Here is a 514,636-nt window from a genome sequence, read left to right as displayed (position 1 = left end):
AGAAAAATGTAAGAAGGACAATAATCTGCCTAAAGGAAAAAATAAAATCTTAGCTTTGTCACTGTGTGCGCAGCTTGTTTAGAAGCATGACATCTTCTCCATCATAAACATTTCTTCACAGTGCTGTTTCTTCTCATCAGCTTAGGAACAATCAGCTCTGTGCTACACCCTTACCTTCAGTAATATCTTGGAGCAATGCATGCCATGTGATCTGTTTACAAGTGCGTTTCTGTTTCCTGCCAGTCCCTGCAAAGAAGGATGAGTTAGACCCTCACCCCTCGGTTTCCCTTCCCTCTACAACCAGACAAGCCCGGAATTCCACATCAGGAAACAACCATACTTACAGGTCATCTCCATGCGTGGTATTCTGCAATCGCCTAACCACAGGGTAAGAAAGATGTGCGTGACAGAGGCAGGGTCTCTACAGGTAGGAAAAAGCTTTGATGAATGCTGAACATGAAATCAGCCAAGCACCTGATTTTTGCCTATCGCTAAGAAACAGCACACTGACTAATACAGTAGCTGTGTCATGTCATATCCAGGCCCAAAACTCAGTTTTGCAAGAAGAAACCCCAAAACACCAGTACAACTCGCAGCAATAACAGCGTGGCACATTTCATACTGATTTTTTTTTCATACAGTTTCTAGGCAATGCTGCCCAAAACTATGCCTGGGCTGATTGGTATGAGTCAAAACTGTGCCAGAAAATGTGCTAGCAATTAAACAGTCTGGATGATCGGGTACCAATGCTCAAACCCACACGCTGGGCCTGAACGGTTTACTGGTATGGACATTGCCAGCTTCTCCACTCCTCTGGAGTAGAGGATCCTTTAGCCGTTTTCTCTACCATGATCTCCCACTGAGCTTAGGGCCTACTTGGCCATGTACCCAACATACCAACCCCTGGAATATGACTAAATGTACGGCACTTACAGAAGCCTCAGCCAGTTGCTGTCTCCTTCCCACGCCACCAGAGTCATCAGTGGAAATGCTGACAGTGTGAAGAAAAGGTGGCCTTCCTGCTCTCCGTGCCAGCATCACAGCAATCTGCAGCATCCAGGAGGAGTCCTGGCAGGAATCCTTGTGCTGGGCCTGCAGCACTGGGGAGGGACAGGAAGCATTAGCGAGAACTGGGAGAGGCACGGGGCCAGCGTACCACAACATCCCTTGCAGACTTTTCCATTGTGTTCAAGTCAGTACATTAAAAAACAAAATAAGTGTCTTGGGACCTACTTGCATGTCCTGCAGGCTTCACATGGCAGAAACCCCATCATGGAGAATGTCTACAACTGCAGTCAAAGGTATGCCTGAAGCCGTGCAGACAGACACAAAGTAGGTTTACCCTGTCTGCTTATCACCAGTAATAGCTCAGCTGCAGCAGTGGGGGCCCAAGGGCAGATGCACAAAACGCCTTGGAAAGTAGAGTAATACTCATGTCACATACTTGAGCTGTGCCCTGCCAGGGCTACCCTGCTTCCAGTATTTAGCTAGCAAACTTACAGCTGTTACAGGGTTGCACGTACAAATTGGAGGCAAATATTTGACTGCCAACTAAAAGTTTCCTGAAAAAGTCAGACATTTAATAAGGAACATGTAATATGGAACACTTCTGAGCAGGTGTAAGTTTCTTGCCCTTTCAGAACATCTTTTGTGGTGCTGCAGTTTGAGGATTAGTCCCATGCACTAGAAGGTGATAATGCAGCAAGGTTTCCACTCAATGTATCAAAAGAGAAATGGTGAGTTAAGCTGACCAAAAGCTTCAGCATCATTTAGCAGAGCTCTCTCTCTCACCTGCTCCCATGAACAACTCTAAAAATGTCTTGGCCTACAATATTTGCCTTCTTAATTTTGAAATTTCAGCATTGAAGACCAAGAATGATGAGCTTAAGTGTAACTCAATCAGTCTCTGTCTGGGGGGTAAGAATCACTTCTAGTGAGGTGATTCTGATTCAGGAAGAAGCTGGCAAAAAAAGTCAAAGACACTAAATACAGCAGATTTCAGTGGCTAAAGGCATGCACTGCCGTTTCTACAACACTTGCCCTAAGCTATCTTTTCATAACAACTGAATTCCAAACTGCAGAAAAACATTGAAATATCTTAGAAGCCCAAAGTCTCATTTTCAAAATTGTCATCAGAATTTTGTCTGTGTCTAGGCAAATGGAATCCCCAATTCCTTCATCACTTTTGAAAGGGGAATTGATATACTGGATATGCAGTATTTGCTAACTGGGAAGCCAATCTATTGCTGAAATCAATTTTATTAACTCCCAACCAATGCCCAGTCACTCTTCCACGAACTGCCAGAAACGTTCACATCAGAACAAGGGAAGTATGAAACTGCAGTTTGGAAAATTCTGGCATAAAAGGAAAATGTATTCTCATCTATTTATAAACGAAGTCTGAAGCTAGCTTCAGTGATCATCCTATAAATAGTTACTTGCATGAAATCCAAAGTAGTGAATCTGGTAATTCACCTAAAGAAGTGAAACTGATAACTCATACATTCTTGCTCCTTATTCCAGAGCAGCATTTTTCATCAAAACATTGCTTCCACCCTATTACGGTGGTATTTTAAAAATCTTTTTGAAACTTACTCCTATACACTTGAATTCAAGGTCCAAACACTTTTTTTTTTTTCACATGAGAAAAAAAATATCTAAAGTTCTATTTAGACCTTTGTAGAAGGGATACGAAGCTAAGTCTTCCTCCTCTATGGCTGTACCTGACAAAATTTACTTAACCATTTTCACCATTTCCTTGAACAGTCACTGCTACAGGAGTATGTGTAGCAAACTGCCACAAACCCTACCAGCAGTTTGAGGGAAGACTTCCAACTCATTAACGCACTAGCTAAGGTAAGAAGTCTTAAAATCTGCTAATGTTCTGATATCAATAGTTCATCCATGCCCCCAGGACCCACGCCATTTGTTAGAAACTCCATCACAAAGTAGAACTAGTGTATGACTGAGTGGGATGTTGACTTGCAGAATTAAACTTCAATTGCAGGCTCTTTTTCTTTGGCTCTTACTCTTTCTTTGGCTCTTACTCCCAATTCTTATCTTCTTTATAGATAGCCAGAGGTCACAATGCTTTATTCCTGTCTTTCAAGGTGTATGATACTATCAAAACTGCCAAAGTCTAAGACAATTTAGAAGGCTATTGTTTAATATATTCATCCTCTAGAAACAAAAACAAAAACCAGAAGAAAAAAAAAAAAGAAAACAAAACAAAACTTACTCAGTAGGTGACGCTTCTTGCATACTTCCCCTCCAGGAACTCTGTCTCTTGGAAGATGGCTTTATTTCCAGTTAACTGAGTATTCACCTTATCTTCCAAGGTTATGTGTTGTTTTTTGTTTGTTTTCCAGGCTATTGTTAGAAGCTGTTGATATTAGTGAGAAAATGTTAATAAGATTGGATCAACTGCATGTCAAAAGTTATGCACCACTTTTTGTCCCTCTGAGCAGTAGCTCTACAAGCACACTCTCAGCACACCTGTTCTTACTCATCTGGAAAACACCTTGTTGTTCTCTAGTCCTGGATAAGAATCAGTGCCAAACCCACACGGACTCCTTTAGAGAAAAACTGAGGTTTGGATTTGATGAAAAAATCCAAAGGTCTCCTGATTTTGCAGGCAATCCAGTTTCTTATAAAAGGCTTTTAATCTTGTACAGAAAACAAAATGTCTATTAGGAAAATTTGAAAAGTGGGACAGGTGATGGGAGGAAGACACCCTACACATCCAAGACTGGCTATAATGTTTTTGCCAACCCCTGAGCATTTTTAAAGCTTTTTGTGTTACCAATAGAAGATGTCAGCTTGAAAACAGGTGACAGCACAATGTTTTTCTCCGTACACAGATGAACTTTTTTAAGCAGCTGACAGACCAGAATTTGATTTTATCTGCTTTCACACTCAAGATATCACAAAGCACTTTACAAATCAATGCATTGCAGTGGTTCGATTATCTCTAGCAAATGGAAGCCTAGAATAGAAAAATGGCATTTATATATGACAAGAGTCTGATGCCAGAATTTCAAGATTAAATATACAGGGTGATAAAGCTTAGTGATTGCAGTTTACCCCAAAATACCTGAAACTCACTGGAAAACTTATGTAGTTATTCAAAATGCATATTGCTACGACAAGGGCCTGAATTCACAATCCTTGGATCTATCTCAGGAGATTTTAAGCATGCAAGAATGGTTAGATCCAGCGGCTAGGTATGATGTTGAACAAAACCCAAAGCTGTGGGTCTTATAACACATGCTTTGGTGGTGCAAGGAACTGTAACTTATGCAATTCAAACAAAAAGAATCTCTAAAAAATATAACAAGCCAGATAGTCTTTTGAAAAATGTGCATACCCATATAGTGTACGGCCTTCTTAGCAGAGTCCCATAACAAGGTTGAGTAACTACCCAGCCTTGCTCCTAGCACAGAGACTGTTGGCAACCATTTTAAACTCAGTCCCACTGGGGGATAAGAGGCAGCTCCACTGCTTTAGTGATGTAACTCAGATCAGAATCTGACCAAACATTTTCAGAGAAAATAAATGGGGGGATACCACATTATATTATGGTTCTTCCTCAACCTTATAAACATTGCTGAACACTACAGAAACAAACAGTAGCTATGTTTAAACTGGAGGAAGTTGTAGCTTGTCAGGATACAATTGTATAAATAATTTAAAAATTCAGCCGGTACATACAGCATGTCTTCTCACAAAGGAAAATAACAGAATGGAAAATTCTTTGTTCCCACCGTGTGCAAAAAGTCAGTCTAGTGTCTGTGACACACAGGCCCGACCTAATGACTGTTGACATTTTCTTCCTAGAGGTTTGGATCAGGCCCATGGTGAAAACAGAGAAAGTGATCTATAGCTTTCCAATTAAGATGGAAGAATTCAGTGTGCACTTTTCACTTGGAATATAAATCTCTATACACAGCAGTTACATTTTTATAACATACAAAATGAAAGAAAAAATAAAGGTTAAATGTAATGACAAAGGAAAACAACATAAAAACACAGTCATTTTGTGTAGTCTTCAGTTATTTTGTCTTTTGTTTTAAAATGAGAGATTCACAGGGACCTAAAGAAAAATAAAATAAAATAAAATAAAATAAAATAAAATAAAATAAAATAAAATAAAATAAAATAAAATAAAATAAAATAAAATAAAATAAAATAAAATAAAACAAAACAAAACAAAACAAAACAAAACAATACCGGTGGCACTAGTGGTAACTTTACACACACTTGAATATTCTACTTCTGCTAAAGTAGAAACCTTGGATTTTTTTTTTACTCTCATGAATACAGTGGAAGTCAACAATAAAAATAAGCATCAAAGAACTCTTTTTGTACCTGTGTTTTGTTTCTAAAGACCTTACACTAAAAATCACAGCTGGTCTAAGCAACTAACAGGTCTTGTGAAGGGCAATAGATTTCACAGCTTTTCACCCTTCAGATTCTAATCTAGCAAAGTCAGGAGAGGGGTATTGCCTCTAGCCTGCACTTTTTATGGCCACAGACCACTTCCCACCAGCCATATGCTCGTAATACACTACAATCACTGACAGTAACTAATACACATGTAAGTGGTCCCAGCAGGGAGACCAGGGAATGAACAAGCTGCTTGTTCCAGCAGCAATACCCTGAGAGCCAGACTAAGGCATATTAATAAAAGCAGGCAGGAAAATAAAAAGTGAAAAAAATATTTGGGTACTCCCTGATGCCTCACAGGCCAGACAGGCCCTGCTAGTTAAGCTCTGTTATCATGGCCCTTTGGCTAATGAAACAATCTGACCCACAACACTACATGTTTGTCCTGTAGGACCAGAATATGTTTTCAGGGAAGCTAAAACAGAATTTCTTGTACCTCATATAATGGTGGTCATTAGTCCTTTAAGATGCATTTCTTCCTCAACATCTGGAGGAAAAATTAAAGAAAAGAGAGAGAGAGATTCTCATGCTCTAATTATAGTTTCAGCTGCGATTTTGCCATGAGACATAAACCAGCGATGATGCTGTGGTTTGCTGCTGCCTCCCCGGCTCTCCTGTTGCCTCACAAGGGGACATAATCTTCATAAGGTTTGTTTCCTAGGTGGTCTACACCCTTCCAGGGCAAAACAAGGCTACTATAGGAAGCACTTTGGGGTAAGCGGTTCCCTCCCAGGCCCCACTTTGCCTTGTTTCTTCTCTACCTTGCACTAGAGTGGCCTCCAAAATCTATATTTCTTTTCTGATATGCTCCATGCAGTCCAGAAATAGAATGCAAATGACTAAATTCTTGCTGTAATCTGGCCCTCAGCTCTCAGAAAAAAAATCAATCTTATAATAAAGGGGACAGCTTAAGATGACATAATACAGATTCACTGTTTAATGACCAGGGACTCTCTTTTGCCATCTTCTATAGCTTGCGGTTCTCACCTCTGCTAGGCCAAGCAGTCAAGAGGGTCTGACAATACTGGTAGTGATGGCAATAATTAATTTATTCCTCATTTAGCACTCACAACTAGCCTGCTCTGTTCATCCTTGGAGTTCTGCTTTCAGTTCATCTGATTTTTTGTTTGTTTGTTTGTTTTGTTGTTGTTTGCTTGTTTGTTTTACATGCTTTAGTGCTCCTACAGTAGCTCATACTTGTTGACTTATAACCCTGAACTGCTTAACACAGGAAAGCAGGCTGGATGGTTCCCTACTTGGAACAGTTGTTCCCTAAAAGCCTAAGATGAGAACAAGTTCCAGATTCAGAAACATTCTTAAAAGGATGAGAAATATTTCTAAATATTCTTGGTCCAGATAAGTCCCTATGGGTAAATCATCTGTGTGTATCCATGCATAGAAGTTGGACAGCTGAAGAAGTGCAGGGCATGACGGATATAACTGGGATGAACAAGGCAAAGTATCGCTGCACTCTGCAGAGCATTCCCACATCACAGCGAGTGCCCAGGGACAGCTGCTCAGACAGCAACATGCACAGTGCTGCAGCTGTGCAAGGGAAGGGTCATTTCATCAGCCAACAGCAAGGGCTGGAGGCTCACAAAGCTGCAGACCCTATGGTTGCGCCACAGTTCACCATAAAGCACTGGTGCCCCTTCCAGCAGAATCAGTGCTGCACATATTGCAAGGTCTTTGGCAGAACATTTCAACATGTTTTCAGAGACTGACTTAAAAAATGGCTGTCTCCTTCTGTGCTGGCTGAGGAGAAAGCCACGTACAACAACAACATGCTGAGGGCATTACATATTGCCTAGAACAGGGCAAACACCTAGGACCATGTTACTTCAGGACGTTGAATTTTCATCCTTAAAATGCCATCACTTGATTGCAATGGCCACAAAGAGTAGACACATCACAGCAGCATCACTAAAACTTGCAAGTTTGCCACCAACTCAGGCCTGCTAATGGATTTGAGCTGCAATTACACTCGCAATTAATTCCACTTTTAAATTACATATCCCATCTTTTTTAAGGGTCTCTAACAACAACCCCTCCCTGGCCACATAAATCATTACATTTTCTGTACACAGGCAATGACTCATGCTCTCAGTGAATGCCTCTCAATGGAAGCTTTAAACTGGCTTTAGAAGTTTGTACTACAATGCTGATTTTGACAAAAAGTTTGGATCACTTCCATAGCATAGCTGAAAAAAGAGAATCTCTTTCTTTGTCAGTATGTCTCTGTTCCTCCCCTAGCACATAACCACAGTGACAAAAAGATTTAATGTATGTACGTGCATCCCACCTGAAAGATCATTTTGCCTCTGGTCTCTGTGCCCTTGAATTTGTTTGGCACAAACTGCTCCTTTTTATTTCACTTATTTATTTATTTATTTATTTATTTATTTATTTATTTATTATTTACTGATTAGTCTGGGGGCAGAGGTAGATGCCTAAACTTTTCATGTTCCACGAAGCAGCACACTGTAAAGTGTGGAATTACACTCTGTTTTTTATTCAGAAGGCTTTTCTATGAATAACATTCATGATTTTTTTTTATCCTTGATAAATCTAACCAATTCACTGCTAACATAAAGGTCACTGAAATCAATAGATATGTGTTGATCTATTCCATCACTGTTTTCCTTATAACTTCAGGTAGAAATACTAAAAGATTTAATTTTATAGATTTAGAAATCTTCATAACTGATTTTGACGTTACGAAAAGGGAAGAATCTGGGTCAACTACCTCATCTATTCTCCTTTGTTCTGCAGGAGAAAAGGATGACGTTACTTCTGCCGTTACTCTGCTTCTGTAATGCTCTATCTGCTTTTGAGGGCTAATATTAAGGGAAAAAAAGAAAGAGAAAAAAAAAGTTGAATATAGGGAAAGAATCAGAAAGAAATATAAAATAAATTTAGATCTAAAAACATGACATTTATTAAACCAAGCTATTTAATCTAATTCATCAAGCAGAGGTCAAGAAATAACCTAGTCAGTGTTGTATGTACTGAATGAAGGGTACACTCAGATTTTAATTAATCAGGCAAGTAGGAGATCCATCAGCTGATGCTGATAGCAGATAAATTTGCTACAAAGAAGGTGCACATTTTCCACCCATGTGAGCGATCATCAGAAACAGTCTGGGACGTCCTGAGATGTCATGAGCTCTCCAGCATGTATTGGAATACAATGCAATTCTGAAAGTGATCCTCTGGCTTCAGCAGCAACTTCTGGCTAGATGAAGAAATTATTGACCTTTGATGACCTATGCAATGGAAACCATACCAGATAATCATGGTGGTTCCTTCTAGCCTTAAAGAAAACAAAATTTGCATAAACTTCGTTCACTTTCAACACCTGCAATCCCCAAATTCACCTATTGATTAGATTACTGCAAATAAAGCCTTGCTTTCACCTCTGAGTAGAACAGCTGAATTATTTCATTTAGTCTTCCTAAATTCTTTGCAAAAACCTTGGTGAACCTAAGGAGAAGAACGGATGAAAGGATCAAAAGATTTATTAGAGGCAAGAGTGCAAATGTTCAAACCCACCTCACCTTTCCCTGACCTCCTATTTTTAGGAAACTGCTAAGAGCATAATTATCACTAAAAATCTTTCATTTTAGTCAAATTTGTTGACTTTGGCCAGCAGCTTCAAAAGATACCAGAGAAGAGGAGGACACAGACATACAATTCCACATGAAACCAGGCTAAAAATCATTGTAAATGGTCCAGGTTTATTGTTGCTCTAATTCCCTCTGCTTCAGTGGAGTTGAACTAACAACCGAGGTATGGAAGGGAGTTTTGGAAGTTTTCTGTTACTCCATACACCCCTGGATAACTCTCCAGCTCCTTCAAAGTGCTGTGAAAAGGCCTCCTCACATCCCTTAGTCTAAAGTCTGTAACGTCATAGCCTGCCTCTTTATTTTAATTCACAGCTGAAAGTTTTTGATAAGAAAAAACAGGAAACAATCTTACAAATAAACAAAGACATGTTCAGGGTGGATCCACATCCACCTAGCAATGGAGACATGGAGACTTTCCATTATGGAATGTGCTTAGTAATAACCCATATCTGCTTTTCACAGTTAAGGCATATTCATGCAGTATATTTTTAAACACCAAAACTCTGCAGTCTCCAATCAAATCTCTTCTGCAGTTCAGAAAAGCTGGTGGCAAGAATGATGATGTCAGTTTCCATTCCCCACCTGTTGTTTGGGAATACCTTACTTTCTATTAACCAAAATAAAATAAAGGTATGACAAATACACATTAGTTGTGCACATAATGACAATGGATAAGGCCACTGTATTTAAGATCCTCTGTGGCCTACCACAAACATCCTTCTTTAAGGTATTCACATTTAAAAGAATAAGGCTGTGTTTGCTACTTACCATCAGACCTCAGATTTAGTTAAAAGTTTTAGTTTTAAAAATTAAAAGAGAATTTGAGAAAGCTCAACTCCTTCCTTCCTCTCTGTAGCACCTTGATTTAGCTGGCAGGACTGCAAAGAACGGGGGCAATATGCTTTAAAAAGTAGGCAGGTAGCAATTCCTTGAAAATTTACATTTCTAATAAGTATTCCGTGCCATAACCAGCCCACTGCAGGCCAGGTTCCCACTGGCCCCACGAAAGATTCCCAGTACAGACAAATTGCTGGGGGGGTGTTGAGCTGCTCCCCACATAGTAACCCCTAGCACAGCTGGGAGCCTGTGGAGTCAGAGCAAGCAGTTTGAAGCCCAGCAGCTCCCACATCCCTAAAAATGCATGGCAGAGCCCACTTCTATGTTCAGTAATGCTAACCAGCCCCAGACAGGAGCAAGAGTCCATCCCTGGGGAGCAGGTACAGATTTGCCAGAGCAGAAGACTCAAAAAGTATTTAGAAGCTTATTAGAACAGCAGACTGTAACAGCCCCTCTCCTAACAAACTGATCTAGGGGTTGAGGTAACCCATCACCACCTGAGCAGACAGTTTCACCACTCTTGCGATCCACACAGCAAAACCATGAAGATATGCCAGCTCTGGGGAGGACTCCTCACTGCAATGACAGGGGTTTGCAAAGGCTCTGAAAGCTAGCACTGCCCCAAATAAGATGTTTTCAGAAATAACAGCATTTCTGCAAAGGACTCGTCTCGTGCCATCCCCAGACTCTAGATACAGCATCTGCAGCTGTGCCTGCACGCCTCTCCCCAGGCAGCCTGCTCCCCAGACGGGCCACCAGGTATCTCCGCATGCCCAACAGGAACTAAGCCCTTTTTTGCAAGGCCTCACTGTGACGCATACCAAGAAAAGACCATTTCTTGTACAGTACTATAATTCAATTTTTCAGTTGTCTCATTTTAAAGACTTTTAACATTACACTTACGAGTAAGAGCTGAGGGATTAGGGGAGAAGTTACATTAATTAAAAAGACAGCGAGCAGCGGCAGTGCTCTTCTGGTGAGGACACCGATCCAGGTGGAGGCTGCTGCGCACACAGGGAGCTCCTGCCAGTAGATTGCAAGCATTGAATCACACAGCCATCTTCCCCTGACACAGCTGATAGAGTTGCTCTGTGGCTAGTGCTTATATTTTTAGCAGGAATTATAAGGTATTTGACAGTCTTTCTGAAGACCCAGCTACTGGCACCAAGTGACTGCATAAGAACAGTTCTGTTTACAGGTCATGATGTTCTGCCCACCAAAGAAGAAATACACTTTTTTTCTTTTCTTTTTTAGCTGTAGAAAAATGTTTGAGAATGCATCTGAGACATCTGAAAGCTCAAAATCTAAAAGACAAACACTGAAAGTTCAACCCTTTGTCTTTTATCTTCAATCTCTTGATATTCAAGTCTACCTCCTTTCCTGGAGGATCCAGCTCAGGGGATTTGGAAGTTCACGGTTAGCAACAGTGGCAGGAAAATGAGTGGGTGGTCCAAGTGAAGAGGAGGACATCCACCTCCAATAAAGCTCTCTTTTCTGCTTCCTTACACAAATCAATGGGACTTCAAGGAGTCCAGGGAGAAATACAATAGTCTAAGCTGCAAAATGCCTGCTGTGATTTGGCTAATTAGGCCTTTGGGAATGAGCTCTTCAAACAGACATCCAAACCAGAATCCGCCACAGATGAAACTCCTGTCAGGAGAGTGGACATGGAAATCCAATTAGCTATTTACTTCACAGATGAACTTGAAGCACAGTAATGTGTAAGGGTGGAGAAGCCTGCAAAGCCAATCCTTGGGCTGCATCTGCACAGTGCATAAGCAGAGAACTTTGGTTCCTGGTTCTGTACTTAGGGTTTTCCATAAGGCACCAATTTCATTTTAAAATATGACTTTTAAATAGCTAGTACATTTTGTGCAAAACTGGTTAACTCTACGCCCTCAAAATATCATGCACTTCCCAGCATATAAATCCCAGACCTTGACATCTGAAGAATGCTTGGCAGATCCAACAAGAAACACAGCCAAGCTAGATGTCAAAGGTATTTGTTAGGTTTCCAGTCAGCCAAGAATATTAACACCTTGCCCATACTTAAAATGAATGAGATTTTTGTGGTGCTGGAAAAAGTGCATGAAGAAATGATTAAAACAGTTTTTACGCATTCTGCAAAATGTTTGCGTGCTTAGTTGGCTCTGAATCCCAGCATCATGGAGAGAACCCTCCAAAAGCTGCAATTCAGAGTGCTGGCTGGATTTGGTAACCTCATTCAGTTTCTTATGGCAGAATCTTTTTCATGTGTGCACATAGATGGAATTATCTGCAATCCAGATGGAAAGGGGAAGAAATTCTCTCAGGTAACAGCCTGCCATTTCTCATCTGCTTTTCACTGTGTATCTCTTTGGAAAACTGCCATTAACAAAAAAACAAGAGTGAGAGTCTGACTTGCCAGTGCCTTGAACTCAGAGAAAAACAGAAGTGGAAGGGATCCCAGAGGAGTGCTTAGCCCACCTCCCAGCCATTGTGCAGCACCCAGACCTGTTTGAGATCTTTATTTTGACAGGCCTTCAGTCACAGCCTCCACAATGTTCCCTTCCTTCACTATGCACCTCAACTATTTTAGAAGTTTGCCCTAAAATCCAGCCCAAATGGTGGCATGTCCTAAAACAGGATGGTGGGATTTTCATACTGCATTGACATCCCTCAGGTTTTTATTGGAGCGACTTTATTAGAGGCAAGGGAGCAGTTCTGTACCTGCTGAGGATCTCTCTGATACCCAATAACATCAGTGGGCAAGCAGGTCTACGAAGAACAACCACCCAGCATACGGAGCAATCAGGAAAGCTTTTCATAGAAGTTCAGTAGAAAACACACGCTAGATTTTGCAGAACAATGTTCCTGATTACTGTAGGCGCAGCAAGGGAGCAGCATTCGTTGGCTGCAGAGGCTGGGAGGAGCAGAGCCCTCCATGCCAGAAGCCAGCAGAGGCCACAGGACCTGGCCCCAGCCCACTGGCCTGCTTCCCACTTGTCAGGGCCTACAGGTCTCCACCCTACATGTCTCCACCCCAGATGCAGCCAGGGCTGTGGTCTTCTCTGCTCTCTCCAAAAAACCAGCAGGCTCTGTTTTTTGTGCTGAAACCCCAAACAAGACTGCGGTCTGGAAAGCATGCCCCCTCTCCCATCGGGACTCCTCGGGCAGAGGCAGGCAGGGAGCTGCTCTGCAGGAACCAGCTCACCTGTGCGCAGCCCCAGGGCTGGAACTGGGCCAACTGGCTGACACCTTGCTTAGGTTTGTCTTCCTTGCAGATTTAGAGGTTCCACAGGGATGAGAGTTCTTCAGTCATTTGTTAGATACCCTGTTACTTTAATTGTAGTAATTAACTGCCCTCCTTGTTAAATCCAAAAGAAACCCTCTAACAAACAAAAAATACCAAACCACTGCCACTCTTAAATTTCATTTATCAGCATGCTATCCACCTCCTTTTAATTCAGTCTTGTTTGCATTAGCCACTATTACACAATATTTTTCCTTAGGCCCCAGCCTTCCTTCTGTTTCCAGGAAAAGAGGCCCCCAAAAGCAACCAGCAGACACTGTTTTCTCCTCATTTTTCCACATGCTGCTCGGTGCCTTCCCTTCTGTTCTTAACACTGACTCCTTCACCTGTTCTACCCCTAAAAGTTCTGTCTCCTTCCTCCTCTGTCAGAGTCAGACTGCCTTGGCTTCCTAGCTGCCTTGCCTGGCTACTCGGTGCCCTCCAGGAACAGCAGATAGCTGACAGCAGCCTGTAGGGCAGCAGCCAGTTACAAAACGCCCACGTGGCCTCAGTGTGGCTCCCAAGATCACCTCTGGCCCAGCTCATTCCTCGCTCAGTGCTCAGGCAGTCTCGTGGCTTCACTCAACAAGTTCTGCAAGGCCTGTTCTGTCACGCTGTCCAGACCTTGACATGTACAGAGGACAACAGGCATCCAGGTACCTCCCCAGCATCAGTCATCAATGGCAGCTGTGAGAACTCACAGGTACTACCCGTGGTGGTGTCCCAGACAAAGTTTTCAGTACAGTGACTGCAGTGGAGGAAGAATGCCATGCAGCAGCTGGCTGCTTTGTGGGGAAGGCATTTTAATGGCTTTTAGATGTTCCTCATCTTTGGTTCCAGGTTTTACCCTTCCCAGAAAACCAGTGCTGGTCCTAAATCTCAGCTCTGCACCTACAGTGCCACATCTTAAGTTCCTTAGTTCCTTCTCTAATTAGCTCCCCTACTCTTCTCATTTCTATTTCCCACCTCAGATGAGGTTGCTTTCTCTTTCTACTTCCTGCAGCCTGCGTAGGAGCCAGAGAATTGTAAGAGGACAGGAAAACAATGTTTTCCTGCATCCTTAACTCACAGCTTTTGCCTGTCACTAGGCAGAGGAATGGCCATGGTCTGCTCGTAGGGGGGCCTGTGTCTGAACACACTCAGTGCAGACTGACTCTTCCCCGGGTTTGGCTGACCAACTCTAACAAGTTCCTCCTCAGTAAGTGGCATTACAGATTTTTTGAGGTTCTGTGATGACTAAACTTGGGCTATTTTCATGGAAGTGACAAAGCATATGTAGTAACAGCCTTCCTAAACAGCACATCAATAGAGTTTAACTAATCTATATAAAAAAAAAAAAAATCATATATGATGGGATACACTTGTAAGAAACAGCTGAAGTGCTTTATCTGAAAGTTAAAAAAAAAAAAAAAAAAAAAAAAACATGTTTAACTTGAGACCGACACTTGGGGCAAAATACTTCAGGTACAAAGAGTTCAAATTTGACATTTACAAGTTACTGAAATGGGGGAATTGGAAGCATCGGGCAACATATCTGTGTTACTTATAGCCCAGCTGAACTTGCTATAATGTATTTCTGCATGAACTGAAACTCTGGGGAGATATCAACGTCTTAAGACAGCCTCAGTGTGCCTTTCCCTTTTTTCTTTTTTTTTTTTTTTTTTTTTAGTTACAAAACAAAAACCTGCTCCCACCCGTCTGATCTCTGCTCTTCTGCAGCAATTCTCACTCAGCAATCCCCTCAAAAAAATTACAGGCAATTAATTCCACCAGATGCTCTCCTCCCTTGCAGCTCTGTTCAGGAAATGTTCAGCCATGTCAAGTTCTTTTGGGTACTTTTCCACGGCACAGAGCCAGGCCCCGTGGCTCTCGCATCAAACTGCTCTTTTGCCCACCTCCTAGAAAGGGCTCTGCTTAACCAAAACCAAATGTCCCACCTTTCCTCTTCTAAAAAGAACCAGGGTAAATTGATTGCTAAGCCTGTAAGTCTGTCACTGGCATTTCCTAGGACAAGAATAGTTATTTATCTTCTCCTGAGATACGCAGCTCAGCTGTGCAAACAATGAACACTCCTGACCAAGCTAATGAACCTGCAATTAATACCCAGGAATTGTCTAATGGAGAAGACTGAGTTATTCTTACAGTCATAAGAGAAAGAAATGCATGTAAATGATATTTAACCCAGGAGCTAAGGGAAAAGCCATGTTTCTTAGAATTTGCCATTCTGTGAAGCAGCAAAGCTAGTGGAAAAATGGACTGGCAATTTAAAGCACGGACAGGTCTTTTGTTCATAACTTGAAGGTGGAACAACACATGGGCTCAAGCAATGTGAATATCCTCTGGATCTGGATCTATCTGCAACTCTCATAGCCCCACATGGAGTTGCTCTGGAATGCAAAGCTCTGCCCAAGACCCCATCACCTCCACTTAGGTTTAGGCAGAGTAAATCACATGGTCACAGTCAGCAAGCACTGAGGAAATGGTTTACAGACCTCCACACCCTATCCTCTCCATCCCTTTCCTAACTGCTTGGAGCCTCACAAATCCCTCTCAGTCCCTCCAAAGTAATTGCAGTAAGATGTAATGTCATCACACAGAAGTACTGCATTTGCATGCTATGCTTCTGCAGAGCTTCTGCACCGACTTCCAGAGTAGCACAGCAGAGCGCAGATGCTTGCAGGCTCTGCAGCATTTTTCAGTGATGAAGTGAGCCCTTACTCATCACGATTAGTAATACAGGTCCATGGACTTCGAAGGTTATGGATGGCAGTATGAATATATAGCTCCTTTGAGACCAGTCAAAGACTAGACTGATCTTGAAAATTAAGTATCAGTAAGCCCTGATAAACAACTCATCATCTCAATTTCACAAAGTTTTACAAATCTTAACATTCCCACCCCTTGCATGGGAATCTCTGCTCATTAGTAAAAAGGACTGATATCTGGCACAAACCTGTAACTTAAGCACTCAGACTGCTCGTACTATGGTCAAGACAGGTCCCTTTAGTGCAGCACCAGGAGCTTTATCAGAGACCACTGCACACACACATTTATTATGCTCACTTTAAAAAGAGAAGGGTTTGAGTGTACGTGGAGGCTAGAGAAAACAGCAAAGCAGCGCAGCTGTCAGTGCTTAGCATCTCTGAACCTTTACAGCTCTAGAGATGAGGTTTTCCAGGGTCCCATGTAATTCAAAGCGCTGCGATTTTTAATTGGCACAGAAAGAATTTAGCACACAGGCATATGCCTTCAGATCTCTCACTTTGCTTCTAGGGCCCAGATATCATCAGCACTGCTGTGAAAGAGCTGTGAAGTGGAAGAGGAATGGGGACATCAAAATGTAAATGAGTATACAATCATCTCACTTGGCTCCAGGATCCATTACTTACCCCCACTGACTTTTGAACTAGCAGAGGGCTTGACAAAGCTGAGCATAAGCACTCAATTATTATGGACATGTATTTACTCTGCAGATGTATCTGGATGGTCTTGCAACTCCTGTTGTAGGAAGGATATGGGGAAAATTTACAAAAACAAAGTAAAGTATGTGTTCTTCCTCTAAACTCTTGATCACCTTGACACTCAAGAATGGTGCCTTACAGATGCTGAAGTGCCTTGAACTCAGCTGGCATTGTGGGAAATCTTGAGAATTGGAACAAGAGTCTTCTTGCAATGAGAAATACACCTTGGGCAAGTAGAGATGCTCTCAGCTGTGCCCTGGAAAATAATTCATGCTAAACTGGACCAACCTCTGCACAAGTCTGAACAGTTTCAACTGCCACTTAAGTCCATGTGAGTCACTCCCACTTATTTCAGGTTTGAGTTTGTTTAGTGTCTTTGCTGTAACACTCACAGGAATATGCTGTAATTTTCTGCACGTTTTACTCTATTTGCTTTGATTAGTTTCAACATCGCTGAAAGTTTCTGATTCGTTGCTGCCTGCAGCCCCCTACATAGCCACAATGTTCACCTCTCTGTCCTTGCTCCCTGCTGCATTTTACTCTGGGGATGAGACACGTGAAGACATGAGGACACAGTCTCAAGCACTTTGTGGTCTTCCTGTCTAAGCTAAGATGGTGACATGTGTCTTGTGGACACAAACTCACCCCAGCCCAGCATCATCTAATGGTAACAGAAAGACTTTCAGTGACTTCAGCAGTCATTTTCTTTAAGCTGTAAGAAAGCTGCCACCCCATTTCACTGATATAAGACTAATCACAGAGTTTTTACTCATTGCTGACTTCAAAACAGAAACGCACTCTGATCAATGGTTCATCTTCAGCCATATTCGTCTTTGCTTTGATTAGTAAGGCTTCACATCATTCTAACCGATGTGAAGCCACTCAAGATCCATTCCATGTGGACTTTTCTTTTAATTTACCCAGGTCCCTTTTGATCTTGTAAATCTCAGTATTTAATTACATGTGTTCAATGAGCTTCGTATCATATCTCCTGCTGCAGTTTGCTCAGGTCTTTCTTTTCTTTTTGGTCTAAGGAAGAAGAGTGCAATTCATAGAAGCACAGCTCTTTAATTTTAGTATGTTACTAGTGCTACAGTAAGCTCACCTTCAATACTTCTCATCTTTGATGCATGAATAAACAGCTGGCAGAGGAAGGAGGACATTACAAAAGGATGCTTCTAGATGAATATACTCACCAGACATAAAGGGTCCTAGTGATTAGCTGGTGCAAAAATACCTTGGTGGTATTGCTCTGTCATTTGCCTTCAACATAAATGTAGTACTTTACACTTCTACTTGACTTGAAAAAAGTTAGAAACAAACAAATAAAACAGACAGAATTATGAGAAACAAAGAAAAGTCTACACTACACCCCAAACTGTACAGAAAATGGAAGAAGAACTGAGGAACTGTCGTGCTGTAGTGAGCCAAACAGGCAAAGCCTGGAAAAATTCCTCTTACTGCCTTTCTGTCTCATTGGCTTCTAGTTGTCTGGCTCGATGGAGAGTTGGATCTCTTATATTTGTACCCCATCATGTTTTGGAATGCGCTGACAATAGTGTTGATCATGGTAGACTAAAACTGTTATGCAGGCAGGTGAGGACTCATATCTTTAGGATCTGTTAAAACTGAAACACTCCTTGGGACTCCTAGGGCCAGCTTTATCTAAACTTTGTATCACCAGAACATTAAGATCAGCTAACTTGAGATTTTGACCAAATAGATCAGATTTTGTGCTGGAGATGCACCTTTCAATACAGCAACTGTAGAGCTGAATTTACCTTTGTGTAGGATCTTTAGATCCCAAATTCTCAGGAGGTAGCGTCCAGCATTGAGCTGAGCTACAAGGAGATATCTAGACACTAGATCCAGTGTCAATGCAACAGAATGGCTCTGCAGCTGGACCTGAGTACCTTGCTCCTTGGCTTATTTACTTAGCTAGTCCCACTTTCAGATTATTTATTTTAATTTCAGCCTGCAGGGAGCTGAGCCCCACTGGAACAGACATTACGTATGCAGCAGCTCATACTTGACAGTATCTATCAGCTGGGATTCAGGAACCAAGAGGACTACCTTTACCTGCGCCTGGGTCACTGAACCACCACCGAGTAACTGACTTCTTGTTTCATCCTAGCTCGCAGCAGTGAGTAACAAGTCTCCTAATGCACAAAACTAAAATCTATATCTAAAATTAAGCTTCTACATTAGCTAAGCACGCTATAGCTCATTAAAAATGGATAATAATTTCAAGCTCTGACACATAAGTAGGGAAATATATTGCTCAATATGCACAAAGTACTGAAATAAAATATCCATTATCTGCATGCCCCTGTTTCAGCAGAGTACTGTGGAATGCGGTGGTGATGAAAACAGCAAGATTTCACTGGCCTGCCACGGGCTGTCCCTTCTGTTGAGTTATGCTTAAAAAGCTATTAGGAAGGTGAAGGAAGTGAGGTCAGAAAAGTGGCTGACCATCCTGTGGCATACAGAGTCTCACACCACAGGAACAGGGCTTTGTACAATGGAACAATCTAACTTTGAATGTTTCTCCTTTGAAGGTTATACCAAACAGGAGTGGGAACACTGGAAAGCAGCCAACTTCAGAGTTCCCACAGCAAGCATGCAGCAGTCATAAGTACGAAAGAGACTTTTACCATGCACTCCCTGGAATAATGAATTTACCACCTTGGTCCTCCGCTGGCAGTAAGCGGTACTGTAAGGCCACCATAGAGCCCTATGCCACAATCCTAAAGGCAGAGGACTTCTCAGACCAAGAATTCTCCCTGTACTATTTAAAAAGCCAGCTTCACTGATGAGGCTGCACTATCAAATCTGGCCCTTACAAGTTTCTTTTTAGATGAAGGAAGTGGGTTGCTGTTCCCTCTCTGAATGTATTGTCTCACAGAGGGAAAATGATGTGTTGTTGTGCTGGCACATGCTTCTAGTATGGATCTTTGCTATAGGCTAAGTGTATAAGGAAAAACATTTCAGCAAACTCTATCCCCAATCTGTATGAAGGTTTGTAATGGTAATAAAACAAGGCACAGATGAAGTGAATTGGAAGTCAGAGTGACAGAGGCTGCAAAAACAATGCTCATTTATCTGCTGTGGACCCACATGTTTTTAGATTAGACAGGCTGCTTATAAATGTGTTTCTTAGCATCTGTGCACAGTACATGAAGTGGCATTATTGAAGGAAAAACAACAACAACAAAAAAGATTCCTTATGTCCTATAATAGCATTAAACTGTTTTTCAAGCTCAATTAGCTGACTCACTATTTTAACTTGTTACCAAGAAAGCATCAAAGTGATTCATGGGATACATGGCAAATACTTATTCTGCTCAAAGGACAAATTCTGCAGCTTGTAAAGGTGCAAGCACACGTACACGAGGTGTGTGTGTAACAAGCAAAACTGGTTTCTCCAAAAGATTTTTGGTCTGTACCAAAGACTTTGTCACAGAAAAGACATGATTTACCACATACAGTTCCAACTGCAATCCTGCAGCCTGAATTTCCTCTTCATAGCACCTTGCTAGGCAGTAGGTCTGTGTGAACAATCATAGGAATCATTATTAGAGCTCTGTGTACACACCAATCCTCTGTGTACACACCCAACTGTCTTTTCTCACTGAATTCCTCACAGAATCTCCAGAGCTGTAATTGCTGTACTCCAGCCTCATCCACGTCACACTTGGTGCCATACACTCATTGACCAATTAGTGCCATAAGCAACTGTAACCTAGGAGATTGGGAGGCAGGGTTTTAGATGAGTGTTAGAATATTCAGAGACATTTCCTGAGATTTAGATTTTAGCTCTATTTAACATTTTACCATACCAGCAGATTTGCAGTATAGCTAATCAAAGCTGGCACAGTCAATCTCGTAATATGGCCACCATTACATAGTACCTTGGGACCTGAAATTCATGGTAAGCTTTCAAGATTTCTGCAAAGTAGGAAAGCATCATCCTTATTGAGAAAGTGCTGATGCTCACAAAAACTAATGGGCTCACAGTCACTATGTGGCTGGAGGAGCTCAGAGCTACGAATCACACCCAGATTTTCTGATTCCTAGATGAATGCTTAAATCCAGATGCCCATCACCCTGTTCTAGCAAATTCCTTCTGTTATTTCTGTTAGGGAGAACCAAAGCTTCTAAAACCATTTGCTTTCAGTGTTTTAAGAAATCACTGGTCACAGTGATACTGTCAGGGTATCTTGCTTTTGTGATGTTAGTAAGATTAATGTATATCATGTAACAACATGGTGTATTGACACTTCAGTGACAGGAACAGCTATTGCTAGATGAAAATGTGTTATAGCTCTGTAAAGCATCCCAAATATAAAAAACACATTATGAAGTGATTCAACATTCATTATTTAAACAAAATTCTTTTTCTTCAGTTTTGTATGGCTGCAACTATTCTGGTGCTTAGGCTGAAAAATAAACAAGTCTACAAGTACATAATAAAAACAGTCTGGAAGTGTTTTTGTTTGTTTTTTTGTTTGTTTTTTATTGAAAGCTTGCAGCCCCCTGCTACATTACCGTAAGCCACCCTTGCCAGCACACACTGTACCAACATGCAGCTATGTCAGAGGAAAGGGGCCTTCATTTTTGTTGATTTGATTTCTTCCCATGTGGTAGAACTCATGTCAGTAATGCAAGAAACCCAGACAATGAGCAAATGAATGTAATTTAGCTGTGTGATAAGACCTGAACACAATGCAAAACAACATCAGGTAAAGCCACTCCACTAACAGCAATTGTGTTACATCAGCCAAAAGGTTAGACTGGGCTAAGCCATGCCTCTCAAGCCAAATATCTTCAGTTTAAGCCAGCATTCATTGTTTATCATGGAGAGCAGATTTGATTCTGAGAGACATTTTCTGGATGTTTGTGTGCAGTATGAGCACTTGGCAGAGGGAGGAACTCCGTGTAGTTACTGCAGATTCAGAAGTGAAAAGAAGGTAATGAGACTTTTCTTACCCACGTAGCTATTCAGATACTCAGCAGTGAGAAGCATGCTGCTTGCCCACATTCTACCTTGCTGTTTACTAATGTTTTAATGAGTGAGAAAACATCTATTTTCTCTGTATTATCATCTGCCAAACAGCACAGAGCAACAGACACCAGTACTCCCTTATAAGAAAGATGGTGCACACACTACCTTCAGAGACATTCCTCTGTCCAGAGCTGTTTACAGACAGTCTAGTCAACGGATGAAGTACCAGTAAAAGATTAAAGGGAACATGAGTGAGGAGATCAGTGCCAAACCTGTGTGCAATACTCACCTTACCTAAGCTCCAGGCAGCTTGTTAACTGCTTCTTGGCTTCTGTAAGCTGCACGTTCTTCTGTCATTAACAATTTAACAAATGCAGATGAGTATTATTTAATAATCACATGGCTCTCACAACTCCCCTCCAGTACTGACAAACAGCTTTCCCAGTGAAGGATGTCATTCTTACAAGACAAGTGGAGAAGGATTGGAGGCAGAGGGATGGCACAGCTGCATTGATCTGTTCCCAGAAGGGATTCTAGCGAGCCCACAGAACTCCTGTACATCGTACTGTAAAGTTTAAATAAAATCTTGGTCAGGACACTGACCAGGTCACCAGCACTCAACTGGATGATCTCCTAGGATAAACATTACACATTTTGACCCTAGTAGGTTCATTAGCCATTACATTTGGTGTTTACTCACTCCTGTCAGGCATTCCCCACTTTCACCCATGGTTAGAACCACAGTGTTTCAGATACTCTGTGGTTGCACAAACCACTTCCCCTCCCATGTGCAGTGACAGCAATTGCATTCATAGAAGAGTTCTAGTAGGAACTTCCATGGGTCACAGCTTAATCCCCAATGATTTGTGCCAAAGAAATGCAATGGCAGGGCTGTGTCCTTTTTCAAAGATCGCAGTTTTGTCCTGCTCCCATTACTTACTACAAATGAGAGATGTGTATTAAACTGAGGCTCCATTCCTTTTGTTAGGCTGGAACCACTGACTTTGCAATTTCATTAACTTGCAACTAGATGAAAGCCACAGTCCTCAGAGACAATTCGAACATAAAGTGCCACTACAGGGCCTGATACAACTCCGATTAAGGCCTATGGCAGCATTTCCACTGACTTCAACCTCAGCCTGTAACTAAAGATTGGCTGGAAAATACTTGACAGTACAAGTGATTTCAATTCTAAACTGCACTGCTCCTACCAGTAGCTGCTGCTTTATTAGACATGCTGACCACCCACTGCCACAATGCACACAGATAATGCCACATGTCACAGAAACGTGAGGTTATTACTGCTTAAGGTTATGGATTTCACCTGTTTTGGCACTCATATTACAGAAAGAGAATGGATGAACTAGCCAATGGACTGGAAGCAGCCGCATCCTTGTGAAGCACCTGTCAGCAGAGCGCAACACAAAATTTCTTGGGCTGACTCGTGACAGATCAGTCTATTGCAATTATAACTGTTAATTGTAGGAGGTTTCAGAAGTTCACTAGCCCGACCACATCGGTGCAATGTTACAAGTTCTGTTAAGTCAGTGCTGTAGAAACAATAATATGGCTAATCATTCACTGTTCTCTTTCCGTGGTGCAAATGCATAAAGCTTGAGTAATGCCACCTTCAACTTAGGGAGTTTCCTGCACAACCATGGAGTCATCTCCCATTCTTCTTTTCAAGAACTTCCAGCTTAAGAGACCTCTGCTCATCCAGATACCGGGAGAGACTGGCAACTCATGTCACAAAGGTGCACACATCTACCTACATACCTACCTGCTACCCACCACACTGAACCATTTCTCTAGAGATAGAAAAAAAATCATCTCCTCCAAAGACCCTTTTACATTTAAACATTTAAAAGTACTGTGGAGAAAAACACTGACACCTCATTGACAAGAGCATCTCATTGCCTGGGAAGGAAGCTGTGTGACTGATCAAACGAGAGCTAGGAACGGCAGGAAGCCTCAGTTATCAGCTTTGCCACTTTGTGCTGGACTGTACCAATTGTAGGCTGAGCTCACTACAAGATTATGCAGCTTTCCATCACCTAAACCAGGAGAGAGGTGGGTAGCCTATATTAGTGCGAGAACACTTCTAAGTGGGATTGCAAAGGCTGCTAATGCATCCCTAGCAGCGCAGAATTCTCTTAGGGCCTGAAAGGTAAGACAGTATAATACACATTTTGTACAGTTACTCTGCTGATGAGACCCAAGACACCATCACCAGAGAAGACAGCACAGCCTGTCTAGTTCCTGAAAGTCAGGCAATGCAGATTGCAGCCGGCCCAGCTGGATTGTATGCTCCTCTCCACACTGAATTTCACTTCAGAGGATGTTCAGGGAGAAAGGCAGTAGAAGCAGTAAATGCAGTTACCAATTCTCCTTAAACTTTTTATTATTTTTTTTTAACATTGTCCCACACCCATGCCTGATTTAGGTAGCTACACTTCCCCAGGCCTAGGTAGCCACACATTCAGACACAAAAGTGACATTAAAGACCTGGCAACAAAAGAGTGCAGCAGAGTTAAAGGGGAATGCCAGGCCAACACTAGCTCACTTCTTCCCTCATTTTGTCTCATGGAAGATGCATAAGACAAGCCCAGGCTCCACTCAGACCCCAGGGAGAAGAGCAGTGTGGACACTGTCCAGCCCCTCCCATGAATTAATTCTCTCATGCCATGGTAGAAGCCTTTTTTGGTGCGGGGAGATAATCTGCACCTCCTCACGGTGACAGCATGGTTGATTGTAGGTTGGGCTGCTGACCTGTGAAAATATTAACTGCTTTTATCCTCTCACTGTTGCCTAGAAGGATTCTTTAGCTCTCAGATCAATGAACCAGACACACTGGGCAGCATAGCTTCTAAAGGAATTTCTCATGACTGAGCTCCTAAGAGCACAACCAAATGTCAGAAAAAGTCAGTAAACACTTCGAAGATTCAAGTGCACGTCCTAGATAACAACACCCAGAACTTCTGTTTTTAGTATCCGCTCTAAAACTGCCAGCACATTTTAAAGATTTTTTTTATTATTAATCTCTGTCTCACAAGACCTGAATTAAAAAAAAAAAAAAAAAAAAAAAAAAAAAAAAAGACATAGAAATCAAGATCTATCCTTTCTACGTTTTGTTTATTTCCTAGTAACAGCCCACACTCATGCCTACATCTGAGAGGAAAGGCTTAGGATTATTCTGCTCCAGTTCTCTTACAAAATTACTCCCTTGCAGGTTCCTTCTGGACCTGCTGGCAGGGAACCCAAGAAGATTGCTTCCAAGGCTGGAGGAACACAACAGCTTACTGGTGATGCACAAGGAGCAAGTAACTGTTTATGGCCAACTTCTGTGTAGCCTTCTATCAAACCTAGCACAGCGAACAGCTCAGAGCAGTAATCAAGGCACAATCAAGGAACCAGTATGGTTACAAAAATCCACCAGAGAAGCTCAGAATAAATGAAGTGCCTACAAAAAGTAGGTCTGATAAGGAGAATTCATCAAAAAGATGAAAGCGCAGGTACACCAGCATAGTATAGGGCTGTGTATTTATAGTCTGATTACTGGGGATGAATTAAACTATGTAACGTGCACTTTTAGGAAGTATGAATCAGAGCCTGAAAACATTTACTCATGCAAGCTGTGAGTAGCAATGTTACTCATGAGTAAAAACCAGTTACACTAGGAAGGATTTAGGCAATCTGGCCATTTCTGTTAGAATACGGACAGCCCTAACTGTTGACCATTTTAAAATTATATTCATCATTACAAAAGAAACCTAACTCTAAGCTTGTCCATGGCACCTGCTGATTCTATCTCATTTTCAAATTTAAGATCACAGGGTCCTTCAGACTCTTTTGATGACACAGGTTAATTGTCCAACTTTTTTTTTTTTTTTTTTTTTTTTTTTTTTTTTTTTTGAGCAACATTGACCTTGCTTTTACTTTAATGAGAGACATTATTATACAGCCTCAGTACACCTTGCCCAATGGTTTTCCTGGGGAAATACATTTTCTAATTTTATTGTCATGAACATGCCCCCTTATCTCGTAATATACATTTCTTCGCTATTTAGTAATACCTGTACACCTACACCTGTATTTCCACTATTTGGAGAATACAGAATTAATTTAGTCAAAAAGGTGAGATGGCATTGACAGAACCTCTAGGAAGCTCCACATAAGAGAGAAATGTATCAATACAGTTTTATTTTGGAAAACACAGTTGACATTGTGCAGCACTACTATTAAGTAGTGCATGATCAAGGTTCATGTGTTTCTGAAGCAATAAAGTTGTTTAGTGAAGATGCTCTGGGCATTGTTGAGGCTGAAAAGTTTTTATTTAGATGCAATGGCAAAATTCTATCATGCTAGCTTGTTCTTCCATTGATTTTAATTTTGGCATTTTGATCTTTTAAGACATATTGTCTTAAAAGGACATTTGTCTTTTGTAAAATTTAACAGTAAATTAACATGTTTTTAGGATTTGTGTGCATCTTATATAAATACACAGTTAAATACAATGCTGGGCTTCTGCTACTTCATGGGAAAAACTCCATCCAGGGAAACTATGCAAAATGGCTAGGGATGTAGAGCTGTTCTCCCCTTCCCTACCTGATCAACTGTTTAACTATGTGCCTGAAACAACCTAACTGTGTTCTTTGTCTGCAGGAAGAATGGAACTTCTTACAGATTCTCCTAGGTATACTGACACATTAATATCCTACTATGCTGACCTCTGAGGTCTGGCACTGTAAGTTTATTTAAAATATATGAGATGTCCCAAAAGGCTGTAATTCATTTCAGGATTGGTTCCTCATGCCTAGTATTTGTGTTGGTGTTGTACAGAGTGTTTTAGTTCAGTGTTTTAGTTCAGAGTGTTTTACCCTCTCTCTTACCACCACCTCTCCCCACCACAGTCTATCAAGTTATTTTAAAACTTACAGTTCATAAGAAATGAAAAGCTTTAACAAGCAGGATCAGGAAACCCCCCTCTACACAGTAATAGATACAGAGCTGATCCTTTTGGCAAGATCTGTACCTTCAAATGTCAATTTGTTATTAATATGGCCATGATGGTGGACACTGAAGAGATGCAGCTCGTAAACAAGTGCAGTTTTCATTGATACCAATGGAAGCTGAGTTTGTACAACTGACGGCTAAGTTAGAGAAGTTTTGTACATTTTTATGTTTACCAATGAAAAATTATCGCAGCATGTTGTATAGGTTTGTTTTAGTTTTGGCTACAACACAGGGGATCTGAAGTACTAAGCAAACATTATCTTCACCAACATTTTCAAGGATTATTCTTCCATTTTCCTATTAGTCTTTAAGAGGAAAACCTCTAAAAGATGCAAGGATAGTAGGCTTATATACAGTTAGCACAATGATGTCTGTCTTAACGTAGAAAGTTGATAGTTGATTTTTCATTCCTCTCTCTGCACGAAAGTGCATACATGAACTCCAGCTTGTAAGAGGAGCCAGTCTGAGCAGTGCAGGTAGTAACTTACTCTTGCTTGTTTTATGAAAGGCTGCAAGTAAAATTTTTGAGTTACAATTCTGAGTCTCCCTGACAAAAGCATGCAGGGAAAAATCTGTTGGGAATAAGTGGAGCAAAAAATAGTGAAGAAATATTCTTAATAAAACTTGTCTTTCGGTCCCTTGAACAGTTGTTTTCTTCTAGGGTGGAGGAAGAACCTATAGTAAACTAGCCGTTTTCTCATTTGATGTGCTCTAACATGAAAAAATGTATTATTTAAAAGACTAATCTTACACAAAATCTTCCCCCTCCAAAGGGCTTGCTCCAATGCTTTCTCTTCATTAGCTACAGAGAGCAGTGGCATATTATTTTTGCATTCCTGTGGACAGCAGCAAATTGTCCCTTTTGGCTGTCATTGTTTCCTATAGAAACAACAATGGGTTCCATTTATCACAAGCTGACACGACATGGCATGTGAAATGACATTCCATGCTGCAGCATCCAAAGAGGTAGTGTACTCCAAAATCATACATGTAAAACACCTAGGAACAAGCCAAAAAATAAAAGGAAAAGTATAACTGGTTTGAAAAATGAAGTGTCTCTTCATGAACCACAGTGACTTCTACTTTTAACCAGCAGCTCTGAAAGCGTTAACTAACCTAAAATTCATCTTGTCAAATGTTTAGCAGGAATCAAGATGCTGATGCTCCAAAGAAGAAGCAAAATTCCATGACTCAAAAAGAAAGTTTTGATGAACATGAAGTTTTCTAGAAACATCAAAGCATGGTGCAGCTGTTAGTATGTCAAAGAAGTATTGTGCTCCCTCCAGCAGTTCAGTGGTGTCAGCTTGTGTTTGGTGTTATTGATATTAGAATAAGCAAATGCGCTGGCCTGCACAGTGACTCCGGGCTCTTCTTGTTTCAGTTGCTGATGGTGGTATCAGCATCTGCATGTTTTTATCTACAGGAGGTAACTCATTGATTGAAGGGCATTTCACTGTAGGATATAAAGGGCTCCTCCCCAGCAGGAAAGACATCCATTTCAGTTGTCTGAGAAATGCATGAACTTTTGTGTCCTCTCACAGGAATTCTGGGGTATGCCTTGGCTATTTCTCTGACGTCTGGTTTTGATAAGTGATTTTCAGAGCCTAGTGTCTCCTAGGAATTCTGCAGGAAGAGACTGGGTGAGGTCATTCGGCTTTTCACTGAGTTTCCTTTCTCTGTTTTTGGCCGTTCTACTGAACATGACCCTTCAGCACTCAGGAATATTTCTGTTCCCTTAGGAACTATCGACCACTTGCTGGTTTTATCTCTGTACACACAAAAGCTCCATGTCGCTGGAAAGGGAAACAAGGTTGACATTAACCAGGGGAACATAAGCAGCTCGTAGATGCAGCTGTGAGCTGAGTTCATTTATTAGCTCAAGTGCTGGCAAAGCTTACGCTTGTTTCTCGGCATCTCTATTGGCCATTGGACTAGGTCCGAATAGCTGAAGGCAATGGAATAATAGCTGGTTTGTCAGCCCATTTTATTCATGAAATGGGGCACGGCAGGAATACTTGGAAAGAAGCAACAAGTAAAAGAAAATGCATCTTATTTTCTCTGGTTCAACCACTCTGCTTCAGAGCGTGTGTGACTTGCATACAGCTCTTCTGTACGAGTCTATTCATATCAGATTTCATTTCTTGCTACATGGGTTGCTATGGATACAATTCTGAACTGCTGCTTTTGTAGGCCAGGAGATTTATGACTGCATCCCAAATGATTCTGCTCATCAGAGACACATGAGATTTTTTTTTTTTTTTTTTTTCCGAATGAACAGAAGTGAAAACAAACAGAGCCTGCAATTCTCAAAATATTTTTGACAACTGAATTCTGTATTTTGTATCTTCCTGAAGACCACCCGACTCTATGGATTAGTCCCCTATTTATAGTGAGTTGTTGGTAAGAAATGCATAACCATACATACAAACTCCCAAGGCCTGGCAAAAGTTAAAGGTCTGTATCAAAACAGACCCTTGCATATTAGCCCTTGTTCTCTTCTTTCTCATTCCAGCTTTTCTGCATGCAAGGACAGTCAGGTTCAATGAAGTCTGAGCATAAACACAGTCTTTGGAAATCCAAATCGTGTGATTTATCATTAGGTTATTGTTTATCAAAACTACAGGAAGCCTGGGTGCTACAATATACACGAGCACAAAATGGAGCACGTACAAGTACTACAAAAGAGCATGCCATTAATATTAACTGCTAGCAAATGTAAAGCATCTGACAACAGATCTCAGTATTAAACTGACAGTCGGAAGTTCTGGGATAAATGTACTCCTCCACCTTCCTGGATGCTATTAATCATACAGGATGCACATTGTCTTACTTTTCCTCAGATGGGTTCATTAGCAGATTCCCTGGCATCATACTGATGGCTAAAGGAGGTCTGTTGCTGTAACATCTCTGCAGGACTGTTGGGTGCTATAGGAGTTGCAAGTGGAACTGAACATTTAATATTGTTAGGGAATGCCTGTACTACATGCTGCAATGTAGCCCACAAAACACACTATGTGCTGCACCAAAGATAAGTGACAGCTGCTTTTCTTGAAGTGCTGAAGCACCTTGACAGACAAGTGAAACCCTAAGGGTTACCAAAAGGGGAAGCAGCCCCAGTGAGCTGCATTCTCAGCTGGGCTTGCACATGCCATGGCAACTCCAGGTTTTGCTGAGCAGCAGCACTGCTGAAGTGGCTCCAGAGCAGTGGTTTTGCTGGGGTGAGGATGAAGGCCAGATGTGTCAGCGAGACCACTTCTGAAATGCAGGGCAGAAAAGGACTGTCGGATCATTTGGCAGGTGCATGCATATCTCTAACGGTCGTACTCTTTTTCCCCATTGACCTTTTACCTCTTCATGTTACCTGCCCCCTCTGCAGGACAGTTTTGAAACTGCACCATCAATGATTCATACCAGTTACCACTATACCTTTATGAGCAATTCAGGCAGTTTCGGGCAATTCTTCATCCAGAAACAAAACAGTATCACCTTCTAAATAAACATGAATAATTTTCGTTGTTAACATTCAATGAAACACAGACTCACCCATAACACTGACCCAGAACACATCCAGGTATGAGAGAATGAAGAAAACAAACGTCATACACAATTTAAATAACTCTTACTAAATTGTCTAAAATGACCAGAAATTTTGAATTTTCAGCTTAGGACATGGCATAAGGCCAGATCCACTGGGACACAAGTGCACAAAGCTTTCTGAAAAGTAGGGCTGCTTAAAGTGTTTCAAGTGGGTCAGGCTGTCTTGCTAGTCGCTATTGAAATGTAGGCCACTGCACTTCCATTTGCACAGCGGCAGCAGGGCTAAGCTGTCAGAGTCACTGGTACACACAACTCTCAAATAAGCCCTGAATGCTGGAGCACCACTGGAATAGAGTAAGTTTACAGTTGACACCCCTATAATACAACAGGCAGCATATGAAGAGATGCTATTCTGCTGTTGGACCAGGATCTGTACCTGCCAAAAGGTCCCCTTCTTGACAGAAAACATGTATGACAGTTCATAAATACATTGGGGTATCTATTATTAACTAAGAAAAAAAAAATAAAAAGACAGAAACCATAAAATAAACTTAATTGGCCTACAGCAAACTCTCTCCTGCTACAGCTAGACTGCTTCTAGTAATTGAAACAGCTAATTTAAGGGCATTTATTTTGGTAACATGCACCATCATACAGAAATAGTGGTCGATGGGCCTCATATAGCAGCAAAGGCCAGATCAGGTATTTAAGTCTGATAACTTAAAATCCTTTGTTACAGTAATAGTAGAGGAAATAAGATATGCCACTGAGGAGACAAGGAAACAGAGGTCAACAGTGTGAGTTCCTCAAGGTCAGCATAACTGGCAGCCTGCACTTAAGCACTGGATGCCAGGCATAGCAGGCTGCGAGGGGGCGAGTACACAGACCAGTGCGTGAAATCTGTCTCCCAGTCCTTTTTCAAACTGGCTGTCCCTGTGAGGCTGTAATCAATGTGGTGCAGCTTGCTACATCAGCATACAGCTAGTATCAAGAATACACTGCTTTAAGATAGTTATTATGCTGAAGTGGAAATTACCAGCAGTTTTGGGTCATCCATGCTCTGCTGTGCAAGTCTGGAGAAACCCTGGGCAATTACATATAAAAGCTTACATCTTTGTTTCACTAGCTAGAGAGGAGGAATAGTAATACAGCTTGGAGGTGGAAAACTAAGTTCTGAAGTTCCTACAGTGTGTGCTGGTCAGCATGCACACCAATTGGTAGCTTTTTAAAGAATACCTGGAGTTAGCTCCACCTTCCTGTGCAGGAATGGTACACATTGAGAATGAACTCTCCTTTACATGCATCTAGAAGGAAGCATTTATTTTAATAGAACTATAAAATGCCTATTGAATTCCTGATAGTAGTGTTTAATAACTGAATCTAAAAACACCACTGAGAAAGATTTTATAAGTCTGAAAAATCAAATCAGATGGAAATTCTAGTTGCCAGTTTTCATATTAGAAAACAGGGGTAAGCAGCTTCATATCAATCATGGTAGTCACTTTGAGTACAATACTGCTATCAATTCCACAAACTGTACATTTGCTGCACAGAGATACCATTTTTTAGAGACAAGGTAGAATGTGAATTGCTAAAAAAAGCATGTGAATAATGTCATAGTTTACATTTTAAGTGTGGATATGGTTCACAGAAAAGGAGTGAGGACTTTTTCCTCAGTATTGAACACCTGCGTGGAAGATCAAAACTATTTGCTAAATAAATTAGTTAAAATGATAAGTTTTGTAAGCTACTGAATACATTAGCTATCCCAATACAATTCATTACATTAGTTTTGCAAATCAATCTTCTATAAAAAGATAATAGTTCCTATTTACCAGTAGAATTTAGGCATCAGAATTCTACTCAGAATATGTAAGTATTCCAATAGAAAGCCCTACTATAAGGCTTTCAAATAAAAATAAATATGATAATAATATAAATAAGAATAATAATCCAACAAATAACAAAAAAAAAATGTGCTGAAAAGTGTGAAACCTGTTCTGAATACCTGTGCTCAAAAACTTGACTGAAAAGAGGAAAAACAAATTGGTCTTTCCGCTTTCTTTTCACAACAGTGCAAGTCACCCGAGGAAGAAACAGGTATCCTTGTCTTTCTGCATCCTGTTATTTCATTCCGCATGTACACGAGCCTTGAATGAGGAGAAAAGCACTGATTTGAATGATTCTGTCTGCTATCTATTACAGTTCAAAGGGTTTTTGGTGGTGGTGTTTTTTGTTTGTTTGTTTGTTGTTTTGTTTTATTGTGTGGTGTTTGTTTTTTTCATAATTAAAAGCTCAACGGTTGTTCATAATTTATAGAGTGAAAGACTGTTTGGTTGGTTGTTTTTTAAGAACTTCATACTGACATCATTCAAAAGGCCTGACCTGGCTATGACACAAAAATCCGTTCCCCTCCCAAAACCTGCCTGTGCTTTTTTCAAATGGGGTCACACACCACCTATGAAGCATTCCCTGCACATTTTGTACTGCTGGTGTGGACGCTTCAGGAAGGGAGCACTGATCTTTGCTTCACTGGCTGGATCATAATCAGGCAGCTTTGCTCCAGTGAAGATGGTTAAGAAAGCTGTAGGCTGCTGGGGTGCTTGCGGAATACTTTAAACTGGTGGCTTCTTTGTATGTTAAAAACATCCTGTCCAGGAGTTTTTAGCTTACCATCTCCCCAGGGTACACACCTGTGCTTGCTGCAGCAGGAGTCAGCATGGCCTTAGCATGGGGGAATCTCATCTCTACAGTTTTAAATTGGTATTAATGCATTTGTGGAGCAATATGCAACTAGTTTGACACTTCACACACACAAAAAATGGATTTGGTAGATGTAGGGCATCTCTAAAAACCTGTTCAAAGAAACTGCATTCCAGCTGAGCAACTTAACAAAACAAGATGTCAGAGAAAGAAACAAATTAATTCTAGAATATAAATTACTGACAGAGAGTCTGCTGTCAACTAGCTGTTAAAATAGATATTACGAATTGGGTTTAAAAAAAAAAAAAAAAAAAAAAGAGTGAATTCTTTTAAGTCTCATCAGGCAATAGCCCACAGTTAGCACACAAAACAGCATCAGCTATTTTTTTATTGGATTCCTTTTGGGGGAGGGAAGTTGAGCAGAAAGGAATTTTTATGCATATAGACACACACAAAAGGACTATTTTTTCATCTATGTAAAGTCAAAACATACTGGAACCATAAATTACATCCTGGGTAAGTGCGCAGTGTTTATATCCTTTTAAGGAATACGGCCAGTTAGCACCCTACTTCCAAGGTATAATCTTCCATCACTGTTAGATGCTGCTGCCTGATCGCAGCCAGACAACTGGCTCGACACCAAGATCACAAACGTGCCAACATATGGAAACAATCGCTTTCCTTTTGATTGGAAATGACATAGTCTGGGTGTGTGCACAACAACCCCATCAATCAGCCACAATGCTTCATTATTTGGATTTAAATTTATTAATGAAGAGAAGATCTCTAGAGCCCTGTGTAAAGGGTAGGAAAGATATTTACATACCCCACCCAACAAAAGAACCTCTGCACAGTGACAGCTTGTTTTACCCACTCTGCACCCTGGCTAATCTAGGTTCCTTCTCTGCACAAACCTGTTTCATGCATCATTGATGTTGCTCAGCTTAATGCAAGAGCAGCTGGATCTCAAAACTACTTGCACATTACGGCTGTGCCAGCTGCTAATCACCCCTGGGACTCCAGAAAATCTCCACACATTGGCAGTCTCAGCAAGAAAAGCAAGGGGAAAGGTTTAATTGTGAATTTTTGACCACGGACGTAAGGCCTGTCTATCTCAATGAAGTTGCGATGGCTGAAGGCCTGCATCACGAGTTAAAATCAAGAGGATTTTTATTGATCCCATGTGGCTGATCAGGAGCTTGAGAGATCAGGAAGGTAGATTCCTGTGGGGAATGCAAGACAAGTTTGGATCAAACTGTTTGCTGGGCTCATGCAGCAAAGAACAGTGAAGGGGAACAAAGGCCATTAACTTCCTAAAGAACTGCAAGTCCAAGTAAAAAGACAGGAGAGGCCTCTTTTGAACATGGTAAATACACTCATGTTTGTGATATACTAATGTATTTTGGAGTTACTTTGCAACAGAGGCCTTATGCATCCCAGGATCGGGCCCACAAAGTGAAAATGAACGTGTAGCTGTGTGGAGGTAAAGGGGCATTTTTCCGTCACTTTCAATAAAGACTGGTTCACGTGCATGTTGGAAGCCTGCTAGTGATAGGACTACTGTTAGCATTGATAACTTCAATTATACCCTGGGTTCTGCTATGGGTAATAGCAAGAGACAGGCTTTCACATGGAGGACAAGTAAGCAGAAGCACATTCCAGCTGTAATGGATAGCAGACAGAACTCATCAAGGGGACTTTGGGGTAAGGGGAAAACTATTACTATGATTAAGATTTTATATGGGAGAAATAGATTCAATTCCCACCTCTGTATGGACTTACTGCACAACTAAACAAGTCTCTCACAGACGAATTTTCAAATGTATCTAGGCACTCTAAGATGCAGACAAGCACCATGTCTGATTTACAAATGCATCTATGCAGGCTAGATGTTTATCAGCACCTGTTTGTGTCCTTTGAGTCCCCGATCTTCAAGAAGATTACAGATGTCATCTATTCAGATCACAGCCAAATTCTACCTCCAGCACTCGCCCAATATTTCCATGTAAGTGAAAGAGGAGTGAGCTCATATCTAAGGATGGGACTTAGCCCCAAGTAAAATAGGAAAAAGGATTTGCTGCATGACAAAAATAGGCTGAGTGCCTTGTCACATCTGACAAACGCCTCAGATGGCATAGCACGGATTTGTGGTGGTGCTATTAAAATAGATTATATTTCCACTGAATTAACTGATTTCTTGTCAAATGGTAGGTTGGTAGCCCCTTTCCCACTGGCAGTGAAAATTCGTCTCAACATCAGTGGCTATAAGGGAACTAACCCTCACACTGATTTGAGAACTCATTCTTAATGCTTCCCCTCACTGCTAGAGCTCTTCCAGGCTGGGCTCTGCAGGCCATAATGCTCTTCAGCCACACTAACAAGAGCTCCTCAACTGAAAGGAGAAATAAAATTGTACTCATTTAGAGCACAGGTTGCCAGATCAGGCTTTCCCCCCTCAAACCCCCCCTCCTTAAAGCAGGGTATGATGATCAGCCTGGTTTTCAAAGTTTTCAATCACTGAAAATTAAATGAGGTCAGACCTTCATCTAATATACATTTACAAAGTCAGTGGCACCTGCTGCAGACAAGATCTAGGTAGTAGCTCTGATTCACTGCTGCTGCCTGCTAACTAGTAGTTAATTTGAGGTTGCTTTTTAGTCTTCCTGCATTTATCTTTCATAAACAGAAAGGCTGTATTACCAAATAACACTTGAGGAACTGTTTTATTTGTGAATACAAACTGTTGTGAGTCACACAAAATCCACCAGAGAGCTGATGAGAAACCAGGCTGCTTTTCAAATAACAAAAGCGGACTGCCAGATGAAAAGAGAATGACCTTTAACTCATTTTGGTTTGAAAAACCAGAAGTGGGTGATTATGATTTCCAGCAGATACTACTTCAGTGCAGGGGAAATATTTGTTGATCTGACTCTAGCTGACCAACAGGCAGTTGTTGGGTGTGTACCACACAAAGAATACTTTCATTTTTTGGCATGGCATAACATTGCTGAAATGCCAAAGACCGTGGCTAATTAAGTAAAGTGATGGAACAGAATGACTTGATGATAAGATTTAATTGGTATGAATATTCTCACAGACTGGTTATTGTATCTGTCTGGGAGGACCAGACATTCAGCTGCTTTAAGCATTGCTCAACTGCAGCTGAGGGGGCAAAGGGCACAAGGGTGCCCTTTACTTGTCCTCAGTCCCGGGTCTCCTCCACAGTCGTGTCTCTGGGTACAACTTAGAGAAGATTGTACCACTCCTCTGCAGCCCCCATCTGCTGGCAGAGTAGCTGAAAATCATCAGGATCTGCCAGAAACCTTTGCCCCTGCCATGCTGACGGGGGGAAATGAAGTTACATAGGAGCCACTACAGCAAGTCTGCACTGCCCAGAGCCCATGCCATGAAGAGCAAGGCTGCTCAAGCTGCCTCACACCAATAGATGGAGCATGGACCAGGATCCAGCCATGAAGTGTGTAGTTGCTTTATTTCAGTTGCTGATCTTTTTCTCATAATAAAACTGAGTATCTTCTTTTTCCTAATGGAAATCTGTCCTTCTGTGGAACCTTTCCACAAGACTCCCAGTGGGGCTCCAGCACTACCACTTCAGTACAGTCTGCAGTCTTCAGACATAAAAGCAAAGTCTATTTAAGGGCTCCCATAAGGCTAAAACCACTGATCGAAGCCACGGAACAATGGGCAGGGTCATATTAGGACCAATGACCTGGTATTGCCAAGGGGAAGGGCTTGCAATTCAGAGCATTCTCCTTCCTTGGACATGGGTGGATGATCACAGCGTTCGGTGACAGGCTATTTCCATCTGCCTTGACACGTGGCCAACATCGGACAGACAAGAGCGCCAAGATCCCTCCTAGAAGAGCCTGAAAGACTTCTACCACAAGGGCACACATTACCTGTGATCAGCACACATTGAGGTCACCAAGTAGCACAACATGATGCTTGGCAGAGTGTCACAGGCTTCAGGATGCTTCAGGTAAAGGCAGACATAACCGACATAACCATGGCACTTAAGTCATTCTATTTTCACCTCTCACCTCCAGAATACCTCTATCTTATGCTACAGAAAGAATCAGCCTGAAAGTAGCTCTTTCGTTCTTCTCACTGTCATGGTGGCTTTTTATGTCCCACCACACAAACTTAGCAACACATAGGACATCTTACAACATTTTTTCTTATATAACATTTGACTATGGATTTGACGTGAAGTGGCCTACACAAAAAACTTGCAGCAATTAGGTTATAACAACAGCCACTTGATACTGTGCTGTATTAAAAGACATCTTCATATGATTTAAGCATTGTTTCTAGTTTTTTTCTTCACTCCTATACACTAAGACTTGGACAGAACTCCCATGAAGAATTGAGTACTGATTTGCTGAAAGATCACTGCCTGTGATATGACATCCTGTGTTCTCCCCAGCTAGCACAGAAGCCAGCAACTGCCATTCTCATTTTATGCACACCTTGGAAGAAAGAAAACCTGCAGTTGGCTAGTTCTTGCTGTAATGGAAAAAAAAATAATCTTCAAGTGCCATTCTTTTCTTTGCTGCCAGAGACATTGGAGCCCCAAAATCTGCTTACTTCTGGCTTTGTTGTCTCTTGCAGAATGAATCTACTTCACCAATTACTGAGGAGAAAGAGCCCTGAGCAAGCAGTGCATCCTCCATAATGCAGACAGAGTAGACAAGAAATTATCCCTCTGCTACGGGCGATATCCCCTTCTATCTTATTCTCCTAATTATTATAATTATCAAGTTTGTGTGTGCTTTTTTTTTTTTTTTCTTAAGATTTTTAGCACTGTATAATCACTGCCCTACTCTCTTAATTTCTCAGATTACTCTGCCAACTCAGGAGCCCCTCTCTCTGGGCTCGAAATATCTAAGCTTCCCAATAGCCCACAGAAGCCGACCATCTCAGAGCATCACAGTAGTATTGTTCTCAATTCAAGTGTATCAGGCTCTGCTACTTGAGAAAACACACTGGGTTATTAAACAACATAACCTGTTGTGTTTCAAAGTGTTTTCTGGTATCAAAACAGAAATTCATGTGACAGGTTTTTTTAGTTCAAGACAACGAAGTTCAGCCATAAGACATTGGTCTTCAAGTGCTTGCCACAGCACTCTTGTGGAACACCATTTAGTGACAGTAGTCTCGTTTGATCCTAGCATGTTCAATGAGGGTGTTGGCTCATCAGCCACTTACCTCCTCAGAATAAATATGCATGGAGTCAAGAAACACAGAATTGCGGCTGCTCTTCAGCAAATTCTTCTTACAAATGGAAGTGATGGAAATCGCAGTAGCAGCAGCTTGAGTTGACATGCTGCTAACACTGTGCTATCACACAGGTACAGGGAAATGTTTACCATTTCAGCTCTCCTGGCCAGATGTGTTCTTGGATGCTTCTTTCCTCCTCACGTAAGACTGATTCTAGGGAGGACAGATTCACAAATGCCCTCCCTGCAGAGAATAAAACCCCTATAATTATGCTGACAAAACACCAGGAAGAGAGCGAGCTTTTCTGAGCAGTTCTTAAAAAATTGGTCTAGACCCGCTTTCATTAATTCGCTTCAGGGATGGCTGGGAAAAAGGACAAGAGAATTTATTCTGCTTGCCTTGAGCCCTAGTCAGACAGCTCTGCACTAGCACTGCATTTGTCTTGGGCTGCAAAAAATGCAGTGCAGCACCTACAAGCAAACACCTGGGTAGCAGGACATTCAGTTGGCTAAAAGGGGATGCTGCCAGCAGCTGTCCTCTGACACCAAAACTCAGGAGAATTCAGTAAAGCTCTCTCAAAAACAGGGTGGTTTTTAGAATCTTACAGCTACCTGATGTGTGTTTTTAAAAATAGAAGTATTTCCTCGTGTAATAACTACAAGATTTGTGTTTTATATACCAGAGGAAGCATTGTTTATAACAGAATTATTTAATAGCTAAACTCTGCTAGCAGAGGCATTCAGTTTTTATAGCTATTTTCTCAGGAGGGCAGATAGTCAGCAGGAAACACCTCTGGTGATATTGGGGGATAATTCTTAACACACTGTTAAAAGGAGACAAAAATCCTATCTCCAGTCAGGTGCTCCCCATAAATAGTAATTTGAAAAAAAATAGCACTTATAAATCTGTTTATCAGATAGCAACAATTGGATGGTGTACAAAGTGCAATCCAGTCAGATAACGTTATCTAATACTGGTTAAAACTTTGTGAGGGTTCTCACCTCTTCCATGTGAAGACCGTTGCTGACTTCTGAACTTAGCTGGCAGGACTAACTCACAGACTGGTTTCTGAAGATCAGCTTTTTGGGTGCTCTGTCCTTTGGCGGAGTATAATAATACACATGGGACTCCTCAGCTGGCTACCAATAATGCTTTAAAATCAGAAGAAAGACAAAATTCCACATACACAGCTAAACACCAAGCTGTTACTATAAGCGCATTTCTACAGAGTCTCCTCAGAATGTCAGTTCTCCTGCCACTACTGCTAAGCCCATTCCAATACCTAATACTAGCTTTCTAAGCAAATAAATTCTGTGGTTACATGAGGTCCCAAACTCACTTCCTCTTCTTCCCTCCTGCATTGCATTGTTATCTCTTCACGTATTCCACACAAGTGAGGCACAGATCTTCCTGGGGTTCTACATATATGCAAATAACAATTGTGTGATCTGTTTTAAACTGCTTTTCTATATCCATTTTGCAGCCATGACACTGAAGAACTATACAGTTACCTAGACTAATTTTTATAGAGTAGCAAAAATCGCAGTAATTTCTTTTGGGGCAGAGAGGAAAAGAATGCAACATGCCACAGCAAAAGCTCATACTCAGACCTACAAGTGATGTCCTTTTTTCAGAGAAGCTAGGCACACCTAAATTAACTCAAAGTGACAATCCTTCAGCTAAACCAATCCAGAAATATGACTAATAGAGAGACTGGTATTATTTTTGTATATTGCAAAGTTCCAAAATATTTTTTCATATTGTGTATCCAGAAAAGAGGACCTAAAAAGAATGTTCATTATAAAATGGTGGTTTTCACTCAGACATTCCTATTGCATTTAATCAAAACCCTTTATAGTTAAGTTCCAAGCAAGAAAGGTAATAGTTGAGCTAAATCGAGATCTGTAAATACAAAGCAGACGGGTTTCAAATAGGAGTGGCATACTGAAACTAGCTAGCTAGAAATCAGTAACTGATTCTCTTGCTCTGTCTGCTAACATTTGCTCATTGTAGTCTCATGCACTGAGGATCAGAACTTAGCTGTCCACCTGTTCATCTTAAGCATCTGAATTGCTTACCCTTTCCTCAGAACCCGGTTGATCTAAATGCTGTGTTCTTATATACTTAATGATGCTGTGAGCATCATCTTCCACTGTTAAGATTCTGACAGGACTACAGTATTGGCGACATCAGTTGGGGAACAAGAATTTGCCGTGTAAAACTTAATTTATTTATTAGATAGATGGAAAAATGATTCCTGAACAGAAAGACAGAACTCAGTACTGCTGAAAACACATTTTAAAGGCATAAGGGTATTTTTCTCATAAATAAAATCTACCTGGACACCCATTTAAGAACTAGTTTTCTTCTTATGTTTTATAACTAAAACATAGAACAAAATAAAGTTCAAGCAACTTTGATCTAAAATAAGTCAAGAGTAATTGAACCCGCCCTGGCAGGCTTTACTAATACTTTGTCTAACATACCTCTTCATGACCGGCCACTAACCGTAGGACAACAAGTAAATCAAAGAGCACAGATATCATGGTATCTAGAGTCAGCAGATTGACTTGTGCAGATCACTAAAATGTACTGCTCAGTTGCTCTACAGCTGGTCTCATTCAGATGTTTAACTTTTTTTTTTTTTTTTTTTTTTTTTTTTTTTTTAATATGGTTATCTTATGTCATATACGTATTTACGGAAAGAGGAAACACAAATTGTCCATATGTATTTTGTCTCAGTGTCTTTTGTTTTTCTAGAGTGTATTTGCTCATTCGGCAACCTTATGCTGAAACGAACAAACACTGCATACTGTGGTTTGAGATTATTGCAGCACTTATGAACAGGAGCAATGTTTATTTGGGAGAGACACAAAGCCCCTGTTGATAATTCTTGTGCATAACTCTGTCATGTCAATATCAAATGTTCTGCAAGTATTTGGGCCAAAAGACAAAAGCAGACAAGGCAGAAATTTTTATACCAGTACATGTACTCTACTCATTGATAATAGTTAAATGCATTTACACCAAGCAAAAGAAAAAATACGTTGGTTAACAAGTCAGTAGGCTATATACAGTATTATCCACTACTCTGAATCCAGAAAAAGGTTTTGGTGCAGTTATTCTGGTACAATCTGGGTTTAAGTCTGAGTAAATGCCAAAGAGTAGATTCTGATCTCAGCCACGCTACTTTTGCTCCACTTGTCCTGAGTCACCAAGGTCAGTTGAAAGTTGTAGTGAAAGGGACAATATTTTGGTTCTTTTAAATTAAGAATATGACTCATATACTCTACTATTTGATCCTGAAGGTACAAAGTTATCCAAATTCGTGGGCCAGATTGCCTATTTTAAATAGTTTAAAAACAGTGTTTAGTGTTTTATTCCTGATTTAGTTCAGGGTTTTTTTGGGAGGGGTTGTTGCTGTTGTTGTTTTGTTATTTGGCCATTTTGCCAGCTTTCTCTCAAGTAACAGTGACTTGTTAACAGCTAATTTCAAAGGTTTCAAAGATTCTTATCAGCTACTTTGGACACTGATTAGTAGGCGTCTCCAGTGGCTAATCAAGTACTGGTTTTCTGGTTCTGCCTGCCAGAGGTTTCTTTCAACTTATCTTATTAATCTTTCCAAGCATCCCTCCATAGCCTCTCTGTAACTCATCCCAAACTTTCTCTTCTTAGTTTCCTATTCCTTTTCCTTTATACTATCCCTTCAATGCCATGTTTAATCATATTATTTACACACCAATAATATGCAATTACCATCATCTTTTCCATCCTTTTTTCCTGTAATCTATCATTTTGATCCTATCCTCATCTCCTTTTCAATAGAAACCAATTAGCAGCAATTAAAATTAGTTACAAAAGAAAATAGTTCCCCATTACGAAATACTCATCCAGCTAGTTCAGTCATTTCAAGGAAATAGTAAATTGTACTTTTATGACAGTAATAAACAATAAACAGAACTGATACTGGAACATACCGTTCATATTATTAAAACAATGTTCTCCCTAAAGACCAAGGGGTTTTTTTTGTTTGTTTGTTTGTTTTGTTTTGTTTTCTGATAAGTAAAACTTATCAATAATAACATTTTTAGTTTTATTTATATATTGGTATGGTACCTACGAATACTCAATCAGTTGCTTTTAAATCAATGTTGATTTGTGCAACCATGTTTTTCTTGTATGGAAAACCAGACATACTAACAAAATTGCAAATTAGTCTATTTTTAGGAAGTCCAGGTCAACTGTTATTCTGCTTTCCATTTGTTTAGTCGTAAATGAAGTAATAATGAAGTCTTGTCACTGGGTGAAACTACGTCATTAAATGAGAAACTTCTGAGAACATCAAACAGTGACTGGCATTTTTTCCAGGTGCAGACTACAAGAAAGTTCCATTTTTCACTGGAATTCAGATATTTTCATATGAGGAATTCTGTGTTTCCATTTGAAGCATAAACACTCATTTTCCTTGTGCATGTTCTGTCACTGCTTATTGTAAGTGCTCAGCATTCATCAATGATTTCTACATCATCCAGGTTTCCCAAGCTGCTAAACCTTGCGTACTCCTGCTTCTATACATCTGACAGGTATCTAACTTAATAAACACACATGTTCACAAACTTTTTCTTGGACTTATTCTTCTCTTTGCTTTTTTATTTTTTTTACTGCTTAATTCTAGATTGGAAGAGGCAAAGCAGGAAGTTTAGAACAGTATTACATTAATTATTATTGCATAACAACCTGCATGCACTAAAGGCATTACCTGTACTACCTTTACAGAGAAGGAAAAGGAGCTAGAAGGACTGACATTTTCTTGAATTTACAGCCCTTCACTCATTGTTCTGCCTTTCCTCCCCATCCCAATGTGCACAGCAGTCCCTACAGAAGACTGTGGTAAGAGAAACACTAGCATAACTGTGGCCACACATGTTCAGAGATTACTGAATAGAAGTTCTTCCCTGCTTGCAGTTACTAGATGTGTGATTGAGCCCTGAGGTCCAGCTCTCAGGCTAGATAATTTGGTCCTACTTTCTAGACTCCTTTCTGCTCCAGCCTACATCACTGGGATTGCAGTGATGTCTTCCATGAAGGCAGAAATAATGAAGTGGAAAAAGCCTGGCCAATAATCTTCTCCTTAACCTTCCAGCAGATGTTTTTGCTTTATGACACAATACTCATCTCACTGCCTGTCTGCTACAGAGAAGCTTACTATGAAACAACCATGTTCTACAGTTGTATACAAACAGAACAGAATGCAAAAGGGATGTTTGCCTTTATGCCAACTTTGAGCCCTCAGACTCAGTGAAAATAAATCATATTCTCCCTCCACATGTTCCTCCCTTGGCCCTGTAGCAGAAAGATCTATTATAGCAAGAACAGCTACAGAAGATATGCTGCTCATCTGGGGCCACTACTTGCCAGAACTGGGGATTTAACGTGCCCAACTTCCCATTACAAAGCTAAGTCCTCTCTCAGAATACCAGTATTAGAGGTGGCAGAGATGAGACCTCAGGGAGACAACGGAAGGTGATTCTGCAAATCCATACTGACCTGAAGTTGATGAAATTCCTCAACATAAGACCCTGAATATTTTCAACTACACTTAGTATAGTACAGTAATAAAACATGGAAAAGGAGGGATTCCTATACTTTCCCAGCAAAGATTTTCCTACCCAAATGTAGTTCATCGGTTAGAAGTAATTAGTTTTGCTAACATTTCAATTTCTGCCAGAAGAGCTGAGACCTGTGACACTTGGAAAAACACATAAAAGGTCTTATGAAAGCCTAATTTGGGGAAGCAATGAAGGAGCAAAGAGCTTAGATTTTAATCCTGTAATAAGGGACTTGATAGTGAAAAAGAAATTCCTTTAGAAGGCTTTCCCAGGAAGTACCTCGCTTTACAAGATCCACTTATATAATGTCCCCATCTTTCAGATTTTTGAAAGCTCTTTGAGAGCGTTTATTCAGTGTGTGAGCAGCCAAATAAACAAAAAGAAAAAAGGTACAAAAGAGCTGGTTTGATGGAGAAAGTCCCTTTGAGAAAGGTATCCATAGGAAAAAAAAAAAAAAAAAATCCCAGTTACAGGCCCCAAAACGATGCTTTTGAGTTTGGACCTCAGAATCTAGCTGAATTATAAGGTTTCTGGAAAAAAAATATTTTCTCTTCTGCTTCTATTTCTCTTTCTGCTCTTTTTTTTTTGCATTTTTGTTTTTGTTTACAAACTGCCTAATATAATAGATCCCAGACCTCTGCCTACAACCTAAAAATTCTTCCAAAGTTCACCCAAGAAAAGCTATTGTGAGATACTTTCCCATATCCTGCTACTTGTCCAAGATAGTCACAATTTCTCAGAGACCTGTCATAACACTCACAGCTCAAGTCAAGCAAGCAGGTGAAGTCAGGATATAACTCCGGCCCAGCATGCTGTACCAGACTGACAGCCCACCTCAACTTCCAGAAGCACTACGATCTCAATAGCTTGGATAATTTTCCCTGTTTCTCATGAAGACTAAATAATCTGTCAAGTGAAACATCGCCTTCTAGAACTGCTTTGTGCATGCACACTGGCACCATGAGCCCTGAAAACTCAAGCCCAATCCCATACATCCTTACATATCTTTTGTCCCAAACTCCTGACTCTGCCAGCCCTCAGCTACGACCTGAATCGCTCTCTGCATTGCCAGTCACCCCCGCTGAAAAAAGGGACCTCTCCGGTAACAATGAGGAACCCTGACCTGGGAAACTTTGAGACTACAGCAGCCACCACCCTGTACTGGCATCACTCTGCTTTGGTGTGGCCATGAAGCTAGTGGATGGGGAGTCCCATCAGACCACTTTGGTCCTGGGGGCTCAAAGCTAGGCGCTTGCAGAGCAGTAGCACGCCTTGCCGAGCATGCACATCTCCAGGGTCTGGCACATGGTGCCTGGGGAGATCCAGAGAGTGGAAGGAGATGGGGATGAACACTGAAGACAGCGAGTGCTGCGCCTGTGCCTGCCCAGCCTGGCAGTCAGCACAGTTGCTAGGAGACCCCGGCAGGGAAGCAGCAGACAAATGGGGCCGAGCCCCAGGGAGCAGCCGAGCGTGGCGGCGCCTGCACTGCTGCTGCCGGCCGGCTCCAGCCCGGGCCGCGCCCCGGGGGCTGCCCCGCTCCGCTCCGCTCCGCTCCGCTCCTGTCCCTCGGAGATGCACGCAGCTGCTTCACGGCCCCATTCCTTACCCCAGCCTGAAACACACAAGCAATTAGTTCAGAACTGCAATCAGCTCGATACTGAGCATTAAGCAAAGGCTTTCCATTTGGCTGTGAGGAAATGTTTGCTGAATGGGGACTGTGGAGAGTGAAGGCACATATATTGATTGAGATAAATGGCCCTGATGGATTAGGTTTCTCCCCCTTTGGCAATTAGGGATGGACTCCAGGATAATATTCATTTCTTCATCTTGCACGTGCTGCAGTGCTTGACCTGACCATTTCCTGCTCCTCATGCTGCTCAGCTACACCACTGCTTTGTAAGGAAACCAGGGATGTTACCTTCCTGCACTCTGCTCAGTGTCCGCACCACCCAGTTGCTTCAACATTCCTCAGGTGTTAGATGGGCCTTCAGAGCCTGGCAAAAACATCCTCTACAGACCAGTTCTAATTCCAGTTTATCTCAAGATCAGAGTACAAAAAACTACGTTCAAACTATTTCAGCTCCAAGCAGAAATTAATTAAAAAGAAATGATGTCCAATTGCATCCAGTGCAATGTTTCTATAGCTGATCCCAACTTCCAGTTCCTTACTGGACACTTCACTGTGTCACAAAACACGATCCCCTTAGTTTTACCTGCCTCCCCTAGAATCCACTCCTCTTGTGACTGGACAAGTGCATCAGTACTTCCTTCTCAACCCTCCCTTAATCCTGAGAAATAACAGGAGGTGTGAAATAGGAGGGTCTGGATTTATTTTTAATTGTCAACTGAAGAAAACTGCCCTTGTCACTGGAGTCACTTACTTGACCATTGGCAAATTTCAGTTCTGATGAAAGGGTTGTTCCCCCCTTGCAGAATCAGGTGTATTATTTATGTAAATTTAAGTGCAAGCACTGCAGAAATCAACACTGCGTAGGAATGCATGGAGAAAACTGTGTACTCTATGCCAGGAGTTAAAAATAAAATAATTTTCCAAGCTTAGTGTCTCATGAAGGGATTTAGTCATTCTGGTTTCCTGAAGAAAAGACTGAATGATAATGAGGTGGGACACTGGGCTTCCACTTTGTTGGTAAGCCAGCCGCCCCTCAGAAAGGACTGTAGTATATGCTCAAAGACACATTTAGCAGGGGCTTCAGAGAAGGAACTAGAGGTGCTTAGGGAGGGATAACTGTGTTTCAGGACCCTAATGACACCTTAATGTTCACCTTAAAGCAAGACAAAGAAGAAATTAGATTGGTTCATGTAACTTTATTGTCTTGGATTAAACTAACTTGACTCTGACCTTAAACTGATTGGTCAACTCATAGATTGAATTTCCCTAACCCTGTGCATCCATGACTTTTTCTTTTGTTTAAGTTTTCTTCATAATGAAAGAGAAGAGCAATTTCTGTAGATGAAATCCCACTAAATGGCTATAGAAAAAGTCATAAGCTTTACAGAAAAGCATTCAGATAGACAGAAACTAGTTTTAATTAACAAGTGACAGCTTCACTACTTCCACCTGCCTCTCATTTATAGCAAAACAAAATACGTTTGAGTCACCCTTGCAGAATAGACCAGTCCAGAGCTACTTGTTTTCACAGCTACAGTTGAGACCATGGTGATGCCTGCCAGCATTTTCCTTATTAACTTATTATTCAAAACATTTGTGACCTGGTCATTACAATTTGGCCCTATTTTGTGTTCTCCAAAGCCTCCACCTGCAAAGAACACAGCATGCACCATACTCTGAATGAAGAGAATCAGATATGCTGACTCAAAGCTCTTCTGCCCTTACTTTACAAATTATGTGAAAACAGCCTATATGAAATACACCTGCGCAGGGAAAAATTTTGAAGTCAGAGCGTATTTGTGAGCTCAGCCCTAGCTCTGCCTCTGGCTTGTATTTTTCAGCTTGTGTGTTTATTAGGCTAGACAGGCACTTTCTCTTTTCTGCATGCCTAGCTAATCCAAACCCCAGTGGTGTTATGCTGTCAGCAAGTATCACCCCCAAATATCCAATGGAGTGTGGCTGTTGAGGCAGGACTTTTGATACAGGCTAACTACAGCACAAGCAGGAGCCTAAGCTATTAGTGATCACTATCAGCTAAAATGGAATAGCTTGAGGACAAGGAGATTGAAAAAATATATTGCTGTTCCTGGATTAGCATTGCACATGGAGCCGTCTAAGTGGTGAAAGTCTGAAATGAAATGGAGAACCAAATCCCAAAGGGAAATAGGACAGCTACAAAACCTTCTGGGAGTTAGCAGACTATAAACCTCTAGCTGACCTCAGATTCAATGGAACTAAAAAAAACACACTGTTGAGAACTGAATGCCTTGGAATTAGCCATTAGGATGTGAGAACTCTAATCTAAAGCAACAAAGGACTGCAAAACTGGGAGCAGCTCACTGTAGAATATATGCAATCCTTATACGGTATACTGAAGTTACTTCAGGTATTAGGAAAAGTAGTAATAGAGTCTGATATTCACAGATCTCTCTAATCTCCTATATCAGTGTTATCAGTGTGATTTGGAAGAATTTTTTTTTTTTTATTCTACTACACAGATCCACCCATAATACATTAGACATTCCTATTGTTTCTCTCATTACATCTTTAACTGTGCATCTGTCCCTTTGTAGTGGCCTACTAGTGTGCACCAACATGACCTGGTAGTCATTTATGTATGTTAGACTCGTACATCTCTAGGCTGGGGCTCTTCTGCAGTATTTCAACCCAGCTACGCCTTGTGGAGAGGAGCTGCACCATGCCAGACAAACCCACAGTGTGGAGTAATGTTTTGGTGGACCTTGCTACAAAACACAGTACAAAACACAGGCAGGCACACGTATACTTTCTTTATGGTGAGGCTCTCTGTAGATGGAAGCTAGATCTACACAACAGAATAGGAATGGCTTGCTAAGGTTTTAAGGGTTTTATAAGGACAAAAGAACAGGGAATCAGAAGGGACAAGTCTCTACCCAGGAGGCAAGACTGTAGGCTTAGAAGAAATACTTTGAGGAAACACAGTAACCATTCATGCCTTATAATGCATGAATTACAGTTCCGTTACCAGAGCCAAGAGGTAAGGCAGAGAAAAAGGAGTACTGGCTCTTGACTTTCCTTTAAGCGGGATGAAAATCAGAGGGAATTGGGCCTGAGGGTACTCCATGACATATCAACAAACACTTCGCTGGGTCACAGCAGTAAGATGGGTAAAGGACCAAGCCAAGACCAGCTGCAATGTTTCATTGGAATAAGTGACTCTAACGGACATAGATCAAAAAAGAACTGAAAATAAAAATAAAAATAAAACACAACAAAAACTACTTCTGTATCCAGCTTTGGCACTGAATTAAACAGCCTTAAACAATGATGTAGTAAAGCAAGTAAGAGAATCAGTCTCCCATATATTGTACAGTTATAATGAATAAAGTATACTTGGTGTACAGAACATCCAGAAAATATATCAAGGATGACCTACAGCAGGAATAGATCCACTGAAATAAATGTCAATAAAGTTGTAATGTACTGTTGAGCCATGGTTCCACAGCATACTTCAAAGGACTCCTGGAGCTGTTTAAGATGTGTTTAAAATGTTCCAATTTTTTAAGTTGCTCTACTTGAAATTGCAGGTTGTCTTAGTATCATATGTCCAAATATATAGATCTTGGATGAAGGAAAATGGTAACTAAGGAACAGAAATTTCAACTCCATCCTGGACTAAGAATACACATTCTAACAGATGGATCACAGCTCACATGTTCAAAACATGAAAAAAAGATAGAAAAATAATTTAGTGGAGGGAAGCATGAAGCAAAAAACTTGGTAGGATTTCTCTCACTGAGACCGGCATTGTCTGTAACACCACTGGGATGATATACGGAAACAAACGAATAATCCATGCCCACCGAGGAGTAAGTATTACATGTACTAAAGAAGAAAAGATGCACTGATGCTAGGGGTGGTAGCATCAGTAAAGAAGTTTCAAAGATCTCCTTGCCTATTTTTCTAGTAGATAGCAGGGAGGAATTAACTTTTTCAATAACATCAGTTTAGCAGTTGTTTCAGGTTACCAAAAATAGATAATAGATTTCAGGTTTTTTCCTTTTACTACAGGTCTTTGATCTGTGGTTCTTGTTACTGCCTGAATTAAAGCTTTTTTTTTTTTTTTTTTTTTTTTTTTTTTTTTTTAATTCTGAGGATATTTCCCCTAACTTCTCATCAGAAGCAGATTTATTTTGATGCTAAATAATGTACAGCTGACATCTTGCTGTTTTGTTATTTCAGTGTATTTCAGGGACATTTCAGGTTAAGTCTGCCTCCTTTCCCAAAGTTAACGCCTCCCATGCCACTGTAGCAACGGAGAAACCAATTCATTTTTTCTTCCTCCACTTTGTAGTGACTGCAGCAAAAGACAGTATGTTATTGCTAAGGTTCTTTAAATGCTGCAGTTTGGTAGCATTTTTATAGCAGTGTGGCCTCAGTTCTCCAATTTCCTTTTCACCATTTTCACCCCAAACATTATCTTCCAGGCTTGCTACAAAGCAAAATAATGTATTAAGCATATCAAGTCATGTTCATTATCACATCTATGTCATATCCTCTACAGCTTTTAGTGGCTATCTTCCAACATACAGTTTTTAAACAATGCAAGTCAGTCATGGTTATGGCTTTTAGAAAAAAGCGAAAAGGAAAATTCATTGCTTTTCCATGTGATTCCATTCCCTATGCACATGTGAATGCTTGATAAATACTATCTAAAACATATTCTTTTTTTTTTTTTTTTTTAAAGCCAGGGAACAAAGAGCACTACTTGGACATAAGCAGATGCTGGTCAGCATTGTTGCCAGATAGGAAGCTCATTTACTACTGCATTTTATGCCTTCCCATTCTTGCCAAGATGGTGAAGAGGATGGTACATGTGTGACTCAGAGGGAGCAGGTTGAGGCAGACAAGAGAGGAAGTACGTCTACAAACAGAAGCTGAAATTTTGCACCACTGAGATTAAAAGGGTTCAACAGGTGTGTGACAGCAGAATTATTCTTGCTCTCTAACTTAATGCTTTTTCTGAGGATGCAATACTAATGCAATTAACTAGCCCGTGCATCAGACAATGAAATTGATACCACTGAGCACTGGGAACTAACTGCCTGCAATGTTAAAGCAGTTGCTGCCACCCACCCCACATATGTATATAAAACACTCTACTTACTTCAGCATAAGATAATGAAAGAAGCAAAATGAGCACTGTAGGCCTTACTCATTACGATCTGCCCTTTTTGTCTGGCTGGAAACCCACAAGCATTTCTCATAAGCAGATCCGCCTTCTCATTATTTCCAAGACAATAAAGTTCATTCAGAATGTGTTTTAAAGCATCTTGACTAAGCTAAAAAAATCAGAAGTTGAGGATGACTTTCCTACCTTTTCCATCCAGTTAAGACTGATTTTCCCCCAAATCAGACAGAAGTTCCACTGAAGAACACAGCTCGGCAGTGCAACATTTTCTCTCCAAGAATAACTAATACACTATCATTTCTACATATGATTGTATGCAGAGCTGTTATGTTCTCCTCACAAGACCCCAGGTGAGTGTTAACACCATAAATGTGAACTACTGCTTATTCCCCAGATGTTCCAAAAGACACCTCAGTAGAAGCTAGAAGCGAACTTATGCATCCCATGGCTATTTAAATAAAGATGACACAGCGCCAACATGTCTTACACAGCGACTATTCCTATATGCATTAACTATAGATACATAGTGCATACTGTGCTCTATTCCTAACCCGTACCGTGGTTCTGAGTGAGCTTCAGAATTCAGAAGTCTGAAAGTGGTAGAAGTGTAAAGATCTCTTTTGCAGCTGAAATGACTAAGACAAAATCTTTCAACCTTTCTGTGCCTTAGTTTCCACATGTATCTGGCAAATCGTTGCTTTGGTAATCAGTTCCATTGCTGCCGGTTGAAAGGCACTAAGTACTCTTACTCATCTGACTGTTCCAGGCAGAAAGGAAGGGCATTTGGAAGGGCATTTACCACAGAAAGAAAGCATTGTGTGTTCATCTGGATCCAGCAAACCAAAGTCTGTTGAAGAGCTAAGAATCTAGAGGAATCAAAATCTCATTTTTGGTTTAAGAAACATTAACTTCAGACCAGATTAAATGTCATATTACTGAAAGTAGAAAATGAGTCCACCACTAGTGGTGAATTTCACAGTTCTTCTGAACACTTTAAATAGTACACTGTAAGGATTCAGTAGTCTTAATAGACTTTGCTTCAGCCAAAATTGTTGTTACAAATGTATCATATCTAGGAAATTAGAGAAAGCATAACCTCAAACCCTGTCATAACCCTGTCGAAGATGGGATCTTCGATTCCGGCAACTTTGAACAGTTCCTAAAGGAGAAGGTTAAGGTCAATGGAAAAACAGGAAACTTGGGGAACACCGTTCACATTGAGCGTCTGAAGAACAAGATCACGGTGACATCTGAGAAGCAGTTTTCTAAAAGGTACCTGAAATACCTCACAAAGAAGTACCTCAAGAAGAACAATCTTCGTGACTGGCTTTGCGTGGTTGCATCTGACAAGGAGACATACGAGCTACGCTACTTCCAAATCAGTCAAGATGAAGAAGGATCAGAATCCGAGGAATGATGAAGCATACCTTTATACTTACTACAGTGTACAAAAAAAATAGAACATCTATTTATGAGAACACTTAACTTATTGGTGAATAAAGAATTTGTACTCTGTTGGACAGAGACAATATAATTAAATAAAAAAAAAAATAATAAAAAAAAAAGATCTTTCTTTTTTTTCATATCCTGGAAGCACAACACAGCCCTGAGAAAGCAGTCTAGGAGGTTTCTGGAGAGCGTGGAAGATAGCTTCCTGACGCAGCTGGTTAGTGAACCTACCAGGGGAGGTGCCCCGCTGGACCTTCTCTTCACAAACAGAGAAGGACTGGTGGAGGACGTGATCGTCGGGAGCTGTCTCGGGCAGAGTGACCACGCAATGGTGGAGTTCACTATTCTTGGCGAGGCCAGGAAGGGGACCAGTAAAACCGCTGTATTGGACTTTCGGAGGGCTGACTTTGAGCTGCTCAGAACACTAGTTGGTGGAGTCCCTTGGGAGGCGGTTCTGAAGGGCAGAGGGGTCCAGGAAGGCTGGGCGCTCTTCAAGAGGGAAGTCTTAATGGCGCAGGAACGGTCTGTCCCCACGTGCCCAAAGACGAGCTGGCGGGGAAGAAGACCGGCCTGGCTCAACAGAGAATTGTGGCTTGATCTTAGGAGGAAAAAGAGGGTTTATAAGCTTTGGAAAAGTGGGCAGGCCACTAAGGAGGACTTTAAAGAAGTAGCGAGGCTGTGCAGGGACAAAATTAGGAAGGCCAAAGCTTATCTGGAGCTCAATCTGGCTACTGCCGTTAAAGATAACAAAAAACGTTTCTATAAATACATCAACACAAAAAGGAGGACTAAGGAGAATCTCCATCCTTTACTGGATGCGGGGGGAAACTTAGTTACAAGAGATGAGGAAAAGGCGGAGGTGCTCAATGCCTTCTTTGCCTCAGTCTTTAGCGGCAATACCGGATGTTCTCTGGATACCCAGTACCCTGAGCTGGTGGAAGGGGATGGGGAGCAGGATGTGGCCCTCATTATCCATGAAGAACTGGTTGGTGACCTGCTACGGCACTTAGATGTGCACAAGTCGATGGGGCCGGATGGGATCCACCCAAGGGTACTGAGGGAACTGGCAGAGGAGCTGGCCAAGCCACTGTCCATCATTTATCAGCAGTCCTGGCTATCGGGGGAGGTCCCAATCGACTGGCGGCTAGCAAACGTGACGCCCATCTACAAGAAGGGCCGGAGGGCAGACCCGGGAAACTACAGGCCTGTCAGTTTGACCTCAGTGCCAGGAAAGCTCATGGAGCAGATCCTCCTGAGAGTCATCATGCAGCACTTGCAGGGGAAGCAGGCGATCAGGCCCAGTCAGCATGGCTTTATGAAAGGCAGGTCATGCCTGACGAACCTGATCTCCTTCTATGACAGAGTGACGCGCTGGGTGGATGAGGGAAAGGCTGTGGATGTTGTCTACCTTGACTTCAGCAAGGCTTTTGACACCGTCTCCCACAGCATTCTCCTCAAGAAACTGGCTGCTCTTGGCTTGGACTGGCGCACGCTTCGTTGGGTTAGAAACTGGCTGGATAGCCGGGCCCAAAGAGTCGTGGTGAATGGAGCCAAGTCCAGTTGCAGGCCAGTCACTAGTGGCGTTCCCCAGGGCTCGGTGCTGGGGCCGGTCCTCTTTAATATCTTCATCGATGATCTGGACGAGGGCATCGAGTGCACCCTCAGTAAGTTCGCAGATGACACCAAGTTAGGTGCGTGTGTCGATCTGCTTGAGGGTAGGAAAGCTCTGCAGGAGGATCTGGACAGGCTGCACCGATGGGCTGAGGCCAACTGCATGAAGTTCAACAAGGCCAAGTGCCGGGTCCTGCACCTGGGGCGCAATAACCCCAAGCAGAGCTACAGGCTGGGAGAGGAGTGGTTGGAGAGCTGCCAGGCAGAGAAGGACCTGGGAGTGATGGTGGATAGTCGGCTGAATATGAGCCAGCAGTGTGCTCAGGTGGCCAAGAAGGCCAACGGCATCCTGGCTTGTATCAGGAACAGTGTGACCAGCAGGGCTAGGGAGGTGATCGTCCCCCTGTACTCAGCTCTGGTGAGGCCGCACCTCGAGTACTGTGTTCAGTTTTGGGCCCCTCGCTACAAGAAGGACATGGAGGTGCTTGAGCGGGTGCAGAGAAGGGCGACGAAGCTGGTGAGGGGCCTGGAGAACAAGTCCTATGAGGAGCGGCTGAGGGAGCTGGGCTTGTTCTGGAGAAGAGGAGGCTCAGGGGTGACCTTATCGCTCTTTATAGGTACCTCAAGGGAGGCTGTAGCGAGGTGGGGGTTGGCCTGTTCTCCCACGTGCCTCGTGACAGGACTAGGGGGAATGGGCTTAAGTTGAGCCAGGGGAGTTTTAGGTTAGATGTTAGGAAGAACTTCTTCACTGAAAGGGTTGTGAGGCACTGGAACAGGCTGCCCAGGGAAGTGGTGGAGTCACCATCCCTGGAGGTCTTTAAAAGACGTTTAGATGTAGAGCTTAGGGAAATGGTTTAGTGGGGACTGTTAGCGTTAGGTCAGAGGTTGGACTCGATGACCTTGAGGTCTCTTCCAACCTAGAAAATTCTGTGATTCTGTGATTCAATCATTCTGTGCCTACAATTTAGTTTAAAGTGATAGAAACAGTGTCTTCCTTCTCACAGGCACATTACTGACTGCTAGATTATACTGTCTGCACAATGAATTTAACTAATCAGCATTACAGTATTCAGGCTATGGCTTAACTGTGATAAACAGTCCCCAAATCCTTTTCAGTTTGGTGTATCACTCATTCTTTGCAGTACACATTACTATTTAGTCATCATTTTGTTTCTGAAGTGTGTTTTCAAAGTGTCAGCAAACTTAGATAACTGAACAAGTTTTTTTCTGAGTTATATAGTAGGTCATTAATTGGTTTTAACTTGATCTGCAAATATTTTGTCTGCCTATTTCCTGACTGCAGACATGGACATCTCTGGCACGAGATACTCCTATTATAGCCCCTCCCTTATCTAGAGATGTGCATTGCAGTCCATACAGATTTTCCTACCTGGTACTAAGATTTCTCCCACCAACTGAACTAAGCTGCAGTACACAAGTTGTACAGTTCAGCAGTATGTGCCATACAAAGTTTGAGGCTTGTTGTGTCTAAGCCAGAGAAAAATAATCACCAATTGTGCAAGAGTTACATTAAGTCTTAAATGTCTCCATCTGTGATCTGTCCAGACCACAAAGATGCTGTCATCAAACAGGTGAGATGCCATTTTGACCTCTCCTCTAAACATCTCCTGAATGCCTTCCCAAACTCAACAACTCCTCCAAGATAGAACCCCTTCTGCTAAGACCCTCTTTCCCAGCCAGGCCTTTTCTAAACAGAAAAGAATAAACACGCTCACCCAGAACTCACTTCCAGTGACACCACTGCCTGCAGCTTCAAATATCCTCAGGTATATTTCTGCATGTTGAGCTATTTCAAAGGTCTAGTTCCAGCACCCTTCATGTCTTATTTACCATCCCTAGGTCTCTCTCAGCTAAATTGTATTGCTTTTTTATTCTTATTAATGCTTCTCCAGATTGTACATGTCCGCTTATCTCTGCTGCCACTCTTTAGGGAAAAACTTTGTAAACAGAAATTAGTAATTGCTTGTTTAGTTGGGATAGGACAGTATCTGAGAAGTTTTCAAATGGTCAACTTCATGCAAGAAAGTTCAGGCTTTAAAATGTTTCTGAAGCCAAAGTGATAGTTCTTGAAACAGGAAAAAGAGCCTGCACTGAGAAAGCAACTTAGTGTATCTTATCTACCACTTCTCAAGCTGCCCCATTAACAATGCATTTCCTTGCTTGGATAGCGCTCCTCCAGTCGCATGACCAATTACCGCTCCCACTGAAGTCCATGGCAGCATTCCAACGGAACATAAGCTAGTGCCCCGAGGACAGAATTTGTGTCTCTCCATTGTTTATTTTGTTATCTCCCTGCCAAATACAAGTGAATGCCAGGTTACCTTTCAGCTAATAAAGAAACCCTAGGGATTCCAGGCATGCCTCTAATTCAGCTTGGTTTTAGTGTACTATGCATATCAGATCTGGAAAACAATCGGTCTTAAGAAGACTGGAAGAACACAGTTGTTTTTTTTCCTCAAATATCAGCTAACCCATGGACACCACTGCACGGTTGCAACACACAGAACTTACTTCTTTAAGCTAATTAGATGCATGTGGATCAAAAACACGTCTTCCAGCCTTTAAAACTGCCAAACAAATTTGTCATTCCCTATCTACTTGTGCACATCAGTTTCTGCTGTGAGCCACATCTTCAAGAAGCCTGGTATTGACCTATTATCCGCGTTTAGGAACAACTCTTCTTTTATCAAATGCAGGAGAAGGCGTTACGTGACTTTCCTACTTGTAAAGCTGAGGAATCGTGGATTTTAGTTAAAGCCTAGAAACTATTTGCTGTGCACAGCCACAAAGGGACCCGTGGTGCCTTTTCAAACAGTAGACCTAACACCATCCAAGCTTCTCATACTCTTCCATTAACACTGTCTGGAGTATAATTCTTAGTGCTGTTACCTTCCGATATAAAGGAGATTACATTTCACAACTGATTTATGAACTGATTCATCAAACATTATATTTTATACTTGTATCTATATATATTATAGTAACATTACCTAATTGTGGAAGCTACTATGCTACTATACAATTTGTTAAACCACCCCTGAATTTTGACTAGAAAAAACTCTTAATCCATTTACTAAAAGTGAGCTTGCTCCTCCTTTGATCTTCTGTTTCAGTATTTCTTACTGAGTTACATTAACATTAATATTGAATGAACTGGGACAAGCACAGTTATTTCAAGTCACTGTGGTGTTTTTTGGTTTTGATGCAGAAATAACTTGACTTTAGTTCTAGTACTTATACACTGAGGAGCCTTGAAGAGTGAACAACGCTACAGAAATTCTAATTTACAGAACTGCCACTGTAAAGACAGACTAAAAAAACAGTGCACACCATTTCTCCCCCACATCCTCCCCCCATTACCTTTCATTATACAGTGTTTCCTTCAAATTAGAGTACTTTTCAGTGGGTAGTAGTAGGTAGCTATGCATTAATCAGTAAACTCTCCTGACTAATCCTGTTCATTCTGTCTGTCTAGTTAGAGGATTCCAGCAGCAAACATGCATGCCGTTTTCTAAGAATAAAGAAAGCCAAGAAAGGCAACCCCAGAGACCATCACGAAAATTAAAAGTGACAGATTGGTGTCACATAGGAGAAAGTATGGTAGTAAATGCCACCATGCTTTTCTCTGTATTAAGATTGAAGAATGAGTAGTTATAGTGGAATATCCATATTCTACATTAAATCACTGTAAGGGTTGAGGGTAAATAGTATGACACAAGATAGTATCATTTCTGACGTGACAGAATTCTCATTTCCGGTTCACCGCATAGTGAAGATTTAAATATTTATTCTTTAATCCAATATAAACATTACCTTCATATTGTAAGCACAACACACTTGTACAAGGACAGCAACAAACATGACTGTTTAGTACTTTCACTACCTCTCCTGAGATAACATACCATTTCTTTCCTACATCAAGCTCTTTTTACACCTCAAACATACATTTAGGAGTGAAGCTCCTATTTTAGTTAACATTGCCAGTCCTACAGTTTAATGACACAAGCTTTCTTAAATTATGGAAGAATAGAATCTGGCCGAAGTTTTCTTTCAAGAAATTAAACATTGTTCAGAACTCACAAATAGCCTGAAAATAGTGGGAACAGACTTTCAGAAGACTCGGTCCTTTTAAGACAGAAGAATGAAGACCTATTAAATGCCAACTAACTTAACTTTTACCTAATTGTCAAATGTGCATGGAATCTCTTAATTATGTGGACAACAACAACAAACGGTTGCTCATTATTCAGAAGCTTCAGACATTATTTCAATAATAACTAATGCAAGGTGAACTGGTACATACCTTTGTTCTCTAATTTACTTTAGGAACAATTTCCCATCAGTGCTTGCAGGTATTGGATAGAACTGACTTCCATGGTAAACTGGCAGTTTTAAACTCCCCAAAGTTCAGCTTCCAACTGTCATGAAGAGTGAAGTTTTCAACACATGCAATTCTCAGGAACACTACACACCACCAACTTCTCTGCTCCTGCTAAGGATGAAGTTCTATTCAGACATAGGGGAGGAGGTTCAAAGAATACTTTAAAGAACTCTGCCCCTAACAGACCTATAGTTGCTTATATAACCCATAGGGCCATTACATCCAAGCACTTCATAAATTCTCTAAATTATGTACAGAAGATCATCTCTCCTGCCTCTGAACCATACTTAGAAGTACTAATTACTTAGAAGTATTAATTACTGCAAAATCATGCATGTGCACATATACCCACTACAGTCTTTGTAATCCAGAATCTGTTTGTACTCTAAAATACCCACTCCATGAGATTTAGGACAACACAGGAACATACCATGTAAACAAAAGAGCAAATTCAAAGACCTGATGCATAACTTACATTCAGAAACTAATGTGAAATTTGTTCAGTTCTAACCAGGCTTTAAGAAAACTATTTCCACGTACAGCAAAAATGGACCTGGACTATATATCGCTTGTTCTTTCTGTGTTGTATTGAAATAAATAATTCTAAATAAAAAATAAAGAATATCTACAGTTATACCTGACTGATATTAGTATGAAGTAGAAAAAGGAAGAAGGTGTCAACTTAGTTTTCATGTCTAGTTAGCTAACTGTTCTTCCCTTTCTGTCTTACCGTTGGAATTCATTGGCTCCTCAAAATCACTGGTGTTTTCATTACATTTAGATATACTGCTCTGACGTTCTGCGTATGTTTTGTTTCCACAAGCTGGATATTTTGGACTCACGATACTTTAACAGAATCTGAGGATTAAACAAATAAGATTACCGCATGCACCTATACATACAATACACGACATTTCATTAGGTGCAGTAACACAGCAACATGTGACTTACAGCATGCAAAAATGCTTCCCAGCAACCAAATCCTACAAATGGTCAAACACTACCTAAACATGAAGGTGCTCAGACTTGGAATTCCTCAGACAAGCTGCTTTTCCAACTTCACAGCCTCTAAATTCACCAGCACATATGCCAGCCTTGCTATCCTCCCCAGTAAACCAAGAGACCTAAGTTACCACTAAGCGTTGCTGTGCCACAGGTTCACTGTCAAGCCTTCCTGACCTGCTCACACTGCAGGACTGCATCCTGCCTCAATCTGAAAGACCTTTCAGATGGAGAACAGAAGTTACTTTGAACAGCCTTCAAATATCTATCTTGGAAAAATTCATCCAAGATGTAAAAAACAGACTGGTGTCTGTTCTTTTATAACAGCTTTTTCAGGATATCAACAATGACACACTCAGTCCTGTACACTACTTCTTTTCAATGTGTTTGACAACACCGTCTTATGTGAACCACTTAGAAGCTTCAGTCTATTATTTCTTGCAGTCAGTACAAGCCTCCATTTTGTGTGCAACATATTTTCACAGAAGTACATGATTTGCTTGTTGCCAATGACCACCTGGACAGACGTCCTACATGGTTGTGTTTACCCACAAGTAAGGCAGGTGCCACTTTGTGCAAATGGAACATTTCCCTCGTTGTTGAGTTAAACAAGTTAGTTCAAGCTGACTACGTGCCTAGACAAATACAGGATCCTAACTGTACTGCAGGGGTTTGCATGAATAAAACATAGTTATCTGTCATCAGTTAGGAACAGAGATGATGCCTTCAAGCTTGATTTCAATGCAACAACAAACAACTAAAATCTTAGGTAAAGGACTTTCTTTGAAGCCATGCATCAGGATGCCAGTGGCATTCCAATTCAAGTATTAGCCCCCACCTTGGTAACAGGCTAAGCCCCAAGTTCACATGGACATGCTCTAGCCCTATATAATGTGTTGCTACTCATCACCATTTTGGTCCTTTGCCTTCAGCTAGAAGGAGGAGGTGTATGGGTGCGTGCATTTTAATTTTAAATAACAGCAAAAATGCTCAAAGCTAAACTCACTAAGACATTGGCATGTATTTTTTGCCTGTTGTGATATTACTAAACAAGAGAAAAATGGATGTTGAAAACAGCAGTCTTGCCAACTCACAGAGGAAGGTTACAGATGTATTCCAGAATCAACCATCTTTTCATCTGATAGACTCAAATCCAGCATGTAAGCAGAGGCTTAGTGTTACTACACACAAAACCTGTTGTGCCACTAAGACTCAACAGAAGATCTAGCCTCCAGCATACAGGCCACAGATCATAGAAATCATAAAATATCCCAAGTTGGAAGGAACCCATAAGGATCATTGAGTCCAACTCCCGGCACCACACAGGTCTACCCAAACTTTTAGACCATGTGACCAAGTGCACAGTCCAAACGCTTCTTAAACTCTGACAGGCTTGGTGCAGTGACTAATTCCCTGGGGAGCCTGTTCCAGTGTGCGACCACCCTCTTCGTGAAGAACCTCTTCCTGATGTCTAGCTTAAACCTCCCCTGCCACAGCTCGACATCATTCCCTCGGGTCCTATCGCTGGTGACTAAGGAGAATAGGTCAGCACCTGCCCCTCTCCTCTCTCTCGTGAGGAAGCTGTAGACCACGATGAAGTCTCCCCTCAGCCTCCTCTTTTCCAGGCTGAAAGGCCACGTGACCTCAGGCGCTCCTCATACATTTTCCCCTCTAGTCCCTTCACCACCTTCTTGGCCCTCCTCTGGGCACTCTCCAACAGTTTTACATCCTTTCTGTACTGTGGTGCCCAGAACTGCAGAGATCACAGAAATTGTATTTACTTAAATACTGTAATATTAGTAGTAACTTCTGACTTCCTTTGGTTGAAAAAGGCACTCAAAGTCTTCAGTAAAGTGCTTGTTATCATTTTAAATATTGTTTTTGTTTTTCCATGTGAAACATATACATACATTTTTCACCATTTAACTTTCTGAAGGTTTATAACCAGCAGACTGTATTCCCCCAAAAGTTAGCCTTTTTTTTTAATGGCTGGATACCCATTCCTAAGCCTCGTGTTTCTAGTGGAGTCAGGGTGCAGTTACTGAGCCATTGTTATCACACAGCTCTACCCATGCGAAAACATCAGAATAACAATTCCATCTTTGTCTCTTCTTCCTGTCTATCTAGCGTCCTATTTATTTTCCGCCTTCCTCTGTCATTGTTTCTCACAACATGACCAAAACAATTTGGCTGGAAAAGCCTTTGGGGGTGTATTTTATGCCAGGTAGCTTCAAGGAAAATGTGAACTGTGTTTGACAGGATACAGTTCTCAGAGAGGATGCAACCTCTACTGAGCTACTACTACACTTGAACTTTGCCATTTACCATTTGAGTGGAACAAGGGTTATTCACAATGAATTTAACAAAAGATGCTTCTGTATAATTACAGAAGTCAAATGCAGTATGAACTAGAACAATTTACAAGTAACTTCTGCAAATTCTAGAAAGGAGTCTTTACTGCTTTATACACAAAGGACCAGTGAAAATAAAACTAGTAGTCATTAGAAATATACTTTCTAATGCACATTTTGCTCTGCACATATACAAGGGTACAATACTTACGTTACAAAATGTCGTCATTTTTTCTGAATTAAAAAATAAAAATTGCATGTTTGAGGATGTTGTCTAAACTGACACTATCCATCCTTCGAAGAGGTGCAGAACAGCCAGCAGAAATCTAGTTTTAGGTGCCCTTTGCAAGGGTACTTTCGAGGACAGAGCCACAGAGAAGAGCAGGGGGCTGGGCCCCTGCTCAGCTACCACCAAAGGCCAGGTAAGCAGTGAGTGAGCTTCGGGTCCATATACTTCTCACAGGGACTTACAGCTTGAGCCGCCATCACTGCACATTCGCACCTGGTGCCAGATCACACAGGAGCCTGCTTGGGTATACTGAAGATGTTATTGAAGTCCTCCTACATGGACTAATCCTGACACAGAAGTACTTTCAAATTGAAGGTGTAAGTCAGTTCCAGCCCTAACAGACTCCTTGATAACTGTGGAAAAAAAAAATACTAAAACCCCAATATTGCAGAGACTTATCCAGTATTTATTGCAAGCACATGATTCAATTTTCTCAAGACCATTTATGTACTTGGTATGACTTCTGGGGGTGTACTCTGTTGTACCCAATTCAACTCACTGGATGAGCAAATACTCATCCAGTAAGGACAGTAACTGAAATCCTCAGTTAATTTCGATAAAATCATACAGCAAAAAGAATGGAATATCCTTTTTCATCAGTAGAGATTTAGGCTTTAGGCAGACAAGGAAAAGAGGTTGAGAGGCAATGCGTTTCATCATCCTGTTCCAAAAAGTACCTGCATCACCTTAGAGTATGTTAAAACCACAGGCAGTTAATTTTTGTTTGAAGCAATGCACATTTATTTTAAATTATCACAAGTAATATTCTAATACCTCTGTATTATAGATCATACCTCTCTAAGAGTTCCAGTTCTGAATTATTAATTTCTGGAGAGGTTATGAACTGTAGAACATAGTGATTATTTATTTATCCTTTACAGTGTAAAGATTAGGTTTCATATGGTTGTAATAACAAGTATCACTGTACAGAAATAATCAATGATACTTTTAGCGACTTATATAGATTTCAAGATGCAATAAATTAGATATTGACACTTTAGATATCAAGCATTGACAATCATGTTGTGAAATACCTAATACAGCAACTAAGAATTCTTACTTTGTGTGAACAGCAATCATCTATTTCAAGTACAGAAAGCATCCAAGTGTTTGTGACCTTTTATGGACGCACAGAAACTATCATGCAGCAGAAACACCAGTTTTGTGCTTAGTGATGTTTTCTTCTATTAGTATCTAGTGCTAAATCCTGAGAAGTCAAGCTTGGAAATCTCCTTTTCGTTAGAAAAATTTGTTCTGTCTATACGAGAACTTGGGCTTCCAACTTTAGTCAGCCAGGATTTCCTGCAAGAAAAATAAGAGAGGGTTAGCATGCAAACAACTGTACATGTAGTGTTTATTCTCCTATCATGCTTCCCCTTTTAAGAGCCATAAGTACAGTCTTTTAATAAGAAAACTATGCCAAATGTTTAGTTACCTTGTTTCCCCTCCCAGACTCCTTTAATTTAAGTTAATTTTGCATTTAAGTGTCAACATTTCAAAACATATTATAGAACAGCAAGTAAGTCTGTTGTAGCCTTTTTCTGTCTGGTAAATTTTTTATGTAATGACCCCTTTTAAGCCCAAATTAATAGCTTTAAAATGGGTGTATCAGCTTTGCAGATTGAATATTATACTTGTAGCAAGGACCTCAAAGCCGTCAATAATTTTAAAAGTACCAAGAAAAAAAACTCAAGCAGCCAGTTTACCCTGTTCTGACAAAAACAAGAAACAAGTTGAAATAAAAATGACACTATCAAACCCAGTAAAAGGATAAAGCAAACAAACCAAAATTACAGAACAAAAAGCAGTATTAAATTATGAGATATCAAAGAAATAAGAAACATGGGGAGGAAAAAAAAAAAAACACACCTGTACAAAATTCAGTGAGTTTTACATGCATTTGCATTATGATCCAATCAAATTCATTTGGCTCTTGCTTTTTTCTTCCACAGCACACTAAAAAACTGTATTGAACATAAATTCCAGGGAGGTAACAGTCCAGAAGCTGACAGTATGATGGCTGCTCCTAACTACATACCAGCCATCTTCCTGTGCTGCAGCAATTTGAACTTTGGCACATTAGTAATAAGCCACTGGTGATAAAAGGAGGTGCACTAACACTTGATTTGCAGACATCTGCTTCTTTACAGGCTTCTTTATCAAAACGCACTTTAAGGATTTTTTGTGGTATTGAAAACTAAAAAGAAAGAATACTCTAGCCTATAACACTTCAGTGTATTTCCACACAATACTTTTTATAACTTCAGTGATACATAAATTGTAGGCATGTAACTGCAATTAAAATATTACTATTCATTTAAATTCTCATTTGAAGAGCATTGAAGTTGTTTTAAAGTTAATTCATCCCTTGCAAAATCACACAGAAGATTATAAAATGCAGCCATCTTGCACCTAAGCGTCTTTATTAGAACTGTGCACTCAAGCTGCTTAAGACAATAAATAAAAATAGGGAGATCAAAACGTACCTTGTTCAAGACCCTGTATTTGACAAGATTTTTTTTTGTTGCATTATCAAAAATTGTATAAAAGACATGAGATATCTTAGATGACTACAAGAAACAAGTGGTTTATTATTCTTAGAACTAGCACGGATGGCACCAAGCCTATACTGAGCATCTACACAACTAATCTCATTCTTTAAACTCTCTGCACAGGTTCTTGATTATGAAGAAATACACACTCTTAACACTTAATGCAGGTATTTGTTAGCCTTCATATACCTTGAAACATAACCCTAGCAGTAAGCATGAAGGATTACAGCCTTGCAGAGACAAAAAGCTCTTTTAAGCCTACTTCCCATTAGACCACTAAAAAGGAGGCTCTATATGTAAAGACTCCCTGGAAGACACAACCCACAGATTGACTTCTCACATTCAAAATCAACCTCCTGTGACAACCTTTAATTTAGTCTATAAATTATGCCAGCAGTTCAAATTAAGAAACATTTGTCAGATGTTTATGCATCTTCGCACCTTGCATTCTTTGCTTCATGTTGTGAACATCCCCTCTTGTGTATTTGAGACAAAATTTTGCAGTAAGGAGTGTAGCATGGGAACAGACATACATGAGTGAACCAGAATAGCACTTGGTGCTTGAGTCCTAGGGTGACCAGGTATCTCAACAGAAGGAAAAAAGCCTAGTAACTGACCCAAAATTCCCTCATGAGAAATTGGAAAGGGGCCCTGTTCAGCATAAGTATATAATATAGGTGGATGGCCTAAAATCAGAAAGAAAAACATCTGAAATGCTAAATCACCTGAAGCAAAAATCTGAGTACACCATTTTTAGAAGGCTAATGAAACATCCACAGGAAAACACAACCCCCACGGCCACCCCTCTTCTCATTTTAAGGTGAGCTTGTCCTGGACAAAAATCAGAAACATCTTCCTTGCCAGCCTTCACAGCTGTACTTAAGGTCAACTGAGTCCTTGGCTGCTCCCAATTCTTAAATTCCACTGCATGTACAAAGTAACACTACAAACTCCATGCAGGGCAAGCTTTATTGTCAGCTCCACAGTCTCACATGGAGAAGACTAAAGTGAGAACAGTAAGAGTCCAGATAAAACAATTCACCTCCACTAAAACCTAATATGACACATTTATGTAACTTTAGTTCATGCGGGAAGTAGGGAAGAAAGTCAGAGCTGTTCCCTACCTCAGATTTGCATGGCTGTAGGGGCTCAGTTCTTCATCCATCTTTCCTCATATTTGCACAAGACAGACCATACACTTAACACTAGAAAGCACTTTTTTGTACCAGCTGACAAAGCAAGAAATCTGTATCTGCTACAATTAGTATACAGTTACTGTAGATCATTCCTCATTTATCTACAAATGAGAAAATATTATCTCCAGCATCTCTAAAGATATCTTTGGAACCATTTTAAATGCCATTGGTATCAGTAGGCCCAAATAAACAGCACGTTCTGCGCCCCCTACTACTTCTCTCAGCCTTAGCTCTCTCACACGCCATGAACTTCAGGCCACCCAGCACGTACCGCACATTACCCAGTTTGTGGCATTTGGAGCTGCACCTCACCGCGTACAGCAGCCACCGACCTGATCGTGGCTGCACGATGCTCCTCGGGAGCGGGTAGGACAACTCATCCCCCCCATTTGGGGCAGGCCAACTCAAATGGGGACACCCCTTTATATATATATATATATACGTATATAAATAAATAAATAATATGAAGTTTGGCAGGAGCCGAGCCCACAGCTCACCCTTCAATGGCTATTTTAACGGGCACATTTCTGCAGTAGCTGCCTGAGGCGGGACGAGAAACCACCCGCATACCGCCCGCCCTGCCAAGCCTTCTCCTCACGGTGCCTCGAGAGCGCCCAGCACTGCTTGGCTTGCTCAGACGCATGCCGCCACCGGGAGCCCACCCAGCTCCCTTCCGGAAGGTTCTGCGCCCAGCTCTGCCCATCCCATGGTGGGCTGAGGGCTGTGCGGGCCCTCAGCCCACCAGAAGCATGTCAGAACCGTGCTGTTCTGTGCTCAAGCCGGCCCTGCCGAGGGACTCCGGCTTGTTGCCGAGGCAACCAGGAATGTTCCTTCAATGCATGGCTGGAAGACAGCACCCCAAGGGCCGTTTCTGCCATGGTGCCCGGCCATGCACGCCTGTGAAAGCACACACACACCTTTCACCCGGCCCCGGGCACAGCGTGGGGCTACTGGGGCCTGCTCAAGCATGCTCCATCCATCAGGTGTCCCCTCGCCCAGGGCACTGCTCCCACAGGTATTTCTCTGGAAGTATCATTTAAGGAGCTTTGCCTACGTCATACAAGGTCATGGTAGCACAGACATGAAAAACACCACACTTTGAGTACTGCAGCCAGCAGACTGACTTGGATTTCCCGAAGACTTTTTAAGAGAACAGAATCTATACTATAAAACCAAACATTTTCTGAAATAGTTTTGTTTGCACTATGCTCTAAGCAAAATCTTTCCTGCTTTGGTACAGAAAAATGGAAGTCATGCAGTAGGTGCAGGCGTGGGAAGTGGCAGAGCACACAGCTCATCACTCCCTACGAGATGGGATGCAGCACAAGAAAGAAGCCTTGCCATCCTTTGCTGGTGTACAGCGGGGAAGTAAAAAAGAAAATCTGCAATAATGAAAGTGATGAATTATCAGCTGTTTCTTATGAACCCTTACACTTGAGTTCTGACCCAAGAGGAAATGGTTTAAGGGTTTGGCTGCGTCGCTTTTTAAGGATATGTGGTTTTTACCACGTGGCTTCTGGTTCAGGTCCATGTCTGATCATTTAGGGAATAACAGCTGCTCACCACTCACAGAAGAATGACAGCATTATATAAATGCCTAGTCTCCACACCTGAAAAGGCCACCACACTTTGTACTAATGACACTCCTGTGGGCCAGCTCTGAGGCTAAGGCACATATAAGGCGAGAAACTTTTGCCAAAACACATTTTGGGGATGATTTGTTTCAACAGCATGGTTTTAATCTGCTTCAAAGAACCATGACTTCTCCAGAGCTAACATTACAGCATCTTTCATAAGTACCGTGTCATTTACAAGGAAAGAATCTATCAAGTGTTGGGGAAGTTGTGGGCATACCAAACAAGCACATAAATGAACAAGACATTTTTCCTTTGCTAGATACTGTATCAAATCATCAATACACATAGGATGCTTCTACGGTGACTTATTTAGAATAAACTAGTTGGACTTTCTACATATAACTGAGACTACAGCATTTTACAGCCTACAATGCTAGAAACAGACCTGAAAAGTGATCTACAGCATCAACATTGGTGAGCCAGGCACAGCTTAGGAATATATTTGTTTCTCTTTGTCTTAACCCCAGCGTTACTTACAGTAGAACAAGCGAAATGTGTGCTGTATTTAGAGGGGGAGAGAATAAAGGCACTGGTGTGTTTACAATTTATTTCCCTTTGTTTGGGATAAAGTATTTGAGAGAATGTTGCTTTCTGAAGACTGTATTTACATCTGTGACAGTGTATAGACTAGGATTGCAAATATTTATGAAATATCTCCAAAATGTTGTTGTATTCTGAAACAGTACTGTCACGGTTTCCTAAATCCTTATATTTAAGTGTCTGCAGAACAGAAATATGCAATTTTTTCATTGCTGTCTGGCTTTCCACCATCTAGAAAGAACTTTAGGCTTGGAAACCATGGCTTTCTCTGCAGTCTTAAGGACTAGGAAGATTGTACTTAAAGCCTTTTTGTTTTATACACCTTAAATTCACATAAAGCTGAAGCTTCTTGCAGCCTTTATAGTAGAGGCATATTACAGCTCATAAGTTACTGCAGAGCCATTCCACTACCCCTCCACCTCTGTTCATGTTGCATGGCCCTAACAGTAAGAGAGGAATGTGGAAACAATTTATAAAGTTAAGTGTTCATGTGAAAGAATGTAACAGGAAGGTAACAAAAACCTTAGTAACAAGTGTTTGAAAACACTGCTGTCCGATGTTATTTGAATTGTATGGCCTAAGAAAAAAAAAACACCACATTTAGCATTAAGTTTAGCAAAAGCAGGTAAGGTAGAGAAAATAGAGAAAACATTCTGAAGCCAGGGAATGTGCAAAGGGTCCCCAGAAAAATCCAGGGAAGACTTGCAAACATTTTGGTGCAGGATAAAGTCAAGAGGATTCAATCAAAACTTAGTCAAATTTCTCCTACCAATCTTCTTCCTCTGCTCCTTGTATTTATTTTATTTTTTCTTAATTCTTGAATGTAGGCTCTAGCTTGGGGTAAAACCTGAAGCTGCCTGACCTGAAATGTGGCTGCTTGTGGAGCTGTACTAAAGGGGGCCTCTGCTGCCATGGAAACTGCTGCACTCCCCTCAGGGAAATAGCAGCAAGAGATTTTTAAACTCTTGTGCTTATTGCTTGACAAAACACCAGAAATACTGCGGGCAGGATCAAAGGTGTGCACGTAGCTGCACATTCACACCTTTTGCATACCCATATCTGCAAGAAGGGGGAATTAGCAGAGGCAGAACAAGACAGAGTGCAAGGGAGAGAAATTTTAACACTTGTACTAGGATAACCCCACCACAGTCCACCAACGAATCAAAACCAAGAGACAGGTTACTTCAGTGCATTAAAGGAAGCAAGGAAAAACACCAGCAGTCTAAGGATACAGGCCAACAAGTGCGTGGGCCAGAAATCAAGCAACCTGCTCAGGCGTAGGTGTGGTGCCCCAGAATAGAACTGAGCCTGTAGGCATGGGGAAGACTGCGCTGCTTCTGCCTGCTTGCTAGCTGCTCCATAAATCACAACAGCCAGTTCTTAAAATATCCAGTGGGTCAAGTCCACAGCTGTTTTAGAAAGGGGAGAAAAAAATATTTAATCAAAACTAGGGTCTGAATTTGTATAATTTGTATTTATAAGCACAGCTGACAAATGAAGGTTATTAATTTGTTTGTATTTCTTCCTTTTCTGACAAACCCTGCTGTACTCAAGGCTAGCATTTCTCTAGAGAGTACATTGTACAAGTTTCTTCAGGATACTACTTGAAAATAATATCAACAGCAAGGACAAATTAGCAGAAACTGAGAGACCAAAGGTACAAATTAGGTGTGACAATGTTGAGTAAGTTTCAAATACATATATTTTGGTGTCTCATTTCTATTCATTAAACTGAGAAAAGTAGCTTGAATGTTGATGTTAGTTGCAAACTGTATGTGTTATCAGGGAAGATTTTCTTTTTATGTAAAAGATCACTACTAGCTTGCACTAGCACAGAATTCAACCTTTTGTATTTCAAATTTGAGATTTGAAGATCTTGAACATATTTTCCACGCTAAATGAATCTGAAATTTACTTTGTTATTCATATCTGATCTACATTAAATGTCTACATCTTAAAGAGGCGAATGATCCCCCAAATAAATGAAACCAAATCTGAAGATTTTCTGATGTGCTACACAAGAGATCTGATGTGGATTTTCTTATTAATTATTTTGGTAAACTTGACGTATAATTTAGTTATTTACAGGCATGCAATCATATGTGCATTTTCATAAAAATTATCAGAATATCTCTTCATTCAAATGAAGTTGACAAATCACATTTGGCTTCTCAAAAAAAGATATGCAGTATCACAGACATTTGTTCCAATGAAGAAGAGTAAAGAAATGAAAAATAAAACCAAGTTAGCCATTTCAGTAACTCAAAATAGGTTTTATGTCATGCTGATCTATAGAAAGCACAGGACAAAAGAGAACATCCTGTTAAACTCATGTCTTATATTCCCAAAGCAATAAACGTACCAGAGAGCTCTATGAAGCAGAAAGGTCTATTATTTTTCCTTGTAATATGTCTGCATCCTGCAGGGTAAAGGTTTGGCTCACAACACAAACCGAGTACAATTTCAGCTAACACCACTCTACCACATAGAACGCAATCAAAAATGATTTCTGATACCCCATATATTACATGAAAGACCACAAGAAGTTTAACTGAGGAACCTTGGCTGTTAGCATACCAATTCAGGCTTCTTAAGAAAACCTACTTCTCTGACACTTGACAACCGGTTAGTATCCATCATCCACATAAGCTGTATTTAAAGCCAATAGCTGTGTTATAGTTGAGCAAGAAATAAAAATATCATTGCCTCTGATCATCAATTTTTTAACTTAAAAAATTGATTAGATGCTAACCTTAGGCATTTCAAAGCAACCCTGTTAGCAGACCATAATTACACATCACACTGGACAAATCAGCAGTATCACTTAAAAATCCATTTCGTTATCCAGCCTGGTAAAAAGAAGAGAGCCCTTAGAGTAAAGACCTCAGTTAGACATACAGTCTGAGTTCAGATCAAACCCACATGCACCCACAGTCCAGAAAAGCATTCAAATGCGGCTGCAAATTGTGCAGATGACAAATGCAGTCCTAAATTCCAAAGACTACACTTTTCTGCTGTTTTGTAATGGGGTTCAGCAAGGGAGGAAGACATACAAACCGTGAAGATTAACTCCCACATTACCATGCTTACTGATCTGAGAGCTGCAGAGAAGATACAATTCACACAGAAAATATGATTAAGTTATTATGCAAGAACTAAAAATAATGCCAGACCAAAAGACAGTGATTTCCTTCAAGCATGACTGGGATTCAGGCTGTTTTCCTCAAAAGTCAAGATAGATAGCTACAAAAAGATACTCAGAAGATGCAAACTGTCCAACTGCTTTAACTGGAATTATTTTAACTATTTAAAAAATGGAGATCTTAAAATGAAAGTATCACCATTTTTAAAGCTTCGCATTATAGAGCGCAAAGCAAGTCCATGTCAGAATATCTAACACTTCCAGTGTTGCAGTTACTGCAACACATTTCCCCTTCCCAAGATACCACTGTTTGAATGCTTCAGGAGATAAAGGGTCAGCTCACTTCAGAACATGCACGAGTGACTGTTTCTATCAAAGTACCTTATATAAGCATCCACACATGTGAGCACAGATTAGGCAGTGGGATATCCAGCTGTTCCTCATGCTGAAGTGCATGTACAATTGCTTTCAGATGCACAAAACATTTGCCTGCCCATTTTTTATTATTTTTTTTTTTTAGCAGTGAAAACAAAACCCATCCCACACATTAAAAAAAATCTCAGCCAAACCAATTTTAAGCTGAAATATTTACTTTGGCTATTTTGGCATCTCAGATACATTTTATTACTATTAGCTCAACTGATGAATGTATGCTGGGACTTACAAACTACATTTATTTTAAAGACAACAGCAACATATATCTTAACTCCCATGTAAGTGGATGCCCGTTGGCAGAAAGTATGTAACAACTCAGAATTTTATTTTCCATTTTTCTATAGCTTAGTGTTTTGAAACATTCTTAACAAATATTCAGCTAGCTCAGCTCCTCCCCGCCCCACCTTTACTAAATTAGGTTGCGTAGTGTAGTTTAAGTTGCACACTTTCAAGGAAATAGTTACATCCATCTTTCAACCCACAACCTCAAAAAGCTTTAAAAGCAACTGTGATATAAAATAGCAGGTATTTTAGCATATGAGGTAAACCAACAGAAATTTACTATAATAATCAATACTCCATTTGAGAGCACAGCTGTTCAAAAAAGCACCAAGTGGACCATGGTAGCCAACAAACTGCTTCAATTTTACGTGTGGAAGTTTAAGCTTGGGCTTTGCCAGGACTTAATTGCAAAAAAAAAATTACAGCATCCTGAATTATCAACACAGCTAAAATAAGGAGGATGTAAGAGATTAACATAAGGATACATTATAAGTATTGCATTCTTTATTCCACAAGAGCTATTTGTTGTTTCCAGCACACCAGAACCTGTTCTTGAGGTGAACCCAGCACAGTATGTTTACAAAGAATGTAGTTTTACAAAGGATGTAGTGGTTGTGTAGCGGTGTACAAGGTAGGTGTATAAATAATATCCCCTGTAATTAATAATTAAAATCACCTTTTCAATTGATTAGTTACCATAAATTAAAATTTCTCCATGTGTTATTTGTTGTTTCTGTAAAAAAAAAAAAAAATAAAGACTATTCATGTGAGATGCAGCAGTGCTGCAGTCTGCAGTCATGCCTATGGCTAAGTCCATTCCTTCAATCTATAAACTGTCGTTATGAATATATTCAGTGTGAATAAACACATTTAATATCAAAGCTCCAACCTATTAAAAAAAGCTATCAAAGCATGAACATGTTTTGGTTCAATGTTTTTGTTTCAAAAAATAAAGCAAATTTTTTAATATTTATTCAATTACAATCTAATTCACATTCTTTGTGATTCAATGTTTCATGTGCTGTAGTACTTATTTTTTTTTATTAAATAAATCTGCTTCTTGGACTATTTGCTTTAAAAAAAAAAAAAAAAACTGTTTTATTTGCAAAAGAGATAAAATCAAGTAGGAGATTTTTTTACTTTTTATTTTCCCAGAAATAAAACCTTAAAAGATAAAGCCAGACGTGAAATCCTGACCTATCACCCTCTCAGCCACCACTTAGAAAACCAAAACAGCAGATTTAGTAAGTGTTCATCATAGAGGTAATAGGCTTGGTCTTTCTCCCTGAGCTTCTAAGCTTCCATTTGTTTTGGACATCTTCCTGCTGTCTCATTAAGATCTGCCCTTTAGAAGTACTTTTTTTTTTTTTTTTTTTTTTTTTTTTAGGTACTTAAGAAAAAGAAAAGAAAAAAAGAATCAGATTTCAAGAACTATAAGAAAAGCAAAATTCTACTCAATGCAACAGTGACACTTCCAGTGAAGGCAGTGAAATAAGCTTGATCTGTTTTCACAAAACTTAAAGATCTATGACTACATAAAAATAACATCTAATTAAAAAAAAAAAAAAATCATTTTTGGAAGTTGATAGGCCCATACTATTTTTGAAGTACTCCTTATAAGTAGGTATTGTTAACTACTAACAAGCATTTTGTCTTGTGCCATCAAGTCTCAATTTCATCCATTAGGCTTCACATGTTGTAGGGTGATGAAAGGTGCATCAGGAGGCAATCTGAAAAAAAGGTGTTTTGGAATAACATGCCCAGAAAACACTAAGACAGTTCAGTAAGTGGTAAGAGTTAAATAAAAATCAGCTCATATTTTATTAAGTATGTAATTAAGCATACTCCATTGAACAAAAATCTTTGATAGCTCAGGCAATGCCACTATTGCTGTGTCGCAAAAGAGGAGTATAACAGCAGGGTAAGAGTAACAACAATTTCTTAACACACACATTTTGATAATTGTTAAGTACCTGGTAAGAACAGAATTACTGGCAAAGTACAGATATGTTCCAAAACTCAAATCTTTCTATTTTTTCATCTTTCCCTTAAGCTTCAGGCGCTGTCAAGAAGTATTAAACATCTCATTTGTTTTCTGTAATCTATGCCATTTCTTTCCGTTCCCCCATTTTGATTTTATTCTGCCTGACCACTGAAACAGGCTGATCTGTTTCCTATCACTTTCATACTGTAGACTGCTACAGGGACTACTTAGGACTTGTATCCTGATTTAAGAATTACAAAATGCTTGAAAACCCCAGAGATTTCATTAAGAGCCAACTTTTATTGAAATTTATGTACAAATTTAATTAATATTATGCTTGACTTAACCTATGTTTCAGAACCAATTGCCACTGGTTCATTAATGCAAGAAAGGGTGAGTACTGAAAGTTGATGGGCTAGTCATGACTCATCATTTTGAAACAAGTTTTCTCCATTCCAAAGCTTGAAGCAATCTACGGGGCCTTCCAACAGCATTAATGAAGTGAGATCATTCGTTGGTGTACTCACTGATGCCCAGCTGCATTATGTATTTCCTGACTTAGAGAATTTTCTGTGATGGTCACAGTATGATGGCGATTGCCTTTGTGCAAGTTTTAACCCTTTCCTTATTACCTATGTAATTCCTGACTTGCAACTGTGTTAACATGCATATTAGGATGGGATTCAGGACTGAAGTCTGGAGTTACTAGTTCCTTAAAGGGAAAAAAAAAATCAATTATTTTAACTAACTTTTAAATAACTAATTTTAAGGAACACATTTCAAAATAACTTAGAGTTACTTGGTGCTTCCAGTGACAAAGATTTCCACAGGCAGATAGCTCAAGTATAGGCATTCAAGACTGGCATGTTTCCTAGAACAAGACCTCTCATGATACTTACGTGCTTTTTATTAAAAAATTGCTCATAACAATCCGTTTGGACATTTATAAGTACACAGAGAATAAAATACATTCCTTCCTTTTTTTTGCAACACCAAGACCTTGGAAGCAAAATAACCAAACAATTTAGGAGCAAGCATCATGAAAACTTACAAACACTTGCAGTGTTTGATTCTGGAGGAGCTGTTCTAAAATAATAATTTCAGAAAATTAGTGTCAGAACAAGTCAGGTCACCATGCATTTTTACAAAAACAAGAGTATGCTCCAGCTTCCTCATTTTCCAGAGGAAACAGTCCAAACAGTTCATATAAGTTGCATAAGTAAGATATTCAAATTACAACAGCTGCAACAAAATTTGGGATATAATACACATCAAATGAAAAGGGTGGCTGGACCACAGACATGGCTACAGATAAAGCCACTAAAATCCTCCAGGAATTGGAGTGCCCGTTGTGATACGAGCAGCCTGATTTATTTTTAAGAAAACTTATGATTACATGACAGAATTCATCATGGTGAGTAAAAGACCAGGAAGGAGCTGAGTGCACATCACTTCTGCAAGTCACTTTCCAGGGTCTCAAACTGAGCACTAGTACACAAAACAGACATCGCTATGAAAAGCCTGGTCTTGACCAAGACCATGGGGGAAATCTTGGGCAGAAGTCGAGAAAGCCACTTTCAAGGCAGTGTTTAACCACCTTAGTTGGTCACCTTGCTTTGCTTCCCATCTTATTCACTGGTAAGATTGGTGAAAACAGAAGGCATAAACAGAAAATACAAGTCCTTTAACCATACAAAGCCCACATTTTCTGCATAAAATGTAGTTTGTGGTAACTCAGACCTGGCTAATCAGTCATACAAACAGTGAATTACAGTGGAAGAAGCAAGTCTTAGACAAAGAATTCAACTTCACAGCTTCTTCCTGACCCTCAAAGTTGCAGACCCGCCACCAATACATGTAATTTACGAATATGTCCATCTCTAGAAGTCCTTTGCATCTAGCATAGACAGCATACTTCTGTCTTCTTGCTTGCCCCCGCTTTTGGGAGCAGCGCTGCTTTCAGTGAGGGCAGTCTACCCTGACGGAGCACCCTCCATAGGAGAGAAGCCCAGTTGTGTGAAATTCCCATCCAGCGGAAATCAGTGGAAGGCTTTCCAATGACAGAATCAGAATTTCATCCTTTATAGTCCCAACAAGCAGACATTCACCATTTTTGTACAATGTATCGCAGAAATACAGGCAGTCCAAAATAACAGCTATATTTCTGACATCATACCAAATCATTTTCCTGGTTAAGTTATAAGCTTAGTATTATATGCAAATTTTCATTAGAAAGCATATATTCAAAGATGTCTGAAGTAACACCTGCTAGTACTGTATACCACATTGCACAAAACCCTCACTACAGGTGATGTAAAAAGATAAGAGCTAGATCCTCACTGTGAGACTTCTGGATACATGAATAGATATTCTCAAATGCATGTCGATTTCCAGCTCAGAAGACTAGCGTTCCTAGAGGATCAGGGTCAGACAAAACATACTTCAAACTCTTGAATACCAATGCTATCTCAACCACCAGCTCACACTTCCTCTTGGGTACACACACCAAACCACATGTTAAATTATGCAGCAACACCAAACAAATCCAGGAGACTGGAAATCCTGGTACTTGGAAGTAAACAGATGTACAAGTCCAGTCACCAAGGACTTCTGCTAGCAGCTCATTAGACAGTAAATACTTGTAACACTGATTCTGATTCTAGGAATTGAACATATGACACGCCTTAAGCAATCCCATACACAGTTATGGACTCAGTTTTCATTGCAATGCATGGAATTTAGCCACAGAACTTTCATTAAAATTAAAGGAAAACATATGCCTAGGTCTTCCGCACTTCTACAAACTTCTCAGTGTGTATACACCACCAGGAACAACAAAACCACTGTGTTAGTTAAAAGCTCCCACATTGAACTTGGCTAGACTGCTCTTTTGTTACATGACAAATATGTCATCTCAAGTCTAAGAGCTACAAGAATTATTACCAACAAGGTGCCTGCAAGCAAAGACTACTTCCACCCTGCTATTAGAGAGCAACTTTGTCTCTCATAATACAAAAGCAAGATTACTATTTAATTAAAACAGTACATCCGTTTTGGCTTTCAGCTTGATACAGGATGTTAGTCTCGCCTACATATTTTTTGGTTTACTTATAAACAACGGAAAGCAAGAGTTTAGAATGCAAGAATTGACAGATCCTTTACTACTACACAATATGAATCATTCTGTTTTTCCACTCTCCTTTAATGATAGGAGAAACAACACTTCATTCTTTTATGTGATTTTGCTTATTCGTCTATATATTGATGCAATAAACACAGAAGTGCTGCTATGCTTTCTTAATTTTTCCCCAAAACTAGATAAATACCCAGCACTGCAGCTTTAAAATAAACATATCCACCTCAGTTTTTGTTTTAATTGTTGGACACTTATTCCTGACTTCACTTTCCAATACTGGAAGACAAAGATGCCAAATCCACAAATAGAAAATGGTCCATTTCTTATTTCAACTGCTAACACTGCTTCATTTACAAAGTAAGTTAGTGATCAGTTCAGTGGAGGCCTGTAAAAGTTGACCGGACACTTAAAGAGTTTTCTTTTCAGGATCACTTAAATTTTTAACCTAAGAGTCCAATCCTTCACAAGTGTACCCCAAAGATGGTAAGCACATCTCAGTATAGTTGTTTCAAAGATTAAGCACATTATGTTATGAAAACCAGATTTAGTATCTTAAGCAAAAATCCAATGTGAACTTCAAGAGGCAACACCCTTTTACCCAGATAATAAGCAATGTGATCACAGCTAAGATTCAAAAGGGTTTGATTTAATTAGAGTATTTAACATCTGCTTTGCTTTCTTCTTCCAGCAACAGTAAAATGATAAAGACAAAACTAAACACTGCCCAACTAAGCAAATTATAATTGACAGTTGAGAAACCCTCAGACTCCTCTCCAGGAGTTGAAAGCTAGATTAGATTGCTGTACCTACCAGTCCTTCACTGTCTGGGCACAGAGAAAGATCCAAATTGCTCGAGTTGATACTCTCCAAAACCAACAGCACTGATATATCTGAAAGGTTAGACGACATCCAAGAACTGAATAAAGGAATGAGGTTTCCTACCTTTCACAAAATGCAGAACAACATTGATTTTATCTGAAAAATGTACGTTTTTCCCAGATACACAATTGAAACACCACTGGTATGACCTGCAAATACCAACAAGTAAACAGACAAAACCCTGCAGCAACAGAGCACTTGGTGGAAGATCATGGAGTTTCTTTCTTTTCTTTTGGTATACATTCAGAACCTTTACTTCAGGGATTAAGAAAAGTTACAGTGGGGAAAAATGCAACATGGAGAGCTCCTCGCCTCGCTGGGGTATGCAGGCCCCAAACCCGACCTCTTGTATCGCCTGGAGCACGGGGAAGAGCCGTGGGTCTGCACGCCGCAGGGCTCAGAGACGTGGGACGGACCCAACAGACCCTCCCTGGGTGAGAGCCACAGCCCAGCCCTCGGTGCCGTGCATTGGGCCCCTCCTCCTGCCCAGCTGCGGGCAGCATGACCCCGTGCTCCCTCTTGTCCCCTGTCCTGCTCCTTCCCCTGCTCGCTGCCTGCACCCAGAGCATCCCCCAAGACGCTCCATGAGGGGCACAGCTCAGCCCAGGGGGAATCTCCCCCAGCTGGTGCCTGCGTGCGGGGCGATGGCTGCCCCGTGGAGTGCCCTCATGGTACATCTCCTGTACACAGCAACTTTAGGGGCTAAAGTTGCGCCAGGGGAGTTTTAGGTTGGATCTTAGGAAGAACTTCTTTACCGAAAGGGTTGTTAGACATTGGAATGGGCTGCCCAGGGAAGTGGTGGAGTCACCATCCCTGGAAGTCTTCAAAAGACGTTTAGATGTAGAGCTTAGGGATATGGTTTAGCGGAGGACTGTTAGTGTTAGGTCAGAGGTTGGACTCGATGATCTTGAGGTCTCTTCCAACCTAGAAATTCTGTGATTCTGTGAACTCTAAAGTGAACAGATTACCAGAACAGAAAACTACGTGTAAACAGTTGAGACGTTGATCCCTATGTATAGTTTTAATACAGTTAGGTTTACTACAAGCACACAGGACTGACACGGTCACATGGCTATAGCTTTAACATTTAAATAAACCAGCAACACAATTATGATAAACCTGGCTGGACACCTTATCCATGAAGTTGTTTTAAGCAGAGTTGAATGTGGCAAAGATAGAACACTAATCATGTGGCTATATATGCAAAATTAAAGACAGAAGAACATTAAAATTAAAGACAGCAGCACTCTGCAGCACATCAGCATTCACAACCTCTGGTTGTGACAGTTGTACTTAAAATGGCTTCAATCTATATGAAGAATGGCACAGAGGTCTACAGAGAATAAGGAAGCCACCTTAAACCTCTTGATGAGGTTACCTTGTTGCTGGGTAGTTTGCAGATGCAAGAAAAAAAAGATGCACAGTAAAACCTCACATCTGGGTAAAGCCTGAAAAAGAACATCTCCAGTGTGTGATGGATGATCAAGTGACAGGTGTAGATGAACAAGCCATCACTTGGAGATACCCACACACATAAATTGGAGCTCATGCGTCTGGGTTCCTAGGGTGAGTATGATAGGGCATTAGCTTCAACCCTACCTACAGTTTCCTTATGGGAAATGGGCACAACCTGCCATGTTTGTAAACCTATAGGCAAAGGCAGAACAGATTAACATGAGAAGTGAAAGAAACAAAGAAGTACATAGACAGCATGCTCTTCAACCTAGGGATTCTTCTGCAAAACTGATAAAGAACACCTAAATCTCTGTTCAATGTCAGTAGCTAACCTTCAAAATGCTTTCTTTATTGATATGCTTGTAAAATCAGTTCTGTTTAAGAAAGTTCCAAGTCCCAAACAATTACTGATTATTTACTGTTCTTTAGGGCAGGGGATACATTCACTAAGGAATGCAAAACACTTCCCTTATGGCAAAATTCTTTCAGATAATAATGAAACTGTTGCATGAGAGATGCTGGCTACAGGAAGCAACTCATTCCAGCTGTTAAAAGGAATTTTTAAGAAATATTTTTCATTAATTTCTTGATCTATATTGGCCACTTATTGGATAAATATTTGTTAAAATAGCATATGTTCAATAGTTTTGCTTGTTTTAAGATACCAGTGTTCAGGGAATAGCCCCAGGTGACCTTCCATAGGTTAGAAAGCACAGCAATGGTTGGCACCACAGTTTTTAACATGGTTTCACACTGGTGAACTACAAAGTAATAGTAATTGCCCTGTTCAGTTCATTCTTCAGGAACAGCAACTCATTCACTCTGTAAAGTTGACTCCTCAATTGATATAAAGCTCTTCAGAACAAAACCCTAAATTAAGCCTAACTATGAAGACCATGTCCTATCATACACTGTCCAGGAACCTCTAGTCACAGAAATAAGCTATAAACAAACCACCAGAAGATCTCCAAGCCAAGCCATTTCCACTTTTAAAAGTTTACAGGTATTGAGCTTCTGCGATGAATTAGGCACCAAAACCCAGTAATAACTTAAAACTGAAATCCTAAAATGTTTCTTCTTTAAGAAAATACTTCGGCACAATCATTCTATCACTGAGAGTTTCAGAAGTAAAAGAAAATACCAGGTATTGCTAGAAAGAGCTTTTTTTAAGCTTAGAATTGCCACAATCAAGTTCTCACTTCTCTTCCCAGCTAGCCTGCACTCGCATCTGGTTTCACTTACATCCCTGTAAGGTTGGTTCAGGGCCCCTGCAATGCCACATGATTGGCACCTCAGGAGTATTTCAAGCATTCAGCCTTGTAATTCGAAGTTGTAAAGCAGTCAAGAAGGCATCAGCTGGACAGCATCACTGGTCCCTGAAGTCTTCCCACCAAGACACTACATAAAGATATTCAAGGATACATGCGGCCAGACGTATATATAATGTTACATAAATGCCTCCATCTTCCCCACAGAATCACAGAATTTCTAGGTTGGAAGAGACCTCAAGATCATCGAGTCCAACCTCTGACCTAACACTAACCAGTCCCCCACTAAACCATATCCTCTCTGGGCAGCCCGTGCACAGCACCAAAACGTTTCCTGATGTTCAGAGGAAACCCCCCTGGGTTTCGCTTTGTGCCTGCTACCTCTTGCCATCTTCTTGCCATCCTCTAAAGAGGATGTAACAGTCTGCAATGAATCAAGCAGATGGAAGATAATTTATGGGTTTTGTTCTTGAGTCCCACTCGAGTGTGCAGCACAGGACAGCCACTGGCAAAATCTTTGGTTCACGTAAGAGAAAGAAAGATGCAAGTCTACAGCTCTGGCTGAGACATCCTCAGCACTGTCAGGCACTTGCGGACACAGGGTTGGGCACTGGACATCTTTCATACCCAAAGTGTGAAGTATCACCTCCAGACAGCAAACATTTTTCTGCTGCAATTGAGCCTTCAAGCCCACAAATCTCAGCAGCAAGTACCACACAGATCTTTAAAATGTGGCAGTGGGTAGGCAGTACCTGCAGGCTTTGATGCTCTTTTAAACTTTGCTCAGCTGCTGATCTTCAAACCGATCTTACAGCTGCTGAATTTCCCTCCCCAGAATAACAAGTGGCTGTTGTTTGTTGTTATACTTTTATTTTACTTTATTTTACTTTATTTTATTTAAGCACTTCTTCTGCTCAGTGGGCACTGGTCCTGGTGATGCCATGGCCATGTCACAGGGGACAGAATGTTGGCGGTGGCCATGTCACAGGGGGAGCCCGTGATGCGGCCAGCCCTGGTGGCTATAAAAGGGCCGCAGCAAGCCAGTCCAGCCAGTCTGGCAGAGGAGCAGCCGGATGAGTGTGGGCTGAGGAGGGAGAGGAGAGGCCCTCCATGGCAATGAAGGGCAGCCGCTCCCCTCCAGCTGTTTTTTTTTTTTTAATTATTATTACAGATAGAATCCTGGAAAACGACAGAGCAAGACCATGGCTACGGCCTTCTTCCAGCACTCCGCTGGAGACAGGTCAACATTCTACAGGAGAGATCCCTGGACTCCATGGCCACATGATAAGGAAGGTCAACACTCAGTCCCTTCCCATATTGTGCCGCTGGCACCAGTCCCACTGATGTCATGGCCACATCACAGTGGGGCTGGTGACATGGTGGGCCCAGGAGACACCTGGTATTACACATGGGCGGTTCTCTGGTTGCCTGTACTTGCTTCTCTGCTAGCCTCAGCGCTGGACACAGACACGAGCCCATGACACGTCAACATTCTACAGGAGAGATCCTTGGACTCCATGGCCACTTGCTAAGGAAGGTCAACACCCAGTCCCTTCCCACATTGTGCTGCTGGCACCAACCCCACTGATGTCACGGCCACATCACAGTGGGCCCAGGAGATGCCTGGTATTACACATGGGCAGTTCTCTTGTTGCCTGTACTTGCTTCTCTGCTAGCCTCAGCGCTGGACATGGACACAAGCCCATGACACGTCAACATTCTACAGGAGAGATCCCTGGACTCCATGGCCACACGATAAGGAAGGTCAACACCCAGTCCCTTCCCATATTGTGCCGCTGGCACCAGCCCCACTGATGTCACAGCCACATCACAGTGGGGCTGCTGACAGGGTAGGCCCAGGAGGGGGGTAGCACAACACACAGAGGTTCGCTTGTTAGTGCTTTTGCTTCTCTGCTAGCCTCAGCGCTGGACATGGACACAAGCCCATGATACCACACTCCTGGCTGCCTCTCCTTGACGCACCACTGGAGACACATCAACATCCTGTGGGACAGTCCTACAGAGGAGCAGATGGTGCCATCAGCTGCAGACGAGAATTCTGCAACACCCCACACTTGCTATATGAACATGTCTATGTGTAACCTCTTCTTAATAAAAGAACTTTTCTTAATAAAATGTAATTTTGAGAACCACTATAAATTGTGATGAAGTATCTTTTAGCTGTTTCCTGCTGATTTCCTGTATGCTGTTCTCCCACATAGACCAATGGAAACTTAATAATACCCATTGTTAGCCATGAGGCCATATTTACACTTCAATCCCTTGTATGCATAAAATATTAAATAATATTATATAATTATAATATTATGCTCCTACACATGTCTAGAATTAATTTATTTGGGAAGAACTCAAAAAGCTAAAATATTCTATCTTGAAAATAAAATTAAACTGGAAAGCTAACCACAAAACGTATTGTTATCCCTTCACACTTTCACAGAATCACAGAAATTCTAGATTGGAAGAGACCTCAAGATCATCGAGTCCAACCTCTCACCTAACGCTAACAGTCCCCACTAAACCATATCCCTAACCTCTACATCTAAACGTCTTTTAAAGACCTTCAGGGATGGTGACTCCACCACTTCCTTGGGCAGCCCGTTCCAATGCCTCACAACCCTCTCAGTAAAGAAATTCTTCCTAACATCCAACCTAAACCTCCCCTGGCACAACTTTAGCCCATTCCCCCTCGTCCTGTCACCAGGCACGTGGGAGAACAGACCAACCCCCACCTCGCTACAGCCTCCTTTAAGGTACCTGTAGAGAGCAATAAGGTCACCCCTGAGCCTCCTTTTCTCCAGGATGAACAAGCCCAGCTCCCTCAGCTGCTCCTTGTAGGACTTGTTCTCCAGACCCCCCACCAGCTTTGTCGCCCTTCTCTGGACTCTCTCGAGCACCTCGATGTCCTTCTTGTAGCGAGGGGCCCAAAACTGAACACAGTACTCGAGGTGCGGCCTCACCAGAGCCAAGTACAGGGGGACAATTGCTTCCCTAGCCCTGCTGGCCACACTGCTTCTTATGCAAGCCAGGATGCCGTTGGCCTTCTTGGCCACCTGAGCACACTGCTGGCTCATATTCAGCCGACTATTCACCATCACTCCCAGGTCCTTCTCTGCCAGGCAGCTCTCCAACCACTCCTCTCCCAGCCTGTAGCTCTGCTTGGGGTTGTTGTGCCCCAGGTGCAGGACCCGGCACTTGGCCTCGTTGAACTTCATACAGTTGGCCTCAGCCCATCGGTCCAGCCTGTCCAGATCCTCCTGCAGAGCCCTCCTACCCTCGAGCAGATCGACACACGCACCTAACTTGGTGTCATCTGCAAACTTACTGAGGGTGCACTCGATCCCCTCATCCAGATCATCGATGAAGATATTGAAGAGGACCGGCCCCAGTACTGAGCCCTGGGGGATGCCACTAGTGACTGGCCTCCAGCTGGATTTGACTGCATTCACCACAACTCTTTGGGCCCGGCTATCCAGCCAGTTTCTAACCCAACAAAGCCTACGCCAGTCCAAGCCAAGAGCAGCCAGTTTCTTGAGGAGAATGCTGTGGGAAACGGTGTCAAAAGCCTTGCTGAAGTCAAGGTAGACCACATCCACAGCCTTTCCCTCATCCACCAAGTGCGTCACTTTGGCATAGAAGGAGATCAGGTTCGTCAAGCAGGACCTGCCTTTCATAAACCCATGCTGACTGGGCCTGATCTTCCCATGCACTCTGTTCCACTCATGTCATACCTTGAAGTTTGTTCTTTGCAATATGGATCTAGTTTGGCTTTCTAGTTAATAATGTACCTAGAGCAATTCTGATAGCTCTTCAGTATAATGCACGATAATGAAAGCAGCTGCTGCCACTCAACTGAAACTGCATTCTGCTTTGAACTTGATATTTATTGCATCTTTTCATTCACAGAGTGTATCCGCCTTAACCTTGCAGCACCTCCACTGCGAGCAAAAGCAATTTTCTGACCTTGTTTAAAAAAAAAAAAAAAAAAGCATTAATTAATGAGCTAGAGTTAATTTCTTTAAGAATTTCAGGTCCATGTCACTCCTCATCTGCAATTAATTTCACGAAATAGAAATTGAAGTCCCTGCATACTTAGAATTCTTAAATAATTTGTGAACAGGCTACCTGAAGCTATGTTACAGATTGCTATTAAGGTTTATTACATGAACACACAGTGTCCTGTCTTTTGGCAGCAGGCGGTATCTTGCCCTTCACACACTTTTCCAGTGCTGCCTCTCAAGAGATACTGCCACAAATGGAGGACTGGAAGCCTCTGTGCCAGCACATGGGCAGGCAGAAGAGCCAGGCAGCACCTTCACTACCCATGGAGAGGCTGACACCCAGGCTGACAAGGCAGGATCTCTTGGGTTCAAGACTGACCAGCGAGTCAATGCAGCAGCCGAAGGATGCTGTCACAATCTCAGCCATTAGAAGCAGTTTCCATGCCCAACCCCCTTTTATTTTCTCCAGACAATTCCATGAATGAAAAACAGTGTGAGACTGGACAGGTCTGTCAAAGCTCCATTGGGAGTTTGGATTATGCATTGCTTCATTTCCAAGAATACCCTGGTTCTACTTTGAGCATCAGGGCATGAAATGCTCTGCCTTGGTGATTTTGCCAAGGAGCAAAGAAGTGGAAACAGGAGAAAGCCCCACATGTATTACTCCCCCTGCTTACTCAGGCAGCAGTGATCACCCAGACACAATTCACTACCATGACAAAAGAACCACAAAGCCAGGTACAGCTACACATTTTGGTTGCTCACACCAGAGGCGATATAAGGTAAATGAAAAACCAATTTAATTGGACATGATACTCATTTTATGTTTTTACTGTCACATTGACTATATTCTATCACTTCTTTCAACCGATGTCTAAACAATATACCAGATCTCTAAATCATTTGGAACAGCAGTCAGCTTTGATACTTCAGAGCTTGCATTTTTTTTTTTTTTTAATGAAAACAGAAAAACCTTAAAAAGTTAGTTAAAGCAGGGTACTGATAATTATTAAAAAATATAAAGTCATAGGGCAGTTTATTCTGCCCGAATCTTTGAGGAATTCAGCAACTGATGCAATTGCCCAAGATGCAATTAGAAAGCATATTAAACATTGAAGTATGTGCAAGTGAGCCTTCATTCAGATACGTGGACATACTAACTGTGACCCAAACAGGCAGGGACATGTAGAAAACAATATATCATTTCCTTGAGAAGAATTTTACCTATAGCTGCATACCACTACTAATATGCCCGAATCAGAATGAAACTCCTGCAGGATACTAAGGACAGAATTACTGCTGTTTGAATGTTTCAGTCTGACAGAATTACAGTGTAACAGCAGACATTTTCATGGCGGAAACAATTTGTTTGAATATCTCCAGGTAGATTGAAGTTCATCTGACAGCCACTGATTAAAACATGTTTAAAACACTGCCCGAGTAGAAAATTTTTCAAACACTAGGGTCTAAGGTGGGACATGCTGCAACTGGGAAAGGCAGCTCAGGTACAGGGCCACAGTACAGAGCGCTTCAGCAATGCCAGGCAGGGCTCCAGCCCACAGGACAGGCCTCCCTGCCCATGGAAAACCTCCACAGATACTCAGAGAGATAAATCCAGTTTTGGCAGCTAGCCAGGATCAAAATGGCAGAGATGACAAAGGACATTAGCAAGTTTTATAACAAATCACATTTATCTCTGTCCAAAAGTTCTGCAAGCTGTTAGACCACTTCGCTATTTTAGTACCATCTAAAAACGTACTTTCTTAAATGAAAAAAAGCAGAGGTCTGACACAAAACTGTAGATGCAGCACAATGAAAGATGTTAACACAATGAGGAAGTTAAACTTACAGCCGCTGTTGCTTGCTCTGTGCCTAAAAACCTCAGTATAACTCCCTGGGTTCTGCCAATAGCATTCACAGCAGTAATTAGCTCCATTTATTTCTAAACCGTTACTCAGAGTAAGATACTATACTTAAGAGAGAAACCTCTGCCTCCTGCTGTTTGTTTTTTTTTGTTTGTTTGTTTGTTTTTTTTGCTCCTGTCTGTGCTGCTGCCAGTCTAAAAGGTTCTCCACTTCTCTTACTGTCTCTGCAACACTGAAATGTGAAACACTTTCATAAATGGCGCTTAAGCATTAAAACCAATACTAACTAAAAACACTGTGCTTACATTGACATTACTAGGAGCAAAGACCAGCTACAACAGGTTCTCAGAATACATCGGTTTGTGCCGAGGCCCAGTACTGAGGACCTAATTTCCACACAGTACTATATTTTTCACACAGCTCTTTTCACCACAGCATCTCAAAATTAGAACACAAGACAGAGGAGATGGTAGAAGCATGGTATCAGAAATATTAAAGCTGACTTCAAGTGTTTGTTCCTCAGAATGCTCCTACCTCTACAAAAATAGCACTTCATCACTTAAAAATTTCAGGATTCCTTAGGATGCAGGCATCTCAGTCAGCCACAGACACTTCCAAAACATTCATCCTTAAATAAGCACAGATGTGGGCTAAGACCTGTGTCTCCTGGCTTGTCAACAAATGTTAAATGGACTTTCAATGCCTCCTGTCATGTCTGCTAATTTAAGGCTAAACTCAGGTTGTTTTGTTCTGCAGGCACACAACAGAAAAGAAGCACTGAAACAAGTTTTGCTCCATTTTTATGTATTATACATTTTACTTTATAGGATACTATATATATGTTTAGAATTGATGTTTTCAGACTTTAAAGGTTTCATACTCAAGATTCCCTCTCATGCTCACTGTTATGACGACAATGTTCCTAGTAAGTTAAATTTGGCTCCTGTTGTATCCCTAAACACACTGCCTGCTACAGGAATAGAACAAACAGAACAGAGGTGGGGTGACATGAGCACACAGCTATGATTCCCTCTAGCTTAGCATTCATATTTTTGTAGCTTCTGTTTATAGAGAACTCAGAAATTCTTTCTGTAAACAGAAGCCGTACCCAACCAACAAAATAATAACCAACAGACAAATGTTCAACCATTTTATTAAACTCAGTACCTACAAATACCAAGAAGCAGCAATCAGTAAGAAATATTAATGTTTAAGTTTATTTTCATTAGAAATTAGAAAAGTAGATTACCACCTAGATCTTTCCAACTTCTACTTTTAGGTTTTTGTCATTCCTTTAACTCAAGCTGTCAATGAGCTTCATGGAAATCAAACATTCTCCATGCAATCCCCAAACTGCCATGTCTTGTTTTACAGAAATTGTCTTCAGTATTGGCTACTACAAGAAATCCAACATTTAAATTCCTCTTTTCTCATGATATGAATTCTCTGCAAAGTAGGTGGAAGACAGGATTCTGCTTGTCCAGTTGGTGAAAGAAATATCTAGAAGGCAAAATACATTGCAACCTCTACGTATGCAAGTAGATTGACATCTAGTGTTAAAACACTGAACTACAAAGCCTATACCACATCCAAAAAGGGTGAATTTCAAGAAACGAAAAAAATTTTTAAACCACAGGAGAATCAAATCCTCCGAACACAAACATGCTAATCCCCACACTCCCCAATAGCTTTGCAGCTGAAGATACTGTGGCCAAGCCAATTGCCATTTAAGCCTCCCGTGATAAACTGACATGCATGAGTTCAACTATGGAAACACTCATTTTGTGGCTGAGGAGCTATAAATGACCTTTGCAGTTCAGTAAACCTAGTCAGAGGATCTCCAGGTTACTACATGTCTGTAATGATGGCTGAAGAATTTGTCCATGTACACATACATACCCTGTAGTTCACAAAATTCATGATTATTCCTAGAAAGCTACGCAGTACTTCAACTTCTAACCATTTTCTTTCATATCAAACCTGAATCTAGCAGTTTCATTTCCCCAAATATGCTAATACATATGAACTCTGCATTTATTGCACTACCTTTAAATAACACATATCAAAAAAAAAAGATTAACAATTCTGTCACATCTACCAAGTTACAATGGGAACATCTCAGGCTGTGTCCAGTTGAATCCCTTCATTGACATGAAAAAGTTTTTTCCATCGTTTTAATTGCATCAAGAACTCTAACAAAGCTTTAGTAATAGCTCAAGTTCAGTAGCAAATAAATAACCTTTTAAAATTGATACTAGCATAGGAGAACACAATTCTAGATCCCTGAGATTTCTATACCCTCCAGTTAAATTAACTTATTAGTTCCTGCACATGAAATTCACCATGAGAGTTTGTTACAGTAATGCACACCAGCATATCTCAAAAAAAAAAAAAGTATTTACACACTTTCCCCAGTATTACTCTATTTAAAATAACAGATATCTTTATCTGATTTTTAATATCTAGTATTGACCATAGCCATCTTATTGTACAAAAAATAGCATGGACATTTAAAGAATCTATATTCTACTTTGATACATCAGTGCTTCTGCCTAGCAGTCCTTAAGGCTTAAGAGCGACACAGGCTAATACCTGTCCATGAACAGGTCAGCTGTCAGAGGCTATTACTTCCACAATTTATTACATCCAGAATGTCCAAAGAGCACTGTATTCTGTATAAAGCCCATTTCCTCTTTTTTTTTTTTCAGTACTAATGACTGAGGAAGTATAGCTTGTAAACAAGAAAAGAAATGGTATTTTAGCAGCAAACTTTAAAAACTAATGTGATACTCAGGAAAGAAACAAAGATAGGAAGACAGAGGAGAGGAACACGGGCTAGCTGGTCAGACAGAAGGTTCGTTAGCCTGTGATAAACCGAAGTACAGAGGCAGAAGGCTTCATAATTTGTTGGTGTTTATGACTGAGAGACCCCAAATACCTTCATTTCTGCAGTGCAGGCCAAAGACCAATGAGTAGTGGTGTAAGTTGTCTCTAGATCACTGTTCTTTAGCACAATGCATATAGCCATGACTTCTACAAGTCTTTGTAGAATAAATTAATACAAGACTTTTACAGCTGTTCTGCTAAAGATTGAAGGCTAATAGCAACATCATTACCTAGAATCCAACTTAATTAAGTAGACAAATATGCTTTTGTTCCTACAACATAATCTCAAAAAATGTTAGTCACCTTTTTATTCTTTCCAGTCATGTCTCAGTTCATTGTAATTCCAAAATTTCTGCAAATGCTAAATGCATTTTCCTGACACTTTGGTTAGTTCAGGTCTACCTGCACACTATTCTTGTCCGCAGCAATTTTGTAAGATAACTAAAAAAACACCATCTTAAAAAGTTGACAAGTATACTCACACTACAACTCCCAACGTACTTTGTTTTTTTGTATTTGGTTACTATACCAACATTAGGATCTCTTTTCTGGCCCCCCCACCAAAGTTTCCTTAAGTGTATTCATTTGCTACTCATAGGTGTGGATATCAGATGCTCTCCACAGATAGTATTAGCCTATTGCTAGTATTGACATGATGCCCTTGTCTGTGCAGCCACCCTTTTGTATCAGCATTTGAAACTGCTCTTGACACGTACTTTGTCAAAATCAGTTTATGAGCCTCCTACTGAAGTATGGAATTGCACAGCAGCAGCTGGAGTTGTTTGAGGTGTCATCTGCATGTATGTTCTCACTCCAGGTATTCTTAGAGAATGCTCACAGCTTGTCCACCCCCATTCTTATGCTCTGTACAAGTATATTAGATGGATCACAACCGTTGCTATCTCATTTCCTCCTCAGTCACAGCATTCTGGATTCATAAAGCCTTTAAAAAAGTGTAGAGGGATAGGGGCAGATGCATGGAAATTACACCTAGGGACAATGCAACCTAAAGAAAGATACTGGTAAGTCATTGCTTTATATATTTGAGTGACTGTCCACATTCAATTCCATTCGAGTCCTTCAATACAGTGTTTTATTATGCTGCATTCATCACCTAACATTATCACCAAACTAATACCTAGGAACAGTAATAGTAATACATGGAACATAAAAGCACCTAAAGTGAAAGTTCTCCCCCATTTGATTCAATATTTCCAACTATTACTTCAATTTTTAATTCATATTAATCCAAAAGCACTGGTTATCACATTGTGCTCTGATAACCTGTTATACTAAGTGATATTTAATTACCACAATTCATTGTTTCAAAAGTAAATCTGACTTCCTAGTTTGACATTGATTCTGAATGCTAATCGTTAAAAAACAAACAAAAAAAAAAAAAACACTAATTCTAATACTGTGGATATCACCAGAAATCAATGCTCCATTTTACTCAGGAAAAGTTAAGGCTCTAGGGAAGCTTGTACGAGTCAGAAGTGAGTGCTAAGTTAAAGATTAGGCTCTGCAAACTGTACATGTATTTGGAGAAATGAAACTGAGTGACTCACAGTGCCATTTTTGCAAGGATACAACAGAAAAGAGTCTACACACTGAAATAAAACTTTCCTGACAGTAACTATACTGTACACATCAAGTCAACTGGAAAACAGTTTCTTGGCACTGAGTATATCCTACGGATTTCTGAAGAGAAAGCTAAAAAGAATTTGCTCGACACTGAAGACCTTGCCAATCTCAAACATATCCAGGTTTGCTTCCCAAACAAATGATTTTCAGTAACTGTACAAGCAAGCAGACCCTAAGGGAAAAATCCATAATTTGACAGTTTTTCCTTTGTACTAGCAACCCAACGATATGAAACTAACTGGAAAAACACCTGATAGAAATCCGTTACTGTACCCAACAGGAACTACTCAGGAAACACATTAAAAGAATGGTTTTTTGGAACAAAAAAGTTGCTTGTAGCATCTGTCAGGTCTAGGAAGCAAGTTTCTGCAGATTTACTTGATTCCATTCACCAAAACTTACATGTTAGACATGCACTCTGTCATTCATAATGTTATTTTTAACATTTATTCCTAGCAAAACCAGTTTCTCTCCTCTTCACTCTAATTCTGATTCTCCAATTCCTTCCCTGGCATCCCTATTCTATATGCATCTATTTGCATCTATTGTTTCACTAGACACAGGCAGTTTAAAGATCAGTTTCAACATGACAAGTCAAGAGATTTTGTATTTGTAAGCATCTACAGGCAGATAGACACCACAAAAAAAAACACAAATAGCATGCTTCCATATATCCCACAATACAAGAACTCCAGCATTCAAAGAAAGACTGCAGGAGGTAAATAAAGGAATAGTAGAAAGCAATACTGAATGGAAGAAAAAAAGTAAACAGAGCCCCAGGCGACATGAAATCCTCACTCTGCAGAGAGTCTCTGGCCATGAAGCAGTTGATACACCCTCTGCATGTTACGGGTTCACGAACCGCATTCACCATACTACGTTTTCACTTTGCTGTGAGGCCAAGAAATTCAGGGGGCCCACGCTAGGTTCAGGTATAGCTCGGGCTCAACATACTCCAGAAAACCAATTCAGAATTCAATTAATCCAGCTATTATGAACATGGATTCAGGATCTGCTTTTCCTCATTTGTCATTAGGATTGCTATAATCAGACCCAGTGTAATAAGACAAACATATCTTGGCATTACTTGCACAGCTAGATATCAAGTGTTTGGAGCAACAAAATGTGCAGTGAACCTACAGCACAGAACAAGAAACAGCTGGAAACTATTCCTAACGCTCTTACTGTCCTCTTTTCACTAAACATTATTGCTAATCCCACACATTCAGGTTGATTAATCAAGTGCCAGAAAAATCAGATGACCAGGAAAAATCATATGAGATCTTTCAAATAAAATTCAGTCTTTGATTGCCTTTGGGTTTTGGCATCATCTTAACAGAGCTTATTTTTCTATGACATGCAAGGCTGGGAACCTTTTATTTATTTTTATAAACAGAAGTTCAATTCCTACATAAGTCTGTACCAAGGACTGAGGCTTTAAGAAAAGAGGTGAAGTACTGTCACAAAAACCTTAGTTGGCAATACAGTCAAGCAAGACACGATCACTGGGTCATTACTGAATTAAGCAGTCAGTGTGCCTGAAGACAAGCTTCACAGAACAGCCTGTTGATCTCCATAAAGTTAGTTACTTTATTCACCAAATTCAAACCTAAAACATATCAAAGTTTATTTGCTTGAGGAATGGCCCTCTTTATATAGAGCTTAAGTTACAGCTGTTATCCTCAAAGTTCTACTTCTTTTTTCTTTAAGAAAGGTGAAAAAAGAAACTTTCCATCAAGATCATGCTTTGAAAAAACCCTCAATTTATGAGGGTGGCCTCTCCTTTATTTGTAAATATCTTTGGATTGCTTATATTTCATGGGGAAGAGTTTCTGTCCTCCAGTCAGTTTGTACCACTACAGCAGTACAAGCAGCCAAAACTTTTAGATAGCCACAAGAGAAATCGTGTTTTCTGCCAAGCTGTAGTGGGGCCAGAGCAACTGGGAAGGCAAAAGTGTTCAAGGATTTCCATGTCTGCTGGTATAAAGACAGCTCCTCTCCTGCTGTGAAGTGACAGAATCAAGGACAACATCATTTAGTGCTTGGTTCTCCTGCCTTACTCTTTCTTTGACCTGGCTATAGAACCAGAACTAACAACTTCTTTTGTGGCAGCGTTTATCAGAGTACTTCATCTGTTAAGAATTAAGCAGAATTTTCTTAAATACTACCTATTAAAACATAAATGCTTGTGTTAAACAAGGTAACAGATTTACGTTACACAGTTAAGGACAACCGTTTTTTTCTTTAATTATGTAGGAACTTGTTTTTAAAGGTGCAGTTTGCTGTAGAGACTGAGATGACTGCATGAAGAGAACATGTTATGCTTGCCTACTAAACAAAGCATGCTGGGGGGAAGCATGCACAGCTCTTCCACTTCAGACTCCTGTATTTAGTTATGGCCTTGAGGTTAGTTCCAGAAGCCACTGCAGGTTACCCTGCTGAGCTGCTTTAAGAGCAAGGAAGCTGTTTGAGAGAAGTGGGTTACCAATCGACGTGTTCTAAACAAGCCACCAACAGGAGCTCAAAAAGGACTGTGCGTCCCACCCTCGGGCAAGCCTGTGTCACCCCTTTCATGTTCATTTCACTGCTGCCAGCTTTCACTTGTGGATTTGCCTAATCTTGGGACCAGCTGAACATGACAATTCTGGATTATATTTTAGGAGGTGTCGATCAGAGAACTTATTTCTACCTACTGACAGCTGTTAAAAATTTACACTCGCTACATATCAGATATACTTTGACAACAATGCATTATTCAAAGTACTATAAATTCCCTGTCCTTTCCCACTTTGTCCTTTGAGGTTTTTCTCTAAGGTCAGCAGCAAGCAACCCCCTACTAGGGAAACCACTGCTGTAAACAAACACTTGGCTACCCTGGGACAGACTCACATCGCCCAGGGGCACTAGATTTTTATTGCCTTCAGTACTGCGCAATTTCTCTCCCGTTTCTTCCAAAAGAATACTGGGTTTGACAACACATCACCTGGTAAAACTGAGGGAAAAAAATGCTGTTTTTGTCAAGTGCCCTGTATCTCAACAGCACATGCCAAACCTTTGAACAGATGATGAACAGAGCAAGGCAAGCATGTTTCCCATAACAACTGTCATGCTTCAGTCAGGGAAGTATGCACAGACAGGCCCTTGCACCAACAGTCCTGCTAGAGACACCTGAGCTCCATGCTCATACAGAAGCTATCCATTTCAAGATTAATGCCATAGCTTTTGATAGCAACGTTAGTTGGTAAAACATTTGAAGCATTAAATAAGTTCTGTTTCCAAAGCACACAGCAACAGACCTTTTATGCCTTTCTGCAGGGAGTCACGTTCCCAGTGACACAATCCCTTCGGGAGTAGACAAGTTTCCATGCAGGACTCCAGCTAAAGCCATCAACTTCATTTTCTCCATTGGGAGGGCCCAGAAGAGCAGAGCCTGTAGCACACAGCCTTTAGCCTTAGGGGCACTGTTGCCAGGAGAAAGGCGCCAGACAGGTCCCTGGCAGGTGGGATCCCTGCCCAGGCCACAGCAGCCCCTGCAGTGCCAGCATTCCCTCCGTACCCACCCCACATGGTGGCACAACATCGCAGAGCAAGCACTGGCACCTCTCCCACCAACGGGCTGCTTCGTGCCCAGCTCCCATGTGTTCCATGCTTCGCAATTCCCCCTCATCTCCAGCAGGCACACCTTCCATGATTGACAAGTAGAAAGCTTAGAGAGAGTTTAAGTCTTTTGATTGCTCCCAACATAAAATAAAATATCCAGTATTTCTCATGACACATGGGGCTCAATATTTAGGTTGTCAGCCCCCTACATATTTCTGGTTGGGAATAACAGGAAAGACTCCTTTAATAATAACTTAGAAATAATAACCCAGGCACTAACTTAAATGGATTTTTGTTAGCCTAGATTCAGTGAATAACAGTGAGTAAACCCAGGCAAAGGAACAGCTTTAAGATGAAAAACTTTTTTTTTTTTCCAAAGAAAAGAGTACAGGTCCAGTTTTTTCTTTGCTTTTAAATATTTATCCCTGGATCTTGAAAGTCCCAAGAAATCTGTTGTATGTGCTTAAACAGCCTAGCAGAGAAATCCTGCCTGCTGGTTTGGTCCTACACCAAAACCCTTTAGAAGGATAATGAAGACAGCATCACATTTCATAAGAGATTTCCCAAACGCCTGCTGAGCTGACCTTGTTTACAAGTGCTCACTGAAACAATTAATTGCTTATATTGCTTGTACATTCCACTCCCCACTGCCGGGGCTGAGTTTCCTGCCTATACTGTCCATATGGACACTAGCCAAAAAGAAAATTTTTGTAATTATCCAATTAATTATTATCAATACTAGCACTTAACAAGAAAAATTGACAGCTGGTATACATAACCACTTCATTTCTATCATGCAAAAACTACAAAGGTATTGGTTTTCTCATTAATAGCAATGAAATAGGTTGAATGGTTTTGTTTTAAGCTACAGAGGACAAGAAAGACAAGAAGAATAGAGTGGTGAAATCCTGGACCAGGAATTGGGAAACAACTTGGATGGTTTGCAAGATGCTTCCTGTGACACTGTGCCAGTCAGTTCCTCTCCATGCTATGGTGTTCTATTTTTACATTAATACTCACACTCCCTGGCTTTATTGCTTAATTTTACTGTCTACTCCTAGGCAGTGGGAATCTCTTACCTGTTAATGAGGCAGAATGGGGCCCTGACTAACTACAGCCTATCGGGTTTTTCACATTGTACCATTTAACGTCAGTGGGATTTTGAGGGCACAGCAGTCATTTTCCAATGTATCATGGGAACCCTGTCTGCCTCAACTTTCATGAAGCTGATCACAGTCTATCTATGCGTTTTGGTTGGTTGGTTGGTGGTGGTGTTTGTGCTTGTTGTTTTTGTTTAATTTTTTTTAAGCTTAAGTAGACATCAAGCGATGTTTGGGACAAGCAACAAGGATCAACTTTTTATCTCCAAAGCTGAGTAATACAGCTCAAGCAGTTTCCCAGCCAAACAAAGTGTAGCACGGGCAACAGCCAGTTGCAAAAGCACAAATACAAATTTGTGTACACAATTCCTAGAGTATAGGTGTGATCTAACGGAAGACATGCAACTAATCTAAGAGTGAACATGTTCATCTTCAAAATGATTTTTTGAGCAAAAAAACCTTAATTTTTCTCTCAAACAGGAGCTAGCAGGATTTGCTTTCCAAATAAATTTACATTAGAATGTGCTGCCAGGTCATCTGTGAGGCTGCTGGGGAGCCTGAGCTTTCAAAGTTTGGTCCCAGGACAGCAGCAGTGCACAGGCTTGCTAAACACCAGTGCTTCCAACATTCCTGGGTCCACAAAGCCTCCACAGAGCTCACTCAGGACCAGAGTCCTTTCAGTACCTTGAGGAAAACACAAGTTTCCAGGCTCCAGCTCCACAGTCTGCAAAAGCAGAACAGGTCAGGGAGATGTCAGACTAGCAGACAGAAGCCATCTCGTTATCTTAAAGCCCTGTAACCATATAAGTTTGTCTACATGGTCTGAAGTTGGAGTATATACTTGTACTGTCCATAGTAGTTTCTAGTAGCGGCCTTAACATCAAATTTAAAAGAATTGCACACTGCATATGACAAGCAAAACCAGAGGCTTAGGATCAGCATTTGTACAGCATAATAGGATTTCACAGGAGTCCCTACACAGCAGACCAAACCTGCTGCAAAAATATCATTATTGAAATCTCATTAAATGATTGCTGGGAGAGTTGAGAGCTGAAATAGATTGTTTTTGGTGCCCTAGATGGCTTCTTTTCTAGTCACTATAGCTAAAATGCTATAGACTGAAAACAGAGAAGGAGAACTTTTTGTCCAGGACCCTCTCCCATCAGAATGGTCATAGCTTGCAAACATGGAACATCAGCTGCTTGTTTTAAAGCCTGCTTTTCTTTCATAAAGTTCTGAATATTTGCCAGACTTTTTTTCCAGACTGATTTTCTTTGTTCCTTTAGCAAAAAGGAAACAAGCAGGAAGAGCCCACAGCATCACAACATAGGAGTGCAAGTCTGAACATCCACGGAAAGAGCTTACGATGCAGGAACAGAATACTCATTATATATTATTCATTATAGATTAAAACAACTGTTTCACCCCAGCCACAAAAAAAAAAAAAAAAAACCAAAAAAAAAAACAATACCGTCTTTGAAAAGAAAGCTTCTAATCCAGTAACAGAGTGAATATAATAAGTTAACTCAAGAGCAGAAGGATGAAAGGATGTCAGATAAAGTCAAAGGGCAAAAAGACAAAGATGCCCTGTGATGTTTAGCTGCAGGTATCATTGGCTACTTCTTGGTTCATGCTAATATCAATTAGTACCTACCTAGAGAAAACTTCAGAAATCAGATAAAGCCAGATCCAGTAATATATACTATGATTTACATCATTTTTGGCATGGCTTCCTGCACAACATCGAAAGAGTCAGAACCATCCTACACAACCTTTGTGCCAATCTGTTGAGATGCAATAGCCTTAAGCAACACAGCAGTTTCAAAAACTTTAAAGTGACCCAATCTATTTTGAAAGAAACCAAAAGCACTTCAGAATTTTGAGACTAAATAAAATATACTTCTATCAAAAAAAAAGCAAAATGAAAGTTGCCATTCTGAGGTGCTTTAAGAACCAGAGATCTTGTCAACTGTTATTCCTTTTATAACTTGTTTAAAAGGTCACATGAAGACTGTGGCCAAGATAAATTAAATCATTAGAGTTCATGCACATCTGCATGTGCCTGTACATTTATGCACATCAGTTCAGCCTCAGTGTCCGAGTCTCTTCTATAGGAAAGCAGAACAAGTTCCTCATTTTTCTTCCTATTATGCCCGTGTTTCTCCGTAGGCAACATGAGCAAGCTCTGCCATGTGCTAAAATGACTAGAAGCTACAGGGTACCATTAGTACAGCAGCAGACTCAAGCTAGAAAACCCCTCTGAAACACGCAGTGCAGCAGCTTCAGCTCCATGCTGTGTCAACTGTCCCACAGCTTTCAGCTGTTTGAAAAGGAGCAGAGGAAGACCCTGTTAGAATGTTGCATCACTCAAGCACTAAACTTATACTTAAAAAACAAAACCAGGTATCTTTATCAAATACATCACCGATAATAATTATTTTCAAAGAAACCTATAATTTTCAAGTACTTTTTTTTTTTTTTTTTATAATTACCAAACTGTTGCCAGAAGTCTATTTTTAACTGTGTGCACAAAGTTATTCCCCTTAATAAACTGGAGTAAAAAAAAAAAAAAAAACACTCTTCACAAATATTAGTTTAAACTGAACCTTTTACTCATTAGTATTTCTATAAACATTGCATTGGAGCAACAAAGACATCTGGAACAATCTTTCCTTGGCATAAAAAGCCAGATTAAGGGCCTTGAACTATTCTCCATCCTCCTGTAAAAGGGGATGTAGACTACAAGAGAATATCTCCACTCTGAAGATCAGTGTTACACATGGTTCCAATGATTTCCACTATGCAGAATACATGTATGCATAAAGCCCTCAAATGCACTAAAAAGCTTCCAGCAGCAACAGCACAACTAACTGGCAGTTGTTTTGAGAAGTCTCCTAGAAAGCTCAGCCAATCCTGCCTACAGGATTACTCTAAAATAGTTATTGAGATTTAGTTAGGATTAAAGTCAAAATAAGTCTATTTTCAGGCATATCAAAGGCATGTTGTTTCTCATTAAGTAAGAAAATACCTACATTTATTATTCAGATAATTCCATTTGCCTATGGTTGTACAACGATCCAATACAACCTTGCAATTCACCTAAGCAACAGATTTAAGTTTCAGCTATCACTGACAGTCACCACCTAACGAAAGGAAGTCTGGAAAATTGTAACAAAAAAACTGACGTACTAATACTGCAACAGTTTACAGGGCATAGCACTGGAGTTGGTCTGCTGCCCTGCCGGCAGGGACCACCGCCTGCGTAGGGGGCAGCGGGGAGCGAGTCCACACGAGACCCCGCCAGCAGGGGGGCGGAACTCGCCTGGAAAAAAAAAGCAACCTGCGTGGGAAAAAAAAAAAAAAAAAAAAAAAAAAAAAAAAAAAACCTCGCCTTGAAGAAGAGATGGATTCTAGCATTAGAGTCCATTTCAACTGAAATTAGAAGGGTTTCAACCGAAGCACATAGCTGGCAGCATCTACAGAACACGAACAGCGACACCTAGAGCTGAAAAACCAAGGGAAATTAAGTTTTACATGTAGGAAGTTCAAGACCAAATACTTCCTAGTAGTCACCAATCTTTGACAACATGAAGAAGTCCTCTTTAAAAACAAATTGAAAACATCTAAAAATCAAAAACCTATTCCTACCTGAGACTTCCTGAATTACCACCAAATTCACCGTGTGAAACGCTAGCCTCAGGGAATTTCAAGTGAATATAACCACTTCTCAGCACCATCACCACTTCAATCCAAAATATATCAGTCAGCCTTCCTCCATTAATTCAGAAAAAAAAAAAAAAAAAAAGAAAAAAAGAAAAAAAAAAGCTGACATTCAACCTTAAGTGGACAATCCACTAAGGAATGAAGCCCATTGCCCATATAACACTCCATGCCCCAACCCTTCAGTTTTATCTACCTTTCGCCACTTTCGCAGAAGTCAGAATGCCCCTGCTAAGCTGTTACATGTTCCAGAGCAAGCCCCAATTTGCATGGCACATTTACAAGTATTTCCACCACATTTTTTGTCTGCTAGGAACCAATTACTTCCATCTTTTAGGACAAAACCCAGGCTTCAGCACACTGCAGCACACTGCCTGAGAAATTGTATCAGTCTGAGGTGCCGAGGTCAGTCCTCTTCCCTGCAGGGTGGGAAGGGATTGAGCCCTCAGCACGCCACCCGTTTTAACACTCTTCCACATGCAGAAGGAACACCAACATGACCACGCACATGCAGCAGCACGGCCTCTGGCTGCCTTCCCATGCCTAATTCCCCAGCTCCACTGCTGTGAAGTTGTATTGGGCTATACAGATCCACAAAAATAAGGTGAAGAGGATTTCTTTCTTCTGTTTAATAAAAAAAAAACTTTTGGAAACATGGCCCAACTGACATATTTCTCTTCATCTGGTAAGAACCTTTCCTACTTAACCAGAGGACAAGACAGGAACTTGACTGCAAGGCAAATGTTTAAATGCAGAGCTTTCAGTAGGTTTTTGCGCAGAGAAACAACATAGTGTTACTGCTTCTGGGAGATCCTTGCCTTCCTTGTGCTCTATGTAAGCCTTTTACTTTAACACATTAGCTTAAAATTAATGTAATCTATAAAACCACCTGTGCAACTTCTTCCAGTGAACAGATTTTATAGAAAATTGCACACATTTTTACCAAGAAAGTTGACCACATATAAAGCAGTGTCAAAATAGCAAAGTTGAACTTGGAATACTCAGCACAAGGTTCCCAGTATCCACAAGTGTCATGCGCTCCCCATCAGTTACCTAGCCAACTGATTTTCAAAACACATTCCTGACACACCCTCACTTCACTAGAGAGCTCAAAATACAGAAAGAGTCATACCTCCACACAGTCGTACCTCCAACTTACCTGCTTTAGATCTTTTTCCTTCTCAACTCTATACTAGTTCTAATCACTTGATTATCTATTGCATGTACTAAGAGAAATCAGAGCCTTTCCAAGTGTCCGCTCATACACAGTTCCTCCCTTTACATGTGGAAGTCCAGCAATTTATCACTAAAAATATGTTCATTACATTTTATCTTCCATGAATCCAAGCCCACACAGGTAACAACTGAAATTAACTGGTGTCTCCCAAGCATTTTACTCTAGGAAATTCAGTAGTCCATATCTCAATGTGTAACTTAATTGTACTTCAATTTCAATTCAGCATTGCAACATTTATTCCCATGTCACAGGTATCTTCCTCATTTCCATCTTAAAATGAAGAAACAACAATTCAAAACAACTTTTTATTTGCTCTGGATATCACAAACAACGTCAAAAGCTTCAACATCACTACCAATTTACTGTCACAATCCATCTTGCTGACCCTACTTTTAATTGTTTAACAAGAAAGTGGAAACTTTCCTCTCCCTTTGTAATAGCTCTTTTGCCACCTCTTCCTTGAGAACAAGCCTAGTCTCATCAGTCTAATTTTGCAGCTCTGCTACAAGATATCATATTACAGATACCAATTTCCTGGTGTAGTGGTAAGTAAGGTTTCCTTTAGTGCTATTGACACAAATACCAGTAAGGGGAAAACAAGGGAAGAACATGGCATGCTGCAGCAATCCTAGTTTAACACAAATGAACACATATGGGGGGGTTAAGCTGTGCTCTCACTTAAAGCTGCTCAGAGTAAATCAACTGACTTGAGAAATTTTTAAAGAAAACAATACTCCAACACACGTCCATCTTCAGTGTTTGCTACAGATTGCACTGAGATACTAAATTTACAAATATGGAGATATTAAATACTATATATGAAGTTAATGGTAGTATTCCAGAGAATAAGCATTGACTTCAGAAACAACTGCTGCTTCTCTGGCTTTAAGTGTTTTGCAGCCCAAGATAACCAATCTGATGTTAAGCTCAAAACCAAAGAAAATGACTACAAATACTTCCGTCACATGCAATGTTTCTTTACAAGAAGGTCTAACACTTTTCCCTGCAAAAAAGTCAACTTCATTTTATTTGAGTTTTGAAACAATTCCTGTACTACAAAATATGCACTAATAATTGGCCATCCATAATGAAGCTTGCAAAGGAAGGCTTTACCATCCCTCATCCCTTTTTCAGTACAACAAATCACTGAGATTTTAAAAAACTCCAATCTCCCTACACACACTTGCAAAAACGAGATATTTGGATTGGTCTTTGTTTTTACAGGCAGTACTTCTCCAAAGTAACAGCTTAAAGCTCTTGGAAATTAATGAATAAAGAAAACCATATACATTTTGTAATTTTAATAAATTACAAAATTTATTTCTAGGTAATACAGATTGTAAGCCCTTGCTACAATGGGTATTTACGTATTGTTTTTAAAATTGGGAAAAAAAATCAAAACTGTTTTCTTAAACTGATTTAAGTAAAAGCTAAGTAAACATTTCAAGACATTCTGCAGTGTTTCTTTGCAGAGATGATTCAAAGTTAAATAGCAGATCTGTGCTCATATAGGAATAAAGGCTTTTTCTTGGTTTTAAAAGTATTTTGGAGATAATACACATATGCGCTGTGTGACATTAGAAATTAAAACTGACTGAAGCCTCACACTATTTTTAAACTGGAAGACTTACAGCTTAAAGGATGCGTCTCCTCAATTTCACAAAGAAAAACCCGCAAATAAAACCGAAGTTATTGAAAGCACTGAAGTTATCGATATAAGAACCTACCTGTCATTTGGGATTTCAGATGCTTCTGCAAGTGACAGTGATAAGACTAAGAGAAACAAAGATACTTACATTGCATTTACTTTATCTTCTGGGCCTTGAACTTGGCCTGTTACTGTTCCTTGACTGGTATTTTTAACCCAGCCAACAACTCCTAGCTTCCTAGCTTCCTCTTCTGTGTACTGATTTGAAAAATAAAGAGACAATAATCAGTGCCAGCACATACACTACATGCATACCATGTAAACCATGTTAAACCCCACTTCCATTTTCATAGCCTTAAGACTGAGACTTAAGAGAAACAAGAATCCATAGATTATGCTCACACTCAGACATTAAAACATTCCTGTCAGCTCTACAGCTGCAGCAGAAGCAACCAGCTTTTGAACAAGAATTAGATTTTACATATACATAAATACATGAGTTAATTCCCATGTCGGTTTACATTAAGACTTTTCTTCAAAAAAAAAAAAAAAAAAAAAAGAACACAAAACACCACAAACTATATATATGATGGCTTCTTACCCTGCTCATAATAAAGCCATTCTGCTGCTTGCTGTATCAGTTGAATATGCACAGAAATCTTCCAATACTGTGAGTTTTTTCATTCAGAGATCAGCCAAAAACTTGCTCTCCTTGTTTAAGGAATTTTTAAACACTTTTAATCAAAGAACTCTACTGATCCATCACTACCACCTTTTACTTAGTTTCCTCTAGCTCCTGTCACTGCTCATTTGCCTCTTCAACAGTTGGTGTCTTAGCTCTTTAAGCTTGTTGAATGCACAAACAGAAGTGTTTTTCCTCATGTTTCATTCTAAAACCTTTCCACCTGACTTTTACCCCTTAAATACTAAGGATCTTGTGCTGCATTACTAGCAAAGCAAATTATAGCAGCAAATGTACGGAACTTCCAAGTCCTGTTTTCTGAATCTTCTTATTTTTTATGTACACACAAAATGTATCTGCATAGTTTTCATTTGTGCCTGAACCCTGACATGGCATGGAACAAAGTATTTTACAGGAAACCACTGAAGTTTTATTCTCTGCAGGGAATAACAATAGCTAATACTAATATTAAACAGCTAATATTTTCATTCACCTCAAATTTATTGAGATTAAAAGGTGCTTCCTCCATTTTCCTTCACGTATGTTCAGTGATGAGATGTAGCCCATGTTCTCTTTAGACATTCGTTTTAAATGCCAACAGCCAAACTTCAGCTCAATAATAATTACACTTCAAAAGAGAAAACAGATCTGGGGGTAATCTAGGCAATGAAAAGGTGTTGCTACCTATGATGAGTACTTTTCAAGTTGATTATGAGCACTTTTTCCCCTAAGAAGTTACCCAAAAGCATCAGAATGCAGCCTATCAATATGATCTGCAAACGCACATTTTCCACTTGATAAAGAAACATTAAAGACATACTATACTGTAAACCTCCATCCTTCTCTATTTTGAGCTATTTCACACCACATAAATTATGCATAAAAACTTTTAGGTCTTAAACACAGCTCACTAGGTTCACACAACACTTTTGAAACATGTTTCTTGATTTCTGTCAAGCAGAAGAATTACCTGCTACAAATTCAGAGCTGGTGGAGAACTCTGGTGGGGTCACAAGCCCCAGCAACTGTATCGCAGGAAACACAAGCTTCCTTAAGCACTGGCACTGTAATTGCCAGTAGGAACGTAAACTGGAATGCATTGGCTTCAGAAGCTAACATCCAGAATTTACCTCTCTAAACACGAGTATGTTCTAATGCTCACCTTTGTATCACAATCCAAATACAATCTTTATAAATCATACTAACATAAACACATTAATAAGCTTTTAAAAATATTTTACTATAAGAGATGAACAAAAAATTTTTCCTCTTAAATCTGCTTGCAATACTTAACAGCCTAACCTAGAACTCCATCCGTCGGTTGATTATGTTTATAGTCTGCAAAGCTGCTGCTGCTGTATTTTTAGCCCTGGAAATACTATACTTTGAAGTAGGCTTTGAAGGAGAACTGGTAAATCAGATGTTGCCTTACCATCCTGAAACAAACACCTAAAGAAAGAAAAAGAGTAAGGTCAAAAAAGAGTAAGGTTATCTCATAAAAGACTATTAAAAAAAAAAAATCACTTCACAAATTTATTGTAAACTGTATACATGTCATCTGTGGTCTATCCGCAAGGAAACCGCAGAGCTTTGTGGCACTGTCACTCCGGGCCAACTGCACAAGACGGCCGGGAGATGACCTCGACCAAGCGGTTATTTCCGCTAAAGCGGCGAGGGGAACTCCGCAATTAAGACGGGAATAGCCTTTGACCCTTTAATATTCACTTCAGTTTCTATGCCAACCCAAGGGGGTTGGCATATGTGTTTGACAGCAGAGCAGAGCCCTCGCCCCCGCCCACTAGCAGCCGCCTCCCCTCAGGGCGCCGCTGTCCCCCCACGCGCCGCCATCGCCTCAGTCACGCCCGGCCCCGCGCATGCGCACAGCGCCGCCGACCCGCGCCCCTCACCTTGCACCCGCCCGAACACTTCGTAATCCACCGATTTGAGCGCGCCCGACGCCTTCCCCAGGGTAGACATGGCGGCCGCCGAGCTCTGCGGGCCGCCCGGACGGCAGCGCGCGAGGCTCAAGCTGCCCCGGAAAGCGCCCGCCCCGCGCCGGGCGGGAGGGAGCCGCGGGCGCCTGAGGGGGGGGCGCGGCCCCGTCACCGCCGGGGGTCACCGCGACTCCCAGCCCATAAAACATGACAAGCTTTTCCTTCCCAATTTTACCCCGTGTGGGGCAAACGCCAGGGCCAGGGGGAGGCTGGACTCCAGCTGGGGCACCAGGGCTTGGAGATGGAAAATTTACCTCAGGTAAGATGTTCAAACCTACCTCAGGTAAGGTATTCAAACCTACACAATGATATATGTTAGTGCTCACATTTTCCTTTACAAACCTTTCCAAAACATTTTTAATGTAGGTGTAACATGCAAAGATATAAACCAGGAACTGATCTTTTAAGTAGGTATAGTCTCCAACCAGACGCCATGGATTTTTCTGGCATGTCACATGGTTTTGTACTCTGTGTTTGCTTTTTCTTAAAAGAAAAAGTCTCTTCAGGCTAAATATTGCATTAGAAACAACATTTAATTATCCTTGGTTAGAAGATAAACTCAGTCTAGAATCTTTAGTCATCTGCTGCCATCTATCAACACTAAAGAGCAAGACAGGTCCAAAATAAAATATTAGCCTATTTACAATATAAAACATTGCAACTTAGGCCTTTAAGCTATAGCTTATGCAGGTACTGATTACTGGAATCTGCAGAGAGCAAACTGTAATGGCAACTTTGGTTTTTAATCAAGGGAATGACTCTTACCTTTCAAGTAAGTTTTCTTGATAAGAGTCAGGTAAGTTTCCTCTCACCAGTGCTGGCTCATCCTCAGTACAGAAATCCATCCCTGTCATAGTCCTTGAGAACTTCTGGCTCAGAGATATATCTGCTGCCCTCTAATTTTCTTTGCCAGTTGATTTTTTCATCAGTATAAGCCAGTTTAGTATTTTTCTGATTTGCCATAAGAATATCTTGCCATTCTTTCACTAAATGGTACCAACCCTCTCATTGTTTCATAACAGAAAAACTGAAAAACTCCAAAGATAGCATGAAACCCTTTACGTTTTTACAGTCCAAAAAGTCAATATCAGTAATCAAACAGTATTCAAATACACTAATTAGTAAGAGAGCTTTAGCATACACTATCTTAAAGTATAGACAGTCTGTATGAAGTCAATGAAGTTTTGTATTTTCGCCATCCCTCTGCCAGCTGTAGTGATGTTGGCTTAAGAATCAGCTGAGTGCACTTCCTACAGCTACTAGCAAGAAATGCTAAATATCTACATACGTTATAGCACAAGATACATTCCTTAGTTACACCACAGAGAAATGCAAATGATTATGAACTTCTTCCAATGAACAAGCTTTTGTACTGCTAGGATGATCAGAAAATACAGTGTCATAACATCTGTAGATCACTCCAGCAACGAAATAGACTCTTCTAAACTTCTGCCAGCTTATCTATTACCATGTGTTGTGTTTGGCTTGCTACTCAGTAAATAAAGGTGACCTTTTTATTACTAAAACAAAGCTGCAACAATCACAATTAATACATGAAAGAGAAATTCAAGGCAGCAGTGAATTCCATGGATGACCATTATGCTGCCAATTTACCCAGGCCTTTTGTTTGCTCACAGCAGCTGCTATTATACAGTTTGTCTTTTATTTCTCCATACTAATTTCACAGTAAGCTTTCTTTTCTGATCATTACACATTCTTGCTAATTTAAATTCACATCAGCCAGCTTTTATCTCTTTCAGAAGACATTGTTTTATATTCATCGGTCTTTTTGCTTCACATACATAGATTGAATTTCACTTGCAGCATAGTGTTCTCTAGGAACAATTATTCATGGACCTTAGGCTTGTATAGAGAGGATTTATTGTGAAAGCCACCTAGGAAGTTGCTTTACTTGGCAGAAGTTTTGCATTAGGTAAGATGCTGTTGTAGAGAAGACTAATTTTGTCATTCAGTCACATACGTACCTGTACTCTGAACAAGAATTTTGAAGAACACCTCTAAATACTAGCTCTAAACACAGTATAGATCTCCCACTATCCTGTTTTTGGCCATAGCATACAGGAAAGAATGAGGAATTGTTCCAGAAAGTACTGGAAGGGTACAACAAAGAGCCATAAAGCTAGAACTACAGACTCACATGCCCATGAAGTAGGAAGGGTTCAGCCCTGAGCTTAAATAGGGCTTCAGGGCCAAGGGGCAGAAGGGATATCGTTGGCTCAGATGAACCTGGTCAGGACAATCAGAGCTATGGGCCCTCTGGGTCCTGATACTGAGCACTGTCAATTGCAGTGCTTATAATAAAATGATCTTTTACTTTAATAAGTTTCACTTTAGTTGATAAAGGTATTTTGGAAGTTGTGACTTCGTTATTTATGCTTATACTGCGTAGAAAAACATTAAAAACTTATTTTTCTTTAAGTACCCATTTCTTCTGCTTTCTGTCTGTGTGGCTGGCACTTCATTCCACCGTATACATTCAATGTTTTCCACTCCCAAAATTACTGTCTTCCATGTTTATGCATATGTTCTATCAGGTACATGACCTCCAATGTTGCTGTCTTAATTTATTCCTTAACCTCTAGCTATGCTCCTGTTTTTTCACCATTTCTTTATTTATTATGGTTCCTTCTCAGACCTGTCAATACATGACTAAATTTCTGCTCTCAGCCTTCCCAGAACATCTTCACAATCTACAATTAACATTCCTGACTTCAGCGTTCTCCCCTCCCTCTACCGTCAACTTATTAGCTGCTGAGGTATTTATCTATTGGTTTGTTTCTTTCTTTCTTTTTTAGCATTTATGCTACCCTTTTTCATCAGTTTAGATAAACCTAAGGTCCAAACCTGACTCACTTACAAATGATCCCCAGCAAATTCTGATGAGTGGTTTCCCAAAGGATAGCAAAGGCTCTGTATAAAAGAAGCTGCTGCGTCTATTCCCTCTTGTGGCTTAGAGAGTAGTAAGTACTCAGAGAAAAAGAGTATAAACCATGTAAGTTCAATTATTTATCTTTTATAATTTTTGCTTGTTCTCTATTAAGCATAGTATATACAGCTCATATTTTAAAACACTGTCCTTTGTATTTATTTTTTCAAATAAAGGCTAAATTTTTCTTTTCAATCGTTTTCTTTTTTTTTTTTTTCAGTTATTCTTTATCATGTCATCTCCAAAACTATATTCACTCTTACAACCTATTTTAAAATAAACTTTAAATTTATTAAAATTGCAGTTTAATTTAAAATAAAACTAATAGGACTTCTGACTTTGCAGACTCTGCTTCAAGTTGTACAAAACTCTTTGGAGTCTTTATTTAATGTTTCAGATGGATGTATTGAAGTCTCCCAAGGTGTAATGTAGGACACTTAAGAAGTAAGTGATATTCTTAATTCTACTTTCCTTTTTCTGTGGATCACTGACTATCAGCTGTCGTCCTTAGGGGAAAAGATAGTCTCTTAAACACTAGGATTAGATTTCAAAGCCTGAAGGACAAGATAAGCCTGTAGGAGTTCTTTAGGAGTTTTTGTCTGTACTGTGTAGGATGTATAAATAACACTATGCTGGGCTACTAAAGAAAAACTTTTAAAAGTATATAGCTCAAGACAGGGAAGTGTTCCTAGCTCATAAAGGTTTTGATAATACCATTACTACTAGTTTCTAGTCAGCTTTTTTACAGGAAACTAAAAATGAAGTATAATGCATGCAAAAATATGAAGTGGCTTAGGCTTTAGGCTTCTGTACCTGTGTTGTTGTCATCTTTAACAATGCAGTTCCTAGCATAGTAGCACTTTCACTGAGAAGAAAAACTACACTTGTGCAAGGCTTAAGCTCTCAGCATGAGCTGATGACGTTTCCTAAAGTATTTCTGCATTCAAATAAATACTCCCAACTATAATTTTTTCTGTATGCTGTCTTCCTTTAGCCATGGAGAGTGGAAAAGTAGGAAAAGCATAGAAGAAGGACATCTGTCAAGAGAAAGCATCCAGATGGGAAATTAACATGCCTAAAGAACAAAAGAGTGCTAGGCAAAAATGTATCGCACTCTTTTTGAAATAAAACCATATAATAGAAAACGGCTTACCAAAAGCAAACAAAAAGCTACCTTGTGCTTTTAAATGGTAAAACTCAAAATTTGGATGTACAAATCTTAGAAAATTTTTGAGACTGACTGCAGAATACCCCTAGCACAGTTAGGTGCCCTGGTTACTGCACTTGTCTCCTGATCCATTAGAAATGTGAAGACCCAAAGCAGCAATCAGATCTGGGTGGGGGGACCCCACAACTGTGCAGAGGCCCCCTTAGGCGAGTAGAGTACTGTACAGAGGAAGGGTCATGTCTGCACAGATCAAGTTACAGGACTGCAGCCAAACTTTGTCCTAAATTTGGGACCCAATGGAACATAAATTTGTCCCCCTTGTGCTCTAAAATCATGGACTACTTACATAACCTACAGGACGATAGATACAGAACCGTGCATTCATTATTTTAGTGTGGCTAGACTACTTAGGGCAATCTTTTTGTTACTGTGCTTGTTCCAAATAGTTGCTGTGAGATCCTATGTATAGTGCAGTGTTACACAACAAGTTGTATGGAAGGCTTTTTGCTTTGTTAGTTGCCTTTTATTCACTACATCCTACTACTAGTAGCCTTTTATTCACTACATCCTGATTCCGTCTAGGGCATGAAGACTTATCAGCAGTTTTCTTTTAAACTTTTTTTTTTAAGTTATAGCAACAGTTCCCAAAGTAATTGTTCATGATTCCACTCACAGCTTGTTCACTCGTTGACATCGTATATACATGTAAATATTTAATTAAACTAAATTTCTGTTTAGTTTTCAATATTTTTTCATTGTTGTGTCACCATGTCTTTGAAAAAATACTTTGAAAAGTATTTTTGCTGCTATAGGAAATGAAAGAATCCTCAGGTAAGTCAGTTCAAGTTAATAGTAATAAAAATCCTGATCTGAAAAGCTAGTAGGGAACTTAAATGCTCAGTAGAAACAAATGCTTAGTATGAGGATATTAGCTGTCAAGACTTCTTAAATCCCGAGGTGTTAGTAAATAAAACATGAGAACATAAACTGGTATTTCCTGTAACAAAAAATCTTTCTGACAGGTGTGACTGAAGTTGTACTATTGAACTCTAAAGCATAAAAATCGGAGTGATATTTGGGGTTAGGTCTGTTAGTCTTTTGCTGCAGTAATAGATCAAAGAAGACTCAACTTGGTGGTCAAGACTAAACACAAACTCACCTACTGTAATGCCTACAAGCATTTAAATTCTTTGGGTATAATTTCAGAAGGTAATTATAACTTGAATTTAGAAGCAGTGTATGAACCAAGGAGTAATGTACCTATAATATTTTAATTTTGTGAATCAAAGACTTAAGAGCATTATGCAAATTAGGTTAGATCGTAAACTAACAAACATACAAAAGCAACATTCTGGAAAATTTTATTCTGTGTGCAAACAAAATGTTAATATATAACAACTTGCAAAGCCCCTCTTTCAGTATTGTCTTTGGGACCTCTGTTCTACCTGGATTAGTACTTAACTTAAAATGTCATGCTTCCTGAGGCTTTACTGAACATCACTGGGATTGAAAAAGGAAGTTGGAAGGGACAGGGACTAGTAGTAGTGGTGAGCCCAGGCTGTCCTCTTATATTTGGAAGAGTCACATTAGGAGTCTTAGTCTCATGGTTTGATAGCAGAGCAGAAGGAGGTCTGTCTGACATTTGATTAATGAAATACCCATACACAGGAAGCACATTAAAATTTAAAGAAAACTGACTGAGATGCTGCCAGTGGTTATATTTTCTCTTCTTATGCAACACAGTGAGGAGGAAGAGATGTGGTCATTTAAAGCTGTTCTTTATTCCTGTTGAACAAAATGAAGTTTAAACATCACCCTTCCCACAGTCATTAGAACAATGATGTCAGATTTTTGTGGAGGATTTAGGGCTCTATAAAAGAACTAAGAAAGCACGAAAAAGTGTGGGTTGTTAAAGAAACGGTGTGTAATGGAGGTGGGTTGACAGCTATTACATTTTGCAGTACTGTGAAACTATTTGATTCATTCTCATTAACTGCATTAGCCCACTATTTGTTCTCAAAAGCAACAAAGAGAAGGCTTAATTAGTATTTCAGAATCTTGAAAAGTATTGGTGCAGCCAGTGTCATCAGATATTTCAGTCAAGTCTTGCTGGATTGATTATAACTTGGATGTGGGGAATTGTGTTATTTCAGAATCTGTGTGCCAGTTCCAATCATGTGAGGGGACTATGTTTTGAAGACATGAACTTGTAACAGATTTGGTGAAAATCAGCATCTGCTTGAAGGAAAATGCTTCTGAAAGGTGGGCTGAAGCTCTACAAACACATCTCATAGTATAGATGGTGCAGGTGGGACCTGGGGTTTGCCAAAAGTAACAAAACAGGAACCCTAAATTGGGTTCTTTTGAACTCTTTTCTCTGAGTTAACCAGTTTTTATGCATAGCTAGAAAGGTCACTGTTGTGGGGCCCAGTTTTCCATTGATTCTCATACTGCCCTGATGGTGTCTTCCCCATCCAATCTAGTAGACATATTTGTAGTTTTGATAAAATGGGAGGAATTATCATGATTTTTGTAGCAAGAATTAATGCTTGAATCCTTTTGAGAAGTCAGTGGTTATGTGGAAAAGGATGGATCAGGTTGATACAGTGTTGCTAGATTTTCAAGAAGCTTCTGACAAAATTCTCTGGTTAATTACGGTTTTATAAAGTTAAAGTATTTTGGTGGACTAATAACTGAAGGAGCAGTCACAAGAGGAAGGAATAAGTGGAAAACATTCACCATAGAGAAACTGTTACTGAAAAAGCTACCAAGGAAATTCAGCAAGGATTTGTTCTGGGTTTTGTTCAGTGTATTCTTAAATAATCTGGGGGGGGGGGGGGGGAGGGAAATAGTGACTGGATAGCTGGCTAATGGTATTAGATTACTTTGGGTAGCAAATGTGCGGCTGCAAAGAATTAGAGAAGTATCTTGTTATGTTAAATGAGTGGGCATTAAGAAGTCAGATTAAATTGTGTTATTAAACAAAGTATTGTGCAGAGTGGAAGTACATGAAACAATGCAAATAGTGGTGGCTTCTGGAGTTACTGCAAGCAGTTCCATGAGCAGATCAGTGTAATGCTCAGGGGCTGGCAAGAAAACCTGTTATGGGAAGAACATTAAAAAAAAAAAAAAAGTGTTAACAGAGCATAACAAAAAAGAGCCGTATGCTGCTGTGCAAACCATGGCTGTACCAAATATCCTGTTCCAGCCATTCCTCACGTCAAAGAAACAACAGGAAAGGCAACAGACAAAATCAGTTAGGATGATCTGAAGCCTGGAATGGCATCATATGAAGAGGGACTAAAACTAGTATTCTCCTGGGTCATCTTGAGACAGAAGAGCATTTGCCTGTCCAGCAGGGGATGTCACGCAGGTCTGTATAATCATAAATGGTGAATTGGTGTCATTTCTCATCTGTGAGAACTCATGGGCATTAGAAAACTACTGGGTGACAAGTTTATGCCAAATGAAAGGAATCCATACAGTTCATATATTGGAAACTGTGTCTGCAGAGCATTGTGATGCCAAAGCATAATGAGCCTTAAAAAGCAGATGAATAACGGGATGAAAAACCTATTTAGTGCTATGAAACACAATGACACAGCCTGTGACTCAGGATGTCTGTCTTCTGCAAGCTGAAGAAAATGGGGAACATACAGAGGGGAAGTAAAATTGTATGCATGCCCAGTTCTTAGTCTTTAGTCTTTAGTCTCGTCACAGGAAGCTGTTCTTGCAGATTGCTGCAGCAATGACTGACTGAGGTCAGTCTTAAAGACACTAAGAGCTTTCCTGGAAGAAGAGTTGTTTGTGTGGGCTGGAGAGAGAAAATGGCAGGGAGCCTGGGAATCCAGTGAAAAAAAGAAGAGGTAAGCATGTAAGGTTAAAAAAAATCAACATGACATTAAGGAGCTAGAAGGAGGTAATGCACAAAGCAACCCCAAGAGTGACACCTGGAGAGCTGGGGATGCTGCCCTGTGGTTTGTGCAGCACCATGATAGCATTAGAAACTCAGGGATGAGTTTTCAGCTGGCATAGCGTTTCTTGTAGGCTACAGCTCAAGGGCTGCAGCTGATGTGGTGCAGAGGTGTTATGGTGGGCTCCTAAAGCACAAGCTGTTGTCAGTTCTGAAAGTGATCATGACTTAGTAAGAACTCTGGCACCCCTGACGCCATCCCAAATTCCCTTTCCTTCCAGCTTCCCATTTCAAAATGCCTGCTTTTCAGAGTTGTTCACTTGCTGGCGACAAGCAGTGACTCTGAGCCAATTTTTCCTAATTTTGGAGCCTGTCAGGCCTCCTGCTGGTACTGTGCCAGCTGCTGATGACCAGTCCCTTCCTCCGTGCAAAGAGGTCTGGAATCTCTAAGGCATTTTTCCAATCATGTCTCATCAGACCTTTGGGTCAGCAGATTCATTCATGGCATGGTTATAGGATTTTAGCATGCATTTGGCAAAGCCAAGAAAGCATGAATCAGATTCTGCATTCATCTGCTGCAGTGTTAAAAGGAAAACACATGGGTGTTGCAGATAGTGTTATCAGTATATGTCTGAGGAAATAACAGTTAACGCCTACTGCATTGTCCTGCCGAGCTCTCTTTTGAGATTACAAGGTATCTTTGCTCTTTTTGTTCAAGACAGATTCTCATCTTTCTCACTTCTGGTTTTTAAGCCTTCTTAGTTCTTTCACCCAGTTCTTGGTACTTTGCCCAGCAGAAGGACAGCTTCTGGTTTTATGCTAAATATGGCTCAGTTTTCTACCAGGCTTAGCCTTTAAGTTACAACACAGAAATGTGGCAAAAGCAACTTTTCTTTCTCCCTGGAGCTTCTCTGAGTTTACAGTCCTATTGTGTTTCTTAATTAGAACATTCCTTCTATCCTAAATATCCTTTCTTGACAGTTAAATTCCAAGGTTGTTATGAAGTGTTAACTCATACGTTGTTTCAGCTTGATTTCTTTTCAGTGGGACACCTGACACAATAACCCCCCCCCCCGCAATTTAGTTTTGTGAATCCCAGCTGTAGTCAGGGTGACCTGAGCTGCTGTAGTCCCACCCCTGACACAATTAGACTTATCCCCATGTTACCAGGATATAAGCATAAACAACTTGCCAGGTTAGGCCAAGTGAATGCTAGACAGCTCTCGCTTGTTTCACGTGATCCCCTCTACAGTTTGGTAATCTGCTGGATGTCTCCAGAATACCATGTGAAAGAAGCTGCTGCTTTAGAAGTGTGCCAAAGTCTACCATGCAGATTCAGTGCATAAAAACTATGCAGCCAGAAGCAAACTATAAATAGATCTTTAGAAGGAGAGAAAGCATTGGTTGCCTAAGGGAATATTTAAGAAAGCTTGCCTCTCTCCCAGAATTCATAAATATTTAAGTAATTCTGGTCCACACTTCAAAACAGTGAACAAGCAATACAGTGAAAGAGTTAAACCTGATCGTGTGAGCTACAGTCATGAGAAACAACAATTGTTTTTCCTCAGTGCTGCTTGAAAGAAGGCGTAAAATCTGAACAAAGATTTTTGGCTGTTATTTGATTCTCCCTGGGTTGGGAAAATAGACTTCTTTTTTTTTTTTTTTTAATAGTCACTGGCAAATTTCTTCCTTTAACCAGAACAACATCCAAGATCTCATGTTTTTTGCTAATGCTAAAATTCAAAAGGGGAGAGACTGTAGATATCTTAGGATGAAAAGTACCAGTTCACAGATTTGATCCCTCAGAGATATCCAAAGTGGCTTTGAAAGCTTTTCTAACAACATTAGTTTTCTAATGTTAAGAAGCACACTGTCATATGTGATAGCCCTGCTGAAGTCAATGGGGCTGTTCCTAAAGTAGGATACTATCCAGCAAGTTAAAATTTCACAATTTGTTCACATTTTGAACAATAAGTCCTTCCCAGAAAGGTTCTATCTAGTTACCATTTTGGTAACCTAAGAACTGGAGGGAGACTGGAAGGAGAGAAGTGAATGGACAAACCAAAGAATTGGGAACTGTGGGTGAAGGTGAAACAGATGCCTTCACCACTGAAAAAATACCATCAGGGTTAGTCAAATGCTTGGGGCAAGGTCTGCTGCAATTCTGTTTGAAACTGCAAGTATGTAATGAGCAGTGTCTATGCAAGAGATTGCAGGCTGCTGAGGGAGTGTTTCCTTGATTTCCTAGAATGGCAGAATACATAGAACACACCTTTGCAAACTGGCTGTCATCATATATTCTTCAGCAACTGATTTCTGTTTGGCAGGATGTTGGGACAGAAAAATCCACATCTCAGTGTCTCGAGGGGAAAAAAAAAGTAATGCTTCTTTCCCCAAAGTTGCCTACATTTATTTCATATCAGAGGAATTATTATTCATTTCAAATAGCAATGAGTAATTTGGGAAGATATCAGCAGTAAGCTCCTTATAATGAGGTTCAAGTCTATTATTTTTCTTCCCTGCAGCCACAGCAGTTTCCAGGGATATCTTCAGGAGCTTCAAATATGTAGAGGGAATAGACTGTCAAAACCAAATTCTTACGTGAGGATTTGAGACAATTTTGCTTTCCAAATCTTAGGCAATAAGACACCTAAAGAGAACAGGAGGTGGAAAAACAATTCTGCTATAAATTAATTTATTTTACCAGAGAGAATTTTGATCCTGTCTTTGCGCAGACAGGGACTGTACTCCTTGGAAGAACAGTAACCCACTAACTTCAGCTATGAAAGAGAGGAAGCAATAACAATAACAATAACAATTAACAATATCTTGTGAATTGATATTGTCGAGGATTCATTTACTGCCCTAACTCATAACAGAACCACCAAGAATGGAAAGTGAATGGATGGCCACGTTGCCTGTATCCTATCAGCCCTGTTTATGTAGTAAAGCTTTACAAGTTATACAGGTGCCCATATTTTAACGCTACAATCCCTTTGCAAGTGCCTTTTATTTCTGTTCAAACCCTTTCCCAAACAATGTAGGATGACCTGAGAAAAGTTCCATGTGTGCATCTAAACAGGCCTTATGGAAACAGAACTGTATCAGCATACAGCCTGTGTGCTTTAGATCATACCGAACATGCCTCCCATCCAACCTAAAACACATAATGGAGCATTCAGACAGCCTTATTTTAGGGACCTAAAATTAGTTGCTCAGAGTCATACTTCAGAAGAACCTATTTTTGTCCCGTACTATACAGGAAGCTTAAGTTCCTTGGCACTTCATTCAGATGCTGTCATTGCTCCTGCTCCCATCCTCCAAATAGGTAAACTTTTTTAGAGCATTTATGCAATAGGTGTATTTCTAGTTTGTAGTCTTTAGGCTCATCAAAACGTTTCTTATATTTAGGCAGAGCAGTGTTTCTCTTTTTTTTTTTAAATAAGGCAAAAGAGGTAACATATGTCTGCAGATGAGATTTTTCTAGCTACAAACAAGCATGGATGTGTTGTTTTTAAAATCTGTTCCCCTGTTTGTTTGATTAAAACTAGTGATTTTAATTGCATTCACACTCTTCAGAAGATTGTTCAGAATGACTAATCCTACTGCCATCTTGCTCATTGTTCCTCAAGAAAGTAATAACATCAGTTGAGTTCCTAGGGGCAGGAGGAGAGACAAGCAGCTGTAATTACTGCTCTTCGCTGTTTATACAGACAAGGAACTGCTACTACCCAAAAATCATTAGAGCAACTCTGTTTCCCAGGGGCAGGGGAGTAAACGCTTTCGCAGCAGGCTCTAATTACAGCCTTTTCTCATGTCCTTGTCTTGAAGGGATGGAGTAGCTCCTTGCAATGAAAATGGCCTTGTTAGTCTAAAGTTAGTAATTACAGATGCTTCTTCTGGGAGAGAGTGTGTTGTTGCCATCTTGTCTGAAAGTGGGTGAGCGGGACAGCAGCAGTTTCCTGACTGCCTTTGGTGTCTGTTGGCATCTGCTTTGGGTGACCGACCAATTTAGAAACACAGGGATGAGAAAGCCTAAGGATCCTCATTGCTGACAACATCAAAAGCAAGCTATTCCACTTTTTTTTTTTTTTTTTTTTTAGTGGTATTATGAAGGTCCTGTTGGACTTGGTTTTCTTCTCAAAATTCTAAAGTATATAAAAGTCTGCAACACAAAAAAAAGTCAGCTTTTAACTTAGGTATGTTTAAGTACAGATGGGTCACTAAGAAAAACATACATGTAGGAAAAGTAGTTGCTTGAGATGTGAGATGGTAGAAACCACCGTTAAGGTTGAGAGACAAGGTTCCTAAATACTGATGATAGCACTTGTGTTATTTGACCTAAAGTAGCAAGTTGGCCAGCAAAGGAACGTATGATCAATGCGCAAATTGACTTAAGACACTGTTAACAGTCAAAATTTCTCATGAATGGGAAAATTGTCTTTTTTTTTTTTTTTTTTTTTTTCTCAACTACAACACTTGGATTCATCAATTCTCAGGATTTAATGCCAAAAAACAACAGGTGGCAACCATATTTAAGTTGCTCTCAATTTGCATTCCTCCTACTTAATAAGAGAGGAAAAAGCTGTTGATGCAAGTTGCACAGACTGGTTCCATGTTATGAAAGCCAGTCCTTCATCATATGACTTGGGGACCAAATGTGCTTTTACACACTGCTGCAGCCAAAACATATTGCAAACTTGAAGAACAAATGTATTTTTAACTTACTTGGCAAAATGCATATTTTTCCTTTCAAATTGCAGAATGCCAGTGTACCAGGGGAAAAGGATTAGTTTTTTAATAATTAGCAAATGCAATTAGTAAATGAATCAACACACAGAAGATACCTTGAAAACGCAAGGACTGTAAGTATGCTTACTCTTATAATTGCAGATAGACTCAATCTCCTTTTTTCTCATTTCAGATTCTGAAAATGGGAATAATTTCTGAGAATAAGGGGGTCAGTTAAGTTGGTAGGATGACCGAGGTGCTGGTAGCATACTTTGCACATTTTTGCCTGAAACGTAAGTGTTTCATTCTGGTGGAAAGCAATTGTGTGTCTGAGGTACAGCAGTCACACGCCCTTGAGGTGATTTGCAGGTTCAGTTAAATAGGCTCCATGAGGCTGGGGTTGCTTATCCATGTTGCAAAATACTTAAAAGTGTTTGAAAAATCAAGCTTCAGTTTTAACTTGAGTGAGAAAGGGCAGAAACTGCAGTAGTGTTTTGTGTGTGTGTGATAATGAAGCTATGAAGCAAGAATATGAAGAGTGCAGCTTTGAAGTTCCTTATGTATCTGCCAACTTCAATTTCAGAAAATTGGACTATAATTTTGATTCTTTTTCTCCAAGTCCAAACAAACCCTGCATGCTTCAAATTTAATAAACACTTTCCCACACTGGCAACTGCTTTTTGAACAAACCACTATTGCAATCGAGTAGAAAAGAAGAATTGCTTATAAATGATAGAAAAGAAGTTATTTTATTTTTTTTTTCAGCTTCAGAGCACATCTAGAGTATATAAAAATATTCTTACTTATCCTTAAATATGCATAAGTTTATTACAGCTTCTGGGCCAGTAACCCTATTTATCATTGTCAGATTATGTGATAAAATTATTCATTTCATAGTGTTCAGCAACACCTTTTGTTTATTCCTGTTTTCACCAGCAGAATAGTAAACAAGATGTACTGCACACAGAAATTTGATCGTAATCGTTCTATTTTTAACTCAGGCCAGAAAGGAGAGAAATTCTCACACAAATTATTTTGCGTAGGGTAGATAGGATGCCTCTGTGAAAGAGCAATAATCTCCAAAACACACATATACGAACTGTAGCTGCAACTGTTCTGTAATAATGTAAGCACTGATATACATAATCTACAAGAATATGTGATAGAAAATGTTGTAGGAGTGGAAGCTCACTGTCAAAGTACTGAGCACAACACAAAATCGTCCTCCTTCCTCTATTAAAATTGTAGTTCTAGGAAAGCAGGAAAAGGTAGAATTAATTTTGTTTCTTCAAAACCTGCCTGAAAAAGCTTGACCCTTTGTAGTACTTCAGTCAAGGGAAATAAGCCGAGTATTTTATCTTTCTTTCATCCTAGGACCCAGAACAATTATTTTCACTGAAGCCTTGAGAAAGTTATGTGATGCATTTAAGAAGTGATCATAGACTTTCACTTTCCCAAGATGTTACAGTGAAAATATTAGGTGGGAGATCTACAAAGTAGCACAGAGCTTCCTTTTGGTGCCTGGGAAAACCTTGTCTGTGTAAGGCTGCTTTTGTAATACTTTGCTCATGAAGAAAGTTACAGTGCAGATTATTTTGTGATGGCTGTAAATTGAGGTAGTGTCACTCTGCTCAAACAGGTGCATCAGAATTATTTCCTGTTGCACTGGATTGCAAACAGAAGTAGTGTCTGCTACAAAGGCACATAACAAAATGGTGTGAAGGTACCAGGTGCCATGAGAATGTCTGAGTGCCACAGCCTTTGTCATACATCAGTCTTCTATTACATTCCTCCTCTTTGTAATGTGTTCCATCGTTTAATCATTTTTTTCTATCAAATTTTAAGCAGGGCTAATTTGAGCATAAAGATGAGAAAACAGGATTTGCCCTTGTCTGTAGCCCTAACTCGAATACGTTTGCAGCTGTTCAACGGTCACGATGTGATTCTTGAGGGGAAATTCAATTAGCAATTATATTTAGGCGACAGCTGGAGATAACAGCTATCAGCGCTACTTGTTATCACGTATCCATCGCAGGCTTCATCCTACGCCCCTGGAGGCCAGCAGCAGGCCCGGGCAGCGCGGAGCTGTGCTTTAGCAGCATTTTTATTTGGAATAAGCCCCTTAAGCCGCTTTGCAGCCACCCCCGTGACTAATTACCCCGGCAGCCCTCCGGGAAACGGGCCGCCGGCCGGTTCTCTTCCCCCGGCAGCAGTTGGGGGAACGTTGCGTTCGTCGGTTCGGGCCGCGGCCGGTTTGAGGTTTAATAAACTTTATTTAACCGCAGAGGCACGAAAGAAGCGAGGCGGGAGCAGCGCTGGGCACCGCTCTGTGCAAATGGCGGCGGGGCGCGGCGCGGGGCCGCCTCCCCTCAGGCGCGGCCGGGCCGGGAGCCGCCTCCCTCAGCCGCCGCCTTCCGCCGCCGCGCCGGAAGGTTGCGGGGCGGAGCAGGGCCAGCAGCCGCCCGCTCGGGGCCGTTCCCGGTGCGCCGTGCCCGGGGTGGGGGTGCCGGTGCCGTCCCCGCGCGGCGCCGCCGCCGCCTCAGCGCCGGGGCAGCGGCCGCGGCCATGGCGCCGCCTCAGCCTCAGAAGGAGATCGTCTACAACAAGCTGCTGCCCTACGGCGAGCGCCTGGAGGCCGAGGCCGGCCGCTTCCTGGCGCAGATCAAAGGCAACCTGGCGCGGGCCGTGCAGCTGCAGGAGCTGTGGCCCGGGGGCCTCTTCTGGACCAGGAAGCTCTCGACGTGAGTGCCCCCGGCCGCCGCGGGACGGGCTCCGGGGGAGGGAACCGGGGGAGCCGAGCCCCCGGGGGTCTCCCCGGGCTCTGCCGGGGCTGTGGAGGGCCGGGGCCCGCCCCTGTCCCGCGCAGCCCGCCACGAGCTCGGCGGAGGAAACCGGGGCAAAGGTGGTTTCGTTTTCTACAGCTCGCCTGGCTCCGGGAGCCTCGGCGATTTCGTGAATCGGGAGGGTTTTCTCTGTCGATATTTCTAAGCTATTTCTTTCCGAACGCCTGCTTGGCCACCTGTTTGACCTCTTGCCTTTTTAGGCAAGTTGTGCAAGATGTTATCTGCGCGCAGCTCCTGCTGTAGGAACGCGAAGTCTTTCTCAAGACGGGCTGTTTGTTGGTTCAGTGCTGGCAGGATTACATTGTGCCTTAATGCTCTGTAAGCAGCGCCGAGCCGCAAGAAAAGCCCCCGTCTCGCCTCTGCCGGGGCGGCGGGCACTGCGCGGCCCCACCGAGTGCCTGTGAAGTGTTTTTAACACAACTCCAAACCGCTTGGCTCCATGCACCGTCACTGAGCGGAGCCCGGGTTTCTCCTAGTGAATTTTACGAAGCATACTTCTGCTATTTTCATTGTCACTATTTTTGATGCTCTGGCATTGAAAACGGCATCAGATGACAATGAGTCCTGTAACTTCAGTCAGCTAACCATGTTTCCGTACGTTGTTTTTGCTGTGATGGTATTTTCTCTGTGCTAGAAACGATGAACTACGTGCTTTTTGTAGAATTCAGAGATCCTCACTTAGATTTTTCCTTTATATATATATATAAATAAACAAATATATATAAAAACAACTAATTTAAAAATTGATACATACTGGGCAGTCAAATCTGTTTGGTTCATCTGTATCGAAATGTAAGTCTTTGTATTTGCCAAGAGGCATTCTTAGATAGAATTACTTTGATGGTTGCAAAATGACTCACGTGTTTTCATTATGTGACAGTTTGAACCCGCCTGGAACTAGGTCAGTGCTGTTTTTTTGAACTTCCCCCCTCAGCCATCTGGGAGCTTACACTGGTTTCAGTGATACCTGTTGCCTTTAGACTTGTGGAACTTCAGATACTAATCAAGCTGAGATAAAGTGTACTAGTTCTTATGAAGAGAAAGATCTACATTAGATAGGTAGGCTAAATGTAGCGCACAATCCCACACACTTTCAAAGGATCTACGTTAGAATTACCCTGGTAGTCATTCTGTAAATTGTAATTGCTGTTACCAGTTTAGGCTTTAGGGCAGTGAATTTAGCCTGTTGAGAACTGCTGCTGTGCTACTTTATGAATCACAGAAAGGTCAGGAGGCTCTAGTTTGTGGTTTTCCACCTACTCTTTGAAGTTCTAATTTGTGTGTTTTGCAACTTGTCCGATGCCTTTCAGTCCTAAGATTTCTTTGTGGCATATTATATGCAGTAAGACTTGGAATATGTTTGGAAGCAGGCAGGGAAGGAAATAGGGGCATCAGTTTAAAAATAAGCTGGTAAATTTAACGTGAGAGTTGTTTTGCTCTTCAGCTGAACTTGACAACTTCTGTGGGATTGAATACTTTTATTAAAGTTCAGGCCTAAATGAAACACTTCCAAAGTATATAGAATTCTGATTTCATACCTAAGTCAAATTACAAGATAATGAGAAAAAAAAATCTAATCTTTGTTGTCTGTTAGTAGAAGGTAGTTCATCTCAGTGTCAGCTTAGTACCTTTTCCCTGCTGAGCAGCTCCAATAAATTTTACAGTTGTTTGATGGAGAAATGTAAAGGATCCTCATCATGGTGAGATCTCTGCTTAGCCTTGTTGCAAATATCTGAATCATAAAAGGCAGAATTTTCACAGTATTCTGTGGATTAAATTGTAATTCAGAATCATGTCCAATGTATCTTTAAACTAACATTTTTTATCTGTTCATGAAATAATACAAATGTTTTTAGATGTGTAAATGCATGATTAAGTAGGAAAAAAAAAAAAAAAACACGTGTAGTTGTACCTTCCCAGGTACCCTACAACTTTATACAACTATGGATGATTCATTGTAGATTATGAATAACAAAAGTAGAACTCAAATATTTTTTTTAATTTACAAGTTTGAGTATCGGTTTCAATTTTGTGATGACGGATGAACCTGAGATCTCTTGTTTCTTATAATCTCAACAAGTGAGCATGACTTGCCCATAGTTACCTTAAAAGCATCTGTTTCAGCTATCTGATGTCATGGTCTGAGTAGGAGGGGAAAAAAGGGGCAAAAATGGAGTTTATCAGGTGAAATGTCTGTAATCTAATTTGCATGATTTGCTGTTTATGTGTAATTTTCCATAATGTAAACAGATCCTTTTGTTGGAATGCGTCTACAGAGTGTGGTGAGAACTTTCTTGTGAGGACAGGAATAGAGCAGTTACTTAACTAACTTGTGACTTAGTGGGACTTCTTATGCAAGTCAAACTGTACCTCAAAGACTGGCATTCAAACCTAATCATTACTGTGAGACTCCTCAAACTTTGGCTAGTAAAATCTGTATCTTACAAAACACTAATCCTGTTGTGAAAGCAGAAGACTGAATGTCAGTTGTTGTATAACTTGCTACAATGTCCCAAAAAAAAAAAAAAGGGCAGGTTGCATCAAAATAATTTGCTTAAATGGACTTGCATCAGACTTCTACCTCTTAGGTCAAAAAGAGGTTGCTGTTTCAATTTTTTCACTTTTTTACGTTTTACTGAAAAATGTTGTGCATAGTTTTTGTTTTGTTTTGTTTTTTGTTTTTAATGCATAGCCTGTAATTGAGCATATCAGTATAATATGAACGTCTAACAGTTACAGTGCAGGTGGTTGACTGCAGCCTGGAAAACACATGAGTGTCATTCTGTACTTTTTACTTCAGTAGGTAAGGGTAGAATTTTTGGAGTTGAAGGACACCACTTCTGTTCCTGATGATGTTACTTTGTGTGCTTGCCAGGTAAAGGTTTATTACAAAATTACACTTAAGTGTAAGGTAAGAAAAAATGGAGCTCAACCGTTCTGAATTATGGGAAAGCCTGTCAATCAGACTTTGATGAAATATTTTAATCACTTTTGCAATATAAATCTTTTTTTTTTTCTTCTATCTATTCCCCTCCCATCTTTATCAGAAAAATGTAAGCCTTCTTTTGGATACATAATATTTATGTACATGTACGATGTAAACATGTATGTGATCTAAGTGGTTTTGGTGAGCATGATTCATTGTTCTCAATACGATTTGTCAAAACAGCTTTAGGCCAATTGTAATCCTCTCCTGTGCATGAGAAATTGAAAGTAGATAGCTAGGAATTTAGGAGAGTGCTCTATGCAGCTTCATATGTGAAGGCAATTTTTAACTGTAGCAGAGCAGCCAACTTCTAGGGTAATTTAGGCTATCTGCTTGGTACAACAGTACACTTCCTAAAAATAGGTCTATTGTAATTGTGGAGTGAGAGATTGGGTACCTAATACTTTTAAAGGAGGGAATTGGGTTTGGGTTCTAATTTTATCTTGTGTACAGAGACCCTGCACTCTGTGCAGAAAGGATGGAGCTGCAAATAGAATTTTCACTTTCTAATCCTCTTTTATTTGCTCATAGCTGATCTTCAAATGTGAACCCAGTGACCACCACAATGTGGCGTAATTTATTTATCATTTTTTAGTTGGCTGATAGAGGTTGAGAGACGGTTTCCTTAAAGAAGGAATCAAAAGGGCAATGGAATTAAGATTTCAAGTAACATCTCAATGTAGTATTGCCTGCCTTCTTACAGGAAGTTTTTGATTTGCAATAATTTAGTTCTAGAATTAAATTATTTTTTTTTCCATTAACTAACCCAATACTTTTTTTTCCTCAAGAGGAGGCACCATTTATATGGTGAACAAGCATATATGTGATTAGCCCCTAGCTGTCCTGCAGGATTCATGAGGAACTGGATGTATTCTTGCCTTTAGTAGTGGGAATATCCTCTCCTGAGGATACTTCTGTTACATTTTGTTAATTTAATCTTGAGGAAAATGTGAGTAGTCCCTTTCTAGAATTAAACATTTTCCGACTGTCATCTTAATCCTACTGTGCAGCAAGACAATAATTGATGTTTTTAAAATCTGCTTTTTCATGTACATAAAGAAGCTGCATTTACGGGAGCAGTTTGGCATCCAGCTCCATTTCCCAGGCATCTTTGTATTCAGTACATTACTTTGTATTGTACTCTTTCCTCTGTTTCTTAATTAAACAGCATTTAGTACAGTAGAATTGGTGTTAGAAATGTCAAGAATGGTAACCATGCAAACGTTTCCTTTTTTGTTACATTCAGCAATGCTGACAGAGTCCCTGGATCTCTTGCAGAGCGTTTCTTTGTAGTTATAACTTACTTTTTCAGGTTTCTGCAGTTCTGTTTTGTTTTCTTTAATAATACATGAAGAAGTTAAATCACTGTAACTTGTTACTCTGTACCTAACCTTATGAGAGCAGAGATGTACGTGTTAAGTGTATATGACTGAACAATAACAAAATGGAAATTGCAAAAGGTTAAAGTTGATTTTGGAAATGAGCTGTTAGCGTTCCTGTTTAGCTGCTGTGTTCTTTCCCAGATGTGTAGTGTCATGAAAATTGTCTTTACCTTGTGTAAGTAAGCAGTTTGATCACTGCATCCAATGCTATCTTCCCCTTTTAATAAACAGGAAGGGAAAGCTAAGAGGAAAAAAATCAGTTGCACCTGTTGTTTTCTGAGGACTCTTTCTGCCTTGTCTGTTTTATACATGTGGAAAGTGTAGCTGTTTGGCTGTTTGCGGTTGTTCTGTAGGTGGGTGGTGTTTCTGGCTGATCCACATACCTCATGTGGTAGAGGAGTGGGTTAGTTTATATTTCATTCGTTTCCTTCTGGGTGTGAAAGGAGTAAAACACATTGAAATGAACATTAGTGACAATACTGCTCAGTAAATGGGAAATCCCCTGCTGAAATCAATGGGAAAAAGAAAAAGGAAGTGACAAGAAGTGCTGTAGAAGCTCTTTTTTCTTCTCCGAAGACGAGTGATTATTGGTTTCCCCAAGCCCCGCAGCTGTCCCACTGTGTATTCAAAGGAAGCTGGAGGAGGGAGATTGGAAAATGTTAGAAGGAAAAAGCAAGGCAGCTTACCAAAAGGAGTCAGTTTCCTGGAATAGATAAAGTTACTAGCTGTGGGTGATCCTGGCAGATGAGTGTTGTTTTGTTTTGTTTTGTTTTTTAATTGAGAAATGGGGAAGTGGTGGAGTAGAAAAACATAGTCAAGCTGTTGTCCCTATCCTGTGTGCTCTTGTGGCACTGTTTGCCTCATGTGTTTTAGTGAGGGACCTGAACTTTATTTCGGTGTGGTCAGTTCTCCCACTGGAAGGGCTGTGAGGAGTAAAAGCTTACAGAGAAGCACGAAGCATTTGAAAGCAAAACAGATAATAACTAACTGAACTTCTCAGCATTGCAGGAATCAATTTCAGAAAACAAATTCAGCAATTGAGACAGTGAGCTTTGGTTTTGTTGTTAGCTCAGTAGCTGCTTATATTTGCCCCTCTAAGAATTACCTAGGCTGTGTTCCATCCAGGTGGGTTTTGTTCAGAGATCACGGGGCCCACCACGTGAAAAGATGCAGGCATTCTGCAATGTTTGCTGTCCCGCATACCAAATAAGTAGTGTGAGATCTGGCATTCTTCACATTACTAGGACAAGCCTCCATGCTCCACTGGTGTATATTTAACAACAAATCAACCCAAGCTCTACTGAATCTTTTAAACAAAAACAATCAGCAGGCGTCTACAGAAATTGTTTTATAAAGGGTCTTATCTCATATGCTTTGTCTAACAGCTCCTTGGAGGGCAATGTATTAGTAGTGTTTCTTATGACTCTATGGGTAGTTAGAGCAGTAATACAAAGGAGAAGTGTGCTTTTCAGGTGAGTAATAAGTTGTAGTGGCATGACGTGTAAAATGCTGCACTAGAACCTTATATAACTTCTGTTGGAGGAGGTTATTTTTAAAAAGTTAAATGCATGCCTTTTTTCAATCTATGCTTGAAAACAGCAAGCATCTCTTCCAAACTTAGCCCTAGCGGAACCATACCTTTTAAAAATAGTAAATAAATGGACAGCAGTGAAGCTCACCACCAGCAAAGGTCAACTTAACTTGAAACTGTTTTTTTAAATTAGCTTCTACATTGTGTCCTGTTTCCTTCTTAAAGTGCCCCACCTGAAAAGGATAGAGTACAATAAAGCTGCTTGTGTGACAGTGTCACACAAAAAAAAAAGACGAAATAAGTACATGGGGATGTAGAGAGTCTAAATTCAGTAGTTAGTACATTTTGAGCTGAGGTGAAAGAATATAGTCATTGTTTTTGTGGTACCTGGTGTGAACATCATGTTATGCTGTTTGTGGAATCTTGGAAGACAGCAAGCTGTCCTTGTTTTTGTTTTAGTTTTTTTCCTGGTTATTTATTATAAGTAAAGTTTCCTTTACCTCATTGGTTTAAAAACAGATTATGTGTTTGTTACATAACTGCTTTTTAGCATAATTCCTTTTTTTTTTTTTTTTTTTTTTTTAATAACTTCTTAGGGTTCTTAAATTGTTTTTAGGCTCACAAAAGAAACTTCGGTTAGATTCCAATTTCCTCTTAGGAGAAGCTTCACAGAAATTATGATTTCAGAGGACCCTATAGTGATTAGGAATGCTACCTGCCAGTATTTACTAATTCTTTAAGGTTTGTACTTTATAGGTACAATAAATATCTGTCTTCCTGGCTAGCAAAAAGAAGGACTAAATTTAGTGTTAGGATTGCCCCTGGTTATAAAACGTTTTTTCTTGAAAGATTTATTCTGAGCACTGGGGGGGGGGGGGGAAACAACAAAACAGAACCACCACCACCAACAAAAACAACACCTGTATATATAAAAGACTAGTCAAACTATGCCAGAGATAAAATGTGGACATTATGTTAGGTAGTACTTTATTGGATCATTCTTCATTTTTTTCCCCAGTAGTTGGTTTCAGGTATCAAAATATTCCCTTGTTAGATACCTTTTCAAATCTTTCAAACAAGAACTTGAACTTAAATTAGGTTTTCCCTTGTTTCATTAAACAGCAAGCTAGACAGGATCTGGCTCAGGTCTTAGCTAAAAGGAACATGCTCAAAAATATTGCTGACTCATCTTGTGTTTTGCTTGCAGATACATCCGGTTATATGGGAGAAAATTCAGCAAAGAAGATCACGTGCTTTTTATCAAACTGCTGTATGAGTTGGTAACAATTCCAAAACTGGAAATCAGCATGATGCAAGGATTTGCACGCCTGTTAATAAACCTGTTAAAGTAAGTACAGGTTTCTGATGACTACTGAAATTTTCTTCTCTAAGTAGTTGATCACTTCACTTTCCGCATGTTGTTACATACTTCAGTGCAATAGTATGTTCTGTTACAGGTTACTTCACTTAATCTACCCTGCACAGGTGATCTTGATTAGAAAGAGTTTGAAAGGGGAAAGGTGTCTACATAATGCAAAGCTTTACGTGTGGTTTTGACAGTGAAAGAATGTCAGCTTTTCAATATTAGGAAAAGGAAGTACCCCAGAGAGCTAAGAGTTAAGGCTGAATCCCAAGCAGGGAGGAGGTGAAGACTGTCTCACAACTTGATATGCTTATTTCACTTAGTCAGACTTCCGTTGAAGATGTTGACAGCTTGAGGTCATTCAGAAATTCTGTAAGTGGTTGCCTTGTAAATTCCCTGACCTTCCTGCAGTTTATGCCAAATGCTGAAGAAGAGCATGATTCAAAGCAGTATTCCTGATCTGGGGTATTTTGGTGTGCAGTAGGTCAGCGTAGATGTTTAATCCTAAAGTGCTCCTTGCTTTCTTATATTATAGGAAAAAAGAACTACTTTCCAGGGATGATTTAGAGTTACCATGGAGACCACTTCATGAAATGTTGGAAAGGATATTATACTCCAAAACAGAACATCTTGGATTAAATTGGTTTCCCAAGTAAGTTTGCATTTTAAAACCTAAGTACTTGTTATGCTTGAAAGTACAGTTACAAAGGCACTGTTAATGTCTGTCATTAGGTATACCGTAAATATTTTTGTTTATATTTCATGAAATTGATTTCAGTAAGTGCATGTGAGGCTACGATAATTGATGGCAGGATGTACATGATGTTTGTTACACTGTTCCTTTCTGAACATAATCAAGTTCACTTCTAAGTACACTGAAACAGGGTCTCCATCAACTTGTTTTCTGTCTGTGACTGTTCAGGTATTATCCCTGACTCCTTTTACTGAATAGAGGATCCCATTGCTGAAATGTGACACAAATAGAAAATATCTGTAGCTTTGTAACTTGTCACCCAGCACTTGTCTCATGGCTACATAGCCGGAAAAATAATTTTGCTAATTGTACTCTTTTGCAAAGTTGCACTATTTTGATAATTGTAGATGCTACTTTTAAGTGAGAATTCAAAAGAGCAGAGCCTTTTTCATGTGTATGCCAGCACAAGTGTCTGTGGGGGTGTTGGCTTGTCACTTTTCATTTACTGTGTGAGAAAATTGTGTAGTGGGGAGGGAGGTTAAGCTGGGACGAAACTATCGGTTGTGACGGTCTGTCTAGCTTCTAGCTTTTATTAACAGCATTACATATCAGACACTCCATCTAAAAATGCAGTGCGATTTGTTCTCATACGGTGCTTTTTGTTTTGGTGTTTTTTTCAAGTCAATTTTGAGGGGTATCTTTTTGGTGGATGTTGAGATATTTTTAAAAGCTGGGTTAATTTGATATATAGCTGATAATTTAACTACTCTTTTAATTTTTTTTTACATTCAGTTCATATCGACCAGGCTTGTCTTCACCTAAAACATTTGTGCTTAATGTATTACATAGGTGGTAAGAATGACTTTTTTTGTTCAGCTCTGGCCGATGTGTAATCTTCTGCATGTTCTGTTAGATTGTAACACCTGTCACACAGGCATAATTTTCTGTGTAAATAATTGTATTGGAAAACCGATGTTAACATTCCACCACTGTTTATGAGAATGTCGCACTGTATGTAAGCCTTTCTAATTGGGGAACAAGAGAGCGTGTGTGAAGTGGCTGATAAAGTGGCTATTCGCTAACTAATTTAACCAGCATATGTATTTTGAGGGTCAAAGGAAAGGCAGATTTTATAGTTGAATAATTAGTGTCTGAATACAGACAAAATCAGTATTTGTGTAGGAGTGCATGTCACTGTGTAAGTTTACCTTACTATTAAAAACAATGAAATCATGGAAAGTGCTTTAGCAATGAGGTAATAGGGCCTGGAAAATGACTCGGGGACAACCTTGTAGTTGTCAAGTGTGAAACCAAGCTTCTGTGTTGGCAGAGTCCATTGTGACAGTGGAAAACCATATCAGAGGGTTTCGTGAATATACAAGTTCAGAAATAGTTTAAAAGTGATATAAGTGGAAGTAGTCAACAGAGAGAAACTTTAGGATTGCAGTGGTTTTGTTTGGGGTATATTTTGCTTGTTTGTTGTTTTTTTTTTTTTTTTTAAATCTTTTGTTGTACTAGTCAAATACTGTTTTTTTTGACTCAGCATAATTAGAAATCCACTGGAATAATACCACTTGTGAAACTATAGCTGGATCTCTTCTCATTGTCTTAATTATAACTCTAATAATGGAATGTCTGCTGTAGGGTTAGAACATCACTTCAGGCCTGAATCCTTCCTGAAAATTTGAAAATGATGCTTTTGCTGCTTTTTGATAATATAAGAGTCAACAGTGTAGGTTTGTATTTTATTGCTTTAACTGAAGCATGTTTCTCTTTGAAAGTGCAGAAAAAATAGATTTACAAATTAATATGGTGATGTCCTTCCTAAATGAGGAAAACAGTTGTGTGGTGCCAAAATGATGAGTAGTGTTAGGGTTATGGTGGTGTTGGCTGTTTTTGATGTATCCCTTTGATGAGGTGTAATAACGTGATAATCCTTCACATAACAAAGAGAAACTAAAGGCAAAGAAAACTGAAAGGGAGGAGGAGTTTTCCTTTATCATTAAATAAACTGCTTCAGTAATTAATAGGCTAATATAATAGTATACCTACCAGCATAAGTTACTTCGTTATATTTGGTTTAGAAAGGTTTTAATGCCTTTTCCAAATGGTCAGGGTTAAATAGTTGAGCAGGAACAGGAGGACAAACTGTAGTGGGCTGTGGATCCAATCCAAGGTGCTTTATGTATGGAACTGTTTGCTGTTGGGCTCTCTTAACCCTTGGCTAAGTTCAGTGGTACAGCTGTGTGCAGAAATTTGCTAGTGTGATAAATGCAGATATTTTTGAACAATTCTGCAATAATGGGTATGCAGAAAGTCTAACCAGAAGGGGAACAGAAGCCACTTAACCACTGCTACAAGGCTTGAGAGAGTTGGTTCAAAGTGATAATGAAAACAGCAACCAGCGGTGTCTTGTCCTTCACAGCTATGTTGTCTTGTCCTTTTCTAACTAGTTGTCGTCAAAGTGGGGTCTTACAAGGTATCTTCTGTAGTTGGCCTGTGGTTTAACTGCATCTTGGATGGAAGCTTCTTCACATATGAAATTGTTTGCTGTTTGGTTTTTGTTTTTTTATAGCTTCCATTCTAAATTTGTGATCAGGAGGGGAAAGCCCTTCCAGTCTTCCTCTTTTGCTCTCTTTCACTCACAGATGCTAAGATTGGATTTCGAACTTGTGTCCTTGAAAGGCTTGTTGCTCTCCAGCCATTAGTATTTGTATCTTAAAATTCTGTCCTTCAGATTCTCTGCAGCAATAGTCTGCTTCAGTACAACGTGATAGTATGGGAATATTTGTTTTGTCACAGAAACAATTTTCATGTTGACCTTTAGTGCTCTTCAGGAATGTTGCTGGTTCGTGCTTTATCTACTCTTGGAACCTGTTTCCTAACTCTTTCAAGAATGTATTCTCTTTAACCCAGAATCTTTATGACCTTCTTCTGGAGTTTATCTTATTTTTGTTTAATGAATGGTTGGTCATTCATCTTTGCATCTTGGAAGCAGTCAGTAAGCTCAGTTGTCATTCTAGCAGAGATAAGATTTACTTTGTCACTGGTGGATAAAACGTCCAGAATTTTGCAACTTCTAGAGTGCTGCTTCAACTGAAGTAGTGTTATGAGGGCTGGGTGGGCTTTTGCTGGCTTGCAGTGGATGTTGAGGTGTTGGAGGGATTCTTTGCACACAGACACCCACCCATCCCCAACTGCTCTAGAAATGGTGGTTTATTTTATATTTCACCTCACTTGTTTGGGATCAGTTTCATTTGTGTAGGACTAGAGAGAGTGTGTGCATGCTCTGTATTTGTGTGTCTTGAAATTACTGATCTGAACTGATCTTGGGTGAGAGTCTAAAGATGATAAATTTGAATCATCTTTATTCTGATCAGAATAGCATTTCTGTAGCTTAGTTTGTGATGGTGACCTAAAGAATGCATTTTTTTATACTAAGAGCACATAAAATAAATTGTGTAAGAAATTCTTTTGCTAGAAATTGTGTTCAGGGAATGATCTTTGGTGAAAGCAGAATTTAGTCTTGAGCCCGTCTTGTAGTAAACAGTAGACTTTACAAACCTAAAAATTGGCAGCCTTTACGGTTCCATTGATTTCTTCCTTCTGCCTTCCTTATTCTTTGCGATTATTCTGAATTCTTTGGGTTTTTTTCAAATGGTTTGACGACATCCTGTGGCAATTCATGTTAAAATGATTTCTCAAATTAAGTGACTCTAATTCTATAATAAGCTTTATTGCTATGAGTGAAATGCTTAAAATGAGCTGTTAAGTGCGAGGGGAATGTAATGAAATAACTACTGATTTGCAGATACTTCTTTCTTAGAACCTCTGAACAAAAACAACAAAAAAACAAATTGAAAAGGTCAGATACGGTGTTTAGAATCTAAAAATAATTTTCTGAATTCTATTGCTTTTATCCTATAAATATTTAAGATATAATATTTATTTAAGAAGATAACTTGCTTTGCTGGTTTTTCATAGATAAAATGCAGGATATTGCTTCTAAGAAATATTTTTTTACTCTTTAGTTAAAATGCAGTGAATATTAGAGTGGTATATGAAAAGTAGAACCAGGAGTATAGGAGAGCAGTTCCACTCTGTCTAATTAGGTCTGCCTCGGAGGTGATAGCTACTGCATGTTCACTGAAGACATCTAATTGCATCAACATTATCTTAAACTCTTAAGAAAAATCAACAAATGGTTCTTTTATTTTATGCTGTCCTAGGAATTTGGTAATGTAGTATCCTTAATATCTCCTTTCTTGTTTCAGTTCTGTAGAAAGTGTTCTAAAAACGCTTGTGAAGAGCTGCAGACCGTGAGTAACTGTTGTTTTTTTTAAGCCAGTATCTTTAATATTACTTTTAGAGAGGAAAGAAAAGTGTTTTAAAAAGCAAACAAGTGTGGAACACTATTAGCCATTCTTTACCTGCTGTTCTTGCTGCAGGTTGAAGATGTCTGGGGCGGAGAGTAGAGGCTTTTCTGTTTTACTGAGGTTGAGGCTGATCAATGCATCAGGTTCATAGGTTGCTTAAAGTAGAAAACGGTGATGGGCATATTCAGTGTTGTAATGTGTAAGTGCCTTAGAATAATGTTTTTTTGTTAATAGCCTTGGTTGAAAACCCATTAACAGTAGCTAATTAAGCTAGGATATCACTTGATAAGGCCACCATTGCTTTTCATCTTTTGTACTGTAATATGTGCAGAGAATGTGTGCGCCTGAACCAGTTCAATTCAGTTTGTTGGCAGTTTAAGATACTGCAGAGCTGTAGAGAAGAAATTTTAAATCTTTCATTGTGTCATCCTTGATCTGAAATTGTATTTTGTGAAGTTTAAGTGGGGTTGAGGAGTACCTACCTATTGTCCCTGGGTACCTGGGTTTAGAGTAAAAGTAAGATTTGTGACAAATGGCTAGATAGGTATAAATGTTTAAAAAAACAAATAAATAAAAATTCACACGTGCCCACTCCAACTTCAAAGCTAAGTCTGTATGTTCAATGGTTGCCTTGCATTCAGATATTTTCCAGAAGATGCCACTGCAGAGATGCTGGATGAATGGCGGCCTTTAATGTGCCCGTTTGATGTTACCATGCAAAAGGCTATTACCTACTTTGAACTCTTTCTACCTACTACCCTTCCTCCTGAACTTCACCATAAAGGTTTCAGGTAAGTGTAACTGAATGTCTCTTGGTGTAACGTTTTGCTATAAAAAGCAGTGTTCATCTCTTACAGGATAACATTCAAGTCAGGTAAATCAGATCATGTGGTGTTTCCTTTAAGTGTATGTATCTTGCATTCATGTTGTAATTGAATTTGGTATTTGAAAACAACAGAAATGGAAATAACCACGTGCATCAGAACAGCTATTCATTTTCAAACGTACAGGTTCTGTAAATTTTGGATCAGTATTCTTGTATCTTGTAAATCAGTATTAAAAATTTCAGGTTTTAGCTTTTGTGGTGGAGCAGTGCTTATTTAGAATGCTTTCAGAATTGTTCTCCATGTTAGAGATCAAAATTACTGGGATCTTCTCAGTTCTTCCTGTTTCTATTTGAGCATAAAATTAGTGATGACACAAATGTCTGCAGCCTGGTCACCAGTAAAATGAATAGTGGCTTTTAGCAGCATTTTTGGAAGGAGTTCAAGACAAATTCTGTCAGCATTCTCCTCCTCTAAAAGTAACCTGGGGACACCCAGTGCCTGTTTCCTGAAAACTTGAAAGGAGGAGGTAAATATAGTTTAGGAACATTAATGTAAGCAAAGAAAGGGTGTGGAAGATTTTGTATCCTTTGCTTCAGCTGCATTAAGAATAGAAACTAATGAAAGTTGTAACCATCAGGCAATAGAGACAGATTTTAGATTTTAAACAAGAAGGAAATGAAGTGTGATTTGTTTTCATCCAGTTTACCTGTGCTGGGATGGCACTATATATTGACATGGTCAGGCTGAAGTATAGATAAGGAAATGCCTGGTGAGATTGTTGTGTGGAAGGGGGGAATTAAAAAAGAATAAGAGGAGGAGACCTAAAAGAATGGGAGGATGCTATGGGAGATGAAGAGATACAAGCATGTCTGATTGCTGTTTGTGTTGAATGACTTGGGGGGCACGTGAGTTCCTGAGACCACCCGACAAAGTGAGTGAAATGTCCAGTGGAGGAGTTGCTTTCACAACATTGAAATTATTTTGATTGTTCTCTTGCAGGCTTTGGTTTGATGAATTTATAGGCCTTTGGGTGTCAGTTCAAAATCTTCCCCAGTGGGAAGGGGTAAGTATTTATTATTTATCCTTGATAGAAGGGATACATTTAAAAATTCCTACAGTGTGCTATCAAGTCAAACGTTGATAGTGTGGATTTTTTTCTTTGTGCTTTAACTACTACAACAAGGCTGAGTTGGTAATTTCATGATTGTTGGCAAGAAGTTATTGAATGAATAAATGAGATGACAATTGTGCTTGGTGAGCTTAGTTTAATGGCCTTCTCAGGCAGCTTTACTTTGTCTTGGGAATGCTGGCATTTTCGACTGCCTGTTAATGCTTACGATGATGCACAGTGCTATTGTGATTCCTGTAATATACAGTTCTGTAAAATAGCATCTTAAAACTTAGTACATCCTTTGCTACCCCTAATTTTTAATTAGATCTTTCTTTCAACGATAGCTCATGTGTACAGTCACTCTGTGGCTGTTTCCTCTGTTACGATGGGATGCTCTGTTTGCTTTTTCCAGCATCTTTGGACAGTACACTTGTATTACTTTCCTTAGTTTAAGTAGGCATATACATAAGACATTTATTCACAGCTTTTATTCGCAGCTCTGCCTTGAATTTGTGTTGAAGTCTTTTGGTCACCAGGTGGTGTTGAGCTTCCTTGCTTGTTCTTGTCTCTGTTACCCACAGTTTTCTATAGCTTCACTGGAGGTAGCATTCCATTTCTGTGCTACGCTGGTGATTGAATCCTTTCATATTAACCACACACTGCTTGTATGGCAAAGATTCGCTCAAAACAGGTGCCTGACTACTGATTCAGGTCTTACGCTCATGGTGAGGGCGCAAAAATGCTCTTTTAAAAAAAGGAAAAAGACAAATAGGCTTCATATTCAGGCTGACAGACTCTAAAATTGGTATAATTGCCATACCAATATGAAGTGTTTTTAAAGAGTCTGTTTTAATCTTCAGTTATCAAACTTCGAAGAAATCTCTCACAGGTTAGTTTCTTCCTCAGCTTTGCTGCAGGGGACTGCAGTGAGTTGTCATCTTTATTTTAGATCCAATAAAGAACCTCTACTCCCCTTGGCCAAAACTACTGTTGGGCTGTATCTGTCTGGCTTACTGTGTGCATCTCATGACCATATAAAAACTTTGGAAATGAGAGAAAATCTCGTTGAGATGACACAACCAGCAGCTTAGGTGCTGTTGGTGTCAGCTAACCTGTGCCTTGACTTTCCTGCAGTGAAACTTGGCAAATTACCAGCTTTTTTTTTTTTTTTTTTTTCCATGCTCGGTGTGAACATAAGCTCATTGACCATCTGTCTCTTTTGACTAATCTCTGCCTGCATACTCCAGGAGGACTTGTGTGTGTTTGGAGAAAACTGATTTCCAAAATAGCATTGAATGTGGCCTTTGTAGCCCATTCTGTTTCTGGCAATTTTTGTGTGAAAAGGCTGGTGCAGAAGTCTACCTAGCTGGAGTTGTGTTTCATCATAGATGGAGAAAGGCAGTCTTTGTTGAAACAACTGGCAATTTTCCAGATTTGGACAAGGATGATTGCCAAAGTTTTACTTTTATTTTATGCTGTCTGTATACACTTTCGTGTCTTCCTGATAGCTATCCAAAAAAAGTACAATTCTGTCTACTCTTTCTGACAGTAAGATGACAGCCTGTACTTTTAGTAGTGTCATTTAGCTTGTTTCTGCCAACTGGTCTTCTTAGAACCATCAACACTCTTCTCATAAGTAAGCAGTTGTCTGTGATATTCTTCCCCTCTTCCACTGACTTCTGACAGTTTGCTCAGAAGGCACAAAATTTTATTTTTTCCCCAGAGCTGTTACTTCGTTTCCTTTCCTGTCTTGTCCACCTTTTCAGGGCAAGCTTGCTCATTTCATCAGGCTTGGATGTAGATAATTAGACATGTGTTCTGACTGTGCAATCCACTTTAAGCCTCTGCCTGCTGCAAGCTTTTTCTCAGCTTGCTTTGGCAGGAGTTGGATTTGCTGTTTAAAGGGAAGCTACAGAATCAGTTGCCTTTGTACACGGGAAGGGTATTTTTCAGTGGGTATTTCCTTGTGTCAAACAAAAAGGTAGATTATTTTTAAAAATGTAACATTTAGGAAAGGTACATCTCAGTTACCTCTTTTTTCCCTGCTTTGTAAGGGCTTAAAAAATGAGTTGGACTCCTGAAAGTAGGAATTGCCTGCAAATACATTATGAAACGTGGTTTTAGTGACTCCTGATAGACTGAAATCTCCCTTTACAAATGTTGTACTGCCATGGGTTGCTTTTATCTTGTGTCTGTAAGGCAAGTTGAAGGGATTTGTGCATCTTTTATAGTAATATATTCTAATGAATGTTTCCTTCTTTTACCTGTGGTTTCAGCATCTAGTAAATCTTTTTGCTCGCTTGGCCACTGACAACATAGGGTACATTGACTGGGATCCATATGTACCAAAGGTAATGTTTTTAATTTTATTAAATTATTTTGTTTACTTTGAGATAAGTCTTACTATGCAAAGGATAATACATATTCTCTGGATGGGTCTTGTACTGCAGCTTTTCCAATGAGGTATGTTCATCTTAAGACCTAATGTGAACTTCAAGAATTTCAACTGTCCTTTTGTAACAGAAAGTATTGGAAGTTGATACTGTTAGTGCTTCACTTAAAACCAGACTGAAGAAACAAAGTACCTTACTATACAAGTTCTCTCTGAATGTATAATTAATACCATGATTTTGTGGAAATAAGCCTTAAGGATATTCTTTTGATAAATGCTACGTATATAACCTTTGAATCTTTCAGCTTATGGATTTTTAAAGATGTTCGTAGCAGTTGTATTGTGAGGGGTATGGAAAACACAAAATGAAAAAAGATGCTTTCTTTATTTTGTCTAACATGTAAGGGAGAAATGGATGGAAAACAGATTTTCTTCAACCTTTTCTTTTGTCCTGCATGTGCCTTTTCTTCAGCAATGTGAGAGGGAGAGAGTATGAATTGTTTGAAATTGTTTCAGGCTGTGAATGTATAATTTTAGTTCTCTAATGCTACGAATTTGAATATTAGACTTTGAGTTTTTCTAAAGTCAAAGAATTAAAATATGTCTTTCTGTAAAAATGTCCTGTCCTAGTCTCAGTCCTGAGAGTTGAAATTGTCTGCTCCTAATATGTGTAGTTCTCTGCCCAGAAAATATTTGTTCTAAGCAGGTAAATAGGACCAAGTTCTGCAGGAGCAATTTGCTATAGGAACATTCTAAGCTGTTACTATTTTATGGTGGGTTTATAGTAAGCAATTTTAAAAATTCTTATTTACAGATTTTTACCAGAATTTTGAGGAGTTTAAATCTTCCAGTGGGAAGTAATCAAGTTGTTGTTCCAAGATTCCTAACAAATGCTTATGATGTAGGACACGCAGTAATGTGGATCACAGCCATGATGGTTAGTAACTTTTTTCGTAAAGTATAACAAAAACTATTAATGCAAACCTCTGAGCAAGTATGCATGTAAAACGGATGTGTGTTATGTTTAGTTCACTGCAGAAGTGTGTTTTTAGGCTACCTTTTGCCCAAGGTTTGTTTTAGAACTTATTTCACTGTTGGTTTTGGAATGAGGAGGAAAGGTTTATCTCACAGCTGCTGTCTGTGCCATTTTGGAAATGAAGAGTCAGCTACAAATATCACTGCAGACTCACACCGTTAAGACCCACCTACCAACTGAATCACCCCTTTTTAGAGTGAACCTCATCAGATTGGATGGATCTTGCTTACCTAGTGCTGAGTTGGGGGTGGGTGTTGCACACGTGATTTTGATGCTTTGAAATATGGTTGTGGTGAGTGAGTAGTCACTTGTGCCTTGTACTACTGTGTGTTATATTTTCATTTCATCTTGGTCTGTGTAATAAAGTCATGTGTTTTATTTTGCACAGGGTGGACCAAGTAAATTAGTGCAGAAGCATTTGTCCGGATTGTTCAATAGCATTGCTTCTTTTTACCATCCTTCAAATAATGGGCGCTGGCTGGTGAGTTTTTTGCATGTCAAGACAGTAACTTTGCCTTTAACGTCAGCAAAATTGTCAAATGAGATGTGTTGATAGAGGCATTATGTGCTCTAATAGCCAGTTTGTATGTTGGTTGCATAGTATTTTGAGGCTTTAATGTTCAAGTTGTCGTCATACTGTGATGCAGTTTACTTCTATTCTGATATCAGGACCACAGCTAATGGGAATATCTTCAACTCATCTAAACTCTAAGTGCAGTTTAGAAATGCAAAACTAGACATCTAATTCACATATCACTAAGAAAAGTGAATATAATACAGCATCAGTCTTACTTGCGTAATGTAGGTAGAACTGAATACCCTTTCATATTCTTGATCTGTGATTTCCAAGCTACTAAAATCTGGTTTTGATTAACCAAAACCAAAAGGATTTTTATTGCATATCTAGTCTGATGAAGCCTGCCTTTTGCTGGTGTAGTCTTCTGCTAGAGAATGTAAGAATATTCGTGTGATAGCTGGTAGAAAATATAGATTTAAATGACTGGACTTGTCTAAGCAATGTCAAAGGAGCTGTCTGGTTCTAGAGTAGGATATTTGCTTACATCTGAATGAGCAGAGAATGCTCTCAGATGCCTTAATTACTGGTAAATAATCGTGATTCTTGACTGTGTACTTTAAACATGTTTCTCATAACTTTTTTTAATGCGAGGCATAGTGTTCACAGCATAATTTTTAACATTTTGTGAACTGAAGTTTAATGACTTTATGAACCTTGTATTTTAGAGTTCTTGTGAGTTTTCATGTATTGTAGCTGGGTAGCTTCAAAATACCAATTTGTTATTAATTGTGTGTTGAACAGTTAGCAGCTTGGGTTCTGCTACTGCCAAATAACTGAATAACATTTCTCGTATATTCAACAGAACAAACTGATGAAACTACTTCAAAGGTTACCCAGTGGTGTTGTCAGAAGGCTGCACCGTGAGCGCTACAAGAAAACAACCTGGTTAACTCCTGTGCCTGATAGTCATAAACTTACTGATCAGGATGTTACAGACTTTGTAGAATGCATTATTCAACCTGTTCTTCTAGCTATGTTTAGTAAAACTGGAAGTCTGGAGGCTGCTCAAGCTCTGCAGAACCTTGCACTGATGCGTCCTGAGTTAGTAATTCCACCTGTACTTGAGAAGTAAGTTCCCCGCTCCCTTCCTAACAACAAATACTCAAAGTACTCAGATGACAAGCAATTTTCTTGCTGCAAATGAATACTTGCAGCGAGGGGAATTGCTAAAGTAAGACTAATATGTAATACTGGGCAATCACCTGAGGGAGTGTGGGAGGACTATGTTTTCTGGTTTTGTTTGTTTATTTTTAAAACACCTGGCTAATCGTATAGTTCTGGGAGCTGTCAATAACTTGTGCAATATAGGGTAGACCTCAGGTTGTTTGCATTTTGGTTATCGTTTTGTCATTTTGATAAGGGATGGATTGGTTTAAAAAGCAACTTTGTACTGTTTATTCATGAGCCACGTTGTGCCTTCTCATCTGCTTTCTGTTTGGGCCAAATACAAATGGTGGTATTGCATGTCTGTGTAGTGAGTGTGCTCTGTACTTCTGTTCTGTGTCAGAGTACGCATATTACAGATTGTTTAAAATTAATGTTGTTGCTTTTGACTTCATAAGCAAATCGCTGCAGTATGTGTCCATATAAAATACTTGGTTTATACTATTGCTAATGCCTTGGTGCCTGAAATTCCAAAAAACTAATTCCTTCCTGCCCCCAGTGCTTTCCCTCAGTGCTGCCCCCAGACAGCTTTCTTCCTAGTCCCTGTCCATGTTCCCCTTCCAGAGCAGTCCTTTACAACTTGTGTTTGTAAAACCAGTGGATAAATTAATTTGTCTTGAGAAAAGCCCTTCCTGGGTTCCATACCTTACTGACTCAGCTGTTTATAGAATCTTGATAAATCTGCTCTTGCATGAAAATATTCAAGCATAACATTTCTGACAAGGACAGCAGCAGACGTCAGTATTAGGTATGACTACTGTGTCTGTTTTGAGAGCAGACTGAACTTCTGCTCAGTAGATAAAGCTATCACTGGTATGTTTGCCTTGGCTACAATTCAAAAATCATTTTGTTGAGGAGATGTCAGTCCTTTGTGCTTGGATGTAGGGCAGGGGTAGCACTGACTCTTGTTTGAACCCTAGGAACTCTAGGAAATGTTACACAGTTTTCAGAAAAGTACGTAGTATAAAAAACAGGTTTAGAAATGCCAGTAACTTAAGAGGTTTTAAAATTAAAAAATGGCCTTTGTAACATAAAGCAATGTATCTCTCCACTGTTCAAAGGCAGTTGAGACAAGTTTTCATACTTGTCACAAGAACTTTACACTTGTATATACATAGCTTGCATCAGTTCATGCAGGTGCTGCTAATAATGTAATGATAAAAGTTCTATAGTAAGAAATGCCCTTTTGTTGCTAATCCACCATAAGTTCGTCCATAAAAGCTGAAACAAGAAGCAAGTCACAGCTTTGAATCTAAAAGTCCATGGAGTTACTCATTTCCATGCCACAACTGCTAACAAATTACTTGATCCTGAATTTGTGGAAGCAGCACTTTCTAATAAAGCAATGTTAAGTTCATTGGAGAAAAGATTGCCAAAAACAGTTCTGAACCATTGATAAGCCTTTTTTTTCCTTGCAGAAATTTTGTACCCTTACTGTAGAAAATAATATATTCACTTTTCTTTGAAAGCTTCATAAACAGTGTTGGTCCTAATATGATTGTTCTTGAACCTTGTAGAACGTATCCTGCACTTGAAACATTGACAGAACCTCATCAGCTCACTGCTACTTTAAGCTGTGTAATTGGAGTAGCTCGTAGTCTTGTATCTGGGGGGAAGTGGTTTCCTGAAGGGCCAACACACATGCTACCTCTGCTGATGAGAGCGTTGCCTGGGGTGGATCCAAATGACTTCAGCAAATGCATGGTGAGTGTACAGATCTTACCTCCTCTTAGAATATAGTTAGCTAATTGGTTTGCTCTGAAGGCTCTCAAGAAAGCAAGTAAAACCTCATGTTGTTTTTTTTTGTTTGTTTGTTTGTTTTTTTAATTAATTAGGTATTCTAAAACCTGTAGCAAATATTCCTTGCCTCTAAAAAGAAATAGAATTACTTGTTATTTATTGGTAGGTTTTTGCTAAATTAGGTCCCAGAAACCCACACCTTCAGGAATGAATTTTCATTGAGTGTTCAAGCAATTTAAACATAAGTCTTTTTTAACTTCAAAATTCAGCACAAAATAAGTGTTGCTTTGCACTTATTTTTATTACAGAAAATAGTTTTTTGTATAGCTCCAACTTCATCCAGCTTTTTATCTGAAATCAGAAATAATTATTGAAGTTTTGGGGCGGATTTTTTTAATGATTTGCTTTAGCTGCCGTATTTTAATTGGGAAAGTTTTTTAACGTGTAGAATGCAGTAGCATTTATTAAAGAGCTGTTTGCAACTCTCAACAGATCACATTCCAGTTTATTGCAACATTTTCTACTTTGGTGCCTTTAGTAGATTGTTCATCTGTGTTGCAAGAAAGGGATGATCTCACAGAGGTAAGAGCACTGCGTAGTTATAAAACAAAACCATAACCTACAGATTTCATCTTATTTTCTAGCAATGTAATTTTTATCTTCAGAACTGTGATGTGTTTGCTACAATCTTTTTGCATGTATTGCAGTTTTGTTTAACGTACCTTCACAAAAATACTAAAGTGTATGGATAACGTTTGCTTCTGGTCAGTGACATAAAGCTGACATCGGCATATGAGTTGGGACACATTCTTAGCACTGCTTGTTAGTGACAGATTGTTGTAGAGATGTGTTAAATTCAAACAGTTTAATATTTTTATGTCAAAACTCAGCTGTGGAAGGCTATGTGCAGTATAAAATGACTCAGAGCTCACCCTGTTTTGAGAAGGACGTTGGACAGGATGGTCTCCAGAAGTCACTTGCCAACTAAATTTTTCTGAGACTAATAGAATAGCATCTTTGTTAATGTTATGTTTTTGAGAATTCTTATCACTATAAAACTTCCTCCATTAAGTGAGGGAGGGAAGACAGGTGACTACAGAATTGTTATAAGATGTACATCATTTCCAATTCAAAACTAGTCCAACTTAGGGTAGGTTAAAAGGTAACTAATTGGTTGTCTAGGAGACTGGGAGGAATTTGTTGTTGAAAATACAAGTGTAAAAAATAATGGGATGTCCCTTCTGTTTGTATTTGTTTTTCAGAAAGCTAGCACACTCTTGAACTTCTAAGGGCTGTTTTCCTAGTTTGGGAAACAATTTCAAAATACCTGCACCTCTTTAAAATGTTCCTGCAGTCATGCTTCTCTTTTCCGAGTATGATGTTGTTGCTCTCCCTTCAGATGCTTCTTAATCTTTTCTGATTAAGAAATAACAACATCATTAGACAAGTGTTTTTCTGCTTTTGATCTAGCAGTTCAAACGCAGATGGTGAAACTATATCTGGCACGCTATAAATGGGGCAGCACCAGTGCTCCATGGTAGTTGGAACTGCCATGCAGAATATCTTGTCCACTGCTAGGAGATGCTTGTAGTTCACAGAACAGCTAATAGGTGCCTATTTTGATTTTTCACAAACCTACTGGAATTAAGTTGATTTTCTTGACTTGGGGCTGCAGCACTTACACTAGCAGAAGAGTTTGTATGATGAATGAGTAATGTAAATATGTTAGCAGAGCCAAGTCTGCCACCACAGCTGGCACACTGGCATCCTGCTGGAGAGGAAGATCAGTAGTAAGGCTAAAGGTTGTATCTATGGAGACAGACCCTGGTTTCAGCCTGAGAGGTTATTTGGCTAAAGATCAAGGCCAGGAAGTTTGATAGCACAGTGTAAAGAAAACACAGTAATTGTTTCATGTGACGTACTTGAGACTATGCAAATTCTGTTTGGTGGGAAATGTAGTGTGGTCTATATCAACTAAAATTTGTAAGTGTTCTTGAAGTAATTAGTATAGGAAATACACTTGATATTATGTGTCTCTAAGAAGAGCTAACCTTCTGTGCTTCTTTTGCATTGGAAAATTGTAGGTAGAAAGAGAATTGTGCTCTGCAACTGCTGAATTTGAGGATTTTGTACTACAGTTTATGGATAGGTAAGTAAGCTAAGGAAAGGTGAAAGCTTGGCATGAAAACTTTAATACAACTTCCTAGTTCTAATTGCTAAAATTGTACTTCATGTATTTTTGTAGATGTTTTGGACTTATAGAGAGCAGCACGCTAGAACAAACCAGAGAGGAGACTGAAACTGAGAAGATGACTCATCTAGAGAGTTTAGTTGAATTAGGTCTTTCTTCTACTTTCAGTACAATCCTTACTCAGTGTTCAAAAGATATATTTAAGGTATGTAAAACATGGGGCTTTTCATCCAACTTTAAGGCTTAAGTTTGTTGTGAATTGCTGGTACGTTCTGGTTCTTCCTTCCTGCATTGTCCTGTTGTGAACTTCCATGCTTTAGCAAGGAAGGAGCTGGGAGGAATGTTTAGGGCTTCATGTAAATTTATGGTTTCATATGCATTAATGCAGAGCTCTGAAGTACTTGATGGAGATGAATCCATGTTTTTACATGGATGGATACATTCCTTGTAGGTTGGGTTAACACTATTCCATTTAGATCTATACTACATTTAGTATGTATTTGGATATGTTGCTTTGTACATTTTGACATTTGCATTGGACACTTGAGTACAATTTTGGTTGTAATCTTCTCATTAACACGTTGTAAGTTAATTTTTTGTTGTCATTAAAGACTTGTGTTTTTTTCCCGATTGCCTGTAACTATTATAATAATGAACAAACTTCACCGTGTATAATTCAACTTGCCTTGCAAGATGGTAATGAGCCTCCTTAAAATATGCTGACTACTTAAATAGCTAATTCCCTATTTATTTGTTAACTAAGGAATGTTTTGGCTTTACTTTGCTTTCACATGTGAAATAGTAAAGTTTTCCTTTAATCAGTTTGTGACTTGTTCAGGGAAAACTGTTTTTCTCTGTAGTTTCTCAGAAGCGTTCCCAAGCTTTTATCAGTCAATGCAATGTATCTGACCTTTTTTCCCCAAAGTGAACATTTTAGAAGTAGTTTGCCTCTCCAGCTGAAGGCTGGATGTCCCGCTATATTATCTGTTAAAGCACTCTGTGTGTGCACTTCTAAACTTATGGAGGGCCTGGGGGAAAGAATATAAGCATTCTCCTTTTTTTTTATTCTCCATCTTTTTTATTCATTTTAGGTTGCCTTGGAGAAGGTTTTCAACTTCGCCATTTCAAATATATTTGAGACAAGAGTTGCTGGTCGTATGGTTGCTGATATGTGTCGAGCTGCAGTAAAAGTGAGAGAATGCTCCATTTTCACTTGATTTTTAATTTAAAAAACAAAACAAATGAGACAAATCAAAGCCAAAAAGCTCATGCCTCTACTCAAATAAAATCTTTGTCTTAGAAATACAGGTGGTTCCTAATACCATAAAAATGGGTAGTTGCATATAGGAAATGTTTCAAGAGGTTAATTGACAAAGTAGTTTTCTTAATTTCATTTATGTTAAATTTAATATTGAAGATGATTTATTAGAAGATTTTTTTTTCAGTTTGTACCCTGAATTTCATTCTTGCATCTTTTTTTTTAAACTGGTTGTTTATGATGCTGTTTCCAGTGTCGCCCTGAGGAATCCTTGAAGCTGTTTGTACCGCACTGCTGCAGTGTCATAACTCACCTTACAGTCAGTAAGTTTATAAGATTTTTCATATTTGCTTTGTTTTGACTTAGCTTTCATTAAGCATGGAAGTAATACTGAAATTTTCCATGTTTCCTGATAAATTCATCTTATTAAGATGAATTTATGAATAATATTAATAGGAGATTATTTCTGTTCATTATTTCTTAGGAAAAATTATAAATGCAACAACTATTTATGTGTAATTTCAAGGCAGAAATTTTTCAAGCTACGAGAACACGGTTCTTTAAAAAAAAAAAAAAATGTGCCAGTTCCGAGTGTTTCCAGACATTCCTGAATTACTCAAAGTATTCATGTTTTTAGTTTAACTATAATAAATTTCACTTGGTTGCGGGTGAAATGAGTTGGAATTTTGTAATAGAAGGGTTGGAGTAAACTTCTTGGATGCAAGTATCTGGTTTATAATGTAGTTTGTTTGGAAAACTTCACTGCACTATAGTTACAGCAATGTTTATCGCTTGTTCCTCTAGATGATGATGTATTACGTGATGAAGAATTAGATAAGGAGCTACTTTGGAATCTTCAGCTTTTGTCAGAGGTATTGCAAAGAATATTCTCCTCATACATGTATGTCATTAAATCTTATTTAGTGATCCTGAAAGAAGAAATTAATAAATTCTAATTGTTGTTAAACTATCTGTTAATTGTTAAAATTTGAACAATTGTTAAACTAATTGTTGCATGAATTATGTTGCATAACTTTTTTTCTTCTCTAACTTTAAATGGGACATAAGTGGATGTTGCTTCAAGAACATAAACATATGGTCTGTATGTGGAATAAAATTAAAGCATTTATTGCAATGAGTTGTTGAGGTGGAGAGAACGAAGAGGGATCAATACCGGGAAAATATCTTCTGGTAAAGATAACCTTTTTGAAATGTATCTCACTGTGTGCAAGTAACGCTAGAAAATCTTGAATGAGATCAAGAGGGGAAGTATATCAGTTCCTATGTGTTACGCTATTCAATAGTGGTAGAAGTGGTAGTTCATGTGTAAACTCTGATATGAATTTGGTGTGATTTACAGAATGAAAGCTGGTACAGGATCACTTGCACAGTATAATCCTCTCTTTAGTCCTCTAGAATAAAATCCATTCTGTTTACCTTAAATGTTTATGTTTCCTATTAGATCACTCGAGTGGATGGAAAGAAGTTGCTACCATACAGGGAGCAGCTTGGGAAGATTCTGCAGCGAACCCTACATTTAACCTGTAAGCAGGGTTACATTCTGTCTTGTAACCTACTGCATCATCTTCTTCGTTCTGCTACACTTATCTACCCCACAGAGTACTGCAGTGTGCCAGGTGGCTTTGACAAGCCTCTTTCTGAATACTTTCCTATCAAGGCAAGGATTTTCATTTACTTAGGATTAGAGGATTTGACTTTCTTTTTAAAAAACAATCATACACAATATTACTTGTTTTCATTCTGAGATTTCTGAACATAGGTAGCAGCAACGGAAAGTGTAATTGAAAGATGCTTTAAGCTTTTAAATGTATAGCAAATATCCATTTACTTAATTATATTGATAGCAAAAAATGAATACTGACTGTTTTGAGTAGTTACGTAGCATGATGTGTTAGTTTAATGGTGTGCGTTTTACAATGACTGCATGGTTATGATAAGGTAATACAAAGCAAGAGTGTCTGTTCATATTTCATAATTTGTAATATATGATGCATTAGGTTGAGACCCTAGTCAATGAAGTGCAGTGGTGTAAACTGTTAAGTTTAAGTGAACAGCAGAATTCTCCTGTTTATCTCCAAACATAAGTATCCAATCACAGGAATCATTATTGCACTGGGACAAACTTAATCTTTCATCTGCTTCTGTGGATGAGAGCTTTAGCCTTTCCTTAGTTCTTTTTGTATAAATGTGATCATCAGATATAACAAGTAATGCTGGGTACATGCAAAAGTGAGTACATCTTTGCAAAATAGTTGCAAAAAAGGAGATAACGGTACTTTCCAGGAATTTACAAGAATTTTTCTGGATTTATATCCAGCCAAAGGAATAACAAAGTTGTGTTTCAGTTAGACCAGTACAGTCCTTTGCCTTTTAGTCCTTTCAGGTATGTGTTATGTTCCAGGTATATGCAGACAATGTACTAGATTTGGAAGTTCTATTCAGTTTTATTGTTTTGTTTTTTTCTCCAGAATTGTCCTGATAACTGCTTTACAGCAGTAGCTAGTTCTTGTTTTTCATTAATAGTAAACACTTAAAATAAAATAAAAAATTTAAAAAATGCTTTAAAATTTGGTTAATAGGAAATGTCTTTATTTAATATAGGACTGGGGTAAACCAGGTGACCTGTGGAATTTGGAGATCCAGTGGCATGTACCTTCAGATGAGGAAATAAACTTTGCTTTTTATTTGCTGGATACTTTTCTACAGCCTGAGCTCACCAGACTAGAACACTATGCAACTGGAAAACTAGAAATGTCCAGGTTAGTGATAATATGTCAAATGGAGAAGGTGCATTTATCCACTCATGTCTATTTCGCCTAGTTATTGCCAGTTGTGGTGGTGGTACAAAGGTTAAGGAGCATAACAGCATAATGTTACACTGTCTTCTGGGACTATTTCAAGTATCTTTCCAAGATTTTTATTTTTCAAAGAGCATTTAGGTTGGAACTGCATTTCATAAAATGGATACTGGATTATTTTGAACAGAAATACTCTTAGAACAGGAATACTCCTATAAAAAATTCTGAGGATACTTTATGTTGGTATAAAAACTCTTCTGTTCAGGAAGTTCTTTTAATGCATACCACAGGTTTAATTTTAGTTTGTTTATTTTTAATTTTAAAATTAAACTGTTTAAATTGAACTTTAATTTAAATCTTTAATTTTAGTCAGCAAGAAAAGAATCTTCCTCTAGACTCTGTCTTTGGTACAACCAAACTACTTGCTTCCCTACTACAAGTTAAAGGATTTGCAGGGACAATGTGTCCCTGCAAAAAAGTGGTAGTGTACTAATCGAGGAGGTAACACAGAGTCAGTGGCATGAACAAAGGGGAAAGGAGGCAAGAATACCTTTAACCAATCTTGTTAAACTTCATTAACATGAAACCATGGCTTCATAGGACAATTTTGTAAGCACAAGATAATCATTAGTGTAGTATGTGCTGAAGCTTTTACAATTATCAATTAGTTAAAGCCGGTTACAAGCAGTAAATATCAAGATTTTTTTTCTTGTTTCAAGGGTAAGAGTTTAATAGTATACATCATTGGATGTTTGATACGACATCCTATGTCGTGCTGTGAAGTGCTGCCCTGCATGAAGCAGGTTGTATCGAACTAGTAAATATTTTTGTCCTACCAAGGCCTCACACTGCTTTATATCTGAAAAAGGCAATGCTCGATAAATTAATGTCACCAAACTGCAATCACAATATGTGCTTCAACTAAAAGAAAGGCTCTGTTTCCTATTCAGGTCTTTAGTTTATTTGTGTGTTTTTCTTTTGCTTTCTTCCTTTTCTCTGTGACACCTTGTATATAAAACCGTTAATTTGTAGTATTTGGGGTAAAGCTGACTGTTTTGGAATTGGTGTATCTGTTTATGCTGAAGTTTCCTTTACTGTTGCAGAATTTAAGATCTCCAAAACAAGATTTTTAGAAAACAAAGTTGAGTGTTAGAGCTCAGTGATCAAATTAGATCGCAAAAAAGCACAGTTTGCTTTCTGTAGTTCACCCTCTTGTGTTTGATACAGCTAAAGAAAAAATCAGCTTTTATATATATATTTTTTTTTAAAAATATGGTTTATCATTTGTATATTTTCAAGCATTTAAGGTAACAGTTGAAGTAATCATGTTTTCTTCTTTGTTTAAGAGATGATGTGCAACAGTGTCTTGCCATAGTGCATAACTGCTTGATTGGTTCTGGGAATGTTCTGCCTCCTCTAAAAGGAGAAAGGGTAGCTCATCTGTAAGTAAAATTAATTTATATATCACAAATATCTTTATCTATTAAATTACTTAATACCTTTTCTTTCTCCTCTGTTTTCTATTGCTATTATCACCCAACAGTTTCCTGTAACTTTTTTTTAAGGAATAACTTCCTTTACTAGTATAAAGATGCAGAAATTTGAAGTGTGGCTTACAGAAACTGGAGTACTTAAAACGTGAAATAAGTTTTAGGGTTTTTTTGTGCAAAAGTTTTAAAGTATGTGACAGCATTGTGTTGCTGATACTATTTTACATGAAGTAAATGGAAGTTAGGGATTTGCTTGTGGGTTTCTCTCCTTCAAAGGAAGCCGTCAAATTGTAATATGCTGTCATCTTAATCATGTTTTTATCACCCTGAACAAATACATAAACATTCTGAACTAAACTTCTTTCCAGCTGTGTTCTTAGTTTATAACAGGAAGTAAATCCTGTTTGAATGTTCATACCATGTGAATAGTGTCAGAAAAGAACTTGGCTACTGGTGCTAGTATACAGTAGAGCTCTAGCAAAAATGCTCAGGTGAATTTGCATTTTGGAAGTAACAAGAACTTTCTGTTGCATCACAGTAGTTTGGCTTTAAAACAGTCTTATTTAATAGATTGCTGCTTAAGTGTTAACTTGTTTGAGAAAGCGTAATGAAATATTGTTAGAGGCAACTGCGAGTTTAAGTATTTCTGTATCTATTTCTATGTATCATCATTTGAAATACAGAGGGTTTGGCTTGTGTTAAAGTCTATATTTGGTGACTGGTAATTTGTTTCTGATTGTATTTCTCTCCCCCACCACCACGTTCTGGATACTAGAAGTACCAAGGAGCATTGATTCAGTCTCAAATGCATTAGTTCAGGTGCTGTGAGCTCTTTGTGCAGGGTGAGAGATATCTTCTGTGTGTACTTTTAGAGTGTTGGTTAAGCTGGAGAGCTTAACCATTACCACTGGCTACCACTAAGAATTGTAGGCAAGTCATCTTTTGAAGAGGCAATGTGGGGCGTTCAGACTGATTTAGGAATAGCATCTAGAATAAGGACTCGAACACCTTTCAGTAGGTGTTGACTGTTCCTGTACCAGCAGTATGTGGCTGGTCAATATTGGGGAAAATGTGGGACTGGTGTTAGCATCGCTTCTTGATTCAGTCTGAATCATGCCTTAACCTTAGACTGTCTCTGGTTTTGTTTTTGATGTGGACTGCTTAGGATCATCTCTTGTATTTTGGGGCAGGGTCTGTAAATGCTTAACGTACAGGTTAGAACATTAACTTATAATCAACTTCTGAATGATTTCAATGCTTAGGGAAGATCTGTTTCATGCAGTTAGTTATCTGTTTTGCCTTATTAAATATATGCAATCTATGTGAGAGCATGCTAAAATCAATTTGTGACGAAAGAAATCAAAATCCTACTTTTCCTGCATGATCTGCATTATAACACGTAATAGTTCATTCTAGTAAATGTCCATAGAGCTTCGGAATCCACCATTATTTGTTCTTTGGACAGACTTTCTGCTTCTGCCCACTCTGGGTAGGTCTTGCATCCAAACTTCTTATGTTTATGTCAAAGCTTTTTAAAACTGTAATTAATTTATCTTCTCAGTCACTTTATACAGGACACTGGAATTAGCCAACTCAAATCAAATGAGTTTTGTTTAATAAGCTTCAGCTTATTTGTATAATTCGAATTATCACAAATGGAACATACTTCTTTTAAAGGAGGAAATCTGGGGTAAGAAAAGTGGACTTGTGCACAATTGATTATGTTCTTACGAAAAAGCAATATTAAACAGATTCCTGTGAATGCTGTTTTCTATCCCATATGTCTGTATGATAATATCCAATTTGAACGTAGGAGGTGTCTTTTGCTGAATGTGTTGCTGGAATAGAAAAGGTTTGATTTTAATTGCAATTGTATTGTGAGTTCCTGGGATGTTTTTTGGTTAAGATAGCAGTTGTTTATAATGGAAACTGGCTTGGGAATGCAGTGGAAATGCACATAAAGCAGAGATCTGAAACTGAAGGGCATTTATTGATAGGGACTACGCCAGTTACCCAGAGTGCTTGCTTTGCGAGCTCTGCGGGCACAGTTACCGCTTATCACCAGTGGTGCTGATACTCGCTGTCATGTGGCAGTATAAGAATATTTTGAATGCAGGTATTGGTAAATGGTTTCATGTGTTGAATTAGATGATCTTTAAAGTCCTTTCCAACCCAGGCCATATGCACTATATATTTTTTAAGTAATTCATGTTTGAAACAATCTAGTGTGGGAGATGTCGTGTGAGAATACCTCTGTGCCTCTGAACTCCAGTGACCTGTAGCTGATGACATGAGATGCAATGCAGCATTGTTGTTTGTGCTGACTTTAAGGTAGAGCTGAACAGGTGTAACTGGTAGATTTTCATCCATCTTGATATCTGATGATTAGGATTCCTGAAAATTATTGCCAGGTAAAACAGATGATGTATATCCATTCCTTCTAACCCTCCAGCTGACTTACTGAAGGAAGAAAAGTCATATTGATGGGAGGGTTTGAACCCCAGCAGAAGAAATACAGGGATGGAGTGCACATTTTGACTCTCTGTGTAGCAGGATGATGAACTAGATGGGATGGTTCAGTTAGTATCTCTCTGCAGGCTGTTCCAACTACTAAAATGCTTTTTCCCTTGAATATATTTTCTGTTTTCACGTTTGACAAGTAACTGATGCCAAAGTACCTGAGAACCTGTTTTGGGGTGTCTGTCCTCAGCCTTGGGTAGGGGACAGCAGAGGATGACAGTGGCAGGAATAAGGGAGAAAGGGGCTGCTCCTGCCCCACAGGCTGCAGCAGCAGTGATGTCTTATGGGACCTAGTTATCAGCTCATCCTTTTGTGGCTAGGCTTGGTTCTCCTCCCTGCTTTTCCTGATTAGGTGTGCATTCTGCTTCCTTAGCAAATACAAAGATTTTATTTTAATAGTTTTTTTCCTAAGGTACACTGATACCTTTGCCTTTTGTAAGCAGGTATGTTTTGTCAAAATGTGTCTGGCTGCTATATTTCAGTTCTCTCAGTCTTGTGTTGCTGATGTTTGTAAGCAGCATCATGAATTTTAACTGATGTAATTAGATCATTATTATGATTGTCAGTTAAATGAGTGACTGGTATGAAGCAAGATGACTTCACTGGTTGAGGAATTATTTTTTTAGCTTAACTAATACAGAAATCTGATGATGAAAATTATATATTGTCCTGTGTCACAGCTGTTACAAGCTAGCTAAATGCTTGCTTCATTACTGCACTTCATTATTGCTTGTTGTAATTAACTTGTGTCGTTGCATAAAATTCTCATACTTTAGATGTGAGGTTTTTTTCCATTGTTTCAGTGGTGTGGCATTTTGTTTGCTTGATGGATGACTTTTAACTCACAGTATTACATAAATGTGGTAGTCCCTGAGGGGGCTGAGAATAGAAGCTTGATGTTTTGTGGAAGTTTTGGTGGAAGGATTGAATCCAGCTTCAAGTCCTTCTGCTTAAGAAAAAGCAAATTGCAGCTATGAATACACAAAACTGCTTTCCACTAACATTATAAGTATTTGCTACTGGTGATTTTTAGCTGCTTAATTCTTTTGAGGTTGCTTCTAGAACAAGAAATTGTTGCAAATATAAGGCCTCTCTAGTAATACGTGGACAGAATTCTGTTCTCCTGCAGCTGTACTGTTAAAATATGATTCTTTTTGTTTGGTTGTAGATGATGTACCACAACTCATCAACGTTCATTTATGAAAATGTCTGTTACACTGTCCACTTCTAGAAACTTTTCATCTTGAAAAGTTTTCTATGGAAAGTCATTTGTTCTATTTCTCTAGAGTTTTTCAGGTTCTGTGTTCCCTAATGTCAAACAGCTGAGAATATCCAATAATTTAATGGATAATCCAAAGATGTTAACGTTCTTTAATATTTCTCCTCGTCAAGAAGAGCCTTTGTTTCATATCTCAGCGGTTTGTGTGTGTTTGTTGAAAATAGATTTGTTTCTTGAATGGTTAACATACAGAGCTTTTTGTTTGTTTTTTCTTCACATGAAAAAGCTTTGTTTCCTTCATTTACATTGTTCAATAAAATGCTGGTTAGAGTAAAGATTGAAAAACTTCTGTGTATCTACAAGTGTATACATTGGCTTGAGTCTTCTGGAATCTCCTGTTGGTCTAGCTTAATGTTTTCACGCCGATTCATTAGTTTTTCTTCTTTTTAATCTTTCAGTGACTGTTAGTCTCTGAACTGAAAAATACTGTTGTGTTTTTTTAACTGAAAGCACATTATTAGAATGACCAACACTTGATTTGGATACAGTCTGTGTACCCAAAAGTACTCAGCATGTGTACATACAGTCAGTATACATATGACCACAGCTGCTGTGAAGTGCTTAAAGAGTGACAGCAAAGTTTACTGAACCTGATCATAAATGGCTTAGATTTCACAATGCTCCAGCTTTTTCTGAGACCAAGTATTTCCTGTGTGTAGCTTGTGTGTAGTTTTCTCCCATTTTGCCCAAGTTTGGGAGTAGAGTTCCTGTGTTTTTTACATAAATTACCTAAATCGTTTACATCCTTCTGAAAATCCCATTGTAGTTTAATTTAATCACAGAATTACACACACAGAATTTCCTAGGTTGGAAGAGACCTCAAGGTCATCGAGTCCAACCTCCAACCTAACGCTAACAGCCCTCCACTAAACCATATCCCTAAGCTCTACAATACCTCAAACAATACCTCGCACTATTTTAAATGCGTTACTGTGAATACCACTGTTTTAAGTGTTACTTTGAGCATTTTGTAAGTGAGCAGGTATTCAGGAAGATTATAGGTAACTTAGTAGAAAACAAATTTGTGCACAATCCCTGCACAAGTACATAACCCAAACTTGTTAGGACTGGAAAGGGCAGTTAATATTCATTAGGAAATGGAACTGTAATGACTGTCTCTTAGTGCTGACTTCTTATCTCTTAGCCTGTAGGGATCAAGAAACATACCTCCCTTTAAACGTTATCTGTTTTGGAGGATGAATGAAGTCCCTTCAGAAGTTCTGCATATAAGAGATTAATAGAAAACAAAGTCATGAATCTGTAAAGTGTGTGTATATGATTTATTCCATGTAATTCTGCAAGGAAGAAAGGAGATAAGGGAGGATGCAAGGAGCAATCCTTTAGGGATAGCATGAGCGTTGTTTGGGGCTGAACAAGGCGATCAGAGCTGTGGTGAATTAGCCTGTCACAGTTAGAGAAAAAAGATTACTCATTTCTTTTCCATGCCTGCAGAAACACAGTGTGGTGGTTGCCCTGCTGCATGGGGTGTGGGGGTACATGTAAAACTTCTGTGTGCTATCTGCCCTTTTCCGTAAGGGACTGCTGTAACTGTAAATCATGGCCATGGCCTTTTGTTGGAATGACTCTAATTGTGTGTAAGCAGAGATTTTTCAAATGCAAAGAACAGAGCTTTCTGAGGTTGGGAGATCTTTCACTGATGTTCAGCTGAGGTCCCATTCATTTCTCTTGCTTGCAGCCTGACTATTACAGAAGTAATCTTTAGCAGCTGGGGTAGGGAAGCAAAAACAGAGTCACTCAAAGGACTTCCAGATTTTCCCCGCCTCTTACATACAGCTTGGTTAGGTAGGATGCTGTATTGCTCTTTTCTTGCTGAAGATGTGGGTAGGAGCTTGTTAAATGTCCTTTCACTGAAGGTGTTCAGGTCAAGGATAAGACCGCTTCTTTTAAATGTGTGAGGATGTGACATCGTATGCTGAGGGGCAGGGCTAGCTAACCTCTCTTGGCATCTCCAGGAAACTTCCCAGCTCTGCTGGGGGAGCTGCACACAGAAAAGGGGACAGTTACTCCTCCACGGTGAGTAACCCTGTTTTCTCCTTGTTCACCTTCCCGCTGTTGTCTTATAGTCTCTGATGTCAAAATAGGTTGATGCAGCTCTTGATCTAATCTTGAACGTGGTGCTGTTTTTTTGGCTTTGGGGTTTTCCTTTCTATTAAAAACTTTGCTCTGCAATTGGTTCAGCAGAGCAATGCTAAAAGTTTTGTTTGTTTCTGAAAAGCTGTATCTTATTACTGAAGTCCTACTTATGTAATGAGGAATATGCCCACAAACACTTGAATAAAGTACTCTGTAAAATGTCTGGGAGTTGAAAAAACATGGGGCAGAAATTTTCTCAAATTAAGATGTTTCTGGCTTTGCACTGTGGTGAATAAGGGAATGAATTCTTTGGAGTTCTGTTTAATTGGAATTTCTTTTCTAGCAATAATTATTGATACTCTGCTCCTAAGTTTTCTTGGCAATTTGTGTTGGATTCTGTTGCTGCAGAACAAAGCACAGTATGATTTGTACCTTGCATGAAGTATTGAAAATCTCTCTGTCAGTATTGACTACAGTTACGAAAAACATCTGAGGTTGTTTCCTTTTGTATGTCCTAAGCTGTTTTTCTCTGGCTCAGTGGCTGACACTTAAAATGCAGAGTACTGGTAGCATGGATCTTAGTTGTGGGCCAGCCAGAGAGCTTTGCTGCATCTTGAACACAGTATTTTCATCCTGTTAGCAGCCCTGCTGAAATACGTGGTTCTGCCTGGGGAGCGATGTCATGGTGAGTGTAAGGACAGCCCCAGGCTAGCTGGTGGTTACAGGAGGCTGTGTTGGCATGTTCTTGGTCTGTTCAGGAACCTGAAGGGTAGAGAGATCTTGGAGTGTTGTTCTTCCTTTGTTTTAATATTAGAGATTTGGTTCAGAACTTGGCTAGCTGGCAAAGAACACCTGAGTGCGTTTTGCTGGGAATGGGAAGGAACCACCACAATTTGTAATCTCTATTGCCCACCTGAGGGAAAACTGGTCAATTACACTTGAATTTTCCGTGCTGCCTAATGGATAGGAAAGCCGCGCATGAACTTAATTTGTGCATTCGTACGAGGAAAAACTGTTTAAGGGTAAAAATACATTTAAGTGCTTAGAGAAAAATGCTGCTATGAGCTCCTTTACCAATCAACATATCCAGCATACTATATAAAAATAATTGTTTAATGTTTAACTTCCTGGCATTGTTGAATTTATCTGTTGTATTTCTTTTTTTAAAGCAGTAGTATTTGGGGTGGGAAGGTTCTCTCCCTCCCCACGTTAATTTCAGAATTCTCTCTTTTCTGTATCTTTCCTAACTTGAAAGATCTGGTCTCGGAAATTCCTAACAAATATTTTTCTAAGTCAATCATGTAGATGATTCTAAAAAAGCAAGTTTGTGAGACCACAAAAGCTTTATAAATATTTATTTGGGGACAAAATGCTGGTTTCATGTTGGACATTTTGCAAATTCTGAACAGTTAAAAATGGTAACTTCACCTCTTTATGCCCAAATCGATTAAGAAAAAGACATTTCATTTGACTTTTGCTGTTGATGTGACTGTTATGAGGTCTGAGAAGTCAGTTTGTTTAACTAATTTTTGGTTGCAAGACATTTAGATTTGCATCCCTTCATATAATCAGCATGGTAATTGTAGCAATTGTGCTTTAATGTGTTGATTTTTACAGAAGAAACGATTTTTTTTTTTTTTTGAGTTCTGACAGAAGTTTGCAGTTGCCTGAAGTCTGAGAGCTTATTTTAGTGTCTGGTAGGGTGTGCTCAGATGTAGAATCAGTTGTTTTTTCATGTGTTACTTAGCACCTGTAATAGGAGTAGAACATTACTTCAAATAGCTTTCTGTTTGCTCTGTTGATGCAATTTTATATGGAAATTTACTTTTCTACAGATTTCTTGCCGATAGTATTTGTTTATTACAACGGTACAGTATTTCTTGTTCCTGACTTTCTTTCCAAAGCACACTGGAATATTTTTTCATTGAGAGTTTGAATTTGCCTACAGTAATATTTTTGGGTGGAGAGAAGGCACTTCAAAAAAATAAATAAATAAATAAATGGAGGATATGTCTTTTAAATTCATTAGTATATGATGTCTGAATCTATATTTTATGAATGATTATCTATAAAGCTAATTGAAAAGACCTCAAAATTGATTTAACTTTTTTAAACTAATAAGTTTGACCTAAATCCTGGAAAAAAACACATCACTTTATTTCGGAATCGTTATTAATAACGAACTTCATATAACAGTAAGTATCAGTCCTGTAGATAATGGGCACTTCAAAAAAAAAAAAAAAAAAAAAAAAAAAAAACTTTATAAAGAATGAACCAAAGTCAGAAAAGCTTCAATTTAACTTGTCAGGGAAGGATTCTGTTTCAACCATTTACCCTTCAGCCACCAAATTCATCTGTCTTTCCTTGCCAGAGACAGCTAGCAGCCATGCTTGTTTTGATGAGTGTGTTCATAGGCTTGGCAGTGAGGAAAAATCTGTGGCTATTTAACAAAACTGGTGAAATTTTGTTAAATCAAGGGTTCTGGGTTCTAGGTATCCTTATGGTGTGTACTTGTCTCTGACAAGTTTTGACATGTAAGTAGGGTTGGTCGATAAATGTTAGAGAACTGAAGTGCACTGTTAAGAAACCCAAACCTCTTTAGCGCTACCAGCATGAATTATTAAATTAAATTCTTAAAACGAATTAAACACCAGTAAAGTTCACATAGTCGGTGATTTTTTCCTACTGTGTAGTGATGCCTGGTATGTTTTCATGCAGGGTACCAAGTCTGGTGTCTTTGGAAGAGACAAAGCTGTACACTGGTGTTGAATACGGTAAGTAGAACCAAATTTTGTTCAGAGAGGTTGTAAGAGTTGTTTTGCTTCTTTATTTTGCAACACAGACAACAGTGAAAACTGTATGTTCTTACTGAGAGCGTAATTTTGATTATTCTCTTTACCCTAAAGGTTTTTTTTGGGCCAACACAGAAATTTTTGTGCATATGTCATTTTCATCTTCAGCTATGGTAAAGATACAGATATGAAACAGAAATACTACAAAATTGGAGTTTTCTTGGGTTGTTCACAAAAGGAAAGTTCCTATTAAGATAGTAGTAGTTGGCATAGAAGAAAGCATCACATAGTCTTCAAACATACTGGAAGGGCAGAAGTGGAAACAGTACTTGAAGACCAAAGGGTCAGTCACCTCATCTGGCCCATGTACAACACTTAATAGGCATGTTTTAATGACAGAGGATTAGTGAAGTCTAATTCCTGAGAGTCCTAAAAATGCAAAGTTTTGGAGATAAAGTTGTTTATGTTTTGAAGTCTGTCCTCAGGCTTTATTGTGCATATTCTTCACCAACTTCCAAGTGAAAAAGGGAAGCTTAAAAAAAGAACTGAGGCACAAAGTAACTGCTTGTCAGGTGATTGAATGTTTTTAGGTGCTTTTACGCTTTTAAAATCAGATCAGTTGATTTGCAATCAGGGAGTTTGCAGCCATATAACATGTAACAGAATGTGCTTTAATTGAGTGATCCTTTATAGCAATTTGACACTATTTAAAACTTCCTGATGAATTTGCTTGTATCATTTAGCCTGGGTTTTATTTTTGTATTTTTTTTTTAATGTTGAGAATGTCTGTTCCTCCATTCATTGGAAGGGAATAAATCCCCATTCTTTTACTGGCGGAATCACTTGAAATGTAAAATCTATATTCTGTTGGCTTTCTCTTTTACCCTACTTAGTGTTCACTCAGAAATTTTCATATGGTTAATACTCTGCCATATTCTGTGTTTAAAAATTAAACCAACTATCAAGGCAGAGAAAGAAGGTGTTATAGTCTGCACCACAGCTTCTGAATAGTCTGCTCGGGGTTTCTACTGGTTTATTTATTTTTATATTGCTTTTTTCTTTTCTAATAAAGAATATGTTTAACTTTGTACAGATTTATCGAGAGAGAATTATCGAGAAACAATTGCAAGGGTTACAAGGAAATTGCTGCGTAAGTATAACCATTCCTTCTTTATGTACAAAGCGCTGTACGTTTGTCTTTTAAGTATAACTGTAGAGATGAGAAACTTGTTCGATTTACTTTGCCTTTAATTCTTAAATTTAAGCTTATTTTAAAATTTCTCTAAAGTGGTACGTTAACTGTTGGACTTGGTGATCTTAGAGATCTTTTCCAACCTAAATGAATCTATAATTCTATGAAAACTGTTTATTTTTAAGACTAGTTTCCAATCTGATGATACATAATTTTTCTTCCCATTGCAGGCTATATACTTGATAATTCAGAAGATGATACCAAGTCTTTATTTCTAATAATAAAGGTATGTTTATAATTAGTAGTACTTAACATATGACATAGCTTGTTTTTCAAGATAATTCTATGTCATCTTTTTATTTCCACAGATTATAAGCGATGTTTTACAGTTCCAAGGATCTCACAAGCATGAGTTTGATTCACGATGGAAAAGCTTTAATTTAGTGAAAAAATCAATGGAGAACAGGGTCAGTAATTTTTATTTGTAAAGAAATGTGTGCGTGGGGGGGAAATAGTTCCTAATGCTCATGAAGACTTTTTTCTTATTTTCTTTACAGTACTAATTGGTTTTCATGATTCTGTCATCTAATTTCTTGATAAGAATATTTTTTTCCTGTGCTTCTGTACCTTTATTTGGAAACCTTATACTTAGCAGTTTTAAATTGTAGTAACCCCCCCCAGTTAGCATCCTTGAACCAAAATCTGAAACTCTTGGCATGGCAATCTTTTCTGATTCTTGTTTACTCGGTCATTTTTGTGACCAGAGCTTTCTTTTGCTTACGAAGGGAACTTATTTCCATAGTAATAGGCAAATTAAAATAAGTGAAGAAAAAAAACTATACCTGGGGAAAAAAATAACCAAGTGTTTGTGCAAATTTCTACATCAAATTTGCCTGGTTCTAGAAGAGAGTACCTGGGCAGAATGCAGTCAGTACAGATTGCTGATACGGATATTGAAATCTAAACCCAGTTATGTATTTGCTTACAGCTTCAAGGAAAGAAGCAGCATATCAGAGCTTTGCTGATAGACAGAGTTATGTTGCAGCATGAGGTAATACTTTCACTTAAGTCTTCACCAACTGCTTCACTAGAAAAGCTTGTTATATTGACATTTAATAAAAAATGCAGTAATTCTGCACTAGTGTTTCTTCTACATTTTTAAAGTGCAAAAATAAAATCTGTCCTTTATTTGTGTTTTTAATGCAATTTAGTTGAGAACGCTAACAATGGAAGGCTGTGAATATAAAACCTCTCACCAGGAGATGATCAGAGATCTGTTGTGTTTGTCCACAAGTTCATATGGTCAGGTAAGGAACAACCCCTTTTTAAACTGAAATATTTGGTGCTGGGATTTTTTTTTTTTTTTTAAGTGTTTCAAGTTCCATTTTCAGGACCTTTATTTTTCAGTTTATTTCCATGGCAACATGAAACATGAAAATAATTATTTCATTTCCATTAGTTACCAGTTTGGACATACCTTTTACTTCAAATATAGCCCCTTTGTCAAATAAATAACTTAAATGTGTGGGCTGACTGCCAGTTGAGGCTACTTTTTTTTTTTTTTTGACTTTATTTCCAGATTTCTAAAACAGTAATTCAACATACAATTACAGTTAAAAATATATCAGGTTGAGGTTTTTAGGTGTGATATTCTCAATATGATTAATACATCTGTATGGGATGCTAAATCTATTTTTAAGAATTAGGCTGCCACCATATCTACTTCCTAAAAATACACAAAACAAGTGTGCCTGGTGGTTACACTGTGAACTCTTAGCCCTATGGGAATGCCATGGTTATATAAATTCAATTCAATCCACAGTGTTTAAAGGCTCTTTAGAGTTCTGTCAACTGCATATGTTACGCTGTTTGTTGTTTGCTTTTAAAACGATCTTAAAAGTGCAGTGACAGGTTTTGGCAATACAAAGAACTTTCTTTAACCTTGTGGCTATTCTCAAATAAATGTTAAAGTATGTTTTTATAAGCAGAGGTTATTGAGCGTGAGGGGAAGCACATTATTTAAAACCTTCTACAAATAATGTGTTTCTACACACATTAATTGCATAAACTCTGTGCATAAGTTAAGCAACACCATTGTTACCCATTTCTTTTGTAGTGTATATATTTTTGGTTCAGAATACTTCCTAGTAATGTCTGTCTTCCCACAGGTCAGAAGTAAAGCTCAGCAAGCATTCTTCACAGCTCTGGGAACATATAATTTCTGTTGCAGGGATATCATTCCCTTGGTTTTGGAGTTCTTGCGTCCAGACCGGCAAGATGTCACTCAACAGCAATTTAAAGTATTGTCAGATTAACTTTGGTTCATGTCTTTGAAAGTGTATTTACAGAAGAATTTTTAATGATCGAAGCATGGTTTGCTTGTTTATCAGCATGACTCTTAAATTTTCATGGCATATAGTTTATGCACGACTAATATGAGGAATATTTTAGATGAAATGAGTTGTCAAAAGAAGCTTTGTGTTTATGTATGCTCCTCATTTCATTGACTGTTCAGGTATTACTAAAGTGTATGTTAACACCTCTTTTTCGTGGAAGTTGAGAAGCTATAGTCCAAAGCAGTAAGACTCATTAAGGAGTTCAATCAGCTGTAAGAGTATAAACTGGTAACTTGAACTGGACATAATGCTGATGACCTAAAAATGTTTTAGTAAAATCAGATGGGTTTTATTGTTAAGCAGTAGGTAATTATTGATGCTGTCAGGCCTGGAAATGATGCTGATCAATCAGAAGGCAATCTAAACATCCAAGTGTTCCCTTCATGGCCAAGAAAGCATCATGTTCCCTTCCTTGTCCTCCCTGTCACATTCAGGAGTTGATCATATCATGTCTGGTAGTTAACCGCGTCTTGTTCTATGGCATAACTTCAGGTCTGGTCCTGGTCATCAGCCTCACAATTTACCTGCAGCCCTGAAATTTTTGATACAACCAAATGTAGGTTTGGTTTTGGAACATAAGTTCACAGCAAAAACAGGTGTGATACTTAATCATTGAGTAGTTCATTCTATAATGTAATTCAAAAGTCAGTCATCCATTTTGTGGATAAATTAATTGGCAGGATTTATAATTTTATTAAAACAGTTCTTTAGCATAAAAAGAATTGTACGAAAAATCTTCAAAACTCTTTGGCAATGAGGCTACATAGCTGCATTCGGTATATTGTAATTATTTGGGAACTCTGAAGATGAATCTCTTCTGTGTGGGTGCATGCTTATGTATATATCATAAGAACAGTGCATGTTACTCTTCTTCAAAATTACATTTTTCATTTTGTAGGGTGCCTTATACTGTCTTCTTGGAAATCACAGTGGAGTATGTTTGGCAAATCTTCATGATTGGGACTGCATTGCACAGACATGGCCAGCGATTGTTTCTTCTGGGCTCAGCCAAGCTATGTCCCTGGAAAAACCATCCATAGTTCGACTCTTTGATGACCTAGCAGAAAAAATCCATAGGCAGTATGAAACAATTGGATTGGATTTTGCGGTAAGCGTCAGATGGCTTAAAGTTAACGTCTGGGTTCTGGGTGCATCTGACTGCATCAGTGTTTGAGACTCATTTATGTTGTTTGAGTTAGGGTTTCAATGCTGATCCCATTCTGATTTCTGTTACAGAAGAATGCAGGCCTGTGCTTTCAAGACTGAAATAATAATAGCTTCCTGTAATATTACTAGAATTTGTAATTTTCTGTTTATCTTCCTTGTGGAAAGGAACTTGTCTTCCAGTGTTAATTAGCATGCTTCTTGCTAATCAGATGTGAAGGTGTGTGTTGGTAGAGCCATGTGGTCAAATTAACATTATCAGTATTTGCAGCTGTTGTCCCACAGTACTCTGCACAACTGTCTCATGCCTAATCACAGAACTGAAGAGGTTGGAAGGGACCTCAAAAGATCATCGGGTCCAACCCCCCTGCCAAAGCAGGTTCCTTAGAGCAGGCTGCCCAGGTAGGTGTCCAGACGGGCCTTGAATATCTCCAGAGAAGGAGACTCCACATCCTCCCTGGGCAGCCTGTTCCAGTGCTCTGTCACCCACACTGTGAATACCAATTTATTCAGTGTGATAAATGTTATGGTACTTATTTTTAAGAATGAGTGCCAATTAATAAACATCTTTAGAAAAAAAAATCATAAAAATTCTTTAATTAAATATTATAGTTTGTCTTTTGTTTTAAAATAAAATAAAACAAATAGTTTAGAGAAACAATTCTGATGTGTGAATGTAGAAACAGTCTTCCCTACTCCAAGGACTTGCATGTGTGGACAGGAAATTATGCACTCTTCAAATGATTCAGAACCCTGCTTATTTCAAAGCAGAAGCAAACAAACATACATAAAAATTTCTAAGTTGCTGCTCACTCCAATCTCTGCATTTTTTTTTTTATCAATAGGTTCCAGAGAAATGCATTGAGATAGCTGTTATGCTGCAAAGATCAGAACATCCAAGTTCAAATTTCACAGCCCTTTGCTCAGAGGAAATTCAGTTAGGAATTCAGCGACAGAAAGAAAAGAATGCTGAGGCTCTGCGGTAAGTTAAACCTCCCTTAGCACCAGTTTCCACTGCCTCAAATGCTTACTGCGCATTAAATGTAATAATCCAAAATTGCTAAACTAAATTTTAAACTAGACAAACTGTCAATGTCCAAGAATTGTTGTGGTGCGTTTTCTCTCCTGACTTGTCAGCCACTTTCCTCTACACCCATATTTCCTTCCTTCTCTTCCTTCCCTGTCCTACCAGTTGGTGCTGTTTGCTGCATTGCATTCAGCCACCTTTTGCTGAGGAGCTTTTATTCTACTTCTATGTGGTTCTTTCAGCAGCATCTAGTTGATGATTTGTTTTTGTTTTTTTTTTTAAATACCCAGAAACTATGAAAATTTGGTCAACATGCTGTTGGACTGTATGGAACAAAGAAATCTGTAAGTCTCCCAGTGCATGAAGCACTTGTTTTTTAATGGGGGGGGGGGGGGGAGGGTTGGAGGTGGTTACATGAATAAATACCAATTGCATCAAAAAGTGCAGGTTGCATGGCCAGAATTGAATAATATTTTCTCACCCTGATGGTAGTTTGTACAAAAGCAATTTGTCGGTAGGAATCTTGTGTAAGGTGCATTGTGGCAAGCTTGGAAAGCTTTTGTGAAAGTACCTGCAAGCATTGGATTGCTGGAGATCCTTGTGCATTTGCATATGCATAATACTGACATCAAATAGCTTTCAATTCACAGTATATTTGTTTACAAAAAATAAAAAGAATATCATTATAAGTTAATAATTACATAAATGGTGTTGGTTTGATCTTGGCATTTCAACTGGATGTAAGTTTGATTCCATTTGTGCGTTCACAGCATTTTGGAGGCTTCCTAAAATGCCAGTTATGCTCCTTGACTATAGTGATGTCAGAACATTGCTTATGTCAGTCTGAGTATATATTTACATAATTGTAACCTGTATAATCACGTCTGTGCATGTAAAACTCTATCGTCTGGTTTGTTTTTTAGTCCCTGGAAGTTCGAGCACATAAGTATTGGTTTTCTGTCTCTGCTCCTGAGGGATGATAGGATACTGCCTGTCCGTGCCATAAGATTTTTTGTGCAGTGTCTCAACCACGATGCAATTGTAGTTCGTAAGGTAAAAACAATATAACTACATCTTTTTGTCTTTCAGCTTAATGGGTTTTGGATAGATGTTTGTCACTCAGCTGTGATAAAGTACAAAAATTGGGGTGTACATTCCTCCCCGCCTCCCAGCCGTGTGTGTATAATAGTTCCTAATCTAAGAATGTGACAGTTTTGGGAGTGCTGTAACCATGATAAACAATGTAAAGTCTGTAAACTGTGAAAGCGTGAAACATTTCCTTCTTATTTACTTTAGGATGTTTTCTGCAGGTATGTACATGTATTTTTCTATCTGCAGCTTATTACTTGAAGGGAGTCCAGCTGTGTTTATACCTTTCTTTCTGCTTGTCTCCTCAGTGAGGCTTGAAAGTAACGGCCACATCATTTTTCTCCAGAATATAAGGGGGGAGATTTATTTTTGTGGTATACAAAGGTCATGCTTAACTCATGTCCTGTATTCCCTGGTGATAATTACTGCTTTATGGGAAGTATCAGCCGCTGGGATGGTGAAGCTTGATGTAACCTCTAGTGGCTTTTTAGGGCACTGAGTATCTGGCTTAAAATGTGTCTTACGATGAGATGATGTAAAGGTATGGAATGGGTACATTAATGCCTGGTTCTTTATTTAGGTTGCCATCTCAGCTGTGGCTGGCATTCTTAAGCAGCTTAAGAGGACACACAAAAAAGTGCCCATATGCCCCTATGAAATAAGTAAGTTTTATTCAAAATAAGAAATGCTTTACTCACTTTTTTATTGTTAAAAAAAAAAAAAAAACAAAACATATTTTTTCTGGTGAAATTAAACATAGAATCACGAACTTTTCATTTCTCTCTGGTTGTTAATGTCTTAACTAAACAAAATAGGTAATATTAATTTTTTAGTTTTTTTAAACAGATTTATACATAGAATTATATATTAAGCTATTATTTTTGGTGAGATAAAACTTCAGAGGTATGGTTATAGTCATCCTCCTTTCAGAAAGCCTTGTAATTTGTGTGAATAACTTGTATGCCTTTTTATTCTTTTTCTATCATTTCTATTATTTCATTTCTATTATTTCTATTTATTCATAATTTCTATGGCACCTTTACATAAATTAATAAAGCCATCTTCGATTTCTATCAGTGTTACTTTTAATCTCACAGAGCAAATATCTGTACATGTTTGATGGAGGAAAAAGCTTTGAGCAGTGACATAAAAGCTCTTAGAATCTTAAAACAGAAGTAAGTTGCAGCATCTGCTGGAACTGTCAAGGAATGAGTTTGATGAAATAGTAATTCCTCTTTAACCAGGTGGAAACCCTAAGCCTTCTGGTATTCAGGCTGGTGACAGGCTGGATAACCAGTGGCTGCACTATGACAGTCGGAGCTTACCAAAGACTAAGGAAGCCTGGGAGTCATGTTGTTTTGTGGAGAAGACACACTGGGGTTATTATACCTGGCCTCAGTGAGTACATTAAATGTACATTAAAATAGAATTGTAAAAGCAAGGGGAAAAAAATGAGATGTAATGTGTGTTTTGTTTATTTTTTTTGACTGGGGAAAATTTTTTTTGTTCTTCTTGCTTGCTTTGCCACCTTTTGATTTTTTTTTTTTTTAAGTGTCTACTTGTTTCTCTTTAGGTTTTGCAGATACTTTAGGCACTTATGCATATTAACCTTATTCCATTAAAACTATATGCTGATTTTAATTGAAGCATGTGTGTTTGCAAATCGTGCGATCACAAAATACGCGTGGTAGTCTTATTACTAATAATTCTGGATTGCTTGCTGTAGCAGTACTTTTATAATGGTAGGCTTGATTTTGTTGTAGCTGATAAATCCTGTTTAATATAGAGAACAAAAAAATGTTTCATTCTACTTTTCTTTTGAAACATTTTAACTTTATCTTTTTTTTTTCTTTACATTTAGAACTATGACAATTTATGCTCCAGTTGAGCAGCAACCAAAGCTTGGGAGAAAAAGAGATGAGCTAACAGAGGTATGGGTTTTAGTGAGTTTCATTTGTGTATTGCTTTAATACTTCTTTGTTTTTTAATGATGCCCACAGGTTAGGGTACGAAGATCAAGTTCCCTACTCTATCTTAATTTAAGTATCATCTGTAATTTAGAGAATGCATACATAAAATGTGTGGAAATACTTTTTCTGCTTGGTTGCAGAGATGGAGATTGAACTCAACTACTGTGTTATCTTGTTTTTAACAAACCATAAGTGATAATTCTGAAGCCTAGATCCCTCAAAGAGTCTTTAAACAGTGTTTTTCTTCTTAATTTTCATACTTACTGTGTTAGCATACAAGAAGAAATGATTATTTTTATAAATGTCAGTGATCATGGAATAATTTTTAACGATAGCTTTTTTGTTCATTTTCAAATCTTTACCAGAGTTTGTAACAAAGGTAATTAAGGACAGTGGGAGTTATTATTTTGTAGGGTTTTTTCCTAGTGAAAGGAAGGATGATATGTAGTCATTAAAGGGAATAAAAATCAAGTGGCATGTACAGTGTTACTTAATATCCCCTCTGAAATGAGGGTTAAAAATGGATGACTCTGGGATGATTTTTGCCAGCAGTAAAATGAATCGTGGGAATTGAAAAGATTGGGATATTACTGTGGCAATCAAGCACTGCAAAGTTAATCCTTTTTTTTTTCTTTTCTTTTACAGGCAGAACAAATTATATATGATCATTTTTCTGATCCCAAGTTTGTTGAGCAGTTAATAAAATTTCTGTCTTTAGAAGATAGGAAAGGAAAAGACAAATTTAATCCTCGCAGATTTTGCCTTTTCAAGGTAAGTGGAGTTCAATAACTAAATTGCTTCCTTCTTGTAGATAATTATCTGCGTGTGGAAAAGCCGCAATTCTGGGCTTGTCTCTCACTGTTGAGAAATAGTGATTTAAATGTATGCTGCTATGATTAATCCCATTAATCGTTTCTTCTGATTAACTACTTATGGAAATGTACTTAAAATAATGTAGAAGTCTGTAGGTGCTTGTATGTAATTCTATTAGGAAAGCAATGTAATTTCACTTTCTATCTATTGAAATCTAAAGTCCTTCACAATCATACATTCTTCCAAAGATGACAGTTTAGACTGATAATTACTGAAGACCCTTTCACATCTTGTTTTACAGGGCCTTTTCAGAAACTTTGATGATGCCTTCTTGCCAGTTCTCCAGCCCCATTTGGAACGCCTTGTGTCAGACTCCCATGAAAGCACCCAGAGATGTGTTGCTGAAATTATAGCTGGCTTAATAAGAGGCTCTAAACACTGGACATTTGAGAAGGTGCTGAAGTAGTGTCTTTGAGTAGTTCTGAAAGTTAAGGAATAAGTTGTAATTATTAAACATGTTAAACCTATGAAGTTGAGGGCTTCTGATGTCTTACCAAAGTCCAAGAATGGACTGGAAGACATTGCAATACTTAATGCTTCATTGCCAGTGTTTGAGTGAAATTCATAGCTTGCTGTGGTGTCTGTACACTGCTAGGTGATAGTAAAATGCTACAGGATATAATAAAGAGTTTGCTATTGGGTAAGTAGCAAAGCTGACGTGGATTGGCATAAGTCTGCTTACATTCACCTCAGACCATTACATCTTTATTTAGCCCAGACCTAGCTGTCTAAATTACTTTAAAATGCATCTTTGTAGTGAAAAGTAATTCTAGGAGAACTGGATTTTTAATAAGAAAAAAAAAAAAAAGTCCTTTGGATGTGCAAGACTGTTCTCCTACCAAAAGCGAAGTGTGTACAGTCTCTGATGTGTTTGTATTAAATTATCGGGGTTAAATTGCATATGGAGTCCACAGTATTTCAAAACACCTTGCAAACAGAATTGAAATGATTCCTGAAGTCTTAACTCTTATATTGGTTCCTTTTTATAAACATTATAGAATAGCTGCTTCTAGAAATGGTATTCTTTCCATGTTTTGAGAAGATAGAAGGAATTGGGTTCACACAGGTTAGGCAGCCATTTTGTTCTTAAATAGACAAATCTTTTGCCTTTTTGCTGAGCAGGTGGAAAAACTTTGGAAGCTTCTCTGTCCATTACTTCGAACAGCTTTATCCAACATTACAGTGGAAACATACAATGATTGGGGCACATGCATAGCAACCTCCTGTGTAAGTAGTACATTTTTAGTCTTGTAAAGATATATCCAGGTGATATAGCTTTGTATACAGGTAATGTGTAAATAAGAGCTTTAGAAGTGTTTGAATATATTTTATCAGCTAAAGCTGAGAGCTGTAAGTACAATATATAAAAGTACCACTCATCTAAAATCTTACAGCTTTTGAGGAAACTTTGCTTTCTTCTGCCCTTTGCAGACAGTTAAATGTAACATTTCAGAAAGGAAATAAAGCCTTAATTTTCTTTCTAAGTATTTTAGAGGAGCTGTATAAGGATAATGCTGTTAAAGTGTGTGCTTACTGTGTGTTTATCACTGATCATTTTTTTCAAATTACATTTTCTTTCTTGAAAGGTTATGCCGTGAAAAATTAGTCTCTAGTTATCTTCTGATGTAAACTAAAATGTCTACACACTGGTGGTCTGGGATTTGTGGGGTCTGGGAAGGAGGGTAAATGATAGGCCACAAATATCTTGTATCAGTAATTCTTTGAAGTCACTCAGCAAAATTTTGCATAACTTGTCAGCCAGAACCCTGACAAATAATTAGCAAAATTCCCGTATCAAACATGAATGATTATTCAAATACGTCAAAAAAAATAAGCTAAATTGTTTTCTGTTCCAAATTGCTATTTACCAACGAGTTTAAAACATGTTTTCGTTTGTAGTTTCATTGTACTTTCTGCATACTGAGCTTCACTGTGAAAAAATTTTGCACTTTCTTGGTAGAGTAAGCACAAAATATGCCAAGAAAATCTGTCAAAACTTTGCTTGTTTATACATTATACAAATCCCTGGTTTGCTTTATATCTCTGAAACCTGTTTGTTTTTTAGGAGAGCAGAGATCCTAGGAAACTGCACTGGTTATTTGAATTGCTGTTGGAATCTCCATTGAGTGGTGAAGGAGGATCATTTGTAGATGCATGGTAAAATTTTAACTCTTCTGTTGTGGCTGAATAAAGGAAATAAGAGCATGGATAAAATATATTGAGACTATATTGTGCCAGATGGTTTGTAGAGGCAGGCAGCAAAAACACTCCTTTTCTGTTAGTTAGGTTTGCCTATCCAATGGCAGTTTCTCTATTATTTTTTTTGTGCCCTTAAATCTAGTTAAGAGAATGCCAAAGGTTTGGAACTGGCATAGCAGCAGTACTGTTCTTTAATTCTGCAGTGTTTACTGGTCTTTGCATGAAGCTCATTCAAAGATGCTTTTATACGTTGACGCATTCAACATTTAAAACAAGGCTGGGGCAGGGGGACAACTAGAGAAGAGAGGAACAACTTGGTATGATTACAGATGTATTGTTCCTATTTCTAGCCGGCTTTATGTACTGCAAGGTGGCCTTGCACAGCAAGAATGGAGAGTACCAGAGCTGTTGCACAGACTGCTGAAGTACTTGGAACCAAAACTCACACAGGTTTACAAAAATGTCCGAGAGAGAATAGGAAGGTCAGTGTTCTCTTCTGTAGTTCTTGCTTGAATTGTTTCTTCTGTTCATAGTATTTGGGTAACTGAGTAACTTAATAGCTACACTGAAGCGGTGACTTATCTCTGTGTGTGAATTCTGCTATATAAAAATTACCTAAGTTACTGTTAACAGACTTGTTTCAGAAACTTCAGATGGCTTCTCCATTTTTTTACTTCATGTATATGGTTTGTTATTTTTATGTATGAGATCTCTAAAGCTTTTAGAAACAAATTTACTTTGCTCAGGGCCTAATTAATTAGCTAACTAATTAATTAGCCATAACTATACAGGGAATTCTTTAAAGAGCATTTTAGTGACTTAAGAGCTAGTTGCACATCTGTTTGGGGGAGGGAGAGTTGTGGTTCAGTGACTAGCCCTGCTTGACTCACATATCTACAAAGAGAGTATTTGGAATATATGCTTTTTTTTACGTAACTTTGAGCGAAGATGAGAGGAATTTGATTTTTGATATTTAGTACTTGCAAGAGTAGCAAATGGATTTCTCTGAACCAGTCGTGCTAAGCGTATGTTGCTTCTTTGCTTTATTTTAGTGTGTTGACCTACATATTCATGATAGATGTTTCCTTGCCAAATACTGCTGCAACTAAGTCTCCTCGTGTCCATGAATTTACCACCCGAATACTTGAAAATCTTAAACCCCTCATGGAAGCAGATGAAGAAATTCAAAATCATGTTATGGAAGAGAATGGAGTTGGAGAACAGGATGAGAGAACTCAGGGCATTAAACTCTTGAAAACGAGTGAGTTACCCCCATTTATAAACCTTATTAAGTATGATTAAGGACTGCAAATAATATAGCTTCAATACAGAATTTCACTTCAGAGATCTGTGCTGTAACAAGGAGATACCTGTTTCAGGGTTGAGGTTTATAACGTCAACTTTAGAAGGTCCAACGTAACTGCTAGTGTGGGTCCACTAATGTAGCCACTCCTAGGGTACTCTAGCAATGAATTGGATGTATAATTTGTTGGGGGATTATTATTTTTTTACCTTCTTATTCAGTGATCAGCTCTCTTTTTTAAAACAGTTCTGAAATGGTTGATGGCAAGTGCAGGACGGTCCTTCTCTACAGCAGTCACGGAGCAACTCCAGCTTTTACCCTTGTTTTTCAAGGTATCCACTTTAATTGCTGATATATTAGTCATGTTTGAAAACATGATGTTACATATGAAGTTACTGTTTTTCTTTTTTACAAAGTGCCTTATATCAGCAATGGAAAACATGCATATTGATGAGGCCCCAACTATTTTTTATGCTAATGTACACTTACAGTTCGTAATTTAACCTGCTATATGGTTTCCTGAAAATGAGTTGTAGATTAATGATCCTATATGTTTGTAGTTTGGGTGGGAGATGTAGATGGGTGGGAGAATGGAACATGTTGAATTAATGAATTAATGTTTTTGTTCTAATACTACTTTGTGTTTTTTTTTTACTTTTTCTTTTTTTTCTATATATTTCTTCTTTTGCTCCATAATTGAGCAATTCTTTCTAGATGGTGACACCTCTAATCCTTTGTATTCTTTCATGAAGTTGGGTCATTGAGTGCTGTATATCAGAAATAATGCATATTTGCATGCTCCAAAGCATGTCCTTGCTTCGTATAAACGTCAGTCAATAATCCAACAATAAACTGAAGTTTACTTTCACAAAAAGGAACTTGAAATACTAATAAAGGTTTCAATTTTGGACCTACATCTAAAATACTAAATGAATTGGATATCACACCTGAAGAATTGCTCTGGGGAACAAAATGCTTAATGGCACCCATTTAATCCTGAAGAGCTTCATGCTAGCCAGACAGTTTGCATAATACATGGTGCAGTACAGTTTATCTGATAGAGTTAAGCATTTCTCTTTCTGAAGCAAACAGGGATCTCAATTCTGTTCACTTATTTTCAAGAGGTTACTGCTGAGAATATTTTAATGTTATATTGATTCATTTTTTTCCTAGATAACTTAGGAAAATTTCCTGTCATTGTCCTTCCAAGCAACTAAACTTTTTCTAGGATTTGGTTGTTAGCAATGCTTTATTACTGACATTAGCTTTTTCTTTTTTTCTTCCACCTCTTTGATCTTGTTCTACAGATTGCACCAGTAGAAAATGACAATAGCTATGATGAACTCAAAAGAGATGCAAAGATGTGTTTATCATTAATGTCTCAGGGTTTGCTGTATCCTCAGCAAGTGCCTTTGGTACTTCAGGTGCTAAAACAAGTAAGTCTGGTCAAAACAGCTCAAAGCTTCAGGCTTTCAGATGCATTGTGCAGTAGCTTTGTTTTGTTTGTTTGATCTAACCATTATTATTTTAAATGAATGATTAAATGAAAAATGTATGCTTTGGAAATTAAGAGTGTATGAAACAAAAAATATCTGAAAGAGGAAGGTTATCTTAATTGCAACTCTTCCCAAAGCTTTTTTTAAAAATATTATTAGCTTTACATCTCCTCCTTGGTCGTCTACACATTCTTGTTTCTTTTAATATTTATTATTTTTTACTTGTAGACGGCAAGAAGCAATTCTTGGCATGCTAGGTATACCATATTAACCTACCTCCAGACCATGGTGTTCTACAATCTCTTTATCTTTCTCAACAACGAAGAAGCAGTCAATGACATTAGATGGCTGGTTATAAAACTCCTGGAAGATGAACAGCTTGAAGTAAGTCATAGCTCTTACAAATACAGGTAATGTCTTTCACAAATACAAATTCTGTACAAATACACAGAAGCGAAGGCTTGTAATAAGTTATATGAGTAAGTATGTTTGATCATGTTCAAGCTCAGTGAAGAATCTTCAGTGTTAATCTACATTCTGCTCCATTTCCCCTGCACCATTTTCAATGCTTTTTTTTTTTTTTTTTTTTTTTGGTATGGTATTTATTTATTGGTGGTGTGGTTATTTGTATTTGCACTGTTAGCAAATATCAGTGAAATCCTTCTTTGGGATGTTTCCGTCCTTTTTTCTTTCTAGAAGAAAGTGGAAACTGGAGTCTGATACACCTCTGCCAAAATAAAAATCCTACTTTAGTTCTTCCTGAAGCTACATTTAAAGCAGCAGTTCTACCTGAGATGTGAAGCTTACTTTTGTCAACAGGAAATTGAAAATAATTTGAATATATGAATTAAAACTTATGGCTGAAAAGGCTTGTCATTACAATCTTTATAAGTACAAGTAAATACTTAGAGAACAGCACTTAGACTGCTTACCCAACCATACCAATATTAGTCTAACCTCTCATGATTCATGTCACTATTTGCTTTAGTGATCTGGAAAGCAAAAGCTGGCAATCCTAGCTAAGTTGTTGCCCGTACCGGTCAGAACACTTACCTTATGATCTTATATAATCTAGAAAAATATGTTTTACTCACTTTAATATACTCTATCTAGTTATTTTTAATGTAGAAAAGTATTCCTCTGTACTGCAGAGATGCAAATCAAAAACTTACCTATGCTCATAACCACTTAGGGTCCTGATGTTACCATGGAAGCTTTTACATTTCTCTAAAAAAAAAAAAATAAAAAAATAAAAATAAAAAAAAAAACTTGACAGTTCTTGAAAATAATAGGCAATGTGCAGAGTATTATTATTTATTTCTTTTTATATGCTGGATTTTTAAGATGAGTATCGTTTCAGTAGGACTCCCTGCTTTAAGTAGTGTTTGGTATCTTTACCCTGTGGAACTGAGATTTTTGCTCTTGGTTTTCAAGACTTTTTTTTGCTTATTTTGATAAAAGGTGCTTGACCTAATCATCCTGCCCACCTTGTTTTGTTTTAATATACAGTTTACACTTCTAATATTGCTAGTATTTTTTCATTTGTCTTTTCCTTGTTGCTGTTTTGTAAAATGATTGCAAAGACTTCTGCAAATGACAATCTCAGATGGCTATGCAGAATGTGAAATAGCAGTATGACAGCAATGCATAGTGACCATGGGTGATAGGACAGTCTGGCTTCTATCACGTACAAATTCCATGCATCCGGCTTTAAGCATATGTGCCTAGGATTAAAGGGTGCTGTACTTAAATGGAATTATAGGAAATTCTTCTTCGGAAGGTCAGTGGACTTGGACTGCTATGGCTGTGGGCACTAATGTGACCCTGCTGCTCATAAAGGGAAAGAGAACGCAATCCAGAAAATTCTCTCTGTGTACAGCAGTATAACCACTGCTGAATGTAGTGTCTAATTTTCATGCAGTTAAGGTAGATGGAGAGAGCAGCAGGAATGATTTGCAGTTGGGGAAGCATGTTTTGCAGTAAATTGTTCCGTGTACTCAGAAGTAGAGAAGTGAAAGTGACCGTGTTCAACTTCAGGTTATGTTTCAAGTGATAACCAAGTTAATCTGAAAGCATATATTTATATATATATATATATTTTTTTTTTTACAAATTTATCAGCCAGAATTTGATTTATAAAAATATGAAACCATATGAAACACCTACCCAGATAGCTTCCTAGATCAATGTAGTATATACATAGTACCTAGGTGTCTTGAAGAATTTTCCATATTACACTACAATATCACAGTACTTGGAGTATTTTCTTTGTTGTGTAAATTGTTCCTTGCAAGTACTACACGAGTTTTGCTTGTGCTGTTGAATGGTGTTTGCCTTGTTACTTTTTGTTTTGATAGTTTTGATGGTTTTGTAGACCTTGGTCATTCAGTTCTGAATAGCACCTACTAAGAAAAAAAAACATGCTTGGATGCTTGGTTGGAAGTGTGTTCGTCTGCAGCTCCTTCATAGGTTTTTGCATTCTATAAATCATCATGTGAGTATGATGATCTGTAAATTATTTAGTGTCAGATGTGGTGATTGATTAGCTTCTTAATGTGATTTTAAAGGCTTTTGCTTCTAAGTACTCCTTGCAGCAAAGCATTCCTTTTATTTAGATTATTAATTTATAAATGAAAACAGTTCTAATACAGCAAATAATGATGTAAACAAGTACAGTTCACTGGGGAGCTTGCTCACTTTACAGCCAAGCTTCTTCGTATTCTGCATTTTGCAGTAGCACATCATGTTTCATTTAATAGCTTGGCTCTTCAGAGACTCACAAATTGCTGATAAGCAATACTGGCACATTTTCTCTTCATACTTCTTTATGCTATTAACAAAGCAGATCACGTTTGAATAATATGTTGTAGAAATTTAAGTGGAATGAAGCGAAGTCTCGAGAGCTTATTGTTAACTTACTATGTTTAATTATTGTAGCACTAGCGGCTAAACTCACTGCTTTGTGAAGGTCCAGAACATTATGTTCAAGGATGTAATTTATTATAATCTGCTACATTGGATTCAGAGTGTTGGTGGGTGTTTTGTACTCCACATAGACAAATGTTCTGTTTACAGTTGGTGGTAACAGTATGTACTTACCAATAAATCTGTCAATTGCTGTCAGTGTTCCAACAAGTTGATTTGGATTTCAAGTTAGTAAATTTCCTTGTCAGTCTGCAATTTATTTTAAGTTGGAAGAGAGTTTCTAAGGAAGTCCAATCTGAATATGGTCTTACACTTCTATAACTATACTCTGTGGAGATTTTGAATAGATGAGGTGAATCAGTAAGACTGATGGGGTTATACTTGCTAGCAAGTAATTGGATTTGAGTTGTCTGTACTTGTAATCCACTAGCAATGCATTGTAGCTATTTTATAAGGAAGGGGAAAGCAAATCTGTGTTTTGAATGAATTAGCAATTAGATTAAAATTGAGTTTAGTATTGTTTGTTTGGGTTTCCACGTTAAAAAGGAATATTTTTCCAATGTGTGATTCCATTTTTATTCCAGTAGTTTAAAAACCAAAAATTCACACACAAAAAACTCAGGTCAACCAAGTAAAGAATGCTGGAACGTTAAGGAACTGAATTGTTGACTATGAAGCACTGAAGATAATTGTAATTTATTAACCTCATGTTACTTCTCAAAAAAACCTCTTGTGTTACAGGTAAAACAGAATCAGTTTGCATGACATTTTGTGAACATAGGCTTTGCTTTTGTCAATTCTAATGTCTTCACATATACATAGGCCATGGGAGGGAAGTATGCTTTTGAATAAAGTACACTTTTTTTTTCTTCTTGAAAAAGAGCTAACATTAACACATAGACTTAAAAATTTTGTAAAGCAGATTGAGGATTTGGGATGGGTGTCTTGTTTTACAGGTATTTTCAAACTATTTAAAGTTAATCTAGTCTATGATAGGTATTTCTTGACAATTGAGCTAAGTTACTGCATTTGCTTAAGTAGTACGTCACTTTCTAACAAATTATGTAAAGATAGTTCTGTATTGCAGTAGAACACTTTTTTTTTTATTATTTATTTTGTTATGAGCCAAAAGGTAAACTAGTAGTTTATGATCTGAGAGAACAGGATAATGTTTTTAAAATGTTTCTTGGTCAGAGTTTGGTAACTTGGCCAAAACGGATGTGCCCAAAAATATAACTTGTTTCTTGCTGTTCATGTTTGCTTAGTAACTGTGGTATGTGCTATCTCTGGTTGTAGGTGAGAGAAATGGCTGCTACCACTCTAAGTGGTCTTCTACAGTGCAACTTCCTCACTATGGATGGTCCCATGCAGACCCACTTTGAACAGCTATGCAAGATGAGGTTGCCAAAAAAACGAAAACGAGACCTGGGTTCAGCTGTGGATACAATTCCTTCTGGTGGTAAGAAGATTGTTTCAGACTAAAACCATATATTTTGAGAGCAGTTTTGGAAGACATAAGAATTTTTTGCTATTCTTAAATGATTATTCTGCAAGCACTCCAGATAGAATTGGGTTTATCCTGTGATTAAGCAATATTTAAAAATAAACACAAACCCAGAGAAACACAAGGCTGGTTGCCCATGCAAATTTTTCTCCTTTCTAAGCATTCGTAACCTGTAATGGGTAACCACATGTCCTTATGTACCTTATTCTCTATTTCTGTGAATACAGTGCAGTCCTAATCTTTTTGAAGTGCTTTGAGAGTTTGCTTTACAGCATAAATAATGAATAAGAATACACTACTACAAAAAAAAAAAAAAAACAACGATGTATTCTTAGGTTAAATTAATTCACTACTTCTCCCAGAATTAAAACTTAAGAGATTTTTTGATTTCCTCTGTACATACTTGACATAGTTAAGATGATGGGGGATATTTCCTCAGTAAATATAATTTCTTAGCCACCACAACATGTTTTCACTGCTCACCTATCTCACCTTCTGTTTGTTAGCAGTGTGTTTTTAACAAAACAAAACTTAGTTAACCTTTGTTAGGGACCTGGCTTCCTGACCAGATATCTAGTGTGTCTGGGTCATGTTCCTTTGACCCAGAAAGACTGAGTTTCCATGTCATCAAGTAGCTTGATATTTGAGAGAACATTCTTAACTTGGGAACAGCGGAGATACAGCTCATGAGTGATTTACTGTCTAGCTACTTAAGTTCATTTATCAAAGAAGCTCTCTTGAAATGTTTATAAAATATATAGAAGTTGCGGATGATTTTTTTTACACATTCTTCCACTAAAAATTAAAGATGTGAGAAAGCAGAAGCACGGTGGAGATCCACAGACTTCTGTGAATTGTACTATACAGTCTGTAAAACCATCTGGTTTCCTGCAGAGATTTTTGTACTGTTCCAGGGTTGTTGTTGCTTTAAAAGAAAAACAACAACAACAACAACAACAACAAAAACACTAAGTTTGACTGTCTCATGAAGTGATGGCTTAGATAAAAGAGTTGCACCTTATTAAATGTAATATTCTGTAATTGTAGACTTGGTTAAACGCCATGCCGGTGTGCTAGGACTTAGTGCATGTATTTTGTCAAGTCCGTATGATGTACCCACCTGGATGCCACAGCTCTTAATGGATCTCAGTGCCCATCTTAACGATCCTCAACCTATTGAGGTAAAAACACTTCATTTTTCTCTTTAGTATACCATGTCTAAAATATGCTTATTCATCTGCTTTCCTATATATATATATACATTTAAAAATACCATTAAGAAACTTACTTTCTGCTGCTTTTTATTAAGCATATAGTTTAATTCACAGACAGACTTTCAAGTATTTCAGTGGGTTTCCTGTTCTTGCTTTCACACTTAAAGCATAAAAAGCTGCAAGAGCTATATCTACAGTGAGGAAATAGTTTTGATTGTCTTTTTTTTTATCTTAAAATTGTTACTTTCATATATACCTACAAAGATAGAATTGGGGGGAGGGGGGTGACGAGAAAATATCAAACTGAACAACAGCAACAAAACACTAAAATCTTTAAAACAAAGTTTCATAAGCAATTCTAGAAATGAGTTTTTAGTGAAGCGGTTACTTTAACTATATTTTTGCTTTGTGTGTTTTGTTTTCTTGACCTTTTCTGTGTTAAACATGAATTTACTTGCTGAAGGATTCCTTAGATTTAACAAACTTTGCTATGGTGTGTTTTCCTGAATCAAGAAACTGGACTGAGTGGACTTAATTATTTTAGTAACAGAAGATTGTTTTTCTCTCATTTGATTTTCCTGCATGCCTTCTGTGTTAGATTCATCCACTGTTTCTCGTGTTTTGAGACCTGAACCATTCCTTTGAAAAACTTGAGGAAAAGGGGAAAACAATTACACATATACTTTATAAGAAGCTATTATTTTTTTCAGATTTGAAATTGTTGGTCAAATAATTCATTTTGTAGGAATGTTGGAATTGTGATGCTAGTCAAAAAGACTATAACCAGAACTGAAAAAATTAAAATACGAAATTCTTCAGAGCCAGTCTAGCTTCTGTAGCTGTTTGAACAATTCTCTCAGTATCATTTTTATGTTTAACATTTGTTTTGCCATGGAGCTTAAATCTACAATAGATACAGATCAATACTGATTGTCTCCTGTGCAGATGACTGTGAAAAAAACACTGTCAAATTTCCGGAGGACCCATCATGACAACTGGCAGGAGCATAAACAGCAGTTCACAGATGACCAGCTACTAGTGCTTACTGACCTCTTGGTTTCACCATGCTATTATGCATAGATAGGTAAGATTTTTTTTTTTTTTTTGACATAAATTAACAGAAGCAGCAGTCTTACGAAATCTACTCTAGCTCTCCAACCTAACATAGCATAGAAAGGAATCTTTCAACCACAGGGAGAATATGTCACCAAATAACAGTTCCTTGTGTCTCCATTGTTCTGTTCGGGATCAGATTTATTTTGGGGTAATTATTGTTGCCCATATTTTTTCATGTGTCCCTATATTACATGAGAATTTTGATAGGATACTCTTCTTGAATACGGGCGATCCTTCTCACCATTTTGTGCCAGTTGGATGCCTTTCAAATGTCTGTCAGTTTCACTAGAGGCCAAGTGCCTAATGCTTTGTACTTGTGATGTCTCTGAGGACTTTAGCCTGCTACCTGGTACAGTATATCTTCTGGGTGTTACGATGGGAAATAACCATGGACAAACTGTTCCCTCTTCTGCAGTATGGCTTTCCTAATAGGTCTCTTCACAGACATGTCCAGAAAGAGCAAATCCAATCCCAGAGTTTCTCTTAAGCTGCAAGATTCTGATGTCTTCTGTGATGTTTTGTGATGGTATTTGAAGATAAATTTTAATTTATTTTCATTTTGTTCTGTAGTAATAGCATGAAGCAGTAATTGTGTTCTGATTTTTTTATTTCAGGCTTCTCCTGGAAAAATGAGGATGTGGGAGCCTTTCTGAAAAATAAAGGAAACTCAAAGAAATTTATCATGTAGAAAACTTTGTCTGGGAAATCCTGATGCCTAATCAAAACCACTTTTAAATGCATACATAAAGGCCTGGTTCTATTCAAAAAGAATTTCACCTCCCTGGGGAGCAGCTGTGGGAGTCCCATAGTCTCCCTGTAACTGCGTTCACAGAGCCTGATCATGAGTTTATTGAAAGACCCTTTTCATTGGCCCGCATTACACATCAGTCTTGTTTCTGCTTTATTGCACACAGTGACTTACACTGCACATTTCTTACTCTCTTTTTCTGACCCTTCTTCCCAGCTGTTTCTGACATCCAAGCTATGCAGAAGCAGAGAGTGCTGCAAATCAGAATATACTCAGTGAAGATCTCCGATTCTGTTGATGCATCTTGTTATCTAGTCAACGTAAAAGACCAGGAACTTAATCTTTCTCAGAGTTTATTTTTCACTACTTGGATTTCAGTGCCCGTCAAATGAAGGGCTCTATATCATTCAGTCCACCTCAGGGCAGGATTGCCTTTTTGTATCTTGTTGAAATGTAAATAGCTGACTTTGTGCAGTATAGATGATGGCAGGACAAAATGTGGGGAGTGAAAGCTCGTACTGCATGGTGAGGTCTTCACTGATAGCTCGACCACGTGGAATAAAAATCTATGATTATCTGAATATTTTTAAGAGTGAAGGACTATGGGTATTTCTAATTAGAGCCCACAGGTAAGAAATTGTGGACTATGAAGTGAAGGTTGAATTTGCAGAATGAAATGTATGTGTAGTGTGAAAAGGCACTGAATGGCTGACTGTTTTTAACTGTGTGTGCTCATAAAGATTGTCACTATTTGAGCAAGCATACCTTGCTCAAAAATTGTGGAAGCTCTGTATTTTATTTTTTTTGCCTGCAGCTTTATTCAGAGACTGGTATCTATTGGCTATTTAACAACATGTTTAATATGTGTTACATAGTTGTAAAAGACTGTATAAATTGTAGAGGCATTGCATTGACAAAACATTGTACAGTTTGCAACCTTTTACATAATACCATTGTGAGATTAATTTGTAAAGATTCATACTTAGGTGTTAATACAGTAGTAGTTCTGGCTTTTGTATCAAATCAAATGCCATTATTAGTTTTTTAAATTATTTTCTTTAACAGTATCTCTTCATGTCTAAAAGGCAGAGGTTTTGATTTGGTTTTCTTGTATCTCATTTATTACTATGTCTCATTCAGATTTTAACGAATATTTGTGGCCATCTCTAAATGCTGGCATGACATATTCTGATGTGATAAATTCATAGAACGTGAGGTACATGGAAATAATGCGTAAGCTGGCGTGTTTCAATTTTCATGCAGACCTGCAGGAGCACTAATACATTTCGAGCAATCTACCTGCTGAGTGTGTGACTCATTCCAAACTTCAAAGCACAGCAGTGTTCCTGGTGCAGTATTTAATGAGTGTCAGCACACAGATGTAACCACTGTATAGCGTAGTGCCAAAATTATTATTTCAATTGTGTATGTAGTTTAAGACCCAATAAATGGATTGTTTGTAACATCTGCTTTTTTTTTTTTTTTTGCATTTCTGAAGTGGAAGTTTCTTATTTTGAGACTGAACTTAAGGTTGTTTACTGTGCTTTTTAGCTTTTTGTGTGAGGTGTGTGTTTATCATGGAACTTGGCACTGAGTTAAGGCAGCATTAAAGATAATTAAAGATGTAGCTCTAATGAGTGGGACACTAGCTTTTATATTTTTACATGAAAATATCTTGCACCTGGTGAGACTTGCAATAAAATTTTTGAGAAGTATGCTTAAAATTGGAAAAAATGTTATGCTTAAAAAGTTAGTTTGAAGTGGAAGATTGTTTTGCTTAAATAAAAATATTAGAAAGTATTTGCTGGAAGTTATGATCTTCAAAGTACCTGTTGGCTGGTTAACTGCTATCACAGCAGACGTTATCTGTGTTGTCTTGCCTTCACCAGGAACAGCTAATAATAGGATCCAGCTCTGCTGCTTTTTGCCATAGCTGGGATTTTCTCTTCTTGTGTGTCTGTAGTCAGTGTAGCTGGAATTAGTTGTGATGGTGAGGATCCATCCCTGAGCAGGGAACCATTCTGTAGTCAGAGCTATGGTTGCAAATAAGTAGGTGGTATTATTTCACAGTAACTGTTTATAAATTGGTAATAAATTACTGATGGGATCTTGTCCGAACAGATCCCCCAGAAAATAGAGTGCCTGTTCAAAGTACAGTTCTGTAGGGTAAAATGTGATAGTATGAGAAAACTTGAACTGACGCTTTGTGGGCAAAAGATTAAATTAAAGCCTTTGTTCTGAGGATGTAGGAATAACTTTGAGTTATTCATCACATATTGTAACTTCTCTGCTGCAAGCAATCTGTGCACACAATCAGTTCTGGGCTTACCATCACTTTGCTCAATCACATGATGAAAGAGGAGAGTGGAGTAGAACATTATTCAGGACTTCATCTTGCTTCCCATTACTCACTTTCCATTATAAATCACTGTTCTCAAAGGCAACCTTATGACCTTTCCTTACGAAACAAGATTGTTCACAAAGCTTGCTTAGTCTTTTTTTTTTTTTTTTTTTGTATTGTTAGATTGAGTGGTTGTTGAGCACTTAATGACTGGTTCTGATGAACTGTTAAGCAACATTCAGTCCCCAGTCTCTATTCTGGCATGGACATTTCTAGGACTTTTCTCCTAAGATGGACTGTCCTCTGATGCTTTCCTCTGTCTGCTCGCAGCTCTCAAAGTAGGGAAGAAATAGCTTGTCCTTGCCTGAAGCCTTAGAGATTAAAATGCAATGACTCAGTTTGCAGAGGGAGACATTTCAAGAGTGAGAAGATAGATTTATTCCCCTTGAACAGTAATGGAGGTGAAAAAAGATGTTGGAGACTGTCTGGTATGTCCTTGATAGCCTTAGTTGACCGTATGTCAGTCTGCAAAAGCAACCTCAGTGACCATCCTGCTCAAAGCAGCAAAGATTGAATGGTGATGCTGTCGTAAGGCGGAATTCATTTCTTGGGGTTGCTTGGGTTTTGGGTCTGTGGTGGTGTGTTTGTTGTTTTGGTTTTTTTTTGCTTGAGTTACAGTGACTTAGCTGCCTTGCTAAATTATTAAGAATGGAGCGATCATCTATATTTACATAATCAAGTGGGTATATCTGCATTTGAAAACCTGCTGAAATCACGGCAAAGGCATAATGCTTTTGATAAGACTTGAACTGGTTTTGGGTGGCACCACAGACTCAGCATTGGTGGGTTGTGTGACTAACAAGTTAAGCTAACGTGTGTGGATTTTAAGAAAATCAAAGAGGAAAAGGGATGAACATCCATGTATCTGATATGGAACATTATGACTCATGTTCTTTTCATGTCCATGTTTATGCCCTCTCATCTTTTTTACTTCTTAAACCAGCCTAGTACTGGGAGTTCTGTCCTTGGTACACATGTATGATATCTCTCCTATCGATTTCTCAGTTAGGCGTCCCCAGCATCCCATATTCACCACTCAGTCTCACGCTTTCTTCCATAGCTTCAGAATTCCTGGAATCGTGCAGCAGAGACTTGGCTTTCCTTTTCTACTGTGCTGTAGAAGACACAATAATCTGGTAAGGTGAAGGGGGAAGAAGGGGAAGTATTGATCCATAGAATGTTTTGTTAACCAATGTCCTTGCAGGATTTTAACTTTAGCCCTGCTGTAAATTATCAACAAATTTGTTTTACATTCTCACTGGCGTGCAGTAGTGGGAATGCAGCATTTATGGATTCCCCATCACAAAATACTTGCTGTACAGTCACATTGCTATACAGGTTTGGGGTGGGGGACATGTTTTTCCAGTGAGGGGGGGGATAAGTTAACCTAAACTAAACCTGACTTTGAGGTTCTCTGCAGGCTAGAGGTAACCATGCACTGGAGAAGAGGTTTCACAGTCTTTAATCTAGCAAGGTGCTTTTGAGGCACTAGGGCAGAGGTCATTTCGGTCTACTGCAAGGAACTGGCAGTTCTACTACAGAAGAAAACTCAAAACTGTGCGGGAGATGCAGAATATTGCCAAGATGTTTAAGGCAATGCACACAAATTATGGGCAAATCACACCTGGTTTGCTCTGAGGGTTTTTTCTTCTCTCTTGGTCAACAAATGCCTCCCAAAGCTATTAAAAGATATTTAGAACTCCATGAGCTGAGAATAAAAAAATGGTTACTGTTCTCTCCCTGGGAAGGACAGTAACTCTCAGTTAAAGCATTCTTGAATCAGGGGTTCTCCCAGCACAGACAACAGCTCGGACAGTTGCCTACAAAAGTTGCTAGCAAAATTATCAGTGATTTCTGATGGATTAGAGCACAGCGATTAGAGGAATTCTTTGTATCCTAAAGGGGCAGACTGTTCAAAGGGTGAAAGAGAGCCTTGTATTTTTCTGATTCTAGGTTGGATGTCGTCTTCAGCCTTTGCTTGTGGAAGTTAGGCCTGCTTTTCCTGCTTGGGCTCTTAGCACCATCACTGCAGATATTCTCTATAAATTAGCGGGGCAGACTTTGCTGCTAGAGAGGGAGGAGGGCACCTACTGTCCTTGGGGAATAGTGAGAGGTGTGCTGGGAAGTAGGAGGAGCAGTCATTTTTGATTGGTATGCATCTTAAAAAAAAAAAAAAAAAAAAAAAAAATTGAAAAGGCAGTAAACTCAATAAATTTGTTCTGATAATAAGTCTAGTGAGATTAGCAATAAATTTAGGGAGTAGCCTCAATGAGTTCATGCAGAAAGGTTTCTATCAAGAGAAAAAAAGCCTTAACTGTCTTTTACTTCTATTCTTTTGGGTTAATTCACCCTTCTGTTATTCCAGCATCTTTCCCCTAGAGCTGTTTTGTTAAAATGCTGAGGCACTGATCCACTTGCATTGGGGTGGGAGGCAGGCAGGCTTCCACAATTAAAATAACTCCAATTTCTTGTGGTAAATATATACAAGATTTGACACTTTAAAAAAAAAATGTCTTGGGAACACAATTTAGCCTCGTGCTGAGAACTCTGACAAATATTTGATGCCTCATAGTTCTAGAGAGCTGTTTTTTTTTTTTTTTCCAAATTGGTTTAAGGAAGGCCTTGAGAGTGCTGTAAAGTAGGAGTTAATATCCTACTACCTTGTGTGAGGTGCTGCAAAAGCTGTTGCTCCTGTGATTGCCTTGCAAAACCTACACTCATTTTTCCCCTGCTCTTTTCCCCTGCTCCAAACTTTGGCAGTTCTCTTAAAAGAAGGGGCTGAGCAACAGAGACCGCGCAGTGTCTCACGTTCCCATGGAGATGTGCTGCCTCAGTTCGTCTCACTCCCCAACTACAGGACCTGTGTTCTAATCACTTCCCTTCTGCTCACTGCCTCCCGTAGTCTTCATGGGCGCTCAGCTGAGCGCATGCTGCTATCTGCAGCATTTCTGAATGCACATCACTGAAGTTCCATCCAGGCTCATGCTTTTCTACTGAAATGTTGGAGGCTTGCAGGCTATAGTAACTCCTAACACCTATTCCTTCATTTCAAACTACAGTTCATAACTATAGAGGTATAAAATACCTAATAAAACAAAAACCCTTGCTTTTCATGTGCCTAAGTCCTGTGTTAATGAGATAAGTGACAAGCTAAACTAGTTACTATTAGAAAATGGCAGACATCTGGCATTTTGCACATAGCTAGTTCTAAATACCTTTTTTGTAAGGTCCAAGTCTTACACTTCTGAAAAGTGGATTTAGAACTCAGGCTCTCATAGAGTGGTTTCAAAAGCACACACGAGATCAGTCTCTTGCTAACTCCTTTAAAATGCATGGCCTCACAAAAAAAAAAAAAGTCCCATTAGGCATATGCAGTCTTCTTTCCATGTGTGCTTCTACCTGCTAAACTGAAGGAAATCGGGAAGTCTAACTGTGGTCACCCAAGTTGGAGCATTTGGTCAAATAATGTAGTATTTGGAATTACATTAGACTTTTCCATCTTTTTAAAGGACTCACGTTTTGCAAGAAGTTGTGTTATTACTTTTTTTTTTGGTAAGTGACAACACAGAAGTAGTCAAGTCTAATGTAGACTCAGGCATTAGGCATAATGTGAAACTAAGGTCAGAGTTCGTAGTGTCTTGCTTACAATTAAGGATTCGGGTATTTGTGCTCGCATTAGTTTCACTTACAATCATCTCTGTTTCCTCAGCATTAATCACTTTGAAGTAATGGACTCTTGCATTACACTGCTATTTTGTCAGTCTCATTTAATCATACAGTTAAGCATGATCTGATGTTTATAAATAAGAAAACTCAGGGAGATCCCAGCTCATCATTGAAAAAAATCATACTCAGAAGGGCCAGGATTCACCCACAGAATTCAAATTAGCCATGACTGGAGAATAAAAATACAAGCAAGAGCTAAAATAAAAGTGATAGGCAAGCTGAGAGGCTTGAAGCCCTAGGAAAACATGGATGTGATGTTCTGGGTTTTGTCCATCTTCATTGCAACTAATTTAAGAACAAAACCAATGTGAAATGGCCCAGACCAATGTGCCCAGGTTCCAGCCTGCTCTCATGGCTGCTAGCTTTTCCCAGTAGCAGACCACATACCAAGGCTGGACTGATTGCCAGCTGGAGGTTGTGCTTAGCATGCAAGGCTTGTCGGCCTGGCTGCTCTTGTGAGTCATAGGTTTACTGAAGGAAATTGCTCTTAGTTTTAGAAAGAAATGTGTTGAAAAATAAACTACCAAGTAGCACTGACAAGCCGTCAGATGGCAACCTAATGATCTTGTCACTGCCTTGATGCTTCTGCAAAGCACCGGTGTCCTTCTGCAGGATTGCTGAGGGTAGGGGAAGGTTATTAAGATGATATCCAGATTGATATATATGAGTCTATGTGGGAATGTACGCTATAAGACAAGTGCCCATGCAGAAGTCAGAAGTACTGCATCTGCTGTATTTTCATAGCACTTTTGTGCCTTTACCTGGCTGGACTTTCACTGAGAACACAGTAGAGGTGACTGACATTGATGTCCCTGTCTTCTGCCTACCAGGGCCCTTTGCTGGCTTGCAGAACGCGTGCTGAGCCTTTCCTGATCTCCTAGCCCATGTAAGTGATTCTCTAAATGATCCACTTAGTGTTGAGACATCCAGTACACCATTGCTTCACAAATACAGCACTCCCATTTAAAGTATTTAATATTTATACTGTATTTATTCTTTATCCCTTTACTGCTACTGTTGTTTTTTTTTTCTTTTTAAATCTTATTTGCTGCGGGAAGATGGATGTTTCCTTACTCTAGCTTCTGAGCCATCAGGGAAGGGTATTCACACAGGAACGTAGCGCAGAAGCGCAGGCAAGAGAAGATGCAGCGTGCAAACCTGCCTTAACTTTTTATGATGAACAGTTTGGGGTTTGGGGCAGGTGTGTTGGTGGTGTTAAGTCAACAGGGAAGAACCCTGAAGCCTTGAGTGGCCAGCTGTTGACTCAGTGTCCTGTTAAGGGTAGGGCTGGGCCATGACTTGTCCTAAAACCTCCTAAACCCTCCAGGTGCATTCTCTGTGCTGGCTTCGCGGCTTTGCAGTGCCTGTCCCTGTGCAGGATGGTGCTCCCGCCGCAGGACAGGACGGACAGGGACCATTTGACATGCAGGATGGAATAGATCAAAACCGAAGTCCAAGGGCAGCCGCGTTTGGGGCAGCTGCTGCTCAGCATCACCCCTGGCCCCTTTCCCCCGGGGCTCTCCCCGCACGCAGGGCGCTGCCAGGCCCCGCTCTCTCCCCGTGCCTCAGCGGCTGCCGCCTCCTTTTGCTCTCCTCCTCCCTCTGGCCCGGGGTCTCACCCCCCGCTCCCTCAGCCCTTCCCCGGGGCCGCGGCGCTGCCGTGGGGCCGGGCGCGGGTGCGAGCTCCGCGGCCTCGCCTCAGCCGCCGGCGCCGCGCCGGGGGGAGCGGGGCGGGGGCCAGGAGGCGCCGCCGGGGCCCCGGCGCCGAGCGGGGAAGGGGCCGGGCCGGGCCGAGGCGGCGGGCGCCATGGCGGGGCGGGCGGCGCCTGGCCGCGGGCAGCCCTGAGGGAGCGGCGGCGGCGGTGGCGGGCGGCCCCCGCCATGGGCCCGCCTCGGCCGCGGTGAGGCGGCGATGAACGCGTCGGGGCGGCTGCCGGCGGGGGGCGAGGAGGAGCCCCCCGGCACCGCGCTGCTGCCGCTGGGCGGGAACGGCAGCGCCGCCGGGGGGCTGCGGGAGGGCACCCACACGGCCACCCTGGCGGCCTGCGCCTCGCTGCTGGCGCTTGTCTTCTGCCTGGGCTCCTACGGCAACCTCATCGTCTTCTTGTCCTTCTTCGACCCGGCCCTCAGGAAATTCAGGACCAACTTCGACTTCATGATCCTCAACCTCTCCTTCTGCGACCTCTTCATCTGCGGGGTGGCCGCCCCCATGTTTGCCTTTGTCCTCTTCTTCGACTCGGCGCGAGGCGCCCCGGGCACCTTCTGCTTCGCCTTCCACCTCACCAGCTCCGGCTTCATCATCATGTCGCTCAAGACGGTGGCGGTCATTGCCTTGCACCGGCTGCGCATGGTCCTGGGGAAGCAGCCACACCGCGCCGCCTCCTTCCCCTGCACCCTGCTCCTCACCCTGCTCCTCTGGGCCACCAGCTTCACCCTGGCCACCCTGGCCACCTTGAAAACCCGCGGCTCCCGCCTCTGCCTGCCCATGTCCAGCTTCGCCAGCGGGGAGGGGAAGATTATCCTCTACCTCTACGTCACTGACTTCATCTGCTGCGTGGCCGTGGTGTCCATCTCCTACGTCATGATCGCCCAGGCCCTGCGGAGGAACGCCCAGGTGAGGAAGTGCCCGCCCGTGGTGGCCATGGACACCTCCAGACCCCAGCCCTTCGTGGGGCCCCGTGCCGCCAGGGCTGAGGAAGGCATGCAGAGCGCCTTGCCTGCCTTGTACAGGAACCAGAGCTCCAGCAAGCCACAACACATCCAGGCACACGGCTACGCCAAGCACCTCAGCCTGCCGCCAGCCCCTGCCACCAGCCGACTCCAGCTTGTGTCAGCAGTCAACCTGTCCGCAGCCAAAGACTCTAGGGCAGTGGTGACGTGCATTGTCATTGTGCTTTCTGTCTTGGTGTGCTGCCTGCCCCTGGGCATCTCTTTGATGCAGGACATGCTGTCCAGCAGCGGGAGCTTTGTGCTCTACCAGTTTGAGCTGTGTGGATTTACCCTAATTTTTTTCAAATCTGGATTAAATCCTTTTATATATTCCCGCAACAGCGCTGGACTTCGGAGACGAGTCCTCTGGTGCCTGCAGTACCTAGCCCTTGTCTTTTTCTGCTGCAAGCAGAAGACAAGGCTTCAAGCCATGGGCAAAGGCAGCCTGGAAGTCAATAGGAATAAGTCATCCCACCATGAGACCAATTCAGCGTACATGTTGTCTCCAAAACCCCAGAAAAAGCTTGTGGATCAAGCCTGTGGTCCCAGTCATTCCAAGGAAAGCGTGCTGAGTCCCAAGGCATCTTTTGGGCATCAGCACTATGCACAGAGCAGCTCAACCCCCATGAACACCCGAATCGAGCCCTATTACAGTATCTATAACAGCAGCCCTTCCCAGGAAGTGAGCACCCCAAATAGCTTACAGCCAGTGAACTCAACTTTTGGATTTACCAAATCCTATGTTGCCATGCATTATCACACCACCAATGATTTGGTGCGAGAGTATGACAGTGCTTCTACCAAGCAGATACCGGTACCCTCGGTGTAACCTTGAGAAAGCAGTTCTGGTTCTGATCTAGCTGGTTTAGTGGGTCCCCATTTTTGCTTTTGTTAATGATTATTGTAAACACAGTGATACTGCTGCCAATTAAAAAAAAAAAAAAGGCAACAACAACACTAGTGTTAATATCTAGCTATTTGCATTTCAAGTGAATGCTAGGGTATTACTTCTGTGTTATTTTCTTGAATTTCTGTGGCAAGTCAGAGGGGGCAGTATTTTAGACTTGTATTTGGAATCATTACACCAGAATGTTTTTGTTACAAAATTTTACCACTGGACCCGTTAAAAAGATGTTAGTGCTATAACTACGTGATTTGCTACGTTATGAGGTAAAATATCTCAGAGTACAGTCTGAGGCTGTGGCAGAAGTATTATCTGTTAAATTGCATACTTGCCATATTTTCAAACAGGAAGAACTGGAAGGATGCTTGGTATTTTAATACTTAGGTTTAAACTTGCATTTGCAGAAGGTTGGAAGAATTGGTGGTATTTAGCTGTAGCAAGTGTCAGTAATAACAAAATTTCCATGAATTTCAGGTGAAGTTTAGGATTTCAGCCTTTCAGCCTTTCAGCTTTCCAAAGCAGGACGAGGCATTTTACAAACAGCAGTATCCTGCCACTGGGGAGGGAATTTTGAGAAGTGTCATGGTACCATAATGAACCTCTGAAGTGTGTGTGTATATATATGTTGATTTCTGCTGTACATTTATTTTAAGGATTGGTGCCATTATATATCCCAAAATAATATATTTGGATAAGTATTTTTCACTTTCTAGAAATAACCGTCCGATACCGATTACATGTTTTATTGAGGATAAATACAAGCATTGCAATATTATAATACTGACAGCTATTAATAATGCACTTACCTTTGGAGTATTCTAATTCATAAACTTACACGAAGAGTAGTGTTGCTGGTTGTGTTTTCGTTTGACTACTTAAAAGCAGGAAATGGAGAGATGCAGCTGTAATACTCATGACAGGTAAAACTGACAACTGTTAATAACTGTTAATTAAATGTTAATAACATTTGTTGAAACATTATGACTGAGTAACAAGACGACTACAAGTTTTTGAGATTTTCTTGGGAAGTCTACCATCAGTTTGATTTAAAGACTAATAATGTGTCTACTCATACTCTTTATCTAGTGGTTGACACAGTGAGCAAATAACAGAAGTTAAATATTTTTTCTAAATTCAACCACTTGTGTTTTGTAATGTGTTGTGGAAATTCCATATGAAACAGAATAATCTGGAGGCATTTAAATTCTTGACAATTACTGCTTGAAGTGGCCAGATCTTTTCAAAGCAAGCAATCACCCTTCAGCTTCTATTGACTTCAGCAAAGCCTTAGTATCTCCAGAATAATTGTGCCACAGACTTTTGGTGCCTCGTGATAGGAAAATGCCACATCTTTAACAAAGTGATAGTGATGGAAAGATGACTTGTTACTTTAGAAACATTTGCATCATTGCCGTGTGTAAGTTGTTGGTTTAGGCTATTTGTTGACTAAACAATTTTCAAGATTTTCCTGGAAGGCTATTACATTATGAACACTGTTCTTTAACACTCTGAATTTTAATTAATTTTGAATAATTCAAGACAGCTTTATTGCAATAAAATGTTCTGAACAACTTTCTAATACAAATGTAAAATTGGAATTATTTCAATAAGTCTTTTTCTTTCTGCCCAGATATTTTTCTCTATAAACTAATAACATGGTTCTTACTGAAGCAATTACAAAAGATAACTAAAAGATCTGTCGTGTTTTGTTTTGTTTTCCTTTTTGTCTTTGCATTTGTCTTCAGTACAGAACGTCCTAATCTGGGGGAAAAAATATGTGGGATCTGTTTCCTTAACAGAAATTATAATTTCAGATTGGAAAGAGTACAGGGAAGGGCCCCAGAAGCGGTTGCGAGGTGGGGTCCTGTATGTACCTTGTGGGAGTTAAAGATGTGTGTTAGGACTGGTTTTGACATATTAAGCAGGTTTTGAGTTTGCAGCATGTGTGCCCAATTCCATACCATTCATTTGTTTTAGATCACATGAACTTCATCACATGATAGAAAGTTAAATCCTCCTTACCTTATTCACAAAATTAATTTGTGTGAGTACTCATATGGGAATGAAGGGAAGAAGGTGCACCTTGAGGACAGAAGGAGGTTTTACTGCTTTTATGTGATGTGTAATTAAGACAAATGAAGTGAAGCTCCTCAAAAACACTTTGCAATATTGTTCTTCTGTTTAGCCCCTGGTGCCCGTTGTGCCCTTTAAACAACCAACATGTTAATAAGTTTATAGTGTTAGATAGGAAAGTGTAACAACTTCAATCTGTGGTAGGAACAATATCCGATTAATTTTTCAATTCTCTTTAGTAACTTCTGGGGGAGTAAAAAGGAGTGATTTGATTTTGAAAATAGGTAGCCATGACTTTTTAGAAGTATAATCTAAACCCAAGCAATCATTTATATGATAAAAATTACTTGCTTTAGACTCTTCTGTGGTGTATCTTTTCTTTTTTTTTTTCCCTTTATTCCCTTTGTGGTATTAATACCAGCTTCTGCTGAGCACAGAACCAGTATAGCATGACTGAGAAGTGTGAAGTTAAAATATACAAAGGCAATTAATTGGAAGCAACATAGTGCTGGAAAAAGATGGAAAGTGTATGGGAAGACAGACTGAGAAGAGAGGAAATGTGTAAGAGAGTAAGTAATGTAAGTATCTGAATACTGAACAGTTTAGAAAAAGTAGGTCTTAGTTATGGCGGTCCATGTATGAGCAAGAAAGTATCTTGGGAATATGAAAGTAGAAAATTCTAAGACTGGTAATGCACTGCACTTTTCTTGCTGCCCGTATGTATGCTATGAACCTGCTTGCTGCAGAACTATTAAGAAAAAAGTAGGAAGATTTAACAGGAACTTCATGTGGGTAGTATGACTATCCAAGAACCTGATAGTTAATGCCAACACAGTTTAGAGTGGATATGAAATGTTTACTCCACGAATTAAAGCATTTTTGATTTGTGGGGTTAAGGTGAAGCCATTGTGGTGGAATAGGTTTTCCAATATACATTTTCAGTGTATTTTTCAGCATCTTCTGAAGTCACTGGTGTTGGCCACTGTCACACAGGTGGTACTAGACCAGGTAAAGATAAGTTATTTGGATTTGCTCATCTTATGAATGAATCCAGGTTGTGGTATACTAAATGATTTGTTCTCATCTGATACTTATTTACTGTCATGGTTTGTTGATTTCACCTCAATGTAGGAGTAAGATCAGCTGATTTATTTTTTTCCCCAAATAAAAATTAAGTAGCAGTCAGTGATGATAGCGACTATGCAGAGACGGCGCTGATTCCATTTGAAATGGATTAGGCTGGTTGTGTCAAGTGAAACTTTCTTAAATCTAAATATTATACAGACTTTTTTTGCTTATTGTTCAGAGGTTTGCGATAACACTTTAAATAAAGCACACACCAGTTATTTAACAGTAGAGACTGACACACTCGGCTAGCTCTTTCTTGACCATCTGGTTGTATGTGTTCATCTGCAATTATAAAGGATTTATGTCTGTCGTCTTCTGCCATGTAACCAAATGATACAGCACTGTGGATTTGCATCTCTTGGATGGCTACATTAAGTAAGTCTTTAATCTTTTCTTGCTAAACCACAGAAGGAAAGTTTTACCTGTCTACTACTGTAGTTTGTGTCTTTCTTGTACATAGACTTAGTGTGCTCTATATCTGAAGCTGTACTAGAACAGCGTCTGAACTACGTCCTTGTCTTTGAATGTCACCACTTTTTATTATTTCTGCAATAATCTCCAAAAGATATTTAGGATATGTGCTGTGACTCAAGCTGTTCTTCCTTTCAGGTGACATCCACAACATTTTAAGAAATGCTAGAAATAGCTGAATAAAATCAAACAAGCAGAAATGAAAGGCTCTTCATCAGTGCTGGGATCTCAGCCCTTTGGATAATGGATTATTTTTTTCAGGCTGATTAATGTGCACCCTACAAAACTGTTAGTAACCTCCCATGGGATTGATCTGAGACATACCCCAGTTGCAACACAGCAGGCTTTGCAGAAGGTAATCACAGAAACACTTTTATTTGACTGCAGGCTTTCCAGGCACAATCTTTACAAGTTCTTTTATCTCATTCCATCTCATACATATCTTGAGTGGGTCCATTTTCTGCTCTCACAATAAATGGTTCATTTGTTGTTTTTAGGACAGCTGCTAGCTGATGCCAGAATATTTTCTGTTTGTGTTCTTCAGGGCTCCATTTTAAGTAGGTTTTTCTTTTCAATAGTTTTCTGAGTTTGCTGAACTTCTGTGGAATACTGTTGGGTGGGAGGTCTTCCAGCACAATCATAATGAGGGAATCGTGATTTTCATTCAGGACCTGGTGTTCAGCAAAATACAGTTCATACTGACACCAGCAGCTGTTTACAAAACCGGGAGAGAGAACAAAAAGGACTTTATGGCTGTTCTCTATGCAGTTAAAAATGTTGCCAAGGACAGGATGTCCTGGTTTGAAATCTCTCTCGTGATAACATATTTTGAATCCGTCAGTTTCCAGTCTTTCCAGGAGATTCTCTTTCGTCCAATTTGCATCATGTTCACTGTATGAAATGAAGGCGTCAAAGGGCTTGTTTTCTGGCCTCTTCTTGTACTGCTTCCTCTTTGCCATACACCAGTACCAACCCATTTTCACGTACCACAGCCCATCAAAACGCCAACATAAGCCTGTCAACACCAAAACAACCAGAACGGCAACACAAGCTGTGATGGCCATCTGAATGCCCAAGGAGCAGTGCAGAAGTGTGAGATTACTGTCCTCCACCAGCGAGCCCCGTCTGTCTGGTGGAAAGCTGCACCTGAGATTTTCTTTGCCGTTTATCTGCAAGTGTGGGGTATGGACGTAGACGTTTACAAACCAGTACAAGTCACAGTTACAAAAAAAATGTTTGCCTTGAACAGTCAAAATGCTCAAACTTGTTAACTGTCCAAAAGTGTCCTCCAATATGGTTGTGATGGTGTTGTCGCTAATGTCCAACTCCATCAGAGAAACTGGGAGAGAGCCACGCTGTAGGAAAGAGATCTTATTCCCCGATAAATTAAAATATTTCAGCATTGGAAGAGATTTCCCAAAGTGATCAGGGAGTTCTGAAATTAGATTGTGACTACCATCCAGATTAGTGAGCAAACGAAGTTGGCCAGTGGGTTCCAGTCTGGTTATTAGGTTTCTAGAGACATTAAGGAATTCAAGTTTCCCTATGGTTTTGGTTAATGACAATACATTCAACTTATTTTTACTAATATCACATTTTGTTAAAGTCAACGGGAAGTATTCGGGATGCATATCTGTAACCTTATTATTTTGAATATTAAATACTGTTAAGTTGAAGAGAGATTTAAAACTAGGGGGTATTATTTTAATATCACTGTTACTTATGTCAAGGTGCTGCAGGGAGATAGGTAAGTCAGGAAGCATGGAAATATGATTGCTGCTGAGATCCAAAAAGAGTAATTCTTGCATTCTGTTGGCAAACCATTCTGGAAGTTCTACAATGGAGCAGTTGGAGATTTTCAGGTGTTTTACTTTTTCTGGAAGGCTTTCGATGGGTGTACCTGCCTGGTTTCTGACTAATGAAATTGCACTAATATGTACACTACCAGGGGCAAACTTTGGAGCTGTATTGTTGGGTTTTGGCTGTACAGTGTATATGAAGTGATTTCCTTGAGCATACATATTTTCTAAGTTAAATAGCTTTTTAGCAAAATTTTGAGGTATCACACTTATATTTGTGAAGGACAAATCGATTACTGTGATGGCTGGAGGGAGGCATATCGCTTCCAGGTTGTTTAGGGGATTGTTGCTAATATTTACAAAAGAAAGGTTGCTGAAGGGGAAGTGACAGATTGCTTCCACATCTATATTGTCAATTGTTATGTTGTTGTAACTGACATCAATAGACTGTACATTTTTCATCGGCAAAAACAGGATGAATAGTGATAGAAGATCCATTTCCAGGTCATTGTGACTAATGTCAAGCTCCAAAACACCATCCAGCTGAGCTTGGCAGAGGTCTGGATCTAGTTTTTCCGTCAGCTCTTCCTCAGACAGTTTGCTCTTTGACAGATCAAGAGTCCCGTTTATTGGTAGTCCACAGCGGTTAGGCCTCAGTGTGGCTGTTGGAGAGACCATTGTATTTTCCTCTGCTCTTCGAAGATGCCTTGTACTTCGTCTGAGCCTCAGATTAACCTTTTGCAGGTCAGGTGGACTTCCTGAACGTGGCAGCTCTACAGCTGATGCAGAAGGCTCCATAGCAGCCTCTGTTGATTTTTCAGAGGCTCTGCTAGTTGCTAAGAGTTTCTGGTGAGGTGCAAGACCAGATACAAGAAATTTCTTATCATTAAAAGATAAATTCACAGAAACAAGGCTGAGCAGAGTCTCAATTGCGCCAGGTTCAATGTCCTTAATCTGATTGTAGGAAAGGTCTAAAACTTCCAGTGCATCAAAGCCTTCAAAGTCTCTCTTGGTTATTTTTTCAATTATGTTGTGTGAGAAGTTGAGAGCTCTCGCCATTTTGGGAGCTTGTGCTTCTGATACAGAAGAGAGGTTTAAGTACGAGTAGTTATAAAATGGGAAGGCAGACTCAGTAGGAGTTCTCCAAGTTAGGAAGCCATATGCTCTGCTGAATAAGAAGGAAGTGAAGTAGAAATGAAGAGTTCTGATAAGGATCCCCATCCTAGAGAAAAGAAATTTTAAATCCATCATTTTAGTATGTTCTACCTTGCATAACTGAGTATGCTTTAAATAAGTAATAAATAAATAACTTATTAAAAAGTACAGAAATTGTTTCATTAGTTGTATCTATGAATGCCTTGTTATCTACACATACACACAAAAAAGAAAGTATCTTGCTTCGTTGTTACTTTCAAGAGGCAATACTAAAGGACAGTGTCAGAGAACAATTTGAAGGAGCATACTATTCATTTCAGTTCACTGTAATGACTGAGCATTTTCTATTTTTTTAATCCCTTCCCCCTTCCCTAGGTAGGTAGTAATCAGCCTTTATAAAACATCTTCCCATTGCATTCTCTGAACTGCACTTTCATAAATGCTGCTTGAGGGTTTTATGCTCCTCGTCATGGCACACAACGACTGAGCGAGGCTGAAACCCGTTCAGTCACTGAAGTTGCGTGTTCAAGAGCAAGTGACAGGGAGCTCTGTGTAGCTGTGTGATCGCCTGTCTTGTGATCACATCCCCTGTGGTACTTGGTGCCTTGCTCTCCGCCAGGAATTGACCACTGAACCTCTATTTAGCCTTACCTGTCGGAGTAAGGAAAAGAGTAAATTTGCTCTGAAGATGAATTCCGGAGATGTGTATGTGGTGCCCTACACCAGGAGAGGTCACTGCCTACGTACCCGCTCATCCCTGAAGACTTCCCCTTGTGTGGCAGTATCACCCCTCACCTCCTCTCCTGCCCCGTCTCTCCCGGTGGCTTCCTGACACTGCTTCATGCACTTCCACATCTTGCATTTGTTGCATGAAAATGCAGATGCGTTTAGCTTTATCCTAATCCCTGTTGCTGTCCACCAGACTCAGATTCCCATGACTAACTGAGAAGAAGGAAGGAGAGGGAAGCCGCAGACCTTCCAGCCTGTCCTCAGCCCTCAGCCAGCAACAGCCTGCCCAGAGCACCCTGCAGCCCTACCTTGTGCCTCTGCCGCCGTGCTGGTAAGCAGTCCTGGGGCGTTCAATGCCTTCCAGCTTCTAAGGATGAAAGACAGTTGATGGCTACCTCATGCCTCCAGTGCCTTTCCCTGCCACCAGCCTCTGGAGCTATGCTTTTGTAGTGCCGGCAGCAGGGCGGGTCAGGCTGTGGGGAAGGCTGTCTTCTTCGTGTGCCCAGACTGTGGTGTTTTCCCCTCTCACGGTGAGAAATCTTCCTGTTGGGGAGAGCCCGTTGCTGAGGGGAAAACAAGGTGTAGAAATAGCTTGTTTTAAGGCTTAGAGTCTGCTGTGAGCAGTGCTATCTCAAGGTAACCACTGGGCTTTTGGCTGCTTGCTGCAAAGTTACAGAAAAGATAGGGATGAGAACCATCACTGACTGTGAGGATGTTCTGCAACAGATGTCCTACTGCATTTTTTCAGCTTTCATGTGTGTGGGGGAGAAAAAGTGTCATTAGACTTAGAATTGAAAATACAAGAGTTGGTCCCACTGCTGATGGGCAACTGGAAGCTTCACTCCTGCTTGAGCAGCACAGGAAGGGGCTGAAAGCACCTGAGCACAGTGACAAAACTGATCTGTTCCTCTAACATGACTTGTTTCCTGGCTGGTGAGATCTTCTGGGCTCTTTTAAGTGCAGGACCACTTTCAGCATGTGAGACCTTATGTTCACAAACAGAGCAATTGTACGTCTTGTGCACTTTAGCTAGGGAAAAACAGTAGGAGATTTTCTTAGTATTTGTAGTGCTACCCAGAAAGGTGTGCACTTCGCTTCAGTTCAGGATGTCAGCAGATGGGAAGTCAACAGAGATTGCACAAGATGTTGAGCACTGTCATCTGCTCTGCTTTTTCTGCTATTTATTTATTTTTTTATTTGTTGTTCCACTGTTTTGTAACTGCCAGTGACTGGAAATTCTTACGGTAGCCCGGGGGCTCTCATGTCCAGTCCCAAGGGGCTGGAAAGCCCCATGGTTGTTTGTCTTCCCTTTCTAGTCAGACTTGGCACTTTCCTGCCCCATCAGGTTCTGGAAGTGCCCTGAAGTCATGCCTTCTTCAGACAGATCCTAGCTTGTTTTAGCAGAAAAGACAGGAAATTAAAAGCATTTCGGACATGTCAGGATACATTCTTGAGGTGACTCCCTGTAGCTATTTCTCCCCAACAAGTCTTTCTTCTTTTATCTAAATACAGCCATGCTCTTTTTGAAACTCAATCCATAGTTCCATCTCCGAGAAAGCAGACGAGCTATATTTCTAGCACAGGGCTGTCCAAACTGCTTCAGCTGGTCAAGAAAGTAAATCACAATTGGAAATAATGAACTTTTAAAAATTATTTTAATATTTTTTGGTGCAAGGATAATTATTATACCAACATGTCATGTTGGCATTATTCTAACATTTGTTTCACCCGGCATTCTTTTTTTTTTTTCTTTTAAATCTTTAAGACAGTCTTATTCTAAGGATTGTGGAGGAACAGCAGCACACAAGAAAGCCTTCTGCGAGTGAGTAGGAAAAATACAAACAACATGGTTGAGAGCAGAACCAAGACAGATTTAAAGAATCCAGTTGTTGATGTTAATGTCATAAGGTTAACATTAAAGTATTTGTGAGCATAGGCACATGGATGGCAGATTAGATGAGACTGTACAGGACCTGCTCAAATCCAGAAAGAATGAGCATCAGCCTTCAGGAGCCCAGCCCTCAAAGGAGCTTCTTTTATTAAGGTGGGCTTAGAATTGGATGCTGGATAAAAACTGGTAAGTCGTATCTGTATAGCTGTACAAATAGGATATTTATCACCTGGAAATGTACTTCTCTGCCTCTCTGCAGGAATAATACCATTCATTTCTTTACCATTTGAGAAAATTGTTTCCAAGCCTGATTGGGTTATTTTGTCCCTTCAGCTAGACAAAACTTTTCAGGGACTGTCTTGCCTTGCACACTGTGCCACTGACTCCTTTGAGCTAAATCTACCAGCTGTGCAGATGTCTTACATAAGTATTCCCTGCTTCTTCATTTAGTCCTGCAGGTAGTTAATAATTTTTGAGTTTAAATGACAATTAAAAATTAGCTTTAAAATGAATCCCTATTCTCTTAAGTCTAATGGCCGCTATATTTAATCAGTATCTTTGAGTGGAGATGTAATTAAAGACATAGCAATAATCATATGACTCTTTTTTTTTTTTTTTTTTTTTTTTCCTACAGAAAATTCTAAGTTCATTTCCTAATTGTCAATTATCAGGCCTTAGCAAGAAGTGAGCAGTGCTATTCTACACTGGTTTGGGTTGTGTATGAGGAATCCACCAGTTACTGAGTGACAAGTGAGTTTTAAGAATTTCTGTACTGATAAGGTGGGACAGGGGATGTTGGTAGGTGCTTGTTGCTGATGCTCATTCTTTCTGTGTGGATGAATCCTGTATTCTGGGGCTTAAAATAGTTCATTCTTTGAACTGTTCTCATTGAAATAAATATCTTAGATAAGTGGCGTGTTTCACTTTCACAAATCTACTTTCCGTTCATGTAATTTCCTTTGACTAATTGCAGATTATATTGGTACCATTACTGCAAATTTACTGTCTGCCTTTCACATTATTTTCTACATTGCTGTTTCTTGAATGAGCATGGAAACAAATGCCTCTCAGGCTGAGATGCAAATCTGCATCATACCTTGGGTATAAATCTAAGCAGATTGGCACAGAAACCTGCAGAGCTCCAATTCTGCTTTGTACTTTCTGCACACCCAAGCGAGCTTATTTTTCCCCATGTTTGGTACGGAGAGGTTCCCACGTTCCAGGGCCTGCCTGGGAGAGGGTCATAGAAGGAAGTTACATGTATTCTCAGTTGCACGTTTCTTCCAGGTTCAAATGTATTAAAACACAAACTAATGCTGGAATAAATTATTTCTAGCAGTATCAAGTCATGGTCTCTTCTGCCTTTTGTGTTTTTGTGCACATCTTTCCTCCTCCCCTTCCCATCTTGGTTCTTCTTGCCTGTATCAGCTGTTGGTAGGGGAGATATGGGAGAGGGTCAAAAAGAAAAGTGTGTTCTTTATATTTGTGGATTTAAGTCCCCCCGTTCTCCCTGAAAAAGTCTTATGCTGTCTGCTGGACTGTCCATAACTTGTGTCATGTATTGCACCATGTAGTAGTTCCTTTCAGTAAAAAAGGGGGAAAAAAGTTCTCATGACTTGGAAAGTTTTCATGGCTCATGATCTCTTTCTTTGGTTTCTGTGAGCACAGAGGAAGTGAGGAGTGGAGCAGTGCTACAGCTGGGCCTGGAGCAGACTGGCGAGACCCTCTGCTGACCTTTCTTGGCAAGGGTAAGTGACTGACTGACAGTCCAGAACAAAAACAGTTAAACTTAGTAACGAGCATAACATATGCCATCCAGTTCTTCTTCATGGCACAGGATTGCACTGTTCCATTGAAATTGGGTGCCTCGAACTGAAACACATGTTCTGAAAGGCACCATGTCTGGTTCTCAGAGCCAAAACTAATCAGGGGTCAAAGTTCAACAGTGACCAAAAAGTCTCCCAGCCTCAATGCACAATAAATACATGGCTGGAGAGCCCGTCAGTGGTAGTCCTGTGGTGCCTGGACCTGATGGGCTGCCTGGCAAAGGAGATGTCTTGACAGAAGAACGGGAGGCTGGGGCGTGGTGTGGATTTGGCTGTTAGTTCTTTTGGGGGGTAAAATACCTAACCAACCTGAGCTTTTACAATTGCTTAATGCTTTACTTTTCATCTTTGTTATCCAATCATGTACTTTGCTGACAAAGCTAGTCTTTTATTTCTACAATAAATCATCGTAAATTTGGTATTGCCTCATGTACCATTTCGTTGTTCGGTATCCAAAGAAGTCTTTGTCATGTAGCATAGACCACTAAGGACAGAGACAGAGGCTTGGATTTCATCACTTTTGTGCCTGTGGGTATGTTGGACACAGGGTAGGTACACTGTTGAGCGCATTGGTTCCTGTGCATGGGGAAGCAGAGGCTGAGGAATATGGAGAACTGGGTGCGTGCTTTAGGTGATGGTGTGATTTGCTCCTAGAGCAGCAGAATTCTTATTGGCTTTAGTGCCACGCTGAGGTGCTACAGCTACTTCATCAAAGAGGTTGCACTTCCCCGTTGTGCTGGGGACTTCTTTGCCATGTGGGGAATCAGAATTCTTTAAATTCTGCAGAGTACCTATCCTTACCTTTTCTTCTAGTTTATCCCAGAACAAATGGATGTGCTGGAAGGTTTAGTATCTTGTGGTTTCTCTTCCCGTAATGTGACCTAGCCCAATACATGCTGATAAAGTTTGACACCATCCCCACAAATGCTGCCTGTATGTATTCTGCAATGAGACACAGCTACCACATACAGCCTGGGGCTTGAGCACTCAGAGCTTAAGAGCATGGCACCGCGTTAAGATGTGTCTGTACTAGCTTTCCTAAGACAAGCTAAGTAGATATGGGGCAATTTCAACCTCAAAACAGACTTGTGCAAGCCATTATTACAAACACTTCTGCCTACTGTTGCAGCCTTATTAAGATTCAACCAGCCCCTTGTAAAGACAGATTAGGGAATTTAGGGCTAAATGTTTTTATTTGTTTGTTTGCTTTTTGACTCTGTGTTGACTTGGGGATGCATCTTTGCTGCTGCATACCTGAGGTAGTGTTACCCATGGCAGTCCAGAAATGGAGCTAAGGCTGCTAAGGGGTAACACCTGCAGAAGGAAGAGCTACTAATCTGAAGATGGATAGGTGGGGAGCCTTTCCTAAAGTCGCTGTTTCTGTAGCTGCACCTACTATCCCAGCAGTTTAAAGATAGTTTGGTTGTAGCTACTCAAGCTGCAGTTACACCCCCAGCATCCATGCAGATAGAGTGAGGGAAGGTGCTGCAGGAGCCTGCAGATCTTTCCTAGCTGTGCTTTCTGAGGAACCATGTTCTTGACCAAGGCTTACTGCTCACTGGCAGATACAAGCAACTTGTTGCACAGTGTGGTGAAAGCTTTTGGTGCAGCTTTGTAACGTCCATTGCTACCTGCTTAATGAGATGGGCCCAGATGACTTATTAAGGCAAGTAAAATACTTAAAGGAAACTAAGTTAAATATCTAAAGTTAGAACACTTCCTTATGGCTTCTCTTTTCTAAAAGCTAATAGCTTGGATCAAGATTGAAATTTAAGGAAGCTTTTCCTCACTTATTTAATGGTTTCCAAGATTAGGGAAAAATAATGATAAAAAAATATCTGGGTGGAAGAATCTCTTCCATCACAGTGACAAGCCATGAGAAATAAGAATATGATCAGGAAGAAAGACTTTGAATTTAAATGCCATATCATCCTGTTGATGCTTTGTTCTGTTCTACTACGTAAGAGAGATTAAAATTAGTTTTTACATTGCAACAGTCTAGCAGCTTTATTTGATATTCTGGGTAGTTCTGAACTAGTCATATGCCAAATGGTTGGTGGATTTCCGTTTGACATTGGTCATAAAACTCCTGCACCTTGCACAACAACTCTAGAAAAGAGGAAACCCATAGCTGGCTTACAAGTAATACTGATCAAAACACTGAAAATGCACAATTGCAATTTCAGTGTTTTGAATACACTGAAATATTGCCCAGCTTTTGCCCATTCCAGCACATGCATCATCACAGACCTTGCAAAATGCTCCCGAGCTCATTATGGTGGAACTTAACTCAAGAGAAAGTTTTTGAAAGCATTGAGTTAGATCTTGCCCATTTGCAAACTGATCTTCCTCGTCAGCACAGCACCTACACTGGCAGTTTTAATGCAGGACAGTGATCACAGACCAACCCTCTTCATACTAAACATGCAAGATGACTTGTATGTATGTATCTTTAGTATGAAGAGGGTTGGTCTGTGATCACACAAAACAAATGACTGAAGTACCACCTAGAAAAAGCACTAAAGGAACTTTCTGCCAGCCCTACAGTGTTCTCCCTAGGAAGGAACTCCTTGAAAGCATGTTGGCTCCAAACGTGTGATTCTCATTTTTTTCTTACCTATTTAAAAACAACTGTTTTAGAAGTATAATGGAAATCTTCAGATACTGCTGAGTAATATTTCAATTATCTGGTCCTCCCACTTTGAGGAGTATGTATTGCCTGCAGACTAAAACTTCATGCAACTGTATCAAAAATCTTACTTGCAAGGTAGACATGTTACCAGGAAATGGCCCTCCATGCCACTGTTTGCCATTATGAGGGCAAGTGGATGTACTGAGTTGTCACCAAAAAAAAACATAACTCAGACCCGCATGAAACACAGCTGAATACAGGTAAGTGGGAGGCAGGGTTCCTAGCTAATATTGACAACTCTGCCCCACAAGAAAGATGTTGATTTTTTATCACTGGTATTAAACTTTAGCTTCCTCAAGCAAAACAGCAATTCTGACTCACGTCAGGAGGAATGTTCAGCAAAATAAATATATTGCAATGAACGTTAGGGAGTTAGTACCTATTTAAAAACAAAACAAAAAACAAAAGACAGGTCTTGGAGAGCAGCCCAGGCTGAGAGAAGAAGTAACAGCTGAATGGGTACAAGATAAGTTAAGAAAAGACTGTGATATTAATACAGTTCCAAGCAGTCAAACTGAGGCAATTTGTGTTTGGACAAATTAAGTAATTGCATTAGAACAATTACTTTTGTTCTAGTGGCTGCTGAAGGCTCCTGAGCAAGAAGTATTGCTTTCCCTTTTCCCTTCTGTTGGCAGTTGAGTTTCGCACATGAAGCTGGACCTTGTCTGTTTTGCCTTTTTTAAGTCGATAATTTTTACCTCGATGATCGTTGCAGAATACCTCATACACAAGTCATACAGGAAGTGCAAGACAAAATTTTAATCATTAAAAGTTTATCGATAACCTCTTATATACACATAGTTATACACAAAGTGGTTCATGAGTCCCTCATCTTAGAGAATTCTGCTGGTGAGGTTGGTTGGCTGAAAACTTCTCTCTGTCTTGGTCATCTCACGGATATGATGTTAATGTGGAAAAAGCCAGTTGGGTTGTTGATGGGTATGGCTTCCTTCATGGACTTATATTGTTCTTTAGCTGGGCACTGAAAGGAGCCCGTGTTCATCAGCTGTATCCAAAATTTTACAGATGACTGGAGACTCCACCTTGAACATAGAGACCAAAATATTAACAACTACAAAATCATTAATAAACTCTTACAGTAAACTGCAACGGAGATCACAAGATTATTTACAATAGCATGCAAGAGGCTTGAGCATCACTTTGTAAAACTTGGTATATGCTTTTTACTTTTGTGTATGATATCTATGGTATATTAACAATGTAATTATTAATAATAAATCCTTATTTCCCTAGGCAAATGCAATTGAACAGAAAGCAATACTTGTTCAGCAGTTGTGTGTTTGGGCTAAGGTACGTTACAAGAATCTTTCTTTTGTGAAGAGTCAGTGGAAGGAAGGGACTATTTTAAACTTGAGGAAATGGATGGGAGATGTCATAGATGTAAGGTGCACAGAGGTGACTAGACAGAGCAGCAGCTCACTAAGGTTAGTAAGAACACTTAAAAGATGTTAGTATTCTTCAGTGCATTTTAAAAATCCTGCTGTAGCTTTCTCTATGGTCTCCTGTCTGTGTTCCCCTGTCTGGGGTAGACTTGCATTGCTAGCCCTGCCTGAGATGGTAAGTGTAAAACCTTTCACTTCAGTAGCAAAATCTCTTTATCAAATTAAAAAAAATAATACTTGTACTCTATGACTAATGCAAGCAACCACACTACACACACTTTCCATAAAGTGGAACGTGGACTTTGAGACATCCTCCACGAAGTGACACCTGATCTTATGAAATTCAAGTATGTGTTTACATACCCCAAGGATGTATTGGCAAGAATGAGGCTCTAACATATATATGGTTACAGCATGAGGTGAATCAGACTCTTTACATCTGAAAGAGAAATTTTGCAATGTTTAGCATGTAGTAAGCACAAAAATGAAATACATATTTCCTTACTATCTATATAATTTTTACTAAGTCCAGCTAATGGACATAGCTTTCTGAGCTTCATGAAAGACAAAGAGAGGCTTTCCCCTCTGGCATAGGAAGCAGAAACACAATACATCAGTTTACTAAAAAAAAGTTAACTTACTTCAATTTCACAGTCACCTGCCTTGGCTTCTCGGTTAAGTCGCAAACATCTCCATTTCCATAGAAATGAGACACCATCCTGCCCAGAAGTTTGGAATGAAGAAGTTTGGAAATAGTGAACAGAATTCTTAAGCACAGAGCTAACTTATGTAATAGCATATCTTGTCATTCCTCAAATATTTAACTCCAATATACAAAACAAACAAGGAAAATGCTGTAAATCAGTTATTACAGAAACAAATAATTGTTTAGTAAAGTCTTTTCCTCTGCATCATACCCAAAATCTTGCATGTTGCCTAGGGGAAAAATCCATACAACCTCCTCAAAACAGTTTATTATGTAACTGAATATTCATACATAGCAGAACTGGGCCCTGGCACTTGTCTTTCTCTATCACAAGTATGAGACTAACTCAGGAACTCATAAGCAGAGATAACCATACCTAACCGTCTGTGTGCCATCTTCTTTAAGATAGTAGGTTCTGGCAGCATTCTTTTTGGACCATTCAATGTGTTCCTCCTTGTTCCAGGTACCCACAACCACAGAAGTCTTGCCACTTTCCTTGTCCTAAAAGGAAGAAAGGCTGAGCTGATAATTGTGTTTTAATGACAGAATAACATTTCCTCAAAAACCCACATAAGTTCAGCTTTGATTATTCTTGTGCTCTATCTGACATGGTACCTACATTCCCCTGTGTAAACTCTTGAGCAGCACACTGAGGATTTATTTTCTGAAATGCATCTTCTTAAGCCCAAGATGTAGATTAGCCAAGAAAATGCTGCTTTTCAAGCCAAACACAGATTCTTTAACCTCCCCACTGCCAGCCACAGCCAGCGTTTGGCAGAACATAAAACTACTTAAACGTACCTCATGATACTGATGAACATATTTGCCATAGCAGAATTCATACTTCCACCAACCAACGCCCTAGGGACAGGTAGAATCTTAGCATTAAAATGAAACAAAATCCCCAAAACAACCACTCCCATTTCCCTCCTGACCCTAAATAACTGATTATTTTAGCTGTAAAACTCCAACTTTTATTCAGATATGCTGATTTGTGATTTGCTTTGAGAGGGAATCTCTCATTAGACTAATTGGCATAGGCAAGGGATGGAATAGATGACTTTAAGCAAAGAGGACCTTGTTGTTATGTCAACTCGTAGAAGAGCCATATAAGGACTAAGTTCTTTAAACTACTTGTATCTCCTCTATTCATCTTTTTAAGAAATATTTTACTCTTTTAAAGACAGTGAAAAGTGAAAACTTCAGATGCCTCTTCGCTGCTGGCTCATCTTTCAGTAAGCTGTATCTTTTTTTTTTTTCCTTTCTCACTACCAAGACTAACACTGAACAATTCTCATGATCTACTTTCATTTTTCACTGTCCAACTAAGTTTATTTTCAACAGAAAAAATAAAGATACCTTTCTAGCATAGACCTAGGTATATAAGCCCTCCCTCTATTAACAAAAGCCAATTATTATGCGCATAAGAATGCTGTTAAAACATTAATATGACATGGCTCGTGTAATAAATGTACCAGTGTTTTATTCATATAATAGAAGCGTACTATTGCTTCAACTTTGCATTTTACCCAGCACAGACAAGGAAAAGTCATTTAATGAGGACCTATTTAAATATTTGAAAGTCAGGGGAAATATCATTCAGGAACATTAAGCTCCAACTCCCTACCCTCCAGACCTGAGTTAAGATTATAGATTTACGCCCAAACTAATATGCCTATGGAAGCATATAAAGAGTATCCAAGGCAAAGACTGGACAAAAGTAGGTCTTGAATACAGATCAAAAGAATATTTTCAGTTAAGGTTGAGCTAGTTACTAGTAATTCCTCTTTTTTTTTTTTTTTTTTTTTTAAACCAGAAAGTACCTCTTTTGTTATGAGGAAACAAAGTAGTCCCGCTTTTGGCTGAAATACTAACTTCAACTGTCAGCATTCATGGAAAAAATGAAAAACCCACCACCATATTGTACATGCAATTAAGGAGCTGCTATTTGATTGTATGCAGTCTTAATTTCTTACCCCATGGAAACAGTAAGAACCACTAAGAAACTCCTTTATAAGTTGGTCATCAGTCAATTTGGAGATGTGGGTTGTTCCCACAGTTAATAGTTGATGGCTGCCGACAGCAACAGGCTTATGAATGGAAGAAAATTTCTCTTCTTTTGTTGAATGCATTTCTTCCTGAAATTAAAGTATACAAAAATATATTAATTATATTTCATATGCCCCTTTCAAAATCTTATAAACTATAGGAAGTTACTTAATACTAAATGAGGCAGGCTGTGCAAAGAAGTATGAAAGCATGCAGTCACCACTTTCACTGTGCCTTAGACACAGCTAAACAAAAGACTGAGTCAGAAACTTAGCAACTTTCCAAACTGTAGGCTAAGAAGGCTACAGAAGTTTTCTACTGGTAGCCCAAATGTAATTGATATGTTTTCTTTCCAAACAAAGTAAGTTACATGCAATTTCAACAAACTTAAAGACCATCTGAAAGACTGACGTGGTCTTACAAAGTTGGGTAAACGCACGTATTCCACTGAACTGCAAGTTATATGTACTGTAACACGGAAAACAAGTACTTTTCTATTTCAAATTAAAGAAATTCTACCTCCTTAACCCTTCTGAAAGGCATCTTCATCATTTCTTGCTGTTTTTCCAGCTGTTCCAGATTATGAGGTTTAAGTGGGGATCCTGGCAGGGACTGGCAAAAAATGTCATTCACAGGGGAAGCCCTGAACCTGTGCAAACAAGTTATGGATATATCACTTATCATGCTTTAAAGACAAGACATACTTTTTGATTACTAAAAATTTTTTGACTGAGTTTAGCTTGAGCTATCTTACTTGCAAGAGCACCATCTCATTCAAAGCTACAATGTCCCTGCAGCTGATGTAAATAAGCATAGCCCAGTGCAGACTCACTACCACCACTGCCAGACAGCTGGCAGCACAATCTAATCACTCTTCTTCAAAAGGAAAACAAAACAAAACAAAAACAGTTATTAAAAAGGAAACTGCATTGTACATGTACCGTGAATGTAATGTCAAGACTCCAAAAAGGCCTCTCAGAAGTTAGAAAACCTCAATGATTAAAATTGATAGATGCAGTTCCTGTATACTTAAAATAACACATTCCTGTACTGTGATGTGTTTGGCTTTTCCCACTGCACATATATCATTATTCCTCTATCACTCTCTTCATTAGTTATGTCTGCAAAAAGCAAATGAAGGCCTCATTAAAACACCAAATAAACTTTAACAGATTATTAAGGCAAATATCAAACTGAAAATCGTACTGACAAATGATGTATTTGTACAGTTTTTGTTTCTCATCTCATTGAAAAGGTGCTCTTTAGAGAAAGCTTGTTTACAAAACAAACATGCAGGCACTGCTTCAGAAGCAAGGTGGCATTCTGTCATGTCCTCCTTTGAAAAGTCTGTAAGACACAGCAGTAGCTCTATGACAATTGTCCCTGTAGTTGAAAGAATCTAAACACATTTCCTAAATAGTCACTACACTCCAGATTAAATAAGTTCCGTACCAAAGAAGCCTGTTTTCATCTGAATTTTATTTAAAAAGCATAACGCTGACAGTTACAGTAATCTTACTACTCAATCTTCCTTCCTGACCCCCATTTCAACCAATTTAAAAGAAAAAAAAGTCAAACTGTAACCAAATAAGAATGCCAACTAGAACTAATGGATGTGCTTTTGCTAAGTTAATGCAACTGCATTTTTGGGTAAGCTACTAAAGGGACGGTGTGTGAAGTACTGCTAAGTGCTGTTTCAGGGAACACAACAGGAAAAGTGCACTTAAAATGATGTTGGTTTGTCTGTTCTTACCTCTGCTGACGCTGAGCAGCATTTCGAGCTGACCATCTCTACCCATCTTTATTTACTAAGATGTAAGCGTGAGAATAAAAATCTTGTATGTTTATTTTTTAAGTATTTATTGCCAGTGGCCAGAAAGTCTTCCATGCTTTCAGTTTGGGAGGGAATAGTGGCTCAAAGTTTCATTCTTATCACGTGAAAAAAACAATTTGCCTTGCACTTTCTATTCTTCTGCTGATACAGAGGTTTATAAGACACATAACACATAGCATACAAACAACAGATAAGCACAACAGATAATACTGTGTTATCTGTTGCACTTAACAGATCCAACCACCTGATAAAATTGCTAATTGGGACTAAATATATAATACTTCATATATATAACACATCACTTATTTACCCTAAATGGGAAGCATGTATAAAATGCACAGTCAAGGATTTTATCCTTTAGACTTTGTTGCCTATTTCAGAACAGCAATTAAATACTTGCTTGTTCTGATGTCCGTGTGTATGGGAAATAGAACTCCTGTCAATTATTTTCCCCTTTCATTTTTACGTCATGTACATAGCAATTCTACTTACAACCTTTGAAAGGTCAAAGCTATTAAAACTACAGATATCCTCTAGATGCATGTTACAATTCAGAGAGGGGAGAAAAAAAGAATCCTAAACTTGATTTTTGGACAAATAAACCTGCAACTGTGAACTCTTCAGATGAAAATGACATACAGCTAGTGGTAAGGCAGTAAACCAAGGCAAGGACAAATAAAAGCTTCCTAAGTTTTGAGTACTGCTAAGATAAATGTTAGTAAGGTTATGGCTGAAGACCATACTTTTGTTTTTTGAAATTAAATAGAGTAGTTGAAGTCTATACAAACATGAATGGTGCATGCCATTTGCAGTATCTAAATGTCTCTCTTCTAAGAGAAGAGACTGAGTGTTTTTAGTCTGCCCACAGCCTTCAGGGCCTGGTTTGCATTCCTCTGGAATGACAGAGCCAGAAGCTTACCAGTTGGAAATAAAATACTTCCCATCTGCTTCTCATACAGGATCAACCAGCAGAGACTTACAAAATGCAAATACTGTGCAACTTAAGATGAAAACTCTTTAAGACTATGCAAAACTGCATTTGCCAAAATAAGTACATGAGTATCACAGTTCTGTACCAGAAACCACAGCTGAATATAAGACTTATATAAGCACATGCACAGAAGCTAATGAAAATTTGGAGCGATAATGTTAGCCAAAATTTGGGTACCATACCTATATTTAGGATGGTTGCATAACAGAGGTGTCAATATAACCACTTCATATTCACAAGTCGTAACTTCTGCTACTGAAAGAATCTCATGCTTAGCTTCTGGATGACAGATGTACATCACTGTACTTGATCTGGGTAGGTTTTGTCTCAAGCTACAAGGTGTGCCGTTTCCCATTTCTACAGGATAGTACGGGGTCATCTGCCCTTCTATATTTTTTGTAGGTATCTAGGTGAAAGAAAGTAAAAGTTAAGGATCACAGTAAAACTCCTTTGACTCTTATGAAACAGAAAACACTATAGCATTGTGCAGAGCCAGCACTACTGGATTGAAACCAGCCCCTGTGTACTGACTCGGTGTTGCTGCAACATCCAAACACATTCTGGTTTATTATCTCCAGCTCAGCACTGCACAGATGCACCAAGCCACGTGAGGTCTGACTAGAAACACAACTGCAAAAGCAGCTGGTTTCTCTGCACAGGTTGCTTGATGGTGCAGTTCTAAGAAAGCCCGCCAGCTGGGTGCAATGTTTTGAAAGAGCACCAAGCCAGCTGTGTTCATCCTGTAATCTAGGAGCCAAGGAGCTGTGAGTAGCTCTGCCAGGCTCAGTTCAGGTCTGGCCAGGCATGTTACCTTCAGTTCAGTGTCAGACCATGAATAATCCCCAATGGCCCCTTGCAAAGTCATCCAGGCATCTGCCCTTATCATACCCAGCCCGGGTGTCTCCTTGTACAGAGTATCTCACACCATCTGGTATCGCAGCTAACAGAAAGTTAACAATATATACTAAGTAAATCATGCTTCATAAAATTTGAAATGGTGGTGTAAAATACATTACTTCAAAATGCATTTTGAAGTAAAGGTACTTTACAAAGCCCAAATAAAAACTTTAAACCTACTTTCCTTCATTTTCTACACCCTAGGTAAATTCTCTTCAGACTTGTTCCTTCATGTTTTGTCCAACTTTCCTTTCAGGAAACTAATTCCCCAAACTGCTACAAGTCCCTCTTCTGGCTCCTATCTTCAAAGCAGCTAACGTTCCTGGGTACCAAAAGGTCTGTTTGTGCAAAAGCCATGTTGGAACGCACAAACAAGACCACTTTCGATCTGTTGTTGCTTGAGCTAGTAAATTTTTTCAGTCAGGCTTGGGGTTAAAAGGTGGTGGTGCCTTCTGTGCTCAAGCCAAAACCCAGGGGAGCTGGGACCCTCGTACCTCTCACCTACTGCAGAGTTCTCAAACCAAGCTACCCTGTCACACAGGCCATGGACTCTTTTTTTTTTTTTCCTGACAACTGTTCCATCATGAATGAAGTGATGAGACATTTGTGAGTTACAAGAATGAATGTGGCAGTAGCGTAATTGCTTGGGTACTCCTTAGCTTCCAGTCACATATCTACTCTATATCCAAATATTCAGTGGTCAAAGGTGGCAAGCAAAGATATATTCCATTGGCTCACAAAAGGGGTACCAATATCTTTCCTTCCTATTTTCCTGAAGGAAAGAACTTACTCTTCCTTAAATATTGAAAAATTACACCTAGGCATTTCATTACTTACTCAAGAAACCTAACTGGAGAGAGCTGCTGTTTGTATGCAAATCCTATTGAGCGGTCTGTCAGTTAAAATAAATCTCTAGCCTCAGCAGGTTTTTGGTTACTTTAAGCAGCACCCACCCAGCTGTGTTATGTATCCTTTCCCTTTCCTGACTACAGATTCCAATCAAGTTGCAAACCTAAATTATTTGTCAACTGAAATCAAGTCAGCGTACATATATCATAAATATTAGTTAAAAAAAAAAAAAAAAAAAAAAAGTCTGCAGAAATATTTAGCAACTTCTGAAGTAATAAATAAAAATTATTCAATTTCCAAGAGCCACAGCCATCAGAACAGGCACATTCTGACTTGAGTCTGCTTCCCTAACTACCTGCAAAATGCTGATCAGGCATGTCTATCTTCTGAGATCCACTGCATGAGAGATATCACTCTGCTATTTAGATCAGTATTACAAAGAACATGCAGATGAAAGTTTGACTTCAGAATTAAAATAATGGTAACTGGAAATAAGATAGGTGCATGTTTATCTGCAGGCCAAATTTGCTATTGCTAATCCCAAACACTAGCGTGCTTCAGGTATTTACACTGTTTTGCTACCAAGTCAGTAACTCAGAATTGCGCTTTGGGACCTTAATAATAGAAAAGTTCTCTAATGGAAAACAGAAGCACAGAGTTTTACAGTATGGGTCATCAAGTCAGGTGAGAAATCTTTGGATTTGGTGCTGTACAGTTCTGTTAAGCATTTCTAACCCAAAGTTTATGAAACAGAATAGGGATTTCTGATGCAGCTAGAAAAATAACTGTTGCTAGAACTTAATGCGACTTTGTGGATATCTGTATTGTTTTCATAGAGAAAGAATACATAGTTTATATCTCATATAAGTTTAAGATTGGCATAACTTTAAATAAACAGGAGGGTAAGAAATCTACTAACTAGACTAAGTAAGCTTTTAGCGGTGTATCTAATAATCTAAAGTGAAAAGAGTGCTGCTTGGGAACAGTTTAATTTTTTGATATTCATTTTGTTAGGGAACTTATAATCTCATCATATAGAAATTGCCTCCACTGTTGACAGCAAAAGTTAAAATAGATGTTTTTCACTTGCCTCTTTTGCACTTTCTTTTGGATTTTCCTTCTCTTCTTGATCTAGGGAATAATTAAGAATGAGGTAAGCATAAAGTCTGTGAACTCGAAATAAAGTGAAATTATACACAGAGAAGTTTGTTTTGTGTATTTGCTTGTACTTTGTGTATAAGCTGTCAAGAGTCAATTTTAACAACTTGCAGGTGCAAAAGAGGAAAGAAAGGAAATAAACGGTGATCTGGGGTCCAGAGCAAACAGAACAAAATATGAGTAAGCATCATCTTAATACAATTTTGAGTTTATGTGACAGGTCAAATCCAGCTCTAGCACCACAGGAATACCATGGAGGCCAGAATAACAAGCCACTGTTGCTGTTCTTCTAGGGATAGCTGACTATTCTCTTCAAAGTGAGTGAATTACAGACTGAGACAGTACACAGCAAGGACTTCAGCCCACCCATCAGCCGGCTTCAGAGGGTGCACTAGGCGTAAGATGAAGCTAGGCCAGACTGCACACTATGCTCATGATCATGAGAGCAAGCATCATAACAGAGTAGGGGTTACAAGTCGTCACAGGTTAAAGCTGTCTTTAGCGTTCTGAATTGTTTCAGGAGACGGTCTGGACTCCATTCAGAATTAGATGAGCAAAAGGCAACTCTACTTTGCTGTCACCCATTCAGCTATTCCAAGTTTACTGTATCACACTTGTGGATTTAGCTCACAATGGTTTGAAACACCATCTATTTCCATCTATTTCTTTTTTTTTAATTTTTTTTTTTAAGAGAAGTAGTGTGAATTGCTGTAGAGGAAACATAGAATAAAATCTGCCATTGAAGCAGAGAGCACAGAGAGTGAACATACTAAAAGACTGATAACTTGACAAAGTTATCATCACATGCAACTTCTCAGAATAATAGCCCACAACAATTCATATACATCACGTACAGCAGCTTTTAGGGAGAAATAGGCATCTCTGCACAGGATTAATGACAACACAAGCAAACACCCTAACTTACTAATAAGAGGAGCCAAACAATGCAGTTTCTGAGTCAAGTTTCTTTTTAGGACTAAGATATCTAACTGAAGGTTGTGAACAGGAATTCAGAGAAATAAGGTTAATAGCTCTAAATCCTCTTCAAGATCAAGGCACTCAAGTGAATCACATTTAGGAGGAAAAATGGTGGTGCCTTTTATGTACTAGCCTAGAATTAAAAAAAAAAAACAGGTAAATTACTGTTTTCTACTGTTTCCATCAATTCTGATGAATGAACACAGTCTGTGGATTTTGAGAGTTCTCTGAACCAATATACTGCCTACATAAGGGAAGCAGGTAACAGCAGGTGTGAACACAAAACTTCCAGTATCTACAAAAATTTATGTGGAAAAATGCAAGTATTCAGAAAATTATTCAGTTTGAATCTGGGGCTCAGCTACCTAATTTCCACTGAAGTCACACTTTTTGCACTTCAGTATTTCTGAAGGTCTGTGCCAGAAACCCTAAAAAACATTCTGCAACAATTCCAAGGATCAAATCTACCTGCAAAGACTATAGATGTGTGGGTTTGCATACCACATTCTACTACAAAATAGCAGAGCCCAAGATGTGCTACACACTTTGGCTGCTGTTTCCATCTTGAAACACACTCCTCCCCACCCAAAAAAAAAAAAAAAAAAGAGTGGCAGTAGATTACATTATCGAACAGACTCATCTGGCATATATTGCTTCAATATTGCTACTATGCTTTTTTTTTCCCTGATCCTAATTAATCATTGTAAATTAATCTAATTAACTAAACATCACAGTGAAACTGACAGGATGAATAAATGTAAAGTGCTGAAAGAAATTACTTTAAAACTACATTTTGTAAAACATTAACGAACAGAGTTGTACTCTTCTATTGGGAACTGGTTTTCTACAGCATATTTCTTCAAAGAGTAATGGTTAAAACCAAAAGAACGCATTAGCAAAATAATGTAAGACAAACCTGGTTCTGATAATGGGTTCTTCATCATCATATTCCCAAGATAGTATTCTTGGATGTTTATTTTCTACAATCAAAAGAGGTTAAAAAAAAATCTGTTACTATTTTCCCATACTTTTTCAAGCACGCAGGTTTTCAACTCTTCTAGAGGAGTTATGCACACACATGCCACTGAAAATGCGGCTGAGACTTTCAAATTGCAAGAAACCTACCTGTCCTGTCTCCTTCTCCTCATGGTATTGACGGATGTGTTTTCCGTGGCAGACCTCGTAAGTCCAATAAGACTCAATCTTAAAAATAATAACAATTTTCTGTTTAGATAAATTACCCCCGAAAACATCTCCCCCCTGATTTTTGGCTTTTACAGCAAATGCAGCCAAAGCAAGTGGATAAAAGCACCTTCAAAAACAATAGCACAGTGAATGGTCTCAGTGTTCCCTCAGTGTTTTGATGAGATTCCAAATAAACACAACAGGCAAGCTTTCTTAACTTTTACACAGATAAATAATAATAATAATAAAAAATAATAATAATAATAGATATGCAGACTGAATTTAGTCTAAAACCACTGGGACTAAGCTGAAGTGACTGAGCACTGACTGTTTTTGGCAACTGCTGTAGATACAGGCTGTTTACTAATGGGGCTTGACCCACTCTCTCTTCCTCAAGAACTTGCATAAGACCTTGAGTAGGTATAACATTTGTGTAGGTATTATTATAACATTGTGTAGGTATAACGTTTGGTCATTTTTGCTCTCTCGGTTTCTCAGTACCAGCTTGTTTGCTATTTGGTTTGTTTTTGTAAGGCACGAGCCTTGGAATTGTGATGACAGCTGATGAAAAATGGAAAAACTTCCAGGGTATCTAGAAGTATGTTTGTTCTCGTGTTCTAACAATTTCTGAGAAATGCTGCTCATTAGACTGCCACATATTACAGCTTGACTCCTGGAAGTAAGCATTTAAAATCCACATTTTTAAATTGGTATCATAACAACCCAGTTTATTTGCATACTGAGATCTTCTACTGTATGGAATTTTATCAGTAATATAGATTAAATCAAAGTTACAGAAAACTTATTTTGGTCTGAATTAGTACATAAAGTTTGAGATATATTTATCCAGGTTATTACGCTAAGTCTTAAAATGGACTGAATGAAAATCTTTTGATTAGCATGCAAATTACCAACGCAGAAGTGACATACTCTATAAGAACAGCTACTTTGCTTAAAAAGAGGTTCCAACAATTCTCCTGGAGTAGGACCTTTGTAGTCCTTTTCTTCTTCCTACAAAGGAAGGATATTTCATTACATTAAAATTGGAAGAAGTTTGGTTAGTTAATATTCATCTATTAGTTTTTCAAAAGAAGTCTTACTGCAGAATTAAAAGATACAAGAGCTCATTAACTCTGGCCCTGAAGGAGCTGTGTTGTGATCAGAGAAGGTAATTTAGTTAGACAATAAGGGACAAGTAGAAGTCACGAAACAGTCAAAGCAGAAGAGTTCTGTGGCTTTAAAAAACACACACGTTGCACAAGAGTAGCAGCTCCCAGCTTACTCTGTCACCAATGGCAGCTTGGGTTACGAATAGGAAAACAGCATCAACAATCCTTTTGTGGAAGTCTACTTCTTCATATTTTTTACTCTATAAACGTGCATGCTATTGAAGAGGTAAAGTTCTTCACCCGGAAAGGTTTGTCACCTGAGGTGAAGTCCTTGTTACTTTCCATCACATAAGGATGGGGGCTTTATCAAGACAGATGCTGCCAAGACTTGCCTACAGTTTATGATCACAAACAAGACACGGCTGAACTTACCTCATTGCCGCTGGCTATCAGTGGAAGGATGCATTTGTATTTCTCTTTATCCACGGTGGTCATGATGATGTAGTTATCCTCTTTGTACAGGACACCAGTTGTAGGCTTAAAACAAACAAACACACACACAAATAACCCGTGAACCAGTCAGGCTTTTAAAGCGCTCCCAGTCGGTGAGCAGCACGGCTGACCGGGGAGGGGACCCGGGACACCCCGGGAGGCAGAGGAGGGGCTGGGGGCTCCCAGGGGGGCTCTGCTCGCCCCTCGCCCCCCCCGCAGCCCGTCCCGCCCCCTCAGCGCACCCACCAGGCTGAACTCGGTGCCGGGCCAGTTCACCCTGAAGGGCACGTCGTCGCTCAGGTGCGGGAGGGCGCGGCCGCCCCCCGCCGCCACCGCCACCGCTGCCGCCAGGAGGCCGCAGAGCAGCGCCCGGGGCCGGCAGCCCCTCATGGCCGCCCGGCGGCTCGAGGGGACCGCGGGCAGCCACAGGGCCCCGCCGCCACGTCTGCTTCCGCCGGCTGCGGGGCGGGGCGGCCCCGCACCAACATCCGGGGCGGGCGGCGGTAAGTGCCGAGGCTGGGCCCGGGGCTGGGGCTGGGGGGCTCCTTCTCCTGCTGTTACCTGACGGGGAGGTGCCAGGAGCTGTGGCTGGCTCGCTCTCACCCCGCTGTGCCGTGGGGCTGTGGCGAAGCCCTGGCTTCTGCCACTCCGCGCTGCTGTGCGCTGGTGCGCAGCCAGCTGCAAAAAGCTGAGGTTTCAGGGGGTGCCGCGGTTAATCCGGGTGTCTCGTACTGCGGGCTGCTGGCAAAGCCTGCCTCCTTGTAGCCGTCCTGCCCGAGCAGCGGGCGCCTTGCTGGGATGAGCTGCTGCCTGCAGCGAGGCCTAACAAGGGCCCTGTCCTGGCTGTCGGGACAGCAAACCCAGCACCGCTGTGTGAGCGTGCTGCCACGGGCAGAGTGAGCCCAGAAGTTTAATATATAATCGTTTTTTTGTAAGGGGTTATAATTGGGTCAGGAATGGCTACAAGTTACTTTTCATTTAAGATTTCCATCTCCATTGCAGGGACGTGGACCAGATACACTTTATTTTCCACCTCAAGTACCTGATAGTTTCACCCACATACCCAATTTTACTATAGTAGGAATTTACTCAAGCGTTGATTCATATCCCAGAAGGTGTAAAAGCCTTCAGCATGCTCAACAAGACCCTCCTGGGCATCCAGCACAGCTTGGCGAAGCTTTTACATGGAGCAATGCGTGTGCCTTGCCAGAGCGGCATCACTGATGTTCACCCTGCCTTAACAAAGTGCACAGCGGGCTCAACTCTGTTAGGTTTTCCTGTTTGTTTGTTTGTTTGTTTTCCCAGATTTTTAGAGTAATACCAGCACAACTTCTATGGTGTAGAGTAGACCTGGAAGGCACAAAGAAATAAGGAACACAAATTTGTGTTCAAGTAAATATAAGGGGGGGGTGAGAGAGCGGTTGTGGTGGAGCTCGGCTGCCCACCCGAGTAAAACCACCACACCTTTTATCTTCAATTAAGAACAAACTGTAAGTTGAGAAATGGCTGGACTGAAATGGAGACTTGAGGAGGAGAAATGTGGGGCAATTTCCTGTCTGCTTTGCGATCGGGATGTAGTATGAGGGTAATGGGAATGTTTTGGCAGTGTATAGCGATTCTTAATAAACTCAAACTAGCAGGATGGGGGCTGAAATCTTTAATGAGAGAAGTAAACTAGTATGTGGCTGGTGCTAGGAGTGTGAAGGCAAAGGAAGGAAATGATGCCAGCAAAAATCTCAGTGGCAGTGGAGAAAGCTAACTGGATGGTGTGTGGTCAGTTCAGGTGGATTGGTTTCAGATGGTTTGTTCCAGGAATTTCTTCATGTTTGCCAGCAGCTTGATGTATGTATGTACATCCGTGTTTACACAGCAAAACAAGCTGAGTTTGTTTACACAGCTTAAATAAATGGTTTGTATGCCCTTGGTTGATTTTTGTCCTGATTAGAAGAACAATTTCCAGATGGAAATAATATAGGTAAAGTAGCTCAAATCTTTACTGAACAGCTGTCACAGGCCTAGTCAATACTTCTGAGCTTTGCTAACGTATTTTTGTTTGATTGATTAAGGCTGTATTTTTTTTTTTTTTTCCTGTTAAACATGTGCCAGAGCTGTGCTGGGAAAAGAACTCTTCTTCCAGTTTAAGTATATGTACAACAAGAGCACAATGCCAGGAGGGAAGACCTAAGCTGCAAAAGACTAGACAGATGCAGGCAAGGCTCTGAGATAAGAGAGGGCAACAACTGAATGGAAGTTCCTTGAACAAAGCCGTGGAGGAGCAAGGAAATGACCTTAGTATAAGAATCCTGAGGGAATGCGAAGTTAGAATAATTGGAGCTGTACTGTGGTTGGTAGTTAAAATGAGGGTCAAGCCATTTGCAGAAGCCTTCTAGAGAAGCCTAATTACTTGAAAATCAGTTTCTAATCTTACAAAAAACATATTCATGGATAGTGGGAAGTCAAGATACAGGGCTCTGTTGGTGATTTGCTGTCCCAGTGTCTGCCAGTGTAGACAGCCAACATCCCCTCTTCCTGTCAGCAGCTTGGCTGAACACTGGAAAATCACCTATTTATTTATTTATTTTTTAATCTTTGTTAAGCAGAACAGACATGGAGAAATAGGTCTGGTCTGATGGGGGAGCTGTAGTATTTTTTTTTCAACATTCTCAGCTCTGTAGTTTGAACAGAATCTGTATCCAGATACATACTAGAAGTAAAAGATGGGAAGGGATGCAAATCTGAGTTAATCTAGTAACCTGGTGAACTTCAGGAAACAATGATATAAAATAAAATAGTAATATAATACTGAAGGAAGATGTTGCAACCAGTTTTGTAAACGTCTTGCTTCAGCTTTAGGGGTAAGTGGTGTTCAAAAGGTGGGGTATTTTGCCTGTAAGGGATCAGTTATGCAAGGTATTTTGAACAAAAAAAAGTATGCTTTTTCCTGTGCTTTCAGCAGAATTGCCTGAAATGTTCAGACTTGTGGAAACAAGTTTAGAGGTCACTTACTGTGTGTTTGTATTACTAAGCCCTATCTAAAATCTCTATCATTTTGTCACAAATTCAGATTTAGTTTTAACAAGTAGAGGGAAAAAAGGCATGTGGTGTACAATAAGTGTGTGTTTTTTTTTTTTTTTTGTGAGTAACATCTGAAAGTATACTGGGCTTTTGTGGGTGACTGAAGCTGTGTGAAGGGTCATGGCTTAGATCCCGTAGAGGAAGATAAAGTGTGTATTTCTGGTGCTTTAATTAATTGCTTGCGTTGGGACAGTTTAAGACTTCATAATGGTAGCTAGTTCATGTATATCATTTCTCATCATTAGATCTAATATCATTTTGTAACAAGATAGAATTAAGATACACAGGGATGTCCATCCTATTATTGGATACTCTTTAAATTGAGAAAAAATGGAAATTTCTTTCTCCAACACAGTTAATAAATGTGATGCATTTTTATTGTATTGAAGTTGTATGTACAAACTGGAATGTATCATTACAGATATTATTGCAAGTTTTATGAATCTGGAAAGCAAATGAACCAACAGTGTCCTGAATATAAGTAAAGATACAAACTGTAGAGCCATACATAATCACAGTGCCCCAACACAGTGCTTAAATTTAGTTTTAAAGAGAGAATCATCGCTGATGTGTTTGGATCATTATTGAGTGTATGCAACCCCTGCCCTGTTTTAAGGAACACAGATAAGCCTTTGGGGAAATAATTAAAAAATGTGTAGAGTCAACATGCCATCTCATGTGTTTGAACTTCACTAAAGCTTGCTCCTATCTGAGGCAAGCACAAGAAAAGTGCCGTTTGGTTCTTCTTTTTGTCTGGCTTTGTTGCTGGAGGAACACTTAAATATTCTTGAAATAACTCATACATAACATTTTCAGTAATAGTCCAGTATCCCACAACACTGGAGAGTTATTCTACGTCAGGGGGAATAATGCTTGCATAATGGTGCATGCTGATCAGTGCTGATGTGGCTATCGCTGGTAGTCTGGTGTGTGAAGTCACTCGCTCAAATGTTTAATTCCATCTTCAGGCATCTGAATGGTTGTTGTGATGGACAGACACCTGGACATCCCCATCAGGCTTCTGTCCCGCTGTACAGCTGAATTAGCTGAGGTTGCTTTTCCACTCAGTTATATTGATCTTAAACCAGTACAGTGCAGTGGAGAATCAAGACCTCTGAAGGATATTTATTCCATCAGTTTGCAAGTAACTCGTGTACTAATGGAACAATGGGGCCTCAGTACATGGGATTGTTTTGCTAATATAATTAGAGGATTTGTTTCTGCAAGTTACAGTAGTCCATCAAGTGAGACCCTATTACATGTTTTTTTTTTAAGAGTGGTATTCAACCACTAAACAGTAGCTTCTAAAAAACAGTAAACTGTTTTTTTCTTTCCTCAATAAATGTATGCCTGAGTGATGCCAGAAGCATGCTAAAGTTGTAAACTGGTATTTAAAAAAACAAAACAAAACAAAAAACAACAACAGCTTTCTTGGCTAAATATTTGAAGTAATCTTATTATCTGGAATTTAATTTTGGATTTAATATCCTACAATCTACTCATCTGGGTGCCTTTTTCAAATGTTTCCCACTAACATTTATTAATGTTCTTTTTTGCTTTTGTAGGTGGCCAAGAAAAGTAACAGCAGCTTGTTATGCTGATAACCCTAGTATTTTCCAGGAATTACAAATATAAAACAGGAAAATGCAAAGAAGGAAAATGGACAACCTGTATAGTAGAAACATACTGGTTTTGCAAGTACTGATGAAAAATATAGGCTTCCAAATGCCTACTGAACGTATATACATTCCCTGCATGAGAAAATAAGATGCTACATGGTATTTGAAACAGGACCTTTCCTATATTAACATTAAAAAAGTACACTTTGAAAGTTAACAAAAATAACTTAAAATTCTGAGAAGCAAGACAAGTCCTTGTTCGGACGGAAACTCCATTTGCCTATTTTGCATAAAGTAAGGCTATTAGCCTAAACTGGTGGCTTTCCAACTTTTTTTGGCTAGAAGTCCATAAAACACGTCAGCTGGCTGAAAAGAGGGTTCCTTTCTTAATGACCTTTTGTCTGTGAATCCCTGAAACACTGCTTGAACATCACTGGCTTAGAATCTATCATCACAGACTGGTAAGTTTCTACAAAATTGGGTTACAACAGCATCTAAAGGCAAATAACAAAGCTGAGAGTTTCTGAACGTTCTTGCTGCATCGTGGCTTCAAGTCATACTTTTAGTTAATTTTAACACTTTATTTTTATTTTTTAATCTTGAAAAATAAAATGAGGCACTAATATGGTACGGCTTGTTTGTGTCGGAGTACCCCAGCACTTTGTTTTTCAGGGGCTTGACACAATGAGCCAAAGGAAAGGACTATTTTTGTGACACTGACAGTTTATCCTCTATGTCTTAAGGACAAACATGCAGGGTAAGATCACTAATGCAATGGAACAACTTAATTTCGATGAACTTGAATGCTGATAGAAGTTTCCTACTATGCATTTACTATGCAGTTTACAATACCTACTTAACATTCATCTGTTTAGCTGCACTGAGCTCCATGCCGGTCTTGAATCTGAAAAAAACATCACTTGAATCAATGGGAGTTGTATCTGAATGCAGATTTTCACCTAAAAATACTTAAAAGATTTTTTTTTTAACCTGAAATAATAGAGAGGCGTAAGTGGTTCTCTTGAGATTTCTGTAAAGAAAGATGTAATCCTTGGATAAAAAGAAAACAATATACCAAATTCAAACCTAAAGCACTTCCCCTGCTCCCCTTTCTACAGACTCCCAAAAGAATGATTTTTAAAACCGTATGTTTTAATGACTAACTACTCTTTTGAACGCAATATTAAAATAAATAAGATAGCATAGTACAGAGAAACATGCCTCCAAGTCATATAGCCATTGTGCAATGAAACCATTCCTCTGAAGATGAAGCAAGATCATTAAAAGAAAGAAGTTATTCTATAGGCAATTTACGCTTTGATGCTTTTCCAATAGTTCCTTTACTAGTTTCTCCAAGGAGAAGAGGTGTTCATCCACGTCTTCTGGTACGAGGTTTCTCATAGAGTCAGCGAGTTCAAACAGGTATTCTGTGTTTCTTCCACTGGGACCAACCGCATTAATGATCTGTTCGGCGATTTCTTCTAGAGGTGCGGGACCAAGGTAGTTAGGGTTATCGCGAGTTCCGATGTACAGTAATACATCAAATGGTTTTATTGACGAGTCTTTTGGGTAGAAAACGACAGTTGTAGTCCTGTAGCCTCCTTTCTCTCTGAAGTCTAGGTATGCCTTGACTTCACATTCTTGTCCAGCTGGCAATCTGTAAGCAACACCCCATACACACCCCTGTTGAAGGACATAAGAAAAGAAAAACCCAAGTGGAGTTTAAAAGCATGCTCAGAAATTAATGTATTTCTGTTTTATTTTGGTAAGACTTTCTTCACACTTTATCTTCCATTTTCAGTCTTATAACTATTTCTAAACTGTTCTTCTAAGCAGTCCCATATTAAAAGGGCTGTTTTATTTAGGAAATCTAAGATCAAAATAGCAATTATGCAGATTGGTCCTCTTCCTGATGCCAAGGCCGTTCTTATGAAACAATTTCTTGTTGCAGTTAAATTTGAAATAGTGAATAGCCTTCGTGGGCTTCTGAAGACTGAAAGAGCTGGTAGGAAGGACACAAAGTGTCTTCCTGACCTCACAAAGATCGCAGAGTGGAAATGAAAATTGTAAAGAGTACCAAATTCGAAGTAATTTTGACCAAGTCTTGTCTCTGTTTAGTTACGTTTTCACTTTTAAGGATGTGGGTGTCACTTCTGTCACACACATTTGGCAGGAGGAGGGTGGTGATGCTACTGTGCTAATACTGAACCTGAGAAGAAAATGCTGGAATAAACCTTCAGTTTGCGCAACTGGGGCATACCAGCTCCTCAGCAAACACTGCTGGATTAATTTCATCGCTGTCTTAGTAAATCTGATTATTTCTTCATCATCCTCATGGATAAAATCTCTGAGAAAGCATTTAACTGTGCTGTGAGTTAGTTATACTCCCTTACAGAGTTTTGTATGGGCAGATGAGTGAGATCTGAGTAGGGACAGATTAACAGGATGTTGTTGGCTTTTGTTTGATTTGCTTTGTTTAAATAGCATAGGCAAATGGTTACGGTCTGTTATCCTTTACAGGCTACATATTGTTTTTTATGAATGCTGCTTTAAACTATGTGATAATCTGTTTTGTCTACTGCCAACATCAAATGTGGGCTCTTCCTGCAGTGAAGCGGGTACACAAAACAGTGCTACAGTAACGATGACAAAACAATTATTATTTTTTTTTCCTTAAAATAAGACCTTGGTATTTAGTCATAATAATGGTGGGATGGTGATGTTTGTTAATGAGAGCTGAATTTGGCAGTTTGACTTTAACAAGCAGGTCAAAGGCATTTCATTAAGAAAAGATGCAGAGGAGGCATTTCCTATGGCACCCTCCGTGGATGGCCACACCATTACATGTGCTGCGGCCAGGAGTAGCCCTGGGGAGTACAAAAAGTGGTCCTTGCTTCCCCTCGGCTGCTTGTGGTGTGGGTTTGCTCCAGCTGTCTGCAGGGGTCCCTTCTGCACGTGCTATGTGCTGGACTTACGTCTGCCACGTAGATGGACCTTGTGGGTAGGAAAATCTCTGCAGGTGTGGTGGGGACAGGGGCTGCGGAACATTCGGTTGAAGCAGGCAAATGCTGCTCGTTCATTCATTTTGGTTTCAGTGTAGGGGATCCCTATTTCAGATGAAAAATTAAAACCCGGAAATCTGACAAGCGTACAGTTGTTCCTTCTCGTGTGGTTTCCTCTTTAATTGGTGCAGAAATGCAGACGGAGCAAATTAAACTAACTCTCCAAGCTAGACGCTTCCAAACCGTGCTGTGCCTATTGCCAGTGAAAAAGGATGCACGGCTGGCACTGAGCTGGGGGCTGGCAGTGCCAATGACAGAAAGCGCTGCTTCTGCTGGCACCGCAGTGCTCAGGGCAGGGGACACAACGGCTGCAGGCTGCTGAGGTGCGGTCAGCATAAGGATACCTTCCGAAGCTGCAGAATGGGTTACTGGAATTAAAGGACATTACTTGTCACTCGATGTTTATGGGTGAGGTGTGATTATCTGGCTGTACCAGATTCTGGAGAAAAGGGAAAAAAAAAAAAACACCAAACAAACAAAACTGGTTTGCTAAGGGGAAAAAAGTTTCTATGGCAACAAGTAAGTTTGCTTAACAATAGAAACTGAGTGACAACAAACATAACCATTCTTTGTTTATATAGGAGTCTGTGTAACATAATGGTACCCAGCAGTACAGCAACGTGAAAAAACCTCTTACTAGAAAGGTACAGAAAATCACAATGAGAGACAGTGCATTGCATTCTGCTGGTTTTGCTAACTGCACAAACAGATGAACTTTACGATTACAGTTAAACTTACCTCTATCTGTGGCTGCTATTTCGGGGCATAGGTTGATAAGACAACATTATCAGAACCGTACAGATAAGCTACTGTAAATAAAAACGAACCACTGCCAAAATACCCATCTCCCTGTCTTCCAGCCTTGCGTTGTGTGGCCTTGCTCCAGCCCTGCTCCCCACCTGCTCTGGAGGCAGCAGTACCTGCAGGGACGCACTCCCTTCAAGTGTCAAGCAGCTGGACGGACACGACCATCACAGCAAGGCGCCGAACACAGCGGCTCTGCTGCACTGAGGGTCTGCAGAGACTGGGGGAGCACCTGCACCCGAGATCTACCACCAAATCATCTCCCATGGCTTCCCAGCCTCATGAGTCCTGTCCTGGCTGGTGAGCCGTCCAACCAAGAGCTCTCTGGTGGGTAAGAGCCCTAAATTAATGTAGTAGCTGTAGTAGCATGTAGTTGTAAAGATAGGTTCATTATTATCAAACAGAATTAGGACTGGGTAAAGGCAGAAAAATCTTAGTTTTCCTACAACTTCAAGGACTGAAAGTGTAGGCCTGATTTCACCTCTCCTCCCTCTCACAACCCAGACATTTCCCTTGTGCTTTTCTAAGTGAGACCTAAGTAACAAGTTGAAAGATGAGCAAGAACAGTAGACCCAGGCCAAAGGTCTTTTTGTCCTATGCAGGAGCTAATTTCACGTTACGTAGAAACTAAATGCAGGGTTGTGGCATTTAATTCCTTAAGCATTTTATCCGTGTAGCAAAAAATAAGGCAAAGACATCTCCTTTTTAACATTAGTATTATCTTGGTGTGTTTCAGTTTTTATTTTGGGAGGCTAAGATTGTGGTTCTAACGCAACACCTGATGTCTAATATCAGTGTGTCTTCAGCGCTGTAAACACGCCAAAAGTAAAACTCTGTGTTTTGTAGCTGGATAGCTGAAGTGACTCGTCATGACAATACTTGAAAATTTACCTTTCATAATAATAGACCAAAACTACTTCCAGTTGCTTAGTTTAGACTGATGGATTTATTTGAAATAATGAATAGTCATTGGTGTAGCTCCAAGGAATTTTGAGAGAACGTTTCATTGCAGTAAAGATAACTCAATTATTGGGTTGTAGAGAAACAAAATTAATAGAGACTTACTACACAGGCTGGGAACACAATAGGACAGTCTGTACACTACAGAGACAGGAGTACTGTACCTCAGGGTCTTCAACCAGAGTCACAACTCTTCCAGGCTAAAATTAAAAGAAAATCATTGTTAGTTCAGTAAGAAGCTTTCATTGTAAATCACTGATGACAACAATTAATTAAAGCAAAACTATGTTGAATGCACCTTCCTCAGTCATGTTGCTTCTTCTCAGTACTGTGCTGTATTTTTTTCTCTATAATGACAACAAGGTAAACCTTCTCACTTGTACACAAAAAGTCTATACACAGGCATGGAAAAGAATGTAACATCGAAATCCAGCTTGCATACCCTAAGCAAGGTATTACCATTTCTGGTTTGGCTTGCACTAACTGGATTTTAGAAAATGTTAATTATACACCGTGACACATGGCAACTCCTAGGTTTAAAAGCACCCTGCAAATTAGATGTTTTTGAAAACATACAGCAAAGAAATCTGCTAGGGGTTTTTAGTAAGATAAAACTCTTTACATTAGTACTGGGTAACTCAAAGTTGAAAAAAAAAAAAAAAAGGTTTTTGTACAGAAGACTGTTTTTTTCCTCTTTTCCCCCTCCCAGCTCCTTCTGTCTTACTGGACAGAGGGAGGATACCTTTAGAACGGCTTCTTTTTCCTATGAGCTACCTCTTGCAGGAAGAGTAGGAAGTCAGTTTGTAAATACAGAAAAGATAATTAATGATTTTTTTTGTATGACCTGGAGAATCATAGAATATCCTGCATTGGGAGGGACCCAGAAGGATCACTGATACCAACTACTACATAACAGCATTTTAAAATATAAACATAGAACACTGTGAGGAAACTACTACATCTGTAGTGTAAAATTGCTGATTTTGGCATCAGATTAGTGTACAAGTGTCTTTGATTCCTTGTAAGGGAAAGCAGAGACATTGCCATTCATTCAATTGTAGTCTAGGACAGAAATTAATTTTCTTAGGAGCTACAAAGATAACCTGAACTCAGTGTACGTGGATGCATGCCTTTCACTTAGTTTTAGCTAGCTTTCACTCTTCTACTACTACATCATTTCAGTCTTTTTCTGACTCATCTGTAGTAGATTCATCGACATATCAGTGCTTTTCTGTTTGCTTAGTCTATACCTGTATTTGTCTCTCTCACACAGTAATAACATGGGTCTTCGCCTACATTAAGCCTTTGGAAAGCCATACTTTCTTTTCATAACAAACAAATATGAAATTTAGTTTTTACAGAACACTTAACTGATACTATCAACTATAGATACTATTTATTCAATGTTGGATCTTTTATAATCTTAAAGGCTGTTTATTTATAAGCTCTGAGGTGCTGCATTTTTTCATTCTCATGCCACTCTTCACCCAGCTTCAGCCATTTGTTTCTGATCTGATTGATAAAATAAGGCAACAAAACTAAGAAAGTACTAAAATGATTTCTATTTGAGAACATTGAGGAATCAGTTCTATACCACAGCTCTATACAATTAAGCAAGATAACTGAGGTGTTTCTTCATAAAAAGCATGACATAGGAAATGCACCTGTTCATCTTAGTCTGTTTGAAAACAGTCTCAATCAATAAATTACCTGGAGCTGTTTTGCTGTCATTCAGTTTTTAATCTCAAAGGAAGCTGGTTAACACACTGCACTAATAATAGTACTGAAGGGTTCACCTTGAGTTAGGCTAAATATGTCACAGACTGTTTATTTAGAGAGTGCGTCTTAAGGAGTCTCGTTCAGACAAGAACGCTGAACTCGGTCTAGGTGTTCTCTCTTTTAATAGACGGGAAATTCTGATGATCAAATGTTTTTCTAAATGTTTTAGGTTTAACAAAGTGAGAACAAACGCTACCAAAACTGCCATACTGAGATAAAGACCTATGGTCTGTCACACTCTCTGTTTTAGGCTCTTCTCCTAAGCACCTGATGCTGTTAAAGAAACACATGCACACAATCATTTATGTAAGAAGCTGCTGGTGGGTATAAATGCATGCATGGGTATTAGCACAAACAGAAGCAGTTCATCCACCATACTTTCTCCTGTCAGTCACAGCATTAAAATCTATACCTGTCTTACTGTCGTAGCTACCACAATATCACTTTTCCACTCATTTGCCCAGTTTATTTTAACACCTTTTATATAGTCTCTGCCAAATCTCATGGCAGTGAGTTCAGCGATTTAAATACGTATTTTATTAGTTTTGTTTGCTCTCTTTTCCTTGAGCCTTCTTTCCTGATAATTTTAAGTATTTCTCATTCTGATGCTAGGAAAAATAGCTGATTCTTGCTGTCCATTCACTTTCTCTATACATTCACTCTTTTACAATGCAACTCTCACTACTGCTTTTTTTTATTTGCCAAACTGAAGGGTTTATTTCTCTTCATACAGAAGTAACTTTTCTCTGGCTGGGACGACTGACCCTCTCTGCACACTCACACATATTTCTGTCATCCAGCTGTGCCATAATCATTCCAAGACAGAGTATCTGGTACTCCACAAAACTGTCAAGGTACAGGTGTGCTTATTGGCTCACGTGCTAATCACCCTCCCCCCAGTTATTCATTTTCTAATGAAGCAACATATGAGAAAAACTGTCTTTACAAGAATAAAAATAATAAAACCATCCATAATGACACTGAGTTAGCTTCTGAGCTCTGACAGATAATACAGAATACGGCTTAGTTTTCTATACGGCCATCAGCTTCTTCCATAGTTGTTAACACTTCTCTAACTTGTCTTTTCCATAGTGGTCACTAAGAATTTGTAAATGGTAGATTAAAGAGACGTTTTGTGGTGTGAAACCGCTTTCTCTGTATTAACAGCAATGCCTGTATCTGAAGCCTAACTAATAAATGTAAAATACTGAAACAGTAAAGTTAAAAGTTCTGAAAGCAGTGAAGTACTGAGTAGGTCATCTTCAAATCAGCTGTGTGATGAAAGAACAATCTGTTTGTCTACATAAGGCCAGGATATTTGTTTTATTGGATTGTAGAGTCTGTCTTGCACGGAGCTGCCTAAACCAAACACTATTACGGAACCACAGGTATTATCCATGCCAGCTAAGTAAAGAAAGTCATGTATCTGTAAATGACTGGCTATATAATATAAACCAAAATGATTTCTATTGTGTCCAAGGAGTACTGCCAAGGGCAAACCTGAATGACCTCCTAAATCAGGTGTCTTTGAGGAATTCCTTTCAGTTCTGTGCAGCCTGCAGTTCCTTAGATCTAGCTGATGTGTCCTATGAAACTGAAGTAAGATCTTCCATGGCTATGCTAGATTGTTTTCAGTGATACCATAAAGTGTTCAGGTATTAAAACTACTGAACATTTACTGATTGAAAAAATTTGAACATTTACTGAATCAATTAGTTTTGGCATCTGGGTGTGAAAATAAGGTGGAATAAGAGGGAACATTACGTTAGAAATTATTTTAGTTTGATTACCTCTTAAAAAATTTTCAGAAAGGGGAATAAAAGTTTGCTAGTAAGTAGGAATATAATAATTTTAAATGGTTTCCTTAAAGAACAAGATTATTTAAACAAAGAGGAGCTTTTTGTGCTTCATTTTCCTGCGCCTAGTGATAGCATAACAGGAGCTGTCTGTCTGTCCTCCCCTAGGCCCCTTGCTGGGGACATCCAGTGGAGCTGGGGTTGATTTTCAAAGGCTGGCAATCCTGGATTTTCACTGCCCCAGAACAGACAGTAGAGAAATGCAGAGGCTAGCAGGATCCTGTAACACCTTCACAGCAAATCTTATTTGGACAGTTTCCTGATGGGACTTCTTTTCTCCATTTCACATTTAACAAACTAAAAGCCCTTCATCATCTTGATGTAACTGTAAGCTGAATTATTCTGTATAAACTTGGTAACCCCATGTCAGAGTGCACATGTGGGAGTCCCATAGGGGTTAAAAGCAGACAGCAGGAGTGAAATTAATCATGTCATCAAGTTTCCTTAGTGTTTTTTGTTGTTGTTGTTGTTTTTCCCAAAGCACATCCAAAGTTTAGCTACAGAGTCTCTAGCAGATCCAGATATACACCGACAGGCCACATGGCAGAGCTGCCACTGCACTGGGCAGCAAAGCTGGGGAGCAGCTACAGCAAATGGGAAGGGGATTACAAGGAGAACCCAGCAAACTCTGCTGTTTGGCTGCAGAAAGCTCTCAGTGTGGTTGGAACCATATTGTGCTAACAGTGGTTTCACACTTCAGCCCTTACATGTATTTGCACTTCAGTGCTGTTCCTATGGTTTACAGCAGACGGATGCAGAATTTGACTCACACGAGGAAAAGGGCAGAACTGAAGCATGCAGTCCCACCTCAGCACTGCACATGGCTCTTGTTGCCTTGCACAGAACAGCTTTGAAAAAAAAACAGGGTCTATGGGCACACACATCTCCAGGCTCTTCAGACAGCTGCTGAACGTTATAATAGTTCAGATTAATGCATCTGGGTGAGATTATGCCCCCACATTTTATATTAGTTGAGGAGGTCTGAATAATTTTAGCAAATCTTGAAACCTGGGAATGTTTTAGGGAACTGGAGCATAACAAGAATTCAGTATTTTTAAAGTATAAAATCAGTAGCCTAGGGAACTGTAGATTATTCTGATACTGCTGGAAGAAAAACAGAACTGTTATGTTGAGAATCTCAGACAATGAACACTAAAAATACAGTTTGTGAATATGAAAAGCTGGTTATTTCAGAAAAGGAGCTGGGATTATCATCATAGTATGAGCGCTCTGCTTTGTTATTGGAAAAAGAGAAAAGTAATGTTGGTGATGTTTTTAACACCACTCTCTTCTCTCCCTCCCCCCCCAAAAAAAAAGAAAAAAAAAAAAGAAAAAAGTTGAATATAGAAAGTGATTATGCAGGAATCACACTTTAGGAGATTTGGAAACACTGAAAAGTCCAACAGGTGACCAAAACCAGCAATGCACAGGTAAGAAAGCTGGCCTTACTAGATGAGGTTTTGGAAGCTTTGAACCTTATTTTTTTGGAGTGAAAATACTAAGTTATGCTTTGGTTATGTTGTATTTAAAAATCCACAATTTCCCCCTCATTCTAGTCTGAGAGGTTTTACGTGAATCAGGCAGGACTGTATTTCTGTTGCCATTTTTTCTAAAGCTTGGAGTAAGAAATTTGAATTTGCCATTTATGCAAACAACCTTTCTTTCTTATTCAGGTCCTTCTAAGCCAATGGCTCTTTTTTTTCAGGGAACACTGTTATTGCCTGATAAGATTCAAGCAGCTTTAAAGTAATGCTTGGAGTAATCCAACAAAAATCTTCATTTTAAGTAGAGCTAATGCATAAATTCAGGAATATTTTGAAAAACAAAATCCTTTTTTTTTTCTGCACTCTGATCTTAAAAACTTTTTTCCAATTTATCATCCTGTAAACTACAAAATATGGCACCACGATGAAACATCACTTTATAACTAGTTAACCTTCTTACTACAATATAAGTTGAGCAGTTCAAAGTACGAGTACAGGGTCAACTGAGTTTTGCACTAAAAGCTTGCAGCCATTGTATGTAAAAGTGCTCTGTATGTTTTTGTTGCGCTGACCGTGGAATGTTGTAGCAACTCGTGTTTTCAGGAGGGCCTTTTTTAACTTGCTGGCTAGAATTTCAGTGCTGTTCTTTAAAACGCATTAGTACTGAAGGACCAATTTCACTTGTAGTTCACCCACAAGAGACGTCATCTCCGATGTCACAGAGGTTTTAATGGTTTTATAGCGGCGATTATTTGGCCTGGTTAAATGGGAAGTCTCCACAGTGTGCTTCTCAGCATTCACTGAGGCAGCTTCTTTGCCTTGGAAGTAACAGCAACAATTCATGGACTGCAGCAATGCAAGAAGGCATTAACTTGTTGATTCTGAGAAAAAAAGTGTATTTGTTAATGCTAAGTGTTTCTGTAAACAAAAATAAAATGTATTAACCAGTTTGCATAAATAATAATGCACTGTTTCTAAACAGAAATAGACCAGTGCATGGGCACTGTTGCTTTTTGTTTGTTTGTTTTAAGGCTCTGTATGCCTGCAGATGATGGTTCTGGGCATGACCTGGACTGGGGCAGAAATTCAAAGAATTAAGCTTCCTGGAACAAAGGTTGTGCTAGTTGATAGTAACCTGGCATGGCCATTTTGCAAGACTTTCCAAATTTGCACAAACACACTCTGGGTATCCCCTGAATTTCAGCTAGCCCAAAAGAAGGTAATACAGTGGGGTCTCCAACGATATCTGCAGAAAGGAAGAACTGGCCTGTGAGGGTTTCGTTCCTTTCTGAAGCGCAAAGAGAGGACTTTCTCTACGGATGTAAAAATATTGCTTTAAAGCCTGGCTTCCCAAGTTCAGGAGGCTTATGGATCAGCCACTCTTACGCCCCACCTGAACAATATTTTGCATGTTTTTTTCAGGACTTCCGAATTCAGTAAAGGAATAGAAATGTCACAGTGCTCACAAAAACACAGTTTGAAGAGGGATGACTGGTGAGTGAGGAATCAGGGTTCCTACTGAGAAAGCACTGGGCTGTCCTGCCAGCATCCCCTCTTATCCAGCCACGTGCAGCTGGAGGAACGCTTACTCAGAGTGACTTTGTGCTGGTAAGTACTGTGCAAGCTACTCTGTGGTCTCTGATGCAGTTATTAGTGCTAGTTGAGACTAAATGAAAACTCTTCCCATGCTACACGTAGCATGCTGGTTTATTTATAAAAAGAATCCTTATGCCCTTGCTGGGGGTGCTCTTCCGAAATTACATTCCAGCTTTAGAGTGGAGTCACCGGGTCTGACAGCTGCTTTAGCAAGCATCAGGAAAACAAGTTTACACTATACAAAACCAACATTCAAAGTAGGTAAATTGTTGGAGAGCTGAACCCAAGTATCAGTTTCTGTACATATATGATCAGTTTGCATTTCTGATGACTCAGCCGTGAGCAGCATCTGCAGCTGTAAATAACACAGTCCTGCCACATCAAAGGCATTCATCTAACCCGCTGGGTGGTTCTGTAACCTATTGTTTCTTTAGCATTTGTCGAGCCATTTAGAATTATATGAGGGCGATAGCCCCTGTATGGGGAGGGTGATACAGGCTCCCACAGCAGAGAAAAACTATTATTCTCGTGCCAGTGGCTAAAAAATACCTATGTTCCAATGAAATTGGAAGTGTCTGCTGCTGGATTTTTAGGTTTTTCATAGTTTTTCTGACCAGTAAATAAGCTTCTTTCAGTAAAAAAGAAAGAAAGCTGAAAAACAACCGCAAGGTGCATGCATACTCAGGTGCATGGGTCTGGCCCTCACTTACCAAGCAGCCTTTCTGCCCAAAGCCAGGCACCCACAGCGTGCAGTATTTTAAATATTTAGAATATTTTGATCCACGTCTGTATAAATGAGTGAGCAGCACAGTTATTTTTCCCCTATTAAAAAGGAAAGATGGTTATTTTTGTTATCATTTCCCTGTCAGAAGTTCATTAGAAGTTTTCATTGACAGCAGAGAATCCAGGAGGAAATGAACCCTCGGACTTTCAAAGTAGAAAACAAAACAAACAAAAAAAAAGGTCGAAGTGGGGTTATTGAGCCCGGGTGGCTGACAGGGGATGACCGGAGTGTCTGCCCCCGGCAGGCAGCAGGTGCTGCCCAGGTGAGGAGAAGGCTCCCTGCCCCGGGGAGCCGTGCCGAGCCCGGTGTGGCCGCTGCCCGGCCCGGCCCGCCGCCGCCTCACCTTGCCCGGCACGCCGCGGTGGTCGGTGCTGCCCTGCCAGAAGCGGCGGCTGTAGCCCAGGATGCGCCCCACCATCTTCTCCTCGAAGGGGAAGTCCACCTTCCAGATGAGGGAGCCGTAGCCGAACACCCACATGGCCGCCGCCCGCCGCGCTGCCCCGACTGCGGGCGGGGCCGGGCCGGGCCGGCCGCGGGGCCTGCGCGCTGCGAGCGGGGCGGGCACGGAGGGGACGGCACCGGGGGGAGCCCGGCCCCCACAGCACCGCCTCCGCGGGGACGGGGGCGAACGGGGACCCCTCCCTGTGCCCTCACCCCCTCCCTGACCCGCGGGGCGCTCGGCTCGCAAACGCGCCTCAGGCAGCGGCCCCGCTGGGAGGAAGCGGGGCGGCCTCAGGTGCTCCGGGCTGGGGGCTGGAGGCCGGCACCAGGCGCTTGGGAAGCGGCTGAGAAGGCAGCAGGCAGCCGAGGGTAACGCGGGGGGGGTCCCTCGTGGGTCCCTCGTGGGTCCTAGGGGTTCCTAGCGCCACCTCTTCCTAGGGGGTGCGTGCTTCTGTCAGATCTCAGGCTGACTGACGCGTGGGGAAAAGTTGTGGTGTATTGCAGAGTTTGTTCTCGACCATGTTTTGTGGCCTAAGTGCTATGCTTTGTGCTCGGAGGTGGAGTAGGTCTAGAAATTACTTTTTATTTTAAGTTAATTTGGCTTCATAGCGTGTCTTAAAATTGTAAAATCATGTAGTCTTTTTGAGTTGTTTTTCGTTTCTTTTTAGGACAGGAAGGAGGTAGAGGAGTAGATCTGCATGAAGGTGTTTCAAGTCTTTTTTTTGTTGTGGGTTGGCATGGTTCCTATGATGGTTCCCATCTGTATCTGGGTTCCTAACCCGAGCGGCTTGAAATGACAAGATTTCTTCCTCAAGGGTTGCTGCACTAAGGCTCTGCTTTCTCGTTCATTCAGGGTGCTTCTGGCCCTGTGTTGAAAGCTACCTCTGCTGCAATCTGTGTACGTCTTGTACTAACAACCACTTTTTTTTTTTTTTTTTCTCCTTGTCGTCTTCCCCTTCCTACTGCAGACCTCATCTAACAAAGGATGGATTTCACAGAGGCGTATTCTGATCGGTGTTCCACTGTGGGACTCGCAGCAAGAGAAGGAAATGTTAAAATGCTGAGGAAACTGATTAAACAGGGGTACAGTCTTGATGTCCCAGATAACAGGGGGTGGATGCCAATCCATGAAGCAGCAGCTCACAATTCCAGTGAATGTCTGAGGCTGCTAATTGATGCAGGTAAGGAAAAAAAATACATGGAATAGCTCAAATTTGTAAATTTGTTTCGTAGACATTGACTATAGTAAAGTGGCCATGTTGTAGCCTGTGAATGACAACTGGTTTTACTTTACCTTTTCAGTCCAAGGTAGGTATATTATTATCATATATTGCTTTGGGCAGCAATAACTGATGATGCTGTTTGAAGGAGTCCATCAGCACATTCATGGACATGCTGCAGGCCTCCCATCTCCAATAACTCAGTTATTTTAAGTTATTTTAAATTATTTTAAGAACTGTGTTTTGCAATTTATTGCAATTTATTGTTACAATCTGTAGCTCCATCTGACAACTACATAAATTCAAAGACGTTTGAAGGCATGGGTGCACTGCACCTTTCTGCACGCTGTGGCTCTTTGGAAAATGTCGGTGTTCTTCTAGAAGCTGGAGTTGATGCTGATGAAGTTACCACTGAGGCAACCACCGCGCTCTTCTTAGGTGATGCATGCTTCTGTGAAATCTTAGACTGACTGATATGTGGGGAGAAGTTGTGGTATATTCCAGAGTTTATTCTCTATCATGTTTCATATTTTTGTAGCCTAAATGCTATGCTTTGTGCTCGGAGGTGGAGTAGGTCTAGCTATTACTTTCAGCTTCAAAGCTGAATGCGCTGCCCCTTCTTTCCCTCCTTCACTCTCCATTAATTTCACTTATCTGATCTGAGGAGATAATGTTAATGATGAAGATCTTACTGTTCAGAAAGAGGCAGTAGTTCTTCAGATCTTCCTGAAGGCTGATGCATTTGATCTCTAATTCATGGATGCTTCATGTGTATTACTGCTAAGATACTACTTAGACAAATAAGTTATTTTTCTTATGTCTGTCTTTCTAATGTACATAAACCAAAACTGGAAGGGATATTTACACCTTTTGTATTGATTGGCAAGTTATTTTTCTACTGAGCAAAGGAAAATAGTAAGTTCTACACCATGTTTAACTAAATATAAATTCAATTCCATGTTCATACACCTCAAACAGTATGTGAATGATGTTAAAATACAATAGGGTTTGCTGTGGTGGCTGTGGGGTGTTATGGTGGTAAACAAGGTTTATGCAGAATGAGAGTATTTTTTTCTAAGCACATCACTTGTCTAATAAATAAAGTTCCAGGCATATTAACTTCTTGTAATAGGACATGTAAAATTGCTAAAACAATTTCTCTGATTTTCATTTGGTAGTTTAACAACTAAGGTTCCTTAGTTTAATATCTTCTATAGTTTTGTTTACATCTTTAAATGCTTAAGACTTCTATAGTGAATCCTCAGAATACTAATTATTGAATTAAATATGCTTGTTGTTTTACAAACACTGTGATTGCCACGTTAACTTTTACCTACAAGTCTGTTGACACTTAATTTTTAAACAACTAAATAGGTTATTTATTTAAAAGAATCTGTAGCAGACAGCACTTGTGGGGAAATCTTCATTAAAGGCACACTGGATAGAGGTACAGTATGCCTAAGTGCTTACATAGATGAGACTGGACCAAGGAACGGTCCTGGGGTTGTGTAGCCAAGGGATTTTCAAAACAGAAAAAGTTCATGGCCAGGTATCCAGAGTGCAGAATAGGGCTACGGCACAGCTCAGTGTTGGACACTGAGTACTGCAAGCCAGAGGCACCCATTTTGCAAGCATGTGCATGAATATTTGAAAAATAGTGATGATTCACAGGTGATTTATCACCGTATCAAGCACTCCCTGATACATGAGAAGTGTGTCTTGGCAGAATTGGTGGTGGCAGAAATACAAGGATGAGTCAAGATACTGAAGGAGGCTTTGTCTACGAATATACTTGTATAAACTAAATGTACAATTTATAAATGAAGTTTATATAGATGTTAAATCACAGTTTTAAACTTTTTTTTCTGTAACAAGTTTGAGTTTGGAGGAAGTTGCTGGGACATAGCAGTGGGCTTCCTAAGTTCAGGAGGCCACAGCAACTGTCGCACAGTTAGCAGCCAGCTGCGGAATTGTCTCAGATTCACAGGAGAGAAACTTGCTTTTGTTGTGCGTATTAGTGCAATGGGGGTGGGATTTTAACACATCTAACTAGACCTTTTGTGACTGAATTTCCATTCTCTGTATCTGTGTTTTTGCAGTTTAAATGTAAAAGGCAAGTAAGCAAATACACTTATAAAAGAATTAGGATTATTGTGTCAGGAATTTAGTGTTGAGAGCATCTGAGATTTTCAATGAGTTCTTTAACTTAATAAGGAGATTTTTTTTTTGGTTGTTTTACTCTTTTGTTTGAAGCTGTTGAAAACGGACATGTAGAGGTTGTAAAGCTTCTGCTCCAACATGGAGCAAATGTTGAAGGACCTCATTCCTGGTCTGGGTGGAATTCTTTGCACCAAGCTGCTTTTCAGGTAACCTGTAAGTGTATCATACCATTTCCGTGTAACTGGTGTATTCTGAGTGGTAGTTTGTATATTTTTTGCCTTTTTATCAGATGATTTTCTTTCCTAACCTACCCTAACAGTCATGTACATGCAATGTACAGAAGACTGTGTCTGATATGATATGATGAAACTACATGATGTTGGGAAGCAGTAATTATTTAACTATTACAAATATTTCAAGCACTTACAAGCTCACTGACTGTATCTGTTACAAGATTTTTTCTGAGAAAGAATTCCATTTAGTATTTCCTGATCCCTGAGATATAAGACGTGTTTCTAGCATGGAAATATATTAGCTCAGTGGCTCTATAAACTAATTTAATTTCCATTTGTATTAGGTAAATGAACAAAAGTGAAAAAATAAATAATTTATTTTTTTCCAACATTAATTTTGCAGTATACCTCTAGAATATATTGCATTTTTTCTGATTTCTGTTTAGAAGGGGGGGGGGGGGAGCAGATTATGTAAATTCCAGATCTTTTCTTCTTGTTAAGAATAAAAATATTTATTTCAGGGATACACTGAAATAATTAAAATACTCCTGGAGAAAGGGGCAAGCATTGAGTGTAAGGACGACTTTGGAATTACGCCTTTGTTTGTTGCTGCTCAGTATGGAAAGCTGGAGAGCTTAAGAGTGCTTGTATCCCATGGTAATTGCAGTCTTTTGTTTGTCTTTATTGTTTTTAAGCTTGCATCAGCCTGTCATCAGATACAATTTTAGTTCCACTTTTACAATTCATAACTTCACATTTAAATAATGTAATCTAGATGTAGTTAGTTAGGTATGCAAAACTACCTTAATTACTAAAAAGCTGATTTAGGAATTTGATGTTGTTTTCATGAAATGATAGTAGGAAATAATAAAACTATGAAAAAAGTAAGGATCATCAGGGTTTCAGAACACCTTCAATAGCACTACATTAGCACTGTTTTGATGACATCCTCTCTCTGGTCACAAAGCATCAGCAGTAGTTTCATCCAGATAGTGAACAAGTTTCATGTGTCTAAGTGCATGTATAGCCAAAATTAAGTGAGTAACTTGTTTGTTTTGTGTTGAGTAATCTCAAGTGTTGGATTTGTCAGGCGCAGACATCAACTGTCAGGCCAAAGACAGAGCCACTCCACTACTGATCGCTGCGCAGGAGGGCCATGCAAAGTGTGTGGAGCTGTTACTGTCAAAAGGGGCAGATCCAAACCTCTACTGCAACGAGGACAACTGGCAGTTACCTATTCACGCAGCAGCTGAAATGGGCCATAAAAAGTAGGTGGTCAAAAATACATTCAAAACTTTGGGTGTCAAATCGATGCCTCTTCTCAAATTGATGAGGAGGGCAGACTGTGCTTAGATACTGAGCTGCTTTTTCTTCATTTTAGTAGAAACAGAAGATGGGTTGGCAAAAATGTCAACGTTAGGAATGTCTTCAAATCAAATGCTGCATTCATAGCTGTTGCAGCACTACGTAACTGGCAGTCTGAGCAGCATCAATAAATTCTCGTAGCAAAGGAACTGGTGTTTACCCTGGAATTCTCATTAGCTGGGAAGGATGTGGAGGGTAAAATAGACTGATTCGTCTGCTTCAGTGTCTCAGTGAGTGTTGTCGAACAGAAGGAAATACTCGTTTTATTTGCAACTTGCATATTGAGTTCACTTCCAGGCTTCATAGGAGTCTAGTTTTAAATGTGCACCAGAGGTACCCTATTGCTGTAAAAAGGATCCTTGGAAAATAGGAAATATGTCTCTCATTTGAATTAAAACATACGTATTGCTAGCCTCCTTCGAATAACGGAATACAAGATTTTAGAGGCACCTAAGTCTGTACATGGCAGTGCAGTTTTTTCTGCCTATCATCAGTGCAAATCCAAGCAGAAGCACGCTGTGGGTGTGGGTATGAAATGACAATGGTTCTTTAAAGCAAACTAAGCAGTGAAAAAACAGGTAGGGTTTTTTTCTTGAGTTGTAATGACCATATGAAAAATAACCATACGTTTGAAATGTAATCATTGCATAAGGTCATGCAATTAAATAGTGTTTTTTAAATATTTGCAGTATACTAGAGATGCTAATACCAATTACTGACCGGATTTGCGACAAAGAAAAAGGCAAAGTGAGCCCTGTGTATTCAGCAGTATATGGAGGTAATAAAGAATGTTTAGAAATGTTACTTAAAGAAGGCTACAGTCCAGATGCTCAGGAGTGCCTTAGCTTCGACTGCAGATCACCCATGTGTATGGTTTTCCAAAAAAAGTAAGTATAACTATTCTATTCCGAAATTATTCATAACTCTGCTGGTCTTCTATTTAACTTTTTTTTTTTTTTTTTTTTTTTTAATATGTGGGGTTTCCCTGCCCTTTTTCTTCCAGCTCGTGAGCTGGCAGAATTAAACCGTAAGTACAAAGATGGTGTGTGGAGCTGTTGTTGAAGGCTTCCTAGGGGAAGCTTGGTCTTTGAAGGGGATTCCTGTAGAACATAACTGCAGGTTTTGTGCTTTGAAGAGGCCTTATCAACACACCTCTGTCTTCTGGGAACATGCCTTGATGCTCTAATTCAGTACAGAGGACTCTTAATTAACTAAATTCCTTTTGGTAAGGATGAATTACTGGAAAGTAGTGTTGTACTTTTCTGTATGCCGGTCTTCTGCATAAGACTAGCAGAATTAACCAGGTCAACATTATAGCTGTAAGGAGGACTTGAAAATGGAATAAATTTGATGTAATGACTAATTTCTTTCTGTATCTGGTAGATAGTGCACACCCCTGGTATTCAACAGGAAATAAAATAATGCTTACTTCATAATACAAAGGCTGTCAAAGTAGAGGAAAAATAGTAAGGTATAAGAGCCTTACTGTTCTTTATGCGTATGGTATGTCTGTGAGCTGTTCTTAGTGAACTTTTTGTTGATTTTTTCCTTTAATAATGAATCTGTTTCTTCATTTTTCTGTGGGAAATTAATTTGTGGAAGAGTGGGCTATTTTTATTTTATTGTTCTAAGAGATCCAGATGTTGCTGTCCCTAGGTTCGCCTTGTCCTTCTCCCAGAGTAATTCAGTTTATAAAATATACGAGGGACTGAATGCTGACACAGCTCAAAGCAAGATTGAGAATCAAATCTGGGTCGCTTCTTGGCAGCACTGGGTTTTGCACAGAGCTAATTTTTAGATTCTAATTTAGATTCTAATTGAGAACAACTGCCTAATACTGCTTTATGGCTTAGGGCAATGGAGAAATTTTAATGTGGTAGAGAATCCATCTGAAAACAACTTTTTAAAAATTCAGTTGATTGCTGTCTACTGTCTAATATTTTGCCAGAATTCAAGTTAGTTGACCCTTTGTAGACAGTCTTCCTTGGGAACATCAACCCGGAGTAATGTTACGTGCCCAGTGTGCTTCATTAGAGAAAATACCTTCATAGAGACTTTTAAATTTTCTTAAAACTCAGATTCTAACAGAGTGTTTGACATTCATGGATCAAAATTTGTTTCTTGTGCTGTTGTTCAAATCCGTGAACTTTTGGTAGTTTTGAATTTTGTTCACACACCCCTTCCCCCCCCCCTGCCCCGCATTAAAATGCACATTATACAGTAGATCCAAAAGTATAGGGAGATTCTGTGGCTACCTTACATTTGTGACTCATGATTTCAGTTTCTTATTTTTGAATCTTGTTTTCCACATATGACCTGTTCTGATTTCCTTTATTTAAGGAAGAAAAATCAAAGCATGCAATACTTCAGCAGTTTCAAAACCTCATCACCTGCAAACCTTCTTAGCTAAAATACAAAGGTGAGAGGAGATGTATCTCGGTGCCCCAACTGCTATAACTACCTGAGGCTTGAACACAGGCCTACAGCCTATCTGAGAAGTTGTTTTTTGTGAGAAAGCCTGCCCTCATTTTTCTTTCTCATTTGTGAGAAAGCCTGCCCAAGTTGGAAGCTGAAAGGAACCGCGGGTTTCTCAGGACAGAACCAACAATTGTGTTAAATATAAGGACCGGGGTCTCCTAAACCAATTTAGGTTTAAACTGATGCTTTCTAGAAACAATTGGAGTCAGGCTGGTGTGGTTTTCTTTGGGTTTGTGGGGATTTCTCATAGAGGAAGTATGCTTGCTCAGTGGCAACAACTTAAAGATGCTTTTCTGTGGAAAAACTAATGGGATGTCCTGTTCCATGTGTGCTGCTCGTAGGTTTTTTAATTTAATTGGTATTTTTCTGAAATACGGGATCACGCTGCTTGGGATCAATTTGGGATATTGCCTGTGCCATGAAAAGTTTACGTTGTTTCGACGCTTCTTGAAGTTGGGCTGTTCACTGCCTTCTGGCGATCAGTTATCAGAGTTCATAAGTTACGCAGTTAAAGCACACGAGGAGTACAAGCAATGGCTGCCCCACCTGCTCTTGGCTGGTTTTAATCCAGTGAATTTGCTGTTCAGGTTCTGGTAAGCAGACGTTACCTTGTTTTCTTAAATGTTGTATGCTAATCTGTAAAGCTGTTGCAAATGAGAGTTTTTAGCTGAGAATTAGTGATTATCAGTTGTCATGATCAGGAATGGGAAGGTCTGAAATAAGGTTCATGGATAATGGCTGGATTGAGTAAAACAAATGACCGTGAGGAAGATGGCAGAATGAAGACTGTTCTATTCCTACCCTGGAGAAAGGCATCTTTTCTTGCTTTTTAAACTCAGCATTTCTTAAAAGCACCCATGTTTTGTTGCAAGTTGAGTTTCTATGTATAATACAGGAATTGTAGGAAGAATTTCAAATACCAAGAAAGGTTAAGAGAGATAGGAAACAAATGGAAGATGAAGGTGGTCTGAGGTTAGGAGCAAAGGAAAGAGAGCTAGAGCTAGAGCTTGTGTTAAACAAAATACTGTGGCAAAAGTATTCTTCTGTGTATAAGTTACTGCTTGGTGCTGGTTTATATTTAATTAGGCACTGCAGAGTTAAACATGTACATAAAATTATGAAGTATTTGTATTTCCTTCTGTTTTTTTTTTCCTGTCCATGGAAAAGATGCTTAGATTTGATCAACTTCATACTTCTAAGTGGTTAACAAGATAATTTATGCTCTGTAACGTTATTGCATATATCACTTAAATGTATGAAAGGAGTACGATTTTAAGATCTACTTAGTTTTTAAATACCAATTTATATTTCAGCTAATGTTAGGTCGTTATGCTCTTGGTATTTTAAAAAACATTCATTTATGACTTAGTGAGATTCTCCTGTTCATTAGCATCCATGATGTGCTGAGCAGTAGAGGAGCATACGAAGAGCTGGGCACCTCTGTGCTTTTGTATATCATATTTATAAACAGGAGACTAAGTGATTGCACAAGTAGACACACTTCAAGATGACAATTCAGGGGGGAAACAGGTGTCCCTGTGTATGTATATGATAGGAGATGCTTTTTTGTATTTTGTTATCTGCAACTGCTTTTATAGAGTTTACTTTTTTGTTTAAATACCCACTTTTTAAAAATAGTGCATTTTACATCATAATCCACAGAACTGATGTTTCTATGAGTTTAACTGCAGTATTGACTATTCTGTCTTGGAAAGTAACAAGAGGATAATAGAGCAATGATAGGTATATGGTTGATTAACTGCCCCTGGCTCATTGTGCAAAACAACTATATAATCATAAACACGTCAGTCTAGAGCATTGGCACTTTTAATTACCAGCAGGAAAGTGAAGTCACCCTTCTCTTTAAGACGGCCAAGCAGTCAGACCTCGCTCCTGGGTGCTTTTCAATAAGTGTATAAAAGTAAATCTCAGTGTTGGAAACTGAAATAATAAAAACTAGAAAGGACATAAAATATTTTTGACACGACTCTCTTAAAAAAGGAAGTGTATGAAAAATGTTTAGTATTTTGTGTGTTTACAGCATTTTATATTTCCATTTAGATGAAAATTCAGGATTGTATATATATAGATAAGAAGGTGTTCTATGAAATTGTGTGACTGTTCATCATGTGTAGTACTAAAAAAGCTGTTTTACCTGCTGTTACTTTAAGCCTCTTTATAAGTTCCATCCAGTTAAACTATTGCTAGAAGTTCTTTCTACATTCTAAAGAAATGAAATGTAGGAGAGTTTGAAACACTTGCAAATTTTGTTGTTTTGTTTGATTGTTTTAAATAAGTAGCTAAATATTTGCTATGTGTTTTTTTTTTTTCCTCAAACATGATGGTAATGCTTGTAACACCCTGTTGTCTCACCACTTTAACTAGAATTTAGGTGTAAATTGAATAAGAAGTAAGTGCAGAGAAGAGTGCTCTCTTTTACCAAGGCATTTGTATTTCAGAACAGGTATTTTTCTCTTGCAGTCTAGCTTACTTCTGAAAAAAAAAAGTAATGGAGGAAGATAAAATCCTTAGTAAGGAGGCATGCTGTCAGAATTACTTTGAATTTCTATTTAATGGTTTTCTGTGCTTGGAATATATATTGTTATGGATTTGTTAAAAACAAGAAAACTTTCTGGGTGTTACTTCTATTACTATATTTATGCTATTGTGTAAAGTGATATCTTACGGGAGTTGTGTTGTGCAGGATTTACTCTGTGAGTGAGGATGTCCTTAATTTCATTCTGGAGTTCACAAACTGGAAGAGACTTCCCCCAGCTGTCGAACGAGACCTTTCAGACTACAAAGAGAAATTCAGCTGGACTCCCAAGAGCCATTTTGGTAAGCAAAACAATTGGAAAAATAAGTCTCTGTGTATACTGATCTCCAGGATATAAGTGGGAAACAGCTCTTTGTCCTAACACATAAATGCAAAGAAGGTCAAATAGTCAGTAGATACTGCTTGTCCAGAAACTGGGCAGCAGAAACAATAGTTACCGAAAACAAGCAAACAAAACATATCTGAATGAATTTTACTGATTTCATTGTTCGATTCATAGTTCATGTGTTTCAATTCGGGTTATCTTTTCCTCTTCAAATTAACAAGCATGCTGTAAAATATGGGCAGCGACTATAAGTTAGTACTGCATCTTCCTAAAGATCCTCTTCTGGGAAGATTTAAGTTGCATTTTCTAGACAATATCCCGCTGCCTTTGTTTTTAAATTTGATTTGTATTTCTAACAAAGTGTTTATCTTGTTCTGGAAGCATTGACAGTAATTAAAATAAAAGCCATCTATATCATCATACTAAATACCTACAAATCTAGAAATTCATTATCACTCCTGTAATTGAAACAAAGTCAGCCAAAACGATTCAATTATAGATTGTCCAGGAACACCAGTGCTTGACGTTTTCACCTTCCAGAAAAGCAGCTTTAACATAGAGCTTGCACTATGACCTATGCATTATGTTACTGAAAAACTGCTCAAATATGTTAGTGACTCAGTTTAAAGCATATTCTTTTTTAAATTGGCTACAATAATTTTGAAAACGTCTAAATCATATTATTGTTATTAAATAAGACTTTATTTTGAATATTTAACGCTAATGAGGATATATTTTTGGAGTGTAAAAAAAAAAAAGGCTTTATTTGGGGAAATTTATTTGAAGTTCTTTCGGTTCCTTTGTTGTTAATAAATGTATGTGTGTTGTAATAGTATTTAATACCCTGTAACCAAATAGCAATACTTGTAATTTAAGTATTATATGTATTATGTTTAATGATATAATAATATATTAAATATATTATTGTTACTATTATTATTATCTATTACAAATAGCAATACTGACCAAACCTGCAGAGAGGAAGAAGGTGGGAAGACAGTTTTTCACTTTTTCATTCTTTCAGCCAAGAGCAGTCAGGGCAAGCAGGCCAGCTGCTATGCTGAGCAGTATTTTCCCCTTGAGGAGTATTAAGTACTCTGAGATAACTGAGATAAGCTGGTCATGTGAGTGAGCACAAGAAATTAAAAATGAAGAGTTTGTGACGAAAAATTCAAGAACTGACATTCATACCTCCAGCTGAAGGCTTACAAAATGTATAGTCCCGTAAAGTTTTGTATTTCAATAGAGAAGGATGAGTATGGCAACTGCATAAATGATTGCAGTTGATATTATAGCAAAAAAGCTGATGTGGCAGAGCAGTGTCCTTCACAGTCAATAATTCTGCCTCGTTACCTGGCTGAGAATGGGGGGTTTCAGAGGGATCTATGTAAACTAAGCAGACAGGCAGTGTAGTCCCATGGTTCCGTTCACCACTTGATCTGTTTTGTATTCCTCAGCCTTCATTCCTTCCCTGTCTCACCTGTGTCGTCTTGAGATCCGGTCCATTTTAACGAGTGAACGCCTGCGATCGGACCGCTTCATCCGGGACTTGCCGCTGCCGGCCTGTCTGCAGGACTACCTCCTGTACCTGGATGTACTTCGTGCCAGCGCTGTCCCAGAGCAGGAGGATTGCCTGGGGCAGCGAGAGGAGGCAGTTCACTCTGCCACCACCTCCAGCTCTGAAGATGCAGAGAGGAGGGACAGTCCGTAATGCCAGCACTAGCTGATGGCACTGCCAGCGACTCAACGCTGTGGCCGCAAGTTTTGTAAAGGCAGTTAGCAGGCACCAGGGAAACACTGCTGTAAGTAAGGTTGCAGAAATGAATCTTTTCATGCTGCAGTTTTATACCAAATTGGGACGTTTGTTACAAGCTCTATGATGTGCTCATTTAAAAAGTCTTCTTGTAGCTTTCTAGGTCTGTGAATATTTTCTGATTTTGAAAGGAAGTGTTTAACTCTTGCAGAGTAAAATTAGCTTGTTCAATGAACAGAGCTTATATAGTAGCTGAAGTCTATTTGGTCAGACACTGTGAATAGATACCACATTCTAAGTACAGCATATACAGTACAAGGAAAACAATGGTGTATTATTGTTGTGAAGTTGTATGTTGGGGAGTAATCTAGCTGAACCAGAGGTAGAAAATTAATGAGAAAGGGAAGGATTTCCTCAATAAACTGCCCCCCCCCTTCTTTCCTTGTTCATCTGTATTCAGCATGTGGAGAGCTGTTGTTCTTTTATCATCATTTTCAGTCATCTTTGAGCAGCTCTTCCTAGTCACTTCCCTTGGAACTGTTTGTGCTTGTCTCCCCACGTGGTTGCTTTTAGTCAATATTTTTATAGTTAAGAGCAAATCATTGCATATGAACATTAAGTTAACGTGATCCAAAGTCAAGGGATTTGTTTGTATCTCTTACTCAGTAACAAATACACCACTTTCTTCTTTCTTTAGAACTGTTTACAACCTTGATTTAACGTCATAATTTCTTAAGAATATTCCTTATACCTCAAATATGTTTACAGCTAGCACTGGAGCCTATAAGAGCTGCAACTATGATTTGGAGCAATAGTTGCAGTTTTCTGCTCAAATTTATTGCAGGATGTAACTTTAACATTTGTGTTCTTTAGTGACAAACTGAATTATGAAATAAATGAGATCCTTTCCTCTAAATAGAATTTCTTGCATAAAATCTGATTAACTTGTAGTGTTGTGGGTTTTTTTACAAAGCTGTATCAGACTGCACACTTTCATTATTAGAGTACAACACATTTTGCAGCCCTTATAAACTAGTTTTCTATGTGTTAACAACCACTTCTCTTAACAAAGGATATAGGAGAAAATTAAAAAATGCATTGAAGAGTTCTTACCCTTCTTGTGTTGTTCTCAGCTTATGCACCATCCATTCCTGACTGGGAAAGGCGCAGCTGTGTCTCATCTCCAGCCTTCCAGTTTGGTGAAAATGTCCACGGGAAAGGCCAAGACAGCCTCTCCCTACTCTTTGAAGGAACTTTCCACTTAAAATGCCAGGAAATTCCCACTTGGAATGTGGGGAAAAGGCCCCCTCCCTTTGGAGGAAATTCCACCCTTTTGAGAAAACTCCTATTTGGATTGCTGGGAATTTCTTCTCTTTGGAGGGAATTCTCATTAGGAAATGCCAGGAAATTCCTTTGTCATGGCCGAGGAAACTTCCCCTGAACACCAGGAAAATCCACCTCCTTTTGAAGGAAATTTCCCTAGGAATTATTAGCGATTTCTCCCTTGCTGTGGAGCCAATTCCCCCTTGGGACACCAGGGAAGTACCACCCCCCTCCTTTGGCAGACATTCCCATGTGGAAGGCCCCGATATCCCCACACACACAGTGGATGAAGATCCCACTCCAGGTAACAGCTGTTTCCCCCAGACTTGGAGGACATTTCCCCTGCAGAACACTAGGAAACACCTTTGGTTTTGGAAGAAATTGCCATCACGAATGTGAAAAAAATTCCTACACACATTGGGGGAGAACTTCCCCTTGTAATGCCAGGAAGTCTCTCCACCTGCCATGCCCACAGTGTCCAGTGCTCGCCTGCCCCTCCCAGCCCAGCTCTGTGGTGTGATGTCTGTGCAAGGGCCACTGGAGCACGCCCAGGGCAGCGTGGGGAGCAGCTCCCCGGCTACGCACTGCGCTCCCAGCTTGTGTCAAGGTACACCAGCAATTACCTTCACCTGGTGCACCGGGTGCCCTCTACACTCAGGAGCTGGTAAAGAACGCTCATTTCCCACATATTGTGGCACCCTGCCTGTGACCTTTGAGCCTGCAGGAAGACAGATTTTCTTTGTTTCCAAAGGCTGACTAGGTGCCTAGAGCTGCATCTGCTCCCGCCCTGCTCCGCTGGAAGCGGCGCGGCTGGGTGACAGCTGCCAGTGGGGCAGTGGCGCAGGGTGAACAGGAGCAGTTTTATCGCAAGGGCAGTGCCACTGGTCCAGCATCTCAGGAGAGCAGGACAAAAGTGGCCGAAAATGAAGAGACTTCCCAAGCCTTTTGCTTTCCTTTTACTTGATTTCGTAGCCTGGAAAGCTGGCTCTGGGCACTCTGGGTGGCTGTTGCAGAGGGTGCCACAAGAAGGAAGGGGCTGACCAGCTGGGGCAGGAGCCCAGGGCTGGGGCAAGGGGAGGCCCCAGAGGGCAGCACGAGGCAATGGCAGGGGCTGTTCACCCTGGGCACTGCCTGGCTTCTTCCCTGGGCTCAGCAGGGTCAGTGCCTGGGGGGCTGGCTTAGAGCCCACGTGTGGTCTCCCCTCGTGTAACCCACAGACCCTGATATGAAATGCCCCCCACAACCACAACGACACAACACCAGTGTACAAAAATCCTGCCTTCAATAAGTGGAAAAGCACCCGCATCTCGCTGAGGTTGGTGGAGGTGCTGGCACGCCTACGCGGAAGCCAGCTGCTGCACACTCGCTCTGGGAAAGCCTGATTCTGCAACAGGGAAGCTGACGCTGCCTCTGCCGTGCTCACTGGTAGTAGATGCTGAAAGCGTGGAGGATGTACAGGAAGGTCGTGATGAAGGCAAAGAACTGCAGAAGAGAAAGGGCAAAAGCTGGGGTCAGCAGGGCTCCCCGCAGGGTGTAACTCCATCATCTCACAGTGCTCTCGACCTTAGGAAATCTCCAAGCCTACAGCTCTTATCAAACTTTTCCAAAAAAAAGTTTCCAACTCTTTTCCAAAAAAGGGGGGCAAAGCCCCCAAATTTCCCAGAGGAGGCAGCTGTGCAAAGCTGTCCTGAGCTGCTGAACCCCCAAGAAGCCTGTGCCAGCACATGATGGAGAAAAGCAGCTGAAGCTCTAACCACCATCTGACACTGCTGGGCTGGATGGGCGTGGGTTGGAGCGCCTCTGCCACAGCCGCAGTGTTTGCTCCTGCTTCTCCCGGGGGAGCTGCAGGTGCTTAGGCCCGCCCGGGTTCTTCGAGACTGACTCACCGATGCTGCACAGTTGAGCTGGTAGTAGTAGAGCGGGAACCCGTTTTCAAACTCAGACGCGATTGTTGCGTTGGCTTGCAAGACAGCAGCACTCATGTACAGAATGGCTGTGGCTCCGTGGTACAAACTATCCTGCAAAACAAGGGAGTGCTGCGGATCAAAAACTGCTCGGCCTTGTTTGTCTCTCTCCTGCCCCGAGGCCAGGAGATGCCACCGTCCATCCTCTGTGCACAGGAGAGCACAAAGGGGACAGGCACACCTGGGCACTCTGCAGCACACCGAACCTCCTGGTGGCACCTGAGGGACACCATTTCCCAGGGGGAAGCACAGGGCCCAGCCCCAGGCCCGTGTTCACGGGGATGAAGGTGGGAACAGCTTCTATCACATCCTGATCTCTTCCCTTTCACCCTGCCATTGAAAAGGGGCCACGAGCCATACATAGCAATGGCACAGCAAAACCTCCTCCAGGCGTTTCCAGTAAAGGCCTGGCCGTGTCCCCAGGGAGGAAAGGAGGAAAAGGACATTCGCTTGCAATGGGCTGGCCAACCCCTCGCCAGCTGCTGGTACCAGCTGCTGCTGCCCACACCACCTGCCCCTTTCTGAGCCCATCCTTACCAGCACTTTCCAGTTGTTGCTGTTTCTGTGAAAGCCGAAGATGTAACTGAGGAGGAGCAGCAGGGAGATGAGGCAGGATGTGATAGACACGTACATCACCCATCCCTGCTGCAGTGGGAGAGAGACCGAGGTAGCAGCAACAAGGATCCAGACCCAGGTCCCGCAGAGCTGCCAGGGACAAGCAAAGGCACCTTCCGTGAGCATGCGATGGGAAAAGTCCCTTCTCCTCCCTGCATCCCGCCTCGCCTCCCTCCTTCCCTCCCAGGCTGGCCCCAGGAAGCCCTTCATCTGTGGGCAGTGCGGCTGCTATGCAGGGCATCCGTGGGCTGGCAGCAGCACCGCCAGCTGGCACAAGTTTTTCCTGAATACTCTTGGGAAATGCCTCAAAACTTTTATTGCAAAACGGAAAGAACTGCTGCTGCGTTCAACACAAGGAAAAACCGCACCCTGAGGGCTTTGGCAAAGACGCCAGAAAGCGTGCGTTTATCTCGGAAATGTGAACCACCAATGTCAGCCCAGCCCTGCCCGCACATTAATAACCTGCCTGAAATCACAGCACGAGGAAGTCATCTCCCAGCTTCACATACCAGCCCAGAGTGAGTCGCTTGCTCTGGATCCACCTCAAGTATTTACTATGCAGAAACAGCTCACAGGGCTATCTGCCTCTACTCCCTCTGCCCTATGCCACACCAGCTCTGGTGGATAAAACTCCTGCTTTGAACTGACTGTGCCCACGAGGTGTGGGTGGTGTGTGCTGCCCGCACCGGGGCCGTGGCTACCAGCTACTGCGCCGTATGTCAAAGTACAGGAGCAGCTATTGCAACCACTCGCACCGCCTGCCCTCTGGACTTAGACGCAGTGCAAAAATGTATGGAATTTTACAGTTTCCGGGCAGGTTGGCTTCTTGTAAAATCTAAATACAATAAGCAAAACTCCCTTCATTTTAAGCAATTTCCATTTTCTCTTTGCTAAGTAGAGCTGCTTCCGTTCCCAGGGCAGGCTCTTCAGCCCTGCCTAGCCCTATGGCAGCTGGCAGCCCCCTGCACGAGCTCCATGTGCTGCAGCTTATCTGGTCCTCAAGCTGTCCCGAGAACAATTTAACCACAAAGACCAGCTCTGCGTGGCCAGTATAAGCTACTAGAAATTAAGTTATTTCTCATTAAGGCTCTTTTCAGGATCCTCCTGAGGGCTCCCCCCAGATTTCTAAGCCCAGGACTCCCCAGAGCTGGGTGTGACAGCACAGCAAGGCTCGGCGTACTCACTATCTCCGGTAGGATGAAGGCATAGGGAACGGTTTTGAAGATGGCTGGTCCGGAGGGCACGGTGGGCTGCGTGGTGGCCGTGGGGGGACACGCTGATGCCATCGCTCCTCAGCTGAGGCCACTCCGCTCAGCTCGCATGTGTCTGTGCCGCGCCGCTCCCCGGCGGGGTTTTAACCGGCACACCCGCAGGGACGTAATCGCAGAGACCAGCCCAGGCTGGCACCACACTGCTTCCTCCAGCTGAAGGAGTCCTCAGCAACTCCCCGCTTCTCTTGTAACACACCCTGCTGCCAACACAGCCACAGGATGGGCTCACAGCCTGGCCAGCACCACCACCGGCAGTAGCACACTGTTAGTTCATCGTCTTTAATGGGAGAAGAAAAAAATCCCACACCACACCAGTGCAGAAGTTTCCTGCAATCCAATTTTGTCCTTGGCACTTGTTCAAGTGTGAAATATTTTTGTTTCCGCTCTTGTCTCCTCCCCTTTTTGCTCAGGTTTCTGCTACTTGTTCACGTAAGAATCCCCCACACCCATGGGATACATCTAGCCCTCGAACACTTACAGCCCGCCACAGCCTTGGCAAACATTTCTTACAGACAACTCAATGCACCAGCAAAAGACGGAACAGTTTGTCCATCTGCTCTTAAGTGTCCAGAAAGGTCAGAAGGACAGCAACCAGGCCAGCTTTAATTTCCACCTCCTGGCAGATGTGCTTTGGATTCAATGAACACACTATTCTTTCTGCCTCACCCACTCAAGAAGTCTAGGAAATAACTGGAGGAATAAAAAGCTGAAAGTGGTCTCTCTGCCTCCTGTGCTAGAGTGGACAGAAAGACCCCGCTAACTCAGGCAACTCTGCAGCAAGAGGAGGGAGATCCCAGTAAGATAGCACACGTCTGTTAGAACAGCCAAGTTATGCCCTAGGAATTTGGCCTCTCTGCCAGGCTCCTGAACAAGACAGAAGAAAAACAAACCCATGATGTTTCTCATGGGCTCACATCGTAGGCCAGGGGGTTGCTCTTCGCAGGATTTCTGAAGGCTCCAGTTTACAAAAGCTGCCAGTGAGGGCTGGCCTTGGGCTCCACACAGCATGCTGCAATCTTTGAAGGGCCTTGTTTTAAAGCACTTCACACCACACAAAACTAGTGACTGCTTTGGATTTAAACTCACTTTGACTTGGTGCTGCCCACCTCACATCAGGCACCGTGGCAACGCACCCATCACCACAGACAAAGCAGCCAGACATCCAGGCTCTCCAGCACAAAGAGAAATCAGATTAAGGACTCTGTGCCAGGAGTGAGCAGCACTCAGTAAGGACCCTGGTTACAAACTGCTCAGGAAAAAGAAACCTTGAACATCCTGATGAGACATACCCTGCAGTTCACCAGCCTGCACACAGTGAGCTAACCTATGCTATAGTCATGCATATAGGAAACGCAGCATTCCCTGAATTCTCACCACCTTTTATTTGTACTAGGTGGGGTCAAGCACATTCCTGTGAATAACCCAACCTTTTCCTGAGTGAGAACGGAAAACAGTAAAACGTGCTAAATAAAGAGCAACCCCGCAGCCCGCTGATTGGACAAGAGGTGACTTTTTTCCTGACCTTGTTCAGCAGCATTCTTAAGGATCGTTGCTGTTTCCCTTGCCTGTACCAGTCCACTTGGGCGCTCTAACAGGGTCTTTTGTTCATCGTGATCAAAACAACACTGGAAATTATTGGCAGCTACAGGAGAGGAGTAACGTGCTGCCTCAGCATTTGCTAGGCGTCAGCACAAAGCAACCGTGGCTACCACAGGTACACGTACCGACAGACAACTATAGCCTCATCTGAGATGGCAAAGGGGAAAATATAAAATACAATTTTCATCAGTTGAAACAACAAAATAATACTAGACAGTCTCAAAATGTTACTGTTAAATGCGCTAAAATATCTCTTAAAACCCAGATAGTACACAATTTTCCTTTGGTATGAATTCATCTATATTGTTACCCCCATAATCCATTCATGCTACAGGATTGTTTTTCCTCGTTTCTCCTAAGAAATCATAGGCCAGCTCTGAGATATCAAAGGCTTTGTGGGTATTTTCGGATGACAGCAGGGACTGGAGTGCACCATCGTTCTCTCGGCTCTTTCTCAAGAAGTCAGCGATCACCCTCCAGCGAGAGGCTTCAGATTCCTCCTCGGCCCACTTGTAGCTGGGGAGGAAAGTGGACTGGAGGAGAGGGAAGACAGAGTCGTGGTACACCAGGACAAACAGAGACTTCAGAAATTCTCGATCTCTCTGTGAAAAAGAAAATATTTGAAAGCATTTCCATGAAAATGTGCAGCAGTGTCAAGCACTTCTGAAGGAGTATTCTACAAAGGAAGAACAAACCCAAACCACTCAGTTCGCGGGTTAACAGCAGGAGGAGATCTGACCTTAAACATGGACCTCAAACTCAGCACCAGAACTACACTGCATAAACCACAAATCAGCAGATCTGCTCTCCTACCCACCTACTCTTCCCAGCAACAAAAAGCAGTGATATGCAGCCAAACCTGGAGATGCTGCCACATCTGCAGCAGAGGACACTTGTGATGCTTATCCTGCCAGTCACAACAGCTTTCACACCCACCCCCGAGGTTTCTCTGCTTTTCTGCAGAGAAAGTCTGAATGAGCCACCCAAACGCATCATGAGCTTCACAGGGCACAAGATTCCCCCCACCATCCTCCTGCCTGATTTTCAGATAAAATCTCTCACTGCAATCTGCTTGCAGCAGCATTACTCTCTAGTCTGATGCATTAAAAAATATATCTTGAAGATAAATTTCTTCTCAATTTACTAAAACCCTCCTCCCCCTCCGCCCTGGTGACCTATGCTGAAGCAGCCTGAACGATCAAATTTGCTCTTGGCCCTACCTGTGCCCTTGTAAAAGACGGTTAATTTAGGTTGGGTGAATAGAGGAAACAGCACACCAGAAAATCTAAATAAAGAGAGTTAACACCACTCTTTTATTAATATCTAAGCATTTAATATTTTAATATTAATTCAATTGGTCCTATGCTCTCCTATCTATGCTTCTCACAGCACGCAGGAGGCACAGCCATTCTGCAGGTGCTGTTATTTCACATTTTGAGAGAACATTCTATGTGTGGAGAGAATTATACTTTGACATGTAAAGGCCTGTTTGCAAAACCTAGGGTCTAAGAGTCAGCCTGGTCAATTAGCAAGTACTGAAAGATCCTGCCCACTTCAAACAGGCAAGATTTGTATGCCCCCTTTTCCAAACACACCAGAAGACACCCTTCTGTGCAAGAAAGACAAACACAGCACAGCCTCCTGGAAAACTCACTGACCACTGAAGCTCTGCCAGGAATGCCAGCAATATGACTAGCATCGGCACCTCTTTGCTACCCCTGGGAAGATGAACAATTCACATCTCAGCAAAGGATTTAGCAGCTGAGTGTCATAAAAGCATGCAAGAAGGAGCAAGAATTAGTTGTCGTGTCAGGCAGCAATCCTGCCATGGGAGTGGCACATGACAAATCAGGTAAAACTGGATGGTTCTGGGATACTGAGGAGTTATTAATTCTCTGAGCAGATCAGCTTACATTTTGGATGAATGGTCTTGAAAAAGCTGCTCTGATTCAATGGCGGTTTGTTTTGTTTGCATGAATGGAGAGATCTCTTTGCATATCTATCTGTTCAGTAGCACACGCGACGAATGAAATAACCTTATGTTGCTCCCAAGAAGCAAAGTGCCTGGGATTGACACCTTGCTTGTTCAGTTATCTATAGCTTCTCTCTGTAGGGAGGACAAGAGATGGCACAAGACACAGCTAAGCCTGGTAACATGGCCTGTTGAGTTCGTCTGCAGCTGTCTACATGCCAAAATGGGAGACTACTGACATCAGGAGACTGCGGAATTTGGAAAAGGACTGGATGCAGATCAGAGTTGGAGGAGGAAAGACTGTTTTGCAGACAAACACAGCCCCTTTTGTACCAGTGGCAAGTTTTCACCAGCCCAGTGTTGCAAGCACATTGTGAGAGAGAGCCACATTGGGATGTGAACCTACCACAACGTCCCCATTAACAACCGTATAGAGACACTGAGAATAAAAGTTGCAAGTTAATTTCATAGTCCTCCTAGTTTGCTGTTGTAAATATAGTAAGAATTGTTTATTTAGCGTATCTACATTTTCTAAATCTATGGTGAGAGGAAAAGTTAACTAGCAGTAATGCTGAAATAAAACTTCTAGCTTGAGTTAGATCCAAGAAAGAGCACTAATTTGTTACCTTTTCTGATCTCTTCAGATTTCTTTCTCTATCTGCCCAAGCGCTCTGAAACAAAATAAAAAATATATAATATATAAAATCTGACTGAGGTTGCAGAGATCTAGAGAGGTTCCACTGTTACCTGCAGAAATCTCTTACTGCATCTCCAGAGGAGTTTAAGCCCCTCTGGCAGTCCTGCTTTCCTTATATTCCCCATTCTTCCCTGGTGCTAGTTTAGTTAATTTAAGCAAACAGCCATTCCACTAAATTTTACAAATACAAGGACTTAATGATTTTCAATTAGAGCCATTTAAACAAAACCAAGGGATCTACTTTGCAGAAAAATCAATCACAGCCAAAGTTGATTCCTTCCACTCTACAAGCATGGGAAAATACAGCACAACCCCAAAGGCTGAGAAGTTTCAACAGCAGTATCCTTTGGGCAGAAATAAATCAGATGCTGTTGTCTGCCTGACAGGGATTGCCAGGTACATAAGTGAGCACAGTTCTGCAGCTGCTGGTCGGACCCAAGTCAGCTTCTACCTGTCCGGAAAGCAGCACTGCCCTAGGAGCAGACAAACATTCAGGCACCTAGTCCATGGGCTCCCTTTTGAATGTGCTCAAGCAGTCTCTTGCAATTTGGAGGGGCTAAGGCACAAGAGATCTTTGTGTACTTGAAATTAGTATAGCTTTTCTGCTGCTTGGCTTTTCCATTTATCTTTTCACGGGGTAAATAAAAAAGCTCAAATTTTGCAAACCACCTGGAAATGCAGATACGTGGGCTGTAATTGTAGGTAACATACCCGCAGTGCGTCCATCAGGTCTGGCTGATCCATGAGCTGAGGGAATGTTGCTAAAATAGGATTACAGATTAAATCTGGAACAGAGAACAAACACATTTAAGGCTAAGGAAGAAACAGGATGGTTCCAAGGCAGAAGACCATCTCTGCCTAGAAACAATCCCCTCCCTGAATATTTCAAAGGGAAAATTTGCTGTCAGTGCCCCAGCGCAGCAGAGGAGGTAGATGAGCTCTCTAGCAACCTCATTCTCTGACAAGAGCTTTCTACAGCAAACTCTGAACAGCTGAGACACAGTTAACCAGAGAGAGAAGAGATGCACCAAAAAAACAAGTGCTGGTTTATTAGGAGAAGCCAGCAAGGAAGAACCCTTACTGATTTAACCCAAGGAGAGATTAAGGTTTCCTTGTTGCTGCACCTGTCTTTTTTATAAACATTTGAAATTGCGGTGCCTGGTTTGGATGTTATGAATAAACACATGTTCATTCTACCTTAATCTGGCTTGTGTTGTGTGTGATCCTGAGATAAGTGGATAACAATCACTTTTTCAGAACAGGGCAGGCATTTTAAGTTGCCTATTTTTAAAGCGTTTTAAAAGTTTTTAAATAGGAGCAGCAATTTTCATTTGTTACATCACAGAAAATTGCTACCATAACAATCTTTGAAATGTAAAGCCTTTAGAACATTTCATACCAAGACAACCCAAACGGAAGCAATTTATTTCCAAGGGAGGTCACCAGCCTGATTTAGTGTCCTATGTTATAAAGACCAAATAACTATAGAGGATCTCAACTGACCTTGAAACACCATCATTTTCTGTTTCTCTGTGATGAGTTTAATAAATATGGCATAAATTCATTAAAGGGTCTGACTAAGATATTGAATATTCAGGGTGTATATTAAAGTTCAGGTAAAACAGGAAGAGAGTTAAGTTCTGAGCATCTTTGAAAGATGAACCTTTACTTCACAGAATCACAGAATCACAGAATTGTCTAGGCTGGAAGAGACCTCAAGATCATCGAGTCCAACCTCTGACCTAACACTAACCAGTCCTCCACTAAACCATATCCCTAAGCTCTACATCTAAACGTCTTTTAAAGACCTCCAGGGATGGTGACTCAACCACTTCCCTGGGCAGCCCGTTCCAATGCCTAACAACCCTTTTGGTAAAGAAGTTCCTCCTAACATCCAACCTAAAACTTCGGTTGCCTAAGTATAGTATTGTACTGATTGTAGGTTAAAAAGCTTAGCAAGCACACATGCATAATTCAGTCTGGAGAAGAGACAGAGAAAGCACAAAAAAAAATATTTTGCAGTATAAATATAAATTCATCTGTAGTACAGCTAAGAAATGTAATATCCCTGTATTTCAAGTGTGATTTTAAAATAAAGACTATAAACTATTACAATACTGCTGAAGGAAAAATATGAAAGGAATGACAGACTTCCAAAATAAGAGCAAGATAAAGTTCTAAAAGCAGAGCTTTTACACTTCTCTCTTCCTACTGCATCAGCCAACAAGTAAATTAATAAATAAAAAGAATAAAAGAGGATGACTTCACCTCAGTGACAGAAACATCTGCCTAATCCTTCCTATAACACACAAGAGCAAACATTCACTAGAAACGAGTGAGTAAACCTGCGAGCATGTCTAATCTCTCATTGCATAGGTGATGAGAAGGAAACATTTCTCTTCTAAACAATCCCTTTACCTTTTCTTTATTTATTAAGACAAAAATAAACTGTCTTTGCCTGTCCACTTGGGCTTTTTGTGGGGAACGCGCATTTCACTGAAGACACTTCATTTATACTTGACAGAAAATAAAACTATTCTTGTGGTTTCTGCAGCCTGCTGTGTGAACTGATGCCAAGTAAGGCAGCGCATGAGGTGTGAGTTGAAATATTACTAGTTTGAAAGGCAAACACACCAAGTGGGGTATTTACAGCAAGAAACTGTTTTCTTTTACTAACAGGGACAACAGCTTTCAATTTGCTCCCACAGCACCTGCAGACTGAGAGCTTAAAACGCTGAAATCCTCTACAGAGGGAGTGTGACTTCCCAACCGTGCAGGACAGGGTGGTCAACCCCAGCACTAGCAGGTAACAACACCTGAAGAGTACCCCATATCAGCGAGAGTTGCTCCTGCAGACCCCTGCTTAATCCTACAAAAGGAAGATTCTGGAAAGAGCAATTCTCTTTGAGAGACCGATCTTACTACTGAGCTCATCCCTACAACACCAGCAATTCTTACCTGCACTCTGCATGTTTATTCTGTCTTTCAGGAGTGCATCACCAAGTATTTGTCGATAAAATATCAAGAGATGGATGTAGCACATACTGCCAATTAATGTTTCTGGTAGCAAACTATTGGGAAAAATAAAAACAATGCAGCTGAGATTTTTATTCAAAACTGCTCCAGTAAAGCACTGTTCTCCAAAACTTGAGAATGATGACAGGTTTGTGGGGACACCTGTATTAGCTCATACTGGTGTCTCCATGAATCTATTAACTTTTGAGGGCACGCATTGATGCAGCCAGACTCCTGCTGTTGCAATTTTTAATTTTATCTAGTTTAAAGCTTTTTGCTTGTTTTCAACAGAATAGTTCTAAGCCTCAAACAGAGATCAAATGTAATATGCAGCTGACACAACCCTCACATTTTCTATAGCTGGTATTCCAGGGAAGGGGAACATTTCAGATCTCTGGGATCATTCTAGGCTGAATTGTGTTTTGATTTTACAGCAGCACATAAATATACTTACTTCAGGATGTCTTTTGACTGCGTGCTTAATGACCTCAGTTTTACTAGAAGCACAGGCTGCTTCTTGAGTGTTATAAGCTGTTGAAGAACACCACTGCCTGCTTAAGAAATAAACACCCAGGATGAAATTAGTCATTTTGAAAGAACGTTAATAATTGTATTACAAGAACGAACATTTAAATACGGTAAAATATGTGGTTTTTTTTTTCTGAAACTGTAATGGTTTAAGGATTGTCTAAAAACTCAGGAGGAATTGAATGCCTGATTTTTTTTCTTTATTTTCCACCTATATCAACATTTGATCTAACTGAAGCTACCTGGGACTAAGGAGTCCCACTTGCTCTCCACTTCCTTGCTCAAACTCCTCTCTATAACTGTCACCTCTTCAGGCAAGCTGGTTCTGTTTTTGGTGAGCTCTTTCCATCTGGCTCAATTCCCTGCTGTATTTCAGAGCATCACCTGTAATCCCTGCCCCCTGCCATGCCAGGTGCTGTGGGACAGGGACAAAACCACCTTGCCCTTGCTACGGAACTCTAGACCAATATTACTGCTGAATCTTGTAGCATCACTCCACAGACCAGAAGTGTTCAGTGCAATTAAAGAAACACCTGAATACATTTATCAGAAATAATCCTCAACTTGCAAACACCGTAAATTACAGAAACATTAGCACCAAGAGACAGTTCTAAATCCAAGCAGCCCTAACAATCAACTCTCTCTCATGCAAATCAAGAGCACCAAACAACACCAGGCTGTGCTGACTGCATGCTAATAAGAGCCCTGTCTGAGCTCTGCATTTTGTGAATTAGGTGTCACACGCATCATTTTATTTATGAAACGTTTAGGAAAAAACAAACCTCTTCTTGATATTGAAGGGTCTACCTCTACGCCTCTCTCATAGGGAGTACCACCATTTAATGGCAGCTCATACATCCTGTGAGGAAAGAGCAGCATGGTTAGAATAAAACAACACAAGGATACATTATAACAACACGACTGCTCTCTGAGAAAGTGAGAAACCTGCTATCTCAAATAAAAACATGACACAGTGCTTGAGGCTTTGGCTAGTATTTTATGTGAAATGACTATATGTAAATACTAAGTAGCCAAACCTCTAATGATAAATTGGAAGCTTGTATTATGTTGGGGAAACTGGACAATTATTTGAAAAGAAATTAGCAACGATTCCTTTCCACGTGATTCCAACATTTTTCTTGTATGAAATTTAGCAGCTGCTTCACTGAACTGTTTTTGAGGAATCATGGCTAAAGTACCATTAATATTTTCAATGCTGAAGAATAATGTAAGCCCAGTTCTGTCAAAAGGAAGTCACTGTTGAAGTAAGCATGCAGTTTCACTCTCTAGAGTAGAATTAAAAATGATGTTATCACCTTTAATTTTTTTAAACATTTTTATTTCATATAATACAGGTGTTTTCATACAAAAGGGGAGCTATTTAGACTTTTCTATAGTTTTTAGAGTCCACTGAAGAATATTTTTAAACACAGGCTAACTTGCAACATTTCAAACCCAAATGTTGAGTCCAGGGAGCACATTTTAGAATACAGAGTGTGTAGAGAGCACACATTGGGTGTGGAAGTGGGATCAACATTCGCACTGGAAGACCCAGTACAACCTGCATATTAGACTGAATCACACCTGTCCATATCAATACATGCCCATACTAAACACAAACTTTACTCATAGCTTAAAATGTATCTATATACATACATAAATACTGTGTGTGTGTGGGGAACAAACACATAATAAACTTACTTGGAAGGAACAGGCATTCCATCAGAAGTAAAAAGCTTCTGAAACGCCCAGCCACAGCTTAGCTCTCCTCGTTCACCTGTTGACTAGAAAATAAAAAGAGGAAGGTAAACCTGAGCAGCTAAACCACAATGAGTAACTGATCACAAATACTTAGAACAATCCCATAAAAATGATAAAAGCCCCAAATTCATGGTAAGCAAACACTGACTATACCACATTTAAGATAAACATACGTATATCAAACATTAGAAAGCTTTATTCCCAGGCACTGGGAAATGGAGCTGACCCTGTGTGCCAACCCATCCATTTCCAGATATGTCCCAGGTCTGCTGCATGATCCCAAGGATACCACTGCATCTTCCAGGATCTCAGCTTGAACAAAGTGAGGGCAGAAACAGTTACTTTCTTTTTAAGTGATCTGATGGATGAAGCAGGAATAAAACCCAAACCCATAAACCATAAACCCATAAATAACAGGTAGGAACTTGCACATACTCCAGCCTTCATGCAGCCTTAATCTCTAAACAGAAGCTGACAACCTGACGTCCTGACTACTCGAATTAGCATGTGGAGGGCCATTACATCTGATTAGGTCTCTGTGAAGCGTCAGTCACCAGCACGTAGTTCATTGCCAGGACTTGCACAGTCCAGTTCCCTACAGATTCAAACTCTACTTATCCCCTTTTGCAACAATTCTGCATTCCTACTATGCTATCAGCATGTCTTCTTCCCCTCCACATTGCCACAGGGAGGCTTCTGCCCCAGGTTCCTACAGTTATTAATGAAAGAGAAAATACAGCAAGACCCTTCGGTAAGTTCTCTAACTTTTCAGAATTCTGTTTTTCAGAATTTTCCCAAGTTCTTCCCACCATTTAATACCCTGTTTGCTAACAAATGTCATTACCCCATTTTCCATCTTTCCCTTGATTTACTTGACTGCCAAACCTTATCTGAGCAAGATGGTGACAGTAATGAAAAAAGCATCAAGACTTCAATCAATCCTACAGGCAAAGCAGCTAAGGTCTTTCAGAACAAGAGTTCTTCCAAAAAGCCACTGTTTCCTCCAAATACTAGTGTTTCTTGTCTCTCTTTTTATTAACATAGTTCTTACAGGGAAAAGTGTTTACCATCTATTGTATCACCAACAATTGTACTTTAAGAAGCATATCCTGGTTGGATAGAAGGATGTATCTCTATCAACAGTGTGCAAGATATTTAAACAGTTAACTTTTTAATTTCCAAACTACATAGCACGGTAGTGTGAAATGAATCACAGCAGATAGAGAAAAAACAAACAAAACCTAAGTGTGAACAGAGAATTGGGATCTTCTAATCACATTACATGAAATCTTCAGCAGACTAGCAGAAATTATTTCAGTGTAGGAAAAGCTACATTTCTATGCACCAGTCAGGAAGTCTTTTGTTCATTAAATATTGACTGGAACTAAAAGTTGCCCAAACCAACATCTCTCTCTTCACTCCCAGATGCCAAAATGAAGACAATCATGGAATAAGCTTAAAAAAAAAAAAAAAAAAAAAAAACCTGCTAAATTTCCACTTGGATCTCAAAATTCACAGCTGAGATACTGCAGCTTACAACTGAACACTGGACAGCTGATTCACTTTAGAAATGTGCTGGAAATGATTTATTCTGTAACTGTATACACTTACATTGCGAATATAAGTGATGCCAAGTTCAAATAAGAAACCAATGTCTGAAGATGGAGAATTAGACCTGACAAAACAGTCACCATCCAGCAAGCTGGGTAAAATGCCTGTTACCTAATACAGAGGGGGGAAAAAAACAATGAATGTACATAATAAAACAAAAACCCTCTGATTTCTAAATGCAATTGAACACATTTAGATAAGAACTCGGACATGATCCCACTACACGAGAGAAAATGAGAAGTAGAGAACCAGTTCCATTTGAAACCATTGTTCTGTTTATTCTTTGTCTTGTCACAAACCACACCTATGTTACCAAGGTACATTTTCTGTAATGACAAGATATTAGAGAACTTTAGAAGTCAAAAGCAATTAATTCTCTGTGAGAACACAGCAACAACTTGGGTAAAACATGATAACAGTAGTGCTGTGAACAATGGTTCTGCACAATACCTGAAACATGGGACAAGGCATGTGCTCTTTTTTATTTTCTGCCTGTTTATTTTTTTTGCAACACATATTGTTTCAACAAGAATATCAGAAGTAACAGATGGTTAAATAAGAAGCTGTAAATAGACACCATAAATAGTTAGTGGCTATATTACTTCCGGAGTGAGATACTTACCCTTGGAGAAAAGGTCCACATTTGGGGATTTTTAGGTTGCCATGTGGCTCTCACTGTATGAATGTTACTCAGTACCTAAAACATGACAGTGGGGAAAAATGCTGACAAGTTTTAGTGCATATCTACACAGCTTTAAGAAACTGTAGTATTATCTAAGATTAATCCAACAGTCCACATACAGCACAGATAAAAGCACACTTACTTTTCAAATTTATCAGACAGTTTCAGTTTAAAAGAGTACAGCAGAAGGTGGAATCAGCAGCAGCACTTTCCAACCATTCCTGCTTCCTATGTACCAGTATCAGTCCCTTTGCCTCCAAGAGCATTCGGCAGAAGGAAAACTACCAGACAGTCAGCATTAGATTATTTACAAAAAATTGCTCTACACTCACAGAAAGGCATAGAGGAACAATGGCAAGTGGGGAAATCCACGTGTGACCCTGACCCAGCTACTCCCAGGGCCATCACAGAGTAGAAGTGAGCCCAGACAAGGCTCACCTCCACAAACACGAAGGGCAAAGAGACACAATGGCAGGTGGGGGAACCGAAATGGAGCCCCAGACAGCCCTGGGAGGGGCTGGGGCGGGGAGCTGGGTGTGATGCTCCTGAAGATGAGTCACCAGGAGCGGTGCTGGATTGCCTGACAGACCAAGAAGGGTTGCTGCTTATGGCTGAGACTGCAGCACACAGGCAAGAACGTTTGGGGACTGCACATGACTTAATAGGGGATGCTCATGGGAGGAACCAAAGGCAGAAAGAGGGAGGGATCAGGGTGGTTTGTGGAGCACGAAGGGTGGGAAAATAGAGGGATAAGGGGATAAAAGGGTGTGTTTGTGAGCTGGCTGCTATGCATGTCTGGCCATGCCCTGCACTTGATCAGTGCAGTTTGTCCTGTCTTCTCATCAAACTCCGTTTCTAACTCTTTTCTGCATGAACGGGCTTTCTATTCTGCATGCATGTGTATGAAGGTCTAAGTGCCAGCAAACAGAGGCAGGCCATGTGCTGCAGAGAGCTTATGTCTGTGGTGACTGCTGCTGGTGACGGGGAGAGTATGTACTTCAGTGTGCGACTGTACAGATCAAGCCAGACTAACTGGCAAGTCAGTTAAGCGTCTTGGTATGTCTCCGAAACAACTGGAGGAGTTGGCTGCTGGCGGGACCAGAGCATCATGTACACCTTATTGAGACCTTTTTTGGTCATCAAACAGCTACTCACCCGATTGCCATCAAACAGACAGAGTCGGACATGTCTACTGAGAACCTGTATGCTGCCTGCTGGGAGAGGAATCATTTTGCAGCTACATAAAGTCACAATCAGGGATACTCGAGTTGGTCTAGGCTGGATCTGAAACACAGAAAACAGATGAAGGATTAAATCTAGAGGTTCCTCCTGCTTGTGGTTATCATTTTTTGTTTATTTACTGAGAAGACTGTAGTGCTTGCTGGACTGGATTCTTTGACCCACAAAGCTCATGCAGTATTAGCAGCAGCGGGAACATTCCTTCATAAACCTTTACACCTCTCCTAAGGAGAGTGCTACAAATAATTCAGTGACAGGTGAAATGTCCTATCAGAAAGGAATGCTGTCATGGAGTTCTTCCCCAGGTATTTCAAGTCTTGGTGGCAATCACATTTTTGAGCTGCTTTTCCAACAGTAATTTATAAATAGGTGTTCTAAAAATTGTGTAAATCAAGACATACTCATTAAACAAAATGAAAGAAGAAAAATGAAACTGGAGGTTTCACTGTGACTAGTAGAAGTTCATGGTTTAAGAATTCAGACTACTTCCTCACGCAGATTTGTTTTATCCCAAACAAGGAAGGAACAACAAGCTTAAGATGAAACATGACTCAAGAAATACCCAACATAGCACCTTGTATTGATGGTTTTTTTTTTTTTTGGTTGGTTGGTTGGTTTTTGCTTTTTTTTTTTTTTTTGCTTATCAGAGAGCAGGTTGTAGTAACATCTAACTTCCTAAGGAGTCTAGATAGACATTGAAGAAATCTATCATCTATTTCACAGCAGTATTTACCCACCAATATGAAACATTTTTTAAAGGTTGCCAGTGATTCACATCTACAGATGCTGTCATTTCTCTTGAACCAAAAGCTTCATAGCTTTCTCCCTAGTAATACTTACAGTATTTTTTTCAGAGTCCCACACCAAGTCTTTGAAAGCCAGTTGGGATGGAGTAAGTTCAGGCTGTAAGAAGTAACTTGCTCTAAATTGATTACCTACAATACATTAAATTTAAAAACAAAGAAAAATCTTAAAAGTTTTTTTTTTTTTTTTTAGATCTTTATTGCCACAAAATGAAAGATACACAAAATTCTAAGGTTCATTTGAATATTTGACTGGTCCTAACAAAACTCTGGAGGAATCTACTACAAGTACCCTCTAAAATGGGCAAAACTATTTGAAAAAGTGTTCTGTAGTATTTCAGCACTGCAATTTAATTAACAAAAAGAGCTACTGACTGGAGACAGTTTGAAATTAAAAGATGAAGAAAACATGAGATGTGTAGTATCATTGGAATTCTCTTCACAGAATATCTCTGAGAAAAAGGGAGGAAGTCTGTAAAAGAAAAAATCTGTATCTGTCACTGGGAATAGTCTTCCAAACAGGAAAAACGTTGAGATCATCAGGAAATTTGTCATTGCCTTCATGGGACCATGATTTCACTCAGATAAATTAAAACTTATTTGATGAAGGAAAAAGAAAAGAAAAACAACAACAAACTTTTTCTACATTATCTGACTGGTCAAATATATACTCTGTACAGATTATGTATACCTTGTACCAATTATCATAAAGCAATACTGATTTTAGTCCAACAGGCTAGTTACTGGAATAAGAAACTCTCCAAGGACACTTGCAAATTCTGCCCTGCAATCGCTATGAGAAAACCTTACCTTCTTCTAAGAGCTGGAAAAGTGTGGAGAGACGGAAACCTGCAGGAACTGCTCCCATAGTTGCCAATACCTCTACTGTATCATTCTGTTAATAAACAAAATTGGATATTAACGTTCCTACTATTTAACAGCTAATTCATTCCTAATTTACAGCTCTCACACAAACAATATCAGGACCCAAGGCATCCATCACCTCTTCTAATCTGAAGTTAGCTTGGCACGACACCAGGAATTACTTCAACTTTGTTTTGCGTATGACCCCAGACAGATCACTTTTGTTTAATCCCCCCTTCCATTTCAGCACAGCAGCAGAGTAGCCAGTTAACAAAGAAAATCACACCCTTGAAAAAGAAATGTAGCACAACTACAGCAAAACAACAAAAGCCACCTCAGCTGCATCTTCATTCAGACACACAGACTGGGCTGCAGCCTATTTCTAAAGCAGTAGGGAACCTTACCATTTTTTGCTACCAAAAACAAACTAGAGATCTTAATCAAAAACATTGGTCTGTACTATGATACATTTTGCTTAGTAAAAGACAAATCTTGTCTACAAATTAATTAACGTTATGGTAGATTAAATTGCTATCTAAGAGATACACCTACCTCTGTGATAGCTTTTCTCACAGCACTCCAGTGAGAATCTGTTCTGGAAGAAAAATAATGTTCTTCTTTTATAATATTCTTGTGTGGACAAAAGTTTAAATATTGAATAGAGATTTGCCTTCAAATACCAGTAGCTTAATCAGTACATCTGAGATAATAATAACAATAGGCTTCCAGCTACTAGTGTGTCTCATAAGCTGAAATATGACTCAATACATGACCTAGTCATATTTTGATTTTGAGGAAAATAAATAAATACATAGATACATAAACAATCCCAAAGCAAAAGTCAAAAACAAACCTACTAAAGTAAAAGTGTGATGAAAAATTAAAATTTGTAGAATCTACAGAAAAAATAAATAAATCAAGTGGTTGCTGCACTGAAAAGAAAGAAGCAGTTACAAAGAACCAAATACATCTGTCAGGTGTGTTTTCTGCAGGAGATGTATTGACATATCTAAGGAAGAGCAGGATGAACAATTTTACACTTACTTGCTTTTGCATATTCCACTTACCTTTTTTTAATTTCAGTTCCATCTGCTGTTTCATCCACCACTTCTATGTGTTCATCACTTTCATCTTGGCTTTCTCCATCTTCATTATGGACCTATAATTCAGATTCAGAAAGGGCAAGGGCTCATTTTCTTCACAGTTCTGTTCTTAAAAATGTTTTCTCCAACTACAGCACGTGTACATAGTTTAGAAGAGAAGATTTTCTGTCTGTCATGACCTATCACTCCAGAGTATTGTAACTGCACATCACTGCTCTCAGTTCTACTGCCACAGCAGGAGATTGGAGCATACCTACAGGAGAACACTAAGCAAGAGAATGCTTCTGCAAAGCAGATTCTTTAGAAAGAGAAACACATTGGCATTGTGAAGTAAAAAGTTCTCTACCCAACATACTCTCTGATCTGAAAAGCCCTGTTCCACAGTGACAAGCTCAGACCAACAGGACTCAATCGAGCCAAACTATGTACCCACATTTAAAGGTTAATTAATTAATGTCAAATTATAAAATACTCCAACTGGCATTTCATATGAATCGTGAAAAGCATGCATGGCTCTGTAGCAGCTTGGAACCTTCAGAGCTGACAGTTAGCAGCAAAAGTCTATAACTTCCATACTCAGGAAACCTCTCTGCAAAAATCACTTCTGTCACATCTCCATATGGCATCAAAACACTGCTTGTGATAGCTACACATGCATACAAACATGGCGTTATTTGCAAACTACTGGCTAAAAGCTGCTGTGTGTGCCCATCTAAGCGTTATGGTAAGTTTCATGCAGCGATATTATCATTAACATACATACAATAACAGAGGTGAGACCCGAATGGAAGAAGTTTGCAGCACACTAACCGCAAGATAGGTTTTAGGCACAAGGCCTCTCTCGCCTTTTGAGTTTTCAGCTAGCCACCAGCCATCCGCCTTCTTATCATGTATAACCAGGACTTCACCTTTCTTTGCCATGAGGAGAGATGGAGACAAAAGACAACCAAATATTTCAAAATGACGCCAGGAGCAATTTGAATAACAATTCCAATTTTCCCTGTAATACAGGTCACAGAGACCACAGCTACAGACTCTGCTGCTACAGAAGAGGACAAGAGGACGCTGGACTCCAGTACGCCAAATGTACACTAGGAAAAGCCATTTTCCCCATAATCCTGCTAAGAACTGACTGAATCCCAGAAGCGTAATATTTAATTATTGTTATTGCTTAATACAGAATGATCTGCAGTAGCAACATGGCAATAAACTTTTGCAGAGACATATTTACCTTAAACGTGAGATCACCCTCTTGCTGTGCATTAAAGTTTCCAACTGCAATACATTCTTTAACACTGGGATCATCCAACAATTTATCCTCATCATCTGTTTCTTCACTGTCTTCTTCCTCACTACTTTCTGCATCGTCATCATCACTCTCATCCTCTTCTTTGTCTTCGTCTACTGTTTGAGGATCTTTTTGATATCCGTCCTTCCTACCCAAAATACATCAAACTTTTTTTTGTTTTCTTTTCATTTTACCAGACCTTCTTGATATTGCTGTAGAAACCTTGCAATGTAGGCTTCTCTGCAAGGATGTTACCCAGATACAGAATCTTCATTCCTGTGTTTTGCTTTCTGGCCTTATCTGAAAAAGCTCTCAGTGGTATTTCATCCCCACGCATACAGACCACAGCACACCCTCTCCTCTCAACAGCTACATTATCATTAACCAGCACCCTCAGAAAATTCCAGCGACTCCCTTTTTTCAGGAAAAAAAGCCCCAGAAGAGCTGACCCTTCAGAAGCTGTTTTTTCTGTTGTTATTGTTGTTTTGTTTTTTAAACTAAATGTTAAGGTAATAGAAGGGATAAGGCTACAATTTTTCAGGGTCCTTTCCAGCCCCACATGTACAATTCCATTAAAGTGCAGATTGTATTTGTCCATTTGGGCTACTTACACTGTGTCGTTTGTAGCTGCGTTATCCTGATCCAAGACATGACCAAGTTTCCACAGCTGTTGAGACAGCTTTAGCAGTAGCTTTTCCTCTTCTTCTTTCCTCTGAGTATAATTCCCCACTGGCGCAGGCTCATCAGCCTGAGAAAGAATACAACAAATGGCTCAAGTGATGAAAGGTCAAGTTCTCCTACGAAGATTTTCCAGACATGTATTGTAAGTCTTCAACTTCCAGGGGTGCTGTCACTCCCTGTTTACCGACATCTTTCTTGCCTTTGATGAGATGCAATTTCATGTTAAGTTTAAAATCTATATTCTCCACTCCCAACATAACTCATTGCTTTGAGAAACGTTTTAGAATATAGTGGGTTGATAAAGATTTTAATGTACATAGTAAAGCAGTGAAAATACGTTTTTAAATAATATAAATGGATCTCACAGATCCTGATTAGAGGTTACGCAGTGCAAGGCACTGCTTTTGTCCTGAGGCATCTAAAGCTGAAAGAGGTTTGTGTTCTCTAAACATTTACTGCAATGCACTTTGGAGAAAATCATTAACAAACTTCTCTCTATACCTACTTTTTTCAAATTATGAAGAGCATCCGTATTTTCATCGACCAATTTTTGCAGCTGCATGCATCTGCGTTGAAAGCAAGACAGACAGATGGCGTTTTCTTAAAACTCTGGTAGACAGGACACCTAACTCATGCTAAATCACCAAAACTTGTAAATTTAGATACCCACACCTTCCCACTGCTGTATGCACACACAGCTTTACAAATATTAATACAAGCCCAAATGGCACTTCATAAGCCAAGAATTTAGTGATTCCTTAGAGGAAGTGTTTTAACAAATGTCAAAAGGAAGAAGCATCAGTAAAAGATCTGGAACAGAGGGACAAAACAAGATCATCACCTGGCTCTGGCAAGTTCTTGATGACAATCAAACGCTCACACAAGAATTCCAGAAAAGCTAAGGGATGAGACAGCTTAACTGCTTATTACCTGTGATGTGCAAGCTCCCACTTAAACTACCTCGACCTCTGAAGACTGGAAAGCATCCTGGGGGGCAGCTGAGTGAAAAGGGGCAGAAATCTGTACAATCACGAGAAAAACGAAAAGGCACGGAGGAAGCCAGCTGCTCCTTCTGATGCAAAGGTGAGGGGGAAAGGAGAGCGGCTTTGCTCTGGGCAACCAGGAGAGGGCTCTTTCCATAACGCAGTTAAGCTACGCAACTGCTTGCCACTGAGCACTGCTCAAAAACGTTACTTCACAAAAGTATGAGGCAAATCCATAGGAAAAATAAATAAATAATCAACATATACTAAGCACAGCCACGACGGCTGAGTGCAGGGGCACGGCCGAGGCCACCCCTGAGGTGCCCGCGTTGAACCCCGCAGGCGGCGCGGCCTCACCTCTGCCTCAGGGCCTGCCGCTGCCCGCCGCTCGCCGCCGCGCTCTCGGCCCGCAGCGCCTCCACCTGCAACACACGAGAGGCGCCGTGAGGGGGGGCCCCGGTCCCGTTCCCGGTCCCATTGCCGTTCCCGTTACCTGGTCCCGCAGGTGCCGGCTCCGCCGCTGCACCCGCTGCAGAGGGCTCCGCGCCCGCCGCCCCGCCATGGTTGCTAGGCAACGGGCGCCGGCAAGATGGCGGCACTTCCGGCAGCGCGGCACGCCGGGAGTTGTAGGCGCGGGGCTGGAGCCTCCCTGGGCCTCTCACGGCTCCGCCTGGCGGGGTCTCAGAGCCCGCCCGGCTCCGGGCCCGGCCGTGGCAGGGGCAGCTCCCGCCGGGCCGCCCCCAGCCCCCAGCCCCCAGCCCCCCGCCCCGTCCAGCCTGGCCTCGGGCGCTGCCAGCGATGGGGCAGCCGCAGCTCCCGCGGGCAGCCTGCGCCGGGCAGCGCCGCCCTGCGCCGAGGATTTTGTCCCCCTTGGCCGGGCTGCGCCTCCCTGCGCCTCCCTCCTTCCCTCACGGCCGCTCCCCGTTGTCAGAGCCCTCCTCCACCCCCAGAGCCCCCCCCAGGCCCTGCAGCCCGTGCCTGCCCCAGGCGGCGCCCCCACACAGCGAGCCCCGGCGCACGGCAGCGCCAGGCGCAGTAAGGGACCAGCACACCACGGTTATGTTCTCAGCGCTTTATCAGCAGCCCTCGGGCAGGGCAGGGCTTGGGCATCGCGGAGCAGGACAAGCGCCGAGACGCGGCGCTGCCACCGCCCCTGGCGGAGCCCCGCTCGGTGTCACCCCCCGGCCCGTCCGTCGCAGCCAAAGTCCTTCCCGGCCGCCGCTGCCGGCGCCCCGCGGCGCTCCCCGTCTCCGCCAGCTCCGGCGCGACCTCCGCGAGTCCCCCGCGTCCTTTCCTTGCGCCGTGGCCCGAGGCAGCGCCGCGATCGCGCCGGGCTCGGCCCCCGGCTCAGGCCGCCTCCAGCTGCTCCCGGGCGGCGTCGAGGCGGCGCTGGAGGCGCTGCTGGCGCCAGCGGAGGAAGCGGCGCCGTGCCCGGCCCGCCTGCCAGCCCACCAGCACGCCCGCCGCGAAGGCGGCCAGCAGCGCCCAGCGCACGGCCCGCGGCCGCAGCGCCTCCAGACCCATGGGTGCTGAGGGGACCGGGAGAGGCTGGGGGCGGCCCCGGCTCCTCCTCCTCCTCCTCCTCCCGCTTCCGCTGGCGGGGCGGCGCCGTTAAAAGCGGCGGGGCCGTCAGGGGTCAGCAGCGCCCTCGCCATGGCTGGGGCTGCCTCAGAGGTAGCGGCTGGGGGCTCTGGGGGCTCTCCCCGCGGGTCCCTTTCGGCCTGCAGCACCCACCGACCTGTGCTTTTCCCCCTCCCACAGGAGCTCCTGCTGGCGGCGGCGTTTGTGTCCGATGCGCAGTACAACAGGAATATTCCCTTCAAGACCTCCCCGCAGGCGGTCAGGTAAGGGCAGCCCGAGCTGGGGGGGTCTGAGGGGTGGCGTTTGGGCTGCCCCACAGCCCAAAAGGGCACCGAGAGGTGAGGCTGGGGGGGTACTACGAGCTGGACTCAGGCTGAGGTGTGTGTGTTAAATGCTGCTCAGTGCGTCTTATCCTAAGGATGAGGCGGAAAACAAAATCTTTCTTCTGCTTGAGTTAAAGCAAAGCACTCTACAAAAGCGCTGCAGCTTCAGTCTTCAGAGATAACGAGAATAGGGGGTCCAGCCCTCATTTACACGTGGGGGATGCCACGGGGTGGCTGTGCTGGGTGCAGGTGGTGGGGTTGTGGTAGCAGGGTGAGCTGGGTGGGAGAAGAGCCCTGTGCCAAGTGGCTCGGCAATGTGCAACACCAACCTGCGGCGTGCCTGTGGTGGCTCTGCTTGGTTGTTTCTCAGCAAGGGCAGTGGCTGCTTGGGGCAGAAGTAATTAAAAGCTTGTTAATTTGCAATTAGGTGAATAAAGCTCTCCAAGTCAAGACTATTTTGCCTGCAGCAGTGGATCTCTTCTCTTTGAGCTGCTGGTTCAACTTCATTCAGAGGTGACTTTTCCTTCAGGCTTGCACTACAGTAGGCAAATCTTGTGTGTAAAACTAAGGGAAGGCTGCTAGTACGGAAGGAAAAAGTGCTACAACAGACTGCCCACAAAGCTAAGCGTGAGCATTAATGACTCCTGTAGTCCTCCCCACAAAACCTGTCCTCTTTGCTTTGTTCTCCTCTCTTAGTTAATGAAACTTCTGGAGTTCTTGTGCTGTCCAAGTATGTTGATTGTTTTACAAGGTGATGTTTTGATGTTATCTTTAAAGGTGTTGTGTTATCCATATCATCACTTGCCCTGTAGCTTTTATCTGAGGTGATTACTAGGCAGATGAGATGATTATCTGGCAATGTTGGCAGCATTTACAGTAACAGAGAAACTGTACGCTCTCTCTGTAGATCTGCTCTGCATCTACTTGAAGGAGCCACTATTGCATAGTGTTGTGCGGAGCCTCCTGTGGGAAACTTAGAGCTGGATGTGTTCATGGTGAATGCTAGCATTCACCAGAGGCTTTACTGTGGAAGGGGACAATAATCTTGACTTATGCATTTAAAAAAAAAAACAAAAAACAAACACAAAAACAGGAGACTTACTCTGTCAAAAACTTCTAAACAATTCCCTGTTCCACCCATGCTACTGCTACCCTTCTTCATGACTGTTTGGGAAATTTCTGCTGCTCTTCCAAGATACATTTGCTAAGCCCCTGGGTAAGTGCACTGGAGCTTTTACTTATGGTGCCACTGCCTTTTTTTCTACAGGCTTTATTATCTCTATAACCACTGGATTATGCGAACAGTCACCTATTTCTTCATCTTTCTCAACCTGTCCCTTGCAGTGTTTGAAGAACCTGCTGTGTATCCTCTCCCTTTCCTGGTGAGTTTCCAGACAGTGTAGAAGCAGTATTGCAGATACTGTTGTGTTGCTTGGCAGAGCAAGCAAGGGTTTCTTGCTTGAAACAAGTTGTCAACGGGTCAGGAGTTGATGGGTGCTCATCATTCTGTTAATACTATTGATGAGCTGGATTGGGGACGCAAAAAAAGCCTAGAAACTAGACAGCGACTGTGGCAGTCAGCATAGACATTGGCAATTGCTGGTGTGACCGCAGGCAAAGTCATGTTGCTTTTCTGCCTAGAAAAGAGTAGTACCAGCCTTCTAAGTGACCCAGATGGAGTTCTTGCATCTTGCAGCAGAAGTAGAGTGCTGCAAGGGGAAAAAAAGGCATTCCTAAGAGCAGCCTTGATTTGTTCCGCATTGGTATTTGTGGCTGTGATCCTTGTATTCTAACCCAATATACATGTAAATCCACTGACTTTAACTTGCATGTAGCAGGAAACCTTACAAAAAGGAGAAGCCTAAAACTACTGTTTAGTGTTGCATATGTGAGCCTGTAAAACAGCCAGCAGCAAAACCCACTGAAAAACCTCTTGTAATGACTGCTTTTTTTTTTTACTTTGCCTAAGCATCCTTATCTGTGTGAAGAGGGCTAGCGCTGCTCTTGGTTGTCCTGACCTGGGTCTCCTCTCCCTCTGCAGGCCACTTCTTTGGTTGAGGTGTTGTGCCTTCTGGTGTTCTTTGGCCGACTGACACACTTTGCAAAAATCACCCCTCGTAATGTATTTTGGAAGGATACCAAGAATATCTGCATCATGGTTGCAATCCTGGTAAGTTAGGGAGCCATGAGGGTTGGGTGATGTAGAGGTTTTTGTTTTTTTTCTTCCTTCTGTTGCTTTCTTGGTCTGATGCATCAAGGCTTTACAAGAGCCATGGCCAAATCAACTAGCAGCTCAGCCTGTTCCCACAAACCTGTTGTATGCATGTATCCTGTACTAACCTAGCTAACCCAATTGTCTTTCATCTAGATGCACTTCCAGTATTGTTTCTGTGAATTTTCCTCTTTCTTCTGCAGTTATCTCTGACTGACTTGGCCATATATGGGGCCCTCAGGATATACAACATAAAGAGCATTCGATGGTCAAGAATTGCAAGGCCCATTTTCCTGATCAACTTTGCAGAGAGTCGCCAGGTAAGGAGTGGGTCTGGTGGTAAGAACTCCTACTCTTAGGCAGCCTGCTGCTTTCTGAGATCCAGGGGATTTAGTAGAATATTCTGGGGGTAGAGGTGGCAGAATTTAGACTCTGAGTGAGTTCCTCTCGAAGGTGGCCTGGAGCAAAAATGTGAGATGGAAAAAAGAGTCTGTTCACAGTGATGCAGCTTGAGTGTAGTGCAAAGTACCACAAGGCTTCCCGTATCTGTGGACTGGGTCACTTGTACTGAGAGCTCTGGACAGACTTGAGGCTGAAACTAGAGCTTCTTGCCATATGTGGTGATGTCATGATTTAGGGAAAATTATACTTAATAAAGAGCAATGCTGCACTGAGAAGGAATAAGTTTTCTTTTAAGATCAGTACACAGGCTAGGATTCCTCCAGCCTGTATGAAGGAAAAATCTCTGCTTGCAAGGAGGTAGATGCTGTTCTCTGGAGGAATGAACGTGAGCAGCACTGTGGACAAGAAAACTGCTTCTCCCTGAGTCTGGGGGCTAGCTTGCTTTTATTTCTGGAAGTCACATAGGCAAACAAGCATGAATGTGCTGTTCTCAGAGCTGAACTTGTGGTTCAGATGGATGGTTTGTACTCTGATCCCTCCTGTCATGGGGAGATCTTTGCCCTGCTGCCTGAGACCACTTTGGTCCTGACTTGCAAATAAATAAACCACTGTGGTGTGAGGCCTGCTGGAGGGAGCAGTTGAACTCTTGGTCTTAGAGCATGTTTGGTAGCCTGGAGTGGCAGACTTTTGTCTCTGACCAGTACCTTGGAGCAAGAACACTTCAGCAGTGCTACAGGGTCCCCTGTCTAGCTGAGTTCAGTTTGTGAACTGGGGAAACAAGGAGGAAAGCCCCAGGAACAGAGCTGGCACATCTGGGACAGAAGCTGTCCCGCCAGGCAACAAAGAAAACCTGGGACCTACTGTGCTTGCCTGTCCCTGCATAGGTGTTACCATCTGATGTGACGGCAAGGGAGAAAAATAGGTACTGCTTTGCATCTAAACACTTCCCTTCTCCCTGACAGATTCGGAGAGCTTTTCGCAGCATCCGCAATACGTTACCAGAGATCACCTATGTCTTCCTGCTCTTCATGTTTAGCCTTCTTATGTTCTCCCTCATGGCCTTGAAGCTGTTTGGTGAGAGGTGTGAATACTTTTTTTTTTTTGAGTTCAGAGCTGGGTGGGAAGAATTGGTGTGATCCTCTTGAGCAGGAGGGGATCTGGCAACTCCAATTGATTACTGGTAAATAGAATTACTTGTAGCTCCTGTGGTGGGGTTTGTGATCTCTGTGCTTAACTTCGGGTTGTTGTTTTCCTCCTAGGAACCTCCAGACAGCAGAAGGCTTGCCATACTTCAGAAACTACCTAGAAATTGTGTTTGACCTCTATGTGCTGGTGACAACAGCAAACAGCCCGGATGTCATGTATGTATTCTTTGCTTGCAATCTTTGTTGTGAGTGCTGGTATCCTGCTCCTAGTGGTGGAAAAACTAAAACTGTGTAAAGCACCATGTAGAGCTGTGATCAGTGTCCACAACAGCTGTCGTCACTTACTGTGCTCATCTGTGGGGAGGAAGGAGAAGTCTTCTGTGCCTTTCTTCTACCTGTGAAAAACTCTTCTGGTTCTGCTGTCATATTTTTCTCAGCTTCCTATCCCCCTGGCACCAGGTAGCCAAGAAGTCTCTTGATACAACAGCTAAGCCTGAGCACTTAAACTGCTTGCTTAGTATTCTGAATATCGTCTTTCATGCATCCTATCAGTGTCTCAGGTTAGAACAGTACTGTGTTTTGCACATCAAGGACTTTCAGTACGACAACAGGGCTTTGATTTTTTTTTTTCCAGCCTGCAGGGATCTCATGAATTGTTAGCCCTCTGTTTTAAAAATGCTCTCTGAACCAGAATCTGAGTCTGGGAGGACCTTTTAGAAAAGGTGAATTGAAAATAATGCTTTCCAAAAGACCCAGTAGCTGATCAAAGCTTAAACCTGAGGGACAAGTGCCCCAGCTCTTTGATTAAAATCTCTTTCTAAAAAGAAGTATGCTGTAGTGATTGGATGATTCTTCTCCCTCAATATTTGTAGGGATGTGTGCAGACTTTAACTTGTACAGCTGTGTTAAACTTGCAGGAGGCCTGGGTTTTTGATCCTCATTTGTTCTAATTGGGTTCCCATTGCAGTCTGTACTGTGAAGGAGCCATCAGAAAAGATGGGGTTGGGGGTGGAGTGGGACACATTTATGTGCTGGAGATGTACTGAACAGAAGAGGGCTGTTAAGGGGAACCACAGGTATTCAAATACCAAAACACATGGCCCTCCTGGGGTAAGCAGAATGGGAGGTCTGAATGCAATGAAACCCCCTGAATCCAGTAACTCACTAGCTTATGACTGAGATCTCACCTGAAGACTCTTACTTTTAAGCTTATCCATACTGACAGAAGCTTAAACTCTGCTTTTCTGCATTGCTTCAAACAGGGACTGATGCCACACAGGATGCAGACCTAGTGGAAGAAGCGTTTTATTTAACTCAGTGCATGGTGTTAGGGTTCCCCCCCACTCTGGGTGTTACCTGGCCAAGTTTGATCTTGCTATCTAAAACAGTATTTCAAAAAATCATCTGGAAGATGTCTCTTCTATTATCCTGTTCGTCTGCTCAGCAAGTAATAATCTGTCTCCTTTAGGATGCCAGCGTTTGACTTCAGCTCATGGTATGCCCTGTTCTTCATTGCCTTTGTCATTGTCAACACCTACATCTTCATGTCGCTCTTCCTGGCTGTTGTGTATAACAACTACAAAAAACACCTGAAGGTAATGTGTGGAGGGGTGAATTGTATAACACAGCAGGCAATTGCCAATTACAATCTTGCATAGAGGCATCTGGCTTTCCCTTGGAATTCTGAAAAATGTGGAGAAGGTGAACAGCTTCCAGTCTGTATTGGTGCTCTGTAAATGAAAAGCGCAAGTTCACCTTTCCATATCATGGATATTACTACAAGTTCTAATGTTAAATAACAATGAAATAAGCAATGCTGGTGTATCTCCAGTAAGTTGCAACAGGTAGGAAGCATGTGTACTATTGTTTTTATGGGATTAGTTCTAGAAAAAATGTTGTTTCTGTGCAGTAGACTGTTTTCAGTTTGCTTTAAGTGCACAGAATGCTTTTTGTGCCACTACATCTGCTCTTAAAGCAGGGGAGACTGAAGTAAATTAGAACTTTCTTCTTCTACAGTAACTGAGTAGGTGCAGCTTGATATTTGTAATGGAAGGGTGAGAGGTGCAAATTTCTGGGTGCTCTTTTGAGGGGATTGGACCTCCTTCACAGGAAGTAGTCTTCTAGGCCTTCCCAGAGGCTACAGCGTCCCAAGGGTATAAGGTTCTTTAGCCTGCTTATGATCATATGCAGAAGAGGATCTCAATCCCTAATGTCACAGCATTGACTTATGGATGGCATGCATGTGTGGACACATCCTCTCTGCTTCTGTGACCTGTGGGCTTGCAGATCCTGTGGTCTTTAGACACCCTCCCCCATCTCCTTCCTGTTAGATACTGTCCTTTGTCTTCCCTTCCGTTTTTCAGTGCATCTCCCAGCAGTAAGCAATCCAGTGATCCAGCAGAGTGCTGTGTGGAAGGCTCGTGGTTGCATGTTAAAGAGCATTTCTCATCACCCCATTGATTGTGCTGTGCCTAGCGTCTAGCATCACCCTGAATTTGTTCCTCTGAGTTTCTTACATCACTGTACCAGGGAAATAAGATTTCTAATAAAGAAGGGGGCAGGGTGACTGCATCTGCCTGAATGCTGGCATTCTCTCTAGAATGAAATCCGTCAGCTTGCTTACATGAAGCACCGCAAGATGATAGAGGCCTTTAACCTTCTGAAGGAAGAGGAGGGAGCACAGCCTGTGGTTAGAGAAGCCCGGTGGAAGCAGCTTGTCAAGCTGGTGGCTCCTGATATCAGCAACTCCCACCGAGAGTTGCTCCTACGCATCTCAGATGATGAGCAGAAGGGTTTCATAGGTGAGCAGTGGGGCCTGCTGTGCTCAGGGTCTGGGAAGGAGCCTGGGGATCAGGAGCCTGCTGATTTAAGGGTTCTGACACTAGACTTAGTGTGTAGTGGTCCAAGAGGGACTCTAGTCTGCTCTTCCTGCTTCCCTCTCCAGATTACTGAAGCCCTGAGAGGCTTTCTGCCTGTGCTGTGTCCTGTGGGCAGCTCTTCATGGCCACATGAGATCAGGCCAAGCTCAGTATGGAGAAGGGTGCCCCCTGTTCTCAGCACAGGACAAATATATCTTCCTTTTTTATTGGATTCATCCAAGCAATGTGGCTTCCCACACATTCCTCTGGAGTCTCTGTTTCTGCTATGGACAGAACATTGGGACAGATGAGTCAGTTTCATGCTAGATCATGTCCACAGTGATTGTTAAAGGTTTGTGCTGGCTGCTGGCCTTTCTTTGACCAATTGCTGCAACTTAAGTGGATGTAGGTTTGCCAGACACTGCCTTTTCCTAATAACAGAGGACTGATGTGTAGTGCTGTCCTTTACTGCAGATAAGAAGTCCTTTGTGCAGCTGGCAGATCTCCTCAACATCCAGGTGATTACGCTGAAAATACGCAGCCATCCGCTGGGACAATGGATGCCTCGCATATATAAGTCATCAGTGAGTCAATTCCTGCGCAGTATGGTTAGGCACAGGTAAGCCTGGGTTGGTGGAGCAAGCAGCTCTTCACACGTGAAACAGTAGTGGTGTTGCAAGTAAATGTTCATCTGGGTGTCCCACTGAGAAGTGTAAACTATTCAAACAGTGGGGGTTCTGTGTTCAGAAATATTCTGTGGACCAGCTGCTCTTAGTCTACCCTCACTGGTCTGGAGAAAGTAGACTTGCTATTGGTGCGTTCAGATCTCTTGCAGTCCTATTTGTTCAGGCCTTTTATAGGTGCTGAGTGTAGTTTTTTACTGAAAGCAAGTGTTTTATGGCCTGCCTTGAAGGACCAGACTAAATGCTTCACTTAAAGGTGATGATCTTATGTCAGCAGTCTCTGCAAAGCTGCATTGTATTGTTCCATCAGCTCTTACTAAGCTGGTACTACAAAGTGCTAGTGCTATGCTTCATGTTTGAGTCTTCCCAAAACTGCTGAATTACTGAAGTTGGAAGGGACTTCTAGAAATGATCAGGTGTAACCTCCCTGCTCAAAGCAGGATCTGCTAGAGTAGGTTACTCAGGGCTCTGAGTTGGGTTTTGAGTATCTGCAAGGATAGAAACTCCACAACCTCTCTGCAGCCTGTTCTAGTGTTTCTGGACATCCTCAGATTAGGGGAAAAAAAAAAGAAGGAAAAGCTTTTTGTTTAAATGGAATTTCCTGTATTTCAACTTGTGCCCGTTGCTTCTTGTGCTTTCCCTGGATACCACTGAGGAAAGTCTGGCTCCATCTTCTCTACACCCTCCCATCAGGTATTTATATGCACTGAGATTCCCCCAGTCTCTCTCCCCTTCGGGTTGAATGTTCCCAGCTCTGACAAGATATTGTCAGATCACCTTATCCTTTAATCATTTTAGCATCTTTCTACTGCACTAGCTCCAGTATATTCCAGTCTTTCATACTGGAAAGCCCAAATTTGTCCACAGTGCTCTAAATATGGCTTCCTCAGTCTTAAGAGAGTGGGAATCACTTCCCTCAACCTGTCTACAGCATTTCTGTAAGGTAACCCAGGATGCTGTTGGCCCCTGGTCCCACCAGGGTGCATTGCTGGCTCGTGTTCAGTTCATCCACCAAGACACCCCCCTGCATCACCACCACCTGGGTTCTCTGCAGAGCTGCTTTTCACAAGGTGGATCCAGCCTGCACTGGTGCCTGAAGTTGTTCCTCCCCAGGAGCAGAACTTTACATTGACGCTTGAACACAATGAGATTGCCCTCTGCCCACTTCCCCAACCTATCCAGGTCCCTCTGATTGCAGCACACCTATTGTATCCCAGTCTTTTACAGACTTCTGTCTTATTTATCCAGTCTTTCTGCTTGATAAATGTTGCTTGACTTGGTGGAAATTCAGTTGCAGTTAGTTTCTGAGAGCTTAATACTGGGAGTATTGACAGTGGTGTACCTTGAAGGCCTGTGTTCTGTGTTAGATTTCAAGGATAAAGCTAGGCTCTGCAGTAACATCCCTAAACTCTCAGGTTCTGGGAGAACTGATAATTTCCTAAATGATAGTGTTTGAGGGAGGAGGCAATCTTTACCGAAGAACTCCCTGAATTAACTAACTCTTACCTTCTTGAGAGTGGTGAGGTGAATCATCTTTCTTTTTCTTTTTGCAGGGGATTTGTTTGGACTTACGATGCAATAATTTTAATAAATGCTATCTTCATTGCTCTGGATGAGGAAACCCCTTACATTTCTTATGCAGAATGGGTCTTCCTTGCTTTGTATATAATTGAGATACTCCTAAAAGTGTACACATACGAACCAAGGGTGTTCTTTGGCAAAAATCAATTCTGGAACTGGTGAGTGAGATGAATGGTGGTGGTGAAAGTAGTGTGAAGTATCATGAGATCTTTGTCTCCAGCTTGTCAAGAAATGGAAGTCTGAGATGGGCTGCCTGAGACTAACTCATGTACCAGGGTATAGTTAAAACACTTGTGTGCATGAGAGGACAGTGTGGTCTTTCCTGTCTCTGTCAGGAGAGGTGTTTTTCTCTGCTCCCCAGGTAGATCAGTCAATGGCGACTGCAGTGTATGATGATAGTAGTTAAGCAGGGGAAGGTTGTTTTCTTACTAAACAAAGAAAACCAAAAGTTTCCCATGCTGAAAGTAACTTGAGATGAAGCAGGGCTGTCTGGCACAGATGAGAGGAAGAAGGGTTACTACTTTTATATGTCATGTGGCAATTTAAGTGCCTGCTCTTTGTTGCCCACAAGTCTAACAGCACTGCCTTCCCTCGTGCTAGGTTTGATACCCTCATCATCTTTGCTGCCTTGACTGCAACGATACTCAATACCACCCTGAAATCGAGTAAGTGCGGCTTAAACAGCCTGCATGCATCTGGGAAACTCGGTGGTCTTGAGTTGTCTTTTGCTGTCATTTTGGGCTTGGGTGGCTTTTTTGATAGGACAATGATTTTTTTTTCTATAGGGTTTCTAAGAACTAACCCAGTGTCTTTTTTTTTTTTTTAAGGAAACCTGTTATGCCCTTATTAAACACAATAACTATAACAAATGTAAGAACATGTCTTTACATTTACCTGCTCATTTTTCAGAAGACTTTTCTTTTTTCAGCTACAATGTACAACAGCCAACAGATCCTGGACATTGTCTTCATATTAAGGGTTCTCAGGCTAATAAGGATTGTTGACAGCATTCAAAGGTAATAAACAGAATGGGGTAGGGATATGTTTGTGGGGCAAGCTGTATCAGAGGCTGGCTAAAACGCAGTGCTTTGGATTGACTGTGGCATTCAGAGGCCTTGTCCCAACTTGCCTGGGATGAGCCCAGCTGCTGCAACCTCTCTGCAGCAATAAATAAGGACAAGTGGGGAGTTCATGCTGGATGGGAGGCAGTGGTAAGCAAGCATGGACTTTTTTTTTTTTTTAAAAAAAAAAAGCCTTCCCACAACAGGTGTTATCATAAATCATTTGCTGTAGGTTCCGGGTCATCATGAATACGCTGATAAACATCGTACCGACCATGTTGACATTTGGTGGTCTGACTCTGGTAAGAAATCCTGGTATCTTAGCTCAAAGCATTCCAGTTTCACAGGAATGTGTTTTTAAGTCTCTCACCTGTGGTTTGCAAGAGGATAAATGCAGATCTCTGGATGGCAGGCCTTTGAGAAACTGTGTCCAATTAATGCTTGGTTTTGGCACATGAAAATGTGTACAAAAATGTTGGGTTCCTCCTAGTTGCCAGGTCAGAGGTCAGGGCATTTTTATCCTCTATGTGGCAGCAAAAATGTCCTGTGCAGGCTGGGCTACAAATACTGTAAGAAACTGAACTATGGTTTGGGGGAAAAAAGCTGAATGAGAACCTTGTTTCTCAAATCTTAAATAGGTTTTCCTATTGTGCCTTGAATGTTTCACTTCTGTGCATTTGGGCTGTAGTTCTTGGCTTATTTCTGCCTAGTAACTGGTCTTGAGGGGGTTGGATCTCTTAGACTCTATGCTGTTTCTCAGCAGCTTGCTGTGTCTGTAAAAACCTGAAGAGCCTGCTGGAACTTCTAAACTTGCCATGGGGTTTACTGCTCACTGGAGAAGTGGGTGATGGCATTTCTCTTCCCAGGTTGTGTACTGTATATTTGCTATCATTGGCATGGAATTATTCCATGGGAAGATCCAGTTCTTCCCTGCAAATTCTAATGCTCCTTATGCTCTGGAATGTGGAAACCCAGCTCTCAAGGATTCTCTGTTTGCTCGTGGAAAGTACTGCAAGAACAACTTCAACAACTTTGCGTCTTCCTTCATTGTTCTGATGGAGCTCACTGTAGTCAACCAGTGGCACGATATCCTTTGTGGTGGAAGGGCCAAACCAGGGCTCGGTGAACCATGTTCCCCCTCAATCCCAAGCCTTGTTCTTCCCCTTATTTTGAATGCACTCATGCACTTAGTGCCAGACAACAGAGCAATACCCCCTACAGTGTTTTTTTTTTCTCCCTCCAGAATGTCATTGCTGGATGTATTACCTGGTTTTCTTCCATTAGCACTATTGTACATTAAGACATCTTCCTTTGGCGCTATTATCCTTAACTCCCATTATACTCTTTGCCAGTGGATTTGCCAATGTGACTGCTCAGCCTGCAAAACTTTATTTCATTGCCTTCCACATTGTGATGGTTATAATTATTGTCAAGTAAGTTTTTGGTTTTTGCCCCTCTATACTGGAATGAAGAGGGGCTCTGACCTCTGCCAGGGCAATGCTGATGGTCCCAGGGTCATGCATTGTATGTTTCTTTGTGTCCCGTCTGTCTCTTGGAGAAGCCTCTTGCATCTATTCTTATGTCTTTGGGGTGCTGCTCTGGTGCTCTGGCAGTGTGCTGGAGATGGGGTAGCTGGAGCTTGCCTAATCAGATGGTAGTTTATTGCCAAAGAGAGGGATGCCAGTAGGGAAATGCTGCTGTGTAATTCTGCTTATTTCTTTCAGCATCTTTGTGTCGTTCATCTTGGAAGCTTTCTTTGTGGAGTATTCCCTAGAGAAGAGTGAAGTAGAAACAGCCATTGAGCGGAAAATCCAGGAGCTGGGAATGGGAGTTCAAGAGTAAGCCTCCCTGAAGGGTAGTGCTGGATGTGGCTGACTTGGCTCCTCTGAGGGCAGTGGGACTGCAGGAAAATGCTTCCTTCTGTCCCTAGGTGTGAGATGAGGCTGCTCCCCTTTCTCAAAGTTCTTGCTAACCTGTCATGACCATATGGGTTTGGTCTAGGTAGTAGCAACAAATTGCTCACCTTGAAGGTGAGAACATGATAAAGCAGCTGCCTTGCTGAGGGCTTCCAGCCCAAGGCTGTTGCCTGGGGGAAGGAGAGGTGCTGGAGGCTAACAGCATGACCAGGGAACTAGCCCTGCCCAAGGGAATCCATTGCTGCTGTGCATGTGTGGGTCCCTGGGGTAACTTCTGGTCCTTCTTGTGTAGGGAGGTGCTCCAGGACGAACAACTCCTTGATAACATGGAGAGTGCTGAGCACGACCTTGAGGGGGAAGTTGGAACAAAGACACAGCCTAGAGGGCTAGTGTTTAAAATCGCCTCCAAACGTAAGTGTGGTACTACAGGCTCTTTCAGAGGTGGTGACTGCTGCCAGAGTACCTGATCTCTTGCCTAAGAGGCCAAGGCTCTGAACTGTTCCTGTTAGTAGCCCTGTCTGGGAAAGTTCTGAAGCACTTCTGCTTTCTTTGGGCCATAAAAGCAGCTAAACCACAGCTGGAGGTTTTTAGAGAACTGTGGACTCCCTCTCTAATGTTTGCTGTTCTTTACTCTAGTAGCAGCCTGCCTTCCTCGTTCCTTCATTGCACACTTGTCTTTAGTAGCCAGTCTGTGGAGACACTGCCTTGGTGGCTGAGGTCCTGCTGTTGCCAAGAAGCCTGTCTTCTACTTCTCTCCTTCCTGCATGCCCTCTGCGCTCCTGGCTTGGATCACGGGGTGACTATACGCTCCTTTCCTCTAGCTTAACGCCTGCTGCTGCTTCCACTGGCTTTCTTGAAAGGGGTCTTACCCTTTACAAGTGCTTACAGTGTTTAAAAGTAGATGGTACAAAATACCAGTAGACATTAATCAAGGCAATTATTTTCTTGCTGCTTTAGCATAAGAAAGGGGAATAGGCTTTGAGTAATATCTGTATTAAGGTGGATATTCTGTGATTCTGCTGGAAAAACAGGAATGGATGCTTACAGTGCCTCTTCTCCTACCTTCAGGGTACAGGACAGTTGATGCTCTGCTTCAGCGTATGTTTGAGGCAGAGATACCGCCTGAAGACGAAGGCCCTTCACTTGAGGAGATCTTAAACTTGCCGCCTGCTGCTGCCGGCCCCGGTCATCTCACTTCTGAGCGAGCTGTGTAACGCCCGTGTCCACGGCCGCCGACAAGGAGGAGCTGATCCTCAGCTGCTCGGCTCTCCAGCACCTTCTGCCTGGCTGCCTTCAGCCGCTGCGCCCACCTGCGTGTGGGCCAGGTTTATCAGCAGCAGGAGCTGCTGGATGTGGCAGTGCCCCGTGGAGGAGCTTTCTCTCATGTAACTGCCCGGCGGAGCTGGGTGTGCCGCGGGGCTGCCCGCGGGAGCGCGGTGTCAGTGTTATGGAATAGCTGAATCTTGTAACCGGAACCGTGTCTTGCAGCCCTGGTGTGTGTGTGTGTGTCTGATGTGTGGCTTAATGAGCGGCGCAGGCTCATTAAGCAGCGCTCATTAAACGCCGCTCGGTCTCATGCCCGGCCCTGGCTCCCTGCTGCCACTCAATGGGGGGCGCGGGGCGGGGCGGGGGGCGCTTCCCGCCGGCGCCACGGGGACGGGGCGTGGCCTGGGGGTGGGCGTGGCGAGAGGGGCCGCTCGGCGATTGGTGGCGGGGGGCGGCCAATGGGGAGGCGGCGCGCGGGGTTTGAATCAGCGGCGGTTGGGGCTGTGGCGGCGCCATGGAGGAGGGCGGGCGGTGAGGGCACGGCGCCGGGGGGCGGCTGAGGGGGCTGGGGGGGGGGTTGGGGGGGGCTGGGGGTGCTCCCGGTCCCCCCCCATCCCCTAACGTGCCGCCCCGCAGGAGCCTGGAGGCCCAGCTCCGGAGCTATGTCGGCAGCGACCCGCTGGAGCCGTGGGACAGGTGGGTGCGCGGGGCGGGCTGGGCCGGGCCGGGCCGGGCTGAGGTGTTTGGCGGTGCCTGACGCGGCCCCGGCCGTCCCCCCGCAGGTACGCGCGGTGGCTGGAGGGCTGCCTGCCCGCCCCGGAGCGGCGAGCGCGGCTGCCCGGGCTGCTGGAGCGGCTGGTGGCGGAGTTCCTGCCGGAGGGGAGGTACCGCCGGGACCCCAGGTTCGTCGGCTACTGCCTGAAGCTGGTAGGTGCGGGCGGCGGCGCTCAACCCCCCCTGCGAAGGGGAAGGGCAAGCGTGCTCCTTTCTAAAAGCTTTCTCGTGAAGCCGCTTAGCTCATGAGAAACATCTACCAGCTGTTTCCATCTTTAAAAAATAAATAAATAAATCTTTCTTAACGTGGAAAGTAAGAAATTGTTCCTGTTCTTTTACTCCTGTAACTTCCTTGGATGCTCTTGGAAGTGCCTACGGGTTGTGTGTTTTTGTCTCGCGCAGGCAGAGTTCATCACCTCTCCGTGTGAGTACTTTGACTACCTGCATGGACAGGGAGTTGGTGCAAATGCCTCTGCCTTCTATATTGCTTGGGCTCAGCAGCTGGTAAATGAGGGCAACGTGCGCTGTGCAATAGCTGTCCTTCAAAAGGGATTTCAAAACCAGGCACAACCACGAGAGAACTTGGAACAGCTGTACTGGTAATTCTGATGCATCTTTTACTTACAGAGCTATTTAGATAGTGTTCGGCTGTTTTTTTTCTTGTCTATCTTTGCTATAGCACAGAGCGTATATACACCAATGATTATTTTTGTGAAAGGTGGGTATAAGCTTAAGGATGGTTCTTCTTTGCTGTTCAGTATGCGTTGTCTTTTTTTAAAGGGTGTACTGACAAAGCCTGTACCACAGTGCCTTAAGTGAAGTAGAGTCGCGGAAGAAAATCCTGAAACTGGTTGATCTGTTTCTTGTCTATTTTCTGTTAAATAGATCCAAATTAAAGCATATCTTGGATTTATTGAGTGTGAGCTTTGTTAATTGCTTATCGTGAGCTATATTCACTCAGCTGATGATAAACAAGATTTTCATCTCTTGCCACCTATTGCGGAGTTGTTTTACTTTTCAGAATGTAAAACTACTAGGATACGTTCAGTAATATGTCCTGTAAGTTATGTGAGCATCTTAGTGTTTGATTTCTAGGCACAAGGACTGTACAAGGAAATCAAAGGTTTCTGGGGGTGGGTGGGGGACAGGTGACTTAATGATAATGACTGATGTTTCTTGCAATTTAGCTGGCTGCAGAATTACGATCCTCAGAATCCTCCTCTGCAAGGTGAGGCTACAGATCATCTGCCTGTGAACTGTACCTCAATTGGATGAATCTTTTCCCTTGATCAGTGGATTTTGTCACTGTGAAGGAAGCTGTTCGTGCTTCCTTTCTCTTAGCCCTTCTGATGTCTAGGTGGGATTAATAGTGCTCTATTTAGGGAACCTGCTGTATTGATTCTATTCTAGCTATGGTGTTAAAACGTCCAGCAGAGATTTACGTCCAGCAGAGATTTGTTTCAGTAAAGCAGCTGAAGGCTGAGATGTTGTAATTTCAATATGAGAATATTCCTATATATTCCTATAATTAGGAGTGTGAACAATCAAAATAAAGAATGTGAGTAACAGCTCTAAAATTAGGGAATTAATTATTTAGAGCGATAATATTTTAATAGCAAAACTTAAAATTAAGTTTGAAGAGCTCGTGCTCCTTACCACGCATAAATGGTAGCTGGGTCATCTATCATTGATACCGCAAATGATAGCGGTGTCTTCTCTGAGTGTAAAGATGTTGCAGGAAGCATGGCCGAAAGCACGACAGACACCAGTATGGTCAGATCATGCTCCATTTTATTGCCCGAATAGCCTAACTTTATAGTGAACTTAACAAGGGTGGATAGTGTCTCACACAAGATTATTGGTCAAAAGCACTCAGACAAACAACTACAAGAAAACAACCCCCTTGTGATTAGCAGTCACATAGACCTTGTCCTTGAAGCCAGAGGCTGGTAACAATATTCTTCTAAATTCCTCAATTGGACGATGTGGGAACACTGTCATGGGAACTTCTCATAGTTGCCCTGGTAGCTTGGTTTGCTCAGCTGCAGCAAGCCATGGGACTTTTGCTGTTTCAAAAAATCCCTCAACATAAAGAAATAATAATATGCACTGTAGAGGATGCAACTGAGAGCTTTTGTTAAGTTCCAGAGCTAGTTGAATGATTACAAAGTGTAATAGGGTTCCTGTAGAAACTGTTTTTTTACCATTTTCCTGGTTGTATTAAAGATTCTTAAGTGTATTCAAAACAAAGTATAAATTTTTCAAATGCTTAAAGTTGTAAGTAAAAATTCATACATCAGAAAAAAGATTTCTACTTGTTAATGCAAGCCTGTGTAATCTGTCCCAGGTGCTGCTGTTATAAAACCACTTCAAACTTCACAGGCTGCAAATCAAATGTCTCCTCGAAAAGGTGTTGCGAATCTTAATGATCCAGCATATACTTGCAATAATCAGGTAACAGGCTTGAGAAATGAATTAGTATGGGGGAGATTGTGGGACCCTTGCGTAAGTTTTGGATTAAAGAGCTTGACTGAATAAAAACATTAATATATTCTAACAGTATCTTCCACGTCTAAGAAATGTTGCTGATGTGATGCTTAGAGCCTAGAACCCATCTTTGTAGAAATAGTTTCACAAGTATGGGGTCACAGTTGTTAGTTACTCAACGCATTTCCAGTATTCCAGGCAGGGTGGTGCATCCAGCTAGTTAATGCATCCAGCTAGTTAGTGTTCTTTGCAGGGATAGTACTATAAATGGTATTTTGTCTGTTGTGATTGAATATCATCCACACTGAATTTCCATGCTACTACTTTTATATGCTATTGAAGAATAAATGAAAGATAATGCCAGAGGAAGAAGGGAAACTTCCAAAATGGTCCTTAGTGAGATGGTGGCTTTGCGCAGAAATCAGTCTGATGATGGGAAATTACTAGGAAATGACACTCTCATGGCTCCTGAGCCCCTCTGTGGAGGAATGTCAATAGAGCACTCTGCCACGTCAGTGTGTAGCAAGTTCCAGCTGAGGTTCTTTTCATGCCTTGTAGAAATTTTAGTTAACTTTTCAGAATTGTGGCACTCTGGAGTCTTCTTCCTCCATCCTCTTCCCCACAAAAAAAACAAAAAAGAAACCATGTTAATTCTAACCCATCTTAGATAAGTACCAGAATGCAGCACTGTAGTTCTGAGGTTTGGTGGAGCTAGTTAAATTTCTTTGCAGTTCTTGTGACAGAATAAGATGAAAGATGAATGGGGGGGGGGTGTGAAATTTAAGACTGAAAAACTGTGGGTAGGAAATATGTCAGCTTTCTCAACTTTGTCCCATTTTCTAAAGTGCTTGTGACTCTTTCAGTTTGGTATTGCCTGCAAGTACTAAAAGGTGTCATGAATGATTAAAGCTGCTTAGACCTCTTGCCTGCCTCCATACCCCTGAAATTGGATAGCTTGTCAAAGAAAGAAATCAGAGGAGGCCGTCCAGTCTGTTCTTTACAAACCCACGTGATCTAGAAATTACAGTCCTGTTTTTTGGGGACTAGAAAATGCCTGTTCAACTCGTCCCAGAATCCTTCTGAGGACTGCAGTTTCCAGAAGTATATCCTTGTGTCTGGATTCTCTGGGATCTTGTTCATTTTCCAAAAATTTTCAGTGATAACAGCAGACTCTTAGACAGTTAATTCTTCAGGATGAGCTTTCTCGGGCTGTGATCACTTGTATATTTCTCCTGATCTGTTTGTTCTTGCTATGCTCATGGTCTGAATTGTCATCTCTTTGATCCAAATTAAATATTATGGACTTCCAGATTGCTAGTCCTGTCAAAATGGATGGCTAAATATAATGCTTTCTCCCTACCCCACAACTTTAGGGTCCTGATTGTGCTGGTACTCAGTCCTGCTCTTCTGGTGAACGAGAAGTGTAAGTTTAAAAAAAAAAAAAAAAAAAAAGGGAGGGGGCCTCACTTTTGGGAAAAAAAATAACATATTCCCCAGAACAAATCTAACAAACTTGAACAGAACTTTTTTATTTTTCCTCACAGAAAGTATGTGACATACCTCTCCAAATCTGAAGTTCTTCCGAAGTCATCGTCTGCTGCTGTTGAATGTGAGCAGGTTGCAATGTATAATAAAAACCTGCTCATATGTGAAGGCTCTGAACTTTCATTTGAGGAGCTCAGAGCCAAGCGATACTTCATGAAATACGAGCGCCTCAGAAGACAGAAAGAACGCGGTATTCTTCTTCTACCTAACTATTTCAAAACCATTCTCATGTTCTTGGGAAAAGTAGCACCTGTCTATATTCATGTCTTTTCAAGCTCTGATGAAGCCTGAAAACTTTCTCAAAGGCCAGATTATCATCCCTGTACAAAAACAGGCTGTGGTAAGCTAGGAAACACTAGTAAACAGGCCAAATGACTGACGTGTAACGGTGTCAAGTTGTCTTCAAACCCTTCAAGGACTTAATTCCAAAACTGTCACGATGCTGACATTTAGATTTTAAGCTCATCCTTTTGGTTTTGTCTTTTGAAGCCTAGATTTTCTTGAGAAGTTCCTTCTGAGGAAATTGCAGGCAAGTACAGACAGCTCTTAGCAGTACTAGTTACCCTGATGTGAGTTGTATCTGTGGCTCTGTGCTTACCAGCTGATACCTATAATTCAAGATAAAGAATATCTTTGTTCCTCTCTGTGGTCTGTAATCAGAATCCAGAGTATTCTTACCATTGTGTTTCTAAATGCATATTTAAAACTAGTGTTTGGGTGGATTTTTTTTTTATTGCAGTAGTTATGTATGATAATTCCCAGCAAACACAGCTCTCCCTTCAGGGACAGCAGGCTCCATCTCCACTTAGATGTTACCAAAGGGTTGCTTTGATAGAATTTTTCAGAGCTTAGTGTTCTTTTGTGCTGAAGATGGGAGGCATGAGTATGCTTGCAGTAGGAGCACTGAGGCTGGCACTCTAAGTGTAAGAGAGGTATCCTGGCCTGTGAACTCCTTTAGAAGCATTAGGGCTGCTGCTGGTGTCCAGGCTAGTGTTGAGATAGCGTTGTGTAGCTGTCCCTTTTCATTGTTTGATTTAATATCTGGTTTACTTAATATCGACATTTCTTCATTAGAAGAAGAAGAGAGGGATTCTATCAAAAGAAAAGAATCAGCTGTCCTTGAACTGCAAGCCCTGCAGCAGAAGCTGGAACAGCTCACTCAGCTCACCAAAAGTTTGGAGGAAACCAGGCTGGAACCAGCATCTACAACGTTAGCTGAACAAAATAAGCCGTCGGTGAGTATGGGCTATGATAAATAGGAGCAGTCCTCTTGAACTTGCTGCATAAAATTTAGCTGCGCTTTAAATGGTAACCCAAGCAGTGTGTTAACCAAATCTGGAAGTCGAGGTTGCAATATCTGACTAGTATAGATACCTGGCATAACCTTAAATACATGATGAAACACTTTTAATTGTGAAACCTCAAAGATTGGTTTTGCTTCTCTGTGATCTAGTTTTAGTTGCATGTGAAAGTTCTCTTAAGCATGATAAGCTATTCTAGTTATGCAAAATAAAAGGGCAAATGGCAATGTTTATACGTGTGTGGGTTTTTGAGGGTAAAACAATATTTTTCATCTCTGAAGGTATATTCACATGTAGCACCTAGCGCAGCTCTGCAGCAGAAATGGATGGCATCTTGTCAAAGCTCAGGTCTGCAAACCCTCCAAGGGCTGGTGCCAGACCAGCTTCAGTCAAGCACTTTGTCATCAAATGCTCTTACACTGAAGTCCGTGAACCCAGTTGGCCACCAGATGAAATCTTCCTTGTTGTTGGAAGCAACATACAAGAAGGACACAATCAAAACTCAGCAAGAGCTTGGAGAAGTCCAGAAGAGTTTGTTACACTCTCCATTCAATGGTGCTCCAGCTCAAGAGCAGGCGCGTCCTGACTCGACTCTTAATTGGATCACTGGAGAACAGTACGTATAAACAGTTTGATTCTTGTTCTACAAATTGTGCAGTCTTCTGTAGTTACGCTTTACCTGAAAACTAACTTGAAGAAAGGGTTTTTACTCTTCTGAAAAAATCTGAAGTGGCCTGTGGAAACCAATATTTAGACGTAGATCAAACTCTTATAACTTATGATCCTTACTTCAGTCTCTAATTCTTTTCACCCCATGTTTTAGTTGTAATAACTAAGAACAAATTCATTGCATAACCAAAGTGATTATTCAGCATTTGTGTCCCTGGCATGCCTGAAATAAACAACAGAATGTGCTTAGTTCATGCAGATACCAGATGTTACAACTTGGCTGCAAATGTCTCTGGAAAAGAAAGTGCTTTTATTTATCTTTTGCACTTGGGCTTGTGTGACAGATATAATGCATGAAACAATTGGGGGGGGGGGTGGAGAGGGGAGACAGAAACCTAGGTTGGCGACAAAACGGGCATGTCTGAGTAGGTTTGACCGACAAGGTAAGGTGAAACAGAAGCAGTTGTCATTCACTTATATAAGGGAGACAAACTATCCAAGAATATTTAATGCCTGTGTTTTATCTTTTTTAAAGGACTCTGCCTTTTGGGTTTTGTTTCTATTGGCAACTGTGTGAGAAACTTGGAGGGCCTGGGGGAGATATAATAATTTTCTGAAAAGTTCTTTGACTTCATTTACGTGTCCTTTGTGTGGAAAAAGCAGGATCCCTGGTTGTCCTTTCTAAATGTTTCCTTTGTTCTAAGCTGGGAAAGGACTCTGTACTGCTTAAAATGCATTATTATTAAGTCCTGAACTGAAGCTGAACTTTTTAAAAATAATTTAATTTAGAAGAAAGGTATTTATTTCAAGCTCTAATGGTTTTTAATTTTTCATTTGAAGGCACTCTAAAAAGAGATCCACTGGACTAGCTACTTGTGTGGACGTGAAGGAAGGTAATAAACTAATTCTTGACAAGACCAATGCAGCTTGTATGACTTCACTGGCTGGAGTTGAATAGCACATAGCTTTTCAGTTTTGGTAGACCTAGACCATCTTACTTGAAAGTTCTTGAATATTCAACATAAATGTGTACAGGACTTTATCATGTAGTTCTACCTGATGGCTGAAGTCTCACACCAAATGTGTGGGACGGCACTATTTCAGTATTTGCATTTCCATTCCCATTATGAATAAGACATAATTTTTTCTGGTAACTACAAAGAACACTTAATTTGGGAAAGAATTTCAATAGTTAATTGTAAAAACAACCTATAAATTTTGCTTTTAAAGTGAGATTACCTATCTAATCTGTAGTAGGAATTCTGGATCTTCTGGGAAAAATATAATGAAGTGTGTTGGATGTATATGTGAAATTATGTGGGATACATATGATGTAGGAGCAGAAAGTGAATTGTATGACTTCTTGAGCTTCCGTTACTACTTACAGTTCTGTATTTAGATGACCAAGATGAAATATTATGTTTTTAACTTCAAAGGAATTTGTGTGAGTTTTAATACTTTGCTAGTTGACTCTTACTGACTGCATTTTCAGTCATCAGTGACTGGGCACAGTTGCCACCAGTAGATACTGGTTTTAGTGGGCCTCTGCTTTCCAGGGAAGATGACCCTTCTGAGTGGCTAAATGATTTGCCCTTGGGAGGGGATTTTCCTCAGGTTACTGGGAGCATGTTTCCTCTTCCTAAAGAGGTGATGTGTCAGAGAAATGAGACTAAAATGCTGAAACTTAATACAGCAGTAACCTGGCTGAAACAGTGACCCATAATACAAAGGGAAACAGACTATAAGATCCACTAATCACTTTCAGTTTTAAACTCTTAGCACTTACAGGCTGTTTATACTTCACTGTGTAAATTAACCTTGGCTGGCTGGGAACTCTTGAGGTCTCTGACATAATGCTTCCTTCCCCTAGTTTCTGTCAGAACCGTCAGGGACTTGGGGGCAGACCTTAGAGTAAGAATGTGGGCAAAACATCCTTTTCCATGTCACCTTTTGCTAGGTCCCTTACCCTACTGAGCAGTGGGTTCAGTTTCCTTATTTTTAATGTGTGTTTTTTTTTTTTTTTTTTTTTTTGTACAAGAAATGGTTGTTGCCACATCTCTCACTAGTTCCAACCCTAGTTAAGCTTTTTGACTTTCCTGACTCCATCCTTGCATGCTTGGGCAACGTCTTGGTATCCTTTCCATGTAGCTGGTCCCTGTTTCCACTTTCTGTGCAATTCCTTTTTAGTTTGAGCTCGGTCAGGAGTCCTTTGTCTTCACGGGCTTCCTTCCTGCTTAACTGTGTCAGAACGGATTGTTCCTGTGAACTGAGAGCGTCCTCAAAGACCACCCAGCTGTCCAAGGTCCATTCTGCCCTTCGGGGCAGTCTCCCTTGGGAACAAGCAGATCACTGAACAAGCTAAATTCTGCTCTCCCGAAATTCTGGGTTGTCGTTCTGCTACTCCTCTTATTTACTTCTCTTGCTAACATTTTGCTGGCTACTGAAATGTTGATAAACAATCCCAGGCTAGTTTAGAAATGATCTCGCTGTTTTCTTTTCTAGCATCTAGAGTTGGAAATTCTTCCTTTGCTTCTGGAAATGCTTCTCAAGCTACACCAAATACCTCCCTTGGAGGAGCAACACAGGCAACGCCATTCAAAGTGCAACCTTCACCTACAGTTCATACCAAAGAAGCATTGGGTAGGCATCTGGAATAATACGCTAGTTTCACTGGAATTAATGGGGTCTTGCCTGGTAACTTATAGTGGAACTGAATATAAAATGGGGCTATGTAGCTATAGGCATTTACACCTAGAGGAAAATAAAATTAATGGTACTGGTACTCTTCTGCAGTCGACTTGGTGACCCAACATCTTCTTCCAAGACAGGGGCAGTAAAACTCTGCTCAGGAAATAGCAGCCTTAGTAACATCCCAGCAGCCACGTGTTGTCAAATTCTGAACAAGTCACTGGTTATACACCTGCTAGGCTTTGGGCAGCATGTTCAGCTGAATTTGTCTGTACTGTTGGTGACTCTTGTTTCTGAGATGATGACTTTCAACAGGCTAATGTGGAAGAATGATAGGAAGTTAATAACTTGACTCTTGCTGACATCGAGCTTCCCTCAGAGTTCAAACCAGGGTGCCTTATGCAAAAGTTTTTTGTTTTATAGGATGAGCGTTATCAATTCTAAATGCTGATTTTTTCAAAATCCCACAATGGAAACTGTGACTTTTTTCTGATATCAGATGTAGAGTGATAGTACCCAGAAGTTACTCTGTTCCTTTTGTGTGCTTCTGCCATGTTCTTCTGTTTTGGTAGTAAGCCTGTTAACTACTACTACGTAGCAAACAGCTACTGTTGAATATAAATCTGTAAAAAGAAAAACCAAAAAGCTTGTGGTATGCATTAGTTATCCAAATCTCTTAAAAAATAAAAGAACTTTCTCCTTTAGAAGAACCCAAAATCTCATCTTTGAGAGTGTGAGTGTTTTTTTAGGGAGAAAAATTCATGGCACCAGCAGATATGCATTGGTTAAGTCTAATCTTCCTGCTCAGTTATCTGGAGTGTTTAAATGCAAGAGTAAGGAATAATAGTTCACTGGCATTTGATAAATCATAAGAATCATTCAATTCAACTATTACAGAACGGATAAACTTTATTAGGTGGCATTCACGTATTTTTCTTTTCTATTTCTAGGATTTCTAATGGATGTGTTTCAAACACCCTTCTCACCTGAACTATCTCTTGAAGAAAGTGAGGAGCAACTTGAGGTCTTTTGTAGAAAAAGGGGTATGTACTTTTTTTTTTTTTAGTCCTATGTCCTTTATTTCACTCCTATGTTTCTTGCATACTCCTACCACTGTTCCCCATAATTTTGAAGCAAGTAGTTGTGTGAGTCAGTGTAAAGTGAAGAAGCAATTTCTTAACCTGGTAGTGCATTTGATTTATTGACAAGTTCTAAATGTTGATGCACAGTCTAAGACAGGCAGAAGTACTTTAATGCTAGCAGCCTATTAACGTCGTCATTAAATGTTGCTTCTCTGTAGACACGTCTGTGGTATTTAAAACCTGACTTTGAAAAGTGCACAGCTGATTCTTCATATGAATAAAGCTTTGTTTCTAAGCCATTTTGCAAGCTAGGTGTTAGTCTTTGAATAGCCAGCTTATCAGTAACAGTTAAGTCTCTCTGAAAGCTAGGTAGTGGCTTATGACAGTGAGCTCAAGGATATTTCACAGCAGGTCAGATGCAGCCAAGGAAGCTTCTGTATTCCTGGCCATTCTTGGTTTTCTGAGATGGAAAAATCTTCTCCATTTCCAAGCCTTTATGAGAAAGACCAGTTGAGTGGTAGTTCTGAGGATGCTCCTGGATATAGCCATGACTGCATCTCTTACTCTGGCTTTAAGCACTTGCATGTTTACCTTGTTTATCTGCTTCAGTTTCTTTTCTTTTTTTAAAGTTTCTATCCAGTCTTTACAAGAAAATAAGTTATATCTATTTCAAGTCCATGTGTGCCAAAACTAACCTATTATCAAGCCACTGACCTTCCTTAAAACAAGCATCTTTACTTCTAAGGGGTGCCTCGCTATAGCATGTCTGTGCCTGACCAAAAATAATTGTGCAGTATCCTAAAAGAGAAGGTACAACTTCAAGCCCCTCAGCTGCTTGGTTAGGGGAAAAATGTGACTTAATATAATCTCCACTGTGTGACGATCAGTGATCTCTTATTTTAAGAGCCTGATGGAACCTTGAAGGTTAATGTTGCTGCCCCTGTCGTGCCTATGTTTTCTATCTTTGAAGATGAGAATGAAAAAGAGAATAGCAGGTAAGGAGAAAAAAAGCAACAGAGCTGTTTATTGAGAATTACATATAGGATTGATTCTATTCCATATAATTTTGCTATGACTGTATTTGCAGTATGAGGATTGGCTTGAATAAAATCAGTAGCAGCTGTGGGGAAGTGGCATGAGAAAGCTGTAGCTGCTTCTCTGTAGAATTGTGCAACTTTCCTGTTTGGACAGTGTGCTTAAGATGCTTAATTTTCTGGACAACTGAGGATAGCTTGTTTCTTGAGCTACTGCAACTTCTGTTAGTATCCACAAATGGTTTTCTTTAAATAAATAAAAGCATCAAATCTTTGTTACGATCAGTCTGCCTTGGAAGGTTTCTGGGGAAAAGTTATTCTAAGCTACCTGTTTTGTCAGAATCCCACAGCGTAAAAAGAAGTCAGAAGAGCCCAGAACTTTTGGACAACGTCCCTTGACTGACTGTACAGAAGTGAGTGTTTGATCTTAATGCAAGAATTAGCCTTGATGATGGGTTAGGTAGTTATGTTTCTGTTGTCCTAGTCCCTCAACAATCCTACAAATGATATTTTGTTAAAGCCTAGCTACCCCTTTCTGTTCACTGATAGTGGGATGAGCTTTTTCACTTGTTAATTTTCATAAAAATTCTAGGAGCTTAATAGTGGAGACCTCTATTCATAGAACAGATCTGACTGCAGTTGAGGTGTAGATTTGGCATCTCTGTAGGGAAGGAACAACAGGGAGAGGGAACGAGAAATGCCTGAAGTTGTGCTAACCACCTGACAATTTTCATAGCCAAGGAGATGCATGAAACTTCAGGCTGCTTGGATGCAAGTGAGAAGCTTCTTCAGATTCTCCTATGACAATTTTTTGATGTCTAACATTTTGCTGTGGAACTGATTATTGCCAACACGCAAGCCTGACACAAAACTATATAAGCCTGTGATTTAGGCTATGTTGACTTTCCTTTATTTTTCTAATAACATAAGTTGACATATTCAGACTCTGCATTACTGAGACTGGAGGCTGCTAGTATGTTACAGTGTAGGTCTGACAGGACAGTTTTGATGGCTTAACGTAAATCTGCATGTTTATTTTTCTGTCCAGGAAGAAACAGGGACACCAGAGTTCTTGAGGGATGATTATACGGTGTGGAATGTACCATGTAGTAATAAAACATTAGCTGCCAGTCCAAACAACACAAGAGACTTTGCACGAGCTGCCCAGCTTGTATCAACACCATTTAATTACCTGTCAGCACCTTCACGACAAGCTTTCGAGGACAAAGGTAATATAACGAATACTTCAGGTTCAGAGCATCTAATTCAGTGCCGTGTAACTATTTCTATACCCTACTTACCTTGCAGGCCTTGCCAAATACAGTGTAGGCTGTGCTGCTGCAACTTCTGAATGCAAATTCATTGCAGAACAGCTTCTGGGAGCATGGGCAGACCCAGCACTTAAATTTTCCAAGAATTACTTTAACTGGGGATGAAGAAGAAAAGGTGGCAAGGGACAGGGGAGCCTTTGGCTGTGCTGTCAAATGGCTGTTCTGAGCTATTGCAGAGTTCTCAGAGTTCAATTGACTGAAGTCCAGGCATCATCCTCTTCAGTGAGGACCATTATGCTTGTCTATCCCTCTTTCAGTCTTGGAATACTCTTCCCTGAAGAAATCAAGCTATTGTCTTTTCTTGTATGTTTTAAAATAAGCTTGTTTGATGCTTGCTCTTGTGATACCTTAGCAATTTCCACATCTGCAGTGTGACTCTACCCTTCTTGTGTTGGTAATAATGCTCTGAATGTGCTTGTCTTTTGGGAAAATAAGCATGTGCTATTGTTGCTGCTCCCTTTGTTCAGCTCCCAGGGATGACATGCTGCAAATGGATTTGGAGTCTTCTGAAGAACTGCACAAACAGGCAAAAACTAAGAAGCTAAGGTATAGCGTTGACTTGCTGAGATTTTCAAGATTTCAGGTTGCAATGCAAATTTATGCCAGCATAGGCAGCTCTGCTGTGCTGCTCTTGGTGCAAGTTTTCCAAGCAATCTAGAGCTAACATAATTGAATAAAATTGCTAAGATGTACACTAGTAAACAGTCACTCTGAAGTTGCATGAACCTGGGTGTGGTGATTATGTCCCTGAAAAAGCTCTAATGATTTAATTTTTTGTCACACTGTATGAGTATCAAGTGCTCGAACAATTGCACTGATTCTTTTAAGTCTCTTTTTGCCCCTGGGGGGCGGCAATAACTGCTAGTTGGTAGCACTACTGCTGCGTTTGGGGAAGCAGTGTTTGCAAGGCATGTGGGTGAAACAGACATTTGGAAAATGCTTGACTTGCAGTATTTGAACTTCTACAGTTAATGGAGTTAACTTGACCTCCCCATAGAACCTTGTGTAATAGTTTTCTTGGGAGGCTCAGCAGTACCTTTTATGTAACATACATCTCTCACTCAAGTGTGAGAACACGTGTTGAATGATTTCATAGAGATGGTCAAGAAGAGAACATATGATGTGCCTTTGAAGGCAAAGGTCACCTTGTTGATTCTGCCAGCGTGCTTCCTGTCAGAGGATGTATTGCTCAGTATATATGGATATAGAGGCTAGAGCAGTTCTGCTGAGCTGCTAGGTGTGAGGTAGCTTTGATCTAGAGTGCCAAGATGTTCTACAGCAGGTTTTGTCAGAAAAGTCTGCAGGCATTATTAAAGAGTAAACGCATAAAGTAATCATGAGCAAATATGAAATGCTGATAAGTCTGCTAGGCTCTGTTGTCCTTTAACAGATTTAATTGCTGCTTGAAGTAAAAGATGTAGATAGCGTATGCAGGCCATTATTGAACCACGCCCAGAGTTCTTAAGGTTATGGCAAAGGTTGCAAGCATGGATGTGTGACGTACTTGTGGCTTATTGAAGATATCAAAATGCCGTGGCAGTTCTGTCAATTAATATTATTTTGTTTTAAACATGTAGCCCTGCTCTTGAACACATTGCAGAACAAGGAGAACCTCTAGGAAATGTTACTGCTACCGCTGCTTCTCACAAATTACGTGAGCAGACTGCCACTAGTAGAGCTGAATATTCATCTGTTGGGGTGGAGAAGAATTCCTATGACACGCTGTCTGGAACTGAGCAGGACAGGACCGCCAGGACTGGTAGAACTTCAGGTACTATGGTTTTCTTCTCTGAAGTTTTGAGAATGGAGCAGTGCTTTGTTCCAGTGTGCGGGTGGTCACTGTAATAAGTCAAGTGTCTTGTGGGTCCTGCAAGGAGATCACTGCTATGTACAAGATAGGAGGGAGGACAAGTGTGAATCAATTATACTCCTTCAAATATAAGTGTGTGTGCTGCTTCTTTGAAATGACACTTTTTCTTTATTTCTTATTCTTAAATATTGTTCTTTCTATGAAGTCCTTGTTGAGAATCCATGGGATACAGAATTGATTTGCAAATTCTTATCAGAGCTTCCTAAACCACTCAATACCTATGACAACTATTTTGAATGGAAATCTGCTCTTCCAACCATCAAACTGAAGACTGAACTCCCCTTGGGTAAGAGCTACTTGATACGTTTCATTTTGAAGCACTTGTTGCAGGTTTTTCTGGGAACTCCTGAAGTATTTTTTCTAATCCAGTTTACTTATGCATATATCCAAATAGCTTCCAGGTTATCTAAACCTCAAATATGAAATTAGACCTTTTCGTTTGCTCTTTGAAATCGGAACCTAACCATTTTTGATTAGGTATTCTGAGGAAGGAACAAAGATACTTTTCCTAGTTTTCCTTTCCTGGTAATTTGTGACATATACACTGGTATAGTATATAGTATAGAACTGATGTCCTGTACACTTCGTATAGAACAGCAACAGTCCTCTGTCAACAAAATCCGTATGACAATAATTGCAACACACTTCTATGACTTAAACATTAGTGTTTACTTTTTAAGGAATGCACTTTAGAATTTGATCACTTCCAGGGAGTTGAACTAAAATAGAAACACTGATTTTAGTGTATGGCACTTCATAGCACTCCTGTTCTCTTCAGTGATTGCAAGCTCTCTTTTATTGAAAGCATGCCTAGCAAGAAGAGCGAGTAGAGAAAGACTAGCACTAGGGTTAAAGCAACAAGTTGATTATGGCTGGTGCTTCCAACCCCCCAATCCGTCCCCCTCCTCCAAGTATTAAAGTCTCATCTGCGAAGTTTGCAAGCAGGGCTTTGTGGTGTTAACTTTTTTTTTTTTTTCCACCTCATAAAGGTTCTAGCTCATTCCACGTGGACTGCTTGGTTGGAGAAGGAGCATTTGCTCAAGTCTATCAGGCTTCCATTCTGGATGCCAGTAACCCTAGAAACAATCAGAAAGTAACATTCAAGGTAAGTAGTGTTGATTCAGAATAGTTCTGCTGGAAAATTCTGGAATTTTACAGGAATCTGACACCTCCCTGGATGGATTTTGCTGAGATTTATTTACAAATATGTAATAAAACATATTGGAATATCCTCAAAGCCTTGTTCCGTTTGTGTGCTGTAATGTCCAACGCATTCTACATGGGAAGCTTTTTATTCACCTGCCTGAACTTCCTCGTGATCTTCTTTATATAGCATAGTCATAGGTAGCCTGGCTATAATTCTTAGCCTTTAGGGCATCTTTCTCAGCTGAGCAAATGGATCTATTTGTGTGAAATGCTCTTAGTTCACAGCAAACTAAATTGTGTATAAATTAATGATAAAACTGCTCTTTCTATTAGGTCACAGTGAAAGGGATGCTTGCTTCCAGATGCATGCGTGCTGGCTTTCCACAAGCATTTTTGTGCTTTGTGCAGCCAGCTTGTTTGGTGGCTGCTGGCTGTTTTATACTCTGGGTGATGCCTCTAGGGTGCAGTTTTCTTAACAAGTGAGCTTGTCTAGATGGAGGTTGTAGATTGAGCAGCTCTCTCCCTGCTCTCCCCTTTTGCAGCCTGCTTCAGTGCAGGAATGAGCAACAGATGATAGGATGTGCTTTCATCAGAACTACTGCCAAAATAAAGGTCTGTGCAACTGCATGGTCAGTTTAGCCCAAGAGGGTTATACTTGATCATGCAGCCCTGCATCTACTGCTGGCTGAAAGCCCACATGCACTTAATACAACCTGGCTGAAATGTGGCTGTGTGATTGGGTTGATACCCTACCCCCTTCAAATCTGTTTTTCCTACCTTTGGAATCTTTTTGTGGATCTCCTCTGCATTGTTTCAATCTTCCAACAAATAAATATTTTTATTATAATACCTTAACTGGAAGTTTTCTGGTAGCTAAATGTAATGTTTAAGAAGTTTCTTTTTGAACATCAGGCATTTAGTGTTAGGGAGACGAATCAGAAAGGCTCTTCTCTTTGGAACTCATTATAAACCAAACCTTCACTTAAAGCATACGTTGGCAGCAGGAGGCTAAAACATCAATGTTGCAGAAGGCTAACATTTGAATAGCATTAAAGAGCGTATAAGCCACAATGGAGTTGTGGCATGTAATTGAAGTAGTGATTCAAGAGGATTATTTGTTGAGTGGATTGACCTGAGGTTAACTACTTGAGATGTAATTATTTTATTTGATCAAAAAGAAGTGTTTAGGAACTTGACTCTGAAGTTTAAGAAAAAAGCTGAGAACTGTTTTTTTTTTTTTTTTTAATTTACTGGTTATATAAAAAAAAAAAAACAACAGATATACCTAGTACATCACGTTTTTGGTTACAGGTCCAGAAGCCTTCCAATCCTTGGGAGTTCTACATAGCAACCCAACTCGTAGAAAGACTCGATCCAAGTATACGCCATCTTTACATCCACTTTTATTCTGCTCATTTTTTCCAAAATGGAAGCATTTTAGTTGGTGAGCTCTACAACTATGGAACATTGCTGGTAAGTGTACTCAACTTGTGCCCTGAGTCTCTTCACTTTATGGAACTTCATTATGAACACAGTCTGTACTTACCAACATGGATATGTGATCCATATTGAGCTGTTTTTTTGTGTAGCTGATGGTTCTTCCCAATCTTTGTTTTGTACACAGAATGCCATAAACATTTACAAAAAAATTCCTGAAAAGGTTATGCCTCAAGCGCTTGTAATCTATTTCGCTGTAAAAATACTTTATATGGTAGAAGAGCTCCATACCTGCAAAATAATCCATGGTGACATTAAACCTGATAACTTCCTGCTTGGAGAAAGGCAAGTATTTCACTTTGCTACATGTGATGTCAGCATATCATGGTATTATAGTCTGATGCTTATCGAATTGCTGCTTCTCATCTTGGTTGAAGGTTTCTGGATAATGATACATGTGACATAGATGGCCTCTCTCATGGTTTGACGCTCATTGACTTGGGACAGAGTATAGATATGAAATTATTTCCTGAAGGAACTGCGTTTACTGCAAGGTGTGAAACATCAGGGTTCCAGTGTATTGAAATGCTGACACAGAAACCGTGGAACTACCAGGTATGAGGTTGTGGAGACAGCCTGAACGTTTGGAGCTTAATGCGTGCATTAAGCATATGAGTAGATGAATTACAGAAATATTAGACTTCTGCACTGGTGCTGTAGATCTAGCTCAGTGCTCCAGGGGAGCACTTACGGAGCTTGCTCTGTTGGCTCCAAGGATTGTGGTTTTTGGGTTTCTTTTTTGTTCTGAGTTTGTTTTAGTTTGTTTCTTTGCAAATTTCTTGTGGTTCAGGTGTGCATTTTTAATATGGAACTTGCGTATACTTCTAGACAGACTACTTCGGCATAGCAGCAACAGTTTACTGCATGCTCTTTGGTACCTACATGCAAGTGAAGAATGAAAATGGTGTCTGGAAGCCTGAAGGTTCCTTCAGAAGGTTGGTGTCAAGTCTTTTTAAAATTCCCATCTGTAGGAAGATATATCATTAACCTCAAACCTGATAGTAGTTTCTGTCACAGCTTTTGGCATTGTTTGCCTTTACCTCTCAGTGCTCGAAAAACACAGGTTTGGTGCACAGGAACTGCCTCACAGAACTGCTTTTACTGACTAAAGTACAGGAAGCCTTCTGGCAGTGGACGTGGTGAATTGCATTGCATCCTTGGCTTCTTGCTGCCTGGAAGGAGAAAAAATCCCTCTGGTTTACTAAGCAGCATGCCACAATGGAAACTGTTCTGTTACGTGATGGTCTGCAGTTGCTCCAACCTGTAGATGGGGTGGGAACGGGTAAATACAGGAAACAGTACTTTAACAGTTAAACCTTTTTTTTGATGCTTTTTTTGGTTGTTATTCCTTCCAGGCTTGCCAATGCTGAAGTGTGGAAAGAGTTCTTTGACAGCATGCTAAACATACCAAACTGCCATAGTCTGCCTTCATTAGGAGTTCTACGCAAAAGGCTGAAGGACTTATTTTGCAAGTCATATGCAAAGGAAATAAAGTTCCTTCGGAACAGACTCGTTGTGTTGCTCATAGAGCACAAACGGTCACGAAAATAAGCATTTAGCTTGCAAAGGTATTGAGAATTGGAACATCCTGCATGCGAAATCTTTTTGTAATACCTTGTTTTAAAAATAAACATTCTTGGGTTAGCTTCAGGAATGGTAACTTTCATCTTTCTGTGGTTTCATGAAAGAAGTTGCACAGAAATCTTACTGCATGGAAACTAAGTGTTAATTGAACTTGTGTAGTTTCAGTGTGGGAGGCACAGGCATGCTAGAGACTGACTGTAGTTGTAATAATATGTAGTGCATTTTGAGCAGCGGGGAAAACAGCTGGTGAAAAAGGTTGTGCAGATGATGCTTGCAGCCCCCACTGTGTAGAGGATTTAGTCCAGTCAGGTGAAGGGCAGGCTGACTTTCTTAAATGGAAAGTGTATGGAGGTGTTCAGGATGCGTTTTCCCCAATACGAAGAATGGTGAACAGAGCCTTCTGGGAGGAGCAAGTTGTTGGAAACGTGAATGTAATTCCAAACTGGGATCCTACCATCACAGAAGATTCCAGAATCTCTTCTAGAAGTGAAAACAGCAATTGGAAGTGAAATAGCCTACTCTAAAGGCTGCAGGAGGGTGAACTCGTTTAACTTGGTTGACTTCCTGGAAAAACCCCTGGATGGTAGGTGTAAGGAGGACAAGTCCTTGTTCTCTTAGAAAAGCCACTGAAGCCATCTGCTAATAACTAATGAATAGGAGGGAACGCTCTTTGGAGTCGGTGACAAGATGTGTGCGGATGAGCAGCAGCACTCGAGAGTGCTGTTACTGCAATTCTTTGAGGTTTGTGGCTCATACATTCACAACTCTTATGCTCTACTCTTTCTCTCAGGAACTTCTAGGTTGAAAGAAACTGAGGTTAGCAGATGAGATTTAGATTAGATAGAACTTAAGTCACACTTGTTACTTTTGTTAAATTTGCTTCTGACCAGTCACGAAAAATTATTAGAGACATAGGCAAAACCAAGAGACAAATGTCTCCCTGCTGGAACTGAAATGGTTGTTTTCTGGTCATTGTGAGGTTTTGTTTTCCCTTACTGTGGCAAAATGTTATGTTGTGGTAGCTGGCAGCTTGCTCTGGAAAACTCCAGAAAAGCATTCCTTTTACAAGTACCCTTTATTCTCTTTTTTTTTCCTCTAATATATTTCTACACATTTCTTAATTACAGCAGCCAATAAATATAGCAGTGCATTGCATGGTTACTGCCGAAGCAACGCGCTCACTTGAGTTTGTGTGAGGTTAGCTTGGCTTCATAGATACCTTGTCAAATACCACGTGCCAAACTAGCTTAGCTTTGCCCCAAATCACAGGAACTTCAAAAAAAAAAAAAAAAAAAAAAAACTTATTTGGAGTATTTGGAGCACTGTATCTGCATTTGTTCATATCAAGCAAATCTCATAGGGGAGGCTTTCTCTGCCTTTGCATTTCTTCAAAGTAAAAATTGTTCAAGCTATTCATTCTTGGGGCTGAACATTTAAAAGGACTCTGGGAACAGCTGGGGCAGGACATGATCTACAGGCACCAGGAAGGCAGGAATGATCTATGGCTCATGCTTGTGTGGAGGGATGGTTCCTCTCAGGCTCCTCTTGCTGTGGAGTGACTTCATTTCTGCATCCTTTACGCTGCTCAGCTGAGCCTTGCTGCTGAAACATCTGTGACCTTTTCACAGAGCCACAGCTCTGATCACTCTTAAGGGCTTTCCACCTGCACTTGCGTGCTGAAGTGCTCTGACCTGCCTTCACTCCCCTCTCCCAGGGCTCCCACGTGCTGGTGAAATCTCCCTGGCTGCCCTGTCCTGGGGCTCGCAAGGGCGCGTGCCGGGAGCTATGGCTGCGTGCAGCAGGTGCGCCTTTGGCTGCTTGCCCAAAAAGCACACCGCAGCTTATTACTGCCTGCCTCCAAGCCTCTGTGGCTGCTGATTGATCTTGAGGAGTAAACACTGACTGTGTTCCTCATGTGCTGGTGCCACTTCACATTAATGCTGTACCAGCTGTGAGTAATGGATCACTCACAGTGTGCATTTGACTGTTGAGAAGCAGGGACTGCTTGGAGGTTCCCATCAGTGCGGCACTTCTCTTCCTAAGGGCCTTGCTCCTGTGTCGAGGATGAAATGAGCTGTAACTGGGAGCTGCAGGATCTGGAGTGATTCATAACGATGGCTTGTGGGAAAGATGAGAGCCAGCAGTCCTACATGCCCACCCCAGGGAAATTAGCGTGCAGCACATGCACAGTGCCCCAAAATGCCAGTGTTCAGACGATGTCAGTCTGACTTTGCTACCTAGAGGATAAAAATGATTTATCAGCAGCGTGTAGGCTGTTTTAAAGGTTTTGGGTAGATGGGAGCCGTTCTGTATTTCGCATGCAAAAATGGCAGGAAAAACGTTTATATCACTTGAGAGCCTCCAACCTTAAAAGAAGGGGCTGATCTGGTTCGTGATGGCTGACTTTGCTCGGATTCAGTGTTGTTTTCCTAAGTCTCACCTGTAAGTAGCCTGTTCCTGCTTCTTCCCCGAGTTGCCATTTTATGGGGACCTTTCTCCAGCAGAAGCGCCGAAGTACAGCTGCCCCACGCTGCTCTCAGGGCTGTGTCTGTATTCTAAAAGCATGATCTTTTCCCCTGAGACTGGGACCTTCCAGCCACATGTGTGATGTGGGAAGGAGCTCAGCTTGGGCACTCACCCAGTTCTAGCCCTGACATCCCCAGCACCTCTGTGAGAACTGGCTGGGAACCAAAGTCCCCGCAGAGCTGCAGGGATGAGCTGCACACAGCCCCAGGTACAGTGGGGGCATTATTTTATTTGTGCATCTATCCACAGGAGGGAGACAAACAACAGACTTTCATGAATCTCCCTGGTCTCACTGTGCTGCAGAGGTATTTTGTGTCAGACATTCTGCCCAAGCTGTTAAACTTGAGGAACACCCTGTAGTTGGATAGGTAAAATAAACCCAGGCTGTCCAGCACGCTGGCTGGGTGCTGGGAAAGGGCAGGGGCATTCAGCTTGCGAGCTGAGCCTTGCCACAACCGGGGATGTGGAGTTTGTTTTTCATAGGCCTTGCTATTCTGAGACAGCGTTTTGGCCTGGGGATTGCAGTGGGAAAGGCAGCCACGAAGCAAGCTGAAATTGCAGGCTGCTGTGCATGTAGAGGTAACGAGAAACTCTTGTCCTGTTGTTTTGATAAATGAAATTGCACTGTGGAGAAGCCCGTATTGGCGGGAGGGGCGTTGACCACAGCACACGTGTCATTTTTGGTAATTCCCTCCTTGTTTATCTTCTCCTGGCTCCGCCGTTCCCTGTGGCTGGCGGCCGCCCAGCTGCGTGCCGCGGCGCTCTCCTCCCGGGGCATCCAGCCTGCGCTCCCTGGGCCATGGTGCTGGCACGCTCCCCTTCCCGCGCCGCGCTCTGCCTGCTGTTGCAGGGGAAGCCTCCAGCCTTGATCCCAAACAGCCGGCTGCCCCGTCAGCTGGAGCGCATCAGCTGGAGCAGCCTCCTCCAGCGGGTGGAAACATAAACACCCGGCGCTGGGGATTTTTCCTCCTCCTCCTCCGTTTACTTTTCTTACGCGCAGAGCCAGAGCCAGCTGTTCCCCATCCAGGCGCAGATCTCTGCCAGGGCTCACGCGCTCACAGAATTTCGTTCATTGTAGTGCAGCCTCCTCCGGCGCCTCTGTGTGTGGAGAAGGACCTGGGGAGGCCAGAGCTGTCCCTGCCCGCCTGTATCACCCTGCACGCAGCCCACACGGCTGGGGGGTGGGTTCAGGTGTGCGCCCCACGTGTGCGTCCTCCCCGGGGAGTGCAGGTGGGGCCCCAGCAGCTGCACCCAAGCCTCCAAAACCCAAATGTCAGGGCTGTGCCTGCTGCCACAGAGCCTTCGCCTGCACGCGTGGGTGTAGGAGTTTCACATCGTTATCTACTGGGGGAAGGGGGGAGCTGAAAGCTGCCCCAGCCCCTGGCTTGAGGGGCTCACTGAGCCCCCCCCCTCCCTGTGGACACTGAGGATGCCCCTGGGGACACGCTGTATGGGCTGGGGGGCTGTAGTCACCGTGATTTTACCATCCCGGGCTCTCTGCTTTGCTGCGAATTCCTCTGGCTGTGGGCTGGTGGGGGGACCCTAAGGGTAGCACAGCTGGTAGGGACAGCTGGGGCCACTGCCCACGCTCCACAGGGCTGGGTGCAGGCTGCTGCTACCCGTGGTATTTTCCATTGAAAAGGGTAAAAGCATCCCAGGGCGGTGGCTGTGTGAGGAGGGTGACAGAAGGGTGGTCGGGGGGGGTGGCAGGGGCCTCCTCTTTTCTAACCGACTTTAAAACAAGCTGCTAAAAAAGAGCTTTGATTAAAAAAAAAAAAAAAAAAAAAAAAAAGTGCAAAAACCCAAAACCCCAGCTGGCAAGGCTGATGTTTCCTCTGTGTGCGCCGAATCCACGCTGATGAAGATCTCTAGGTATCCCCAGAGTTGCCCTTTAGAGATAACTCATCTTGGGGCCTCCACCACCCACGCCCAGAGGAGAGATTTCCTGGCGCGTGGGTGGCTTGCTCTTTCTTCTGCAGAAAACCTAACTTTACTCATTTTTTGTTCTGTGCCATGGTGCCCTTCATGAGCCCAGGGCCCCTGCCAGGGTCTGACACTTGCTTCTCTTGTTTTCTCTAAGGCTTGCTGGTGGCCACCCAACCCCAGGCAGCCGGGGCCTGAGCCCTTGCTGCCAGTAAAATCTCCCTAAACCCGGCTTGCCAGGCACCAGAGTTCTCAGTTCCATTTAAAAAGGAGGAGAAAAGAAAGGCAAAATTTGAAGTTAGAAGTCGCGGACACCTCCCCATGGAGCCAGACGCATGGTAACCCAGCACCTCTCCCCCGTCCCATAGGCTGTGGCACTAACATCCCCCCAGGTCCTGCTGACAGCACCTGGGTGTCCCCAGCTCAAAGGGGCTTGGGTGGCACCTTCACACCTTCGTCCCATGCCACAGGTAGGGTTTTTTGGGTACTCCTAGCAGGTGCCAGCACCCAGTGCGCATCCCACTGCTGCTGGAGTATCCACATTATCCCACACCCCTGCCACTCCCCAGCACCCTGCTTCTACCCAAGCAGCCTCCTCCTTCTCCCAGATAAGCATCTCCCTCTTTTTCTCTTGCCCCGCGACATCTTCGAGGCTCTTCAGATGATTCACGAGCAGGTCTGCGCCTGTTGGTGTGCTCGGAAGGCTGAAAAATGACAGCGTTTCGCATGAAGCGTGCCCCCGTGCCGCTGCGCTGCGGTAAAGGTCAGGCTCCAGCACCGATTCAGATAAAGCCTCGTATTTAAGGCATGTGGCTTAAACTGATTTTATCTGCCAGCATCAAGTGAAATAGCATTTATCACAATGGGCTTGAGAAGCAGAAGTCATTTTTTTCCATTCCTGGGTGCCACACAATTTAAAATATTTGAGCTCAGCGAGCAGCTGAGTGCACAGGGTGTCTCTGTTTTTTTTTTTTTTTAGTGCTCTCCAATATCATGGGCTTCCAGCTCTCTGCGGTGAGGGTGTGCTGGCAGCACAAGTGGCCCCTAGCTGGGTGCCGTCTCCTTTTCCCATTCCCTTGTCCCCACAGTACTGGGTGCCTCGGCCCTGGGATGCTCATGGCCACACTGGTGTGGCGGAGCCAGGGTGTGAGGCTTGCCGGCAGCCTGCCATGCCAAGGCAGCACCTCCAAAATTTATCCAACGGTCGATCTGGTGGTGGACAGCGCAGCTGAAGCCTTGAGGTGGGACAGAGGGGAAGGCTGGGTTTCTGGCGGGCAGAGCCAGGCTGAGGGCACACGTGAAGGAACACCTGGGTGACCCCAGTGGGGTTGGGGACCTAGGGCAGGCGCTATCCCCACTCCTCTCAGTGTTCATCCCAAGCAGGTGCTGCTACTGGGGTCAAGATGCCGGTGGCTCGTGCAGTGCCCAGACCCAGAGCGTTTTTGTGGGTGGGTGAGAGCTGCCCTGCTTTGCAGTTCCCTGGGGCGCAGGGCCCTGGTGCGCTTCCCCAAAACCATGCCTGAAGGCGGGCTGTCACGGAGGTGCAAGGGCCGGCCTGTTCCCGCAAGGCATTTACCCGACAGCCTTTCTGTTCGCGTGAGCCACCCACGCAGAAACCAAACCGAAGGGCGAGGAGTAAATAGTAGAAGCCTCTGACTGTCGACGCCGTGCGTGCTGTGCTGCCTCTCCCCTTTCTTGCTCATCCCTGGCTTGCCCCCAGGGGCTGGGTGTAATGGGCAGCCCCTAGCCTACACCTTCATCCCTGATGAGCTTTTCCCAATTAATTGCCCCCCGGTGGTGGTGCCGGCGGGGGCGGCAGGGCCAGAGGAAGCTGTGGTCGGCTGCCACGGCGCAGGTTGGAGTCCGTCACCACAGAACATGCCGGCGGGCGCTCAGGCGAGGCACGCCTCGAGCGAGCCTGCCTCTTCCCCGCTTTTTCCTCCCCCTTCTCTCGTTTCCAAGTAAAATTCAGCACCGGTGTGCGGGCGTGCGAGGGGTGCGCGTGCAAGGGGCCGCGTGTGGCATCGCGCAACAGTGTGTGCACAGCCAGCGGGGGCTCACGGGCCGCCCGTGCTGCAAGGGGCGTGCAAGGCCGCGCGTGCCCGGTGCTGGGGGGGGGGGGGGGCTGCGCGTTCCCGCCCGCGGGAGGGCAGCGGAGGTGAGCGGGCGGGGCCGGGGGCGGCGCTGGCGGCGCTGGTAAACACGGGGCGGGGAGGGGCGGGGAGGGGAGGGGAGGGGAGGGGAGGGGCGGGCAGCGGGAGCCCCGAGCGCGGCGGGAGCACCGTGAGCGGGGACGGGACGGGACGGGACGGGGGAAGGAGAAACGGGGAGGAGGAGGAGGGGAGGGAGGAAGGAGGAGAAGGAGAAGAAGGAGAGGGAGGGGGAGGACAGGCTGGGGAGGGCGGGGGGGCTGCGCGGGTACTGCGGGCAGAACAATGGGGCCGGGCGGGGAGGCGGGGAGGAGGAGGAGGAGGAGGAGGCGGGGAGGAGGGCGGCAGCAGCAGCAGCAGCAGGAGGAGGAGGAGGAGGAGGAAGGGGCGGGGGCAGCCTCGGCCGCCCGCCGCTCACCGCGCTCCGCCCGCAGGCGCCGCGCAGCCCGATGGCCAAGCAGCCCCCCGAGGCGAAGGCGCAGCGCGGCCGCCAGGCTGGGCGGCTGCCCCCGGCCGAGGGGCCGGGCCCGGCGGCGCAGCTGAGGCCCGGAGCCCCCGCCGCCCTGCCCGGCCTCCCCGCGGCCGCCTCCTTCTCCTCGTCCTCCTCCTCCTCCTCCTCCTCGCCGTCGTCGTCGGCCGCCGCCCGGCCCGTCTCTCCCGGCAGCCCGCCGCGGGCGCAGCCGCCGCCCGCCAGCCCCGGCCCGTTCGCCACCCGCTCGCCGCTCTTCATCTTCGTGCGGAGGTCGCCGCTGCTGTCGCGCTCCTCCAGCGGCTACTTCTCCTTCGAGGCCGAGCGCAGCCCCGCGCCCATGAGCTGCGACAAGGCCACGCAGACCCCCAGCCCGCCCTGCCAGGCCGTCAGCCACTACCTGAGCGCCATGGGTGAGTGAGCCAGCCGGGGTGCGCGCACCGCCTGCCGCACGCTGCCAGCCCTCGAGGTGTCGGCGGCGCGAGGCCAGCGCTCCGGGCATGCGTTGGCTGGGGCTCGGCCGCGCTCCGGCCCCGCGGCGCTTCCCGCGAGGAGTGAGGGCACGCGGGGCTTTGCGCCGCCCTGAGCGAGGCGTGCTGCTGCTCGCTCGCTTCCCTGCGTTGGCTTTGCGGGCGCTTTTTCTGCTTCCTCTTCCAACTCCCTCGGCACCCGGCAGTGGGTCGGAGGTGCCATGGGCGCGATGCTCCCGCTCGTTTCGGTGAAACCGCAGTGGGCGCTTGGCAGCGGCGCGGTGGCGGGCGGCTGTTTACCCGCGGCTCGCCAGGTAAGCGGCAGTGGAAGCCTCTAGCGGCAGAGCCGCAGCCCGGCTCCCGCGGCGCGCTGCCTTTCCTCCCTGTGATTAATTCCCCGCCGGCAGCGGAGGAAACCTTTGGGCTTCCGCCCGGCGAGACCCAAGGGAGGTGGGCGCGTTCCCACGGAGCGGGGCAGGTAGCGCTTCCTGGGGAATAACAAACGCCGGCTCCAAGCTTTACGCGATCAAAACATCTGTTTTCTTTTTTTTTTTTTTCATGGTTAATGGCTGTGGTTACAGCTGCAGAGTGCTTACTGTAACATGCCCTTAGGAAAGATTTTCTGACATTATTGCTGTAATTACAGCTTAATGCAAGTTTCACAACCTTGTGTAGCAAACACACGTGGCACCGCCAGACAAGGATGCTGGAGTTGTGCAGCACAGAGGCACGGGTGGTTTTGAAGCAGTAAATAGCTTTTTTTTTCTGGTACTTCAGGAAGAGGTTGAAGTTTGCCCTGATTTTTCTGAGCTCTGGCTTTTTCAAATCCATACAGAGAGCTCAGCAAAAGTTGTCGAGACACAGATTTTACTCCAGCCTTTGTTCTGTTATTGTTGCTAGGGGCATCATCCTAAACAGCCTTAAGGCAGTGGAAAATACTTGAGCTGCGTACAAGGGACCCTTGGCTACTTTCAGACCCTGTGAAGCTGGAGGCACGGGGCTGTTTTATTCCCGGTGAGGGGCTGCAGGCCCCCAGCTGGGACCAGGGGGTGGGGACGGGCTCTGCGTGGTGGGCGAGGACACGGGGTGGTTATTGCCAGCGCTTGATCTGCGCGCTTCTGCCTCTGCCGGGTGCATGCCGTCAGATTCCCACGTGGTGCGAGGAAATCCCTCTATCCCCCTGGAGGGAAGCAAGCAGAGGGACTTCGTGCTGAGTTTCTGTATGCATGTCTTAGTGGAGATGCCGACTGAGCAGTGAGGGCATGTGTGGGCGATGGGTGCCTGCTGCCCCCAAAGCAGCCTGCTGTTGTTTTTGCAGCTCCTTTAGGAGTAAGGAGGGAGGAGGCAGGGTGGAAGTTTCAGTGTGGAGTGATGGGTTTGTGTTTGCAGCAGCAGGAGAAGGGACTTTTGCGTGACAAGCTATTGCAAGGGCTGCGTTTGCAGCTCTGCCCAAGACTCTCTTGGTTTGCTGTGGCTGCTTTCAAGATTCAGGAGATTTTGCGTTGGTGTCGTGTTCTTGCGTGTGAAATGGTCAAAACCGTGTGTGAGAAACAGGGTGGGTGTGAGGTGGAGATGTTCTTGGGTGGGAGGCGGGGAGCACCCTGATTTGCAATGCTGGTGTGGTGTTCTGGGAAGGGTGCTCTCGAGGAGAAGAGGAGGAGGAGCTGTGGTGGTGAGCAAAAGAGATGATGCTGGAGACTGCATGGCAAGGCAGTGGGGGAGATACGGAGGAGGAAACAGAAGGAGAAGAAGCCTGCTTTTCTTCAAAAAGTGTGGCAAAGAAGGGCAGTGGCATGCGTGGGGATGGCCTGCCCATGGGAGTGCTCAAAATAACGTCACCCGAGACCAGAACCCAGCTGTTTGGTGGTGCTGTAGGAATCTTAGGCTGATATTTCGAGTCTTTGGCTCTCAATGGGAGTGGATTGCTTTGCTTGCTGCTCTCCCAAAGGGCAGCTCTGTCTAAAGGAGCAGGAGGTGCGCGCGTGGGTTTTGTACGTGGTTTACTGGATGTGTTTGGAGCAGGTGCTCTGTAAATGAGACTTCCCTGTGCTGTTGGGATCTTGATGTGCTTTCCTACCCTCCAAGAGAAGGGAGAGAAGTGTGAACTTCTCACTGCTTGTGGATGAACCTGTTTTGTGTTCTCCAGCAGCGTGTGAGAAGAGCAAACCCCCAGCTGCTGTGAGTAGAGCCCTCGCTGAACCCTGAAGTGAGGCCTCGAGTGAGAGGTGGAAAGGGAAAGGGGTGCTTTCATGTCAGTCTAGCGTGACAGGGGGAAATCCTCCATCAGCAGGAGAGGTGAATTTAACGGGGAAACCTTAAACCGAGAAGCTGGAGGTGTGTGTGTGTTCGTGCTGGCGCGGTGTGGGCTGGGTGTTGCTCACACTCTGATGCCTCAGTGGTGCGGTGGAGCTCTGCGTGCCTGACCTGGTGTTTCATCCAAGGTTGTTTTCCTGTGTTTTACGGGCTTTTCCTGAAGGGGATTTGAATTATGCAACCCCAAAGGTGGACGCGGTTTGGGTTTTAAACATGGACACAGCAACATTGCCCCTATCCCACCTGGCTGGCAGCATTGGCCAGGGAAGCTTCTCACAGACCTCCTGGCCTTCAGAAGCTTTTGTATGTTTACCGAGTTGGGGGGTGTGGGAGACATTGCCACTCTCCCTTGATGGCATCTGCTTTAATAGGGCAATTAGGGCCCATGGAGCTGTTGGGCAGTCGTTTGGTCCCTTGGCCTCCATGAGGCGAAGCTCTGGAGGAGCCACCACGCGTGGATGGGCTGAGGCCCGGGGCCGCCTCCCCTCGCGTCAGGCGGCGTCAGCTCCCAGTATGACTGTGGCCACCCCAAGCACGCTCTGAAAGTTCCTCTGACTGTTTCTGCAACCGATTATGACTGGACGCTTTTGATATTGCGATCCGGCAGTGCCGCAGAAAGTCCTTTCTGAAAACCTCAGCCCGATTTCACTCTCAGCCACCGTGCCCTTGCGGCGGTGTGATGCCGGGGCAGGACCGATGGAGCGAGCGGGAGAGCCACGCCGGGACCGCTTCATGCCAGCGGTGTTTCAGACAGGCCTGGATCCCGCGCGTGCCTTCCCGGAGCGCCGAGGCTTTGCCACCTTTCATTCAGCAGCTTGGGAAATAAATAGCATGGGGCCGTCCCCGGGAAGGCAGCGGGCACCGCTCCTGCACTACTACAGTGTGAAAACAAAACAGCTCCCCAAGCCAAGCAGTGTCAGCTTGGCTCAGAAATAAATTTTCCAGTCAGGTCGGAGCCAGACTTCTTATTTAATTTTTTATTTATTTTTTTATTTTTTTTAAACTGCCCTACTAATCCTTTGAATATTTTGAGATTGGAAGCTATTTGTGTTCCCTCGCGAGTCCTTTTAAGCTTTCGTGCCAAGTTTGTGAAATGCTCTGTTTTGTTTTGTGTGCTGTTTTTTTTTGGTAGTTTTATTTTGTTGTTTTTTTTTTTTTTGTTGTTGTTGTTGTTGTTTTTTTCCTCTTAAGGCTGCATTTCTTGCTCAAATCTGAGCTTCTCGTGGCAGGAGGGGGCAGAGGTGGCACAGGTGCTGCACCAGGGCTCGCCTGGGTCAAAGGCTGTTTCTTTCCCCCTCAAATATTTGGGGCATTATGCGTTGTTTTATCACATGTTCAGAAACTTCTTAAAATGGAGACTAAAGGGGTTGGTTCTGTATAGTTGTGTAATTGATGTATTAGCTCTTTTTTTCTTTTATTAGCCAGTGCCATTTTCTTGCGCCTGGTTTATTTTCTGCTGAAGAGCTGGAACGTAAAAATTGAAGTGAAGAGCCTTCCAGTCCTGTTGGGGAGCTGAAAAATCCACAAGTTTGCTCAAAGTGCAGTTTCTCCAGTTGTGGCTTTCTTCTTAGCATGGCAAAAATAATTGTTTTCCTTTTCTTGCTGGATGCCTCAGAACTGTTTGGAGAAGAAATGTGAGAATTAGATTAAACTATCAAGACAGAGGTTTTTTAAGGTTTCAGAAGAAGTTGCTGCTCTGGCTGCAAGAAATCATTAGGTTTAGAAAGGGGGGCATAAGGTTTTGCTAGGGAAAGAAATTGAAGAGCAGCAGCTCTGTTTTCCTCAGCTTTTCCTCCTTGTTTAAGAAGGAACCAGTGCTTGGATGTGCCACAGGAAGCGCTCCAATAGGAAGCCTATAATAAATTAATAAATAAAAGCCTAATAATAATGGACAACCAATATTGAATTAAAACCTGTCTACAATACACATCGTACACATCAATTCACAGTTGCACTCTTTCTGGGTTTAATAGAGTATTTGTTGTTGTGTTTTTTGTTTTTTTTTTCCCTCGTGTTCATCTGTTTCAAATGCTTGTTTTTGTTCTGTGCAGCTTCCAGGTGGCGGTCTCACTCGCTAGCAGAAGAAATACAGCCAGAAATATGGATTGCACAGGAGCTGCGGCGCATTGGAGATGAATTCAATGCCTCCTATTGTCCAAGAAGGGTAATTTTCTTATTTTTACTTTCCATTTCTTTACACTTAGTGTCTAAAAGGGAAAAGCTTAATCATATCTGGAAACTAGCTCTGCGGCAAGTGTTTTGTTCACTCAAATGTAGAAAAGGATGCGCGGGTGGTTGCATTCACCCGGGTGCAGGGGCGTGCTGCCTGCGCTGCGGAGTTGTCCGCTGTTGCAGTGTCATTAAATGCACTCAGAGTCACCAGCGAGTTGGGACCGGAGACTTTCAGTTATTGCAGCTTTGTTCCCAGTAACAAGAGCCAGTAAAGCATGGTCTGCTGCTGGGTTAGGACCAAACCTGATGGTGACGAGGGAAAAAGACATCTAAAAGTTGAAGCAAGTAAAGTTCAGGTATGGTTTTGGGACAGCATCAAAAGGAGCCGTGCTGGGAGGCTGGCACTGTTGGGTTCCAGCGCTGGTGTTTTAAGGGAAACGTGCTGGGAGCCAGCACAGATTCCCAGCTTGTCCAGTGCCCACATTGCTGCTGCAGAGGATCATGTGTGTCCTGGTCGCAGACAGGGATGAACCTGTCTGATAGCTTATAAGCAATTGACAACAGGAGCTCCTTCAAAATGCATGTGTTTATAAGATTGTGAAGTCTCACCTTTAGTGTTGCAACAAAAATGGGTGGCACTAATACAAATAAGAAACAAGCCAGCACCAAGAGAGATGAAGTAACAGTAGTTTTCAGAAGAACATTAGCCAGTAACTTGCCTGTTGTACATCTCTCATGGCTGCGTGTTCGTACATGTGATTTCCAGTCCATCTACTCTTCCTTTTCCTCGTCTGTGGGAAGAAGAGTCAGAAGTAGAGGCGTTGGTGACGACATGCTGACTACCCGGATCTTTATCCATCCTCCCCAGCTCGTGAGTCACCCCCGCAGCATTTCCTCACCACGTCCAGGGTCTGTACAACAGCTGCCTTCAGGCAGAAACTCTCCCCCAAAATGGGCACCAAGCTGCTGCAGTCCGGCACCTACTCCACAGCCTTTCAGCACTGCCTTGCTTGCAACTTGTACATCACTTTCTTTCTGAATGCTCCCACTTTTCTGCCATGCTAGGCTGCTCTGTTGCAAGCCCATGCTTGATGTGACTCTGTGGGTGATGTGAGAAATGCATCCTGCGTGGTTTGTACTCACCTGAGCGTGTTCTGTGACCCGCTGCGTGGCGGAGGGTTTCCTTCAGCTGCGCTCCTGCAGTGGTTCCCAGCAGAGCATCCAACCCGCTCATCTGGGGAAAGCACTGAAACAGGGCCACTTATGGCTTGTTAGATGACATTAGTATGGCTTGTCATGCATGACCCTAAAAACACCGAATGCCTGCAATAACATCAGAAGGATGTGATACAGGCTGTGCCTATTGTTGCCTGGCTGGGTTGAGAGCACTGAGTAGTTCCTTAGTGTCTGTAGCTCAGGTGCTCTGCAACAGCTACTGCGGCGTCCTGGTTGCTTGTGGTTACCCATCCCAGTGCTCCCCTGCATCGAGTCACCTGTCATGCTAATTCTTTTGAATTTATGCTTTTTTTTACCCCCTGCTTTGGAGTCAGCGGCTTCCCCTGTGGATTTGCTCTCATTTTCCCTTGCTGCCATGCATGTGGATGAGGGCTGTGCAGGTCCACAGGGGAATGCAGCGTTCCCCTGTTCTCTGGTGGCAAGGACAAAGTAGCATCGCCTCCCACGGGCTTAATTACAATCTGATGAATTCCTGTTGTCTATTGCATCCAGAAACAAGCGGCTTGCAGAGCATTTAAGTAATTGCTGTGGATTTATTGTTCCCACTGTGCCTGGCTATTGCTCCCTGAAACACTGTCTTTTCCCGCTGCAAACAGCGTGCTGTTGAGGAATAAACTTGCACATGAGGGACTGGATCAGTGGCACAGCACCTGGGAAGGGAGGAACAGGAGGATTGTAGCCCATGTCCCTGTCCTCGTCCTCGTTCCTGCCTCGCGGTGGGCGCAGCCCAACTTGTTCGGGTTTGCCCTTTGAGCGCAGAGCCGCGGCGAGGGTAGAAATGGGGAACTAAGAGTGGTGCCAAAACAGCTCTCGCCAGACAGGTCGGGGCTGTTGGACGGGTCTGCACTGCTGCTCTGCCCCGGCCTGCACCCGGGAGGAGTGCAGGGGTCCCTAAAAGCAACCCTCTTTTGTTTTGTGCCTTCCCTTAAAGTCTCCCCAGGGGAAAACGAGTGGGAATCTGGCAGTTCAGCATCAACCCCCTCCTTGTCCTTGCTGGCAGATTGAGCAAACAGCAGCGGCCACAGTGCTCTACTGCCACACAGCTCAGCTCCACACCGAGGCTTTTGTTACACGGAGGATATGTGGCATGCCAAAAGCTGTGCCATTTGCCCTCTCTCCTCCCAGCTCGAGGGTGCTGAAGCATCCTCTGCAGGTGACGAGTGTGCTCGGCGTGCGTCACGGCCCCGTGCCAGAGAGAAAAGTTTGCATATCGGTGTAAACAGCGTGATTTCTCTCTTCAGGGCATGTACGGACATGGTTTTGCTGCACTAAATATAGCCCGAACTGCACCGCTTTCTGACAGCACAGAGAAGGAGAGGTGGTGACACTGAGGCTTCTGTTTCAATGCTTGAAAAAGGCGAAAAGCTCAAAAATCCAATGCTCTGTGCTGATTGCTGCTGTGAAATAATGAAGAAAAACTTGCTTCAAGGAGAAGCGCTCTGCTGCCATGGCTGGCTCATGGTGTCCCATGAGCAGCGCCTGGAGCCCTCAGAGCTGAACCTGCAGAAAGCTGCCACCATCAGCAGGGACCTGCTGGTGCTGCTCTTCCTGCTGGGGGTCCTTACTTTTTCCTTTTTTTTTTTTTTTTTTTTTTTTTTTAATTTCTTATTATTACCTCCCTGCCTCTTGTAGCAGGGCTTACTGCTTGTTTGCCACGTTTCAGCCCCCTGGCAGCGTTACATGCTTCCCACGTGAGGGGGGACAGTGCCATGTCCCCATTGAGCCTGTGAGGCAAATGTGCATGGGAACAGGCAGCTTCGGCCCTCTGAGTATTATAAAGCTTTTTATTGAAAGAAAACATGGAAGGTAGCTGGGTTTATTTAAAGTGCTTGATATTGAGCTTGTGAAATCTCTGCTTCCAGGTTTCGTTTGCAGGAGCTGAGAAGTGCCTGCTCAGCCCTGCTCAAAAGCATCAGGGGGTATTTGCCCTGTTTGTGTTTTATTGTCCCTGCTCAGAAGAAATTTTGAGTTGACTTTCACAGAACTGGTTCAATTTAAGTTCAATGTGGGCAGGAGCAGTCCCAGAGGGTGGGCATGGGGGCATAGTCTTTTTGCAGCAGTTTTAGCTTCACCTTGGTTTGGTGCACAGATGGGGTGTCAGCAGTGGCTTCTCTAGCAGTAAAGCACTTGATGGCATTGAACTGGGTCTGTCTTTTCGTCCTTTCCCTCTGTGTTTGCCTGTCAGGGCAGGCTCCCATGCAGTTTTTCATGCCACTATTTTGTTTGCTTCAAAAAATATTCGCTAGGGTTCAGCACGGTCAAAATGCAAAATTAAAATCATCTTGGTTTCGACCACCGCTTCTAACAAATTTTGGAGTCTCATCTGTATTAAATTTCTTGAAACAAGCTCAGTTGGTAAATGCAGACCTCCTGTAGTCGCAGCAGCGCTGTGGGGAGAAGACTGGCAAGGAAGGTGCCATGTCTACCTCCTCCTTTCCCACGTCCAGGCAGTGTTGCAGGAGGTGTTTGTCTCATGGGGGCTGTGCAGTTGGGAATTAAAGTCACTTTTTTACCCTGTTTTCCTTCTAGGGTTTCTTGGATAACCACGTGGGAAACCCCCAGATCATTATTCTGCGCCTCCTGCATTATATCATCCGCCTCATCTGGAGGATGCAGTGATGCCATGCGGCACGGGGCACTGGGACTTGATGACTTCTTCCAAAAAAAAAAAAAAAAAAGATGAAGAAGAGCTGGTGCCAGAGCCTGGCACTTCGAAGCCGCCCTCCCCACTGGGACGCACGATGGCTGGATGAGGGTGAATTTCCCACACGGACCTGCCAGGACTCCCCGAAGCTGGATTTTATCTGAGAGTGGTGTTTACTGTGTTTCTCTCATTTTTTTTTTAAAAATCTTTCTTTTTTAAAAAGGACTTGGAAAATACTCAATGATGGTTGACTCCTGTTCCATCATCGCTTCCAGGAACTTACCAGCTCTTCTTGGATATTCCCAAAAAAACAGCGGAGCCAGCTGATTTGCAGAGCTGCCTTAGTTTGTGCTGCAGCCACTGCGCTGCCGCCTCCTCCTGGCTGCCAAAGAGGATGAGGAGGGAAGAAGGGCAGAGGGATTTCAATCAGCACTTCTCTTACCTGTAAATACCTAATGCTACCCCAAATCTAAATTCATTTGCATCATGCAAATAGCCTATTTCCTGCTGACTGATTGTTTTTATATATAATTTTTTTTTAATTCTGAATTTCAAGACTTAGCTGTCAGATTCCCAGGGTCCAAAATATCACAACCAACCAACCAAACAAACAAAAAACAATCCACCAGGTTGCCTTTTTTTAGAAATTCTTTCTATAAGACGTGTGAAAATGCTTCTGTATTGTATATTATAATATATAACGGTGACTGAGTAATTCAGCAATAAACCATTCTTGGAGGCAGGTTAAAACAGTTCCCAAAACACTGCAGTTTTGCACCCAGAGACAGGTCCTGCTGTTTGACTCCAGGAACTGCTTTAAGGCATGGTTAGTGTGTTGCTGTTAAACCCAGGAGGGTTTGTGGCACGTTGGATGTTTTCTGGGATCTTCTGTTCAGACAGGACCAGGACGATGGGAGAAGCCAGCCAGGTACGGGCATGGAGATGAAGACCCCAAAGGCTCCTGTGAGGGGATCCAGCTGGAAGAAGGGCCATGGCAGTGCTGCAGGACATGGACTTGCACGTGCCTGCTGTTAAGGTGTCACCGACCTATCATTGACTTGCTCGACATGGAGCGTTGGGTCTGCTCCCCACTGACTGCCTCGGGAAGGTCTTCTCCACGTGCCACGTCTCTTCCTTCCACCTGGGAAGACCTCAGCGGGTGTTTGTTGCCTCAGGACAATGCCCTGTCTCCTCTCCCAGCTGTAGACCATCCCGTGTGGCTCAGGAAGCTCTATGAGAGGCCCAGGAGGCCACCAGCAGCAGCAGGATCTGTGACCCTGCCCATGGAGGCCCCACCACCATCTCTGGTTCATCTCACGCGGGATGCTTCTGCACAGCAGGCGCTTTTGGGGCATGCAGTTGCTCCGACTGCTCGCGTATCTATGCACAAACATACTTCTCTTGCCTTCAAAGCTGTCCTCTTCCCTCTGGCTGGTGTAGATGGTCCTAAAATCACCTTCCAAATGCTGCAGTTAGTTCTGGTTTCTCCAGCACTGTAGAAGAAAAATCAAACCCAGTCCCACAATAGCATTTTTTTCCTACTATGTTGCAATATATGTGTCAGGAGAAGCTGTTCTGAGTGCCATTGTGTGAAGATCAGTGTTTCCATGCTGGAAGAGCTGTACAATCTGACCTCTATGCACTGGCTGGTAGGCAATGACCCATTGGTGGCTGCGTGCCCCTGATTGCACTCGTTGGAAGGATTATGGAGCAATTTTAGTTTTTTTTTTTTTTTTCTGGTCCTGCAAGACAAGCATCTTGTGTGGGATCCCCTTGGCTGCAGGGATGACTTGAGAAGATAATTTTAGAGGGGGAACCTCTGCACTTGTGGAGAGCGAGCAACTGCCATGCCCACCGACCCTGGCTGGGCTGGAGGCTGCGCTGCCCTGAGCATGTCCCGTGGAGCACACCAAAGAATTGCGGCCGGCGCCCAGCACTTTACCCCATCCTCCCGGCCCCGTGCCATGGAAAAACTCCATGAGTCCATGGGGGAGAACCCGAGGTGTTGGCACCGGCTGGCTTGGGCTTCTTCCCTGCAAGCCTTCCTGGCCAGAAGGTAGATAGAGGAAAGAAGGTTGACAGAGGAAAAAGCAGCCCCCTGAAAAAAACAGGCTTCACCCCCCTGTAAGCTTGTGGGGGTTGTTTTTTTAAATAAAGTAAAATTTCTGAAAAAGGTGTTTTTAAATAGTGATTAAACTCATTTTAGCTGTGTTTGATGATGGATTTTTTTTTTTTTTGTGTGGGGGGGTCATTTTAAGCCTCTGTAGCCTGTGCTCTGTTCTGCCAAAACGATTCAATGAAGTTTTCTGTGGTTGTGGAGAAACCAGATTTGCTGGATGGTCTCGCACCATGTGTTATGCTTCTCCTCTTCTGGTAACTGTAAATACCTGAATATTTATTAGAGTAGGGCACCGTATTATTTTCATCATCTGAGCCAAATATCTGTGTGCAATGTAGTCCCTTTCCTTTCTCGTGTAAGTTTTGTACAGCTTATAAGTAAGCAAAAAAAAAAAATCCTGTTTTTTCTAAACTTTTTTTTAGAGTTGAACTTGGTAAATACTGTAGATTTTTTTTTTTTTTTCCCCCTGTGTAATTAATGCACTCTACTGTTCCATAATGCTGTAACTTGCAGAAAGGTTGCATATTTATTTTCTGCTTATTTAAGTTCCTCCACAGGTTGTGTCTCGCCCCTCCCTGGCCCCAGGTCTCTGGTGTGTATGGACCATGCAACTGATCAACCTCCCAGCACTGCCTGCTGGATTCAGTGCAGCCACCACTGTGTAGGACAAAAGATTTGTTGGTTTTAAGTGCCTAAGTGCCACTTTCCCTAGTGATTTAGGCACATATAAGATGTCAGCATTAGTGACATTCAGTGACAATTTGGCTTCTCCACCTCCATGAGTTTTCTCAGTCCCTTTTAAAACCACGTTTTCCTGTGTTTCAGCCATGATCCTTGGACCAGATTTAGCATCAGGTACAATGGGAGTGCACGCTGATGTCCTGATTAATTACTAACTCATTTCATAGGACCCAGCATATGTAGCATTTTTATTGCAATTTCCCTGGCTTACTTGTGTTTTGCACTGATGAATTTTGGACAGGGTAATTGCCACTTTACTTGTGCAATACTGCTGTAAATAATTGCAGATCTTTTTTTTTTTTTTTTTTTTTTTTTTTTTTTTTTAAGATGCAATCTTTTATGTTCTATAATATGAGTTTTATATGAATAAAACTTTCAACTATTTGTCATGAGTGCTGCTTTCTTTGGGGATTTTCGTATCAGTTGGGGGGGAGGGTGATGATGACACAGGTAATTGCCATTTTATCACCAATTCCCCCTAAGGTGTGGTGGCAGGCTGCTCCAGGCTTGTGGGGAGACTTTGTTCTGGTCTGAGATGCTTTCAACTTCCTGGTGCTGTACTGCATCTGTTAAATTAAGCTATTTTCTTCAAAAACCATTTGCGAGGAAATTCTTGGTGATTTTAAATGCCTGCAAATGAGGAGAGCTAGCCTGTGATTGATTTAGTTTGTTAATTAATTTAATAGGGTTTTGCAAGGAAAGCTCTTTCTTGAGACACTGTTTAGGATTCCCAATTGAGTCATCTGAGTTTCAGATTTTTTTTTAGCTATTACTTTAAATTTTGTGTTTTTGTTTTAAATTTGAATCAAAACCTGTGAGTGAAAATGACTTCCTCAGCCCCCTCCTGCCCCCAGTTCAGAGCCCTCCCCAATATTTTAGGGCCGGATCCGCCTCAGGATCAGCAATGGCGAAAGAGGGCGAGGGGTTGGGTCCTGCATCGCGTACCCGCGCGCTTGCTCTTTTTGCCTTTATTTCACCGCAGATAATAGATGGCAGATAACTGATAGCATCAGGCGCGGTTTGGAGCAATTATTTTGCTGTGATCGCTCACATGGGGCTCTCAGCACAAAAGGAGCAGATACGGGGTGATGGTGAAGCTTGCGAAATGAAGCAGGAAAGGTCGACGTGCAGCAGGGAATGGCAGAAACGAAGAGCCTCCCATCCCTTTCCATGCACACACAGCTCCATGCGCGCGCCCCTATTTGTACCTAGTGCTCTGCATCACTCAGCTGGTGTCGCAGCCATGGTGCCCACCCAGGTGGTTCCCCGTGCCCCGGCAGGCAGTGCAGTGCCCAAATCACTAATTAGGCATCAGCATGCATCCCTTTGCCGGGAACCCAGCCGCAGCATTGATCCAGGTGAGACCAGGGCTTGTTTCGGCAGCAGCAGTGGTGCTTCACCCCCTGCTCTCTTTGGTTTGTTGTCTTAAAGCTGGTTTTAGCTGCTTGAGGAGGAGTTGCTTTAGAAGGTGTTGCTGCTCCCTGTTATTTTTCTCCTTTTTTTGGCTCTCCAAAGTCCTAAAGTGCATTACACTTTTTCTGCACTCCCATAAATAAAAGATCCCCAACCTGTGTGCTTGGGAGGCTGACTTTAAGCATTGCCCTTTTCTCACAGCGATGCCAAACGCTTGGTGCCCACTGCTGGGGAGCCTCTGCTGAGCAGACTGTGATGCTGGCCACCACTTTCAGTTTTTTGGTGGATAAATCCCGACCATGCTCGCCCACCTTCACCTCCAAAGCATCAGCTGGGGACAGGACAGCCAAAAGGAAGGAAGAAAGAGGGAAAAGAAAGAAATCAGAGGGAAAAGTGCCCAAAAACCTGCTCCCTGTGAGAGCCACTACCTCCTGCTGAAATGTATTAAAAAAAATAAAAGTCCCCCTTGACAAACAACTTAACAAAAAAATTCTGGATTATTTTTTTTTCTTGTGCGTGTTTCAAATTACAGAAGTTCCCGAAAGGGAAGTTTATAGGTTTCAGGTGCTATTTCGGGGCCTTAGCTCAAAAAAAAGGCCATACTGCCCAGACGAGGCCATGCCAGCTGCCAGCCCCATGCTGCACAGGGGTTTTCTGTCCTATTAGAAGTGCGGTGGCACTGGGATGTTAGGATCCTGAGGATCTGGGGAGAGCCCTGAGCCATCCAGGAGGGTTTGAAGCCCTCGGTGCTCTCTGGTCACCCGACGTAGCAGCTCGCTGGGCAACATGGTGCACGGGATGGACGTCCTGCCTCATGTTTTGGGGGGAAAAAATGAAACAGAGCTTTTGTGACAAACAACAGGGGCTCGTCCTTGAGCTGGAGCTGGAGCAGTGCCAGAGTGGCCTGTGCAGGCAGGTTGTCCCACCGGCTGTTCTCCCTTTGTTTTTGCTGTGACTCATTTTGCAAGGTGCCTGCCCGAACCCCGTGATCTTGGCAAGACAGCAGGGGAGAGAAACGCACCTCGGCAGCATGGCGCGGTGGCGAGAACGACAGGCAGCGCCTTCCTGCGGCTACAGCCAGCTCAGGGTGCTCACGGCCCGGCTTGGCCATGGCCACGTCCAGGTTGGCCATGGCTGGTCCCAGTTGGCCAGGTCCCAGGTCCACCAAAGACACATCACCAGGTCCTGCCCCGAGAGAGGCCCTTTCTTCCTGTGGCCTGAAAGGTTTGCTTGAGTAACGAATTAAAACCACCGGCAACTTTATCTCTGTTTGGGTGATGACAAACTTCCTTTATTCCTTGAAAAGGAAAAAAAAAAACAACAACACACAATTCGATCATGGAAGAAGCCACATAAATGGCTCATGGCTGCATGTGCATCTGCCCCTGTCAGCTGAACCTACTCGAAATGTACCTAGGCTTGTTTACTGGAGACATTTAAATCTGATGGTTTCCACTTTGAGGCTCACAGTGAGCTGTGGTACCTGGAAGGAGCCTTTCTAAACTTGATGGGAGGCAGCGAGATGGAGAATGGCCACTGAAAGCCACCCGCAGTGATGGGCTGGAGGGAGGGCTCCTCCTGCCCGCACCCCAGCACTATTAAATCAAGGTGCTCTGTTTTAATAAAGAATGACTGTTTTAATAAAGAGTGACTGCTTCAATATGGATTTGTGTGGGACTTTTTACGTGGGATTAATCTCATTCTTTTTAAAAAATGAACCCATTAAGTCAAGTGTCCATTTCCAAAGACAGCCCATGGGGCGCACAGCACTGCTCTGAGCATCCCTGAGGTGCTGCAGGGCCATGGACAAAGCAGGCCCCAAGCTCCATCCCCTATAAAGCAAGGCTGGAAGGCTCTGGGGCCATCCAGCACCAGGGGAGCGGCAGAGCCATCCTGCCATGCTCTCACTATATTTTTTTCCAATGACTCGCCTCTGACCTTTCAAACACCTGTTCAGCCTTAAACAGCTAAAAATACCCACCAAGCTTTGCATCTGATTTTCATACTGCAACAAAGCTCACTGTTTCCAGTGGGTTTCTTACATTTCTGGAGGGTTCTAGGATGTTCGACCTGGGCGGTTTCACCTCGCTGTGGAGGGCATCACAGGGCTCTGGCCACTGGCAGGGCTTCCCAGGCTCTCGCACCGCATCGCCCAGCAGGACCCTGGCAGCAGTGAGGGCAGAGCTGTGTGGACGTGTCTGTACGGTGTAAAAAAGCCAATTTTCATCTGCTGCCGGACTCCTGCCACTCCCAATGCCAGCCCCAAGGCACAAAAGCCACCTGGGTCAGGCATGCCAGATGCAGCCTGCTCTCCCTGCCCTGGCAGCCCTGTCCCAAGCCAAAATCCCCCAGCAGCTTTGGCCTGCAGGCAGATAAATCCCACCAGTGCAGAAGGAATGGGGCAGGGGTTTCCCCTTGGCCAGCATTTTGATGGGCTCATATTTTAATTTTGTCGGGAGGGCACGGGGGAGCCTTTGTTGCTTGGCCATGTGGCTGGAGTTAATTAAACCACTCTTTGTCTCAATGTTATTCACGACATCATACGCCGAATGGGAACTTTTTGACAAAGACATCATTTTAATTAGGGAGGAAATGTTTGAAGGTGGCACAATGTCAGTTCCCGAAGGGGCAACACACCGGGCAGAAAGATGCCGCTTCCCCCGCCGTGCACCAGCACTGTCGGTGCTGCTCTAATTGGCTCTGGTTTGCACAGCTGCAGTAGCGCTGGGTTCAGTCTGGAGGAAGGTGAAAAAAAAGTATGGAGTTTTTGCTTTTTTAATTTTTTTTTTTTTTTTTTTTTTTCATAAACCAGAAACTGGCAGCACACGTCCTCCCAGTTCCCGTGGGATGCCTGGCCCAGCTCTGGGTCATAAGGAGGCGTCTCAGCATCTCAGCAAGGAGAGGGCTGCAAAAATGCAAGTGGAGGGATGCGTTTCCACACATCCTTCCAAATGAAAAGTGGGTTTCTAATCTCAGCACATACCATTATTACGGCTGGGTCTACTCTTGTCCGTGTGATTTGGGTGGTGCCATGGCTGATGGTGCCTCACAGGTGATGGGGAGAGATCCGCTGCCCTGATCTCTCTAAAACTAGCTTTAAAGAACAATCTGGGGATAAAGCCCCCTCCTGACCACATGAACTGGGCTGATGGCTCTAATAGGTGCACTTGGGGCATCTCCTTGGGCGCATCTCCCAAGAAAAGCCACTGAGTGCCACCACTGTATGCCTGGGGCTTGAGGCAGTTGCCAAGCCCTTGGCTGGCCAGGGAACGCTACGAGTGAGCATCAGCATTCAAATTACTTATTGGCAGAAATGGGTTTAAAAATAGGCTTTTATGATAAACAAACTAACCTCATACAGGAAGTGAGCTGCAAATACTAAAAACTAGTATGGTGTAAGGGAGCTAGTAGAGCACAGATCTGCCCCCCCACCCCAATTAAAAAAAAAAAAAAAAAAAGACATTAAAAAAACAGCAACTGTGGTTTTGATGCTTTCTCCTGCTCAGGGCAAAGAGGTGGCATGGGAAAAGGGGGAAGGTGGCTGGGGACAAGGACTCTGCTCCCAGCATGGGGCTGGCTGCACCCAAAGCAGGGGCTGCTGCTTGCAAGCAAGGCAAGAGGCAAGGGTGCCAGGCATACAGTCAGCTCCCCAAAATCAAACATGGGGTGGAGACACCAGCTCCGTGCTGGCACCACGCTCCTGCATGCTCTAAGCAGGTTCTGGAAGAACAAAACACAAACCTGGCCCCAGGGTGATGCTCTGCTTGCCTGCATCCCAACCACATGCATATCAACAGGCAGGGACAGCAGGGAAATGGAGACAGACACAGAAATCAGGCAACACAATGTGGGGCTGCATGCGGACAGCAGATTTGGTTTCCCTCAGCCCTGTTTTCTTACAGAAAATGGCAAAAAGGCTAATATCCTGCTCCAGGGATGTGGGAGCTGCAGGTGTGTGGAGTGCTGGGGAGAGGCGGCAAGATTTCTGCTCTCCTCACAAACCCAAAACAGAGCCAAACCCTGGCAATGCACAGCCAGCTTTGAGTCGTGAACCTGGTGTTTCAGTGTGTTTGGACTTCAAAAGGCGTTTGCTGCTGCTGCTGAAAAGGTTAAGCAGTTTTCCTACCGAAACCCGAGTGTGGGCTGTGAAAGAACATGTTAATGAAGAAAATTTCCCCAGGGCTGCTCTTTTATTATCACCAAAGCCATCAAGTTTCAGTTTGAGTTATTTGTATTTATTTATAAAAACAAAGATTAAATAAGTAGAACAAAAACAAAAACCTCATCCTAATTTCTGAGCTCAGCCTGATTTATTAAAACAAAGGAAACTCCCCTCCAGCAGGTAGCTGCAGCCTGTTTTTCCCTTTGCTGTGAGACAACGCACCGTGTTTCATGCGAAAAACCCTCCTGCATCTCAGCACTGAGCCAGCCGAGGTTTTGTTTTTTTCCCCTTGTTCTACGGGGCCGAAAGAATTACGTTTGCTATGAAAATGTTGGTGATAGATTCAGGCTTATGTGGAGAAAAAACGGCCTCGCAGCTGCCCCCCAAAAAACCACCATTGCACCCAAAAACAGCCCAATGCAGAGGTTTGCTGAAAAAATATCATGAAAAACTGACACTGCTGGCTGCAGGCTCCTCCAAAATCAGTGGCAGAGCCCAAGGCCACAGGGAAGAGGCTCACAGCCCCTGGCACTGCTGCCCTGTCCGTGCCATGTGGCCACTTCGTTTGCAAGGTTTTAAAGAGGGAGAAGCTGATTGTTTTCTGAAAGAAAAAAAAAAAAAGAAAGAAAGAAAAAAAAGGTTTTTTTTTTTTTTTTCTTTTTATCTTTTCATGTGTTTTTACTTCCATCACTAGAGACCTGGTTAAAGAACACACAAAAAAGCCCTTCAGTGGTCTTGTAGCCTTTAACGTGTTGTTTTTCTACATATTTTATGTTGTTGGCTTTTGTTATCAGTCTCATCTGCAATTTGTGGCCAATTCTGTCATGCTTTAGGCAGACATCTTGTTCCCAAAACTGTTTGCAACCTTTCAGCTACAGTACAGTGGCAAATACAGTGCGAGGCCAGCCACAGCGCAACGAGAAAAAGGGCAGATTTAACCCCCAAATCATCTTTTGGCTGAATTCCCCCTCTGTAGAGGGCCAGTGGCCCATGGGCAGCTCCAGCCCTGCACATCGGCCCCTCTGGCCAGCATGGCATGGGCATGTCTGGCACAGTGCCCATTTCTGGCATTTTTCCCCCAAAACGTGAGGCAGCCCTATCCCATGTGGCCGATGGGGTCTCGCGGAGACTCGGGAGGGTGTTTGGGTGCCACTGTCCATCTGCGAGGCTGCGCTGAGCCTCCCAGGCCCTCACTGTGCCATGCCACGTGGATTAAATCACTTGAGCGCTTATTTACCACCGAAAACAAACGCTGCCGACCTGGCGCGTATTTGATATTAATATCGAAACCAAAAAGCAAATTAATACCGCAGAATCAAGGTATTTAAAAATAAAATGAAAGTCTCGCCAGTGAGGGCCGGGTTTCAGCAGCCGAGCGCGCTGCGCGGGGCTCGAGGCCTGGCACCCACCCAGGCCACCGTGGGCTGGTGCCAAGTGGGGGCTCGGTGCTGCCATTTTGGGGTCGTGGCACAACGAACGCCTTTTCCCCAGGTGGGAAGGGCGTGTGGCCACGCCAAGCACGGCCGCTGGGGAGGGAAGTGAGGGGCCGGATTCCCAGCTGTCCCCGTCCCCCAAACGGCTGCTGATCTCCTGGGTTTTTCCACGAAGCCGCCCGCAGCGGGCCGGGGGCATGACACATCGCGAAACCCCGCTCCCCTTCCTGGCCCTGCTGCCGCTGCTGCTGCCTCGCCGTTGCACAAGCCCACAACGGTTTCCCCGAAAGGGCTGGCAGCAGCGGCAGCAGCTGGCCTCGGGGCGATGGACACAATTTCGGCCCCTCGGCCGCGGGGCATGGTGCACACCTACACCCCCGGGGGGGCCCCCGGGGGGACCCTGCCGCTGCCGCCGTGCCCACCCTGAGCCCACAGCCCCCCGAAGCCCCATCAGCATCTTTGCACCCCCAGCACCCCCAGGTTGTACCAGGGCCCCCGGTGGGCACCTTCCTGAGGGCTTTTGTGCGCCAAAATTTAGAGAAAATAAGCCTGCCACGGGTCTCCCGGCACTGTCTGCACTTCCTGTGACAAAGCGCAGCACGCCGCGTTTGAGAGCGATTCTTCCTCTATTTATCGCCCGTAAGGGATGACCAGACGCATGGCAAGGGACCCTCCCTGTGTTTTGCCCCTCTGGCCCTGGCCTGGAGCAGGGCTGGTGCCGGCGGCTGCTCCACGCAGCACGGCAGCACGGCACTGGCAGCAGCACCTGGGTGCCGAGGGCTGGATGCCGAGCTGCAGGCTGATTTCCACCCCGCTATTTTCATCCCCCTGCCAGAGCCAAAGAGCAGCCTGCTGTTAGAGCAAAGTGCTCCACACGTGATTGTATAAAGAAGGGAGCCGAAACGCAGCTAAAACGGGCAGGGTTCGATAACGGTGTATTTTGACTCATCCATTTCTTTGCCGCGCGGTCGAGCAGCCCATCAGCCGCACTAATATTTGCCGCTCAGCAAGGGAGGGCACGAACCTGGGGAGGTTTGCAAAATCATTTTAGTTTGACTCATGTGGAAAGAGTGAAACACCAAGACTCCCCTGAAAGTGGGCTACACAAAAAGCTTTTACTGCACAGCTGACCACATTTGAGGAAACCAGAATTTTGGACTATTTCAGACAGTAATTTACAGCATTTCTGGGCAGCAGTGGGCGAATGGCTCTGCTGCTGTTTGACTGCTACGCGGGCGGCAGGAGAATGGGGAAAAACGAAAGAGCCCGGGCTTGGGATTGAGCTCATTTGGCTCTTTGGTAATTTGCACAATGTGGTGGCTGTGCCTGGGTGGAGAGGAATCGGGCTGTTGCTGCTCTCCTACCTGCAAGCCTGGCAAGAGTCATAAGCATCTGCCTTGAAAATGAAACCTGCCAGGAAAATCACACTGGGACTTCCACAGGGGTTTAGTAACTGCCTCTACAACAATTAAGCTGAAAAAAATTAACAAACAGGCACTACAACAACATTTTTGGGGCTATTCACTGCTGCGATGCCTTGGGTGGAATTGGAGATTGGAGAGCAGAAAAAGTGTAGTTTTCTGTGCCCCCAGCAAGGGAGCAGCCTGCGGGGGTGAGTGGGAAATCCCAGCCACCAACTGCATAGGAAATAACGTCCCCAGCTCTGTGGGGTGGCGCGGGGCGTTTTGTGAAATATTCCCCCCGGTACGTGCGGTGGCCACGCGCCCTGAGCATCGCCGCACGGCTGAGATGCCAATCGTATCATCAAAGCCAGCTGAAAACAAAACTGAGAAACATCTTGTGGTTTTACGACGTGTATTTACATAAAAATATATATATTTTAAACACCTTTGGCCGCACTGAGAAGAGGCAGGGAGGCTGTTTGCGAGGTCTCTGACAATTGGAGAGGCTCAGCCAGCATGGCAGCCCCAGACCTGGGGTGGCTTTTGGCTGCCCTCCCCACCTCCCTGCAGGCACAGCTTTTTGGCAAGCAGGGACCATCACTGGGGTGAGAAATTACCTGCAGGGCATGCGCTGCCCCAGATAAGGTGTCTGTGCTGCTCTCCTTAAATTCCATCCCCCCAAAAAAGCCAGGCACAGACAACAAAATGCAGACAGAAAGGCAAACTGGAGCCTATTCTGTCCATGGGGTTGCGAAAGTCACCCCTGCCTTGGTGTTCACCACCTCCGTGCTGTTTTCAGGAGGAGCCAGCTCCCTGCCCCATCCACCCCAGCAGCAGCGTTTCCAGCCCAGCGCTTTCTTTCAGCAAAGCCTGTTCCCTTGTTTCTGAGTCATTCTGAAATCGTTTGAGATCTCGAGTACACAGACAGTGAAAAAAAACATGCTTTCAGAGCACAAGTTTATGGCAGGGATTAGCCCCTGTGCTGGCAGCACGCGTCAGCCTTGCCTTGCTGCCCAGCGTTACGTGCGCTCCACTGATGGCACGTGCACGTCCTCATTTCATGTAAATACCTATAAAAATATACACATGTATATTTATGCATACAGAGCACCTATCACCAGGCTGATAAACAATTTACAAAACTCTTTTAGGAAACAAAAAATCAGCTGAAAACCTTGCGGAGGAACAGCGGTGTCCCTGCGCTCGGCATCGTGTGCATCCTCGCCTGCGGCCGTGCTCCCACTTCCCCTGGCACGCTCTCGGTGCTGGCTGGGACGCAGGCAACACCGGCGAACACCGCGGTGCTGCACCCAAAGTGTGGGGGCCAGGGAGGGGGCGGCCCTGCGGCGAGAGCCCTGTGAACGCCTCTGCGTTGGAGGGCACGGCACGTCTGCATCTGAGCCAGCGAGATGTGCGCGGTGATAACACAGCCAGACACCGCCTCGCCACCCTGTCTGAAACGGCCCGGCGGCAGGTTTTGTTCTGGTGGGTGTTTGGGATACCAAGCCCCAGTAAACTGTCCTGAAACACTCATTTCAGACAAGGGTATGCAAATAAATGGTATATAAGGCTAAACCCTCCCACTTGGGGTCAAACCACATCCCATTATAGAGCAGCTCGGTGCTGCGCTGGGGCCGGTGCCGGGAGTGGGGCTGTGCCGAGGGCTCCCCGGCTTCTCCATTTTGCAGCAGAGCCTCACAGGCAGGGGCCAGGCAAGGGGCGGGGGGCCAGCATGCAGAGTCATTGCCCCCCTGTGGGACGCCCCTGCCCTGCTCCAGCTCCTTCCATATAGCCCACTCTAAGCACTTCTGCTGCTGCCTCGTATGTTGGAAGCTACACACCGCTCCTGCCAGAGAGAACAGTGCTCATTGCCCATTTCTATGGTTTATTATTATTATTTCATAGTAGCAATGCTGCTAGCAAAAAATTATCGTGGCAAGCTGTCCATGGCTCCACCAGCGATGTCTTCAGCCCCATTTTGGCCACCATGCTGGGTCACCGCAGCCTCTTGGAAGGGGGCACTGCCGCTGTGTGCAAGCACAGCTGCAGGCAACGAGCTTGTGCCGAGCAAACTTCCCATGCTCACGTTATCATCTGCAAATCATCCCCTGGCCAATGACACAAGGACAAATGGTGAGCCTTTGGGCACCATTGGTTAATATAGTGCTTTTATTCTGGGCACCCAGAAAGAAAACAACTTTCTGTGCAGCCCCAGGAGGTCACAGGGGCTTTTTGGCACAGGCACAGGGCCTGAGAGGAGCACAGATTTTGGGACACTGGCCGATGGTCTTGGATCAAGGAATCCTGAGCTGTGATGTTGACTTTGCTAACAAAAAAGCTGATGGGGTGGAGAGGTTGGTGGAAGAAATATTTGCTTGTAGCTCCAAGGGACGGATGTGCATGTGGCTGAGGGCCGCTCTGCAGTTGGCACTGCGCTGATGCCGCTGCTTCTCAGGCTTTGCTGGGCTGCTGGTGGAAAGCACAGCTCACCCGGGCTGAGCGCTGCAGTTCGGGGAAGAAAAAAGTTGCTGCCTTTTATACAACACGGATTGTTTATCTCTGGGTTAGCAATGTTTGCTTTGGAGTCGCTCCAGCCTCTTAAACACGAAAGCAAAGTATTCTGTGAAAACACTGAAAGCTCGCAGGCGGCTGGAGCGGCGAAGTGGCATGGGCTGGAGAAGCACTGGTGAGGAGACATAAAAACAGAGACGGCCATGGCGAGCCTGAGCACCCCCTGCTCTCAGTGGGCTTCCAAAGCAGCAGCTTGGCATCCCAGGGCAAACAGCAAAACCTGCTCCCAGGTCCTTGTGTGGCTGATGCCCCGAGCAAGGCACGGGTGTCTGGGTGCGACCACACGAGCCTTGACCCACCCTGCAGACTCCTCGTCCGTCCTCGTGGGTTGGGAGGGTAATGCCCAGGTGCCTGAAGCCATTACGGACCTGGAGACCTTGCTGAGAGCAGCAAGAAAACACTATGAGCATCGCTCCCCCAGTGCCCAGCCACATGTGAAAAGCAAGTTGACTGAACTTTGAGTCACCAACCATCCTGCAAACAGATGGAAAAAACCTCCACCAAGAGGCTGAGCACAGCCCCAAGCAGGAGTGGGTGAGAGAGGCTCACACTGACGCTGCTGGTGCACGTTTCTTCCATGCACACAAAATTCTGCCCCTTATTTGAAGATTCCTGGTCAGGCAAAAACAGGCCTGCTCTGTGGAATTTAAAAAAAAAAAAAAAAAAAAAAAAAAAAGAAAATCTGACAGCCTGGTACAAGTGAGGGCTACCAGAACAATGCATCCAGAGAGGTGTCCACAGCATTCCTTCACTAGTTAATAATCGATATATCACAAAGTATATGTATCAGAAAATGTATGTATCAGAAAATGTATGTATTGGACATTATATATATCAGAAAATAAATGTATCAGCAAATACAAATATCAGAAAGCCAAGGCAATAATTCACTTCAGCACACCACATCAAGCAGCTTCTACAACCTAAGTTCACAAAAGGGCAAAAAAAGGCCCATGGGAGAAGCCAAAACAGGGGGTTTTGAGCCCCCCCATGCCCTCTCCTGCCTGGAGGACGGGGCAGGAGGATGAGCAGCGGGCGCTGGCAGGGCTCTGCTGAATCACTGCGCATCGCTGCTGTGCGCCACTTCATTTCGCGAGTGATAACGAAAGTAACAGAAGCGATATTGGGGTTTTGCAGCGCCGTGCCATTAACTCACTGTCATGCTTTGGGAATTCCTTGTCATGCGGGTCGGGCGACCCGGCGGCGTGTGAAAGTACATTTCTTCTCGCTGCCTAAGGCTGTGGTCAGCACGCGAGGCAGAAGGAGAACCGCGCGCTCTGCGCTCTGCCAGAAATCGCTGAGAAGTCCCAGCCTGCAAACAGAAATCGTGCTTCCCTGTGGCGAGCACCTCTCTGTGTCCAGAAGCTCAGCACTTTAGTTTAATTGTATCCATCCCCTCTCCAGACGGGACAGGGTGGCTCGGGGGGCTGATGTTTCCAGCAGCAGGCACCCGATTTCCAAGCCCCACAGTAGGAGAGCCCGGTAGCAGCGGGGGAGCTCCTTACCGCAAATGGGAGTTTTATAACATTGAAAAACAAATACTCCACACGGGAGTGAAATTACTGAAGTTCCTACATGCCAGACTGTAAAATCTGTCATTGTGGTTGATGAACTCGAGTTTTGAAAATATAGCTATGAGATCTGCTGTCACAGGTGGGAAAAAATATTTAGCAATTGCAACAGCATCCAGGGACAAGTCCCGCCTCGTTGTAAGGCTCGGGAGCGCTCCCTCCCCACTGCGCACGCACCTCAGGAGCCGGCTTCCTTCCGGGATTTTGTCCCAAATGGCAAATTTAAAGCACTAAAATAAAATCTCCCAAGCTGAAGGGCCCCGGGGTGCTGCTAGCCTGCAGGCGGAGTAGGGGCAATGCCTTGGGGCAAAGCCCCGTGTCGAAGGGGCGCCCGTGTGCTTCTGTGCCCTGGGTTACAAAAGAGTTGCGATTCCTCCTCCAGCTTCCCTATCTCCCGGGCAATCTGACAGCACCAAGCCTGGCTCGCGTTGCCTCAGCTCAGCACAAATCTCAAAGCCAGAGGCGAGCGGCCTCCTCCCGGCTGAGCCCTTGATGACGACAGCCAAAAACGTTCAGGATAACGCCCGGGGAGCAGCAGTGGAGAGTCGGCTGGTGCAGGAGGTACTGGGCTGCGCCCGGGGCAAAAAAACCAGCATTGAGCTTTCCTTCCCCTGCTTCTTCCATGTGGGCATTGCTTGCCCGGCTGCACAGTTGCACCCATGTGCTTGTTTGGGGAGGTGGCGGGGCAGGGAGTCTGCCTGAAGCAGTGACAATCGGAGCTCCAGTTCTGGCCCAAATCCACTTCCCTTTCACCCAAAAAACTGCAGAAGGACAGATGGATGTCAGTGAAGCCTCTGCCTGTAACCGGTGCTGGGTGATGAGAAATTGCACGAGCTGCCAGCAGCCCTGCCTCACTGCGACCCTTTGGCCTGTCTCAGTTCTTTAAACTGATTTCACTTTAAATTCTCATGAAGAAGCAGTTCCTGTTTTTTCCACCTCTGGTCCAGGCACACGTCCTCATCCCTGTCACTCTCTGATGCCCCACCACAGCCCCAGGGCAGCAGGAAGTTGATTTCCAAAATACCCAGCTTTGGTCTAACGCAGAGGATTTATTTTACTTCCCTGCAGGCTAAAATTCCCAAGAAATCCTCATTTTGGAGGGTGCACAGCATTGCCAACCTGCAGGATGGCCCCAGGGCTATGGCATGGCTCAGGTGTGGGAAACCTAGCTAGGGGCTCCCAGCCTGAGCTGCACCTTCCCTTTTCCCTTCCCTTCCCTTCCCTTCCCCACCATCCCATTGACAACCACAGTGAGGAGCAGCCAGTGGCTCTGCGCTGCCCTCGCCCCTTTTGTCAGCACAATGCAACCGCTCGCTCAGGCTCAAAGTGGCTTTTGTGGTTCGCTCAGGGATGCTGTGATTAGCAAGTGCCGCACTCAAAATCCTCGCTTGCCCTCTGTGGCTGGACACGGGGCTGGCTCAGCTGCAGGGACATGGGGGGATTAGGGGCATAGGAAGAAGCTGAGCTCATCGCAAAACAGCACTTTCAGCCCCAAAATCTACACAGCGCCCAGAGCAGCAGCAGCACAGGTCTCAGAGGAAGCAGAAGGGAGAGCATCACGGTGGGGCCAGCACCGAGGGATGACCATGGCCATGGCCAGGACCATAACCACAACCTGTGGAGCCGAGCTCGCTGACTCATCTGTGCCTGCCTGGAGAGGCACAGCACCTCCTGCCTCTGCCCCGCCGCTCCCTGGGGTTTTCCTCTCCTCTTGCTCGAGCAGGAGCCAAGTTACCAAAAGTGCTCATCACGTGGCCCTGATATTACAGACCCAGTTTCATTTACTGTAAGTGCACAGGCTCAAAAATACTCATATTTCCCGCAGAAGAGACGAGCTGCTGCCACGCTGCCTGGCCCCTCCGGTGCCACCGCGGGAGGTAAGGAGCTGGGCTTCATTTCCCATCTCGAGTCCCTGCACCCTGCCCTGCACGGGCCGGCCCTGCATGACGCTGCTGGCTTCCCTCCCTGCCCCAGATATGGAACCAGGGGCAGAAGCCCACTGTGCCCGGGCCAGGGCTGCCGGCACTGACTCACCCGCTGCACCTCCGGCATCCCCACCGGCGTCCCTGCTGCGCTCCTTGGTGCCTTCTCCCAGGTGCCTTCTGTTCCAGCAGGGGCCTGCAGCCACCTGCAGAGGGAAAGGATTTTCGTTAGCCTGGATGTCTGCCTTCCCCCCATGCTCGTGAGCACACTTTTGCATTCATAAAGCGGATTTCAGCTGGGTGAAATGAAAGCTGCCCCAGCCGGCTTGCCCTTTGGCTGCGGGATGCGGCGCGCAGGGTGGCGGTGCTGCAGCAGGGATGGGTGACAAGGACTGGAGCTCTCAGCTTCTTCTCGCAGTCAAAACCTGCACAATTTCTGCCCAAACAGCGTTCATGCTTAAATATCAAGGAGAGGCACTGAGCCCCCTGAGGAAATAAGGGGGATGCAGAGCAGAGCTGAGCCTTGGCATCCTCCCGAGTGCTCCGGCAGCACTCCAGAGCCAGCGGAGAAGCCCCCGCTCACTGCACCTGGGCACCAGTGTCCCTGGGGGGTAATTTCGATGCAGTGCCCACCCCGTGCCCGGCCCTGCACAGATCTCTCGCACCTTTCCGAAGCTCCCGCACCGTGTCCTGCTGGGCTCCCTCGCTGCAGCTCCTGGCTGCAGATGGGTCTGGGAGCGTGCGGGGTTTATAGGGAGGAGAGGGACGGGGAGGCTTTCCCACGGCCCCTGGTCATCGCCCTGGCAGCCAGCTACACCCATTGGGAAACACTGGGGCTTTTTCTCATCAGAAAGGTCCTTTGCTATGGAAAATGCAGGCTGGGACTGCCCTTCTGGGACCGAAAGGCAGAAATGGGGATGGGAATAGGGTGAATGCTTTCTGGTTTTCAAATCTAGTGGGAAAGCTCCCATGCGGGGTGAAGGCAGAGACCACGCGGGGCTCGGATAAGCCCTGGGAAAGGTCTTGTTTCCAAGGGTTTGCAGCAAAACCCCTGGGTGGAAGCAGGGCGAGCAAATGGCAGGGCCAGAGAGAGAGTCCCCAGGGCAGCAGTGCTGGCGGCCCTGCAGTGAGGCTCCCGATCGCAGGCAGCTCCCAGCAGGGGCGGGAGGAGCAGCCCTGCGCTCGCTGCGGTTTGGCTGATCTTACTGCTCTTGGCGATGCCGTTCCCTCTCTTCCTCTCCTGCCTTATTTAACTACTAAGCCGTATTTTCTGCCATTCAAAACAAGACCTATTAAATGTCAGGCGCGGAGGGGAGTAAAAGTTGCTGACATCAGGCTTTGTGGGGATAAATGAATTTCTTTAAAAAGCAAGAGAAGGGAAAAGAAAGAAAGAAAAAAAAAAAAACATATCCCAAACACGTGCTACCTCCAGCACGGCGCGGAAGCCACGGGGCAGGGAAACCCAGCACAGCCACGGGCACGTGGTGGCTGCAGCACAGCTCCGCTGCCCTCGCACACCCTGCTCCCAGGGGCTTCTCCCCAAAAGCGGGCCGCCCCTAGCTGCCGTTACGTGTTGCCCCCATGCCTGCCCCATTTCTTGCTGCTGATGCCTGCTTTGCATAATTTGGGCACGGCGAGGGGTACGGGTCTTATTTGTTTCAAGAAAATAAACCGACCCGAAAATGCCTTACCGGCATGTTTTTACTCTCTGATTCAGAGCGAGTCCAGGAATTAGTCACGCGGTGGCGGAGGGGTTGCAGAGCAGGGGCTGTCTGAATCAGCGAACCCCAGCCCTGCTCAGAGCCACCCTGCTTCCAAACTAGGGGCTGGCACCAGACAGCAGCCCTTCCCTGAGCGGAGCTGCAGCCGAGATGCTCCTGGCCTCGGTGGCGATGCGCAGAGAACAGGGTTGATTGGGTAGGGCTTGATGTTTTTGGACACGCTTGCGTTTGCTCTCAGATATCAGCCCAAGGAGCCGCTCTTGCTGGGGGTGGAGGGGGTTGGTTTTCGCCAGCTGTGAGGGGCTGTGGGAACGTGCACTTGCTGCCCAAGTGGCTCCATGCTCAGCGCCCGCTGCATCACAGAGAGAGGGAGGAAAGGGAGAGGGAGCGGAACCAGATCCCTCCCTCCTAATGGTTTCAATATGCGGCCGGGGGAGCCTTGCGCTGGAAGCGCTGTGCCGTTTCTTGGCCAGCTTGGCTGCAGCTCAAGGGATGGAGAGCCCCAAAGTGAACCCGGGACCTGCTGAGGCAGGAGGCATCCAAGCACGGTGCCTTCTGCCCCCACTGCCCTGCTCGTGCTGTGCTCTGCAACACCCGGACATTGCCCCAAGAAGCAGGGCTGGGATGTCAGCGCACCCAGCAGGTGGGAAGCATCTGACCTGGGGGCAGAAGTCACCCTGCGAGCATTGCTCCTGCATTCCAGCCCAGGTGGGGCAGAGCCTCCCCCCACCACCAGCCTCCCTCCACATCATAATTTTGGGCCATTTTGACTTTGGGTTATCACAAAAAGGTGAAATTTCAGTTTTAGGGGTGAAATGGCAACACTGACAGGCCCGGGGAGCAGGAGGGGGTGGCACGTGTGGATGCATTGCAGGCTGGAGAATGCTTGTCCTGCTCTCCTGCCTCCTTCCCCCTAAATATTGCAACAAAACCAGAAAAAGTCCTTGTTGTCATCATCAGCTCTGTGGAAAAAGATGTTTTTTGGCAGAGCTTCAACAGCCATTAGTCAGAAACCCCCAAGCCCCTCCAGCGTGCAGGCGCATGCTTCGCGGTGAGCTTTATGAAAAGACCATTTGCTGCAAAAATTAGGCGGTTGGGTTTTTTTCGGTAAATATTTTCTTTTTTGTCGCTGTCAAAAATCCAATTTTCCTTCCAAAGAGAAAATAAAATAAAAAAAGAACCTGGTGGAAAGTTTGCAGCCGGGGAGCGCTGGCGGTGTGCCCCGGGTGCAGCGGGAGGTGGGAGAACGCCCTGCTGTGTGCAGGCTCGGCAGAAGAAAAAAAATAAAAACAAAACCCAGGGAAGAAGATCTGGGGAAGGAAACAAACAAAGAAAAAGTAAAGCTGGTGGGTGCTTCTAGCAGCAGGGACCCCCCAGCCCCGTCTCACTGGCAGCCCCTGCTGGGTGGAAGGGCTGCAGGAGCATCCCAGCAAGTGGCATCGCCACCTTGGGTCGGGGTTTTTGGCACCTCTGGGGTGTTTGTCTGTCCAAGTAGAGACTGCAGCACCAAGTGGATCAACCCCTCCTTGTTCAGAAACCTGCAGCTGGACAGGATCCCGTGGGATGGACAACATGCTGGTGAGAGTCTTGTGTCCAAAACCCTTCCCAGCCCTCCGAAGCCTGGGTCCGGTGAGCGCCCGCCCAGCATGCCAGCACCTGCCTTCCCGCGGAGCGAAAAACAAGTCGCTAAGTCACAGCAAAACCATGAAAGAAAAACCACAGAGACCTGAAGCACCTCTGAGTCACTCCCCCGGCCCGCTGCGCCGTGACATTCCTCCAAAACTCGCCGCCACCTGCGGACGGTCCCTGACTGCTGAGTGGTGCCTGGACCTCTGGCATGGCACGGGATGGCACGGCACAGCACGGCACAGCACAACTTGCCCCGGCCAGCCCCACTGCAGGAGTGTGTGTGCAGGATTTAACAGCTGGAGGGAGCACGAGTGGGGCTGATGCTGGCTACTTGGCCACATCCCCAGCACCTTGCCGTGCTGCGCGCATGCCGGATCAGATGGTGATATTCGCGCTCTCCCTCCTGCTTCCAGCACCTTCCAGGCTGCCCAAAGCCCATGCCTGGGTGTGCAGGGCTGGGGATGGCCGCTGCCACCTCACAGATGTGAGAGCAGAGTGCAGGGAGGCAGGGGGGCTGCTTCCATGGGCTGAGCACGGCCAAAACTGGCCCCAAGCTGGTGCCCTGCAGAGCCCAAACCTTTCCTTCACCTCTTTCCCGTAAAATCACCTGTATATGTATTTTTTTTTTAATTGTAAAAAATACTCATCTGAAACTTGAATGGAGATTAAACATTCACAGAAAGTGCTATCAGGATTAGTCAGTGGTTGTAACATCGCTATTTACATGAGTCACGGAGGCTGAGCTGCGCTGTTCACAAATTAAATCCCCGCCAGGTTTTCAGTTTTTGGGCTGTCCTCGGGAGACCTTTCGGTAACTTTTCTCCGGTTCTGATCATCGCTGGCAGCTGCTCCCCAGCACGCATGTTTACCGAAATCCCTGCCCTGGCTGCAAGAGGCAATTACACGCCGGGGCCAATTTGGGCGCGCGGCGACGCTCGCTCACCCGACGCAAGCCGGGATCGCTCCCCGCTACCATTTTCTCCACTATTTGAGTGATTCTCCCCATTTCTGCTTCAGAAACCATGGGGGAGCGAGGCCGGGGGCCAGGGTGGAGACGTGGGTGACTGCATGGTGGCAGCGGGGCCGGGTGGTGGTGCCGACAGAGGTCACTGTTGCCAAAAAACCGGCGGGGCAGCGGGCGCGCCACACGAAAAAGGGAACTTTGGGGGGAAGAAAGCGCCGATTGGGCCGGCCGGGTTTTGAAAAGGCGCCGCAGTTCAGCGGCCACACGGCAGTGGGGAGCCAGTGGTCCCCACAGGGCAATGGGAGGCTGCAGGAGATTTGGGAAAGCCAAGGGAAAAGCTGTGGTTTTGGGGCCGGGAGGGTGCGGGGGCTGCCACGTGATGGGCGCTGGGTGATGCTGAGGGGCCCGCTGGGGCTGGGGTCACCGTGTGCTCACCTCTCCCTTAGCGCCAGGAATTCAAATATGAGAAAAGGAAGAAAAGGAAGAAAAGGGAGAGGCCCTGAGTGCTGTCCCCTGGTCCTCACCCAAAGCCCAGGGGGAAGTATGCAAAGAGGTGGTGAACGCTGTGTGAAACCCCCCCAGAATGGTGACCAAGCCCTGTGGGTGTCAGCCCACGGCTCGAGGCAGCCCGGCTGCGGTCCCTGGCTGTGCCAGATGCGGGAAGGAGACAGGGGAAGAGCCCCAGACACCCCGTGTGGCCCCAGCTGTACAGGGAGGGACTCCCAGCTCCTCCAAACCCAGCTCCCTGCCATCCCCCTCCGAACCCCGCTCCCCCACCTGCATCTCCACAGCACCCACAAGCAGACTGCTTGCAATTTAAACACAAAATTCATATAACGCACCCTGAGCCGAGAGCAGAGCCCAGCCCAAGCAGCAAACAGCAGTGCGAGGATCACGGACATTGCAAAAAACACGTATATGTACTTTTGCAATTTAAATTGCAGCAGGTAACATGCATGAAATTGCAATTGAGATGACCGGCAGAGAAAGGAACCACGCTCAGCATTTTACACGGCTCGCAAAGATCTGTCCCCAGCAGCAAGCAGCACCTTACCCTGGCCGGGCAGCGGAGCAGGCACCGGGAGTGAGCGCAGGCTCCACGTGGGCCGGGAGCGAGGCTGGCATTCGTAACGGGCGCCAGAGACGCCGAGCCGAAACTCCCCCGCCGCTCTGCCCAGATCATTGGTCCAGGTCGCGGCGGTGGCTGCTTTCAAATTCTGTTAAACCTTAAAAAGGAAACAGGAAGCCTCTCGGCTTCATGCAGCTCGAGAGAGGCTCGCACACACACGCACACCCACGCGCTCGCCTTCCTTCCCGAGGCTCAGCAGCTGCAGGCAGCCCCCGGGATGGGCTGCTAGCACAGGGGGACCCGCGAGCATCCTCACCTCTCCCCACGCAGGCTGGCTCCAAACCACCTTTGCTTTTTGGTTTCGGTGCCTGGCCAGCTGGAGCGGCATCTGCCCTCACTGGTCTCTGGTGCCACCGTGACCAAGAGGGGGACACGGGCTGTGGGCGCCGTGCCCAAAACCTCACCCATCACACAGCAGAGAGATGGGCACCAGCACGCCACCCCTTTGGGTTTGTTTCTTGAAGTCCAGCGTTTTTGCTGTATGCTCTTTCCACCCCCAGCATGCACAGGGCAAAGGAAGCAGCAGCTAATCCCGTGCGATTCTTTTATTTATTTGTGGTGTGGGCTTCGGGAGGCTAACACAATGTTTGTCCTCATAAAGCCACGGGCGGGGAGCTGGGGAAAGCACGGGTTTATTTGCTTTGGGAAGTGAGTGTTTGATGCGTCACATTTCTGCAATTTAGGAGGAAGAAAAACTTCCCCAAGCTGCAACCAGGGGCCTGTGCACCCCCAGGTACGTGTTACAGGCAGCAGTAAGGGTATCTGCCACAGCTTTCCTCACTGCCAGTCACAGCTCCGCACCTCGCCACCGGGCAAGCATCAGGTGTTGATGCCCTGTGTAAGCCTCCTGTTGGAAGACACTCTGCAGGAGCACAAAGGGCAGAACCAAAACCAAGAAGGTCCCAGAACTCCATCTCCCACAGTGAGTTAGCTCGAGCAATGTGCTCTGGCTGACGGCTTCAAAAAGCACCCTGAGGACATCTGAGGCACCTCAGGCTCCAGGGACACGGGCTCTTTCTGCACCCCGGGGCCTGGCCTGAGCTGCAGTCCTGGGGAAGGCAGCAGGTCAGGCCAAGTCGGGGAGCACATGCACCCAGGTGGCAGCCACCAACACAGGACTCCAGCAGGCAGGACTGTGTGGCTTGATGTCAAGCGAGAGAAGCGGGGCTTTCCACACTTCTTTCTTAATGGTTTATGTCACTCACACAACAAAGGAGGTGCCTTTAGAGTAGGTGGGTTTTGTTTTTCTTTTTCAGCAAACTAAACCCCGCTGCCTCTGGTTTCCAGCTGTCAGCAAGGTGCTGTGAGGTGCTCCCCTCTCCTCTCCCACATCTCAGCTGCATGTCCTTGCCTCCAGGACTGCGCCACCTCCCTGCGCACTCCGGGCAGGAACTTCCCTCAGGACACATCTGGTTTCCTCTTGCCCTTGCTGCTCCACCCGTGAATGCACTGTGTCAGGCTCATCCTCTTCTGCAACCCTGCTCTGACCTCTGGAGCTAGGGGCCGGAGCCAGCAATGGGACCAGGAGAATCAGGCAGCCCTGGGCCATGTGGTGCAGTGGAGAAAATCCAGCCGCTTGCTTCCTCCTGCCAGCACGAGGAGCTGTGCAGCCCACAGATATGTTAGGGAAGGGGGCTTGCGCCTGACCTGCAGCTCCAGGGCAGCTGCGTTTGAGTTTTGTGCTTTGTCCGTCATGGTGGTTAACCTCCCTTGGAACACAACTCCGACTTTCCTACAGTGGGTGCCCAAGGAAATCAGATCAACTTCTGAACAACTTTAAGAAGGGGAGGGGTTGGGATTTGGCATCAGCTCGACCTGGCTGGTATGCAGGTCCTTGCTTCAGGCCATCCTAAAGCCACTGAAACCCTTGTTTAATAGTCAAATGTTGTTTTTAATAACATTGAGAAAGGTTGTAGATTTCTTTCTATTTCATGCTTTCTTCATGATCACTCCTAGTTGTCTTCATCCATTTCTCCCCTCCCTAAGGCCCTCTGGCTCCCCTACTCGAGGGTTTGGAACAAAAGGGGATCGAGATGAGCATAAGTCCCACAGAAAAAGATCAAATTTGAAATTTCAGAATAAGCAAGTCCAACAGCTTGGCTCTGGCTGCTTTTCTAGTAGTAATCATTCAACCTCTGGCTGCTTTTATTGGAGTAACTCCACCTGTTTTATGAAAAATTAAGTGACTTGTCTGCCCAGAACAAATATAGACCCAGCTGTGCTCCAAGTTCAGTGCTCTGGGGAAATACATAAGGCATCATAGCAGAGATGAAGGAAACACAAACGAATGCCCAATTATTTAAATTGTCTGTAACAAGTTTCAGTTCTTGCCCAGACATAACGTAACATAGTGAAGGCAGGTGTTTTCTCAGCAGCAACTGACTAATTACAGAACAAAGATTAGAAAAGAAAAAGAAAAGATGTAAACAGTGCAATATTGAGTATATCACTTAAAGAGTGGGAGCAAAACAATTTAGACTCATGGAGTGCTTACGAAAGAGATGTACAGTAGCATTTACGAGACAAAAAAAATAAAAAGAAAGACTGAAAGATCATGCCATTTCTTGAAAAGCATACTTGGCAAAATGTGAGCGGTGTGGCAGGTGGCTTCCTTTCCTTACCAGCCTGAGACCCAAGAGGAAAAGCAAGTTTGGCGTCTTCTGGGCTGCCTGTCTTCTAAAATCTACTGTACCTCATGGAAGTGGATTAAGATACATCACAAACAAAGAAACTATGAAAAAAGTAAGGAAATTATATGGTTCTCAGCCAAGGTCTTTTCAGAATTCACCACAAAAGACGCATCTGAAAATAATCTTTAGTTACAAAAGTAAATTTATTATTAGTTCACTTTTACACAATTCTTTTTACTCATGTAGCAATTTATAAATAACTCCCCGTCAGTCACCACAGCTGGGGACAAGTTTGAAGTTCGAGTTGTTTATGAAGTTACAAAATTAAGTACATTTTACCTGTATGTTTTTGAATAGCATGGAACAACACACTGGCTGTCATTCAGTAAGCTCGTGTAAAATGAATGCTGCAGACTTCCAGGCCAGTGTAATTACAGCACCATGGACTGCGGATTTCTAAGCAACAGAGGAGCGAGCCTTAGTAACGCACGAACCGGCATGTTCAACTGCTTGAACTTCAAAAGCAGCTCAGAGAAGTTTGTGCTTCCTAAAAAGATCATAGAATGAAAGAAAATTATCGCATACTGGTGTAACACTTGCCCAGTAAAGGAACTAACAAGACAGTAAGAAGAGTCAGCCAGGGTTCATAGTGTATTTCTGGAGATGTGCTACTAATTTTGTTGCAACGCGAGTCAAAAAGTAAGTTTTTATAACAGAATTTTAAGAAATGCTGAATTTGATTAATATGGCCAGGAACTCCCAAAACAGAGGTTTATAACAGGTAGAAAGGACACAAAAAAAACAGGATTTCCATGAAGGCCTTTTGACCTGAACAGATACCCAGTCACTTGACCAGAAAAAATTCAAGAGGAGATGCCTTAGCCTGGATGTTCAGTTTGCCATGGCCTGCACAGGACTCCTGGGCCAGGGGCCGTGGCTTTCAGCAACAGATTCCTTTCACCACTGAGGCAGTGACATTCATTTCACACCCCTGAGCAAGCCACAGAGTTCCCCAAATCAAAGCCCAGCTGCATTTCTTTTGCAACCTGAGAAACCAAGTCACTCCTGAGGCAAGCGGAGGCGGACTGGTATTTCCCCAGGTTGGACTGATGGAGGGCAAAAGAAAAGCTGCCTAAGAAAGGGCCCAGGAGTTCTCTGCATCCCAAAATAGATTACCATTGGAAACCTGGAAGAAAAAGTAATCGCTATAACAAGGTACTTAGAGGAAAGAGATTTAAGGACATTCAGGACATGGCTAGCCTAACAAGAGAAATGCTTTCCCCTGCCACAGGCTGTCTTATCTGGTTCTGCCTGTGAGGATATTGTTTCCTGTAGGCCAGACGAAAGCCAAGACTTCTTCATATTGGCTAGTTCTGGCTCCTCCACTCCTGCATAAAGACTCTACCGTCTATTTTCACATTCAAGGCAATTAACCAAGAGTAAAAATCAACATAGCAGCTTTCAAAGGAAACGCCCACTGTCACCTAACTTACAGAATGTACTCCATTCAGAATACAAGACCAAACCCAAAAGCGTGTGTCTACGTAAGTTCAGAGTGCTGTCTCACACTCTGGCCTTACCTTCCAAGCCTCCAGCTGCCAGCTGTCCTGGTGTTGGGACAGAGTGGTAAATGAGGAAGCAAGCCAGCATGCTCAGCTGAGATTCATCTGTAGGCTGCCCGCTTAAGTAGGAATGCAGGGAGACGTCCCCTCCAGCTATAACACATAAGACATGCTGATGAAATTTAGGGAGCATGTGAGGGTGGTAACAGAAAAGACTGACAACAGTATTTCATCAGGAGGAGCCTGCTGAAAGAATCTCCACCTCCCCACAGAAGGTGGGCTAAGAGTTTGTCTGTAAACCTCTTTCCTTCTGCCATGGCCAGCTTTTATCCTACACCCCCTATGTGCTGTGGTCATCCCTCACTCTTGCTCCCAGAAAACTCTCCCAATGAAATACTAGGAAAGCATTTTCCCTGCATAGCACAATAGACTTCAACAGTAATTAAACCTTCCGTGCAATATAGCCATCATGCATAATTCGTAATATCACTAGATTTTTTTTTTCAAATTGCAGTATCACTAAGCAGCCAGAGAACACTTCAAGCTTTTATGCTTTTTTTTTTTTTGTGGCAATATTTATGAGAATTAAGGAACAATGGTTTTGAGGGCAGTAACTGAAGCTTATATTAACAATTCTATCTAGCCATCTGTGAGGCAAACAGATTAAAACAATCCAGTATTTCCCTGACTGACTTCCAGTAGCAAGTTAAAGAAAGCCTAAGCAATACATTGGTAGGCAAGATAGGAAAGAGACAGTTACAAAGCAGCAGTACATGAGCATGACTTTAGATCTCTTTCTGTAAACTGTTACTGAAGTCTTCCCCTCAATTCTGAAAACAAAACTTTTGTCTCAGGTACGTGATACATCTTCCTAAGGCTAAAATACAACGCAAAGAAGTTGCTTTATGCTAACATCCATTGGCACTTCAGTTATAATAATTTTTCAGTACTTTTGATACAAAAGTCAACCTGGGGCTTTGGGAATACAGATCAGTAAGAAGACAAGAATGCTGAATTGTGACCGCAGCTGTAGGATTAAAGTCATCTGCTCTATACCTTGAAGCCACTGATCCAGAGTGTTATCAATAGTGCACTTCATCACAGGCAGAAATTCAGAGTTCATGAACAGTCCTCGGTTTGGATTCCTTCTCATCCTCTCCTGGTGACTTCTGGAACTGAAAAATTCTAACACCAGCTTTATCTGCCACAGCTCAAATGTCTCAGACATTTCTCTTCTTTCTAATCTCCTCACAGCCTAGTAGAGAGGAAATACAAAGTGACTGTGAGAATAGGAACTGGAGGATGAAAGAAATGTTGCTGTCATAAACACAAAGAAAAGAAATCCTAAACAGCCCTCAACTCCAGGGGCTCCCCTTCTGAGCACCTACTTAGAAGAGCTGCCAGCTAATGTTTCTTGTTTACACAAGAATTACTTATAATTTTCGCAACCTTAGACTATTTTCCAGTTTGCTTTTAAAATTGCTGCTGTCTCCATGTAAGCTCATTAACATATGCCCTGTTCTTCCTTTTGGTTCTCTGTAAAAATGCACGCAACAAACAATACTCTTATGCCTAAGCATAGTTTAAATAAATAAATAAATAAATAAATAAATAAATAAATAAATAGATAGTATTTACTCCACCTGATCTATTGCTATGTATGTGGGCAGCATCTCTGGATTTTCTTGGGTAACACACTCATAAAGAATTGAAGAGAAAAGATCCAGGATTTCCTGTTTCTGATAAAAGACACATGTTTTACAAAGTGCACATGCTAGGTACAATTTATTTCAGGTTCTTACATTACTTGCATTTCCTTCCATTAAAGTTAACCCATGCACTAACATTCCATAAATTAATGATAGCTAACAATGCGACACAGCTTGCTTTCATTCTCATGCTTATTAAAACTAGGCATAACACAGTTGTATTTTACTCCATCCCTTAAGCCATTTTGTGCAGAGAAATACAGTGCAAACCCCTAACCCTTCTGGAGTGACTCCACCTAAATGCTGCAGGACAGCAAACAGGGCTCTGGGTATTTGTTAAACACATTCTGCAATGAATGCAATACAACTCTTATTTTGTAACTTCATGAACCTAACCAATGGAAAAATAACAACACCTACAAGATTAACACTGTTCTGCATCTTTGAACTGCAAAACATCCCTTAGAATATTCCCCATCCCCACTACCTGAAGGACTAATTTCTGTTCTTCTCATTTGAACACAGATTTTTCCCACCTTTTGTTCATGAAAATGAGAAACTGTGCTAGTCCACATCTAGACATCATACCTGGCCCATGTTCACAGTTGGTTTGCAAAAATAATCAGCGAACGAAAACAAAGCAGGATCAGAAGTGAAAGCTGAAATTGCTTCTGGCTAAAAAATAGATCAAAACATACTCTTAAATTGAACTTTTTGGTTTATCACACAAATGAAATAGCAATTTATACCCATCCTTTCCTTCCCCAGCATTCAGTTGAAAAAACTGCAACCTATGTAAGGCATATCATAGCCAAAATCTGTCCAACACTTCTGTCTGTCCATGACAAAAATACATTTGCATGGTTGCTCTTGGCCTAAGCTCATCCCATGCCCTGTGAAAGACACTAGACTTCCTCTCCCTCAAGCAAAGCAAATAACTTAAGTACTCGTAACCTGGCGGCAGAGCTCTCTGCTGGAAATAAGTAACACAGCATGACCTGGCTGTGCTTTCCTCAGCCTTTCCAGAGGTGGCATTCCCATTTCCCTGCCAGCCTGTCCTCAGAACACACCTCTGAGGTGATATCACTTTACTGCTAGACCTGTTTTTAACAAAGTTTTACCAGCTTTCAGCTGTATGTGCCACGCTGTCTGTGTTAGTAGAGGTCTCAGTGTTGCCCTGCACCAGCCAGAGAACTAATTTGGAAGCCATACCTTGAATGCTCGAGCTTCAGAGTTTCGGTGGGTAACAGTCTGTGCTAAGAGACTACGCCAGCCCATTGGGTCCTCCTTGTACGAGAGTTGCCCAGCTCTCAGCTTCACATATAAGATGCCACCCTTTGAAAGAATCGATCTGAAATAACAAGGGGGTTTACTGTAAACTGACAGATGTACATAATGAGGCAGACCTGCAAAAGAAATATGAACTCCAACAGCCCAAATATGATAATATCCCCATTCATACTTTGCCCTGATTATTTAAACTTGTGTATACACAGAAATTTTAGTATCTTCAGGGGAGGGCTGCTATTAAATTGTGATGTGGTGGCAGGCAATGGTGAAGAAAAACAGGTGAGCCCACTGATAGAAGGAATATAATTTCCTGAAGCCATTGCTGCTTCTTGTTGGACTCTTAAAGGATAAATTTTCAGCACCAAGGAAAACCATGCAAGTTGGCATGCCTTAAAGGCTTTAAGGGCATGCTGTGACAGTGAAGAAGTCCTTCCTCAATGTGAAAAAAACAACAACCACACAAAAATCCCCCCCCCCACTCACATTCCTGACCAAGCCTACAAATAGAAGCGTGCAGCAGTTCAAAGTTACACTATTGCAAAGCAGCTGCGTGTTCACCTGATTTAGCCTATCAGTTGCACCATTAACTGTAGGCACTGGCATCCCTAAAATAACTGAATTATCTGTATTGAAACTAACTGCTTAGCATAACAACACAGCAGCAACTCACATGTAATAAGATATGAAAAAAAGATTTCTCACACATGCATTTGCCTCCAAAACACTGCTAGTCAGATCCCTACCATTTTAAAGGGCTCAGGACATGACAATACTACCAGTGTGGTGACATGAGAGGACAGCTGACAGATTCAAAGCATCTGGAGACCCAGAGAGTAGATACTCCGAAAATCAGCAAGTTCCTGTCACCCACACTGCTTTCTGCTAGGGCAGTAGAGGCAGGCTCTTTTTGGACACACAAGTGTTCAACCCAGACGGACAAAGCTGACTTCTGCCAGCTCTGGTGCAGTAGATGAGTCAGTATGTGCCCGCTGATCTGGAGGACTCTGCACTCTGCATCAGTTCTGTTTGTTATCTTTAAAGGCACGGACCAACAGCCGCTGCATTGTAGTGCCTAACTTAATCTGAATGGTGGCAGTTAATGTAACTAGAACAACCATGCTGCTGATGAAAGATGCAGCTGGCTTCTTCTGTACTACTCACAGTGACAAGTTACACTGAAGGCTGCTAAAAACACAAACATGAGAATGATTTTACTCACAGATACTGTATTCCGGTAAAATTTCTGTTTTTCACAGTTGCCCAATGGAGAGTTAACATGCAGTAAGCAGCGCTTTGTATACTTCACGTAACATCAGAAAAATAGTATTTCACAAAGCGGTAACTGCTAGCTAATTACTGTATCAACAGTCTGGGAAACATGACATCACATCAACTCAAAACTAAACTAAAACTATGAGATTAAGATGGTTTCTGGTACTGCTCAATCCTGCTACCAATATCTGCGGTTTTTACTATCAGGTTTTCCCCTGCCCTGTTTTTGCATGAATTATTCACATCAACAGGTGAAACCAACTACGCAGTTTCTTTCTTCACTTGTACTGTCAAATGAACAACAGTGAACCGATCAAAACCAGACTTCTTTCCAAACCGTAGGTGTTACAAGTATGGGAGTTTTGTATTTTTTTTTTTTAATTACTACAAATCCATTATTCAGTTAAGCATTATAAATAATACTTACTTTAGATGATTCGTTCCCTTGCTTAAATCTATTAGCAATTCCCAGTACCGTGGTCCCTTCACTCTGATCTGTCAACGCAAGCATTTTTATTACTAGGTATAACCAGAATCATAAAAGTAAGGGTTTTCTACATAAGCCTATAGTTCTTTCTCTGCCCTTACAAGTGGAAATGCCCTTTTATCGTGCTACCCACCCTGAAAACACAGAAGTAAGAGGACCTAGCTTTGTCTCTCCTACAGTGAGACCTCCCAGCACAGGGAACTCCCTGCTACAACAGATCTTGAAAATGTGATGGTCAAGACTGAAGAGAAGCATGAGGCACAAGACAGCACACGCCCTCCATAGCAACATAATTGTCTTCTGAGCCACTGCTATAGGACAGCTTTGCCCAGAGTCTGGCTATGGTTGGACAGGAAATCAAAGAAAAGCCTCAAAGTGTTCCTGCAGAAACAGTGTGCAGCACAAAAACCAGGTGATTAAATTCCTCATTAAACAGAGACTTTCTTTACCTGCTTCAGTAAGTGAAGCTCTGGAAGAAGTGTGGGTGCCATCAGCTCCTCAGTGGCTTCTGCATACCACTGCGTGCCCTTCAAAATGCCACGAGGATTCATGTATTAGTAAAGATTTTTGCATGAAAAGAAAGAAAATGCAGGTTTCACAACAACTCTGTTGCAGAGGTCAGTCAGTTTCTGTTGCTGAGCTCTGAGTAAATACATGTCTTAGCATTGCCTTTTATGTCACAAAACCTAAGCCTAAATTAAAGATATATTTCCCACGGGTGGATCAATACATAACACCATGCAAATCAGTCACACATCAATTGAAATTCAAAGGTTTGAGAAATAAACTATACTATGAATAGGGGTATCCTACAGCAAGAAGCAGAACCTCAGCATCTCTGTCTGCCCCACAGGGGATCTGCGCTGCAGTTCTAGTGTCAGCAGAATCAGAAGTGGGCTTTTAAAAACACAGATGGCTCCAAACACCTCTGTGCCTTTGAAAGTCCTTCCTCTTTATAAAGATGAGAACTGTGTCCCTGGGTCAGTTATTATACACTTGACTGTTTGAAGACTTTGTGGTGCCTTTTACTTGTCCTGTATTCTGCTCCCAAGATGTCATCAAAGCACACGTAATGCGTGAGTGGGCTGAACACAGCCCTTCAATTATTTGCCTAAAGAATCAGGCTCATCTCCACCACAACTTGAAAACAAACCCAAGACTGCTGGCCACAACAATGAAAATAGCACAGCTTTGGTGTATCAGTTTTCGGTTGTCTCCCACACCTTCTCAAACGCCTTCACTCCTTACCTTGTATGTAACCTCTATCAGTGCATAACAAGGAGTGTTTGAGTCCACATCAACAGGTGTTAAGAGCCTTGGTTCTGCCGCCAGCACGTACAAGTGACGCAAAGCCTGAAGATGATACCTGTGCGTGGGAATAGGCAACTCAACGCTGTACAGTACAGGCATGGAATAATCCCCAAATACCAAACCACACACAGCTCAATAACCCCATACAGCTGTTGAATGAACTAAAGCGAAATTTGAAGTAATTGAGTAGGTTTAAAAAAATTCTTTAACATGGTATGCTTCAGCTAACGGGATGCGATTTCATGAATCTTAACTATTACTTATTAGGCATCATAAATTAACAGATTTTGTGTGATTTATTATTTTTTCTGCTGAGCAAACTAGAAAAGCCAAGTCACAGTAACATTGGGTAGAGGCCTCAGGAAACCTGCCTGCATTTCCTCACTCATCAACAATCACTACCATTGTCTTACATCTTCACTTACCTCTCTTTTTTCAATTTTTATTTTAAACCTCCAAAAATTTATTTACAGACTAAATAATTCTAGAGGATTTCTCCCTGTATAACGTCTATTGTAAGGAGATGATTTTGCTTGAAAATTAAGGAAATATAAACCATAGCAAACCCTTACCGATTGTCTGTGCTGTGAACAGGAAAGTGAGGGTACAGAGCGCAAAGGAGAGCAGCAATTGAAGAATTTGAAGTGCTCAGTGAATATCTGTTGAAAAACATTATTAGTTTTAGTCCTAACAAACACTGGCCAATACCACAGGTGTTCAAAATATTTTCGTCTCCTGCAAGAGGGAAGGACAGTAGCAAAGTGCAGACACGCAAGGAATTCACAAATGTGTTCCCATAGCAGGCAAAATAAACATGTAGCAGTAGGAAATAAACACAAGCCAAAAGCATTCCTATGGCATTTAAGTAATGCAGTATCTAGAAGACAAGAGTTTAATTTGAAATAGAAAATTCTTTACGAATGGGCATATTGTTTAAAGCAAAACAATAAAATACTAAATTGCACATTGCTCCAGCTTCCTCAAGAAAGGTATATTCTTACAGAAGTTCTTGCAGAATCAAGAACTGCCTTTGGAAATGGCAAGTTACCTTCCTCCTCCCAGAAAGAGAAGCCCCAAAGCCATGTGGTGAGCCAAGTGGAATCCATAGTTCATCTCTCCACCCGTCTTCTTGTGCATGAAACGGCAAAGCTGAAGGACTTTCAAGTTTCCAGAGCCAGCCATCACCATTGCAAGAGAGAGCAGCAAGACACTCAGGCATGTTTCAAGATTATAGTGACCTGTCTTCATGTAGAATAAGGAAGGCATTATTACATTTCTGTGGTCAAACGCACACTTCTGGTCCATCTAATATGCTGCTTTCTACCCCAGAGTTCGAAAACCACACTCCACAGAAAGAAGGAGAGCAGAGAACCAGCAAAGTCCTTAACAATAATGATTCATATCCCTGCCACATTCTATAAATAGCCTGTAATACAGAGAAGCAAAAGGGATGTTTTTGTTTGCATTAAGGCTTCAGCCGAATGCAATCAAAGTATGTTATGCAACAAAGCCTTCTTTTAATTGATAGAAAATTTGAAAGAACTTACTATAGAAGCTGTTGGTGCTGACAAACATTTCAGGAAATCTGTTGCATATTTGTACTGGAAAGAAAAGAAATGCTTACTAAATAGAGATACAAAGGATAAGCTACAGCTCTATGGGTTGACGGGAAGAAAAAAACGCTCTTACCAAGCAGTTAAATGCTGCCAGATTTTCTGAACCAGCAAATCGAAATCCCAGTGACAAACATGCACCAGCAATGATGTAGACATGAGCTTGCCTAATAAGCAACATAAACAGGAAATGACTAAATGTTTCTCTTTTTTCTTAATCTGAGTACGCATCACAAACTTATTTTATAATGAGAGGGAGAAAAGAAGAGAGGGAGAAAAGGAGAAAAAAAACAAAGACCCCTGCATTACAGAAAACAGAGAATAAAATTCCCCAAATATCAAGGGAGAGATTTCTTTGATACTGGTATCTCTATAAAAAGTTCAGCTGTGTTTTATCAGAAGTAGAATTTGGCTTTGTACAATCCTCCTCTATCTGCAACTGATCTTTTACATGTTACTTACGCCAGTGTTTCTAAACTCAGGTCTTCAGATGAAGGCAGCTCTGTTGCATGAAGAGATATGCTGTTCTCTCTTATGATCTATAAAAAAGCATACAAGAGAAAAAACAATTCAGAGGAACCTCTCTAAACACTCTAGGCATTGAGGGTTCATACGTGATACAAAACAGGTTTATTTCAAAGGAATATAAAAGCTAGTTTTTCTGAACCAGCAAATCTTCCAGCTTTTCTTCCACATGCTATTGCTCCATTGGACTGCTGATCCAGAATGGACACCTTTTAATGCTTGTTTATCTGGTTCCTTAGATATTTCTAAAGCAATGGCAAGGTTGTGTCAGAACTGTGATATTGCTCATCACAGGATGAGACCTTGAGAGGCCAGGGAGTCCATCTGCATCCTGTATTTCTGATAGATATTATCTAATTTGCTCTTAAAAACTCCATGCAACCTATCTTGGAATATAGCTGAGCTCCCTATTGAAAAATTTTGCAACTGGCTTCTTGTCCAGTCAATATGGAGTACGGCCCCTTTTTTTGAAGAGCCGCATCCCCTCTGCCATGATGAGACGGGAGTCTCCTATAGTGGTTCAGGAATCCAATGTAACTATCATCTCTGTCACGTTGGTATCGAATTTAAAATGCGTCTCCATTATACTCTTTGGCCAAATAACACCTGAAACACCTCACAGGATGGGAACTCTGGTAGTCTTTGGTCCAAAGCCACTGCTCAAAGGAAGGCCTTTCAAAGCTAGATCAGGTTTGGTTGGGGCCTTATGTATTTAGCTTTGAATAACCTCAAGGATGGAGATCCCAGGCTTCTCTTCTTATGTCTGACCACCCCCACTGTGAAGGCTTTTTTTCCTTACATATAATCGGAAATTCCCATATTCCAATTTGTGTTTATTACATTCAACCTTTTTGCCTTTGTTCAGTGGCCTATGAAGCTTTATCTGGCCTTAGTTTGATAAGAGAATAATGTGTGGACTGTTAGCCCAGCCCACTCTCTCTTAAACCAAATTAAGCTTCTTATATGAAGGAAATACTGCACATTAACATTCATTTTATTGTGCAGCTCATGTTACTAAAGCAATGTACACATGTAGAACAATTCAGCAAGATGAAAAATCGGGAAGTAAACACTTTAAGTGTAAATACCTACTTGAGGCACGTTGCTGTTAACCCACTTGGAATTGGGCAAGATGTCATCCCACAAAATCAGGCATCGAGCCAAGGTCTAAAAAAAGTGATAAAGCCAAAACATAATACAAATACATGAATATTATTTTTAATGTACTAAATGCATCCAGAAATACAGACAATCCAGCTACCTATTAGCAGCTCCTTCACTGTTTCTCAGCCTTTGTATCAGAAACAACAAAACAGCTTTTATTTTAGAAGATAAAAATTCTGCTTGTAGACAAAAGAACCACAAAATAAATCCTTGCAAGTTCTGTTTCTTTAGCTGGCAAAATGAAATAAAAGCACATTATGTACTTATAGCAGATGCTGAAGCCTGACTTGTTTTTTCTATCTGTGAAATTACTTTCGGAAAAGCTACAAAAAGATTTATTAAATGTTTCATTTAACACCATGCATAAAACTTATCCTTCAAATATTTCTCATTAAATTCTGTCTCATTAGCACAGAACGAGAAGTGAGCTGTCTTACTACAAGCAGAGATTGTTTGAAGGTGTAACTGGCTGACAAGTAAGAGACTCACTATTTATATAAAGGGTTCCGCATGACAGGCATGTGGGTTGGATTTAAAAATTAAAGACATTAAAATAAGAAACATTTTTAGTATCAGCAGACTGAGAAATGCAAGAAAATAAAATCTCACCCTCAATAAAAGAAACTCTGGTTTTACAAAGTCCAGCAAATACATCGTATCTGGTGCTTGAAGCCAATCAGCAATGGATCTGCAGAGCACAGTAAAGGAACAGGGTTTCCGGATCATATTTCAGCAACGCACAAAACTGAGTGAGCCACACAAAGCAAAGCCAACATTATGGCCCTTTAAACTCCTGTCACAAGTTACTGCAAAATGTTTGAGTAATTCCAAGGTTAATACCTGTTATTAGTCTTTAGGTAGATCATTGCAAGTGCTAGTGTGGCACCAGGACAAGTAACGTCCACATTTATCGTGTCTCCCTCCTGTGAAAACATAATGCATACTTTCAGACTAGTTGATTAGGAAGGCAACAAACAGCCTGCAGGTGATGTGAATAAGCATTCCAAGTCACTTGGTTCACTGAGACATAGACATTTGTAGACTTCTAAGCTACCAATGTTTTCTGTTTAGATGAGCGCAAATCAGCAACACATACCTTAATTTGATAACTGGGAGACTTGTGCTTCTCTCTGTGCATTCCTGCTTGGAACCGCCTGTGGCCCCCAACCATGTACTGGTAAAGCTGCTCGGGCACATTGAGGTCGGACATGCCTATCAAATTACTGCCGTGCTAAGGAGTGAAGAAGAGAAGACATAATATGCAAGTGCCTTCCTATATGAGGTAAAAAAAATCCATTCAGCCAGAGCCAGTTGCAGGTCAACGATGAAACAATTCTCATTACCCCTGTCCCAATATATAATGATTCTTCTACTAATTGCAGTTGAAATGAAAAGGAGGCACTTACCCCCAGGCAAACCATGCCTAAGGCTAGCCCAGATGCAAGTGAATAGGACTCTCTGTCTGTGCAGTACTCCATTTCAGGTCCAGGCGGACGTCCTGGAGAAAAACAAAACAATAAAATTCATCTTTTAAAATTCCAGCTAAGTAAACATTGTCTTATTAAGCATTACACTTCTAACAAAAATTAGAAAAAAAAGTCTATCCCTTCAAGAAAATCAGGGAAGTTCTCCGTGGAATTACAAACAATTGCCACTTAACCCATCCATCACCAAATGGCAAACCTCTCCAGAAGCAGCATGTATTGCTAGAGGATATGGTTGGAGTTCAAAGACTGTGAAAATGCCATGTTACAATTACATATACTTTGAAGATCTCTGAACCTATCCAAATGTCGTCAGCGCAGTTCAAAAGCTGTTGCTAGAAAAGACTGCACATATCAGATTACCAAAAACATAACAGATATAATCTCACCCTTAAAATTTATTCAATTCTCTATTTAGTAAACCACACAGTCTCTTAACTAAAGTTACACATAAACATGAACAAGAACATAACTGTTAGAAATAAAATCAGAAAAACTATGCACAGAATGATGACATAATTCAGGTCAGAACTTTACTGAATCAGTTCTCAAAGAATGCTGTTTGGAAAGCCTTAAACAACAAAACTAGGAACAGGAGAATTTATGAAATGACAACTGTACTTTCACCAACCTAGCGAGTCAAAAAGACTGTCCTTACAAGAGGCAAGTGGTTTTTCCCACCCAGTGACTTAATCTGGTTTCTACAGTGACAGTTACTTCACAGCAGACCTGAGAAACATGGGAAGCACCACATTTGTTGGATGAACAGTGCACAATAGGTCTGCTCAAGTGCTATAGAGGGTCAGGACTTTTGCAGAAATCTATGGCATCGGGATTGGAAGGAATACATAGTTACAGAAGTCCTTCTACCAAATAACTGGCAGCCCCCAGAAGCTCCAAATCAGTTCTATTCAGACAAAACTTCCATATAGAATAAGCATATAGATCCAGAACTAGTACTGTTAGATTTCTTCTACTGAATTCAGTGAGTGCTCTCTGCTGTACCAACACACAATTCACAGTAGCTTCTTTTCCTTTGAAAGAAAAAAATGGAGTTTGGGAAATGGGAGGTGCCTACTGCTGTGGCAAAAGTATAATTAAAAGAAAAAATATGTTAATGCTTTCAGGTCCACAATGCATCGTGGAAATCATGCATGTGTTGCGACTCTCCCAGCCCTCATCTTGTTTTTTTCCAGCGTTAGCACCCACCTATTTCAGCCAGCAGAACTTCAGCTGTGTGCCTGTGAGCAGTGCCCTGATAGACAAGGCCTATTCCTATCACAGCAGCCACCTGCACATTGTGGGGGACATCCAGCTCCGTTGAAGTCGGTGGTAGCAGGGCAGGTATGTGAATACTCAGAAGCCGTGTAATAGCCATGTCCATTGTGCCCAGCTTGGCAGCAGAAACACCAAGCAACAGTCCAATACTTGTCATCTCGTGGCCCTAGAAAGAAAACAATTATCAGCAACCAAAGAAAGCAGGCATGTTCAGAAAAGGAAAGACACTTGTCTCAGTATCTAATACAAGTCTTACATTCTTCAATATACACAGCTGCTGAACTTTCTGAACCAACTCTTCAGGAATAATGAACGCTATCTGCTATGGGTGTAAGGGTATTTCCCAGCTCTAAGATCTTATTACAATCCAAACTGAAATTCTTACACAATGAACTGCTAGGCATGGCTATAATGCAGGTATTTAGTTTCCAAAAAAAATCCCCACAACATTTGGGTTGTTTTAAAAAGCAAAACCTGAGGGTTTTGCTTTAAGAGGACCATATCTCCCTCATAGTCCATTATCAATTCCTCCCAACCACCAACCATATGTAACATTTATTCTTGTTTAAGCTTTAAAGGAAATAGATACAACTTCTAACAATTTAAGGTGAGATTTCAAGAGCACGTATGATTTTCAGCCTTTTAATATATGTAAAATCTCAGATCCCTAACTCTAGCTCATGCACAAAGATTAACAAGAACTTTTTGATACAGACTGAGCAGAGGAAATTCAGACCATTCACCTACCCAATAAGCTGTACATCATCACAATGTGGAAATATTTAGTGACAAAACTACTGAAAAACCTTTAATCAGAAATGAAGTCCCATACTGCTAACATTAACAAAGCAATTCGAATACTCACCCACGCCAGGAAACTTCCATCTCAGTGTTTCAAAGAAATTTGCTGACTCCTTTGTTTGTTTGCTTAAAGAAATCAATAGGTTCAGATATTTCTCTGTTGTTTATGAAAGAATAACTCACCTTTGTTAAATAGTCATGTATATTGAGTGTGGCAAGTTTTGTGAGATGTCCATTGAGACCCAGAGCCATGAGGAAGCCTGCATATTCATTTGCTAGTTCAGCAATTTTGGGCTTGTTATAGACAATCCAAGCGGAGTCTATCTGTGAAGCAGGTGCTATCTTCAGCCCAGCAGCCACCCCATTGTGAAAGCTGGCCCAGCAAGCCATGTTAGGAGGCACGTCGATGTTCCCACTGTTCAGATCTACAGTAGTGTTCCTAGGAGGAGCACGGCCTGCACATAACAGAATCATTAAAAGCAATTAGGTGAATCCAAATCCCTTCAGAAACAGCTCTCAACTTCAGCAGGGTGCCAAGTGAAAAACACTGACAGCTTGAGAAGTAATACTTCTGATCCGAAGACAGCCTTGAATATCTTCGGGCATGTCAGATGATGAAGCACGGTATACTAGATAAACCAGCAATGAGGACTTTGCAGTATCTTCATCCTGTATGACCCCAGCACTAAACAGCTGCACATCCTTGGGCAATTTATTTCCCCTCTCTTCACTTGTCAGAATGTACCTGATTTAAGGTCTGTATTAGAAAATTACATTGCTCTTGACAATTCCAGAAGCAGATACTAAAGAAGTGGCAGATTCAAAACAAAAAAGGCTACTTCTTCACAAAGTTCATTTCTGCTATGAAACTTTTTGTGGAAAAGCACAGAAGGTGCTATAAAATTACAAGAGGTTCAAAAAAACAACGGGGTAGCAACTGAGAGACATTCCCTCACATTCTGTTAAATACTGAATTTCTTCAGAAGAAAAGGCTGAGCAACGTACCAGTTAGATTCAGCTTAGGGATGGGCAACTGCTCCGTTGGAACAGGGTGATATGAGAACAAAGTGAACATTCCTCGTCCAACAGGCAGTGCCATTGTTCGCTGGCACAGCTGTAGCAGCCTGTTGGGGAGATCAAAGCAAAACTGAGCCAATTGCTTAGTACATAAAAATACTCCAAATACATGATATAACATGAACCTACAGACACCAGGCACTGGACAGACTTTTTTTTTTTCTGTCTACAAGACAGCATGTTTTCTTCATTTTTTCAGGTTATACTATGGAAGCAAAATCTCTGATCCCTACGAGGTTAATCTAAATGATAAACTTTAGCTGCCATGATTTTGAAATTTGCCTCTGTTTTTTCCATTAAAGCTAGGTGCTAGCTAAACAAGTCCATGCTACAAGTTAGCAGCCATCATCAGAAACGAGGTGAAAGGAGAAAGCAAAACAAAGTTAATTGCCATATGCGATCTTGCTATGACTAGTGATCACATCTAGTAATAACCTGTGTACAGAATTAATAATGTACTTCCAGGAATGCTGACCACAATTTTCTATGACTTACTCTGGAAACACTTTCTAGACTTGTTAGATTACTCAGCTTGTTAAGTCAGAGAATAACTCGATGCATTCCTTTAGTTTTCTACTTCTGTGGAGTGTTTTGCATGTTAATGATATTCTGAAGTTTGTCTTTTGTTGTTGTTGCCTTGTTTTGTTTTTTAAAGAGAATCTTCTAAGACCCCCAAAATAAGTGAATGAAGAACCAGAACGGGATTCATTGTGAGGTGACTTAGCTCCAAAAGGAAATTTCAAGAGAAGGATGAAGCAGTAAACTTGCTTTCTGTAGAATTAATTAGGTCCCCCAACTAAAGTCTTGCTTACACCTAAGATTAGCTCCAAACAAAGGGCTTTCCAGTTTTACATAGGGGCTGTTTTCTACAGATGCAGGTTATCTACAGAATTGGTCCTGTGCTTATATTTACTACTTTATAGGTGGAGAAAACACCACAGTCTGCTTTCAAACCCCAGCTGATCTCAACATGCTGTCTGGGGTTCGAACTAACAATCTTTTCCTATATGCTGCTCCAATCTCAAGAGCCATCCAAATCAATACAGCACAGTTTTGGTGCACAATGAACTTCAAAGTCCTGGATTATAAAATACAACCCTCTTCTGTATGTCTCTCACTCATGCCTGCCTACTTCAATGCTCAATTCAGACTAAAATACACTGCACCATTTGATTAGACAAACTTAACTTTAAGCCACCAAAAATATCCACCATTTTTCACCTGAGTGAAAACCTGCTAGAAACAGACAGAATTCTTTACCGGTTTTCTTTTTCTTCTATGTATTCATGGTCACTAGATTCTGGCATCTGCACTACGTTGACACGTACAGGACGGGCACTCTGAAGGAGTCTGCGTACTTCCTGCACTCTCAAATCCTCACTCCATATTAGGGACATGACTTCCTCATTCATATCATTCATGCCATCCTCATCTTCTTCTGATTCGGCTCCAGAGGGAATATCAGAGGACAGCACTGGGCCCACAGACTGCAAGGGAAAGAAAAAAAAAGTCATTTTCAGCAGTGCATATGTATATTGCTAACCAGCAGAAAGCCATCAAATACTAGAATAACAACCTGAATGCACTCAGCAAAATTAGCTGCACTGAGCTGGGTGTTATAAATAGAACGGACTGGTATTTGCGCAGTCATGAATGACACTGTTCATACGCTCTTTACACTTATTTAGAAGGCCCCAAGGACTTCTGAACATTGTAATTGGCTATTTTTGCACACTTAAATGGGATAAATAACTATCGTGTCAGAAAGCAATGACATCTCAAATATGTCAAAGCTTTAGCAAAGGCTGGCGAGCAAAGAACCAGAAAGTGGAAGCTTGAAGAGGTGACTTAGGAAATTGTGTTCTCTTACTTTCAAAAATATTTCTTGTTTCAGAGCAGTAGTTGTAAAGGGCTTTCCCCTCCCTGCCTACACAGTTATCTATGACGACTGAGAAAACAAGATTTTTTTTTTCTTCAAGTTCAGTAGTGAAAAACAGAAACATGGATGAGTGTTTCAATGTATATTAAAACAGAAGCTAAGCTCCGAAAGGCACAAATGTAGTCCTTGGTAACAACGTCCTTTTTAAAGTTCCACTACCTACTGACCATTAACCTGGCTGTTGTTCTGACTATTCTGTTCAGGCACATGCTTTACTGTTACATGTATAATCACTGATGTCTTCATGAATTAGGTCTCTAATTTGGATTTCCCTATCCTCCCATCCCAATAACTCTGGGAAAAGCAAGCTACTTAATAAAATAAAAATTTTGCATGGCAGTGAATTCCAAATGTTTGCTGCTGTCAGTCAACCTAGTTTTCACTGCAGTACCAGAATGTTTTCTGAATTTGCAAAGCAGGGCTGTATGACTACAAAATACTGAAGCATTTCATCGCTTCAAAGCGTCATGGAAAACCCCTTTTTCTCTGCAAGATTTTAAAAATCCTCATTCATGCCTCTGTTCCCACCAGTTTATTCATATCACACAAGCAGTGCACAAGACCACCACCAAGAACAGCAGGGATAGAGTACGTCAGGATGCAACAGTGTATGCCCACAGTCTGCTTGACCTACAGTTGCTCCAAACAAGTCTGTCACTCTGCATAAAGCACAATTCTTTTTTTTTTTTTTATCTTCACCATGTTCTGCAGAACTAAGCTTTCCTGCAGAATGTAGTTTCCTGACAAAACAATTTGAATGTCAACCCTAAGATTAGTCAGCCTCTCTTTTCTATCATTTCTATCTTCCATGGATAAAAGATTCGCTTAAAGTAACAAGGCAAGTATCGACACAAATATTGATACCATAAATCTAAAAACAAAATGCAAAATATTTCTCTGAATTGGTTGTTTTTCCCGTTCTATACCTCAGAATTTCAGCAAGCTAAAGACAGAGAATCACATAGACTAGATCAACCATGGGGTCTTCCAAAGGCTCACTGTAACACATGACACCAGGACTGCAAGTAGACTAACAGCTGATGAATGAAAACCAATTTCTTCTGATAAATATGCACTAAATCTCAATACATAACTGCACCACCCATATAGCCAGCGTCCGTTTTGAAACAGGAAACTCCACCCTGCCCTCCTGAGAAATGACAAACAATTTGGTGTTTGAAGATCACTTTATCCTTTTAAGGTAACACATATTCGAGGCATTGTTATAAAGTAAGTGATAAAATCAGATTTATCATCATTTTAAGATTCAGCACTGTTATAGCTGGGCAAAAGTTCACTAGCAGAAAATAAAATGAATTTTTAACGAACTCTGCCACATCAGATTTGAACATATAGCTTGTTTACTTTTCTTCTACATGAGTAAAAGCTTTTAACTTTTCTGATATGCACTTAGTCCAAAATTCCCTGTTAAAAAAAAAGTAATTTTAATATCACTTCCTAAGCTAAGACAGCAAAAATTATCTTGACCAAGATGTACTTAAGAAGGTAAGTCCCTTTACCTGACTTCTGAAAAGACTACGGATAATCTCTTTACTACTATTAAGTGCTTTTATGCATGGCACTAGCCTTTTTTCAAGCAGAGTTTTGGATTCCACACTGTCCTCAACAGCAAACACTTAAGTGAGTTACAACTCCAAAAGATGCTACTGATTCCCACCATCAGAAGAAAATGTTTAAAAGAAAAACAACCAAAGGCACACTTTTTTCAATTTACTTCAGGATACAAGTAACTAAGCCCTTTTTAAGGAAAAAAAAAAAAAAAAAAAAAGAAGAAAAAAAGAAGAAATATGAGAAGTGTATTTCAGAAAGCAATCCAGCAAAAAGGGAGACCCCACCTATGCCAACTCAAGAAGGAGCCAGACTGACAAATACACATTTCATTCTCCCTGCACCACCGTTGTTCTGATGGCAGGGTCTCTGGATGTAGGGCCAAAACCTCTCTAACACCTTTTAAAAGGTGCAGCCATTTTGGAAAGGAGGAAGACAAAGAAGCAATCAAATTAGGAGTTAGACTTGACGATCCTTGTGGGTCCCTTCCAGCTCAGGATATTCTATGATTCTAAATTGCTCCGTAGGCAAAACTTTTGAGCACTATGCTTAAATTAAGTTCAAAATCAGTTTTATTGACAGTTACCACAGCTATGCATGTACTCTTCCTGTGCCGGATGCTGTTTTTTATACTGAAACCCTTGTATACGTGTAAACCCTGCACTGCCCTCAATTTTGATTGCTGCACCTTCCACATACCATAACCTACATCCCCAAGCATCAGCAGACGGTGGAGAAGTTTTTGAACAGAGTGCTCTGCCCAATATCTGGTACCACGAAATCCATTTATGCCCATACTCACAGATTTGCCCTTTTGCAAGTTCCCTTCACACGCCTGTTTGGACAGATCCTGGCGCCCAATCAAGAGACAAACTGCTTCTGGCCAGTCCGAGGCAGGCTGCTCCCGACAATAATATATGGCATCTCTAATAGGAAGAGCTACACCAAACGGCAGAGACTCCAGATCTCTTAAGGTGAAACCTTAAAATTAGTGAGAATAAAAAGAAATTGTTTTACCAAAACTAAACAAAATGTTTTTTGTACCTATGCAATCGTGAGACTTATTTACAACTGTTACCATGTCACACAATGAAAAAAGCTGCTCTTACCAACATTTGTCATCCAAATAACTAACTTCTCAGCCAGGCTAGAAACAGATGTGCTGTGTCTGAAACTACATCTGTAAAATAATGGAAAATAAAGGATTAGCCAATAAAAACTAGTCAAAAATTCAGCAGAAAGACAAAAATTCAGAGTTTAAAATAATATTAAAAACCATACCGACTGTCATCCTGTTCTATTTGCTGTTTTCGTTGTCCTAGGAAAGACAAAGCCATATTACTCCCATGTTCTCCAAGCAAAAAGGACAGCATGTAACAAACACAAGACACTAGGAGATATTGTGATGGCATCAAAGCATCTTTACCTGATGTAATCTTGTACAAATAATGGGAGGCTTCATTAGATACAGCGCTCTCATCACCAAGTATGTACAAAGCCACGCTCTGGATAGGAAAAAGACACCATAATACAGAGCCACTTAGTTTGCAGTTATTGCTATACTGCCTATCAAAACAAGCAGAAGTTAACTTTAATCTTAAACAGTGAGATGGGATTATTATGAAAACATCATGAAGTAAAAGGTTGAAATAACAAAGAAACTTCTATGCTTTAGATTTCTAGATTCAAGTTTGGAAACATAAACCTTGAAACAATTAACTGAATTCTCCCTAATAGTTGTTTCTAAGGTAAAAAGAAAAAGATATTCAAAACAGGAAACTATATTCCTAACTGTCTTTCCCATCTTTTTCACACTTCATTTATTTTCTCTTGGAAAATACACACATTTTCTACGAACACCACTCTTCACTTTCAGTTTCCCCCACCTCTCGAGTATTGGGTACTGTGTGGAGGCTCTGAGCGAAAAGTTGCTCCCCTTTCAAAGCAGGGTGCACTTCAGCTATTTAATCAGCAAAATCAAAGTGATCTGTCACCATTTACTTTTTGAAAGAGCAAGACAAGCTGGCTTGCCAAAGGCAAAATCACATCCAAGTAAAAATCTGTTATGATTATATCCTCAAAGATCTTCTGACAAGCTGCATTACCGACATGCCAGCTCTGACCTCTGCATAGGCAAGTCAGGCAGAAGTAGAAAGAAAGATGGAGTTGGACAGACATGGGTGCTAGGCTGAGGAAAAGGCTCTATTGTTCCCCTGAGTTCGAGGGCAGGGGCAAATTTTAAGTGAAAGCATCAGCACTTTAAACAGTCTTAGTGTTGCTGCTTCCACCCTGCACACTTTGAAGCAGAGGACAGGCTGAATCCTGGAAGCTCAAATTTGAGACTGCAACTAATCCTGGACACTTGGATCACAGCCTCACCACTCTGTTTTTCTCTTCAGCCACCTCAGGCTCAACATCGTTGCTCCAAATCCTGCATTGACAGGTTTTCTCCATAAACACTTAGTGAATAAGCTGTCAAGACTGTCTAGAAGATAACATCAGCACTAATAACTACTCATGCAGCTAAATATTTATGTTGATACATGCCCAAGAGAAAAGCCGGGAAATTCTCACTTACAAAATACAGTTAACTGAGTTACATTATTACCTTGCACATGCCACTACTGCAAACCACAAAAAAACGTAAGCAGTGAAGCACAGGCCACGCACCCTGCACTCATGAACTCTTCTTCCCAGTCTGAGACACCTCCTCCCACCTGCTAAAACCCATCCACACCCTTCAGTATTAAAGTGATAAAAGAGAAGATGGGACTTGCAGGGAATTCTCTCCACTAAAAGCTTGTTAATCCCCCTAGAGAGAGGCTGACACAGTTATCTTGCAGGGATACTAACAGAATCTCCTGCAGACAGATGAGGTCTACATAGTACAGTGCAGCATCCCTCAGAGATGCTCAGGTGTCCAAACAATACAGCTACAGTCACGCTCCTCAGCAGAGTTATTTATCACAGGCTCAATACTGCTCCAGTAGGCTCTAATTGCTTCACGTGGTATGATTAAACCCTTCATTATTTGACTTCCCATTAATGGCACTTCACTCACATAAAATTAAGCAGCTGGGGCAAACTGTGGCCACAGTGCTGCTATGCTGACAAAAGAAAACACATCCTCTTTGCCAAAGTACATACCACTACTACCAGTTTGCTCCTTTCACAGATTCCTGGTAAGTAAGGATAAGGCTGCACTCCTTCTCCCTTCAGACAGGAACTCAGCCACTGAAAGATACTTGGAGGCTCAGCAGAAAAAAATGAGGGATGGTGCATGAAACCTGTTTGGACTTAATCATATGAATAGTAATGACACTGAGTTCGTGGCAAATGCACAGAATTCTCCACTATTCCCAAAGCAAGCCCTACAGTACTTCTTTTGTACAACTAGAGAAACACAGCATTTCACCAAAACACTACAGATCATATCTGCCTCCTGTTAGATGGAAGTTTATAGCTAGACAGTAAAAAAAAGCACAAGACACCTTTCTGTCTTTCAAGAAAATAAAATCTCAGCCCACAGTGAAAAGGAACGTAACTTTCAAAAGCCTCAAGGGAACAGTCTTGTAATTCAACAACATTAAATTGCTTAAGTGAGAGAACAACTTAGCTGTAACTCCTTTGCCTTCCCTGTCCACAAATATGAGCAGCAAAGCCTGACCAATATTATGAGATTATATTTAGGTCAGGGAAAAACAGTAGTTTGTCTTACGTGACTAGCAAATTTCAGCTGGTAGTACACTAAACAAATGCAAAAACAATATATGTCCTTATTTTAGCTTTTCTGACTGTGCTTTTAGCTCTGATTAAGTTTTTATGAACTATAAACTGCGAGTCTGCCAGCCTACAGACACTTTTCACAGTGGAGGCACATCTCACTACCAGGCTTTTCTACAGCTCTCTGCTAGCATTTCTCAGCAAGCCTAAGCTAGGAGTTTTCTAGAATAAAAACATCATTCCCTCCCAGGTCTTTGTTCTGTGAAGCATCTCGTGGAGGCACCAGACTGAATGCACCAGTTTGTGGCTATATTGTTCTAATTTCAAACTCACCTTGATCAATTATGCAAGTCTGTCTGGAGCTTTTTACAAGGGCCGGATAGTCTCTGTAGTAATAATCTATATAAGCTTCAAGTTTTAAGTCCCTGAAATGAAAGAGATGTGAACCACATTAGAAGGAACAACAAAAAAAACAAACAAAAAACTGACCTACAAAATCTGTTGAGCATACTTCCTCACTCGCCCTTTCTTGTACCACAGGGATAAAACCCAACTACCAAGAACTAAGATTTGTGAATCATGCTGATGATGGCAAGTAGCAAGAACTATACAAGAGATTTGCTACTAGAAATATCTTTAACCATTATTTATTCATTTTCTTCAAAAATATGAGAAGTCCATCCAATTCCTCTTTTAAAATAAATAAATAAAACATATACAGCCATCATCGAGAGACAATGAACAATATACAATATCTGTGATTTGTCAGTCTGGCATACCTGGCCAGCTGAACCAGAAGAACAACAAGTGAACGAATTCCTTCTCCCATTAGACTATTCAGTTTGAGCTCCTCATAGATCAGGTGAAGAACAAAGAAAATAGCAGGAATATGGGTAAAAAGGAGGGTTGAGGAATCCAGGCTAAGGCTCTGTAAAAAGTCATCCTTTGGAGCTGAAACTTCCAGAGGGTCCAATCTCAAGGCTTTGGCTACAGGATGAGACTCAAAATTCCTATGGTAATCAGAGCTCAAGAGGTATTCCCAGTCCTAGATCAAACAAACAGGAGAAAGAGGCAGAGGTTCAGAGAACAAAAACTTCCAGCAAGTGAACTCCAAAGCACCATTGCAGAAGAAGGTTTTCCCCTAAACCAATACAAATGTAATTGTTCTATGGTGAATGTGCCACACAAACCCTGCAAGCTATGCAGCAGCAAGATTCAAGTGCTAAGTTACATCCTTGTTTGTTTTTTTCCACCTCTAATACATTAAAGAAACAAAGCCTTATACGTAAGAGAACATAAAAACAAAAAGCTGATTTAAAGTGCCTTTTTGCACCAATAATTCTGTTCATGACACATCTTCCTGAGTATTTATGCCATTCACCCAGTGCTCCCAGTCTTCTTTGCACCTCCCCTATCATAGTACATCAGGCATTAGATCTTACCTTTTGTTTCAGGCAGACTGCAGCCTGTAGCCCCATGGGCTCACTGAACTGTCAACACACAAAAAACTAATGGCATGACTGAATCACCGTAGCTTATAAGCCTCTTATAGTGGAATGCTAGTAAGTCTCATCCACTGCCTGCGTAAGAAAACTTCCTATTCCTGCCTAGGCAAAACTCAGTGAATCAATCTTCAACACTCTACTGAATTCAATGAGAATCGGTGCATTCAGTGAAGTATGTAATTTGATTCCCCTAGCTTGCTAAAGGTGCTGAGTGGACAGGAGAGTAAGCCAACTTTATTTTAAAGGCATAAAGAATCTAGGAGACAATTGACATTGTCAGGAGACTGCCCGGGGCTGCTTTGTAATTCATATTACATTCATTACTGAGTCCAACTTCTCTGAAACTGGGACCCTGACAAGCAAGGTCACACGATACAGCCACAGCACAGGGCAAAATAACTTTTCTTCCCCCAAAGGCTTGTAATCTTGGGTGAACTCAGATGAAATGCACTACTCAGGAGTTCCCCTGTTTGCCTTTAAAAAACAAAACAAAAAAAACTCAACCCCCTCACCCCTGCAGCTTTTATTTGTAAAAGAGAACCATTTCTTACTTCATCTGACCCTGTTTCTGACGGCCTAGCCTTCTTTGGAGCAATAACTGGTGAAAGCGATCCTTCAAAGTCAAGCTGTAAGAAATGAGAAGACCAAAAGTAGCTCAATATTAAAACGTCCAAGGTTGCATAGCTAAATCACCAATTGTATTGATACTTTGTTTTCACATAAAACACATATTGCAATTAGATTTTCTTACACAGCTAGTTAGTCTAGTGTATGGTGCATGAACTTCACAGTTTGACTGCCTAACACCTGGTATTTACTAGGACAGATGAAAAGGTAGGGATGAGCCAACGCTAGCCACATGGGTATACTGTAATTCCTTTAATTTCAGCAATATACATATCCCTGCTTTCCCCCCCCTCCACCTCCTGTGAGTGCTGCAAATGTACTTGCTAGCAGAAAACTCACAGAAAATTCCAAATAAATTCAGTGAAACAGCTAGAAAAATAGAACTTTAAATGCTGCCAACTGCTGGGAAATTGCAGGGAGAATCTTCTTTAAGAAACAGGAAACAGGAATTGTGATCTGTGCTTCTAAACAAAATAGCTTTAATATGGGTTACTTGAAACAAATGTTTAGTGCATCAGTGTTAGTTATGAAATGGAGTAAAATCTTCATAATTTATTTTCACCTGACCATTTAGTGGTAAGAATCTTACAAGTATCATGATAAGCACAGACTAAAACGTATACCTGAAATTTAGAAATATAGAACTGATTCATCGTTTAAAACAAGATACAATCTACTTTTTACTTCAGTGTCTCTCTAACCATTTCAAACCTTGAAGAATTACCAGTAGTAGTAACCTAAGCTAGGAAAACAAACATACACGCTTGCTTACATTACGCGTCCAGGCCAGTCTCTCTGTGTTATAACCCATCATATTCATGAGACAAGTTACAAATAAATTCCATTCTGAATGATAATTTGGTCCTCCTGGAGCATTATAAGCATTGTACCACTTGACAAGCATCTGTACAGCTATTTCCTTGGGCAGGATAGCTTTGACCCCTTGCAGACATCTTTTCACTGTTGGGACAGAAAAAAAGCAAAAGTTAGGCCAGTTTTCCATCTTACTTCCTGATACTACTCATCCAGTCAGTGCTAAAAATCTCTACAGTTCTTGGACCTACTTTTAACTTTCCGGAAACTGTTTCAATAAAAGCCACACCACACAACCTTCTGTTCCTTCAGTTCAGGTTAAACACAGCCTCTCTAATTCACCACACAAAGCCGGGGGGGAAATGTCTTTTTGCTTATTAATGAAACCAACTTGTGTCTGAACTGACATCTCAGCCTCAAGCAAGAACATAAACAGTAGAGAATAAAGCAACTTAAAGAACACAGGAAGTTCTAAAAGTGTGGCAGGTGAAACACTAGAAGTAACAGAACATAACTAAATAAATAGCAGCAGCTCTACAAGGTAAGCTAACGGTGATTGGAATACATGGTACTGAATCACTGTAGTCTAAGCTATGCATAAACTACTTCAAAAAAGAACCCTCAAAAATTATGCAACATATTTCATGTGACAGATTCTGACTTGTACCTAGTTCCGAAGTGGCAATTTCAGGAATTGTAATCCGAACCATTGTGTTATTGCTAAGTTCCTGAAAAAAAAATAAATGTAAGAGTTGAATTACAAGATGTATCTTTAGATAAAGCTAGGGTCCTTTTTCATCAGCTCAGAACTCATTTATATATTAAGCATATTCCTAACTCTTGGGTATTTGTTACATTTAAGATTTGTGACCTCATATGATAGCTACATGAGACACTTGAAATGAATCTTGACCTGACTCACTTGAAGGAACTGATAAACTTCTGTGCCTTCTAGGGTATTCTGTAGAGTAATATATAACCTTGCTATTGGTCAGGAGCTGCTAGCAATGTCTTACTATACAGTAGAAGTAAGCTTACCCCTCATTTTGCTTTGCTAAGTGTTGACTCAAATTACAGAATACCTACTAAAGTTACTCTGTTGTGGACAGGGTCTCGTAGAGAATGAATGAAAGTTCCAAGCTGCTGAAATGTGCAGTCCTCCACATAAGTCGAGTCATGAAGTTTGGAAGAATCCCTTAGCTCTGGAACTGGTGACAAAAGCACACTCTGAAAAGTGGTAAAAGTGATTGCATAGAATTGTTAAAACAAGAGCAACCGAACAAAGGACAGCTAAAATGACCATTTTTGAAGTATTAATATGTATTTTGAAAACAACTGTGAGCGTCTTTCCATCCTTTCCATCAGAAATTTTACAAAAATCATAAATAGGTGAACAAACAGGGCAGCACAAAATAGATCACTGTGTATTCAGTGGCTTACAGAAGAAAAATAAACAAATTAGTTCCAAAAGATACCTCAAAAGTTGAAATCAATCAATCATTTGAAGGAAAAATGCCAAACTTTTAATTGCCAAGCATTAAATAAACAAGTACTTAAATTGCCTTTTCAGTTTACTCTGTCAGCTAGTCCCGCATGTTGAACATGGCTTACAAGATTTGTGTCACATACCCAGCTCTGCCCTCAGCCATCACTCTACATTCATTTATCTTAATGTATCAATGCATCCAAATTAAACCAGGCAGAGGAATAGGAAGTGTGGTAGATAAAGAAACTACGGATGGAGTCTGTGGAGAAGGAAGCTGAAAACTAGGGTGGAAAGAAAGAGAGTGTTCTTGATGAACCATGGAGAAATAAGAGAAGTAGAGCCGTAATGAGTCTTTAATGACAGCTACACAAGGTTCAAAGTAACACAGACCTTTTCTGGCAAAATACTTGTGTTCCCAGCCATGTCCAAGCCTCAATTCTGCACTCTTAAGCAATGAGAAGGGACTGGAAGCCCCTCTAAAAGAAAACTGATGTGTCTGCCTTCAGATGCCTTGTAATTTAGAAACAGATACGTCTCAGGGATTGTAAAGTTTGTTTTTACATGCTAAAATGTTCACAAGGAAGCTTTTATGTAGAACTACTCAATTTTGAATAAAGACCACTCCCAAATAGAAGATATCAGCATAAAATACCATTCCCACTACATTTTCAATAAATCTGTCTGGGTACAAGTAATGGAATACATATGCTATTTATATTCACAGAATACATTCTAGCAAAAAAAGGTATCCAGTTACTTGATAAATTATGCCAAAGCTGTTACATCTAAAACCTTTTCAAGGCAGGATTTTGTTTCTTCTTACCTCTTCTAAGGGCCCCAGATGTTTATTCAAAGGCTTGGATGGAGTGCTGACACTATCCAATGGAGTGCTCGGCCGAGGCATTTGGTTGGACATTGTCAGGGATGGAGCAGGCAGTCCAGGAATAAAAACCTTTCCCACCTTTTATGAACAATATATGGGAAAATAAATTTCACGCCTATGCTTCCATGAGCTTTCTTAGATATATGGATGTTTTCAGATTTTAACATCTTAAAGGAAAAGTTTTAAGAAAACTGGACGTGTATTTGACCTAAAGCCTCTGAAAATTAAAAAGCTGTCATCAGTTTTAAGCCTTTCTTCAGATCACGATACACTGAAAAAACTACCATATATGGTCAGTATTGTACACTACTGCTTACAGTTCTATTTCCACCAAATGTTTTAAGCAGTTTAATTAGGAAAGCTATACTTTCAGAGTGTTTTTTTCCTCAGTATACTTACTACACACACACACATCTTTATGTGCAGACCCCTGTGTCCAAATCCTCTGCATACATTGAAAGAGCATAGTGCATCTCTATACAATTAAAAAAATGTTTTAATTATTTTGAATGAATTGCATCCATCCTAACAACAACCCTCTGTAAAGCAGAATGATTTGACATCTAAAACTGTCCAGCATCCTACATAGGAGTTTCAGAAGTTTTAGTTTAGGAAAAAATCTTGTTTTCCATATTCTTGACATTCTCTTTGTTTGAAAGAATTGCAATACTTTTGCATTTTACTATTGTAAATAAAAAATAAAAAAATGCTTAAGAGGTTATTTAGTTGTACCACAAGGAGCCAGTCATTCTTCAGAACCATCTTCCCAGCACTGCACAGAAACTACACTTGGTACATAAGCACAGGCACCTTCTCAATCAAGTCTCAAATCAGAGACAGTCTGCACTAGCTTAAAATGGTATCATGTAAGGCCAAGATTCCTCTTCGCAGCCTAGTTTGTAACGAAAGATTCAAACATTTGTTTGGGAACAGAAAACACCGTTACTTACCCGAACCACTCCGGAATAAAGCACTAGATTGCCACTGCCTTCCAGAACCAGCAGTGTATCAATGCCCTGCAAGAATCAAACACCACATTCAGCTTCTTGTATTTAAGTAAAATATTACAACTGGATGACACAAATGACAAAGCAGGACACTGAACAGCTAACAGTTTATACAAAGATACATACCTCCACTGGAGCTGCATCCTTTGCTTGAATATTGGTAACAGAGCCAAAGATCAGCTGTGACTTATCGTTGCTCTCTTGAAACTTTACACACCTAGAGATTTGAGAAAACAACAGGAAACGTAAAAGGACTGTCCTATCTGCTGTTACAGAAAGAAGACAAAAAATTAAAGTTGTGTTACATGGTACAGTTAACTATACTGCGGTATACTTGGTTACTTCCTCCTTCCTTTGCTTGTTTTGCCCTGCTATCATTTTACTTTTACTCTCCTACTCTAATTGAAATCCCCAATGTAATTCTACTGGGTAAAGTTGAGGATAAATAAGAATACCACTCAAAGTACAGCAAACATACTCTTGCAATTTCAGTTTCCTTTAAATAGCCCGAACAATATATGCCAATCTGGTTAAAAACAAGCCATATGAGAGACAGTGATATACTTCGTTTTGTCGTAACAGTTTCCACTACTTGAAGGAGTAAGTACATTAAAACCCATATCTGGCTAGTAATTTTTAGAGTGTTCCCCTTTTTTCACCTGTCCCCAAGACAGGAATGCTCACCGCAGCTGGAGCTGGGATTCCACTAAAAAGCACAAGAACTTCTGCCCACAAAGGTCAGTAGTAATAAACACTTTTGATGCTTGGGAATTCTTCTCTCTGCAAATGAGACACAATGATCAGCACAGCGTTAGGTTTACTATAAAAAAATTAATTAAGAAAACACAATGGCCACAGACTGTAGGGACTCATTGGACTTCAATTAGCAGTGCATCAAGTTGCTAAGAATGTGCTAGTCTCAGTTTTAGTCCTTCCACTATAAATTAATTTTCTAGCACTCCAGTCTTCACGTTCCCTACTTTTTGGCATGCAGAGCACATGATATTTGGCTTTGCTCTCCCATTCAATCTTAAGTTTTATGGTGTGTTTTGTCCTTTTTGATGGTAACAGGGCAAGAGATATTCCCCCTAAAGAGTTTTTCAAAACAACAACAAAAACAAACAAAACTGGACACCTAAATCAATGGTCAGATTTGAACCTGCTTTGCTTGAGAGATCTCATGAAAGCGCTACCCAGTTCAGAGAACTACGAGTAACACAAGAAAGAAAACCATTCCAAGTGCCCAACTCTCTGTTCAAGAGATCTAGGCACTTAGTGAGCATCACTTTTCTGAAAAATTAGGAAGTGCAGGTTCATGCACCTTTTTAAAATCAGTGCTATTTGGAAAAAAGCACACATGGAAAATAAGCTGTCATTTTACTTCCCTTCCCCAGCCCACACTGGAAATCTCACATTCCAGCAAAAGCACTTAACCTCATGTTTGTGATGGTTTCTGTCCACAGATGATCTATACATAGCTCAGGAACGATTGGTTCGGTTTCTGTTATAAGAAAGGAATCACTGGAAGTGCTGTTCGGAGAATGTATAATACTGTGCCTCCTCGGTGACTGAGTATTGCTGGAAAAGTTGAACCTCTGAACTCCTGAGAACGAATGTACTCCCAGGGCAGGGGAATGAGAGCGGCTGCAAGCAAAGACATAAAACACTACTGAAAAGTGAATTTACAAAACCAGATAGAGAATCCCCGTTAAGCCAGGAAGCTCATGCATTGAGACTTTAAAAACAAAATCCTCCTGAAACAGCAGATAGCGCAGTATTGGCTTCCTTTAGCAATACATTGTCGTATGAAAACAATTCTCCATTCTCTTCCAGTCATCTCTGTCAAAATCCAATAAATGAAACTTCAGAAGTAAGAAAACCAACATTTTACTGTGTGTGGTCCAGTATGTAAAAATATATCTCAACCTGTTCCCTCTAAACATGGCTTTCTTTAGAAACTGAAAACACTTCTGGGACTCGGAAACTGTCTCCAGGTCTTTTAACTCCACCAGACTTGCTGTGTGATGACAGAATAGTCTCTTTGTCTCCTACACACCAATTACCCTCCTGTGCTACAAAGGTAATAGCACATAAACGTCACAAGAGCATTCCAAGGGGGCGTTCAGATGGTGTAACAGAGAAGGCACGTACACCTTAGGCAGACAGACTTGTAAGGGCAGAGAGACAACAATACCAGATGTGCTGCCTGTTCTGTCACTCAAATTCCTTTGGTATCATCTGTTTACACGTTATGTTCAGCACCCACCTCAAAGCAGCCATGTTGGAGATGGACGGCGAGCGGGACTGCATGCTGGGTGATGACACTGATCTGCTCTGGCTGTGGATAGATGAGTAGTTTTGGAAAGGTGAGGCCACAGGCGAGTCTCCTTTTGAAAGGCTCCTGAGATGAGCAGTCAAAGAGCTGCTGGTGGCCACATGCTGTGGTGTGCCCATCTGCTCCGAGAACTTCAGCACCGTGTTCTGCTCCTGGGAGAGAAAAGAGCTCTCTACGTTCAAATCACACATGGGCAGTAACAGCCAGGATGACACTCAAACAGCTTATCTAATCAGTTAGATGTTAAAAACATATGTCTATGTAGGTACTTAGCCTAAAAATTATTCCTTCCAACCATGCTTTCTCCCTTCCAGTCACCATAATTACTCCCATGGTTTTCAGGCAGTAAGCTGTCACTTTTCTTATGGAAAACAACAGTTTGAGCACAGTCCAAACCTTCTGGTACAATGGAAGGAACATCATGATAAGCACAGTATAGTACATAGCCATCGCTATTATGTGATCTCCATGACTGTGGTACAGTCAAAAACATGAAAGATTTTTTTTTTTTTTTAATGTCACCCTATTTTTTGGCATAAATAAATAATCAGCCATTTCTAACCGGCACGGCCATAATGGCATGTAAACACACACACAAATTTTGGAACAGTATTTAGTCAGTAATAAAATTGTACCTCTGGCTTTACTCTACGAAGAGCCCAAACAGTATGTAAACTCTGTATGGTATCATAGGTCATCACAATGGAAGGTTCAGCACTGAGGAACACGATCCTCATGGTGTAATCAGCAACATACTGCACTCTAGCAGAGCCAAACACACCTGCTAAAGAAGTAGTTAACTTCAGTTAAGATGAAAACATTATTTCCACAGCAGTGTTATCATTTACAAGGTTAGCATTTTTCATACTCTTATTTTTTCCCTGCAGTCTGGGCTTCTTTCTTGAACAGTTTCCCTGTTCGTGAAGCAGCTAAAACAACCCAATCCTGAATTCTTGAATGAGTGATTATTTGCCAATTTTGTAATACAGAAAACGCTTGAGTGATACATTAAGCATTTGACGTCAAATGCTTAATGATCTAAACTTACCTCCAGATTTACAGACAAGAGGTGTTATCTCATCTAATGGATGTAGCATGCTGAACATGGTGGGCAAAGGTTCTCTAGAAAGAAATGAAACAAATCATGTTCAAAAAACAAATGCTAACAAGCATAATTGCTCTCTCATGCAACCAGTGCACATGCTGCAATCCCAAAACAACTCTTCAGACCTTAACAAATCTGAGCCCGAAAGCTAACAGCAGAGACGTATATCCCATTAATGTAAGCTTTTCTGGTTAATTGAGCAGAGTCAGACAAAGGCTGGTCTACCAAAAACGATGTCTAGGTTTTTACATTTTCTCAGAGCACTTGAGAATGACCCCACCTGGTGGCCACACGACAAACTTTAGTTGGCTTGACTGAACAGAGCTGGTACCAGGGGAGTTACAAGGAGGAGAAAACTCTTTACCCAAACTCCAGCTGAGTCTGAGTTCCACAACTCCCCACCCAGGTTCCAGACCAGCAGACAGCCATCAGGTAATCTGTATCCACCACAGAGCAGCAATAGTGCCAACCATCTGTGATGGCAGTAAAACTTTTCATGGAAGGCCAGATTACGTAGGATCAACCGTGATTTTTGCAAAGTACCAGAGAGCAGAAAAGCCTGCGACGGGGACATCTTCATCCTGTAGTAATCCAGTAATCCCAAAGGGGTCCAGTGCAGATGGCTGGCCAAGGCCAGCCACTAGACACAAAACATGCAGTAGTAGGCTGGAAGACCTAACACCTTATCAAGGGTTCAGATTCAATGGAACAAATCCCCTAACTCACTGCCTAACTCCATTTGTAAATGGATAAAGACATTTCACTGTCCCCACTGGCAGGGTGGTGAGAGCACACCACAGCAGCACATTAAGTGGGCTCTTTATCTGAGCTAACATTTAAGCTTATATCAAAATTAAAACAGAACATCCATTGCAGTTAGCTCATGGAAACATTTTCTTTTCCAGATTCTTCTCTCTTGAGTCTTTTCCAGACCTCTATTTCTAGCCCCAATTTTAACAAGAACGAGACAATCACAAGTACCTGGAATGTATACATAAAGACCAAGAGAGAGCAAGCAGGCACATTCAGGCTGTAAATATATACAAGCTGCAGATACATTCAAGCCTACCAACTCCTTACTCTTCTCTTCAGCTATATGTCAAGCTACCAAGCACATGGTCTACAAATACAGGGCTGGATGCTCCACACATTCAAAGCATGTTGCAGCTGAGAAAAAAAATCTCAGTGACAATTCTCCCAGTGAATCTCCCCATTGGCTATCACAGACTGAAACCAATTCCCAGGACAAACCTTAATAAAATTAGGTTAGTAATACTCTACTTGCTTCCCAAATCCTGTTCTCAGGATCACCACTCCCAATAAAGACAACACAGTATCAGAGGAGGTTATGACTCGACATACAGCCCCTTCCCATGAGTTCTCATTTCACCTGTCCCTGTGATGAACACACAGATCCTTTCATTATTGCTCTTCAACTCTTATATTCCAGTATTAAATTAACAAACAGTCTGTAGCAAAACAATCAAAATCCACTCATCACATACCTGGGTGGACTCGGAGGTACTTCATGTGAAGAACTACTACGCTCAAATAACAAACCAAATTTTGTTGGCCAGACATTTGCAACCTATAACGAATTACAGATATAGTCATGACAAAGGTATCAAGTATTTACTGCATCAATTATGTTTCAAGTTTGGATATCTCATTATAGCAAACTGAGATGCTTAGGCCTTTTCTTGAGACAAGGGTAACGTCAGTAAGCACAGGTTCTCTGACTACCAAGCTGGCGCTCCCGTACTATCCCACTTCTTACAACTGGTTACACCACCACACTTCCAGAAGTATTCCAACGCCCTAACAACACCACCACACTCATCAGCTTTGCCACGTTCACCCACCAGAATGAAGATTTCAGGCAGCCACCAACAGCAGTGCTTTACGCACGCCTCCCCACCACGGTACAGTGTGCAAACAGATGACAAGCCCATTTATGAAAAAAAAAGGTGAAGCACTTACCTGAAAGGGTAAAGCAGCAATGTAATCCTTTCCCTCTATGCTATGCACGTTTATACATGAGTTCTGCAATATGCAGATGCATTTCTCTACTATTTCATCAGTGCCCGAAACTGCAGAACAAACAAAAAACATTAACATTCTCTCTTTCCTTAGACATTCACTACACACAAAGCGTAAACTCAAGGGGCAGGGTAGCAGTCTTCATACAGCAGTTCCTGATGAGTAACATCTCATGCTGAGAACTGAACTCAAAGTATTTGTTTGGTGTTACAATAAGCATAAAACTCACCATCAGCTTTTTCAGATTTTTCCGGGGCTATGGTAAAGTCACACCACAAGGCCTAAAACCAAATACAGCGGAGTTATGTCTGAAGAACAATCTGATGTTACTATTGAATCTCATCTGTATGTATTTACTAACACAATTCCACCTCAAAACGCTGAAGTACTATTCAAGGTGGCCAGCAGGTATTTAGCTAACGTACGTTCATTCAGTCACCGTTTTTCCATGTTTTCGTACCTGTAGGACAGGGCTGTCAACAGTGAAAGCTTTATAAACGGTAGACGCTTGGTTTTTACTTCCTTTGCTCCAGATGACCATATTGCTGGCCACGTACAACTCTTCGTCGTAGTCCACTTCTTCCCCAACATCGCTGGCACCCTTCCTCAACTGCCAACTTTCCTAAAAAAAAAAAAAATAATAATAATTTTTAGGAAAAGTTACAAGGCATCGCAGGGTGACAGGCTAACAAGGGATCCCAACGGGTGGCAGTTTCCCAGTGATCACTCTGTCAGCTTGATGTGGGCGACGTCCCGAGGAAGCGGGATTTTTTGGAAAGCACGGGGGGACAAGAGGGATTTGCTTGGCACTTCAGGCGCCTTCCCGCGGACCACCCCTGCTGTTAACAGCACCGGGGGCAGCAGGCGGAGCGGCGGGGACCCCCCGGGGGGCGATTTAACCTCGTAATTTACTAATCTGAGGGCAAATGCCGCCCGTTAGCAGCCGTACCCGCTGCCGCTCGTGGATGGTGACCTCGCGGAGGGACCCCACCAGGCCGGCCGCCCCGTCGGAGGAGCAGAGCTCGGAGGCGGGCTGCAGCCGCCGCAGCTGCAGGGTGAGGGCGCTGGGGTGGCGCCGGCAGTGCTCGCGGCCCCGGGGGGCGAACTCCTGCAGGTCGCCGGCCGCGATCATCGTCGCCCTCTCTTCACAGTGGTCCGACATGGGGGCCCGATATCCTCATTATTTCCGGGCCGCGCAGCTGAGGCCCCGGGGCCCCGCCGGCGGAGCTGCGCTGCGCTGCGCCGCGCTCGGGCACGGGCGGCGGGGAGAGGCGGGGGAGGCGCCGGCGGCGGCTCTCACACGGGCGCGGCCATCTTGCGGCTCCCGCCCTGCTCCGCGCCGCGCGCGCGGGGGCCGGCGGGACGCAAAATGGCGGGCGGGCGGGAAGGGCGGGGAAGGGGTTGATCGACGCCCGCTGAGGGGTGGCGGTGAGCCCAGCCCGAGGGGATCCCGTTCAAAGCGCCCTCTGGGGGTTACAGGCACCCCGATCCGTGTTGAATCACAGCGTGGGTTGAATCACAAAATTTCTAGGTTGGAAGAGACCTCAAGATCATCGAGTCCAACCTCTGACCTAACACTAACAGTCCCCACTAAACCATTTCCCTAAGCTCTACATCTAAACGTCTTTTAAAGACTTCCAGGGATGGTGACTCCACCACTTCCCTGGGCAGCCCGTTCCAATGTCTAACAACCCTTTTGGTAAAGAAGTTCTTCCTAACACCCAACCTAAAACTCCCCTGGCGCAACTTAAGCCCATTACCCCTCGTTATGTCACCAGACGCGTGGGAGAACAGGTCACCCCCCACCTCGCTACAGCCTCCTTTAAGGTACCTGTAGAGAGCGATAAGGTCGCCCCTGAGCCTCCTTTTCTCCAGGCTGAACAAGCCCAGCTCCCTCAGCCGCTCCTCGTAGGAGGCAAGGCCGATCTCGAGCCTGGGTTCCTTCAGGGAGAAGTGTGGTACTGCTGTGGGTTATTGCATCGCTTACCCTCGTTTTTGTGGGTTCTCCTCACACCAGCTCATCGAGGCTGGCAGTTTTAGAGAAATCACCACTTTAATTTGCAAGTGAGCAGGTCTACTCCTAGCACTCAAGGACGCAAGCATACAATGGAATATATACATACTGATTTTTGTCTTTTTTTTTATTATTATTATTACTATTTTTGATGTTTTGGTTGGTCCTGTGGAGTTGGACTTGATGCGAGTCCCTTCCAACTCAGGGTATTCTATGATTATATCCTGTGTTCCTACACAGCATTATTCAGGTAGGAAAGTTAGTGCCATAGTCTGTGAGCGCTCCGCACTCACAGCTGGACAGAAGGATTTGGGTCTTTCCCCTGCCACCTCAGCCCCCTGCGTGCCTGTCTCTGTGCCACATCCCAAGGGGCCTGTCTCAAAGCTGGAGCTGGATAACCCCTTAGAACCGACTTGCTTTGCTTCTTCTCCACTTCTGCAAGCTCTCCAGGGGCATGCTCCATGGTAAATGCCCCTACACCCTACACACGGGTGGAACAGATGCCTGAAATAACTTTCACTCTGCCCAACATATGCTAGTTAGGGTGTTCTTCTATTTTCTTCTCTCCCCTCAATGGTGCTTTCAGACCTTTTCCTACGAAGTGTGATGAAATGGAGAGCACTCAGTCTGTGCATTTCATGTCAGTTTCATTTTGACAGCCCTGCCCTGTGGATTCTGCAACTTTATGGGAAGCCACTTTCTGAAGGTAGACAGGGCACTTAGAAAATGCAATATACCTTAAACTATTAACTAGGACTGGCAGGGCCTACTAGTGCTCTGTTACTCTGCAGTCATTTATTGGTGTTTTGTACAATTCCTCTTGACAACATTTCAGATACTTGTGTGATATGGATTAGCATAACTTGTTGTAAACCTGGGCTCCACCAGTTTACCCCAGCTCCTGACACTGGTGGTGGGCGCCTGAGGTGGCTGTTCTCTTGTCTCAAGTACTGAAAGGTTGAATCGCCCACTGCAGACAGCCTGCAACGCTCCCAAAGGCTGAGGGTGCTAAAACTCTTGTAGCTGCATCTCTGACTATCAGCACTAGGTGTCAGGGAATTAGACTGGTTTTTCTGATGAGTCCAGCCAGATTTTGCTAAAGGAATGATGAGCTGGCGTGCATTTATGAATAATTAAATGTCATCCATGTGTAACTAGCTGCTTGGCTTCCAGCATCTGTTGTTTTCCCTTGGTTATGGTGTCACAGCAAAACATGCAGAAATACTGCTCTGGGAGGTACTCAGCTTCCAGAATCTGGAGGGACAATCAGCTTATTTTTATTCCCTTTAAAACAAGCCTTCCTGATGAAGTCAGCAGCACCCATCTTGTGGGCGCTCTGGCACACACAGCCATCTGTACTCTGTGGATGTGTCTGCAGTGAGCAAGCTTATCTTGTGGTATTTTCAAGCATTTGTACACTGTGCTGTGAGCTTTCTTCACCTCTCACCTTTATAATTGCTCACCTAAACAAGAGGGTGTTGCTAGCTACAGCTCACAGTCAATTACTAGCTTTCAGCATATCACCACTGCTGCAGTGGCATACTTTCTCTGTTCACATATAAGTAGCACACCAGATTTTTATTTATTTATTTATTTTTTCTTAGAACCTGTGGAAACACAAAAGGAAGTGGGAGGAAGATTGATGGGGGTACAGTAACTTTTTCGTAGGTGTGCTCATAGGTGTTGACAGACAATCATCAAAGAACAAGAGATGTATGAAGCACCCTGGTGAGAACTGGAAAGCTAGTGCATTCTGAAACGGATGATTTATTTTAAAGATATCAGTTTCATATGGGAAATCAAAAGAGGGAGAAACAATAGAAGCATCAAAAACTTGTTTGAAATGATGGTTCAACATGTGGTTTGGGGGAATCAAGCCATGACAAGAAGCATTATCATTTTCTAAGAAATGGGAAGCAAATGGCCGGGGAAAGCTGGACTTTGGAGAAGTAAGAACTCGCCGAGGTGCAGAGTACTTATTGCAGTTTCTGTCAGGAAGACAACTGAAAGAAATGGTAGCCTGGATCTACAGAGCCAGGGACCAAATTTCCATATGAAGACAAACTGAAGTATTTACACAAATAAGATGGTGAAATGCAAACAGCAATTTTGTGGGCAACAAAAAGTGTCCAGGGCTCAGGAGTAAGGAAGTTCTAGCTACTGTCCAGCCTTGGGAGACAGCTTTCTGCTTTTGCAAAATAACCTACAGACCATGAGAATTGTCCTAGGAAGAAACAGCTGAGCCAAGGGACAGAATGTGCCAAGTGAAAGACAGTGTACAGTGTGCCCAAAGAAAACCTCATAAGAAAAAAGATATTTTAGTAGCACCACAACAGGCTCACTTTTCTTTGCAAATTGTTTGAGGGCTGTATCCGATGGTGGGGATGTAACATTTAACTCAAATGGGACATCTGTCTTGATCTGAAAACAGAGTTTGATATTTAAAAAATCAGGAGAGCTTGCAAATAGGAAGAAAAATATGCGTGAAGAGAAAGCAGAAATATAGGAAACGAGATTTAACAAAATGAAAATACAGAAATGGCAAAGGGGGGGGGGGGAATCTCAGCAGATAACATCCTGCAGCCCAATTCCTGAGTGTCATTTCTGCTAAACAAGCTCATTTCCTATATATTACATTGACTACCAAGTCTTCAATTAGTCTTGCAAAGAAACAATGTCACTGCTCTGAAGGAAAACTGGAAAAAAAATAAAACACAAAAAGCTGAAGGGTCAAGCGTGGTGACACAACTTTTTGAGGGTACCGGAAGAGCTCTCTGAGATGCTGCAAAGAGAAAGCTGAGAATACCTGCAGAGCTGCTGATGCTATCAGAAGGGGATTATAACTTCTTGTAAAGGTGGGAGAAGCCTGTGACGATACAGATAGGTATCTCTGTGCTCACCAACAGGACTCTGCATGCATGTGTGTGCATACACAGGAAAATGTGGGCTCAGAGTGCCCTGGCCCCTGCTCAGTGGCAGGGCCTGAATGATGGGTAGGTAGGACTACCTTTGTGTTGGAAACCCACAGCTGAAAGTGTGATTCAGGAGCTGCTGATACCTGTGTGGTGCCCCAGGCACTCGCTCTGCCCTCCTCCTTTGGGCTGGGGAGAGCTGGGTGCTCCCTCCAGCGTGGCCTGTGCTGAGCTACAGAGCTGCAAGCACAGCAGGTTTGGCTGGTTCACAATCCCCGATCCCCGCACTCAGGCAGACAAGACAGGCAGCCTTTGTTTCCTTCACCTAAGATCTGTCTTCCATCAATTGAAGATTCTTCCATCATTTCAGTCCTCTTGATGTCAGTTGATTTTTGGGAGGTATTCAGGGTCAAGCCCTGGTTGATGCCCAGGCAGCAGGAGATGCTGTTTGGGGAGAGCTTGTGAGTCTGTGTTCTTTGGGACTGAAAACAGCCTGTTTGCATGCAGCCCCCTGAAAAAAGGTGAATTTGCCATTGAAATGTAGGCAAGGAAATGAAAACCTTGCTGACACTTAGCACTCAATAAGTAAATACATGAATTTATTTGCGTGTAGAGCTAGATGGGGATGACAGGACCTGAAAGCCAAGCTCCTCTTGGGAAGAAGTCATCTTGCCGCATTTGCTGTGGCAGAGGCTGAAGACTGGTACTGTGGAAGAGACTGAGCATGGCAATACATTGGAAGCTTCTTGTCACTGACCTGAGAGTAGCCAAAGAGGCCAGGCTGTGCTTCTCCTGAGAAGCACTGCTCATGCTAGCAGCTTGCAGACCTTTTCTGTCATGACCAGGGTGTGAAAGTTCCTCCTCTGGCTTCTCCTCTCCCTGATTTTTCCTCCCTCTCCACACACCAGCCTCTTCTTCATGTCATGCTGTGCCCAAATGAACTGCAACAAACCCTACTGAGCTGGAGACTAATTTACACCAGCACTGAACAGAAACCAAGCTACTGTAATGGAATGACCCAAATTAGGGGATTTTAAAGAGCTGATCAAATCCTCTTTATGTGCCTGTGTTTTTATTTTTTTTTCCCTTCATTTTTGTAGAAATCGTTCCTGCTTCCTCCCCCTGGTTAGTATTATATACTGCCGTCTCAATGCAAGGGGTCCTTTTCACTCTGCAGCCCACAAAGGCCAGAGGCCCTTCCAGTGCTTTGTTCCCAAAAATTACAGAGCCAGCAGCAACAGGGAACGGAGCCAGAGGAAAGTGCACACGTGCGGCAAAGGCTGACCCCAAATGACAGGCTCAGACTGTGCTTCCACATTCCCTCGTCTCCTCTAAGTCCTTGAGCAATGCTGGGTGCCTGGTAAATGCACTCAAAATCTGGGGAAAAGCAGCACTGCTGGAGCTGCACAGAAGGCACTGCTGAAGATGCTGAGCCTTCTTGCAGCGGCTTTAGGATGTTTTCCTTCTCCCCTTTAACCTGGGCCTCCAGCGACACGCGCCCTTCCGTAGCTGCTGATCACTTCAAGATGTCAGAAGCTGGACTGGAGTGAAAGAGGCAGCGAGGGGGAAGCTCAGTCTTTGTCACTAGGGCCTGGGAATGTGCAGTGAATAAGTAGCTTTGCAAGTCAAAGGAGTCTGGAATTGATTTATTATTTTTTTTTCACTGAATTTGAGACATTTTTTCTTCCCAATTGGAAAAAAAATCAGACTGGATTTCATGTGTTTCTTTTTTTCTCTAACAGCCTGAGAAAAGCACTGCCCTTCCCAGCTCTCATTATGAGTTACTCACTAAGAGAAATGAGCATCTTCAACACAGAGCTGTCTTCTTGCCACACCTCTGTTTCCATGGTGCACTGATGCTTGCCTAGTGGTAACTGAAAAAAAATCACATCTCTTTTTGCAACTTTATTCTCCTGCAAGGCTTTGAGAAGACTGCAGTAGGTTGCCAGGAAGAAAAGTTACACTTATGTTGTAGTTTCAACAAATGTTGTGGGCAGGGAGCAGAAGGGTTTCAGCAGTGAAATATACCAAAGTCAGGCTGGTTGCCCGTTCCCCAGGTCCCAGCCCCTTCGGGTTCGTGGTGGATGAAATACTGATGGCCTCAGCGTAGCTTGGTCTCAACCACCTCAAGCATGGCCAGTGTGCAGGTCAGGATGGCCACATGAGGAAATTACACAGGCCAGATGAGAAATTAATTTCATGTTCGACTACCTGTGTGTCATCTTGTCACCCCCTGCTCCTGACCCATCACATCCCCCAAAGGAACAGGAGGCTCTTCTGAAGGCACAGAAACTCCTCATTTCCTCCCAGTGCCATCAGGAGTCATGTTCTGCTTTGCTCCTTACACTAAATCACTAAATGGTTTGTGTCATGTATAGGTTTCATTTGGCTTTTTTTTTTTTTTCCTGTTATTTTATTTTATTTTATTTTATTTTATTTTATTTTATTTTATTTTATTTTATTTTATTTTATTTTATTTTATTTTATTTTATTATTTTATTTTTAAATGTCCCTTTCATTCTCTGTCCCCTCTTGCCCTGCTTTTCTGGTTCAAGAAAATACCGGGCGGGTGGCAGGCACCGCGCTGCGCTCAGCGCCCTGTGCTCTCCCCTCCCTGCAGCCCAGCTCCGTGCCTTTCCCCCCGCAGCGATGTCCCGCTCTGCTGCTGTGGGGCTCTGCAGGACGAGGAGGGTGGGAAGACAGGAGCTGCTCCCCAGAACATGCCTGCGCAGCCCTAGTACCTCCCTGCAGACCCAGCCAGTCCCCAAGCACAAAGGAGTTGTCCCTCCACGGACAACGGGAGGACAAGCTCACGTCGTGAGCAGCAGCGACAGCGCCCAGCATCTTGGCCCCACGGGGATCATCGCGTCCCGCTCCCGGCTCCACGCAGGACCACCCCAAAACCAACCCCGATGCCTGAGAGCCGCAGCCTGCGTCCCGCTGCGGGACACCCCGTCCCGCTGCTGTCCCCGCCCCGTGCTCGACGCGGGAGGCGTGCCGAGCCGTGCCAAGCCGTGCCGAGCCGGGCCGGGCCGGGCTGTGCCAAGCCGTGCCGAGCCGTGCCGAGCCGGGCCGGGCTGTGCCAAGCCGAGCGGAGCCGTGCCGAGCCGTGCCGAGCCGGGCAGGGCGCAGCACGGTGCCGGTGGCCGTGCCGGGATGGGTGGCGGGCGCCGGGCGCTGCTCTGGGCGCTGCTCTGTGCGCTGCGCTGCGGGGCCGGTGAGTCTGGGGGGCCCGGTGGGGGGGCTGCGGGGCTGCGGGGCTGCGGCTGCACCCCCCCGGCGCTGGGGATGGGGACGGGGGGCTTCGGGCGGCCCGGCGGGGGCGTCGCTGCGAGCACAGCACTGTCAGCCCCTCCGCGGGGGGGGGCAGCGAGCAGCCGACTCTTTCTGGGGGATGCGTGTGGAGAGAACCGGGTTTGCCCCCCGCTGTGCTGGGCCCTGGGTGCCTCGGTGGGGCTGGGGTCTGTCCCGGTGGCCGTGGGCAGGTTGCGGGGTGATGGTGCCAAAAATCACTGCGAAGCATCGTGGTTCGTAGCACCGGCACGCTCCTCGCGGTGCTTGGTTACCTGGAAAAAGCAAGGCAAACAACTGGAGGTAGTTTGGGGGCTTACAAGCAAAGCGTCCATCAGCAGGGCTGCCCCACGCTTCGCTGCAGCTGGAACTGTTGGGGGTCTGTAGCCCACCCTGAGGGTTGCTGGATGGTCATGGATCGGTGTGAAGACGTGGCTCCCGGCAGGAGCAGCAGTAATGCCAGAGTGTGCTTTGGGCAGGGGAGAGTTAACAGGCTTGGCTGGAGCTGTGGACGTCTGCAGTTCGGCGAACTCCCTGCTGTTTTTGGATTTAAGCAGAAATCCTGGGCTGTATGAATACAAAAGATGTGTGAGCCCCAGAATCTCTTTGGCAGTCAGGTGTGTCCCCAGGGGAAATTCATTCCTGACAGCCTCAGGGGGTGGGTTGGAGGTAGGAGACCCCGCAGGCACTCTGCAGACACTCTGCATCCCTCCTCAGGTCAGGCACTGTCTGAATGTGACGATTCACTTCAACAAGTGCCTGACCAGAAAGCTGTTGTCATCAGGTGAACTATTTCCAGTAATGGGAAATCCAGGGCTACAGATGTACAATGCTTTTTGGCAGACCTGCGTGTTTTCTAATACCTTCTGTACTGGGACCACAGAAGGACAACTTTTTGATTCACTCACGGGGTGTGAGACTCCCTGTTTATTGTTGTCTTCTGTAATAAAGTATCTTGCATCTAAGACAGACAGACTTTATTGTTAAAACACCCTTCTCCTAGTAACTAGTAACTAGTAGGCACGTAGTAACAGAGAAGGCACGTAGGCTAGTAGCAGAGAAGGCACGTGAGACCTGCTGGCTGGATGCTGAGCATCATTATTCCCCTGACACCTGCTTGGTCATCAGGCTTGGTTATTCCGGCGCTAGGTTTGGTCTGTGCAGTGTACTATGGTGTTGCTAGCACTTAGTTTTGCTTCCAATCCAGGTATGTCTAGCGAGCAGCATCATGCCTGCAAGTGGATTTTTTTTCCATGCCAGCTTTTCCCTCGGGCCATGCTGTGGGAAGTGATGGAGTTGCTCCAGCATGGTGGGCACCCACGCATGCCTGCCTCCAGCCCCTGGACTTTGTCTTTTAGGGCCAGCCTGAGCAAATCACTCTGGACATGGGTGAGAGGTGCCCTGTCAGGCAGGACAAATCCCTTGGAGGACACTGCAAAGATATCCACACCCCAAACAGCTGGGGAAGGGGGGTGCTCAAAAGGGAGCCCTTGGTTTGACGAATTCCTGTTGCCAGCATGAGTCAAAGTGGAAAGTATTTAATTCCTGGGCCAGCAAATACCTCTTTCCATTTAATCAGTACCAAAATTGAGGCTAAGATCCCCTCAGCTTTTTGAAGTTTGTCCTTAATGCGGGGAGAGCTGGTGATGGCCAGAAACTGGCCCCGGGGAGCACAACAAAGCCCTGCAACGCAGCGCGAATGCTACTGGTTCGATTTGGCGCCTGCTTTACCTTCATTCAGCAATCTGAAATTCTGCTTGCTTGGATTGTGTTGGGAAGCAAATGCCTCTGGCCTGGCTAACCTCTGCCAGGAGACGGGGAGGGTTTTGTGGGTTGCTCGCTTGTTTGTTTGCTCTTGGAAAATGTTTGTGGGGCTATCTGCCCCTCGCAAAGCCGGTCACCTGCATGCTGTGAGTAAATTTCTGTAGGCTGCCTTTAGCTGCAGTCACATGGACTTTGTTTGTGTTGCGATGGTGGAGATTAGGAAGCATGTTTGGAAAGCTTAGGGTCTTTTTTTTTTTTTTCCTGAAAGGGAAACCCATTGTTTTGTGTGTTAACGAGGGAGAGGCTTTCTCTTTCCCTGTACGACCAGGCAAACTTTAAAACTCTTCTCAAGTTTCTAGCTAGAAGTACTATTTCTTGAGGGTTAAAAATAGTGAGCAGTTTAGCGAAGGAATATATCCAGCCTCAAAATTAGGTTGTGTTTCTTGGCTCTGAGTAAAGTACACTGGGCTCATGCTCCATTACTCACAATAGTAATGACGTATCTTTAAAAACCTGGAGCTGTCTGATGTTTCAGGACTGAGACCTGCCTCAAAACAAACTCAGCTGAACTCAGGTTAAATAAAATGATCGTACTTTCTACCTGCAATGTTATTTTTTAAATTGTGAGGGTTTTGTTTTTTTTTGAAGAGGCAAATTAATTGAGATGGAATTCCTGTCTGGCACAATGCCCTTCCTTGCTGAAAGCAGCAAGGAAGATTTACCAGTCCACTTGGGATTTCTGAATGCCTGTAAATTCCCCAAAAAGCTCAGAAGGAGTGTTGTAAAAGCACCTTCTTGTGGTATATTCTCTAGATCTTCTCTCTTGTAAACATACATTTTTGTTTTGGGGGAATTGCTTTCCATGGGGCTGCTCTTGGTTGTGACTGGTGTGGGTTGCATGAGGAGGAAGGAGGAGAATGCAGTTCAAGGACTTTGTGTGTTAAGGGATTTGTAGGTGGGGAGGAGAAGCCCACAGAAAGATCTGGTAAATAGCCTTCTCTTGGGAAAAATGTCTGGAAGATGGTAGTCTGTGGGAGAACAACGCTAAACAGCAGCCAGCTCCTACACACCATCTGAAGGCATGTCGTTGTCGGCCTGCAGTTATTTTCCTTACCAAAGCAGCTCAGCTAGGGCAGTTCTCAGCAGCGGCATTCGTGACTGACTCACAGAAGCCTCCCTGGTCAGGGGCAGCTGTAGATGCACAGGGCGGTCACAGCAGGATTGCCCAGAGCACTGCGTTTGCCCCACGTGTCACCCGGTCCACCAGGCTCTGTCCCCTTGTGGCCGAGCTCACCCTGTGCTGGGAAGGGAGCAGAGAGCCTAAAATCAAACAAATCCCCTGCGGGGACTCTTTCCCAGCTGGAAATGCCTGAGATGAGGCCCCTGAAGGGGGTTTTCTGAATCTGAGTCCCAGATTCCTCCTGCCCACGGTTCCTTTTATGTTCCAGTCCCGAGGGTGCAATTCAGCACAAATGGCTCCTGCCTCTCCCCTCCTAAAAGAGAAGGAGCCCAGCACTTTCTTTAGCTTGGGTCTCTCTGGTTTGCTTAAAGGTGTTTTTGGAGGTGTTGCTTGTATGTGTTCAGTCTTGGAACAGCCCCCAGCTCTGTTTCCTCCCTGGAGCTTCTAGAAGAGCTCCCTTGGAGATGGTGAATGTTTGAAGCATCTGTAAATGAACTACCTTTAATTATTAATGGAAGCAGTGACTCTTGGCAGGGTTTTGGAGGTGGGGGCGTTTTTAGAAGGGTTACTGGATGGTGGTAACAAAACTGAGGTCTCTTGCAGATGATGCTGGCCAAAGGCCGTATCTGTCACTCCCGGCGGCAGCCCCGTTGGCAGAGTCCCACCGCCCCAAGCGAAGCCTTGTCAGTCATCAACCCCACCAGGGCACAAAGCAGGCCTGGGAGGAGCCTTCAGCCAGCTCCCTGGGACAGATTAAATTTAACCCCACGGTGGGACACATCGTGATTAATGAGCACAAGGATGTCACCTTTAATTGCTCCATCAAAGTACCTCAGTTGCTGCTCCGGCCGGACGCCCCTGGCATTTCCTTGTGGAAGGACGGGAGGGAACTGCACATACTGGACCGCATCGCCACCAGCCACTTCGAGATCTCCGACGAGGATGAGGTGGCCATGACCTCCACCTTCAGGTAACCGGAGCCATCCTCCTGCAGATGGGGAGGAGGGACGTCAGCGTGGCTCTTGAGAAGAGGTGGGGTGCCCCACAGCTATCAGGGGCTTGGGACTGGAACTGGGAACGGGTGACGGTGTTTGGGTGTGGGAGGGCTGGATTTGCTGTCACTGAGTACCCAGGGCAGACTGTGACACCTTGCTGAGAGAGGTCTGCCCATCCTGCCCATGACAACCCATCTGTATTAAAGGCTGTGCCAGCAGAGCAGCCAGCAGCAGAGTTAATCTTCATTCAGGCTCTCCTTAGCCCCCTAAGCCAGGCTTTGCAACCCCAACATGTGTTAGGTGTGTGCTGTGGGGTAGTTGGTACTGATTTAAACGCACATCTAGCTTCTCTGTGTCCTCAGTGGGAGCAGTGTGCAAGGCAGGTCTGCCCCTCAGAGCCCTCAGAACCTCTCCCTTCTCTCTCGTAGCATCCGTGCTGCTCAGCGCTCAGATAACGGGTCCTACGTCTGCAAGCTCAACGTCTCTGGCATGGAGATTGTGTCAGACCCCATCTCAGTGCAGCTGGAAGGTGAGCTGGAAGCAGAAGGGCCAGAAGTGCTGGAGGTGTGAGAGCCCTGAGCCCTGGCTGAGAGGCAGCTCCCGGGAGCTGAGAGCTGCCATCTGCCCGCCAGAAATGGGGGGTCCTGCATGGGAAGAGGCAGCCCCAGGTGGGACAGCGTGGGGTTGTTGTTGGAGCTGTGCTGCTGAGCTTGCTGAATCTCTTGTGTCTGTGCAGGGCTCCCACACTTCATTCGGCAGCCTGAGAAGCTGAATGTCACCAAGAACAGTCCCTTCAACCTCACATGCCAAGCTGTGGGCCCGCCAGAGCCTGTGGAGATCTACTGGTTCCGCAACAATGTTCAGGTTAACAAGAAGCCCCACATCTCCCCTTCAGTCCTGATGGTGCCAGGTGAGCCCAGCAGTGTCCCTGCCATGGCAAACTGGGATGCCTCTGTGTGGCTGTGAGGGATGGAAGGGCAGAAGCATGTCTCGTGCAGTCTTACAGCCCATCACCTTGGCCTCACAGCTCCTGGTAGGCAGGGGAGGTGTTCCCATGTGCTGCCACCCTGCCTCGTTTTTGTTTGGCACTGTGTGTTGCTGGTGCTGGGCTGGAAGGCTGCAATCGTGTCACCAAGCACTGAGTCAATGCTGTGGGGCTGTGATGGCACACGAGGGGACCTGTTCCAGGGGGAGCAGATGCACGATTTGTCAGTCAGAGTAATAGCAGGGAAGCGTGTGGTAAAAAGTATGTGTAGTGACCTCGGAGAGCATTTCTGTGGGCACTGGGTAGCTTTGCTGCCCACACAGCTTGGCTCTTAGGCATCTCGTTGGGGACCTACATCCTTGAATTTTGTTTAGAGCCCTGCAGTTAACAAGGAGCATGCTCTCATGCCACCCCTTCTGGCTGCTGCTGGAGATTTTTTTCCTTGGAAGAGGCAGGGCACTCAAATTCTCTTTCCAAAGCAAGAAGCAGATTTTTCTTGTAGCCTGTGGCCACATCAACCAGCACACTGCTGCTTGCACAGGCTGTTTTACTGGTCATCCCCTTTTAATGTCTCTGGAAGACCTGGAGTTTGCCCCTGCATCACATCTCCCTGCCAGTCTGGTGGAGCATAGGGAGAAAAGTCCTCCATGTAACATAAAACCCAGAGTGGTTTTGCTGCAGAGGCAAAAGAGAGGAAGGGCTTCTTGATTTTGCTCACACGCAGGAGGCCACTAGACTATAACTGACTTGTCTTGGCATCCAGAAGCATGCTTTAAAAGGCAGTGAAAGCCGGAAGAAGTGACTCATTCCTCTTGGATGTTCTTGCATCCGGTTGGCACATGCTGGATTGGGTTATTTGGACAAATCCCTCTGTGTCCAGAAGCTCTCACACAGAAGGGGACTGCTTCAGGTGTGAGTAGATGCTTGACAAGTCCAGGGCACCACAGCGAGCCCCTCATGCTGCAGTGGTGGAAAGGCATTTCACTAAATTCCTCCCTGGTAAGGATGGTTTTAAAATATCGATTACCAGGCTTTTGGTACAGGATTGTGTCCTGGCTCTACTAGATTTGGTGTCCAAAGCTCCTTGATTACTCTGTGGACCCAGGTTAGTTGGGTTTATTTGAGTTGTACAACTACAGAAATCTGTTTTCGTTACACTGGAGAGAAAAAGGCTGTAAAAGCAAGGCTTGGACATTACCCAGACATCAGCAGGACATGTTAATACAGTGGAACAGGCTGGTACACTGTTCCCTGTCCCCATTTCCATCCAGGGACAGCCACTCTCTCCCCTCTTTGCAGCTGACCTCCCAGCAAACTGCTGTACACTCAGGTGAATGAACTGCCGAGTCAGATAACTGTACTGTGCACTTTAAAGTAGATCTCTGCAGGCTGCCAAGCTGAATTAAAACTTCTGGGAATGCTGTGAACAACTTGAACCTCTCTTTGGTAAGGCAGTAGGTGATGTGCTCCCTGGCACCTGTGCCACCACCTGCCACGAGGGACAGCCTTTTGCCTGCAGTAACATCCTTTGCATGAGACAAAAATCCAGAGCCACTGTTGCTTGCTGGGATCATCTCGCACAGGCTGTGCTAACGCCCCAGGGGAAACCAGCAGCAGTCTGCATTCGGGTATTTCCAGCGGCCCCCAAAAGCGGTCTTTTTCCACTACCAGCTGGGAGATTTGAGCAATCTTTGAAAAGCAATAGGTCATCTGATTCAAACTGTGGTGGTGGGCTCTTCTGCTTTCTGCCTTTCCCTTTTTGAACACAAAACAAGTGCTTACTCAGAAGGTTGTGCAACGGTGCCGTCGAAATGTACAGTCCTGTCCTGTGTGCGCAGCTCGCACTGACTGCATGCACACGCTTGTGGTGAGGAAGGTGGGCAAGCTGCACCAGTGCAGGTCACCCTCGGCCAGCCAGCTGCCAGTGCAGAAGGGCCGCAGTAGGGAGTGTTAAAAAAGAGAGATAGGAAAGAAGGGGTCTTTTGTGGTGCGGGAAAAAAAAACAAAAAACAAAAAAACAAAACAAAACAAAACAAAAAACAAACAAACAAACAAAAAAAAACAAGCAACAGTAAGACAGAGGAAGCTGCAATGGTCTTCTGTGAGCAGCAGGTGGTGAATTGGTGTGATTTGGACATTTTGTGAAGGTGCAGTCAACAGGTCCTCATTTTTTCCCCTGCAGGTCTCAATGAAACAGCACTGTTCAGTTGTGAGGCTCACAACAGTAAAGGGCTGACTGCTTCAAACCCAGGGCAGGTCAATGTGAAAGGTAAGTGGGAACAAGGCTCTAGCGTTACCTGTTGAGTACAGATCTCTACAAGCAGGAGCTGTCCTGATCTCCACCCTTCCTAGCAATCATTCTACAGAAACTGAAGGTGGTATTGTTAGGTTTTCCATATTTATTTTTCCCTCTTTGAAAACTGTATTTAAAATCAAGCAGGATGCACGTAGTAGCAGGGTCATCCAGTGCTGCTTCGTCATTTGGACTAAGCCTAGTCCCAGTACCGCAGCCATGGGAGGAAGCACCTAAAAGCACATTTGAAAGCAGAACTGTCAAACCCAGGGTAGGTTTCGGAAGGGCTGTATCACTCTTTTCCTTCCTTCACAACCAGGGCGGTGCTCACAATTTTCCATAGGAAATGATGGAAATTCTCGACATTCTTGATGGGACCCACTCCAGCAATGCAAGGAAGGTGTTCCCCAAAATATGTCATTGCCTCTAAGCAACCCAGAGTGCTCTTTCAGCACACAAACATAGAATATGGTCAAAACAAATGACTTCTGCTTCCCTGCCCAGTGGTCTAAAATATCCATGGTATGCTGGTTCAGGATTCGGCCGCGGCTGTAGGGGTGCCCAGAGCAGTTCCTGGATTTCTTGCACAGTTGAACTGAGCCCCAGGAGCTGCCTGGGGAAGCCTGACGTGCCACTTCTGTGCAAGGGCATGAACCAACAGGGCTTGTACCAGGCGTGCGGGTGGTTGTGCTTTCGCACAAGCCTTCCTGCGGCCATGTGCCCTCCAATGCTTGCCTAACCTCCCCAGCACTGCGTGTCCCTACTAACCAGGGTGGGCTGAACATCCTGTAGTTCTCCAGCTTAAGGGTGGGCAGGTTTAAGAGCTGACTGGACTCGGATTTTCCTTGCAGGAATGCCATCTGCACCCACCAGCGTTCATGTCCTAAATAGAATGGCCCATGGTATCATGATCTCCTGGGTGCCAGGCTTCGATGCATTCTCTGCCTTGAGCAGCTGCAGTGTCCGGGTAAGTGTGTGGCTCTTGCCTCCGCAACCTTCCTCATGCAGATGCCCAAAGGCAGGTGGAAATCAGTGTTGTTTGGCATGAACCACACAGATTTGACCAGGGCATCAGTTTGGGCAAACTGATCAGGACTTTCACAGTGGGCTAGAAAGGGGAAGCTGTCATGTTGTCTCACCGGTGCCCTGCAGTCCAGGAAGCCAGGGAGTTTGTGGTTGCATGAAGCCAAGAAGTCAGAGCTAAGGAGCGAGCAGAGTCCCCAGGTGCTGGGATTTGGGGCAGCTGGAGCACTGCTGCGGGGCACAGGAGGCTTTACAGGAGCTGCTGCAGACCAGCTGCAGGCCTGGTGTGGGCTGCTCGCAAAGTGCAGCTTTGCTCTGCCTGTTGTGGAAGAAGGGAGGAAGGTTGGTGAAAGGGGTCCTGCAGAGAAGACGAAGGAGGAAGGTACCATGCTGGGTGCCATCACCCAGACAGCTGTTTTGGTGGACAAAGGGAACAGGATGCAAATACTGGTTCTCAAGTCGTGAGTCATTAGGGCAGAAGTTCATCTCACTTGAAATAGATAGAAAAGATGATTGAAGAGGGAAACAGGAACCTCTAAATTGAGGTTTTATATCTCTCAATCAAGACAGCCAGGTTGTCATGTCTCTTCATGGAGAGATGCCCAGAGATGCTCTGAGTAGCTCTTTGGGAGAATTAGTGCATCTTGAATTGCTGCTAGCACATACTTGTCCCTACTTTTACCTCCTGATCAATGCTTCCCACACAGGTGGCCTTCCTGATGGGTCTCAGAGATGGAGACTTCTCTCAGCTCTCCACTCCTGACACCTTGTGAGTCCTGGGAAGGAGCAGAGGGGATGTCTGACTCCTGGACAAGTCAGAGAAAGCCATCTTTATAGCATTCATGAAACCCTGCAAACAATTTCTGCCTGCTCCCTCTCTTTGACATTGCTGGGTTTCATGGTCCAAGACCATTGCTTGCTTTCTTCTGGATGTGCTTTTTATAATGGTTATTCTGTATTCTGGTTCAGATAACATACAGTCTACTCTGGGATGAGGAGTGGTCTGCTAGGAGAGACCCTACAAAGAGTGAATTCAGTGTATTGTGACAGCCAAAATTTTGGCATTTACAAACCCTCTGTATTCATTAACTTCCATGTCAGAGCAAACCCTATGTTCTTACCTCAAAGGTCTTATCCCTTTCAGGACATAAAAAGTTGTGTGGTTTAAATATACCGTGTGAACTCTTACTGGTAGGAAGAGAAAACACCCTGAAGTCTGGGTGGCAGCGGTGACAGCGGAGCTCCAGCCCTAGGCAGGGCTGATGCCCTCCTGTAACCTTCAGATATCCTCCTGCAACTCAGAGCTCTGCTAGCGCCCATGCCTGGGCGAAAGGCACTGTGGGGGAAAGAGCTGGAGGACAGACTGTTTCAGCCATCTCCACCATTTCTGTGTGACAGCTTCTCTGACCTCCCAGGAGAGAGAGGATGTTTGAAGGCAGGTAAAAGTGAAAGGAGTTACAGAGGGGAAAGGTACTCGAGCTAATATTAGCACCGTGTCCACTGCTGCGTTCCTAATGGAGCTCAGGAAGCGGGGTGGAGAGCCAAGGAATTTCCTATGACTTAATGTTCATGGTCTGTCATTAGGAAATAGCCTTTCAAATTGGAAAACAAGACATGATATCTGGCAAAAACACAGTTGTGACTAAGCCTTTTTGCTCCTGTCCCCTTTGATAATCCCCCAGGTTGAGTGGTGTGGCCTGCTGACCATGTAACTCATTTTTGAGCATGCTGGTGCTTAAAATGGAAGTTGTTGGTATCACACCCGGCAAGTTCAAGTTAAGTTTATAAGAAGCGTGATTTTTTAAAAACGCTTTAATCTGGTAGGTTCTCTCCAGAACACAGGTATAGGATTGAGATAGTGGATCTGGGTTTGGTGCTCAGAACAGCCAGTCTCAGGGGTGTTCTCAGCAGCTGCTTGCAAGTTTATCTGATGGCAGCTCACCCCCATCAAATCAATTTAATGACAGCCTGGGGGCCTTCTGAGCTTTATGAAGCTGAAGCTGTTTCATTTTTGCTGGAAAATGCATCCACTGTCGATGCTGAGACCGTCTTGCACACACTGAGCTACCTGGTGTTGTTCCTCAAGCCCAAAGGCAGGTCTCTTGCCATCCCCAAAGTATGCATGGAGACTTCTGGAAGGAGTGTACGACTTTCCATTCCTGGTTCATGCTGAAACACATCCTGCCTTGGGTTGTCTTCTGAGCTAGCCTCGCTCGTGTTGTTCCTGCTCTTTCCTCTTTTTGTCCACTCTCCCAGCCCAAGCTGCTGTCGTGGTGCTTGCTGTGTTCCCAGAACTTTGCTGATGCGTGTAGAAAGCAAAACAGAAGAGGTGGCGTTGAGCAAGCGGGTGGCTCTCACGCCTCATCGGAGCTGGAGCTTGGTGTCCCAGCCTCATGTCTGGGGTCGGATCAGCCCCGTTATGGTCTGCGGCACTGCTGGCTGCACTGCACACAGGTCCCAGCACAAAATGAGATGCTTTCCAGAGAGCTGCATGGGCCCTGTGGGCAGTGACATGGCACTCATGCCAGCCCCTCAGCGAGTTTCTTCAGCCCTGATACGTTGCGAAAAACAGTTCCAAAAATCATGACTTGTTTTTAATGTGTTGAGTTCATCCACTCTGTTACATGTAATGATGGAGTTTAATGAGGTCTGCAATTAGTTCTTCCAGAGGGTTTCATGAGAGGGAAGTCTGTGCTAATAAAGTGAGGTCCCCAAAGGGAGAGAACCTTTAGAGCCTTCCTGAGCCACATGTTGCATCTAGACCTTCATCCTTAATACCCTTGGCAGCCTAGTGTCTCATCAATTTGTCTAATGCTCCTCTGAGGCAGTTTATTCTCTTGGCTCCCACAACATCTGATGACGGTAAGTTCTGTGCTATAATGATGTGCTGCATGAAAAAGGACTTTCTTTTGTTTGTTTGAGATTTGCTGCCTGGTAATTTTATTGGGTGCTCCTTTTGCTTCCAGTCACAAGAAATAGCAAATCATCCCTTCCTCCCCTGTCTACAGCTTCACACATCTCTGCCATGGCCCTGCTGCAGGTCTTTCTTTCCCACATGTGTTTCAGACCTAGTCCTGGGTTCTGTGAATGGCCTGCTGTCAACTTTCCACTCGGTGGAGATGAGACAGCATCCAAGAATGAGGCCTTGGTGTTGTTTTGATGGAAGAGAGAGCGAGAGAGAGAAGCAGGGCTCTAGATCCTGTTTACAGATGTAAAATCCCGCTGTGTGTCTCACCCTGCAGGTTGTTGCTGACTAATCCTTGTTTCTGGACTGATTTTTCAATTAAGGTCAAGGAAGCTGTTCCACGAAGCAATGTCTCACTTCTGCTCTTCAACACCTCGGTGCCTCCCCATGTGTATCACATCCAGCAGCTGTGGCCCATGGCAGACTACAACATTAGTGTTTCCTGCAAGAATGAAGTTGGCTGGTCAGCATTTAGCCCCTGGATAACTGCCAGTACCACGGAAGGAGGTAGGAAGTGAGTCGCTAGCACTGAGAAGGGTTTCCCTGCCTGAGGCGTGCTACTGTGCTTTGTGCAGGACCATCTGGAGGAGGTGCTGGTTCAGAGTGATGGTTGCTTACAGGTTGGGGCATCCTGACTCCCTTGACTGGAGAAAGGAAGTTTACCCATGGGTGATCAATCACCTGCTGGAAATATTAAAAGCTATTGGAAATACTGCATGCTACCTAGTTGAGCTTATTTTCAGTCTGTCTACTGTGTCCCCAGGGGCTGTGCACATCCACCTGGCCCTCTCACCTTCTTTCTCTTTGATTTCTGCAGCTCCTACAACCCCTCCACTGAATGTTACAGTTTCTTTCAATGAATCCAGCTCACTCCTGGAGATCCGATGGGTGAAGCCACCCCTGGAGAGGATACATGGAGAACTGCAGGGCTATCGCATCTGGCACAGCTGGCAGGACTCCAAGGGGTTGGTAAGTCACCAGGGGAATAGGGATGAAGCTTTGAAGCACAGAAAAAATCCCAGCAGGCATCAAGCAAGGTTGTCTCATTTGCTCTTGGTGCTTCTGTATGTTCTTTCTGAGCCCATTTGTCTGTTGTCTTGCACTTTCACCTGGGCTTCTTATATACAAGTGGTCTCTCTGGTGCATGCTAATGGGGTGTGTAACTCATGGTGATGTCCTGTGTCTTTAATATTGGGAAGAAGCAGGTCTGCCTAAAGGAGATGGGGCTTGTCCACCTTGGCTCCTTGGTGCCAGTCAGAATCTGCTTTAAAATAGAAGGGAGATGCTCTTGGTGACAAAAACCTTTGGTATGATCTTTGGAGCGGCAGTAGGGATGTTGGCAGCATCTCTTGGTGCTTTTAGCAACGAAGTCAATTGTAAGGTGTTTGGGAGAATTTGCTCCCTGAATTTCAAATCATTCCTTACTCAGATGGGATTTATTCCATGCATTAACTCTTCTGCAAACTCAGTGCAAAAAGGCACAGAGTTTTTTAGCTTGAGGAAAATTTTGGGGCAGGTTGCCTGTCCATAAGTATGTGAAGTTATTTGGCACGGCCTTGCTTGCCTTTCACAGGCTTTGGGGCATCTTAGAAGCAAAGGGTTTTGTTTAGCAGCAAATCTTTTGGGCAAAGCAACACTGGAGATGGGAGACAGCATCCCATCCAGGCTCTGCTTGTGGCTAGGGAGCCTTTGGATAATTGCATGGAAGCATCCAGCCATCGCCTCTGCACTGTGGTTTGGTCTCCCTCTGTCCCAGGCTGAAAGCACAGAGAGGCACTGAAGACCTAAAGCCTGCGTGGAAAGAGTGACTCACGCTCTTTTTTTGTAAGATGCTGCATTTTCTGTTCTCCTTTTATGTTTCTGAAAAAGAGCATGTATAGATCCAGACCGAATGAAGTCAGGGAAACAATATTATGGTCTTGTGACTGGCATGGAAAAAAAATGCTGACACATTTGTCATCTCCAAGCAGTAAGTAAAAAACAAGACTTGCCCTTTAAGCTCTGGGAGCCTTTTTTTTTTTTTTTTTTTATAGATAACGTTTCCAATTCAAATGCTTAAGCGGTGAAATTTCTGCCTATGTCCCTGGTTAATCGGTGTTCTCATTCATGCTGGCTTACAGGAGGCTTGAAAATCCCCTCTGGTGTGGAGTAAGTTTTGAAGGGAGGTAGCTCTGCAAGGGAGGTATTTTCTAGATAACCTTGGCTTTGCAGACCAAAGGGTGCAGTTGTGCTCGTTGCTGATTTGTTTCATCAGCTTATAGGCTTTCTGGAAGGCAAAAAAGCCTGTACAAGCGTCTGGAGGCAGACAGACAAAAGCAGGGGTCAGCACTTGTTTTTGTAAGGGCTGGTTCAGAATTGAGAGGCACGGCAATGGCAGTGGTCCCACATCCTCTCTCCAGAGCACCTCTGGGTTGGCTCCCGAGCTGCTGTGGTCTGTCTGCTGGAGCCGATGGACAAACAAAGTGAAATACAAGAGCAATGTGCTTGCTGTCAAATGGCAAAGCTCTTATTTTCCAGAAATAAATCCCCTGCATTTCCACTCTGGACAGGCTAGATATTAAATGCCAGATACTCCCTACTTCTTTTGTCCTCCTGTACTTTTTTTGTACACAAGCGCAGCAATAATACCTGCCCTTCTCAGGTCAGACTTCCCCCGAATAATGATCATTAAAAAATCCTGGCACAATCAATGCGGTGGGATTCTGTATTTCTGTGTCAGCAGGGCCACCTGCAGGCCTCCTTTGCTCCACAACTAGTTTAAAAACGGTATTAAAAACCTCAAAAACTCTTATTTTATTCTTAAACCAGCAATTCCTGTTTGACCCATGCTTCCAGGAGCTGGGATGTGAAGAAATTCCTCAACCACCACAAGACTCATAAAAATCATTAAATTTGGCAGTTCTGTCCTGCCGGAATTGCTGTCTGCATTGAAAATGTGCTCATGTTCTCCACAGTCTGTTTGATATCTGCGCGACGCTGTCCTCAGATGACACAGCAGGGCTGCGTGAGATATTAAGGGATCTCTGCGGCTTTTTGGACTGGTGGCAGGGAAATGATCTTGTGTGGATTTCCACCGAAGGATGCTGTTAAAGCAAGTGGTTGGAAAAGAGGAGTGTGGGAGCGTGCATCAGTCCAGTCCTGGTCTGACCGTGCGTGTTCCTCAGGGCAGTGCCTTCTGCTAGAGCCTGTGGAGCTCTGCCTGGTGCTTGTACACGTTTCACATCCGTTTCTGTGGCTTCTTTATGACTGGGAACAGGAACTGATTCCCTCTGGGCAGTACTGATTTCCTCCTCCTTGCCCACCTCTGCCGCTGTTTTTGCCGGGCAGCGTGAGGTTGGGCACAGCTCGGAGCCAGGCTCAGCGGCATGCAGCAGCCCGCCAGGTGCTTTGCACATCACAGGGCGGTTGTGTGGCAGCTGTTGGTTTGCGAGGAGTAGAAGCAGGCACTTTCTCAGCCACTTGGCTGAGTCACGAGATTGGGAAACAACAGGGAATTTGCAGGGATGGGGATCGCTTGGGTTTTTATCAAGGAAAAAAGCCTGTGTCATGAAATGCGCCAACTTCTGTGATGTTACCATGCAAGGAAAGATGCTGCTAGAGCTGGAAATCCTCTTAGCTTGGTGCAAACCCACAGTCGGAAAATATCTGCCCTAAGAGCTACTCCTTGCAGCAGGGTGCTTTAATGCCAAAGCCAGGAGCCAGTGGAGAGGTGCATGCGAAGGAGTGGTGGCGTTGTGTCACTGCCGCTGGCAAACACAAGCTCTGCCAGCGTGGAGGCTCTCGGCACTGACCAGCAGAGCCCACGCTGTCCCCTCCTGTGTCAGACCTCCCGTGCTGCATAACAGGCATGGGGAAGATGTCATTCCTTGCACTGTAGGAATGCAGGTTGGCATTTAGAAGCAGGGAACTGAGTTGACAACATGTTGAAGGGAGAAGGCTCTGGCAGAGAGGTGTTTCAGACCCCAGAGCATGCAATGCCTTTCCTCCTCCCTTGCAAGCTGGCTTTCGTGCCTTTTTCTGGCTTGGGCTGCTGGTCCCGTTGCTGTTGACAAGCAAAGAGCAACAGAGGCACAAGGCTGAGGCGGGAAACACTACACAGCTCCTTGCCAGATCTCATCCGGTCCTTTCAGGGCTATTATTCTCCATAAATAACTTGCTGTTTCCGCTCCATTTCCTCTGGGCTTTTAGAAGCAAAGCAATGCAGGACTTTTAATGAGGGGACAATTCTCAGTAAATCGCTGGGTTTCACTCCTGCCATGCCCAGCTGGTGGGGATGGGTTGCCGTCTGCCCCAGCCCAGGCTTGTCTCCTCTCTCCTCCAGCAGAACATCTCCTCCGAAGCCCAGCAGAACAGCAGCATGGCCCTCCTGCCCGTGGTGGCCACCAATGCTACGTGCTCCGTACGGGTGGCGGCCGTCACCAAGGGGGGAGTGGGGCCCTTCAGCAGCCCAGTGGAGGTCTTCATCCCTGACAGCGGTAAGGGGACGCCCCTCTCTGCATGTGTGGCCCGGGTGTGGGTGGAGGATGGCATGGGAGCCTTGGGCATGCTTTGGTAGCCAGGAGAGCTCCCCATGTGCCACTCCAGTCCTTGCACCCTGCTCTCCTGTGTAACCCCTGGGGTTTTACTGGGCCTTTGGAAATGATCTCTGCAGTCTGACTCCTTCAGCAGCTCCGTTAATGGGATGTTTCCTTAGGGTTAATAACCTCAGCTCCCTCTTCGACTCCAGCCTCTGGGAACGCAGACTCCTTTATCATAGCCCTGGGCTTCTTCTGCGGGACAATTGCTGTCGGGCTGATCCTCTGCTTGTCTGTGGTCATTCAGAAAAGATGCATGGAGACCAAGTATGGGTAAGCAGAAGGGAGAGCAGTGGCGGTGGTGCTCCGAGCTGGGCTGGTCCCAGGCACACAGGGCAGGGCCCGGCAGGGGAGCTTTGCGAGCAGCCCCCACTGGATCCAGAAGGCTTCTGCTTCCAGCACTGGCGTTGTTCCCCCAAGTGGCATGTTTTATGCCAGGGGTGAGGGACCCCTGAGTGTATTTTTACTGCAACAACAGTATTTCCCCTCCCTTCCTCAGTCTAGCAGTTCACCTTTCGCTCGCTATTCCTATTTTTAAAGGGAAGTGAACTTGTGCAGCTTGGTGTAGGGGTTGGCCTTGGCATTTTGACACAGTGGTAAGAGAACAAAGTTGTATAATATCCTGTGTCCTGTGACCTAGAGAAACCCCTCCTGCCTCATCACACACTAAACATATCTTGGTCCAAAGGCTAAGTGCAACACCAGCGTCCCTGAGCAGACAGCCTGCCGCTGGACTGCACTGTGACGTTTTTGGTAATGTGGACAAAGGACTGTTATCTACAACAATAAGCCAGTGCTACTCACCCACCCTCATGACTTTCTAAGTGGCATTTAATTGCCCTGTCGTATTATTTGTGTTAAATAATTGTGGTGGTGTTAGCAGCTTTTCTTACAATTGCTGCCACTTGGGTGTCTGCTGCCAAACAGAAATATGATAAAATTAGCTCCTTTGGAAGAGCATCATTTCAGCAAGGGAGTTTGTTGAGCTGCTTAGGGAACCACATCTGCTTCAGTCTCCCACAGCATCACCCCAGTCCCAGTCTGGAAAATGGCTGCGTGTAAGAATCTCTTTTCTAACTGGTGTAACATTATGGGAACCTCTCTGTCCTTGCAGTGCTAGCTCTGTGGAGCCTTTTGTGTTCTTGTTTCCCAGAGCTGAATCTCTGCATGGCCCTGCTCTAGAGAGGTTGCATGGCACCTCCCAACTGCCTACCATCATTTCAGGGCGGTGGTGTACAGCTCCCATAGTTTCTTTTTGGTTAAAGGGTTGTGGTGGCCACGTGCTAATGCGGAGCTGGAGCATTGACACGTATCACACAAGAGGAGGGATCGCTTTAGGAAGCAGTGGGTCTGGGCACCATACTCCTACCAGCCCAGACTGCTGTCTGACTAGGAAATGAGTATCCCATTTCCTCCCCAAAATACCTCTGTGACTCAGTCCTTTGTAGATCAGCCGTGTTTATCAAGTGGCTGTTTTGATCGGATGTTGTAGGCAATGGCACTGATCCAGTGAGAGGGAAATGAAAAAGATTAGAGCAAATGTACATTTCCTCCTTTGCTGCTGATATTATGGGTAGCTCTGTGGTCACCCATGCCTGCAGCTGCAGTTCCTTGAACAGAGGAAAACCAGCTGAAGTGGCCTAGCACACTCTCTTTCTGTCCCACCAGGAATGCCTTCAGCAGAAATGACTCAGAGCTGGTGGTGAGTTACACGGCGAAGAAGTCCTACTGCCGGAGAGCTGTCGAACTAACATGTGAGCATTCTCTTTATCCCTCCACGAGGAGGTGAGGGGCAGCAGCAGGGCAAGCCAGCAGTGAATGTGTGCATCCAGCTAGGGGCTTGATTATTCTGTTTTTTCACATGTCTGCCAAGCTGGCCACTCTCACCTGGTGCTCTGTGAAACGTTGATGCTCTGTCTCTAGCTGGATGGCCTACAGGTGTCAGGGGAAGCTCCTTTGCTACAAAGCTACAAAATCCCAGCCCTTGGCCATGTCCCTCTGTTTGTACCACGCAACACCGCGATGTTGTAAATGGTTAGCTCGTGGCTGAGGTGTGTGTGGGAGATGACCTGAGCTCCTTTTCCACCCTCTCACAGTGGGCAGCCTGGGTGTCAGCAGCGAGCTCCAGCAGAAGCTGCAGGACGTTGTCATTGACAGAAATGCTCTCAGCCTGGGGAAGGTCCTAGGAGAAGGTGAGTGGTGGTTCTGCTGGGGGCTGGGGATGGACACACGCCCAGACTGATGGGGCAGGGTCTGCTGCTGCTGCTCGTGCCATCGCCTGGACCCAGGGGATGTGGAGGAGATGGTGGGTCAAGATAACCACATGTCAGGCTGGGAATTCGGACCCCTGCATTCCTGTCCTTGTTCTGCCACTGATGAGAAGCAAGTCTGCCCCCTCAGCCTTTCAGGGACAAGGTCTCCATCTTAGAGCATTTCCGATTTTTGAGGAGATAGGGATGACCCAACTGGTGGGGCTTCAGGATGTGGATAAAGTGCTTGCTTCTTTCTAACGGTGCAGGGGAGTTCGGGTCAGTGATGGAGGGACGTCTCAGCCAGCCTGAAGGCACCCCACAGAAGGTGGCTGTCAAGACCATGAAGAGTAAGTTGCCCCAGCCTTGCAGACCTTGGCGTAGTTCATCCAAGCGGGTGCTGGCACTCTGACCACAGCTCCTAGTGCCAGATGGAGAGAGACTGAACTGGGGCAGTTGGGTGGAAGCTGGGCAGCAGAAGGGAAAGCATGGTGGGATGCGGGGTACAGGGTGTGGGTTGTCTCAGACCCTTTTCCAAACAATGACCAAGGCTGTGATCTTTGCTGATTTCCACCCAAAGCCTTGCTGGGAAGTGACGCTCATCTTACTTCCAAGTTTGCCTTGGAGAACTGGGAGGTGACAGTACCTGTCTCCATCCAGATAAGAGATCCCTGGCTTTTTGGGATCCCCAAACAAATCTAACCTTTCCTCATGCTCTCATGCTGCAGTCTCCATCCACCCTGGGCCTGGTGCTTCTGCACAAATGGCACAGGGCTGTTCCCTGCTTGCATGTGCTGAATAACCCGATGCTGGTGTGAGCCTCTGATGTGAGGTCTTCCCAGCCTGTCTCTGTCATACTGTCCCTTCACCCTCACCCCCGCAGGCACTGTGCTGTGAAGGGATGTGGCAGCAGTGATTAAAGCGTTAAAGCTCTCAGGGTTTTACAGTTCCTTCCTTTTCTCCGCTTCCCAGTGGATAACTTTTCCCAAAGAGAGATCGAAGAGTTCCTCAGCGAAGCAGCGTGCATGAAGGACTTTGACCATCCCAACGTCATCAAGCTGCTAGGTACGGGCTGCCACTGCCCGCCCTCCAGCTGGGCTGGGGAGCGGGGCTGGGGAGCTCAGGTCCCACATGTCTGTAGGACACCGTGGTGCCTCTGCCCATGGGGCTGTGCAAACTGTCTGTGTTTTCCAGGTGTGTGCATCGAGCTGAGCTCCCTGCAGGTCCCCAAGCCCATGGTGATCCTCCCGTTCATGAAATATGGTGACCTGCACAGCTTCCTGCTGCGGTCCCGGCTGGAGATGGCCCCACAGGTAATGAGTGCAGGGAGCAGAAGGCCCTGTGCCTGCAGGAGCGAGGGGTAACTGTGCCTCTCTTGGGAACAGGAGGCAAAACCTGTCTTAGCTTTTGGAGAACATCGAGAGGACTTGTTTGTAGTCATGCTCCCTGCCTTGTCAGGTGTGGTGGTGGGATATGGCTCCAGAAAAGCCTGTGGGATTTTTGCCTTCCCTCTCCAGGCTGAACAAGCCCAACTATCCCAGCTTCTCCTTGTCCACCATCTTATCCAGTCCCACCTTAGATGTCTCCTCTGGACTTGCTCCAACACGTCAGTATCTTTTCATTCTGAGGAGCCCCAACTGGTATCCAGATGTGGCCTCACCAGTGCCAAATAAAGGGGAAGAATATCTTCTCCTGACCTGCTGGCTGAACTCTGGCTAATGCAGCTGGGTACGAGGTTGGCTTTCATCAGCACAAAGGTTCATGGCTGAGTCGTGGTCAGCTTGCTTCACACCAGGACCCCAGGGTCCTTTTCTGCAGAGCTGCTTTCTAATCAGAAATACATGATGTTAAGGCAGCTAGTGGGATTGGCAACAAGGAAACTATCTAGTTGCATTCAAGAGATGTGAAAGGAGGAAGCAAAGGTGTGAAGGGTAAACTACACTGCTACAACAAACCACAGAGATATATGGTTTGCCAGGATGGGCTCTTGTGGCCAGTGGAGGCATTTCAGGTCAGACCATACGTGCTTCCCAAAGCACTCAGGCCACCTAACCCACATCCTCCCTTCCCAGTTCGTGCCCCTGCAGACGCTGCTGAAATTCATGGTGGATATTGCCCTGGGGATGGAGTACCTGAGCAGTCGGCAGTTTCTCCACAGGGATTTGGCAGCTCGGAACTGCATGTGAGTCTGCTTTCTTCTGTTTTGGCCTGGCAGGGTGAGTATCAGTGGAAGCCCTGTGGCTTTGTAGCACTACGAATGAGCGTGCAGCTTGGGTTTCCTTAAGCAAAACCTCCCTTGGTTTGGAGAGGCACAGGCAAGGAGATCAATCTCAGGTTTCTAGTTCAGAATTTGGTGCATCAAGCTTTTCTTTCTTGTCGTTCTTTGATCTGTAGAAGCGAGAGGCAGTCGCATACAATGTGTTTCAAGGGCCAGCCTGCAGAAGGCATGTGCATCAGCCTTCACATGTCTGTCAGTAATGCAAACTGTGCCTCTCCAGGCCTTTCTGACCCTGTTTCCACCTGGCAGGCTACGGGACGACATGACGGTGTGCGTGGCAGACTTTGGCTTGTCCAAGAAGATTTACAGCGGCGATTACTACCGTCAGGGCCGAATAGCAAAAATGCCAGTGAAGTGGATTGCAATAGAGTCTCTGGCAGACCGCGTCTACACCACCAAGAGTGACGTGGTAGGTACCCACGGCTGGGCGGCCAGAAAGCAGGAGTCAAGAGCTGGAGACTGATCCGTGGGTTGAGTCTTCCATGCTTGCGGCACTTTGTTGTGGTTGTTCTTGTACCTTGCAAGTGCAAAAGCCAGGGGAGCGGGAGGCTGTCAGTAACAAGCTGTGCTGACCTTTCATTGCCTGTCCAGCATCCTGGAATAAGTTTCCTGAGTGGGTCACTCGCCTGTTCTATGGCATTGCTTATTATTTCCAATTTTGGGGAAGGCAGGACTGAAGATACAACCATTAGCATTGTGCAAGAGTCCAGTGGATGAAAGGAAGTGACCTTTCCCCATGAAAAGACTCATTCATTCCTCCTGGAAATGTCCTTTTAGCACGCTTTCCCTTTGTTCTCGCAGTGGGCATTTGGCGTTACCATGTGGGAGATAGCGACCCGAGGGATGACTCCGTACCCAGGAGTCCAGAACCATGAGATCTATGAGTATCTCTTCCATGGACAGCGGCTGAAAAAGCCCGAGGACTGCTTAGATGAGCTGTGAGTATTACGCTTCTGTGTCAGGGCTGCAGCATGGCCTGTTTACCTTGTCTAGCTGCAAACTACCTGTGCACTGCTCATCCTTGGCTGATTTTGTTTCTGTGGGGTGTTGCTCCTCGTGCTCCGTGGTTCTCAGTTGCTGACGTCCTTTAAAGGCATAACAATTACTTGTGCATTTGTGACTCAGCCCTGAATTTGGCTGAGAGCCCACAAAGCTGTATCTGACAGCACAACTGGAGACTGTTCTGCTTGCCTGGGTTCCCACCTGCAGCAAACCTGCTTTTTGTTGCCAGGGATCACCTCCCAGCTCACCCCCTCAATTCTCTTGACAGTCCCCAGAAACACAAGTTATTAAAGACTGAATTTAAGATGAAACGATGAGGATTTAACCTTTCCTTCCTTGTGGGATTGACAGGCAGGGAGTGTGCAAGAACACACACAGGTTTCCTCTTAGAAGACGGCTGGCCAGAATAATGGTGTGGGTCAAATTTTAAATGAAAGTATGACATAAACCAAAAGCTCAGAACCTTTGATATTTTCCTAATCTCCTGACTTTTGACGTGTCTAATAAGAGCCAGATTCCAGAGCAGAGCAGGGTATGACTCAGGAATGGAAAAGCATCTTAACCCCAGGGCAAACCCTAACAAATACCCCAAAAGAAGGCAATGGGTTTGTGGGCCTCACACAGAAGGCTGATGAGCTGGGCTGTTTGCATGGGGTGGGTGGGAAGTGCCAGAGGTCACCTCGCCAGCTCCTGCAGAGATGGCAGCAGTGCCCTCTGCAGTTTGTGGTGAAGGAAGGAATCAGACTTCTTATTACTATTTTTTTTTTAAGGATAGTATGTTTTGGCTGCAAGGTCTTGCCTAGGGGATGCAGATCTGTGCCCCACAAAATGCCCTGAAGTTACTCAGGGCCTTACAGTGCCTAAAATGTATGAATCTGGGGAGGGAAAACATGGCCATTGGAAACCTCAAAACCTGGCACTCCTGAGCAGCCAGGTGAGGGTTCTTGTCTGAAGCTGCCCGCGTGGCCTTTGGTCCCCAAGATTTTCAGCTGTAATGTTTGAACCCCCCCTGGCTAAGAGCTGCAAATACAAACCTGTAAGCTAGCAAAGCTGCAAGGAGCTGCACAGCGAGCCCTAACCCCCCCGCTTTTGAGGCAGCAGCCACAAGCCCACAGCCCCGTATGGAGTGCACTTGTCAGAGGCTCAAGCTGCATCCTGCTTGGTGCATTTCATGCCTGCCATGGCCCACAACAAACCACGGTTCCCTGTGGCACTGGGCTGATCACAGGGCTGTGCCTCCATGTGTCAGGCAGTGAGAGAGACTGCAGCAGCTGGTAGCAGCTGCTTGGGCCGATGCGGCCCTGCATCGGGCAGCTGCACCAAGTGGGGGAGCTGCTTTTGCTTTGCTTTAGTGCAAAGTGGCTCAGCACTTACTCAGTTTCCAGCTGTCGGGGAGAGTTAGCTCACGTACATCCCATAGCCAAGTGGTTGCGATATGTGGATGGATGGATAGCGGATGGATGCCAAGTGGTAGCCCTGCGATAGCTGCATCCCTCTCCTCATTTCCAGGTATGAAATCATGTCTGCATGCTGGAGAGCCGACCCTGCTGACCGGCCGACGTTCTCACAGCTGAAAGTCCACCTGGAGAAGCTGCTGGAAAGCCTGCCCGCCCTGCAGGGGCCCGGGGAAGTCATCTACATCAACACCAGCCTGCCGAAGGACAGCCCGGACTCCACCCAGGATTCGGGGTTCCCCCAGGCGGACTCTGACTTGGACCCCGGGGACATTGCCGAGCCCTGCTGCTCCCAAGCGCAGGCAGCCCTGGTGGCCGTGGACGTCCACGGCAGCGAACAATGGGGGTCAAGGTACATCCTCGAGGGCGAGGAGCAGCTGGGCAGCCCCACGGAGGATGCCTACGTCCCACTGCTGCCCCACGGGGCGGCCCCCGAGGGCTCGGCGTGGACCCAGGCCAGCACCTTGCCCGTTGGCAGCTCCCTTGTGCCCGAGCCACGGTGTGCTGATAGCTCCGAGGACTCCGCAGTGCTGCTGTGAACAGGACTCCTGCACAGAGCAGGGCTCAGAAAGAAGGACAGAGAGATTATATTTTAATAAACAGTCTTATTTCTTCTTGCGTTATTTTCATGGGGGAGCCCAGCCCTTCTTGGGCTGAAGTCACAGGGGGTTTGTGCTTATTTGGTAATTAAATGCCATAACTATTTTTTATGTATCGAGAGGCTGGGCTGGCACCAAAAAGGTGATGCAGCCATGCAGCTGGCCTCAGGTGGCTTTTTCTTTCCTTTTATTTTCTTCCTCTTCTTCTTCTCTCTCTCTCTTTTTTTTTTCTTTTTTTTTCTTTTTTTTTTTTTAACCTTTCTCAGCATTTTCCAGGGCTTTTTCAACAGGCAGCCCTGTGGGTGTTCAGCGCTGACATACAGTCCTCTGGGGGGCTTTCATGCTGCGGGACATCTCCACTGAAAATCGCAAAGTGGATGCCAAACAGGTGCTCCAGGTGCTTCAAAATCCCCTCTTACAGACCACAGGTTTTGGTTTGTCCCTGGTGCATCCCGGTGGGGCCAGTGGCAGGCTGCAGGGGTGGCCCTGCCACCTGTGCCAGTTGCCGAGCATCCTGCCCGTCTGAGCGCCGAGAAAACCATCACTCCTCCACCAGGACGGGGAGATGAGAGGCTGTAATGTGGAGGCCCAGGAGGGATGGAGTAGCCTTGTGATGCCCTCCTCTGTTTGGGGGGGGGGGATTTCTTCTCTCCCCATAGCACGGGCTCATTAGCATGAGCACCCTGCTGCAGGGAGGGGAGACCCCCCCTCAAAAAAAAATCTGCCCTAAGAGCCTCCTCAGCCCTGCCCTGAGCCTTCCAGCCCCAGCTCTCATTTCTGTGCCGTGCCCAGCAGATGGTGCAGGGACCCCGCGTAGTGCAGCATTTATTAAATACTGCTGTGAGTGGTGGTGTGCCGGGCTGGGACAGGGGACACAGCGGGGGACACGGGCTTGGGGAAGGGGCTGCAGCCTGGGGCTGGTGGGCGAGGGGCTGCACAGTGCTCGCTTGCCCCAGCAGCTGCAGGAATGGCCTTTCTGCAAAAAAAAAAAAAGGGGTGCTGCAGAAGAGGATTGCGCCAGGTGGATCTGGCCACAAAGATCTGCGTTGCGCGGAGATACCTGGGGCTGACAACATGGGCTTCGCCAAAGAGGGGGCACGGCAACGGAGTTTCGTCCAAGTCAAGGCAGCCAGCACGATAAGGTGACAGCAAGTGTGACTAACCACAGACAGCCCCCCCCTTAGAAAGCAGGCCTGGCGCTGCTGGGGGGTATCTGGCAGGCAGAAGGGGGGCACTCAGCCAGCTCCCCCAGGCAGCATTTGGGGTGACCGTGGCTGGAGCCGGGGCGCAGGGAATGCCTGGCATCCGCCTGTGCCGCTCGCCAGGGCTCGGCTTCCCCGGCCGCGGTGCGCGGGGCTGGCGTGGGAGGGATAACTCATCCCAGCCAGGAGGCAGAGGTGCCGGGCAGAGGGAGCTCGCAGCCTTTCCTCGCCGCCGAGAGCCCTACTCGACCTGCGGGACCATGACTTGGGGGCTTCGCCGCAGCCTCCCGCTGCTGCCGCTGCTGCTGCTGCTGCTGTGCCTGGCGGCGCGGCCGGCAGCGCGGGCGTCCCAGGTGAGCAGTGCTGGGTGTGGGAGCTCGTTCTCGCGTGGGGCCAGGGCTGTCCGCAGGCGTCTCCCTGTGTGGCTCTATCCTTCTGCCTCCCATGGGATGGGACTGCCACAGGGTCCTGGGGGTGCCTCCTGGGGGTGTTGGGGGGTCTCTTTCATCTTTTTCCTCTCGTCTGAAGCAGGAAGCTTAAAGCGTGCAAATGCATTGTATGTTCCCAGCCCTTAAAAGCCTCCTTCCCAGCTTCAGGCAACTTGTGAGCACCTCGCCCCGGCTCCCGAGCCGGCAGGTGAGCGATCGGGGAGCGTGTCCCGGTGCCGCTCTGCTCCCCTCTCCCGGAGCCCGGCGGGAGGAGAGGTTTCCCTGCACCCACAGCTGCGGGAGGGAGGTGTGAGCAAGGAGGCTGTCAGTGTCTGGCAAGGCTTAAACAGAGCTTGTGTATTTATTTTTTAAATCATTTTATTTTATTTTCCCCACACCTGAGATCACGACCAAGTACACTGGGAGCAAAAAATACCACTATTTTTACAGGGCAGTGGGGGTTTGTTACGGTTCAGTGTCCCGCAGGGAGCTCTGCTGGCTGTTGAAGCTAAAACCAGCCCTAACAAAGAGCTGTTTATTAAAGCGAGCTGAATGCCAGGCATCTATTTGCTTTTTCCTCCCTCCTCCTGTGTGGTGCACCCCAGAGCTGCAGGCAGGACCCGGCTTATCCCCCACGACCCCGAAAGGCACCGAGCACGCGCAGGGGATGGTTGCGGAGCAGTCTGAGTCTGCCACTTCAGGCTGGCTTCTCTTTTTCCTCTGCACCTTCTTGGTCGCTGTTTGCAGAGGCAGAAAACTCCTTCCAATGTGTTGTGGCTGGGGAGCCACAAATCCCCCCCCCTCCTTCCCTCCCTCCCTCCACCAGCTCTGCTTGCCCCTGGCCTCGTGCTGCACAGACCCTGGCCCTTTCCCCATCAGCAAAAAAGGGGCTGTGGGCTCCCCAGGGAGTGTTCATCCCCCACCCTGCATGCTCTGTAAGTCTCTGAGCTCCAGAACTGACTTTGCTTTGCTCAGCTCTTGCTCTTTTCCTTCGGTTTGCAGTCAATTCCACAGGAAACCTATAATAACGATGCCCGTCGCCTGCATGAGTCAGTCCCTCGGTAACCATTAGCTTGCAGGCAGAAGTCCCACAAGTGTTTCTGGCCCCAGAAGAACTCGCAAGACATCTGTTTTCCTATTATTTTGTAATATGGAAGTGGGACACGGTTCTCGCTCCAGCAGGACTAAACATGACTTACAGCGTCTCTCCCAGGGCTAACGAAACGATTACAGCCTGGCTGGGAGCACCGTGCTGCCCTCTTAGATGTAGGACACTGTGCCCAGGCTAGGGATTTCCTACACCGCGTGCAAAACTCCCCAGTGTGGTCACAAACCGCAGAATGGGACCGTGGGGAGCCACATGGGCGGTGGGGCTGGGGCTGGGGCCGCGGGGCGCCATGCACCCCACTGAGCGGCCGCTGCGCCTGCAGAGCTGCCTGGGCAGGCAGCAGCTCCTGGCCGCCGTGCGGCAGATGCAGCAGCTGCTGAAGGGGCAGGAGACGCGCTTCACCGAGGGCCTGCGCCTGATGAGGAGCCGGCTGAGCGCCCTGCACGCCACCCTGAGCAAGGCTGCCCCGGAGCCACCAGCTGGTGAGTCCTGCGGTGGGCAGGGGCCTTGGAGGGCTCCGCTCCAAGCCTTGGCTTGGGATGCCGAGGGCCAAAGCACGGGCAGTGGTGTGGGCATCTCTGCGGATGGAGCCACAAGGCGCGGGTGGGCTGGGAAGGCATGAGAAACCTGCAGCTGCAGGGGGAGCAACTTGTGGCTCCCCCGTTCCTGATCCCTTCCCCGCAGCTCCCGCAGTGTTCTGTCCCGCCCTGCAAGCCCCCGCTGGCGGACGCAAGTTCGGCACGAAGTACCTGGTGGAGCACGAGGTGCACTTCGCCTGCAACCCCGGCTTTGAGCTGCTGGGCTCCAGCACACGGACGTGCCAGGCCAACGGCAGCTGGAGCGGGCAGGAGCCGCGCTGCACAGGTACTGCTGCGGTGCCCTCGCTGGGGGCTGGATGGGGTCACCGCCACTGGAAGCGTTTCCTAGGGTAAAATTGGTACTAGGCGGGCTGGCTGGTGAGGCCAGGGTGGTGTGGAGAAGCGTGGTTTGGTCTTGCTTAAGGGTTCTCCAAACCAGCAAGGCAGAGTGAAGCTGCATCACCACCTACAGCCCTTCTTGTCGCCCCTCATGCATTTCAGTGCTCCAGGTCCCGATCCCAGCTCTATGCAGCTGTGGGAAGAGCCTCTGGTCCCAGGCTTGCCGAGGGGATGGGAAGGGGTGGCAAAGCCTCCCAAATGGGGTTTCTGGTCATGGCATCCTTCACTGCAAGCAGCAACAAGACACGTTTTGTTTGCAGGTTCTGTTCCCTGAGCAGGGCTATGGGGCAGCAGTGCTTGTGGGGCTGCTTTGTGTTCATCTGCTTGGGCTTGCTGGGTCCAGCTGCAAGAGTGGGGACAATCCTGGCTTCCTGATGCAAGAGGGACTATTGGAGTCCACCAAAGGGGTGGTATCGCAGCTGTCCCTGGCCACTGCAGCCTGCACGGCAGTGGTTTGGCTCTTCTCATTGAGAAAAGCAGGAGAAAAGGAGCCCAGCAGCAGAGATGGGGGGCAAAAAGAGCATCTGAAGGCTCCCTCCATTGCAGCAAAGCCATTGCCCTGGGGCAGCACCACCGCGTTGCAAACAGCTGGCATCTGGGCTCGGTGAATGTGCCATGGGGTGGCTAAATGTGCCTGAAAAGAAGAAAAAAGAAAAAAGAAAAAAAGAAAAAAGAAAGAAATGAAATGTGTGTTTTTTTGCATGGCAGAGATCAGCGTGTGCTCCAGCAGCCCCTGCCAGAACGGCGGGACGTGTGTGGAAGGGCCAAGCCAGCAGCGCTGCCTCTGCCCGCCGGCATGGAGTGGGGCCGCCTGCCAGCACCGCACACAGACGGGTGGGTGGCTCCGAGATTCGGGGCTGGCACCCCGGGCTAGCCCATGGGGCATCGGGTGGCACGAACAGCCTCGGGGATGGGAGCCGAGCAGGGACGCTCCGTGCTCACCATCGCCCCGTGGTGCCCCCCAGTGCCCCCACCCTTGAGCGCCACGGCTGACCCTGCCTTCAGCCGCAAGCCGCGCTGCGCCCAGGTGGAGCGGACCCAGCAGTGCCGCTGCGAGCCCGGCTTCCACATGAGTGGCACGGCCGCCGCCAGCCTCTGCCAGGGTAAGAGGTGGCGGGGCCGCCGGTGGGGCCGCTGCCACCCAGGCAGGCTGTGGCTGAGCAGGGGCGCCTCGTGTCCCCGCAGACGTCGACGAGTGCGAGGTGTACCAGGCCGAGGGGGCCCCGCGGCTCTGCGCCCACGCCTGCGTCAACCTCCCCGGCTCCTACCGCTGCACCTGCCCCGGAGGGTACAGCCTCCTGGCCGATGGCAAGAGCTGTGAAGGTGAGGCCCCCTGCTTCTCCACACGGAAAATGCCATCTTTACTTCCTTTTCCAACCCCTTTCTTTTCCCCTGTCTTGCTTGTAAGCGTCTTGGCTCACAAAAATCTCCGTGGGTTTGTATGGAGAGGTGGTTTCCCTGCTGGGCATGGAGAGGAGGGCAGGGAGGTGGTTGCAGCATATACAAGTGGTGCGCGATGCTCTGGGGCTGCGCCTCGCTGGCAGAGAGCAGGGAGAGCATCGCCGAGTCACGGAGCTGCCCCACATGAACGGGGTGGTCCCAAGAGGAGATGCAACCTAAAAACGAGCCTACAAGTGGCGATGCCTGATCCGTTTCAAATTGCTCACCTGTTTTCTGCCAAAATGAGCCTTGCGAGGAGGATGTTTAGGTCCCGTGGGAGGGTGACCTGCTGTCTGTTTTGCAGACATCGATGAGTGTGCCCTGTCACAGGACAACTGCACGCAGGGGACGACGTGCATCAACACAGGAGGGGGCTTCCAGTGCGTCCGCCCTGAGTGCCCGCAGCCCGGCGGCAATGTCACCTATGTGAAAACATCGCCCTTGTAAGTGTGGCGGGGGCCCTGTCCCCTAAATAACTCTGTAGCCACCAAGCTGGTCCAACGCCACCTCCCTCCTTGGGCAGGGAGGGGGACACTGACCTCCGTGTCCACTTGGGCTCCCTCAAAACCTCCTTCTCCGTCACCTCCACAGCCAGTGTGAGCGCAACCCCTGCCCGATGGACAGCAGGTCGTGCCACCAGGCGCCCAAGACCATCTCCTTCCACTACCTGCCCCTGCCCTCCAACCTGCTGACCCCCACCCCGCTCTTCCGCATGGCTACGGCGGCTGCGCCTGGCCGGCCGGGACCCGACAGCCTCCGCTTCGGCATCGTGGGCGGCAACAACCGGGGCCACTTCGTGATGCAGCGCTCGGACCGGCAGACCGGGGAGCTCATCCTCGTGCAGAGCCTGAAGGGCCCCCAGACCATCCAGGTGGATGTGGACATGTCCGAGTACCTGGACCGCACCTTCCAGGCCAAGCACCTCTCCAAAATCACCGTCTTTGTCTCTGCCTACGAGTTTTAGGGGGGGCTGGGGGGCGGCTGCGGGGTTTGGGTGGTCTCATGTGCACATGGCCAGACCCACAGTGACGATCCCTCCTCAGCATCCCCCACCTGGAGCGCTGCAGGTGGTGGCCTGTGCTGAAGCCCCGCAGCCAGCTGTCCTCCCCTCTGCATCACAAGCCTCCAGGTGGCTTTTACACTTGCCTATGTGGAAAAAAACAGCAAATGAGGTGCAAAAGAAGTTGGGTGCATGGGCTATCTGCTAGCTGGGCTGCGAGAGCTGAGCATCATCTTCACCCAAGGCTCCAGCAGGACGGCCCATAGCCTCTACACATACGTGGTGCAAGGCAGTGGACAGAAACCAAGTTCCTTACTCCCTTTTTAATTCCTTTTTGTAGGAAAGAAGCTAAGCTGGTGCTGTCAGCCCTCTGTGCTGGCCTGGGCTTGCTCACCTGAACACTCCCTGCTGATGCCAAGACCCCCAGCCTGCAGGGCAGGGGCTGCTCCCGGTGTTTCAGTGCTGGGCTTCCCCCACAGCTGGGAAAATCCCAGTCAGGGCTCGCAGGGCAGAGCTCAAGCACTTGGTGCTGCTCAGGGCGGCAGAGGCTGTGCCCAGTGAGCCCTAGGGCAGCATAGGAACCTCGTGTGGTGTAATGCACATCACTGCTCATAGCTCTCGGCATGCGTTGAGAAGCCGCAAGTTCTCCCCAGCCTCTGCTCACAGCCTGTTTCCGAAGCAGTGAGGTTGAGACTGTCTAAAACTGAAGCCACTGCATGGGTGCCTGCATCGTGTCCCACAGCTCGAGGGAAAAGGTGCTGCCCTACAGTTCCTGCTCCCTGCCTCCTGCACCCCCGGGTACCAGCTGGGGTCAGTTACCTTCAGCTCACCAGAGGGGCGCAGGGAGGACCTCACCTGGTGCTTTTTTGAAGTAGTTGGGGGGAAGCTGCAAGTGCTTCTTGCCACCTCCCCTGTGCCATGCTGGCCTGCCAGCACGCTGTCCCTGCGGTACCATCTCCTCTGCCACCACCCAGCTGGCTCTCGTCTGCATGAGGGACGTCGCCAGCAGGCAGAGGATGAGCCCCAGAGGGATGAGTGAGCCCTCAGCATCATATTATGTGAGGAGCAGAGGGGAGGGATGGGTGGAAGGACCTAAGGGCTGTCCCATGCTTCAGATGGTGAGCAGCAGCTCCTTAAACCCCTGGCACATGTGCTCACGCACCTGCATCCATCTGCAACCACGTGGAAGCCCTGGGTAAGCCTGCATGAATGTGACACAGGGACAGTGACTGCTTTGGCTGCATGTGGTGCTCATGTTGCAGGAGGTCGAGGTGTGAATATTTCACTGTGTAACACCCCCCTGCCTCCACTGTCAGTGCAGCTGCAGGAATAGCTCGGGTGCGGTGGCCGCTCCTGTCCTGACGCAGCTGTACAAGCCGTGGGGAGGCACCACTGCGCTCTCCCACCTTGCCCCATTCCTCAGTGCAGCGCTTCCGCATGTAAAGCACACCAACATTATGCATGTTTCTTCATTATGCTGGTTTTAATACAATTAAAGGATGATATAGCCTCTGAGCAGGTGCAGAGTGGAATGAAATACCCGATGTGCGTGTGGCCAGTGTGCCTGGGGGGGATGCTCATCCCAAGCCATCTGGGGATGGGTCCTGGCTTTATGTGGCACTAACCTGCCCTGGTTATTTTCCTTTTTTCTGCTTTATGCTGCTTGAGAGGGCAGGCAGGAGGTGCTGGGATGTACCAGCATGGGGGTCTTGCAGCTGGTGGCATGGGCAGTCCCTAAAGCGGCTGGGGACAGCAGGCACTGCCTGGCCAAAGCACCCCAAGCAGGACTATGTGGAAGCAGGGTTTGTTCCAGCAGGACGAAAACACCTTCCTAGAGGAAAGCTGAGTGCTCTGTGATGACACCTGGTAGTCCTCCAAAAAGCAGCTTTCTGATTTCCCTTGAACTCAGCCCAGATTTGAAGAAATCCTGCTCCTGGGAGAAAGGGGATGTCCACCTGACAAGGGGAAAGAGGCTGAGCAGCATGGCTGTTAGGCAAATAAACCATTTTGAGGCACCCTTTGATCCTTTACAAGGAGCTTTCCCTGTGTAGGGAGCTGGCCTCTTTCCTTCCCCCCTCTCATATCCCAGCACAAGACACCTGCACTGCTCCATGCCCTGTGTGAACCAGGGGAAATGTCCCTTGAAAAGGGACTGCTGGATTGAGAGGCCTTGAGAAGAGTGAAAACTCTTTGCAAAACCCCAAATCCTACCCATTGCAAGAAAAAGCTACCAGTTTCTTACCAGCTCAGAGAAGAAACTTCCAGTAAAGGAGCTGGGCTGAGATGAGAGGGGGCTTTTCGTTTTTTTATATTTTTGGAAAAGCTGAAGGTGGGCAGCTTTGGGGAAAGAAAACACAGTTGTGAGCAAGAAGATGACGGATGGGGCAGCTCAGAGCCTGTGGTTTGCTGGAGCAGGGTCTGGCCTGCTGCAGCTGCACAGCCTGCTGTGGGATGCTTCTGCAGTGCCCCACTGCTGCGTTTAGGGACGGTGCCGAAACCCCTGTGCCTGGGGATGCGCTTCCCACAGCGCCTGGGCCTGGCTGGGCTTGGGGCTGCCAGGAGGAGCTGTATGTTTTTGGCTTTTCTTCTTTTATGCAGGGCTTTTCCCTGCATGGCAGAGCCCGAATCCTGCTCGCAGCCGGGTGGGATGGATGATACGCACCGCTGCAAAAGTGTGCTTGCTGCCCGAGAAGCAGGAGAGGATGACTTTCTGAATAGTTTCCATCTGATGCTTTAGCTGGCTCATGGGGCTGGAGATGGGTGTTTGGACCTTCAGGTTGGCTTTCCTTGCAGCGTAATCCTTAACTGACAGCATTTTCCCAGTTCCCGAGGCCAGGGTGAACTGGTTTCCCCTCTCCGAGATGGGACGGGACACTGAGGACTGGCACAGAGATGTGGAGGGGCATCTCTGCCACCAGGGCTCACGAAGCAGTGCCCGTCCTTCCAGGTGCTCCTGACCTGCCCTGAGGGCCAGGATCAGAGCTGGGAAGCTCAGATATCTCTCAGCCTTAGCTGGCTGCGCCATCTCTCATTCAGCCCCAGAAATGTTTAAGGTTGGCTCCGCAGTGCCTGGGCTGGGCTGGAAGCCTCTGGCCAGCATTTGAGCTGACTGCAGGAGATTTTTCCCCTTCCCAGAGAAGTGACTGCAGCATCTTGCAGCCTGGAATGTGCAGCGAGAAGCTCTTCTGGTCCCAGTAAATACAACTTCGCGTTGGGATAATAACATTTCAGAGCCCAAGAAATAGCTAGGTTTGCCTATGCTCCCCTTACAGGCACTGAAAGCAAGCGGTCCCCATGCAGCTGGCTCCAGATGTGCTCTGCATGCCCTGGGAGAGCCCCAAAGCCACCGAGGAGGGTGGCTGGGGACACAGTAGCAATGTGGAGTGTCTGGTGGCAGGGTGAACCTCCGTCCCCCTCCAGCACAGGGTCCCCAAGCTGGAGCTGTGGAAAAGCAGGAGGAGGTGGCTCCACCATCAGCGTGGTGGTGTCAAAAGGGGACACCCCGGCACAGCCACTGTGCCTGATGTCTAGCAGCCCGAACCCACACCTGCTGGGGACCACGGACCACCTGCATCCCAATCACCGCAGGTCAAAATCCCTGCCCTGCAAAGGCTCTGGCCGTGGGGGAGCCTGCAAGCAGAGCAGAGTGCTGGCAGAGGCCCAGTAGCAACAGGGAAAGGAAGGTGTGCGGTGACTCAGGAGCGAATCACGGGCTCCACAAGACACAGGGATTCCTCTTGGGGCTCGTGGGCATGAGTCGAGCCCAGGACAAACCTTGGATGCCCCCTTAGGTGTGGAGCAGCTAAAGGCCTCACATGGAGGTGGAGGTGGGATGCACAGAGCCATGCAGGGCCATGTGGTGTGCTCCTGACGGGGTGAGAAGCAGCAAAGAATCAGGGAAGAAGTGTAGGTGTAGTTAACAGAGGGTGAAGAGCCCTCATGTGTGGCAGACATACTTTAGTGCTCTTGGCAAGTGGGGCCGAGAAACAGCTTAGATAGTTGAAGTCCAGCACTAAGTCCCCAGCATTGCCTGGAAGGCAATAATCCCCAAATCTAAATACATAGAGAAATGCCTGGAATGTCTACAAGGCCCACAAAGCACATAAAAGGAGAGGGGAACCAAAATGAGAAACTGCTCCAAGAGAAGTCATTAAGACTTAACTGTGGCTGTGGCCTGGGACCTCCTGAATATTCTACCAAGTGACCCGCACCGACCTGGTCCCACTCCGGGAGGGAATGGGAGTCACCTTGCTGTGCTCTGTGCCTGCTCGTGGGGCCTGAAGAGAGGACCAGACGCTCCTGACCACCTGCCCTGCTCAGTGACTCTTCTATCCAGCCCAGAGCAAAGCCAAAGGAACAAAGCGGAGCCGGCACTGCCTGCCCGAGCACATCCCAGCCCATCCCAAAGGGCTGTGATGGAGGAGGAAACAACACCTCATTTCAACTGTTTCCCACTTGGCAGCCCATGAAAATGCAGAGCACGTGGGGCATGCGCTCAGCTAAGGACCATCCGGACTTTCCAACAGCTAAAGTAGGCATGGTTGGCATATCCCACCGGGGAAGGACTGGGGGTATTTCTTTCCTTGAGGTACATGAGAACGGGGCGCTGGAGCCCCTGCAGGCATCCCTCCTGCTCACCCGCGAGCCTATGTGGTCACACAGGACATCCCAACATCGGAGAGCCCAGGAACGGGGTCTTGAAGCTTTCTGCACAACTTTGGGCAACCTAGTGATTGGCCAAGCCTTGTATGTACCGCAGGTACCATCACTCACCCACCAAACAGACCCTCAGCTGAATGAGACAGATCCCTACAAGCAGCAGTGACAATTCTCTTGCTAAACACAGAAGAGAACACCAGCAAAGCTATTTTTAAGATCTGAATTTTATTGCAGCAGCGCCAGGCCAGCAGCTCCAAGAAGGCCATGCTGGCGCGCAGCACATACATTAGCGCTGTGCCATCTCCTCCCACCCCACAGATTTATATCACGCTTTGAATCCTCGCTAAAGTGAAAGCACGAGCACACATTCCACACCACTTATTAATCCTGTTACGGGCCTTAATGAGGAGCTGAACCATGACATTTTTATTTGTTATGGTTGCTAGGTATGTTGCTAAGCCCTACACACCATACCCCAGATCCCAGTATATCTGTGATATCTGAGAGAGCGTACTGGGGAATTTGTTTAGCTGATATTGCCAAATTTAGTTATACTTTGAAAAGGCTGAAAAAAAGAGCCATTCAGGAACTTCTCACAGGCATACCTTTTTCCTTGACAACGCAAACACACACGTAAGGATATTTAAATAAACAGTTTTACCCTGCTTGTGCTGACACATTTTTCTGCCCATTTAAAATTAATTTTGTGGGTATGCCTGAGGAGCACACACAGCTCTTGTGCCAACCCACAAGGTGAAAGAGGAGTTGTCCACCCGAGCAGGGAGCAGACCCAGTGCTACAGTCCCAAAGGGGTCCTGACACCAATAAGTGCCAGGATCATCCTGGGGCTGCACGGAGAGGGCTCCACGTGCCCCATGCTGGAGAAGACCTGTGTGTGCTGCAAGAAAAGTGGGACCCAGACTATTATTTTAAATCTTAAGTTCTCTTCTTTCTCTATTGCCTGGGGAGATGGTGCTGACAAACAGCACATGGGGATGCTCACATACCAAGGACACTAATTAGGCTTAATGGCCCTGATCAGCCCCACCTGGAGCCACCACCCATGCCTCTGCCCATGCTTCCTGGAGCCCCATTTCAGTCCCTGCCTGAGTTGTGCTGTGGCAGCACTGGTCTCCAGCTCAGATTGCTTTGCTGGTTTGACCTAGGACCTGCCTCCTCTCCATGAATGTGTGTGTTGGCCTGGATGCTTGGTTGAACCTGGCCGTGATCTCCAGCTTTGCTTGCCTAGCTGGGAACTAGCCTGGCATGCAGCACTGCAGCAGCAGGGATCCTAAGGTCCTGGTGCCTGGCTGCCGTGGCACGGAGGTGTGGCTGTGGGGAGATGGCTCCTCCACAGCCTGGAGCACAGCCAGGCTGCCCGATGGCAAAAGAACCAGAGATTGGAAATGGGAAACTGCAGGGACAGGAACTGTCCCAGCTGCAATACCTGGGGGATCAAGAGGAGCTGGCTTCTCTGGGCATTTCTGCTTTCCAGAGGTGACTCGGTGGGGAACAGCATTGCCTGTAGCTACTTGCAGAAGAGCCCTTCTGGAGGGCAGGGGCAGGAGGATGCCCTGGAGGTAAGGAGCCACCTCAGGCTGCTGGAAGCAAAACAGACAGGGAGAGGAATTCTCTGCAGTGCCAAACGGAAAGCTGCAGCGTGAGTCAAGCCATTGCACAAGTGAAACTCTAATGGGATAATGGGAATGCTTCTGCTATGGGAAGCGCTTTGTTTGCAGAATGCACTTCAGCAAGCTCGGCCAGCAGTGCAGAAGGCAGGCTTCATTAGCTTTTCTGTGCGCTCAACTATGTCTTCTGCTGGACTTTGTAACGAGCCTCGGTGGTAAGGCACTGTAGGTGATCAGGCATAGGAAATGGGAAAAGACACCCTTTTGTTTGTAAGGGGAAAAACGTTCTATGTCAGAGCAGAGCAACTGGAGGATCACCCCTCCCAAATGGGGACCAACGTGGGTGTTCTCATCTTTTATTTTTGTGTTAGGATTGCTGGCACTGGAAAAAGAGAGTCATATGTCCTGAAAAGCCCTGTAAGCCAAGGAGACTAGCCTGTAAAGGAAAATAAGTTGATGTAACTTACTTGGTTTTATTCCAGCAAGTTTTGACAAAGTCCCTCAAAAGACAATGTTAAAAGAAATAACATTAAAATTGTTAGAGAACAACAAACAAGGCTCTCTCAGGGACTATGAACTGCCAAGAGTCAGCAGAACCAGGGCAGGGATGAACGGCCAGCTCTCAGCATGCAGTGGTCTGGCAGGTGGGATGTCTCTGTGTTGGTGCCAGTGTTGTTGTAAATAGATATGTAGGAATAAGTTTATGGAAGAAACGATGAGCAGTGAAGTGACAACATTTGCAGCTGATGCTATTTATTTGAGTTGGACAAGACTATCCTAAGGTTAAGGTACATAACTTAGAGACACAGTACGGCAGAAGAAGATGAAATTCATTGAAAATGCAAAGCAACATGCACGGAAAGAGATGCTGAGGAGAGTTACCATCCACGTTGATAGACTACAGAGTAATAAGAGCATGGGGAACATTGGATTGTGGCCATCTGAGCTGTGTGAGCCAGCAAGTGCTGCTGAAGAGAGGTGGGACCTGCCCCAACCATCGCATGAGATAAAGCACAAGGCTTCCATTTGTCTTTTGTTGCATTATTGATTTCAGTGCAGCTCTTCAGCGTCCTGCTCCATGGCTTTATTATGGATTTCTGAATGAGTGTTGAATGTCCTCCCTTTTAACACACACACAAAATCACTAAGGTGATGATAAAAGCATCTGGATTGCCTTTTCAGTAGAGATTTTAATCCTGTGCTGGCCAATAATTTCTTCTCTAAGTAACAATTTTATTATCAGTCTGAATTAACATGCATACTTCTATAGGCCCCGGTCATGCTGATTTTAAATACTCTTATTTCGAGAAGTGTAGTGGGAGGCTAGGAGGATGACATAGGGCTTTTTTTTCTTTTCTCCTTTTTCTGTTGTATCAGAGAATAAGGCTGTTTCTGAAGCTGTTGGTCATCGTGGTTGGGTCTCTCATTTTTGCGATCTGGTGCAGCTCAGCTGTGGATGGCAGTCTCCACAGTTTTGTTAGAGAGGAACTGCCAACACGGTCACCAAAAGGCCTGAATTTCCCATGTAGCCTGAAAATTAGGGCTATTGCCTATGTCATGTCTAGATATTAATCCTTATGATGGCTTGAAGGTGTTCTCCAGTAAGTACATCCTTGAGATGATAAGATACGTTGGTCTTCTGTGGTTTCACTGAGTGGAAAGGACCCCCCTCCCACCCCCAGTTTGGTTGCCCTAGGGATTTGGGACTAAACAACTCCAAAGTGCCTTGGTCTGGCTGAAAGGAGTCAAACTTGAACCAGACTTGGGGGGGGGGGGGGGGGAGAAGGGGCAAAGAGCAATATTTATTTATTTATTTATTTACTTATTTATTTATTTATTTATTTATTTATTTATTTGTTTTGAAATACTGGAGCCGGTGAAGCTGGTTGCCTGGAAGCTCAGCTTGGTACATAGGCTGAGCAGATTAATAGCTCTTTCAAATAATGATCCTTTAATTCTGGTACAGGAGCCAGCCGCAACCTCTGTGCGCAGGCTGCTCGGAGGAGAGGAAGGCAGGGGCTGTTTTAACAGTATAATGCAGTTTATCGAAACACACAGCCGTGCTTTCTAGAGAACAGGGGTGGAAATGAGGGCTAAATGAGGTGCTGCTTGGCAGTGCTGCTTTACAAAGTGTCCGAGCGGCTGTGATGCTGCGAGGACACCTCAGACCTGCGAGGTGAGCAGCAGGCCCGTGCCCAGGGAGGATTTCTCTGGGGAAACCCATGGCCCTCAGAGGGCTGAGGCTGTACCTCCATCCCGTGGGGCTTGGGGCTGCTTCCTCAGCCATCCTAGCGATGGCCCGGACAGAAAGGGGAGTCTTTACTTTTATTATTATTATTTTTGACTCTGTTGGGATATGCTGGTAGGTGCTCAGTACCCACAGTTGTTTTTTTTTTTTGTTGTTGTTCGTGGTTTTTTTTTTTTTTTAATACATATGATTTTTATTTTTTTTTTTTAACTTCTAGAAGCGTTTTTCTCTCTTTAAAAACTCGGGAGAAGGGGACAGCAGAAGCCCGGGACTCCTACAAGCTGCGGCACGGCGGGAGGCCTGCAGCCAGCCGCTCCCAGGTGCTTAAAACAAAACAAAGAAAAAGAAGAAGAAAAAGAAAAAAAGAAAAAAAAAAAAAAAAGAAACCCAGGCCCGGGGCAGCCCCTCAGACCGCCTCGCCCCTGAGACGGCGGCGGGGCCCCGCAGCTCTCGCGAGAGGGCGCGGGGCCGCCATGACGGGCGGTGGGGCGCGCACGTGACGCCAGCCCGCCCGCGGCGCGGCGGGGCCCCGCCCCCCTGCTGGCAGGCGCGCGCACACGTCGCCCGCGCAGGGCGGCGGCGGCGGCCGGGCGGGGAGGGGAGGGGAGGGAAGGGGGGGGGGCGGGTCCCGACGTCACGGGCGCGTGACGAGCGGCGCGCCGCCGCCAATGGGCGCCGCGTGCGGCGCGGTGACGCGCGGCGGCGGAGGAGGGGCCCGGGGCTGAGGCGCAGCCGGAGCCGAGCCGGAGCCGGATCCGGAGCGTGCCGCGGGCGGCGGCGGCGGCCAGCGCCGGGCGACGCCGTCTCGGCCCCGACGGGCGCGGAGGACGCGGTGGTGGCGGCGGGCCCGCGGGCCGGGGTTGCCGAGCGAGCTGGGGGCGGCGCCGGGGCCGCCGCTGCCGCCGCCGTCGCCGCCGCCGCCGCCGGGGTCGCTGCTGCTGCCGCCGCCGCCGCCGCCGCTGCCGCCATTTTGTGAGAGTGCCTCGAGCGGGCGCCATGTTTGTAAGGAAGCAGTAGGGCAGCCATCTCCGGCCACCAGCACCTCCCCGCCCCGTGTGTGTGTCCTCTCCTTCTCCTGTGCCCCGGGCCTGCTCCTCCGAGCCGCCGCCGGCTCCTCCGAGCCGCCGCCGCCGCCGCCTCCGCCTCCTCCCGCCCGCGCGGGGCGGCCGGGCGCAGCCTGGGCGGCCTCGCCCTGCGCTGAGTGCCCGTTAGTGTCCCACTAGGTAACCGTGAGTGCGACCTTCATCGTCTCTCCTCACTGGGGGACCGGCCCTCCTCCTCCTCCTCCTCGCCGAGCCGCCCCCAGAGCGGCCGTGCGCGCCGCCGCCGCCGCCTCCTCCCTCGGCACCACGGGCAGCGGCAGTGTCCTGCCTTCCTCCACCTCCCTCCTCCTCCTCACCACACCACGGCCAGCACCATGGCCTTTGAAAGCCTGTTCTCGAAACCCCCAAACCCAGTTCTTGACCCAAACATGCCCGACTCTGACAGGCAACATGCAGGGGACGAAAGGTCGAGTAACATTCTTCTCTCTCTCTCCGCTTCTCATAATGGTGATAGTAGTGGGGTGATGGTGGTGATGATGATGATGATGATGCTGATGATGCCGGGGGTTAACGTGCCGAGGGGGTTAACGGTGGCGGTAGGTTTGCGGGACAGGTCACCTCCAGGCTGCGAGGCTGGGGTGAGGGGGGCGGGGGGCCGGGGGGCTCACGGGGCTGCAGGGGCATTGTTAGCAGGGTTTTATTTTCTCGAATGCATGCCTTTTATACATCTTCATTTATTTATTCTGCCTGGGAAGGGGGGCCGTTTTCCATTTCTTTCCATAAATTGCACTTTCCAGCGGGTGTCTGTTGAATGTCACCATTGTTCTTTTTCTCTCTTGCCCTGGTGCTGCTAGTCAGGTAGGAAAGGGTGTTCTGAGTTGCTTTTTTTTTTTTTCTTTTTTTTCTTCTTTTTTTTTTTCCACATTGTTTTTGTTTATAAAGAATCTCACCAGGTCCATGTTTAACGTCATTTTCTTGCCAGATTACACCTTACACGTTTAACTGGATCTTTTTTTTTATGCAGATTAAGGTCTGACTGACGTTATCTTTGCCATCTCTCAGTCCCCATGCGCAGAAAGCCAGAGTCCTGTTCCTGGTGAAAGGACCTCTGTTCCTCCCTCCCTCCCTCTCTTTCCTGCAGCTGCTGGAAATTCAAATCCTTTCTCCAGGCAGCTCTGGCCTTCCTAACTAGTTCCAAAAATACTGTTTCAGGGTGACAGCTACCAGTCCTTCAGTGTACATCTACTCACAGCATTTGTAACACGAGTGCAGGAGTTAAAATGACGGTTTGTGACAGCCGCCTTTCAGTTCTGTCCGCTCCACACAGCTCCACAACCATGCTTGGTAGTTGTTTCAGAGGACTGAAAAACACCTGAGGGTCTGTGAGCGAATGTAACAGTTCCCTCGCTGGAGGAAGAGTCATAAATTCTGCGTTATAAAAGGGGAAACAGAGGGCCGTACAAATTGACCAACTGGTCCAAAAATCATACTGGGATTTAGCGACTGGTTCAGGGCAGACCTCAGAGCTCCTGATTCCTGCTCCCAGCTTCCTGTGTTTAATTTTGAAATAGCGTAAGCTGTGTCTCACTGTGTGTTCCAAAAGTAATATGTGAAAAGCAAAAGAGTGATACACTGTGATGGCTGAAGATCCAGCATATCCTTGTTATGTCGTTTCAGCAGTAGCAGCAGAGATGTGTTAGGGTGTAGGCATTCCTAGGTCTGTGACTTTTTACTGCAGATGCTGTTTCAGGGTTTTAAGATGCTTTGTGTTTTAAAGTTCTCATTGAGGACAAGCACAAAAAAGCTTCATCTGCTCTTCTGCTGGAAGCATATTTTTTCTAGTTTAGAGTTCCTCATGTGATGTTGACAAACAGAGTTCCTCTTACCAGCTGTTCTCACCAGTGCACTTGTCCTTACACTGGTAAATTATGAAATAGAATAAATAAGTGCTACTTAGTAGCCTGATGTACTTCTAACACGTTTGTTTATAAACATGGCTTTATAATGCTTTAGTTTCAGAAGAGCAGAAGAATAACAAAAACAAATACCTTTTAAGTAATACTTTTTATCAGCAAGACTTCTGGAAAACTTCTGTCCTTTGACCTGAGATGCGTATAGTAAACCAGACTCTTAATACAACTAGAGTGTTATCAAAAAAAAAAAAAGGCCCTAAATATAAGTACTGGTATTGTATTAGATATGTACATGTAATCCTGTCAAAATGTAATATTTATCTAGCTGAAATTTACACAATTTCCCCAGGAGCTGCTTACTTGTGAGGCCCAGACAGAACCAGGGTCTTTCCCTGCCCCAGAAGACAGGGTTGGCTGGGGGTTACAGGACAGCTGTCAGTGGGAGCGTGCTTGTAGTGCTGAATTGGTTGGTCAAGTCTCCTGTGTAGTAAGTTGAGAGCGAGGTATAATGTTCTGGGTCAGTTCTGTAGAAAAGATGCAAGAGCCTGATACGCTCGTTTTCTAAGCTAATGTGAGCTGGAGTTTTACTCTAGTGCTAGTTTGGTGTTTTGAAAGTCGTATGTCTAGTTTCATTATGTTTTATCTTGCATTCAGGTTTTTTGCTGCATTGGTAGCTCAGCCAGACCAGTTTACTACAGATGCAGACTGTAATAGGAAGGTGGTGAGATCACGTAACAGATCAGATCAATGTGTGCAGCATGAATTAATAGCATTTCTCTGAACATTTAGGAGTTTGGTTTTGAATCGAGCTGTAGAGCTGTGAGGAAGTTGGTTGGTGCTGTGAGCAGTAGGAAATAGTGAAAAACCTTGCCTGGCTGCACTCAGGGCATTGTAAGATGGAAGTGCTGTTCTGATCCAGGGTCTTTGTTGTCCTGCTTTATAGATGGGGCAGCTGGTTACGTAAGGAAGGGTTTTCATTCTTGAAATATTTTTAGTTAACTCGTTGTGGGGACGTGCCCTCTCCTGGTGTGCTTGAGACTTTGTGTGTGCCCAGGTAGCAGCTATCTTGTCTCTTTGTCCTGTCAGGCTACGTTTCATTATGGATTGCTTGTTATGTAGGTAATTTTTCACGAGTAAGAAAGAACTCGGAGGCAGGGTGCAGGCAAACTCAGCAACGGCAAATAAATTCACAGGAACCAAGTCCCCTTGGGACACACACGAACTCGGCTCCGGCTTGCCATCAGCAAGGCGAGACTGTGGCAAAAAGGAGTGCAGCTTTAAGCAAGGAGCCCTGGTGTAGAAACTGCCGTGTGTACAATGCGTGCATTCTTCCGGCCATCAGCACGGCCTGCTCGGCGTGATAGTCTGCGGGTACTGGCACGCCTGCTTGCTGTTCCTGAGCTCTTGCTTTGTAGGCATTGTCCCGTCCTGCATGCGGCCGGTGGGGCTCCCGCTTGAATGCCTTTGTGCCTCAGATAAGACCAAAGGCTTGCTGCAAACCCAAGAGTTCAGTGTTCCTGCAGACTTTGATTTTCTGACTAATATTGAGCTGTTACAGACAATACAAGGACTTGGTTGCTACAAATAGTTCTGTGTTTGAAACCAGTGCCAGGTTTACAATTGCCAGAAATGCTAGAAGGTATCTTCTGCTGTGAGTTGGAGGGTGGCTTTTTTGTCTCTATGTATGTAATTAGATATAAAACGTCCTGTTGGTATTGGTTCTTTCTGTTTGCCATTTCTGCTTTGCTGTCATTTAATCTCCATACGCAGAGTTTTCCTACAGTACTAACTGCTTTAAAAATAGCAGTGACCTAATGGTAGGGCTGAGCAGTGAGATGTGAGCAGTGAGATGCTAACTCGCAGGTCACGGAGGTGCAAGCAATGCCTCCATAGCCAGCCTGGTCTTGGGAGCTGCATTTGACATGTAAGTCTCAGGCCCCTTTTTACTTGTTTGTGGCGCAACAAAGTAAATTCTGCATCTAAGACAGCTCTCTGATGGACACCCAAATGTCCTGTTCAAAGTTTTCTTGAGAAAATTGTCCTGATTTTTGGCAATGCCACTGCAAAGTCACGCTTTTCTATATTTTAGGTTCTTTTTCCAAGAACTATGCAAACCCCCATTGCACACTTCTTTGTTATCCATTGAATATCATTTTTATGTTTTGAAATTCAGTTGATGGTCGCTTTCTTGTTCAAGATAAACCAATTTACGTTTTAGAAAGTGGCCAAAGTGCTTGATTAGGAGCTTGCCTGCTTCTAGCTGTGTGCTGCCCTTCAGAGCCCTCCTTCGCCAGCTACATGTACCCTGGGAATGTCCAGACAAACCAGGTGAACAGAGACTTCACCCAGTTGCTCCTTTGTATTTATTTTATTTTCCCAGTTTCTTCTTCCAGTGCCCTTAGGCATTCCCTGTTCCCTTTCAGTGATCCAGTTCTCCACTCCTGTCCTTGGTTAACACGATTTCAAACTGCTGATACGACAGGCTGGGCTGGGTCATCCTAATGGAGAACTGCTCTGGGAAGTCAGTCCGTGGGAGGCAGAGGGAAAATGCAAGTGGCTGGCTGCAGACGGGATGGGTAACAGTAAATTCAAGTCCGTGTTGTACACCCGAGTTACATGCTTCCTCTGTTGCTGCTCAGCCAGCACTGTTTTGCAGGCTGCTTGGCTGGTGTCTTGTCTTCGTCCTTGTGGATCATCAGCTCCCTGAAGCATCGCAGCCGCACAGATTGGGCGGCGTTTGTGGAGCTGAAGGGCTCAAGCTCTTGTATAATCCATCACCGTACCGTCCAGCCCACCTGGCTGCAAGGCTCCCATCCGGATTTAATGTCACAGTGGACCACTTGCATGTCTTTTATTCTGCCCGTTCATAAATGCCCTCTGTGGATGTGTGCATAGTTTGATTTGAAAATGCTTACTTGTAGCTGGATTCAGAGACTTTTTTTTTAGTAATAGTTAATCACCAAAGAATGCATTCATGCTAACTTGAAGTTGTTTGTGATCCCTGAGTGCAGCCTTGTAGTGATTTATTGGTTCTGAACATGCTTTCAGAACTGGCTTTGACATTAGGAAAATAGGAAACGAAGAGAAAACCACTCCCAAATGTGCCCGATGGGCAAACAAGGCTTACTTACTGTCCAGCAAACACTGCAGGAGTGGCAGAAATGCGTCTGACTTGTGTGGCTGTCAGTCCTCGTCCTCCTGGGGTGGAGGAGGTAGTCTGTGTGAATCTCTGTCACTTCTTGTGCGGCGAGAAGTGCCTGCAGCTGGAGGTGGGAGAACGCGGGCCTTCTGGCGGGCTGGTTGGCCTCCACTGGCACCGCCACTGCCACTGCAGCAACCTGGCTTTTGTCTTCTGCCTCCTGCGTCTCCCCCATTGTATGGGAACACGCTATCTGTCAACGCCAGCCTAGGGATAAAAGATTAAAAACCCAAGCAAGCCGCTCTGTAACTTTTCCCAGTAACAATTTCACTTCCTGGCTGTAGATTCAAGTAGCTGTGCGTTTGCAAAGGGGTCAGACCTGAAGGACACCTGCAGGCAGTGTGGATGTAACCAGCGTAACGCTGTGGAAAAGGCCAGCATCAGTTGCCACTGGACACTGGCTGCCTGACGGCAGGAACAGCTTCTGCTCTTTGTAGTTCTTCCCTTACTCAGTCAGAAAAACCTAGTGTAGCAGATCACTGGGGCAAATTCAGGTAATGAATTTTAGACCTCTGATGTCTTACTTGAGACGTGTAACTGTTGTGCCGTGGGATGCAGCTGAGTTCTTGTGCTCGTGAGGATTTTCTAGCAGCACCGTGTTAGCTATGAGGGCGCTGCAGGTTGATCGCGTGGCAGCAGCAGGAGAGAGCAAGCACATGGATGTGAGCTGCAGGGCTGTGCAGTCACCTCGCTGAGGGGGGCGTCATTTCACTGAATGGCTCCTGAGCAGCACCAAAAACCCCCGTGTTTTCTCTCTCTTGCATCATACGGCCTTACTGCAGAGGTCAGCAGCATAGGTGCATGATGCTGTTAGCAGCTCCTGGGAACTGAGGGCTGTTAATGTGCTGTTGCTATGTGAGAAGATGAGATTTGGGACATCCTGGGTGTTTTATGATACCCTATCTCTTTTAGAACTAATTGGAGGAAGAAGAGGTGAAGGTTTAACAATGCACTTATTTTAGGAAGAAATAGACTCGTGTGTACATACATTTATTTGGACAGTAAAATTCAGGGGTCACCAGAAATTAGTAGCTGCTTAAAAATAATTTCTTGCTTAATGTGCTAGAGTTTTGATCATTGGTAATGTTTGCAGTCTTGTTACTGGGCCCTTTCTCTACAGCAATTCTCTGTGTACAGGAAGTAAAAGGGAGAGGTTTGCAACTTACACTGTTTTGTTCTATTTGCTTTTTCTAGTGTTGGTAATGCTTTTGGACGTTCTTGGTTATTAATGTTCTCTTTAAGGCTTATTCTAATAAGCAAAGTCAAGGGCATCACATTGTAAAACAAAACTAAATTTCTAAAGGAGACCTTTCCTCAGCTGTGAATCGAACCTACCAAAAATGAACTGAACAGAAAATAATGTTTGATGATAAAGTTTCCCATTTTGGCTGTACGATGTTGTTCCTGGAAGTTCTTAAAGCATGCAGGAGTATTCTTTAGATTCTCACGTGGCACCTACTGTATTTGCATGTATGCCAAGTAATCGCATTGGGAGGATTGAAAAAACAGTCCCTACAGGGGAAAAACAACTTCCAGTTTCCTCAAAATACTTCAGGGCTCCGACCGTTAGCATACTGAGAAGATGCAGCTACTTTTGTGTATCTTGGGCTTCAGGAGCCCAGGTCATAAATCTTTGAAAACAGAGGATGCTGTTTGTAAAACTGAGGGGGGTAAGGGTCAGAAAGGTAAGTTAAAGCCAAGTCTGAATGTTAGGTGTTACACTGGAAGTACCGGAGTGGTGGTGAGTTACTGTACGTGTGGATTTCTGTTTTCCATAACCACAGAATTGTCTAACTGGTCTTTCAGAGATTTTACCAGAGATTTTACCAGAGATTTTAGAGATTTTCTCCTCTAAAAATTACTTGGCTTCTGTGCCTGTCTAATACATTTTGGAGATGTGCTAGAAATACACTTGGGGCAGTGGAAATGCTGTTTAGGTTTATTCCACATATCCATCAACTTCCAAGTGTCTGGGGATTGTGGAAGAGGGCGTGATCCATCAGCAAGTTTGGTTCTTTCCCTGGCCTTTGGAGGCGAACCAGCTTCTGTTGTGGAGGGCTCATAGGACAGGATCGGTGCCAGCGTGCTGCCTTCAGCCAGCCTTTGTTTAGCTCGTGGTGTTTGGGTGATGGTAGCTTTGCACCGCCTGTGTTTTGGACAGCAAGATTGCCTTTGCTGTCCCGTGGCTTAGGAGGAAATTGCAGCACCATTTGGCACTGTGCCTTCTCCGCAAGTCGGGCTGCGGTGCTCAGAGGGGTTCACAGCATAAGGAACACAAAAATACTTGGTGTCCCCTTTTAAGGTGGTACACTGTCACTAGGAGAATGGTGTAGTTTTTCCGCCCTTACAAGTTGGATCCTGTATTCCAGGTGTCCTTTGTGGGAACTGATGAGGAGAATCTGTGTTACCTGTTGCTTTTCATTAATGCTTTGTCTTGCAGCTTCCGAATGTGTGTAGGGGCAGTATCAAACAGCCTGGGAATCCCGCTGTTTTTAATGTATGGCTGCATTGTGAAAAACACATACAGCACTGCCTGTTCGGTTTGGAGCAGTATCTGTGGAGTCTAGCTAAGTGTGACTCTGATAGCGACAGTCATTGCCCCTTCCCTGCAAAATCCTTCTTTGCTCTGATTTTCTTCTTTCCCTAGGGAGTCTAGAAGAATATCAAATAAAGAGACAGAAGATGTGTCAGGTTTAGCTCAGCCTTCGCAAATACAAGTATAGAATCCAGGGAACTAACACATGGCAGAAGTGTAAAAAAAACAAATAAAATGCCAGTGTGTATTCCCTCAGCGCAGAGGCTGTCTTTGTGACTCCTAAGGTATGCATTGTGTAGGAAGCGCATCCTGAACTGGTCCCCCCACAAGCTGTTGGCATTATTTCAGTGAAGGATCTTTCTCTGCTGTATTGCTCCGTAGGGTTGGGTAGTTGAAAGAGAAATTAAATCTTGAAAAAAAAAAAGAAGATAAGGTGACAGTTCCTTGCTTTTCTACATTAAGAAAATTTGGGTTTTATGTCAGATGTCTCCAGCAATAACAAAAGCATTCTAAGATGTTGTGTAAATCCAGAATATTCTGTAAGCAAGCACTGTATGGTATGAACCAGAAGTTGATACCGACTCTTGTTACATCAGTGGTGTGACTGTAGTTATCTGCCAAAGGGAAAACTGCATAAAGCTAGGACCCATTTCCTAGAAAATCATCTACTGGCTATGTATTTTCCAGATGACATCTGTTTGTTGACTTTTATTACTCAATAGTGGAAAAGGAGGTAGTCTTGCTTCACATCACTGAAAGCCCTTCATAAGCTATTTGCTACAGCCAAGGCCGTGGAACAAATGTAGGAAGGGAACTTCTGGAAGGGGGAGGTTCTGCACTCACTTCCTAGCGTCCAGCTTCAGTTTGGATTTTCAGTGAAAAAGGAAGCCTGAGCTGAAGGTAGTTTCTGCCCTATAGCTTCCTTCAAGCTTTCTCTGAAGAAGAATTAAATCATTTCCTGGAAATATGTTTTAGGCCAGTATCTTTTCAAATTATATTTATCCAGTGATTTTATTTTATTTTTTTAACATTCTTGCAGTTCAGTCCTTGGAAAATTCTAGGATTTTGTGGAGATAATTCAGGCATTTGGGGAGTAGAGAACAACTTCTGTAAACTGTACCTCTGAAATCCAATCCAAAGGATGGTATTCCTGAGATTCTGCACAGTTGTTTTTCCTAGAAAGATGAGTCGTGCACGCATCCCTGAAGTGTAAATGTATGATGGCAGTTCCCAGAGGAACTGGTAACTGGCAAGTGCCTTATTTCCCAGAGAGCATTTTCAGTGGCTGTTTCACCGAAGAGGATGTTTTAATTGAGTAGATGTCCTTGAACAAGCGGGTTTAGCTCGCTTCGTCAAAATAGGAAAGACTGGTTTTTGTTTGTTTTTCCTAATAGTGGCAGGTGTTTCATAAATATTTGCATTTCAGTTATGCATGCTTTGTCACATCTCTCCAGGAGATACCTGACTAATAAATGCTTTCATGGGTTATTAAACGATGTACTTCGGAACTTGTCAGGGAATGCCTGAGATAACGGACCCTGTGGTGTTTGAAACCAGGATTTGTTTTGTGCTTGGGATAGATATTCTGCTGTATTGTATCCTCCCTGGCCTTGGTGCGGTGCAGTGGGCTGGCCCCAGGTGCTGGGAGAGCACAGCGTTGGCTGCAGGACCCCGGGAGCTGGGAGGTAGGGGTGGGCAGAGAGCCACCCCCAATAGATTGCCGTCCTTTTTTCCAGGGCCTTTATGGGGTTGTGTGAGCCAGTACCTGCATGTGTTTTCTTTGTTCCTTTTCCTATTTCTTTTCCCTAGCGCATCCATTTACTCAGCCTACAAAATCAGTACTATGGCTTGCTTCTAGGTTTGTAACCACTGTCTATTTTCATTTTTTTAATCTATTTATTTATTGATCCACCTATTTATGCAAGGGGGTGAATGGAATGAGGCAGATGGAAAGACCAGATGCCGATTTCATTTCTAAAAGAGAGGACTCTGAACCTGAGACTTCAGCTCAAAAGAGAGGGAGATCTTCCTGCTCAGGAAATTTCTCCTATTTATTCTCCCCATCTGCTCTTATTGTAGTTATGTAATTTCAATTTAAGGAGAATTCTTAATTCTTTTCTCTATCGTTAAGTATTATTGTGGCTTGTCTAATGTGGATTTATTCTTGCTGCTCTAACATTATTCAAATTGGTGTAGCTCCAATGCCACTATTTAGTATTTACATCATACTACTGGACCAACAACAAGTCATAATTTCCTTCCTGGGCCTCGCTGGAAGACTTTCTGTTGCCTTCAGGATCAGTGTGCTGGAGTACTGCCACTCTGGTTTCAGAGTGGCCAGGCCTGCATGTTTCTAGGTCAGCAGTGACTGGTACATACATGTTTATACGTATAACTACCACTGCTAATTTATTTTTTCTTAATAGATACAAAGTGATTTTAAAGCACTATTGGCCTGAGGTTACCAGAAATATCTCTGGGCCCTGCTTTCATTTAATTTCTGCTGCTGCTTTCTTTTACACCAGGAACAACTGTCGAGCAGAAGCACGTTGTTTCAGTCACGGTCCCTCAAGATCGTTCTAGAGCACGGAGCATCAGACGTGGTGGACCATAAATCCTGTTAGGTAGCTACCCCAGGCAGACTGCAAGCAAAATGGGTTTAATTTAGGCGTCTTTTGGTTTGTATGTCAAATCATTTGCCTCTTTCGTCTAGCTCTGTTTGCAAGTGAGAGCAACGAGGCCTGTGCCCATCTTCCCTTTCACAGCAGCAAGGCACGGCACGTAAAGTCAATGTCATCTTTTTCCAATGATAGCTGTGTTCACATCTTGACTTTAAGTTCCTTCTGTTTCAGGAAGGCAGATCTTTATGCGAATGCCACAGGGCCTGACAAGTTACAGCTTTGCCAGGCTTACCGGTCTGTTGTGTCTGAGGTCTTTTTAATGCTTTGTCACTTCTTGCTACTCTGAGAGACCAAACTTCAACAGCTTTAAGTTTTTTGTTGTCAAGTCCAGTTTCCATTCAGAGACCAGAAGTTATCCTCAGCAGGTGCACACCGAAAGGTTGGAGCACTGTGCCTCTCTCTGCACTTTAAGATCTTTTGTTACTGCTTATAGGCAACCTTGTCCTTAACAAAGATTAAGCCTTGGTATGAAATCTTCAATCTTCAGTTTACGAAGCTGTTAAGCTAATAATTCTAGTAGTTTTTGTTGGCTTTTGTACTGAGAGACATCCCAGTGCAATCGTGATGAATGATTTTTTTTTTTTTTTTAAATCCTGTAATGCATTTTCAGTATGTGTTTATGGTAGCAAGTCAGTCAGAATGCATCACAATAAAGAGCTGATTTTGCAGTTGCTCCTTTTAAACGTGCAGCGGTGCCTCAGTCCAGAATGTGGACACATATGTAGAACAGTTTTCTACTTCAACTCTGTGCTTTAGGAAAAAAAAAAAAAGTGTGTATGTGATTCTAATGTAAGTGCTCTGAGCTGCTGCATAACAGAGATGTGAGCAGATCAGAGATGGGGAGGGCTGGCTACGTTGTTCCTTAGGTACAGAAGGCTTTGAAAGCCTCTGATGCCCAGTTTCTTAGTTGTTTGAAATGTAGAGAGGCGTAGATCACAACCAGTGTAATATGACTCTGGGTTCACTTGTCTTCCCTGCCTCCCACTACTCCTGCATTTCCAGGGACATCAGAAAATATTCTGCAAGGAACTCAGCGTCATTGACTAGGCAAAAAATTCAAAGCTTTATTAACAGACATTGTTGCATTCCTGTTTCATACGGGATAAAGCCTTTGACTCTTCCAGACTAGCAGTACGCAAGGAATATTACCGTTTTAACACTCTCCCCATCAAGTGGAAGATTGTTTTGTCTTATTTTTTTCTGTCTTCATTAAAAACTGTATTTTACTCTGTACTATTTTACTCAAATAGTGTCTAGATCAGCAGATATTTGCATTCCAAATAACAAATTCCTTCCCAGACAATTTCCATTAATCTTAGGGTTTTCTCAGTATTTCATCATTTTGTAAGTAATTTGGTTGATATTAAATATACTACATTGTTTGTCTAAATGTCATTAAATGTCATACTAAGTTTTTTTTTTTTTTTTTTTTTTTACTGTTTTGTATAAAGATGAGAGAATAGTAGTCTCGAATCAAAGCATACGGCAGTGATTGTCTGTTGGCAGAGAGGAGCAGAAGTTACCCACCGGTAGCAAAGAACAGTATATGCAAGAGTAGTTCTAGGACCACCAAGTGATCCTCCATAGTAAGAAATACAAGTTAGAAAAAAGCAAAAACAATACATAGATTTATTTAACTACCTTTTTCACAGTGTTGATTTCACAGCTGGTTTTGCCAGCTGTTGTTGGCAGTGCCCACTTCAAGATTTATGATGTCTGTTCACTAGTAAATGAGCATTCTGACTGTTACAGGATAGAGATTTGTGACGAAAACCTCAATTTCCTATTTTGAACTTGTATATGGTTCCGTAGTATCTGTGGGCTTCTCCCCTTGTTGCCCCCCCCAGCAGCTTTTCTGTTAAGTACCTGCTGAATCTGGTACGTTCGCAGGGTGGTGGTTGCAGGCACCACAGGGCTTCACACCATTTTCAGGTAGTCTCCATGCAAAAATACAGCGTTTTGTTTGTGTAAGGTTCTGTGATGTCTACAGAGTCTGAATTCCTGATGCAGTGGAAAGTAATGTAGAAAGAGTTCTATAGAGCCAGTAAGTTTGAATGTAGTGTGTTCTTCCACAACCAAAACCCAGCAAATAACAGAAAGGGGATTGGGATTGCTTCAGCCGTCTCACAAAATAGGCTAGAAACAGGGATTGGGCAGAGGTTAGCTGGTGTTTTGTTGGATGTATTTCTTTTATATATCTATATATAGACTCTTTTCCCCCTGTACAGGTAAAGATGAGCACTAACCTTTCTAGTCAGCAAGCACTTGAAGTGACGCGTTTTGTGTTAATACTTATATGTTTGTTGGTTTTTGAATCATCCTTTGGTGTTAATTCCAATTTAAAGACTTTTGACACTGTCATGTTCATCTGCGCAAGTTAATGGTTCCATCTACAATGATTATTGTATCAGTTATTGCTGTGTTGTGTGAAAAGAACCCCTGCAAAAGTCAGTGCTAGAAATTTGGAAAAACAAGCAAACAAAAACAAAGGCATCTTAGAAAAATAGCGTAATCTGTGTGTTTAGATTCCAGCAAATGGACTTCAAATGTTAACTGCTCCCTTCTTTTCATCCACTACCATTAATTTATTTTAAAGATTCAGTTTAACCACCAAAGTAATTTCCTTTTTGGAACTGCTCAGGCCATTGGCCATTGCACACTAGTTAGCACAGACGCATCTGAAGTTCCAGGAAACAGTGTGTTGAAGGAAAGGTGTGCACAGGATGGTGCATTGTTTATCCTGCAGTGCCCAACTGCTTGATTTTCTTCCTACTACTCCTACCTGTATGGTTTTCACAGAGTTTTAATTGCCTTTAAATTTGACTAAATCTGTTCTGCAAGTACAGCAACAGAAAGAGAAGTAATAGCATTGTAGTTAAGTATTTCTAGAAATGGTCAAACTACGTTTTCAGTTTGAAATGGGTTTAAGTGCAGCAGTGGGTTTTGGTGTTGTGGGTATTGAAGCTGTGTTTTAGCTGTGTTGGAGGAAATTATGGAAGAAGGGAAGGCGTTTGTTCTGAGAAGTCAAAGCAAAAAACACACCATAGTTTTTTATTATTATTATTATTATTATTATTATTATTATTATTATTATTATTATTATTATTATTATTTTGCAGTGCAATTCAAGTGCGTATAATGACTTTTATTCAATTTTTCTTCACAAGAAAATCCTAGTAGTTTTTGGGGTGTTAAGTGTACTATAATATGTATATGCTTGTGTATGAAAATGTAACTGGTGGAAAGAAATATTGTGTGGCTTTGTTTTTATTGTGCTGTTGGACAGACAAGGGAGATAATATTATGTAATTTTATTGTATTGATATTTTTTCCTCCTACAGAGAAGATGGGGAGCTTGAAGATGGTGAAATAGATGATGCAGCTTATGAAGATGTGAAAGAACATGGTTCAAAAGGTGATGATAAACAGAAAAATGAGAAAGGACATAGAAAATCACGGAAGAAACGCAAAAAAGAAAAAGAAAAGAAAAAGTCAAAAAGGAGAAGACGGGATAAGCATAAGGTTAGAAAATGCAAACCAGAGTATTGAAAGTGCTTGTTTTAGTTCCAGGTTTCCGGATTTAGACGAGAATCCAGGAAACGAGAGAAGTCTAAAAATGGTATTATTACTATTTAGGCAGTTTTTGGACTTAAGTGCATTTTTTGAGTTTCCTATCTTACCAATGCATTTCAGTATTAAAGAATTTAAGTAGACCTTGACATGTGGCAGTGCATATTCATGTATTTCAGTGATAGTTTGTGTGGAGTAAGAGGTCATAAATCATTAAGTAATCCAGCCGTAGCACATTTCAAATGATAGCATAGAAACTTACTTGTTAGCTTTGACTAAGTGCATTTCATAAACTTGGTTTTCGTCAGCTTGTCTTTAAAAGAAATGCATAATCAGATTGGGGGTTTAACTATATTATTTGTGATACACATTTTCATTGGATGTTTATTTATTTCAACATTTCTCTTAATTGCAGTTTACAAAACACATTTGGGAGCCTTTTGCACTTTGACATTGTCAGTGGTTGTGGCAGTTCTGACATAAAAGACCAAAGTGTTAAACCACTTCTGAAATTGTTTATATCTTAAGCAGCAATATAACATAAGCACTGGCCACTAACAAAGGTCGTGGCAGCACAGGGAGTGAGAACTTCTTTACAATAACAAGCATACTGTAAATTTCTCAATTTCATTTGTTCGTTTTCTTAGCATACTTATGGAAAGAAAAGATTTCGTGCCAGTTGAGTGAATTCTTCAGTACACTTAACCTTAAGATAATGCATAGAACGTATTTTAGTTGACTCTTAAGTAGATGCAAGAGATTCACAAAACTTTCTCCTAAAAAATTAAACTTGATTGCCATTTTCTACAAATCACAGAACTATAGTGTTCTGGTATGGTTTTGAGAAGGGGAGCAGAAGAATTACAATTGATTTGTTTGCAGCTAGTTTCCCCTCTAAATCTTCTACAAACCAATACTTCTAAATGCTCTTGTAATGGAATAATGTTGAGTTTTCTCCCAGCAGAAACTGACGGGATGCCAATCTATTCTATAGTCATAGGCAAGTTTCTAGATGTCTCCCAGATTTTGTAGCCTTCCAGCAGCATCTCTGCTATGTTGCAAAGAAGAAGGTCTCAGAGAGAGAAACCCAAGGGAAACTGATAGAACCTAGAGTAACCACATAACCCTCAAGGTTTTCATTCGAAAGCCTTATTGGATCAAATCTCTTTCTCTGATAAAGAGAGTGGGTCGTCACACTGTGCTTTCTTTGGTCTCACCTAGAGGCGGATGTTTGTTAGAGTTAAGAAAATAACTGCCATATTTTGAGCTAGGGGTATGTTTAAGTTCACATGCAGCAAGCCAGTTACATAGTAAATTATGTAACAACATTTTAGAGAATTATTTTCTTCTGTTTCTTTTTTTTTTTTTCTCCAGCATAACTCCCCTTCCAGTGATGACAGTTCAGACTACAGCCATGACTCTGATATTGAACGTTCCGAAAGATCACATAAAAAGAGTAGCAGTTCTTCATACAGAGATTATGATTCTTCATTCAGTCAGGTAGTATTTTTTTTAAACTTGATTTCCCGTGTATTTATTTGGGTGCAATTTTAAAAATGTAAATGTTTTGTTTTTCGAAGGCTGACTTGATCAAAGAGCCTGTTCTCACAGATTTCAGGAAGTACGTATAGTTCTCATCTCCTGTGGGTAGATTTCCAAATGTAAAGTGGTATCTGTAGCATGAGTGTAGGTGTTGTAAACAAGGTTTATGCTATTTTTCTTCTATCAGGTGATTATTAAGATATCTTTACTGTTGCCTACCTCGGATTTAGACGGTACTAAGGAAACAGCTCTTGAAAAGTCACCTTTAAATATCTAGAATTGCTGCTGCTTTCTGATAGCTCAATTTGTCCTGGCTTTTCTCAGTCTGTGCAGCTCAATAGCCCTTCTGAGACCACTGGGTGAAATAGAATGCTATTCTCTAAAGGTGAGATAGAGTAGTTAGAGGCTTGTTGGAACCGTATTACTTTGGAGGAGAGGAGACTTTCCTTTTAGCCTGAAACCATTCCAGAAAGCTCTAAGCCAGCCTGATTTATTAGCGAACTGAAGATCTTGTCTGCAGAAACTGGAGAAGGGACAGTGCTGGCTTAGGAGGGGTCAAAAGAAATATTTCATCCTGACTGTCAGAGACAGGGCAGATTGCATCATCTGTGTCCAAGATTATCAGGATATGGAGATCATGAGGGAAAGATTTTATTTTAATCATAGTTCTAATTAACCTTTCAGATATTGGATATAACAAGTTAAATTTTAATTCTGCCTGCTGTTACTAAGAGAGAACTCTGTTATTAATGTAAACATAGGATTCTTGTTTCAGTCCCGCTGACTTTCCCTGAATGGATACTCTTCAAACTGTTGAACACTGTACACCAAAGTAGCCTGAGTTCCAAGAAGCAGCTCAGTTGCAGACTCCACAAGTTAATCAGCTTTGCTTCTTGACAAATGTCCAGTAACTTCTCAAATTCCAGCAAAACAAGCATTAAAGAATCTTGTTGACACGCAGTATCAGCACAAAGTCTCCCAACTAAGTGTGAAAGTCTTGTATTTAAAATTGTTTGCATATTATATTGCCTATTGTAATATAAAGTAAATATCTAAACATAGGAATGCCACTATGCATTCTTATATATGTGATCTAAGCTCAACTGTGAAGGATCTGAATATATTTGTATGTGATTCGAACATGTTCTAATCAGTATTTTATTTTTTACTCACGCTGTTTGTTTTTAGAAGAACGTCTTTACAGATTAGAAGTAGTACTTAGAAATGCTTAGGACTGCATACATTAAAATTCTTTGTCAGCCTCTCTGAGAAGCTTTCTGGAGAATAAATCCTGATGCTGTTCTTTTGTTTAAAACAAAAACAAAAAAAAATTTTTTTCCCTATTTTGATGCACTCAGAGTCAAATGTATTAATTTCTACTGAATAACTGATTTCTGTTGTTTATTATTAATGCTTGTTTATGCAGATCTGTAGACAGCATGACAATAAGAGTAAAAACAATTGGTTTTGTAGAGCAGTTTGGAGGGGTGGTGTTTGAAATATTGAGTTGCTTCTAAACAATACAATCCCTTTCATACAGCATGGACACGTATCAGGAAATTACATGAGTTCACAGAAAATGCAACATAAAAAAAATGTAAAAAGTAAGGAGTATGATGACTATAGTCATTACAGTGATGAAAACTTTGGTAATTATAACGAGGAAGAAAAAGATGAAGATTTTGCCGATCAGCTTAAACAATACAGGCAAGCTAAAGAGACCTCCAGTAGTGATTTAGGACCTCCATTTCCGAAAGAACCAGTGAAAAAACAGGGGATGAAAGGGATCCAGAAAGGTAAGATAATTTGAATTGTTAGCTGTAGTAATGGATGGCAGTAGCAGTTATATCATGCACCATTTCAGGATGTTTGTGTTGAGAGCTGAATGAGGAGAGCTGCAAGCAGTGGCTTTCCTGTGAGGTAGCAGCTTCTCATCAGCAATGGTATGCTGTTTATTGGGAAGGAAGAACATCATAGGGTTGCACTGTTGCATTTATCGAGGAAAAGATCGAATATTGGGTATTGTCTGTGTAGTAAAAAAATAAATAAAACCTTACCAAAAAAAAAAAAAGCTCTTGATTATGTAACTGACTAAGGAATCATAGGGCTGTGTCATAAAGTGTTTTTCTGGGGCATTTCATGAAAGTCTGAAATGGAACTTGATGCAGGGGAGGGGAAGGAGTATGTATTAGGTGAATTCCAATATCCAGTTTAGGCCCTGTGTTTGTGTGTATGTGTGTGTATATATGTATATAAAATTATATAAAGTACCTAGAAGTTTTGATAGGTGCCTGAATACATTGATCAGCTTGCCCTGTAAGTATGCTAAGATCCTTTTATTTTTCTTTTCACAACTTTTATTTCATTCAAAGCTGGACTGATACAAATTTTGATGAAAAAGTATTCTGAAAGAGTCCTGCTGGCCTTTGTTCATGCCCTAGTTACATAAACTTAGTTATGTAAGCAGTCTTGTTTGCACCTTTCATTTGGTGTCTGATCATTTCCTTAACATGGCAGTGCAACTCGTTAAGCTAGCTTACATCTCTGGTTTCTGTATTATGAAGGGACTTCTGACTTCCCCCATCTTCTTATATTGCTACCTGTTAGGGTGTGGAAGGTTAGACACAGGAGACAGTGCATACTGGTTTCAGAGGTATCCTGATCTGCCATCTAGAAATACTTCACTTATTCTCTTTGCTTTTTCTATTGAGATACAAGGTTGGCATCAAAGTTCATATTTCAGAAACTGTTGATTCAGTCAGTTTGCAAAATTGTCTCCCTTTAACTGTGGCTAAAGGTTTGTCTGACAAACAAAATTTGAGTAGGATATTGTATGACATAACTATCGGAATAGTTCTCAAGAAAATGTGGTGTTACACAAAGCTAGTAAGCTTTCTTTCATTTACTACTGGGGTGATCTTTTGTGTTCTGTTTTGGTTCAGAACAAAATAAATTGGCAAAAGATTGTTAGAATCTACTTAGCTGAGACAAAAGTGTTCCTTCATGTGCTGCTTGGTAATGCTGCTTCAAGAGCTGTCTGCAAGTCATCTGGAATCAGCCTTGCTGTTGTGGGGTGGCTACCACCTGAAGCAGATGTGATGATGTCTGCAGAGCTTTGTTTTTATTTGGTTTTAAGTTAATGAGAAAGCAGATGGATACCCCGTCTCCATGCTTTTAGTTGAGGCCATGCCTACTGGCATGCTGATAGCTATAAAAGTACGGCCTTGAGGCTTCTAAACAGTTGCCATTAAATATTATTGCATTCAGAGTTGTTCTGTTATATTCCTTAGGTTATGATCTCTAGTTTCTGGGATGTTGTGATGCATGTGTGTGCGCCTGGGTGCCAATTGTACCGGTTAGTTCTGTGTTCAGAAAGTGTCCACATAGCACACACATATTTTAAGTGTTTGGGCTAGTTAGTCACATGTCTGCACTTCTAATTGTGAGAAGCTGCTTTGAATGAGATTAATTTTATATTCAGTTTATCAGTCTGCTACTGATTTTGAAGAGCTTTTCAAAGAGGAGGCAGTTGCATAGAACTATAACTGGTTGGTGTAGTTCTACTTGCCAAGTCATGATTCAAGACAGTATTTGGGAATTCAGACTGCAAAAAGATATTTAGCTTTATATTTGTCTGCATTTGTTGTCACTAGGTAACTGTCTGTACTTTCTGAGGTCATTTAAAAAGGTCGTTGCTGTTTTTCAGGTATTTCTCAAAGAGGTAATAATTACAATGTTGGTCGAGGGCGTGGAATGCAGAAGAAATTGAAGCGTAAAGATCGTGGAAGGGGAAGAGGCAATAAAGGGTCTGATGGCTTCCATGAGGTATGTGGAATTAAAGTTGACTTTCTAATGCAGTTGTTTCAAATGACTGGACATCTTGTTTTAACAGAAGACTATTTAAAAGTACATGGTTTTTCGCTTTTTGTTCTTGTCTCTAGAAAAGTCAGTTTCCCCTTAAAAGAATTTTACTGCACTTGATGTACAAAGTACAGTTGATAACTTAAACTAATAGATCATTTTCTTGTTTTTCTTGGAAATAAAAAAAAAAATAACAGAAGTGGTTTATGAGCTTTGATTTTGAATAGCTTATGAGCTTCCATGTTAACTGTTTCTAAAAGATGACATTTTGCTACTACCAATCCACCTCAGTTTTTTCAGTGGAGAAACTGGATGGCTTCACATGTTTTGCTAATTTTCTTCTGAATCATGAAGGATTCTGCTTCTTTCCAGAGCTATGGTGGTGGAAATGGAAATGTATATGACCTTGGTTTTGGCTTAGTAATTATTTATTACAGGAATTACCAATTATTGTTATAGGAATTAGAGAAAACTTGGTGTTTGATATTGCCATGGTATTAATAAATTTGTCACACCAATCTTCAACTATCTAAATGAAAAAAACAAAACAAAACAAAACAAAAAACAAACCAAAACAAAACAGAATTGCTGATTAAAAGATCAAACCCATCCATGGCTGAAAAACATCGTTTAAGCAAACTCACATTCAAATGTATACAGCGCATTGAGATCAGATTCTGATTCTGAGGCAGTGGTAGTTTATCTTTCTCCCTAAAATATCTGCGGCTCTCCTCCCTCCTGCACTGAAGAATACACGTGGCTGGCTTCTTGCTGACGCAGTAATGCGTGGTTCAGCCATGGTAATTTATCTTTGTGCTCTGCAGATGGCCCAGCTCTCGTGGGCTCCCGGGTGGTCCAGATCAGATTTTCCTTTCCCTGCCCTGTATGTGGTAGGGAGAAGGGCAGCTGTTGGATCTGTTAGGATGATGCTTGTTCATAGGACTCCTCCTTACTGGTGCTGCCGAACATGCCCTGTCATCCAGCTCTGTCTCCAAGCTGTGGGGAAGGGTGGAGACGAGGAGGCAGCTGCAGGCAGGCCCCAGCAGGGCTAGGAGACAGAAAACAAAAAGCTGGGCTCCTGGCTGCAGCGAAGTTATGAGTTCTGCCACGCAGATGCCGAGTTGTGTGGTGGGGTGACTGATGAGATTCTTCTGCCATGCAGCTGCACCCCCGGGACTCTCAGTGACACAACTGGAGCATTTCAACCTTCCTTGAGCTGTTGTTTCAAGTGCTTTGAGGTGTGGGATGGTAACTGACTTTCAGTGCTCTCAGAAAGGCTCAGGGCATTGTTTTTGTTTGGTATTTGAATTAATCTTGAATAGGATCAAGTAGTGGATTCAGAACTTCTTTGTTTGGGGCAGCTGAGATTTCTCTGGATTTAATGTGTTCCAAGTAGAGATGGGATCTCCACTGACCCAGGAGTGGTGTTCCTAGCCCGAAGCAATGTTCAAGACGTTGCTTCTCAATGTCAACAAAATCCGCTAATTGTTCTTCGTTTTAATGTTTTGTGACATTGCTTAATTTGCCAAGCAAACTGAGTGCAGACACAAGATGTGCTGATGCTCATGTTTTCAATTTGATTGCTGTGAGGAACCACATCCATTCCATTTCAGAAGTTCCTACTCAGCAGTCAGAGCCCTGCTCATTCCTGTGGAAATCAGAAATTGGAAAAGCTTAATTTCCCTCTATTGGCAGATCAGTAGGAGACCACCTACCATTGCAAATAAGGCATAAAAATCATGTGAGAACCAGGTAGAGGGGGAGGTTAGATTAAATATAGCTTTATAGCTGAGGTGGTAGCCTAGATATCTGGATGATTGTTCAGCTTCCGACTCTGCTACAGGCATTACTCCTATATTCATGTACAAATTTATTAAAATAGTAAAAACAGGAATTTGTTTGAACTGAACACCACGCGTGGTGGTAACATGGGGTGATAAGGTTTGATTACAGTATATTTATGAAGGAAATGCAAAGATGAGGTGGTTGATGGTTCAGGATTTTCTCAGCAGCAAGAGCTCCTGCACCACCAGTGCTGCTGCTCAGTGCCCTCTGCTGCTCTCTTCCCAGAAGCACTGGTGAATCGCCATTCCCAGCCACGTGCCTCAACTCTCCCCACTCATCACATGGGGAAGCAGCAGCTCTGTCACAAAGGGCAGTGCAGTTTGGGTAGAGAACAGCAGAAAAAGGTGGACCCTGGGGGAGGCATTCTGGCCAGGGTACCTGGTGCTGGAACAGGGTGTTGTCTTTGAAAATGCCAGGCATTAATCAATGTGCTTACCGAGCTGACTGATGAGGATTAAAGGCTGACTCCTGGTGGCCAACAAGCTGCTAGCACTGCATAGTTCAAGGAAAAACTAGGAAATGCTGTGTTTGGGCTCTTCTGTAACTGAATGTTATTTTACGTTAAGGCTTGCAGGGGTGGCATGTCGCAGGGGTAGTTACCAAAGCCCATGTTCAGAGGTGCCCTCAGTTAGGGAGGTGGGAGCTGGCTTGCTGGGTGCCTGTGAGCCAGCCCTGCCTTTGAGCATTTCCAAATGAAGTGTAAGAGGTAAATAAGTTCACTGAATGGACAGAACATCTGTTGTAGTGTGAGAAGTTTCTGATTTGATTGCATTTGTAGCAAATGTAGCATTAAAGCAGCTAAGTTTTCTAATGTGCAAGTTTTCTTATGTACAAGTGTGTGTGTTTACCTTTATTTTGATCTGTGAGTATAATATTAAGAACTTAATCATGGTGTAGTTAATCACATTTAGGGGTAACTACTGCACTAAATATGCTCTAACACTGTTGCAGCTGGACTTAATAAGTAAGCATCAACAGGATGTTCATTTTCCTTACAGGATGGCAAACCAGTGAAGAAATGGGTTAACATGAGTCAGGAATTCATAAATCAGCATACAGTGGAACACAAAGGCAAACAAATTTGTAAATATTTCCTTGAAGGGAGATGTATCAAGGTAAATATGCGTGGTGTCTGTCGGTATACTTCTTTGGTGTGAGGAAAGGGAGAAGATTTTTGTTTTGTTTTGTTTTACTTAGCTGGTATAAGAAAAACTTAATGGGTTGAAACTCAGAGTTTTTACTTCTTATGTTTGACATATTTATAGATAAATGCCAACAGAAAATTTTGTGGAAAAATATTCCCTGTTACACTTCTACGATTATAACCAATTCTATTAAAAATGGTTGTGTTTGCTAACTAGCGTGTTTACAGTAAAAACCTCTGTGATAGTATTATAAACTTAGACTGACAATGTGTCGTGCAAATCTGTAACGAATCTTAGGTGTGGAGTCTGTAGATAGGCAACGATTCTTGAAAGTATTAGATCATTTATCTGTTTTATGGTACTAGAATTTTGAAACATTGAAGGAATTGCTTAATTATGCTGAATTATTTCTCTCTCTAAAGTAAAAAGTGGGGTTGTAGTAATAGTTCCCCTACCAAAGAACTGAAGTCATCTTCCTTCAGCCAGCAAGTGGAAGGCAACAGAAAGAAGAGAATACTATTCAGAGCAGTCAGCTGGCAAGCAAAAACCCTAGCAAGACAGTCTGTTATTGCATTAAAAATATGTTGCTTCATTTTGAAGCTAATGCTGCTGTGAAGTTGAATCCTCTGATGTCAGAATAGTTCAGTCAGTTAGAAAATACATTTAAGAAAAACTCCATCCTTCTCAAATAAGTGAGTGCGCCATTTATATTCAGTTCTTCTGTGTGTTTCATGATAGAACATTCTCTGTTTCTTTTTCAGATGGTGAAAGTGAGGGTGAAAATTAGTGTGCTTTTCTGCCTAAACCAAGGGGGCAAATTGAAAGGAATGCATTTTTTGCTGGCTTTATATATTTTAGTATGTTATGCTCCAGTAAGATGAGGATTTGCTGCCACCTTCAGTTTTAAAACCAGTAGTTGAAAGAGCATTTAGTGTATTTTTCCTGAGAATAATTACAAAGAAGTAAAAAAATAACTTCTCCAGCAACCAAATCCTGATGTATAACATGATGTGGTTGACAACTTGATGTTGATTGGACTCCATTTTTCCTACATGGAATAGTTTAATACTTCGTTGGACTTATTTTGGTTCTACCACATGATGTTAAAAGAGAATCAGATTTTCTGATTAAGTGCACAATAGTTTGTATGGGAAAAAAAAAACAGTAAACTATTTAAATATTTGTTTAAATGTCTTTTTAATGTTAATTGCTAAACAGAAACAGAGAAGAGAACTGGTGCCATAAGACCAGCTTGTTTTCTTTAACCATTGCATATATTCTTTTGAACTTAGATTCAGGAATTCTTTTTCCATGTCTAACCCCCCCTCCCTCCCCTCCCCATTAATAGGAACGTACTTACATTATAATGCTGTGTTAGTAATGATAAAAAGTTTAAATTCAGCTAAGGAGGATGCTTTTCTTTAAATGTAAAATGGAATTAATCAACATTTCAGATTGATAATGTATTTCTCCTCTTTTCTTATTTATAGGGAGAGCAGTGTAAATTTGATCATGATGCAGAGATAGAAAAGAAAAAGGAAATCTGCAAGTTTTACATACAGGGTTACTGCACCAAAGGAGAGAACTGCATTTACTTGCACAATATCCTTAAAAAAATACTTGAATCAAACTGACTGTTGATATTTACTCCTCATTCATGTAAATGAGTTCAGAGGGTGTCTATGTCTTTTCTTAAGAGACTATACAAAAGTATATATGGATTTACTAGAGGAAGATAATTATTCTACTCCAGTAGGAGGAGAAAATATGTATGAAATTACTGGTTTTGTTTAGCTTAGGAAGATGTTTAATGTCTTAGAAGATAAAAAGCATGAAGTTACATGCTTTTGTCCTTACACTTTTAAAATCCTGATATCCATGTACTTTTTAAACCCTGATTTGTTCTTTTTTTTTTTTTTTTTTTTTTTGTATTTGGAAATGAGACACTGATCTTTTTAATCACAGTTTTAGTATCTAGTCAGAAATAATGTTCAAGCTACAGTAACGTAATTATTAGTAGAATGGTAAGTGAAACTAAGAGGTAAGTTGGTTATTAGCTTTCAAAATTGTTAAGATACTGCTGTGAAAAGATAAAAGGATTTGGGAAAAATTGAAGGATAGCTGATAACTGAATTTAATAAACTTGCCAAACAGTGCAGACTAACAATCAGCCTTTGTTAGGAATCCTTAACATTTTGCTTACATGAATTCCCTTGCAAGTTTTACCATACAGGAGCAAAATGCTATCAAGGAGATAAGTGCAAATTTTCTCACGCTCCTTTGACTGCGGAAACAAAAGAGTTGTTGGATAAGGTGAGCAATTTGTAGTCTGAAAGTGAGTTTCCCCGAAAAGAATGGAGGGTGCTGCTAGAAATTTCCATGGCGCTTGGGTGCTAAACTCTAACAATGCTATTATTTCCTGTTCCTCTTTAGCACTGCAGGTCTGTGACTTGGTTCCATACATCAAATTCCCTTTGCCACCCATTATTTTTCAGTCATATCTGACTCACTTATTTTCACAGCTAGTAATTCTGCCCATGGACTTTTGGACTCCCTTTCTGTGCAAGTCTCCGTGCACTCCATAACAAGAAGTGTAGCTTTGGTTGTCTTGATGTTAGATATCATCTGACTTCTGAACTCAGGGTGGAGAAAGGAATGAGTTGCCTCCTCTGAATGATTCATGAAATTCTGACCTTTGTGTTAAGTAGTATATTCACATCTCCCCCCAGTTACTATACAACAGGTCTTAAAAGAAAGGTGATGTAGGTTTAACACTAAAAGCATTATGAATTTTAGAATTTAGAATTCCATTTCTGTCATTTTCTTTCTGGATGTAAATTGGTGTCCTATGGAACAAATAATAATAGCTTTCTAATTTTCCTGAGTTTGATGCCAATATATACTAGTACTGCAGCAGGTAATTACATTTAAATGGAAAATGCAAGACTAAATTGAATTGCATATACTGTAAAAATAATGGACTCTTTGCTATATTGCTTCATTCTAGGTTTTGAATAATGAAGAGGAACCACAAAATGAAGATGAGAAAGAACTGGAGGAACTCAGAAAGCGTGGCATAGTTCCTCTCCCTAAGCCACCACCAGGTGTTGGGCTTCTGCCAACCCCACCAGAGCAATATCCGTTTTCTGAGTCTGATATAGAGAATTATCAAGATCCTTCAGGAGAATATAAGAAAATACCATCTCTCTTTGAAATTGTTGTGAAGCCTACTGTGGATTTAGCACACAAAATTGGAAAAAAGTAGGTTTTAGATTTTTCTGTAGAATTCCTAGAACATGGCTACATAAATGCATAAAATATTCTCTTAGTTTATGTCAGTATATGCCTCTGAGTGTACTGTTAAATTAATGATCCGTCAAATAGTGGCTATCAATTATTTATTCATTTAATGCTTTCCTTAAAAGGATTACTTACTGAGCCTTGACCTTCCAGAAAGCCACTCCTTTGGCTCTTGTTTTGGCTCTGTGCCTGTCTTGTCTATCTCCATTTGCAGGCTGAGCAAAGTCCATTTTCCTTCTAAAGTCTTTTTATGGTTGGATCTTTCCATACCAAAGACAATGGAACCTCCCGATGGAGATTGTTGGCTGTGACATGTCTAAAACTCATAGTTGCATCAAATGTTCAGTTTTGGATGTGTTCATTAAAAAAAAAAAAAAAAAAGTTCTACTTGTAGACAAGCTCAGTAATGTGTTATGAGCTATTTGTAACATACGCAGTTATTTGTTTTGAAAATTATTTTTCTTTCAGATTTTTATCCAACTTGAAAACAAATATATATGAAACAGGCATCTGTAGGAGTGAAGATGGGGAAGAGATAGCTAGTAGGCTGTTTGTAAGTGAAAAATTTTTGCAAGTGATTTATTAATTTTCTTTTGCCTATAGGCCACCAACCTTTTATAACAGCTCATCGCCACCAAGACCACCGTTTCAGGGAAATGACCCCCATTCTCAGCATATGTATAATCCAGGTTCAAGTCCAGGGCCAGGACCTGGCATGTCGCAAGGACATAATGGACCGCCAATGCACCCAGGTTCTCCTGGACATCATCCATGTGGAGGGCCTCAAGGCCCAGGAATGCCGCAAAGTCCTCCTATGCAGGGTGTTCCACCAGGCTTTCTAGGACCACAGAACCAGTCTGGCATGCCTATGCAAGGACAGCAAGGTGGTCCACCTCTGACACCACCAGGTCTTGGTGGATCTTACAGTGGCCCAGGAGTTCAAGGACATATGGTGAATATGCCGAGAGATAATCATTGTCCTCCAGGGCCACAGTACCAGCAGATGCCTGGTGAGCGGCAGCCGAATATGAATTACGAGCCTATTCAGAACCCAGCTGATTTCTACGACAATTATTATTCTCATCAAGCTGTACATAACTTCCAGCCAGCTAATAACTCTGGTGGTAAGGACATTTAATAATTGTTGTTTCATATCGTGGTTTGTAGTTGTACAGTGTTAAAACATGGCTTGGAAACTGAGCAGCTGAAAGAATATTGGAGAGAAAACCACACCTGTTGTGATGCCTTCACCATATGCACATTTTCAGATGATGATTTCCGTTTGTGTAATATGTTGTGCTAGTTTTGCTAGATTGTGTTTTGTGTCTTACTGCCTTTGCTCTAAAAGCTTGTATGGGGTAGCTGCTGACTGTTTTTTTTTTTTTTTTACTGCAGATGGAACGTGGCATGGAGAATTTACAGACCACCAAGCTCACCTTATGGCTCAAGAGTCTCATCAAGGTGGAAGCGAGTCAGACTGCATGAGTAGTCATATGGGCCATAAACCATCCATTAATGTACCAGATTTTCTTCCAGCAATGCAGAAAGCCCTTTATGTAAGACTTAGTCAAAAGCATCAAAGAGATGGAGACTCTGTCAGCAGCCAGGGTCAGAGGGCAATGAGCAAAGATGAAGGTAAAGTTAATTTTGTTAATGTCCAGAATTTACTTACTGACCATATATTATCCTGGAACAAATCCGTTGATTTGAATTTTTCATCATATTGCCATTCATAATTACTGTGAGTGCACAAGTACCAGCTCGGTATTTTCAGCTCAAGGTACTTGCTTTTCTTTCCAGCTTATTCTAGGATTTTAGTATAGGTTTAGTTTCTGCATTTCAGTTCGAAGTAGAAAGATAGAATCATAGAATCATTTAGGTTGGAAAAGATGTCTGAGATCATCTAGTCCAACCGTAGATCTGTGGATAATTTTTGATGTAGTCTGCACTTTTAAAAGGTTCTCTTGCTGATAACTCAATTGCTTCTTAAAACCCCTGATTGAAACAGGGTTATTATTTCTAACTCCAATACTGCAAGAGCCTCTTAGATTCTGTTTATTCAGTTGTGTCTCTTGATCTTTTTTGCATATTCTATTTCTCTAGAGCAGTTTTTTTCCCCTCTGCAATATATGAAATTTGCAGTGTTTAATTTGAGTGTTTCTGTAAGCTATAGCCAGTAGAGAACAGTAAACCTGCAGATCAGCTTGAGCAGCACAGAGTATGTTTGTCCCTTGGCCTGCTTGCTGCTGCACCCTTTTCTGTGGCTTCTGGAAGTACTTCTGTTACCTGTGTAATGAAGCAGCAAATTCCACATTTGTAACATATCTGTTTTTAAGACAACTGAAAGGTGTTGTTATACTTCACATATTCTTCAACGCAAGGTCACTTTCATCCAGACTCAGTTTTAAAATGTTGTCTTTTACCAGTACTAGTAGAAATAATTGTTTGGAAGTAGGTTATTTTCCCAAATTAATATCAAGAGAGAGAGATGTGGAGAGAATGCAGCAGAGTTTGGGAGTACCTCAGCTAACTACATTTATTTTTGTTTCAGTTCCTTATTTAATTTGTTGTTGTTTTTTTTTTTTGTGTGTCATATGGTGGTCGTAATACAGTGAGTGAGGACTTGATGTCAGGCCTTAGTATTATTACTCAGTTCCATTATTTTACTGAGAAGTTACCCCTTTATATGAATAAATCCACTGTTTTATTCCCCAGTGATCATTTACTTGAATCCTCTTTTCTCAGATGACAATGTCAACTGGTACTCCAGTAGTGAAGAAGAAGAGGGGAGCAGTGTTAAATCGATACTCAAAACCTTGAAGAAGCAAAGTGAAAACTTCAGGAATCTGCAACAGCATTCCACAGAGCAGCACATGCTTGGTATTCCTACTGATCCGAGGCTGGCAAAAGACAAAGGTGCAGGGCCTCAGGCTGCAGACCCACGACTTAGGGCCTCACCAAGGTCGACCCCCAGAAAGCCTTCAGAATCCGCAGCCTTGGACCCCCGGCTTGCACGAGACCCCAGGATGCACAAGGTTAATGAGGGCGGGCATGCCAGCTCATCTCTTGGGGGAGCAAAGCTAGACTTACACCACCCTCACACCGGTGTAAAAGTCAAGCAAAAAGGGATGGATGATGATGAAGAGGACTCAGAAAGAGAACTGAGAGAACGAGCTTTTCTCATACCATTGGAACCTTTGCCTGGTGTAACACTGAGGGATCCCCGATCGCAGCTTAGGCAGTTCAGCCACATTAAAATGGACGTTACCCTGATGAAACCAAACTTTGCTAAGCATATTGTATGGGCACCCGAAGACTTGCTCCCAGTACCTTTGCCTAAGCCCGACCCTGTCTCCTCAATTAATTTACCTCTTCCTCCACTCATTGCTGACCAGAGACTTAATAAACTGCGGAATCTGAAAAACGATCCCCATCCAAATGCAATGCCAGCTGACCCAAGACTAGCTGCGAAAGCAAAGAACAACTTAGCGGGCAGGAGCAGCTATCTGGATCAGTCTGCGGATTCGCACACCAGTAGCTCAAGCAAATTAGGAGACCCTCGCTTACAAAAAAACGTTGATCCCAGGCTCCACAGACTGTCTAGTGCAGATTCACATCATGGAGTTGCAAAAGATTCGCACCCTTCCAAATTTGACCCCCGCCTTGCCAGATCTGCTGCCAGTTCCTCGCAGACCTCGGAAGCTGCGACTGCTAAGCCTGACCCCGATGCTCTGCCTCCCTACGCGCCCAAGTTGTCGTCAAGTGGTGTCAGGCTGGGAACTCCGGGCTCAATACTGAGCGGTATTAGCTTGTATGATCCGAGAGACCACAGCTCATCATCGTTGGACACAGCTCCAGCTACTTCAGGAGAGAACGGGGAGAACCAGAAAAAAAGTATTTTGAAAAATTCTGGCAAAAATGAACCCAGTCTCTCAGAAGATGCGTCACTGCCGAAGCCTGCCTTGAACGTGGAAAAAAATACGGAAGGATCAGGAGAAGCCACTTCAGATAAAGCAAATAGCACCAGTAAATCTCAGGCTAAACACTCCAGCGCTGCACCTGCGGTGCATAATCTTCCTATCCAAGCTTTATCAGGATTAATCAGACCGCAGTACAACGATCCAAGGCAGGTTAGACAGCCTGGACAGGTAACTCAGACACAGGATAACGATCCGAATGGGGAATCAGATGATAAGTCGCTAAAAGATGTTTTCAAGACTTTCGATCCAACTGCTTCACCATTTTGTTAGCAATTGATTTTAAGTCTTTTTACTGTTGTGAATATTGCAGTTTTCTGCTGTTTTGTAACTGGTTTACCTCTTTGCTTTATTTATTTTTAAATTATAATTATCAACACTTTTCAGCTGCTAATCTCAGAACCACATGCAGTTATACAGTATGCTATAGTGTTTGCAAAGCTGTGGTATTTTCTATATAATACTTTTTCCAATTTCAGGGAGACTAATAATTGACATGTAGAAAAAAACAAACCTGTATCGTGTTAGAGCTGATAAAAGCACTTTCATTGTAAATAAGTCATTAAGAAAGTCTGAAGACCTGTATATGTGTGAGCTGTCTCTTTCCTAAACAACATTTAGATATGATTGCCACATTTGTATGATTGTATAGATACAAGCAATATTATGTACATTACTGTGAGAGACACTGTTTGACAAGGATTGTCTGACGCATCAAGCCAAACTTACTAACGGAAGTATGCATAAATGATTTAAAAGGAAAATGTTGATCCTCCTTTTCAGATCAGTTGATGTAAGACATTGGTTTTTATTCATGCAGTCAATATTCTTAGTGTAAAAGAGACCTATATCACATATTGAGGAGTAAAAATGTCATATCTTTTAAAAGTATTTTATTCTATGCTGTATATAGAAGAAATTGTGAAGTACATAACTAGAAGAAAGTTACTGTTAAAAGTGGAGAATACCTAAGTTGTCTAATACAAAAAAGGTTTTTATTTAATTTTTTCACGCATACACAATTCTGATTAGTGATATAAGTTACATTGTGGTGTTCATGTATTTCAATGTATTTTTGTATTCAGCTGCTTAATTTGTATTGCTTTTTTTGTATTGATGTAACTGCAGTACTTGTATTCATTGTGTCTTTATGACATTTTTAACAAAAAATTAAAAAGGGTACAGCTAAAGTCTGGTAATGACTGTGATGTTGATGTGATGGCAGCTAGCTGATGGCTGGAGTAACAGCAGAGGGGGTGTCTGAAGGATGAAGGTGATTAAAGTTGCCTGTAGCTCAGCCGCTTGGCCACTTGCCAGTCAGATGGCAGTGGGGTTTGAAGCAGACCTTGCGCTGAGTCCCAGTGAGTTAGCTTGCTGTGTGGTGCCAGGATCACACTCGTGTCGTCATTGTTCCCTTACTACAAAGATCATCGTCGCTATGGGAAATGTCAAGCATGTTCTTTAATTTCTGAAGATGTTGCATGCCCAGAGCACGACTGTCCTCAAAGCCTCTCTTGTTTTACCTTTTGGTTTGTTTTTTATCTAGCGGAAATGTAGTTATACCTAGCTAGCTACACTGAAAATAAAAATTTGCGTTCTGCTCAATTGCCACCTAGTTCCCGCCCACGTGGAATGGTTCTTTGCGTTAAGTCTCTTCCTCGGTGGACCTTTTCCTCTTTCTTTTTCTTTGTTGGCCCAGGGAACACTTGTGACCGGGACAGCATGATGGTTATCACAACTTCTGTGGTTTTGTTTTTTTGAGCCTTTGAGACACACAGCGATGCAGGCAGGAACGGGAGCTGTCTCCTGCATTGCTGAGCAGAGCTTGGATGAGCTCAGGGAAGCTGTTGGTTTCTGTGTGCAAAACGTGGCAGGGGAGACATTGCTGAAGGCAATCATGGTTTCAATTTGCCTTCCCAATTTTTCAGAGTATAAACTGTATTAATTAAATGGTATTTTAAATAGCACTTACAATAATTGAGAACTGGATAATGGAGAACTAGACACAAAATGTCAACGTTATTTTGGAGTAATCCACTAGTCCTACTTAATTACTTATTGCTTCTTCATCTGATGACAAGTTTGGTTGTTGAAGAATTTCAGTAAAAAATGAGCTAGCATTGAACAGCAGGGAAAAATAGGAATAGTTTGGAAAGAGCACATGGATTGATTAGGGGAATAAAGAGAAAAAGGAGTAAGTCCATGTTGAAGCCAAATGTGTGGTTTCACGTTCAGATGTGGAAGGTAATTAGTCCATGCTTGCAGGATGGGTGGCTGTAACCTCAAGTTACAGCTTCCGCAGGGCAGTGGGGATATCGTCACTAAACTGAACTCACTTTTGTTATTGTTGTTTTGTTTGCTTGTTGTTTGTTTGTCTGTTTCTCTTTCCTTTTGAATGTATTGGGAAAAGAAGGGGTAAAGGAAAGCCTAAGACCAAAGACAAAATGATACCAGTTGAAATAATTGAAGGACCTTGGGTGGCGGATCCATTTTGGAGCTGCAGATGAAAACGGAATGTGTTCTGACAGGGGGCTGTGGTGTGCTAGTTTCTAACCTTAGAGATCCACTGCCATCTCAGTGCCTTTAATACAATGCAGATCTTTATTTTGGGCAAGAAGGGGTACAAGGTAAGAAGGAAATGTGATCTGAAAGGAGCTAGCTTGTCCCTGCAGCCTGTCATCTCCCTGTGTAACCCCTTCCTTCCTTGCTCCAGCCATGCCTGGCCAGCAGTTCCCACTGGGCAGCACAAGCGTCCATGGGCTGCTGCTCAGCTCTCCTGCCCACCCATGCTCACTGGTTTATTCCTTGCAGGTTTCTTCCCTGAATCCAAGGCTGATCTGGTGTGCCTGCTGCTACTCTCGTGAGACGCGGAGGAGATTCATTGCTGCGATGCCAGTGCTGCCCTACCTGATAAGTGAAAGGGAAGGTGCTGGGGGGTGACTGAGCCCAGCAGAAGGGGCAGGAAAGTGTGTGGGGACAGTCCTGCCCCACTGAGGTTGGCTGGAATGAGCGGCAGCCACTAAGCAAGTCAAGTCTGGTCTGCTGTGTGAACTGACTGTGTCTTTCGCAGGGGAGGCTTGCTTCCATCGCTTCCACAAACACAGCATGCTGCCAGAGTGGCATCTCCCTTGGACACTTGCAACTGCTGTCTGAGGCTGTGAAGTGGAGAGCAGCAGCGGGAGCAGCCGGTATCGTTGATCCTGGATCCTCCAGAAGCTCCTAGTTGCAAGGTCGGTGATCATCAGCACTGAATGTTTTGGCTGCAGCAGCGTGCCCTAGAGTTCTAGGGCTGAAAGGGATCTTGGAGAAAAGTCTAATTTCTCCGCAGGCTGTAGGATGTGCTGAGTCAGGGGCAGCAGGAGTGACAAAATGCTCCTGCTGGCCCTGCAGATGTGAAGGAGTGAAATGATTCTTTCATCTTGTCTGTTCTCTGCATTTCAGATAGGCTGCGTGTTCTTAGATTGGCAGCTGGTGTTTGCTGCCCCATGATAACAGGACCCGTAAGGAGATTTTTACCCTCCCTTGGTAGGCTGTTTTTCTACTATGATGAAAAGACTTTGATATGAATCCTTCATAACAATAGTCAAGTCATTTTATTCTTGCAAAGTGTAGAATATTTAATTACACGCTTGTTTTGAATTTCAGAAGTCAGTGACCCTATCCCTTAGTCTTCCTTCTCGTTCAGTTCTTGTTTCCTCCAGGTTTTGTAGTACCTTTGTTCTCGTTACCTTCTGAATCTGTGTTTTGCCTGTGAGTTCCCCACTGTGCAGTGACTCTTTTGCAGGATCGTGTATCTCAGGCTGCACTTCTGTGCAGCACTTAGGATTGTTACCCCTAGAAGAAAAGGTGATGGTTGTTGAAAATCCCCTTCAGCTGCCCTTGATAGGATGGTGTCTGGTAGAATTACACAACATTGCTAGTTGAAGAGGAATTCGATAGTGTGCTAAAGATCAGGGTGCTGCAAAAGGCCTCCCAGCTGTGAAGCTTTCTTGTGCAGGGGATGAGCAAAACAGGCATTTAGAGAACCCCTCGATCCTTCCTACCAGCCAGATTTGCCGGTGCTGCTACAGGTATGTTCCTACATCCTTCTGTTCATCTCAGGTGCTGGAAAACACAGCAGACTGGCAGTTACTGAAAGAAATGTAATAAAGGTACCTCATCCAATGATGTTTTCCTTCCATAACGTTCCCCCTGGCCCTGGCCCCAAAAGCCTGACTGACTAGGTAAGAGCCCCAGCCATCTCACGCCCGCAGGGAGTAAGCAGTATGTGAATATAAAGAATGGGATTCCCGGGTGGCCTGTTGGTGGCCACTGGTTTACGGTTTTAGAATGGCTCACATGCCACATAACAAAGATCTGTGAATGCTGATGTTCTCCTCAACAGGAAACCCTCTGGTTTCCCTGTCCCTGCATAAAGCTCCTCTGATGGCTCTTCCCCAGCTCCCTTGTCCTCTATGGCTCAGTAGCACATTGTGTTACCCAACTTCAAACACCAGCTGGAGGAGAGGCCTCTTAGGAAATAACAGCAGCGTGTGGCATCGTTTTATTCCTCTTGCCATACAGTTGCCAAAAGGATGCAGTGTCTGCAGGGTGGGGTTTGCCATAGGCAGAGCAGCCAGCACACAAAAGCCTTTTCAGGCCTTGTGCTTTCAGTCCTATGAGCACAGCGCTAGCAGAAGAGCCAGGAGCTGGGCGAGTCCAGCACTGGCTGTGCTCTTTCTGCCAAGGCCAGCCGGCGATGCAGCTCATCCGCAGCACACGTCCCTTCCTGCTTTTAGGGGTGACTGCCCGTAAGTGCATGGCCTTGAACAGGTTTCAGACTCTTGGGGTTGTTCTTGGTCAGGGGTGGTTGTTCTTGTACCATAGCTGTGAGGGTAGGCTCAGCCCTTGCCTGAGTCTTGCGGAGGCCTAGTTCGTCCCTCTCTGAGTTTGAACACTCCTCGGCTCTATGCCGCAACAGTTTTTTTCTCCACTGAATGCAAAAAGCAGCTACTTCCCCTTCTTCAGAGTCAGGTGGGGGCTGGTGCAAGCCCTAGTAGGAGACAAAATGTTTGAATGCTTTAACATCTTGTTGTGCATGAACTGGTTTAAAATGTCTTGTACGATATACAAGCCTGAATGTAATGATGTGCGTGCAATCAATGTGGCATTTCTAACAGTTAATGCTTGAAAAAGTACTTAAAATGCTTCAAAACCTGCTTACAGACAGTGGGAAAAAATGCCATCTAGTTAGCGTATTGGTAAGTAGATCCATGCATTTCTAAAGAGAAAAAGCTGGGTCATGAAGGACTTTGTAATCTAGACAATCAAGATAAAAGAATGGCTGCTTAGCTCAGGCTGGCATCAGCCGAGTAAAAAATGGATGTACCTAGTATGCTTCTACCAGTATGGGCAGGTGAGCACAGGAGGAGCTTTTAAGTGCCTGCTGATTCTTCATCCAATAAAATTCCAATCAAAACTGCCTCTCAAAATGACATGCTGGGGCTCAGCAAAAGTTGTAGGATTATACAGGAGGTTAAGCCACAAAGAAAAACTGCATCAGTGCAGAGTGTTGTTGTATTTGTACTTGTTTTCTAAGTGCTTTCAGATAAAGTCTGCTCTCACAAACTATTTACAATTGGATCAGTCAGCCGCTGTTGGCAGCTGCAAGGCGAGCTCTTGGGACTTCTGATCAAAGCTCATCTTGAGACAACAGAAAGGCTAAGGCTGACATGGAATATTTCCAGATAAAGGCCTCCAGTGAGATGCTGCTGCTCTCCTGTCCAAAAATGAAATGGGAAGTGGACCAGCTTGGTAGCAGTGACAGCGCAGATTTGATGCCTGGAAAGAGGCATGGGAGGCTTTGGAAATGAGACACAAAGGTGTGAAACAGAAACATCACAGTAACAATCTTTGCCCCTAGCTGGAGTTGACAGAGGTCCCACAGCAGCCAGTTGCCACCTCCCTGTAACCTGACGTGGCTGTAGGAGCTCCCCGTGTCATGGGCTTACCTTGTGAAACCTATTTAGTGTCATCAGCATTAACTTACTTTGATGCATGCTGCCTCGGCTGCCCTCAGAACGTGCAAAATGGCCTGAAGGAGGTTCTGCGCGTTGCTCACGAGCAGCTCCGAAGCAGACCTGCTCTCTGCAGTGACTGCTTTTACCCTGAAAGAAATTTTAAAGTATTTTACTACTGGAGAAGAATCAGACAGCGGGCTTCTCCTGCGTGGCCAGGTACTCCAAAGCCCAGAGAGGTGTCCCCTGCACTATTGTGGCAGGTTTCCAGCTTTGGAGTGCAGGGGAAAGAGAGGCAGACAAGATGGGGGAACAAAGGGCTGCTTACGGCAACCAAAGGAGGAGAGGGAGCGCTGTCGGTTGTAGCTGAGCTTTAAGGGCTACCCCTGGGTCCGACAAGGACCTCTGGAGACCGCCACGCACATCCCTTTGAGGAGGGGCTACCAGCCTTGGGGGTGGCTGTCCCTGTCTGCAGCAACCCACCTGGCCACAATGCCGAGCTGGCTGCTGATGGTGTGGGTCTGCTCTGCAGCGCACAGCAGCTCCGAGGAGCAGCTCTTGTCCGGGCAGTTCTTCGCAACGAGGCGGCCAAATCTGACAAACACCTGCCCGTCAGAGGCCATGTGCCTGGCACAGGCGACAAGCTGCTCCTTGCTCTAAAACAAAACAGAAATGTGGTGCGGGAGAGAAGGAGAAAACAGACCCCTTTCTTGTAAGACAGGAGCACGTGGAAAGGCCAGGTGTGCTCTGAAATGAGGAAAGGACTCGACACAGGACTTGCATCTCCTTTCAGGAAAGTAATTCCCAGTACTTTGTTCACTTCCCAGTGTAATTCTTGGAGGCACCCAGTGCCACTCTTAGAAGGGTGGGATAATGCTGGTGTTTCAGCAGGCACTGGGCAGCTTTGTCACGGGGTTTGACCACACTCTTGAGGAAAAAATCTTTTCTTTATGCCTATTAAAGTGCTGGGGCAGGGGGGGTGAAACACTTCATACCGTGATGGGGCCCTGCTTCCTCAGAAACTGAGTCATGTGAAGCATCCTTGTTGCCATGTCCTTGGTGACCTGGGACATCCTTCTGGGGCCACTCCACAGCGTGTCACTGTCTTCTCCCTCATGCCTCCTAGGGCTGCTGGCAAGGGAGATGCTGAGAGCACCGCTCTGCTGCTGTCGAGACAAGAACTGAACAGATTTCAAGTCTGGAGCGTGCAGATGCATCGATGCTGAGAAGTCTCTGCCTGCATGTTTCCGACGCAGTTTTGGGTGAGTAAAGGAGGCAGCACAGCTGCCTGCCACCTCACTGAGCCTGCTGCGCCCTCCCACCCAGCCCCTTTCTCCCCTGCCTTCACCCACAGTGGGACTATTAAGTCCAAATGCCCCATGCCATCATCTCCTGGAGCTATTTCCAAACAAGCGAGAGCTGTCCTGCAAGCTGACAGTGTTTGTGGTAGAGAAATGAGCACTCTAACCTGCTTTGCAGAGTGATTTGGGTCATGCTGCTGAGGCTTTTGCCAGCTTCTTGCAACTGGCAGCAGTTGTGGTGGGAACAGAGTGGCTAGTACTCCCAAGGAAAGCCTGTGGGGAGGTGAGAAGCTGAGCAGAGACGGGCAGTATTTTAGGGAAAGGAAGGACAGTACAGCTACCAGTTCCTCGGAAACAGAGTGTTGGAGATGGGTTTATTTATGCCAGGCTCTCTGTCAGGCCGGATACTCAGGGCTCAGCGGTATGGGGTACCCAGCAGCTTGATTAACTCGGACGTTGGCCTTGCTCAGTGCAGGGGGCTGGGCTGCTGACTCCCAGGAGGTCCCTGCCCACCTCAATTACCCCAGTACTCCCCAGTGAGGGTAACTGGGCTGACTGACAGCCCTGACAATTATGCTGCACTAAGACTCGATAGGGGAAAAATTCCTGTACCGTTTCATGTGCCTCTCTGGCCATTCTGTTTGCGCGTGCACCCCCAGTCAGGTGAGTTTCCGCTGATGTTGTGTGGCTCACAGCACCAAGCTCTTGGGCTGCAGAGAGCTTGGCTACGCTGCTGTGCTGTCTCGGAGAGCAGCAGTTCCCTGCCCTCTGCAAGCATTGTCTCATGAGCTCCAGGACGTGCCCACCAATGCCCTGGACAGCTTGAAGCCGTGTGACAAGGTAGTGTGCTTGTGCTGACCAGTACCAGACAATGCTGTCGAGGTGGAGATGCCCTCGGTCCCGGTGGCTTTGGAAGAGCTGACTGGCGCTGCTCACCGCATCAGACGTCAGGATCAGGAGGTGGTCTGCGACGGAGAGCAGGTCTGCCTGCGACTGCAGTTGAGCGGTGGTCTCCAGGACATCGTGGAGGGTAGTTCTGACCCACTGAATGTTGGCCATTAGCTGATTTGCCTTCTGTTCAAAAGCCTGTTTGCTCTTCTCCCTTTCTTCCTCGGAGAGGGGAGACAGGGCTGGGCTAAGGACATCTCGGATGATCCGTAGGTGTTCGGTGTTGGCCTCCTCCAGGTGGAGCAGCAGCGCCTTGACCCTGAGGGCCAAGTCTGTCTGCAGGAGCTCAAAGCGAATGTACAAGCTGGCAGTAGACAGCGGGGAGACCAAGAGGGTGTTGGAGGCATCCAGCAGTGCTTCCACTAGCACCTTTATCTCCTCCTTGAGGGCTAGGATTTCACTGCGACCACAGTCTTCAGGGCAGGACAAGTAAGAGAGCCAGGCAGCCTCCTGCAGCCTGAGGGAGTTCTCAGACACAGCAGCCAAGAGGCTCTGAGAACAAAGCTTGTTCTTCATGGCACTTCTCAGCTCCCTCAGGAACAGAACGTCCCTGCCTATGAACTGATCCATAGCACCCAGGAGAACACGCATGCTGACAGCCCACTGGACGCAGTGCAGCTCCAGGCTGGCCTCTCCCAACCTGCCGGAGCCCTCAAAGGACATTGCTTTCCCAAGTAACGCTTTGGTGCTCATCTGAGCATGTGAAAATTTGGCCTGGACCTGTAGAAAGTTCTCCCAGACTGCAGGGAAAACGGGATTTTGCTTACTACCACACATGCTGGCAATGTCCCCTGCTAACTGAACTGCCGCTGCTAAGCCCATCATGGTCTCGTCCAAAGCCTGTTTGCCGCTCATGAAGTCAGCAGACAAGATAAAGCTGAGTACTTGTTGGGACAGGCTGTACCAAGAGCCTGCCACAGCTGCTAGGCACTCTTTGGTCTCACGGATCCTTTCGGAGAGTGAGAGTGCCATTTGGAGAAGTTTGCCTGGATGACGGAGCTGCCCTGGGGCTGTTTCCCTGGCCAAGCTAATAACACACGGCGTCAGTGAGACAATCTTCGGGTACTGCCCCAGCGTCTCCGCCAGGGGAGACTCAGCCACAGGCAGTGCCTCCTTTGCTGCCTCGATGCAGCAGGTGGAGAGCTCACGCAAGGCAGAGCAAGCTGCATCCACAGCTGCCGTATCGCATGCTCTCGTTGCTGCTAGGAGTGCTGCAATGACAGGGAGCGTATCTCCTTTCCTTGGAGCAACATCAGGGTGTAAGTTACCTGCTTGTGAAGGTGGGCGCCTTCGGGCATCTTCCTGAAATGTAGCTTCAGCAGCGGTGGTTTTTAGCCCAGCACACGATGGGCTGAGCTCCAGCTCCCTCATAACACCAGTGCTCCGTACTCGTTCCCGGAGAGGGCTGAGGATGTCTGGGTGGTTGGACCCATCCAGCCCGTCTTGGACGCGGCAAGCAGTATCCATCAGACAGCTCAGTGCCTTTGAAAAGACATCCCTAGTTTGGAGGCAGGAGAGGCTCTCTGGACAAAAGGCTGCAGCTGCTTTCAGCTCAAGAATGGAGCTGGCCAGCTGTTCAACCCGAACCAGCAAGCCGTTCCTGAAAATGGGGTCTGTGGCACTATCCACGTACCTGCCAGCAGCTTCAGCGACCCAGCGAGCCCAGCGGGTGAGGTTAGCTGCATGCCAGGAGAGCCTGTCGGGGTCCTGACTATCTAGGGCCTCTTCACACCATTCCCTGAGCTTGGCCATCTCCTGGATGGATAGCTTAAGAAATTCACACATGCCGACTGTCTCCTCAAAACACCGCAAGAGGCTTTCTGTCGCTCCAGCCCATGCATGGTACAGGGACTGTAGCTGCTCAGCACCACTCCTCGGGGCTGCATTTCTGCTCATTTCTGTGAGCAGTGGAGGGAGACTGGCAAGGAGTCTCTTTAAATACTCTACCCCCTCTTGGATTTCTCTAGCAGTTTGTGTTTTGGTGCACCTGGCCAGAACAAAGTCTGCCACTCTGAGCATCTGCTGGGCGTGTGTGAAGAAGGTGGCGGTGAGGGGCTGAAGCTTTTTAAAAAGTCCTTGCACTGCTGGAAAACACCCTGCACCTGCAAGGCTACAGGCTTCTTCGACTAACTGCCTCAGGGGCTCTTTAGCCTCAAAGAAGGTGTCGAGGATTTGGTGCAGGGTAGCTGTAAGCACTGCCTGGTCAAGATTCTCCACCTCCTCTCTCATGGTGTGACATTTCTCCTCCAGGCTGCTTTTTCCCCAGCTTGGCCTTGTCTGTCCATCTGGTTTGCTTACGTGACAGCAGATACTTTTCCTCAGCTGCAGGAGAACCCAGCAGTGTTTTATCAGATCCTGCTTGAGATCTGGCCTGGACATGTCTGCTAGAAGCATGCAATAGAAAATAACTGCCTCCACGTGAGCACTGAACTCGCTGTCAGACAGGTACGCTGGGTCTGGGTGAGAGAGGAGAGCCAGCAGCCTGCACACATGCTGGGAGAAGATCCCATTTCTGTCCTGTAGCTCCTTGCTGCCTGGGTTGTCGACAAGCAGGGAAACAAGCTCTTTGATGGTCCTCTCCATCAGCTGGAAGGAGTAGTCCTTGGAGAGGCTGACTTGCTGATCCCAGGAGCATTTAAGCTGGCTGTGCTTGGCTGCGTGGAGCAAAGGAATGCATTTGTGAAGGAGCTGCAAAGCTTGGACCAAGCTGGTCCTTCGAGGAGAATCTCTGAGTTCCTCGAGGTGCTTTGCTGTCAGACTGTTCAGCAGAAGGAAGGCCTCAGAAAAGTTCTGGAAAGCAGCCAGCAGTGCTGGCACGTTCCCTGCATCCCGCAGCATGCTCAGGCACTCCAAAAGCCGGTTGGCAGCCTGAACTATCCTCCTCACCCCGGCAGCGTCTTCAATCTGAAGGATCTAACCAGCACAGCAGAAAACATGGTCAGAGTGGGAAGAGCAGAGGTGTTTTGTGCAGCAGACCTCCCCTAGTGAGAGCAAAAGGTGAGGAAACACCCACGGCTCCAACTAGAGCTTCCCCAGCCCCTGCCCTGTGCAGGGGAGATCGCATTCCTCCTGCAGCCTTCCCACTGCTATCTCCTAGCCCAGCCTCCCCCACTGCTCGCCTCAGCACCGTCCCCATCACTTGCTACCTTCCCGGCCTGTGTGAGGACCCTCTTTGCAGACGCAGCCAGCCCCTCCCTGTGGCTAGGGATGTCCGGGTGTGCGCAGAGCTCGCGGGCCGCCAGCAGCACGTGTCTCCCCGCCAGGACGAGGGACTCGGCTGCAGGACGCATCTCCTCCTTGTACATCTCATCGCTGGCCTCCTCAGCCAACCTGGAGGAGAAGCCACGGGGCTCAACTCATCTGTCCCGTGAGTAGTGCCCGCACCGTGTTTCCTCTGCCCACCATCCCTTCCTCCTCATCCCTTCCTCCCACCTCCCCTCTCTCCAGCAGGATGCAGGCAGAGAGCACAGGAGAGCCAGGCGCTGTGCCCTGTGCATGCCCCCAACTCACAGTTTCTTTGCTGTCCCTTTCTCCCCATTCCCAGCCCCCAAATCTGCCTGGGAGACACCCAGCAAAATTACCTTTTTGCAACAGAAGCGAGTTCTTCAGTGGCTTTGGCTAATTTTTCTGCATTCTCCTCTAAATTGGAAAAGGCCTGACGCATCCCATCTTCCCATTCCAGGGTGAGGATTAGATGACAGAGCTGTGCAGCCATGGGGCAAAGGATCTTTTGAATAGCTTTGTTTTCTGTTAGTATCCCAAGGTCATAGAGACAAAAAGGCTCCATTGTGTCCTGCCCAGAGAAGGGAAACAACACCTGGGATTGTTCAGATTCTTTGTGGTGTGTAACAGTGATCACTTTTAATAACGACCTTGGTTTTGTCTGGCAGTTCTGGCTTTGGATCCCAAGGGGATATTGGAAACGTTACTGGATCTAATTTCTCCCAGTCTTGCAATGAGGTCAGCAGCCTGCATGTACCCCAGCTGGGAACTTCTGCCCCAGCTTTCCTAGCATGGCCCCCCCCCATTCTGTTAATTGTTCAATACGGATCTATTAATTATTCAGTATTTCTCTTTCAATAGAAATAATTAACGGCACCTCCTGTATTCGCTGTGCAATCACACCGTCAGCCAGCACGGTGAACATCCCGCAGCAAACCTTAGAATGTGCCATAAGGCGGACCCCTTCGTGCTGGGGGAGGCCTGCCCAGCTCGCTCCCCCGCACCAGGATCCTGGCAAGGCGCAGAAATTCGGGTGCCCCCGCTGGAGGAAGCACCTCAGGGGCTGTGGGGAGTGGAGCACAGCACAAACCTGCCGGAGAGGCCACGCGGAGACCCTGCGGGTGGCGGTGACGTTCTCCCGGGGCTGGGGGGCACCAGGAGCGTGCGTCCGCACTGGCCCCTTCCCAGCCAGCTCTGAAGGATGCCATCAGCGTTGCATTGTGCACATGCAAATAGCTCTAGGGGCAGGGATACAGACCCACATAAGCGAATTAATTATATATTAATTAATTCCTGCTGCAGGCGCTTTGAAAAACAGGTGGAGAAGAAACACATGCTGTCAGTACAGCGAAAGCCTCCTCCAGATGGCAGGTTTGGGGGATTGCAGCCCTGTTTTGGAGCTGCCAATCAAAACGGGGTGTATTTTTAACCGGGGAGTCAACACCATGATTTTCTGGCTTTGCAGAAGCACCGTGATGTCACCTTTAACAGCACACGGGGCTGTATTTTGGGCAAGGAGGGGACAAGGCGAGGAGGCAACATGATCCGAGTGTTTCCATGGAGAAGCAGTGACGGCACAGCGCCTGGTGGGGAGGCTGGCGTGGGGCTCGCCGGGAGCTGTAGTCCAGAGGCACAGAGCCAGGCTCCCCGTGGGGATTCCCGCTGTGGAGTGGCAGGCGGTGCTCCCAGTCCTGTGCTGTTCCTGGCACTGGGCAAGGGAAGGTGGGGTAAGGATGGCAGGAGCCAGCGCTGCACCAAGCAGCTGGCTGCAGGGCCGCTGTGGATGGAGTGGGTCTGCCCCGAGGCAGGTATTGTTCAGATTTCACCTTTTTAAGTGCTGTAACCATGTGTCTGTGTGTGCACACAGCCTGGCACAACTTCACAGAGCGCGTTTCAGCAGCAGCCCTGGGATCCAGCACACAGTGACGTGGGTGCCAGTGCAGCGTGTTCCCAGCACGAGCCCTGTGCCAGGGCTCAGAGCAGCAGCGCGGCTCGGCGGCAGAAGAGCAGCACGCCGTGCCTTGGGGTAGCAAAGTCGAGCCCAAATCATGAACCCTGCCGGGACCTGAGGTGAGTTGCTGACCCATGGCAGCACCAGCCGCTTTCTGTCATGGGGAAGAGGGAGTGGGATTAACAGGGGACCTCGGTGAGGCTGGGAGCTGGAAGGACGGTGTTGGTTCTTGCTCCCAGACAGCCTGGATGAATTTGCCACTCGGCAGCTGTTTGGTCGCCTTTGCAAAATGAGTGGATGGGCCTGAGTTAGGTTTCAGTAGCTTCATGTCACGAATTAGTGCTGTCTCAGCCCACTAAAACACCTGGAGCAGATGGACCCCGGGAGAGAATTCTCCCTCCCAAATCAGCCTGGGGGCCATGGTGGAGCAGCTGCCGTGTGGACTGACAGAGCTGCCCAGTCCTGCCACGGGCAGCCATGTGGTGAGGGCACTGGTGCTGAACCAAATCAGGAGGGACTCAGCTGTAGTTTGGGGGTGGGACACAAATGTGTGTGAGACAGAAAATGGGCACGCTTCCTGCCTATGCTTCTGGGTTTTTCTGTATCCCTTCGCTTGATGAAGAGTGATGAAGCTTGATGAAGGTCTTTCCCCAGGAAAAGACCTTTCTGCCCAGAGCCTAACCTTCAGCTTTACCTCCTGTGTTAAAGCTTCAGTAATCCTGTGGAAACTAAGAGAGGAACGTAAAAAAGCAGAGTCAAATCTAAAAAACAAACAAACAAAACAAAAACAAACAAACAAAAAACTGAGGTTCAGGTTGGGATGAATCAACTTCTTTCTGGCACACTCCGAGTGTGCAGCAAACGTGGGAGGGGATAAGTGCTCTGACTGCGGAGTGATAAGGGCTGATCCTGGTGAAGATGCAGCCATCAGCAGTGTGCGCTGTTAATGAACATCCAGCTAAGATAGTGATGGGCCTGGGTTTCTCTGTCTTGTTAGCACTTCATCCCAGCGGTGGCTGAGTTTTCCTAACACGTAGGCATGCTTTAAGCAGGCTGTGAATTAAACCACCCTTATAAATGGTGCCTGTGGGGTGATGCCTGCTGCCCCCTCTGCGAGCTCACCAACCCCTTGGCCACAGTGGGGCACAGGAGGGCCTGTTTGGGTCTGGCCCAGAAGTGCTGGGGTGCAGGGTGCTCCGGCAGGGTCCAGCTGCCCTGAGCAGCCCATCACCACCCTCTTGTTGTGCAGCTTTACCTGCTCTATAGCAGAGCACTGCCTTTTTCCAGAACATTGTTTTCCTTAGTTCTTTCCCAGAGCTATATGCAAGAGTGAAATCCCTTTCAAATACTCTTTTAACTATTCTGATTGTATTAACTTTTAACTATTCTGGTTGTCTTGTATTAACTCTTTTAACTATTCTGATTGTTTTTAACTCCCTGCACAGTTCCCCCTTGTTGCAGAAGTGCAAAAGGTGATTGATTGCAGCTGCTAAGACAGGTGTCGGGATGCTTTTTTAGAAGCAGTTTTAAGAGTTTCCACATGTCCTCACTGTGCCACTGTAATGCACCAAGCGCACGTTGCAGTGAAATGCAGGAGGCAAAATCCCTGGAACCTGCCCGTTTCCTTGTGTGTGGGGTGGGCATCGTGTCCCTGCTGCAAGAGCTGCTGTGGGGTGGGGGCATGCAGCATGGAACATGCGGTGTGCACGGTGTGCAGCGCGCGCGTCCTGCAACAGGCGTCCCGTGCAACGTGCACCGTGTGCATTGTGCAAGGTGCAACGTTCATCAGGGGCATTGTGCACGGTGCAACGCGCACCCTGCACGCTGCAGCAGGTGCCCCACGCAGCGTGCATCCTGCACGGTGCCGCGCACCCCCTGTGCAGCGTGCATGCCCTGCAGCACCCTGCGGCGTGCAGCGCGCACCCTGCGCTGCCCCGTGCACGCGCCCGCCGGGGCCGCGCCTCCGGAGGAGGAGGAAGAGGAGGAGGAGGAGGAGGAGGAGACGGTGCCGGGCCTGGCCTGGCCTTGAGCTGCGCCGCGATGGACAGCACGGGCAAGGAGCGGGAGGCCGTGCAGCTGATGGCCGAGGCCGAGAAGCGGGTGAAGGGCTCGCACTCCTTCCTGCGGGGGCTCTTCGGGTGAGCGGGGGGGGGGCGGCGTTATCCGGGGGGCTCGCAGGCCGAGCTTGTGCAAAAAGGATGGCGGGGTGCGTGCAAAGAGCGAGGGGGGTGCACGGCGTGCAAACGGGTGGGATGAAAAAAAGGGGGGGGGGGGGGATGCGTGCAAAGCCAGGGGTGCAAAGCAGGGACGCGAATACCCCCCATAGCGGGGGGGGCGAGCTGGCGGCCCTAAGGTTGGCCCTAAGGGCCCTGGCCCTCCCCAGGATTTGCCCAGGAAAAGGACCGCTTCTCCCCAGAAACCATCCCCGCGCCATGGGCAGCCCGAGGGGTGCCCCCCGGAAAGAGAGACGAGCTCCTTTGCAGCATCGCTGCTGCAGCGCTGCTGCCGAGCAGGCGTGAGCGGGGCTGGCAGCACATCCCCTGCTGGGGTTGACATCCCCGGCCTTGTGCCCAACTCCAACGAGCTGGAGCCCCCTGCGCCGGCAGCTTGGCTGTTCCGCAGCCCAGAGCCATATTTTGCTGAATAATTCCCCGTCCCTGTGCGACAGTGAGGGGCAGAGCCCTCGGCCCTAGAAGCTGCAGCGCTCGCCGGGGGCTTTTAGGAGCGGTGTTACTGCAGCAATCCAACCGAGAGAGGGGCTGCAGCTCGAGGGACCCCCAAAGGGCACGGTACAGGGGGGTTTGAGGGGTGCCAAAGGCATCCCTCAGTCTAGAGGAGCTCCGGTGTGGGGAATCGCCCGAGGATTTCATGTTTTCAAGGAAATGAGTGCTGAAATCGCAATTTGGAGACTTTGTCTTGAAAGCAGGACTTGGCTTGAACTTTGCTCAGGGATGATACCGGCACAAAAAGACGGGGGAAAATTGCAAAGCTTCCTTTTTTGCTGCACCCAGCCTTGCTTTTCTTTTAGAGCAGGTATTTGTGGGGGCGAGAGTGCTGTGTCTGGAAGGGCTTTGAAAAGCTAGTAGCTCTGTCTCCCTCCAGCTTTATTCCGCGTGCCATTTTAAAAATAGTTACTTAAAGAAAGGAGCATTTCTGGTGATGCTACCATGGAGGCTTTGATGTTTTTAAACCACAGCCTGGAAAAATGGAGTGCCCCCAGCCCAAAAGCAGAAGTTGTACAAATAAATTCCTCGCTGCCCTGAGGCAGATGCAGCAGGCGGGGCAGGCTCCTGGCGTAATCCTGGCTGCCCTAAAACCCTCGGCGTGAGCCAGCAGATTCGAGAGACAAATTTCTAATTTTCTTTGGCTAAAAATAGACTCGAGTGATTCCTAAACATGCTTTGGATGGAAGAAAAATGGGCAAACACTCTCCTGGCGTTGCCCCCTCGTGTCTGTGCTGCAGGGAGGGAGTCGCTGCCCTTGGAGCTTGTTGGCAGGGCAGCGCGGTGTTGTCTCATGGTGCAGCTGGATTCACCTGGGTTTCTCCTTTAGGCTTTGCATTTAAAATGTGAGAGGTTCTGCTTGGGCTCTTCTGTCCCAGCAGTCGTGGTTGCTTGGGGTTGTTCTGCATGTTGGCCACTGCCTGCATTTCAATTTGGGTTTAATTCCTTTTTCCTTTGTTCTGAGACCAGAAAGCGGCCTATTTTGGATGTTTTGTGGGGGTTTCCCTTTACCTTGTGCCTCTTTTGGCTTCAATTTGTGCAAAATGCCTCTTGCAAGGGCAGGAAAAGTGGGCCTAAGAAGCTGGCCGTGCTTAGGAATGAAATGTGATTGTCTGTCAGGAGGAGGAGGAGGAAAAAGAGGCAAAACCAGGGCTTTTCTCCCTGGCTTCCCGCCAGCTAGGCTGGCTCGGCCAGGGTGTCAGGAGGACTCCATGTGAAAAGAAGGCGGCAGCAAGCGTGCGACAGTAAGCCTATGAAGAAACCTGCCTTTAATTAACAAAAGCTCCCTCTGGGGATGAACTGAATTCTCGTTAATTGTCCTGGTCAGGAGGCTTGGTTACAGTGCTAAAAGCCATCGGTTGTTCCGAGTGCTCCTGGGCAGAGCGAGGTTGGAAGCGGGCGGCTGTGCTGGTGTGAGCCCCCTCAGCTTCTCGTGCTCAGCTCTGACAAACGCCCGCTTGTTCCGCAGGCAGTCGGGCAGACAGGAAGTTTTTAATTGTTGGTTTGCTGTAGGTTACCTAAATAACGCCTGGTTTGTCACGTGCAAGGCTGTGTTTCTGCAAGTGTTCTCACCTGCTGTGTCTCATGAGGCTCGTATGAGCCGGCTCCACTTGGAGCTGGCTCCACTCACAGATGAGTCAAAGAGCAGATTGAATTCAAGGCTCCAAATCCTTCAGGAGCCTGCAAAAACCATAAGGTGCTGTTTCAGGACTGGGCTCCTGTTGGCTTTTCTGTCCCTGCTTAACACCGTGAAGATGATCTGCCTCCCCTTGTGGCACCCGTGCTGCAGCAGGAGCAGGGAGGGCTGGAACTGCTCCTGTGCCCGGGTGCTGGCGTGAAGCGTTGTCTCTCCCTGCCCCAAAACACCTCTCAGTGTTGCAGGAGAAGGTGGAGGCAAGCCCCGAGCGTGGCACAGCTGGGCAGCCAGCTGCAGCGTAATGCCCAGCGGGCCGGGTCACCCCAGCGAGCCCTGTTTGAGCTCACGGCCCTGTTTCAGGGCCGTGTTTCACTCCAGCACGCAGTGATGGGCTCTACTCTCTTCCAGGGGCAACACCCGTGTCGAAGAAGCCTGCGAGATGTACACCAGGGCTGCAAACATGTTCAAGATTGCCAAAAACTGGAGCGGTGAGTACAGCCCACGCCGCTCATCGCAGCCTGCCTGCGGGCCCAGCTGCCCCTGGCAGAGGGAGCCAGAAACTCCGTGGTGTAACACCTCACCCTGCTCGTTGCGGCCGGGAGAGCCTGCTCGGGGTGTCTGTCCTGGCTGCGAAAGGGATGCAGGGGAAACATTTCGGCCCCGGCTGAAATGTGGAGATGTTGGGGGGGTTGGGTTCATGGTGAGGTGACCCACGCGTGCCCGAGCGTTTTCCTGCAAATTCTCGTGGCGCAGCTGTGCGTCCCAGGCTGTCTTTGTGGGGATTATCACTGTGGCAATGTGATTTCTGAGCTCTGCCCAGTGATTTAAAATACTGGGAGGGTGGGCAAAGAGGGGTGACCTGGAAGTTTATGTTCAATTACCCATCTGGGTGTAGTTTATCATTGCCAAACCAAAGCTGGTAGCCTGCAGGGAAGCCTGCTAAAGGCTCACTCCTGGGCTCACTCCTCTCGTTGCGGGACTGGATGCTGATTTCATGGGAGGAGGCTGGTGTGAACTAGAGCATTGCTGTGCCGAAGCAGGCTGAAAATGCCTTTTGGGTGGTTGCACCTCCAAAACTTGCCGGGTCCTTGGGGAGCGACAGGTTTTGTCATTTTGCTGCAGTTCTGCTCGCTCCGCAGGAGCACAGGGGTGCAGCGGGTTGTTGTGTGATCTGTCCCAGCTGCAGGAAATGCCTTCTGTCAGGCGGCCAAACTGCACATGCAGCTGCAGAGCAAGCACGATTCGGCCACCAGTTTTGTGGACGCTGGGAACGCCTACAAAAAAGCAGACCCACAAGGTAAGAGGGACAAAATCCGGGATTGTTGTGTGCAAATCTTCTTAGTTGCGTAGGATCTAGTGCGCCGAGGCTTTCGTAGTCAGCTGGTCTGTGTGCCTGCAGATCCTCAGTGCAGGCTGCTGTCAAGCCTTAATATCGCCTGGGCCTCTCCTTCTTAAAAGCAGTCAGGAAAGATAATTACTAAAATTTAATGTTACTTGCAGAACTTGGCTCTGCAGCTGGGATGGCAGTCATGGTAAGGAGAGAAGTCAGGAGACATCCTCAGGGGAAAAAGGGATATGAGAGTCTGGGGAAGGGATGCTCTGCGCCTCTCCGATGCAAGGAGATGGCACTGCATAATGAAGCAGGAGTTTGGGGACTATTTTGGATGATGGGACCTAGTCAGCATCCCCTCGATCTGCTGCCTGGACCAGCACGTGCTGAGCTGTCCTCTCCTCCAGCTGCTCTCTCGCTGTCTCTGATGCTGTCCTTGATAAGCTTTGGAGAGACCCCAGGCAGAAGCATGATGAGGGACGCGCTGGTGCAGTTTGCTTCCTGCTTTAGCTTGGTTTTGGAGAAACATTCACCTGTCCAAGGAGGGTCTCGGTTCTGGGTGGCAGTGGGAGGTGCTGGAGGTCCCAGCACCACTTTGGGTGCCACCACGTGGCAGAGGGGAGGCAGGAGGGAAACAGATGGACCTCTGCTGGGGTTGGGATAAAAGGATAAATGGTCTGTCTTGCTTCAGTCTGGCTGTGAAGAGCAGGGTTGTGGTTTTCTGGGAGCCTGGTATCGTGGCTGAGTGTGCGCAGACAAAGCAGCCCAGGAGCATTACTGGTGCTTTCCCATGTCAGAGAGCTGTTGCAGAGCTCTGAAGAAAACACTCAGGGCTGATGTCACTGTTCTGTAAGTGTGGGAGGAAAAAAAAAAACAAACCAAAACAAAAAACAGAAAAAAAAAATCTTAGAAAATAGCAGCCCCTGTGTGTTTAAAAGCCTGGTGTTGTGAGTTTTGCTGTGTTTAGGGATGCAGCCTGGTGATTGAGGGCTGCAAGTTGTTTGTATTTTGCCCATCCTAATCACCAGTTAGCACTCGCTGTCAGGGCTTCTGCTGGGTGTTTGGGGTGGGTGAATTGGGATGGGGTTTGCAGAAAGGTGAGGAGCATAACGTGCTCAATCCCTGGTGTTCATTCTATGTCAGTCATTCCACATGCACACACGTACACGTGTAAGCAGGTATTGATTTAAGAAGCTGTGCTGTGATCCCGTGAGGAGAAATGTTCCTGAGAGCTGGCTTTGGAGGGGGGAGGTGTTGAAGTGGGGGCTCTGACACGTTGGCTGACTTTGTGTTGTTTTTCCTGAACACTCATGCTGCAGAGGCCATCAACTGCTTAAATGCAGCTATTGATATCTACACCGACATGGTAAGAAGCTGCGCTGGCTGCTTGCGGGTGGATGGGTGCTGTGTGTGTGGTTGAAAGAGGCGCAGCTCGCCGTGGCACGGTCGTTCTGTGATGGCGTGTGTGCGGGGCACCGAGGGAGCCCCCCTCTCACGCGCACCTTTTCTCTTCCCCAGGGGCGGTTCACCATTGCTGCCAAGCATCACATCACCATCGCGGAGATCTACGAGGCCGAGCTGGTAGACATTGAGAAGGTGAGGATGGCAAGCCCTGCCGGCACTGCTGTGCAGGTGCTGCAGGCGAGGCTGCATTTCCCTGCCTGGCCAGAGCAGCGCCGGGGCCAGCACGGCTGCCAAAACTCATCTCCTGTCAGACAAGAGGCTTCTCTGGGTGTGTGCAGGTCACCCACAGTTTGAAGTTAGCTGAAGTTAGTTCCCGTAACGGAGATCCTACAGCAGGAAGCCCGCACCTGGATCAGGATGTGATGTGATCAGGATCACATCAAGCATCCAGCAGCTTGACCAGCTGCAAATCTTTCTCTGCTTGAAGTTTGCAGGACAAAAATTTACAGTCTCTAGGTTCTGTGTTCTAGAAAATCATTTGCCTCTTCAGCTCCACTTCACTGGGTCCTATCCACCTATCTTAATGATTCCAGCATTCACTGTCCATGTGCAGCACCACTTCAAGTGAGCACTGCTGCGTGAGGACAGTTCTGCTAAAATATTTACCATATCGTGGCAAAACCGGCAGCAGCCTTGCTGCACTGTGGTTTTAAATGCCTGGAGTCAATACCTCAACAGCCTGTAGTCAATACCTCAACAGCTGTGTCACCTTTATTAAACGTGCTGCGGAGCTTGGAGCCATTAACAAGTATGCAGTCCAATTTTCAAGGGCAGCCTCATGTTTTGAGTTTGGTGGGTGCCTCGCTTCACCAGAAGTGCTGCAGCGTGCTGTCATCTTGCTCCTTTCATCTGCAGAGTGGAAAAGCTTTTATGAATGTGGTCACTGTACACTGATCTAACCCCAAACTTTAATTTAGAAGTGGTATTCAAGCGTAACATTTCTGTCCCCAGGCGATCGCACACTACGAGCAGGCTGCGGACTATTACAAAGGAGAGGAGTCCAACAGGTAAGTGGTCTTTGTGAAATGGTCACTTGGAGCCGGGAGGGGTCAGAAATGGGGATTTGTCCTAGATTGCACACTTGCTTACATGCCTCACCCAACAGGCCCTTCTAAAATGTCCTTTGATAAGATGCCCAAATTCTACGTAAATATTTGAAGCTTTGCAGCTTTGATACCTTGGGGTGCCCATGCCTGCTTCATGCCAGCTGTTTCTAAAGAATTTCTGTGTTCTCACCCCAAGATAAGACTTGTCTGGCTTGGGATGCCCATTTTGGGTGCACAGAAAGCATGGAGGGGTTGAACAGTGTCTGAAATGTGGTCCATGCTGAACAGAAGGTGTTCATCCTTTTCCTGTATTAATTTCAGCCATAAAAAAAAAAATCTCCTAATTTGCAGCTTCTGGGTCCCGCTGTTCTATATGCTAAGTAACAGAGTGCTGGGAGATAGCAGGGCACGGACGCTCTCCCACAGGAGAGCACTTAGCAGGTGATGGTATTGATTGCAGTTCTGCCAACAAGTGTCTGCTGAAGGTCGCAGCCTATGCCGCGCAGCTGGAGCAGTACCAGAAGGCGATAGAAATCTACGAGCAGGTGAGCGCGCGTTGTCCGAGGGGCGGCCTCATGGCTCTCCGTGTCTGCGGCTCCTGGCCCCCAGGCTGGGGCTGGAGGGGTCCTGCCTTGCTCCAGTCACAGAAATCTCAGAGCTCTGCACTATAAAACAGAACTGTGCCTGTTGCTCACAGCTAAATTGTTAGGGACTCTTCCACACCTGGGGCACTTCAGGTTTGCTCAAGGGCTGGAAGGCTTTCTTGTTTAAATGATGCCACAGATCCTGGTGAGAGAGAAATTGGAGAAAGCGCAGAGCAAAAAGTTACTTGAAAATGAAAAGCCGATCAGTGCATCAGTCTTACAATATTACTGTGACCTGGAAGCTTCTGCTCTTGCTTATTTCGGAGCTGATTGTGCTGTGTTGACACAGATTGCTCCTTGGCTTTTATGAGTTGATCTAGCTTATTTTTTTTTTTCTTTTCTTTTTTCACCTCCTGAATCCATCTTTTTCTAGAGAAAGGCCAGGGGGGAGGAAGTCTATAAGTACACTTCTGATGGCATTCAGAAATATGTTTTGTCACAGAATTTCCCCCCAAATCCACCAACTTGGTTGCTGCACTTTTGTGTCCAATTTTGACCTGGGAATACCGGCAGTGGTGCTTTTGTGTTTCTGGGGGGCTAACAGTGGAGCAGGCTTTCACGGAGCGGACTTTGCTTTCCCCGTTCTGCCTCAGACGGGCAGCCCCGAGGTCCCAGGGTGGAACCCCGAGCCAGGGAAGCGCAGGCAGTCAGCCCTGGGCTGCCTGTGGGTCTCAAACTGCTCTTTGGGGCACTTGAACTCTGGCTGGCTGCCCAAAAGCTTTCTGCAGCCACTGTCGTTTTGCAGACAGCTGTGGGGTGCTGTCTAATTTTAATCAGCTGTCATGTTTTTAATTCAGTTCTTAACAATGCAGTTTTCTTTCCTGACTAATAATGTCTTTTTACACATAGGTCGGAACAAACACGATGGATAACCCTTTGCTCAAGTACAGCGCGAAGGAGTATTTCTTCAAGGCCGCTCTGTGCCACTTCATTGTGGACGAGCTGAACGCCAAGGTCAGTGGGCTCGGGCCGTTGCCACCCAGGCCGTGGTTTTGCAGGTGCAGGGGTCTGCGTGCCTCTTGCCCAGGCTGCAGCATCAATTCCCGTGCACTTGTTCTGTTCTGGAAGAGCAGCAGGGAACAACTGCACAGAGCAGGGTGAGGGCGATGGCCAGCATGTAGCTGATGCTCTCACCTGATGTTTGCTGGGGTCAAATGGCCAAAACACCAAAAAACGCCAGTGTGGGCAGAATTAAGGGTGAGCCCCAGCGCTTCTGGATTGGGAGGTGCAGAGGTAAATAGGGGCACATGTTGCAGATTCTCCTTGTAAGCACCCGGCTCAGAAAGCTGCTCTGTTGCATGCAGGGAGTTTTCCTTATTTCTGCTCTGCTTTCAGTCTGTCTGTGTCCCTGCTTTGTTCATACCTGAGTGATATCTCAAACCAAAGCCGCCTCTGGTCAGATTGAGGCCAGATTCTGAGGTTGCCTCTTCATTTCCCTGCATGCTTGGATTTGCTGTGAATACTTTCTCGAGCTCTCTCTGTGGTTTTAGGACTAGAAGGTGAAAATGGAAATAAAAAGCAAGGAACTGTGTGTGAAAAGAGCTTACGGGTGTGCTTCTCTCTTTCAGCTTGCTCTTGAGAAATATGAAGAAATGTTCCCAGCGTTCACAGATTCACGGGAATGCAAGCTACTGAAAGTAAGTAAAGCCAACGTTAAAATAACACTCTCGTGTTTGGAAATGCATACTGCCCTTTACTTTGTGCTTTTTCACCTTGCCATGTCTTTGGTCTTTTACTGAAACATTTTAGAGGACATCAGGCTCGCTTTGCATGGGATTTATACCAAACTTGTGGGAGTAGCAACAGTAGAAATATGATATACTAGTTAACTTAAAAAAATAAATAAAAAAAAAAAATCTGGGTTGGCATTTTAACAGGTTACAAAGGTGCTGCTGCTGGACATATGGGGCTGGGGAGGCAGTGTCCTGCAGTCCCCTTTCCTGGGTTCAAGGAGCAGCTCATGCACCAGCTGCACGGAGCATGCAGTAGCATTTTCTAAGTTTCCTATGGTGTTTTCCTAGAAACTGCTGGAAGCCCATGAGGAGCAAAACTGTGAGGCATACACCGAGGCTGTAAGTACTCGTGTTTGGGTGTTGTGTGGCTGGCTGTTTCTGAGGCTTTGTGATGTGGCCTTCCCTTTTGTCTTGGTTTTGGTGTGCTGTGTTACGTGTTTGGTAACTGGAGGCCTGAGCTCTGAGCACAGTGACCTTGCTTGAAGCTGAGAGTCCAGGGGGGCAAAACAGCAGGCAGGCTTCCCTGTCCTGCCACGAAATGTCCAGGAGGAGGAGGTAGAAATTAGCAGAGCTGCTTCCAGCATGTGCTCTAGCAAGTCCCAAACGTAGTACTTTAACTCGGAGCGAGAAACAAATCATTTTAACAAAGATACCGCCACTTATTCATGGGGTTTGTGCCAACCCCTTCCTGTGCCCGACAATGGCTTATAGTTCTTTGTGTATTATATTTATTTTTTTTACCTTGGGAAGAGTAAAAGGTTTAAAAGAACATGCTTTGAGAAATGCAGAATGCGCCTGTTGCAGCAGTATAGCATATGTGCTTTCTAACATGTTACCTTCAGCTGTTCCTTTTTTCTTTAATAGGTGAAAGAATTTGATTCAATATCGCGGTTGGATCAGTGGCTTACAACCATGTTGCTTCGCATCAAAAAGTCAATTCAAGGAGAAGGGGATGGGGACCTGAAGTGAATTGTTCGTGGTATTTGTGGCATGCAGCCTAAGTAATCTGTTCTTGTGTTACAGCCAAGGACCACTATGGGATACGTGATAAAACAATCTAGCTTAATTTTGTTGCTTATATGACAAATGAGTTATATGTTTCTTTAGTATCCTGCTCTTTGTTGTGATAACATGGGTAGATGAGAGAGGTTGCTCTGGGTATCGCTGGCAGATCTTTCTAGGGTGAAAGAAACACTGCTGGCAGAAATCTTTGTTTTTGGTTAGCTGATGAGCCCAAAGTTTGCACTTGAACTACTTTTTCCCCTTGCTGTTCTGTCTTAAGGTTCAGTACCACTGAGTTGAGCATGTAAATATTTCGTCCATGCCCGTACAGTACAAATAATAGCTTCAGTTCTGTTGCTGTGTTGTTACTGTTTCCTATTTTTAAATGGACCTCTGCCAGATACCTTTGGATCTTGTTTTTTTTCAATGATTGAGCTTTTTTAATGGTGCTAGTGAAAGGCTTTGTGACTCTTAGGTACGATATGCATGTGTGTGTATACATCCTATACAGATACATGTGTGCATGTATAAATACAGCATACGTAACAACCTAGTGCTAAATGCATTACACGTCGAGGACAGGACTGCTTAGATTGGTGTCAGCCCTCTGAAGAGTTGTCAGGAGTAGAGCTAGTTAATTGTGTATTTTGTATCTAAGATCTAAATATGAAATGTAAGGCTCTTCTATATTTTCTTGGATCTATTTTTCCACTTATTTATTTTGTGGTGCACCCCATCCCTCCTACCCCAAGATGACTAGACCCAAGTAATAATATATTTTTCTAATTTCTCATCTACATGAACTCCTCCTGCTGTCGCTGCTACCAGTCTTCTGTGTGTGCCAGGCAGTACCCCTTAGTTTCTGACCCTTTTGCTGTTGGCTGTGCTGCGTTGTTGCTGTGACGTGCAAAGGTGTTGAAGGAGACTTGGTATTAAACAGGAATCTTGTCTTCGTTGTGTGGGTGACCAAGGAATTGAGTGTGCTTTGAAAAGATGGAGACACTAAAAATTCTTGTAGTAATTTTAGAAACATGTTTTAAAATGTCTGCAACCAAGGCTCTTCTGTGCAATGCTTTGTTTAACTAGTGGTGGTGAAGCTACCTACTTCAGGCGTGTATGTTGAGGGACTTGTGATCCTATGCAATTTGTCAGTGGGAGTTGTCACTTAGTATTTCTCTGTGATGAAGTGTGTTTCAGTTGCACTGCTGCTGCGCTAAGAGTAAAAAAGGGCTGCTTAGTTTGGCACAAATGCTGTTTAAGTGGGCCCTCCTCCACGGCCAGCACAGGACCGATGTGGTAGCCCCATGCACAGCTTTGGTGGGCACTGCTGGGAGTCTGCTCCTTTTTTGTCCCAATAAAACAGTTGGCTGCTTGCACTGCGGCAGGCAGAATGCTGGCTTTCACACTTCTCTTCAATTTGTTTTGTATCTGGAAACTTATTGGAGTACAACCTTTGACTGACCTGTTGACCTAAAAGACTTTTAGTGTGATTGAAGTGGTACTGTTATCTACTGCTTGCTTATGCAAAAGAAAACCAAAAATTCTCCTGGTAATGCCTTCTTTTTTTTTCCCTGACTGATCTCACCAGTCACTAATTTTTTCATAGACTGTTCTGTGCATCAGAAAGTGAAGACAAGACCCATGAACTCTGCAAAACTGGCAAGGTGAGTGCATTGAAGAGTTGGGAAGATGCTCAGTCTTCCATGCAGCTTCAGTTTGCTCATTTCTCAGATGCATTTTTACACAACTAACCTCTGCTTGCACCAAAACTCTCTCTACAATTTGAAACAAATTGGTCTGTGTACATCTATTCCACAGACTTGGCAGAGAAATATTTTGAATTCCATTTAGCTTGTGGTCCTGGTCTGTCTTCACCTGAGATGCTTAGCTCATCAGAAGGAAGAACTAAGTGTTATTTTCCCAGCATGTCCCGTCCCATGGCTTTACCAGTTCTTCACATGTTTGTGCCACAAAACACTTGGCTTAGGACACAGCTAGCGTGGTAGGTAGATAATCTTATAGCAAAAGTTGGATTATTTGCATATATGGTCTCATTTTGTACAAGAGGACCCAAAGCTGTAACTGCTGCTGAACTTACATGTAGTAGGACAGGATCGGAACCCTTCTTGTTCAATTTGCTTCTTTCCTTGGTAAGCAAAAACCCCTTGTATAGCGAGATTTGTCTTGACTTGGATCCAACACTGTGGGAGCCCCAGTGAGGGCACGCTGTGGTTGTGAGGTTTCACTTTTGTTAATGTCACGCTGAACCAAGGCAAGCATTTTATGCCTTTTTTTTTGTTCATTTTTCCAATTGTCAGTGTTGTGCACAGCTGTGGTAAGATGCTTATGTTGCTGGTGGACCAGAAGACTGTACCCATGGGGTTATGTGGTCTGTTACTGTGCTCTGGAGTAAATATTAGAACACAATTGTTACTTCTGTATAAGTGGGCTACAGCATGTCCTCCAGCATAGCAGTGGTAAATTGTGACAGTTTTAAAATGACGATCTGCCAACCTGCTGTATTCCCCCCCGGTACACAACTCTCTACTAAGAACACTTATTAATGAAATGGCCTTAGCAAGAATATAATGTTTTGTGTGAATCTGTACATTAATAAAGTGAAAATCATGAACAGAAATAGCAACAAATGTCCTTTACTGGAAAATGCAGAAGGCAAGCTATAAAGCTACAGCCTGCGGTAACATGGTAGGGTGTGATGATGAAAGCCAACGTGTGCAGTGCTGCTCTTTGTTTTGTTTGATGATAAAGGTGGATGCTCACAGGCAAGTGTGTGAGCTTGTCACACCCCTTAGTCACTTGTTGTACATCACTTGCAGCAAATAGGCAATGTCCCAAAGTGTCACACTATTTTTTCAGGATCCTATCCTAAGGCTTAGCTCAAGTTAAGGTCCAGGACACGCAGCCCGGGGCACGGTGAGGTAAGGTGGAGCCCCTCAGGTGCTGCTCTGAAGCATGGGGCATCTCGTGCAGGGTGATGGGCTGGAGGAAGAAGAGCAGCACCCAGTGCCTGCAGCAGAGCCAGGTTCTGGCTGACCCCAGCGGTGGCAGTGCAGGTGGCCGCACGATGCTTACAGCGACAGAGATCTACGCATTGCGCGCGAGGTGCAGAAACATTTTATATAGCAACCAAGTCAGCGGAAGGTCAGTGTTAAGATTTCAACATTTTAATAAGAACAATTCATACGAGTAACTCACTTCCGTACATTCATGGAGTACAGAAGCTTCCCTGGCTACAGAGACTAATGTTCAGACTTTAAATATATCTACAAACTTTTACATTGGTCACTGGGAATACTGAGCTTCAATAGGACATCGTGCTTGAATAAATATTTCAAATATAACCTCTTGGAAACATTATCTTAAAAAAGAAATCCCTTTCTATAGATTAAGTTAGGATTCTATGGAAACACATCAGACATCCCTTTAGGGTTCAAAAATAGCTCTCTGCCACAGTTTGGATATCTTTATTGCTTTGCCAACCCCTAAGCCTTAAAATGAGCCCTAATAAGGCTTGATTGTGCTTACCTTTACACTAATGTAATCTTTCAGAAAGTTTTTCTCACAGCTTCAGATGAGAAAGCATCTGTGGAAATACTATACTGATATTAAAGTAAAGAGAAACAGGATAGCAAACCAGAAAAATGAATTAGGAGAGCTCCAGATTTTTAACATGGGGGGCACTGGGAATCTGGTTCTGAGTTGGAAGAGTTAACCAAACCAGCAAATTGCCTTTGATTCACAGCTTCTTCCAAAAACCAGAATCATCCCAGTGAAATGCTTCTTTGTCAGTGCCACCTTTTTCCAAATTTCCATCCCTGCACCTGGAAAATAGCCCTCCCTTCTAGAGTACTCCAGTGAGGTTAATCTGAGGTCAGACAAATTAACTTTAATTTCCGTTCAGCTTCTGTGTTAGCACAGACATCCATGCATCTGGAAACACAGAACATGCTTACCCTGGACAGAAACTCTCTGTTTTTCCCAGCTATTGGACATGATGGGAGCGAGCCCAGGGCTGAACTCCTTGGGGAAGAGGAGGAGATACTGAAGGAAAGATCTCGCTGTCTTGGTAAGACATGCCCAAACTGAAGCACGATTCTCATAGTGACTGGTGGTGGTGGAGGAATACAAACACAGCAGATGTCGGAGCAGACTAGGGGAAGTAGAGGTTTTAAGCATGTGGGTTGAACAGAAAGCATATTTGTAACCCTCAGCCCCTGTGCTCACTGTGTCACGTTCCTTATTAGGCACCTTGTCACGGCTCTAGAAATTGCTGCTGAATTTTAGTGATTAGGAAAAGCCCTTTGAGCTGCAACTTCATTTATCATCTACGTTTTTAATGTCTGCCCCTTAATAGCTATCTTTGGACAAGTTAAACAAATATCAGCCTAAAACTGCCCTTCAGATTCCCACATAATCTTACAAACACGGTATTTGGAACCTGGAAAATCAAGGCCTAACTGCCTTGAACATAGTTCACTTATTTGCATGTGTTAATGCCATTTGTCATAGGAACACTAGCTCCCTCCCATTTGCAACTGAATTTACCTCAGGAGACTTGTACTAGTGGAATTAGCTGTAGCAACTTGTCAGCAAACAGTAATTAACTTTTCCCACCAGAATTTCACTTAATTTACAAGGAGGTCTGCAGTTCTGCACAACAGCGATGCTTAAGTGATGGTGGAGAAAAGAGCATTGCTGACGTAACTGGACCAGCAGCAAAGAGCTTAGGTACAGCTCAACAGGAAGAAGCCAGTAAGCTGCCTTTCTACAAGGGGTTTTGTTACGCTGGCTTTTCCAGTAGAGATCAAGTACCATTTTTATAAATGCTTTTACAACAGAGAATTTGTTCTCTTAATAGCCAAGTTTTATGTAAGCTGGAGCAGCTGGAAGATAAAGACTGGCTGAATACAAGTGTCAAACTTCACTGAGTCTCACTGTAAAGTAAAAATAATACCACCACCTGTATGACAAAGCACTGGGCTTCCACTTGCCTATTTTGCAACTAGAGAATCGTGACTTCTGGAACTCCACATCTTTCCAAAGCTTGCTCCCACTCAGAGTCCCAAGGAGTGAGCTGGCTTACTGCTTAGCTCTTTGGAGAAAGCAAAGAGAAACCAACATTTCCTGAAATGCAATTTAGCAAAACTTAATTTATATCATTATTTCCACTAGGGAAAAGGCAGTTTGCATCGCTTAGCTACCAGGCTGAGAAACACCACATCATTTCTCCTGATTGTACAGGTGTGATCAAACCAGCTGCAACTCAAACTTCCACCTTCCTTACAGCCTATCTGAACATAGGTACCTTCACCAACAAACCTAATCCAGTTGAAACCAAACTGGATTTGGTGTTACTCTACCCTACCTTCAGGGGATGGAGCCGTACGCATTGAAGTGAATAATTTTTTTAAAGGAAATTCTGGTAATCCAGCATATGCCGTTCATGTTTAGTCCTGCTTCCTTTTTGTAGCTTCCCCTAGCTTCCTCAGCAGGTTATTGGCAAAGTCAAAGGACTGTACAAAGCGTGCAGCTTGAACTGGATCCGTAACACCAACTGTGTTGGGTCTGTCTGAGCTGGAGTCACCTTTTCCCTGCAGCAGCCCGCACAGTGCTGTACTCTGCACTCGTAGCTGGAACAGCACTGATATCACTCCAGTGTTGTGTCTATTGCTGTGTAGTGCTGGCAGTACAACCACTACGCGTTTGAGGCCCTGCTTCCCAGGACGTGGCCGAACACCGCTCGTTGATGGGAAGTAGAGAATAATTTTTTTTCCTCTCTCTCTGTGCTTCCGCGCGGACTGATTGTTTCTTTTGTTTCTGTTTTTCCTCCCCATTCCCTTTCCCTTTAATTAAACCTTTCTCATCTCAAACCTTGAGTTCTCTGTGTTGTATTTTCTCCCCCTTCCTCTTTGAGGAGAGGGGGAGTGAGAGAGCGGTTGTGGTGGAGCTCGGCTGCCCACCTGAGTAAAACCACCACAGTCCTTTTTGGTGCCCAACATGGGGCTCGAGGGTTGAGATAACAATAGCATGGATTGACGTATTTACAACTAACATATTGGTAGTCATAATGCTCGGTTTTCTGGTAATACTTTTCTGTGTGGATATGTATGTAGCCCACTCTCTGTTTTCTTTTTTCCTTTACATCCGATCGGAGAGTGTTGAAGTCTGTGCTTGTTTTTTTTTATCATGTTGTGCTGTAACATATTGGCCTTCAGTTTTGTTTGGTATTCAGGCCCGGCATTGTTATCCTCCTGGTCTCATGGAGATGATTATCTTATTGAAAATATTAAGAATTACAGCGCCTTCTTTTTTGCCTCTAGCAGTCAATCAGTGAATAATATCGGGTGTGGTGCCTTCTACTTTTCTCCCTGTGGGCTAATTACAGCAGCCCTTCAGTATCTTGGATACCCTTGGTCAGATATTATCCTCCTATTACTAGGTCTAGTGTTTGTCTTCTTTCCCAAGGTAAAGCAATTTATTGAGAATATTATCCAAGGACCTGTCCCCAGACAAAGTTGTGGGTGGCAAGGTGTGTGGGGGGATTTGGGCAGGTACCTATCACGGTTTTCTCCTCCAATGGTTCTAAATTTCACCCCTGAACAAGTACAAAATCCAAGAAAACTGGTAGAATGTTTGAAAGACGTATGCCCTGACCCTGGCAATACTAGAGAACTCCACCAGCTTGCTGCACTCTGCTGGGGTCTGGCTTACGCCTATCAGATGTCAATTAACATTGCCCAGCACCCTCAAGGGGATAGGGAGGTTCCTGAATTTGATGATGAGACAGCACACACTGTGACCACCCCAGAGGACCGACCATCTATGGTATCAGTCGCCCCTGTAGTAAAGACAAAATAGTGGAAACGGAGATCAGGTCATTTAGTAAGGGAAGAAGTTCCTCCTACGGATGAGGGAGAAGAGGAAAATGCAGGCAGCTCTAAAGCAGCGTCATCACGGCAACATCATAGATGAATCAGAAACTACTCGGTCTCTATCCTTGAGTGAACTGCGAGAAATATGAAAAGACTTCAGTCGTCATCAAGGTGAGCACATCCTCACTTGGCTGCTTCGATGCTGGGATAGTGGGGCCAATACCCAACAGCTAGAAGGCAATGAAGCCAAGCAGCTGGGATCCCTTTCTAGAGAAAGGCTCATTGATAGAGTAATTGGAAGAGAGGCACAAGTTACCAGCCTCTGGAGGCGAATCCTAACAGCTGTGAAAGAAAGGTATCCCCACAAAGAGGATATTGTACACCAAGTAAACAAATGGACCACTATGGATAAGGGCCTCCAGCAGCTGCAGGAATTAGCTGTGCTGGAGATGCTTTATAGTGATTTACACAACGCCCAGGCACCTAAAGACCCTGATGAAGTCCAATGCACAGCGTCCATGTGGCGGAAATTTGTACGGGCTTCACCCCCAACACATGCCAGCAAACTGGCAGTAATGGGTTGGGAGGAGGGGATGGGGCCAACTGTGGACAACGTGTCCAGTCAACTTCATAAATATAAAGAGAATCTCTCTGCCCCGGTACGGGGCTGCATTTCAGCTGTGGAGAGACTGTCCCAACGGTTAGATGAACACACAGCTTCATCCTCACCTAGACGGAAAAATCTTTCGGCCATCAAGTGCCAGCAGTCCCCGGCTCAAACAAGGGAGAATCCGGGATGCACACCATGAGGTACCTTGTGGTTTTATTTACGTGACCACAGGGAAGATATGAGGAAGTGGGACGGTGAACTGACCTCAGCCCTAGCTGCTCGGGTACGTGAGCTACGGAAAGATACAGCAGCAACAAAGAGGGCCCCTAGGAGGATTGCTGCCCCAGTTTCTGTTGGACAGTCCCCCAGAGGCAGTAGAAGGGATAGTATTACTCCTGACCCTGACAAAGAGACTTCTGCTTCACATTTGGAAGAATTAATTGATAGATACTCCGACCAGGACTAGTGGGGCCCTGCCTCTGGCCAGGTAGAGGAGAGGGACAACCGGATTTACTGGACTGTGTGGATTCGATGGCCTGGCACACCGGAATTGCAAAAATATAAAGCTTTAGTGGACACAGGCGCACAGTGTACCCTAATGTTGTCAGGCCACCAAGGGGCAGAACCCATCTCTATCTCCAGAGTGACAGGGGGATCCCAAGAGCTAACCATATTGGAAGCTGAAGTGAGTCTAACTGGGAATGAGTGGCAAAAGCACCCCATCGTGACTGGCCCAGAGGCTCCATGCATCCTTGGCACAGACTACCTCAGGAAAGGGTACTTCAAGGATCCAAAAGGGTACTGGTGGGCTTTTGGCATAGCTGCCTTGAGCACAGAGAAGATGAAGCAGCTGTCTACCCTGCCTGGTCTCTCACAAGACCCTTCTGCTGTAGGATTGCTGAGGATTGAAGAACAGCAAGTGCCAATTGCGACTATAACTGTGCACTGGCGGCAATATCGCACCAACCAAGACTCCCTGATTCCTATCCATGAGTTGGTTCACCGACTGGAGAGCCAAGGAGTGATCAGCAAGACTCATTCACCTTTTAACTGTCCTATATGGCCAGTGTGAAAGTCCAATGGTGAGTGGAGGCTAACAGTGGACTATCAGGGCCTGAATGAAGTCACACCACCACTAAGTGCAGCAGTGCCAGACATACTAGAACTCCAGTACGAACTAGAGTTAAAGGCAGCCAAGTGGTATGCTACAATCGATATTGCTAATGCATTTTTCTCTATCCCTCTAGCAGCAGCACGCAGGCCACAATTTGCTTTCACTTGGAGGGGCATTCAGTATACTTGGAATCGACTGCCCCAGGGGTGGAAACACAGCCCTACCATTTGCCATGGACTGATCCAGACGACACTGGAACAGGGGAACGCTCCTGAACACCTGCAGTACATCGATAATATCATTGTATGGGGTAACACAGCAGAAGAAGTTTTTGGGAAAGGGAAGAAAATAATTCAAATTCTCCTGAAAGCTGGCTTTGCCATTAAACAGAATAAGGTCAAGGGGCCTGCACAGGAAATCTAGTTCTTGGGAGTAAAATGGCAGGATGGATGTCACCATATTCCGACGGATGTGATCAACAAAATAACAGTTATGTCTCCGCCAACTAGCAAAAAAGAAACACAAGCTTTCCTAGGTCTTGTGGGATTTTGGAGAATGCATGTGCCAGGCTATAGTCAGCTTGTGAGTCCTCTATATCGAGTGACTCTTTCCTCTATATCGAGTCCTCTATATCAAGGAACTCTTTCGAGTGGGGCCCCGAGCAACAACAGGCCTTTGAACAACTCAAACAAGAAATAGCTCATGCAGTAGCCCTTGGGCCTGTCTGTACTGGACCAGCTGTGCAAAACATACCGTACACTGCAGCTGGGGAGCATGGGCTCACCTGGAGCCTCTAGCAGAAGACCCCAGGAGAAACTTGAGGCCGACCTCTGGGGTTCTGGAGCCGGGGCTATCAAGGATCAGAAGCCAATTACACCCCAACTGAAAAGGAAATATTAACAGCATATGAGGGGATTCGAGGACTGTGGTGGTTTTACTCAGGTGGGCAGCCAAGCTCCACCACAACCGCTCTCACTCCCCCTCTCCTCAGAGAGGAAGGGGGAGAAAATACAACACAGAGAACTCAAGGTTTGAGATGAGAAAGGTTTAATTAAAGGGAAAGGGAATGGGGAGGAAAAACAGAAACAAAAGAAACAATCAGTCCGCGCGGAAGCACAGAGAGAGAGGAAAAAAAATTATTCTCTACTTCCCATCAACGAGCGGTGTTCGGCCACGTCCTGGGAAGCAGGGCCTCAAACGTGTAGTGGTTGTTCAGGAGGAACAGCCCCCTCCCCCACGAGAGCCCCCCCTTTTATTGCTGAGTGTGACATCAGGTGTTACGGAATATCCCTTTGGTTGGTTTAGGTCAGCTGCCCCAGCAATGTCCCCTCCCCATCACTTGCCCACCCCCAGCCTGCTGGCGCTTGGGGGCTTGGAAGGAGTCCTGATGCTGTGCCAGCACTACACAGCAATAGACACAACACTGGAGTGATATCAGTGCTGTTCCAGCTATGAGTGCAGAGTACAGCACTGTGCGGGCTGCTGCAGGGAAAAGGTGACTCCAGCTCAGACAGACCCAACACACCAACTTATTCTATATTCACCAGAGCATGAAGCTGTGGCTGAATAGAGTCTGTCTGCGTATGCATTACTGTCAGCTCACTTAGGGTGGTAGCTACAAGGGCTTCCTGGGGGCCGGGAGTCCCGTCTGACTTACAGTCTGTACCTGGTGCAGAGCCACTGTCATGCAGTGCAGTCACGCTCCCTGGGACAGCAGCCAAGCTCTGATAGTGGCCATTTTCTGAGAAAGACAGCAGCTTCTCTGGCATTTTAGGTGACATGTTGTAGTCTTCATCTGGGAGCTCTGTTTTGTGACCTTCATCGTTCTTAGATGCTCCTTCAACAATGACGAGGAAGGACTTCCACGGTGTGTTTTTATCGTGTATCTGAAAACAAACAGCAGAAGGTTGAACACATGATGAGAGGCAGGCAAAAGCCTGAACCCAGCTCTGGTAGAAAAGGTCTCCCTTTCCATACCCCAGAACTGTCCCCAGGCTAGGGCAGTGTACATCAAGGTTCTAATCCCTGTCCCTGGTGAGTTCGTCTGATTTTGTAAAGCATTGAACTGGCCCAACAAAAAGCCTGGCCCAGAAAATGAGTTCTCCTGTCACTTCCCAGCTGCATGGGGAACACGCTCAGAGGACACAGACCAAATCTGCCACCGAACAGGCTATGGGTGTGACCTACATGGGCCATGCCCTAGTGGATCGAGAATGGCTTCCCTGCAGACTGCAACTACTGGGTTATTTTTAATGCCCTGTCAGAGAGGATGATGTGCTAAAACCAACAAAAACTTTCAGGAATCCCCTCCAGGCCTGGCAGAGCAGAGGTCTGGCAAAATACAGACCCATCAGAGTGCTTGTGAAAGAAGGCTCGAGGGCAGAAGGCAGGGGAAGGGCAGAGCCTTACCGATGTGTGCCGCCGGAGGGTGGACTTGTCCGTGAAGGTTCGCCCGCACGCGTTGCACATGAAGGGCTTCTCCCCGGTGTGTATGCGGTGGTGCCGCTGCAGTGCGTTGAGCTGGGTGAACTGCTTCCCGCACTGGTCACAGCAGTAGGGCCGCTCGCCTGGAAGCGGAGCACAGCAGTGGGAGTGACACAGGGATGGTGGTGCTGCTCCCCGGTAACCTCATGTAGCCCCTGCCTCCATCAGCGCTAACGAGAGCACCTTTGGGAAACACCGAGGTGCCTCCAGGATTCTCACAGGAGGTTTGGCTTTGACACACAGATCTGTGCAGCCACAGAAACCACCACAACTTCTGACCTATCTATTCCACTAGCAACTAAACATCCTGTCCCAGAATGAAATTCTGCCCATTTACAAGGCAATTTGTGCGAGCATCAATATTAGAGCTTCTCATAACCAGCAGGTTTACTCCAAATATGTCTTAAACTGTCTCATTACACTTGCTGTATTAAATGCTTTTTGAAACAACCACAGGGTTACAGAGGCTCCTGTTTCCTACTTTCCTGGCTAAGGGAAAAACGATTCCAAGAACCTTTGAAACAGAGGCAAGTGGTGTCACAGAAATAAAAGATGCCGTTCCAGAACAAGATGATGTTCCTGTCAGCATTAATTATTTACCGGTAATGCCCCCTGCTCCCCCTACAGTTACGCCACAAAATAAGGAAAGAGCAAGGCACAGCAGCCAAACAAGAATTTTGTTAGCATGGAGAACATGGGCAGTGATGCTGCCTATAGGGTGGGGCTGGGTAAGAAAGCACAGGACTTACTACACAATCAAAATAACACAAACAGTTGCAACCTGTGTTATTGCTCAATGATGGGGAGTTTGAGAAGGCAGACAAGAAAAAAGCATTTCTGATTCCCCAAGCAGGGATGAATATTTTAGAGATTGGCCCTAAGAGTCAGGAAAAAGCACAAGGAGGTACTAGCAGAAGCAAAGTGAGTGAAAGAAGCATCAAGATTCTTGATTCTACATCAAGAATCAAACCTTGCCCTTACTTGAGTCCTTGCTGGGTAGGAATTCAAGTAGTGGGAAATCCTAACTGAGAAATCCCTCATGTGAGTTGTGCAGCTAGGAGATGTAAGTCTTTACACCGTGGTGGTTTGTTTCAAACAAAAATAAAGAGCACCTCCTACCTGTGTGAACCTTGATATGCTGGTAAAGCGAGTTCCTCTGTGCAAATGTTCTGAAGCAGACTTCACATTTAAACGGTTTGGATCCAGTATGGATTCTGTTATGGTGCTTCAAGTACTCCTTGGAGGCAAAGCTCTTCCCACACGTTTCGCACATAAAAGGCCTTTCTCCTGCACCAAGGGCGAGGAGGAGAGTTAAACCAAGGTAGCATTTGCGAATGGTACATCGCATGCAAGAACTGAAAGCTCCTGGACACAAATAAACCACGTGCCAACCTCACAAAGCATCTGCACCCACTGCGACAGCAGTGATCTTCACACAAAGCTCAGAGATTTCTTCCAAGAAGCCTGCACAAACCATGCCAAGTGCAAGGGGAACCACGCCTCTCTAGATCAAAGGCCCCCACCTGTAAGCAGCTATTCACTTCTGGAAAAGCATTCTTGTAAATACATTTCTTTGTCATTTAGTGTTTTCTGCCAGCCATGTTCAGTTACTAGTTAACCAGCAGAAAGCAGACTAGTTTTAAGAGGATTCAATTAGAGATGCACACATGTCACATACAGCTCACCAGCGGGACACAGCATCAATTCCAAACACCAATTTAGGCTTCAAAAGCTACCCAAGAGAAGGACACACGCTTTTAACAAGATTGCTTAGCAGACCAGCAAGTGCCAAGACAAGTTTTACATCCCTTGGGCAACTCTTCCAAGGCTTACAGGGAAATCCTTTTTTTCTTAAGAATCCAACCAGACCTGTCATGGATGCTAGATCTTTGGATATTGATGAACACCCAAAGTGGTCCCAGTCCACACTTAGGTGCCAGACTGCAGGCAGCAGGGAGTTTCCTTTCTCTTTAATAAGCTGCTTTTACTCTTTCCACTGTCTGCTCATCTACTTGTAAGAACGTTTCTCAGAAAAACTGTGTCTAGGGACGAGGAAGTCTAGTTTTGCATCAAAACCAGAAGGGCATGCGACTCTGGAATGAAAATCAGACCTCCTGGTTTCACAGCAGGCTGCCTCCAATACACAGCACACTGTCGAAGAAAGCCTTACCTGTGTGGCATCGTTTGTGATATATTAGCATGTGATTCTGAGTGAACCTGGCACCACACTCATCACAGACAAAAGGTTTTTCACCAGTATGGATTCTGAAACGAGAAAGCCACGTTAAAAGACCAATGTCTATTTCTCTCCTTTGCAGCACAGCACAAGCTGTCTTTACTTTGTGAAGAATTGCTGCGTGCCTGCACAAGGCTTTACTGTCCCTTGGAAATACCTCTGGCCAGGCCCAGTTCTGTGCTTCCTGCAGGGCTGCTTTGATGGCACTGGGCTGCGTAAGCAAGGCCCAGATCCAGATTTATTTATTTATTTATTTTAAGTAAAAGCAAATTGTTAAGGTTAGAAATTAAGTAAGGTTTAGAAAAGCCTACATTCAAATTGAGAGACCGCAAGAAAGATGTCATCATCTTGTGACCTGAAGAGCAGATCTGTGCCACTGGCAGTACGGGTACACTGCTCCGTGCAGCATGGGATTGCTGCTCCTGCAGGGCCGTCATCAGGAGGTGAGTGAATGGCCATAGCTGGAAGGAGCAGCACGGCATGCCTCCTTCCTGACCCCCGGGAAGCTGAGTACAGGAGGAGCAGTGCACAGAACTGTCGCCTGTGCCAGTCTCCAGGTCCCTCTAGCTTAGATTTTCACCCCCTGGTGAAAATCAGGGATCCTTTGAATACTGCTGCAGCACCTCAGCCCTAGATGTAAACATTTCTATGAGAAGATGAAGAACTCTCCCTACGGACTGTCACAACACGCGCATTAGGGCAGCCCGCAGCTTCCTGCGCTCAGCAGGCTTACTGAATGCTCACAGCAGCACTCGCTGGAGGAGGAGCTCAGCTGTGCCAACCACCTGGCTGCAAGCAGCACAAAACCATGACCAGTGGTTGGAGAAGGACACGTGATGAGCACGAAATCCCACCCAGCTGCACCAGCCTTGGGACACTGCTAAAAGCAGGGCACAGGCCTTAGAAACACAGAAGCAATGCCTCGCTAAAAAGCCTCTCCCAGGAACTCCTGAGACCGCGTGTTTGTGCTACACCTGACCCCACCGGTTCTGCTCTGGGTGCCTGCACGCAGCGCCACACTGGCCTCTTCCCGGTCCCATTTCAGTTGTTTTCTAGGCTTAGCACCCAAATCTGGTGTTCTTCCATGTAATACAGTATTTTGGTACTTACTGCATAACATTTTGCTACTGAGTATAAAGAGGCATCAACATAGCTGAAATAATTATAGCCCTGAGCACACAAATGATTCAGCACAGTGTTGCTTTCCTCATGGGAAGCGTCCCTCGATAGGTGCACTCCCACAAGAAAACTTAGCTGCACAACAGCAGGCCTCAGCCCGTGCACGTCTACTTGGCTGAAAGAGAATGACAGCAACTCCCTTAACCTGAAAAGCAGGAGAAAAGCCATGAAAAAGGAAAAACTGAAGCTTTCCAGTCAGTCACGTTTCACATTCCCACTTCACTGGAAGGTTCAAGGTGTGATCCAGGGGATTCTGCTTCTCCCCCCAGAATCTAGCAAGGCCAGGTAAGTCTGTTCATACCTCATGTGTGTTTTAAGTGCTGAAGGCTGAGAAAATTTAGCCTCACACTCTGTGCACCCATAAGGCTTGTCGCCTGTATGCGTCCTTTCATGGAGCCTCAAGGCAGTTTTGGAGCTCAACCCCTTTCCACACTGCTGGCACTGATGACGCTCCCCACCACCCTCATGAACCTGGAGAATGTGCCTCTTGACGTCCTTCTTCCTCTTGAACTTCTTACCGCAGAGCTCACAAGGGAAGTGGCGCTCGCTGCTGTGGACATGGCGCTGATGGCTTTTTAGGTTGCACCGGTTGGCAAAGGTCTGACTGCAGGTGTCACACCGATAAATAATTTCGGCTGCGATGCCGTGGCTGTGTTTGATGTGCTTGAGGAAGCTCTTCTCGTACAGGAATTCCTTCTCACACGTGCTGCACTTGAAGTTACTGCCTCGTTTCTTCTTATCCTCTTCGGATTTGTTCAGGCTTTCCTCCGATTCGAAGTTGCCATCGCATTCTTCACTTTCGGGTTTGATGGCGTTCTGCGCCTGCTCCTCTTCCCTCTCCCTGTCACACACCTCCGGGTCCTGTGGGTAGCTGTCCTCTTCTGCAGCACCCTCGGCATTCTTCTGCTGCTCCCTCAGCCGCCTCGTGTACTTCTTCTTTGGAATTTCCACAAATACTTTCCTCCCAGCCAGCCTCCCGCTCGCCCTCCTGATTTTGGCATATGGGGGCTTCATCATTTCCTTCTTTTTGTCCATTTTCTCTTTGGATTTGGCAGCCGGCACCTCAGGGAGCACTCCATTTCTGGGCCTGTCTGTTGGGGAATCTGGAGGATCCAGAGGATGGTCGGCCTGGCCAGCTTCTGCCACAGCAGCTGCTTTGGACTCCTGTGAAACACTCAGCTGGGCTGTACTCTCTTCCTCCGAGTTCTGTGATTCAGAGAAGTTTTGCAGCTCCAAAAGCACTGACTCAAGCATCTGCTTCTTCAGTTGGAAGCAGGTTTCTGAGAGGTCCAAGCACTTCAGCTTTTCGGCTATCTCGAGCATCCGCTGCACTCTGTCCTCTTCCACCTCTACCTTAGCAGTGTAGACAAACTCCAGAAACGAGGCAAAGTCAGCAACCTGCACCTCATTCAAGAAGACATTGGTTCTCGGGCCGTCCACGCTCTTCTCGTTAAGGAACACTTCCTTGAAGAACTTACTGGTTGCTGCCAGCACAGCCTTGTGAGCCACAAACTCTGCCCTGACGCCCTGGTACTCCACGCTGACTGTCACGTCACAGAGGTGGCCCAGGAGGCGCAGCTGATGCATCTCATTCAGCAGGTTGATGGGCGACGACTTGGACTCCAGGAGAACCGCGTTGCTTTCCATCTTGCTGCTCCCTGCAAAAGGCTGTTAACAACACTGCATGTTAATTAGCAGGAAGCTGATCAAACCCAGAGACCTGAGCAGCCACAAGTCCTGTCCAGACTTCTGAGCGCGTTTCATGACAGATTCAAGCACCTCAGGTGCCCGAGCATAAGCAACCGGGCTGTCAAAGGAGCATGGTCAGAAGTCTGTCTGGAAGCACTGGCAGGACTCCCAAAGTACCCCCCTGAGCGGTAATGCCTAAGAACACTCTGCCAGTCACACACAGATTTCTCAGAAGTTAATTTGATTTTAAATCTCAACTGTAACTTTACCTGAAACACCAGATAGTATTAGAAAGCATAACAGGGACAAAGCAAACAGAGAAAAATCAAAAGGAATGTTTTCATTAAGACATGCATAACTAAGAAACTGTTGTCCCTCCTAATCAGGCAGTAGGAGAAAGGTGAGTTTAAGTGACCTGCAATCCTAATTAAATACTTCCTTAAACAGCCTTTTCCGGTAAGACTTTTAAACAAGATTTGGATAAACTCCTGAAATCCTGCCTGACTCAGGCAAAGGAAACCGCATAAATATATTGTCAGACTGTAAACCCAAGGAACCCCAAACCTTCCCAAAGTGGTGTCTTTTGTGAAGCAATCCCTCACTCAGACTTACAGCCCCCACTTTCTGAATGCCCATTTGCAGTCCTACCAAGGCTTCACCATTTCCAAAACCACTTGGTTGGTACTTTTTTTCCAGCCAACGTTTTAAGTTGCTCCAAAGTTCTCAAGGGAACTGAAGTGTTTTTTTCTGTTTCACAGAAACAAACAGTGTTTGCAAAGCCAGCAAAGCCTGGCCGGGCAATACACTGCCTTTCACTGTCTAACTATGGATGGCCGCATTTTGTATCTGAAAAAATTCTTTCCACTTCCCAACAGGAAAGTTTCTTTTCCCTGTCCAATCTCAGGTACAATAGATTTGCAGTGTTTTATACATGATACACTAGAAATCTTGCTCAGAACAACAGAACCAAGTTTTCAAGTGGAGCACAATTTATATTAACTGTAATGAAGCTCTACTATGTGATAAAGAGACAGGAGAGCAGTATTCGGAGAAGAGCACACACAATCCACCTCAGGTGCCCAAACCTCCATCCTGGATTCTACAGAAAAAGATAATCCTGAGAACCACAGCCTCCTTATTTCCTAACCTGTGAGTCTTTAGCTCTGTAAGTTTAATATTAAAGTTTTGAAATAGTTACGCTGACACTATTATAACAAATACCTAAAAAAACCTGTTACCTCATTAGGCTTACTAGACCTCAACAGGAGACGATGATGACAGAGAAGGCACTCTTCTGCTCCACCAGCTCAGAGCACGGTGAACATCTCAGAATGTCGCCCACTTTTACAACCCAACGCTATGCTTCAGTTTTGACAGACTTTTTTTTAAATGAATGATGTGATGTGCCTCCTGGCTGAAAGGATGACATGTTAATAATCAGAAAAGAACGTTTTTAAAATTAATTTCCCCTCTCTGTACCTATCCATGCCTTTCCTTCTCCTGGTTATGTGACACATCAGCATGCATTGCATGCCTTACCTGAAATAACCAGCGGTGGTGGAACTTCACCTTTTTTTTTTTTTTTTTTCTTTCCCCCCCCCCCCCCAACACGATTATTTTAACTATTCACGAAGCGTCTATCGTCTTCCCACCTACCATCACGTGCAGACACAGCGCTGCCCTGCAGGGAGGGCGAAATCAAGGCCCAAACTTCTCCCTCTGCGAGGAGCCAGCTCCTGGCCGCGCTGGGGGGCCGTTGGTCCGGGGGGGCCGTTGGTCCGGGGAGCCGTTAGCTGGCGCCTCACGCCGCCGTGTGCCCGTTACCGCCACCCCCGGGGGCCGCCCCTCGGCGTCAGCGCCCCCCGGCCGCCCCCCCAGCCCCAGCCCCAGCCCCAGCCCCCCGGGCCCCACCTCACCTGTGTGCGGGGCGGTGCCGCTCCGCTCCGCTCCGTCCCAGTCGCTCCCGGGCCGCTCCTCAGGCGCGGGCGGCGGCCGGAAGCGCGGCGGCGACGGCGGAAGTCGCGTCGGAGGCGGCGGGCCGGGCGTCGCTAGGCAACGCGGGCGGCGCCCGGCGCGCGCTCGCTCGCGCTCCGTCGTCACGCGCGGGCGGGCTCGTGCAGCGGGCGGATGCGCGCCCAGTTGTGCGCGCGGCGCGCCGGCGGGCCCGCCAGGAAACTGCGCCACGGGGCCGCGCCGCCGTGCACCTGCGGGGGGAGGGGGGGAGAAAGGAGGCGGCTCAGCGGGCCGGGCTGTGGCCATGGCCGTGGCTATGGCTATGGGTGTGGTCACGGTTATGGTCACGGTTATGGCCGTGGCTGTGATCTGCTCCTGCTTGCAGGCCGCCCGTCGCAATCCCGAACAAAGCAGCTCCCCAGAACCCCCCGCCTGAATAAACCATCTCCATGCTTCCCCCGGGATCCAGCCCCCAGCCCTCGTCCCCCGATTTCTTTTTCTTTCTGTGAGGAATGTTTTAACAATTCGTGTCCATAAAGAACAGTCCTATCTGCCTCTGGGCCCTGCACTGGCAATTTAATTCTTGAACCACAGATGCAGTGTGTCCCAGTCTCCCCCTCATTCTAGTCAATTTATCAAGTCTTCAGAAAATACTCCTCAAATTTATGAACCTGTTTGCCTTTGTTATTCCGGACTTCTATTTCTAACAGTTACAGCCTTTTTTTTTTTTTGTCTTCTTCGAGATTAACTTAACACTGCTATAGGTGTGACTGTCCCTGTGAATGGCTGGTGAGGAATGTTTTAATTACTCATGAGGTGTCAGTAAGAAAGCTATTTGTGTTTGTATGAAGTCTTTGATGTCTGGGGGTTTCAGAACTGATAACAACTACTGACTGTTATGGGATACTATGCAAGCCTCTGATATCATTTCTAACATTTCCGATCAGCACCAGCACAGCCTGAGCGCAGGCAGGCAGGGCGCACGTACCGCCACGTGTCTGCGCAGCGTGGACATGTCCGTGAAGGCTCTCTCGCATGCCCGGCACTTGTACGGCTTCTCCCCAGTGTGGATGCGCTGGTGGCGCCGCAGGGCGCCCTGCTGGGTGAAGGTTTTCCCACACTGCTCACAGAAGTACGGGCGGGTCTCTGAAAAACAAGGGAACTGCAATCAGAGACCTGGAAGGCTGGCTCTTCTGGTCTGGATTTCAGCACAAAAAAAAAGCATACAGAAGGCTGAAAAGATGAATGCTGGGATAAAGCTGCGCACCTAGGGCCCCAGCTATGTTTCTCCTGGCTTCTAAGGCCACGTGATAAATGTTTCTAAGCCTTCCCTGGCTGCGATGCAAAGCCTAAGCACAGCTCTTGCAAGGGGAATGCAGCAACTACAGTCACATTCTCCAGCAGCACCAAGTTGTCTGTCTGCTGTGCAAGCACCATTCAATATGGCAGCACCTTGCACTTTTTAACAAGTCAGGATCGTGAGGAGTCCTGCTTCTCCTCACTGCCTAACTCAAGGAGCTTATAACAGTATTTCTGGAATAAAAAAGTCACCATCCCAACTGTGAAGTACTTCAGACTCGAAATTCTGTGCCGTTCATTTTCCCAGCCCCGACAGTTTCGTTACCTGCATGGACGTTGCTGTGCTGAGCCAGCGAGGCTCGCAAGCCGAACGTCTTCCCACAGACCTCACACTTGTATGGCTTCACACCCATGTGGCATCGTTTATGGCATTTTAGGTATTCATTGGTGGCAAAGTGCTTTCCGCACACGTCGCATTTGAAGAGGCGCTCTCCTGAGAACAAGGGAAAAGGCACTCTGAATTCTCGCAGCAGTCTGCACCCAAAACTCCCTCCTGGCTCAGAGCTGCAGAAGGTTCCCTTCTGCATGTTTAACTTCCTGATGCTTTTTACTCATTCAAATATTTTTCTCCCCAGAATTACTTATTTCACAATTTTAAGCTTTTGTTTATTTGAGTTCCTCGTGGCTTTGTTTATCCTTTGATGCTGTCCTTGGCCCTCTGCGTAGGAAGTCCCTTGGGACCATGCTCCCTCACTCACTCTACCCTTAACTACGCTTTCAGCGCACAAGGCTCCAGCCCCACCCCGCCACTTCCAATTCTCTACCTCAAAGTTAGTTTTCATATGCCTTTCAACCCCTGTACTTCCCAGTACTTGGAAGTTTCTTCTCTGAGCTAGTGAACAAAAAATCATTCACCTTCAAATCCCTACTCTCTCTTTTCAGGCAGCAGCAGGAGGCAATGGAAGGAACACAAGTCTTTAATGCTCACCTGTATGTGTCCTTTTGTGGCCAGTGAGTTTCCCTTTATCAGCAAAGCAAGCCCCGCAGTCTTCACAAATGTATGGCTTTTCCCCTGTATGGGACCTAAATGAAGCGAAACACAAACGCCTGTTAATAAAATGGCTCCCACAGGGTGTTTTTAAGACACCCTTGCTGCTTGAAGTTATGCTCTACACAGTACAGGATGCACGCTTCGTTTTGTCAGATGAAGGTCACTGGGAAAAAACACATTCTGCTCAGTCAGGAGAGAGAACATTTACCAGTACTGGTGCTATGTAAAGCTTTCTCGTTTAAGGATTTACCTTTTTCCTCACTCTAAGGCCCTTGAAAAATCCACCTTTCTCTCACAGGTTGCAGTTTGCAGTGTAAGTACTGGAAAGGAGACAACGGGGAAGACAACAGGCTGCTGCCGTGCTACCATCTGAACGCATCCCAAGCGTCCCCAGCACGCTGCCAGCAGCAGCTCTCTCCAGACTCTGCGGGTGGCGTTCTCGCCCTCCGTAATCCCTCACAGCCCTGTGCCTCTGGCTTGCAAGCTTCCAAATGGAATATCCTGCCCAGTTCAAGTCAAAAGGCGCAAAAGTCAAGCAAGTTTTTCCAAGCACGTGCTGGATGCCTGATTTTAAACCAGCTCATACCAAAGAACGTCTGAGCCAGAGGTCCTGACTTATCATCTTAACGTTGTGCTGACCTTCCTTACTGCAGCCCACGCAGCACGATTTGCAAAATCACGCCTGATTTTGAGTTGTTGGGCAGAATGCTGCAGATATGAGACAGGCAGTTACCCAACACAAATCCCGTGAGTCACTGTTTTGTTGCAATTTGTCCCAATTTCAGGCCTCGTCTTACCCTGTGACAGCACAGCCCCGCTGCCTTTCAGCTGACACAGCCCCGCAGTTTATCACTCTGCAATCAGCACACTTCACAATTTTTAGATCTTTGTAAGAATGCTTAGGAGACAGAAAAACGTTACCATCCCCACCACACGGGCCCAGTCTCAAAGGATGGGATTTCTCTCACCCAGTTTAGCCCTCCCGCAGTTCACCTCCTGTTCCGAGCTACCCGCTAGGCTCTCTGGAAAAAGATGGGAAATTCCATGGGATGATTCATTCCCTCCCGGGAGAGAAAACATCTAGCACGGACCCCACCAGGGAGCAATTCACCCGATCTAGTTACGCTGACTACAGAGGGAGCCCAGATGAGAAGTCCAGCTCTTGTATCACACAGAAGAAATTAAATCCCATACCAAAAGGCTCACTGACACAGAAAAAGCAGGGCTCTCCTTTCAGGTCTCCAAGTCCTTGGCTCATTTTTCAGCTACTTCTCATCAGTGAGGGCCATCGTCTGATTTTGAAACCTGTTTCAAGTGACTGGCTTTTGCTGACAAGTTCGGATAGAGCATCTGTTTCAAAATCCCTGCCAAAACTGATGCAATGACCAGATGCAGACAAAGCCTTAACATAAAACAATTAATCACAGATTACAGATCACATCCTATCCCTGCACTCCTGTCATAAGGACACGGAGGGAGAATGACTCAGAACTGGGAGACAGAGGAGGAAAAAGAAGTGCGCTGGGCATGCAGTAATGGGAGAAGCAGGACTGGAGGCTGACCTGGTATGGATCTTAAGCTGTGATGGCTGAGCAAACTTTGCATGACAAATGCCACATTCGTAGGGCTTTTCTCCTGTGTGTGTCCGCATATGAAACACAAGCGCTGTCCGGGAGCTGAGGATCTTCCCACAGACGGAGCAGAGAGGGCGTTTGACTCTGCCCTCATGCTTCCGCACATAATGCGTCCTCACATCTCTCTTCCTTTTAAAAGCGGCATTGCAAAGGGTGCAGGCAAACTGCCTTTCTTCACTGTGGACACAAGCTCGATGCTCCTTCCAGCTGTTGTAGCTAGCAAACGACTTGCTGCAGACATCACACTGATAGACTTTGCCGGGCAAGCACTGATGGACATCTCTGCAGTGATCCACATATTTTTTCCGGGAAACGAACTGCTCATTACACTTATCACATGTTATTACATAGGCAGATTTCTTATTCACCCCATTTTTATTTACCTTCTTCATTTTGAAGTCTTTGTCTGATTCACATTCTTCAGCATCCTTCTCATTAGAGCATTCTTCACCCCCATCGCCCTCAGTACAGGGATCCTCATTACCATCTTCAGCTTCTGAATACCCTGCTTCATAACCTACCCCCTCCTCTCCCTTCACACTCATTTCACCTGCAGCTTCATCCCCTTCTTCATTCAGTTTTTCCCTTCTTGCTCCAGCTTCCTTATACTTCTGCTTCTGTTCTTGCTCATTGCTACCGTCTGCCTTAGGAGCAGGTTCCTCCTCATGGCTTGCAGCCCCTCTGAGCTCAGCACACTTCTGTAGTTCAGCCTCTGAGGCCCCATTCCACGTCCCCCTCTCAGGGTCTTCGCTGCCGCCCGCTGCACTTGGTCTGCATGCAGGTGGAGCTACCATCCAGCAGACCGGCAAAAGTTTCCTCTCTTGCCCAGATTCATGGATTTTTCTGTTGAAACAAACAAACAACAGGGCACAACTTCAATAGGTTTAATAGTTTCAATTCAGGCATGTTTGTCTTGAAGGAAGGGTTGTTTCCTTTTAACCTCTCCTCACATCATTCTGAGAATTAACAGCACGGCGGGAGAGCCACACAGGGAAGTTTTGCAAGGAGTTGGATCTTGCAATTAAACAAAACCAAAATGTCTCAGAGTTCATCAAAGTTGGAGTCTCTCAAGTACACTTAGTTGTCATCTGACCAGCAACCAAGGATGGACTGTAAATTTTCCTCCAAGACCATGGTGGGCAGCATAAGACATTGACGACTGAAAACAAGGGAAATCTAGAGTAACCACCCACATGGAAAAACAGAACAGAGCCCCTCATAAGCCACCAGTCAAGGCAATTAACTCTACTCACCACTAGTCAGGACATGGACCATGAACTGCCAAGGTTCTCAAAGCAGGTCAGGCATGAATCTGCCAGAAATCACGTCAGGACAGCAGACAGAGCCTTACAGTACATGGATGTGCTGGAGAGCCTCTTACACCCCCTATGAATTTAGTCTCCAAACATGGAATAAACACGTGCTTTTTTAAAAAAATCAAATACAGTTTGAGGTACTCTTGGTGGACCTTTGATTATTAAATAACAAGACCAGATACTAGCAGCTCTCTTGCCTCGGAGAAGAGCAGTCCTTATGGCTCGCTTACCTGAAACCAGGATTTGGCATGAGTTAAAGCGTGCCCTCAATGTAAGGCCGAGCCTACGCTTGAAAGGCTAACAGGTACAGGTTTAAAATCATTTGACTCAGGGCCTATGGCACACAACCTGTGTTACCTTCAGCACTACAGATAATCCAAAATGTAAAGCACAGTCCCAACTTGGATTTACTCTGGTAAGCACAGAGCAGAAGTGCAGAAGAACAATATGGAACAACTTCTAACACTTTATGACACCAGGAGTTACCCGGTCTTGTAACTTCTTTTATCCCCACTTTCTCCATTTCACCAGATTTTTGATTGATCCGATGGTATTTTCAAATAATTTAGCTCCCTTAATCTTTATTTTGGAATCCATCCTGGAGTGAATTACTAGTATTACCATTTTTTAGATAAGAATTAGATATTAAGAAATCTATTGCTGGAGAATTAGATATTAAGAATCAAGAAAGCACTGGCATTAGAGAAAGAGGAAAGACATTTTTTGTGCATTTTAAACGGGTGCTGGTCCTTTCCAGGTTCCTATTTAAAAACTGAACTTTGAGGCTTCCAAAATCACTTGGGAGATCCAGTTGCACAAGATGTCTTTGATTCAACAGGAAGCGCTTGCCTGAATTCCCAGTTCGGAAACCTCAATCCCGTAACGCAGACTGAGAGCCCGGTGAAGTAACCCCCCAAAAATCTATGCCGATTTCAACACCCTTCTGATCAGCTCCAAGGAATTCTAGAAGTGAAGCATTCAGCAGCAATGCTTTCATCCTGCTGCCCAGAAACAGCATGCGTTTTCCTCTGCACACACAGGCACATGCACACGCTCCCTGAACACTGTACCTGACGTGGGTGTTGTAAGCAGACCTCTGAGCAAAGCTGGCAGGGCAGCGCTCGCATTTGTACGGCTTCTCCCCTGTGTGTGTTCGTATGTGGACCGTCAGGCCACACTTGGAGCTGATGACCTTGTCGCAGTACGGGCACGCCTGCGGCTCCTGCTTCTTCTTGTGTACCCTCCGGACATGGTCGCTGATGTCCTCCTGGCACTTAAACCTCTTGGCACATAAGAGGCAGGAAAAGCCCCGCTCCTCACCGTGAATGGTGAGGTGATGCTGCCTGAGGTTTTGGTGGCTGGAGAAGAGCTGCTGGCACATGCTGCAGCTGTGCTTGACAGCCAGATGCACGCCGTGCTGGAGCTCCATGTGTGACCGGTACTGCTCGGTAACGCAGAACGATGCGTTGCACTTCTCACATGCCATCTGTGGCAAGACTTTCGCCACGCGCCGCGGTGATTTCCTACGTTCTGTTTTACTGCTAGATTTGGAAGTTAAACCGTTCTCATCTTCCCACTGCTCGGGCAGCGTACTGCTAATCACTACGCAGGCTTCCTTTGACTTGGTTTGAGTTGCAGGAGAATGACTGTTGTGTTCGGGACTAGTGACACCCGTGCTGAGGCTGCTTCTGGCATCTGTCTTGTTACATTTTGGTGGCTTTGCTGCCCTGGATTTTGGTTCTGGAAAGGCAGTGCCCTGCTGCTCCAGACTTGCTGGTTGGCCTTCAATGAGCTCGTAACCAGCCAGCAGCTTTTTATGTTTTGGCCTGTCCCAGAGTTTCCCCTGTATGGGTACTGCCATCACTTGGGAAGAGCTGCTCCCTCCGCGGTCCTCTTCCTGCTGGATGTGAGGCCACTGTACTCCACCATTTTCGCATGGCCAACCTTGCAGATGGAGGCTCAAATCTAAGCCCTTCTTGCCCTCTGCTCTCACTTCTTCACAAACATCAAGCAAATCCTTGCACTCAAGTCTTTCGGCTATTACCTTCATTCGATGCAGTTTTTCCACTTCAATCTCTACTTCTGCGGTGTACACGAACTCCAGAAAAGAGGTGAACTCTTCCATGCAAATGTCTTGTAGAGTCACTGTGCAATTCTTGGTGTCCAGCATCTCATCACGCAGGAAAAGTCCTTTGAAATAATTGCTGGAAGCTGCCAAGACAGCTTTGTGAACCAGAAACTCCTCCTGAGCTCCCAGATGCTGCGTGTGAATTGTCACGTCGCAGAGGTGACCCGACCGGTACAGGGAATGCAGGGCCCTCAGGAGGTTAGGAGCAGCAACCTTGGATTTCATCAGAATTTTCTTCTTCTCCATCCTGCCAGAAAAACAGATAAATGTTTGAATATTTGCTCTCCTTCTTCCATGAGTTTTCTTTTCACTCCTATAAAACAGTCACTTATATACAAAGCTCTGTGTGGAGCTGTGTCCCAATTCCCCATATAAAAGACATAGCAAGACCTCAAGATTAGTTCTGTTAATGTAAATGTCATCAGCAAACACACTTCAAAAATGCAGGTAATTGACAGGGACAAGTTACATATCTAGAAACAATTTATATAAATATTTTTTGGACAAGGTAGTATCACTTTATTTGAAAAATATTTCAAAACTGCTTGCCCCTTCTCAGTCGCCAAACAGAAGGGTCAGAAGGTTTTTTTTGTTTTTTTTTTTTTCACATTCTGACAATTTGTCAAAGAACAATTGGCACTTTCCCAGCAGCTCAGGGGCAGAGGCTGCATGTCCTTACAAAAATGCACCTCTGAGAGCTCCATGGCTTTCCTGTCTCAACTCCCACACGTGTGACACCGATAACTCTGGAGCAATAAATCTCACAATGGACAATGATGCCAGCACCCTTCCTGTGGTCTTTAGATGCTCCCCTAACACAGGCTGTTCCGATCTGATACTGTAAGCTGATATTCCTGACGCAGCAATTTCTGAATGCCTGTTATTTAGCACATGTTTGCAACAGATCCGCAACCCAGGGAGGAACACTAGGCCAAAATAAATAGACCAAGTAGCCTGCTATTGCTTAAAGGCTCTGCTTGGGCTTGGCTCGCTGTGCTTGCTTTCACTTCTCATCTGAATTATGTTTGACATTATATTAAATACATTCCTGGCAGATATAAAGTGCCTGATTAAGAAGACAAATGCATCTTCAACGCACAGCACCAGGAAGCTGAACACAATACGTAGCCTAGAGTGAATAGGTTTGAATAGCAGGCTTAAGAGGGAGCCTTGAGAAGCTCTTCCTATTACAAGCTGCTGCAGCAAGCACTACGGAGGATAATCATCTTCTAATCTGCCAGGAGTAAGTAATTCATAGCTAGTGACATCCCAAATAACGCTTTAAGAACTGCATTTAAAGGTTTAAACTGTTTTTCTAAAGACCCCTCTAAGTGTCACAGGAACGTGCACTGCCACGTTCATGGGGAAACGGGCGTGATTTCTACTCAACCTTAAGTGCCTGCACACCTGAGTTATGCAAAACCTCAACATTTGTACTCAGCTGGGGTTTGATCCTGAGTGCTCTCCTCTGTGAGCTCCTGTGAAAAGCCTCACTCAAAGCAGGGGTCTGCTCGGGATCCCAGCTTTCTCATCTCACTAGTGTGCAACCTTCTGTCTCCCCCGCTCCTCAAAGATGTTTACTCAGAAAAAAAGAAAACAAAAATGTTATTAAAGGAAAAAGACTTCGGAAAAGTAGCTAAAAGAAAGAGTGAAGACAAATAAAGCAGGTGCTGAAATAGACCACAGGAGCTGAAAATGGGGAGATGTGCAAAACAACACCAACTACATTCTGTCAGAAAGGGTCTGCTCAGATCCAGATCCTGCAAGTGTCCAATAATTATCACAGTCTCTGCCTTAGGATTTCTGGGCAGCAAAGAACCTTGTCAGTAAATGCGCAGCGCTGTTGTTTTGCACCTCATTTTGGCTGAAATTTTGCAACCTGCTGTAAGCCCTACCTACTACTTTGCATCTACCCCGTAGCAACAGCAGGGGCCAGCAGATCCCAGCCTCTAGGTGACCACCCAGTCCCTGCAGACCAAGCAGGCTCCTTCCAAACCCACCAGCTCTCCCATACCCGCATTCACCAGCTCTGTGCTGGCGTTCTGTGTATCAGTGGCTCCGATGGCACACTTGCAGGCTGGGGGAACAAACACAGACCACAGGCTAATACCTACACCCAGACCACAAATTCACCAAAGCTGCCACTCCATCTGTGCCTGGCTTGCCCTTCTTCATGTTTTCCAACGCGATATCCTTCCTCCCGTCTGAGAGCTGACCCCAGAGCTGAGCAGCTCACTGATCAGTAGCGCTTAAGGCAATCAATGAGCATTTTCTCCTACTCCTTTTTCAGATCCCTGTCTGTGATAAATTCTCAGTACACACTGATGTGAACCCAGCTAACGCTGATATCTGACACTGAGCCAAGCAGAGGTATGTTCCAGCACGATCTCTTTAGCTCAGCTGGTTCTAGATTAAATCAACGCCGAAACGGCTTTCTAATGAAAACCACTACAGATCGATCAGTTCTCACCAGTTTTTTTTTTTTTTTTTTTTTTTTCCTCCCAGAAAAAGATGTGACTACTTTTTGTTACTGCTCGGAGAGAACATTTAACTTGACATTTCCGACGTCCTGCTGACTAGCTGGTTTTCCTGTTTTCGTTTCATGAGGTTAAGATTGGCACACAAGGTTCCAGCGGTATCAGAACAGCATCTAAGGGTTGTTTTTTTTTTTTGTTTGTTTGTTCTTCCTCAAAAGTTCAGTCAGTAGAAGGTTTCTAAGTATTTTGCGTTCCTTTGAGGCGTATGGGAGCAGCTGCTTTTCCAGTGGATTAGGAAAGCAGTTTCCTCCTTACTTTTTACACTTCATTAAAACTTAATGACAAGAGAAGATTTGTGAGCAATTCCCCCTCCCCCCAAAACAAGGGCAGCAAAAACAAGGATAACAGATGTAATAAATCATTCCCTTACTGAATCACAGAGAAGCACACATTTTACTCTAAGGATTACGAGTTAACATCAGCTTGAAATTACAACCAGTAACTGAACAGAAGAGATGACACCAGCACCATTATTAGTATCAGGCTTCATTCTGTCGCTCCATTTACGTGAACAAGACACCCTGGTCTGCACAATCCTGTCTCCCGACTGCATCTATCAAGCAAGCGTTCCTGGAGCTTCACCGTCTCCTGCTTGAGCCGGCCCCAAACTGGAAACAACCAGCACTTCTCCCTGCTGGACTGGAAATGCACCACCCCAGCCCCACGGCGCAGCAGAACAAGACCCCAGGTGGTGACGTGGGATCTTCAGCAGGGCAGAAGCAGCAGTGCTGCACGGGGAGCGCTCTCTGTTACCCTACAGCTGCCTCCTGTTTTCTCACACCCCAAAAAACCCTCTCCGAGCTCCGCTTGAGGGGCGCAGGGCTCACACCCCACTGTCAGAGGCACCCCGATCACCGAGGCAGGAAAGAGCTGGCAGGAGGCTGACAGCCCTACAAAATACCATCCTGCTGCACCCTGAAGCTACTTCTGCAACAAGGCAGCACACTGCTGGCCTGAGGCGCTGACTTCAGAGAGAAGATTTTAAATGGCAACAACTTTTTTTTTTTTTTTCCCACAGATTGAAACTTCAGAGTTTGTTTGTAACTTCTTTCAACTTTTTGCCTGATAATAATAATAATAAAAAAAGAAACACTTTAAAGAGTTTGTAAGTATGCAACATTTCCAGAAAACATAATTAGCCTGAATGAACCACTGCAAAAGCCATGGCTATTCAATTCCGGTATTCTATTCAAAACCACTGGAATAAATCCAGCTGTGCTCAAAAATAAAGCCCAAGAGCAGCCTCCAATCCCAAGGAAGGATTTACATTTGTTCTGTGCCACACCACTTTTGTATGACACAATGACACACTCAATAGCACTGCTCTAACTAAAGGTAATTAACACAGTAAATGAAACAGGAAACGTGTGTTTGTAAGAGGGACAGTAAGTACTTCTATGACAGGGCTGTTTCTTGACTTTCACCGTTCACGCTTAAGTAGAAACTTCAGTGGGACAGAGCCTTAACTGCTGTGACATGGCACAGCCCTGCCGAAAGGAAGGCAGCGAAGGATGCCCATGTATCTGGGGGAAAAAACAACAACATGACAGGTCACAGAACAGAATCCCACAGAACAGGATCCGTCCCGGCCCCGATTCTCCTCAGAATCTCCTCACAACGCCCGAACCCCCCCCCGGCCGCCCCCGCGGCAGGCCCCGTCGCCATGACGCCTCACGAGGCACCGCGGCCCAGCCCCCCCCGCAGGGGCGGCGGCTCCCGGGGCCCCCGGACACCCTCACGGCGGGCCCCGGGGGGGGGGGCCGCGCCCCCGCCACCCCCCCCCCCAGGCCCCGGCGGCGCTCCCCGCCGCCCTTACCCTGCCGCCGGGGCCCCGCTCCTTGGCCCCCCGCCTGGGTAGCGGCAGCCGCACTGCAGCCGGCCGCGCACCGCCCCCGGGAGGAACCACCTTGCCCCCCCCGCCACCTCGGCGTGATGGTACGGCCCGCCTGCCCGAAATCAACATGGCCGTGGTTGGCTTCGTCATCTCGGCCTGCCGGCTTTGCCGCCATGTTGAGTGAGGGAGCAGCATGTGAGGAGCCGGCCGCCATCTTGGGCGAGGGTCTTTTGCCCTTTCCCTGTCGTGTCTGGGAGGAAGAGCCGTGCTGGGCAAGGACAGCGTGTCCGCAGCCAGCAGCTGAATAACAAACAAGCAAAAACACAACCCAACACAACCAGGCAGCAACAAACCATCTGATGGGCAGGGAACAGGGACAACGTGCCCCAGGCTCACCTGCCTGCTGAGACCTGCCCTGCTGCATGTCCCATCCCCAGAGGTGCCTGCCTGCAGCAGCACCCCAGCCGCACTAATTAGAGAGGGGCTTTATTGGTCTTTAGCCAGGGTCATCAGGGAGGCCTCTCACCGCTCAGTTCAACACTGAGTGTTACATGCTCTGTGTGCCTCCCGAGCATGATGCGCCAGATTCCTCAGAATGGCAGGCAGGGTCAGTTTTAGCCATTCATTGGACTGCTTCTGCTGTTAAAGTATTTCTGCACAAGAATGTGCCAAGTCTCACCCCACAAGCAGCCCCACAATCAGGGCTATCAGAGTAAGAGGCACCCCCTGCTTGTACATATTTATACAGACCAGCCTACAGATTTATTCTGCAGAAAGTACCTCAGGCAAAAGTAGGATTTTGAGGACCAGAGCTTACTTATTTCTGGGCTGTTTTTTCAGGAAACTGACTTGTGGAAAACGGACTCCACAATCAGTAAGATTGTAAAGTAGGTATGTTTATGCAGTGCTGGGCAGCACGGGGGGTAGTCCTGCCAAAGTCATGCTCACCTGACGCGGCAACTTGCCTTGGTTTTATGCAGTAAAGAGTTACATATGCATGAAGTTTCACACTATGCCTATACATAATCATAACCTGTCCCCGCTTCGTATTAAAATTAGTTCCAATTTCTCCCATCTGCACTTGCGCAGTGTATTCTGATGGCGGTCGTCAGGGGTCGTGGGGATGAAGATTGATGACTCTTCCTCGTCACCGCTCCTTGACCTCTTGTCTTTGCGCACTCAGTTGCTCCCTGGCTCTTGTCCATCTGCAGGACCAATTTCTACCAGTTTCTTAAGATGGGCTCACACTCTTATTAGGAGACTGACCTTGGTAAAGGGGCCCAAAGCTTCTTGCTTTAATTAATTTGCACCATCCTAATTTCATGCTGTCAGCACTCTATCTCTACTTGCCCCTAACTCCCTCTCTCAGTTCCCCCTTTTCTAAAAGTTAGTAAATTCTTTTCTAAAAGGTTACTGAGTTATTGTATTCTCCTAACTCCTAAACCCACCAATGTCTCCTTTACTTCTGTTCTGGTTTTCCTCATATAAGAGAGATTCACAGGTGGCCCTGGTACCATCTTGCTCAGGGAAGACAAGAGATGGGAGATTTCTCCTAATATGGGTAGACAACAGGGAAATGAGGAAATAAGTGGCTTTAAAATGTTTTCTGACACTCAAAAAGAAAATCTAAAATCTCAGGGCAGCGCGTTCATGCAAGTTGTGTGAAAGCATTTTGTTCCCGTGAGAAAGCAAGCCAGCTTTGTTGAAATCTTCCAGAAGATCAGGTTTCAGGGCCCCAGTTCTGAAAATGGTTTCAAGCTGGCTGCCAGGACTTCGTTCGCTTGCGTTTGGTACTTTACTGTCCGTCTACATCGCCAGGCTGGACAACAGTGAAACAAACAGTTTCTGTGGGGACTTTGTTTTTCCAGTGATTCATATATATCTTCACTACCAAGGGCTGGTTGAAAAAAATACATTAATTTACATAGCTTTTGTTCAATTCTTTCCACAACACGGAAAAAAAATGCAATTGAATCAAAAACAATTTGTTTTCACGTTTTCAAAATGAACTGTTTCACTGTTCTTGTCCAAACACATCCCAAAGACTGCATCTGCCATTGAAGGCTATTAGTGCTAAAACCATTAAACAGAGAAACCACCCGAAACTGAAAAGCAGCACCTCAGCGAATGTGTTTTGTGACTGGATTTGAAATCGC

The 514,636-nt window shown here is 43.5% G+C and overlaps 21 protein-coding genes and 2 long non-coding RNA genes across 58 annotated transcripts; 12 read left to right on the top strand and 11 right to left on the bottom strand.

The window, feature by feature from the left end:
- Window positions 1-62,034: 62,034 nt before the first annotated feature.
- ACYP2 (acylphosphatase 2) lies at window positions 62,035-106,704 on the bottom strand. Of its 13 annotated transcripts, none has more exons than XM_084514139.1 (5): window positions 104,464-104,617; window positions 103,989-104,005; window positions 102,023-102,132; window positions 98,661-98,774; window positions 62,035-62,951 (listed from the first exon to the last, which is right to left on the bottom strand). In XM_084514139.1, the coding sequence occupies exons 1-4, from the start codon at window positions 104,531-104,533 to the stop codon at window positions 98,708-98,710; spliced, it is 264 nt and encodes an 87-aa protein (XP_084370265.1). In that variant the 5' UTR covers window positions 104,534-104,617; the 3' UTR covers window positions 62,035-62,951; window positions 98,661-98,707. The 13 variants fall into 13 exon arrangements, with proteins under 13 accessions (XP_084370265.1, XP_084370261.1, XP_084370268.1 ...); XM_084514135.1 differs by lacking the exon at window positions 98,661-98,774 and adding an exon at window positions 102,476-102,585 and having other exon boundaries at window positions 104,464-104,573; XM_084514142.1 differs by lacking the exon at window positions 98,661-98,774 and adding an exon at window positions 103,050-103,184 and having other exon boundaries at window positions 104,464-104,560.
- Window positions 106,705-106,859: 155 nt separating this feature from the next.
- On the top strand, window positions 106,860-108,917 carry LOC311434173. Its single transcript, XR_014691305.1, has 3 exons — window positions 106,860-107,563; window positions 107,895-107,941; window positions 108,492-108,917. It is a non-coding gene; the product is annotated as an uncharacterized lncRNA (long non-coding RNA).
- A 3,494-nt stretch (window positions 108,918-112,411) lies between these two features.
- On the top strand, window positions 112,412-181,453 carry PSME4 (proteasome activator subunit 4). 2 transcript variants are annotated; one of them, XM_084514132.1, is made up of 47 exons: window positions 112,412-112,531; window positions 127,259-127,399; window positions 127,950-128,066; window positions 132,383-132,427; window positions 133,126-133,275; window positions 134,311-134,374; window positions 136,699-136,773; window positions 137,629-137,751; window positions 138,239-138,331; window positions 139,230-139,495; window positions 141,109-141,295; window positions 141,824-141,913; window positions 143,416-143,480; window positions 143,577-143,727; window positions 144,614-144,712; window positions 145,034-145,103; window positions 145,585-145,652; window positions 146,243-146,458; window positions 147,403-147,560; window positions 148,946-149,041; window positions 157,701-157,756; window positions 158,868-158,924; window positions 159,197-159,252; window positions 159,335-159,433; window positions 159,955-160,017; window positions 160,178-160,273; window positions 161,135-161,266; window positions 162,261-162,470; window positions 163,372-163,508; window positions 163,844-163,897; window positions 164,477-164,606; window positions 165,223-165,304; window positions 165,887-166,040; window positions 166,504-166,573; window positions 167,258-167,383; window positions 167,727-167,879; window positions 168,608-168,712; window positions 169,551-169,642; window positions 170,035-170,166; window positions 170,737-170,945; window positions 171,234-171,319; window positions 172,295-172,423; window positions 172,712-172,867; window positions 176,705-176,867; window positions 177,960-178,093; window positions 179,072-179,210; window positions 179,857-181,453. In XM_084514132.1, exons 2-46 carry the CDS (start codon window positions 127,359-127,361, stop codon window positions 179,204-179,206), a joined length of 5,190 nt encoding a protein of 1,729 aa, XP_084370258.1. In that variant the 5' UTR covers window positions 112,412-112,531; window positions 127,259-127,358; the 3' UTR covers window positions 179,207-179,210; window positions 179,857-181,453. The 2 variants fall into 2 exon arrangements, with proteins under 2 accessions (XP_084370258.1, XP_084370257.1); XM_084514131.1 differs by lacking the exon at window positions 112,412-112,531 and adding an exon at window positions 119,762-120,050.
- A 5,509-nt stretch (window positions 181,454-186,962) lies between these two features.
- On the top strand, window positions 186,963-189,781 carry GPR75 (G protein-coupled receptor 75). 2 transcript variants are annotated; one of them, XM_084513551.1, is made up of 2 exons: window positions 186,963-187,003; window positions 188,248-189,781. In XM_084513551.1, coding segments are annotated over exons 1-2 (1,410 nt in total). In that variant the 5' UTR covers window positions 186,963-187,001; the 3' UTR covers window positions 189,656-189,781. The 2 variants fall into 2 exon arrangements, with proteins under 2 accessions (XP_084369677.1, XP_084369676.1); XM_084513550.1 differs by lacking the exon at window positions 186,963-187,003 and having other exon boundaries at window positions 187,919-189,781.
- A 3,966-nt stretch (window positions 189,782-193,747) lies between these two features.
- LOC311433886 (toll-like receptor 2) lies at window positions 193,748-197,724 on the bottom strand. Of its 3 annotated transcripts, none has more exons than XM_084513547.1 (2): window positions 197,394-197,724; window positions 193,748-196,423 (listed from the first exon to the last, which is right to left on the bottom strand). In XM_084513547.1, the coding sequence occupies exon 2, from the start codon at window positions 196,420-196,422 to the stop codon at window positions 193,825-193,827; it is 2,598 nt and encodes an 865-aa protein (XP_084369673.1). In that variant the 5' UTR covers window position 196,423; window positions 197,394-197,724; the 3' UTR covers window positions 193,748-193,824. The 3 variants fall into 3 exon arrangements, with proteins under 3 accessions (XP_084369673.1, XP_084369675.1, XP_084369674.1); XM_084513549.1 differs by having other exon boundaries at window positions 193,748-196,369; XM_084513548.1 differs by having other exon boundaries at window positions 193,748-196,366.
- A 6,505-nt stretch (window positions 197,725-204,229) lies between these two features.
- On the bottom strand, window positions 204,230-217,594 carry ERLEC1 (endoplasmic reticulum lectin 1). The gene is made up of 14 exons (XM_084512732.1): window positions 217,392-217,594; window positions 217,086-217,190; window positions 216,475-216,555; window positions 215,485-215,562; window positions 215,276-215,339; window positions 213,314-213,354; window positions 210,660-210,883; window positions 208,172-208,301; window positions 207,580-207,741; window positions 206,405-206,464; window positions 205,980-206,104; window positions 205,539-205,616; window positions 205,261-205,336; window positions 204,230-204,537 (listed from the first exon to the last, which is right to left on the bottom strand). The coding sequence occupies exons 1-14, from the start codon at window positions 217,533-217,535 to the stop codon at window positions 204,466-204,468; spliced, it is 1,440 nt and encodes a 479-aa protein (XP_084368858.1). The 5' UTR covers window positions 217,536-217,594; the 3' UTR covers window positions 204,230-204,465.
- LOC311433525 lies at window positions 217,559-229,298 on the top strand. Its single transcript, XR_014690806.1, has 4 exons — window positions 217,559-217,648; window positions 225,762-226,032; window positions 228,695-228,764; window positions 229,178-229,298. It is a non-coding gene; the product is annotated as an uncharacterized lncRNA (long non-coding RNA).
- CHAC2 (ChaC glutathione specific gamma-glutamylcyclotransferase 2) lies at window positions 222,002-234,786 on the bottom strand. The gene is made up of 3 exons (XM_084512734.1): window positions 234,508-234,786; window positions 226,830-226,865; window positions 222,002-223,522 (listed from the first exon to the last, which is right to left on the bottom strand). The coding sequence occupies exons 1-3, from the start codon at window positions 234,640-234,642 to the stop codon at window positions 223,139-223,141; spliced, it is 555 nt and encodes a 184-aa protein (XP_084368860.1). The 5' UTR covers window positions 234,643-234,786; the 3' UTR covers window positions 222,002-223,138.
- Window positions 233,253-247,636, top strand: ASB3 (ankyrin repeat and SOCS box containing 3). Of its 3 annotated transcripts, none has more exons than XM_084512730.1 (10): window positions 233,253-233,392; window positions 235,574-235,786; window positions 236,105-236,263; window positions 238,079-238,191; window positions 238,740-238,875; window positions 239,309-239,486; window positions 240,273-240,470; window positions 242,403-242,654; window positions 244,766-244,899; window positions 246,401-247,636. In XM_084512730.1, exons 2-10 carry the CDS (start codon window positions 235,591-235,593, stop codon window positions 246,652-246,654), a joined length of 1,620 nt encoding a protein of 539 aa, XP_084368856.1. In that variant the 5' UTR covers window positions 233,253-233,392; window positions 235,574-235,590; the 3' UTR covers window positions 246,655-247,636. The 3 variants fall into 3 exon arrangements, with proteins under 3 accessions (XP_084368856.1, XP_084368857.1, XP_084368855.1); XM_084512729.1 differs by lacking the exon at window positions 233,253-233,392 and adding an exon at window positions 234,761-234,974; XM_084512731.1 differs by lacking the exon at window positions 236,105-236,263.
- A 1,648-nt stretch (window positions 247,637-249,284) lies between these two features.
- MALL (mal, T cell differentiation protein like) lies at window positions 249,285-252,623 on the bottom strand. The gene is made up of 4 exons (XM_084512733.1): window positions 251,783-252,623; window positions 250,521-250,688; window positions 249,906-250,037; window positions 249,285-249,501 (listed from the first exon to the last, which is right to left on the bottom strand). Exons 1-4 carry the CDS (start codon window positions 251,882-251,884, stop codon window positions 249,439-249,441), a joined length of 465 nt encoding a protein of 154 aa, XP_084368859.1. The 5' UTR covers window positions 251,885-252,623; the 3' UTR covers window positions 249,285-249,438.
- Window positions 252,624-253,693: 1,070 nt separating this feature from the next.
- NPHP1 (nephrocystin 1) lies at window positions 253,694-271,388 on the bottom strand. 3 transcript variants are annotated; one of them, XM_084512726.1, is made up of 20 exons: window positions 271,189-271,387; window positions 271,053-271,117; window positions 270,218-270,278; window positions 269,643-269,779; window positions 268,975-269,179; window positions 268,554-268,655; window positions 267,708-267,799; window positions 267,193-267,235; window positions 266,587-266,671; window positions 265,814-265,908; window positions 264,890-265,018; window positions 263,675-263,749; window positions 263,053-263,163; window positions 261,382-261,464; window positions 260,463-260,539; window positions 259,607-259,706; window positions 259,096-259,208; window positions 256,849-256,922; window positions 256,067-256,111; window positions 253,694-254,070 (listed from the first exon to the last, which is right to left on the bottom strand). In XM_084512726.1, exons 1-20 carry the CDS (start codon window positions 271,255-271,257, stop codon window positions 253,792-253,794), a joined length of 2,040 nt encoding a protein of 679 aa, XP_084368852.1. In that variant the 5' UTR covers window positions 271,258-271,387; the 3' UTR covers window positions 253,694-253,791. The 3 variants fall into 3 exon arrangements, with proteins under 3 accessions (XP_084368852.1, XP_084368853.1, XP_084368854.1); XM_084512727.1 differs by having other exon boundaries at window positions 259,607-259,703; XM_084512728.1 differs by lacking the exon at window positions 268,554-268,655 and having other exon boundaries at window positions 271,189-271,388.
- An 899-nt stretch (window positions 271,389-272,287) lies between these two features.
- On the top strand, window positions 272,288-285,932 carry LOC311435155 (two pore channel protein 2-like). 4 transcript variants are annotated; one of them, XM_084515829.1, is made up of 20 exons: window positions 272,342-272,369; window positions 272,457-272,539; window positions 273,027-273,112; window positions 273,867-273,981; window positions 274,641-274,769; window positions 275,015-275,131; window positions 276,176-276,294; window positions 276,473-276,574; window positions 277,827-277,953; window positions 278,958-279,159; window positions 279,691-279,835; window positions 281,453-281,638; window positions 282,081-282,145; window positions 282,409-282,496; window positions 282,774-282,843; window positions 283,408-283,627; window positions 283,884-283,974; window positions 284,266-284,379; window positions 284,750-284,868; window positions 285,526-285,932. In XM_084515829.1, exons 4-20 carry the CDS (start codon window positions 273,895-273,897, stop codon window positions 285,669-285,671), a joined length of 2,127 nt encoding a protein of 708 aa, XP_084371955.1. In that variant the 5' UTR covers window positions 272,342-272,369; window positions 272,457-272,539; window positions 273,027-273,112; window positions 273,867-273,894; the 3' UTR covers window positions 285,672-285,932. The 4 variants fall into 4 exon arrangements, 3 of the variants coding, with proteins under 3 accessions (XP_084371954.1, XP_084371956.1, XP_084371955.1); XR_014691966.1 differs by lacking the exon at window positions 273,027-273,112 and having other exon boundaries at window positions 272,288-272,369; window positions 283,408-283,639; window positions 283,894-283,974; XM_084515828.1 differs by lacking the exon at window positions 273,027-273,112 and having other exon boundaries at window positions 272,296-272,369.
- Window positions 285,933-286,223: 291 nt separating this feature from the next.
- On the top strand, window positions 286,224-304,797 carry BUB1 (BUB1 mitotic checkpoint serine/threonine kinase). The gene is made up of 25 exons (XM_084513135.1): window positions 286,224-286,254; window positions 286,360-286,419; window positions 286,506-286,650; window positions 286,900-287,096; window positions 287,685-287,725; window positions 288,845-288,951; window positions 290,358-290,407; window positions 290,529-290,719; window positions 291,604-291,764; window positions 292,112-292,446; window positions 293,340-293,392; window positions 295,002-295,139; window positions 296,138-296,230; window positions 297,174-297,264; window positions 297,644-297,716; window positions 298,352-298,532; window positions 299,102-299,180; window positions 300,212-300,405; window positions 300,650-300,790; window positions 301,494-301,609; window positions 302,962-303,123; window positions 303,275-303,432; window positions 303,525-303,702; window positions 303,976-304,082; window positions 304,503-304,797. Exons 1-25 carry the CDS (start codon window positions 286,238-286,240, stop codon window positions 304,696-304,698), a joined length of 3,264 nt encoding a protein of 1,087 aa, XP_084369261.1. The 5' UTR covers window positions 286,224-286,237; the 3' UTR covers window positions 304,699-304,797.
- Window positions 304,798-311,425: 6,628 nt separating this feature from the next.
- On the top strand, window positions 311,426-323,972 carry BCL2L11 (BCL2 like 11). Of its 2 annotated transcripts, XM_084514123.1 has the most exons (5): window positions 311,426-311,463; window positions 311,765-312,212; window positions 316,634-316,746; window positions 317,521-317,625; window positions 320,520-323,972. In XM_084514123.1, exons 2-5 carry the CDS (start codon window positions 311,780-311,782, stop codon window positions 320,607-320,609), a joined length of 741 nt encoding a protein of 246 aa, XP_084370249.1. In that variant the 5' UTR covers window positions 311,426-311,463; window positions 311,765-311,779; the 3' UTR covers window positions 320,610-323,972. The 2 variants fall into 2 exon arrangements, with proteins under 2 accessions (XP_084370249.1, XP_084370250.1); XM_084514124.1 differs by lacking the exons at window positions 311,426-311,463; window positions 317,521-317,625 and having other exon boundaries at window positions 311,727-312,212.
- On the bottom strand, window positions 315,540-343,800 carry LOC311434168 (uncharacterized protein). Of its 3 annotated transcripts, XR_014691304.1 has the most exons (7): window positions 343,669-343,800; window positions 343,338-343,509; window positions 338,082-338,175; window positions 325,929-327,642; window positions 317,898-318,000; window positions 317,474-317,545; window positions 315,540-316,199 (listed from the first exon to the last, which is right to left on the bottom strand). XR_014691304.1 is itself a non-coding variant. In XM_084514126.1 (6 exons), exons 2-5 carry the CDS (start codon window positions 343,464-343,466, stop codon window positions 317,488-317,490), a joined length of 384 nt encoding a protein of 127 aa, XP_084370252.1. In that variant the 5' UTR covers window positions 343,467-343,509; window positions 343,669-343,791; the 3' UTR covers window positions 315,540-316,199; window positions 317,474-317,487. The 3 variants fall into 3 exon arrangements, 2 of the variants coding, with proteins under 2 accessions (XP_084370252.1, XP_084370251.1); XM_084514126.1 differs by lacking the exon at window positions 325,929-327,642 and having other exon boundaries at window positions 343,669-343,791; XM_084514125.1 differs by lacking the exons at window positions 325,929-327,642; window positions 343,338-343,509; window positions 343,669-343,800 and adding an exon at window positions 338,635-340,524.
- A 2,426-nt stretch (window positions 343,801-346,226) lies between these two features.
- On the bottom strand, window positions 346,227-381,955 carry ANAPC1 (anaphase promoting complex subunit 1). Of its 4 annotated transcripts, none has more exons than XM_084514701.1 (48): window positions 381,597-381,955; window positions 381,108-381,269; window positions 380,877-380,928; window positions 380,588-380,697; window positions 380,113-380,195; window positions 378,551-378,624; window positions 378,138-378,286; window positions 377,434-377,654; window positions 376,602-376,811; window positions 375,852-375,947; window positions 375,294-375,384; window positions 375,111-375,176; window positions 374,101-374,238; window positions 372,878-373,018; window positions 372,459-372,519; window positions 371,751-371,938; window positions 370,903-370,977; window positions 370,289-370,336; window positions 369,626-369,891; window positions 369,180-369,271; window positions 368,271-368,419; window positions 366,550-366,628; window positions 366,405-366,441; window positions 366,233-366,303; window positions 365,926-366,104; window positions 362,876-363,102; window positions 361,544-361,662; window positions 360,722-360,993; window positions 359,669-359,903; window positions 358,382-358,473; window positions 358,072-358,206; window positions 357,816-357,898; window positions 357,585-357,663; window positions 356,904-356,978; window positions 355,749-355,825; window positions 355,363-355,453; window positions 355,221-355,274; window positions 354,722-354,915; window positions 354,246-354,332; window positions 353,611-353,728; window positions 352,812-352,889; window positions 352,303-352,370; window positions 350,526-350,664; window positions 349,902-349,988; window positions 349,248-349,343; window positions 348,661-348,859; window positions 347,623-347,757; window positions 346,227-346,589 (listed from the first exon to the last, which is right to left on the bottom strand). In XM_084514701.1, exons 1-48 carry the CDS (start codon window positions 381,807-381,809, stop codon window positions 346,474-346,476), a joined length of 5,907 nt encoding a protein of 1,968 aa, XP_084370827.1. In that variant the 5' UTR covers window positions 381,810-381,955; the 3' UTR covers window positions 346,227-346,473. The 4 variants fall into 4 exon arrangements, with proteins under 4 accessions (XP_084370827.1, XP_084370828.1, XP_084370829.1 ...); XM_084514702.1 differs by having other exon boundaries at window positions 378,138-378,283; XM_084514703.1 differs by lacking the exon at window positions 370,289-370,336.
- A 6,200-nt stretch (window positions 381,956-388,155) lies between these two features.
- MERTK (MER proto-oncogene, tyrosine kinase) lies at window positions 388,156-412,240 on the top strand. 3 transcript variants are annotated; one of them, XM_084512304.1, is made up of 19 exons: window positions 388,156-388,790; window positions 392,412-392,778; window positions 393,232-393,332; window positions 393,540-393,713; window positions 395,971-396,057; window positions 396,933-397,048; window positions 400,393-400,576; window positions 400,887-401,038; window positions 404,391-404,544; window positions 404,796-404,916; window positions 406,312-406,397; window positions 406,740-406,835; window positions 407,162-407,242; window positions 407,865-407,957; window positions 408,087-408,205; window positions 408,965-409,074; window positions 409,420-409,579; window positions 409,972-410,108; window positions 411,682-412,240. In XM_084512304.1, exons 1-19 carry the CDS (start codon window positions 388,223-388,225, stop codon window positions 412,163-412,165), a joined length of 3,390 nt encoding a protein of 1,129 aa, XP_084368430.1. In that variant the 5' UTR covers window positions 388,156-388,222; the 3' UTR covers window positions 412,166-412,240. The 3 variants fall into 3 exon arrangements, with proteins under 3 accessions (XP_084368430.1, XP_084368429.1, XP_084368428.1); XM_084512303.1 differs by having other exon boundaries at window positions 388,157-388,790; window positions 404,394-404,544; window positions 404,763-404,916; XM_084512302.1 differs by having other exon boundaries at window positions 388,160-388,790; window positions 404,763-404,916.
- Window positions 412,241-413,247: 1,007 nt separating this feature from the next.
- Window positions 413,248-418,563, top strand: FBLN7 (fibulin 7). 2 transcript variants are annotated; one of them, XM_084515333.1, is made up of 8 exons: window positions 413,248-413,780; window positions 415,286-415,445; window positions 415,648-415,827; window positions 416,649-416,774; window positions 416,906-417,043; window positions 417,126-417,263; window positions 417,685-417,823; window positions 417,972-418,563. In XM_084515333.1, exons 1-8 carry the CDS (start codon window positions 413,520-413,522, stop codon window positions 418,342-418,344), a joined length of 1,515 nt encoding a protein of 504 aa, XP_084371459.1. In that variant the 5' UTR covers window positions 413,248-413,519; the 3' UTR covers window positions 418,345-418,563. The 2 variants fall into 2 exon arrangements, with proteins under 2 accessions (XP_084371459.1, XP_084371460.1); XM_084515334.1 differs by lacking the exon at window positions 416,906-417,043.
- A 9,103-nt stretch (window positions 418,564-427,666) lies between these two features.
- Window positions 427,667-458,717, top strand: ZC3H6 (zinc finger CCCH-type containing 6). 2 transcript variants are annotated; one of them, XM_084515891.1, is made up of 12 exons: window positions 427,667-428,424; window positions 441,629-441,809; window positions 443,232-443,357; window positions 444,940-445,195; window positions 447,106-447,224; window positions 450,104-450,220; window positions 451,741-451,854; window positions 452,456-452,563; window positions 453,258-453,511; window positions 454,154-454,674; window positions 454,946-455,185; window positions 456,296-458,717. In XM_084515891.1, the coding sequence occupies exons 1-12, from the start codon at window positions 428,333-428,335 to the stop codon at window positions 457,798-457,800; spliced, it is 3,633 nt and encodes a 1,210-aa protein (XP_084372017.1). In that variant the 5' UTR covers window positions 427,667-428,332; the 3' UTR covers window positions 457,801-458,717. The 2 variants fall into 2 exon arrangements, with proteins under 2 accessions (XP_084372017.1, XP_084372018.1); XM_084515892.1 differs by lacking the exons at window positions 427,667-428,424; window positions 441,629-441,809; window positions 444,940-445,195 and having other exon boundaries at window positions 443,234-443,357.
- A 2,216-nt stretch (window positions 458,718-460,933) lies between these two features.
- On the bottom strand, window positions 460,934-470,270 carry LOC311434349 (uncharacterized protein). 2 transcript variants are annotated; one of them, XM_084514504.1, is made up of 8 exons: window positions 470,085-470,270; window positions 469,354-469,565; window positions 468,919-469,102; window positions 465,437-468,685; window positions 464,519-464,704; window positions 464,007-464,179; window positions 463,556-463,673; window positions 460,934-462,559 (listed from the first exon to the last, which is right to left on the bottom strand). In XM_084514504.1, exons 2-8 carry the CDS (start codon window positions 469,557-469,559, stop codon window positions 462,302-462,304), a joined length of 4,374 nt encoding a protein of 1,457 aa, XP_084370630.1. In that variant the 5' UTR covers window positions 469,560-469,565; window positions 470,085-470,270; the 3' UTR covers window positions 460,934-462,301. The 2 variants fall into 2 exon arrangements, with proteins under 2 accessions (XP_084370630.1, XP_084370631.1); XM_084514505.1 differs by lacking the exons at window positions 468,919-469,102; window positions 470,085-470,270 and having other exon boundaries at window positions 469,354-469,391.
- Window positions 470,271-472,922: 2,652 nt separating this feature from the next.
- Window positions 472,923-485,161, top strand: NAPB (NSF attachment protein beta). Its single transcript, XM_084514509.1, has 11 exons — window positions 472,923-473,083; window positions 475,713-475,792; window positions 476,485-476,601; window positions 477,954-478,000; window positions 478,153-478,230; window positions 479,050-479,105; window positions 479,605-479,689; window positions 480,638-480,742; window positions 481,357-481,425; window positions 481,810-481,860; window positions 482,386-485,161. Exons 1-11 carry the CDS (start codon window positions 472,986-472,988, stop codon window positions 482,488-482,490), a joined length of 891 nt encoding a protein of 296 aa, XP_084370635.1. The 5' UTR covers window positions 472,923-472,985; the 3' UTR covers window positions 482,491-485,161.
- LOC311434351 (GDNF-inducible zinc finger protein 1-like) lies at window positions 484,761-500,784 on the bottom strand. The gene is made up of 6 exons (XM_084514508.1): window positions 500,645-500,784; window positions 497,341-498,707; window positions 495,795-495,889; window positions 494,744-494,911; window positions 493,550-493,707; window positions 484,761-493,026 (listed from the first exon to the last, which is right to left on the bottom strand). Exons 2-6 carry the CDS (start codon window positions 498,684-498,686, stop codon window positions 492,670-492,672), a joined length of 2,124 nt encoding a protein of 707 aa, XP_084370634.1. The 5' UTR covers window positions 498,687-498,707; window positions 500,645-500,784; the 3' UTR covers window positions 484,761-492,669.
- A 10-nt stretch (window positions 500,785-500,794) lies between these two features.
- LOC311434350 (uncharacterized protein) lies at window positions 500,795-512,544 on the bottom strand. 2 transcript variants are annotated; one of them, XM_084514506.1, is made up of 7 exons: window positions 512,463-512,544; window positions 507,052-508,356; window positions 504,594-505,508; window positions 502,969-503,063; window positions 502,306-502,473; window positions 501,670-501,827; window positions 500,795-500,932 (listed from the first exon to the last, which is right to left on the bottom strand). In XM_084514506.1, exons 2-7 carry the CDS (start codon window positions 508,353-508,355, stop codon window positions 500,825-500,827), a joined length of 2,748 nt encoding a protein of 915 aa, XP_084370632.1. In that variant the 5' UTR covers window position 508,356; window positions 512,463-512,544; the 3' UTR covers window positions 500,795-500,824. The 2 variants fall into 2 exon arrangements, with proteins under 2 accessions (XP_084370632.1, XP_084370633.1); XM_084514507.1 differs by lacking the exon at window positions 512,463-512,544 and adding an exon at window positions 512,040-512,250.
- Between the last annotated feature and the right edge of the window lie 2,092 nt (window positions 512,545-514,636).

The sequence above is a fragment of the Aythya ferina genome (assembly GCF_964211825.1).
Source record: "Aythya ferina genome assembly, chromosome: 3".
Taxonomy (NCBI): domain Eukaryota; kingdom Metazoa; phylum Chordata; class Aves; order Anseriformes; family Anatidae; genus Aythya; species Aythya ferina.
This window is presented reverse-complemented; position numbering and strand designations above follow the sequence as displayed.

Coding starts and splice junctions, on each gene's coding strand:
- LOC311434350 (XM_084514506.1), bottom strand. CDS start 508,355: ATGGAGAAGAAGAAAATTCTGATGAAATCCAAGGTTGCTGCTCCTAAC. Junction 503,064..504,593: donor CAGCTTAAGATCCATACCAG/GTCAGCCTCCAG, acceptor CGCTTCATTTAG/GTCCCATACAGGGGAAAAGC. Junction 500,933..501,669: donor CGCTGCGCAGACACGTGGCG/GTACGTGCGCCC, acceptor CTCCCCCCGCAG/GTGCACGGCGGCGCGGCCCC.
- LOC311435155 (XM_084515828.1), top strand. CDS start 272,349: ATGGCTGGGGCTGCCTCAGAG. Junction 279,836..281,452: donor CGCAGTATGGTTAGGCACAG/GTAAGCCTGGGT, acceptor TTCTTTTTGCAG/GGGATTTGTTTGGACTTACG. Junction 282,844..283,407: donor CATTTGGTGGTCTGACTCTG/GTAAGAAATCCT, acceptor TTCTCTTCCCAG/GTTGTGTACTGTATATTTGC.
- CHAC2 (XM_084512734.1), bottom strand. CDS start 234,642: ATGTGGGTGTTCGGCTACGGCTCCCTCATCTGGAAGGTGGACTTCCCC. Junction 226,866..234,507: donor ACCGCGGCGTGCCGGGCAAG/GTGAGGCGGCGG, acceptor TTTTAATTTTAG/CCTGGAAGAGTTGTGACTCT. Junction 223,523..226,829: donor CTCTGGTTGAAGACCCTGAG/GTACAGTACTCC, acceptor GTCCTTCAACAG/GGGTGTGTATGGGGTGTTGC.
- ANAPC1 (XM_084514701.1), bottom strand. CDS start 381,809: ATGTCGGACCACTGTGAAGAGAGGGCGACGATGATCGCGGCCGGCGAC. Junction 370,978..371,750: donor GACTGGCCTGGACGCGTAAT/GTAAGCAAGCGT, acceptor CATTTCTTACAG/CTTGACTTTGAAGGATCGCT. Junction 357,664..357,815: donor TACCTAAAGACTAATAACAG/GTATTAACCTTG, acceptor TGTGCTCTGCAG/ATCCATTGCTGATTGGCTTC.
- LOC311434168 (XM_084514125.1), bottom strand. CDS start 338,940: ATGGGAGCTTTCCCACTAGATTTGAAAACCAGAAAGCATTCACCCTAT. Junction 338,176..338,634: donor GGTGCGGGAGCTTCGGAAAG/GTGCGAGAGATC, acceptor TTCCCTCTGCAG/GTGGCTGCAGGCCCCTGCTG. Junction 317,546..317,897: donor GGGTCACAGAACACGCTCAG/GTGAGTACAAAC, acceptor TTCTTCCCACAG/ACGAGGAAAAGGAAGAGTAG.
- ACYP2 (XM_084514133.1), bottom strand. CDS start 104,533: ATGTCTACCCTGGGGAAGGCGTCGGGCGCGCTCAAATCGGTGGATTAC. Junction 62,952..102,022: donor GAAGATAAAGTAAATGCAAT/GTAAGTATCTTT, acceptor TTTTTCTTGCAG/GAAATCCTGGCTGACTAAAG.
- ZC3H6 (XM_084515891.1), top strand. CDS start 428,333: ATGGCCTTTGAAAGCCTGTTCTCGAAACCCCCAAACCCAGTTCTTGAC. Junction 441,810..443,231: donor GAAGACGGGATAAGCATAAG/GTTAGAAAATGC, acceptor TTTTTTCTCCAG/CATAACTCCCCTTCCAGTGA. Junction 453,512..454,153: donor GCACACAAAATTGGAAAAAA/GTAGGTTTTAGA, acceptor TTTTGCCTATAG/GCCACCAACCTTTTATAACA.
- FBLN7 (XM_084515333.1), top strand. CDS start 413,520: ATGCCTGGCATCCGCCTGTGCCGCTCGCCAGGGCTCGGCTTCCCCGGC. Junction 415,446..415,647: donor TGCCCCGGAGCCACCAGCTG/GTGAGTCCTGCG, acceptor CCTTCCCCGCAG/CTCCCGCAGTGTTCTGTCCC. Junction 416,775..416,905: donor CCAGCACCGCACACAGACGG/GTGGGTGGCTCC, acceptor GGTGCCCCCCAG/TGCCCCCACCCTTGAGCGCC.
- LOC311434351 (XM_084514508.1), bottom strand. CDS start 498,686: ATGGAAAGCAACGCGGTTCTCCTGGAGTCCAAGTCGTCGCCCATCAAC. Junction 495,890..497,340: donor GCACTTAAAACACACATGAG/GTATGAACAGAC, acceptor TTCTCGTTTCAG/AATCCATACTGGTGAAAAAC. Junction 494,912..495,794: donor TCACAAACGATGCCACACAG/GTAAGGCTTTCT, acceptor CCCTTGGTGCAG/GAGAAAGGCCTTTTATGTGC.
- BCL2L11 (XM_084514123.1), top strand. CDS start 311,780: ATGGCCAAGCAGCCCCCCGAGGCGAAGGCGCAGCGCGGCCGCCAGGCT. Junction 312,213..316,633: donor CCACTACCTGAGCGCCATGG/GTGAGTGAGCCA, acceptor TGTTCTGTGCAG/CTTCCAGGTGGCGGTCTCAC. Junction 316,747..317,520: donor CCTCCTATTGTCCAAGAAGG/GTAATTTTCTTA, acceptor TGTGATTTCCAG/TCCATCTACTCTTCCTTTTC.
- BUB1 (XM_084513135.1), top strand. Junction 286,420..286,505: donor CCGCTGGAGCCGTGGGACAG/GTGGGTGCGCGG, acceptor GTCCCCCCGCAG/GTACGCGCGGTGGCTGGAGG. Junction 295,140..296,137: donor TCATACCAAAGAAGCATTGG/GTAGGCATCTGG, acceptor TTCTATTTCTAG/GATTTCTAATGGATGTGTTT.
- MALL (XM_084512733.1), bottom strand. CDS start 251,884: ATGGCATCAGCGTGTCCCCCCACGGCCACCACGCAGCCCACCGTGCCC. Junction 250,038..250,520: donor GCAACAACTGGAAAGTGCTG/GTAAGGATGGGC, acceptor CTTGTTTTGCAG/GATAGTTTGTACCACGGAGC. Junction 249,502..249,905: donor AGCTCAACTGTGCAGCATCG/GTGAGTCAGTCT, acceptor TCTCTTCTGCAG/TTCTTTGCCTTCATCACGAC.
- LOC311434349 (XM_084514504.1), bottom strand. CDS start 469,559: ATGGAGCCTTTTTGTCTCTATGACCTTGGGATACTAACAGAAAACAAA. Junction 464,705..465,436: donor CCAGAGAGGCACATGAAACG/GTACAGGAATTT, acceptor AAATCTGTTCAG/TTCTTGTCTCGACAGCAGCA. Junction 463,674..464,006: donor CAGCTCGGCATTGTGGCCAG/GTGGGTTGCTGC, acceptor AATTTCTTTCAG/GGTAAAAGCAGTCACTGCAG.
- NPHP1 (XM_084512726.1), bottom strand. CDS start 271,257: ATGGCGGGGCGGCGGGCGCGGAGCCCTCTGCAGCGGGTGCAGCGGCGG. Junction 269,180..269,642: donor GCAGCTACAAACGACACAGT/GTAAGTAGCCCA, acceptor TATTTTGGGTAG/GAAGGACGGATATCAAAAAG. Junction 268,656..268,974: donor AGGGTGATCTCACGTTTAAG/GTAAATATGTCT, acceptor CTCATGGCAAAG/AAAGGTGAAGTCCTGGTTAT.
- GPR75 (XM_084513550.1), top strand. CDS start 188,030: ATGAACGCGTCGGGGCGGCTGCCGGCGGGGGGCGAGGAGGAGCCCCCC.
- ASB3 (XM_084512730.1), top strand. CDS start 235,591: ATGGATTTCACAGAGGCGTATTCTGATCGGTGTTCCACTGTGGGACTC. Junction 238,192..238,739: donor TGCACCAAGCTGCTTTTCAG/GTAACCTGTAAG, acceptor TATTTATTTCAG/GGATACACTGAAATAATTAA. Junction 244,900..246,400: donor GACTCCCAAGAGCCATTTTG/GTAAGCAAAACA, acceptor TGTATTCCTCAG/CCTTCATTCCTTCCCTGTCT.
- ERLEC1 (XM_084512732.1), bottom strand. CDS start 217,535: ATGAGGGGCTGCCGGCCCCGGGCGCTGCTCTGCGGCCTCCTGGCGGCA. Junction 208,302..210,659: donor TGCAACCATCCTAAATATAG/GTATGGTACCCA, acceptor TTGTTTGCACAG/GTTCAGGGCTTCCCCTGTGA. Junction 206,465..207,579: donor GTTCTTACTGTTTCCATGGG/GTAAGAAATTAA, acceptor ACCTGTCCCTAG/GGCGTTGGTTGGTGGAAGTA.
- LOC311433886 (XM_084513547.1), bottom strand. CDS start 196,422: ATGGGGATCCTTATCAGAACTCTTCATTTCTACTTCACTTCCTTCTTA.
- PSME4 (XM_084514131.1), top strand. CDS start 119,875: ATGGCGCCGCCTCAGCCTCAGAAGGAGATCGTCTACAACAAGCTGCTG. Junction 145,653..146,242: donor ATCTTCAGCTTTTGTCAGAG/GTATTGCAAAGA, acceptor GTTTCCTATTAG/ATCACTCGAGTGGATGGAAA. Junction 147,561..148,945: donor GGAAAACTAGAAATGTCCAG/GTTAGTGATAAT, acceptor TCTTTGTTTAAG/AGATGATGTGCAACAGTGTC.
- NAPB (XM_084514509.1), top strand. CDS start 472,986: ATGGACAGCACGGGCAAGGAGCGGGAGGCCGTGCAGCTGATGGCCGAG. Junction 479,690..480,637: donor CGATAGAAATCTACGAGCAG/GTGAGCGCGCGT, acceptor TTTTACACATAG/GTCGGAACAAACACGATGGA. Junction 481,426..481,809: donor GGGAATGCAAGCTACTGAAA/GTAAGTAAAGCC, acceptor GTGTTTTCCTAG/AAACTGCTGGAAGCCCATGA.
- MERTK (XM_084512302.1), top strand. CDS start 388,223: ATGTCCCGCTCTGCTGCTGTGGGGCTCTGCAGGACGAGGAGGGTGGGA. Junction 400,577..400,886: donor TGCCAGTACCACGGAAGGAG/GTAGGAAGTGAG, acceptor TGATTTCTGCAG/CTCCTACAACCCCTCCACTG. Junction 404,545..404,762: donor GGTCTTCATCCCTGACAGCG/GTAAGGGGACGC, acceptor ATGTTTCCTTAG/GGTTAATAACCTCAGCTCCC.